The sequence below is a fragment of the Cyanistes caeruleus genome, chromosome 2, assembly GCF_971803275.1.
Source record: "Cyanistes caeruleus chromosome 2, bCyaCae1.hap1.1, whole genome shotgun sequence".
Taxonomy (NCBI): domain Eukaryota; kingdom Metazoa; phylum Chordata; class Aves; order Passeriformes; family Paridae; genus Cyanistes; species Cyanistes caeruleus.
This window is the reverse complement of record NC_141702.1, coordinates 112,131,955-112,541,707: the sequence shown is the minus strand read 5'-3', so window position 1 is coordinate 112,541,707 and position 409,753 is coordinate 112,131,955. Positions and strand designations below refer to the sequence as shown.

The window sequence follows — 409,753 nt, the reverse complement described above, 5'->3', positions numbered from 1 at the left end:
GAAATGGCTAATAAGAATCCTCAGGTTGCCTGTTCCCCATCCAGCATATGAGAAACCTTTTGATTTGTCTCTTAATTGGGAAGAAAAATAGAAATTGGTATAGAGGATTAAAAATATACCTTTCTAATACAAAAAATATAATGCCATATATTTCCTAGATTTTACACTATTGTTATGGTCCCTATTGTTTATACAAACATACAATTAGAGAATGGTTTGGGTTGGAAAGGACCTTAAAGATCACCTAGTCCTAACCCCTTGTTGTGGGCAAGGACACCTTCCACTAGACTAGTTTGGGATTTTGGGGACCATGAAATCCAGATTCATGCCTAACTTCAGTTTCAGAGAGGACCCACTTATTGCTTTGCCACCTGAGCTAGTGGGACTAACCAAGGCTGATCCAAGCAATCCCACCTGCCATCCTGCCAAAACCAAGTGGGGACATCATATCTAATACAACAAAAACCAAGGGGGGGTCAGAATAAATCCTACGTGTAGAAACTTCCAAACGCTAAAAAATAGATGCTTTTTACTGCCAACAGCTCTTGCATAATCTGCTTCACGCAGCTTTGATTCAAAGGTGAGTTATTTTTAATAGAACAACAACAAAGGCACAAAGATAGGGTTCAGATGGAAAAAACAGTGTTCCAAGAGTAGGGAAATAAGGTCGTTGAAATGACAGGCAGGCGATAACTCCGCCTGCAACTAAGCAGAACAGCGAGGGCAACTTGTGCACAGATGGAAACCTTTGCAGCGTTAGAGGAGGCAAGGCCTGGTGAACTAAAATGCAGAAAAAACTCTGCATGGAAGTCTCAGCCCTGACCTGGATTCCCTTCCTAGCCCCAGAAAAGTCATAAGCTTTCTATCTTTAGTTTCCCCTTATTGCAAATGAGGGTAAGACTCGAACTCTTCGCAGCTGCATAGGAAAAATAAGATATAAGCTGCCTTTATGTGCGCAACACGGGAGACAAATAGATAAAAGCAATGAGAGTGGGTATCAACGTGAATACCAGAGAGGATAGAAAACTGGAAATAAACAGGACTATAGCCACTGATATAGCCACAAGGCCAGGATTTTACCTGGAGGGAGCAGAGGCACAACTAACACTGTCAAAGGTCACCAAACCAAGATCCACCAAACAACACCCGTGCTCTCCATTAGCTCTGCTGTCGTGCCTCAGCGCTGACCCAACCCAAGTGCGTGGTGCACGACACCAGCTGTGTACCCAGGGAGGCATCTCTAACACAGCACAGCCTTCTGACTCCCTCCTTACCCTCAAAGCATGGGAGAAAAGAGACCATGGCAGGGAGAGGAAAGAGCCTGACAGTCCTAAATAGGATGAATGAAAAACATGAGTGCAAAAGGACAGGGTGATAGTGCTTTCCAAAGGAAAAAGAATAATTAGAAGCAGCAAACATAAACCACAAAAAATGAAGGAGAATGAAATGTAGATCATCAGGCTGGGCAGGACATAAAGACAAAGAAGGAGAAAAACCACAGCTCTTCTCTTCCAGAAGGCACCAAAGCCCTGTCAACTCTACAGAGGCAAGACTTAAAACACCCCTTTTGTGCGTGTTTGTGTGCACAGAGGGTTGCACGTGTTCACAGCTATGCAGAGCCCCCTCTAGCCTGGGCTGCATTCTATCACAAGCTCCAACACCTTCTGCCTATGCTGAAATCAAACCTGCTGCACTCGGGGAGTCATCTCCAAAGTCCTCCCAGCGGGGACAGCATGGGCAGATGGACTTTTCTTTGAGACAAGGCTCTAGAAGCACCCAAAAAAACCTCTGGCAATAACAAAAGCAAACAGCTTTTAGACACTTAGACTTCAGGGTTTGCTTATTGCATTGGAGATTGTTGCATGTGGTAGTATTGATGGACACCTAAACAGCAATACCCTCAATCACTATGGGCCCTAAAATTTGACTGACCTTATTCCATTCCTTTTTTTTTTTTTTTTTAAATCCCAGCTCAACAGTAAACATTGCCTGCCCAGCTACGTTAACTGAGCCAGCTGATGGTGATGCAGGGTTTTTGTCTCCCACACAACAAACATTGACTAGTGCTTTCTATTTAGAGCAACCCCGCATTGTAAACCTGTCTCCTCCCTTTGATAAGAGACATATCACTAGATAGCATTAATCCCTGGCTCTTTTCTGACACAAGGAAACACAGCTTTGCAGTCAGGAGATGAAAATCACTGCTCCACATAGATTTTTTTTTTTTTTTTTTTAAGTTTAGGTATCATCCAGAAACATGCACAAAGTCAGCCCCAAACAACACCCTTACATTCAGAAACCTGGTGTCCAAATCCTTGAGGTGTGTTAGTCCTCTTTGGCTCCTACTAAATTTAATAAGACTGGAGAATTTTCCACATCTTTCTAGACCAGGAAAAAGGTCTTCAGAGACAAATAAGAGTTTCCTGTTCAATATTTCATGTAATGATTCCTCCAAAGGTGTAAACAGGAAAAACGTCTCGCCACTTAGCCTGAAAATGAGAGCCTGCTGTCCCTTCCCTTTATTGCGTTTATGTGTTAAAAGTCATTTAGAAGGGGATCTGCCAGATGCTCAGGTACAAATGAGACAGCACAGGCTGTCAGATGACTGGCTGAGGTCCCAAAACTGGCCTACCCAGACAGACTTGGGTAGGAGGGAGACCTCAACCTCAACTTCTCCCACCCCCTCCCTTCTGTCCCACCAGGGTCCCAGCAGGAAGCCTCAGTTGGAGTCTGAGATGTGCCCTTCACCCTTAATATCTGGACTCAGACAAACAACAAAGGCTTACTTGCAGCAAAACCTACATCTCTAAGCATTCCCCTTACAGATTTTTAGGGATGGTACCTCTTGGGAAGACAAAAATTAACTCATTGGGGCACCTGCTGCAAATTTTTTTGCTTTGCTTAAATGCAGGTTCTGACTTCCAACATCCCATCGGCCCCAGTGGGGCTTCTTGGGGAGGGAAGGCACAAGCATAGCCCTTGCTCTGCAACAGCCCTGCTTCATTCCAGCTCCATCTCAGGCAAAAACCCTGAGCTTGTGTCACAAATATCAAATGGTGTTTTTAGCTAACTGACAACAGACGCCATTCGGAGTCAGCGTATTCTGATTACGGCACATTGTTCGCAGGATTCAAGAGCCCGCTCGCCTCGCATTGTTGTTCAACACCAAAATTAAATTGCAGCATAATTAGCTTTGCTCCAGCTACACCTTTCTGTCTGGATGGATGTGATACCTGCAAAGCCTGTGCTGGGTATAAAATGTGCTCCCGATTATAAAATGTTTGCTCAATCTTGAGGGCACCGCCTTGTTTTTTAAGGCCCTCTGTAAGTCATGCACTCCAGTACGTGCTGCCCGTTATCTCCAGAAGCCTTAAAACTGCAATCCCCGTGATTCACATTTTCCAACGCTCATGGCCAAACCCTTCCGCAGAGCAGCTCCTCCACTTTCCCCCATTTCCCGACCAGACAAATCTGCAGCGCAGCAGAAGAGGCCGCGCAGCTCGGCTCTGCGAGCCACACGCCCGCGAGCCAGTGGCCACAAAACACAGCGAGCCCCGGCTGCGGGAGCCAGAGCCCGTGAGCTCCAGGGGTGCTTTGCCAGGCTGAGGTGGCCGTGGCTCCCTGATGCCTCCACCCGCTCATCGAGGGGTGGTTTGGAAGCACAGCTAGCTGCCAGAGCCACACAAAAATGTTGGGCTGAGAGGTCTGTGTGGTCCCAGGGAGCTTTTGGAGTGCCCAGGGGTGCTTGTAGCAGCATAGGGCTCATGGCGTGGCCCCACATGGATCTGTGCCTCGGGCCAGGCAGACCTTGGGGCAGGCAGACCTCAGGACAGGCGGACTAGCCACCACCTCACAAATGATTTCAGTCAACCCCACAGCTCTGCTCCTTCTGCAGAAGTTACCGGCAGCACTGCTACTATTCCATCCAGAGCTTCAGTTTATCCCTGTCCTCCTCTAAACACTTTTTTAAAATGCTAATTAAGTGGAAAATAGTAGAAGAGGCCAAAACCAAAGCATAAAGCCACCAAAAGCAATGTTTACCATCAGCCTTCCAACTCAGCATAGTGCTTTCCTATGACACCAAACAGAAACATTTTGCTTTCTTGGCAACATTTTCTTCAAATTATCCACAGAGTGAAATAATTATTACAACATATCACGGCTTATTCTTAAATATCTTCTATATATACCTTACTACCACTAGATGACATATAAATTAAGATACCAACCCTACCTGATAATAAGGGAAAAGGAGAAGTGTAAAATCTCGGCTCACAAGCACCTAATCTTCTCACTCCAGAACCTCAGCGACAGACCTGGGAAGAGAATCTGCATCTCCCCTCCTGCCTCATGCTGTCAGCAGAGAAGCATTCCCCACCCCTGCCCCTCCAGCACTGCTTTATCACTTCTCACCCAAAGGATCTCTCAAACACTTGTCACTGAGGGCCAAACGTCGGCTCGAAGCACACATGTGCATTTAAGAACAAAATTAATCCTCCCTGCACATAGTAGTCATGTGCATACCATCACTCTGGCTTTATGGGAAATAGCAATGAGAAAGAGATCCCTCACAGGAGTTAGATTAATGTAGCAGGACACGTCTGCACACAGCTTGCTCTTTCTACAGAGCTGTGCCACAAAACACTGCCACGGGCCTCACGGACACAGGGACAGCACAAGGACGCTCCCACAGTAGGTGGAAGCCACGCCAGTAAAACTGGTTGCACAACAGGAGGAGGGCCAGGAGCCTTCAGGTGTAACACAGCTCCAAAATCCTCCAGGCAGAGAGGGGTAAAGGTGCCTAAGCTGCCGCCAGTGTGCATGAGCATCTCATCCCAAGCATCCATGCAAACACGGGGATCCTCTCCCCAAGCATCCCTACAAATATCGGGAAATGACGGGAAGCTGCCTGCCACCGACTCGCTCACGTGTTTGAAAGGCTTCTCCCCTCATCACCCTCCTGTCACAGCGATGCCCAGCGGTGCCACTCAGCTGTGGAACCCCTGTCCATGTCAAGTGCTGCCCAAAATGCCTGTGTGAACATGAGCAAAGGGGAGAGCAAAGCTGGGACTTCAAATGACCTCCTGGTGACACGGCTGTACCCATCACCAAAACACAGCAGAGACACTACCCCCTGTAACACTGCACAACAATACACAAGAAAAAATTTATAAATCACAAGTCACTGGGATGATCCACTCATCAAAAAATTTGGCCAACTCTACCTATGCAAGGTAACTCAATGATGCAGGTATGAGTGTAAGAGCTTGGGAGCCAAAGTATCTCTGTGACTGCACCCCAAGAAGAGTCCCCTATACTGGCTCAAGCCTAAAACCAAAGTGCCACCTACTGAGCCTACAGTATTTGTGTCCTCCCAAGGTTTCTAGCAAGGGGTTGGCCGTGGTTAATACTTAGCTCACCAGATTAATCCAAATACCAGCAAGCAGCCACTGAGCCCCATGTGAGAGCACACGGCTCGGGTTGGTGCTGAGCACCGGCAAGCAGGTGATACCCCAGCTGAGGCCAGGGCCTTCCCTGCACACCCCACCCCAGTGCAACAGGTACCACCAGCCTTGCCAGGGGTCGAGACTTTAATGTCCACAGATCAAACCCTGCTTGTGCTGACAGAGCTGGCCCATGCATGCCAAAACACCCGTGAGACAACAGGTTCTACCATTTCTATTCGCACAGACACTTGTAGCCCTGCACCCCAACAGAGCCACAGGGTTTTTAATCTGCTCTTGCCCTCCCTTCTCCTGAGAGCTATGGAAACTTAAATGGAGCAATTTAAAGCCAGTGTTAAAAACATCAGCAATGGTCTGACCTCAGGAACAAAACTGGACCAAAACCTAAAGGCCAAATGAAAATTACAAGGTAAAGTTTGCCTTCCCTGAACGTGTGCCAGCTGCAAGAATCTTACATTACATCGATGCAGCTTTCCAAAGTTTAAATACAATAATTTTCTGTATTAAGGGTCCAGTAACCCTAATGGAGGCATAATTAGGCATTGATGCCATGCCCATATGAGAGAAGCTTGAAAAACTTAAATAAACTGTGAATGGCAGGATTAATACCGCAGCTTTTCATTCTGTACAGCTGCTTGAATATAGTACACTACCTGTGATGGCATCAGCTATTGCTTTATTCTGGGTCAGTACTTCTGAAGTTAAAACAGGCAGTTCTTTTAAGCAAATAAAGAATTACCCCTCTTATTGTTGGCCAGTTTATTTCAGCAAAGAAGGTCTGGATGCATATTTGCTTTATATTAAAAAAAACCCAATCAAACAAAATAAAAAACAGAAGAAAAAGAAAGCCAAGCTGCAAACAAAAATAACTGCCAAATTCAAAGTCCGGTGATGCTAATAAGAGAATTTTAATTTACTGAAATGGCTCTTCAGGATGAAGAAGTAGGTAATGCAGTTTTGGAGATCATCTGCCCAAGTGGGAATATCATATAGATGCCTGGAGAGTCCTTGAGAAAATAGCTCACCTCAGTACTGATTGAAGAGGAAACACAATACTTTGGTGAAATAGAATTCTGTATTTCTAGGAAAGGCTCCAATAGCAAATTGCTTACTAATGCAAGAAGCCTTGTAAATTTTATTATGAATGAAAGGGGCAATGGCAAGCGTGTGACATGGCACAGCGTATGCACACATGGCCGTGTCAGTAAAAAGTAAATAAATAAGTTACTTATAAGCTCTAGAAGACACCTGAAAATTATCTCTAACACAAACTCAGGCTCAGTGAACTTCAGGCAAGAATATAAAACAGTTCCAAAACTATCTTACCATGATTTTTTCCCAGCAGGTAAATTAGCTCTCCTACAGGCTAATATTCAATCTTGGCTTTGTTACTGGAAATACCAGCTGAAAAAAGTTAATCTAGATTTTTTTCACTGTCTTTAAAAAATGATTTACCCCTGGAAAGGGAAGAAACTATCTGTGCAGGGAGCTTGTCAGCCTGATGCCGAATTCACCTGGGAAACACAATGCGCGAACCACCGCCCCGCCGGACAGGGTGCAGGGCAGCTCTCCCCCTGCCTCACAGCCTGGCCGATTCCTCATCCCCGCCGCCTCAGCTGGATCCTTCCCCAAACCCCTGCCACCATAAAACTTCTCAATTTCTTTCCCAGGCAGCGTTAGCAACGATATCGCTCTTGAGCTGCGGGAGCGGGAGGAGAGGCGGGCGCGGAGCCGCGGCTGGGGCGATGACGGGCGCCAGCGGTTAAGTGCTGCTGTGGAGATGAAATATGCCTAATGAAAAGCTTACCTAAAGCTCGCGGGGAGCCAGCGCCCGGCCGGCCGGACCTCTCCAGAGCGCCGGGCACGAGGCCGCCAGGACGCTCGGGAAAGACGAATTAACTAAAAGTTAATGTGGATGTTCTCATTCAAAAGAAAAGTGGCCTACTCCAAAGGGGATTAGGCTAAAGTGAACTAAGGCCACTTTACTTCTGAATGAGAGCATCCACACAATAGTCCAATGCACTTTAACTAATGCACTTTAATTTTACACCCAATCAATTTGTCTTACCTCTCCTGAGTGTCCTTGTGTGGACAAACCCAGAGATTCATCGAGTTTTGAGGCCAGGCGGGGAACATTAGATCAACTCATCCCACTCCCCGTGTGTTATGGGCCATTGCCTTTCACAGTTATCCCTTTATTGATCCCCAAAACTCATGGATGACTTACGTATAACCTCTGACGGGGGCAGGGAGGAAACATTTCTTCAATGGCCTGGATTTGAAGACGCTTGCAAAATAAAAACCATTTGCAAAATAAGAAGACACCATGACTTTCAGTAGCCCATCCTGTTGCCAAGAGGAAGAAGCCAAATTTGGGCAAAAATCCATCCTAACTTCCGTATGTCCTGCAATTTCTTAAGAAAATGGCAGTATTATAACTCTTACATCTCTTTTGTTTTTAAAATTGCAAACAGACCCTTTGCCTACAGGAAAAACTAGGGGCTGGTTTCTTTTTTTTTTAAATTCATCTCACCAACATTTAAATTTTCAACATTTCCCCAGACATCTACCGACAGATCTCGAACTCCCTTTTCCAAAACATAATAACCTCCAGAAACCACTTGCTGCCTGCGCTATTGCTTTCGTCCGCACAGTGACTCACGTAACCCTGAAATCTCCACATCGCTCTTTTCCTCTTGGATATGTACTCCCAAAAATAAATAAATGAACCCACAACAGCAGCAACCAGTGAGGCAACTCAAGGAGTGCAGCCCTCAGGGGCAACAGATGGGGTTCCCCTGTGCCAGCAGCCCTCTCGCTAACACAGACCAAGCCCCCACCGCCGCCTCTGAGGAACTGAAGCTTTCCAGGGATCTCATCTAAATTTAAAAAAGGAATCCCGAGGATACTGGCCTGATGGGATTCCGCTCTCACCTGTGCTACAGGTTACATCTCTTATTTTTGCCCTTTGAAGGCAGTGAAAGTGAAAAGACAGCCACACTAAGCAGGCCAAAGGAGAGCTGAAGGAACTGCCGACAAGTTGTATTTCAGACGCGTTGCAGAGTATCAGGGGTGGGTTAGATACCGAGCCATTAATCAGGGGAGGAAATACACTCAAAGAAGTCCAAACACAAAACGTGTGCTCTCTTAGAGCCACCCTCTCCAAATCTTGCTGCAACTGCAGGAACAAATAAAAACACAACCACTAACTACTCCAAATTTGCCGTGTAAGTCAAAGCCTGCTCTGAGAAACAGAGCATGTGGAGAAGAAGGTAAGACACCAAGGATGTGAGGTGACACTGCAGTGCACCCCAGTCTCTCCTTCTCTCACACAGCCCTCACCAGGAAACAATTCCAGAAACCTTCAAAAGCACTCCTGATCCAGAAACAACTCTCCTCTTTATTTTCTTAAACTTGTTTAGATTACACAAGATAGATCCTAACTGCATGCTCACGTGACCGAAAAACCCCAAACGCAGAAATGCAAAACAAAACAAAAGAAAGATCCCCTAATTTAAAGAAGCTGCGCTGGATTTTCAGTGCTTTTGAAAGTAGTATTTATCAGCACGATGAACACTTATTCATTCTGATTGAGCTCAATATAATCTGATTTTTTTAAGGTCTAACACTGCCCACGTGGGGCTGCAGTAACCCTTCCGCAGGCAGAGCCCATTACCTTTATTGTTACCTGCGGACCAGCAGCCATAGAAAGACTCAAACCCTCAGCCATAAAGGTTAAACTTTAAGGTAAAACTCATTTTTTCATAACTTTCAAGCTTCCAAGTTGCCCCAAAATAACAACCTATGGTCTCTAACGCAGACGCGGTGAGCTCTGGCTTACAGGAATGCCTTGCGATACACTCGCAAATGTTTAGGATCAGTTCCGAGGTTAACTGGGGTTTAAACTCAGCTCTGTCAGGTCTGATGTTGAAAAGAATTCCCAAAAAATCTGTGAATTAAACTATCCTTTACAACCAGAGCTAACTTCAGTTTGGAAAACTTTACAGGGAAATTAGGCCTGCGCATGCAACTTCAGGAAGGCAGCAAATCTCACACCCAGCTGTGAGGATGGCCGCTTTCGGGTTCTTGAATGATTAAAAAATCAAAAAGAACCCCAAGGACTCACAAACTGACATCATAAACTAAAGAAAATATATTCAATCTTATGTCTACTCAACAATGTATTTACTCGCTTAAAGAAATGGAGAGCAAAGTAAATCTTATTTTGCTAATACAATTTCAGCCACAGCGTATCAGATGAAAACATGTCTGGAACAGAAATTAACGTATCCTATCTTCACATAAATAGCCTGCCAAACTGGGTCATGGTAACAGCTTCTAAATATCACGGCAAAAATAATAAGAATTACTCGAAAACAAACAAAAAAAGGATTCACTGGCTCAAAGTGACAAAGTCAGAGGAAGAAAATTAAATTTTGAGTCTTTTAAACATTATTTTATTGGTCCTCCTCAGAGTCCTACTTTGCTGTAACTCTTTTATTATGCAGAAATGAGTTCTACCTTGCACCCTCTGCACCACATCTATTATTTTGATGCCTGTTCCTCCAAGATGGGAGTACATATCCTAAAGGCAGCAATATTCCTAGCTCTCCTTTTTAAAACCATACATGGTTTGAAAGTACCTGTGAAGAAGTCCCGAAGTAAAATGGTATTTCTCAGTAATTTTTTCCCTAAGGCGTTATTTTTGTATTGGCTACGAGGTATAGCTAATATATCTGAGAATTCGGAAAGTTAAGTCTAGTCGTAACTGGTCGATGCCCTGAACAACTCTACCACCTTCAGCTATGCTTTATATTGGATTCCAGTTTATGATTCTTCCTTTGTAAAGAATATATTTAAAGTAATTGTTCCATTTAAAAAATAAAATAAAAAAAAAAGCTGCTGTCTATCCGCATTTTTGTTAGAGCAACTCTGCAACTGCACGCATTAAAATAAAATCTATTGCAACATAAATAGAGGTGTTGCTTTATTATATACCTGTGTATATATGTGATATATTATCACCCAAGAAGGGCCATCTAAAACGCCACAGTTGCAAACACTTAAGACTGTAACAAAAATGACTGAGACTCTAGTATCGGTTTACTATCCTTCAACAATTTCCCTGACAGTGGAGTCAAATAATGTTGAATTATGGACCTTCTTGCAGGAAGTCTTATTTCATGTTCATTTTTTGATCATTTCCCTCATAGTTCCTATAGGAATTTGGCTCTCTGCCGATTTGACTTTAAAAGTTTCTGCATCTGTAATCGGCTTGTGCATTATTAAATTGTAATTTTTGTCAAGCAACGCTGCTGTGGACGGGCTCAACAAGTTTACTTTCAGTAAGAAGAGTACTGTTTTGTCCTTATAAAATCTCCCTTACACAGCTAATGCCCTTTATTTGGATGTGGTGGGTACTTTGTACCACGTTTTCCTTAAAGGACTTTCTAAAGGCGGTCTTGTAGACGTGCTCTTGTAGGAGAATTTTAGAGTTTGAACCAGAGCACCTGGGGGCCAAGGTGATGTGGCTTCAAGAAAGCAGTCCCACGGTAACAGTTCAGGATAATCTAGGAAGCTGAGTTTCTGTTGTCAGACTACAGGCACTCTTTGGGCTTTTTTTTTTTTTTTTTTTTTTAATCAGAGGGAGTTTTCCCAGACACATCACACAACAGCTGTGTTCTAAATCTTTCTGGGCTCTGACAAACACTGAAAATTTAAACATGCAAATGTTTGAAAAGCTAATGATTAAAAAAGGTTTATTTTGAAACTTTTGAGGACGACTGCAATTCTTCAGCTAGGTTTTTTAAAGTCCCAGGGTCTGGACGATTTGGAGTTCAACTCTCCCCAGCAAAAAGCCCAGACTCCTGCCTTGTACTTGTGGAGCCGTGACGGTAAACACCAGCTCCGCAGGTCTCACCCTGGCAGGCAGCGGGGTCGAGCCCGTGGGAGAAGGATGCTATTTTAGTGACCTAGTGCCACTGAGCTGGTTAAATCACTGAACAATGGTTAGTGTTATAGGGCTTTACTTCGCAAAATCTAGCATTAGTGTCATTGCTTTCTATTAACCAGGGGGACTTAAAAGCACTGGCTTTGAGGGGCCGATAGGGAAAGAATAAATAAGGGGAAACCAATAAATTAAAAGAAAAAAAAAAAACCACCCTGTTAACTGTAACCTTTACTACCACAATATAAGAAAATGTAATTAAATCCATAATAAAAGCTTTTAAATACTTACTCTTTTACTACTCTCCCAAGCAGAGCGGTGGGCAGGCGGGGCGCCTGGCTCCCACCGCCCGGCCCTGCGCGCCCGCGCATCCCAGGGCCGCGCAGCCATAAACGCGCCCCGCGCAGTCACATCCTAATTAGCCGCCCCGGCGACCAGCACTCAACACCTTATTATTGAACCATTAGGGCCCCGATACTGCCGGCCGCGCCGGGGCCGGGCTCGGCACCGGAGTTTACCGGAGGGCTTGGGGGGACTTCAGCGCACCCCCCGGTAAACGCCCCCCGCCTCCCTCCCGCCCGGTCTCCGTGGGTTTGATCCTCCGCCTGACCGCCCGCGGGGGAGGAAGGTGGAAAAGCGGGTTTTTTGCACCTTTTCCCTTCAGCGGGGAAAGCGAAGCCCCGCTCCCCGCGCGGCTCGGCGGGGCGGACGGGCGCTGGCCGCAGCGGAGCCGGAGCGCCCCGGGGCGCGGCCGGGGCAGCGCTCGCACAAGCCCGGGATGCCGGGACCGAGCCCCGCCGGCCCAGCGCAGCCCGACAGGGGACGGCGCAAAATCCGCGCTCCGGGCAACAAAAAAAAAAAAGGGGGGGACGCGCGGGGTGGTGGAGAAACACTCCTACCCCCGACAACCCCAAAACTGTAGCTTCATTTCTTTAGCTTTGACTTTAATAAAATAATGATTCGTTGGGAAAATGGGGTATAAATCTTCATTTTGGAGGCAATTAAAGTGTTGATTTCATTCGTGCCCCTGAGCGATTCTTGTAATTTGCTCAAATAGCTTTATGTACCCAGCACTCCAGAGCTTTTAGAAACCCATTTTCTAGTTAGACTTGTTGGATTACAATTTTTATTCAACAGCAGCGAGCCGAGCTTCCCTCAGCTAGACCCTGGCTGAAGGGTTCCCCTCGCTCTAAGGCTCTGCGCGGGGCCGGCGATTCCCCGGAGCATCCTCGCCAGCCCCGGGTACCTCCCTGCCTGCCGCAGCACCCTCCACCCACTCTGCCAAGCTTTTCCCCTGCACAGAAAAATTGGGTGGGAAAAAAAAAAAAAATCCCTTCGAAACAACCTACCTATGCGCACATAAACCCCTTTCTAAAAGTTCATGCCTTCCTTCAAGCCTGCCTCGCCTGTCACAAACCGATAGCCTTTGGCAGATAGGAGAAAATATTTCAGATACTGCCCACACTGCAATGCAACGCACCTTCATGTCAGTGATCTATAAAATAACTCCCAGCTGACAGTGCCAGTGATAACAGCAAAGCAGCTGAGGAAACTCCTGTCTGCTTGGCTGCGCCTTGCTTGAACAAAAGGAAACCTCCAGAGTCAGGAGCAGATCACTCCTAACACTGTATTTACGTAGCTGATCAAAAGGAAGAAATAACTTGGGGGGTTTAACCAGGGATTTATTTTTTTGTGAGTGTGCTTGAGGTCCCCCTCTCTCACAGGCAAAGCGCTGCTCCCCCTGGGTTCAGGGCAAACAAACGGACCGCGAAAACCCCACCGCTTCACCCAACTCGAAGAAAAGCCAAATCTCAGCCACTACCACCATCCAGGAGCTTAATTTAGATCTGGGCACCTCCTGCATTAGCCCCAAATGCTCCCATGGAAAGGCAAGGATCCCAGTCTGCACCCAGTGGAAGGAGGAGGGAAGGAAGAGGGGACAGCCAGCTCTCCCCACTCAGCTCACTCGCATTTCCCACCCCGCTGCAGCCGACATTAAAGGTCTGAACCATCCCAAACAAAACCTGGACAACCGTCACAGCCACGCGAGGCTTTGCTGGCTTGGCTTTGGCTTTGACTAGGTTTATTTTTTTAAAGAGAGGGCTTGAAAACTTGAAAGATCAAGGAAAAGAATTTAAAACCTGAATCCCATTTTATTTTCTCTCCTTTTTTTTTTTTTTTCTATTAAGTAAAATAAAATGGGCGCGTTTGCAGCAGGCAGGCGTGCACAAAGCAATGTTCACTCAAGTCTAAAAGCGTTCGGCCAAGGAAAACTGACAAGACGGACTAATGAACCGTAGAGACGGGAAGAAAATAGCCAGTATTTGCTAGATTTCAAACCCTCTCTGTCTTCTCTGGACCACCTATCTCGGATTTTATTATTATTTTGGTCAACGACTCCAGCCCTTCCTTCCCTAAGCTACCAAGAAGCCAGTGATTCACAGATAGCACTCCTATTATTGGAAAGGGTAAATAAAATAAAGACAAAAATTAAAAGCGACAAGAAACAGGTCGAGTTTGCAGGCGATGCTTTTACAAGCTCATCTCGCCAGGTCGAATCCGGGAGCAAGCCTTAATGAAGCAATAATAGCCACATTATTCAAAAATTTTCATTTCGATGGAAATTTATCTAAAAGGGACTTAATCATATGCAAATAATAAAAGGAGGCGTAGTGACCCAGCAAGCGATCTGCATACAAATTTTTAGCGTGTGCGACGTTGGCGAGATCATACCTGATCCGTTAGGTTTGCTGATCTTGTTATGTCTTCACTGTCCGATTTTGATCCGCCCTCTCTATCATCTATGACCAAATCGATAGGCATTTTTCCTTTCAAACAGCTAATATACCGGTGGCAGAAATTGTCACATAATTCGTGTACCTGCGTTATGGCAGAGGTTAAAATAAAAAAAAAAAAAAGGAAGGGGAAAAAGGAAAGAAAGGAAGGGGGGGGAAAAAAAAAAAGGAAGAAAATATAATCAGGAATACGTAAGTAAAATTGACAAGTGCAACCAGTCTCCCCCCTTCGCCCCTGTGACATCAAAAGTCCTAAATAGGGGAAACACACTGCAATTATCCCCCTGAGACCTCTAGACGCATCCAGAATTAGGAATAACTTTCTTTTCTCGCAAAATAGAGATATCCCAGAAAATTGACAGTGACAAGATGATTCACAGGCTACAACATATTCAACACCCGTGTAAAATTCATCTGCTCCCGGAGCTGTGGCCATTAGAGAGGTGACCTGCATGGGTGACATTTAAGGTAAACTATTTAATTTCATCCAGTTATTTCATCATAAACCCTTTTCAAAGGGGTATGAGGACAGAAAAAAGGATTTAAAAAAAAAACATAAAAAAATCCACATGCACTGGGTTGAAATACATTATAGGCATCCATGCCCTGAAATCCCCAGTTGCTCTGATAGACTTGTACCTGAGCTGCCTTTATTAATGGGCAGATTTTAACACATTTCGGTAGAGCGAGAACAACCTGACAGTTATGGTTAGATAAAGTGACTGAGGCTCACGAGAAACTTTTCAACTATTTAAAAACCTCTCAAAATGTTTATTTTTAGGAGAAAGGGAATTCTCTTCTAGGCCAGCTATCAATGACACGTAAAAAATCCTCAGGAAACCCAGAGCGCACTTCCAATTTAACGTGAGCTCGGATGACACCGCCTGCTTAGAAATTAGCCTTCTCCCTCCTAAGATTTCTACAGCAGCCAACAAAAAAATCCTGCATTTATGCTGCAATCTCTTTCTTCTGCTCAGAGGTGTACAATATTCCCAGGAACAAGAGACAGACAGAACTATCAACTCTGCTTTGTCTCTGCAAAATGTTACAGGACAATCCGCGCCCTGAGCCTGACCTGCAGATGGCTCTTAAAAAAAAAATAATAAAAAAATTCCCCCTTCCAACTAACTGTAACCAAAGTCTCACCTTCACCATCACCAAGGAAAAACAATATCTATTTTTTTTTTAAATCACAATTTCAGGGGCCTGACTGAACTAACCATTTCGAGTCTCATCCGTGGCACCACAGAGCTGCAACTATTTATACAAAGCCAGCAAAGTATTACAATGAACACAAGGCCTGGGCGTTCGAGAGCTCGGTTTTAGAGGCTGAAATTGTAATTAAACTGCGAAGAGAAATGGACGCCAAGATTGGTCTTGACACTAATTACCAGAAAGAAAGACATTTATGCAAATTTACCAGAAGCCTGAACTTCGGCAGTACTGAAACGGAGGAGGAAGAAAGGGGGGGGGGGGGGGGAAGGTAGAGAGAGAGAGGGAGAGAGGGAGAGAGAGAGAGAGACAAAAATTACCTTCTCTAATTCCAACAGATGAAACCTTAATACTTGTATGGCTTGAATCATCTGCAAAGACACAAACAACATGAGCATTAATCTCATTCCTGGATTTGGGGATATTTCCCACAGCCACCCCGGCCGCACTTTGTAGCCTGACTTTTCTCTAGTAGTAAATAAAAAGTTGTTTTGATTTATGGCAATAACACTAAAACTTAATAGCGGTGGCTTTGTGCGCTGTTTAACGAGAAGCGATCTAGAGTTAACAAAAAAAAACAAAAAAAAAAAAAAAAAAATCCCAATTGCAACGAAGCAACTGAATTATACGGATCATAAACATTTCTTAAAAAAAAAAAAAACACCAAAAAAAAAACCAACCCTCTAAACACCATCACTGGCTCTCCTCGCTTTGTGAAAGCGGGAGCAGGACTCCTACAGTGGAGGCAAAATATTTATCCTTAACGGGGGAAGGAAAGAAAGAGAGAAACGACCTCATTTTCAGTGAATTTGCCACTGGTGCATCTCCAGCCATTGTAATCCTCTATGTTTCCCATCCAGCTGCTTAAAAGGTGCGTGGAGGGGCTGGTTACAGCGGGGATAAATCCACGCTCCTCTTGGGCAGGCGAGCTCCCCATCAAGCCCGCCAGCTCCACTCTGGATGGGGTTTTCCTTTATGTATCTCCTTATGGGATTTTTTACTTCCAAGCAATTACCACACCATGTTTACTTGTAAATATAAAAATCAACATGGTAACAATTATAATTTTTAAAAATCCACGTGAGAAATGTTCAATTTAGCACCACCAAACCACCTCTCCAGATGACACAGAAGTTTAAAAAAAATAATAAATAAATGGGAAGGGAAGGGAGGGTGGGGGTGGGGAGAGGAAGAAGTGTTAACTCTTACCAAGTTATCCAGTTCAGGATTAGAGGAAAAGAGGGGTTTCTCTGCTCGGATCTAAATGTAAGAAAGGGGAGGAAAGGGAGGAAAAAATAATAATAAAAACGACTTGAAATATGGAAGCAGAAAAAGCAGACGTTATTATTTCTTGCTTCATTACACTGTCGGGTCCATTATATAACCTTCCGTGCAAAGCCCTGACTGCTGCATTTAGTACATCAGCCAAACACTTGAGCAAGTGAATCAAATACACTGAAAAATACCTATGGAGCTTCTCCGGCAGAGCCCGTCCCGGCTCCCGGGAGCCGCGCAGCGAAACTCCCGGCCGGGCACAGAACGCTCCACTTTAACCATTTTTTAAGGGGAGGGGGTAGTAAATGCCGAGATTTCCTGATTGGGTTTTGTTTTGGTTTTTTTTCATGCCTTGTTTTGGTTGGGGTTTTGGAGATTTTTTTTTTTGTTTGTTTTGGTTTCTTTTGCCTCTTTCAGTAAGAGAGGGGGGAGGGGGAAACGCGCATCTTTATCTCAACGGAGACTTGTTTTTCTCGATAGGATTTTTTTTTTTTCCCCCCTCTTTTTTTTCATTTTTTTTTTTTTTTATTTTTTCTTTTACTGTTTTCAACCCGGTTTTGCTGACCTGTTTGGCGAACACTGCTATGTCTTCATTGAAAGACTCAGAGGAGCAAACATCGCCTCCCGCTACCCCGGGCTCCCTGGGTGTGCATGTAGCTAATTCACATTTCTCAAAAATCAGTGCTAAAAGAGGGAACAGGGGGTGTCTGAAAGAAAATACAATAGTCACACACACAGAGGGGGGGAAAATATCATAACGAAACAAAAAAAAAAACCCAAAAAAACCCACAAAAAACCCCAAACACAACAATAGTTAGTCCCACAGCAGCGTGCATGGGGAAGGGGGCACCCACAGAGGGGGCTCCGGCACCCCCCGCCGCCTCCCGGCCCCTTCCCACAGCCAGCCAGGCCAGCAGCCCGGCATCTCCCCGGCCTTTCGGCACTGCCTGGCCACAGATATTCTTAATACAACCTTAGGACAAGCCAAGAATAAAACCCAAGCCGGTTCCAGCAGCCATTTTGAATTAACTTTCCTTGTCTTTAGGGGGGGGAAAAAAAATAAATAAATAAAAAAAATTTTTAAAAAAATTAAAATCCCTGGGCACACACACTTCTGCCTCTCATGCTTTTAATTCCCGCTTTCTGCTGGAGGACTTGCTGGGAGTGAAAGGAGGGGGGGAAAAAAACAAACCCAAACCAACAGAAAAACAGAAGAAGAAACAATCCCCATCCAAAAGGAATAAAAAAAAAAAAAAAAAAAAAAAAAAAAAAAAAAAAAGATAGGAGAAAAAGCCACCCAACACGGCTCTGGACCCAGTGGCAGGCGCTGGCCAAGCCGGGCTGAGTCCCCACGGCCTGCCTGGCCCTCCAGCCCCCTGGGGCTCCGCAGCCGCCGACCCGCGGGGGGAACCAGGTGCTCCTGGGCAATCCCAGCCTGGAAAGCCTCCCCGGGAGAAAAGGCAGCGTGTGCATCTGCTTCCCGAGCCCGTTTAATAATTTAAATAAATAAATAAGCGTGGGCGCACACACACACGTATATATATATGTATATTTATAACAGGGAGTTCATTTCTTTTTCCTTTTTTTTTTTTTTTTTTTTATTTTCTATTCCTCCCAGGGCTTCATACTTTCTTTTTTCCTTCTGGGTACCGTGCACCACCGATTTTTAAGCGACCCTCCAGATTTCTGATAAACCGATAAAGAAACCGAACTCCATGAATTTTATTTTCCTCCCCCTCCTCCTCACTTGTCCTGAGAGTGATTTTTAAAGGCTCTTAAACTTCCCTTCAAACTCCAGCTGGGCAGATACATTTTAAAAGCATCTGCGCCCAGTGTAATAACCCCGTCAGCTCCCATCGCGACGGCCTAGAAACTGCTTTACAAGTTGCCACATTGAGAAACATTCAATGCTGTCGGATGAAGGCTTTTTTTTAAGGAAAAAAAAAAAAAAAGAGAAAATTGAAAGAAAATTAAAAAATAAAAAGAGCTGAGAGAAGCAGCTCCCGAGTTCTCTCAGCGCAAGGAAAGACGAACAAGGTGGAAAGTTGGGCGAAGCTTTCCAAAACTCTCCCTGCTCCAAAACTCCGCGCAGAGATTTACCACCCGGCGCAGGTTGTGCCCTGGCAATGCTGTTTTCCTCCTCCTCCTCCTCCTCCTCCCGCGGTGATGCCTGCCGCCCCTCCCGCCAGCTCCCACTCTCCCGAGCCCAGGCGGCTCCCCGTGCCGGGGGGACCCCATCGCTGTCCCCCAGCCGCCTCCCGCAGCGGCACCGCCACCCCGCCGAGGACGCGGCCCCTGCTCCGCGCAGCGCTCCCCATCCCGCGGGGCTGGCGCGGAGCCCTGCGCGGCACCCACCCGTAGATGGCATCTTTATCTCTCTTGAGGGCGTCGTTGACGGAGGCGCCCATGGCGGGGGGCATGGCGTTGGCGTGGGCGGCGTGCGGGTACTGGTGCGAGTGCAGCGGCGGCCCGTGGTTCAGGTGGTGCACGGGCTGCATGGGGCGGGCGCCGTGGGGGTCCCCGTACATGGTGGTGGGGATGCCCACCCCCTCCATGCCGCCGTAGTGGGGCAGCTCGTCGTACTGCGGGGCAGAGAGAGCAGAGAGGCGTCAGGGGGAGGCGGGGGCAGCAGCTCCGCTCCCCTGTGCCCCCCACCCCGGGGACGAGCCGCGATTTCCACACCCGCCCCCCCCCTCCCCTGCCCGCCCGCCCCGGGCTCCGCGGCGCCGGCCCTGGGGAGGGAAAGCCGGGCCGGCAACGGAGGGGCTGCTCCGGCCCGAAGCCCTCCGAGTCTGGGGCGGAGGAGAAATAACAACAACAATAACAATAATAACATTAATAATAACGGTAATATAAAATAAATAAACGTGGGAAAAAAAAAAAAAAAAAAAAAAACAACCCCCAAAAAAAAACCCACCCCAATCCCCAAAGTTCCCAGCCAAACCCCCCCTCCTCTCCCCCAGCCCGTGAATGGAAGCGGTTCCCGGAGTCCAAATTTCCCTCCGCTAAACTTTTTTTCCCCGCTGATAAGAAGTCAGGTACCTCACCCAGCGAGGATGCAAAAAAAACTTCCAGCAGCGGTAAACAAAACAAAACCAAACCAAAAACGAGAAGGAGCGATTTGCGGATTTCCAGCAATTCCACGCCAACACAACTTTTAAAGCCGAAAAGCTGGAAACGTTCGCCCGGGCTCTCGGGATTTTGGGAATGCCTTTTTTTTTTTTTTTTTTAAGGGTTTTCTTTGTTAAAGATTAAGGACCGAAAGCTACCGCGGTTCCCAGGCAGCGGGGGAAACGGGCACTTTTCATCTATTAAAAGCGAAGGTGTGAATAAACACTTTTAAAGATCCCTGACACTTGCTTGGACCGAAAGAGTAAAAGGCAAGTTGTCAGCAGAGGAACTTTGTTTCCCAACCAGCTCTCGGACGGCGGCAGGCAAATTAGGCAAGAAAACGTCCTTCCAGGGCTTTTCTCCTTCCCCAAATCCCTGTTCACCCTACTAGAGCTGATTTAATTTTTTTTCTCAAAACTTCAATTTAGGAGGTAGTTAGGGGAAAAAAAAAAAAAAAATCGCACCCAAAACAGAAACAATACACATGGCAGTGAATGCTGCTAACCTCTAATTCAAATTAAAGTCACTTTTTTTCTAAAAGTGTGGGGGGTTTCCTGCATTGCACCTTTTGGGACAGAATATATATTTAAAAAAAAAAAAAAAAAAAGAAAGAAAGAAAGAAAGAAAGAAAAAAAAATAAAGAGGGGTGACAGAAAAAAGGAGGTAAAAGAAGAAAAAAAAGTTGTGCTTACTCCCAGCCAGAACTTATCTTCTGAAAGTGAAGCGGTATATCATCACTAACACAGCAAAATGCTCAGAGACATGCACACATTCAAATATTTCAAGCACTGGTGATTTTAAAAAAGACATTGGTAGGACTAGAGCTACAAAACCAACAAATACAGAGGCTCGGACATATTCACTTACATGCCTGCATGTCATTAATGCATAGAAAGCTCGCCTCTTCCCTGAGAGCTCCGGGATGGGGAGTAAAAGAATCAAGAAAATAGCAATATACACAGGTTTTAAGCCTACAAGTACAACTGATAAATCCTCCCGCTGCAGGACACCGCTTTGTGCCCCTACTCCAAAAAGGAGGAAAAAAAAAAGAAAAAAAAAAGGAAAAAAAAAAAAAAGAAACTTTTTTCGCAGCGTCTCTGTCAGCCACGTTTCAATATTATTTCACATTTGAAATCCATTTTTTTTTAATCATACGTACCCTTTGCGCCATCGGCCTGCTTGCTCCCTTCCTACTTCAACTTCTAATATATCCTCTTTAAGGCCAGTGTGAAAAGAAAGAAACACGAAGTTCCCCCCCCCTCACCCCCAAAAAAAGGCAAAAATCCCTTAGCGTCTCCAGCAATGGAAGCAATCGAGTAAAATCTTCGGCTTGCTGGATCTCAGCGAAGCGATACGGTAACTCAGCATTAAAAAAGGAGAAAAAAAAAAAATTAGAAGAAAAAAAAAAAAAATCAACTCTCCCTCCTTCCTTCCTTCCTTCTTTTTTCTTTCTTTCTTCCCTCTCTCCCTGTCTCTCTCTCTTACTCTCCCCCTCTCGTTTCCAAGACAGCAGCGGGGCGAAAGCAAATATCCTTTCCCCAAATCAGTTTTTTTTTTCCTCTCTCTCTCTCTTTTTTTTTTTTTTTTTTTTTTTTTTTTTTTAAAGTGCCCCTCAAACCCAACTACCAAGTCTCATGGCTTTTTGCCACTCCGGCTGTCAATCACAGGCGAGGTTGTCAAGGTGGTGAATGACTGATGATGATCCGCTGCGTGTGCTCCCACCGCGCAGGACACCGCGAATGTTAATTTTCGAGTGCGCTCACCCAAAAAAAAAAAAATAAAAAAAAAAAATAAAAAAAATTTAAAAATTTAGAAAAAAGAAAAAAAAAAATATTTAAAATCGAGGGAGGAGGAGAAGGAGGGGGAAAAATTAAAAATTAAAAAGGCTCGCTAACGCGCCGGCTCTCCTTTTATTATGGTTATTATGATGATGATGATGATGATGGGGGGCTTTTTTTTTTCGCTCCTCCTCGGATCGCTCCTAATTCCTCGCCGGCGCCGGCTCGCTCTGCCCCTGCGCGGCCGCCGGGCGAGGCTGGCGGAGGCGGGCCGGGCGCGGGTGCCGTGCGGGGCGGGCGCGGGAGGAAGGGCAGCGGGGCGGGATGGCGGGGGGGGGAGGCGGGGGGAGGCGCTGCCGCCGCCGCCGCCGCGGTCCGAGCGCTGCCGTCCGTCCGTCCGCCGCCGCCGCCGCCGCCGCCGCTCCGCCCGAGCGCAGCGCAGCGCCGGGCTGGAGCAGACTGCGGGAACCCGGAAGTAGTGGTGGCCATAACAGGTCGCGTCTTACACAATGCGCTGGGCGGCAGCAACTCCGCCACCGGCGCAGGGGGGCGCGCCGCCCGCCCCGCGCCCGCGCAGCGCCGCGGCTTGGACACACCGCCCCCTCCCGGCCCTGCCCTCCGCGGGCCCCCCCTCCGCCCGTCCGCGGACGGCGCGCCCGCCCCCCCCCCCCCCACCCCGGGCGGCCGCGGGGACGCTCCCGTCGCCTTTGTCTGGCGGCGCCGCCGCCCCGCGCAGCGCCCGCGCAGCGCCCCGGGGTCGCGCCGCCGCCCGCCCCTCGCTCCGCCGCCCGCCTCGCCGGGCGCCCCCCCCTCCCCGGCGGCTCCCCCCGCGGCCGCCGGCCGAGTGAGCTCACCCGGCCCCCGGCCGCCGCCGCCGCGCCGCCGCCGACCAATCAGCGCCGCGCCGCCCCGCGCCGCGCCCCCATTGGTCCGGGCGGGAAGCGGGGCTCGGACCGGCGCGCGGGGGGGGCGCCCCCATCCCCGTCCCCGTTCCCGTCCGTCCCCGTCCCTATTCCCGTCCCTATTCCCGTCCCTATTCCCATCCCCATCCCCTCCGCCGAGCTCCGCGGGCGCGCTGTCCTGCGCGGGGCGATCCCCCCCGCCGGTGCCTCCATCCGCCGAGCCGGGGGTCCGCTCCCTTGCGTTCAAAAGCACAGCCATCCCTCCCCGCAGCCCCGCCGGTCCCCGCCGGCCTGGGAGCGGAGAACTCGCCGTGCCCCTTCCTCCCCTACCTGCGGGCCGGGCTGCGCCGAGCCCCGAACGGGCGCTTGCGGGGACAGCTGCCCCGACACTCTCGCATCTTCCGCCCGGGCAGCGGGCCGGGAGAAGGAGAGCCCCCGGTACGGCGGCCCCGACTGAGCTGCTGGGGGGAACGGGGCAGTGACGGGGGGGTTCCTCCGGTAAATCCCCTGGGGCACAGGAGACGCTGCTCCGCTGCTGTCGGACCCCCGGGGGCGGCGGGCAGCGGCTCGGGCCCCGCCGCCACGTCTCAAACTTCGGGGAAAGCCGCTCCGATTCCCCCCCCTTCCCGCCCCCTTTCCGCTAGGACCGGCTTTTTATCCCGGCGAGAGAAAGCCAGACCTCTCAGGTAAGAGCCGATTTCATGCGCACCCAGCCAGCCGAGCCGTGCGCGGGGGGTTCATTTCTCCGGTGATTCCCCCGGGGAAAGGCGCTCGCTAGCGATTCCCCACCGCAGCCGTCCCTCGCAGGGGGCTGCTGTGACCCAGCTCCCAGGGACGCGTTTCCTCCTCTTCCCATCCTTTTTTCCTTTCCCCTTTCCCCACCATGAAAAAAAAAAAAAAAAGGGAAAAAAAAAACCCCAAAAGACCCTTTTTCAGCGTCTCCACCAGGCCTTTATGAGCTTAATTCAGCGCAACTCAGCCCGAAACACTTTTACAATGTAATTACAGCCCTACAAATTGTTTGCCCAAACCTCATCCTGGATAAGGATTTTACAATTAGCAAACAGTTATTACTCTTAGGGCTCGCTGTGAGGAACTGCTCGGATCGCTTCTCCACCCGCGAGAGGCCGGCCAGGAAAAAAAAAAAAAAAAAAAAAAAAAAAAAAAAAAAAAAAAAAGTACCAAAAAAAAGAGGGGCTAATCCGACAGCAATTAATCATCTATTAAACGGGAAAAAGTAAACGGCCAAATCCCAAATCCGCGCTATCCCGGTGAAGTCCTGCCGCGGAGGATGCGCTGCATCTCGCCCAGCTGCCTTTTTAGGAAAGCAGCTCTGTTTGGGTGTTATTCTTGTTTTGGTGTTTGGTTTGTTGGTTTGGTTTTTGGGGTTTTTTTCCTCCAAAACTTGCTGGTTTGCGGGAATCTATTTAAGCTTGTCCATCGCCTGGTGGAAAGGGTGAGGGGCGGCGGGGGTGGGAAATACGGATGGGGAAAAACAAAAAAGCAATAAGGGATGAGCGAGGGGGTCTGGTGGGTGCGGTGCGGCTCCCCTGGACCGCGGCTGGGCCTTCCGAGAAGGGATCCACCGAGCTGGGGCAAAAAAAAGGCGTCTGGGGAGGCAAGGAAGCCTCCTCCACAAGGTGGAATCTGGGTCCATTTGCTTATCGGATAATAAATGAGGCTTTTAATCAGGCTGAATTTCCCAGCTTAAGGAAAGAATTAGTCATACCTAGGAACAATCAAATGGTTTCTAGCTGGCTTCCCTGCCGCCTTCCTAGCAGGGATTTGGGAGGGGGGGGACGGGGGGGAGAATTAGCATCCAAGCGTGCTCTTTCACCATTAATACTGAAATTTGAAAACTGAAATAGGAACAACCAGAAGAGCGAAACAAACAAGAAACCGCAGAAGAAAGCATTGGAAAGGCGGCCGGGAGATAATCCAGGAATGCTTCAGATAAGGAAAGGGGGGGGGGGGGGAACGATTCGTGCGGAGATACCCGAAAAGTCAGAGCTTGATGGAACGGCTGAAAAGGGGGACAGGGGGTGCTGGGGGGGGAAACCCGCACTTGCTTAGAGCCTATTAAAGGTCAGACCGGGGTGGGGGGTGGGGTGCGGGTGATGATAAAAGGACTTTAAGTGCGAGGGGTTTTAAGCGCGCAGATGAAGCGCAGCGCCAGGAGTTGGGTGGGGGGGGGGTGGTTTGTTTACTGGCTCCCGATGCAGAAAACAAAAGAGCGGCGGGTCCCTCCGGAGAGTCAGCCCGAGGTCAGCCGGGGCTGCCCCGGCCGGCACAGCTCGGGCCCTGGGTGCCGCGGCCGCCCGGAGCCCCGGGGAACCGCAGCGGAGCCTCCCCGCTCCCCCCACGGCCGGCCCTGACGCTTGCAGAAGTTATGGAGGGGTTTGATTAATTGAATGGAGGGCTTCCTAAAATATTTCCCCAATAAAATTTACCCTTGTCTTAAAAGTTTCTAAACAGCGCTATCAATTTTAATTTTTTTTTTTCCTCCCCCCTCTTAAATAAAATGAAATGGGAAATGAGTTATTGGCCGGGATTTTCGGGATTTCGACGGTGACAGCAGTGCCGGCGGCGGGAGTGAAGGCACCCGCACACAAAAGGAGTCTTTCAGGGACAAAAATTGCGACGGCTGCCAGGTTTTCCCCGCGGTGGCACCTCGGGGTAGCCCGGGCAAGGTAGCGCAGAGCCTTGCCCTTCCTATTTCACATTACAAATGGAAAATTTCACCCTAAAATCCGTAAACTAACCCCCGAGCCGGCAACACCATCGCGTTGGGGTGGTCGAGGGTCTTTTTCTTACACGATTTAGGTTCTACAAGTTCATTTGGGTTCATTTGGAAGCGCTGCTCCGCGCCGGGGTTCGCGATGATCCCGTCCTCCCCCCGGCACTTCTGTACTCCCTGCCTATGCCAAACCCTCTTTCTTTCCTGCCCGTATTCCTATACTTCTCGTTGAATCAAATAATAATAAAAATAAAAGAATTTGCTGGATAAAACCGTGGCTGCTTAATTAAAAAAAAAAAAAAAAAAAAAAAAGAAAAAAAAAAGAAAAAAAAAAAAGAATAAAAAAGAAAAGCCGCTGGGCTGCTCTGCATCCCAAGGATTGAGCTGTTGTGCCGTCTACTGGGAGACGGGAAAACTACAGCCAGAAACGCTTCCAAATTTTCTGCGAGAGGAAAGTCCAGTTTTCGGCAATTTGGAGGGGTCGGAGGCTCCCAGTTGCTCAGTAGAAGAATAACGACCCGAGACAGAAAAATCGTAGAGACACTGATTTTTTTTTTTTTTTCCTTAGGCTACACCTGCTTAATTGTATAAAAACTCCACTTTTAAGTGTTTAGGATTTTATTGACTGCAGACCGTGGAGCACTGATATGGTAAATATGGTTTGAGTTTACCCGTGCGGGGCAGTTGGACATTAGCTAAATATGTTGGAAAGAAGAATTTTATTTAAAAAAAAAATTAAAAAAAAAAAGAAATAAAAAAAAAGAACAAGGGGAAAGTATTTGCGAATGGTTTAAAAACTTCTTCCCCGCCACCAGGCTGCAACCTGTGGGCAGAGGGAGATTGGGATCCCACCCCGATGATGCTCCCGGAGGGCAGCGGAGGCAATCACTTTGATGCCAGTCCTTGGTGGAGCAGCAGGAGGGGAGTTTAAGCCGGCCCAACGTTAGTCTCGGTTTAGAGGAAGCAATGACGTTGCTGGTTTAAGTTCCCGCACCTTTGCCCGTGCCCGAGCCGCCGATGCTCCCAGGCAGAAGCTGCCTAGCTGGGTAATTCCTCTTTCCCCTCTCCCTGCCCGCTCGCTTCTCCGCTCCCGTGGCTCCTGGAATGCTCTGCTCAAAAATGCAAAGCTCAAGAAGAGATTAAAAAAAGAGGGGGGGGGAAAAGTTTTTGGTTTTGTTTTAAAAAAAAACCCAAATCTCAAACTTCTAACATAAACCCTTGAGTTTTACGAGGCGAGAGCAGCAGAAGGGCTGTGAAATGCAAAATCTTTGTCGTATTTACAGACAGTGTCAGCAGCTGACTGGACACGCAGATAAAAATCTACTGGTCTACGTGAACTCCAAGGAATGTTTCGAAGATCTCTAAGCGCCTGTTCTCAGTCCACACTTATGGCCGCACGTAGCCTAAAAAGACGGAGACACCCATGAAGCCGAACAATAGTGGGGATTTCTTTTAATAGGTTAAATGAAGGTATAATCAAACCCTCCTGCCACTTGTGGCACACCAGCTCCTACAGCTCTTTGCCTTCAGAGCCGCTTGCCAGAGTTCAACAAAGGGTGACATTAGCCTAAAATATTCGATACTTTTATTCTGGAGACTTTCCCCACTTCTGCTGGGCTAAATTCAGCTCCCGGTTCATCTCTGCTGGTAAAATTGCTGTCTTTGAAGGAAACAGCAACCTGCCTGATCTTTTTGGTTTTATTTTATTTTTATTTTTATCAAGGAGGTATTACGGATACTTTCCTCAGCGTACATAAAGCAGAAATTAAATGATTGAGTGTCTCTGGTGTAAGAAGTCAAAGGCCACTCTTCTAAAAAGTTGAACGAAGTATTTTACCTTTTCAAACGAGACTGAAAATACTTGCAACGTTGTACAAGAAGCAAATTAGCGAGTAACAAAATTAAATCTCAATTTGAAGCGACATAGAATTGAATATTGGTGTCTAGCAGTACCTCGGCTGAACTAGAGCGAAGCGGAGTTCTGTCAGAGCTTTTCGATGCGATTCCAAATCCAAACTGATTTTCACTATTGCTCCATTCCTATTACCTAAGTCCGTCTGCAGCTCGGCTAATGAGCCCATTTACAGCATTATTTCGGCGTGTCTCTGGTGCCGATCGCAGAGGATGGGCATTCATCAGAGCGGGGATCTGGGGCTGCCACGGGAGGGAAGCCGGGGCTCTCTGCAGGCTCGGAACTCCCGGAGGGGGCTTCCCGCAAACGATACCATCTAGGAAAAACGGGGTGCAAATCAATCACGCTTTATAAATTCGAAAAAAAAACCAATGGGAAATAAGAAGCAAAGCCCTGCGCCCGGCAGCGCGGTGCGGGACGGGGCTCGGGGCGCTCCCGGGATCCCCGACACCGGCGGCGGGCGCTGAGCTGTGCCTGGGCTGCCAGGGGCTGGGGAGGCAGGGCAGAGTGTCAGGGTCCCTGCAAACCCCGTCCCGACAGCTCCCGGCTCTCGGCTCCCCCCAGGACAGCTCCGACCGCTGCTATCTGCATCGGGGGCTGTATTATCACAGGCTTTTGCATAATTGCATATTGACTTTACTAAATGGATCTGCGGAGCTATTTAAACATCCCTCTCTTCCACCCGCAAACAATTCTCTCGGCAAGAAAGAAAAAAAAAAATAAAAATAAAAATGCGGGAGTGGGGGGGGGGAGCTGCGAAAGAGCTTCCAGTTGCTCTTGCTCCTTCATTTTGCAGCGTTTCTTTGGGCACAAGTGGCTCAGCCGTGAGCGCTTTGGACCCGACTCGGGAAGCAGAGAGGACCTGCAGTAGCGAGGGTGACAGCAGCATGGGTAGCTGTCATTCACTTTGGGGTCTGAGAGGTGGGTATATGCCATTCTCTGAGCTCCCGAGGACAATTTTTGGCCAGCTGTGATGGCTGTGAGAAAAACCTCTATGGGTACGTGTGTGTGCATGCACAATGAAGGACTGCCCTAAGGACAAGTCGGGAAAAACCTTCCTTGTTGACTCTTTTAAAAACTTCCCTTAGAGCAGAGGAACTCAAAGGTGGCACCCCCCTTTCCCTACACCTCCCCACTCCTAGCAGTGCCCCACAAGCCGTATCAGCCCCACACCAGAAGGCCGGGCTTTGCTCCAAGAATAGGTGTGCCCATCCCACCGCCGCCCCTCTCCATCCTGCAGCGGCGGCTGCCCTCGCCCTTGAGCCTTGTAGGGGAAAGTGGCCTCCTCCCTCACCCAGCCTGGGTCCCCAAGGCAGCAGCTGTGAGACACAGACAGGGAAGAGGGGGAAAAAGTGAAGGAGAGAAGGAAGGGAATCGGGAGGCAGTGAAAGCTGCACTTTCCTCCAAGCAGAGCAAGCATCCCCTCGGAGGGGCCCCAGACCCAGGAGCTGCCTCCCGAGCCCTGGGCCTCCCACAAGGCAGCAGCAGCATCTCCTCCTCCTCTGCAGCCACGGTGGGGGCAGCCCCTCAGCCTGGCTTGGCCCCTGAATTCTCTGTGCAGGCCTTGCAGGTCTGCAGTGAGGGGACAGAGATGCACAGGGGCTGGGCCAGGCCAAGGCGCTGCTTTCAGATGGGAAACTCCACTGGTCCAGGGATTCCGAGCATCCTTCATAATGACGTGATGGGAATGGTCACTTTCTGTGGCTTGGTTAAAGGGTTCATATGAAAGGTCTGCTGGGATCTGCAGCGCTCCAAAGGAAACTGCAGTCAGAATAATCCACCAAGATTTACCAAGAGAATGTTTGCTTCCAGCTTACCCCACTAAGGCACTATTTTTACCTTGAGGATGCTAGCTTTGCTTAAAAAGCTGTAATTACACTATAAAAAAATGCTTTCCTGCTCTTATCCTCAACTTAGTTGTGGGAAGAAGACACAAAATCAGATAGATATCCAGACTCTGGAAAGAAAGTACTTTTTACGTGTAACCAAAGAAACATCTCATAGAATCACTAACTCAGCTCTCCTACAATGCCATTTCCTTGCATTTAGCAGAATTTAGATCAATTGATTACTCTATTAGCTAAGAGGGCTTTGAGGACTATCCCACATTCAACATTTCAGTTCAGATTTATAAAGATATTTTGTCTTTTCTCTCAACATTACAATGACCACAGTCCATTGAAAGTCTGGCACCTAATTTCTGCAAGAGATATAAACCATCTTCAGTGAATGTGGACATTAAGTCCCATTTTAGGAGTTTCCTACCAGCCAACCCTTATTGCAAGTCACTGGGATTAACTTCCCAAGTAATGTTTTGAGAAGGGTTCTATCTGAAGGCAGATATGCCTCACAGCACACGTAGACATGACCAAAGTAGCTCTGAATCCTACTGTGGTGGAGCTAATTAAAGCATGTCAGAAGGCTCTACCCACCCAAGCAGTTCCCTGGGGATTCTGGGGACACTGACTTCTTTGCCTCACCCCTCTCCTTGCCTCAAAACACTACTTTTATGACTCTGCAGATGCAAACATGATCAGAACAGAGTCAAGTTTATGAGACACCATGCGGAGGCACAAAACCGTCTATTGCTTCAGTCCCCCTCTTCATTTGTAACATCCCTTTCAGTGTGATCTTCCTCAAGTGTGTCCCCTGAAAAGGGACCACTCACAGAAATAATATGTGACAGCTCGTGGCTTAGGGGGTGCCACTGTAGCAGCTGAACATCTTATGAGCATGTGTGCTCGACAGGAAATCCTCATTCCACGACAGAGCACTTGAAACAGAAAGTTTTCAAGGGCCTCAACCAAAAAAACGTGATGGTGCAAGAAGCAAAGGCAAGATGCTTTGCCTCTTGAGCCTCTGCTGGAAGACAAGCTGTTCCCACCCCTTTCTTCATTAACTCATAAACAGAAACTTTGGACCTTGCCCAGATCTGTTCCCCCCACAGAATATCTTGCATTAAATTATTTTTCCAATATCATCCAAGATCATATTTTTCCTTTTATGTTTCCAAGTTGAAGTTTATTATAGTTGTCTACATTGCTGATTAGCTGTAACCCTTTCTGTTATTTTCCTGTCCTTGCTACTATTTGAAACACTTCTTACTTGGATCCCCTTCAAATTTTATTACTGTACTGCTCACCTAATTTTTGTACCAAGCCCATTCTGCCTTGCATTTATTGTCACCAAACTTGAGGACACAGCTGTTCCCTCTCCTCTGCTGACCAGATCCACTTTTCTCCCATTCTTTTCCATACACAGTTCACCTCTCTGCTGATGAAGAGACCCTTGCTGGTTTTACCCAGTGCCAGCCACATTGTCCTTACCATTAGTGTTACATTTCTAGTTATTCTTGCTTCTTCCCAAAGCCTTTGAAGTCGTGTAGAGACAATTTGATTCATTAGTACTCTCAGCCTTGCAGTAACTCTAGCTTCTGCTTCAGTTTCTCTATTAGAAGCACATGTTGGGTCTGTAACTTAGGGGGAAAGCTCCACCCTCTGACTTCCCCACACAGTTCAAATTCTGTTCTGCCTCACTGAACTCGAAGGACTGGTGGCTTTCTGCCCTGGGTTTCCATACCTGGGGATGCCACCTCCTCCTCCCCCCTCCCTCCTGGTATGACAAACTCGTGAGCAATATGTTTTCCCTTTCTGAGTGTCTCCACACCACAGGCTTTGACAGCAGTTGCATATATTTGCAGCTCTCTTCACATTTTTTCAGAGGAGCTGCAATTATCCCATGTATTTCCTTACTGGCAAAATGTAGGCTGTGACCCATCGGCAGCACTTCACTAGACGCCCTTATGTCACCTTTGTGGTCCTTGTTGGGTCAGGAGGTAGGTAACACCTCATTTCTTCTTCTGGCCTTTGGGATGCAGGGCCAGGCTCCTCCCTGAGGGACCACTCGAAAGAATCTCTCGCCCTCTTGACTCAGGTGACTCCTCCCAGAGCTGTGTGCCACTTAGTACTCTCCAAAAGTGGCAGTGCTGGCACCAAGAATATAAAATTTGGCTTGGCACACATTCCTTGCTTGGTCTTCTGGTCTGCCCTGCTGCTGTGCTGTGTCCCACAGAGGGTGTTCACCTCCACTGATTGCTTTTCCACTGCCCAAGGGGTTTGTGTGTTCCTCCAAACACACAGCAAGACTATCACAAGCAGTCACTAGCTCTCAGAGGAACTTTACCTCATAAATGTGTTAAAAATCCCCAGTGTTTCAAGAGACCTCCTAAGAAACTCCATCACGGGACCACTTGCTGCTCTGGGCATGTAGTTTATTCCATTCCCTCTTTCCACTTTCCAGCGCTTTTCATAAAGTTCTTCTTACCTGTCTGTCTCTTAAATATAGATTTTGTTTAGGATGCCAAGCCAGCCTGCCTCATGTTTTCCCTTGGATCTGTTCCCTGCTCCCAGCCAAGGTTGCCTGTGGATCCTGCTTTGAAGTTCTTCTGTGACACATTTGCTGCTGCTGGTGACTCTTCCCTTGGCTGACGTCACCTCGGGGGTCCCTCTCCAGCAGGCTGAGAATCACACAGCCACTTTGATCAAAATGAAATCCATTTACAAGTGCCCAATGAGCCGGCACAAACAGACCCACAGGTTTCTAGACAAAACTAGCTGACGTGAAAATATGCCAGTTTTAACTTCAGCTGAGTTCTTAACCTAGCTAAGGTGAACACGGAATAAAAAAAAAAATATAATAAAATTTCAATTTGCGAGCACCTTCTGATGGTTTAGCTCAAATTAATCTCTCATTATAAAAATAATTGTTAATATCAGGTAAAATCAAAGTGTCCATACAGCGATTTATCCCTGTGTTTTAGAAAGAGAACCTAAAATTACACTTCAAATAATTTTTCTGTTTAGAAAAGGCCTTTTTCTAGAGACCAGCTGGGCCCTGATTATGAATGCTGTTCAGCTCCAGCAGGTCTGGGTGAAGACAGTGGAAGCAGATGGATCTCAGTGATGCTGGGAATCAGACTCAGTCTCAGCACCTAGGGCAATTCAGCCTGCACATCCTTCAACCCCCAAGGAAAGCCAGCTCTCAGTGGCTGTCCTGAGGAGCTGAAGTGGGCAGTCTTCATGTTAGAAAAGTTCATTTTTCTTTCTCATTATATCTTGAGACTCTGCATGTGTTTGAGAAGTTATTTTCCTGAATCCAATAAGCACAGCAGTTGTCTAGAGTAAAAATAAGGGGCTTCAGCCCAAAAGATTACCTCCACTTTACTGAGTTTTTCCCTTTCAAGTACTTATTGATGGCTATGGCAATCATCTACAAATGAAGGAAAGAAGGAAAGAAGGAAAGAAGGAAAGAAGGAAAGAAGGAAAGAAGGAAAGAAGGAAAGAAGGAAAGAAGGAAAGAAGGAAAGAAGGAAAGAAGGAAAGAAGGAAAGAAGGAAAGAAGGAAAGAAGGAAAGAAGGAAGAGAGTTTTTGCAGCCAGCTGACCTTGTGCAATCCGTGTTTCCTTTAAAATTTCCAGTCCTCCCACAAGGAGGACTATTCCAACCTCAGACAAGCTGTGGAAAACAGTTTGAAATAAAATACATTTGAAGTATTAGGGAAGTACCTTGTCTATGTGCTCAGTTCTTCACTTCCCAACCACTTCCCAAGAGGTTTGCTGTGGCATCCTGAATCCATGTGCATGCCAGATGTGCACTGGCACTTGTACCCATGCCACCATCCTCCTTCTATGCAGTTATCCATCATCCCACCAGCTTCTCACCTGCAGGAGGGGATAACCTGAATTTATTTTGGTAGTCTTTTTTTTTAAATTTGTTTTCTTTGCTGTTGTGCCTGTAATTTAGTTTTGTTGCCATAAAGAGTTAAGCCCAGAAAGGAAAGCTATGAAACAATCCCTAGAGGTATTTGACTGTATTTTCACAGTGACCAGGTTTTAATATTCAGGTTTTCTTTTTCCCCCAAGACCCAGAGAAATGATGGGTTATCAGATACCACTGGGATCACTGTTAGAACTGTTCTCTTGCCAAAAAGAGGGTGCAAGCTTTCATGATGGGAAGAAAGGTCTGGAATAAAGAGAATTTGAGCTCCAGCATCATGAGGCATCAGATAATCAACCTGGTCCCTTCACTTTCTCACCCAGTGGGATCTTATTCCCAGGCTGGTTTTATGTCAGCACAGGGACACAAAGGCAGAATTTATGTCCACTAGTGTGCATTAACTCCTGTCCTAAGCAGTACTAATTACCACTAATTATGTGGGACAGTGTTAATTCTTTTAGCAGCATTATCGCTGGCCTTACACTTCTGAAAGTGCCTTTGGGTGAGGCAGCTCACTTTGAAGAGATATTTATGTGGGGAACAGAAATAGAGTAGCTAATACACTGTAAATTTACACCACTGGATAGCAGGCTTTAAAGGAGGTCTTTGGGCACAAAGACAGACAAACCCTTGAGTAAGAACTACTCAATAGAAAAGGTGGCAGGATCACCCTGTGTGATCTTGGGGAAAGTAATTATGATCTGGAGTTTTTCTTCTGTAAAATTGGAAAAATAATATGTCCCTAACCCTCTTGAGGGTATAATATTTATTTTCTCTGCCTTGCCAATCATTCTCCTTGCTTTTAAAAAATATTCTCCAAACCCTAATTGTTTTTATGTGTTTGCAGTATAAGCCATAAAAGACATAAAACCATCATATTTTTCTATACTGTATTTTCCCCATTGTGCTGTACTGTTAACACTAGCACTTTGCTGTGCAGAGGCTTGGCTATTTCCTGAAAGGATGAATTAAGGTACCTAAAATGCTTCAGCATCTTGGCTGAGTGGTACTGCAGAGCTGGAAGGTATCATTAGACCAAATGGCTCTTTTCTGCAGGAGTGAGAAGCCCAGATATTTTTCAGAGGATTAAGGAAAACCAGTTCACGTTCCTCTGTGACCTCCATCCTGCAAATGTAGGGCAAGAGGCCACAGCTTTGAATCACTAAAGTCCCTTCACTCCCTTTAGCCTGGGTGTTTCTCTCCTGACTGGGATGTCAGCATTCATCTTGGGAAGCCAGGAGACAGCAGATGACCCCAGTCCACCCCAGCATCAGCATCTCTGCAGTTTAGCTTGGTGTTTTTCCTTCCAGAGTCTGCACAGTCACCATGGGTACTCAGCAACATGGTCCTGGATGATTTCATTGATGTGGCTGTCTCCTCCAGCAAGAGCACGAAGTCAGGAGGCTTTGCTGTTAGACCATCACTGTCTGGTCCCTTTGACCCCAATAAGGGGCTGGTGCCCACCAGTCAGTCAGATCCACGGGGAAAGGCCAGAAATCATCACATGGTGCCCTGCCAGGCAGCAGAGCTGCTGCTCCACATAACCCATGCATGCATCAAGCCGGGCTGGCTCTGCCTCTGAGGGTTTCCCTTCTTTGGAAGGAGCCTTGCCCTTGGCTCCCTCCTGCAGTCTCAGTGGCTGTCAGTGATATTTTTTCAGCCTCTCCCATTGCTGGCATTTCTCAGGTTTGCTTTTCCCTGGTTACTGAGCAGGCAGATGTGGCAGCGCAGTGCCTGAGAGCCTGCTCCTGCAGTGCTGGGGCACTGGTGATCTCTGTGGCTTCAGAGATGATCTCCACATGCATAGCTGCTTAAGACACCCCAAAGAGATGCTTCTCCCCTTCCAGAAGTAGTAGGCTGGGACACCCTTTCCACTCACCACACTGGCAGTAACCATTCCAGCCTTTTTTGCTGCTCATGCAGCGATGCCCTTGTCAGGCTTGGGGGTCTCTAACCCTAGGCAAGGTGCATCTTCTCCAGGCTACTTTCTCCAGACCCATGTACTATATTTAGGGTTGGTTTCATCCTTTCCCTGACCATTTGGCCATTTCAAATAATTTTTCTGAGCATTTCTCTCAACATTATGTCCAGTAAACTGGAATCAGAAGCACCACAAATGGCTTTTTAAGTAAGTTATCTTTATATCTGCAGACGGATGCCAAAGTTCTTGACCCTGAATAAAGCAATTTTCCATCTGCTTTTATGTTTTTTAGGTGAAAGAACAGGAGTCTTTTTTGTCCAAATACAGCAACACAGAAATATGCATCAGTGCTGGGCCTGGACATTTGGCTGTCTCCTCCTCTGCCTTCCCTGCCTCCTTTTACAAATAATAGGCAACATTTGGCCTTTGCAATCAAAATGAACTTTTGCACTCTCTTCTATCTCAACTCCTAAAGTATTAGACTAAATAAAAAATAAAAAAAAAAAAAGGAGGGAGACTGTACTTTCACTGTGCTTTCAGCAAGTTATTTTCCTTTTCCACTTTTCTCTATTTGCATATGATGCTTTCTCACAAGAAGTTGCCTGCAAACCAGCACCTGAAAAGGCTCAGGTGAGGGGAACAGAACAGCTTATCCTCTCATTTCCCTCAGTTTTAACTCACTTACAAATACACTGACTTGATTTATAGGGCTGTAAGAAGTGGGACTGACCTCTGTCCTTCCCTACTCCCTGCTGAAGAGCCAGGGAGAGACAAGCAGCTTCAGACCAAGAGGCTTGTTGGTTTCATCCACAGCAGCTGTCAGACAGCTCTCACTGAAGCTCCCCATCCTTTCAAAACCATCACAGCTTTCTACTTCACATAGAAATATGCAGCAGTTCCACTTGTATAAAACCTGCATGAATAAAAATTTAATCTAAGGCTATCACTGCTCTAACAGCAATAATTTCTCTTAAAGGCTCAATACAAAGAATACTAAATACTGTCTATAAATAAGATTGTATTTAATAGAGGAGAGAAGCAATTTAATAAGCTTACTAGTAAAATCTTCTCTGCCACTTTCAACCCCAATATAGGTCTTTTTTTCCTGAGCAAAACTGGCTTGTAACAAGGAAAACTCAGGCCCCAGTAAACCGTGATTTTTTAAGGTGAAGTCATTCAATTCAAGCTTTCCTGTCCAAAAGGAAGGGGAAAAATATCTACTTAAAGGAAATATTAGTTAATCAGAGGACATCCCTTTCATAATAGAAGCTACTAGGGGATTTAAAAGCACATTCTAATTATAATAGTTCCCTAATTATCTGCCTAACATCTCATTTTTCTGTCTAATCCCATTTTTAATTATAGAGTACCTTTTTTTGCCCATCACACAAGTGAAGTACTCTATTTTACCGAAAATAAATCCTTTTAACTGGCGATGTCAGAGAAGAAATATTGTCACTGCACCCAGGAACGTGCATGCTGTCTGGGAGGGAAATGCCTTGCCAGTGATTTCGGATAAAGCACCTGGATGTGCCCTTTAGAGACATTTAAAGCTTTCCAGGTTTTCTCAGGTAGAAGAAAAATGCTCTAAATAACACTGGGCTCTGCAACCGTGTCTGGCTGCAGAAGTTTTCACGTATTTGGCTTTGTTTTCCCAACTCTTGCAGCTTGGCCTCCCTACCAGTGATGCTCGATGGGATCCCTGCCACCAGCTGATGGTGGAATAGGACTTGGCCTTTGAACCAAGCCAGCATGCAATTTGCAGAAAGGAAGCAATATTTGAGCTGTGTTATCTGTGAGCATCTGGTCATCAAGATCTCGCTCAGCGATAAGTGAGCCAAGAGGAAACGCTATGGAGGGGGGGAGAGGAAATCCCGCACGCAGGGTTCCCGTTTCCAGCCCCGCCATCAGCTTCCTGCCCTATCCTCCGGCAAACCTCGGCTCTCCACTTCCCCAGAATGAGAAAAAAAAATAATAAAAATTACCCTTCAGGGAAGTTGTCAGGCTTAATGGATGTTTATAAATCACTCGAACAAAAGGTGCTATGTCAGTGAAAAGTACTCATCCCGATGATTATTCAAATGCTCATTAAAATGCATTTTGCTCTATCCTTTCCCTTGGTTTGTGTGGGAGGCAATTGAAAGATTTAGTCTTTGTGGGAAAGCGGGAGAGCTCGAGCACTTTCCTTTGGGTGTGGGAGCGGCAAGTTTGGGGAGTTAAGGACCTTTGGCATGCAGGTAGGGTTTCATCCAAGGCCTTCAGGCTCCCATCCAGGCTGCAAGCTCTGACAGACCCAGGACTGGCAAGTTCCCTCCAGGAAGACAAGCCAGCGATTAATGGTACCAACCCCTGCTCAAATTTGCATGTATCATTTCCTTAGCTTCGCTCCTGATGGAATTAGGGATCATCCTTTAGTGAAAATTATTCTTAATGTGTATTTAAGCATTAAAAATGAATATGCGTGTGTGATAAAACTTAGGGAATAATTTATAAACAGCTAAGGTAACGTGAGATATGGAAGAGCTGGCTGGCCTGCAAACCTGTGCAAATGCATGTATAATGCCAGGATGCTTCTTCCCTCATGGATGTTTCATTATGTCTCGCTGACCCATTCATGGCAGCTTGGTCTGCCAGGGTCTGCTGGCTATTCCAGGTCCTAAAAGCTGGAGAGGACACAATCTATCTTTTGACTGCATCAGACAGCAGCTTGGCACTAAGCTGGCAGACTAGACACTGTATTTTTCACCCTCTGCAGCTCCATGAAGCTGCACGTGCAACTGCATCCCCCCAAAAAGCATCCATGATGAATGGGAGCTTTTTCTTCTGCTAACTGAAATAGCAGAATTTCTGCATTAACTCCAAAAATGAAAAATATGGATTCCCTGGGGAGGAGTTTCTATCCAAAACGCAAAGAATTGGATGTTTTTGGGCAAAAAAGTTGCTGCAAGTAATAGGGTTTCTAACTGCAGAGCTTACTTGCTCTTACCATCCTGTTTAGAGGATGAGAGGTGCTTTAACAGGGCACGATGAGTGCTCCCATGTGCAGTTCTCTCCATGCACCCTTGCAGCCGTCACATAAAGCATCAGTACTGACCCCACCACTACCATTTTGACTTCTACCTTTTTCCCCTCCCCTGGGGGTTACTCTTTCTGCCCTGTCCCTCCTTTATGCCAGGCAAACCCTCCTTGCCACTGCAGGCGGCTGCTGGGATGAACTCAGTGTATTTCACAACCACCTGAACTGGCAATTCTTGCACCTCCTTGCAGAGGCTGGAACAGACTGTGCAAAGCCTGAACCAGGGGTGAGTCAGGCTCCATGAATTTCTTTCCTCTGTGCAAGCCCAGTCTGATCCTGACCATATCACAACCTTTTCTCCGTACCCATCAGCAAGCAAGAGCCCAACTTGCTATCACCTTGTGCTAAAAGTCAGCCAACAAACTGCCAGGTTTCAAGTCTTCCTTTATGCTTTTTTTTTTTTTTTTAATTTTAATTTTGCAATCAGTGCCTTTTTCCCCCTCTGGTCCTTTAGTGCTTCCCTTGTGTTGCTCATGTGCTGTTCAGACTTTGTTCCTGAATGTTTTGAAGTGGCCTTCAGGGCTTGCATCTCTCTCACCCAAGACTTGGATGTGATGAACACCAAGGGACCAGAAAAGGGGGGCAGACTGTGTCCTTTGGAGCCTTCCTGCCCCCTACTCTTCTTCTTTCTCACTTGTCTTCCTCCACTGCCCACAGTGGTGTATGCTGACCCTACCATGTCCCAGAAGATGGAAAGAGACGCTTCGCTCAAATGTTGCCCGGCTCATTTCTTCTTTAACAAATTATTTATTAATAAATAATAAATCTCTTCTTTAATAAAGAAATTGCTTAGCTTAGTTTTTCATTGCTTTATTTCTCAGCTAGCTCAAACAGCATCTGCTGGGCCCACCAGTGGTAAGACTGGCTGCTTTTCTAGCAAATCTAGTTGTTTTAGTCAATTATGCTGGCAAGTGAACTTTTTCAGCATGGTAAACTGTCCTGTGCCAAGGGCTGATGCTCCATGAGACTGGTGAGCCTCAGCAAAGTGACACTGTGACCTGATGAGATTGGTGGACTGACAATAAGAATATGTGAGGACAAATTTAGTCTCACCCCCAGGACAGACTGAGGTTGCTTAGGAAAGGCCTAAAGCCCCTGCATCCCCTTGCAAATCTGGTCCTGATGTGGCACTCCAGCTAAATCTTGCATGTGCCAATGCACACATTCTTCCTTGTCAAATAGTTAAAATGCAGTGGGCAAACGATGGAGTAGCAGGAAGGTGGGGATGCTAAGTACCTCAAGCAGTGGACAGGAATTTGTTTTCCCCTTCAGAGATATGCAGGAGAAATTTTATGGTCACTTAGAGCAGAACTTCCCTATAGATTCTCAGCACCAGCCTAAATTTCAGTTAAGGTGTTTGATTTGGCACACAACATTTTGCTAACCCAGCTGAGCTTTACATCCCATATCTACAGTCTGAAAACCTGGTGCTCAGATCCTTGGGAGCCTCACCTCTGCAAGAGGAGCTGTAAAACCTTCTAAGCTTTTCTACAGCCCTCCATGACCTTCAGGTCTGACAACTTTAAATGAAAGAAGCTGGTTTTGCACAAAAAGGTGTTAATAAAATTATTCTTGTTGGCACACAATATGAAGGGTGTCTTCAACTCTGAAAGGACGCAGGCATGCAGATATTACTGACAACTAGACAAGAGTAACAATAGATATTCCTCATAATGCTACCTTGCTGTGGCCAATAAGATTGTGATAAACTCTGAAGCAGGCTTACCCACTCCTTAATTATCTAGAAATCAGCCCCCAGTGTAATTGCTTATCTTCATCTTGTGCAGAAGCTTCTGTCCCCCAACAACGAGACCCAAGAGCATGGTCCCACCACTGCCACTTGTTTGGAGCAAGGCTTGGATCACACTCCTCACAAATGACAGCTGAGCCTATGCCAAAGTGTGAGTGTAAAAGAGGACCAAAAAAATGGACCAGAAGCCTCTGCCAAAAGCTTGAAGAGATGTCTGGTGTGGATGCAGAGGCAGGTACAGCACACCCCACAAAGGGAGGTGCTACAAAATCATCAAGGGCATGAGATGAAAGTGCAAATTGCTTGGGTTTTTTTATGCTGAAACTTCCCCCTTCAGCACCACAGATTTCATCACAAAAGGGCAGTAGAGGAGGTAGCCCTTGGTCCTGCTCAAGAACTGCTTCTTTTCTCCTGCATCCTCTTGACCCTCCTCTGCCTCCTCAAGTCTCTTGAGGCAATCTGAGGTCATTTTCCCATCTGAAAAATTACTGCTAGAGACCAACCCATCAATTTGTTCCAGGACTTGAAGAGTGAGATGGAATTCTTCCTTGCCATAAAGATATTTAAACAGAAACTCTGTTGGCAGAAATGTAAGGGTTTACTGGCCCTATCTGCATTTAGATACATTCTGTTACACAGGATGATGCAATCCTTGTCTATCCCAACGGAAGCACAATTAAGAAATTCCCTATGTTTTCTGATGGTTGGAGAGGCTTTTCTCAGAGATCACAACTTACTCTATATGTTTGTTGTTATTACTACTTATGTTCCCTTAGAAATAAAATCCAAAGAATCTTACTAAGAATGAATAAATACCATTATTTCTGCACTTTAATTAATAACTATCATTAAATCCCTCTTATTATCACTCCTATTTCTACAAGTTTTCTACCCTGGAAGTTCCATTTTCTTGCAGAAATCAGGGTGAGATACTCTTTCAACAAATTCCCAAAACTAATAATCTCTAGAATCATCTAGAAGTTCCACAGTTAAAACTAGACTCCCCCACATTATTTTTTCCACTACAATCCTAGGTTTGCCAAATGTCTTGAGAACTCACATCAAACCCAATGGCTGATGGTCACTCCAGCGGCTGGGGCAACAACTTTCCCTACTCTGTCTCAAGTTTGTACCCATGAATTTTGTCCATGGCTAGAATTTACAGATGGCTTGGTTGCCTGGGGGCAGGGAGTAACACTTCCACACACAGTCATTTCTGCTTTGTTAAATTATTTGGCAGCCACGCTTCACGTTAACAGATGCTTTTGCAAATACCCAAAAGTTGGTAGCACTTCCAAGATGGTATCCAAAACTAATCACACAGTAGAAGACAATTATGTGATCTTCAAAATCCTTCACATTTTTTCAGAAAACACTGTCTTGACCTCTGCTCAGTGTAAATCATGGGAGGAATTTATCCTAAGAACCCCCAGATCTCATAACAAATCCCTGCTGCTTTTACAGGGTCGGGCTCCTCCTTTCTGGATGGACAAGCTTTGTATGCAGGAGTGTGTGCAGCATTGCTTTCCACCTCCACAGAAATTCTCCTCACTTTGTTAGATTGAGATTGTTTCTTACAACCAAAAAAAGAGACCCTCACTGAGGACTGAATTTCAAGGGGGAATTTCACACTGAAAAAGAACTGGAGAGAAAAAACAACCAGTCCCTCACTGCCTAGGGTGTCAGACAGGCAGGATTGCCTTGATGCTCTTTTTCCAGGGAAGGGTTGGAGCACTAGGAGAGGCTGCAGAGGCAGCTCTGCAAAGCCCAACCCCCAAAATACATATTTTCACAAAACAAACCCCAAACTAACCAAACTTCCCAGCAAAATACCTATTTCAGATGCTGCTGCAGAGGGGTAGCTGTAGAAATATTAGGAGTAACAACTAATCTGTTAATCACTGCTATTAATAATGAATTTGTCCTTCTGTGTCTCTTTTCATCCACAGACATATCAAAGGACTAAAGGACATAAACATTAACTAAGCATCACTGTGTGTCTCCTACTGATGGGGCCAGAGCAGTTTGAGAGATCTGGAACTTGGCACCCGGGATAAAGCAGTAACTTGCCGGAGATATTAAACTCTGGAATCGGTGCCAGAAGCAGGAGCCAAACAAAGCCTGCACTGGAATCAATTTTCAGGCTTTTTTGGGATGGTTCTGTTTCACTTATTTTTTAAAACAAATATGTATTTGAGGAGCTGTGCTCATTATGGTGGTTTGCTTACCGGAGGCGAAGTTCTGTCCGTGGGTGATTATACGTGGGCGTCCCTTCGGAGCCTCTGCTGCGTGGCAGACTTCACCCACGGAGCCTTCAAACACAAACACTGGAAAAAGGTCTTCTTCTGACCCTGTTTATCTTTTGAGAAACGCTCCTGATTGAGATGGAAAATGCTCTCCCATCACCCCTAAGGCCAAGAGCCCCTTATTTTTTCCTGCTGGCCCCCATCATAGACTGTCCCCCCACCCCCAATAAATCAGTTAACGCACCTATTTTTCCTAATACATCCAGCTGCCTTACAAAAAGCCAATGAATTATTCTTGGTTTTAGTGCAACCGCTGAAAATATTTCAAAGTGAAAAGGAATTGACCCAACCTACTGTGCACATTATTTATTCAGAGGTAGTACAAAAACGAGTCCCTGATGTTACTAAAACAAATCCTAATAAGTACAGAGAGCATCAATTACAGGCTTCCCTTTATAGTCCTATATATCTCTTTCCCTTTCTAGAGATAGTATCACATGTGAGGGGGCACTGTGTTGGCTTTCAAATCTATTGAGCTTTCATAATTATAACCTCCATTTTAACCTCTTTTATAGGACACACTATACCATTTCACGTTATGTTCCTTGAATCCCAACCAACCCTAGGAGAAAGTGGCTTTAAAGCTCGCTCCTGCTAAGATGTGCATAAAAAGGGAAATATTAAGCATTCACAACCTTATGCATACATTACATCAGGGTGCCAAGCACAAGGAAGAGCAAAGCAAAATAGATCTTGTGAGCCTCACTTGGACTTTTGCTTTTAGCTCAGTAAATATTCAGCATGCACGTAACCTGACATAATGGAACCAGGGAAATATTAACAGCAGTGAGATAGCTGGATTTATTTTTTTTTTTTATTTTTTTTTTTTTTTTGGTCCAGTCTGTATGGAATGTCCTTCTATTTAATCAAAAAGCTTGGAATGATTCCTAATCTATCATAAAAAATTTTAAGGACATGATTAATTCCATTGTTTAAATGCTGTTTTATTGCCTTAAGAAACTCTCATAAATGATCCCACACCTTTCCCTGTGATCATTTCCTTTTAAAGTAATATACTAATTAATTTCAATTAAATATATGTAAAAGAAGATATATTTTGAAAAATGCTTCTCCCTTGCCATTTGCTAATATAGTGAAAAAGTGTAAACCTTGGAACATTTAGCATAGAAAATATTAATTTTTGGTAATTTCTCAAGGGGACAATTTATTAAATGAAAGGCTTTTAACATTAGCTAAAAGCAGCCCTGTAAATCATGGGTGTCATCAAACTGCTTCATCACTTCATTAATTTAAAAGATTATTATATGCGTAACTGACATAATTTTGAACAATGTTACATGGTTAATTTATTAATGTAGAAAAGCAGAAATGACATGCTGAATTGATTTATTATTATAATTGTATAATTTTAGGACTTTTCTCTGTGACTTTCACCAACAGAATAAATGATTCTGGGTGAAATTGTGCCATTATTTAATTTTTTTGTTCTTTTCTTTTCAAGGCAAGGCTACTCACTGATGTCTGCAAGGACTTGGGAAGAGGGGGTCCAGAAAGGCTCCTTGGTGTTTAAGCAGAAGCTGTTGAAAGACCTCCTTTACAACCTGTAATCATCTTGTGGTTTTAATAAATTTAAAGTGCTTTTTGCCCCTTCCAGTAGTCAAAAAAGATTTAAAAGTTACTGTAGTTATTTCAAAAACCTGGTTCTGTGTAAGCTTGCTTAAATGTGTATATTCCTAAATTTTTTACATGCACAGAAAGGTGATTTTGGGTGGTGGAGTTTGCCCAGCTCCACTGCAGACCCCAGAGCCTTGCACAGCCCCATGGTATTTTTGCTCATAATTGTATTGGTGAGAAGTTAGTGCTGGCTCCGTGCCCAAGATGAAAATATAATGCAACATCATTTCTGCATGGAAAGCACAGTTCAACTCGTCCTCAAAACCAGTATACCACGTTTGGGATTTATTTTTAGATTGAAATGATGCGTGACTCTGGAACCCTGCAAAGCTGACGGAACATTCCTTGTTTCATCCAAAAGGTGTGTGTGTGCAAGGGACGGGAGGCACCACTGAAACAGCCTTGCCTCGAAAATCAGGAATGAGGTTAAATCAGGATCTGGCTAAATGGAGCCCCAGATCATCACCTGAGCACATCACCCTTCGTGTGTAGCTTCATGAATGTTGCTAGCACGCTTCCCTTTAGCAGAGCCAAAAAAAGCCCAGCAATCCCCCCTGGCAGCCCAGAGCTCTGTGTCCCCGTGCTGCAGCCTGGCTCCCTCAGGCCGAATTGTCACCAAGCAGTCATGGGTTTTGCCCGTGTTTTGGCTGAATTCCCCGGCCCCACACGCTGCATGGCTACGTTTGTGTCTGGAGCCAAGCTGTGTGGGAGCCCAGGTGACTGGGAAACACTCTGACCACGTGTTTGCACCCCAAGAAACAAACACCTTCCCTAACACAAGCCTGGAAAACAGAAACCTTGTGGAGGGTTGCTACAGGCACATCCTGTTTGGAGCAGCATTGATGTTGCACGGGGAGACAATGGCAGGTGCCAAAAACCAAGGCAAGAGTCAGGCAGAGTAATTCCAGCCTGAGCCATCAGTGATGCCCTGGTTGGACCTCCAGTCCCCACTCCCACGGGATACAGGTGCCCATGGGGCCATAAAACTGCTAACATGGTACAGATGTCCCCAAAGCCTTGTGTCACCTCCAGCCTCTCTTAACGCTAATGAGGAAATCCCTGCAAGTTCGTGTCACCTCCAGCCTCACCTAATGCTCATGTTAAGCAGCCAAACCAAGATTTAGGGCTTAGATTACCACCTGAAAGGACCAGGAATGGAATGGATACACTAACATCAAGGAAATTTTTTTTTTTTTGTTAAAACCCATCATTTCAGCTGCATTGAGTTCTGCTGAACCAGTGTGAGCTTGAGCTGTGGGCACCTGTGTCAGGCCAGGAGCATGGAGTGGGGAAATGTGGGCTCACCCTGAGTGACTCTCATGTGGGGTGTGAAAACCTGAGCATGTCCCCAGACTCCTCTCTTTTGTCTGTTTTGAGTGATCTTTAGATGAACAGACCCCCAGGTCTGGCCTCTAGGAGGGCCATCTCAGATGCCAATAATAAGGACAACAAAAAGCTGAGAATTTCACAGGGGATAAATTTAAAATACAAGTTAAAAACCGGGCCATTTCAGAGCAGTGGTTAAGGTCCTCCATCATCAAATGGTGTCACAAGAGCATTCTGGGCAATTACTGACAATTTTTAAGAGAGTATTTTTCTTTCCCTGTAATCTTACATAATGCCTTTCATATGTAATACCTTGAGCATATGCAGTATGCAAAACACTCTACCAACTGTATACAGACAGAAATCATTTCACCATTAAGCACAGCCATGGCCAGGGCTGCAGAATGGTGACCAGATGGTCTGAGCAAAGCACAGGCTGCAAGACTAAAGAGCTGGGGAAAAAAAATTTAGCTGGGGCAAGCCCAGGCTCTTATGAAAAGCACCATGTGGTTTTTAATGTGCATGGAGTGAAGACAGGACCTCTGATTTTAAGATACTACCCCCCAAGATGTAAATTATCCAGAAAGGCATCCTTCATGCCATGAAGTTTCAGCCCATCACTCACGTATATTATTTCAGTGCTCACAAGTTATATAGGGCATATTATAAATCTCCAATTATCTCTGGCATGTGCACAGTTGACTTTTATTTTTGATGATGTTAATTTTTAATTTTTTTTTTTTTCCTAAGGGTGTCACTAAGGACATGGGGAAACAATTTAGGAGATTAAAAAAAAAAAAAAAAAAAACCAAAAGAAAAAAAAAAGAGGAAAGATTTGAGCCAAATGCTTTCTTACAGGAAACATTTATTTGCACTTGAGTGTCTCATTTAACAAAGTCCCCCCATATTTTCCCACAACAGACAGGAACTTGTCTGCATTAGCATTTTAAGAAATGAATCCTAAAGACCAGCAAGTGTCAATATGCTGTCACAAGTGGGATTGATGGCTCTTAACAGAGCTCTTCTCACATGAGTGCAAATGACTGTCTTTCAGTTCATCACAGACATTTTGGTCAACACAAACTTTTCGTATGTTCACAAGGCCTTTAAAACCCTTACAAAAGCAAAACGGAGGGGCTGGTCCTGTCCTACCACAATTAGTGGCAAAACTTCTCTTTGCTTGATGGAAAGAAAATGAGAGCCTAATTACCAGCAAATGAAATATTGTCATTTTCTGCAACCTGATCTTACAGATCACATCACAAATAGAGAGCTTAAAAGGTGAGCTAGAGGGAATTTATAGAGAACAACAAATTTAAAAAATTATTTAGACACTCTACGTGATCTTGACTGGATGAGTGCTGGGTAAAAAGAACTGGGTTTGATCTGAATATTTAGCACTGCAAACATCTGCTAGCCTTATTACAAAATTGCACTTTGGTTGTCGTAATTAACAACCACACGATGCTGTTCTACACGTGATATTCACAGAATCAGAAAAAGATGGGATAGTGGAAGCACTCAATTAATGTAATTTCTGGATGTTATGTACTACTAGTGTGTGACTCTCTTAGCTTCCCCCTTCCCTCCTGACACTGAGGGATTCCGTTTTCTTTTTTCTTTTTTTTTTCTTTTTTTTTTAATAAGAAAGATATTTTAACCAAAGTGACAGCTTAGATACAGATTTTCTTTTAGTGCAGATTGCCACTGGTAATGTCACCAGCTTGAACATGAGTAGTGCTGCCTCATGATGACTGAAGGAAATCTGAAAGCCTCTCCCAGTCTCAAGCTTAGGAAGACAAATCCAGACACGCAACAAAGATGAGAACAACAGAGTTCAACTAATAGTGTAAAGCTGCAAGGTTCAGTGTAACACTGGCTGTGCCCATGGAACAGAAGTCTCCTGGATTAAAGTCACAGGCAGTAACTTAATTCAGATAATTAACCGTCCATAAACCACCCAACAAGAACATGTACAAAGTCAATGGCAGAGTTCAGGGGTACTGTAGCCTGCCAGAGGTGGGGGAGAAAAAGAGGTTGAAGAAGAAAAAAAAAAAAAAAAAAGAAATTTTTTGGTTTCAAATATGTTCCTGTCAGGACAGGGTAAACTCAGGAGTGCCAGACATCTTTTGTGAAAAACAAAGTGACAAGAAAGACCTACCAATACCGTCTCCCAACACTCCTCTCCTGCAACCACGCTTAACAAATCAACCTTTTCAGACCAAAAATACTACAGTCCAGAGAAACTTCTGACAGCTATTTGGTTTTGGACACCCCTTCTCCCAAGACATCAGCACCTTTGCAGCTGAACCAGCCATGAAAAAGAGGAGCTCACAAGACACCAATGCATTGGTTTTTCATCATGGATGCGCTAGACCTTCTCCTCTTCCCCACTGTTGGATTCCCAGGTGCCATTTCCACCAGCACTGGAGACCTTTTGGCAGCAGATCCAACTTGTCCCCAGCTCCTCCAGCAGAGCAGCCCGCTTTCAGCCCCTCCAGCCCCAGGGAAGGACTGGATCCTGGGGCAAGCAGAGGGTTGGCAATAAAGGGAGGGGTTTGTTGTCCAGATGTTTCACTCCATGGCTGGCAAGTGCACTAATGATGTGTGGACTTCCATTGATCCAGCTCCCAGACAAGGCATCTAAGCTGTGGAGAGCACAGAGAGCTCACTTGTCAGATTTGGCTTGGCTTGGAGTTAGTCACTGATGTCAAGCCTAACATTACCACCAGTTTTCCTGCTTTCCTTGGTGGTAAGGTATTCACATCCTTTCCTCTTCATATTCATTCCTTGCTTTCACTTCTCCTTTTCTTCCTTTCTCTTTCCTTCTGCTTTCTTATTTCACCCTTTCCCAATTTCTCTTTTTCCCTCCTCTCATACTCTTTCCTCTTCCACCTTCTCATGACCACTTTCTTTTTGCCAAGTCAAAAAGCTAATGCAAAAATCTGACAGAAAAACCAAACAGGTGAGCTATTTAGATTGATCTCAAAAAGACAGCACCTCTGGATAGAGAAGTCACATCTCTGAATTCCAAATTTTTCCAAGTGGGAGATAATTTGGGGGAAGTATCCCTGTATGACGCTCTTGCTCTTACATTCCTTCCAGATGTTGTGGGTCCCCGTAGCAGATGAGACACTGGGTTAGATTTTAAGTTTTGAACCCGTATGGCTTTTCTTATGTTCTTTTTTGAACCTAGGAATCAGATATTAGCCTCTTTATAGTGGGAAAGCTCTCTGTAGTGAACCATATGAAATTGAGATGAGTGTTGTCCCTGAGGAATCATCCACACCATCTGTTGGAGAGAGGATTATGTTTCCTTAAACCCAACCTTTACAGATGTGTCTCCTACAGTGGTGATTCCACATAGTTACTGAATATTCTGCTCCAGTGCTTAACTGTTTTTGGTATGAGGAAGTTCTGTAATATCTCATCTAAATCTCCTTTACTGCATATTAAGCTGATTATTTCTAATCCTTCCCTTAAAAGATATGGGCAAAAATCTCATTGCCCTCTTTCTACTAACCTTGCAGAGAGCAGAAGACTGTCAGCACTCTCTTGCTATCTTAAAAGAATCACATACTATCAACTTGTATATTGGTAATTTCATCTCAATATTGTAGAAAACTTAAGTCTTCTTCTCTCCAGAGCAAGCTGTGCTGTTTCTGCCTCTGCGAGAGGCAATAGGGCAGGCTCTGAATTGTCTGAGAGAAAATAGCAGAGTCCATAAAGCAGGCAGGGTGCCCAGAGAAGATTTATGGCCAAGGCACTCAGGAGCTGTGTTGTCTGAGTGTTTCTCTTGGAAAGCTCTGCTCTTGGGGGCACAGCCAGCCCTTACCCCTGCCCCACTGGCAGCAGGGCTGCGGCATCGCTGCCGCTCCTCCGGCAGGGAAGGGATGGGTAATTAGCCTTTTTCAGGAGGAGTGCTGGAGACCACTAGAGGCAGAAGGGAAAGCAAACATTAAATAAAATCCAGGCAAGAGGGTAATATTTCCATCATCAAAGCTGACATACTGCACTGTGAATCCTTTGAGCAGCAGAAACCTGATGTGCAAACCACTCTGAAAGAGAAATCTTTGTATGAGCCTTTCTCCTAGGATAATTTTAGACTTTGTCACTTCTTTTCACGAGGACAATTTTAAATATGGAATTTTTAACAGACATCCAAGGCCATTAGGTCATGGAATATGACTTCTTCTGAAACAGAGGCCAATGAATTTCACCTACATACCTCTACAAACATATTTGCAGGGAAAAGTTTGTTCACAAGTGGGAGTTTCTATAGCAAAAACGATGTGCTTGGGAGGACAGGCAGCACACCAGGCAACCCAACTCCTGGAACTGCTGGACTCTGACACCAATAGAAGAGTGCTCAGAAAACTCTGTCCTTCCCACCCTATCTCACTGGTACTATTCCTCCAGGACAAAGCCACCAGTACTCACTTCTCCAAGCTAGACCTGGGCAGACCCCTCTGGGACCTTCCAACAAACAGAACCTCCTCAGACCTGGTACCTAGTGTTGCTGGATGGGCACTGGAGCATATTTTCTGGTTTTGCACAGAGGTGGGGAGGACTTTGCTACAAAGGAAAGAAGACAAGAACAGGGGAAGAACACTAATAAGGCTGACACATCCCTTTGATAAATTTATTAAAAATCTCTGCTTTTTCCCTCTCCTAAACATGGATTGAAATGCTTGGCTTTATTTTTCTCATGAAAACCCACACTAAGATATTTAGTCCGAGAGAAAACAGAATGAGAGAAACAAACAGGAGACCCTGAATGTATTTTGGATGCTCCAGAATATTTGGATTTGACTAGTTTTCTCTCTTCTTTACAATTAATCTTCCTGTGCCTTTTTTGTTCAACCTTCCAAGAAAACAGCATAGGAATTGCTACAGCTCTAGTGCTGCTGTTTAGGAAGGAGATGCCAATTTAAGAGCTGATTTTCTTTTATTAACTCCCTTTTTTAAAGGGCAATTCTTTTCCAAGGGTTTGGAAGTACTAGTGGGGCAATGGACAGTGATATCAGAGAGGCAGAGTATCTAAGCATAAGCACACAAGCAGTGGAAAGCTGCATATCCTTTCTATGCATTTCTGTGCCTTCCCACTTCTCTCCAGAGTTTCCTTGTTTCTGGTGAGAGAAGTCTCTCCCAGCTCTCCTCCTTCACCACACTTTTCCCCATCTCTCTTTCCCTTGTCTGAGACTCTCTTTGGAGACCATCAGTTTTGTGGCTCCTTTCTGAGATGCTTTGACTTTGACCATTGGTAGCACTGCCTGGGAAGCTAAAGGGGATCTGGGGGTGGAGTGGGAAAGAGGGGCTGATCTACACAGCTGTGCAGTCCATCCAGAAGATACTGTGTTGGTAACTCATCGCTGAAGTCTTTCAGTGAAAATCACTACAGAGTATCAAAGTGTAAACTCCTGCCAAGCATCAAAGAAACTTATTGGCCAAAGCAACACACATGAGCTTTTTTATGCTTGAATAGTGATGCTTCCAAAGGGCTAAATAAATGTTCAAGTATAATCACAGTTCATGCATGTGTTGATGGAAAAGAAGATATCACGGAAATCAAAACAAACCAGCAGAACAATAAAACCAACAAAACCCTCAGTTCTGCCTCCCTCCCCCGCATGGTTAAAATCTCTTCAAATCAAGAGAGACCGCATGGGCAGACAACTATGGGAGGCTTTACATTGATGTTTTCTTTCTTTGAAAAGGCTTTAAATGCTTTTCTCATGTTTTTACAAAAGCTTTTACATTTTCCAGGGGTTCTCTTTCTGTCTGAATGCCACCGCTAGCAAAGGAGAGGAAATTCTTCATGTCCTTTTGTTGGAATTACGTCAAGGGCTTCATGAGAAAATTCCACGTGCATGGAGCCCTGCATGAGCTCCTATAGATGGCAGGGAGGGAAAATCAATCCCAGCCGAGGAAACGAGCAGATGTTTCATTCATAGCTGTATCAACAAAGTTATATTAATCAATAATGAGATCCATTCTTTACCCCCGACAGCTGATTGCCTGGCTCAGCTGGGCAGAATCCAAGGGGATTCTGCCACTCGTGCAAGTGGGCATGAAACTGGTCCCAAAGTGGCAGCCATGCAAGCCAGGCATGCTTCCTACCAACCTGTGCTCATGAAAGGCATCCAGCCTCAACTTAGACATCCACAACTAGTTAGACTGGTAATTATTATTACATTTAGCATCAGTGCTGGTTCAAAGAGAGCTTACCATTAACCAGAACATGGTGCTTTGATGTCCATCCCCAACATGCTTTTTAAATGATTGTCAGGTTACTGGGGGCCGTGGCCTGCAGAAGACATTCCCCAGAAGTTGCATGGAGCCATCCAAAACTCCTCTTACATCTGAGCTGCAGTTGGTGAAAGCAGAGAGAGATGAGTGGAAAAAAAAAGTCAGTAGTTGGGAAGTGGAAGGAAGGGAAGGATTAAATGAAAAGTTCTGCCAGGATGTAGCCACGGGGAGCTAATTCACCATTAGCAGATCGAGTGAGGACTAAGTTTAAAGGGTCAAAGACTGGTAGACAGCTGGCACTCAGCTGGTGATGCTGCTGTGGGGTGTGCTGCTCCAGTGCTGGTCATAAACAACACCAGGATATGTTCTGGATTTTTTTTATTATTATTATTGTTTTTTGAAGTGACTTGTACAGGAAATTTTTCCTCATCACATGTGAAAGCTGTTCCAATTCCCTGAAGTAAGAGACTTGGCAAGTCAATTACAGGAAAAGTAGAATTGCTGAAGCATATGAACGAATTTTAACAACATGCAAGTGTAACTTTTATTGCCAACAGTAGATGCACATTGGAATTTGAGAGGGGGAAGAAACCGTGATGAAGTGGCAAAATGCAGTTGTTTTTCTTTATCTCCAGAGAATGCTGTGGTTTCATTTGCAAATGAATCATTTTGTTGTGATTTATTCACTTTGTAAATGGATCTGATTTATTGTCCCAGGGGATTTGAGATATTTTTTTTTAGTAAGGCAAGTTATCGAGCTGGCTTAAAACCAGAGGCAACATAATTGCACCAAAATGTTTGAAGAAGATCAAGTTAGGGTGTCACCTGCCAGAACATTTTGGCAACAAAACAGAATAAAATCCAAGAATACAAGAACATAAACAAAAAAGCAAACAACCCCCAAACCAACCGAGAGAGAGAGAGAGAGAGAGAGAGAGAGAATGTAAAAAACAAGAAAGAAAAAGAGAAAAAGAGGATTTAGACAAACCAAACACAGACCCACCGTTTGTCAAAAGAGCCTTTAAAAGAATACTCTCCCTTGGAGCACTCTGTTCCAGGGCACTATGTTATCAACTTTGACAGAGCAATTAAATTGTTTAATAATCAAACCTGGATCTCATTTATACGTCACATGAACATTGTAAAACAGAACGTATGGAAAGCGTGCTGTACAATAAGATGTGGTTTATTTCATATCACAAGTTTTCTGATAATTAGACAGTTCATATCACAGGAAAAAATGTTAACAGCTTCCAAAAAGACTATATACAGCCAGCAGATTTGCCAGCTTCAATAGTTTTCCTACTCTCCCAGTCTTTATTTTTTTTTTAACTTTCCATCCCACTGAGATTGTGGAAGTTGTTCCAAATCCACATCTCAAGACTTAGTGGAAAGATGCTCCAATTAATTCAGGAGCTCCTGTACCTGGCTGCAGAAGAGAGTTTTCTAAAGATCCAATGGTTGTACCTAAACCTACATACAGAATCTATCATTTTGGCAACAGTTTAAAACTAGAGGTGGGCCTGCTCCAGACATAAACAACTTTTCTCAGGAGCTTCCAGCATTTTTCCTCCCTTCTTATGCCTGTGGAAAATGAACTGAATACGGGGGGTTTCAGCATCACTTCCATAAGATGCAAAGGTTTGCTATCTATTCTCTGCCTGGGAAGTATTCCCTTCAAGATATCCACTACACCAGATGAAACCCCATGCAGCCAAACACAGCTCTACAAACCATTATCAGAAACATTTTTGTTATGAAGCAGCTTTCCTTCTCAGCACAGAGGAATGGACCAATGCTCAATTTTCTGCCACAGAAGAATTGATTTGGATAATGTGGCCACATCTTCTGGCAGGAGAGGTCTCAAAGTCTATTTTAGCAGCAAGTGCAACACCTCCCACTTAGAAAGTTAGTGTTCCTGCAGCAGGTTGGAAAGAGTTTACAATAGGCTTTGATGCCTTTGCTCAGCCACATTTCCTCTTCCAGGATTTGTTGGGAAGAGGGGGAGGGAGGAAAGAGAATAGGTTCCAAACCCTTTACTATCTCTTCTGAGCTTGTTGTCTTTTGTAAGCCACAAAGAACAGATTTTCTTTTGTAAATCCTCAGTAATTAAATGAGTACTTCACTGGCTATATTCTTCAATGGTCTTGTTTCCTAGGTTTTGCCTTTGACAGTCATATTTTGCAAAGGCTGCTGAGATGACTGGGCACCTTACCCTACTTAACGCTAAACCAATTGATGCCCGTGCACACTGCATGAAGGAGGAAAAGTTTCATTAATGGCACTTCATTAAAGAACTGTGCTGGAAAGCCCTAAATGTGACCGAACCAACCAAAATCCAGAGCGAGCTGTCTATTAGGAAAGCAACAAAGACAGTTTCGGAAACTGAACTCTGGCTCCACTGCAGCGGATTAGGAAGAGTGATGGGATTAGTGTTTAATGACCTGGGGCAAGAGACAAAGGGAATTTCGACAAAGAGGCTTAGATATGGAAGAATTAACACTCTCTATCCCAGCCATGCCTCTGATGACTTCCAGCATTCTTTCCTGGCTCTGCTGAAGTCTGGGGAGGGGGGGAAAAAAAAAAAAAAAGACTAGTGGGGCTTTAATATGTCCTTATCCTTTTCTTATCACAGTTCTTTCTCTTTTTAAAGAAAGAAAAGATCTTTTAATTTTTCTTAATCAGTGCAATAAGCAAAGTTGCTAAGGGCTCGTGCCTCAGCACGCTGCAGATAATCACATCCCTAGCCACACATTCATGAGTGATACTTGTGGTTGCTGCAGACCTCTCTCTTTCTATACATATTTTATACATCCCCATATTTATTTATACACATAAATACACCTATGCAGATAAAGCACATACTTTTAGAATTACTTAGCACAGAATTTGCCTGCAGTTGCATGGACTTGAGAAATACTCCTTGATTTGAGGTTGTCTTGCATAATGGGGAGCAGGGCGAAACAGGCAGTCATTTGCTCACAGAGTTAACCACAGGCTTTCCCAAAATGACATGTTTCATGGCAGGACATGCATCAATGATTGGTAGAGTCCAGGAGCCTGACTTTGCATACAGAAGGTGTAACTCCATTGAAGGAGCTCTTGATTAACCTTAGCATAAGGGGCAGAGAATGCAGACTAAGCAGGAATTGGTTAGCAGGGAAAATCTCTTAAAACTAAAAACAATTAATTAAAAAAGCCCAGTAACAAAGCTGATACCCTCAACTATGACACTGAGACATTAACATATTTGAGCCCTGAGAAGCACTCCAGTCTCTGACCCTTTGGGCACTAATGTCAAGGAGACACTGCTTAAATAAATACACTGCAAGCACCAAACGCCCATGAGAAATGAGCTTAGGGGGACCTCTCCTGAGGAGTAATGTGCTCCTGCTTTGCTCCAGGAGCCTTCTGAGCCTGCTGAGCCAAGGCAAGCACCTGCACTTCTCTGAACCAGGGCCCTTTGTACCTGCTGGTCTGTGTTTCACAGAGGGAGAATCATCCTACAACTGTGCAAAATTTTCCTGCACTGTAAACCAACTCAACACGTAGTTGTTTGGGGTTTTTTTTAATTTAATTTTTTTCCTCTAAACCAACCCAAAGTGCTCACAGAAAAGCTAGGTATTCATTTCACATGTTAGCCAATATGAAATGCTCCCAGAGCAGCTTTAGACTCCAAGGTATTATTTAACCAGTGTGGTTTAGTAGGACAATGGCAGCCCCCTGCCGTAATCCATTCAGGGGCAATACCATCAGTCAGTGTGAAATTAAATACATTACAGGGTAAGAGCTTAATGCGTTTTATAGGCAGTTGTTCATCCACATCAAACTTTAGCTTTTAAAATCCTAACATTTGATCCCACAACAGGAACCATGGCTCGAGAATGAGATTGGCACATTTGCACTGCCAGCAGGGCAGGAAAAGCAGAGCATAGTATTTAGTGGGAAATGCAATTGCCTGAGAGGGGAAAATGCTCGGATGGAGAGAGCTCTGCAGAGTCACATAGCTTGTAGTACATACACAGGACTGGAAAGAATAAACACAAACCCAGCTCTGTCTGGCTGTGGGTCAATAGAATCAGTATTTCCTACCACTGTGTAAATGGGTTTCACTTATATAACAACAACAACAATAATAACTACAAGAGGGTGTTGTTTGTTTTTTTTTTTATTCATCCATACAGATTCTAGTTCTGAAAACATACACAGGTATGGAAAGATGGTGAATACAAACCCAGAGCTGGATGTCTATGGGTTATTAGAATCAATGTTTCCTACTATGGTGCATGTTGGTTTCACTTATATACCTATATATATTACAAAAATAATAATAGGGGCTTCTTTCAATTCATGCACACAAGTTTTGGTTCCATCCACTGTTATAAGTACAATCCTTAAGTCCCCATGGATTTTGGAGGCACTGCTTGCTGAGGTATTCCCACATTGGAGCCCACAGTCCCATAGCTTTTTGCTGGCTAAATGCTCTTTCTTGACCCAGCTGCCAGAACTTGCAGGGAAGTTGTGCCCATCCATGCTCTAAAACCCAGATGCTCTGGCTTCCCCTCGCCACAGAAACATCCTAACTTGTGAAAATAGTTTGCAGGAGAGAGGTACAGAAAACACCAAACAGAGGGCCCTGTTATATTCTGCTCTCGGTTACACTTGTTTAATGCGGGAGTAAATTCCATTTGTTTCAGCCGAGTTACTCCGGATATAAATAGGGGTAAGTGAGATCAGAACTAGGTCCTCAGAGAGCCCTCTGCCTTCTGTGATGCTGCCTCTTAAAATGAAGCCCTGATAAGACCCAGTGGTAAAAAAATTATTATATAAAATATCTTCAGAGATATCTGTTGCCCAAAATGGCTTTTAACTGTTGAAAGAACATCAAACATTTAAAAATGCATAATCTGCTCTCAGCACCGGCACACAGTGCCAGGAATATTCGTCAGCCTTATGTTTTTGGATCATATGTCACAGCGGATTATCTGACACTCCATGAACATTGCCTGCTTCCTCCAGTTGCGGCTACAAAACTTGTTCTCAGGCATGTCACTGGATGCTACAAGCACCATGAAGTGGACTCTGCCTTCACTGAAAGGTTATTTATTGTATCTCCCCAGCCAACAAGCAAAATTACCCCTTGTATCCTGATAACATTTTTCCCCTTTCAGCAGAAAGAACCAGGAGCAACTTTGATGGGTTTTCCTTAGTGATGGACATTTGGATAAACCTTTAAAATGTTCCAGGGCTCCAGATGCCATTGATCCTGTGGTGTGAGCCGAGAGTCATAAGCTCCACACCTAAAGAAAGGCTTTATTGCCTAGGGTGAGTAGGTGGGGAACTCTTTAGGCTCCAAGGGGGACAGCGAAGCCACAGGCAAGCACTGCAGCTGACTCTGAAAACAATGGGTGAAGGGGAAAATAACGCAAGGATTCAGGGATATCAAAAGAAGAATTGAATTTATTTGCCAACCCATATTGCCTAGTTGAACGTTGACAAGAATGAGAAGCCTGGGATCCTCCTTTGCAAAATATTTCATCTAGTCAGAAATATTTTAATTCACAAGAAAAATGTCCTATTTATTTTTAGTATCCCCTCCTGATGCCAAGATTAGTCTTTTAAAACATACTTCTATGGTCTCTATCCCTCCTTTCAACTGTGCATGATGTGCTTTGCTGGGAACCATGAGGAAGGGCCAAGAGGAGGAAAACCTCTCCTCGACACAGCCACATGCCCCTTCTCCTGCATGATTCCTCCTCTCTTTCCTGCCCTTCACTCTGCACACTCATTAAACCACCTAAGGCTCAGTCCATTCCCAGCCTCAAATCTCTGGAGGCATGGGAAACTCATACATCCCATCTGTTCATCCTGAAGACACCCTGACACCCAACAGCAACTTCCACACATACCTTGCGCTCCTCATCAATGCCCTGGGCAGCTCAGACCCAAAGGTTTTGAATTTCCTTCATTTCTCCCTATTTCCTTCCCTGAACTGGGAAACTGCCAGGTTAAAGTTGCCCTTGCTTACAGTCTGCCCTATGTTCTCAAAGATGATGCCCCACAACACAATGGCAATTGCAGCTTGTGGAAAGCTCCTGGGAAGGCAGGAGAAAACCAGGACATGGAAAGCACTACTGCAAGGGTACCCAAACCTCCCAATCCTGTGAATCACTTACCCTGCTGCCAAGAAAAGCCAAAGGGAATGGCTGCTCCTTGAATGGCCAACCAAATCCAGTTGTACTTTTTGGGTCATGGGCTAAACAGCAGGGCAGGGTGGCTCAGAGATTTCATAGGGGCACCTCCAGCCCCCACAGCAGGATTGGCTCTCCCAGCAGCTCTTGGGCAAGCCCAACTCCAGCTGAGACACAGGTCTGGCAAAAGCTTAAGAGCCAACCACCTTGGCCAACCCTACTTTGCCTCATGGCACTGAGGGAGCCATGTCCTGACCCTATATGCCCATTTTCCATGGTAACCTCTTAAATTTTCTTCCTTTAAAGTACGTTTTTACAACCACCAAGAAGTCCAGGTCTGGTGTCTGGAATCCCAGCAGGTGGGATCAGCACTGTCCACCCATCATTAGCAGAACCAGAGGCTCAGAGGCACTAGTTGTCAATACTCTGGAAGTGCAACTTGTTTGCAATTTTTTTCAGTGAAATGTGATAATTAAAAATTAAAAATAAAAATAAATCTGAAAGAACAACTAATATATTTTAAAGGCAAACACATATTGTTTTTCTCTGCAAGCAGGAAAACAAAGCTCCTGCAAACTTATTTGATAACAAAACCTTCAAATATGGAACCTACTGGGAAGGAAAGAGCCACCAAAAATTAATTGTCAGTTTTATCTCCAGCTCTACCACACTTTTGTCTCTAATATCTGAAATGCCTGATCATCCAGCAGAATTTCTGATGTGAGAGAAACCTGAAAGAGCCAGTCAAAGCCGGGTCTTTTTCCACCTGCAGGTTCCAACACTGAGAAATTCCTGGGAGGAGGGAAATGGCCTCAGGCTCTCACACCAATTCTCCCACCTCCCACCCCAAATTGCCATCCCACCCTTAACCTTGCCCCCTCAGCATTTCTGGGTGGGTCCTGAAAACATACACATACTTCTCTTTGCCACTCCTTGTCTCAGCTGAAACCTGCAGCTGTCTCACCCCAACCATGACCTCACCCCAACACACAGGTGCACCTCAGGGCTTTTTTGGGAAAAACCTATATTTCTCACAAAACAGGTGTCTGTGCCTGCAGAAGGGTAAGTGGAAAAGTACAATGGAGTGATCTGGGTTTTCCAGACCCGACACCATCATTTTTTCCCCACAGTTTTACTTGCTGATATCCTGACAACATCTTTTCAATGAATAGGACTATTCAGAGCTCTTCGGTAACTGCTTTCAAGTTACCAGAAAACAAGTCCTCTCCAGTCCCAAGCCACCCTCAAGCCCAATAAGTTTCAGTACTTTTGGGTTTGGATGGAAGCCTCAAAGCATAATCCAGAGAGCCAGAAACAAGAAGACAAATAAAAGAAACCAAACATTTTTATCACTGTGGTTCTGGGGACTGTGGCTCCTGATTTTAGACCCCAATGCATAATATACCTTACATACACTTTACCCTGGGGCTGTGTCAGCAGCACAAGTTTCCTGCCTGACTTGGTGCAGAGGAGACCAGACTCACATCTATTAAGCAAAGAAATAACAAAATTATTCTGGCTTTCCAGTGGTGAAACTGAGAAGGTGATGCAGCCCTGAATTAAACCTGGCTAAAATCCACAAAACTTGGTTTTCTCAGACATAGAGAACAGAAGTGGTGACATGACCCCCCTCCCCCCATGTGCTTTGTCTCCTTAAAAAACACCAAAAAAACACCAAAAACACCAATCCCCAACATCAAAAATCAAACAAATGAAAACAAAACAAAAAAAAACCCTAAAAAACAACAAAAAAAAAGAAAAGGAAGCAAAATAAAAGAAATCCCAATCCCCCAAAATCCCAAAACACCCAAAACAAACCAAACAAACAAAAGAGAGAGAAATCCTTTGTGGTTTCTCCATCAACAAGTAGTAGTGGAAAGCTGACCTGCTTTCAAGATGTTTCTGGCAAAATTTTTGGCATCTTCTTAAACCTGGAAATCCCAGCTATGGGGCTTAACTATTTGTTGTCCAGAAAAAACTCACACCTCTGAAATTTCTTCTGTCATTCACTTCTTTCTAGTCAAAGAAGTATCTGATTGCACCAAACTGAAACAAAGTTCATAACCTGTCTCCATGACTGTCCTGTCTGGATAAGTTCTTTACATGAGGCTGCTTTCAAAAAAAGGATAATATACCAGTGGGCTAGTGTATTGGACTGGTAAAAAAAAAAAGAATAATTTAACAATAAAGGTGGGGGATTTATGTCTATAAGAACCATAAGGATACATAATTCAGTAAAAATAAAAACTGAAATGCTCCCCACTATCCCTGAAAACACAGGAGTTTCAATGTGTAAATATCTTCAGCTTTCCCACAGTCCCCAGAGGAAGAATACTGTTCTCTGGGGAAGACTGAAAGATCCAAGGCCAAATAAATGATGTTAAAACCTCTCAATAAAAAAAATAAGCACTGATTGTCCTTTATGGAGCCCTTTAGAAAACTTCAGCTACATTTAAACATCTCCTCCTCATCCCCTCCATGTTTCCCCCACTTATTTCAGCGAACAGATGCTCAATCTCCCCGCAGCTGCCTGAAATGCCAAATAGGGTTCCCTCTTCCTAGAAATGCTTATCTGCAGAGAACAAAGCATCATTTGGTGATGCCTTGAGGTGCTCTCTTAAGCAAGAAATCACCAAATACCAGTGGCTTTCCTGGATCTGGGCATTACCCTCTGATACTGCTCCTATTTTTCCCTGCCATAAAATGTTTGTTGGCAAGAGCGAGCACCTACAATTGCGTGGAAGACAGACTCATGCACCATGAGAAAGGTTTTTTCCCACCCACCCCCCCCTTTATGAATTACTGTCTTTGATCCATTTTTCATATGTTTCCCCATGCAAGTGCACAAAGACAAATATTCATTGTAATATTTATGAACGCAGCCTGATAGTTACTATGGTTTCTAAGAAAACAGGAAAAATGGATACAAAACTGGATGCGCTTCACGTCAGGCAGCCATAGGTATGGCACATGTTATAAATTCTGCTCAAACTGACTCACTTCTTTCGATGAGGTAAGTGTTGACATTAGACAATTTGGTGGGGAGCATTTATTTCTGCATTTATTAAAATGTCAGTAACAGCAGGAGTAACACCTCCTAAAAGGCTTGCAGGTGCTTGTCTTCAAAAATGCAACATTTGAAGAGGATGAAAAGGCACAAACTACATTTAAAATGATTCACCAGTGGCTGGAAGAGAATAGATGTATTTGGCTGTTTAATTAATGCATGTGATGCATAATTGACATTGCTCAAATCCAGGGGACTGCCCAAACTGCTAAATTTCAGCATGTCCAATATGCTCTGCAGAAGATAAGGATTTGTGCAGATCAAAATGTGTTGCCAAAACAAAACATTTAATTTATTCAAGGGACATGCTTTTAACATACCCAAATGCAGGTGAGCACTACCTCCGAAATGCAAAGTACTCAAAGGAAGAGGAAAGGAGTGAAAAATGTATCAGTAAAAATGCATTAGATATGTAAAAATAGCTCTGCAGGGGTCAGGGCATTAAGCAGTGGAGGCAATGTCTAGTGGCTACAGAAGAAGCCCTGGGCTCAGGCTGGTACCACAGCAAGATGTTTTCACTCTGTCTCTCTGAAAACCTTTCAGGAGGCTACATGCATCCCTCTCTGCTCCGTTCTCCAAAGAAATTAGCAAGGCCGGAATAAGACGTTGGCTTGTTCACATCAGAAGGAAATATAAACTGAGGTCAAGGAAACCACAACATCTGGAACGTGAGAAAAGGATTTACTGTTAAGGGCTTAACGAACTCTGAAAATAAAGTTCTCAACTTTGCTAATTTGTTTGGCCTTCGAAGAGGAATAAAACATAAAGCTGGAGGAAGGTTTTATGGCTCCCCCAAAGAAATGAGAACTACATCTGTGCTAAAATTAGCAAAACCCAATGACAGTAGGGAGTGTGTCACTATTATTTAGCCGACGCTAGGAAAAAAGGCTACATTGTAACTGCTGGCTGTTTATGTGCAAATTATTGTGGGGAAAAGAGGAATTATGGGCTCTGAGGCTTTGCAGCTGAGGGAAAGACAGTATTCCTAAGCTGGTGGGGGGTGGGGCTGGGTGGGGATAGGCAGGTTCCTGCAGGTAGGAAGGATATGCCTAATGCCAATCACTCAGTATTGGACGGATGGAAGGATGCATCTGTCCTCTCATTTTAGTTTGAATTAGGAATGTGTACGACTATTGCACTTTGATTCAAACCGTGAGCTCTTTTCATGGTGTGCAAAGCAGAGACCCATTCAGATGAAACGAAGGCTGGAAGATATACATTTAATGCATTCCAGGCACCACACCAGGCACTCAGCCCATGGGAACCAGATGAGAGCTAATCCCAGGGAAACCCTTCCGCAGTGCACGCGCAGGGAAGGTGGCAGATCCTCAGCACTGGCTGTCCTGCTCTGTACATTCATTGTGACTTTGCTGCCCTGTTTGTGCTAAACAGTAGGAAAGTGTGGCCATTTGAGAAGCTGCCCTGGTCTATTTCTTGGGCTGTTTCTGTGGAGCATCTCATACCTTCAGGCATCAGTTCTTTCCTTCATTCCCTCAAAGAACTGCATTTAGTCCCCAGTGAGGCCAGGGATGAGAAGCTGCATGAGGACACAGGTACAGATTGTTCCCAGGGAGCTTTTACTGCAGTGATGTGTCCAACAAACAAGAAGCAAAAAAACCTTTTGAGATTTTACAGCTCACTCCCACAGAGTAGTGAATGTGCTTGTCTGGCAACTGTCAACACAAAGAGCGAAATCTTCTCTTGCAAAAATGCCACAGATTTGATCCCAAGTCTCCTCACTGTGCTAATCAGATCCAATTCTAGTGTTTGGTCCCCAGGATCAGGATCTAATTAGGACTGACACGTGCTTCCCTGCTTGTAGCAAGGGGCCATCTTCTGCCAAATAATTGGAATTGTAATAACTATAGTGGTCCAGGCCAGGAGGCTAGTGGAAGGAGAGCATATGGAGCAGCAACCAGGTGATTTCCCCAACACAATACTTTGACATGGTTTTGGTGGCATTTATGATGCCTTTACCCTCAACCATCGATACAGCTGAGGTTTGTTCACCAAACAGATCTACAGGCTGCAAATTGGCTTTAAAAAGGGGAGTTGATACATAGCACAACATAGCTCTCATTCTGGTCCTACCTGGGATATCCTGGTTTTTCTATAAGTATCAAGTGCCTTTAGGCCTGGGCTACTTTTGGTTGAGCAGTGGAAGACATTCCTGAGCAAGGAGAAACATGAGGTGTACCTTGAAGGATTTTCACCAAAATCATGGTTTTGCAGACTGGAGTGAGCAGCAATGGGACAATAACAGTGTTTGGAGCAGTACTCTTCAGCAAAGAGAGTGCCTCTGCCCTTCACATACACGTTTGCATCACTGATGTCAGCTCAGCCATTCAAAGCTGTACATTTGTGTAGACACCTTCCCGCCCATGCTTGTGTGTACATGTGCTCAGCTTATGGTGGGACAGAATGCTCTGCTCTCCCTCTGGGAAGTCACAGAAGGAATTGCCTTCGTGAGGCAGTGGACACTGATTTCCCCACTCTCTCAGTTTGTTTCTGCCCTTCAAGCGTGATGCACTAAGCAAAAACCCCAACATGACTTTTCAGTCCTTTTCTCCATCAGAAAAGCAAACATTTCTCTGTACCTCCACTGTGTTTTGAGCTTTCTCGCTGCATGGGAAATACATAACAAAGTAAAAGCACTAAACTAGAATATAAATATTACAGTTTTGTGTTCTTTGTGGTGCTCAATGGAGGTACTGGTGGGGTGCAGGTATCCTCACTATAACCACCACAGATGGCAGTAAATGCCCTTTATCTCCTGCTCAAAAGGTACAATCTCATAAAACCACGACAGGGACCCTTATTTCTCTTTCCCAAATCACAAACCTAGTTACACAACCTCCTTCCTGCAAGGATTTCTACAGACATTTCCAATATTAGCAATTTATGTCTCAGGGCACCCCTGGGGACAAGCATTTTTTTCTGCTGTCTGAAGGACAAAACCTCAGAAATCCCATGTGCCCAGGGCAGACACCAAAAACCTACATAAGGTTTTTAAGAAATAAATAAGGCTCATAAGGAATGAGCTTGAACCTCCAGGCAGACAAATTGGTCCAGGTTTTCATGCCCATATGCAGCATGGTGCAAAACAAGGACATCATGTCAGGAGCCCACCCAGCCACCAGAGAGTTCCAGCAGGGGAGACACAAACCCACAAGAAATCAGCAGCTGTTTCTGTAACTGGCCACACTGAGCCATAACGTCACCTCAAAGAGAAGCATGGGGTGTGGGTTTCACTTCCTTCACTGAGGCTTCTGCCATGGAAAGGACTCGGGCAACAGCTGATGGGGACAGCTGGTGGGTGACATGTGGGATGGGGACAGGATTGGGACAAGGCAGCCTCAGCTACAGGGAACATCAAAAGCAGTTTGGCTCAGACCAACCCTAGAACTCACCTACGACATTGGGTATAGAGGCAGGCTTCCCTCCTTTCTGCAAGTATTAATTTCAAAATAATGATTTCCTCAAGAAAGAACGTTAATTCTTCAAGATAACAGTACACCCACATCTGTTTGCAACTAAATATTTCAGAGCGACTTTGGGGAAGAAGGAAAATCCCCACCACCCAAACTTACATGAGTTAAAAGACAACAATTTGCAAATACATACTCATAAAATATTGTGTAGAGAAGATTGATTGAAGTGCATCCTATTTGTGATACCAAGTTTACTCAGAGCACTACTAATCTTGAAGCGATTCTCTTTTGCTCCTGCACTGATGGGGCATTGGGCTGAACACAAGCAGGTTCCCCACCCTCCCCTCTCCTCCCCACTTAGGAAAAATGGCAAAAATTGACCATTAGCTGGGGATTAGCTCATGCATTAAATAATGTTGTAAAATACTTTTATGGCGCTACTTCTAGTGGTTTTAAAAATTTCTATTCAGAACATCGAAAGCTCAGGGTAAAAGATATATATACACTTTTTTTTTTTGTAACAGGAGTATAATCTTCAAACTGAAGATTACAATTGATTGTAAAAAGGCAGAGCATTGACCTTTAAAGTGAAATTGTTCTTCCCTACCAAATTCAAAATATCGTAAGTGTAATCAACTCATAATAATTGCCTAATCCTTACTATTTTGCTTTTAGAATATTTTTTTAGGCTTGGGTTACTAAAATTTCAAATAGAATGGAGTCTGCTGTCATGGCTTTTTATCCAAATGACTCGTAGTCTCTTGTAAACAGTTCTGTGATCTGATTTCCATTGGGACATGAGTTGTAAAAGGCCAGGGATTTGCGATGGATTTACACGTATACTGTTTCAGTTAAGTTACCAAGGTCGACTTAACAGCCCTTTTCCTCAGAGTCTTAAATACATTTGCCACCCAGCATTTCAGACCACGCTCAAGGAAAAGGGTGATGCCATTGTAAAGGGTGCTTGAACTTCTCTGGAAGCTCCAATTTACATTCTTTTAACCAGCAGCAGAACGTATTTATTTACTTATTTATATTTAGAATAAGCTTTGTGAAGTAGCTAGAAAATGAATTCTTGCACATGGGCTTGACACAGGTTTCTTGGAGTTTTGAAAAGGTCATCCAGGCTTTGGAATACAACAGAGGCCAACACTTGGAACTCAATTGTATCACAGATATTATCCAAGCCCTCTGAAGTCCAAGTCAGGAACAAAATATCAGATTACCGACCCATGCTAATAGAACTTTTTTAAAAGCAAAGCTCCTCCAGACTAAATACCAAACAAACAAACATTAGTCCCCTTTGATGGCTCACCACTTCTCAGTAAAGTTCAAATAGTCTGACTTGTGATTGCGCAGAAATGTACTGATAATGAAGGTAAATGAAATCTGTGGTTTTTGCTGAGGGCTGAATGACTGGTCTGATTGTCTCATTCACTTGGCAAACAATTTCTTTTCTATATGTTATTGTAGCCACACATCTAATTTCTCCAGCACTGAAGAAAGAGTCAGATTAAAATATGACACTGAAGCAGCACTTACCTTGGGCTGATTAATATGTTTAAGCTGTTACCATGCCACCATGCCTAAAAGCATAAAGACACTCCTTTCTACACTAGTCTATATATATTGATACCTCCTGTGTGCCAGGAAAACCTCTTTGATTAGTCACACTGAACCATTTCTTAAGTGGTATGAATTTCTCAGACCTGCACTTTCAATAATCAAGTAATAAATTCTGGGACTAATCACAAGCTGTGCTTGTCTCTCCTAGGTGATGTGCGAGGAGATTCATCAAGAGTTTCTTTAACCAGAGAAAACCTAAAATGCCTTAAGTAATTAAAACTGCACCCCACAATTTGGAGCAAAATTAATTTCAGAGGTCAAACATAGACCGTGTGCTGCACACCACTCCACAGCAGCCACCTGACTGTGTTTTGTGAAGGATTTTTGTTGGAGCATGAGCTGCTATGTCCTAGTGGGTTCAGCCTGTGAGAAAAAGAGCCGGTTCAGCAGGTAAAACCCAAGTGCTAATGAAATAAAGATAGCTAGGTTTTTCTCTTCATCTTTCACAGACTGACAGCAGCAGCCTGAGGAGGTGCATACATGGTGATCTTCTACAATCCAGAAGCTTTTCTCAACTCATGTGCCAACTCTTGGAGCTGTAACAATCAGCTTTGAGCAAGGGGGAAGGACATCTGAGCCAGGATTTTGAACTTGAATATACAAAATATGAAACCCTAGGACCTATACAGCACTCTTAGCACTCTGCTGCCCTAAATGACAACATTCTTTAAAACTGTGCATGAAATTTAATCTAATTCTTTTGTACTCATGTTACCATTTGCTTGGCTAAAACATTGTGTTTTTAAGCCAAAAACACAAAGTTAATCTATCATAATGCTCCTCCAGGTGAGATTTATTATAAAGCACTTTCTAAAACCCGTGTGTTCTATGTGCATGTGCATACCATATTCATCTTATTATTATCCAGTTGAAAAATTCCCAGTGTGTGCAACGCCTCAGATATAATAGCAGGCATGCCAACAGAATATGACACTTATGCTAATCTGCACCCTGCTGTGGAAAAACATACACAAGGATTCCATTACCACATTCATTAGGCTGCAGTGCACTTCATCTTGAATAGGGATTATGAACTATAATAGAGTGAAAACAGTTGATTGAATCCACTTAGCCAAATCTGTGACATTAACCAAATATTTCGGCATCAGGAAGAGGAGGAGTTGAACCTTCTCCTGGTGGGATGTGCTGCCTTTGCCTGGTCTCTCCCCAGCACTCCAGTCAGGGTGAGAAAAGTTTTGAGAAGGCCAAGGTCACAATGAAGATTTTAAATATTTTTAAATATATTTAAAACAGAGTTCTAAATATTCAAAGTGCTGCCTAAGAGCCAGTCGAGTGCAACGTGACATAGATGCTGTTGGGACAGATGGGGACTTTCCAGACACATGCACTATTTCTTGTTTTGCACAGGTTCTTCAGAGCTCATTAGGAAATTCTCCATGCACCTGTTATAGGCCTTTTTGGCACCAATGGAGACTTCCAAGCTGACTATACATGCAGCAAAACCTCCCAGTGATGACATTCCATTGCTTGAATGGTAATCACATTCAGATGAAAAAGAGACATTTTCCAGGTTTGTGTTCAGGTTTCCCAAGTATACTTTGAGTGTACACTCCATTATCTGATTTTTCACGATACAGTTGCTTGCCTTTCCTGGCAAAAAATTCAATGCAAACTATTTAAAATATTGTCAAAAATAATAACGATTTGAATACAAAAGTTGCCACTCAAGAGATATTTTGAAATTTAGTTGTGGCCAACAAAAAAAGAAAAAGAAAAAAAGAAAGAATGAAGCCTTCCCTGTGTACAAGACTCAAAAGATGATAATAAAAACCTTCTGTGCCTAGTACTTAGTAATTTCTGTGACTCTCCTGTTTATATACATCCTTTTTAATGTAGCAAGTAAACAGGAAGTTCCTGTTAGGAGCAGTGCAATGGAACTGAAAGAATTGCTGAAACTGGCAGTAGAAGTTCTGCTGTGCCCCTTTCTTTCAGTTAAAAAGCCAAGGAAAAGAAAAAGAGTGGAAAAACATGGGGAGTGTCATCGAGCAACCAAACATATTCAGTATGTCTAAAGTTTGTTTTCCTTCCATACGTCTGACCCGCATTGCACGGTACTTACTCGGGGGCACTTGTCGAGCTCACTTATCCCCCACAAGTGGTTCCCACTCCCACTGCTCTCACAGCTCTTTTTCCACCCAGGTTTTGGCAAAGCTGGAGGTAGCTCCCACCAGGACAGATGATTCCAGCAGCAGCCAACACCAGTGTGGAGAGGGGACATCCTCCCACTGACTGCCAGCCACACGAGGTGAACCAGCTGGCAAGGATGACTCCTGAGCCCTTCCCTCCTAAAAAACACAGTGCTGTGGAATTGGGGGATGAAAAGCACTTGCAGGTGCTCCTTTCTGCACATTTATGCCTGAGGGTGGTGAAGAAGCTAAGGAAGAATATAGATAAAATTACAAATATTAAAACAGAAAATAAAAAAGGATGAAGTTTGATGGGAAGGTTGGAAAAAAAGTAGGATTTTTGTGGCAGAATTCACAGAAAGGTGATAGAGATCAGATGGGACTTGGAAGTGAAAAAGCTGGAAAAGACCAATTTGCTGATGCTGTGAGACTAAATACTGAACTGATTTGGAGTTTGGGAAGAAATAATTTCTGGCAAAAAGAAGCAGCTTATATAATTGCAAAACATCCAGCATCATGTTAATCAATGTGCTTGGGTCAAGGTAACTAATCATCATGCAGGCACTGGGTACAGGCTGCAGGGGTTCAAGGGATAAAATCATCTGTCATGGACAAGGCTTACTGCTGATGTTATTACATTTGTGCTTTTAAAATAATATCTGATGTATGGGATTTATGGAAAGTTAACAATACCCTCAGTGGAAATGGTACCAGAGTCCAGCCAGCCTCATAAATCCCCTGTTGGCAGTAATCCCTGTAGGTGAAATCGTTTTTGCTGGCATTACTTACACAGTTCTCAAAGTCTTGCCCAAGAATAAAAAATTTGGTTTCTGCATGTACAGAAGTATTTATCTCAGGAAGATGCTGAGTTCTGTCTGAAAGGGTGATTTCAGCAGAAACTAAGGTAAATTGGTGTTTTATGGCACCAGATCTTTGGGCTATAGGCTCAGTGTTAGTGGAGAAAGTTTTATTGCTAGCTTCAGAAGAGCAACTCTGCAGCCTGTATAAAATATCCAGGAAAAGAAGCAGCACTCCATAAACTCCTGAAGGAAATGTGACACTCAGGAACAGCACGAGAAACCCTGAAATTTTACTAGAGGTAAACCACTTAATTTACCAGAGAGAAAGAACACACTCTTGGGATGATATTTTTCCTTTTTTTTTCTTTAGTTGAGGTCCAGCTTTGGCTTTTCAAGTTTGAAAGGTAAGTGGGAGCATCAAACAGGTTGAACGAGGCCCTGTTTTCTTGCTACGGGAACATGGCCCTTTGCACTGAGATTGTAATACAATCCATCCTCTCTGGGACTGCAAATGCTACAGTGCAAAACTGTGTTTGAAAACCTCTTTTATCATTCATCGTCTCCAGACTGAAATCATTTTTGACAACCTCTGCAGAAAACAAGCAGCTTTCTGGCTACTGGCGAGCCGATTAAAGGGAGGAAACACATGTTCACTGTCAGACAGAGCCCCTGGAGAAAGCATTGACAACCTTTTAACCTCCTTTCCCAGTGAAAGTGCCCAAATGTTTCTCTGGAACAAAACCCAAGCATTGTTTTAAGCATCTTTTCATTTAATGCACTATATTTTTCAAGATACATTAAGAGTCAGAGGAATTCCATTTTAATGTGGAGGTTTCACAATCAGTTCAATTCCTATGTAAATGGTCATATAAACAATTATTAAGAGGGGATTTCTTTTCAAGAACTTTTTTCTTCTTTTTCTTATTTTTTTTCTTCTTTTTCTTTTTTTTTTTTTTCCTCCTTCACTGTCTGACCACAGTTTAAATACCAACACATTGAAAAGTTCACTAACCTCTACAGTGATTTCTCAAAACAAGCCAAAAAGCCACAGGAGTGAAATTTTCTGAGCAGTAGGAAGGCTGACTAGCAGACATTATTAGCACTTTGAGTATTCAAATCTGGCCATGGAAACTTTTGTGAGTTACAAGATGCTGAAGCAGGAAGCACCACACGTTACTGATATATTTGTTATCAAGGGAACTACTTTCCATTGTGATTAATCATCAGCAACGGGGGAAAATAAATTTTCTTTTGAGAAGTAAAACAAGAATTTTTTTATTTTTTTTTTAATGGAAAGTGCTTTCAGAGCAACTGGTCTGGCTTTCTTTGTAGTTATAAAAGTCCACTCAGAGGTTGTTTAACATTTAACCTTGCTATTTTTACCTTAATATCAGCAGCTGGAATAGTTCTGTCTGTTTTGATAAAACGAGACTTTTTTCCATGTTGCCTATTTGCTTTTACAGCTGAAAGGAACTGTTCCAGCTGAAGTAGGTAACTATAAAACTGCAGTGGGCTAAGCCGCCTGGGAGAAGAATAGATTATTTGATTAAATGTTCCTGCAAGTAACTGCACAAGGCACTGTCCAATAACACACAATATCTGCTAATGAAAGATAAAAGGCCATGAGCTCTGCAGGTATGGAATCCCATGGGGATTTGCTTTTCCCTCTCCAAAGGCCTTGCTCTAGCCATGCTGAAGAGCTCTGCTGCCATTTAACTTGTCTCGGTTTCCGCGCGGATTACAACTTGGCTAATGAACATTGTGGTAGGGAAAAATTTTCAAAGCTGGAGCTTGGCTCCTCCAATGTTTCTCCAAAAGGACTTACTCCATTTTATGCCTTTTTTTTTTTTTTTTTTCCGTTTTTATTTCTTCAGAAATATCCTTGCCCCAATAACAGAGTTCAAATGCAGTTGGACAATTTTTAGATGACAGCTTCATCTGTTTTTTCAGGCATGGCAGCTGCTCACAAACTAGTTGGGATTTTGCATTACTCTTCATCACACAGGCAGTGTTTCAAGTTGACGTGCTGGGACACGTGGCACAGAAGATGTCCCTCCTGATGTGATTTCTGCTGGGTCCCCAGCTGCCTGAACCTACTTTAGGTAATGGGAGGAGGATGTGAACCGAGCTCCTGCAGCACTGTTTTGCACAAGACTGGAAATCAGTGGGGCTTGTGCCCCTGAGTCATTTAAATGCCTTTGGAAAAGGGCCACCCATGGAGGGAAGGTATGTTTCAACTCAGCACCTTGAATCAGGCAGGTGGTCAAACAATCACCACTTTCTGCAGGACCCTCTCCTGCAGACATTCCTATCTAATGCATCTCACAAAGTTACAGGAAGCAATCTCATCCATATTTTAAGTAACACAACAGCTTTAAAGGAAAAATTTTCTCTCAGAACTGAGTTATAAGAACAAAAGAAGCAATTCCTCGGTGTTTCTCCTTTCCATGAAATGCCCATTTTACAATTTTGACTTCCCTCTCATATCCAAGAGATTCGCAGCAGGACAAGACTATCAAAAAGTCACATTTTCCACCTTCTTCTCCAGTCCAAAAGGGGTCCCTCCCCTCTTTTGAACTAGAGACTAAGAAAATCAGCTCCCATCCAGCAGCTTGTGACATCTTTCAGAACAGAAGCAGGGAGTATTTGCAGAAGCGTCAAGAAATAAACCTGAACAAATATAGTCAAAAATGCAACACAACAATAAATAGTAATAGCCCTTAACATTTTTTAGCTGAAGATCATGACATGCTTCCTTAACAAGGTAAATACTCTTATGCCAATTTTATAAGTGGGAAAGCAGGGATCCAAGAGCTGAAGGATAGCCTGAAGACAGCCAGTTGGTTGCAGGGCTGGAAATGGATCCCAGACCCTCCTCGACTCCATCCCACGTTCCACACCTCCCACAGCATACACAGCTTGCACGCAACAACTCCATGCAATTTAAGTTTGGGGGAAACACAACTTTGTCCTGGCTGAACTGTTTATCACAGGCTATGAAATGCCAGGGATGAAGTTACCCTTGTAGTAAACTCTGCTAATTGCCTTCAGCCAAAATCACATGCTCAGCTACAGATAGATGCAGAAAAACAGAGATTACTCACTGCTAATTTAGGCATATGTAGCTGACTCTTTTCTGTGTGGAAAACTCCAAGCAGGTGAGTTTAAGAGTTTTTTGTTTTCCCACTGTGCTTCTATTATAGGAAAATATTTTCTAGTAAACAGCCTCCTGTCTTAATTTGAAAGCACAAAAAAATCTAGCTCTCATACTGGCAGTTTGTTTGAGCAGTTATTTACTCCAGGAGTACCTACATTTCCAATTTACATTTGTCTCATTTCAGCTTCCTGATACAGGATTTGTTTTGCATCATTTATCCACCAATTAAACAATTTTGAAGTGCTTGGTACTTTCTTCCCCTGAGAGCTTCTTCAAGTCAAGCCACCTTTCAATTTTCTTTTTACAACAATGAGTAGAGGAGGTCTCCCATCTGTGTCACCTTCAGGGGTTTCCTACAGCTATTTGCTGCACTCTCACACCTGAGCATCCTCAAGAGTGGAAACCCAAACTGCATGTCCTGGCAGGAGTCTCAGCAATGCAAAGCATCAGTAAATGCAGCTCCTCTCCTTCACTTCCATTTATATATCCAAAGATGGTGGCAGCAGCTGCTTCTACACCATCATGCTGGGGCTTTGCTTGAACATCCTAACCTCTAAATGTTCTCTGAATCTAAAACCTCCCCAAGGCAGCTCTGCTCTTGTGGCATGAGAATACATTTGCAAACATGTTTTAATTGGTGTAGGCTAGTGAGAGACTAAGCCTGCTCTAAATGAATTCCTTTCCTCATTATTTACTGGTGTAAATATAGAAATAATTCACTGTTATTACCTCATTATTATTTACCAACATAAGTTTATAAATAATTCAGTGATATTCATATTATTATTATGCATAATACCATGAATTATAGGAATAAAAAAAAAATCACAGTGGTTACCATTAAAAAGTCAACATTAATCAACTTTTGCCTCAAAGTTCTGTAAGAGATAGTGTAGTCTGCTCTGTCCTCAGAATAGGAAATAAGTGTGGGACCTCAGATACCACAGTATGGTAACAGTTGGCAGATGGTTCTTCTAAAATGGTAACCACTGCAACTAGAAGTGTAATTGGAAAACACATCATATCATGTTTGTTTAGTCAAAGGGAAAGCCACAGTTATTTAGCACTCACCTAAACTATCAATTGCAACACTTTCAAACAAATCTGTCCAGAGAGATTGCTCAAAGCACCACCAAATATTTCCAAAAACTTCTGTAGAGCTGATTGGAAAGCTTCTGTCAAGCTGTTTGGGTGGTAAATGAGTCTTGGGGTGAGAATAGACCAAATTTAGGGTTTTGGTTTTTTTTTTTTTTTTTTTTTTAATGTTAGACTTTTTAATAAATAGCACTAGTTTAAAAGGCAGGGCTACACACACACACACACAAAAAAAGAAACACAACACAGGAAGAGGGTCTGGGTTTTTTTATGCTAATTTTGTAAACAGTGATAATTTTGCAAATAGCTGTTATGTCACAAAGCCTTAGGCTGATGTTTTAGTACCAGGATTCTCAGACAGCAAAGGTAAAACATCACACTTCTTCACTGCTCAGCATTTGACTAAATTCACTTGTCCCACAAGGCTGCTTTAAATTAAAGTCTAATGCCTTTGCCCTGGGAAGGGACACGAAACATCCATGACTAATTCTTCCCTTTTCACTCCTATATCTAGATTTTAAAAGAAGCATTTCCACCAGTTGTTATGGTCAGACAACACTGTCTCTCCTAAAACTATTTTGGAGCATCTTCCAAACTCCAGCTGCTTTGGAGGTAACTTGTATTTGACATTCAGGTCACTCCTGTCAAAATTGTCTGGCTGTAAATCCATCCCTGTGGGTCATGTTGCCATCACACCAGAAACACACACATTTATGTAAACTCTTCACAGGACACTTGGGCAGAAGAGAAGACAGAAAATGTCCCCATATCACAGAGACATTAACAGTTGATGGAGCCAGCAGTGGGCAGAAACTGATGCACAGGAAGTTCCACCTGAACACGAGGAAGGATTTTTTCCGTGTGCAGTGCCCGAGCACTGGAACAGATTACCCAGAGAGGGTGTGGAGTCTCCCCCACTGGAGATATTCCAGAAGCATCTGGACACACTCCTTTGCCATGACCCTGCCTGAGCAGGGAGATTGATTCAGACATCCCACTCTGTGAATCGTTAAAGGATGACCAATGACGTAGCAAGCTCTTGATCTTTTACTCCTTCCAAGCCTTACTTTGGTTCAAAATTCAAATTCTGTCAGCAAGGAAAATCACCTTCCAAATTAACAGATCATATCAGGCATATATAAAGTCAGATGATTACAAGTTATGGTTCCCCAAATATTCCCCCAATCTTTCTAACTCGTTTTCCTGTTACTTTGTAGTTAGAACAGTGACTGAAGAGTTTAAGCCTGCAGTAGCACATGATGACTTTGATTAAAAAGGGAATGGTAGTTAAGATCTTCAGGAGCAAATTAGTTAGGCATGCTCAAACTGCAGATTTAAGTTCCTGTTAAGGGGACCAGAGTGAATTAAAATCAAAAAACAAAGTCAACATCCCTAATTCCTTTATGGAAAAACAAAATTACCTAATCAGATGTTGTCAATGGATAAAGGGGATGTTTCCAAGAGTGAAGACAATTAGTAAATTAGGAAATAGTTGGAAAAGCAGTTTCACAAGATGTAGAAATGTCTAAAATTACTTTTTTTTTTTACTGAACTCTAGTATAAGAAGAAAAACAAGGAAAAAACACACATCTTGCGTCAAACTAGTGGAATATTCTACAAGACAAAAAGAGACAATATCCCTCTCCTCAACTATTCTTTTCCCACAGTTCATCCCTGCTTTCCTCACCACGGAGTGACGACCATAGCAACTTGCTTATAATTCTCAAATTTGACATAAAATTACTGCTGCTGTGCCAGACTACCCATGGTTTGAGAGGACCAACATGAAGAGTAAGGGTGATGAAGAACCCTTCCATTTCACAGAGTCTTCCTAAACTGACAAGAGGTTACAAAACATTTCATCAATATTCCATACACATCCAGCCCAATGACATATTTTTTCCTCTGAACCTAAAAGTGCTGCAGCAAAAATCATTCAGGGCTTTCATCACTTGAAAATTTTTGTGTGGTGATGCAATGGACGTTGAAAACAACAATGCTCACTTTCTTTGATGCACTTCATCAGAGAAGATGCGACAGTTCCAGGTGACACATTGTTATTTATTAGATGCACCAATGCTGTTTCCAGAGGAAAACCTGACTCTCAGCTATTTAGAGTGACAGCTTTCAGGTAGGAACAGCACAGCTCGAGGCTGGAATGACTGAACACCTTCAGGGCTTGATTCAAAACACAAGCAGCAGCTTTTATTTAGCTGGGTTGTGATGAAACCTTTTGCAAATGGCACAGATGTACATCAGCTCGTCTGCATTTCACACAATGTAACTCTCACGTTAATTGTTTTAAATACTGAACTCAGCGTCAGGAAAGAAAGACATCTCACTGAGCTGGGCCTTTGTGAAGTTATCAAGCCACCTTTCAAATTTTCTTTGCATATGAATAAATATAAGGGAGTTGTCCAATACCTAAAAATGCTTAATTACCTTAATTACTTTGGGATTGTTTCTCACAGTCTGTACATAAAGCGTACTTGTTCCTCCCTAACTTAAAACTTGAAGAACAAGATACTGTGGACTTTTTGCTCTGGCTCTTACCAAGGCTTGATACCAGTCATCCCACACCCCAATAAAACATGGATTTTAGAAAAAAATATTAAATTTCATGCAAATAAAGAAACCAAACACCAGTTGAATTTTGTCTGATGAAAATGGCTGCAAAAAGTCTCGATAACAGTACAAGAGCAAGTAGTTCTTTTACTGTATTTCAGCCTTGTTGTATCAGTCTATTTAGGAAAACTAGAAGGAAAGAAGAAAATTAAACAAGAAGCATCTTAAAGAAAAATGTTTCAGGGTTTTGGAAAAAAACTTTGTCAATGCCATCCTGCACTCTGAAATTCATAGAGTTGGGAGAAGCCCCAGAAATTAAACAATCAAACTTTTTTGAGGTTCACCTCTCCGCAAAAAAGAGACCAAACCCAACATGCAACTGTGTCATTAAGCCTAAGAGCACATTCTTCCAAGTCTTGCCTCAAATTCAGTACGTGTGGTAACTCATGAGTCATTAAAATGGAAAGGCTCCCTTTTGGCTTCAAGGGCAACTGGATCTGATTATACATGCTGCCTTACCTCGGCACAATGGGATGAGTGAAATACACACTGTCAGCCCCAGCTCTGAATTTGCTTTCTCACAGCACAAGCCTCACCTGAAACCGAGTACTTTATGTGTTAATAACATATTTGTTACAGCTATCCTGTGCAGTGCTTAATTAAAGTGATATTTTGTTTCAGTTGAATGATCTTTGGCTGTTTTATTGTCATTTGACATTAAATTGCAATTTGCCATGCCACATACATTTCTGCACACGTTGTCAATGTGATTAGAAAGGCAACGTTATTGACCAAGAACATAATACTTACTGAGTGTCTTGAGAAAATACTCAGATTTTTAAAGTTCTACACATTCTATCTCTTTATTTTTTTATTTTTTTTTTTTTATTTTTGGTTGTTAAACCTGAATTGCTTTGGTTTCTTTAAAGCTCTTTGCTGCTGAATAGCTCCAAGTGCTAACAGAATTTAATATCCAGTTGTCATGCATGTCTCAGGTCTCACCACAGTGGACTGGTGTTCAAAGTCAGGTCAGCTTTTCCCATTCATTTATAGGTGTGTGCACATATTTTTGTGTATGTATATATATATATATATTTATATATATAAATGAGAAATAGGTTTATCCATATATCAGGGATATACGTGTCAGGGCTCAGGTCACCACATGCACACAGGACACCAGATGTGATTCTGCCCCCCTCCACAGCTCCTCTGTCCCTCCTACAAGAGCCAGCAAGGGGAGAGCCTGGGACAGGGGCACCCAGCAGCATCAGCCCCCACCCTCCTCTCAGGTCTCACGCCTTGGATTTGGGCTCCCTCCTCCAGGCTACATGAATCATTTCTGCCATGAACTTGTGACCCTGGCTCCGTAACAGCGCGCTGCTCCACCAGGACCATACGGCAGATAATGCACGGCGGCTTTGGTCTGTACCAGACCTGACATTTGCAAAGCTGCACTGAATTAAGGCAAGACACTACAAACTGCAGCGCAGTTCAGGGTGCGCTGGGAATAAAACGCTTGGGTACTGTTTCCTAAATTCGGAGGGGAAAAAGCTAAATCCATGCCCTCTCCTATTTCACTCTGATTGAAGAGGTAAATAAAATAAAATAGGCTTACATGAAAATGTTGTCTGTTTTACTGCCATGTTATTTCTGCTTTACCAGCAGGCTGAAAAAACTTGTTGTAAGTCTTTTTTTCTATTTTATTTTTTTCTATTTCCTGCATTAGTTTTGGATAACTGGAATTGAGAGAGTGTGTTTTCTTCAACAAGAGTTTCAGCATACTACGTTCCCTCTTGGTTAAATTTAATTTCAGCTCTATATTCCAAGTTTACTAATCTTAAATAGAGTATTACACAAGAAGTATTCCTGTAACAACCTGAAAAAATAACCAACCAAAAATTACTAAGCTGGATGTAGAAGGTTACCGTTTCCCAACTGCAAATCCAGCCGTGATGGTAAATAAGAACATCCCAATGATGTACAGGAAAGCATAAGCATGGTCTGGTCTATCAGTTACAGTAAGGTCATCATTAGTTACTCTTTTAATGGCTCATTTAATTAAATACAGAGCTATTGTCTTGCAATTATGTGTATCAAGTGGAATAAATACTGAAGTTCAATTAGGGATGTATTTTTTACTGGAATGGGTTTTATTAAAGTTGCTGTGTTGCCACAAATGACTAATAATGAATACACTTTTCTGACAATGACAAAATAAGTATTCTCACAGAAGTGGCTGGTATGTGTAATTCGATGAGTTCACTTAAATAGTTCGACTCTGGATCAAAAAAGCAAATTATACTCACTTGAATAGTTCGACTGCGGATCAAAAAAGTAAATTATATAAGTGGATACTGCAAGGCAGAAACATGTGGACACAGCTGTAGTGTCATGTGTCACAGTTTCGCTCTGTGCCAGCTGGCACCGGCACAAAGGCAGGCCAAGCCAAACAATTCCTGTTATTCATAACAGCAAATGTGCATTCAAAACACACAGTGAAGGCTTTATAAAATAACTTGGTATTCAAATGGATCCACACTGTGGAATTGTTTTTTAATCACACATTGCTCTGCGCCAGGCCGATATGCCAAATTGTCCTGGTAGTCCAGAAGTTCTTGTCTTTACCCAAAACAGTGCAAAGGCAGGTCTTGGCCCGCATATCTATGGGATATTTGTGCTCAGGGTTCGCAGCCTTCCTTGTGCGCTCAGTAAATAGATGTGCGCCCTCAGCGCATTAAATATTCAGCCTTTCAATTAACAAGGGTGCACAACATGCACATTTGTGCCTATATTATAATCAGAACTCGCCTAGCATAGAAAATCACACCATTTAGAAGTCTAGCTAGTGAGAAAGCAAGCAGTTGGGGTAGTTTCACAGACAAACTCCTTCTAGACTGCGTTTATATTTAGAACTTAAATATGAAATGCAAGAGGTATTCACTGTACTCCTCTAAAAGGGGACCTCTTCCAAGTATGCAAATAGGCTCAGTGCATCTAACCTCAATAGGGACTTCATGAAATATGCCCCTAGTGATGGAAAAAAAAAAAAAAAAAAAAGAAAAAAAAGGAAGGGGGAGCTCAGTTCAACTCTTTTCATTGCTATTGAGACAACTCTTACTTGAGAAAACATCTTCCCCAGTCATCAGACTCTTTCTCCTTCCCAGTGATCCAAACCAATTTTACTATTGCAGGATCCAGCCTTATTTTAGCATACCTGAATTTTCATCATACCAAGAAAATAAATGCCAGTCATGGACTATTATGCCTGAAGTCACGCAAAAATGGGAAATTTCAATAAAATTTGGTTCAGTTTCTCAGAAGGTGCTGGCTGCAGGAGCTTTGTGTGTGCTCAAGGCCACTTCTCCAAGTGGGATTAGTTTGGCTGGAAAAGGAATAACAAACTTTCCATGTAAACAAAACCAATGGAAAAGGCTCAGCAGTAACACCCCTTTTTTCACCTTCCCCACCCTCTGGCTCCATGTTGTAGATAACTGGGCATAGCTTCTGCTGAGATGGCTTGAATTTGCTTCAGGGAGGTCTCCAGGACTACTCCACTTTCCACCTTGCTGGGGATCTGGCCCCTTGTTTTTTTTCAAAACCAGGCTTTTCTTCACTCCAAGAACAAGAGACCTCTTTTCCTAGGAAACACAAAAAAAGGGCTGTACACTGAGGTGATGGGGAGAGGTGACATTGCTTCTATTACCTTGTTTACAGTAGCCACTCTTTAATGTCTGGTGCCTAAGATTTGCCAAGCACATTCCATTTTCCCCACTTTGGAAACAGAGGTGAGGAAAAGCACTCCAGCACGTTCATTTCTGCCCATCTTTTACAGTTTGTGTTCTTGAAAAGTAGCCTTTTTCCCATCTTCTGGGTGTAATTGGCATTTGGGTTAATAGATACCAGACATCTCCTATCAGGCAACATGGTTTAAATAGGCACATCATTAACATGGATTACTTAGGCCATGTCTCCTATTGAATTAGTGGTCTGCAGGCCAGCTCCAGGGAAGGGCTTGGGGGCCTGTATGCCGGGTACTGAAACATCTAAACTTTGGCCCCAACCTCAAAAGAAAGTGTGAAACGCCTTGGAAAGAATCCCAGCTCTTAGGCTATAACTGATGTTAAAAGCAAAGCTCCTGCAGACATCCAGAGGACTATTCCACACAACAGCACGACAGCAAAATCAAGCAGGAGGTTTTAAAAGGACTTTGGGACTCTACTTTAACCCTTTGCCAGCTAAGGCTGCTGCCAGCAGGAGGCAAGAGGGGTTGGTATCTGTCCCTTTGGAAGCTCCACTCCTCTTTTAATTATGCAAATCTTTTAGAGGTTGCTTTCGAAAAGTGGATCTGAAATGCCTGGTGGAAGATGAAACCAGACAGACAGAGTGGGTACATCTACCAGATGCCTGCAGATGTTCCCAAAGCCTTTAGTGGTGAGTGGCACAATCCCATGTGGCTGAGCAGGCAAAGCTGGGTGACGGGTTCTCCTTTTTCCAGGAGGAGGGAAAGGACATGGTACCAGCAAGGAGAGGTGGTCAGCACAAAAACAAAATAATCTTCCCTTTACCATCGTTAAAGACCTTAGATATTAATAAAACAAGGAAGGGTATTCATTTGGTTTTTTTCTTTAAATGCAGGATTTTTTGCATAATATTACTCACATTTACATTACACTCAGTAATAAAGTTAACTGAGTTCCATGTAAAGCACCAGTGTTTGGGGTGTTTTTCAGTCCACATATAATTGCTCACAGATGTTACCTGCCCTATCCCAGTGATGTTGTTAAACTCTCCGGTTTGTGCTTAAAGTTAGTGATGAGCAAATTGAAAAGCTGAATATAAAGCAGGGAATATGTAGTTGTTATCAGCTGATCTGTCAGATCCACAAAAACTGGGACTGATGTCCCATGAAAGGAAACCAGAAGTAGACATTTCAAGCACATTACTGCACATCAAGCCCTGGCTGAAACTCCTGCTGAGACTGTTTATGACAGCATAATCCTGTCCAAAAAGTGTTAGTATAAAATCCTACCTTTTTATTTGGCCATGATGTGGATAGCAAAATTAGATTGACTTCACTGATATCAATACCTTCTTAATGGGGAGGGACACATAAAAAAGGCAATACAATCTTGAAAATTCCCTGTGTTTCCTTTTTTTCCTCCATATTCTACTGTAATAACTTTACTGAGCTGCTGAAAAAAAGGTCTCTGGAATAAAGACATATTGTTACAGCCTCTGAACTGGCAAACAAATGCTTGTGTGATGTGCTTAATGTGATGTAAAGTGTTTGCAGGGATGGAGCCACAATCCTGAGATGGATCCATGCTGCTTACAAGACTTGCTCAGCATCCCAGCTTGTGGACCAGGCTGTAGCAAGCTCAAGTCATGACCCTGCCATGGTCACCAAAACCATCTTTGTATCTCACTCAGTTCATGGGCAGTGCAACACTGAGAATGGAGAGAAAAGAGCAGCAGAAACTCTGTTTCCTTCCCTCCACTGTTAAAGAGGAAAAGTGCACAGGAGGAAGGGGACATTTCTCCCCCTCTTCACCTAAACAAACAAGGTGACAACTTGAATGGAGGTTACTGGTCTCCAAGACCGGTAGATGGAAAGAGTAGATTTAAACTCAGATCAGCACCAGTCGTGCTTTGAGCCTCCTTTATAAAGAGACAATTTTATTTGATTAAAAAAAAATAAAACAAACCAACAAACAAATAAACAAACCTCAGAAGCTGTTTGACCCTTTTCCAGTGCCTATTTTCTGAGTCTACTCTTATAATATCCCTTGCTAAAACAGGCTCATTTCCAAAGGTCTGAGTTAGGCAGTTAAGGTGGAGCAGGAACCTGAAGTGGCTGCAGAGGTATGAAGTACCTGAATTTGACTGGCCTCATGTCCAAAAATATGCTGCATGCAGTTTAGATTTAGACCCTATAGCCTTACATATTTAAGGAAAATGCCTTAAAGAAGATAATTGCTTTTAATTGGGTGATGTCCTCGAGGCTTTTGAAGTGTCATGGTAATTTTGGATTGGTTTCAGTGGAAGTGTCATGCAGAGCAGCACAGAGAATTCTGAGTGCCAGAGAAGATGTGGCAGGCACTGGGACCTAGCTGTGATGGCCAGAAAAGAAGGCAAAGCAACAGAAGTAGCAATTATTGATCATTTCTTTCCTTTAGTTTTGGGACAGATTACTTGCCTGGCTTTGAAGAAGCCATCTGGGGCTGCAGCCATCAAGAATAGCTGCAGGACTGATAGAGGACAGGAACTTCAGCAGTGCCCTGCCCACGGGTGCTGCCCTACCAAGCAGCCTGATAGCTCCAGCTAACAAGCACCTTATTAACTCCAATCCCCCATCCCTTTCTGCAGCATCACCTTTCCCCCTGTCTAAATCCCATAATCCTAAAGAAAGTCAAAAGAACATGACCAAAACATGGTAAAATCCTCAACTGGTAAATTAACTTCCTTCTTGTAGCCATAGTCTTGATGTATTAAACCATCTCTTCCATCAGTCTTGCCAGTTTTGATTGAAAACCAGAGGTCATCTACAAGTCTGTACTTATATACAGTCACACAAACTTGTCTATGGTTGTCTGCTAAGAAGCAATGCAAGATAAATCTGGAGTATATTCCAACAAGGCTCTATCTTGGTGCAGTTTATTCTGTTTTCTGTAGTTGCAAAATTTTCTCTCATCAGAAGTCTTCTAGAAGGAGGCTGAGCTTTTTTCTTATGACTCAAAAATGTGTTTTAATAAGACTAAAAAGGAAGAATTGACCAGCAATTTCTGCAGCAGCTAATATTTACTGTGTCCAAGACTATACAGATGTTGATTTTAAAGAGGACAGATGCCCTGGCATTTTAGCAAAGGTTCTGCCTGAAGCTGAGTCCCACAAATCATTAGTCAACATCCAGCAGTAAGAACAGGATTTTGCTTTGCAAAGATGGACCCATAAAAGCACCCAATCAAGTTGAGCTTGAGGTGGTCAAGACATCAGTGAGAACCTCTAAGCAACAAAACATTTCTGCACATTTCGTTTTGGAGGCAGGATACCAAAAGCTCTCAAAGCCCCTTGTTGCCAGGTCTGATACAAAGCCAACCCAACAGCTCCTGCATGTAGAGCCACGAAGGATTCCCTCCACATGATCTGGGTTTGCTCACTCCCCATCAGCCTGTGCAGGGAGGGAATCCCGTCCTGCAGGCTGCTTCCCCGGGAGTAACCTGAGGTCCGACAGCCAGTGAGGTCACCCCCAGTCTGGCCAAAGCCTGTATACCATTACAATGAAGTAATAATGTATTTATAACACACCTAACCACTGATGGCTTCTATTCCTGTTGAGGCTCTTTTTTATTTTTTTCTTCCCCTGCATTTGCACAGATGTTTTTTGAGAGCTGGTCTCCAGAAAGAGCCCTGCAGAAAACAAGCTATGTCTGTTGATTCTGGCTGGCTTTTATAACGATAGTTGTTAGCACGCAGGATTTATGTTTCAAATATCATTTTAATTTCTTGGGCTGCATTTTTAACCACAAAATGTTAATTCAATGGTGCACTATAAATGCTGCAGCTCCTTTATAAAAATGTAGGACAAGCTGTTTCTAAGGAAGAATTCTGAGAGTCTGATTCATAGAAATACGACTCACATACATTTTCCATGGAATTTTCTCTGAAATATGTGTGGAATACATTCTACAATAAATTATGTACTTTTGTGATTCATTAAATCCTCTCCCTGCTCACAAGTAGTAAGCTCTTCATTATACACAGAAAAAAGTGCAATCAGCCCAAACCAGCAGCATTCTTATCATATGTGGTGGTTGCTTTGTTTTTGATCTTAAAAAACACAAACTGTAAAGGCATTTAGAGAAAGCACATAAATTAAGCTGGCATCCAGCTTTAATTTACACTAAAGCAAATTAAGGACATCTACACCCGTAATTATTTCGATGTTCAATGGAAGGAGTTAGGGCTCAGAATGACTCTCTCAAAAATCACAGGGATTATTAGGAATGGATGACTACTGAAAATGACATTTCTAGGAATAATTCCTCTCACATTATCCTTTCTTTTTATCACTTTGTCCCGGCAAATGGTAACACTCCTTTTGTGCTTCCTGCCAGTGTGCAGGTACCTGTGATGTGGTTTCACTGGCATGCACCTTCCTGAACAGAGAGATTGGAGGTGTCACCTGTGACATTATTCATGTGCCATTTCAGCTCACACAGGGCACATTGAAAGCACTTACTGGGCAGCCAATTAGGGGGGGCAGGAAAAAAATAATGTGCAGCTTATGTGGCTGATGACATTTAAACAATTTTAGCCAACTAGCTTGACTAGCAAAAACCCAGATACCAATCTGCTCACAAGCACTTCCATGGGATAAATGACCTACTTTGCCTTTCCTAGGATTCCAGATATGTTGAAAATAGATATTTCTGCTCTTAGACTTCAGCTTTCCCTATTCTTCCCCACTTTGCCAATAAAACCATTTTTTCTTGAATGCCGATATCACCAAAGCCTAGTTAAACCATCTTACCTCTTGCTGGGAGTTACATCTCTGAAATATTCTTTTTCTGCCTTTCTACACCCTGCTGCCGTTTGTCTCCAAGAACGTCACAGGGGGCAGCCCTACAGTGGAGGCCCCTGGTAGTGCTGCCCGTGGGCACTGGCCAGGGGAAACTCAGGATCCAGACCTGGCACTCCACTTTGGGTACTGTCTGCAGCAATAAGACAAAAGGGAAAGAGGGAGGAGTGGACAGTGTGGCTTCTATTTTGAAGGCAAGAACCAGACTGGAAGTACCCCACAATCACCCACTCTGTACAGAAAGCCAAGATGCATTCTCTCTGCACAAAGGAAAATAAGAAATATAATTTCACCATTCTTTTTAAATGTCATGTCCCAGCATATCAAACTCATTTCATCTTCAGATCATCCCACCATGCTCCGTTAGCTACCAGAAGATGCGAGCCAGTGTTACCACCACAACAAACTCCCAGTACAACCATATAATTTCAATTCTTCACACATTTTCTTCCCGTGCACACAATGCCTTTGGTAGCTCAGTAAAAGTCTCCTCTCTCCAGTCCACTGCCACGGGCTACCAGGCTGAAACAAAGCTCAGTTTCAAAGCTGAAGCATAATGACCAAGCGGGAGGGAAAGAATAAAAGAAATAATCGGCGGTAGCTGTGCCTGTGTCTCCAGAGGTTCTCCTGGCTGAGGACTCGACCCAGGGTGGGCCATCAGCTCTGCTGCCCGCCTTCCCTGTCCTTCTTGGTTGCGTGGCATTGAAATGCCACCTCTTGAAGAGCCGCATGGCGAAGCGAGGCAGGCTGCCAACCCGAAAAACGTCAACATGTGAAAACCTCAAGGCCCCTGCAGCGTAGTTTTCTTTTGTCCCATTTTCCCTCTGCTAATACAGGTTGGGAAACAGGCAGGCTGAATGAAAGATATTCAGGGCAGGAATCATCTTTTGTTGTTGTTCCAGGCTGTACCCCGTGTATTGGGGTCATGATGTCCATGATACGAACGTTTGCAGCAAAATAAGCGGGAGCCATAAAAATAGCAAACAGCACCAGATACGAGATCTCTGACAGGGCAAGGAGGAATAGCAGTATCCCTGCCAAATAATCTCTGTGGGGCAAAAAAGAAGCAGGTAGCTCCCTGGATGGCATGGAGAAATAATGTCTAGATGAAGAAGGGGTTCAGTAGTCATACTATAAAAATACTTATAAATAGTGCTCTCTAACAGAATGAAAAGTGCACAAGGAGAAAGAGGGCAGCAAGAGGAAGAAAGAAGGAACATTTTTCCTCCTCTTATTTTTCCCTTCTGGAGTGAATTTCAATCCAAGAGATCTTTCAGCCAGTTCCCCTTTCCCTTGTGAGTCTGGGACTGACTTTTCACTCTCCACACCTTGCCTAGTCATTTGCAATCATATGAAGCCAAGCCAGAGATAAATAAAAATGCTCTCAAATTTGGCAGCATTTTACACCTCTGTGGTTAATGCAAAACAGAGCTGCAAAGTTGGCCTTTTTTTTTTTTTTTCCTTGTGAGAAAACCACACATATCTCACCAGTGTAACCATCTGTTGTGTATCTCACTTGGAAAAAAAATAATGGCTAATAAGGAATGTCACTACTCTGAAAGGAGGAAAAATGTTCTCAAAGAACATCAGGTTAAGACAAGAGTCTCCAGCCAGTGTGGCAGAGGTGTCTGTAGGATTTCTTCTCCCACTCTCCCGTCACAGGACACAGCCATGGGAGGTCAGATCTCAGAGACCATCACCAGCAGCCAACCACAAGGACAATTAATCCTCTGGATGGGTTTCAAGGCATGAAGGCATTAGTTTGATGTTGTGTATAGGGTTTTTTTCCCCTGCCCTCCCCCTTCTCGCTGGTTAGACAGGTACTGACAGTGTTTTTGGCTATGTATTGCCTTGTCTGGATGTACCCCAGAGAGCCACAGTGCTCTTAGAGCGATGCTGATCAGTAGCTCTGGGCAATCACAGCAACAGGGCAACAAAGGCCACTCTGCCTCTCTTCTTACTATCTCCTTTACCCCTCCTGTCATTTCACCCCTCTCAGAATTCTGCACAATATAATAAATTATAAAAATGAAATGTAACAAAGCTAAAACTCTTTTTTTTTTTTTTTTTTTTACAACACTAAATTGAAAAGACTGGTTTGAGTTCCTACATTTCCTGAGTACTTACAGGCACCTGCAGAAGAGCATAAGGACTGGCAGAACATGGAACACACTATCCTGAAGTAAGTGCATCACAATAAAACATATTTTGATATAGCAGCTCTCACAAGTAATTATCACAAAGTGCTTTACAAGGATAAGTAAGTAGAATTTTGAGGGCAAAGTTTTAAGAGAATGAGAGACTCATCAGTATACTCCTGAAAAATGAAAGTTTGGAGGGGAAAAGAAAGGAAAAATTCTCTATCAACCTGACCTAGATTTAAGTGTTTGTTTCTCGCAAAACCAAGTACACATAAATTTATTTAGCTTGAAAATGCCATTAGACCTGAAAAAAAACCCCAACATTTTGCTGCAGACACTCGTAAGAAAAATCAAACAACCTAGAGGGTTGGATTTTTCACACCACTGCTGCTGGTTTATTCCATAGTTCAATGAATAGAGTGATGATGCTTAACCTTTCTATAATCCAAGGTCCAAGAAACATTTCATATGAAACCAAGTAAAGACAGATTTTCTCCCCATGAATTCCTTTTTTATTTGCTACTTCTTTACAGATTTGCACAAATGGATTTAAAAGTACAATTACAACAGTTTCATGGAGTTTCATGCATGTTCCCTACAGTCTCCAACCCCCAAATGGGACATCTCCACAGAAGGGATCAATGCTGGCTTCTCTCTCTCTAAATGAAACAGCCTGGGGATTTAAGTTATTCACCCAGGACCAAACCACACAATCAAACCCTGCCATTACTCGTCTAGAGCAGAGTTTTGATCCCAGTGTCTCCCACATTCTTGCAAAAATATCTCAACCCGTCAAGTTTTAGGCAGGGTTGCCATGAATTTCTGTTGCTGTGGTTGCCCCATTTTCACCCATAATTAAACATTCATGGAGTAAGGAAGAGATGTGTTTATGGAGGAGGTCATTCATGTGTATTCAGTTCCCTTCAACAAGTCTGAGACAAGTGCTGTAAGCTGCAGTCAAACTTCCATTTTCCCTTTTTATTTAAAATATCTAGTCTGAATTTTGTTTCTTTTCTGGCAAGTTTGGAAAGAAATTTTTAAGTCTTTTCAGAGAAACAGAAATGTAACTAATTAGCCCACAGTGTTTGAAAGCAGTTCAGTTAAGTCTGTTTGGTAATAGAGAAAAACATTTGACTATTAGGCGAGGCAACCCAAGATATTCTTACTGGCCCAGGCCAAACTGAAGGAGTGCTAAGGGAAAAAAAAAAAAAATGTGGAAGAGGTAAATTTTGGATGAACACAAGATAGAGATGCAAGAAGTGGGGAGCTCTGCAATAAGACAGATTGAATGGGATGTAGAAACCAGGGACAGCAGGGAACTTCCAGCAAAACCACTCAGGATGAGAGAAACTGATGAACCAGTCAATGTTTCCGAAGGGAAACCAATGCTTCCTTTGGTTTAATGCAGAAGGCCAGGAGAAAAATCGAGATTTTTCTCCTATTCTGTACCTTGCTCCATAAAGTGGCAAAGGGCTCCCAAAGGTTTATGAGAAGGGGAACGACTTTCCCAAGATGTGGGTTGGGAAGTGTGACAGGGGCCAGGTGTGGGAGCAACCGCGCCATCTCTGAAGATGCTGTATTTAATGAGCCCCCTCTGCAACTCACAGGGAACTCCTTGAGCTCTTCCCCAGCAATGCATCTTCATGTCACCCTCTGGCTGCCAGCCACGACAGAGGTTTCTGTGATGACAGGAGAAGCCAGGGTTCCACGGTGTTTGGGGGAACGGGGGCACGGCCCCGTCAGCTCAGCCATTAATCCACCCCTGGGCAGAAGTGACAAGGGCTGAGTCTGACATAAAAACTCCATTTGCTGGATGAACCGGTAAATGTACTTCATCATGTCCATGGGACACTTCAGGAGAGCTGCTTTTCTCTCTCCTAGGTTCTGCCTAAAGTCTGGAAATTCCCTTAAATACACACACAGACAAAGTATCCATGGGGAAACTGTGATAGGCAGCAGACTGAATTTTAGGCAAGCTGGCTAGTAGCACAGGAATCACAGAGCAATACCACAGCTACCACAGCCTATAAAGGGCCAGAGATCCTTTCTAGGAACACAAACTTCATAAAATCTACCACACAACTGAAAAGGGGGGAAATTTTGCTTTAAAAAAATACAGAAGTCGAGATTCCTCTACAGCATGAGAACAAGCACGAGTCAGGTATGTTCAATGCTATATTGCCATGGAATACCAACCCAAAGGCTATTATCAAACAGATTTAAAAAAATAAAAATAAAAAAATTGAAGTGCATAAGGAGAAAAAGGAAAGGAAGCAGCTATTTTGCAAGATGTAATGAAAAATCATTTTGGTTTCACCAAGTATTTTAATCTCCTGACACAAACAGGGAATTGAGTAGCTCTGTGCTGATCTTGTGGTTGTACAAAATGTCCAACATCCCTAAAAGGAGAATTTTCTCATGTGATGCTGAGCTGGGCTTTGGTGAACATGAATTCAGTGGGAAAAGGATGTTGTACTGTCAAAGGATTTCACAGTCTAGACCTTACAGGGCAATTAACTGAGCAGCTCACTTTCAAGTGCTTCCCAGTTCTGTAATTCTTCTTTTCTCTAACTGATTTTTTTTCCCCAGGTACTGAAGACTCAAGAGCAACCAAATAAATGTAGATGAGTAAAAAGGTACTTTCCATAGAATTGTATCATCACTTGCATTAACTAGAGGGGTAAAGACTGATGCACTCTGCATTAAAAGTGAGTATCAGTTTCTTGTGCCACACCAAGCATCCCACAAAATGCAAACATGAGAGGATCCTCCAGTTATATGGCTCTACTGCTCCTTTTCTAAGTTTACAGTCAATTGCCATCACTACAGAAAATCACCAGGCTTCACTTCAGAAAGTTCTTCAGCAAAAGCACAGATTGTGCATCCTATGAATTGTATGGAATTAAATTTTAACTATTTGAATTTAATTAATTTATGCTACTGCCCCTGATGCATATACATGCAGAAGTGACTGCAAGCAACTGGGACATACAATGAGCCCAACAGTGACACAAAATACCCTTCCAATCAGGGCAGCAGATTTTAATAAACACAAAATGTAAAAAAATGCTTCCTCTTATCAGAAAACAATTATCTCCTTTAAAAAAAGTCATAAAAGGAAAAAAAAATCACAGCAATAATTAATCTAGAGTGAATATCTTTTCAAAGTGGTTTCCACAGAACAAATCCCATTTAGGACAAGAAAACACAGTCCTAGGCTGTGCCAGGAGAAGTTTAGGTTGGACATTGTGAGGAACTTCCTCGCAGAAAGGGTGACCAGACATTGGAATGAGCTGCCCAGGGAGGTGGTGGTGGAGTCACCATCCCTGGAGGTGTTTTAGGGAAGACTGGAAGTGGCACTCAGTGTCTGAATGACACCGTGGTGTTCGGTCGTGGGTTGGACCCATGGGGTCTTTCCCAACCTGATTGATTCCGTGATTATTTTTATCGGTTTCCAGATATCTTTGCCTACTGCTACCTGCACTGTGCCAATAATTGCCAAAAAATGCAGGAGAATTGCAAAATTTACAAAAAAGGTTGATCAAACTTGTCTTTATTCTTGTCTGTTGGTTTGCTTTGTGATTTTTGAGGAGGATTGTGACCAAGCACAGAAGATGGTCTCTCCTGGGATATTTCTTTGTCATGGAATGATAAATTAAAAAATGTCACCAAAGACACTGGTTTCACTGTTGGTTTTACTTTGTTTTCGAACAATCCAGCCTTGTTTTCAGGTGTGGAAATACACCCTATATACAACCTCAGACTGAGAGAAAGCTCCTGAAGCAAATGGCACAGTATTTTTGCAGTCTGAATAACAAATCACTGTGGATCCAGGAGCTGCCACACTGCACAAGAGCAGAGCTGGATAACAGTAGCTACAATCAGGCACTGAGAGATATCAAACATTTGACTCCTTGGGATTAATCCAAAGCCCACTGACAAACCACAGACATTAGTTATTGTGTGTTGGGGAAAAAAATCAGTTCAATGTATACTTGTATCTCTGCCTCATGTCATGCTTCTCATTGAGAGCATGGTCTGAATCCCACAGATATTCCTCACTAGTGGCTGATCTGCAGTGGGATTGCAGAGTCCAGTCCCATCTTGAACCATAGCAGGTGCCTAGACATGGATCCATTACCATCATATATGGAAAATCATAATTATGCTACTTCTATAGGACACCCAGTGAAAGCACAATGTACTCAAGCTAGGGAATGATAGAGTCTGCTTGCAAATACTGCTAAGATTCCTTAACTTTCACAGGATATGTTGCTTTGATGGCAAACAGCTAGTTACTCCATTTAGATGTAGATAGAATTCTTACCACATTAGCAATAGCATCAGCAGTATCCTATAAAAGGAATTTGAGGCACAAGATTGCAGAGGACTGGCTACAATAGTAAATATTTAAAATGTTGATTCTTCACCTGGAAGAAATCTGTAGGGTTTCCTGAAAATGTACCAATTTCCTAGCATAGGATCAACCCCTTGGGTTTCAAAGCAAGATTTTTTTTTGAAGACTAATATCAAGCTAGAAAAATACCATCTGAAATAATTATAGCCTTTGTGTTAGCTTTTAGAGTTTAGCCTTATTACACAGAGCTCCGCAAGAGTATTTTGCAGCTTAAAGCAATTCAACAGTATTTAAACACCGACCTTATTTGGGGTGAAAGAGATAACAGTCTGTAGTTCAACACTTGCTGAATGTATTTTCTATATCTATAGGTTTTTCTTAATTACTATTACTTCTTCTTCAAGTAGTCATAAGTAACACTTATTAATTAATGGGGTATTTGCTGAAGTTCGTTTCCTTTCTTCTTTCCTTTTACTGAAAAAAGGCACAGGGGGACAAGCAGAGAAGAGCTGAAGACAATGCGTATTCCATTTGAAATCCGTGATTAAAAAGCTTAAAAATTCAAATCAACGTAAAAAACTGTTTTATTTTAATACTGTGGAAGGTTTCAGTGAACTCCATTATTTTCACTCACTATTTGCTTGAATAATTTAGGCAAGAAAGCTAAATTATACATAAAGTGTACAGTTAGAAGAAAAAGTTCATGCACAGCCTCGGGCTATAGCCATCCCCTAATGATGTCTGTAGTCAGTGGAAAAGAACTCGTTAGACTGAGAGTAATTTCTCAGGGCTTAAATTTTTTTCTTAAAGCAATAATGTTCTTATAAAAATCTGACAAACACACTCAACCAAAAACCACAAAAGAGAGGCCGTTCCTAAAACCACAGCCTTATAACTTTTCATTTAATTTCATTGGAAATCTGGCTTTTCACATACTATTTATTCTTGTTGGCTGTCCTCAATGAACTGATTAAATGAGGGGAAAGCACGTCTTGATATCATCCAGCTCCTACTTTGTTTAATCAGAGACCCAAAGTTTGCAGGGAGTTAAAATAAATGCTATACAGCTCTCTGAGCAAAACTGAAATCTGCTGTGAAAGAAGGTTGTTTTACACTCAGTACACAGTCGTTTTTGCTAGTGGTTGCAACTTGCCCCGCTATTGTATTCAAGGAGCAACTCATACAATTAAACATTTACGGCTCAATTCACTAAAGCTTTACATGCCCTTTAAACTTGACTGGGGAAATGTGCATGCCCAAGTGGACCAGGTTACCAATAAATTGCTTCACCTCTGATCTCACATCTCTTCTCTCTGTTCCTCAAGATCAGATGCTGTAGAGAGCAGAGCTCCTGAGAGCAGCGAGCTGGGTTTGAGCTATGCATGAGCAGGAGCAAGAACAAGAAGTCATTGTATGGAAATGAGCTGATAGTAAGTTTGTTGATCAGGCTTATCTTTTGATCAAAGTAACTCAACTAGATCAGAGAAAGAGACAAGGAATTTTATTCAAATTACTCCTTAGAATCCTTTGTATAAAATGAATAACTTTCTATAATATTAATGGTTTTACATCACTTTATACTTGTATTATTCTGTCACATTAGTTTAACATTACTACCATGTACAGTAGTTTAGCATTAATGTGATCAGAGGACAAATTACACGTGCACTTCCATATTGTTATATTGAAATCAAGGCCTTCTATGACACTAATATGAAGCAAACTTCAATAAAATATAGACTGTCTAATATAAAGTCATTTTTATATCCTGTTGGAGCAAGAACATGCATTATTTCTTCTCAGAATCACTTGCAGCATGGCACCCAAGCAAGGTGAGCAGAACAGTGCTGTATCAAGACAGAAATCAGCGGAGCTCTCGCCCATCCATGAAGGGATCTCACTCCATGGAGATCCCTGGGTTCACTGGGTGACACATGCTCCCCAAAGCCCACAGTCAACAGGACAGGGGGGTGTAGCCCAGTGCCCTTGAAGCAGATTAAGAACTGCTTCCCAAATTTCAGGGATAATGCAGGCCATGGAATAGTGACCAGGTTTCCATGGCTCTCCAACAGCCCTCTCCCAAGTGAGAGCAGGCCTGGACCAGACAGACAGGAAGGTTCTCCATGACCTGCCTCTCTCCTCTATGGCATATGGTGCAGCTCAGAAGCAGCAAACTTTGGAATAACATGGAAAGGAAGGAATTTTGGTCCCTCTGGGACCAATCCCCTCCAGCAGATTGAGGACAGAACAGCCAGAGCACCCTGAATCTGAGAAGAACCAATACAGCTGCCTTCCCTTCTGCTTTCCACGCTCCAGGAAGCACTGGCTGGAGGACAAGGAGCCAAAGACAGCTTGGGGAAAGATCAGAGTACAGAGCATTTGGCTAAGAGATGGGTAGAAAATAGGAACTAGTGCTTACAGACACAGCCAAGACCAAGTCAGAAAGAACACAGGCTTTGTAGTCAGCTGTGAGATGACCCCAACCTCTCCTGAACCAAAGCTGGATGCAATGAAGAGCAGTGCCCAGCAAATCCACATGGGCATCAAGCTATTTAGGATGTCTCATGTTATAAGTACAAAACTTCACTGTTCAAAGCAATTTTCTGGGCTTATTGTACTTACTTTTTTGGAGGATGAGGATATTACAAATAGAGCAGATGAGTTCACGAAAAACAAACAAAAACAAACAAGAAAAACACTAAGGAAAGCAGTACTGATGAATTGAAAGTCCTAAACAGCTAATTTCCATCCAGCATAGAGGTATGTCCTGCTCCTGGACCATACAGTGGTAAAGAGTTCTCACCAAACACACCTTGACAAAGAATAATGTGAGTCCATGCTGGAAAATTATGAAATGCCCCAGATGCACCCAGGCAGAGTGTGCACATAACAAAGTGCCTCTGTGTAAGGACAGGCAGTACTGAACCTCTGGACCCACCATCTGGCACATGAGCATCCTTCTCCCCACAGAAACAGCTGAATTAGGGAAGTGTTGGCCTCATCTTCGTCATATAGCCGAGGAAAGCACCAGCCATGCCTCCCTCAACCTCAATCCCACAATGCTATCCTAACCCCAGGAGCTCGTTGCTATATTTTTTCCTCTTTGGTGAAATAGAAGAGAAACTTTTATTATGCTTCCTGCTCTATGCATTTCCTACACCTGCTATATTCCATCTTATTATTCCATCATATGTCTTAAAAACACCACCATGCTCTTTCCACAGTTTCTCTGGCAGGATTTTTTATAGAATAGCAATGGAACTGAATCTCCAAAACTCACATGAGAAAATAGTTTTAAATGTGGAAACTAGTAACTGACAATGTCTCTACAGAAATCAATAGTAAAAGTACACTTAACAGAATTTTTATTGAAATTGGTTTATTTTTAAATTATAGCAGCCCCTTCATCCCAAAATTCAGTTTATCCATGTCAAACTGCTTCACCATTGTTATTAAAAAGCTTCTCTTCTTGACTTCCAAGGTGCACTCATCAGTTCTACAAGCTAAATTGTTACCTCCCTCCACATTGCCTTCCCCACCTCCCACAAGAGTTTTCTTACTGGCTCTTTTCCACACCATCATCATCAGGAGATCCCAGAAGAGCATGTCTGCTCGGGAGCTCTGAGCTTTGCACATATTTCAGTCACTGAAACTTTTCAGGCAATGGCAGGGTAGGGAGAAATTCTCTCAGTAGAAAGTCATGATTATAGTTTGCTGGTTTGTTCATATAACCATTCAAAATCCCACCTGCCACACCACAGGAGCTCATAGCAAGACAAAAGGAGTTACAAGAAGAAATCCAACTTTAGATCCACCAAAAAAATGCAGAAAGAGACTGGCCAGGCTTAAATCCCTAGCTATGCCCATCATTTGCTGTTGTCCAGGAAAGTTCCCCTCCACTTTCTTCCTAACTGTCCCCAGAGTAAAACTCTCCATACAGAGACACAAACACTTGCTTATCAAGCTGAAATTTTTCACAGAATCATAGAAAGGCTTGAGTTGAAAGTGACCTTAGAAATCATCTTGTTTCAACCCCCTGCCCTGGGCAGGGACACCTTCCACTAGACCAGGTTGCTCAGAGCCTTATCCAGCCTGGCCTCAAACCATTCCAGGGATGGGGCATCCACTGCTTCTCTGTCCAATCTGTGCCAGGGCCTCACCACCCTCACAGAGAAGAATTTCTTCCTATTTTCATCTCACTCACTAAGCAGGAAATGTTTTGAGTTGGGCAGATGAAAATATTAACCACTGAAAGCAGGAAAATGCTTCTGAGATACATGGAAGTATTTCTGCACCCACTAAGAAGCAGCACCGTAGCTTCTGCCTTCACATCCTTCACCCACTTTCAGCACTGACCAGAAGAGATTTTGCAAGTGTGGTATGCTTCATCTGGGTGGGAAAATCAGGGGGATGGGAAGAGCTTTTGATGCTCCAGCTGTGAAGCAGCAGGGAACATGTGCCAGACTGAAACCCTGTAGACTACTATCTCCACTTTCTCATCTGAGACTGTAGCTGGCACAGTGAGCCAGGACTGACTGACCACAACTTGTCAGGGATAAATATGAAATTAGCCTCAAGATAGATGTTGGGTTTTTTCCTGCCAGTGGTGTTTATTCCAAGTAGCACTTTAAGCACAGGCACTGGAAAGGAATTCTATTCAAAATGAAATGTGAATTTATTATGTTTTTAAACCCCCAAGGTTCCATTTTGGTATGTAAAACTGTGACCAGATTTTCTGAGTAAGGGGAACTCTTGCTGTTCAGGATGCTTTTGAAATCTGACTGCTGTCATTTTACGGAATATTCTGAGTTGGAAGGGACCCACATGGATCATCAAGTCCACCTCTTAAGTGAATGGTGATATGGGGATCAAAGCCACAGCCATGGTGTTATTAGTACCATGCTCTAACCCTGAACTTAACTCAGAGTTAAGAGACTTTATATTTTTCTCCCTAATTATGGCTGCTGAACAGTGAAAAAAAAAAGTCTTCTGAAATTTTTAAAAACATGCTCCTAATTATATAAGTCATTAGATTGCTCTTCTGTTATAAAATTAACAGCCCATCTTGAAAAGAGGGGGGGAAAAAATGGTATTCATCTTTATTTAGATGCTGACGCAAATGAGAGGCAAACTGCTGAGCACGTTCAGGCTGGGGCTCAGTCAGTGAGCACCAGACCACAACGCCATCGATTATGCAGCCATCAGGGACAAACACGCTCAGCTGGCACAGCCACAGCGCTTTGAGAGCTGATTCCTGGGAAAGATCTCTCTCAGAAAACTTGACATCTCCTTTTGAACATTTTTCATGATGAACAACATGCTGCCTTTCCCTCTCAGCCCTTGGGAAGTTCATGATCTTCATCCCGCTGCATTTTGAGGCTGAATGGGTCGAGCTCCACCAAACATTGTTTGGGTGTGAGGGGCAGAGTGGGGGAGAATGGAATGACAGGCTGGGAAGTCTCTCAGAACCCCTTCTGAGGACTGCACTGGGATCTGGCAGATTATCAGGGGCTCTGTGCTCCCCCTGCATGCTGTCCCAGCAGGTGATCGAGTCTCCCATAATCCTCAAGCTAACAAGGCTGGGCTTTCCTAAACTTCCCATAGTAAATCGGGTTTCCCAATCCTTCAGTCGTTCTTGTGGGTTCCCTGATGCTCACTCCTCATGAAGCCCAAACACCAGAACTGTTGAAACTCTGACAATTACTCACCCCAAACCAAGCAGCTCTGGCATTTATTTGCTTACTCAGACACCCTTTCCATCAGCCTTTATGACTTTCGGACCCTCACACACCAAGACCTCCTCACTTTAGACCAGTACATCCATTCAGCAACCAGCACAGGAAAATCTCTGCAAGGCTGCTGCTGCAGGATGAATCCCACAAGAGGCCCTAGAACACTGCAGGCAACAATTTAAAATTTCAACTTCTCACTTAAAATCAATGCAGCTTTCTAATTTCTCATTTATTTCTTTATTTTTTAATTCCAATTATTCCTTCAGGAAGTTTGCTCCAGTCTCCCATTTCAGATGGTTAGGCACTTTTTTCTCCTCCCCAGCATAAAGGTATTCATGGCCAACATACAGCCATTTGTTCTCATTTATAGCCATTTGTCCCTGTTCTGATGCAGTGTTGCAGGGTAGCATTTGCCTGCCACAAAGGACACTGAGGAGACTGGGATTCTCACCATTAACTCTGGAATGGGTCACTGCAGCAGGCGTGGGGGAGGAGAGAAGGGATAATCTTCACACAGAATACAGAAATATGAAAATAATCATATTCAAGAAGCTACTTTATTCTGATTTGTTTATACATTATCCAAGCATTTTATTTTATTATGCATTTTAATAATGCAAGGGCTTAAAAGCTGAAAATGAGCATATTCCATGAGCTCAATATATTTCAGTTTGTACATCATCAATTGTTTTTCCTTGCGATTATGCAGTTTTACTTTATCATCCCTTTGATAACAATTTCTGCATAAAACCTGACTTTATATTTCATTTTTCCCGTCTGTTATCTTAGCAATACATCCAAAACACCCTTTGTATTGCTGTACTAATATAACAGATCAGGAGAAGCTGTGGCATAAGAAATCAAAACCATAATAATGTCTTTGGGTTTTGCATTTTAAATACTGCATTCATTGTTGCACTGAGGTTTGAGATCCCTTTTCAGACATTACTGAGATTACCTTTGGTAATGCCTATTTCATTGTACTTTGATATAAAATAATGTATGTCATAAATCATCTAAGTGACTGTCATTAGAGTGAAAAGCACCTACTTATGATATGTAACAATTTGCTTTTCTAATTTGAAGAGGATTGAGGTATTTTAATTATATAAGGTCTAAAGCCCTTGTGAATGAAATTACAATTCAATGTAAAATCACTTTCTGCAGAGAGCTGTAAGTTAGGAAATGATAAGAGCTATACTAATCAATTTGTACATTTTGTCTGGACTAAATACAGGAACAAATAGAAAAACTTTTAATGGGAAAAAATTCATCATTTCAGTTACTAAAAACCTGAGAAAACCCTTCATATCTATAAAAAAACCCCACTTTTATTAGACAAAAATCATCTTTACAGATTATAAGCATAATTTTTTTCAATATCAATAAAACACAGACTGAGACATATGAACTTCATGGAAACATGGGCAGGGTTGGGCAGAGAGGTTTATTTAAAAATTATTGCCATGCTTCACATTTTCAAGACTGCTTCCATTTGGGAGTGAAATGGAGCCTTTTCTGTGTATAACAATTTAAAGTTTTTGGAGCACTTCACTTTCAAGGTGATCAGGGATCTGAACAAATACATTGTAGAGGGATTTAAAATAATGAGAGCTTTTCAAATTGTTTAAAACATTGATTTTTTTATAAAATTGATTTTTCAACGTTTTATTTTTTCAGTGACTGGGTAATTACAGTAGACCAGAAGCTGAGGTGCTTCTGTCTGAAACCTGGACTCACTTTCAGCCTCTCTCCCTTCTCATTCCCTCTCTTATTTTCCCCCCTCCCTTCTCTCTTAATAAGTTTTCTGGTTTCCCTTGCTGCTGGGACAGACACATCACACTTTGTTCTTGCTCATCTCTCTGACCAAGCAACCAGGAAGTTATTAGAGGTGAGGAGAAGGTCAGGTTGAAAAGGCAGTTTGATCAGACCTGTTCTGGCAAAATAGCACTATACCCACCTCAAGAGTAATGCCAAACACAACTGGGATGGGGCTGTTAACCAACGCTCCAGCCACAAGCTGGAACCCTCCCATGTCTCTCAGAGGAGGTTACAGGGACTCCAAAGGACTGAGGAGTAAAACCATTAAGCTGGGATTTAGTTACATGCACAGTTTTCCCCAAAATTCTTTTTTCTCTTGCTAAACATGAACAAGAATACAGAAAACCCCAAGGACTCATTCAGAAGATTCAGCTGTGCAGCACTTAAAAATCTCCCCAAAGATTTTGGTTCAATCAGACAGAGGGATGATGCATATAAAGTTTGCATCCTTTCCCATATCTATGAATTATGATTTTGGGAGGGTTGGGAGGGTGTGGGGTTGCTGTTGGTTTGGAATTTTTTGTCTTTAAATAGAAATACAAGTACTAACCCTGCAGGCTAAAGAAGTCTTCTTACACAGACTGTATTTAGGATGCCATGGATGTATTGGGCAGAACAACCATGTATCAACTGCATCTCAGCTCATGCAAAGCAGCAAAGCTCAGCATGGACCACTAGAACCAGGATGTTTCATGCTGCTAAAAATTCCTCTATACAGATCACTTTCATTATGGTTGTTGAACTGCCAGAGAGGAGTAATTAATCAAGATATTTCTAAGGAATTTATATATATATAATGTGTGTGATATATATATAATATATATAAGAAGTTTGCAACTTGCCTCAGTGTTATCATTCTTGGAAAATAAGAGCCCAAAACATTTTCCTGATCCTCCAGAAAGTACATAAGTGCATCTTAACAGAGAAGATTTAATTGTAGGGAATAATAATAAATAACTTCTTGGAGAACAATTTCATGAATTTATTTTTAAATAAACACAAACACATGCACATATTTATATATAAGTTGATTGTTAATTTCTCCTAGTCCAGAAGATGCCCCATTTGCCTGTTTTTAAAATAAAACTACATTGCCAAGGTTTGAATCAGAGTTTTATGCATTTTTGTAAAAGGCCATATCAAAGTAAAATGAACATATTACTGAATTTTTGTCAGCTTGAAATAACACCTGCCACACACAAGGTCTTTAGCCTTTCATGCACATCATAACTTCAGTCTAAATTTAAAGGAACAGGGAAAGCAATAGAGCAAAGCTACCCAGATGTTGTACGGTCTGTGCAATTGTAAATTTAAAAGTACCAGCTTTCCATCCAGATTTTAACGCACCAGAAACAATATGAAAATTCCAAGCCACACTGGATTATTGAAATGTCTGGCCATTTTGAAATGAATTTTGGAACAGATGTACAGAGGTAGGCAATAAAGCTGTGATAATAAGGAACATTTCTACATCATCTCACAAAACTACTAATCTATAATGAGGACCAAAACTATTCGTGGGAGAGGATGGTTTTCATTATTTTCTTTTTCAGCTTCAGTTTGAATATTCCAATTCCTTTGCTCGCTTGCTAGATTTTGATATTTTTGTAAAGCATTTGGTAGCTATTTGACTTTATCACTTCTAATCCACAACACAGGCAAGCATTCTTCTTCTCTGCTGAAGACAAACAGCACAGACAAAGGGCAACTTAATGAATTTATTGTCCTTTATCTAATTACAATTAACTTCAAAATCTGTGCTTTTCAACAGTGGTTACTGATTTTAAAAACCTCCTTTGCATACACAAATTCAGACATCACAAGAGGCTCTGATTTTAAGACGATACAGAATATGTACAGCACAGAGTAGATGCTGGGCAAAGAATATTTAGGTACCCCAAAATGTTACAACCCCAACACCCAAGCCCAGCTGTTCTGAATTTTTTCCTGTTAACACAGAGTAACATTTGAAAGAAAGAAATTATTATACTCTTGGGTGGATAAGGTGGTCTCTAGACATCATGTAGACAAGGTAGAATAAATCCTTCATAAAACTAAGCAGAAAAGATTGAGGGAACAGACAAGCTTTAAGCTCTCAACTGTTTCCACAGGTCAGCTAAAAGCAAAGGTGATGCCTCCTTTTAAGCTTTCAGGTGGTCTTGCAGAAGGGCTTATGTGCCTGAAACCTTGTCTAATACTACTAATAGATAGCCAACTAAATTACTTTGTCTACTAAAAGATATCATCACTTCCAACAAACCTTGTCATGCTGACATAAAGCAGATTAGTCAGGCAAGTTGGGTGCTGTGCCAGATTAAGCTGCATACCAAAGGCTTGAGTTTACACATATTACTCACTGCATTTTTCAGCCTATCTGTTCAGTTCATCCTGTTCTGAAAAAAACACACATACACACACTAATCTGGGTCAGTCTTAATTTTAAGGTTTCTAGATTTAAGCCTTTTTTTTTTTTTTTTTCCTTGCAGGGATGTGAAATATTCGTCTGTATCTGAACATCCCCTAAGCAAAGCCATCTCATTTTTCCACAGCACAAAGAAGGAGTAAAAGGCTGAAGGAGGAGGGAAGAACAACTAGTTCCAAGAAAAGAGCAATGATATCTTTATTTAGGCGAGTTATCCCCTGGAGTTTGGCCAGCTCCCTGAAGCATTAACCTGAACGTAGGTGACTGACAGCACTGGCCTGACAGTCAACAGATACTCAGCTTCTAAGTCTCTGCCAAAACCTGGCAGCCGGGCAGCTAGGAGCAACTACTGGGCTGATTCCAGGAAAGCCACTGACTTCTGAATTGCCATTTCCCACTCTTCCCCTTTTTCTTGGAAGTTTTCTATCCCCAAACCTGCTTAATGATTATGAAACAGGACAGGAACACAACGCAAGATAATTTTGCTTTGGTATGCACCTGCTCATTCACTCCAACCCCACCCAACAACTGCAGCGTTTTAGATGTTTTTCAGCTTTGTTTTAGCTTCAGGTGTATGTACAACACTCCCTGTGCCTTGCACAGGTCACTGGAGGATGAGAGAATGTCACAGAACGAGTTTGCTGTTTTCTTAACCTGAAGAAAGGCCTTACTAAGAGCACTCTTTCACACCCACGTATGTCTCTGAGATTGCACATATTTCTCCCTGAACAAGCTCCTATGATTAAAAGTATGGTGGGGGAAGGGGAGGAAAAAAAAATTGCTGAGTAGAAGCTTTCATCTGATCTCTGGAGTTTAAATTATCTGGGGGAAGCGAGAGTGGGGGAAGCTGGAGAGCAGCAAAGAGAAGGGGTCCAAGAATGCCAGAAGCAGTGCTGATATCCCAGCCACACTGGCTGCAGCTCCAGCTTCCCACGATGGCACTTCTCTAACAGCACAGCTGGCCTCCGTGTCCCAAGCCAAGGATGCCGAGCGATAACCGCGGCAGGAGTCGCACCAAGGGCTGCGGCGGCAAGCGTGAGATACATCACAGAGGTGCAGGGAGGCAGCAATGTGGCACTTCTTGACGTGACACCTAATGGGTCAAGCCTTGTGTGAGACTGGTTCCTATCCATTTGGCCACATCTCCCTAGCTTTGGTGTGAAATCATCATTTTCCAGTTAGTCACACTAGTGTTCCAGCTCCGTCTTCCAGCAGAGAGAAGAGAGGTTTAATTTAAAAACAAAATATTTAAAGGCCTGAGTGACGACACTTGTTATGTGTAAGACAACAACTTGGAAAATTTAAAAACAGCCTTGTAATTAGGGATTTGAGTGAGTTATCGCAAGGTTCAGGCTTGAATCCATGCTCTGCCTCAGTTTTTCTGTATTATTTTTGGACAGTCTCTTAGTTCTGTGTGGTTCAGTTCCCCATCTGTACAGTAAATGCTTCTTTCTCTTTTTTGTATCTTGAATTACATGCATTTCACCATACTGAAATCCAGATTTCATCTGGGACTTTGAAGAATTGAATAAAGGAAATTACTATGATTATTTAGACACAGAGGTGCATGCACACATAATGAACCATTCAAATGACTGCTCCAAACTCACTCGCTATTCTAAAATGCAGAAAAATGGCCCTCTCTTCCTAAATGCTGTCCCAAGCAGTAAACTGCCTGTCCACACTGAAGGCATAAAAGCCAAGAAAATGCTTGATTATGTAAAGAAAACAGTATTTCTAAAGATGATGAAATTCAGGGAAATTTATACGTTCTTAAATGTTTTAATGTGATAAATTAAGCAATATAATTTGGTATTTGACTTTTAACTGTGACCTCTCCCCCAGCCTTCTCTTTCAAAACTATGCAATGCATTTTCCAGATGTGTGCTGATGGAGAGGATTCTATCTTCAGCAGTGTCCCACATCACAGGGGAAAAAAGCTGATTGGGGGGTCCTCCATCCTACCTGCCTGCCCTGTGGTTTTATGCAGAGGTAACAGCAGTAGAAGGGACATGAGAAGAGAACAAGGAGGTTGGCATGTTGCTCTAGATGTGTTTAATACAGAAAAAATACATGTTCATATAATTTTATTTCCTATATTTGACAGCAAAAATATTGCCAAATTCTAGTCCAGCATCCTCTTTGGAATGTTATAGCGTGATTGGGAATAAAGCTTCGTAGAGAACAGCCATGCATTTGAAAAGCAGGTAACCCTGTGTACACAACTGAGCTGCTTTCAGGTGGTCCTGATCCTGACCTAGCTACTCATAGAGAGTCTAGAAATAATTAAACTAATTATCTGCAAAGATTAAAGTAGTAGTACAAATATGATTGAGTAACTGCTGCCCCTGGATACTGCTCCAAGTACTGTACTGATTGCTCTCAAACCCCCAGACCAAAAAAGACCCTAACAAGTCCTCAGTCATCCCACAAGACAGGGGTGACTATACTAATTTCACTGCTGATAAACTCATTTCTCAGCTCTTTCTACTGACCACCAATAACAGAAACTACATGGCCCCACCAGGCACCCTGCTCTAACCCAGTGCTACCATTATTTCTGGGGAAATTTTCCTAGCATCTAATCTGGAACTCTCCTGCTGTGATTTTGGCCCCAACACAAACTTGTAAAAGAGGTAACAACCTAATTTTTTTAGAAGTCTTTAATGTACTTAAAGAGTAACTTCAGTGTCCCTTAGAAGACAGGAGAACTGTAGTTTTTCCAGTTTCTCCTCCTAAGCCATTTTTCCCAGACCCATAAATATTCTCAGTGTTTATTCAAAATCTTTCCAACTCTGAAGAATAGTAGCAAACCTAGTCAACACCTTATCATTGCCAAATTACATAACAGTGTCTTGAGAGGTAAATGACTTCTAAGTTCCAATTACAAGGTCTGTCTTTCTTTGCAATACCATGACGTGCTTGGTTTTAGGGTTATATTTGCATTCAGCTTGTGATATAACCTTAATTCACCAAATTTTTTTCTCAAGTGTCGTCACCTGCACATTATGCACCCCATGCTCATGAAGTCAATGAATTGTGAGCTTATTCCCCAGTTGAATTTTATACCTTCTACTTCGTTGAGGTTTTTTTATCAGTTCCTCAATTTCTACATGCCTTTCTAAATGCCTAATCCTGTTCCCTAGTATATTTGCAGGCCTTTATAACTTCATGTTGTCTGCAAATTTAATAAGCATATTCTGTACTGCACTGTGCAAGTCATTAATGAGAGCACTGAACAGAGCTGGAAGCAGGACAGATAGCTGTGGAATATTACTCATCACATTCCTCCAGCTGGATAGGGAAATGCTGATAACAATACTTGGGATACAATTAACTAACTCAGAGAAGTCCCATCTGGTTTAATCTCTTTTCCTTTCTCCATTCAAGTACATGTATTCTATCTACCCTTTTCCAGTCCATTTTCAATGCATTCTCAAAAAAAAAAAAACCAAAAAACCCCAACCAAAAACAACCAAGCAAAACCCAAAAAAACTAATGGTTCAGGAATGGAATCAAAAGCTACAATTAATCAGACCCTACATAAGCAGGCAAGGTCCATTCTGTCTAGATACTTCTTACTGGTCTAGGTTGAGATCTAACATCATCACTGATGCTATATCAAATTTATTTATTAATTTGAATATTCTGATTTGGACTGCATGTCAGTTAGCAAAGATGTCAGAGAATCTAGTTGTGCACCCAGCACTTAAGCCCAGCAATTTGAGAAGAACTCAAAGACCCTATCTATACCTCATGGCTTCTCTTGAAATTAGAGCCTTGATTGCCCAAGAGAAAGGTCAGATGTTGCCTGAAATACAAGTCCCAGCTCCAGTAATAACTTTGGAAGTGAACTGCACAGACTGAATGGGTGGCAAGTTTAGATTAGATAATACAAGTTCTTTGCTCCCCATCCCAGTGGGCTCAAAACACGGGATGCTGAAGAAGTACTTTGTCCATCCCAGAATGTGATGGCATTAGTTACTAGGAGACCTAAGCACTTCTGTCTCTCTGGGGACAGCCAAAAAAATTAATCCAAATTAATTTTAAAGAAGGATTAGTTAAATCAGCTAATTAGCTAAGTATATCTCAGCAAGAAAATTCTTGACTGAGACCTAGGGTGGACTAAACCCATTTTTAAAGCCAAGCCAACTTCAGGCAGCTTTCATTTTTGCTCAAGGGTGTCTGCACAGTTCATACACCGTGAATTCACACCTAATCCGAACAAACTTCCTGAGTGTCCCTCTGGGGGAGAGCTAACACGGAAAGGAGCGAGCACGGATTTTGAGGAAAAAAAGAAAACAAACCCAAAAACCACTTTTTAAAAAATTAATAGCTGGATGATTCAGACTTGGACTGAAATCTATTTCCTATGTGTTACTTAATCAGACAGTTTCATTTGAGCAAGCGAAGAGCCAAAAATAGAGTTGTGTAAAAGTGCTCTGAGCAGCACGCAGAATGGAGCTCCATCCCTGTTCCCAGGCCTCCCTGGCATCCCATGCCTTTGGATGGCTGGGGACTGTCTGATGAGGTCTGCAAGGTTCCAGTAGGATGTGGTGCTAGTAGTAAAGCCTGCCTAAAATACGGGTTTGCATCAAAATCACGTATCAAAAGAGGAGAGAAAGGTTGTAAACAAACTAGTTTAATGGCCTTTTGACAGCAGAGCAGAGTGAAAGTGGTCTTGAATATGCCTGCCATGAGAAAAGCAAAGGACAACTCATTTCTGATTCTTCTCCACCCCCAAAGTGTTTTGTGTAACTGGTAAAGCAGCACTTTCCACTGACCTTTGGAAGCAGTTAAGAGGAAGATATTTTTGAATTTCTACCTAAAAAGAGACTCATAAAACCAGGCAAAGATGGGCCAGCCTTACCCACCAAGCTAGACAACTGCTCTCTCGCAACCAAAAAAGGAGATTTTAATGTTTTTACGGCCTTCACTGCAATGCAAAAGCTTATACCAAATTCTCTGGCATCTAGCTGGCACATCAAGGAGAAGATCATTTACAAGTGACACTGGAAAGCTGCCATTCTATATAGGACACGTAGAGAGTGGAAAGTCTGCGTTTCCCTCCAGATCGTTCACACCATTTTCTCAGACAAAACCCAGTTTTATGGGAGAGCACTTAACCCCTGAACAGAACCAGAAGCCTGTCAGTCTTTCTGGATGATCACAGGTTATATCACCTTCCCTGGGCACAAGAACAACCTTATGGCACAAGTTCTCCTGTCGGCCTGGTCGTGTGGCCTGGCCTCATAGCAAAAAACACATATTTGTTCCCAGAACCAGGCTGTATCACCAAAGCACAGCTCATTCTTAGGGGATGCAATGGAATGTCGTGCTCTGGAGAAACTCTGAGGGCTTCAGATCTCTTTGACCCTTCTGTACCTCCACAAGCGCTGTAGCTCCAACACAAGATGATGCAAGGCTCAATGACAGATTCCTTTAGTGTCTCCTCAATCTCACACCACTAAACCAGATCAACACTTAGTCTGGGGTTAGGGCTCCACTCAGTGAATTTCAGGAGAAGCAGACAGCTCTGGACAGCTTGTTTGAGCACATTGTGACTTCAAGCATGCCTGAAGGGACCCCAACACAGACAGAACTGAACCTGCTGCTTAAACAGCCAGTATCCATCAGCAGTTCCAAAGACACTCATTAGTTCTATCACTAGATGTTATCAGAACAGAAGCTGGAGTAATTGGCTTTCAAAATAGCTAAAAATCAGTGGGCCAAACAGAGAATAAAGAAAGGCTTTGTCAACTAATCATCCCATCCTAACTAAATAGGTCCTTTCCTGCAAGGCTGCTCTCAACCTTCCTGATGTTCCTGAGTTGCATCAAACTCTCAGGCCTGCAAATCACTTCCTGATCTTGCTAAGATTTAAGTCCATCTAAACATCCAGTAAAATATGTTGCAAGGCCTAGAATACCTCCTGTGGTGTTCACAAACCTTACTGAAGTATGAGGACTTATAGAGCATTTTTGGCATTTTGCAGAATCAAGTACTGCTTGAACCTGTATTAAAAGAGTGCCTCAACCAGATAGGAAAGCTGCTGAGTGGACAGGTGTTGGTAAAGCTGATTTCAATGAAGAAATCACTACAGCCCCTTGAATGCCTGAACCTGTGCAATTAGTAATTTGGGATCTAACTTCATTGCTATGTATTAGTCCCCAAAGTGAAAATGACCTGTCAAACCCAGAAAACACATTTTTTTTTTTTATTTCAGTAATTCCTTAAATGAAAGTCTGTCTCCTATAAGGGTTATTCTTTTCTCAGGCACTTAGAAATACTATTTTTTTTTTCCCCTTCTTGGAAAGACAGTGGAGAAAAATGGGCAGCATTACACACACATACATAAGGAGATGGTTAAGGAGCGGATGGAACTATTGGCTCTTTGCTCCATCATCTGGGTATTTACCTTTTGTTGAAACTACTGAGACATTGGTAATTGTATCTTTATGACAAGGACAGGTTTCTGCTGTAGAATTTGTATATCAGCTAGGAGTGATTATCTTGTGACACAGTTTTATTACATAGTCCTCCCACTGACTCATTTTTCTTGGTGTTACTGAAGCACATGAGTTTTTTGGTTTTGTTTCTTCCTTGTGCCTCAGAAGAGCAGAATTACTGTGTGAATAGCTCGAAAATGAAGAGTCCTATTTATCCAAATGAGTCCTCTGATGCCTCCTTGCACCTAGGTTGTGTTATTCTATTTAGCTTGAATAATAAAAATACAAACTTTTTGTGTTTCCTCTTTTTCCTCCATCAGCAATTAAAGGATGCAGATGCAAATAAAACACACCTTCACGTGGATACCCTTTCATGCATAAACTCCTCAGAAGCAAATGTATTTCCAGAGCTCATGGGTAAATTCCTTCCCACTGAGGAGTTTCCCCAAACCCATCACCTTGGCAATCACAACCAAAATAATAAGGCATGGACACAGGCGAAGTTCTTGCTTTACCTGAGGGTAAATCCCAAACCACTCTCTACATGAAGCTGAAGAAAACACATGGCTGTGCTTCCCTAGGATATGAGACCTCTCCCACAAAGAAGATGGTGACATTCCCACCTGCTGTAGCAAGCAGCTCAGCATTGAGCCCCTGGTGATGGATATCACACAAGAAGAAAATTATATTCAGTATCAGCTTCAATGGTCAGGCTGACTAAAGTCTGACATTGTCATCATCTAATTTGAGGTGTCAGAGATAGAAATGGCAAGAGCAAGTCCCAAAATGAATGTTTCCTGAAGATCAGCCTGTCAGAAACCAGGAAAAAGCCACCTGGAATGGTGATGGCTTGGTGCTCAGCTGGTGGCCCACCAATTCAAATAACAGGGTCAACCCCACCATAAAGCAGACCACCACAGTCCTTGTCATCAACACAATCCTGAGCTCATCCAAGGGCTCTTTTGACAAGGATGTTTAAGTCACTGAGCACTATCAGGCATGGAGCCCTCAGTGACAGCAGAGGTGACAAAACTCAGTGGCTCACAGAGGAAAGCCGTGGTGCTGAAGGGCACTGGGCAGCACCACACTGTCCCTGCCTTGGGTCTCCTCCAGCACACCAACACTGCCCAGCTTCCAACCAGACCTTCACCTCTGGATGGGAGGGATGTCCTACAAAGCACTGCAGTGGCAATAATGGCACACACAGGCACACACACGTGCTGGAGAATCCTCTGGGCAGGTTTCAGTAACAGAGGAAAAGCCCTTCGTCCGAATAAGGCTTGGGAAGGTGCTTTATTCATCAGTGACACTGATGGCTGTTAAAAGCATTAGAGATTTTTTCCCAGCTGTCACCACCCCTGCTCCAGTGTTCAGCGTAGGTAGAAGCTCTAGTTCTGGAATTAAATGCAGCTGCTCAGTGCACTTCAGATCACCAGCATAGGCTTCAGGTCCTTCCTAGCCTAACTCTGCTCTCTTCCCAGCCCTTGCAGGCATCAAGCTCTAAGAATGACAAAGGTGGTAGCTCTGAAGTTGCTAATACATCCCCAAGAAAACGGGAGAGCCCCACATTCCTTTCACAGCAGAAGCCCAACCACTTTAGACCAAACAAATTTAAAGCAAACAAACAAAACCCCCAAAACAAGCAAACAAACAAAAAATCAGGAAAACTTTCACAAGATCTGAAACCTGCTCGTTGGTCTGAGCCTACACATATAGTTTTGCCGTCCATCCAGCCTGACAACATGAAACAACAGTTCATGTGAATGTGACAAAGCCCAGCTGAAAACAGAGAAGGCCAGCAGAGGAATTGGTGACTGCACAAAGACACCATAGGCACAGCCTGTCACTGCCCCCTGAACCTGACAGAGCGCCTACAGTTATCCTGTCCTCAACAATGTTCATTTATCCAGGACTAAATATGAGATTCCTAAGCTGGATTTGTGAATTCCTGCAGAGGCTTTGATTTAGCTCCTGACATGCTACAGGGGAGGCATAACCCGAGTCAAGAGTTACACGCCACGCTCGCTTAATCTCCTCCGCAAAATGCTACAAACAGGAGGTCCCTTTAAAAAAACACATGAAAAAAGGAAAGTGCAGCAGCAAAAGCACCTTTTCAAGTCAGGGGAGACTTTGTGTGAGAAGCAGCGCTGGTGGAAGACACTTTCTGCCACACAGCTAATTACCTAGGGTCGCCTTATCAAGCAAATGGACTGGGATGATCCGCCAATAACAGGAGGAAGGATCTAACTGGGGGATACCAGGGGGTAACACAGAGCATCTTGTTAAACTAAATTTGTTAATCTAGTGTATATGGGAAAAGGGCAAATGGGAGGGAGAATTCGTCCTTGTTAAACATTTACCAAATGTTGGGTTATTTGAGCCCTGGGGAGAAGTAAATGTATTCACTACTTAAAGGCTGCAGCATTTGGTCTTCTCAGTTGGAATTTATCCCTGATCTGAAGGGAACATTTTTTTTTCCCCACTTGGAAAGGTTAGCAGTCTTTGTCTGTGCGAGTGATTTAATATAATGGACCATGATTATTGTTGGATTATTATAATGGCACATTGGCACAGTTATAGTTAAAGTTTTGGCAGAGTTTGTCTCATAAACTGCTATTTTACAACTCGGCTGTAAAAGTTTACTTCAGTCTGAAACTTGAGATACAAGATCTCAGTCCAGGAGGAGTCTTTTTTACATTTTTTTAAGTCAAATTAAAGGAAAAAAAAAAATGCTTGAAATTCTCTTGGCCAGTGTTTAAGTTATGCAAGTATTAAATACAAATTGAAATCTACTGGCTGAAGACACTTGACGGCATTTGCTTGCTCCTGAATGCCTTTGAGTTAAATCAAAAATAGTTTCAAGCACTTTTATGTAGAAACATGGTTTTCTCACTTTCAGTATTTTGAAGAAAAATGTGGACTAGTAAAACAGCTGGGATATTAAATAGAAAAATGGAGAGTGTGTCACGAGCACTTTTTTCAACAGAATTACTGGCACATATTTGTTATTAAAAATACAATTGATTTTTACTTTGCATATGTAAATACACAACCATTAGTTTTAAACCCAGAGTTTGCAAAAGTTTTCAGAATGCACACTGAGGAAAAATTCAGCTTGTTTTAAGAGCCCCTGTGGCCTTTGTAGAGTAAGACTACAGGACAAGCTAAGTCCAACACCGTATCATCTCCACAAAGCCTCCAGATTTCTCAGTTCTTAAAGGCACAGTAGCCAAGAGAGTCAGTTCTCATATCTGCTTCCCCAAAGAGCTCCAGAGGAACTCAGACACCAGACTGTGAAAACAATGCTTACTGGTACTGTAGCTATCATTTATATCCACCTGGTGCCAGAGACACTGCAGTTGGCAAACATATAATCAACCCCAGATGAAAAGTTTGCAGGAAATACAGGGCAGTAAGTAATTTCTGGACTAAAGCTGCAGAAACTGGAAAGAATAGAATCATTCAAGATAAAGCTAAACACAATAAGCTGGGAAAGAACCAATATAACATTTTTTTTTAGGAGAACGTCACAGCTTAAATTTGGGGGTGTGAAGAAGGAACAAAGATACATCCAATACAAGCCCTGGCCAGTTCCAGGTGCCTTTAGCCAGCCAACTTATGGCCTGAAGTAATACCACCAGAAAGTTACTGTTTTGGCATGAATGCAAGTTTCCAAACTCATAACATGTAAGCTATTTCTGCCCAATATTTTGAGGTTAATCTCTGTGTTTTCTTTGAAGCCTCTCTTTCCCTATTGAGACATTTATATCCAGGGGGGTGATGCAAACAGCCAGAATAATGAATCTTTGGGCACTTTTGAGGAGATGTGGGAGTATATCCCTCCCTGCCATATGGTAGGTCTTGGAAAATGCTGGTGACTCACCAGTGAAGACTTATCCATCCAGTTTTCTACATAGCAAACAAAAACTGTTTCCCAAAAAAATTTCCTTCCAGGGAAGTTTTATCACCTGATCCCTGTGGTTTGTGCTCTTGCTGTTCAAAGCACAAAAAAATAACTAGAAGTTATTTTTCCCTGAGTGTGGCCCATCAGCCCACATGGAGACTGGTCAAAGAGATCTCAAGGTCAAAAAACTCAAAATTAAAACTAATCTGCTATCTGCTTAATCGGTGTTAACATTTTTCACAGGTTGAAAAGCATTAAAGGCAGCCTATAGCTTTCATTATTGAGTCAAATTAATTTTTTACTTTCAAATCCCACTTGTAGCACAGTTTTTAACATTCCAAGTCATATTTATCTTTTGCATATTAAAATATGATGCCTTTCTATAAATAGCTACAGGTTTCTTGGCAGCATTGGTGTGACAGAGGATTAATTAAACTGGAAAGCAGGGAGTGTGGGGACCAGATTTATATAATGAAAACAATATATCTGCTAACACCAGAGAAGTGCTGACACTGTAATAACGCTGATATTAATATTTGGTACAGAACATTGTAGAGCACATTAGTAAGGTGGTTAAATCTGGTGGGCTGAGAAATGATCAGAAATTACCAGAAGAAAATAAGGCTGTTACTTTGCTACTAATATTACAAGTCTCACTCCCATTCAGAAAGATTCACTGATACCTTGTGTTTTAATGCCCAGAGCCCACAAAGAAGTCTTCTGAACTCCCATGAGAGCTCCACTGCAGCTGCAAGATTATTCAGAAGTTTGATGGATTTTTTCCCTAGATAACACCACAGCAATCTACAGTCAAATGGGGACTAGAGAAATCAATAAGAAAAAAGAATTAAAATCTATCCCCTCCTCCAGTCTACCAGCTAGTTAATACAACCAGCTTGTTACATGGTTTTATGTTAACATAGCCTTATTTACTTCAAAAACAGTGAGAGAATGAACATCCAAACACCACATCAAAACAACCCGTTTGACCTTATGAACATTTTCCAGGATTTCATAGAAAGTCACAAGCGAAAAATTACCTTTGAAGTTTATACAAAACAGGGAAGAAAAAACCAGAAAATACACAAAGAAACTAATAAAAAAAAAATCCTTCTAAATACCAGATGCCCTAGGGCATTTAAATATTCAAGAATATTAAAACACATTCAAACTTTACTTCACTACTCTTGGAAAACAAAAGGCACCACCTAGTAATTTCCACTCGATTCCTTCTGCATTCCAACTTCCACCTCATCCCAGGACATTGCACACGATGAAAACAAGTACTAAAACTAAGTTATTTATTAAAACTATAGAATAAAATGCCAGAGTAAAGATATATATGTATGTCGGCAGTCCAAATAAATTAGGGTCATTTTCATCAGTAGATGACAATTTTTACATTTATTACAATATTTTCCCCATAACTATTCTGTCTGGTGACATTTTTGCACATATATAAAATATATGTGACAGTATATAACATATAGCTAGATATTTGACCATTGCTAAATGCTGCAGTATTTTGAATATATTTGCAGACTGTCAAATATTTTAGACTTTCAAGTGATGCATTTTAAAATACAGTAAAATGAAGATAACTTACAGAGTAAGAGACAGATTCTGCTCTTGGCTACTAATAAGAAAACTCAGCCTCCTGGCAGGTCTGAGAGTACCAGACCACATCTTTATTATCTTTAAAGGCATAAGCCATGTTAGGAAATAACAGAGGTGGGAAGATGCTTATAGAACCAGGCTGTCTACATAAATCTGTAGGAAGCTATTGATAAAGTTAAACCAGGTGTCACTGGCTGAGAATCTGGTCAAATAACTTAAATTCTAGTTCCTGAAGACTATGTGCTGACACAGGAAAAGAAACACGATCAAAGGCAGGGAAGTTGCAATTTGGGGGGGGGGACAGATTTTATCCTGGCACTTGTCATTTTTATTTAGCACATTTAGCCTGGAATGAGCACAGATGAAGTTTATAGTGAGAGAATAACAGAAGCCTCACCTACTGCAACCCAGCTCTTGTGTCTGTTCTCCTCCCCAGCCAGATCTCACCCTTTCAAACCTGCGTGCCTTCATTCACAACCCTGCCCTTCCATGCTCCAGCCTCTTCTCCTGACCTCATCCCTCATCTTTCTGGCCACAATCCAAGGCCTTGGCTCTTTGCCAGCTCCTCACCAAGGCTCATTGTCTCTTTGCTCCTCCTCTCCCACCTTCCCAGTCCTTCACCTTTCCAACCAAACTCCAGGCTTCTGCTCTTGGGTTGCCCTCCCTGCCGCTCCTCTCATTGACATTCAGATGGGAAAGTCCTCAAGGCTGCTCTGGCAAAAATAAACCAACACAGAGGTGTAGGCTTCCTAACACAAGGGTTTGCCATCCTCTAAAAGCCCTGAGGGAATGGGAATGTGTATCTTCACCTTCCACCCTGCAGTGCTCTCTTTGGGCAGCTGGGCACTGCTCAAACCCAGCTCCTTGCTGCTGAATATGCATGAACCAAGATGGTTAAAAGCTTGTCAGCTTTGCCAAATTTGTGTGGATTTTGACAAAAACTGCAAAAGGCATATCCTTGTAACAAAAGTCAGTTTGTTGCCAGCTTTCCTGCCTCTGCTCCAAAACATGGGTGTGCCATACAGTTTTAAAGAAAATATCACCAGAATTGGGTGTTTCTCTGTCCTCACCCGCCCCCCACCCCCATTCTACTACTGCAGTACACTGTTCCAGCCTTTTCCCTGTACTACTCCACCCTTCCAACCCTATTTTTTGGGGGATTGTTTTGGCTGAAATTTTGTCATCTAAAGCAGATAGCTGAACTGAAAAGCATGTCTCTGAAATTATTAAGCTTAGCAGAGACACACAAACTCAGGACCTCCTAATGGTCCATTGATTGTGAAATGCTCTTCCAGTTCTACTTTCCCAAAACTTAGATCACACAGTGTACTCCATGTTCTTTCACAGCTAGATCCACAGGCCACTGCAAGGTGTCTCCCAGCAGCCTTGGGATGGAGCACTTCCAGGGAGCTGCAGGCTTCTGCTGATGTGCCAAGGTGTTTAGATTTTTGCAGGAAAAAGACTTTTCATTAAAATTCAGTTCCAGGAAAAAAAAAGGATGAACCAAAGTACAGAAGATGTGCAGCTAGTATTTGTTAATGGCTTGTTTTAAAAATTTGTGAGGTGCTTTAAATTCAGGGTGGGTTCCAGACACACTGAATAAAGAAAAGCAGTATTTCCTCTCTGCCACGACTGGGATATAAGTAACAACTGACAAGCCTAGGGAAGGAAACAGATGTAGAAACTTTTATAGGTAATTCCTTGGATTCACTAGGAATATTGGTTAAGAGTTAAAAAAGAAAGAGCTCAGCATAAACAGTCTTTTATGTGCATCTAAAACTGACTTGAGCCGAGAGCCAAGACAGCCTCCAAGCTATCGGAGATACCATCCTGGCCCTCACTTTCTCCAGGGGAAAACTAACCAGGCAGCACCTGTCCAAGGGCTGTGCTGCATCCCAAAAGGCAGCACAGCACCGTCTGTGCTTCTCATCTATTTATTATAAGCCTTGGAAGCTCCAGCTTCTGTCAGTTTTAGCCACTAGTGGATTTGACAAAATTCTTCTGCTTCTTGCAGCAGACAGGGGAGCCAGGAGCTGATGAGCCACCACCACCCTTTCCCTTTCCCCTTTCCTTTTTCTTTGCATTGCATCATGCAATGCAAGATGCAGTACTGCAGCAGACCATCACTCAAATCCATCTGGCTCTCATTTCACTCTTAAATTCACCTAGTGAAGACCGAAGAAAGCCCCCAATATGGCTTGCTACTTTTGAACTGAAATTTCAAACTATTCAGGGCAAAGTTTCTTCTCAGCCAAAATCATAATATTCTGCATGGTTCAGGAGGAAAGGAATGTGGCATTATCAAGTAGCTCAGATAATGGAAAACCATGCAAATGATTTCCTTCAGAGAGTACTGCAGAAAGCTCTGCCTGCAGGTATTGTACATGGCCAGGCTAGAAGCTTTACAACCATTAATGACAACACAAAAAAGACATGGAATCCACTGAAACACTCAGCTCCAGCTTTGGAGGTTCTGGGCAATGTCCCAGATTCCCCAGTACGTGCCTTTCCCCATTTGGAAAAAAACCCTTATGTTCCTACAAACCTGAAGAAATTCTCTGATCCCCAACCTCTGTACCAAGACAGGGGATCAATTAGATGAGAGTCAGCAGGTGATGGGATGTTTATCTATTCCAGCATCCCATCAAAATCCTTCCCCTTGAGGGTCAATGCAGTTTCAGGCCAGGCAGGTCTGCCAGAACTTCCCTCTGTCAAAGCCTCTTTGAGGTGCACACATAAATTTAATCCCTTCTCTTGAGAAATGATTTCATTAGGAACACCCAAAATGAAGGTTTTACTACAGGCTCAGCCTTGTCAGATACTAAACACCTCTTCCTTGCTTGATGACCATCAAGTGATAGCCCTGAATGCCAAAATCCCATCTCTGCCTTGTGAACAAGGTCAACAGGAAGCCCAGAATGAACCAACCCTACTTCATTTACAGCCTCTCACAGGTCAGTCAGGTTTCACTTGCAGGAAAACTTGTAGGTTTCAACTGCAGGAAAATCAAAGCAGAATTTCCCATCAATAGGGCACAACCCCAATAGTCAAGAATCAATAGATCAGCTTCCCCTTCTTGTTAGGACACCAGCTCAGTGCTACTGAATGAAACACTTCCTTTAAACTCATCAGCTCAAATTCCTCTGCTGACAAACATCTGCACACACACCAGTAAGACAAACAGTAATTATTTCCCCAGAGAAAAACAATTCTGCTATAAATTTCAGAAGCAGCTTGATTTAACAAATTAAGCTAAGAGCTAAGGACACAAAATGCAGTTAACTTCTTTGAAGCTAGTGGAATCAGAAATTATTTGCAACACCTCTTTTGAAAGGATGAATACAGAGCTCTGGACAAAACTCCTGGCCTGGGTTTTTAAAGGGGCAAGAAACTAAACCTGACTCTAGAGGAACATCTTTCCAACTAATAAATCACAGGTGCATTTCTCTTCCTGACACTTTTTAGAATTTCCTACATGAATTAATTTATAGAACTAGAATAGAAAATATCAACAGAAGCATCCCATGCAGAGCATTTGAATTTTTGTTTTCATTATCCAAATTTTGGGGTTTTTGCCACATATTAAATGACATTTTTCACTTCTTCCTAGTACTTGGCATGAGGAGTTTCTTGCTATTTTATAACTACCTTATGAAAGGCAACAAACTGCTGAAAAATGGCAAAAATACAGTTTTCCTTAAGGAAAACAGCAGGAGTGTCCTGCTGTCATACAGCCTGGACATTACAACTGTTCAAGGATTTCTGTGCAGCTGAGGGCTTCTGCTCAAATTTCTTTGTTTTCCTTCTTTTGGTTCCTTTTGGAGGAACATATAAAACTCTTAAAAGATCCTTTCCTCTGAGAATTGTTCCTTCTCTCCCTCTGCAGTGATAAATGCCATCTCAGAGATGGTGACACACATAAACTACGAGGATTTATAGCACATTTCCAACACTAATATTAAACACATCCTTTAAACTTCTTCTTTGGAAAGATTTCGATTTTTTTTTTCCCCTCCTTTAGTATCGTTTAATAGCTGTTAAGTCACCTTCAAAGAATTTGAAAACCTTTGAAGTACAACACAAAAAATAGAGTCCAACATCTTCCCAAGAGTTGCAGGTAATGTGCAGTAATTTTTGAAGGCAAGCAGAGATAGAGCTGTCTAATGGCAAGTTACCACCTCCCACCCCACAGCCCTACTCCTGCCAACACCAATTTTATAAACATGCTTTTGTTCTATTCCCTTACACTACAGAGGCATCAGGGATGAATGACACAGATTGCCAATTTGGCTGCTTTTTTTTTTTATTTTCTTTTTGGATAACTTACATATATTTTATTTTTAGAGAGGAGATTCTTCTCCAATTCTTTTGCAGCAGGGTTTGGGTTTGTGACTTCTTGCTTTCCCTCTGTGAGGGCAAGGGATAGCTTTGCTGCCTAATTTCTTACTTCAGATCTCATTTGGTCAGTAAGAGGGAGGATTACTGCCTACCTGTCGTAGATTTTTCCATTTTGTTACCACATATCCATGGACTTCCAAGAATAAACAAAAAAAAATTTCCTAAGCCTTTAGGAAAGGCTTAGGAAATTTTTAGAACAAAGATTTCCAATTTTAACTCAGTCCAAACTCCCTTAACATGCATGTGGCCAAGTGGTGCTGTTGCCCAACCACATGAAAACAAAGATTTCTAGCATATGAAAAAATAATTATCTGTACTTTAAAAGTTCAGAGTGCAGAAGTTCTGCATAATTAAAACATTTTCTGAATCTTGCTAGCCGCCCAAAGGTTAAATACTTCTCTTTGCTAGCACAGACCACATAATTGAGAGGAAACAAGTGAGTTTATTCTTTGAAAGGCCATGGAAAAAAACCCTAAAAAACCACCACAAGTTTATTTGTACTTAAAATCCTTTCAGCTCTAAAGAACCAGCAAGATAATAAATTGTTTTTGCTGAAAACAGGAAGTCTGGCAGAGATGCAAAAGGACAGCTAAACTTTGGCTAGACAGCCCAAAACTCTGCGTTATACTTCGAGAGTATTTCCAAAATAATAATAAAGAAAAAAAGAAAAAAGAAAAGAAAAAAAGAAAATAAATAAAGAAAATCAAAATGCCTCAAATCCTAATCCATAGAAAGCTAAAGGAACAGCAAAGGCATCTGGCAGTGGTAATTTGTTGCCAGATTTGTGGTTGTCTTGTGCTGGCTTCCAGGCTGGTTTGCCAGTTTGTAACTTCCATCAAGTGCAGCTGAAGCCCACATTTATAAAGCCTCAAATGCTGTCAAAGCTAGATAAGTATCAAGCAGTCCTTTCTTTCTTCTTTTCATCTGACCAAGACCAAAGGAATAAATAAATAAATAAGCACCTGCTCATAACACTATGGTGTGTAGAGGGAGACAACAGAATTTTGGGTGTCAGGACTAAGTTCCCACCAGGTTTTTGCATATAGAACTGTACAGGGCAACAAATACCCCCACTCTGCCACCTCACTGTCACTCCTACCCCATCATCAGGCCACCAGCAGGGCCTTCTGGCAGGAGCAGTCATCTGTCAGCACAAAAGCAGCTGGAGGGCAACAGTTTGTAAGTTAATAAGTTTATAAGTGTGGTCTCTTTTAAAATGTGTACGTTCGAAACACATCCATCGCGCACACAACTGGAAATTAGCCCAGACTCCAGACTTCCAGGGGGATTTTGAATAGCTTACAGGACATGATCACTGGCTGTAGCCTGTGAACACAGCCAGGCTTACAGTGGGCTCCAGCACTGACCAGTTTTTGCTGCTGTAGTGGCACTTTCTGGCCCACCTCTAGCCTAGGTAGAGTGGCTCTGTCCTTAGCAAGGGCCACGTGGAGTTCAGAGGTTGCTACAGGCCAGGGTTTTCTCCTAGGAAGCCACTCAAACATTGCTGACTTCTTGTGGGAGGTAAAGGTTTCAGACTGCATGGATACGAGTGTACCATGGTATTTATCCAAAGAAGATAAATAAATGTGGAGAGCAAATCCACAGCACAATTCTCGTAAAGGATGCAAAGGGCCCCTCCCAATTCAATCCTGATATGAATGCATTTGTGTGAGGAAGGGCATCTTAAATATATTAATTTTGTTTTTTGGGCTAGACCTTCCTCTCTGAAAATGCTGGGGGTTTTTTCCACCCTCTTTTTTCCCCTTCTTTCTTTTCTCCCTCCCCACTCACATTTATGAAAATGCAGATCCTCAAAGCATCTATTACAAAGCACCACTGAGTCCTTTGGGCCAAGCAAAATTTAAATATTATCAGCAGCATAAATATTATCTTCTGAAACACACAACCTTGAAATTCAATGATCATAAACTGATCTCTTTTTTTATAAAATCCATTACTATTGTTATGTAGTCTTAACACCCAACTTACCAACAAGAGATCATCTTCACTATATCTGGGGGGTTTTGTTCCTGAATCATGACCTCACAACAAAGTCCAAAAATAGAGTGTACAAGAAAGAGAGCTCAAATCTTCAAACTTCTTTCCTCAGTATAATCACTTGCCTAATTTAATTGCAGAATCCCTCACACTTGCAGGAGCACAGTCGAGACAAAGGCAACACACTGGTGTACTGTGAACATGGAATATGCAGAAAGCCAGAATAGAAAGGTCCTGAGAAGTTATAATAACTACCAAGGATAAGAAAAAGGAGAGAGAAAAAAACAAAACAACACTAAACCAGCAAACCTTATTTTGTTTTACAGTGTTCACCATGAGAGTTTTAAAAATCAAGCTTTTAGAAGGATTAAAATTTAACTTATCAGTTAGAACCCTGATATTCTCAGTCCCTCTGGAAACCTTGACCATGTATTTCACATTAAGCCCTCCCAGCATCTGCTCTTTAATAGTCATAACAGCAATGATACCAACAACACCCACACCTTACAACACAGCACTTTTCATCTGCTGGAAACAAAACTCTTCCCAAAGGAGGCAAAGCATTATCATTCCTTGTTTAGAAACAGAAATCCAAGTATGGAGAAATGAAACCACTTACCCAGGACCATTCAGCTGGTGCAGCAGCAGAGCCAGGTGAAGAAGCCAGAGCCCCTGTGCAGATCTCCAGTGTAAGCCTTTAACACTCAGCACCACACCTCCAGCTTCAGTAGAGCAGGTAATGCTCTCCTCTCTCACAGATCTGGGCTGAGCTTTAGGTACAATCTGGAAGCACTTCAAAAGCTCTGGATCAAAAAGCCCTGTATAAATGCAAAGTGTGATTATAATTCAACCAATGCTGGAAAAATTGCAGCAGTTTATATTTGTTTTTCTGTATTTGTGGAATTTAGGTTGCTTCAACACTTGAACAGCTTTTGATAATGACACCATCTGTTAATTCTCACCCCTCACTAAATTAGAACAAGTGGTGGAATTGTTAGACTGCAGTTTTACAGATCCCAGCTTATCAAACAAACCTGAACCCAGGGTCAGTGAGAGGCATAACCAGCAACAGGAGGCAGCAACCAGTCAGGTACAATTTCCAAGCCAAGCAGAAGAAAAGGATAGGACAACCAGGAAGAACACACCTCTCAGCAACTCCTCTGGAGCAGTTCTTTGTTGGGTTGTGTTTCCTTTCCCAGCCCTGCCAGGTGAACAGCATTTCCTCCAAGGCTGCTCAGATTGGTGGGACAGCCATGGGTGGGGTATTCCTGCTAGGATCTGAGATCACTGCCAGGTGGAATGGACACCTGGGTACAAGTTTAACACTCTTCAATTGCAACAAGTGGGCAGAGTTCTGAGTGGCTCTGCTGTTGCCAGATTAGTGTCCAAACTGGTGTAAATTACTGTAATTTATGCATGCTTTACCTGCAGAAATACCAACTGGGGAGCATGAGGAGGGCCATAGGCCTTGATAATACATTTACTAAAATTGAAGTTAATAAACAACATTTTGGCTACACTCCCCTTCCACCCACCCCCCTCCATTTTCCCTACATATTCATATCATTCTCTCTGTTCTAAGAAATGCTCTTCCTCTGTTTTCATGTTATATAAGAATTTGTTTAATATACTTGTATCTGCAAAAGGCTTAGATTATTCACATGCAGATAAAACAGTGAAAATACACAGCTCCTGGTCTCTAGACCAGTTTTTGCAAATGTTGTTAAACGCTCCTTAGTTCTTCTACGAACCTTTTAGTTCTCTCTTTCTGAATTTGTGTCAACAATTTCATTCTTTCCTTAGACAGTGAACCAAATCCCCAGTAGCTGTAATCTTCTATTTCACAGAGAGTTTTCAGTGTAGGGATGGACTTTTACTAATGACACAAGCGTGATACATCACTGCACAAGGAACAGGGAGTTTGCTCACTTTATTTATGAACATTCAGGACACAGCTATGGAAACTTCAGACCCTGCTACTCCTGATTATGCAGAAGTCAGGCACAAGACTGAAGTTGCACTTGTCTAGGAAGAGCCTGGGTAGAGCTCTTCAAATAAGGCAGGTTTGGTATTCAGCACCATGGTAATCACCTCACACACCCAGGAAGGAAACAGGTTTCCCGCCTGCCATGAGCACAATTCCCTGTCACCTTCAGGGGGCTTCTAAAAAAAGTGCCCAGAGAATTGTGGATGCCCCATCTCTGGAACCGTTCAAGGCCAGGTTGTTTGGAGCACTGAGCAACTTGCTCTAGGGAAAAGGGTCAATATATGAGACCACACTGAAAATCAACCTTCTGGTAACCCCAAGAAAGGCAGGTAAAGACCCTCAACCCCAAAGTTGTTGATGCTGCTATGATGGGGTGAGAAAAACGTCCAGGGTGCAAAATCTGCCTGACAAAAAACCCTTTGGTCCTCAGTTCCATTGATTGTGACTATTGGGAGTACATAATAATCAGCTCACAGGGGACACCAAGGTACCTAAATTCACTTGTTGCTGTCATTAAGGGATAATTATTCCTAGAAAAGAAGAAGAATGAGACATTTTCTGGGCATTATAGGCACATGGCTGACATCACTAGAAGCCAGTCCAGACTTCTGAGTTCAGGCCAGCTTTCTAAAACCCTTTATGTCACTGTTTTACAAAAGGTATTTGATACCACTGCTGCCTTATCACATGTGATCTCATCCTTGACCCTGAGTGGCACTTTTAGGAATAGCTCCCTCAGGTTTACTTTTATCAGATCATAAAGTACATCATATTCCCTCGCCTATGAGATGTGCTAAGACTTGTATCATTTGTAACTGGAAATCCTATAAAGCTGCCTGACATTTCTTTGTCCACAAAAAATTGAAGTCAAAGTTGGAATGGATGAAAAAGAAGTTTCCAAGATTAAAAAAGTGCTTGTTTGGTGGAGAAAACTATAATCAGGTGCACTTTTCCATGAATACAGTAAGAGCTAAGATTTTTTGTAATGAGAGCAGGGCTGTATCCCTTCTTGGAGTAATAAACACATGACAGTGAGTTTAAACACTTAACTGACTTGCTCTGCTAATGTTACAAACATAGATATATTCTATATTAAATACGATCAGGTTTTTTTACAGAGAAAGTGGCGTGGCACAAAAATATCCAGCATCACATCTTACAGCATCCTGTCAGGACTCTTGGAATACTCCTCTATTTTGCAGATCTGCAGACTAAGTAAGAGGGATTAAAAGACTTGCCCAAGGTCTCCGAGCAAGACAGCTGCCCAGTCAAATTTTCACGGTCAAAGATAAGTACCACGCCAGCAAACAGCGTGAATCTAAACAAGCAGACAGGTTGGAGGATGTCAGCAAAAGGAAGACTTGAGTCACAGCTGGCATGGGTCAGCCTGTAAGTCGAGGGGGCAGAGAATAAGCTGAAGCTAAATATACTCCAACTCCTCGTAGACTCCCTGCTGGCAGTAGGCCAGGCTGCAGCAGTAATGGCTGGGCTAGGTTTAAAGTGCTCTCCCCTGCCAGCTAGTCAGCCCTGCCTTAAATTAACCCAGCTGACTTTAGACTGAAACAGATGATGGTTCCTTATAAACTCAATTACACCAGCTCAGCCATGAGTGGAGAAGGCTCCAGATGAAATGTGGTGCTTTACCAATATCTTGAATCTCCATTGCCTTCCTTGCAGTAACTGTTGACAGTGACTTAAATTCTTTAAATCCATCTGAAAGACAAAACTTCAGGTTAAGCAACATCACCTTCAGGGGCCTCTGCCTAAGGTTGCTGTACAGATGATGAAAGGAGGCTTTCTGAGACCATTTCTCCACTGGATGTCAACATGCAGCAATGAATTCACTCGAGATGTTCCTGTGGATTTCTTTGCTGGTAGGGTCATCCATTTCTGTGGACTCCTTTTATTACAGTCTCTGATCTTTCCAACTGCAGGAAACCACAGTGCTGCTTTACTGAAGACTTGTTTAAGTCCTGTTACAAAATGATGCTCATATATACCCTTAACAATTCCACTGCAATCCAACCATTTACTCTTATATTAGTTAGGATAAAATAAAACCCTGGGGTCTGTAAAAGCATGTATATGTGCACAGAATAAATATAGTTTGACTCCTAAACTTACATGCTGAGACTACATTTTCTGTAATAAAATATTAAAGTGGTTTCAACTCCACAGTTGGGTTTTTTTAAAGAGACAGCAAAAGACATCAGTGCAGGACAGTATCCACTGGACACAGTCACTCAAATGAGTAATAAAATGAGTATCTTCATTATGGACTGACAAGGACCAGTACAGACTTTCCCAGAGAGAAATAACCTCAATGCTGCCACCTCATACCACCATAAACTACGCTCAAGTCTTCATGTGAAGATGCATTTCTAATGCCTTGCATTTAAATATCAGAAAAGTCTGATAAAGAATTGTCTGAGGCTGAGCCAAAGCAGAGTAAATGGCAAGACTGTAATAATACAGAAACTTGTGGAGGCTTTGGAGAGCAGTTAATCACTTCTGTGGAATTTAGGAAGAGCTAAATCTTGTGACACTTAATTTTTTTTCTGTGCTTCTTCAGAAATTAGGCTCTTCTTAAAAGTCACCTTTGAGGATGGTTTGTCATAGCCAGGGCTGGACTAGTGGCAGGAGTTGCTTGAGCTGAGTCCTGGTAGTTCAAGTAGAAGCTCTCCCACTTGTCATCACAGAATATATGACCTTATTACTCCTCCCTCGGTTCTGGCACTGATTGTTAATGCTGTTTGCAGCCAGTGAAGTTTCCTCAATGCTCTCTGCTGCTGTCTCTCCCAGCCCCTTCTGCTTTTGTTTTCCTATTGCAGCAAAAAATATGTGAATCCAATTTTCTGCCAACACCTAGATGAACCAACTCCAAAATATAACGTGGAGGACAGCAAAGCAGAAAGATTTGTGTTCCAGTTATATTACTAGCTAAAAATGCATTGAAAATTGCAGGACTTTATTTGTATATTAATGACACAATGCCACTTCCTACTGTAGGACCTGAACAAATTAGGTACCAAAGTCCAGCCCTCAACAGCTCAGATTTATCTCAGATTTTACTGGCAGGGAGAATGAGAGTCAGTGACAGGACAAACCCACGACTGTGAAGAAAGACAGCAGCAGACCCAGATCTGCTGGCTCACTTCCCTGGACATTTGACTTTCCACAAGCTTCCTGATAGCCAGGGGTATTGCAGAGAGCTGGAGAACCTGATTGTTTTGGGCAAAGCTTTTCCACTGGCACTGAGGTCACCAGGCAGGACTGGAGAGATGTCAGGGCTGCAGCTGACTGCTCTCTGGCTGGGAGCAGTCCCTCTGTCAGAGCATGAGCTCTCCTTGCTCACTCCCAGCCCTATCCAAAAGGCATTGTCTGGAAGCAATTAGAGATTTTTAAATATTTTTTTCTTTTTTTTTTCCATCGTTGCCTGACAACTTCAGCAGACGCACATGTAGCCATCCCCCTACGCTTCTAAAGAGCTTTGCTTACTGTTAACTATTTAAATGTTGAAAGTATTAAAGCTAATTTAACTCACTGCTCAGAGAACCAAGTCTGAGGTCAGCTGTCATAGATGGCAACACTGTTGTGGTAAAAGAACTTTGGGGTAGTTTAGAAATCTTTAGAAAAGCGTTCATGCCTGTCCACATACTTGTCAGTCCTACCTGTCACTGCTAATGTTGGGAGGGTGTTTTAGGTTAGGGAAACAGATGGAGCTGCTTTGAGGAGCTCCTGGAGGAATGGCTGTAGTTAGTACTGAAAGTGGTGACAGGAGATGATACTCAGCTGGCCAAATTTTAGGCACCTTGCTTCAGGTGCTTAACCTGGCAGAGTATGGTCCAGTGAGACATAAAGGCCGTGGAAGGGGAGAATAATAGACAATCTCTTCCACAGAGCAATTCACATTCATATTTAAATACTCTAATTGCCTTCCAGAGCAACTGACTGGCCCCTGGTCAACTTTATTGGAAACCTGGAGAAATTCTCCTGTATATGTAGATATTGTGAAATGCTCTTAGTATCAAATTAAAAAAGTCTTAGATGGTAAATGAAAAATTCTCTTGACTTCAAAGGTGTTACTGTTTTGTAAACACAGTAAAGTGAACAACTTTATTCTGACTGCCATGCTTTTTTCTGTGTGTGAGAAAAAAAAGAAAGGAAGAAGTAGCCGGTGGCTGCTAATGGTACAGCAGCAACAAAGGATTTTTCCCTAAAGGGATCCTTGCCTGCTGTAAATCCAGAGCAAGGGACACATCAGGATCAGACCTGTAGAGCAAAGATGTTCATAACATTGTGAGAGCATCTTCTACATGCACAAATAGACTGCCTTCCATAACCCTGAACTGGTGGCTTTGGGGGTACAGTCTTTTGTTCCTAACTGGAATAAACAACCTGCTAGAAATAAACAGCAGGTTATGCTGATTTTATAGAAGGGTGAGTTTTCTTTAAGGAATGCTGAAGGATGTGAACATTCCACACATCCAGAAAATCTTTGCTGTCAAAGACTGAAAGGAAGAAAAAAAGACAAAAATGAACACATCAAGTAAGCCTCAATTCTTTCTCATTTTCCAGGTCTAAGGCCAATAGATAGGCACTTATGTTTTGTAGGAGGAAAGGAAGTCTGCTGGAAGCTTGATTCTGGAAGGCTATAAGGGGACACACAGCCAAGTTCTAAAGCATAGCTGCAGTTATGGTTTGTCTACGTTGTCTTGTCATTAATTCTCTAGCCAGTCTTCTGGGGGATAACAGGAAAACTCCAGATGGCAAAATCCATGCCGTAGACACATTTGTAACCTTTCACATCTGTGAGTATGGCCTTGCAAGGAACAACATTTGAGATTACACCACGCTTTGAACTACAGGCAAGAGGCTTAGATCCCCAGCAGCACAGGGAATGGTCAGAAATGACTTGGTCTTGCTTACTCTACAATCAGTCAAACTTTGTAATCTGTACAAAACAATGAATTACTATCAAAAGAATATGAACAGCCCAAAGCAGCTCCAGGGCTCTTCTGAGGGAAAGCAAGGGTCTTGCATTTGTCTTCCACTTATATCAGAACGGGAACAACCTGATGACCTCAGAAGTGGAGTCATTTTTAATACCTGCTCTTTCCTCCCAGTACCTAGAGGGGTAGAGTCCTGCATGCCTCATCTCACTGGTTATCATTATTATGTCATCCAGATCAATCATTTCAAGCTCATTGGGTTGTAAATGCAGCTTTGATCATTCGTTACACTTTGTTAGTATTTATCAGAGCCAGGGCTCTGTTAATCCAAAACAGCATCACTCAAACAGCAAGGAAACCTGGGCTCCAAGAGCACTCACTGCAAGTTGGAGGGGCGGTGTTGGGTTTTGTTTGTTTTCTAAATTATTCACTTCTAAAAATTTCCCAACTGCTGCAGGGTTAATCTCTGAAAGGCAGAGGAAACCTTTCCTCTCTCGAGACAGGCACAGCAAGAGCGAAAGGCGAAGCGCTTGCCTGTTGCTGTAAGCCCATCGCTGCTCCAGAGGATCGGAAACAGGCACCGGAGAGGAAGGGATTCCTCTGAGGGCAAAACCTCTTTTATGTCAAAGTGTGCGTAAGGCTCCTGGGGCTGACCCACAGCGCACTGAAGTCATCCAAACCGAGAGGCCTAACTCATAAAGTGCTCCAGAGCAGGTCTCTCACTGCTTTAGTCTCCTTGTAAGCGCCAGCGGCAGCTGAGCCCGCACTTAGGACAAAGCAAAAGTGCCTCTTTTTAATCGTGAGCCGGGAACCGAAGGGAGGATTGGACTCCAAATGGTCTCCTCAGCGATGACAAGCACAAATTCTTTAGCACCATCTAGCTAACAGCGAAGGTAACCCACACCGACACTCCTGCCTACGAGGCTCCCCAAGCCGGAGCCACGGGAGCCGCACGCTGATGAGCGGAAGGACAGCGTGGATTTAGCGCACCGGGAGCGGAGAGAGCGTTTCACACAGAGACAGATGGAGCACGGCACAATTGCTTTCTAATATAAAAAAAAAAATAATTTAAAAAAAAAATTAAAAAATGTATAAATGGGAAAGGCAAGTACAAATTTTATAAAACAAATGAAATGGTACCTTGTCCGACAATCTGAGAAAACACGAGAGCAGGACATGGATCAGAATACATTTTTTGCTGGAATGTCAGACAGAAAACGGATGAGAAAAATTCTGTGGAAGCAAAACTGAGTGCAGAGAGCTTAGCGAAGGGCTACAAAATTAATGGAAAACTTTGAGAGAATAATCAGATAGTCACTCAAATTCTTGAAAACTTTTACGTAATATTTGCTGAAATGTTTCTGTAGATATATTAAAAAAAAATACATTAGGGTGAACAGTTTAAAAGAGTACAGTATTTTGAAGTGAAAGATCTGGAATTTTCCTTTTTGAAGGCAAATTCTTTCTTAATCTTGTATAATGCTGTATTATTATATACAATAATTACATAAAATTATAGAAAATTGTATACAATTAGTATATACAATTATATTATTATATAAGATGCAAAAACAAATCCCAAAAAATGTAGTTAGTAATATGCATTGTAATTTTATAAAAAGAACATTTTCCAAGTCCCCTTTTTTCCCAGCTGGTGGAAAAATATGAAACTGATGAACAATGCATTTCTGAATGAAGCCAAATATTAAAAAACTCAAAGAAAGTATTTTTCTCCCTAAGAGTTTCACGAAAATTTTTCAGAATTTCTTTTTTCTCCCTTACATCTCTGAGGAGAAGTCAGTTAACCTGATATTGGAATTGCCTGCAGGATAAGGTACAATATTTAAAAACCTATTTATCTGGGGAACATCCCCAAAGAATTGCTAGTACAGTATGTATTTACTTAAAATATTGTTTCACATAGGACTAAATAATTTTCAGAAAAGAATACATCTTCAACTTTCATGGCTTTGTCAATGAAAAAAGAATTAAAATACATAAAACCAGGAAACATTTTGATTTAGCACTGCCCCAATTATCTATTTATATTTAGGCCTTCAGAAAAATCCAACTGAGTTTTATTTTCACAGCCAACTAAACCAATATTTTAATTTCTGATCTCTACTTTTGACCTAAGTTATTTTAAACCACTTGCTAGGCATTCTTAAGCTTCCTCCCACAATGTGTTTATCTTTTGCTGTTGTTTGGGGTTTTATTCTTTTAAGAAACCACCTAAAACCCTCACAGAGCATGTTTCTGCAAGGGAGACCATGGGCCAACTGGTGCCATTTTTTAATTTTTTTTTTTAAGCACTTGTACCCTATTTTTAGACTATAAAGACCAAAATTCAAGCCCAGCGAGGGCTGGTCACAGAGACCACGGTTTTCTGAAAGGAGAGAACCAAAGAAGGTCCAGATTTTGGGAATGGAACTTGTGTGGGGACAGAAGGACACAGAACTGGAGAGGAGCACAACCTCTTCCATAGCGATATCGGGAACTTCTGCCAAGCCGTGTTACACTCAGCAACACAACGTGTAAAGTGGTCAAAAAGTGGAGGAAAAGGAAGCTACTCCAAGTCTGATGAAATCGGTACCCAGGTTGCTGAGTGGTGGATTTGCCCGTGCCAAGGAAACGGGAGCCAACACTCCCACGGGTCCTCCAAACCACCCAGCGTGTGGCCAGCCCAGCTAGCACAGCAGCGCTCCCAAGGCTTTGGGGACAGCGTCTCTTTGGTTGGATCTGATTACCTAAGGAGAGAACTGAGAGATGAGCTTTTGTTTGCTTTCCTTTTTTTTTCGCTTGCTTTCCTTTTTTCGCTTGCCTGCATTACTCGGTTCTTTTATAATTGAGCTTGTACAGAAATATTCTGTCAAGGTGCATGTGGTGGAATTGCCTCTGAGACTCCGAGCACACGCTAGTCCCACGCCCTCTCACACCCTGTAATAAACTTTTTATTCTATTGTAATTAGCATCCAGGAAACAGCCCCTCTTCTTAAAATCACAAACAGCCCTACACTTAGTATTTTTTGCTGCTTTTGCTTTACCTGCTAATAACCCTTTCCCTTCCCTGAATTGCTTTTGTATACTCATTGCCTGTCCAGTCACTACATGCTGAATTCAAACTCCCTCATTACTTAATTAAGTAATTTTTACCTAAATGCTGTATATTTCATACCAAAAGCTTCTATGCTTGTGAAATTAAGGAATACTTCCTGCAAATCAGACGTACATATTTTGGGGAGATGGATCACTGGGGTAAATACAGACTTTCAGTCATACCCACAAGTTGTTTCCTGAATGTTTTTCAGGTCCTCTTATTTCATACTTCCAAATTTCAGAGTAATATTTTGTCATGCAATGCCAACATATACAATTTTATTCCTCCAGAAGATAGGTGATTTCCAGTGGTCCCAAATAAGCAAGACACTTATATCTTCCCTAAGAGAACTTGTATAGGAAATTAGGAGTCTCAGCTTCACTAAAAAACTAATGAAAACAAGGTAAAATTAGGAATTTTAACCTAGTTCATGTAGATCATCTACAACATTTTATGGGGGTTATCATCAAATATAGGTTGCACATAGGACACCCCTGATTGAATTTACGTCAGCTTAAACAGAAAAGGTGTTCAGCAGCAGTGGTTCAGGTTACTAATAATTATTGGCAATTTTAAAGGATAAAAAATGTAGTGTTCACACAGGAATGGGATCCAAACCCCTCCCTCAGTTGGTGGGCTTCCCATTTAATATGACAGGCATTAGATCAGGCTGATTATATCGACTGACATGGGGACAGAAACAGACTCTTTTGGCTTCATAAAAGCAAATGTCTTTTTATCTGAATAATTATTATTATCGTTGAAACAAAATGTATATTTTCTCAGCTTTTTATTTACAATGTAAAGTGCTTTCCACAGTAAATCAACAAATATGAGTATTCATGTCACCAAAAGCTGATGATTAAAAATAATTACTTTAATGGTAGCTGGCCTGATGCCAAACATGATTAGCTTTCGCATTTCAAGCATGATAGTAGATAATTTACATCTCCTTTCACACCAATACCAAACTACTCCTAATGGATTCTATTTTAGTTTTTATGAATTAATAGAAATTTAGTGTCCAATTCACTATGTTATAGACACCATTTGCTTTCAAAACCGAAGAATTGTTTCAAAAAAGGGCAGAAAGTAACCAAATCACAGGATAGGAAGCCAATAAACTTGGCTTGCCTGCTGACAGCGTCCTTGCCTGTGCCCTTAGAGCTGTCAGAGGCAGAGTGAGAAGTAAACTTTTCCCAGCAGGCCAGAAAATCCTGTCAAGGGGGAAAAGCCATAGAAGTACCCAGACTGTCTCTACCAGCACACATGCAGATATAAGCCCTTTTCCCCTAAAGACCAAGGAAAACCTCCCACCCACCCCAGTGGACAGGATTTTGTTCTGGGGACAGTGAAGGAAATTGGACTTTTGCCTTTTGAAAACACAAGCTGCTCAAGGACCTGGTGGGTCAAAACAGAAAATATATTTACATTCTTCAAAAGTAGTTTTAAAACCAGTTGCCTTTTACCTACCCATTAGGCCTGAGAACAGAACCCTGAGCATATCCTGTGGGGATAAACAGGCAGGATGGCCCTCACCCACCTCGGTTCAGGCTCAGAGTGTAAAAAATCACCCTAACACTCTTTGTGGGAGGAAAAGGAAGAGCAAAGAAATGCCATCTCCATCTGGTTTGGAAGTCTGTGCCCATAGGAAATGTGGGAATCCAAAACACAGAGGGAAGACACAGTGGGAAGGTCAAAAGGACAACCTTAGCTTTCAAACACAGGATCACTGCTTCTTGGCTGGAAAGGAATGTACAGAAAAACCAAGACAAAAAACACCAGGGCTGTTCATGTGAGGAAGGGCTCACTAGGCATATGAAACAGGAATGGTAGGTAAGATAACATCTCCCATATAGAAGATAATAACCTTTCTTGAAGATAATAACCTTCAGCAGGCTGGAAGAGGACGGATTAAGCTACCAGAAAGAATAAACCACCCTGGCGGCTTGGTTTCCCTTTATTCCCAGATCTCCATCTCCAGCAGGTGCAGCAAAGCTCCAAGCTTTGCCTGACTTCCACCAGGACAAGGCTCTGAAAAGTGTGACTACTTCTGATGGCTACAAGAAGTTGGAACCAGTGCTTTCAAAGAAAAAATTTGGTAACAGAACCCAAAAAATGCATAACTAAAATGAAGCAGAGAAGCACTCTCCCTTTGCCAGTCTATCTTACGTCCCTCAGCACTACAGGAGACAATTTCCCTGTAGTCTGTGATTCCCTAAGACTTTTCAGGGCTGCAATAATGAACCCAGCCCAAGCTAATGTGTTTCACAGGACCTATAAACATCCATTTTCTTTTGCTGGTCACTGATTAAAAGAAAATACATTAGTCAAGTTTAAGCCTTCACCTTTCAGCCTACTGCTGGCACAGCACATAAACACTTCTTGTGAAACCCTTCTAATTTACATTTCAATGGACCACAGCCCTCATCTACTCTGGCATTAAAATGTCCAGCACTGGCAGCCTCAAACAGAATGGATGTGGTGCCAGCATCCCCCATGTTTCTTCTGATTTTCTATAGGCTCCTATAGGGGCTGACAGGAAACCAAAGCTTCACATCATATCAGTGCTTGGTTTGTGTGGAGAGTCTCAGCCCCAGCAGCAATTAATGCTGGAGGTTAAGCTGTTTTTTACTGGACAGCCAGTGCAGTTTTCCTACAAAGGTCACTCACGTCAGAGGTTGCAGAGCAAATATCTGGAGGAGAGAAGGTGCAGGGAAGAGCAGACAAAACTGCTGGGCTCGACTGGCTGGAGCAAATTTGGAGCTGCTTACTTAGAGATAAAATTCAGTATCACAACAGGAAATCCCAAGGCCTGTTCCTGTCCCTTAGGCTAATTGCTGTTGGTCTGGCAGTGCACCCCTGTTGCTGAGCCATCCCTTCTCACTAGAAAGAGCTCCCAACACCTCCCCCCTCTTTTTGCTTTGGCAGAAATCCGAGTGTATCCTCCGCACTCCGATCTAAAGTAAACCGCCATGTCATCGCCCTAGCAGAAAAACACACAAATACCCTCCCACCTTCGGAAAGCAGCAAAACATTAAGCTTTATGGGTACAACAACTAATATAAAAAAAGGCCTGACTATTTAATGCAATGTTGTGGTTGAGAATTTAACCACACAAAAGGCAGAAAATTCAAACGTACAATTCCCACAGAAACCATAACTTGGCCACGTTTCACATACACACGTCAAGGCAGAAACTTTAACAGCGCGTTCCCCCATCTGAATTATTGCATTTGCAGAAGAGGTACAGCTCTCCTCCTCCTCCTCCTCCTCCCTTCGCTTTTTTCACCTCATTTTTTTCTCATATACAAATCCCCAGTGGCAACATGTATGAAAAATTAGGGAAAGGGGATGCCGGGGGGAGGAAGGAGGAGGGAGCATGACTTCGGGTAAACACACAGGCACTGGACAGGGTTGAAAAGCAGACCTCAGCCTCCAAACTCCAACTTCAGCTGGTTTGTGTCCAGGCCCCCGGGCTTAATTTGTTTTCTGGGGCAATTTCTGAAGTCTGCACCATAACTTAGCCTGATCACACAGCACCCAGCCCCAGACACAATCCCCCGCAGACTTAAACCTGGAGGGTGCTGCCCCACAGACAACCTGCCAAGTCTCAGTTCCCTTCTTAGCTCTTCAACATGAATTTCAATTTGGCTAAAGATCTACCCAAATCCACTTTGGCCAACACACTCCTGTTTCCCAAGGCAATGTTACATAGGTAAATGAGGTGGTTTTAATTCACCCCTTAGTGCAAAAAAGCAGCTTTACAAGGGCAGGCTGAGGGAGATCAGCCTTTGCACCAGTCTGGAGCGAGGACATAAGTCATGGCTCTGGATCTACCAGTTGATTACCTTCAACCCTCAACCACTACAGATGAAGCAATGCCAATACTGCACAAAACCCACCAATACCAAGCTTCTCTGCTCAGCCTTTAGAATAGTAACCACTATTATTGTGTATGCAGGCAGTAAACCGTCCTCCATCTGCCAACCTTGCTGCTTAATCCCTTCCTACCTGCTCCAGAGAAGGAGGTACAGCAAGCAATACAGTATTTTCTTCCTCAATTTCCATCCCCAAGTTTGGAGTCGACTTTGCTTGAGTATCTTTACTCGTATAAGCAAATAGGCATTTGTACCCAGAGGGAAGATGTGGTTCCAGCCATTGATCTGGACTGCCTGCCTCTCTTGGCCCCAGGCAGTCACAGAGGCCAGTAAGGAATATGTTATATTTAATGTGCTGTGCTGCATCGTTTTTGGCTGCGAGGAGCCTGTCCTACGTGGCCCAAGCAGTTGGAAATCTGAATTTCTTGGCACTAGTGAATTTCAGCTTGTAGAGAGGAGAAAAACGAGGTAACTTGCCTATTCATTTTACAACAATTAAGAACATAAAAATAGATGAGCCATTCTGAGTCACTGATGGCCCATCCAACCCAGTATCTTGTTTTCCCCAGCGGGGAGCGCTGGGTGCTTCAGAAGCAAACATAAGCAGCATGGCAATTACAGTGATCCCTCCTCTGATATAACCTCTCAGATTCCAGCAATCAGCAGTTTGGGGACTTCCTGAGCCAGAGGTTGCATCTGGACCATCATGTTTAATAGCTCCCCGTAGACTTCTCCTCCATGAATTTGTCTAATCCCTTCTTGAACCCATTTATACCATTGGCTTCTACAACATCCTGTGACAAGGAGTTTCACACTACAATTGTGCACTGAGGGTGTTGGGGAAGCGGGAGGAGGGGAGGAAAACTTCCTTTTCACTGATTTCAACTTGCTGCCTGATTATTTCAGGGAATGCCCTCCAGTTCCAGTGGTATGAGCAGCAGTAAAAGGTCATTGCTTGGGAACTTGCTTACCACCATTCAGGCCATTATCAGGTTCACCCAAGCTTCACTTTTATGGGCTAATCAGTATCTCATACAGTCTATTTACTGTCTCTCATAACAATGTAATTCCATATATTCACCACCTTTCTCAGTGCTTTTGTTTCCACTGTAACCCCTCTGATACAGGAAAGTTTTCTTTGGTAACGGATGGTCCCGATAGCTAACATGACTGTGTTTAAAACCACAAGAGTTTTGAAACCAAATTATTTACCCCAAAAATACAGGCCCACTTATAGTAAAAAGAGAAAGTTATTTTGGACTTTGGTGGCCTCATTGACTTCAATTCAGTGACTGAGCTTTACTCAGATTTATGTCCAACCTTCTCTCAGCCACACATCTCCTCAGCTCCCTACGTACACCTATTTATAATAATACAATCATATTATAGCATAATGATATATTATTTTTTCAATAATTACTATAATTGAATTATGTAATAACTCATAATTATATAGTAAAATGCTATGATGATATAAGCATAACACACATATATATTTAACTTTTTTATACATATGCATACATGCGTGCTATACATAACACATAAACAATACAAGCTATAACTAAACAGAAATTTCTTTGGCTAATTAAATGAATTAATTCCCTAATTTAAGGGAACGTGTCTTAGTTAGGAGAGGTTTACTGACACTGATGTCTTTCAGGATCAGGGTGCAGGTTAGAGGGGACAAGTCCTATAACACCACCCACACCGTGCTTCTCCCATGGCTCCTTCTTGCCTTTTCCCTCCTCACTCTGCTTCTGCTCCTCTTTGACCTGACTTCTGCTGCTTTATCCTTCAGATAAAGAAAGATTTCACTCTGTCATGCGTGACCCTGTCTTTTGCAAGGCTTCTGTGACTACAAGAAGACGCGGGCTAAGACGCAATGCCTTTAATTACCCAGCAGATCTGAGTTTGTCTCAGGGCAGAGTCTGTAGCAGCCAGTAAGCAAAAAAACAGCTTCTGTCTCAGGTGCTGACTATTCCCTCATCTCTTTCCCCTTTCACATGCATTTGCTTTGTCCTTAGAGAAGGCTTGAACTTCAGCTGCAAGGACATAGCAACTTCAGACTCTCTTCACCATGTTTTTCTCCCCAAAAAATATTAATCCTACTTATTAAAGGTAATTTTAGGAGAATTTAAAGCTAAAAAGGAGTTTATGAAAATTTCTTGCAGTAAAAAAGAAAGAAAATCATATTAAATCAAAAGCAATACTTTATATTTACTACATCTAGGGCTTTAATTAAGATCCCTTTTTCCCCCATCCATATTTTTTAAGAAATTTTAACAAAAATAAATGAAAGGACGCCGTAAAGCCAAAATCAGATACTTCTTCTTTAGGTAAAGAAGAGAAGGAATAATAATTCAATCTTGGCCAACAGAAGTTTTGTGAACCAGTTACTACCTGCCAGCAATTAAAGATATACTTAACCAAATACCACATCAAATGACAACACTATACACCCATGTTACCATGGACGTACCTTTGTGCAAGTGTAGAAATAAACATTTAAGAGCAATTAAATCTTAGTCAGGTACCTAGAAATAAAAAAATGTGATTTGCTTTGCTGTTCTCATGGAAAACATCTGACCAAAAGTTATGGAGCCTGATGCCTGGTGAGTTTTCTGAGGCTTCTCTTTAACCTTTCATTAAAGAAGTTTGTTACTTCTTTCTTTGGGGCAGATACATACACACAGAGCTCTCTAAATATATTGATGTGTATATATTAAATAAAAACATCCATTCTGCTTGAAAAGATTTTATGAGGGCTATTTAATGTCTGCACATCATAAAGAAGACTGAAAAGCACTCTGCATACTCACTGTATCACTCTTATTGCACCTTACAGTCACTCACATGGTATCAAGCGAGGGAGAAGTGAAAAGGGCAAAACTCCACTTGGTGAAAGGTAAAGGCACAGAGGAACAATCTGTGCCAGGCTGCAAAGGACTTCTTTGCTGGTACCTCACAAACAAAGCAAAGCAGTGCTAAGTGCACTATTAATCTGTGTCAAATGCAAAAGTCAGCTTGTGTTCCTGCATGGGCTGCAAGATCTGGTGGTCCAGAGTCAGAAATTCTGCCCGCTTTGCTCTGGGAGAGATAACACCCCACAGAGTGGGTTCTGGGCAATGAAACAGTGCAACCTCGGTTTTTAAAAGGGTTTTTTAAAAGGATTGCAAGCAAAACCTCAGCACCTCTGTGGGGAGGTTTCCTGCTGGACCAGAAACACCTGCACATAGACTCATTAAGGTTGGAAAAGGCCTTTGTGAACGTCAAACCATCAACTCAGCACCATTACCAGGTTCACCACTAAACCATGTCTTCAGACTCCACATTCACAGGATTATTAAGCATTTCCAAGGATGGTGACTCCACTCCTCCCCTGAGCAGCATGTTCCAATGCTTTACAACCCTCTCCATGCCTTGCATGTGCAGCTCATGGACATTTTGATTTGCATGGACCCAGCACAGCACCAAACTGACAGACTGTGGAAGGCAGACACCATATCCCATATCTTGGAGTGACTTCCAGTACCAACCACACACACTGTGGTCCTTTCAGGCAGGACAAGCCACATGTCAGTCCTCCTTGACACAGGTTTGTCTCTCCTGGTCCTAAGGATGCCCAGTAGCAGATACCTCCTGGGCTCCCCAGGCAACCTAGTCCAGGGTTCCACCAAACTGCATCATTAAGGAGGTTGTTTTTACTGTCTGACACCATCTCCCCTCACAGGGAAGGAGGCAGGGAAGAGAAATGAAGAGCAAACAGTCTATCCAGCCTTCATTAGCAGAAATGTTCTTCGGTGTCTTCTTGGTTGACCTTGCCTACTAAGACATACTGAGAGATAATAATAATAATAATTAGCACTTACATAGCACTTAATCCTCAAAGCACTTTACAAACATTAGCTAATTAACTAAAAGGCAGATTATATATGTGTCTGTACATATAAATAAATAAATATAAAAGATCTGGGAAGCCTGCCACATTCATCCTTGCAGAAGTAAGGCCTTGCAAACTGCCTCCACTACACAAATCTTACTGCTTTCAGTAACACACCATGCCAGCTTGGTTCAAAGCCTACAAACTGGCTTATGAGTGTGTACCCTGCCATCCATTTAGACCTGCAAGTAGGGAAATTTCTTTAGGACAGCCTTGAGATGGTATTAATTAAGCAGTCTGACTTAATTTAATACTCAATAGGCTTATTTTCCAACATGAGGAGTTGCTAATGACTGTAAATACTTGCATTATAGTTGCTAGCCACTTTAAATAATTGCTAGATACCAATTAAACTGACAGAAAAAGAAACAAGGTCAGGAAAATGGCAGTATTTTTAATCTCCCAGTATCTTACATAATCCCTGTGTATTTATTTTCCTTTTAACTCAAATTACACACGATCTTATGGATGAGCTCATTTTAGGGAAGGTTTCTCCTTAAACTGAGCTGCTTCACGTGACAAGCGGGGGGCTTTTTTTATGTTTTTTTGTTATATCCATGAAAACGATGGTGGTGGGCCCATAGGTTGTGTCAAAGGGGAGGTGAAGAACCTGTGGACTGATATGAGGACAGAAAGGATGGGGACAGGATGCATGGAATGCCCCGTTCAGCATCTCCTCATGTTCTGTCTGCTTATCCACCTCTCTGCACTTTGACACAGTTGTGGGGCTGTCCCAGAGACACGAAGCCCAGCAGCAGTGGGCAATGCTCTCCTTGCTAAAAGTTCTGGCTTTTTGTACTTGCCTGTCACTTTGAGAATTAAGCCTTCTGATCTTGTTTTTATAGTTTCTAGCTACTTTCTCAGGAAAGTAACTATAAACATAGATGTTTATACATTCCATTAAAGAAATGGCTTTTGATGAACGTTTCTCAAGACCAGTGTGGTTGGGAAGGTGGTAACCTGACTATCCAATCCCTGGTCATTGTCAAGAATCTATAAATACTAGAACCACAAAATAAACCACTGCTTTTTTCCTACCACACGTTGAGCTGTGTCTGTCTAAATCATTTCATGTCCAACAGTGACACTTGCCTCCACCTTTCCCTTCACCTCCCCCCATTTTGCATCTTCTAATGTTGTGACTGAGCTTGAAACTCCGATCCATTCCAGACTAGTAGCCTGTGGTTGGTGATGAAACTTCAGCAAGACCAAAAAAAAAAAGTTCAGCAAATTAAAGAATGAGACTCTATGAAATGTAAATGGAAAGCCACCTTCCTGACTTGTGGCCAAGGTGGTTGTCATGCAGTGAGATCAAATTCATGCTGCACATGCCTCCCTTAGAGAAAAAGAAAAAAAATCAAATTTAAATTGCTGTTCTCCTTGCGCTTAGAAATGTGACTTGGCTGCAAATGCTGGCTGTGAAATCCCTCCCTGCTCAGGTTTTGCTTTCCCAAGCACATGTACACATGTGTACATGCAGCAGACACAAGGTGCCACACAACAACACCCATGTAAAATCAAGAAGATTTAAACATCTGTGAGAGAAAAAACACACAGACATCTAACTCTACAGATCCTCTTGTGCAGTGGCATGGGCCAAGCCAAATTTTCCTACAGAGTTAGAGCAAACATCTCTTTCAACATTCTGGATCCCTTCCTCAGACAGAAGATCTCTGCCTTAAAAACCAGTTCTTACTCTGAATTTTCTTTAAAGCTGTAAGAAACACAAACAAAAATCCCAAAACAAACAAAGAACCCACCAAAAACAAACAAAAAAGCAACCAACCAAAAAAACTCCTAACAAAACAAAACAAAAAAAAAGGACATGTAAAAGAAATAACAGGCAATAGCTGAGCATTGCTTATTTTCAAGTGAACTACAGCTCCTTCTGAAAGAGAGCACAGATAAGACAAGGCTGCACCACTGCAGATCCATGCTGTCACCCCCAGGTTGTGATCATTATTCCTGGCAGGAGTAATAAGAGTTGTTAAATTGAAAGGGGGAGCAAGAACCTGTTTCCTACTGCACAAGTATAATGTCCACAGAAGGCAACAGGAATCATACCAGGCAGATGGGAAGAGAATTTAAACCATTATATTGTCATTTATTCTCTTTTAAGAAAGGAATCAGACTTGAACACAAGACTGAAATGCTTGCCTAACATCTTAAATATTCCCACCACCAAAACAAAAGCAGCAGGTATGTTGCTTTTTATTTTATTGTATTCATTATTCCTGGTTGCAGTGGAGTCCCTCCCTCTCTGGATACAGCTGGACCATCTCTGCCAGAGGACATACCTGGGGCTCAGAAAAACACTTCTAAAGAGCAGTTTTTGGGTTTTTTTTTTCATTTGGAATACTGTAGATTATATCAAGTGCCAGGTATTTTCAGACCATTTCCCAAGGGTCAGTACTACCATAAATTCTTCACACATACACTTCTTAACTTTCCACACTGTGAGTGCTGTGCTGTCCACAGACCTGCTGGTGTTACCACAGGAATCAGGGTAAAGATTTGCACTGGCTGCAAATTGGACAAGGCTCCCAGTGCATTTCAGGATTATGAACAAGAGAAAGCAGGCTGTATTTAAATACACAAATCCATAGGATAGCAACTTTTTCACTTCTGCAAATGCATAAGTTAAAGGAATTTTATAGTCGTTGAAATTACTAATTTAGAGGCTGACAGATTTTTTTTTAAAAAAAAAAACTGAGAAAAACTATTACTTTCCTTCTGGCTTGGTGATCACATAATATAGTTTTGATATCTGCACATTTTCTCAGAATTAACACACTCAACAGATGTCCAGACAGAAAAGAAATAATTTTGTTCACAAAGAAGCACACTGTACAAATGGTGAACCAACATTAGAAAACTAAATCCACCTACATGTACTCAAACTTAATATGGTGTATGCACATATTTGAAAACATCTGTGTATAAGTTTAATTGTATTATAAAAAACCCTGGAGAAGATTCTGGTCTTCTGGAGACCCAGGGTCTCCAGATGAATTTTTTCTATCCAGAGGGCCCATGAAATGAACTTGTATATCCACTGGCCTCGTTAAGCAGCATTTCCAATGTTTGAAGTACCTCCATGGAACAAAGGCCAACATGGGACTTCAGCAGGCTGAAGAAGCAGCTCTGAGAAGAGCTGGAATTGGAAGAACACACTTGTTTCATCTTGTTTGGATTGTCTTATCTTGTTTGGATTTTTTCTTTAAGAGGAGAGTGTGCTCTCTTGTTATGGGGTGCTCATAGTCACAGAACCACAGAAAATGCTGAGTTGGAAGAGACCCATCAGGATCCAGCTCCTGGCCCTGCACAGGACACCCCAAGAGTGACACAACCTGTTCCTGAGAGCACTGTCCAAACACTTCTTGAGCTCTGTCGGGCTTGGTGCTGTGACCACTGCCCTGGGGATCCTGCTCCAGTGCCCAGCCACCCTCTGAGTGAAGAACCCTTTCCTAATATCCAACCTCCCCTGACCCAGCTTTATGCCATTCCCTCAGGTCCTGGAACTGGTCACCACTGGTAGCCATGAACCTGGAAATGAGGTGAAGAGGTAGTTGGTAAGAAAAGGAGAGTAAAGGGGAAGACAAAATGTTTGAAGACACTGCAGTGATACACCAACATCATATTGCTTACTTGCTCCATGCCCTGCTGGAGGAGTGGCTGACCCATCGGAGGGAGCCAGGAGGAGCCCTTCCTCGCCCTGGGGCAATGCAGGAGCAGGGCTGCAGACTCGGTCCGTGGAGGGCACACAATAGAGGGAGTCACTTCTGCAGCCAGGAAGAGGAAGGAGAGCTGAAGAGGACTCACCATCGCCTCAAACTCCTGCTTTGCGTGTTCCCACAAGCCAGAGAAACACCCACCTGCCCCTGGCAGGGAGATGATGTGTTCGGAGATAAATACTCACCCTGCCCACAGGCCTTCCAACACCCACAGCTACTGAGCTCTGCCCACATCTAATCCTCCCTTTCTGTAATTCCCTTGAAATCGGGCATTAACTAACTTTATTTCCACCTGTCACAACCCACAGGGAAATCCCAGGCCAGATTCAGCCCACCCAGCCAGCTGTGACAGGAAAAGGTTGCGAGTACACGGCAGCCTCATCAGAAACAACCCTCATATAATACTTGAAAAGAGAACATGCAGAAGAGCTTCTCCCAAAAGGTACAAGTCCTTCCTTTACTGTGTGAACTGCTCTGTGAAACCAATGTGCTATTTATGTCTAAAAATGAAAGGCAATAAAAAAAAAAAAGAACTGTTTTATGTTGCTCAGCAAGCAATAGCACTCCTACATAACCCAACTCTTTAGAGTAAGGGTCTTTGCACACCAGTCTAACATTCCTTTGACTCCAACAAAGTGGAATAAAATCTATTTCAAATATATTATTTGATGAAAGCAGATGTCAGCAGATACTGCCTATGTAATTGATATTTGATTTATTCAAGATTTATGCATGCTGTGCCTTAGATTTATTAATGATAATCCCCTGCTCTTGTGTTTAATATAGTGGAACCAAAACATAATTTGCTGGGATCAGTCAGAAATGCATCAAAGTGATTAACTCTACATGCAAACCATTATCCAGTGACATCCCTACTGTGCATAGTGCAAAAGGAGGCAATAATACAGTAATTGGCTTCACTTAAGCAAGTCAGATATTTGCTGTGATTGCTGGTAAAATTTGGTCCCTTTAATCTCAATGGTGCTACTTCTTCACATCCTTCATCTTCCCTTGATACATTCCTGTTTGCAAAAGAGTCAGAAACTTAAAATAATAATTTTAAAAAAAAATTAAAAAGCAGCACAGCCAAAATTCCTCCAACTACCTGGCAATTTAACATGAGGAAATAATCAGAATCACAGCACAGCAGTGAAGCTCAGCTCTGCTCCTGAAAGCAACTAAGAGAATCATGCTATTTGCAGGTTGTTCATGGCATCCTCACTGCAGGGATGGAATAGAGAGCAGCACAGCAAGAACAGCTTGAAAAGACCTCAAAGGAGGGATTAAGTTCAACAGGGAGGAGAAACTATGACTGTGTGAGTAATCAAAGGCACATCCTAAACTTCAGCTCCTCCTCAGCACTTGGGTGCTAGTCCTTTATCCAGGGAAGAAGCAGGAGACCCTTAGCTCTTGGGGCTGGGGACAGAGACTTGAATGGAGAGGCAGAGAGCAAAAATGGCACAGAAAACCCCAGTCCACACAGGCAGAAGGCAGAAAGCTGTTGGAAAAAGGCAGCCTGTGAATTTTCTCACTGGAGTCATGACAGCCAAAGTCTCCATTTAGCCTAATTAATTTGTTCCACTCTTGAACAATACAATTTCGGTTACATGTCTTACGAGTTGTTACATTTCCAGGCAGATCCATTGCCATTGCAAGAGCAGCCATGTGTTTCCATGTTGTGGAACTAATTTTTTATCTCCTGGACCTGCCCAGTCATTCTGCTCCTGATGACTGCCTGACCTACAGGACTGCCTGGATTCCTTTTTACAAAAGCCAGGTTTCTTTTTTCAGAGTCCCTTAAGCACAACTCCTGAAGCTGTTCTGGGGGATAGTATTGCCCTAACAAACAGTAAATGTGGTGTTCTGGAATTCAGTCTAATCAGAAAGGAGGTGTCTTGAGAGAGGAGACGTTTTAAAATGAGATGTTTAAATCCACCATCATTATCACTTATGGAAAGAACATGTGCTTAACATGATTTTCTCTTCCTTTCCACCTGAAATGACAAAATGTAATAAAAAAAAACCAAAGTCTTCTTTCTCCTAGATACAAGGGTGATGTGCTATGATACAGAATTTCCTCAAATTTCCTCAAAAAAAGTTCATCCTGCATTGAGAGTGCTGGCAGAAGAGCATGGTGCATGTAAGCCAACAAGTTCTGTATTTAAAAAATACAGAGTTACAGCAATTAGAACAGGACACTGGGCCTACCCTGCCACAGACAAGTTTTGTGACCTGCCAGATTGAAAAGAAGAACCCTCTGGATGTCTTGTTAGACCAGATGCTGAAAGGAAGAACAAGAGAGTGAAATGGGCAATTCCTACTTATTCATCTTCTTGTCTTCCAAGAAGACAGAGCTAGGAGGCACCAAAATCAAGCAAGCCCCAGACACACGAAAGGAAAAAAAAAAAAAGGAAGTAACAGATCGTCTACATTATTAGAAGAGAAAAGGAACTCTAGATTTAATCACTCTTGGTTTGCTTTGTGGTCCACTCCTACCAAAACAGGCCAGCCTCCTTCCTGTGGCTTCCTCTCCCTTGATACCTGGAGAGGAGCGTCTCTGCACCAATATTCATGGTTTTCACTTTCCTGCAGCTATTTCTGCATATTACAGAAGAGACCTCTTCTCATGGAGGAGGACTGTCTAATTCTCCCAGCATGGAGTGTGTGCTCTAACCAGTTTCAGCAAGTCTTTCTCTTTTCTACCTGGATATTTAAAGGAAAATGTTGCCCTGAATTTCCAAATGATGTGGCTAACAAGTTGAGATTATGACATCAACCCTCTCTGGTAGGGTCTACAATTTTCTACTGAATTTATTGTTGAACAAGATGAAAAAAAAATATAGTTTCAATTAAAAAAGAATTCATATAACAAGCAATTTAAAACCCCAAAATCTTCATTAATATATTTTTTCCCAGATTGAGAATAATCACAGCCATCTGGAGATCAAATTGTAAAACAGAGACGTGTGCTGTAAGAAGGAATCTTGTCACTCAAACCTTGTACAACTTTGTCTTTTAAAAATATTGCTAACATGGATTTTATAATGCTCTGCTTCGTCCCTCTTCCAGACTCCTTTATTCTTTAAAGTTGTTCCAGAACACTCCTGGTGCACCCATGGAACACCTGAGACAGGAGTAACTCCTGATCACATAATTCCACTGATGAGACACTAACGAAAGAAAGGAGAAGAATTACCAGGAGTAGAGGAAATATCCATTAGGAAAGTGAATATCAAAACCCAGACAAACAGCCTAATTTCCCCCACAGATTCAGAGAAGTCCCAGAGACAGCTGCTGCTTTCCAAGTCCCACAAGCTCCAGATGGGGCCCCTCTCCTCCAAAAGGCTAATTCCAAAGAAACCTCACAGAGGAACTGTAGACACTGCCAAAAGAGAGGCTTCTGGACACACAGAAACATCCTCCAAATACTCCTTCCCCCTCCAAAGATGTTTGACTGCAGCCTATCATCACCACCACCATCTTATGCCTTCCTTTCTTCTGCCCTCTCCTCTGTTACCTTTTCCTTTGTAGACAAACTGACCCCTTTTTCACAAAATACAGCTCGTTCCCCCACACTGGGGAATTGAAAGGGCCCAATGCTGCTCCCTGAGGGCATCTTTCCACCTCCCTGACTTTGCTCCCTTTCCTGTTTCCACTGGAATATCATTGAAGACAAGAGACACCTACAGCTCCACCTTGGTGCACTGAAGGATGTCTGTGCCGACCTCAAATGCCCTACTGTGTAATAAACACAATTCATGGCAAATCCCACTTTCAAAGCCCAATGAAACAACTCTTTGCATTTTAATGACACTGGTTAAGCTCATTTAGAATACAAAACCAGAAAACTTCAAATCATTTGTGCTTAACCCCATTCAAAATGATCAGTACTTTAAGGTTCACTATCCATTCCCTAATACACACAAAAAAAACCAAACTTGCAGCCTCTTGCATCTCAGAATCATAGGACAGCCACCCAGAAATCATAGGATAAGCTGAGAATGAATGATATACTGAAAATACTCTACTTCAAAACTCATTCTTTACGCCTTCATGGATGTGATGCTCTCTAATGGCCACATCTTCACGGTCTTTTCCACAGACAGAAGGCCTAGCTCTTTAAGGGAAAACTGAGGATTTCCTTTGAATGCATGCCTTCAGGAATTGCAAGACCAAGGGAAAAATGAAAGCAAATGCAAAACATCAAGTATCAGAAGAGTCATGGTTAGAGAAGAAGGATGAGCTGACAACGAGGACAGAAGGTCAGTTCATTAGGGAAGCTCTGACATAAAGCACAGGAAATTTTTCACAAGAAAACCAGGAAAATAACAGCTTCAATTAAACTACGCATTATTTTGGGTGTTTAAAAAGATTCCCTTATTTAAGAAGTGGTTGAAGTATATAAATGGCTAATCACACAAGTAACATTAATCCCCTGCCACATCTTCTGCTCTGTAATATTGTTACTGGGCCAAATATCACCCTAGTAAAAAACCCTTTCTATCACTGCATACCACAAAAGGCTTGGACACACAGAAGTATTTCTCATCTCTGCTGCTACCCAGAGCAAAGACCTATGAAAAGCTCAGTGCAGACCCAAAGCAAGAAATGGGCTGGCAGAACTTGCACCCCACCACAGAGCCAGCTTTGAAATCAGCTGAAATTTCCATGCCCCTCAAAGCTTTTAGATGAGCTGATGGAGGACAGCAGCAGTGGGAAAGAATGACAACTTGATGTGTTCTTCTGTTTAAACTCACTGCTGAGCTATAACTAAAATACCTGAAACATTGTCCCATATTCCATACACACCAGGAAAAGATATGAAATACCATTTTCAGCACTGACAGCTTTGACAATCCTCTAAAGAGGGTTTCCCAGGGAAAAACCATCTCTCTGGGTCCCTTCACTCGTGAGCTGTGTCTCTGTTGATGTCATTTGTACCATTCATTTCCTTGGTGGTTTCCAAGTTACCCCTCCACTACCCACATCCCTGAGCCCAACAGCAGCTCTTTGCTTAGAGGACACCCTATAAACACTTTATACAAAACAGGAAAGAAAGGTGGCTCTGAAACCCTCCTCACATCTTGCCCTGTGAACAGTGCCCTAGGTAAAGTGCCTGACCATAGGCAGGCCACAAGTTACAGGACAGGGATACAAGCCATGAGCTACCTGGATAAGGAAAAGGGCCACATGGTACTACATGAGCTGGTGCTAATCAGCAGGACTAGTCCCTGCAATAAATCCACATCTAAAGACTGCACCTCTGAATAAGGACATTTTAGGGATACGAGGATGTTAACAGGATATGGCATCAATGATTTAAGACAGTGAGCGTCTCCTTTGAGCTGAATATCCCTGCCTTGGCAGAGAGGTGATGGTATGCTGGAAATATTAAACTAGCAACCTCTGTGGAGATACATAGCTGCAAGTAAGAACAGAATTTGAAACCCTGTCGTCAGGATAAGTCATCAAACAGATCCTCCTAAACAGCAGCCAAATATATATCCGCATCTACTGTTGTAGGTGTTAATGGAACAGCTCCCAAATATGAATGCTGAAATAACATCCTGATCTCCTGTAACCAGAGCTAAGAGGATTTGCCATTGATATACCAGCTCTGAGCTGGATTTACTTCAAAATTCTCCAAAGCCCCTGCAGTGGTATAAAGCACGTTTTTGTGTCGAAGGAATCCGGAGGAGTGCTTCACATGGAGCGCTGGGCAATACGTAATGAATTCCACATTCTAGCTTTGTCCCCAGAGAAGGCTTCCACAGATTCCACAATGGAACAAGAGGTTTATTGAACAGGACAATGCGAGAGGAAATCTATTTTACAACTTCAAGCAAGCTTCTGTCCACAGAGGATGAACAAAATTTGTTGCTGAAAAGAAAACTAATACTAAGCAAAAGAGCCTAGATGGAAAAGAAACAAAATGTCACCTCTTGTAGCTCTTCACTCCTGTTATTTCTTTTATGTGTGCACCCTGCCCTACACATTTCTCCATGAAGCATGTACACACAGATGTTATACAGAAGCACTCTCCAAAAACAAAGGAGCTAAAAATGACATAATCCTGTCCTCTGGAAGTTCTTGGTATGGGAACAGTAATTAGATAACTCTACATTTGAATGTAGTACAGTTAATCAGAGCTTTCCCAGGGGCATTTTAGGGAATGCTTAGGCATTTAGGAGGAATGCTATTAAGGAATACAAATGTTTTATTTCCTAAACTGCCAATAAAAGGAGACTATCAACTTGAAAAAAATTAAAGGCAAAAATAGTAATGGAACTAGGTTGCTTTAGAGAAAAAAAAATCAGACCAATTCATTCCAGTGTCATGAACCTAAACAGGATGTCATTGTGCCAGGGAATTAATTGGATTGTAAATAAAAGTGAAACTGATCAGTAAGATTTTATTGCTTGTGATGAGTGAAACACAAGGACTGTACAAAAAGCATAAATGATGAAAGTTGAATTTGCTCTGAAAAAATTCTTTCAGTTTGAATAATCTGCAGGGTATTAATGGCACTGGTAACAATTTTTATTATAAACATATGAGGACAGTGTGAATCAGGAATAAGTCTATTTAAACCAGTGGGATTGCACTGAGGACACATTTTTGAGGGCTGCAGAATGGAAACTAACTGAGATCTACATACCCTTTTGATGAGAGCAGAATGGGGACCACGGTTCCCTTTTTTTTTCCCCCTCTTTGCTCCACACTTGCTTATGTGCTCTTACAGAACACTCTTTTCTTGATCTCCTGGCCCTTATGTGATGACAACATCCGACCCTGTGGTGACAGCATCCCTCTCACCTAAAACAAAGACAACTACCAGCAAAGCCAGCCAGCTGGAATGCAGCCTCACTGAACTGAAGGCTGTCAAAAAAATGCAAAATAATGAAGTCCCAAACCTTTCCAAGAGGTGACCTGGGTGAGACAGTCATTGAGATGGTGAGGAACTTCTTCAAGGGGAAGACACGTGAAATCAAGATCCACAAAATAGGAGAATTGGAGTGAGAAGGTATACCCTCACTTTGTATTTTTGCTAGGATCTTGTGCCTCCTTTTTCAAGGAGGAGAAAAGAGTAGATGCTGAGGAGGTCTCTGTGAAGAGACAGCCTGTTGGAGGTCATACCTGATGAATGGAGGTGAAGAACAAGGACTCACACTTCTTCAGCCCATCCTAACCATGGGAGGGAGAAAAAGTCCTGCCAGTTTCAGGTGCTAAAGAATGGAAGGGGAAGCTCTGAGGGATTAATGTCCTAACTGAGCCACACAAGTTAGAAGATGTAAATACAGATTCTCCTCTGATCTTGCATCTCCCAGTTATCTAGAGACCTAAAAACGCTCATGAAAACTGCATGTAGTATTATTAATACCCAAGGCAGAGCAATTTAAATTAACTTGAGTAGAGCTACATAGCATCATCACACAATAAAAGCACGATTGCTATCTGAAACCCGCTGGGGTAGAAGCCCAAGGAAAGAAAACACCTTCTCATATTAACAGATAACAATGCTACAAAGCTATGAGTTTATTTAGGCATGGAACAAGCATCAAATCTGTAACTAGAAGAGCACTTCTATATTGGGATGACCACCAGCAGTGCCCTGCTGCTCAGGTGTCCTGAGGACTTCTTCCATGGAAAACTGCATTACTTGACTTTCTTGCTGCAGACCTGGGCTTCTGCCTAACCTGGGACAGCTACACAAAGTATCTTATTAGTCGATCCTACACAGCCTAAAAGGGTTTTAGGAGATCTGTAATGAGGGTTTCAGGAACTAAAACTCAATTTGTTTATCCTATCTCTTAGGGAAATAGCTGAAGGAAAAGCAAAACAGGGACAGAGGAAGAGCACATGCGCAGAGGAGATGGACCCCCGTAGAACAACATAGCATACTAATTCATTTTGATCTTGCTATTTAGTACCTGCAAAGTCTACCATTATGCATTATTAAATTCATGTATTATTGAGTCACAATCCTTGTTGCCTGGTAAGAAATGTGGATGATTTCTTAGCTTAAATTAAAGCACTGCTTTCCTTATTTGAATAAAACTGCATTACTGGCTGCCTCTCATGGTAATCAGAAAACTGCATTAGGCAGGTAGTACTGTATGAATTAAAAAATAATGAAACAAGACTTTTCAGTCAGACATTGTTCCCTTGCCTGCTCTTCATGACAGCAGATTCCCTACTCTGAGTTGATAAGACAACAGCAAATGAAGATAACAACATGAGAGCAAAATCATTCACTCTAATAGGCTCCACCTGTGCAGGCTCCAGCTCATTTACATGACTGCAGAAAAATTAGAAGTCATGCAGCAATTAGTCTCTTCTAGATTATGCACTGTGTCAACTGATACCACTCTGGAGAGCACTAGTGCTAAAATGGTTTCAAAAGATAAATCTACTAGCCTGTGCAAACATTTTTAATTACCTGGAAAACTGGATTGCCTGTTTAGAAAACTCTGCTGTAAATGAGGCTGCCCACACAGCCCTGGAATCAAATGTCACCAGCTTCAAATGTTTATATAACTGACTTTTATAATGTTTGATGGCTTGGTGAAACAGAACCACATATCTGCTTTTGCTGCTGTGTAGCTGAGGGAACATCTCTTTAGGGGGAGGTAATGGAATTGAGGTAAAAGGAATTTTTCTTACTCTTTTCTGTGTTAGCAGGTATTGATTCCTTTAGTCTCAGATCTCATCATCCACTCAGGTCATCCATTGCAAAATGATGATCATTCACAGCACCGAGCAAACCCAGCAGCTATTTACAGCATAAAAATTAAGGGCTGTATTGTGAGCCCTGCACTCTCCCCAGTAAGGAGCTCTTCACCTAAGAGGCCCAGTGAAGTCAATTTAAGTGCTTACGAGTAGCTGTTCATCCTTGTGAGGAAGCAGTTCACAATCTGGGCTTCAATTCTCTGCCAGGGTTAGCATATGTGCTGGTGGAAAGGCAAGTCTGCACGTCCAGCTGGTGCAAATCTGCAGCGCTCCCAAACTCACAGAAGCTCTGCAGATTTACACTGAGCAGTGATCCGGACCCCTCGCATGAAGCATGTGCTCTCCACATCTTGGCTGTTGCTAATGAGGTTTTGAAATCACCTATTGGAATTTGAAAATGCTGTTTCCTTGGTATATTTAAATCTTTCCCAAAGAAAAAAACAAGTCTTAGGGTAATTGGAAAGGAAGAGAGAAATGAAAGCGCCGTAACTTTGAGAGCTACAGAGTTTAATTCAGAGCCAGGTCCTTTCTGTTTATCTGACTCATTCTCTTAAGAATTTCAGAGCAAGGAAATACCTAACTGTGAAGACTGAAACCTTTAGGACTGCTCTTGGGTTCATATTCTGTATCTGATATTTCCACAGAGTGTAATAATGTGGCTTTATAATTAGAACTGGATGAACTCATGAGGGGCCACCTCAATGGCACAGTCACAGCTTTGGTTATGTAAACTGTTCCTGCAGGCTGAGTTTAAATGCAGGCTCCAACCCTTGAAATTTTTCTTTCCCTCCTTAAAATACTGCCCAAGCCTTTTTGTGTCACACAGAATAAATTCTACAGTTCATACAAACAGATTTGGTGAGGGCCACCCCCACCCCCTCAAGGTATTTACACAGCTCATTTCTGATGTAGCACCATGTTTGCATTACTCTCAATTCAGGACCACTGAATTATCCCTCTTTAGTTATCAAGACTTCTTGTCACAGCTTTTTAGTTTCAAAACCCTGAGCTGAGCATCTTCAGCACTTCCAGTTACAAATTAAAAGACCTTACCTTTTTTTCTCAATGCTACCTATTTTCTCAATCCTTATAACTTGGACATAGCTGGGAAATGTAGGTGCCATGGAACCACAGCCCTCCCAAAAAGCCAGAGATCCTTCAGAGCTGTCAGGTGTATCTGGAGCTGCAGTGCTGAGGGCTTAGCTGAACTGGGGAATGCCTTGCCACAGAAGGATTTGAATATTAAAAAGTTAGTGGGAAACAAAAAAAAAAAAACCAAAAAAAAAAACAAACCAAAAAACAGACTGGAAAGGATGAGGGGGCTGAGTGCAGCTGTCCTGATATATATCTTAAAAGATACCTTATTCTTCCCCTAAGCAGCCCACAAGTTCTGTGGGCTGGTACCCGTGAGGGAGACATCACTCTCATTATTCTTATATTTCTGTTTCCTTCTCACTAAGCACACTAAACTTTGTTTCTGTGCAATTTATAAACGATTGAAAGGTGAAAGGTAGATTGAGTTTGTCCTTCTCTCCAGCACACAGCTCATGCAGAGAAGGACCCACCATCCAGGTAAATGGCCCACAGACCCAGGGAAATTCTGTTCTGCTCATCCTTTATGCAGGATTATGTGTCTTCATCCCTGCACAGTTCTGTGGTCACAGCCTTCATGGAGGCAGTAGCCCAGCATCCTCTGGCACAAATCACATGGACATTTCATCCCTGCAACCTTTCCTCTGGTCTCTGCACTGGACAGACTCCCAGTGGCTCCTCTCATGCACTAGTTTTGGGTGGTTACTGGGTGCTCATTCAGGAAGAGTCATCATGCACAGCTTTGTGCTGCTGTTTTGATTTTAACTCAAGCCCAATGCAGTTCAACCATTTTGAGGTTGATGCATACATGCTGTGGACAGCAGCATAACCAGCCACACTATAGCATTGTACAGGAAAATGATGGTGGGACAGGGCCCTTTGGATGTGTGGGGACAGCTGGACCAACAGAATGCAGCAACCCCGCTTGAAATATGGCCAGAATGCAAGGGAGAGGTTCTGGACATGCTGCATGGAGATGTGCATATGAGCGCCTTTCCTACTGCAAGCCAGTTATCTCAGCTTTAGTAGGAAGGACTGGCAAGGAGAGCCTCCTAGCAGTCTTAATTTACTCCTTGATGATGCCACAGTTGGTGGTACTGACCAGGATTCAAATATAAAATGGAATTTATGGAGAAATTTATGAGTTTAATGGAGAAATCTGTTAAGAGCCTTGAAAGCCCTTATGTAGCTAATGAGATGTTCCAAGTCCCCCAGCAAATTCTGTGCTTGCCTGATGAGGTTCAAGTTTCACAGTTTAACCAGACAGCAAAGGGAAAGAATGACAGTGTATGTGACAGAGCCATAACACTGACCGGGGCTGCTCATTCGGAGGCATCTTGGAAGACAGGTTATGAGGAATGTTCATCTGTCATTATTAATGACTGAAGTCGAGTCATTAACTGGGTAAACCTGATATGAGATTGTTGTGTCTAATCTAAGACTTGTGGATTTAGCAACATGCACAGAAACTGCAAAATAATGCATCAGATTTGCAAATATACAGTATCTTAAAAGCATCAAGGATGATGCTTTTAACAGTGAGAGAAAGGGTGGGTTCACACTTGCCTCATTTATTTGGTTTGCCTTAAGGATATATGGGCAAGCTGAACACTGTAGAATGCAGGAATTGCCACAAGATGGGACATTCAGCTCACAAATGTGAAAGTTGCTGGCAGAATACTGAACTTTACATCTAATGAGTAAAGCTGGCTTTATAAATGGTCACTTAAAGGAGGTAATCCTTTGCTCTCAGTGGAACACCTGCCAACAGGCTCCTGATGAAAACCCTCTCCTAAAGGGGAGAATTTTGACATTGGTGACAGTGTTGCTGTTCAATTCTGGCTTATTTGTAACCAACTGGTGAAAACTGGGAACTGGAAATGTCATCCTGCAGGTGTCCTAGATGTCCATTGTTTGTTTTCCTTCAATTACTTTAATGGAGACTCATCTATGGCTGCAAAGTCAACTGGGAAAGTGATGCCACCACTGGGGAAACCTCTGAACCTCTGCAGCTTCCTCCTTCAAAGGAATCCTCTCTTATTCCACAAATTAATATGTATTTTCAAATGCTGTGGCCAAGCTTCCCACATTCAGGCCACACAGAGAGCAATCAGGCAAGCAGGCCGAGTGTAATGAATCTCTGCTGCAGACAGTAAGTAGACTCAGTGGTAGCAGGACAGCAAGAGTAAAGAAAGCAAACCTGGTTTTAGAAGTCAACATAATAATAATCAAATAGTTGCTCTGCTCTTCAGTCAGTTTTTTGGGGGTCTGGGGGTTTTTTGGTTGATTTTTTGGTTGTTTTTTTATCTTCAGGGGGTAGGGTTTGGGGTTTTTGAGGGGTTTTTTTGTTTGTTCTTGTTTGGTGGTAATTGGAGTTCAAGTCTTAAAGGCACTGCAGACTTCTGGATAAAAGGTGATGGATGGAAACCTAGCTCCTATGATGTGTGTCACAATGAAGGGGAGGAAAATAGTACAATAACTTGCCTAATGCACCACATGGAGATAGAAGCAAGGAAAGCATGGCTGCTAGAAGTTAACATAAAAAGCACTAACCACAAATCCAGCATAGGGCCAGGCTCCAAAACGTAACTGGAAGTGGCCTAGAAAACCTGCACAAAGCCAGTAATTTACAAGCAAAGGTTCTTCTTTTCTTGGTTCTCTACTTCTGGAAAATAAGGGGGAGAATAAAAATTGCCTGTGCTAGTAATCTAGGATCTGGAGCAGAGTAACTGAATCTATTAGGTTTAGACTGCCTGAAGGCATAACATTAAACTGGGGAGAGACTTTTAGTTTCATCTCCAGCATGACAGATGTCCTTAAGGGAATTCCATGTAAATATGCAGTGCATTGTTTTTGCCTTCTTAAAAAAGCTGGAGGAGTCAAACCACCACTCTCCTATCTGATGGGATGGACATTTTTCTCTGCCTTGAACAAGATGTGGTTAAGTTTAAGAGCCTCCCTATGATTCCAGTTCACCCCTTCCCCTGGGCCAGTGTGAATCAGCTGCTTTACAGGGATGTTTTAAGTAACCCTCAGCATGATGTGCTGACTTTATTCTGTCTTTCCATGCGCCTGCACCTCAGGAACAACTGATGTGGTCTTACCAGCAGTACCTCTGACTCCTCAGCTTTATATAAAACAAAACATAGTGGTAGGTTACGACAGGCAAAGAGAGAGGAGAGAGAAGATGAAACATTACCTTGAGATCACAGAATACAGGGGCCCATATTATATTTCCTGCACCAGATAATAAACCTATTTTTGAGGGCCTAATCCAGGGAAAAAATGTTATCTTTTGGCAGATTTTAAACTGCAACTTAATTAGACAATGTCTCACAATATTCATATTCCTGCCTGATATCACAGATTTAAACTGGAATGAGTTAAACTGAAGGACAGGGTATGGGGTGAAATGGGTCTGGTAGGAATTCCTTTTAAAACCCCTGCTTTCAAAATGAATAATGCAGACAAACACTTAGGGAGAAGTCTGAGAATTTTCCAAACAGCCACTGAAGCAGATGAACATACAGATTCATCTGAAGGACAAGAAAGAAGTCTGTGTGTGTCAGCCTGCAACTTCACAAACATGTGGTGCATGCAACCTCCAGAGTGACTGAAATGCTGAAAGCTTCTCTAATCCAAAACTAAGCTGATTTTACACTACAACCACAATTATTTTCTTTTTAAAATTAAGCATGCCACTGCCAGCTCTGTAGCAGGTGCAAATCAGCACAGGCTTCAAGGGAGTAGTCTGATCTACAGCAGCTGAGATCTGGTGTAAAATGAGATCATCTACTGAAGAATTAAGAGAAAGGCATTTCTATTTGTCATCTGCCACCTCTTATAATTGCTCAGTAATTTCTATCTTGCTCCTCTAGGAATCCAAGTGATTGACTTGCTTAGTGCTCTGGTTGTTCCCCACCATCAGCAAGCTCAGAGTACTAATGCCTGTGTCCAGGGATCCTTCCTCACAAGACACTTATTCCCAAAGGATTTTGGCTGGCTTTTGCCAGATAGAAGCCATAAGGCAAATCCTAGCTTTACCTTCAGTGAAAAAAACACTGCATAACCTGCACCAGCATATCCCAGATGGAAAACAACTAAGAAAGATACTCTTTGTTTCACTAGCAAGGATTGCATCCTAAAAAAACAACCAGAGCAGCAGATCTGAGAGAAGCCCTTCCACCGAGGCAGGTTGTTTCCCTGAGCAAAAGCTGTGCTCCAAACATAAAGCTGCCACTGTGATCTCTGCTGATGGCCCGGTGCTGAGCTGTCTACCCGCGCTCCAATAAAGGCCTGGAGTTAGCGCCGGGAGGAAATGGAGCACCAAGGCAACAACATCAACAAGAGTGTTTAAGACACCATGGAGGTTTAAACCGCTCTAACTGGGTGGATGCCCAGCATGAGGGAGCTTTATGGATTAGTTAATGCTGGCATCTTTCTTCTGTAGAAAAAAAAAGACTGGCAGGAACCATCTGTGTCACGGTGTATGGCCGACTGCCATGTGACACACGGCCCAGAGGGTTTACAGAGCATCTATTCTGAGCAGCTCTGAAAACCCTGAGCAAGATGATCCCAAGAGCATAGAACAAACCTAAATAGCATTAGTTTTTCCACATCTAATGCATCCAAGTGTGCCAAAGGAAGAGAGCAGAGCAGAACAAGGGAATCACCAAAACCTAGTTAAGAGAAAATGTCTACTAGAGGGACTTTGACAGTCCCCATTCCATAGCCCAAGAAGGTATGGAGAATGTAAGAACACAGCTGCTGCTTTTCTTAGCTCCTTAATTTGAGTTTATGAGACATATGAACGACCATTCTCAGTTCACTGTCTTCATTAGAACTACTTGTTTCCACCCCTGGCAAACTTCTACTGCTTTAGAAGAGAAGGATACCCCCCAGAGATCAAATTATATTTATAGGAGAGAGAGAAAAAAAAGAGTATTTCTTAATCTGGTCATTGCACACAGTGCAAAATCCCAATCCCAGTAGCAGTGATTACCCATTTTAATCTCCATCCATCAAATTTTCCTTTCACAACACATCAGTTGTAACTCCTACCTTGCTTACAAAAGCTGAGAGAGTCAGAAGATGGTTGGTTTCTACTACCAGTAGAAAAATTCTTGCCAAACTTTCTGAAGCCCCACACAGTCCCAGATCTCCAGGACTTGCTGCAGCTGAATTTGACCTACCGTTTTCCAACAAAGACTTTATTCACTGATGTAAGTGGCAGCTCCTGTGACATTCAAATTGTCATTTTATAACCACCTTGTTATATATCATGCAACTACTCCAGATCCTTAAAACTGAATGCAATGTTTGGGAAACGGGTCCAGTTGGCAAAGATGCCCTCCCTTCATTTGCATAATTATAGGCTATGTTTTAATACTACTTATGGTTAAGGGTGCCTGACACTTTCCATTAAGAAATTCAGCTTTCATTTACTCAAGACATTGCCAAACTCTCTATGCTTGGTATTAGATTTTCCTAGCCAATGTCTCTGTCTTGGGCTGAGTTATTTGGGAAAGTTTCAGTTAAAAGAGTTCGGCCGTCTCCCAGAATGAAGTGAGGGGGGAAAAACAGTTTGTCTGCATAGAAAAAAAAGAGCAATAACCATTTAACGGAGAGCTTCTCACAGCCATACACTCTGAAGCAAGAACTTATAGCATTGGGGAAATATTGCCTGTATCAAGCCTGTTGCTGCTCCCCCTTTCCCTTTTGGCCAATTTTTCCTTTTGGTGGACTTCAAACTCTGTAGAAGATCCTCTGTAGAAGATTTTTTGGAAAGTTATTCCAGCAAAATTCTCTCAAAATAAATCTGCTCTGAGTATGCTCCAGATTCACAGAGCTCTTGCAGATAACTTTCCAGGAGCATCTCTGCCAGGTAACTGCCTATCCCAGGCACAAGAGTCATTTTCCATAAGTCAAATTAATTTCCTTTCTTTCTTTCCTCCTCCTACCAAATCATGCTAAAACCAAGGTGATCAGAGGAGTGGCAAAGACACGAGGAGCTTTTCCCTTTCCTGCCATATAGTTTTTCCTGTCTGTTTCTTGCCACTTCAGAGACACAGAAGACTGGCTGACATGCTCTCTTTTAGAGTAGCAAGATGGTAACCTTCCTCTGGAGAGCAGAAACTGCTCTTCAGCACAAGGAGGTCCTGAACCAGGCTGGGCAGCTACACTCTCTGGCTCAGAAGTCCTAAAGTCATCCATTAACTCAGCAAAAGGAACCATGCTAGGGAGCTCTCTTCCAAAGGGCATTAACCAAGAAAGGGATGAACTGAGAAAATAAAACACTCCTTCTTCAACAGCAATCAAAAAAATTCCCATGCAAGAATCCCAAATTCCACATATTCTCATTCATCACTAAAAATCATTTTCCCTCTGGAAGTATCATGCTTGTTCTCCATATGAATAAGCACAGGATACAGACCACTAAGAAGAAGAAATGCTGCCTAGGAGTTAAACCACAAAGTCAAAAGATTCCAATTCTATTCCTGGCAAATACCCAACACCAGCATTTGCAAACCAAACGCCTGAAGCTAGGCACCAACATCCATATTCAGGCACTTAAACACAGAGTCTTGTATGCAACAGCTTTGCAAGGCCAGTATCAGTTACCCATGCTCCAAAAATCTCTGCCTTAACTGTTTGGTGTCTTGGTGTCTAGCTAACAGTGTTCAACTTGTGGAAATGTGTGGGGAGGAAAATACTGGACAAAACCCCAATTAATCTCTCTATATTTTCTTCCTACTGGCCAAAGGTTTCCTCCCCACTTAACACTTGGCCATGGAAAGAGCAAATTTCCTCCTTAGCAGCTGTGGTGGGGCAGAAACCTGCCAGTGTGCAGCACACACCTGGGTTAAGGGTTCTCAGACACATATCCCCACCCTCATGGCACAGACAGTGAGTGCTAGAGGAGGCATCAGATGTTTCAGGTGTTGTAAGGCTTGGTTAGCAATAGCTCCACACAGGTGCACTCCTCCTCCAGTATTGCACTGGGAGTCCCACAGTGGGATTAAAAGCAAGAGAAATTGTTATCTGTCATGACCTGGGAATCACTGGCTGGTCTCTCCTATTGAATCATCAGAATAAAACATCTTGTTGTTTCAGGTTCCCAAAAGAAAGATTTCAGCAAAAATAATCTACAATTAAACTCTTGCCCTAAGTGGTCAAAAATATCTTTTGTCTTTTCAAAGAATCATAGCACCACTAAAGGCTGGAAAAGACCTCCAAGGTCATCAAGTCCAATCTTTGATCACCTTGTCAAAAAGAAGTGTTGCCTGAACATTTCCAGGGATGGTGACTCAACCACCACCCTGGGCAGCCTGTTCCAATGCTCCACCTGGCTCCACCGTCCTGGCAGGGAATTGTAGAGAGCAAAAACATTTCTCCAGGCTGAGTCCTGCCAGCTGCTCCTCATCTGACTCGTGCTCCAGACTCTCCCCCAGACTGTTTCCCTTCTCTGGACATGCTCCAGAACCTCAATGTCTTTCTAGAAGTGCAAGGCCCAGAACTGGACACCAGATAGGAGGAGGTACAGCTTCACCAGTGTTTGGTCCAGGGAGACAATCACTCCCCTAAAGCAGGACAATCACTTCCCTAATTTTTCCTTTTTCTTAAAGCATTAGTGATTTCACCTGGGTTTAACAATGTATGCCAAATGTGAGTCTCTGCCTTGTGAGAAAAAGCAAGGAACAAATCTCCCAGGCAGAGCTTTCTCTGAGCACTATATGCACAGAACCTTTCATAAGTATCAGATTTATATATTTATAAACAAATATATCAATAAAGGCTTGTTATCTGTTGATAACAGAAGACTGAACTCTGCCCTCAAATTCATTTGAAACAAATGCTGAAGCCAGCCAGTGCCTGACACTCATGAGGTGGGGCTTACCAGAAAACACCTCCTTACAATCCTTCCAGCAGATGCTGCTTCTCAAAGAGGAACTGAAGGGTTCCCTTCATAGCCTGTTGAGCACAGTGCTTGCAGGAGGGGAGGAAGGTAGGGGTCTGCTTTGGAGAAGCTGTTACCAAAATAACGCATCCTGACACAAAATATCTTCATTTTAATGCATTACTTGCCAGTCCCAACCACTCCTGGTACCATGGATCAAGGGTATTTCTCTATTTCTTCATTAAAGCTGTGCTATCAGCCCAGTCAGAGCAGGAGCCCAGCCCAGCTGGCAGCAGCACCCTCACACAGTAGGCAGGGGTGACTGAAGGAGGTCACGTTGCTCAGAGAGCTTGGAGCAAGGTAGCAAAAGACAAGCCCTAGTGAGTTATGCCTATATGTGAATACAGCTTTAAATTTTGACTTCTTGCATAAATTCTTGATCCTGTTTGTTAACTGGCCATTAGATGCAGCTACATTCCTTTGCATCTTACTAGAGAGAATTCCTTTTTTCCTGAAGAAATAAATAAAGTGAATACATACTAAATGCCTAACAGATGAAGCCATAACAAGCTGTTGCAAAGCACAAAACTTGTAGATACTGTTAAAACAATGTGTATGCCTGTTAAATACTGAAATATTTAATGTTATTACTAGGTGTGTTTTAAAATACACCATATTTAATAAATAATATTATAGTATTTATAGATGGGCCCTTCTTTGCTAAGCAACTGGTTACTACTGTAACAAATATGCGATGCCAAATCTATTATCTAGGCTTTTTAACTTCCCTGAAGTGTTTTTTCCCTTTCTATGAAAAAGCAGATGTTCTAAAGCAACTGCAACTTCAAACTTCCAATATGCACTCGAAGGCTGAAATCTAATATTTAAAATGAGCTGTTCTAGTACAAAATGTCTCCATGGTGACCCTTGGTAGCTGAGTGGGAACTGGATTTGGCAGCGAGTCGGAGCGGATGCAGCTCCTGTTGGTGGCATGCACTGACCAAGGATCCATTGCATCTGGGCTCCAAACCAGGCCAAGATGCCAAGTACTGCCCCACACTCTCACCAAAAAGAACTAAAGAGGGTTTTCAGCAAACTCCTTCCACCAAGCAGACAGAAAAGTTCCTCATCTTATCGTGAATTAGTAATTCATGTAATGAGGTCAGGCTTTATAATGGGGTTTAACCCTAACATTAAATCTCACTCCAACCTGCAACCAGTAAATAACCAGTTTTTTTAGTGAAGTGTCTACAGAGTTAAGAATTTGAAATTCTTAATTGCTTAAATATCCACATACCTGTGCACTGTTAAAATGAAATCAAAGGTTTGGTTTGTTTTTTAAGTTAGACAGTCCAGATAACTCAAGCCTCAAAAAAATGTGCTAGAGCTCAACAACTAAACACAGAATCAACAATTTTAATTAAATATTTAAGCATCACAGGCTATGTTACAATTGGAAGAAAACAAATTCTCTGCTTCATACAAAAAAACCCAAACCCTGGAGTTCTCCCAAATTGTCCTGTTTTTTAGTTTTAACTGTAGAGGAACAAAAGCACTAGGATAAAAATTCACTTCTCCTTCTCAATCCAAAATCTCTCTTCTGATGAATGCTGGATTGATGCCAGTGGAGCTGACAGCAGTCCTTGCCTCCTGATGGGGAAAACCAGAAAATTATTGTTACTGAAAATTTGAAACCCTACATAATCTGGTTAAGATTTAAGAACAAGTAATGTTTTCTCTAATAACAGTTTTCATAACAGAGCCTTTCTCCCATGATATATTTTCCTTACAAGCAGGATGACATTGGCCAGGGGTTGGGGATGGTTGCCAGTCAACTTGAAGTGCTCAACACCCTCCAGGAGATGGTGAGTGTACATGACTGGTCCTTATATTGCATATAAGTTAGAGAGGAACATGGAGCTTGAATGAAATTCAGCTGTGGGGCTGGACTCTAAAGCTGAAGGAGTTTATTAAAGCCCACCTGGGAGGGGAAGTAGGTTGTATAAAACAAATTCTCAACCTGCTGAAGGTCCATAAGCCCAGGTGGTTTGAAGGAAGCAAACACATTTTTAAAAGCAAGTCCTTTCTCCTGCTTCCTTTACAGACTTTAGCAAATATCAGCAGGGTGAGAAGCACTAAAGAATATACTGTATTTGGCCAAAAGAGTCAGGCAAAATCTTTCCTGGGACTATCTGCAACAATATTTTAATTTCAGATACAAGGCAATGGATCTGTACAAACTGCTGATTCCAGACACAGAGTGTGACAGATTTACCCCTAGGGATCAGGCTCGAGAAAGGAAAACTTCTGCTGCTGAAGTTTTACTTCCCTCTGGGACTTTCTCTCCTATTTCCTTGAAGCACACACACACCAGGAAAAAAAAAAATCTTTCAAGCAAGGCACAATGTAGTGATCTCACCATGAGGTTTCAGTTCAGCAGAAATTTTTTATTTCATACTTATGAAAAAAACATGGTAATCTGGGAGCAATTGAACATTTTAGTCACCAGTGTCCCAGGCTGAGTAAAACTGAGCATCTCTTCATGAGGGTGCCAAGGAGCTCAGCCCCACTGCCGGTCAAGATGTGCACATCTCACAGTGCAGTTTGGACAGCAACAATCTTGGCTTGAGCAGGAAAGCAGGCAGGTCCAAGACAACAATCTGCCAAGTAAAACAGACATCCCAGGCTCAAATTCCCATCCCTGCCATGCACAAGTTCCGTCCTAGCTCCCATCCCTATCATCACCTTGAAAAGAGATGGCTCAGATCCAGAAACTATTTCAGGACCAGGGAGTGAATGAAAGCTGGAGCAGCAACTCTTTCTTGCAGAGTCTCAAAGGACAAATCAGGCAGCATCTTTCAAAGCAGGAGGTAAGTCCTGTTCCGTTTATGGCTAAGATGATGACTGGGAGAAGAAAACAAACAATTTTCGGAGATCAGCCAGTACAGGAGCTTTGGCTGCAAGTCCTCAAGGAAGAGACCACATCTAATAACAAACTGCCACATCCTGAACCAGATCCGCTTCCCAAGTGGATTGTAAGACATAGCCTGTATTTATTTTTGCAAAGATCAAGCATATGTGTATTTATATTGCTCGGACAAAGAAGACTAACCAGAAATGAGTGAACAAAACTCACCTTCCTATTCCCTGCCTCTGGCTCAGGTGGTCCCAATGACACCAAGTCTCTCAGCTGAAACTGCAGGTACAGGGTGCCAGGAGTTTGTCTGATACACATAAAGGACGTTGCTCAGGCTTGTCTGAGCAAAAGCATTAGCTATCCCAGAGCTCTGCTAGGTGATCCCAGTCTGTTCTTGTTTCTTTTTGCTACACAACAGTAACTTTGGCCGAGTGAAACATGTACAGCGAAGGAAACACTGGCACAACCTCAGCACTTCAGTTCGCAGAGGCTTCCCAAGGTGGGTTTTCTCCAGGTAACTCAAAAATACCTCCTGCATCCTCAGGCCATGTCAGGAAATACAGAGCCACATGCAGAGATGGCCAGCATGATGATGTCTGGTAAAACAGTGACAAGCAGAGAGGAGTGAGCTGCAAAAACCAAGTTCTAAGATAAAGCCAGTCTGCTTCAATAGACCAACATATACACTTGGACAAGCACCCTGTCAGGTACACACATTTTCCAGCAGATTACAGAAAACATCTCTGGGTGCTGGTGGCTCAGAGGTAAATCTGTGCACCTGAAAGCTGAAAAGCTGAGAAAGACATTATTCCTACCAAAAGACTTCTGTCACAGATGCAACAACATCCGCACTTCAGTGCAAAAGAAGAGGACTCTGGAAAGCATTTCTTGATAAAGCTGAAGAGCTCCTTGAACTTGCTCTTCCAGTCTAGATAACTCTTGGCTGACTTTGCTCCTTGGCTCTTTCACCCTTCTCAATGCAGAAGATGTCCTGCCTTGCTGCTCCAGAAATGATCCCGGCACTTATGTCACCTCTCAGCCTGGTCAGTTCAGTTTGCTGCATCTTGGGTTTCGAGCTTGGGTGATGAACTTTCCATTATCTGAGACTTCAAAAGGTTCCCATCCTGTCAGAGTGGCAAGTCAAGACACAGTGCTCTAGTGTAAACAAAGATGCAGATCTTTATTTTTACTCTTCACCAAAAAATATCCAAGAATAGATCCAATGAAAAAGAATTACATCAATTCTAGAACACACTCCCCTCTTCAAGTCATTCCTTCCTTTAAGCACTGTTAATCTCTCTCATATTTGGAGATGTTAAACTGCACCCTCAATAATAAGCCTGAAAATGAAATGGTGCAGTGTAATTCAGAAAAGGGGGAAAGGTAAATGTGTCTGGCAGCTTAAAAATTTACCCAAGCTCCTTCACACTCATACACACACCACTGTGATGAAATGCTACTTTATTCCAAGCACTGGTGGAAAAGGAGGCTTCACTACCAAAGTCTGCCCTGTAACAGCCACTGGGAATAAAATTAAGTCTACCCCAGCTGAAACCAGCACATGTGGCTTCAACTGCATGAGCCCTGCAAGGCATGAATAGAGCTTCCAGGAATGCTAGAAATTTAAATTTGCCTCTCTTGGTCAATTTTTCCTCTTCTTCTAAGGCAAACAAATCCAGACAAATAGGGAGAAACCAAACAGGTGGTTAGTATAGATCAATTCTAGATATATCACAAAAGAAAGTAAAACTTGGTGTATAAAGGAAAGTGATTAGAGTACACTCTTCATTTCAGAATAACAGTGTCTGGAAAAAGTTACAAATATGTGCTACACATTAACTTTTAGGATTGGTTTGGGATTTTTTTAACTTGGGGTATAATAAAGAAGGAAGAAAAAGAAAAGAAAATATTGAATAAACTGATTTTGACATGTAAATCAAAATTAAATCTGCAGTATAAAATCTAGTTTATGAAGAATTAGTGAGATACAAAAGAAAGTGGTGTTTCAGGAGAAAAATTAACTTGCTATTCCTGTGTATATGCTAATTATAGCTTCACTAATACAATATTAAGGACTAAAAATAAAGTTTGGCTTTTAACAGATAGGAATCATAATTGCCAAATGCTGTAAATGCTGACAAAATACCTTCATTGAAAATGTATTTGTTAGCTCAGACAGAAATTCTGAAGCATGGCAGTAATAATATCACCTTATATAGCATTCTAAGGGGCTTTTTACTGTTCCTTTTTATGTACAAGATTTTCTTCCATATTTTTCCAATTTTTCTTTTTTTTTTTTTTTAAGCTTTTAGAAAAAAAGAAAAGAGTACTAAAAAGTTAAAAGGAAAAAAAGGCACTGTTTTTGTTTGCCCACAAACTCTGCTTGACTCATTGCTATTGCCCAACACAATATCAGAGTCAGTGGAGAAAAAACCCTTGAAATCAGTGCAACTACTTGTAAGGAGTCATCAAGACAAGCACAGGCTCAATTTTTGGAGCTGCTATTCTGATCCAGTTATTGTAGCTAAATGAAAGGGCATGATTGGGAGGCATGAAAGGATTCAGTTTTGCTGCCTTATTCACATTCAGGGAACTGCTGAGACTTTCATGTTAAACTGTATCCTCATAAGGGCAGGCTTTGGCCCAAAAAGACATTTCAAAACAATTCAAACAGATGGTAGCACTTAATATATCCACGAGAAGTGTTTCGCACTCCCATGCAAGCTTTCTGAGTGCTCAGCTGGGCAGAATAGGGAAATCTCTCTTTCAAGTCGTGTTTGTTTTTTTCATGAGCATATAGGGTTCTATAATGGGGGGAAAATTGGGGAAAACTATCCAGTATCACTCTGCAACAGGTCAAATTGATGAGAGAAAAGGAGTCGTTGAAGACTCTGAGTGCATGTCCATGTGCACAACTTTCCTTGAAGGCAATTTTAACTGAGCAGCTCCCATTAAGTCAAATCCTCATATTTTGCAGTAGCTATTTATTACACCGTGAAACAAATGTGCTCTGTTCAGGGAATTTAATTCCTAATGATGAATATGAAATAGTTTTGTCAAGTGACTCTTTTCTCAAATAACAATTTGTTATTGAATGTTAAAATCCCATTTTATCCTTATTCTCACACAGGCTACAAGTATGGTGAACTTCAAAGTGAGTATTCCTTTAATCAACAGTTCTGTAGGAGGATTTTCATAGGATTTTTTTGTGTTTTTTTGAGGACTCAAGAGAGCTGCTATCTTTTTTAAAGCAAAAAAAATTCCTGGATTCATGCAGATTATGAGATTATGAGATTATTTAACCTGCAAGGCAATTTCTAGCAAAAATGGTCATTAGAAAAATTAGGAAAAGAAGATTTAAAGGTAACATGCACAACAAGAACTGAAACTCCTCTTCTGAAGCTCACTATTATCATGATTTCTAGGGCACGACTCCAAAGTCATGGCTATTTGGAATCATTAGCCTTTTGCCTATAAACTATACAAATAAAATTGTTTCTGTGACTTCACCGAATTTCTTTTTTGTGTAACACACTCTCCTGGCCTAAAACTTCTTTCCCCAGAAAACGTTTTCCTCTGAAGCACGAGACAGCTAAGGGACCCATCAAAGCCTTAAGGAGATCCTTGTAGTTATAAAACAACCAAAATAAAATTTAAAGCCAAGAGCCAGTTAACCCTTTCTCAAGCAGTACAAAGATTTCATGTGTGTGGAATCTGAAGAGGAAAGAGCATTAATATCCTTTGCAGTTGTTATCTCAATGGGTGCTCTGCCTTCATTCATGGAATGAAAGTCTCACAAGATACTGTGTCTCATTTCAGGAGATGGGCAGTTCTTCACATTTGTTTCTGAGTATTTATCAGATTATTTTACCTGGATAAATAAGAGAAAGGTCACCTCCTGCTGTGATATATTTCTATCCTCCTGGTTGTCCCATTGTTTCACAGATAAAGCTTGAAAACTTATTTTAATTATTATCTTTTTTTAAATCAAATCATTGCTTTTCAGGCTGTAATCTCAACTCCCTGAAGTCAGTGAGTTTTATCCCTAATTTAATAGAGGCAAGATTCTACCAATTGCCAGACATTTCTTTTCCAGACTCCACACAAACAGAGAAATTAGTTAGAATGTCCCCTCTAATTCTGACATTGGTAGCAGAAAACAAATTATTGAAATTAATGCAAAGCTACATGAATTTGTGTATTTATAATCTATACCAATTACATATAATCCTGACTTTGCACGTATTCCTTTCCATTTTTAGTTCAACAAGACTTCTCTTTTAGTCACAGGGTTAAAAGGGACCTTTCTCTGAACCAAAATTAGGAGATTATGAACCTTGACTGTAAGAAAATAAAAAAGAAAGAAAACCTTAAGAAGTCTCATGTGAACTAATATCTTGTCCTTGAGATAGCTCCTCTCCAGCTTTTTATTGGGGAGAGTGAACCCACAGTCCCCGAAGGGTATAAGGATCACTCACTGTTTTCCCACTGCCTGATGGGTTTCTTTTGGCTATTTTAGTGTTTCCAGTCCTTCATCTCCATGTGCCACTAGACATCATGCCCCGAGCAGCCTGGGAACATGGCCATTTGCTAAGTCTCGCTGGCATCAGCTCCAAATTGTGCCAGCTTGAGCCTTAATTTTTATTCAAGTGTAACTACTAGCTCAACTGCTAATAAAAAGTCTTTGAAGAACCTCATCCTTTATTTGTATTCTCTGCTGAATTGAACAACAGCAACCTGCGCCCAAACACACAGCTGGTGGAGACAGTCAGCAAACCTGATTGTTGTGACACTTCTGTCTCAGAGTTTGAGCCATTTTCCTGAATTTTACTGTTGTAGAGAAAACTTAGTATTAAAAAACAAAGAAACACAACAAGCAGCTAAACTCACCTGCCTGGATTATATGAAGTTAATTAACTTCCCATCCTTAAATCAGAATTTGTATTGGGTCACAAGCCAGTCTGAAATCAGTGCTTAGATCCAAGGGACAAGGTTTAATCAGTTGTTTCATATCATCCATTCACACATTCCATCTAGGAGAAAATATCCTTTCAACTAATTGCAGTCCTGAGGAAAAGTCAATGCCTATTTTCACCTGTCCCCCTAGCACCTCCTTTTGGTTAATTTGAGGCCTTGGATCTGCTTCAGTGTTCAGAGAGCTGCAATTATTAGATTATTTGGCTGATGGTGAGAGGCTGGCTCATTCTCCCCTATAAGATCAGAGCATTGTGCCCAGGGCTCCAGGCACAGACCTGAACACAGACAGATTTTCTAAACACAGAGTTAATGCAACCATGTCATCTCATAACCACTCAAGTGGTTATTTACCCTTTCAAGTGTGTCTCGCTCAGCTGCTAAGAATGAGTTCAAAAGGGAGTAAAAGTCCAAACTGAATATGAAAATTTTACCCTCCTCTTTTTGGGACATAGTCTAAACCACATTGATTTAATGGAAAAGCTCCAGCTGGCTGCAAATCAAATCCAGTGTGGAGGTCCTTAAGTGTTACTGAGTTCTTGTACCATTAACTGTGGAACAATTATTATAATTTTCATATCAGTTCCTCAAAATATGAGAGGGCCTTTTGTATTATTTATGTCTTGTGCTAGGGGTTGGTAAAGTTTATTGTATATGTAGCAAGGATATTAGTCACTGATTTTAATCTTTGCCAGTTGTGATAGTGCTTGGGGTTTCTTTATGTGGGTTGAAAGAACAATATGATGAATAAATAAAAACACAGAAAAGAAGGGGAAAACTACAAGAGTTTCCCTCATTGCTCAAATATATAGGAAGCCAAATGAGCTCTTTACCCTGCCAAAACATGTGTGGGAATAAAAGCAAAATGTGTATGTTTGGGGTAGTTATCATCCGTGTATTTTGGACAAGCTGCATTTGTTTCTTGAGTGCTCTATAAGACAAGGGAAGAAACCAATGCCAACATTGCAAAAACACACACAAAAGCCTGGGGAAAGCCAACCCCACTGTGCACTTTTGGTGCTAAATTAGGGATAAAATGTTGGAAAACAGCCCTAACATAGCAAAAAAGAAACAAACTATTCAGTGATGGAGAAACTGCAAACAGCTTGGTTCAGAGACAGGGTCTCAACTTCTTCTCTCAATACATAATTCCAGGAATTCTGAAAACATGGGAGAGCAAAGGTGTAAAAAAAAATTAATTTCCCTTTTCTAACAGAGAAATTTCTCTTTAAGAATTCAGTAAATTCATAAATACCTTCGCTAATGATTTGCTTATCATCACAAACCATTCGTTTTTTAAACATGGAATTAATTAGCCCATAGGAAGTACAACTAATAAATAGATAGAGATTAAGCCAGTGAGTATAAATTCTTTACTGTGGAATAATGAGAAACATATCAAGACATGAAGAAAGAAACATGCACAAGGTCTTTTTTCTTGGCCAGATGACAGCTCTCTAAAACAGGAGGGAAAAACAATGAAAAGAGAAACCATCAATAGCATTGATTTGTGAAGAGGAAAAAAAGCTTATAGTGTTATGTTTAGAAACCGTACATAAACAGAGACACAGTGGTATGCAAACACAGAAGAAACTCATTATTCTAAAGAAAATGCTTGGAAAAAATCAACCTGACATGCCTATATATTTTCAATACCACGTCGTTAATGGAGAACATGAGAATTGATCGGCCCTTGGCATGCGGTACATGGGAAGCATCATTGCAGAATCTGTAAGTTTAGGAATAATGAAAATTCAGTGGAATGCCTATCAGCTGGAGAAAGCAATGTGAAGGACTAAAAGGCAGCAGGAATGGTCATAGTTTTGACCATTCTGAAATGTTTTGACCAACTGCTCTGAAATGTTTCACACAATTTCTTTCTCCTTTCCTCGCAGATTCCCCCTGCTGCTATGTTGTTGTTGAAGATTGTCATAATGTTCTAGACTTCTGATTACTTTATCCAGACTCCTTTTTAGAGGGACAAGTTAAGACCATCCATCAAAATGAGTAGTTGCATATTTCCTTCCCTAGATTTATCCACCAAGCTTCCTCATCATCCTTATTCAGCTGAATTCATCTTGTCCTGTGTAGATGGGTACAATTGGTCCTTGGATCCCTTTTAGAATATCCTATATGTTAATTTTGTAATTCTACCTCAAATACTACAGCTAAAAGTAAGTAACTGATGAGAGAAGTAGAAAAATAGCATTAGGAGCCATGAGGAAAGAGGAAACTGTGTTTCCAAATGGCATTTCTATTGTAAAAGGAGGTGAAGGACACAGAAAGATACATGAAAAATGCTTCAAATGGCAGAATAACGGAGAAGAAGTTTCTGTGTCAAGACAATAATTGCTGTGAGGAGATAGAGTTTAGGCCAATACTGAAAATAAGGGAGAATCATACCTTTGTTGTTTGGATATAAATCTACACTAAATAAATCAGTCTCACTTCAAATGTAACTCCATAAGCTAAGACCAGAATATAACACAGTATATTTGAGATTGTAAAGAAATTTCTCCATACAGGCAATTTTCAGCCACTATATAATGTCTGTATAATCAGACTGAATCTGTCATTTAAAACTTTACTGACTGTAAAACTTGATACACAAACTGTTTCATTTATTTTGTTCATATCCAAACTCTCTGTTCATTATAAATTCTGATTTAATTCCAGCCCTAGATCTCACAGCTTTTTCCTCACATTAAAATTCAACTTAGATTGATTGATTTTTTTATGTAAATCATTGCCAAAACAACCTTTATCAGCCTGGGAAGACACACCTTCACCTCTGCCCCAAAGGGGGAAACGTGAGAAATGGGGACACAAACACACCCAGCTCTGGCAGGAGGGCATGCTAAGTAGCTGTAGATATCTTTTATAAATTTGGTAAGTCCTATGAATTCTTGGATCTCTTCCAAAGTTCTGACCTTAACCATCACTGAAAGACAGAGGACAGCAAACACATATGGTATCACCAGGCACAAATCAATTTACTTCAGTGACCAACTGTGGTCAATTCTGACAAAATGGTGTTGACTTCCACCTGGATACCAAACAGGTACTATGGAATTCATTCAGAATGAATTCAACCAAGCTTTTTATCTGCCCATTGCAGAGCATTGCAGGAAACTGATGGTTTGTCATACCTTTAACTATACCCATGCTAGATTTCTATGAAATTTTCTTCTTCTTCATTAAATAACTTATTTTGAATGGCTACCTCATTTAATCAAAGTTTTGAATCAACATGTGTATGAAATTGATTGATCCCTACAAAACTCTCTGGAGTTTTTGATAAAGGGAAAGGAAACAATTTGTGCCTTTTCTAGTTTGTTACCCCCTCATTCAATTTCAAACTAGAGCTGATGCCTTCCTGCTGTCTGCCTAACCCCACCAACACCTTCTAAATTTGTTGTCCAGCTACAACCAGATTTGCTAGAGGGTTACAAACTTCAGGGACTAGGAAATTCCTATAAATTTCATGAAAAGCAGTTGGATTGATGAGAAAGGTCTGAATCAGCACTTGCCACCCTAGAGAATAGCTGGCTCAGCTGTTACAAACGCTGCTTGGGAGCGGTCACCTAAGCAGCAGAGTCCCCTCCCCTGCTGGTCTGTGTGTACAGAGCTCCAGGTAGACCACACACCCAACAGCAACCAGAGGTGCAGCCACACAGGCTGGTGTCATTGCAGCATAGCAGTATGGCAGATGTGGATAACGAGAAAATCCAGTTTTATTCACTCTGCCACTCATGGCACAAAGCATCCCCTCCTAAAGGCCAAGCCCAGCTTGGGCAGGTCATCCAAACTAAGAACATCAGACTAAATTTTTGTTTGTTTTAGCAGAATTTACTAATGAACAGATGAAAACAGATACAACTTCTATTCTCCAGATAGTGACTGGACATCTCCTTTAGCAAACAAGAGCCAGAGGCACCCCTTCCCAGGCACTGAAGTTGAAAACTTTTGCTTCATTTAAGCCAGGCACACCACTCCCACTGACTTCAAACAGACCAGGAATTCATTCCAAGCCTTTGGAGCTATTCAACTTGTGCTGACAGTTCAGGAGAATTACAGCTCTACAATTCTGAATAAAGGGACGTTTGAAATGCCTTACCCTTCACTAAGAAATAACCAAGATCAGGTGGCCATGTGATTCCATTATTTATGTAATGCCTCAAAATGTCATTTGTCTTTTAATAAGAGATGACAGCTTTCGCATGTACAAGTTTTCTATAGGAGTAGTGTGCTCATCTTGATCCACTCAATACACACATTGCTAATTTCAGATAAAAGATTTATCACACAGATCCTGTAGTTAATTGTCTGCAGTAGCCCCTTTTTTCTCGTTACTATGTAGATTTATTTGGAATTTCTTTATACATGTGCCAATTTTCAAAACTGATGTATTTGGACCTCGAGTTTCTTTAGGGAAAGATTTTATTTTCACTTTCTATACCTCAGTACCTCACAGTATATGTTCCTGATGCCTACTTGAGGCTCCCATGTGTTCCTGCATGCTCACACAAACAGAATAAAAAGAAATTTGATGTAGAATTCATGGTTCTCTTTAAGCACCAATAAGAAAATTGTTCTCTTTAGTTATTAAATTTCACTTCACACACAAAAAAAAAGTCTGTGACTTCAGTGAATTAAACTTTTGAACTAAGATTTAACTGATTGAAATTAACAAAACTGGACAATCCTACAGCAACACTTTTTTTCTCCCACCTCAAGGAAGCAGCATCCATCATTATTTGTCATTAGTATCCAAGTATTTGATAACAGCAGATGGTAGAGAAGAACTATAACTGTGACTTGGAAAATGCCTCCTCTCCTGAGAGGAAAGTCCCTACTGTGTTTCGCAGGAGTTTGGTTTCTCCTCTCCAGCACACGTCTGTTTGAAAGTCCTCTCCCTTTACCTGCTCTAGAAACTGGTGGGTTTTTATTATGGTAGATTCCTCTTCCGCCCATGATTTTTAAAAGACCAGCTCTCTCCTCGGACAATCAAAATCTGTCCTGTCTTCAAAGGTCTTAGGCAGAAGGTCAAGGATATCACCTGACTGTAGTTTGTAAAAAGAGAAAGAGAAAACAAAAGTGCAACTCACAAAATGAAAAAACACATGGTCAGCTTCAACTGACCCTTTTACCAATTCCTTCAGCTCAGAAATAAATGAGGCACAAACACATAACTACGGTGCTGAACTGCCAGAGGTGTGTGGAAAGTAATGTTGTTTAGGCACAACTACAGAAATTCCAACAACAACCAGATCTTTGCTTAATTAAAATAAATGGTTGGACCAAGACAACGTGAAGCAGTATTTCAGGCCATTGCTGACTTTGTTTTCTGACCTCGGACCTCAGGCTTTGAAAGGATAATGGCAACACTTTGTTTCTTTCTTGATGATACAATCTTGTATCACAGACCTGCTCTGTGAAGAAACACACAGGTGTGGCCTGAATAAAGCCACCTGAAATGCACAAAGACAAATATCAGAAACAGAGTGGCCACTGCCCTGACACCATGAACTGCTTTGTTTCCTGCAAGACTGTTTGCTTTTTATCACCTTTATTAATGTCCTTCTCCAAATTCCTTCACCTCCTGCATTTGTCCTCACCCTCACAGATAAGAATCAAAGCCACAACATCATTTCAGCTGGGAAATGCTCCCATCTTCCCCAGACTGAGGGTCAAGGAGGGTGGCAGACACTGCATCCATTGGACTCCTTTGATCATCAGTTTTTTGAGGAATTTCAAGTTGGGTTCAAGAAGAACATCTAATAAGATGTTTAGAGAACTTGATTTAGGCTATTTTTCTGAAAGTAATCTAGCACAGGCTATGCTTATTGGGACAATATTCCAATCTCAGTTCCAGAGTGGGTAAATCTCCTGCAGATGTACAGAAGAGATAAAAAACTCAACATTGGTATTTTGGGTGATCCTACACAAAGTCACTTTTCTAAGATCAAGTTCTCAAAATTTGGCAACTAGAGTGAAGTGAATATGACCTTTCCCCAGAGGGGCAGATGCAAGAAAGAAAATTGGAGTCTTGGAAAAGACACAGACTCCTAACATTATGATAAAAAGAAGCCACCCTTCCTGGAAGAGAAACACCGAGGGGCCTGAGGCCAGCATTTGATCTGTGCTAGGAACATTTGGATATTTTTATGAGCAGCAAGTTCATCAAGAATCTTGCCTGAGGTTAAACCTCACAGAAAAGACAAAATAAGGTTAGTAAGGACTGTTCATGTGAGAAGAGATGTACAGGAAGAGGCCAATGTGTTGATCTTGCATTATGGAAATCAATTAAGCATTAATTATAAATGTTCCTGAAGGTTAAGTGAAGAGTGCCTTGCTACGGAGCCAGGAGGCTGACGGACCCAGCGGGCTTCCTGACGCAAACAGCCATGGGTTCCTTGGGAAATGCTGAGCTCCATGGCCCCTCTGTAGCTGGGCACCCCATCCCATAGGCATGGCAAGGATTTGCCATGGGCAACAGAGAGGTCCTGAGGAACAGATCTCTGAAACCTGCACCAAGCACTGGCACAGCCTTGAACAGGAACAAGACCAAGAGCAATCACCAATCCTCCTGGGCACTGCTCGTTTCCTAAATACTCTCACTCCTAGTCTTACTGGACTAAAATAGCAAGCCCCTCCAAGTTGCTTCCATCAGTGAAACTTTTGCCTCAGCAGGGCCAGAGTGAAGACAACAAGCTTTGAAACATTCCCTCCCTTGACAGTATTCCCAGGAGGAAGGCTGCAAGAAAAGGCCGCAGTGGAGGTTCTGTTTGCTGAGGACATGGTACAAATAATGTTGATTAAGCAGTTTCTGCCTTCCCTCCCTTCCCTATCATGCAGTTTCTGAAAAAGGACTTCTCCTGCTCTGCTACATCTGTGGAATAAGGTGGTTTGCCTCCACTACTCCGATTATGTACAGCTTGATTATCTACTGACTAATTGCACTTGCCTTCTTGAATGTCTCCAGGTAACAGGAGTACTGCTTTCTTTTTGCTCATTGGGCCGTGAAGGCAACCAGTTTGTCTCATCCTTTCTGGTACTTCCAGACAAAGAGCCTTTCAAAAGAAAAAAATCCTGAACACATAATCTAAGTAATCCCTCTTTCCATGCCCCAAATAAGACAAATATATGTGTGTGCATGTGTCCATCCTAGAGTCAACTTTTAATGCAGTAACTTGACTGTACCACCCTGAGAGCTTTACCTGTACCCAGAGGGAGGAGTACCCTGCCCACAGTCACTTTCCAAGTGATTTATTTAAAGGAATTTTCTGGAATGCAGGGTTAATCCTGACAACCATACCTGCTAACAGCTTGAAGCAGCAGCACAAACGAGGGTGTTGTCACTCACCATGTGCACGTCAGCATTCCTGCCTTTCACCCAGGAATGGCCAGCTCTCATCCAGAGGAAGTGCCTACCTATTCCCCTGTCACAAACCAAGCTAAGCAGATGACATTTGAACTAGAGACAGAAATCTGTGCTGCAGTAAAACAAGAATGTGGGGTAGTTTGGTAACCAGTTCACATCACACCTGTGTGATCAGCCCTCGTACGAGGGTCAGCACATATCCCTTGGGAAATTTGCTTTTTGACACCCATCCAAAATGGGAACCAGTCAGGAAATATTTCCAATCAGAGGTCTCTGAGCCAACAGAAGTGCAGGTCTCAGCTACACATCTCCATGTGACATGCTGGGGCTCTTCCAAGTGCTCCTGGCTTCAGCAGATTCCAAGCATCTTCAGAGACACTCTTCTTAAGTTCCACAGCTGGGAAGTGCCACTGGATAACAACAGGCAGAAAAATACCTGCTCTGAGGATCCAAACGGATTGTAAACCCGACAGAGACTCAAATCCTGCTGGGAAAATTGTCAGGAAATACAGGTTCTATGTGTGTAGGTGAGTGATCAGGTAGATAGGCGCTCCTGCATATTTTCTGTCACCATTACTCATTGAAGCCTGGTGCAGCTTTTGTGCTGTGTCTGTTCTGGGCATGTGAAACATGTACAGCCAAACCAGCAGAAAAAGGCAGAGGCTGTGGTAGAGAACTTTGCCTTTTTGGATAACACCTGCCTGCCACAGAAATTTTGCCTTTCTGAAACCTGAGTTGACCCACAGCTTGAATGGCACGGTATAGGCTGGCTCCGAAAACAAACTTCTGACCACACACACAGAGCATCAGACATGGATGTTTCTACTTTTACAGCTATTACACCCAAACACAGAGTTTTAAAATCTGTGTAAAAGGCAGTGTCTTGGTCAGTAGATATGAAGGATGATACAAAGATTTTCTTCAATGATACCATAATTGTGCTCCTAAAAATAGAAAAATCCCCTCCAAATGATGCATATTCCCCACTTTCCCTGCTCAAATCTGTTTTCAAAAATTGATTCTGGAAGACCAGAAATTACACAAAAACTTGTGTAAACCTGCACTAAAAAGTATCTGAGTATAATCCAAATCTGGATATCCTGGGATGGTGGTAAGAGATGGTTATTGACTAAAATATCAAAAGAGTTTTGCTTTTGCGACAACCATCAGCCTGATACTCCCTAGAAGCTAATAGCTGCAATTTAAATTTTGTATTTTTGGGTTATCAGAGTTTCTCTTTTGTGTACTGTTTTTGGGGGGAATTCCTTCCAACCCCGTCCAGTCAGATATAGTGAGTTAATACATTTAATTCCCTTGATTTCACTCTCTTCAATCTTCACCGTCCTCCTTTTGCTACGAGTCAAATTCAGCCCATTAATAATAATAAATGAAAAATATTCTTTCTCCACTATCATGACTTTATTAGACCAAGAAGAAAGACTCCTTCAAATTTTGTCAATCCCCACACCACTCTTACATCCATTCACGGGGTCTTTTCTTATGTTGCTCTGGGCTGTGGAGCTCAGACCTATTTAACACAAGTGCAATCTTCTCATTAGGTCTTTGAAACAGGGTTTGTTAAGAGAAGAGGGCACTACTGCCTGTCTCTGGTTCAGTTTTAGACTAAAAAGCCCACAGTTGAGGTGTTTTTAGGGGTCCAAAGACAGCATGGAAAAGGACCCTATAATAAGAATTAGCATGTTTTTCTTTTCCTGTGTCTCACCAACACTTATGGGGGGAGCAAGGAACAAACTGCTCAGTGTGGGGCAGTTGTGGGCACAGAGAGAAACAAATCTCCAGGTTGCTGAGGAATGCAGAGCCCAAACTCATGGGAGCTGAAGATCATACACATTAAAAAAGCAGCTACTGCTGCAGAACCACCAGAGAAGAAAAGCCCCTCCATAGGTCCTCAGCACCAAACTAGGGCACCAAACTCTTTCCTGTAGATTTCATCTTCAACAACAGAATTGGAGAGGGAAGGCTTTTGATTAGACAGGACCTGCCAGGGAGTTTACTCCTGAGAGGGACTAAAACAAAGCCACAGCATCCCTCTGAGATTTATACCACTGAAAGAGAAAATATCTAATTGAGCAACAAATGCCTTATTTGCTTTCATGCCTGAAGTTGACCAGAGCTACTCTCAAGAACAGTCACTGCTGCAGAAAATAGAAATTATCAGGGAAAATATATTGCAACACACATAAGATGACAATGCCAATAGCTGAAAGAAATGAGTAAATAAAGGGAATTATCGAATGGCATATGAAAAGACAAAAATTTCCCATTAATACTCTGCTTTTACACTAATCTTATCTAGACACATTGTATGTTGGCACTCAGTGAATTTAGACAAGATGCTCAGCTCTTCTCAGCACGTGGGCACTGATATTTATTTCAGAAATAAAAGGGCCTTGTAATTAATTAGTAAGGCTGTACATGGTTAATTTTTGATGCCTTGTAAATGCTAATTATGAAAGCAGATGTTAAAGGGTTCCTTAGGAAATCAATACTTTATTATACAATAATTGCATCTGCAAGTTTAATGTTCTTCATAAGATTCTGAAAGAATGGAAGAGGTTGGGAGGCCAGATGATGCAAAGGTGGCTGCGTGACCTGGAAAGTTATCAAGAATTTGAGGCCTAGTAAAATGCCCAGATGTCATTAAAATATTTTCAAAAATCCAACACTAATTTTGGAAAGGAAACTGTGAGTACATCTGCCTAGATGACACTTGGGCCTGATACAATCCTAGGCACATATAATTGAAATGAATGTTTAGTTATTCATCCAAGAGCTTTGATTATGCCTTTGCCTGGATGATTTGTTTCTCTCAGGAGAAGCATCTCAGCTCTGTCCCCCCTCATCTTCCCCTGGCTCGCTCCCCAGTTGTTCCAGCTTTCTACATAGGAGTCAGCGAGGAGCTACCATTAGGGTTGTAAGCCCTGGAGACAGGCTGCAGCTGAAAAATCATTCTTCCAAGAATTTCTGGGTCACTGTCTAATTGATACTAGCATTAGCATGCTTCATATTCATGTTCCAGCTCCACAGGCAGTACTTACTCTGTACCCAGCCATGTGGGACTGCTCTAGGCAGTGAGTGAGAACCCAAAACAACGCTACTGTATCAGGCTAAGAACAAACCAGCCCCAAGAGTTTTAGCACAGCAAAACAGAGAAAAAGAGTTTCTTCCACTGTGGTCAATGCAGCAGCACATTCCTCTGTTTTTTATTACTCACTTTTATAAAGAAATATAAAATGTTTCTTAGACTTATTAATTTGTAAAGAAACCACAAGTTATTTCCTTACATCATAGGGTTTTAATTTTTTTAATCCTTACAGACTATGAAAATCCAGAGATTTCAAGGGAGTGAGTTTAAGACTCAGTATGTTATAAAAGGAGTCCAGACCACACTAACAAATATGGTATGTTTTGCTAAAAACAAAGTATTTCACAGGTTGTATTGCAGCTTATACTTTGTTGAGAAACTGAATGAGGAGTAGAGATTCATAAAACAATCTGTACATTTAACGCACGATAAAATAAGACAGTATTGCACAGCTTTCTTAGAGAGGCAAAAGGCGGTGCCTTGTGATCAGCAAACTGCTCAAATAAAAACCCAGCAGGAGGGGATGTAATGCTGACTTGCTGCAACCACTCCTAGTGATTCATCTCATCTCCAGCAACTCACCCAGTCAGCACATCCAAAATGCAACAGGAGAATTTAATGCATGCCCCTGCCCACTCACCCCCAAAGGGATGAAAAAAGGACAATATGTGCGTGTGCCCACATGTGTGCTGTCCATGAAGCACTTCTCTGTGAAAGGATGTTCACTTCTGTGCTACCCTGAGAGTTTTGGCTTGGCTGCCTACAAACAGGTCAGAGGGAATCTGCCTCAATGCATCAGCTATATGGTGAGAGGGGTGGGTCCAGGAATTTTGTTTTTCAGGAGAAAGCTTGGTCTTTGCTGAACACAGCAAACACCTAAACAAATCTTCAAAAGTTAGAATCCTGACATGTTGAAATATTCTCTCTTCCCCTTTTGCCCAATGATGCAATTTTATGGCACTTGTCCATGACCAGGAAGATGCAATATATATACATTTATGAAGGAGTGACACATCACTGCTTGACAACCATAAGCAAAACATGCATAAGAAAGTAACCTCATGTTTACTGGAGAACTGGCAATACCAAAAAGGAGTTTCTTTTTCCAATGTGTCAAACGTGACCTCACTCAAAACCATGAAGGATGAAGAGCTCAACCTGTATATTCCATAATCCCTGGCTCAGTGCTTTGCAACCTACAGATGTAGTCAGCACAGGGAACACAAGTGAACCCATCAGCTTATTTCCAAACTTTTTCTGAAGGTATTACCAATATCTGGGACATGCTTTTTGGGGACAAATAAGCACTCAGATAGTCATCAAGTTAAGCATCCTGGCTGGCTGAGTCCTGTCAAAAACTCACCCAGCAGTGCTTTGGAAATCTTGCTCTTGTTGTGAAACCTATTGAAAACCTGTCCTGAAAGTGAACTATACAGGGACAGCTTCTTCAGATTTTTAAAACAACCTAAATGTTATAAGCCCAGGAAAAGGGATGGAATCCTTAGTCCTAGACAGAAACTCAACCCAAATTAAAACAAAAACAAATAAACAAAAACCATTAAAAATAACAACAACCTATAACAGAGATGAATAAACGTGCTTACCCCTTAATTTTTCCTTTCTTCAGGGACAGCACCCACTTGGATTTCCCAATACCTTCACAGCTGCCTGGAAGTCTGAGGACCCAGTCCATACTCATCCTTCCCTGCCACAGGCACAACTCTCCTGCTGAAAAGCCCCATTAGCTGGGATGACCCAAAGTTTTTGACTGAAAATGGGTCCTTCTGACAACAAACATCTGTAGTTCTGTCAGACGTGAAACACTGTGTGTACACACTAAGTGGGGAGCTCAAGAACTCTGCCATTCAGTCAGTGACAGAGTAGCAACAGCTTATCTTTGAGCTGCTATGTAATATGTAACCAGCACCTCTGCCTGAAGAAAGGAAACGGCAAGGTAAACACCTGATGTGGCTTCTATTCTTCTGCACAATGAAAAACACAAGGGCACCTTATCATCCACACAAGGTGTGGAAGGAAATGAGATTAGCTTTATAAATACAATGTCCATAAGGAAGAGTTCATTAGGCACATTACTTCCCTCCCAAAACACAAGGCCAGTTTCAGACCATGGAACTACCTAGAGACATTTAAAAATAGATTTGGTAATGAGCTGTTTGGTCTCAACAGCAAGATTGAGATGGGGAGTGGATGGAGACAGCTGCTGCTGGAAGGGCTGCCTGAGCCCTACCAAAACCAGCCATGTCATCACAGGCTGCTTGTTGAATAAACTCTACAGATGCAGCTTATGAAATGCAACCATCCTATGGATCAATTCTAACAACAGTGTTGCTTCCCAAATGGTCTTAGGGATTTCAGGACGTGATCTTTTACTGTATTTCTCAGTCATGCACATTTTCATGTCCCCAGACACTGAAGAAGTGTCTGCAGTCCCTTCCAGGAAGATGATGAAGCATTACCAGCTATTATCGTAATCTTGGGCTTGCTTTGGTTCTGGAAAAGCTGCTGTGAGGACATCTCATTTAACTGCATCTACTGGACACAGCAGTTTGGCAAGGAGGGATCCTAAAAGCAACAGGAGATAGGAATAGAGCCGAAGGGGGACAGCCTCCAAAGATATTCTGACAGTATGTAGGATTTTATCCTGCCATCCCCAGGCAAGGCAGCTCATATCATCTCCCTGAGACAATAAGAATCCCCCTAACAGACAGCTATACTGCTCCTCAAGCTTTTGCCAAGAGTATTGTCTGTGAAAGCAACTCAACAGTGCTGTCTCCAGGGGAGCTGACTATCTGCTGCTGGCAGCCTAGATGTGCTTAAAGAAGTCCAAGTACTCGAAGGAATAGTTCATTGGCTTTTATATGGTTTCCCACAGCACCTGATATTGCCACTCTGGGATGCTGTTCCACAATAGCGATAGCGATCTTGCACTATGCCACCTCAAGGGCTACTTTGAAGTAGAAAAGCAGCACAAGAGCAGCCCTGACTAGAGCCAAGTGCTAATCAGCACTCAAAGGGACAAGTTACAGTGTGTCCATGAGAAATAGAAGCTCCTCATGAGACTGAGCTGGAATGGAGACACTGAGAGAGATCATTCCTGCTACTGACATGTGGAGATGCACATTTCAGTGAGAAATCACATAGCCATCACCCTTAGCAGGGTAGGATGGCTTTACCCAAACACAGAGAAAAGTTAGGAGGGAAGAGAGTAAATAATTGATTTCAGTGAGATGACACATGCACACACATACAAATTCCCAAACAGACTGCCTTGAGTGTTAAAAACTGTCCGTTTTTGGACTACTTTTTTTGGATTTCTTGATAGTTCAAAGAATACCTTATTAAACACATCATTTAAATGAGGAATAAAGCAATGTTTTTTTCTTACTTTTTTGTGGGGTTTTTTGAACCTTTGGGTTTTACATTTTCAAGTAATATCCAAAGCCCAGGGACCTCAGGATTTAATGAAAGTTGAGATTTTCACATAACATCTTCACTTCAGAAACTTGAATTTTATGAAAACACAACTACTGCCAGGCTAACGACAGGCTAATGATGGTTGGCCCCTCTGAAATTTGGTACAAACACCACCTGTTGAGTCATCAGCAGATGCCTCAGATTGGAATTTGGGCAACATTGCTTTGCTATGAAGTCTCTTACGTGCCACTCTGAATAAGAAAATATCTACTTCAGCTTCGAATTGTCTGGTTTCTGTCGAGTTTTTTGTCACAACTTCGCTGCCAGTGCTGTCATCTCAAGTTTGGCTGAAATTATAGATTTTTGCCAAATAAGCTTTCTCAGCGTGCTGCAAGAACCAACACATTCCCATGACTTTAAAACAAAAATTCCAGAGCAAAGAATAAATAGAGACTTTTGTGGTGCTGAGAACTTGGAGGTTGAACTGATTATAGACAAAAGCAAAACCCACTTCAACACCATGTTGAAAAGTAAACACCAGGGGGTGGGGGGAAGAAAAGAGGAAGGAAAAAAAAGTTAAGAGCATTTTAATCTTTCCCTGTTGTCTCAATTTAAAGATTTTTATACATAACACATTTTTGAAGATTCACTTTCCTCCACTGACTTCTAAGTCTCCAGAAATTTTTCTGTTGCACTAAAGATTTGTTCTTTGTACTAAAGCAGTAGTTCAACAATGTCTAGCCCTGATGCAATTTTTTAAAGTAGATTTTAGAGTATCATTATCCTCATTCCATAGGTGAGGAAATAGCTTATGTAAATTGCTGAAGGTCACTAACCAGTCAACAGTGCAGGCTCAAAGTTCTCTCCCCCCTCCACCACACTTTACGGGAAATGGAATTAAAGAAAATTTCCAAATGCAAAATGTTATTTTTCCTTTTAAGTCCTGTCCTTAATAACTGGCACAGAGACCACCAATTATATGCTCTGAAATGTCTGAGAAAGGAGAGAAATATCCAAACTGATTTAGCTAGTAGGAGCTCATATAAGTAAACGCATGAAAAACACCATACAAACACACTTTCTTTCTGGAAGTGTGGGTGCTGAGGCTCTACCTGATTTTTTCTGCTTCATATAGTTGGGTACATGTCAACCCATAAACATCCAGGCAGCTTTGCCGAACAGAAATTTCCAGCCACCAAGTTTCCCCTTTGCAGGGCTGCAAAAAAATGGAGAGGGGATGCTCTGCTCTTCATCTTGACCAGAGGTAAAAGGGATCTCACACCCAAGGGATTCTCCTGCTCCAGCACGCCACTTTAGCTTGAGGATTAACATAACAGGACAAGTTTAGTTCATGAAGACTTGACACCACATGTACTTTGCAGAGTCTTCATCTACTCTCAGCAGTTTTCCAGATCAAACAATGAAACACCAGGTGAGTGGTAGTACGGAAAAATTTGTTGCTGCCAGTGATGCCACTGGCACTCATGTGGATACTGTGTTCTCCCAGCAGCTTGAGTTCCTTTGCCAATTAGTTATCCTTCTCTCTTCAGAATAATTAGTCTTTTTCTCTTCTCTTTATAGATTTTTGAACCAGAATATTCCTCTATGCTTTTGAACAGTAATTGGAGAAACTCATGGTATTTACACAGTAGTGCTCGGTGGCATGAGGCAGCCACACTGGTTTGTGTCAAACCTATCTACTTAGGATATCACCTGCTACATGCAGAGCAAGTTATTGAATTCAAACAGTTTCAGCTGGCCCCTAAAGAAAAGTGATTTCCATAAAGCTTGCTCTTTCCCTGAAAGGTCAAACATTTTAACCTGCCAGACGCATCTCATGCTGAATCTTGGCAAATAGTTTTATGTGCCATTAGGTGTTGGCTGCTCATCAGAAAAATAAATAAATACATACATAAATAAATAAAATCACAGCTAACGAGAGTCAGCTTAGGATTTTCAGAAAACCAATGCTGGTAGCCCTACCATCAGGAAAACCTCACACATTTAAGGACATCCCAAAGCAGAATGCTGGAAACTCATATCAGTGAGATGAGACTGACTCAATTCAGCAAAAGTTCTAAAGCATTTTTTAGGCCAAAAAACTATTGCTTTCAGCAGGATATAGGGATGCTTAGAATGTAAATTGACTCTAAGATTTCATGCCTTTTAACTCAAGTGGATGCTCACAAAATTTTCTAGTCTTATTCTCATAGACTCCATGGAACAGGTCAGTGTTCCCTGCATTGACCTCTATCCATGCTTCAGTATAGCAGATTTTATGTTAGCAGTTTTTTTCCATTTTCATTGCACTCTGCCCAGGGTTTTTATACCTAACACAATCTGCTTACTCTCCAAAAGGTCACTTAATCTGCAGCCAACAGAGGGAAGAAGGGATGCTCCCATGCTTCACTGCAACCAGGACCCAAGTGAGGGTGGCAGTGATCATGATCTCTTCACTGGGAACACTCAGGAAAACACAGGGCACCTTAGCTGGAATGGAGAGGACTGGTGGTCATTCCAATGTGGACTGGTGGTTTTTAATTTACATGCATGGATGTAGATATTGTAGTAAATGGATTTGTCTTCCCCAGCACAAGACAGGCATAGACATACAGAAGGAAATCCAGTGAAGAGCAACTAAAGGGACTGGAGCATCATGGAAAGAGGCTGAGGCAGCTTGGGTTGCATGGGCTGAAGGCTCAGGATCTTATCTATGTGCATAAATATCTGATGGGGATTTTGGATGGCAGTAAAGAAGATGGAACCAGGCTCTTCTCAGAGATGCTCAAGAGGAAACTGGAACAATTTGAATTACAGAAAGCTTCATTTAAACATAGTGAAAATATTATTAGGTGTCATTTTGGTTAAACAGTAGCAGGTTGCCCAGAAATTTGCACCCCCTCCATCCTTGAAGATATTAAAAAAAATCCCCTGTACATGGTCTTGAACTTCCTAAATTGAACTAAAAAATTAGTTGTTAGCAGTCATGATTGTGAACATCCACAAAGTACAAATGTTTGCTTATTTAGATTAAGAAACCTTTTCCTGCCATCTGGATAAAACCTCTCAGCTGTCCAGTGAAGATCTGCCCCTCATCACAACTAGGGAAGGTGAAGTACCTTAGCTTCCCTTGCCATGTGTGTCTTGCCTGAGACCAGACGTCTCCTTCCAAAGGAAAGGTGGGAGCTCTGACTCCAGTACAAGGCAAGCAAAAGGGACCAGGACATCCCAAGTTCAGAGACAGGAAGGTTAGGGCACAATGGCCTAAAATTTAGTGACCTCCATGTACCATGTGGAGTCTGAAGTACATCCAGAAGTTTGGGCTACAACATCTCCAATGCTTTAACATCACAACAGCTAAAATTAACACAGCTCAGGAGAAGTAGTCTGTCCTATTGTAATAGCATTGAAATGAAATTCCTCCTGTGAGGTTTTTTTAGGATTCCTCTGCACGTGCCCCCCCACCAAAAAAGCCTCAAAAGTCTCATCTAAGAAACAAAACAGTTTTATTTTCACTCCCCCCCCGCAAACACATCTGTATTTGAAGTGCTGGCAAAACCAAGTTAGAGTATAAACTAACAAAGCAAAGTGGGAATTTAAGGCATACAAGCCTTGCCTTGATGAAGGTAATTATTAGGTCAGCCCAAGAAAAATTGATGAGCCTAACATAACACTCCCAATCAGATCAACAGTCTTCATATAAATTTTGGTCCTGGCTTCTATAAAACCATTAGCATTCCCTAGTATTGTAATTTACAGCCTGATGATGCACTGAATCATATTTTAATTTATCTGGAAGATATAAACAAACATTCTTGGGTGGAAATTAATACCTGATCTTTGGCTACCTCTTGTGGTATAAAAATCCAGAGAGAAATTACATTAAAAAAAAAACCATTAAAGAAAATCATTGCACAACTGATGAGCTTGTCAAATAATTCTAAGGAGAAAATTAGTTCTTAGGGGTTTTGTGTATAAGAAGCCTAGAATATTTTGCTGTGAAAATGAATACTAGGGTATTAACAGGGTTAATATTTCTGTAAGTATATGCCATGGATGGCATCTGTTTTCATACACAAGTGGAGGGCAAATAAAGAATTAAACAAAAGCCTCAACTCTTCCATTTTCCTAATGCCCACTGTTCTGCAAAATGTTTCATGCTCTTGGAGGAATTATGTGTTTAGAGAGAAATCTGTGAAGCACTGTTAACCTAAGGAGAAAAAACCCAGGGTGCTGACACAAACCTCTGCTATGCAACAGGAGCTCTCCCACATAAAACCAGGCTCAGCAGCTACAAGTATGGTAAAGGTGCAAGATATACAGTTATGGAGGGGAGAATCATAAGTGCAGCTGTCATGCTGAGAGAACATCTGTACACTTATTGTACCACAGTTCATCAACTGTTTATTCCAGCAAGTACCAGATGCAAAGGAGAAATGGGAAGAGCGTGAACACAAATCAGAGTTTGTTCGGGTATAGAGAATCAGATGGCCTGAGGCAAAGAAGAAAAGCTAAGAGATTCTCAAAATCAGACAGAAGGTCTGTCCAGCCTCCAACTGGAGAAAATCAGAGGAGCCCAAACAAAGCTCATGGCTCTTATGAGGCCTTATGTGGCCTACACATACAGGAGCCCAAAGCTTTCTTTGGTGGTTACAACAGTAATTCAAAAAGTGGACATACTCCCTATTTAAGGTAGGAACAGAGACTTGTCCAAATAAAAACAGGATTTGTGCAAATTCAGTGTCTTATGGATTTGTCAAATTGTCAAGGCCTGACAATTTGGGAAATTCATGTAGAAATTCATGTCTGGCTCAAGTAATCTCCCACTACCACCCAACCAACTGGAGAACCAGCAAGACCCCTGGATCACATTCAACAGGGGAAAAAACACTTCCTTTAAATAGTGTCTCTCCTGCACAACCAATTCAATATAGGGAAGAGAGTTCTTTTTCCTGACAATTTAGCATTCTCTAGCACTCAAGAAAAGATTCCTACCTCTATTGCTAAAAGCTTGGCTTTTGAAAACATGTCCTGCTCCTGCACAATGTGCCATGGACATTACTCCAAATTCATAAGTACTACACTCCTCATCATGCTGTGGGCGGTAGAAAATAAGCTCTTCTGAAAAGACTCTGAAGTGTCCAGCTGTATACAAGCAGAAGTGAATGACAGCATTGACTTCACCACAGCAAAGCCCCCAAGCAGCTGGAAGGGCTCAGTGGCAGGACCTCTGTAAAACAAGAGATGTAGCACAAACACTGCCTCAAAGGAAACGGAATACTTTGCTGGATGATAAGGAACTAGAAGATGACTCCTGGACAACCAGGAGCACACAGCAAAGGGGATCTCCACGTGGGATTTTTCAAAAAAGTAAAGTGCAAAAGAGAAGGTTCTCCTAAGGAGGAGTAGATCAGAAGAGTTCAAAACATACTTATGTTCAAGTTGTCCTTTCTAGCCCCACATCCTGCAGGAAAAGGCACGATGTCTCCTTATGTGCTAATCTCTCCATGCTGGCCATGACATTCAGATGGGTACAGAGCGAAATAAGATTTCATCACCAACTCAAAAAGCCATTATAAAATTTGCTGAGGAAATTGCAAACCCAAAATGGAAGCCAGCTGAGACCACAGCCTGCAGGGTCATGTATCATTAGCGCCAAGTGAACCAAGTCCAAATGTCCAGCTTACTGTTCAGGAGGAAACAAAAGCACTACTATATATATGGGCAAAGCATCATCTTTTTCTAATCAAACCTGTCTTAGGCCTGGGTTCAGAAAAGCACTCAAGCATGTGCTCAGGGCCCTCTTTTTTTTTTTTTTTTATTTTCAGAAAACAGCTCAAAACACACATTTACCTGTAAGCACTTGCTAACACTGTGAATAACAGTGAAAACCATAACTAAAATCTTCTGAGGAAAAGGTGTTATAAAAAAAAGCAAAATGTGATAAGATGTGATTGTCCATCATATTGCCCTATCTCACATCTCTCTGCTAGGAATACTGTGGGACAAACAATGAATAACACAAGACTGCTCCCAGACTAAGACAGCCACAGACATTAGACACAATATCCAAGTCACAAAAAATATATAATCATCACACTAGCATATTCTTGGGTTTATTCATGGCAGCACCACAGAGACAGTAAAAAAGTAATTAGAACAGCTCCATGTTTGAGACCATTCTCAGCCATACAACTTCCAAAAGAGATCATTTGGATGATTCTGAAGTGAAAGTAATGACCCCATTTAGTGCCATTCACTAATGGTAGTAAACATGACACAGTTTTCACACCCTGGCTCAGCCCTGATGCCTGCTTGCAGTACATTAATAATCCTGTCAGAGCTGTCAAGGGGACACAACACTTGCTGTTCTGGTGATGCTCTGTCACTGTCTTCATTCAAATAATTTGTCTTTCATCACCGTCAGAATTGTTTTGCAGAATTTCTGTTTGACTCAATGACTTTTGATCTGTGGCCTAATATTCCATTCACCCTTACCAAAAATCAAAAGCCACACAGATCTGAATAATTACCTAGAAAGTTGCTGGCTAACAAATCCAAAAGGTTGCAAAGGCAAACTGTCACCAATCTTATCATGTGATTAATACAAGTTGACTTACATCCCTAGGAGGCTACGTTACCTCCCTGGGAAATTCTCTTCTGCACCAGTTATTCTTAGGTGTTATTTCTGATTAATTATGCTCTCGCTCCATTAGAAAACTGATGGCCAACTTTGCATCTGTCTCTTTGCTTTGTATCTTACAAAGACAAGTAGTTATAAAAAATTCATAGGAAGGAATGAATAGATGGTCAGTGTGTCCAAGGAGGTGAAGAAGCTCAGATTTTATGTCCTGGGAGTATAAAAGTGAAGGTCATAGAAACATCTGTTGATACAGAACCATATCTTCCCAGGTACAGGTGTAGTTTTTCTTTCACAAAAATCTATCTGCAGTTTCACACAGTAGAATTATTAACAATTCCATGAAAAAATACCAGATGCATCCTCAGTTTTATGAATGCAAATAGCCCTATTGGAGCCAAGGGGAATACTCACATGTGTTTAAGTTAGACACATGCATAAGCAAAGGCAGGATCACAGCCCCAGCTATAAATATTTATGTCTGCAGTACAACACAGCCTCAAAAATGCATTCACAAAACAGACTATAATGCAAGATCCTGACAATATAGGTTACTCCATAGAATTTCAATGGGAGGCGCTTCTTTCTTGTGTCCCTTTGAAAACTCCAGCCTCGCTTATTTGAATAAAGTTACCACTGTCATTTCAGCAACCTTGGCCAATAGCACCCACAAGAAGTAAAAGGAAATAAAATACAGTAAAATATATATTAAAAATACTTTGTTACTGCAAATGTAAAAATCTTTTCAGACTATTTTTTAGCTCATTTATTGATTATAAGCAGGGTACTAAAAAGATCTGACTTTGGAGCACTAACATACATCTTCAGCTAAGATTAGCACAAATCAGGCGAACTCCCACCTCTCTCTTCCTTAGAAATTTAAAATTAGATTTGGGTGACTAATGCAGATAAAAATATTCATTCACTTCAGCCATACAATCTGGTTTCCTGGCACAAGTGTTTGCAGAAAACAAATGTTAAGGCAAATGCCGTTATTTACTTTGGAAGAATATTTCTACAAACCAATGACAGAATAGAAACACCAGCAGGTGACTTATGCAGCCAGTCAGAAAAAATATCCCTCACGTTTGAATCAGTCAATTCACAGAGGAAGAACATTGGTGAAAAAATTCTGTCAGATCCATTTGAGCTCAGAATACATAAAATAGAAACAAAAGTACTGAAGGAGAAGATGGACTTAGTCAAAACAAATCCCTCAATCTAAACCCAAGCTGATAGATTGCTTTTTCCCTTCTGTTCAAAAGATTTTGGATCAGGCTCTTCCAGCTCAGTTCAGTTTCAAAAGCTCACACAACCCTGGAAGCATCACCCTGCAAGCAAATCTCAAGCACTTGGTCTGTACAGCATTGCAGGATCAAGTCTTGTAGAGCATCAAACACAAGTTGTAATTAAAATAATTTACATGCTGCTAGCAAGTCAGCTAAAGCAAACACATCAGGTTCCCAGCATGGATTTCAATTTGCTTCAAAATTACTCAAGGATAGGAGCTCATATTTTCAACATCATCCTAGTTAGCCTAAAAAAAAATACAAGATCCAAGTGACAGCTATTTGATTGGAAGAAGGTGGGGGTGGCTATTACTTGGTAGGTGTTTACTCACTGCCTGGATTCATCATGAAAGCAAACATCCAGACTGTGCATATGCTACCAACAAACGTGTCGTCAGCTGCAAAAGGAGCAGGCTGGGGTGCTTTCCCATATGGAAGGATGCACGATGCTGCACCGTCAGAACAGCTCTGTAACTCCTAGGGGAATCTCACCTAATGGGAGTCAGTCCCAACACACGGATCCTGTCCTCACCCTCCCTTGTAATCCTCAGGAAACCCAGTCCTGAATAGAGCTGTGCTCTCCTGGCTTCTTTCTTCACCTTGGTGCTGTTTCTTCACAAGCTGCAATCACTTAGCTGGCCGTAAGATCCAGAAGGAGCCACCTAGATGGATCTTTTTCCTTTTGAAATAATGAGATTAGCTCCACTGGGTCCTGGAGCAAGCAGCTATTCTTCTACAGGACCACCTATATCTTCAAAAGGACAGTTCAGGTGGAGAGAACATGTGAAAATTCACCAGCGTGTCAGAAATCAAATTTCTCCTTCTGTGGGTGAAACACCTCAGAGAAAATCAGACACCACCAATGTGACTGCACTATTTTCTAATAGCCAGGTATATTACCTAAAAAAATAAAATATATATATATAGTCTTAGTGTATTTGATTCAAGCATTTATAAATTGTTCATCTCAGCTGAAGTATGGGTTCTTGCTTTAAGGAGAACTGGACACAACTGGTTTTCTCTTTTTTATTTTCTTTTACTTAGGAGCAGCACAGTTGTTGAAATCTCCTTGTGTTCTTTTTGGTCTGTTTGGTTTTTCCATTGTGGAAATTATTATTTTAAGGTCAGAAATAATTCCACTCCAATATTTATCCTTGCTAATATTACAGGGCAGCTGCTGTAATGCCAACTACTTGTCTCTGTCATACAAATTTTGACATGTTTAATTGCAAACATTTGAGGAGTTACCATACCCAGGAGCTCAGCTTCCAGAGGTAACTTTGCCTGCTGCAGGATCACCAGATTGGAACATCTTTGCTGGTTCTTCTGAGACTCCAGGACAAAGCTCTGGGTTTCCTCTTACAAGAACAACAGTTAAATTTTAAAACTGAAACCCAGTGCTGACTGGCAGCAAAATTTTAACTTCCTAGATCCTTTTCTGGATCCTCTGCTTTTAGACATTTCTAAAGAGGCCATAGAGCTCTTGACAGGTCTCACACCTCATCTGCTGTGACAATTCCTTTGCTTCTCAGATCAGTAACATAAAACTTTGTATTTAAGGTTTTGCAGCGGAGTTTTTGGTGCATTAAGTCTCATTTATGCTCTATCACTTACTGAACTGACAAGTAATTTAATTATTCAATTTAGGAAACAGCAAAGTTTATGTGTTGTCCTGAACTTACTAAGGATAGCAATTAAGGAGCCTAATTCATAGGATGGCATCTGAAACCAGCAGATTAGGAGGGAAAGTTATTAGCCTGGATTCAAGGCTTTAACTGGAATAATGTGTGTTCTTGATCTCCAAGGACTGTGTAATCAGAAGGGAGATATCTAGCTAGATGGGATTTTGCACATCTGTCTGCTACATCAGAGATCCAAATGCAAAAGCCAGCATGTAAGGACATTATGTGGATTTGTGTCCCTCTCCTGAGGATCTGGGGTCCATAAACCAATGAATGGATTACAAGGAAACACAGTTATAGTATTTTCATCTGTGACAGATACTGCTGCAACTCCAGGGCGGCTCCCAATATTTAAAGGGAAACCGTACCAGCTCTCCACATAGCCCCTGAGAAAATGCAAAAAGGCACTGCTCAGCATGAAGAAATTGGAAAACATATTTAACATCTGACTTGAAAACTCTAGAATCAGCACAGTATGTTTTTCTTCATTTGTATGTGCTCTCTCTATAAATCCATGTAGAAGAGTGAATTGTTGTTTACCCTGAACCACTTATTGGACACATACAAAGGAGCTCATCAGAGGGGCTGTAGTTCCTAGTAACCCAGAACTGGATGCTATTTAATAAGAAAACTCCATGACCCTGTTTGTGGACATCCCCTATCACCCCATACATCTCAAACTCTGCTTCAAGTATCTTAGCATGAGAACTGCTGAGCTTCACATCTATTTGAATAGATATTTCAGGGAAACCCAGGAAACTCTGAGAACAGATGAAACTGAATGACTGGATGTGTTACAGATTAGAATTTCAAAATGCCCGTGCCCAAATTCAACAAATTTCCCACCTTCACCTAGGGAAAAGCTGTGAAACTAAAATTCCAAGGGAATTTAAAATACCAAACAGTGCTAAACCCACAAGTGAATGCATTTGAAACCACCAATGTTTGAAAAGAGACAACTAAAAGCTAAATCTGGTACTAAGAGGTCAGACAACAGAATCCCCCAGTTCATAAAAGCCTGTTCATGCTCACTCAGCACTGGTGACATTTCCTCACAAAGGTGACCCCAAAATGTCTCAATGCTTTGCACACCAGGTCTGCTTTCATTACTCCACACTTTGGAGAGTGAACTGCTGAACAACACATCTTCTCTTGGCTTCTCCAGCATGGTAACCACTAATGTAGCTCTCCATAAACCTGCTGAAAAATCACATTCTCCTCCTTTCCCAAGATTAGGTCTTTTACAGTCACAAAGGTCATATTCTGATCAAGATGCACCCTTTAAAGCACATTCCTTGCTTCAATTTTCTCTTTCAAGCCCAATGGCACACACAGGCTCCTAACAAAGTACAGGGCATACCAGCCATACGGGAATTTGCAGATCTCTGAGTGTTTTACTCCCCAGAATGATAAACACATCACTTTATAGATACTTCAGACTTGGAAAGCTAAGATAGCAACATATGAACTTTTTTTATTTAGCCACACAACATAAAAGTGTTTACTTGACCCACTGGACTATTCTGTGCACATCCTTAGTCGGAGGGTTCTTTGTTTCTGTGTTCTCATGAGGGCAGCACCATCAGAAGAAGATATTTTTTTCCTTCAGATCTTGCTTGGAAAGGCACTCATTTTAATTTGAAGCCAGGACTGACACTATTTGCACCATGACAAGACATTACTTGTTGGGTTTTCTCCTGAGTTCACCTGTTTATGTTTAATAAAAATGTTCTTTTGTAACTCATGATGGGCTAGAGAATTCCCAAACCATTCAAAATACTTTAAAGTTCTTTTGGGACACAGCCAGATACTTAATATTGTATTACATTTTATAGTTGTCACTTAATCAAGCTATTTAATATTATAGTACATTTTAAAACTGTCACTTAATCACATTTTCTTGACCCTTTTATGTGAATTAAAGATCACTGTAGATAAAAAATGGCATGCTTTAGTTTAAATAGATTCAGTATGTCCAGTTTGACAGTTACTTCTGAGACATTAAAAGAATTTTCTGTGATTAATGTGACCCCCACACGTTAGGTAGTATAATGTTCCATTTCTTCAACCATTAGAGGAAACGGCATTAGACAGAAGGAGCCAAAACTTATCTGACTGTATGTAAAGCTAAGAAAGCCTAAAGATAATGTACAGCTCTGTCTGGTGCACTGTGAGACCAAGTTAAACCAAGTATCTTCTGTTTCCTTACAATTCAAATGGAAAAAAAAGTTCAGTAGTTACACAGTAAGCCTACATTCCACAACGAAAGAAAGATCATATTGCAGCTTGCTCAGAAAAGGAATAAATGCACTTTCTGCCATGACAGGTGAGCAGGACTGTCTGTGCTTAGTATAAATGATTGATAGCCATGCATTCTAGTCTTGGAAGAATTCTTACCTATGCATTTACTCACAAGAGCAAATAAAAGTACATAAGACATGTCCATCCTCAGAACCATTTATAATGGCCATCATCATCATCACCATTTTATGTGGTTGATCCAGAGCTGCCTCACTGAAAGATTTTATGCTTTTAAGTCATACATAGTAAATTACCTTCTCTTATAGGCATGTTTAAAACTATTGTCTTTTACTGTAACCTTGGTCCTAAGATCCTATTTAATTTATTGAATTCTAATTGCTCTTCCTTTGTATCTTAATCTTGAATCAGATGTACCACATTTGTTAACAGCTGTGACTATAAGTGCTGCCCATTTTTAGAACATTCTGTGTGCTTTTCTTGATAGTTTAATTAGAATAAATACCCTTTTTAATCCATGAAGTGGGACATAGTATAATAACATTGATCTTTCATTTGACAGCAAATTTGTTTGATAACAGAAAAGGGTTTAGTGTAACCAAATCAGCAACAGTAATTCATTTGGATAGTCAATTAAAAATAGTGTGTATACAGTACCTCTGCAAACAATGAACAGTGGGCTAAAATAATCAAGACATGAAAAGAGAAACACAGAAATCAGGATGTTGATGGAGAAAAATAGTTCAAACTTATTTACAAGACCTGCCAATGAGATGCATGTGGGTATAAAAGCATGTCTCTCTAAAAATGTGGTCACAATGGGAAAAGAAATCAATTAACAGGGTCTACTCAACAGAACTGCTCATTTTTTCCAGAAGGATATTTTCTTAACCTAAATTCTGCAGACAGGACAGCTTTTGCCTTCTCCTGGGGGAACTGAAGCAGCTTTTGCATTGGACTCCCAGCAGTTTGGGGAGAAGAGACCTCCCCCTCCATGTGAGGGTAGACATCATCTCAAACAGCTCCTTCCCACCAGCCACACTGGCAATGGCCCAGGATCTGACAGCAGCAGAGCCTCGACATGCTGGGCTACAGCTAACCTACACCCTTCTCCTATGACACTGAGTGAAGCATCTAAAAGCTAAGGTACAAGCACAGAGAGCAGCAGAAAGCCAGATGCACACTTTTCCCTCAATCCAAAAGAAATTCTAGCCATCCAGACTAACTGACCAGCTCAGTCAACCCAAACTGGACTAAGTCCGAGTTCATACACATTGTTACTGTAGTAGTGATGTCACAGGCATTGAACAGTGCTTGAATGGAAGCACAGTAGTGGAGAGGACAGGTACTATTGCTGCCAGTAGGTAAATGGATATTATCCTTTTCCCTTCATCTATTTTTTCCCTTCCTGTTTATCATCAGCATTCTTGGATCTTCAATTAGATTGTAAGCTCCCTGGGACGTAAACCAGGTCATTATTGTGTCTTCAAAAAGGGATCATCACAAGGGGCCAAAACTGTGTCAATGCTGCTTGCAGCCTTTGGGCAAAATATTACTAAATTGCCCTTCAACTCCAACCCAAAATTATAGGCATGCTGCGTGCAGTATTTTGTAAGCCATTGTTTTGCAACGTGGAAATATGCAAGTGAACATGATACTTGAACAACATAATTCATTTTCCATTCATGAGCCACAATGGGTATCTCATGGCACTGTTTGCTCTTCAGTTTCAAATGTGAACTTGCATACAAAGTCAAGCAAATGAGCTTTCCTTCACGTTGTTTTATTAAGCTCTTGGACTGCACTCTAAGCCCTAGAAGAAGAAATTACAGTTGCTGTTGTCTCACAAAAGCAGTGAAATTCCCAAAGAACTGAAGAACTTGGCCCTAGGTTGTGTATGAAAGTGGCTGTAAGCCCTCTGCTGCTTTTCTTATCCTTTCTCGTGCCAGCACTGCATTTGTGTTCAAAATTAAGTTTTACAGCAGCATTCCATGAAAACCCTCATCTTAACTTTTGGAGGATATCCTTAATGACATTATTGGTTTGAAAAGTTTAAAGATAGCTTTGTTTTAATTTCTCTTTAGCTTTTCACTCAAATACCCCATGTATGACATTATTATAATTCTTCTGCTGGGTTTATACCTGCAAACTCCTCTCCTATTCTTTTGTTCTTGGGCTAATCTTTCCTTTTATATTAATGAAGCCCTTTGAAGTATCTCTTCAAATCTTCGGCTAGATTCCTTTGTGACTCTTTTCCTCCCCCTAAACCTGATAGGGTCTTTTTATCATGAAAATTATTAATACTTCCCCCATTTCTAGCGTTGTACTGTCAGCTTTAAAATGTTCTATTATTATTTCTGATCTTAAGCTGCTTTCTCCCGACCCAGGAATATTGGCAAATTACCGACCTATAGCCAAGCTTTTATAGGGAAGGTCTTGCATCAAGTGGTAGCCTTTCAAGTGCTTAACCACCTAGTAATAATCTTTATGACAAATGGCCTCCAGGTTTGCAGTTATGCCTAGAGTGCTATGAATGTCCCTTAAAGTGGTCAATGACTTTTTATAAAACCAAAGCCTGAGTATCATGTCAGCTCTTACCCACCTTGCTATTAGCACACCTCGAGACTCTGCAGATCACAGTAACCCTTTCTGACCAGAGGCCAGCTTATAAAGCACAGGGGGCTTTGTTCAATCTGCAGACATCAACTTGTCACTCCAGAACATCATTCATCTGCATCGAGCAACATGCATCATCTTCTCGTAATCAATGCAGAGACCACTGCTCCTGAGCATTACTGCAGCTAATCATTAAGATAAATACAATTGGTAAGAGTACTGACACTCCTTTCAGCTCCTTTATGCAAAGAATTGATTTCTACACATACAGGTTGGCATTTTACTGTGAATCAGTCATTTTTATTTTTTATTTTTTTTTTTTTTTTCTTCTCCTTTATCAGATTGCCCTAAGGGCAATGCAATGGTTTAAAATTATGGGGCTTGCAACAGGAAGTGTTTATGAGTAGCAATTTTCCAGAATTTTGTTTTAGGTCATCTGCTGCAATTAAAAGCATTCCCAAAATTTTCTGCAAACTAGAAATCAAGGCTATTAGCCATAAAGCAACATGAAACAAAATGCTTCTTAACAGGTTCTTTCCTGGTCAACCAGCTGAGTAGAAATTCTACAGGCAAACAACTTTTCACCTCCCAAGCACAATTCATTGCTTTTAAAAATTGCCTCATCATAATCAGAGGTTTTGTCATGGCTTTCATCAGAAAAACAGATCCAAAAACAAACACAGATGACAAGAACTGTGACAGATGCCTTTGTTTGATGCAGTGATCCTCCCTAGGTGGATAAAGAACCACAGTCAAGAGTGGTGAGTATTTTTTGACAAGCCTCATTTTGCTGAAATGGAAATATTGAGGGAGGAGGTGGCTGATGAGACTTGTTCTCTTAACTAGAAAAGCTTCATCTAGTCCACAGACAATGACATCCTTATGATTTTCTCTAACCTGGTCTCCAATTATCCAAAAGATTATTTTTTTACCAAAAACAGGACAATCAAGCTTATAAAGTGACTTTTTAATGTTCAATTATATTGATCTCCATTTGGTCCACTTCTCCTGCTTAATCTAAAAGATGAGACAAATGCCACACATGAATGACAAACATTTAGCAAATGCCATGTTCAAATAATCCTGTTCTCTCATATGCCCACAAGACCTTTTGCATATCCTCAGCATTCCCTAACACAACTCAAGTCCTGTTCTCAAATTAACTCCTACCCTGATCTCACAACAGAACAAATTAAAAGGCAGTCCATAGACTTCTCAAGGCTTACGCAAAGAGACTCGGGCAGAACCAAGAGTGGAATGCAGAAATCTGCTGGCTCCAGCAAAACCAACCTGAGTCAGCTGGAAGCTCCTAAGGGACAATCAAACTTCTAGGACAGTTTGCTGGTCACTCCTTTGCTTCAGTCCTTGGCCACTGAGACACATCACAGGTGACAGATCCGTTTGCACACTCAGCATTATTCTGAAAGTTCTGTCTTGAGGCTGGAGGGGGGCTTCACAATTGAAATACATTTGAAAACACACACACACACACATACACATGCAATTCTGATGCTCCAAAGTTGGACTTGGAGCATTAGATGCATACAGCAAAGGACTCCAACAAAAACCACACTTGCTCCTGGCAAAAAGCTATTCATTGCTGATCTGGGGATTTGCCTCTAAGCTTGTATACAGTCAATGTTGATGAGGGAGAGGAGCAAGCTGAATATTAAAAACTGCTGCCTCAAGAATAATATAATGTACAGATTTAATCATAGTAAAAAATGATCTGCAAGTAATTGTAGTCATTACTACATCTGCTCAGAGCTGTGGGTAATCATTATGTATGAGTGAATTAAATCAAATTCCATATCATGGGCCTGATCCTAGAATTTCTTTAGTAAATTCACCTCATATTAATAATCTTCCTCAGTGTAGTCTATTTGCTTCTATGGATACATTTCTTACATGAGTAATCTTGTGACTCCTCCACATTTTACCTTTAAATTTAATTAAAATTTAACCCCAAAAAATTAAAAAGGTAGACTAAAACACAGATTTCCAAAGATGGGAAATGAATTTGTTTCACTCTGCTCTTCTTTCTGTAAAGGCACTAAAGGGGATAGAGAGAAAGAAGTTTCAGTGTAGAGCCTGAGTAATGGAAAAGGCAAAAGCCTCCAAGATAAAAAAGTTGAGCTCAAATTCCTTTCCTTTGTCATTAAATCCAGGCATTAACATGGTACTGAAGACACAGGTGTAATTTATTGCACAGAGTGGGAATGTCAAGCTCTGACTCATGAAGATAAGAAAAATTCTGTTTACAAAAAAGCTGCTGAAGGGCAGAGCTGGAGCCAAACTCAACCTAGATCAATAGCCAGATGAATTATTAGTAAAAGAAATAAATTATTGCTGCAGTTTCTTCTCTGACACATGCCAAATGTTAGAGACTGCATTTCAGTATATTGTCATGAAAATATACCCAAACCAGAAAGTTTTTACTCCAGTAGTCTTATGCTGGAGCCTTTGTGTATGTTTGAAATGAGGAGTAAGAACTGATATCTAGACATGATGTAGAAAGGACAAGTTTTAACCTTCCTAAGAGTGCCCAAATGGCATTGTGCTCTTCCAAAGATGCAGGAGAGAAATCAAACTAGATCTGAACTTTTCCTGTCATGCCTGTGTGAGGTCACAAGAAAACATGTTATAAACCAAGTTTAGGTGACATTTTTAATGCCTTTCTCATAGTGGATATTCTAGCAAAAACAGTCTTGAGGGCAGCTGGTGTAGAGAGAGACTACAGTGGTTTGCTTCTGCACATCTCCCCATCAGCCACAGCTAGACACATACACTCTCACTGCTAACATAGGTAATGGAGTGCAGTAATGCAAAGGATCATTTTTTTCCTCCTGAAACAGAAACGAGCTGGCAAGTATAATCAAACAATGAGAATCATTTTTCCAAAGAGGAGCGACAGCAACAACAACAAAAAAAAAATCCAGTGAGAATTATGACAACAATGTAAGAATGCAATCAGTACAGAAATCCTGATAAATGAGGACCTTACATTTTTAAATGCCTTAAAACCAGTACAAATAAATATAAATTTGAATGGAATTCAATGCACAATTGAATTAGACGGGGAAAATTCAACCAAATTACTAAAATTCTACTATAGAACTTGAAAGTAGTTTATCTAGATAAAGCTGTAAAATGAATAAAACAGCAGCAAAAAGGATTGAACTTTTGCTGTCAGTAAGAAATCCAAATCATGGATGCAAGTATTACGAATGCTGCATAAAGAGCTCTGCAAAATATCCTCCAGTGGAGAGGAACTAATGATAGATGAATGTGCACACGTAATTGAACATGCAGAAAAGAAAACCAACATTCCAAGAAGGAAAGCAGAAAAGCTATCAGGAGTACTGGCTCATGTGAACATCCACAAGAATGAGATACGTACAAGGAGAAAAGGCAAATTACCGAAAAGGCAGCCTGCTCTGTAAAATAAAATACATGTTTGGCTCTACACATATTCTTCATTAGATTATCAAGGGAGAATGTGTCACACACACAGTCATGAGGAATGCTGGCAGGAACATTCAACCACATAAAACTTGCCTGGTTTTGGGTTTCATTACCTACATCAGCCCCCGTGTTGTTCCCATGACAGGAAACTTCTTTCGACTTCATGGAGAAAAGGATCAAGCCCTTGCTCAGCAAAGGGTTAAAAAATAAAGTGTAGCAAAATACTTGAAGTGCACCTCATCCCAAAATCAAGCCACTCCAAAGAACTAATCCCTTCTGCATTCCTCACCATAGGAAATACAATTTTCCTACCTGTGTTTTGTGTTAAGTTGTTGGGCTCAGCTAAATCAAAATTCAAGCAAAGCAAACCCACACGAACTTAAAATCAAATGAAATTTCACACTCCCCCTGCACACTGAAGCAGCCCTGCACAAAGGTACTTTCAGCAGATGAAGCCAGCACACCTTTTAAGAGTAAGCAGAAATAGAATACATTTGTAACAGACAAATTAGAAGCGCATCAAGGTATTGGAGGAAAACATTTTTTGAACATAAGCCAAGTACACAGTAGGAGCAGGTTAGAAGGTTAAATCATTTCTAACCACAGCTTAAAGAAGGCTTCATAGTAAAAATATCCTTTTTTAACTCTTGTCTTCCAAGCACACATCACAACTTTTGTTTCCATTGGTTTTAGTCCCTATTTCAAAAGAAGCATTTGCAGTAACAGCTCATTTTTTCATGCAAAATACTGAATCTAATTGCGGAAATATGTCATTCCCTCCTCTCCGCCACATGGCATGAGTTAATGATGATGAATGAAAGTAATAAAACCCAAATCTTTTTCAAACTAAAGCTCCTGTTAAATTACTGGAAATTATATGCATGCGTCTACAATGAGGACACTGCAGAAGGTCAAAGATCTTGCTTCCTGCATTTGGCCAAACTATTCAACAGGCAGCTTGGCTGAACCTGCACAGACACGTTTTTGCTGAGGTCTGGGGGAGCCACCTAAGAAAAGCAGCTTATTTCAAGGCTGGTGATTTCATTAGAGCATTTCTCCCCTTCCCCATGGAACACTAAATATTGTTCAGCAGAGTCTATGACCTGCCTTACATGTCCATGGCAAGCTATTTTTGGATGTTCGAGACCAGGGTTTGGAAGAGTAATATATCACCCAATGTGATATACATTTTTAATGGAGGTCCCAATTTCCCTAATACAAAACTTTATTCTGTGGCATTGACATGAAGCAGAAGGACTACAGCAAATTTAGAGCCAGATGCTGTCCCTCTCATTCACTCTGCATCACACCCAATTTCTCCAGTTGGTCCACTAAAACAGGTAAACCATTCAGAGATTAAGGTCTGTCATGGTTTAACCCCAGCCAACAACTAAGTCCCAAAGCAGCTGTTTGCTCACTCCCTCCACCAGTGGGGAAGGAGAGAATCAGGGAAAGAAAAACGAAGGAAAACTCATGCATTGAGATAAGAACAGCTTAATATTAAAACAAAGTTTTAAAATAAAAACTAAATCTAGTGTTATCATTAATAATAATAATGATATTTGTAATAGAAAAAGGGGAGAGAGATGAAAAAAAACAAGATAGACAAGTGATGCACAGCACAATTTCTCACCACCTGCTGACCAAAGCTTAGGCAGTGGTCAGCCCCTCCCAGCCAACATCCCCCAGTTTATGTACTGGGCATGATGCTCTGTGGTACAGAACATCCCTTTGGCCAGCTCTGGTCAGCTGTCCTGGCCATGCTCCCTCACGGCTTCTTGTGCTACTCCTTGCTGGCAGAGCATGAGACACTGAGAAGTCCTTGACTTAGGGCAAGCACTGCTCAGCAACAACCAAAACATCAGTGCATTAACATTGTTCTCATCCTAAACCCAAAACACAGCTGTGTACCAGCTGCTGAGAAGAAAATGACCTGTATCCCAGCTGAAAACAGGACAAGGTCCTACACAATAAAAACACAACAGGCAAAATGTATTCCTTTCCTGTCTTCAGACTCTGTTTCTAATTCTGCATGCTGCAAACTGCATCAGCTTATTGCTGCTCTCCCCATTCATTCATTTCCTCATTTTTGCTTAACTGGTCGACAGTTCTGTGGCCCCTTCTTTTCCTCTGGGCATTCAGGCACTATGTCCTCCTTTATTTTCCCCCAGCTCACCCACAGCTCACTTTGGAGTCTTTTTGTCTCCCTTCCTTTCATCATCAATTCATTGAGGTTTCATTGTTTTTGTCTTCCCACTATGCTGATCTCCCACTCCCTATGCTTCCCCCTTATGGTCCATTCCACAGATGGACCACAGAAGACATGGAAAAAAACATAAGGAGAGGAATTCCTAATAACCTCTCTTAATGTATTTCCTTCCCACCAATGGGTTTGAGTGCTTTGAATCTTGGGTATAAATCAAGGTGTTATTTTGCACAAGTCAGCAGGGGTTATTTTTTCATTAAAAAAAGTATTTGTAGGAGCAGGTTTATCAGCAGCAAAGCAAAACTTACCATCCTTGCAAGTTTACTTTCTCTAGCCTTGATAAACAGTTTGCAGAATTGAAATGCGTAGAATTAGAAACACTGGTTTTCAGAAACAAAAGAGCTAAATTCTGCCACTTATGTTCACAATGAGGAATAACTTACTCTCTAAGCAGTACTCATTTGGAGTACTCATTTAGAGGGCTCCTTGGAGCCATCAAGAAATCAAGTAGAATTCAAGTCTCTAGTCCACTCATTGCTCATTATTTTGTCTTTCACTGTATAGGCAAGAGCTGAGATGTTATTAGCAGGTAAACAGCATAAGGGTTATTAACAAGCTCCACATTTTCCATAGGACTCATGTAAATATGTGAACAAGAAGCCAAAAACCTTCCATTTGTTTCAGCCCTAGTCAGTGCATACTTGGCTTTCAGAAGTTGGCTTTGGGATGAGCCAGTGGATGAGCCACCCAGAGCTGCCATGTCCCCACTACACTATTGGGAATAGCTAACTAAACTACTTTGAGGAACTCGCTTCATTTTGATCTTGGTCATGCACAAAAGGAGGAAGAAATCTCTTAGACCCACTTCAGGTGGTATTTCACAAACTATATTTGAATGAAATGGACAACCAGAAGTTTCAACAACCTCCATCATCTTTGAAAAAGAAGATATCTAAGGGATGAAAGAAAACTAACCACAAAACACATCTGCATGCACAATCCTGGTCTTAATTTTTGAAGACTAGGTTTTTTGGTTCAGCACTTTTGCATGGAGCTTAGAAATTTCATACAGAATATATTGTTGTTTTCTGGTATCTTATGTGCACATACAGAGCCATGTGTTGGGGTGGGTTTAAATCCATTTGCAAGGCTGCATGTGCAATTTAAGAGAAGCACATTCTAAGCTTTATCTCATTGTAGGCTGAGATAAATACTCTCATCCTACAACTAGAGGCACCACTTCTGAACACAGGCCTTCAAGGGCAGAATGACACCAACTGCAAGAAGTAGGTTTCGTAACCAAAGCTGGGCCATTTGAGCTTTTACATTTTAGCTCAACATTTATAAGAACATGTCCTCATTTACTAAGCTTCTGGGAACATTTTCACAATTAAAAACCAAAACAAAACAAATTGAAAATAATTGTCAACATACTGACAACAATTGGCAGCTTTCAGAACAACTCACAATGCCATCTCCATGCCTTCAAAATCTCTCCCACAGTGAAACTTCATTACCATCCCATCCAGATGCTCATGTTTAGCTTTGGAGGTCCCCTTCATTCTCATGTCCCCATCTATGATAATGTAACCTTAAGCGTTGAATCACAAATCCTATGCCATATTTAAGAGTCACACCAAGGCAGTTCTTTGGACTTGCTTCAGCCTCATATAATGGGTTATTAGCAATGTCACGGCCCAAGTAGATGCAACAATTCGTACTAAGGTGAAGAACAGATTTGTGGAGACAGCATATGTGTGACCAGTGCTCTCAAAAGGGAGCTGCAGTGAAGTTATACTGTAAGCATTCCTGATGAAGTTGTAACTTGCTATCGAAAAGCTCCCAGGACCAACCCGGGACAAGGGCAGCATGCAACATCAAAACATTTTGCAACTTTATCTCACCCACACAGATACTGGCAACGGCTACTGAGAATGGGGAACTCCAAATTACAAAACCATCTCCTCTAGAACCTCTGAAAAATGAAGTGGAGAAGCAGCCACAGAACCATGATTCAGCCTTGGAAAATTCCACAGTAGCACTAGGCCTCAGAAGACCAGCACAGGGAAGCTGAGATTTAATCTGAGATGATGGGGAGGCTCAGATCATATCTGAGGTGATAGAAGAGACAAGCCTGATGAACCCACTTTGTATTCCCTAAAGGTAGGTCCAACAAGCACTGCAGCTCTCTCAGAGCAGGGGCTACTCACACAAGAAAAGTAAAACCAGAACACCTGGAACAATGCCCTGAAAAGACAAAAAGAATCCATTTCCAAAACCACGCTATGCAAATTTCACCTAGTTGCACAACATTCGCTCTTTGTGCAAATGTTTTGCATAGCTGCGACTTCCCGAGGTCCAGCGCATTTCAGGAAAGGAGGAGGGAGAAACGCGTTGGGCAGGAGGCTCACTTCTGGCTTCGGCACAGCCGGCATCACGGAACTCTGGAGGCATGAATCACCAGCCGGCTCCAGGAGGGCTGAGTTTTGGAGCCTCTGTGACCGGCACCCACAGAGACACGATTTAGGAGGAATAGACGTCTCCAAGCAGGACCCTGGCAGGCCACGTAACGCTTTCACAGATGGCACAGTCATAACCATTAAACAGCTATGACCAGCTTGAGTGAGAGATTGAAGAATGCGAGCACGGGGTGATAAAACACACCCACTAAGTTGAGAACAATACACATATTCTGATTTTAGACACATGGGTTATCAAAGGGAAGAGAGCCCTCACTACAGTATGATCTGTTATCAGAAACCTAAGGCAGCTGGTTGGATTCTGAACTGTGGCTCACAGATTCACATATGGTCACAGTTTTCTGGAAAGAGAGAAAGAGGGGGGAGAGAAAAAACAGCCAAGGTCGCTTTTAGCACAGGGAGTCTAGTACAGCCAAATGGCTTCTTCTTCTCTCCATCCCTGACCCCATTTAAGTGCTATCTTAAATATTCCTAGGGACCCACTGTTCTGTAAAGAAAAAACTCTTAAGAAAATATAATCTTTCAAGGGCTGACATTACCTAGTTCCCAGCACAGCTACAGACTAGTTGCTGTGAAGTGCAACAACCTGGTGGGAATTGGAAAGCTCTCTTTTAACTGCCATTATTATCTCTAAAGCCTCTCTAATAGCAATCCCAGAATATAGGTTTAAAGAAAAATCATTTTAATGGAGGTCCCAGTACTACATTTTTATATTGCACCAAGTCAGGCTATTGATTAGCTTTACATTAATTTTAAAAGCACAAAGAATTTGTCATGATTTTTCTCCCTTTGATATCAGCGTCCATCAGCAATTGCATCAGTTTTCTGCTGAGCTGCCAAGGAAAGTTAAATGATGATGCGCTTCCTCTCCCTGACTTCTTATTGCAGCTTGGTTCAGCAATCTCAACCAGCCACTTCCTGTCTCCCCTACTGCACCGTCTGGCACTTACTTCAGACAAGTCAATATGTTTAAATTATACCTGTACCAGGCATAATTAATCATAAAGCTTTCTGCTTTGTAATGTTATTTGAACTTCTGCATGGTGTTCATAAGCAGAAAGCAAAACAAAAGTTCAGTGGTGAAACCTGTGCCATTCCCCCCCCCACCCCCTCATTGAGTTGGAGCTCCTTGGATTACAGAACAAGAGACCATTTCTCAGGAAGTCACTGCTCCCCAGAGGTTCAGAGTTATGTTGCTGAACTTTAGTGGACTGACAATACATACGGAGAAAACTCCAATAATCAGAGACATTTTGTATGGGGCCAGCCTGGAAACACAGAGAAGTTTTTTTCATGTTTGCCAGCTTGGTGCTCCATGTGTAAGAGAACAACCTTAGAGGTGGTGAGCATGGGACCCACCTCTAAGTCACAACTCTACCTTTATAGCTGCAATTCCCTAGGGCATGTAGCAATTTATAGCCATTAGAGCCCAGCAGTAAATTACTCCCCCAGTCTGGCTCCGAGTCAAGCTCTCCAACCAGCCACTGGAGACCTGGCGGGAGGGAAATGCAGAGAGCGAGAAGTGCTTGGCATCCATCCCTTGTCCATTCCAGCCTTGCCTACTTCTAGAAAAGAAAGAAATAGACAGCTTAGAAGATTCAGCTGGACAGGGTGCTGGGCCACCTAGTCTAGACTGCTTTTGCAAAGTTTGGGCCAGGTGGTCCTCGAGGTCCCCTTCCAACCTAGGTCTCTGTGATCCTATGATAAGTATTGTTTTATCCCTCCCAGGCACTCAGCTCAGAGGTCTGGACTACCTTCCCATGGTGGGGAAACCCTGTCCAAATCCAAACACTCATCCTGCAAGGAGGGAACCCTCAGCAAGAGCTTAGCCAGCCACTGAGGTACTTCTTTTAGGTGTTTCAGGAACAAAAAGTTGCTTTTCAGCAGAAATGAGTCTTCCATCAATCCACAACACAGGCGTCTTTAAAACATTTCTAACAAAAAATAAAAGCAACAACAATCCCTTTTTTTCTTAGAGCATCTCAAGCAATTTTACAGGGATTAATTATCCTTATTCATTTTCGTCTTTCCGTATATTTCAGCTCTCCCACAGAAAACTAATCCACTGGATTTCAAATTATGGCACAATTAGCATGAAATTAATTAGCATCTGACCTATCCCCTAGTTTTCCTCCAGCTGAGACTGCCAACTTTTAATATAAGCCTAAAGCAAGAACTGTAAGACTAATACATCAAATGGGACAAAGGGTTTTTAAATTAAAGAGTGTTTAAAAAAATGCAATTTACAGCCATAAGCATTTCCCTGACAACAACCCCAAAACTCCAGTCCTCAAACAAAGTGTAGAGGAATATTTCACCTCCCCCCAACAACGAGTTCATTTGCAAAACCCACGATCATCCTTCCCATAATTTAAAATTCTCATGGCCTTTCAAAAGCAGAGCCTATAGTTATCAATTAGCAATGCCTTTTAGTCCCATCATGCAAATTTTCTTTTCACATCACCTCTCCAGACACCTGTAAGAATTTTTAAGTCCATCACATATATAGAATCAGTCCCCCAACTGCATCTTAGCTTTCACAGTTTCCTGCATCATTTATAAGTTCTGCAGTGTCTCTTTTTGCCACTGTACATATTTTCCACATTCCTTCAGGTTCCTATTCACTATCTAGTACTCGAATTTGTTGCCCTCCTTCCTCTTCAGATTTCAGTCATCATTATCCAAACGTTTTCTTTCTCATAGTTGCTTCGATCACTGCCATCCCTCTCTTTCACATGAAGCCAGTGAGTCACAGATACCAAACAACATTTAACTCTTGTTTTGCCCAGCTGGAGTGGTACACAGCAGCCTGGCAGGAATCATTGCCTCCTGTGGAACACAATTTTTAACTCAGAAAAAAAGGACTGTGCTAAAAATTTAATCAAAACGACCTTTCCCTCGTGTCCTGCCATGTTCATGTGTTGTTACAGCCTCTGTAAAGTTGAGTTACAGGCTCTCCCCTACTTTGGAAGGACAAAAATTTCAGGTGCAAATTCCACTTCCTGTGCACTGGGAAGAAATTCTGTAACACAGATTCAAGAGGAGGATTTTACAGCCCTGAAAGTGAAATGTGCAGGTGTCACCACCATCACAGCAGACAGACTAACAAGCTTGGATAAAGCTTGCAGTAGAAACGGGACTAAATAAAAAAAAAAATTATGTGTGCAGGAAAAACAACACCAAAAAAATTTAAGGGTAGAGAAGACACATGCAGCACATAGAAGACTCTTTGAGAATCTACACAAGCCCTTACAGATTCCATGTGTACAATGCAGAATGCACTTCATTCTCTCATCAGTAGAGACTACATTGAAATCTACATGTTGGTCAACAGAGCTGCAATATTGTCAGTCTTCGAGAACACTGCAACTCACTCAGAAACCAGAGAACAACAACCAGAGAGAGAGAGAGAGAAGAAAGTGTTCTATACAAACACAATATATTTTCAATATTATATTTTCATTTCACAGGTCTTTTGTTCACCTGGACACTTACTGATGTTGTGGCCTAAAAACTCTGCTCTTATAGATTGCATGGGCTGTTCTTTCATTCTGTGGTTGTTAACATTATTTTTTCAGTGGTTTTGGTTTGTTTTTTTTTGCCAAAGATGAAAAAAGAGTGCTTTAGGATTTTTTTATGAGGTGGCAGCAAACAGTGCTTCAATCCACAGCACTGCAAACCATCCTGCACTTTAGTTAAACAGCCCTGGACTCTCCACTGCTGCTGTTCTTTTTCCTTTTGGCAATACAGAATCAAAAGAATCCTTCCAAACTCAGACAGATGAGGAGCCCAGTAAAAACTAGAGCAGGAAAACAGCATCAATTATCACAGCTAGTCGAAGAGGAGGAGGAACCTGCCTTGTGGCCAGGTATATTTTGGTCAGAGGAGCTAGGAGTGGGGTGCAGTCCAGCTGCTGGGCTGTGCAGCTGCTGAGGTCACTCCTCATGCACACAGATGTCATCTGCTCTTCTGGGCTGGGCACAAAGAGAGGACAAACAGCAGGTCCTGCCCTGAACAGGTATTGCAATCCCATCTGTTGGCCCACATGTTACATGTCAATGCATTTCACATTGTTTGCCTAGTTCCCAGCAACAGTAGGCAATTTCAAAGACTTCTTTTAGCAGGATGTCAAACTGATGAACCCAAATTAGGCATCCTTTAACTTAATTTCTCTTCTCTTATCCCTAAATAGTTCTTTCAGAACGGACCAGATTCTGATAACCTAGCTCACACTAACCCTTCACCCCTTCAGAATCCATACTATTAATTCTCATAATAAAGCCTATTTTAAATATATCTTTAATCCTCTGAGAAAACCAATTTCATCCTTGAATGTTCCATTGATCTACAGTAAATAAATAGGCATTAGGGAGAAACATTGTTTATTTATTTGCTTGCCACTTAGAATTTAATCCTGGGATTCTAAAGGGACGATTATAAATTTCTCTAACAGTCCCTAGGGTATGTTTTGAATGTAGTCATCTAAGACAGGACTCTTGCACTCCAGGATGCCACTGCATTACAGCTTAGAAAGATTATAGCCAAACAGCACTCATTTATTATAAAGAGGGATGAGTAGTAATTCCAGGACACACACTTGATGAGATTTCAGCCCTGCCTAGTTTGTGTACAGTGTGGAACGTACCTGGAAGCTTTCCAAAGCCTGCTTACATACAGCACAGTCTCACCAGGAGAGTTCCTGGCAAAATCTTGTTGGTAAAGAGAGGTGTTTGGAGCTTCTTCAGTGAAAGACAGCTTCTACCACTTATCAAGCTGAGTTTGTACAGCTGCAGATTTATGGCCATGCGGAAGGACTGTGGACATCTGAGCTCTTATATTGGAAAATCTAAGGTCAGTGGCTGCTTTACTCAAACTTGCATTCTTCTTGAAAATCAAAGGATGGGTTTTTTTGGAAGACACAGGCCTAGGAACACTGTCCTTGAAGGGACCAGAAAAGTCATTTCAGCCTGTCCCATACAACTGGAAGAATCAAGTCTGCTTGACCAAAAGCTCCTACAACCACAGGCCACAAAACCCTCTCCTGAGTCCAGAAATGAAAAGCTTAAGCTCAAAAGATTGAAAATTATGAAGACCTCACTACATACCCAGGAAAGCAGTAGTTAATAACTCTTACCATTTAAGGGGAATAAAAAAAAGAAAATAAAACAAAATAGAAACAAAATAAAAATACCCAAACAAAATCCTCATTACCTGTTTTTTCCAGCCTTTTCCTAGGACAGGAAAAAAAAATCCACTAGTCAAAAAGCTCTTAATTCAAAGTGCATCTAGGAATCATTAGGTCATGGTGTTGGATAAACTAACTAGGCTGAGTTTTTGTGTGCAGGGTTTCCAGGTCTCTGATCCTTCTCCTAATGTCCTTTCCTAAACCCTTCCTGGTCTGTCAGCACAACTTCAGCAAAACCAGATAGCAAGGAATGGCAAAAAAAATGAGTAAACTCTTCAAGCAACATATTTCTACCGTACTTTCAAGGAGCAGGAGGATGCTATTCAGTAGGGAGAAGTGAAAGAAATGGTTGCAGCACAATACAATCTTGCTTAAACGCTTTGGAGACTCCAGATCCCCAGTGTATGTCAACACGCAGCCTGAAGGAGTAGCTGAGCCAGAGCCCTAGGTTGCACACAGCCAAACTAAATGCTCAACACAGCAAGGGTGAAGTCTGCTTTGTGTCACTGGAGAAAATTAGGCTGATATCTAACAGATGACATTTGCCAGTAAAAAGGATTGTTCACATTGTGTTTGTCTTCCGGGAGAACATTCCACATCTGACATGCATCCACAATCCTAGCAGGTATTGAGTGTAACCTTGCTGTAGATGGCTTTCAACCTGCTATGCAGGTCCTACCAGGATACAAATTCTCAAGATAACAGTCTTTTCCATTTAATTTATGAATCTCCTTCATGCTCAGGCATGCTTCATGCTTTAATTAATATTAATTAAAGACTAATCACATTCATTACAGCCAGGTGCTGAACAAATTTGTCATTTGTCTTTGCAACGTAGAGCACCATGGGCACTGGCCATGTGGAGAGAAAGGCAAGAATGAAGAACACCTCTGTTCCTGCCTTGTGTTATCTCTGGGCTCCCATTGCTCACCTTGGTGCTCAGAGTTACAGACTGCAGCCTCATTGCAGAAGGAGTTCTGTGAACACAGGACACCAAGGCGGTTCCTGCCTCAGAAACATCTATTGTACCCTGGCATGAAGGCAAAATGCAGACAGCCTGTCTGCACCACCACTCTTATTTCCTCCCTCGTTACAGGCTCTGCACTGCAAATGCAGCTGCAGCACCATAATGCCTAACATGTAAACCAGCCAGTGTTATCACTTCTGGCTAGATTTGGGAGCAATGAACAACAGAAAGGCCAGTGACTTGCCCCAAATCACAGTGAAAATTGTCAACATAATTGGAAATAGAGTTCTTATCTGCATGGTGTCTTCACTGTATGGTCAAAATTCATCAAACTGAGTATTTTGCTACTGAAAACTGATTGCACACAAGAACGGGCTCAGTTTCCTTTAAGTCATTTGCAAACGAGAATTTGGAGAATAAATTCCTGTTTCTATTTTAACAGAGATTTTCTTAACACTATGAATCACATAGTATGGAGTGAGACATTCCTGTCTCTTCTAGATCTTATTTAAGTCAGACACAAAAAGTTTAGCCAGGCAGATCATGCACACAACAATTACTTGAAGCCTATGAGAAAGCCCTCCAAGGGCTCATCTTGCTTCTTGAAAAGCCAACACACAGAGGAGTTCCCTGCGATGCCTTTCATGATCTCTATTGTTCACAGGGTACTAAAGTAATGAATAGCCTTTATTTTTCCAAGTTTCAGTCACAGAATGCGCATGCTACCATTAAAAGGAAAACAAAAGTGCAGAAATGCCAAGATACTATGTAACACACAGCCCTTCATCACTTGCCTTGATGCACAGTGTTACAAATTTTATCTAATCAACTGACATTTTAAGTAGTGGAGAATTTAACAAGAATAACAATGTGGTGACAATTTAGTCTTTCTTACCCCTCCATAAAAACACTGTCTTCTGTTTGGTCTAGATTTAGGTCAAGACATTTCACTAATTTGCTAGTCATTAAAAAGATATTTTTATACCCAGCCTGTAATATTATACTCTTCAGTGATTATGATAGTTCCCAACAGAATTCCAGACTTGAAAATGAAGGCTGGGAAGCTGAGCTGCAATTATGATACTTTAAATAATTCCACAAAAGTAGAACCACTGTTAAATAATTTATAGTCTTTGATCTTGTCACAGATCTACTGAAATCTTCACATCACTCAAGCTAAATATTTTCAAACAGAAATGGGATAGGTTACTTCCCTCCACCCCCTTCTGTCACTGTGGGAGCTGAGGAAAATAACGGTGCCAGGGGCCAAACTCTTCATTACTTTGGTGCAAGCTCCTTCTCATGTGAAAATTCTTCCTCTGGGGCTCAAACACATTCAGAGATACCTCTTTCATCACAGCATCTTGAAAGGTTAAGAAAGTAGCGCTTATCTTTGAATCATAGAATTTTTAAGGTTGGAAAAGACCTTTAAGATCTTCAAGTCCAACCATCAACCCAGCAACACCACCATTTTCACTCTTTAACCTCATGCCCTCAAAATAGATTTTCCTCCAAAATTATATAATTCCCAAGATTTTACAGAACAGAAAATGTAACCCTTCAACTACACTTTGCACAGCTATAGAATCATAGAGTTGGAAGGAACACATGAGTAGCCCCACAGTCCAGCTCCTGGCCCTGCACAGGTCACCTCAGGAATCATACCAGGTGCACAAGAGCATTGTCCAAATGATTCTTGAGCTCTGTCAGGCTTGAGGCTGCAATCATTTCTCCCAGCAGGGGAACCTGTTACAGTGCCCAGCCATCCTCTGGGTGAAGAACCTTTCCCTAACATCCAACATAAACCTCCTCTGATTCAGCTTCAGGCCATTCCTACTGGGTCCTCTCACTGGTCACCACAAAGATCAGCACCTGCCCCTCCTCTTCCTCCCATGAGGAAGTTGCAGACTGCTGTGAGGTCTCCCCTCAGTCTCTTCTTCAGGCTGAACAGACCAAGTGACATCAGCTGCTCCTCCTGTGGCTTCTCCTCCAGACCCAGCATTTTGCAGGCAAGCAGAGACAAGAGAAGCTCCACACAGGACATCAGACCTCACAGAGTTCTGTAGATCTGTGCCAGGAAGGTGAAGGAACCTTGCACGAGAGACCAAACCTCAGCAGATGCCCTCATGCCTAGAGAGGCACTGAACACAGCCACTAAAAACTCTAATGTGTGGTCTGTTCAGTTGCAATCCACCTCAATGTGGTCCTTAACAGGGCTCTCAGCGCAAGAAAGATGTGGACCTGGCTGGACCGAGTTCAGAAGAGATTGCTGAAGACAGTGGGAGGGATATCAGAGGGATAGAATGCTCTGGAAGAGATAGAATCTCTTATGGAGACAGGCTGAGAGTGTTGGGCTTGTTCAGCCTGAAGAAGAGGAGGCTCCAAGGAGACCTGATTGCAGCCTTCCAGTACCTATAGGGGGGCTTATGAAAAGAAGGGAAAGGGACCTTTCATATGGGAAAATAGTGACAGAACAAGGGGCAGTGGTTTTAAACTGGAAGAGAGCAGGTTCAAATCAGATGTTAGGAAGAAATCCATTACTCAGAGGATGGTGAAGCAGAAGAACAAGTTGCCCAGAGAGGTTGGTGGATACCCTATCCCTGGAAGTGTTCAAGGCCAGGTTGAACAAATCTTTGAACAATCCAGTCTAGGGGGAGCCATCCTTGTCCATGGCAGGAGGATTAGAAACAGATAACCCTTAAGGTCCCTACAAACCCAAACCATTCTATGATTCTCATGCCCTGCTACTCAGGGATACACACTGTTCAGTTACTATCAAGTGCAGTAAGTGCAGAAAGTAAGTACTATAACTTACTCTCTAGCAAAAACTGAGGTTTTCAGAAGCACTGGTGTAAATTAAAGGCTCACACACAAGATCAAGCCATGCTGTTGGAAAAAAAATTACCTCTAATTAGCTGAGCCCAGTAGCTAAGACAAGACAAGATAGCATATCTTAAACACCTTTTGCTGGAGGCAAACCCAAGTCTGCATCCCATTGCAGCCCTCAATGCCTACGTGCATGTGTATGTACAATTACAGCAGCTCTGCTGACTGATAACTTGTTAAATTGACATAACTTGACTGTCAGGGTCCTAAGACTAATGAAACATGTAAAGTATGCCAGAAGTAAACAGCAGCTTTCCAGGAAACACTTAATTTGCATTCTAATTAATGCAATGTGGGGCAGAAGTCATAAATAAAGGATTCAATCACAGCTCACTGTATAATAGGCAGACTAGTTTTACACACCTGATATGACAGGCAAGTACTGATGTGGGGTTATTGAAGATGCCAGACCTAAGCCAGCTCTTCACATCTGCAAGAGACAAAGAGGTGCAGCACCTAAGGAAAAAATAAAGGTTTAATGCTGCAAATTTCTTCTAAAAGTTTCCCTCCCTAGGAATAAATCACTTTGTTTCTTTTCTTAGAAGATGACAAGTGTAAAGAAAATCTCATCTAGAGGAGTCCTTGAAGGTGTGACAAACAGGATTTGAACACCACACCTTCAGGCTTATTACCACTGGTGATGAGTACTGCTCATACCCTTAATGCCCTGGTAAAGATTGGAGTCTCACTTTTCAAACAGCTTGCAGAAGTCTTCCCAAAATAGCTGCCATCACCAAGGAGCTCTGTGCATGCTCCTTGAAACGGATGAGCACCAGGTCTGAATCTTGCTATTACATTTTTCAGACCTGCCACACATAGCATATTGCCTGCAATAGGCATTTTTTTGATTAGGTAGAGTTTGAGGATGGATTCCTGCCATTGTCTCACCTATAGCCTCGCCCTATCACGATTATGGTGTTCCAGCCAATCCCTTCTAGGGACCACATTATGCAGTTAATGCCAGCTGGTGAGCTCTGAATACAATGGGGCAGCAGAAAAGGAGGCTGGTTGTATTTAGCCACAATAAATTAATCTACATAAAATCACTCAGAAATTCAGTTTTGATGTCCTTTCTTTGTGGGATGGTACATGTGGTTTACGTTACTTTCAGAACACTTTGGTAAGCCCTCTCTTGTATTTATTAAATGCAATCAAGTCAATTTCAGAAAAAGAAATTAATTTATTGCTTTCTAATTACAAATTAACAAAATTATTTTAAATATCCCGCTTTTCTTCCCTGCTGAAACTACAGTAGGAAAACTCGTCTATGCAAGTGACAGAAGATTATTGCAAACCAAGATGATGAAATGAAAGGGAACAGAAAACATCAGCACCGTAATAAAAGTAAAGTCCCTTTTTGCTTTTAACTGCTTCTACTTGCTTCACATTTCCCCACTATTCCACCACAAGCAGCAACTCTTTCCATGGAACCCTCCATGCTCATTCATTTTTGTGAAAAATACTTCCTCAGTAGCTATTTGTTTTTTTGCAACCATAGTGATAAAATATATTACTGGCAGAACTCTCAGCATTATAAATAGGTATCATTCTTTGTTTAATTTCAGTAAGCCAGGACAAAATCACTGAGGTTTTTGCACACATGACTTTCATTAGGAGCAATGTACAACTGAAAACACATTAGGTTCTTGCCTTTTATTTGTCCTTATTTCTATTTGTTTATGTCTTCATGTAATTAAAGGGCTGGAAATTTTGGGGGTGTAATAGCAAAGGTCCCAGGGAAAAAACACTGACAACTGAGGAAGGGGCAAAGTCACTCACACTAGGACAGTAACTACCAGTCTGTCAGAAAAGTGTTTTGTTTTGAGGTTTTTGCTTGTTTCCATTTTTGTTAAATTGTTTAAGATGTGTTACTTTGGTAAATATCCATCTAACTCCAAGTGCTACAAGTTGAGCATGCTGTCAACACTGTGCTTGAAGAAAGCCTAGTCTGAAAATTTAATACATTATTCCAGCTGAAACCTGCCAGTTACTTTCCTCCCAAATGCTTAGGGTCCCTCACTGAAGCCATGAGAGACCAGAACTGACATTTCATATACCTCAAAGTCAGACAAGCAGTGCCAAAAATAACCATGAAAAATGAGCGCAAGTTTTTCTTTGGGTCAAATCTTTCAAGGATTTTCCTTAAAACTCATATCAATGATCTTTAGGTAGGACTCACAGTTTTTTCAGGGCTTGCAAGCACTCTGTATTATGAGCAAAGACTCCATAAAACAACACAGAATTTATATGAAAAGCAGAGGAAGTCCTCAACACTTCATGTTTGGTACTGAACTCTGCAGCAATCCCCTTCTTGCCACCATGGCCATGGACAGAGGAGCCACCACCAGGACTAGCAGATCTCCAAGGGTTAACCAGCGATGGGTGAGGGTGGGGTCATATTCCAGACTAGCAGTGCAGCTAAACCACAGCATTCATAAGAAGCGAGCTGGAAGGATTTGCTGTTTGGGAGCCATTTCATGCCACCCTCAGACAAGTCTCCTGTAGAAGTCAGCGGGACGCTCCTCTGGTTATGGACTGCAGCAGGATTTGGCTTTGGCTCTGAAGAAAAGGGATTCATAGGGGGAGCTTCTGGTAGCAGCATGTACACAAGGGGAGCTGGGCACAGCAGCATTTTTCTTTCAAAATCTCCCTGCTCCTGAAAGGCCACCCATGGGACGCAGCCATCTCTCATGTAGCTATTGTTTTCCGTGGACATGTGCCATGTATTAACAGCCTCTCAGGCCTTGTGCAGAGAAGACAAAGACTGCCCTCTGCCTTTCTGTCTTCAGAGGCTACTCACGGCACAAACAAGGCAAGGCACCAGAATGTAACTACCCTCCCAAAATAGGCTCCAGCAGCACCCAAGATAATTCCTACAGCCAGCATGGCAGCAACAGAAGGAGCCTTCCTGGAAGAGTTGGAGGGTACCTGGAGCAGATCACCTCCAATTACTGATTTTGTAAGCACACACTCCAATTTAAGAGCCAGGAGCTGTATGGTGGTGAATCAGGAGGAAAAAAAGGAACAGCTTCACACAAAAATTGTACTAATTTCACCACTGTCAGGTTGAACTTCTCTAGTACAGAGAAAATGCAAGGAGTGGGGGCTGGAATGAGAAGGCTTGACTCCAAAGCCCTTTCTCAAAGCAGTATTTTAAGGAGTGCAATTAGGTTTCCTTGCAACCTTCCCCTTCATTCCTTCCTTAGGTTTTTGGGGGAGGCAGGGCAAGCATTCCCCGCAGAAACAGGATGAAATTTAACAATAGCAGAGTTATCAGAAGCCTCATGTGTCAAATAAACACTACATTTCTCACAAATAGAAAACATACAAGTCATAAATCAAGGGTCCAGCAGAGAGAGGCTTGTTGCTGGGAAGTGTCAGTGCACATGGATTTGGATGGCTTTTGCCCTCAGGCTGCCTAAAGGAAGTTTTGACCCAGGATATTAATACAGCTTATTTGATACAGAGTGAACCAGGCTGGGGCTCCAAGGTCTGTTTACATTACAAGACTGTGGGCCTTTGGGAGATTAACACCTAGAGAAAATGCATCTGTGTTTGTTCTGGGTGAGGCTACAATTTAAATTCTTATGTTATCACACAAACTAGACATGATAGATAATCAATGCCCTGTGATAGTTAGTACTGAGGAACTGAGCTAGTTTTTTTTTTGCAGGGTCATTATTCGGCATATCATTCTTGCATTTTCATTTCTATTTAAAGACAAATCAGGCATTTATTTTCCTGAGGCTTTTATGAATGCACATACACATTTTCATCTCTCAACATAAAGCAAAACTGCCTGGATTATGTCAGTTCTGTGCTTTTTTTGCAGGGATATAGAATATATTATATTGTTGCAAAATATTATGTCACAGAAATCGTACAGACGTCAGACTAAAAGGAATCTTGAGAGTGCCTCCAGTCTATCTCGTTACCTAGAAGCAGTAGCAAGTTTACTTGCAGCCATGATATATGTCCATCAAACTTGTCAAAACCTTTAGAAGAGAGAGAGTCTGTGACATCCCTGGGTAACCTATTCTAGTGATTAACAATCCTATCCATATAGAATTTTTTTTTAAACTACCAAAAGCCTTGTTTTGCTACTGGTGAAGCCAGTCTCTGGATTTTTTTCACATCTTTAACCTACACCTTAGGTTAATCTACACTTTAAGCAACTCCACCCCTTTGAAAACACTGACAGCTGAATGCAAAGCTATAGACACACTGCTCCTATAGATATCAAATTAAATACAGAGACACAATGGAAATCTGGTCAGAGAGAGCAACAAGCACAGATCAGGGTCAGTAGCACTGTTGAGAGCTCAGTGTGTGATACACTTCTCACATGTCTGAGCACATAAAGCACTGATCTGATAAATCTGAGTTCAGCTTAGTTTTTACAGAGAGCCTTCTATTAAACATGTGTGAAAATATAGTGCTTGTGATCCTACGCTCCACAGCCACGGTGACTGATAGATCTGCATCCCCTTTCTAACAGCAGCTGCCTACAAGACTTATACCCTTCCTCAGACATACCTTTTCTAGACAAACTCACACAAATCTTTCAGATCTTTCAGCACAGATCATGTTTTCTGTCTCAAATCATTTGGGTCATTCTTCTAGATTACATCCCACTTGTCTGCATCACTTTTAAAAGAAGTGAAAAAACACAGGTCCAAAAATCCAGCTGCTGACTTCTTGCCACTGGACAGAGATGTCTTGCACACTAAGAGTTGCTCTCTTAATACCTCATCTTTTATTCCTGCTCCACTTTCCAGGCACTACAGCTCCATCTTCTCTCCTGATGCCAAGTCCCCATGCACTTACAGATTCTCTGACACATACTATTTTGCAGTTCTATAATCTGAGTGCCTTCCTACTGATATATTTTTCCCACTGTATTGTGTCCGTTTGTTCTTCTAATCCTGTGTGGTAAAGCGCTTCTGTATCCTCAGTCTAAATTTTACATGTCCACTTTCTATCCCATCATTCAAGCCACCAATGAAAATATTGATGGGAACCAGGCCCAAAATTAAGTCTCTTCAAGAGCAAAAGTGAATTCTCCTTTCAGTAGGGCATCACTGCTAACTGCTTTCTCAGTGTGGGTTTTTTAAAGAACAAGCCATCCCCTGTTATCCAGGCAAAATTTCTCAAGTTTACATGAGAGCATATAATCACCCATAGTGTTAAAAATCCTGGCTTAAGTCAAGATGTATCACATTTACCACTTTCACCTTATCCACTAAGCCAGTTTCCCTGGGAAGGAAGGAAATTAGATTGGTTTAACATGATTCATTCTTGACAAATATGTGTTGACTCTCTTTTATCACCTTTTTATCTGGATGGTGCTTACACATGGATTGCTTAATAATTTGTTCTAGTATCTGATACTTTTTAAGATATCAAGGTTACACTGATCAGTGCATAGCTACCAAGACCCTCTCCCTTCTCCCTTTCTTATATACTATGGTTTGTTAAGAATTCAGTGCAGAAGAACCTGTCTCCAGGAGAAGCAAGACTTTGTGTGCATGGTGATATTGCCATGTGCAAAATTGGGCAAAAAAACACTGAGCTATTTTATAGAACACTTGGGCAAAAATGTAAGTTGAATTTATCTTCTTATCATTTTGGGATGAGACAAAAATAAACAAAGCCTAGGGTACATGACCAGCAATGAATATTGTATAAACAGAATCATTCATTGTCACAGAAATATGATCCCTATTATGTAACCTATTCCAGCCTCCTGCCAATGGGTGATTATTTCCTACAAAGTATTTTCCACTGCTTTGTTCAACAGAGATTTAAGCAAATCAGTAAATAGCTTCCCCATACCTCCCTGGGGAAATTGTTGAACAGCTATATAATAGTCAGTTTGGTCTCACTGAAAACAATAATACAATACTGAAACATATTTAATAGGAGCTAATTGCAACAATAAATATGTAGTAGTAACACTACCCCTCCTGGCTTCGTCCCATAGAGACATTCACTGATATTATACCTACTTATTCTTCTGTTTCCCTTTTGATTTCTGAATACTCACACTTTTTGTGTTTTCCACTGTACACTATCACAACTTCAGCCTCTGCAGAGGTGCCTGGAGCATCCAGGATTGCCTGACCTTCTGTTTTTGGGTGCAGTTATCCCACACTCTCATGGGTATCTACTATGGTTCTTGGTGCACAGACAAGCTCTCATCAGAGAGATGATCTTGCAAATAGGAAGAGAGAACACTACATCAATCTCCCTTACAGTGCCATATATAATGTCTCATCACAACAACTGCTGAGACTTATTTCCTAATACCAACACTTGCATTTATTGAAATGAAGTGGGATTTGGTGGTTTGATGTTGATTTGGGATTCCCAGCATCCTGCTCTCCCTTTTGGGTAGAGGCTGGGACTGAATACCTGCAGTACCACATGATAAACCCACTGCATGAACAAATGCTGTTTCCCATTCTCCATGTGTTTAAATCAAAGGCAGTTGACCTGTTTAGGATATGATCTATTCAGATAATAAAACCCACATGGCACACAGTAAAACGTTTTAATCCATGATCCATGCATACACTTCTCTAGAAACAAAGATGGTTACAGACTGTAGCATATAAAATTTGCCCTGAGCTAGAAAGCCAAAGCCCTTTAGCACAGAGACATTTTTGAATTGTGAACTTTATAAAACCCAACTCATAAGTTCTGCAGATGTAGCTTATTGCTGAGAAAAATCTAAGATGTTAACTGCCAGTATTAGCTCATATAAGCTGGTATTTGTACGTGTGCTGTATAACTTGTATTGTTTTTCTCACCTTTTCTATGTAGTAAAACCAAGATACTGTAAATTAAGGGTTTGGGGGGGTAGGGGCATGGCAGGGGTGTTTGGGAGTTTAATGGGGGTAAGGATGTGGTTTTGTCCTCTGCCATTTCTAAAAATTGTACAAATCGAAGCATATTTTTAAAGGGGATTTTACAACCTGTTTAATAACTTTTTAAAAGGTTCCAGTATTGCGTCATGGGACTATGGATACGGTAGGTCTTTTCCTGCACAAATGAACAAAGAACACACCCGAGCAGTGCTTACAAACATTAACAGAGGTTGCCATCCAAAAAATCCCTTCTGCATTTTAAGCAAAGGAATCCAGAAAAGCTAGTTGGCTTGAAATGTTATTTAAAGACATGGGGTTTGGACACAGACCCACACAAGCTGTTTCGCAGCAGATTATCCAGACTGTATCAGTTTTCCTCAACGTTACGGCTGCCTACTGCTATAATTTTAAGTTGTGTTCATCCAACAGCAATAAGTCACAGGAAACTAATCAAGGTCCTGCACAAAGAGATGCCTTAGACTGATGACCACTGTCTCTTTCCTTCACCTGGCTGCAGACAGACAGCACTCAACTCCGTGTATCCAGAGGTTTTTCCTTTTGGCATTTCATGCTTTGGAGAAGCTTCTTCGCATGCTAATAAAAATGCCAAGAAGACCAGCTGCTCTTAAACAGTTTGCAGGAAGGCAGATATAATTAATTCACAAGTTGGGAGCACATTTGACAGAAAGAATTGTTTTGTTACCCCCAAACAATCGAGAAGCTCATATGTGAAATGTACGTGCAAGTACATCTGCTCTCACTTAAATCCATATATTTACACCACCCTAACTGAAGACACGGTAGCCATCTCTCACAGCTAGCCATGAAGATGATTTGCAGAATAATCTAAATACTGCTGTGCAAGGAAAAGCTTGATCAATAGGCCCCATAACTTAGAAGGTATGAATTTATGTTACTTTAATGGTATGTCCAAGAACATTAAGACTAATCAAAGTCTATCCAGCTGGCCACGTTTACCAGAGCTTTGTCTTTCTTTGGATCATCACAATTTTGACTTCCACCAAACCCAATGCCCAAGACTCACAGCGATGAGAGCAGGATTATTTAAGCATTTTCCCCTTGCTTTTTTTTTTTTTTTTAACCATATTCACATAAACTTGTCACCCATTTGCATACATTTGAGCAGTGTGCCTGACTATAACGCATCTGCACTTTTATGTTCATTTCTCTGACATCTGGAGTGCTATAAATTCAATGTTTGCCTTCATTTTTTTCCTTTTCTCCCTTCCCCTATCCCCTAAAGAAGTATTGGCAGTAGCACAGATCAATCCAGTCGCATCCAGATCCAAACTCATTGGAGATTTTCAAGCTTGGATGACTCAACTGGACCAGGAAGTTAAGAGTGGGGGGGGACAAAAAAACCATCAGTGGTTCTTCTGTATGGAAAAAGCAGCCATCCAGTGCAACACGATTCAGAGGAAAATGCTAACAGTGAACAACTAAAACAGAGTTGCCTCAGGGCACTCTGGAGGAGATCACTGAGGCAGGTGTGACGAGCTCCCACCCACTTCTGTTTGGCCCCTGCTGGGGAAGCAGGAGTTGATGCCAACACCCCAGGGAAAAATGTGCCTCAGAGCAGCTCCAGGCTGACCAGCTGAGCAACTCAGCCAACTCCTTGGGATGACTAGACAGGTAAGGGACCACCATACCCGTGAGTGTGGGGACACTGGCATTTTACTGTGAGCGTGGAAGCTGTGCACGTGTTTGGTGGGAATGTCTGGAGGAGCCAAGGACCCAAAAGGGATCCACGAGAACCACTTTGCAAATCTCTGAGATATTGCAACACACAATACAAACGTACAATTAAGTTTTGTAAATCTGGCCAGACACCAAAGGCTTTGGAATTTGGCTGAACACAGAGTTCCCTGATTCTTCCCCTGTCTCTCAGCTTTCCCTGCAGACTGAATCAAAAAGTACTGATAATACCAGGCTGCTCATTCTCCTGCTGCCCATAAAGTGATATATTTTTCTTGCTCCATTGGGACAGATGAAATAAGAGAAACGAAAGCAGGGTCAGCCTGGTGTCTGTTGAGGGATCATCTCTTACTAACCAAGAAATGGCAAAATCCTCCTAAAGGTTCTTTGGGGAATATTTATTTTGTCCCACACTTTTACTGTAATTGTGTTAATCCGATAGATTTGCTAAGCAGTAAAGCGTTGACTGGCATGTCTGAGGAATGCCTGTTGGGGAATGTGTCTGCACGGGAAGAGGACTGAAAATGCAGTTTACATAAGGGTGCAGACTGTATCTCACAAAGAATACATTATAGTATATGTTTCCTTCATAGTAAAATATCATGAGGTAATGGGGAGCAGGGTTAAAAGCTGAAGTGACTATATTTATGTGTCAGGTTCAAGGGGTTGTTTCAATTTCTAGACCAAATCAATGACAAATTTCAGCTCTGCTTCTGTCCACGCTTCCATAGCCGGTGAGAGGTGACTACTGTGTGTCCAGCTAGAGAACATTTCTGTGCTGGACTACTTTTATTCTCTTAAATTGGCATTTTGAGTGGAAAGTGTGGTGCCAAGCATGACAGAAAAGGCATGTAGAGCAGGGAAAGAGTGAAATTAAATTATGGGGACCATAATGAAAAATTGGGGGACTAAATCAAACCTGCAGCTATTTTGTCTATCACTCGTCTACACATCTTCCCTCCAATGAAGAAATCACCCCCTTGAACAGGTGATTGTCTTTACAAGCTGCAGGGCACATCAGGGAAACATTTTAAGAGTTTCATTTTCTCTCCTACTGAGTTATGCTGCCCACAACCTCTGGGATCCAAGAGCCCACAGCTTTTTTTTTTGCTGTTGTTGGCTGCTCTCATTGCTAGAGCTCAAGTCCTGTCAGCAGAAGCTTCGCAGCGGATGCACAGGGAACCTGCCTAACACGTTATAAACTGACAGAATTCCAGCAGTAGCCAGTGGTCTCACATAATGCAGTTATTTTTTCCAGGCCTGTTTTCTTCTTCCAGCTGAGTTCCCAAAAGGCTGCAATGCTTTAATGGACCCACACAGTGAAAAAATGAGCAACAGCAGCATCCAAAATGCTTTTGTTCGTTATTGCATCCAGCCCTTCTGGAGTTCTCAGATGAACTGGAGGGCAAGCTTGACTAACATTTCCTGACTGAAGTACTGAGAGGGACTGTCCCAAAAGTTTCACATGTCAGAGCCACCCCACTTTCCACTATGCTACTTAACTAATGAGAAATGAGTGTATCAAAGTATGTCACATCTCTCAGACACCTGCCTGCTTCCTTCCCCTTCATTTGCCTGAGGACAGCTGGTCATCTCCAAAGATCAGAGGGCACATCTCTAGACTGTCACACATGCAGGGGCTTTTGTAAAGCATGAGGAACACTTGGGCCACTAATGCAACATGATGCAGCTTTGTCTCTCTGAACAGAGGAGATATTCCAGGGCTTGGGACTGACTGTTTAGTGGTTTGGGTTTTTTTAAGCAACAACCAAGTATCGTCATTTTCAGTAGAGACTAAGCTTCTGAAAATCCCAGCTGCCTCTGGAAATCTTCACCATGAGGCTTCCAAATCCACATTGATCAATGTTAGAATAAGCCATTTCCACCACTACAGAGCTCTGGCTTACAGAAGGGGTAGCAGCTCAGGACAAAAGCTTGCCCATGACAGATGCAAGAGACAACCTGACACCAGCCCAGGTGAGAGCTTCCTTGATCCACACCAAGCCTTGTCAAATGCAATGCCAGTAATGGGAATTGCAGAAGTTCACACTGTACAGATATGCTGAAAAGATGCCTACTCCATGCCTCTTTCCTTCTTGCCATAAGAACAAAAATGAAAAATATCCCTGAATTCCTCTGAGGCTTCATCCACACAGTTACCTACGGGCCATGCATGCAGTCACTCTCCCGCATCATCCCTTCTGCCTCCCCCCACTTTGGCACAAAGCGCCAGATGAACAGTTTCAATTGCTTGAACAATGATCTTGGAAGTAAAGTATTTCCCTCCTTGCCACAAATCTTTATAAGTAGTGAAATAAACACCACAATGTGCCTTCTTCCAACAGCTGGAAAATTATGGTCTGACTGAAATGACATCATTGTGTTTTCCTATGGAATTTCTGTGCTGTGAGATTTTAGGGAGAAACTGTGTGGTGGCTTGAGGTGGGGTGAGAGAATGCTGTAGTGAAGTGGACAAATAAAAAAGGTGAAACTGTCTTAAAGAGGCTCTACTATGAAATAAATTTTTACACAAAAACTGGAAAAGTTCCTTAAAAATAGGTCAGACAGGCTGTTCCTTGATAGTCATAATTCCTTCCATAGTCATTCCTTAATCCCAGCCTTCAACAGCCCTAGCCACTCTAGCATAAAATATGAAGTTTCTCAACATCTTATATGGTTCTTCCCCCTTGTCTCATTACACCACTGAAATAAAAAAAAAAAAGATGTGGAAGGTATACCCCAGTAAGGGAACATCTCTGTCAAAGCAACATTGCAATTCTGGCAGCTTTTCAAATGAAACAGCACTAAATCTACACCTTAATTACATGCTCTGCTGTGGATGTCAACACAAAATGTGTGACCACTCTGCAGTTCCCTTTACTGCATAGAGCTCATGTGGAAAAGGAAGATTACTTTCTAGCAAGTTAGAGTCAAGTCCCAAAATGTGCCTCTGGACTAGAATAGACAGAGTGCAAAAGATTTGGTGATAACAAGGTTTAAAACTGGATTTGTCCAGCTGGTGAGAGTAGAAACAGCTGCCCACTCCTGCCAAGAAATGGCAAGTTCAGTTTTTCATTGTCATCACATTTTTTCCCTAAATTTCATTTCAATTCCTTACCACACCAGGACTACCCAATTTGTACTCCCTAGTCCAGGAAGCCCAAGTATCATGAAAAGCTTTGGTCACCTTCACTGAAACTCCTTTGGAGACAAGCCTCAGCAGCACTCAGTGAAGCTCAGTAGTGCAGTTTGACACGCTTGATAGAAGGATTAACAAAAAAAATCACCGAAACCTAAGAGAAATTCTGAATTGTCTTACAGGCAATAATCAGGCTGAAGAGGAAAATCAGAAATGAAACAGAGCATGCAAATAAGAAAAAGACAAAAGACATCCTTGCTGAAATTCCCTTTCCATTTAAACACATATAGAAGGCCTTTAAACACCTTCTCAGTGCTTTAGAAAAAAAAAAAAACACAAACATTTTCAATAACTCTGGTTTCTATACATTTTCTCTTATTTTCACCCTGCCCCTCCCATATAACTACCAAGATGGTATTGTTAAAATGTCAGTGTGTATGGTAAAACCTTCCCCAAAACAGAGATAAAACCCAATCATCTTGCAAAGTTTTTCTACATTCCTTTTTGTTACACAAATGAGTGAACATCATATATTCACACCTGGAATTCCATGCTTCATTTGTTAACTTTTCTTGCCACTGCTACTGTGATAAGCAATTCCACTAAATTATTAACTTTCAATTGCTCTTTTTATTGGGGTCAAGAATGAAGAGCAATGAGGGTCTATCTTCAATACTTTGACAAATAACGAAATTGATGGATAACTGTGCATATGATTTTAATGTATCCAGCCCTATATATAAACATAATTTTGTGTGATTTATATCCCTAATTAGATTCCCATGGCAACATTCTTCAGCTAACAATGTGTATCATAATCACCTTTTCTTCATACAAATGATTTCCTTAACTTTGCATGCATATCTTAGCAGGTTTTATTTTTAAAACTCATGTTAACAGTTTCTCTCTTGTTACCAGTAGGGGTGCTACAATAAGAAACTAATTTGCTGTAAAAATTACTCATTTGTCAAATAAGCATTAAAATAATTGTTCCCCTTTTGACTGTTACCCTGCTGTTTCCAGTCATTTTCAAAAACTAAATTATTTACTCATTTGAAAGTTCAGCTGTGCATATTTTAATTGATATTCCCTCATAGGACTCATATTGTTAATGACAATAATTAACCCGAAATGGCTGCTAAATAATTATGCTGAAAAGATACAAAGTATTTGTGCAGAAAGTAAAATCAGCATTTGAGAAACCATCAAAACGTACAACTTTCCTATTTTATGGCAAAGCATGGTAATAGTTCATAATCAAATTAAGGATGAAAAGGAAAGATGTAGATTACATGCTTTGATGCAGAATACTTTATGTTTCCAATATAGCACGGTATCCTAGCTAACAATGCATACTCAGTCATTTTAATAAATCCCTAGTATTGCTATTCCAGATAGTAATATAATGTATTCTCATGAAGTCAGTGCAGTTAGGAACGTAGTAAACCATCCATTAATAATATTTCTCTGCCATCTATCTATTGCATTTCATTCCAAGGAATCAGAGCCCTGTAATAATTTATAGCTTATGGAATTAATGCTGAAGGCTTTCTTCTGGCAAGCATTGTTGATTTCAATGATGAGAGCTAAAAGCTATTCAGGCCCAGCTTCTTTCTCTGGACACATCCCAGGCCAGATGCATTACCGACCTATTGTTTGTGAAACTATTTATACCAGTACAAAATCATTTTGATTTAGCTCCTCTGCTTGTCGATAGCGCAAGTTATGGATGAAGCAAGCTCTGAATGCCCTGCTAAACAGACACAGGATGGGTTTGTCTACATGGAAAACAATCTGAGTTAACTAAGGATGTGATTTTAATGTGGGTTTCTATATACAACTATATTAAGCCCATGTGGACTCACTCATTCAGAATTAAAATAGCTCTAATTCACTTTAATCTAATTCACTTCCAAAGACCACAGAGGGGTTTAAAGTTGTTTAATCTATTTGAACAGCTCATTTGAATCCACATGCCTGAGTGTCCCCACAGACACTCACACAAGCAAACAAAAACCCAATAAAGCAGTAGAGAGGTTAAGAGAGGTTGGCAGAAAGTTTTACTTCATGGCTTTTTGGTGGAAAATTTGGTTTTCAACTACATAGTCTCTGAAAAAGGTGTTGACATTGAGTGCTCCTAAAGTTCGTCTGGAAACCAAATTCTCTTTCTTTTAGAAATGAGAACTGCTGCTGCAGTATTATTTGGTTGACCATTACATATACCCATAGTTTGCAGCCCAAGTAGTTAGCCCAGCACACTGTGGTCAGGGGCAACCAGGGTGACAGATAAAACAAGGTTCATCAGAGAAATGGATTTGGAGCCAGAATACATGTTTACTATCTTAGACCAAACCACTGACCAAAGCAATTTGGCCTTTGATTTGCTGTTAATATTCATGATTTTGAATGCAGAAATAACTTTCTCTCCTGACCCCCTACACACCCAATCAAGCCTACCTGAAAAAGCTTTTCCAGTAGCCCATACCAACAGAGCATCCTCAGACTGAAAGGTTAGGTGGTAATTGGAATAAAACCAAACACTCATCATCTATTTGGAGACCATCCACTCTATGATCTTGTGCTAAGCTCTTGGAGTAATACAGATGCAGCTAAAGTCACAGTTTAAAAGTCAGCAAGTCCTGGCATTTTACTCTTGTTAGAGGAAAGGGGAGGTTTGAAGGGGCAACAGGGTCTTTGTTCACAGGCTTAGGTGGGTTTTGGCAACAGGCATATTTTAAAAAAATTTAAAAAAAAAATGTTGGTACTTTTGAAGAAGTAATTCCTAATTTTTGAATGCTGTCATTTGGTAAAATGCTTCATTACAGCAATTTAAGTACTCCCGGCCAGAGAACATTAATATGAATGCATCTGTCTTATTCACTTGAATTACCTCTGCAATTCCTGTATGTTTTCACATGCAGCTCTGGGGGTTTGCATGTGTAACCAGCAGCATTCACAATTCAAGCATGCCCCTGTGAAGGTTTGGCTCATTTAGAGCTACCTTCCACATGCCCTAAGTTATATATTGGATTTTGACATATAAGACAAATAGCCAACAGACAAAGAGCATATTTATTAAAAAAAAATAAAATTCTTTTAATTGCTCAACTTACTCCTGCCTGAAAAATAAGTGCAAGCTATTACTGGCACCAGACAACTTCCAGTTTTCACTGGCCAGCAAAGCTGCATCTGCAAGTTCAATGAGATCAGTAAACAGCGTAGGTTAAGTAACCGATTACTAATATTTTCCTTGAGCTACAAAACTTTTAAATAAACAACAACAACTGTGATCACAGTAACCTTCCAGAGGTTAACAGCATGCAGGTGGTCAATTGGAATTAAATGCAAACCAGACGGCTGTGGCATTATAAACTGAACATCTCAGTTCAGTTTGCTTCAGGAATTGGGTCTTCTTTCTCAAAAGCCTCAATGATACAACACATAAATGTCAAAATTACAAAAATAAGGAAGTATGCAATAGACTAAGCATTTTAATGCCTTTTCTGGCTCACTACTGCAGGCTGAACTGTCTGTGTTGACCGCATTTGATGGCATCAGTACTTAGCGTGGCTGTGTGCATGAGTTTTTTAACAGCTGACATAAACAGAGATGGCCCATCAACCAACTGAGCTGTGCTGTGGGCTTGTTGTAAACCACTGGTATGATACATTTTATACTTCATTTATGATGCCACTTCTCTGACCTTGAAAGATAGCTCAAATTATTGGCAATCAGATGTTGAACTGGGAACAGGTTCAAATCCAGCTAGTGATAGTATAAACACTGATAAGAATGTATTATTTATATCTGCAGACCTTTTTTAAAGCAGGTCTCTCAGTCTATTCCTAAGCTGAGAGGAAGAGCTAATACAGTTATTGACCACCAAGAAACTTATTTGAAAGGTCCCCTAGAATAAGTGCAGATTTGAGTTACAGGAGCTGAGAACCATCTTGTCTGGGACAAATGCTTTCTCCACCATCAACAGGGGCTGTGAAGGAAATCCAGATACATCATCACTGATAGGGACACCTCTCAGAAGACTAAGCAAAAGTTACCTGTGTGGATCCCATACACACTTAAATTGACCACCTGGGAAACGTGACATAAGCTTGGCCCACAGTGAACATAGCCTGGCAGAAAAGTTCTTGCTGGAGGGGAAAATGAAAACAGAGGAGAAACCTTGAAAAGGCCTTCATCCCCCATCAAGCTTTGAGTAAGCGCAGGGCACAAAACATTTGCTTCAACAGCTTCTAGAAAAATGCTTTTCAAAGCAGGAATCTCCTGCTTCCTCATTGGCCTATCCCAGCAAATGAATGCCCCAAACCCACAGGCCCTGCAAAGAGCAAGGGATAGAAGTGCAAAACACAGAACCACGACCATGTTCACATACACCAGCCAGCACTTGGAATCTACAAAAAAGCACCAGCACTTCTGAAACTTGACACTGCTCAGAGATACAGATTAAATTTGAGTGGGTGCCAGTAAATAAATACAAATCTGTTGTCATGGTGTTTTGTAATGACTGGCTCCTTAAAGCTATCTCACCTCCTAGTGAAGCAATTTGCCTCCAGGTACAGCTGATTCTCAGGCTGCAATATCACCTCCCAGTCTACTGTCCTGTATCTTAACCTGTAACTCCAACATGCTTGTGTGCAGCAGTGTGGTGCCAGTGAGGTCAGGGCACATGTCCCCAGTCATCCTCCAGAAGCTGCTTCAAACCAGGCAGTGGAAATAGTGAAGTTACAGAGATCTCTAAATTGTCTCATTTAGACGTTGTCTTTTGTGCAAGGCTCACATAGAATCACAGAAGAAGGTGGGAAAAGGCCTCTTAAATCATCAAGGCCAACCATTAACCCAGCACCACCACCATGCTCACCATCAAACCATGTCATCAAGTGCCATATCCAGTCATTTTTCAGATATTTCCAGAGATGGCCATCACTTCCTTGGGAGACCTGTTCCAGCACATTATAACCCCTTCCATGAGAATTTTTTTTCCCTAGTGTTCATTCTAAACCTCCCCTGGCACAACTTGAAGCCATTTCCTCTCATCCTATCTCTTACTACCTTGGAGAAAAGACTGACCCCCTTATCCACACCTTTCTTTCAGGGAGTTGTACAGAGTGATAAGGTCTCCCCTGAGCCTCCTTTTTTCTAGGCTAAACACCCCCAGCTCCCTCAGCTGCTCCTCATCAGAACTGTGCTCCAGACCCCTTCCACAGCTTAGTCGCCCTGCACTGGATGCTCTCCAGCACCTTTTTTCCTTTGTTGTCCTGCTTATGGAGGACACATTTCCTCTGCAGACACATCTACCTACCCTCCATGGCCCTGCAAGGGCAGGTATCTGCTGGCCCTAGATCAGAGCTGCACACGTTCACCACGCCTCGATGTTTCTCCCAGCCAGCCAAGCTGGGTGGCCAAACCTAAGCAGGGAGAGGCTGAGCTCCAGCTGCAGCCTTTCCATTAATGGTAGCACCAGTTGTTCCCTCTTCTTTTCGCTCAGCCAAAATTTTTCAGAAAATTTATAGGAATTTCATAACCTCCATAAAATCTGGTTTAAATTGGCCAGTTCAGAAGTTATTAGGGAAAACAAACACTCTGGCAAGCTTTTAACACACTAACGAGGTCTTCAGCTTCAGCAAACACTTAGAAAATTGAGTGAACAATTGAATATTTTTAGCTTTTTAAAATGCAGGTTAACCTATGCTGCAATGAATGTCCAATGTTACCCCTTTCTAAAAACAGCTCTGTTCTGCTTGCCATGTATTTGTTCTGTGTATACTTATAGCAACTGGGAAAAAAAACTGAACCAAGATGTCCCTCCAAAAACCTAGGAACACTGCTATTACTAAGAAATTCAAGGAATAAGGTTTTGCATCTCACCTGAAGGAATGTAGCCTCAATTCCTTAACGATACCATGATTCTGTTACGAGCAGAAACTTTGACTTCAGCTCCGAGGCAAGAGCATGTAACAATGGACTGCATGATGCAAAGGAGAATTTTTCAGCCTCTTCAACTTCAACCAGCATTACCTGTGAGTGATACATTACAGAATTGAATGCCAGAAAAGTGGATTTTCGAATAAAAAGTATAATGTTTCATAATTTGATTTAAATCAATTATACCATCTCTCACTGGAATGCTCATGAGCTTCAGAAATAAAATATATAAATGAAACCAGCTGCTCTGGATACTCTTTCCTTGGGATAGATTTCACTTGAACTCAACCAGCTTTCCTCTGCAGCAAGTTATTGTAATGCAGCATCAGAGTGGAGAGCACACAGTGCTGTACAAGTTACTGCAAAGTAAACAGTTTCAGTTAAAAAATGCAGAAGATTAAAATCCTTTCCTACAATGGCTGGCTAAAATCTGAGGAATTATTAATTCCTCTGGGGCTGACAGAGAAACCAAGGTAGTTACTGGCACCTCAGCAAGATCCATTAATTTATAGCTATTTACTATATCACATAATCTTTCTGATTTGTCTCAGTCTGGAGCCCCTCTGTGCCCAACAGCACGGAGGTCTGCAGTGTTCAGAATGAAGAATAATTACAACTGGAGAAGCACATGCAACCAAAGCTCCATGTTGTTTAATCTCCAAGTCTAATGCATGTGTAGATTTTGGCATCACTCTTAAAATGATTGTTTGTAACTAAATACCGTATCTCAGTGCTTAGATACCACGATGACTGAGCTTTTCATAAATCAGAATAAATATATAAGGCAAAATCCTGGCTGTACTGAACTCAACGGGAGCACTGCCAGCTACTTTAAGGGAGCCAGGGCTTCATGCAAAAGGTTTTCAGCAGCCCAAGCTGTCCAGTGTTTTGCTTGCAGTATTTTCAACTCCATTTGAAGGCCTCTTTTCCCATCCAGCATCTGCAGTAGCGTGACACTGAGATAAAACTGCACGCTCAATTCCCAGCCACTGAGGCTGGAAAGGAGAATATCCTTTGTTAAAATAAGGGGCAATTCCAGCTTCAGTTGACAAAAGCAAGGTACAAAATTTGTGTCTGAATTTGTGTCAATTCCCTGGGCCCCTGCCCAGAGCAGAAAGGGAGCATCCTCATTGGATGTTCATTTTGAAAACATGCAGAAACAAAACAAAGGAAAACTCCACCTCTCCCCCTTTTTTGATCTTTTCTTAAAGAAACAATTGTCTTCTCATACAGATGCTTATGTACCTTCTCTTACTATGTTATCCAAGTATCTTAAATTCTTCTGCAGTGTTACACCAGTTCCCTTCAAAGTGAGTAAATGTTTCATTCTACAGAGTCCTCAAAGAGAGGCAAAAAAAACAACTTGTAGCTGAAAACAAGATTATTTTCATAACTACTGTGTGCTTAACTTTCCTCAATGCAAATAACTTAGAACACAAAAGCAGGTGGCATATGCAATAAGTGGTGATTTAGGACAGTCAAGTGAAATAATGACATACACACTACACTATCAGTCTAATACACTCTGTTTACACTGATATACTTAAAATACTTGCATTCCTAAGAAGTCAGTACCAGAAATGTGTTTGTATAGGATTAGCAGTGTCAAATTAATATGCATGACAAGACAGCAGCTTCTATAACAATAAAAACCAAAATTATTTTAAAATCACTTGTAAGTCCAAATGTTCTTGTGAATGAAAAGAGAATAAGGAGGAGGAGACAGAAAAAGACAGAATGAAATGGGCTTTTTCATAATGTGGCAAAACAAGCTAAAAAATGTGATTCCCTTCCTTTTCCTGAAAGACTGAAAATGCAGATCCTGAATGATTCAAAAGAACCACTAATAAACACAATTATTTTGGACAAGAAGAGGTTATTACTATAAATTCCAACTGAAGAATGACATTTTTTAAAGACCTAAAAAATGTTTGAGGAATGGAAGGATAACTGTAAATGGGGGAAATTTCCACAGCAGGAAACCGCTCACTTGTGAGAAGACTCATGTTCATATTCTTTGGCACATTCAGTTGATGTCCCACATGGCACAGTGACCTCAGGATCCCTCATCTCTTTACCACTAAGGAAAAAAAAAAAAAAAAATCTTATAAAAAAGGGCTTAAGGCAAAGTGGGTCAAGGAAGCAGGTGTTGTGGTATATTTTAAGTAACAATTTCTTCAATGAGAAATGGAACATGAGGTTTGACCCCTAACAACAACATCACAGAGAGGGGATGGGAAGTTTTTAAGTTTGAAAGATGACTCCCCTGAAATGTGCCTGTGACCTGGTAACCCCTGTGAGACAAGGCAGAGCTGAGTTAAGGAGGAAAGAGGGCTCCAAGAAACAAGCTTAAGGTTTTTGGAAACAAAGAGACCACTCAAATGGGTCCTGGAAACTACCTTAAGCATAACTGCAGGGATCTACAAACTCTCTCTACAAACAACACTTTCAACAGCTGTGAGAGCTACCCCATCTAAAGCATACTTAAAAAATACATGTTTGTGGATAGATGGGGATATCTCCCTCCAAAATCACATTTTATTTCAAATTTCAACACTGGACATTTTGCCTTTCATGGTATCTAAGTTAAATACCCTTCTGGCTTGACTGAGCTGTCTTTTAGAAGACATCTTTACCTTCAGTGATAGAGATGGTGATTCAAGAACCACATAGCAGTAGATGATGGCCATTGAAAATATTGTATTTCCTTAAAAAACGCAAGTAGAAGACTGGGGAATATGGTCAAGAACCAACTTGCAGAGGAATAGCCACTAGTAAAACCACCACATGGATTTCATATCCCCTCAGTTTCCTTAGGTGTATTATGAGATATTAAACTTCTATTTCTTCTGCTCTGAGGCATAACCGGAATTAAGCTTTCCACCATTTTGCCAGAGCACTACAGAAATTAAAGATCAAGAGAGCATTCAGCATGACACCTAGAAATATACTGTAGATATAACAGGAGAAGATTTTCCAGATTGGGCACCAATGAAGCCATGTTGATGAGACTGCTCTCTTGTATTACCAAAGAAAGGGCTAAAGCTAATGCTTAAAATGACCTGGAACTTATGGGAAAGGCCATGGAAAAATAACACAGATTTAAGACACAGTCCTGCATTCGCCCATTTTTTTAATATATAAATTTATTTACTCTCTTGAGCCTACAATTCACATAGAAGCAGGTGGACTCCTCTGAACCCCACATTTCAGTATTCATCAACTGCCATGGAAAACTGTGCAAAACATTTCTTGTGCCCTCAGGAAACTGCTGAAATTTGGAAAGCGAAAAAGCACACAACTTTATTGAGGTCGGTGCAAGCCTAGAGATTTCCAAGTTGCATGTCTCTGTTAATCAAAGTGACTGTGCCAACATGATTAGGATACCCACAAAGCCAAGCCAATCAAGCAGCTAACTGAGGGAGACCACAGAGCAGATAGCAAATACCACTGGAGTTGTACATTGTCTCAAAAGATTATCACTGCAGTTGTTCAAACTCTTGTGACCAACAAGGGATTTCAGTGACTCATTGCTATTGTGTTTCTGCAGCTCAACATTATGTCCCATGCATATTCTGGAGCTCCATAGCACCACATGTGTATAACAATGTGCCACTCTTAATAAAATATCTTTGTGGTAAAAGAAGTATCAAAAATATTCACACAATAGCAGAATGCCAACCAAGCACTGAACTACATTAAACAACTCATTGGGTGCCATTCCAAAACAGCATCTGCCATGGCCCCAGGAAGTAGCTTTAAAAAAAAAAATATAATAAACTAAGATATTTTTCTGAAAGATCACAGCTTTTAACATACCAAGGAAACGTCAAGAACAAATTAACATATGACTCACCTCCCTGAGGTCTATCCCATGGTTTCATTATCAGTCAAGCAGAATCCATTGTTGCAAAAGCAGTTCAAAGCATCCACTCCATCCATGTGCCGCACTGAATACTCAGCAAGTCTTCATGTATATACAGCATTGTTAAAAAAGGAGGATGGCAGGATAACATTTAAAAGGAAAACAAACAACCCCTCCCACACTGGAGTTGGAAAGGCCAGCAAAGCCCATACACATCAGTAAGGGCTAGGAAAGAAGATGATCATTTTTCTGGCAATCTTAAAACTTTCCCAAGAAGATGATGGCCTGCAGCTGGGGCACACCAATCAGCTGCTCTGGCAAAGGTCAGCGAAGGAAAGATCCCCTGCTAGTTCAACAGCGGTGGTTCCTTAAATAATCTTGAAACAAGGAATAGCATGTGAACGTGAATGCTTCTTCCTCCACAGGATTCAGGCAGGAAAGAAGGGCCCACATAACTCCTGTTGTCCTCCTGAAAGCACTGCCTCCAAGCAGAGCAGAGTGGTTCCTTCGGATCAGAGCAACCAGGCATGCTGAAATGAAAACAACAGACTTAATTGACAACCTGGAAAGGAATCATGGAGAAGTCCCCTCCAAGAGACATGGTTTGGGCTCCTGCCACGAGGCAGATGTAGCTTCTGACACTGACAAGCTCTGAGTGCCATATCAGATGAAGGTAGGAGGTAACAGGGAAACCCTCAAAACATCAATCATGTCAGAGAGAGGTGTCAGGCACAGTAAGAATCTGGCTGAGTTAAGGTTAAAAAAAAAGGAATCATGATATTAAGCTTTTACTTGGATAACTGGGGGAAGGGAGGAGGACTGTATTTTCTAATTAAAGTCCTGATTAAAAAAATGCATGTGCAGAGGGTGCTCTAATGGTAGATTTTGGCTGCTGAAGAGTGGATGAGCAGTGTGGTGAGCCCTGCAGAAGGACAAGTTTCCAGGGATGGTGCTCCTCCCTCTCCTTTCTCACAGCTGATGACATGACACAGAAGCTTCTCCGTGTCAGGTAGGGACTGAACTGAAAATATTCACACTCTTCTCTCCGCATCTTCTTTTTTCCTTTTCAGAGCCCTGCACATGAGGAGCCTTATGGATATGATGGACAACCCACACTGGGACCAAGCCATGGAATGCCATCAGACCTTCCCCTCAAGAAACAGTCCTTCCTCTGCTTGCATTCCAAGCACCAACAGAAGACAGTGGTTTAGGACTTCCACCCTCCTAGGGACCCACATCCCTGGTGTAGTAACTGCTTGCCATCACTGCACCTTAGGAAAGCCTAAAATTAGGCAAATATCTTACAGTGAGAATCTGTTCTCCGTGATAGGTCTTGGGAAAAGTGATGTAGCTGAAAGGATGGCTGTAATAGATTGCAACTTCACAGCCTCTTTGTGGTCACTACTACAGAGACACAGGATCCCACTCACAATGGTCCACAAAAACAACCAAAATATAAAAAGCTTAAGATGAACTCAAACTTTAAAGCATCACTGGAGTTTACCATGAAAGGTGCACTGTGCATATATATAGCACAGGAACCCTGCAACACACAAAGCTTTCTACAGATATTCAAGACACCCTTTCAACTTTGATTCACTTAAGCAAAACATCACTGAAGCAATGTTAATCCTCTTGTTTACAGTTACACCCACGAGAGAATGGGAATTCACAGCTCAAGATCAAACAGATACACTAAAGGGACCTATTTACCATCACTAAGGATAGCACCCTGTAATTACTGTATCAGAGAGGTTGGATCTTTCAACACAGGTTTTGCTTTAAGAAGGAAAAAAGAAATAGGGGGCTTTATTCAACTCTGGTTTTGCCCCAGTCCCATATCTATTTCAAGTTAAAACTAAACAAAGTATCAATTTACCACCCAGATCATCAGAAAACTATACAAAAGAGGCGAAAGCATAGTGCAATCAAATGCATCTGTAAAAAATATAAATATTTTTATCTCTGCACCTGCAAAGCACAACTCTTACCAAGGACGGGTTGAAAACTGGAGAATCTTGAGGAGTTAAGGGCAAACATAACCCTTGATGGTAAGACCCTAAACATCCTACAGTCTATGTGTGAGGTCTTATTAACTTTCAGAGTATTTTTTGGGCAATGTGGGTGCCTGCTTTTCTGATCTTGTATTCACATTATTGTCGGGAGGTGACCTTTCCAAGCAGCCTTAGCCTTAGGAGGTAGAGTGCCTTAGCTATATGAAGCAGATGTCCCAAAATGCAAATTTGGGGGCTTTTGTCACATTGACAGCATTTCAACAGAACCTAGGCTTGGTACTTCAGTTCTAGTAGCAGCTCTAGGTTCCACATGAATGCCAGACTACAGAAAATCCTCTAAACTATTTAAAAAGGAATTATTTAGTTAATATTCCTACTGAAGTTTGCAGTTAATCAATTATCCACAAAAATTCACCATGAAGTCCACAAGATTTTGTGAACCTGTTCAATAAGAACAGTCTAAATACAAGAGCAGGATTCCTGGTAGCAGAGAATTTATTCATATCTTGATATTTTCCATAAGGAAGAAGACAAATAGGAGAAAGCCTGTTCCTGTGAAAACAAATGGATTTTGCTAGCAACTTCACTTGAATGATCCCTGTTGCATTAAAATCCCAGTAATGCAACTCCTCTGTGCCCTTGAGAAACCCCATCCACTTCTAGCAGCTGAAGCATTCAAGATCTACAACATAAAGCAATTGGATTTTGAATGCAGGTTGCTTCATTTTAAAACATTACTGCTCTTTGATGTTTATCTGTTTAAGAGAGTTTATTGCAGCTAATTCACAGCAGGAGTGCCCTGTGGCATCCTCAAAAATTATATTAAAAATATAAAAGATAAGAAAGGAAAACATAATAATTATATAATCTAATTTTTTATGGCTACACAACAAAAATTAAATCCTAATTTTGTAATGTATATGCATAGAACTATTTCTGACACATACCAAAAGCATGAAGCCATCATACACAAGCTTTTTATTGGAAAGTCTGACAAACTGAAACAGCAAGGGACTCAATACCATACTAGTTAGGTTTCAACTTTATTTAGAAAATCAGTTGCAAGGATAAGCCAGAAACATACGGATGGCAGGTTGTTATCCATGAACAGAGTTAATGCACAAATGGTACCTTTTGATGAACGCGTGCTCCAACAACTGCTGCACTCCCCTGCATCACTTAAATTAATTAATGCCAAAAAGTGGACTGCTCTGGTGCACAGCCTGGTTTGCTCAAGGTGTTACTGAAGGTGCCCATAATACACTAGCAAATGTAGCCAGAATAAAGCAAAGCCATTAAAACCTGAGAACTCCATTGTGCCAAGCCCAAGGCAATGTATAATTAGCAGAACACGAACATCATTACCATGCTTTTGTCTTTAACTGTATCACTTGAAGGCAGAAACTTTCAGGCTGCATCTTGAGTTGCTTCCTGAGTAGCAAATTTGGTCCAGCTGCAGTATAGATCAATTATTATGGATCAACTTATCTGCAATTTCACACACAAGAATCAGAGTTCTTGTATGCTAATATTGCAAGCAGAAGCAACATTTGTGGAATCACATTGCAGAGGAGTTTTCATAAAGGAAAGCCTCAACTGACAGCTCTTCCACTGAGTCATCCCTTTCAAAACAGCCCTTCAAAAGAGTCCTTCTGAGATGCTTTCCAGAGGTCTTAGGATTAGACTGAATTTTCTTAAAGCCTAAAAGTTCTTCTGGGGTTGGTGCCTTCACAACACAGCTCCAACTCACTCTGCATTTAGCTAGAAGATCTGCAATTCATGTTATTCCACAGGTCTTGTAGACCTAGGGAGTTTTTCAGAGAAGAGTTTAGTGATTATCTATCCCAGATGCAGTGGCTGGAGAAAAGTGGGTTATTCCAAAGGATAAATGAGAACAGATATCCAGGTCCCTGTTTCTGCTACAATGAGTGAGGATGGATTCACCAGACATTCAAAGGTCAGCTCTGAGATCCAAAGTTTCATAGTCTGAGACCCACATGTTGGGATCAATACAAATGCTCTTCCAAATACAAATGTCAAGGAGACTAAAAGAATAAAGACTAACTCTGAAGAAATACAAAGATAATCAAAGATACTCTTCCACAGTGACTGAAATTTCAAATAGCAATGTAGTTCAACAGAAAAAGGGGATGTATTTCAACACACCTGAATGGGCTCAAGTAGATTCCTTAGGAACCAAGTTCTTTGAAAGCAGGCAAAAGAGTCTTGATTTAAACAACTTGGGAATGCTGGAATCCACCTGAATATCTTATGTGATAAACCGATTAAACAAAACGAACAAACAAAACAAAACAAAAAAACTTTAATAGTATTTCTTCATTTTAAGAGAAACTGTGCCATGGACTTCATTACATTCTCAGCCTGTCCTTTTATTCCAGTGCTGAAGACTGCTGATGCAGTAAATCCTGTCTGGTAAAGAAAAAGAGCCCACACAGACAGGTACCTTTCAAAAGAGGCATGCACAGGCAGAGGACTCTCTGAGGAAAGAGCTCTTGTTCCAGCTATTGCACTCAACCCATGTGCCTCCTTTTGCTGTTGATACCTAGTCTATCACAAGACCAAGAAAAACTGAAGTATTTTCTGAATTCCCAGATAGAAATCCTCTTAATTTTCATGGTCACCAACCAAAAATGAGATGCTTCACCTTGCCAGACACACTGAAAACATTGCTTTCAGACAAAAAAAATACACTTTGAATACCAAAATTCTAGGCTTAAATATTTCCTTCTCCAAAATTACACCTTTATGGGAAAAAACCACAAGAGACTATATTCTGTCTAAAACTGAGTAACATTTCCTCCTGGATAGGCACCTCTGAGTGCTTGGAGCCAGCAAAAGGCAGGTGGGAGGATCTAAGCCACATGACTACATCCCTAAGTGTGTATTTAGCTCAACAAATTGACCAAAAGATACACTTGTTCTGCAGAGGAGATCTGCAAAGGCAATTCAAGCCCATTCTGCCCTTTGCAGCTGAGCCTTTGACTGTCCTCTGTCACTATTTTACTGACACCACACATAAGTATTGGCTTATTAGTGAGGACTACCTCTACACAGAGGTGCTGCTGAGCAGAAATTTCTACAGAAAATGAGAATTCAGGGAATTTACACGAGTCCAATTTGAATATACATATTTTCTCTGCTGGAATCCAACTCAGATTTGAAAAGAGAAACAAATAAAATTGGAGATCTGCTGCACTTAACATTGTCTCTATAAACAAAGGTGTGAATGAAAGGCTTAAAACCTGTATTCATTATTTTTATGTAGCTTCTATTCAATGACTATCACCAAGGTACTCCTCACACATGAGAGAAGAAGGGAGAGAGGAAGAAAAAGATTTAATAAATAACAGAGAGGAAAATCCTGATGACGTTAATCTCAACCACAGCGAAACAATAGTTTGAAAGCACGCCAGGTCTCTCTCCAGTCCCAGGCTGAACAACAGCATCCAGCTCATTAAAGTAAATAAAATATAACGGTGAATGAAAAAGAAAAATATAAAGAAAGATCACATGAATAATAGAGAGAATCTGAGCACAAGTCCAACCAAATGATGTCAACTATTATTTAATTTTTACTTTGCTCTCTCAGAGAAAGCACCAGAGAGAGCAGGGGAGGGGGACCTAGAGAAGCAGTGTGTTAAGTAGAGAGAGGCAAGGATGTCTCAGATGGGTTTTGATAACATAATCACTAAAATAATAGATATACATTTTAAAGCCTTTTGACATTATTTCCTTCCAAAGATAATACAATGGAGAGTCTGGAGGAAAAAAAAGGTAATGTTCAGAATTGCAGGAATACTTACACTGAACAGTTCTGGGCCATTGTATCCCAAATGCACCTTCAGTCAGGATGGAATTTGGCCCAGAGTGGACAGTTGTTTATGTAAGTATTATGTGGGTTAAATCAGTTCTTGACAAAATAAAGAAGATTGGCATTAGTAGGTTATCTAAAATTATTAGTATCCAACCAGGAATTAACATTTGGATGTAAAAATTATGCTACATCTTTTCTTCTGGTTTAGTAGGAAGCCAATCATAACTGTTTTGAAAACTCTTTTATGCCCAAATTAATGGAGATCTTTTCCAAACACCTAAAAAAAATTTTAATATACTCTTCTTCCTACCAAATCTCAGCAAAAAGTTCTGGTTTCTGATAAACACCACCAGAACTGAGATCTTTTGTAGGCACATTCAAAGACCCAGGAGATTTGATCTGTCACAGACAAAGCAAATCCTACTCCATATGCTCCCACTGGCAAAGTTTTGCCAGGCATCAGCATTAAGCATATATTTTAAAATATTTTTTTATATATTTATATTTATATATTTTTAATTGCATTAATCAGTATTTGAGTAAAAAACTTTGGCTTCTCAGAACCCAGGCTGTGCAGGTTACATAAATTTAACTACCTTTATACCGCCTTGATAATCAATCCTTACTCTTAAACCCAGAAGGAAACCAAAAATCATGATGATTGCTGTTATCTTCAGTGATGCCAGATTTTCATCTCCAGACACAAAAAGGCCACAAAAAAACCCAAAGTGTTACCAAGTACATTTTCATTTCTAAGTACTGAGCAAAACCTTGGTCACCTTTGTTATCAACCTGGGAAGTAATGACAAATAAATGCCTTCATGCTGACCTGAATATTATTCTTGTAGAGCTGAATGGACAGTGGCAGGTGGAGAGAACCTGTTCATGACTATGCATTTCAACACAGCAAGGCAGATTTACTAATTTTTTTTTTTGGCTGACTTTGCTGTCATTTTGGGTTTTGATTTGACTGACCTTTTGTATCATCCTTCCTCAGTGTAATATACACATGGAAATTGAGTGTATGAGTAGGCATTCAAATCCAGACTTTGAATCTTGGACATGAATAGCACAAGTGATCAAATATTGAAAGTACCATATTTTAAATAAAAAAACAAACAAACAAAACTATAAAAAAATCATCTCTACTTCTACCTCAATACAGAATTGCAATATTCACAAGTTACATTTATTAATCAGGAAAGCTGATTGTCCAACCAGACAGCAGGCTAAAAAAGACTAACAATTATAAAATATGAATTGCAAATCACAAGTGCACAAACCTAAGTATTTATGAACAATCTTCAAACAATGAATTATTAATTGAAGAACTTTGTGAGCAACTTCCTACAGCAAATAAATCAGAGAATTCTGCAATCTGCACAAACAATTTATTGAATAAATTATTAATTGTGATTCAAGTATTCACTCAGATCTGAATCTTTCTTTTTCAGTTAATCACTATGAAAATTAACCAAAAATCTGCCTAATTCTATTGCCATGGTGTAAATTAAAATGTACCCTCTACCTATAGTTTTATTGGAAGTAGTCAAGCAAATGGCAGAAAGATATTGAGGTCATTCAAACTGTAATCTAATAATCTGTTTCACCATAAAGTGAAATTTTGGGTGTTTTAGAAGAACAATGATATATGAGAGGAATTTCAGATACCTGTAATTAATGGACATCCTGAGAAAGCCTGACTATAACTGCATATATTTATAGCTCTTACTTGCAGAAACAAATGCGAAACAGATTTGAGAATAAGATCAGCTTTTTATTCTCTTTAGAAGATGGGATAGAACAGCGGTTTTTTGCATAGATTGGCTCAGCATGCCCTCCAAGTTATCCCCTGCCCTCCAAAACCTTCTGGGTGAACTTGGCAATTTTGAGCTCACTTGTTCTCATTTTGCCTCATTTGCCCAAATCTGTAAAGAAGATAACTTCTCTGGGCTGGAGAACAAACACACTGGGCTGGTCAGGGCTTAAGACAAACAGCAAATAGTAAGGTTGAAAGCCAAAGTAAGGGACTTTGACTTCTAGGAATGAGCATCATGTTTACAAAACAGGTTCACAAACAGCAGCTTTTAACTTCCCTTCTTGATTAACCTTCCCTTTCCGCCTTTGTAGCTAACATTTATGATCACTACACTGGTTTAGAAATACCACTCTAAGTTCTGGTAAACTCTCAATATGGTGGGTAATAACATAGTAGAAAATAATCCAGAAAAAGAACAGTGTTAACTGCATGATCCATTATTTGGGACATACAATGAACACTCCACAGAGAAAGAACATCTGTGATGCTGCTGACTGTGGAACATGGGGATGCCTGAACACACCCCAAAGCCACACCAGGCAGCACAGCAATCCACAAAACGCGGCTTTGCCACTCCCAGACCACAGGCAGGGAAAGAATCTATGGCTGTGCTCATAACATATCTGGCATTCCCAATAATCAATTTATTTTATATTTTTTTTAAGATTATGGCCCTTGAGGTTTCTAAGCACTGTGGGATTTCACAGCATAGTTCTCCATGAGCAGCACAGACAAGCACATCCAGAAGGGGCTTGGGGAAAACAGGAAACTAGGCAGGCACAGATGTTTTTTTTGTTTCACAGAGCAGACAAAACTTTTCAGAATCATCCTCTTTAACACAAAGGGAAATTTTGAGGTAGAGATGCGAGAAAAGCACACAGCTAATGAAGCAACAAGAAATCTCCAGCAAATTATTTCTTAATCTCACTGTATTAAAAAAACTTCTAATGAGCACAAGTGTCTATTTCCAACAAAATCCATCTCCACCCACCTGGTAATAGGAAATTTTGAAGCAGAATTTGCCCAAGTTAGTTTAAAAACATTGTAGAACAAGTGGAAAGCAAACTGCAATCTCAGTTTGATAGCAAAAATCAGAAAACATAGTTTTAGGTATATTGCTGCTAATTATCTTTGGCCTTTAGAACATATTACTCAGTAACCCATGGCTTTTAACTAAGGCTTTTAAAAGTTAATGTTAAAAGTGATATTAACATTAGATCACATTAGGATCTTGCTACAAGTTTCTCCAATAAATCTTAATTTTACTGATGTCAGCAGGGGTAACTGGATTTATACTAGTACAGTTGTGGTAATAATCCACTCACTGGCTCTGAGGGTTTAGGTTTGGTTTAAACAGTAGAGTATTAATATTATCATTAGTCACCACAAGAGAATAAGCTGACATAAGTGTCTTCAAAGAGTGAATACACACAGAAATAACTGGGTGCTGTATCAGGAGGAATCACTTTAACAATTTTTTTTTAAATAAAAAACAGAATTTGATAATTTATTCACCTCTATTCTACACATCCTATACAACAAAACTTCATCTCAGAGCTGTGATACAGAATCCACTGCATTTATTCCTTCAATGCTTACCACCCACCTTCACATCTGTCTTATGCTTGATCAGAAGGACTAAGCAGTAATGATGCCTTAAGTTTTAACTTCCATGTTTTCCAGATTCTGTACTGCATTGGTGTATAACTCTGAACTTCATATGAAGTGTTAGCAAGTTCTCATCACAGTGTAGCTAGACAAAATAATCCTTTTCCAGCCTGAGAACCAAGGACACAGCTACAGCTTCAGGCCCAAGAAGTATAAACAACAGCAAATTGGGGAGAGCAGTCTGGGAGGATGGGACTTCATAACCTGAAGCTGTAATTGAAAAATTAACCCAAATATGTAAATGGACCAAAACTTTCAAAAATGTGAAAACATTTGGTCCATTGTTCATCTTGTGTGTAGCCTCAGCCAGGCTCTTGTACTGCCCAAGGTGTATCCTGTGAAGGCCTTTTTAATAAATACCTGCTTTATTCCCTTAACACTGTCTAGCCTCTGCTCTAGGTAGTCTCTCAAGGCATCAGTATCAAGGAAAGAATGACCCATTTAGAGTCACATTCCTCTGAATTCTAATGCCCTGTTGAATGTACACACACGTCACATCTCTCAGTTGAAGCTGCAAATGGTTTTCATGCTTATGCTGCTCTCAGAACAGCAAGAAGGATTCTTGCTACAGTTATGATGAATGCATTCATTTTTTCACTTCAACAATATTTTTTTTTTAAATATCTGTTTTGCCCTTTCAGTATTCCACAGGAATTTAAAACTAGTAAAGCCATGCTTAGAATAAATAGCTTGAATTTTCTACTTAGATTTAATTTCTGCTTGTTTCATAGGATGAGTTAATTTGCAATAAAACTTTAACCACTGCTGATCCTGGATTCCAGCATCCATAGCTCCCTACAGAATTTTATTGCCCCTAATATAATAAAATGTAGTTTAACCTTCACTACTAATTTCAGAATTAACTACTACAAACCTGCCTAAACGGCCTTTTTTATCCCATGCACATTATCTGCTCATCATTCACCTGAACCTGCCTTCTTTCCACGGCTTAAAGTTCAGTAAGGGGTTCAACAGAAGATTTAGAGTTGCAAAGGGTTTCTAAGCACAGAAAAGCTTCTAGAGGAAGGATATCTAAAATATTACTGCAGGAGAAGTCTTCCAAATCTCACACCTCTACAATGCAAAATGATCACAAATTTTTGCTAATTAGGGATAAGGTGAACTGTGCAGATTAAGTGTAATCTTGGTAATAAACAGGTTATAGTAACACAACAAATGATGCTATGAACTAAACCTCTGTAAGAGATAGAAAATACCCAACTTCTGGCACTGATGGCCCTTAAGAAAGAGATACTCACTAATTTAAAAATAGGCCACTGGAAAGCCAGGTAGACAGAGCAGCAAAACTTTTCATGCCCTTCTATGCATTTCCTTTTGGCAGCACCAAAACCAAATAATCCAGCAGTATTCTCCTTGTTTGGATAGGCACATGAAAAGGAAAATGCTGTATTGAAAAGGAAATATTGCAATATGACAGCAAATTTATTTGCTTGCAGCATTAAAGAATCAAAAAATGAATTAAAAGCAGGAAAACATTTTTGGTCTCCAAACCTGCCTCAGTCAGACTTTAAAATCCCATTAATTCACACTTCCTACTTCCAGTGCCCTGTTGCATGGAATGCCACAGGCACTGAAATGGGTGCAGAGATGAATAAACCCAGTATAATCTCAGTCTAAATCTTGGGCCAGCTATTCAGCAATGAAAGAATTAGATATTCTTCAAACCCATCAGTTTTAGGGATCCACTATGCCTATTATTGCAGGATCTGTGCTGTAGCAAGACTACATTACAAAGCTGGAGTAGGGATTAAATGACACAAATCTTAACACAGAAGAATAAACCTTAAACCTCACACTTCTCATTTCAAGTCCCAGAGTTGAGTTCAGAGAATCACTGAGTGTATGAGAAATGAAGTTGGACTGGTGGGCAATTCCACCACCACCCAATATTTTTCATTCCACAGACATGCCAGACACCTCCTTTTGGAGGATGTGGCTGGGTTGTGCCAGCAGCTCACGCTGAAGGCTTGAGCTGACCCCCACAGGAAGAAGGTTGCTTTGACACGAGACATCTTCTCTGACCTCAGTTTTGCCTGCGTTTCCCACCATAAAACATTTCAAGCCTGCCTTGACTCCCTAAAGCACATCTGTCTCCCACTCCTAATCTGGATAACACCCTCAAGTTGTCTGAACAACCCTCTACCGACACCCTTTTGTTTTGCCCTTCCCTTATTCTGCTCACTAAAGCTGGCTTTTGGCATATTAAAGCTTAATTTGTTTAAGAACAAACAGTTGGGGGCCTGCATCTCACAGCCGAGAGTGACAGATCACACGAGGAAACCAAAGACTTCAGGGGCAGAAGATTTGGCAGGTTTGTGTCTCAGCGGAGATGCAGAGCTCATTGTCATGTTTCCAAAAGGCATTACACAGGGCTCCAAGGTGGGGCTGTTTACCAATACCGTGATCTCTCCCCAGATGCAGTTGCTACTGCAGCTAATTAAGAGAACAATTAAGACTAAGGCAATCAGTCAAGTACACAGATTCTAGTCATTTTCTCCACTCTCTGATGCTGCGCTGGCTCCCAGAGGGCTAAACCTTATTCACTCATTCAGAAAATGACAGGAAGAAGCTATTAAATATCTGAAAACCATAAAAATGCAATCATACTGTTCCTGAGCTAAGCCACTCACCAGAGACCAATGCCAGGCAACTTAAGAAACTTGCTGGCCCCCAGAATTCACATACTTACAAATAAGAAAATTAATCAAAAGCAGTTCAGATCAAAATTTAATTAAAAAGAAAAGGATTGCAGAAGACTTCCTGAGATTTCTCTGTTTTATGTTTATGACTGATCAATATTACGTGTTATCAGCTCAGTGTATGACAAATTCCACTGGGCATCTTTAAAGAGGAAGTAACAGATTAAATATTGAGCTAAACAATTTAATCTCTGCTTTAAAAGGTTTTCAGATACTTGTAAAGGTAAATCCTATTAGAGTATAAATGTCTCCATGTGCTAGTGCTGTAGTCTCGTCACAGAGGAATTTGTAAACACCAGGAGACAGGCCCTCATTAAATATAAATTTCCTTCTTTTGTAGAGCTATTGATGAAAAAAGAGAAAGCATTTATGTCTTCAACAGAGGTGTGGGGGGGGGGAGGGTCTTAGGAGAGAGATGTAAATGTATCTATAGATGTAAGTAAATATTTATCACACTTCTAGAACAGTCAATGCCAACTGGCTCCCTAAATCCATTTAAACACAACTGAGAGCACTGATCCTTCACACCTCAACAGTGATGGTGGAAAAGACTCATCTTCTGGAAATAAAGACACAGTCAACTGTGCCAAGCACAGAGAGCTACACGTGATAAAGAAGCAAATTAAGGGAAAGGCTAAATCCAAGACATACTGCATGCCTCTTATATGCAGACACTATATATTACATTCACATGCAGGCATGCAATAAATATGGTATGTCATGCACACAAAGGTCAGACTAACAATTTAGATGTTAAAACCATGCAACATCAAGAAAAATGCACAATGCATGTGCCCTCTCAGCTGCAGGGCAGAACTTTGGAAGGTGCACAAGGCCTTCAGAAGTACTGCAGCACCCACCCTCTCTTCACTGGGGAATACCCTGTCCCACTGACCAACATCTGTTCTGCAACATCTGCACATGTGTATCTTCACTGGGACTTGGAGCACACACACAGCCACGGGAGGCATTGTTCCAACCCTTCCTGCAGTCCAGAACCTGGTAACCCTCAACACAGAATTCAGTCCAGAACCTGTGCTTGCCTACCTGCATTCCCCTGCCCCAAGGACCAAACCCATCTCTAATAAATCAGTGTCAATCAGTAAATGACCAGCAGGAACACACTTTACTCAAGTGTTTTACCACCTAGGCCCACCCCACCACATGACTGGTGGAGCACCAGGCCAAGCCAGTCTGCTGCATCCATTCACCCAGAGCCCTACAGGCTGCTTTTCTGTTTCTGAGACAGTGGCTTTCTTCATTTTGCATTTGGGAATTGGTCTATTTTTTTTTCTAAATTTTATGTGAAAAGGGATTAAAGTAATTAGAGGTTTCACACGGTCCCTTCTCCTATCCGCCCTCGCCCCCACAACCATTAATCAGCTCTATTCAGTTTCAACCCAAGACAGATAAAGAGGGAGAGAAGAAATATTTTGAACATTTGTTGTGGAAGGCTGGGTGACTTAAGAAGAAGAAATACAAAACAGATACAAACAAGTCTATTGTATATAATGTTGCTGTGACAAATAAGGACATTAATAAAATGGGACAATTTTTCTATCAGATGAGAACAAAATGACAGTAATAAGGAATTTAGCAATTTCTCAGTCAAAACTAAATAAACTCCCAAGAGCTAAATTTCAAAAACCAATGTGTTTTAAGTTACAGGAAACTTCTTTAGTACAAAAGTCCCAGTTAATAATATATAGTTACTACAGATTTCTGTAAATAAAGTCATTAATTTCAAAATAATGTCTTCGTTTCAGAACAAGCCTATATATAAAAGTGTTAAACTTGGTCCTTCCAATTCCTACTCTCCTGACATTTGCCTATATGGAAAAAGAAATAAAATTTTGTCATGAAGATGGTGACCAGGATGGTCAATCTTTCCCAACCCTGATTTGAGGGATGCCAAATGAACTTCAAAGGAAGTGGTAAAAGATGAAAGGGAGACTCTCACCTCGGTGGTCCTGCCCCAGGACACCAACTCTAACAGCCAAAGAAGGAATGGAAAAGTTATGGGAGAGGACACAAAGGGACAAAAGCTCCCCACTGGCAAGTTTTAAATAACAGCTAGCACTTCAGAAAACCCCATCAAAACAATCTGGTGTAGGCTAGGAGAACCTGTCCAGGAAATGCCTGCTCACAGATATCTCCTGCTGCCCGAGACAAGCAGCTGCACCAGGTGGAACTGAACTATGGCCTTGTCTGATTATGTTTTATATAATTGATTTTGGGAAGAATATCACCATTAAGCATTTGCCTTCTAACACCTGTTTAATCTTAGTTTCCTTAACACCTTAACATCAGGATCCAGATGTTTGGGGGCCATAGTTACATATTTCCATGAGCGGTGGAAAAGGGAAAAGATCCATGGCTTTGCATGATTATGTCTCAGTACAAAACAAGAAGTGCACAGAAAAACAAAGGGGTTTTTCCACCCTGCATTGGATGGAATCATCACAGCATTTGACTAGCATTTGACATAGTTTTAGTATCAATGGCTCCACAACCAATCTTTTTCAAGATTAACATTGGGTCTGAATTGGGATTTTTACCTTAATGTACTCTAGCAGTAAACGTGCATTACCTGCCCTTCACCAGCACACTTAAGTAACCACTGGACAAATAAGCAGAGGTATAGATGTGAAAATAGAGCTTCAGAGGATTCTCATGCCAGTAAGAGTCAAGAAGAAGCAGATACTGTACAGGTTCATCATCTTTTTCAGTTTGCCTCTCTCTGAACCATCTTGTTTCTGGTTTTTGCCAAAGTGTCTCTCACTCACAAGACACTGAGAAGCTTTACAACGCAAACAACAAGGTGCAACTTAACCAGTACATTTAGAAAGGCAAGTTTTCCATGTGCTGCTTCTGCAAAGAGAGCAGAAAGCATCATGAATGTGTTCAGTACAGCATTTGAGGACATACCAGGGCTAATCTGCCTGGAATCCCAAGAATAAAGGGGAGTTTGCCCTTTAAATGAAAACCATCTCATCTCCTTTGTTGTTTTAAAAGTGTTTGTTAAAAAGCCAGTTCCTTGATATAGTCTCATATTGTGCTATTGATTATTATGTGGAACCTCCCACTCCCTTCCAGCTGAAATTTTGCAGAAGTTATGCTTTATAATCAATAGCATGCTCCACACTGAATGGACTTGCCAGTGCAGCAGCTCTCCTCCAACACCCCCAAGGACAGCTGCAAAAAATGAGCAGGCTACCTCCCGGAGCTATCTAAGGACCAGATCCAAACTTCATTGAATTCTATGGAAAAATTCCCACTGACTTCAATAGGCTTTGGATCAACCCCCTGCAGAGGAACACTTTTTAAAATAAACATTAGGGGGAAAAAAATCATTAGCACTGTAAAGCTTTTCATATTATCTCCTGGATACATTTTAAAGCAAGAGGGTGGGAATGTGCTCTTTTCTCCTTATTAATGTGTAACTCCCCTTAATGTCAGGAAGAAGTCATTCAATTGTGAGATTGCAAAAGGGGAAAAAGAAATATGTCCTGACTTCTACAAAATCAACCTCTGTCTAGAACTAGATTTCATTAAGAAGTTTTAAAAAATAAGAGTTAGCCACACAAAATTTCAAAAATCCCTTTAGAAAAAAATAATTTAGAAGCCCCTAGATTTGTAAAGCACTTTTACAGCAAGTATAATCTTGAAACCGTCTAAAATAAAAAGAAGAAAAGGAAAAAAGTTAGAATAAATTACATTCCACATGAGCTTTTGATGAAAACCTAATATTACGCAGGCTTAAATATTATTAGAAGAAACATTGCATTTGTTTCCTGTTCTTTGTACATATCACGCTTAGCAGTGTAGGAATAATTCCCGAGGTTTTGCCTCTCCAAATGTATTTCTACCTGGGACCTGTTCAGGCTGAGCTCACAGGCGCGTACATACACCACACTTCTCCAAAGTGTGCAACCAGAGTCATTCCAAAATGCAAAGTTTCCTCCTGCTCTCAGAGGAACGACACCCAGGGCTGAGTCTGAAACCAGTAAGTTCTGACAGACCAGTAAGCTCTGAAACCAGTGAAGTCTGATAATTTCTAGGATCAGGATCTGAAATTTACCATCCATCTTTGCTAGTTCCTGGACAGTTCCTTCACAGCAAGACAGAGGATCTCCTGTTGGCAATCCCTCTACAAAAGTCTCATTCTGCTCAAGAGCTGCAGATGCATTTGCTGGGCTCAGTCATCCTTTTAACCTCAGCTTTTAAGTTGCCCCTGCAGACAGAAAAAAAAAAAAAGCTCGAGATTGGTCATGAGTGTTGACTCCAGTTTGAAGAGGTCACCCACAAAGGAGTGACACTGTCAGGACCATGGGGTGGATGGGCTCCAAGGCAGATTTGGCTCAAGGTCCTGCTGGTTGCAGGCATGAACTAACAAACTGCTTTATCTGAAGGAAGCTCCATGCTGTGAGAAGCTTCTGCAGAGGCAATGTCCTCCGACTCTCCCTTTCATTCAAATATCCCCATGATCTAACATTGCAGATTTAACTACAGCTACATGAATATGAAAGAAAGTTTTAAAATGCATAGGCTCAGGATGACCAGAAACCAAATTTTTCTAAGCAAAAATGAATAAATAAGAAAATATTTCTGGGTGTAGAATGAAAGTGTCATATTGCACCAAAAGTATTTTAAATATATATATATTCTTTAAGAATGAAAAATGTTATTAAAAGAAAGGGAAGTTTCCTTTAGAGCAATATTAAAACATTTTCTTTACACTTTCCTGAGATTTTGTTCTTTTACTCAGCCCAAACTAACATTTGAATTTCAACCAGACTTGCAAATAATTTCAATAACCACAAAACTGAATTTCCGTTTCTCTTTTGGGATAGCTGAGAATAATCTTGACTGAAAAATAAAATAATTCTAACTGGAACACCAAGAAAGAATAAGTCATGCTCAGGACTGAAGTCACTGCATGGGACATTTCAAATGCCTGTGCAAGTCTGCATTTGAACACACGCCGTTTTGGTTCCAGGAATTCAGACAGAATCCTTTCAGCTCTCTAGTTTCCAACAAATTTGTGACAAACATAGCATATTTAAGGATAGGACTATTTCTTTTACTATAATTACTTAATGACACTAGTGAAATGATCAAAGAAGTTCCAGAAGCTGAAAATTCATTCCATTGCAGACATAAAAATAATTGGGCTAAAGAGTCATGTTTTAGCACTTTCTTCTCAGTTATGCCCTAGAGATTCGCTCACAGCCCACAACAATTTCAAACCCATACTTCTGGGGAATAGTACAATATAACCATAAAATTACACTTGAGATAAGATTTAATTGTCATTCTCACCTTTCCAACACCTTTCAAGAAGCAATCCTTAAAAGCCTCACAAGAAAGAATATTGCAATTAAAATTATAGCATGCAACAATGATATTAAAAGAAAGACAAACTGCTTTATAGGTTTTACAGGAGCTTAAGTTCAACAGCTTTATTCAAAGATACTACAAATGATCCTGTCTGATGGATTTTAGATATTCACTTTGGGCCCAAGGATGTTAGAGCTAAATAAAACAAATTGACATTACACTCTAAGACATCTTTTCGTTTGCTTGAGCCATGAGGCTGGAGAAAGCCAGTGGAACTGCAGCAGGTGAACTATCACAGAGGAAGAATTATGTTCTCCTGTGGTTTCATTTCAGTGCTGTTGGAGCCACAACAAAAGCAAATGCTACTGTGGAGCAGCACTACTCTGCAATACTAACTCCCACCTTCTCTCTTTATTCCTTCTCTTGCTTCCCTCTCTACTCCATGTTCACTAGTCTATCAGCAGTACAACAGATAAAAAGAGACTGAACCACTCTGGACTGCAAGATGAGGCTCACCATCAGCTAACTTGGCCTTACAGTCTTACCCATGGCAATAGTTGTCACACCTGAAAAATGTGACTTCTTTGTAACTTGGATCTGGAGCAGAGCCTAACCAATTTGTGCTTGGGAGATTTCAGGCACAAAGGGAGAAAGCCTGGGAGGACAGCCAGTTCCATGAGGCTGCCAGGATCTTGGGAGGGTCAAAACCTTTTGCTGTAGCTGCCATTTTGGTCTCCTATGCTCTCAGGGGATGTATAAATCATTCTCCAACCACGCATGCAGTAGGCAAGACACACCTCAGCAGAAGGGAATGGGAAGCACAGCCTGTCACGTATCCTGCAGCCCACACTACTTCCCCAGCAGATAAAAATGCTGGGGTCAGCTGGGCCTTGCAGGCAAAGGGGAGGTGTGCCCTGTGGACACACAGGTACCTGGAAAACCGAAATTATTCTAATTGCTCCAGCAAGAAGCTCTAATTTATGTCCTAGGAAGGGTAGTACTTCTTAGGTGGGGAGTTTTCTTGTGGCAGTTCACAGCCTGAAGCACCAGACAAGATGAAAGAAAAAACTCAGAAGTTGCTGGTGAATCTCTTAAAACAAGTATCTTCAGGTTTCCTGAACCAAAGGCTAAATGGCAACCTTCAGTCAACTAACCTGGAAATTAACAGGGGGCAGGGGGAGAGATAGGAATGGTCTAATCTTATTTTTTAACCAAAGATGCAATCTCTTCATAAATATTCCCAGAAATGCTCTCAAATAGAAAGGCTGAGCCTTCACTAATGAGTATGTATGGAAGGGAAGAGTTCTACTTGCTGTCTAGACCTTGAGCAGAGCTATTCAAATTAGATGAAAACCTAAGAAAATATGGATTTAATTTTATACTCCAAATGAATTCATTGAGGTCTATCAAACCAAGTCTTCTTCCTCTCTTTCCAGGGCAAAGGAAAACCAAACCAAAATTATTACCATTTTTTAAATGCTTGCAAATAGAAACTTTCCTTTTATTCCTTCTTAAGCCCAAATCCAACTAGTAGTACTGCTTTTAAAACTACAAAAAAGGTAAGACTATTGCATTCAGAAGTAAAATCACTGCAAAGAATATTTTACATTAAAACTAAACACCACATCCTCCTGAAGCAGCACGAATGCCTTCAAGGGAAGATGGAAAATGTAAATCACTGGAAACCCTGAATACCCAATAAATCACTGGCAAGCTGGCCTGGATTTCAGCGCTGAACAGAAGGAAAGCAAAAGAGTTCCAGAGTCCAGCAAAGATGGAAAGAAAGCGTTCATTGTATTGGGTATGTTACACGATCCGTATCGGACCTTTGTGCACCATGCTGGGGCAAAGAATTTACACGGATGCAAGGAAGTGGGAGGTGTTAAGAAGGGAACGGCACTAGAGTTTATACAAGTGTTACCAATGTTAGAATAATGTTTATCAGCTTACAGTATTTGACTTAGCATAGCTCAAGGGAGAAGGGAGAGATAACAACAGTCCAAAACACGTTCCTTTACCTGAAAAGCCGGAAGGAGGTCTAAATTCTCCATTTGAAAGGGAGCCCAATTAACTTTATCTTGTATATCTGAGCTCCTGCTGGGGAGACAAGTTCACTGGGGGTTATAATAATAATAACCCATGTGCAAACACTTTGACTACTGCATATGCTGAAACATCAGAGGAGGAATATAGTATTGTGGAGGTTTATTGCATCAACTCCTTTTCAGCACTGTTCTTTGGAAGATGCTTGAAGTCAGGCACACACTTAACTACTTTTATGATAGGAAACTAAGCAGTTCCCATACACATCAAAAGACTTGGCTAATCCAGCTGTACTACTTTTCTGAAATCAACAGGACTGTGTTGATTTATATCAGCCCAAGAGCTGACTGTCCTCAGTTCATTCCTCTGTGCCAGCTCAGAGCAGGAACACAACAGAAAAAAAATATTCAGCTTCTCTGCAGATGACCTGGTCAGCAACAAACCCTATTATGATGCTGAGGGAAAGAAGAAACACTTCACTAGTTCCAGAAATTAGCTGCTTGGAGTGGACACACAAAAGAATGAATGAAACTTGGATTCAGCTACCTCCTTTGCAACAGCCTTCATACACAGCTCAGTCATCTGCCATGCACCACAGGCATGAAGCTAGGTTTCATCCACACACACTTGCACATTGAACAATATTTCTATGCAAAACAAAACAGGCTGTGACATTTCAATCTGGCATGAGAAATTGGATGTGGTAAGAGCCTAAAAAACTGCACATAACCTCAAGAGGACAGAATCTTCCAGTACTACAGCAAAGGATCATCAAATAAAGCTTGTGGAAGCAGAATTCAAAACATACCAAAGGAGGTCTAACACCTTTCTTACATGAAGAGCCACCTGGAGAACTCCTTAGCAAAGGATGGTGGGACTACATTATGTTTTCAGTGGTTCAAGATGAAAACTCCTTGTGTACATACCACACATTGATCAGGAAATCCTCTGACTGGAAAGTACTAGAGAATTAGGAGAGTATTCATAAGGACATATTAATCTTAACACGTACTTAATCTTCTCCAAGCATCCATTTACAGCTATCAACAGAAACAGGACACTGGATTTGCTGAACCTTTCGTCTGAAGAAGTATAGTTGTTTTTATTTGGTTGGTATGTCCATGGAGATTCTTATCATTACTTAGTTTATCTTTAAATATGAAAATACAGGGACAGAAAGCTGAAAACTGGAGAAAGATAATAGATGGTGAACAATACCCAATGAAAAGGATCAGAGGATATTAACATTTAACAAGGAGTCATCACACAGACCCACAGCGTCATTTAGGTTGGAAAAGACCTCTGAGCTCATCAAGTCCAACCTCTGATCACCACCTTGTCAACTAGACCATGGCACTATCACATACAGTCATTTCTTGAGCACCTCCAGGGACAGTGTTTCCATTAATTCCCTGGGCAGCCCATTCCGATGTTTAAAAACCCTTTCTTGTGAAGAAACTTCTCCTGGTGTCCAGCTTCAACCCCACCTAGAAGCAGCTTGAGACTATGTCCTCTCATCCTGTCACTGGCTGCCTGGCTACAACCTCCTTTCAGGGAGCTATAGAGAGTGATAAAGTCACCCCTGGGACACCTTTTCCCCAGACTAAACACTCCCAGCTTCCTTAGGCATTCCTTCACCAGCTTTCTTGCCCTTCTCTGGACTCATCCCAGCACTTCCTGAACTGGGGGGCCCAGAACTGGACACAGCACTTGAGGTGTGGCCTCTCCAGTGCTGAGTGCAGGGAACGAATTCCCTGCCCAGGAACACCATTCCTGATCCAGGCCAGGTGCCTCTGGCCTTGCTGGGCACACCTGGCTCATGTTCAGTCTGCTGCCATCCAACACCCCCAGCTCCTGTTCCGCTGGGGCCCTCTCCAGCCACTCTGCCCCAGCCTGTGGTGCTGAGGGGGTTGTTGAGGCCAGAGTGCAGGACCTGGCACCTGGCACTGCTGAACCTCACAACTGGCCTAAGGCATGGATCCAGCCTGTCCAGGTCCCTCTGCAGAGCCTTCCTGCCCTCCAGCACGTCAGCACTCCCACCAAACTGGGTGTCATCCGCAGATTTACTGCAGCTGCTCTCAATCCCTTCATCCAGATCATTGATAAAAGATATTAAACAGGACTGGGCCCAATACTGAGCCCTGGGGAACATCTCCAGTAACCACATTATAGGTAAACAATTTAATAGGAAAGATAGTCGAGGTCCCAGAAGTAATTTTAATGTTTGCTACACACTGCTGAAATTAACAGGAATCGCAAATACTTTACAATGACTTTTGGACCTGAGCCTATTTTCATCATTGAAAATTAGCACCAAGGAATCAGAATTTAGGTCTTTGGTCATCAGAGCTGCTGCAGAGAGGTGTAGGAGATGCTGAATAAATAAAATGAAAAAAATAAATGAAAGACAAAACAAGAATTATTATACAATGCATGCACTCCAAATCATCCACTCTCATTTAAAAGCACTATTCCACAAAAACAATTCCTCACCTTTGGGTTAAACCATCTATGGAGAAAGTGATACAGTAGGACTAAACATCTCTATGCCAAATAGGTCATTTGTAAGGCCCACAAAATTTCAGAAACAAAGTTTAGAAGTTTCATTTTCAGACAGATAATCTTTGGATTATGTATGTGAAAACGTGGTGTAATATCTACTGGACTGGTAAATTCATCCTTGCTGTAAATCTTTGAATCTAGGAATATTTTCCACCCTGCTACAGACATAGCTTTATGTCCAGAAAACAAATCTGGCAGAGGTGCACTTGCCAACAGATCTTAAAAAGTTCCAGTTCTTTGATTAAACACATCTATTTCTGCAGAGTTCAGTAAATGCGTGAATGGAGCATGTGACAAGCTGTTGGCAGTGTATTTATTTCTACAACACTCTGTAAATCTTGTCTAGGCTGCCTGTATCCTCTCATTTTCTTGTCTCTATTACTGTTCTTCAGAGCTGTAAGTCTGTGCCCTTCTTGGGAGCTGAGATGTTTGGGGTCTGCTGCCCTTAACTTCTAAGTGAGATGTGCAATGATTCCTCCAGAATGCACTGGTTCTGATGTCATATTACTTAAATATTTTTCGGTGCTCAAACAGAAACTTGGAAGGAGTACCCCTGCCATGTAGATCTCTCAGAAAGTATTGACACTGCTAGAAAGGAGGACAGGAGGGGAGTGGAGGTGAAGTAAATCTCTAAACTCAAAAATGTCTGAGGACAGTCAAGGGTGTAGATGAATTTTTCTAGAGAGTCACTTTTCACTGTCATATGAATTTTCTGACAAGAAGATACACCATTAATGAAAAATGCCACAGTGCCATTATGATCTGACTTCGAAACAAATAAAACAGCAAATTAGGCAAGACAGCTTAAATGTGAAAAATTGCCCTCTGGCCCTGAAATTCCAGGTTTATTTCCCGCAGGAAGAGGCAAAGCCACCAACAAAGGAGCAAAAATTTTCCTTTAAGGTTACATGGACAATGGGACCTACAGAACAATGTATGTCAGCTGCTCATGGTATAAGAAGAAAGTTACGATTTGACAGCCCAATTTAAAATCAAGGAAGAACAAAAATTCATTTGTACAAAGTTTAGCACATTTCACAGTAGCAGAGAGCTGAACGAAGAAGGTTCAAATACTTTGGATAAATCACAGAAACAGACAGAAAAAAACAGGGTAAAATAGGACCAGTAAAAAAGTGATGTTAGAGTTTTAACTGCTCAAACCCAGGAAGCATGTGGCTAAACAGCAGTTTTCCAGAAACACGTTTAGGGGTTACTGGATCAGAGTCAACATGGCTCTGCTGGTGAGAAAAGAGAAAGCATAATGCTAGAGGAGATAAACAGGGTCTGCAGCCTGCAAAATACACAGAACAACCCCCCTGCTCTCTGCAGTGTCAGTAGTGGGTCACAGGAGCACTGCATCCTCTTCAAGAGCGGATGGAGCTGAGCAGCAATGGGATGAAGTTTCTTGGAGGTTCAAGACACGTCTGTTAAAGGTAAGGAAACACCACAAAGTACCATAAAGAACTGCCACAAAAGAAAGAGCAGCTACATAACCTCCATCACTGATTGCCCCTCAGAATGGGTTTTGCAAACACGCCACAGGAAAGCACCCAACCATTCTACCCAGATTGCTTTAACTCTACACACACAGAAGGGACATCATCCAGCCCAATTTTAAATGGATTCTGTACTCCATGGAATTGGAGAAGAGACACCTGGAAATGAGTCAAGGGGAGAACTGCTTTCTCTCCAACATTATTCACACTTCCCCCTCTTTTAGGTCATCCTTACCTTCATATTCAGAGCACCTTTTGTGTTGGAAAAGATCACTGCATGAGCACTGATCATTTTCAGTGCTCAATTTGGCTTGGCACACCTGTAGAATAGGTACACACATTTAGACCTGAATGCTTACAGCATTCTGGGGCTGCATCCCATATGCTCTATCAGCACAATCCTGAGACCTTTTCTTTACTCAGGATTGATCTAGCTTTGTTCTGGCTTGGCTTCACAGGTACACATGAGCACCTCTGCCTTGTGCTGCATCGTTCTCCATCCCCGTGCTTCCTCCCTTGGAATTCCACTGGCATCATCACCAGCCTGGCACCAGGCTGCTACCAACACCTCTCTGCTCTAGGAGCTCTCCTTTTCATAGCTGAGGCAGATACACTATTAAAAAGGATCTCTGCTGCCCTCTTTCACCACTTTTAGTCCAGTTGAATACAGCAGAGAGAGAGAGAGAGAAGCCAGCACTTCGGGGAGCAGAGAGAGGCAGTAATAACAATAGAGAGACATCAGGCACTCAAATGGAGATGGCTAGAGAGGATCAAGCAAAGAACTTAAGGGGTTTATCCCTCCTGGAGAAATAAACTTGAACTGAAAACAAGCTCAGACCAAGATTTCATCTATTCTACTGATCTGGATCATAGTGAAAATCTTACTGAACTCAAACTGAAGCAAAGCCAGCTTCAGCCACAGCTAGACCAACCCCAAAAATGAGCAAGAACAATTATTGTTTAATTTTCTTTATATTTTTTCAGTAATGTGTAAGGTGAATGCTAGAGATTATACTAGAACTAGAATCTCAGCTGGAAAACAGAGAAGTCAGGAGAATGGTCATTTTCATTGCCAAATAAAAGGAAAAGAAAAAAAGTAATGGCCACCACAGCCTAGTGTGACACTGATTTCAGTAAATAACTCACCGACATTATTGTGCCTGGGCTTAAGCTAAGACCCTTCCTAGGACAACCTTAGCATCAATTAACAGGAGTGACAAGCACTCACATGAAGGAACTTTTCACAGTCATTCTTATACCTGCACTGTCAGCATAGAACAATTAACAGAAATATGAGGGAAAATATTAGGATTACCCCACCCAAAGCCTACAAAGACTTGTTCAGCACTAAGTGACTGGACAAAAAAATGCCAATAAGCTCAAGAAAATAAGATTGTGACAAACTCACAACACATCCGTGTCTGAGGGACTGCAGGTAGTTTTGATTGTCCCACCTGGAAGAGTCCAACAGAATGGGGAAGGAGCAAAGAAGGAAAACCAGCTCCTGACCACAGCAGGAGACACACAGAGTAGGAAGGCAGTAATCTTCAGGGTAGAAAATAGCTATCTAAAGGAGACATAGAAAATTTAAAATCATGAAAGGGATGCAGGAGGCAAATATGTGAGACACCATTTTTCACAACAGAGCTCCAAAACACCCAAATAACATTAGGCAGGTCAAAATCCTAGCAAAAGGAGTAAAATTTCAACATCTCTCTAACTAAATTGAGGATGGTAATGAAAAAGGAGGCTATGAGGACAAGAGCGTGGTTTGGGAAGAAAAAGAGCAGCTTCTTCAAGAACAGTCTGTTAGTTTCAACATGACAGAATGGAGACTATAAGGTCAAATTGTCTCTTACACTGAGTTTTTGAGTACTGCAGAGAACACACAGGTGAGAAAGAAACAAAAATTTTAAAAATCAATCATTTTTCCCTTCTGCAGGGACCGCCCTAACTACTCCTCAATTTTCCTAGCCTCAACTCCAGCATTTGGGTATAGTCAAAACCCCTCTGTATACACCATATCCTGTTGGTTCTGCTACAGGCTGAGACAAGAAGCAACACTCTGATTCCACAGCAAATTTTTTGATGGGCATCTCCAGCAGTTTCAGTAGGCAGCACAAAATGGACTAAGCAGACCAGAGAATTCAGATCCAGTAACGTAACCAAGTCACCTTTGTTCTTTCTGTCACTAGCTCCAAGCACAAAACATCAGTTGGACTCAGCTGCTGGTTTTAATTTAAAACATATATAGATTTTGCTGAATATTATCAAGCGGAGTTTTGAAAAGGGAGATGAAAAAACACCTTCTACTAGTCACATGTTAAAAGTTGGGGTTTTTTTCTCTTAGAATAGGTCTGAAACATTGTCAGCTCCAGTGCCTAATCTGCTCTGTTGGGCTAGGGGAGGTTATCAGACAGACCTCAAGAAAGTACAGTAACTCCTAGAGGTACTCTAACATTGTGTGTAACTAAATATGATTTACCACTACAGACAGTGTACCACAATGCATGAGCATAGCAGATGCAATCCAACAGCGCTTTTAGCATAAAGAATGTTTTTTTTTCAAATGCCTAAAGGTCTCAAGACAAGCTAAAACACACCATCAGTCTAGCTGAACTACAGATTTGTGTTCCTTCTGGCATGGAATAGATGTTCTGATCTAGTGCCCTGAGTAAAGGCAAGGCAGCTCTGCTTCTGCTGGGCAGTGATGCCAGGTCACTGCCTCCCCACCCCGGCAGGAACCAGGCACGGTGGCTCAGAGCCAGCTTTGTGCCCCCCAAGGACTTCCCTGAAAATGAGGCACACTGCTGCAGTCTGTAACCCCGACAATCTGCAGCCTAAAGTTTGAGCAAGAGGGAGCTTGGCTGGGGCAGGAAGGCAGAAGGACGTGATCATCTCAACTAGGAAAATCGAACATACCCGGCAAGAAATAACAACGCTGCGGTGCAGCCTTCAAGACAGATTTTTCAAGGGAGGAGAAGGAAAACAGCCATGAATCAGTAGGAGAAATATGACTTTAAAGCCCTAACAAAGGGGAACAGATGGGAGCATAGCAAAGTGCTCACAAACTTGAACTGGAATAGCTGTCTCTTAATAAAACCTCTCCAAATATGAAAGCTCCTCAGACATCTGCAATTAAATCCCCTATTAATCCCGACTATATTTTAAAGGCAGTTGAGCCAGGCTACTAATAATGCTATCGACAGACTGAAAACTATACCAGGAGGACAGAGATGGTGAAACAGAAATGAGAAGAGCCAAAATACAAACTTAAAACCCAGGATGATGGGGCTGGTTTTTCCACCTCTGTCTCCACATAATTAAGATCCTCCTGCAGGTTTTTATCTCTAAGTGCTGGAGGGGGTTAGGACTTCAGTATTTCTGACTCACCCTGATTTCTTACATGCTCACAGGAATGAAGATAGAGAAAATATCACCACTTCTGTATTATGGAAACCTTGCAATTAATAATTGAGAATCTTTTTATCTCTCTCTCCCTTTTTCTTTCAGAACTAGAGTGCTCTCTTCAGCTTGTTAAGCTTAGTTCACTCCCACTGATAATTCACTAGAGATCATAATTTATGGACAATTGAAGCTGCAGAAACATCTCTTAGAAGGAATAGAGCAGATCCATAGCAACAATTCTTCAGGGGAATATTAATCCCCAGCTTTATGTAGTGCTAAGTGTACAATAGTAATCAGAACTTGAGTAGAAGCTGCTAATCATTGAGGGAAAAGGCTGTATAAAGAATTCATAATGGAATTAGCCTGCGGCAAACAAAGAAAGACAAAATTAAATCAGCCATCAAATTGCACCAAGGAATTTTAATTTACAGGTTAATGTAGGATTATGTAACTAATCACAGCTAACATTTTCAATGAACAACCAATAAAATTCTGCTCTTTTTTTTATTCCTGCTAATGGTATTCCAATAACACACTTTTATCACCATATAATGCGTTAAGAATGATTTTCAAAAATTCTAAAAATCTTCCAAAAAGCATTATGACTGAGCAATCAATGCAAAATGCTGGCTTTAAGTTAATTAGCATAAATATACATCTAGATGATCTACTGTTTGTTTCAATCCAATACAATAAAGTTCCTTGGAGTCTGCATGGGACAGATTTACATAACCAAATGTGCATAACTGTAGCCTTAAAATATATGCATGACTTCCAAAGAGGGAGATACAGCAATACAGAAAGCCTCCAAATTAAATAAGTCAAACAACTTTTGAGTACTAAAGTGCATCAGCTAATTCTAAATAAAACCCTTATTATAGTTTTTTTCTATCAATACAGCATATATATCCTATGACATACGCACAAAGGATTGCTCTAACAGAGTTTGTGCTGTTTATAATATGAACATCATAAAAAGGAATAAGGTTTCTGGGATAAAAAGTTGATTTGCTTCCCCTAGAGAAAGGAAGGAGGACCTTGCATTTGACCCAGTTATATTTTGATATTGGCCAACGCAAGGAGATTTTTTTTTAAAAAGACAGAAAGAAAGGAAAAACCTCTCTGTTCAAAAACATGTATTAAAAAACCACTAGTTACTGTATGCTAATACATAGAAAAGACTGGCATAACTCTTTACACGTTTTTAAAGGGAAACACCGAAATTATACCGTATGCTTCAAAACACATCAGCTTAATCAAAAAGATCTTTTTTGTAACATATGGCAGCATGAAAATTTTTTATAAATGGAGTAAAAAGCACTTTCATAAGCTTTACTTCACTTAAGAGGAATGCTGGGAAGAAAGGCAACAGCATTCTTCCTGCATATGTTTTTCTTGTTCTGAACAATGTGGGAAAACCTCATTTTACTTTAATCTAGCAGTTCATTTTATGGAAGCAGCAACATTCTGCCCATTTATTAGCACAGAGGGTTTAGGATTGTGGGTTGTTTTTTTTCCCCCCTTCCTTTTATAAAGTCTAATTTTAAGATGCACACTTCCAAAAAACATTATGGTGTCAATTGCACTACCCTTCAGCAATCCTGTAATAACTTTATTCAACCATTTCTAATTATAATTATATTTTCAATTCCTTTTAGCTATAGAAACTCTTTATCAATCAGAGCACAAGACAGAAAATTACTTTATTACAGCTACAGCTCGTTAGTCTGAGTGCTCTTAATGAAGCAGCCTCATAATCAGATGAAAATCATGCTGAAGAAAACTTGCATCATTAGTCTGGGCCTTAATTACCAAGAAATATAGTCACTAACAATGATACTCCATTTCATGATACGGTGCATGCACCTTCTACAGTACTTGCAATTAATAATTCCGCAGACTGCTACAGAATCTTTCTATTTATTCATAACAATGGAGGGGAAAAAATTCTAAATTTAATTGAGCGGCTCCAAATGCACTCTCTCACTCTCTCCTGCTCAGATTAAAATGTCAAAAGGCTAATATTCTATCTTACAATAATTCATCATTTTAATTACATATTTTATGTGTGTGGAATGTCTTTTTTATTTTTTCTCCTCTTGATCATTTAGGGCGACATTTTGGGGGGACATGTGTACGAAAAAAAATCTCTCCTTGTACGTTGGTGGACCACACCACACGGAGTTGCAATAAAGAGAAGAGAAAAGCATTTATTTTCATTGCCAGTGAACGAGGATAAGCTTCAGACATAAGCACAAGATATTCATTTAAATTAATGATGTCCTTCATCCAGTACACTCATCAGTGAGGCTGGAAAGATTCCTGAGCGAGGAATATGTTGATCCCTAAAATCCTTTATGAATATGATCCATCGTAGGGTTCGTAACTATTATACACAAGCCTTTTCTAATCCACCCCATTTTCTGTATTCTTTCACACCAAACACTTTTCTGAAGCCTCCAGTAATCTTCCTGCACACGAGAGCATCAGGAAACGCCACGGGTCCCCTTCGCCCAGCTAATGAACCCTCTAAAAGACCCCATCACAATCCTCGACACCGAACACCTGGAGGATATTTCACTCTGATTTGCAGCATGGAAAATGATTCCACAGACATCAGCGGGAACGTTCACACCTCACACTAGTGTCCCTGAGACTTGTACCTGCTTCCAGCTTTCTCCCTCCTGCGCCTCGTCACCGCTGAAGCCCGGCAGGCTCCCGAGGGCGATAAGGAACACCGTTCTCCAGCGGATTAACTGAGGTGGGGAGCAGGTCCTGCAGCTCTGCTGGCTGCAAAGCTTTGGAAACTGGGGATTCCACTCCACATCAAAAATATCTGACATTATGATTTTTGCAAAGTGCCTGGTTCTTGGCTGCTCACTGCTGAGTAAGTCACATTAGAACAGAAGAGATTGCTCTGGAGTTAAGTTACCGAGCCTGTGATTAATCTCAAGGGCATAAGCTAAATAACTCCCTTGTACCATTGAATTTTCTAGCACTCACACGGTGCTGTGCTTTCATGCAAGCACTTCAAACAACAACTAGCCATTAGACAGGCTAGATGAACTTGCTGTAAATATATTCAGCATATTCTGCTTCCCGCACAGCGCTGCACAAGGCACCCTCGCTGTCGCCTCTGCTAAATGATTTGCTGCATCTTCCCATGATCTTTGACAAATCATTGGCATCTTCTGAAGCCTTCTATGTCCCCTCCCAACACAGAAAATGAGCTCTCTTCTCCTGAAACAGAAAGCCAGAAGCTCCCTGCTCTGTTTTTGCTGCCTCTCATATGTGGCACAGTTGAGAGCGAGTAAGCAAAAGAATGAAAAATGAAAATCAGCTTAAGGTACTGTAAAACAAATCTGTAAGTAGATGGAATGAATAAATAAATAAAATAAAGAAAAAGGCTTTCTGCCCAGTCTCTCCTGCAACTTTTATTTTCCTACCCTCCCACCACACCTCAGTATTTTTTATTTTAGGAGAACTTCTTTTACGTAGTTACTTCAAGAATTTGCATCTGGCACCAGCAGCCGACAGAGACAGGAGACTGACAAGATGGACTGTTGTGGCAATTCCTATGTTCCTACTACATTCCTAAGCTGTGCTTTTTGGCACTGAATATGGCAAAAATAAAAGACAGCATATTTAGAAACGTGACAACTGGAAAAAATATTCTTAAACCTTAGTGCTTTCTAAAATTGCAGAATAAAATTAATTTATGGTATGACTATAGCTGGCCAAAAACCAGGGGCTCACAGTAAACCAAATGGGGTAAAAAACTGGCTCTGAAAGCGATTCTGAGGTTTTGGCTCTGTCCAACAAGTACACTTATAAACTTATTGTATAACTTACTGGCAAGAGAGCAGCATCAGACTGACCTCCACTTGCATCACAGAAATTACACATTCATTGTCTTTGAGGGGAAAAAGTTGTTATGGTACCATATTAATATCCTTTGCGGGTTGGGTCATGAATCAGCATTGGCAGCCACCTCCGAAGCCGTCTGCCTGCCAGCCTTCCCAGCTGGGAAACTGGTAACGCAGGAGAGATGTATACATAAGGGAAGTGATGGTTTCCCAATTCCGAATTGATTTGTACATGAATCCGCTCAAGTTTAAAGCGCCACAACGTGCCAAAAACCGGGTCCAACGAATAATACAGGATGCTGAGCGCTCCCTGCGTGGGCTCGTAGCGAACGTCAGCGAGGATGGGTTTGTGCACCCCCAGCCCACGCAGGGCAGCCCTGCAGTCCCACGGCCTCGGGCTGGAGCACTCCCCGCACCGCCCCCACGGAGGGTGACTCTTCCACGGCGGAAAAAGTTTGGTCTGGCCAAAACCGGGAATTTTATTTTTTTTTTTTTCCCCCGCTAGATTTTTTAAAATTTTATTTTATCCTCCTCCTCCTCCTTTTCCTGCGCCGTGCCCATGCGGAGGGGCCGCAGGGGGAGGAGGGGGCGGTGTCGCGGGGCGCTCCGGCCGCGGGGCAGCCCCGCTGCGCTCCCCCCGTGCCTGGGGGCCCGGCGCCCTCTGCCGGCCGCCCGCCGCAGCCGCCCGGAGCGGGGGTCACGGGTTCGAGCCCCGGCTCCGCCACGCCCCGAGGCACCACCGCTGTCACGCAGCCGGCCCTGCGGTGGTGCCCACGGTGCGAGCCTAACCGGGGCTTCCCGAATTATTGATAAGCACGAGGAATAACCCACCGCGCCGTCACTCAGGGTACAGCTCTCAACCCCCAGCTAAAAGCATCAAGCAACTGGGACAAGCAATAATTTACATCTGCCGGTACCAATTATTAGACAGTAAGAAACCGCTTTGGTAGGTGCAGGCGGCCGACTGTCCCCAGCCCACCTTCTCTGGCAGGAGGAGCATCACGGCTGGATTTCAGCACGGGGGGCAGAGCTGGACCCTGAAAACCCTCCCAGACCATCAGAGGCTTGCAGCAGTGGTGCCACAGCTGTCGAGCACTACTGTAACCTCAGGCACAAGACATCGACTGTCAGACCTTCAGGTCTTAAACCAGGAGGAGGACATGCATTGACCAGCACAGAGAGGAACTATTGTATTTTACCTGTCCAGGTGTTTTCTGTAGTCCAATCCTCGGCTTCATAGCTCACATCCCTGAACTAGAGTTTGGTGATTACATCAATCTAAGACAGCATTTCTTCACATTTTACCTTCTTAATTCTTGTTCCAAGTGACAGTTGTGTTTGCTTACTCCTCCTCTTCTTTCCCCAGAAATATTTGTCCCAATCTTAGAAACTAATCCTTCAAGGAGAAAACAGGATTAGACTGGCAAAGCCATGGTTTTGGTAGTAGAGTAGCTGTGTTTTCCCAAACGCTCATAAATCCAACCCGCAGGTACGAGCCATTGGTCTGAGCTGCCACCCAGCTGTTCCAAATGAGCACCATGCTGCCCGGGCTCCTTGGCCATGCACCCTCCTCCGCTGCATTCCCTGTGAGCAGCCAGGGGAGAAGCTCCAGCAAAACACAAGGGAGTTCCAGACATGGAGCCAGACTGCTGCAGCAGTAGGAAAGACAATTTTTCCTCAAGTAAAGACATGCCAAGTCTCTTGGTTCCTGTGCCTCTCACTGAAATTGCCTGCTATAAAATCCAGGTGGAATGTAAAATACAGTTTAAAAAAAAAAAAAAAAAAAGACTAAACCAAGACAAACAGGATTTCCTGACTTTTCCTTGAGAAAGTAGGTTAGGCTGCACCCAGGTTCCTCTAGGCAGAGGTTACAGGTGAAGGGCATGGTCCATCTAGATGGAGAGCAATAGGCAGCTAAGAGAACATGCAGCAGTGACAGTTTGATTGGAAAAGATGCTGGACATGAGACATCTTGAAGAAACTAGAGTACAGCTATACTGTGTGACAGTCTTCAGTCACGGTACAGATACAACCCACTTCCACAAAACCCACTGCACCTTTAATCAAAGTATAGCAGTAGACCCATGTCAGATGCCTGTACTTCCCACAGGAAGACCATTCTTATCCCCATCCTGGTTGTGCACTTAACCTCAAGGCACCCCTGCCTGCTCTAAGACTGCAGGACCTCACAGAGACCAGGGCAGGGGAAGGCCTGGAGTGTTCCCTAGGCCATCCCAGCTCTGGACAAACTCCCTGCCTTCTCAGGGCAAAAGGTATGGCCACTTTCCTCTGCCTCCTCCCAGCTGGTGGCCACAGTCACAGAGGCCATGAGCACAAGAGGGAAATGCAAAAGCCAATTCACCTAAGCTGATCCCCAAACCTCTCCCTCTCTCTCCACCCTGCAAAAGGCGTTTCACAGAGGTATTCCAGCTGGCCACAAAGACCAGTCAACTACCAACAAGGCACAGAGTGTCTTCTCCTCCTACACCACCATTCCCTCACCTCCTCTCTTCCTGCATTCAGGCAAGACTCACTATTTATTTTCCCCACATGCTCTGGGAGAAGGGAACCACTGTGGGATTTTTTTGGTAGTGGTGAAGGTATTATTTTGTTTGTATGTTTTCCAAAGCCAGTGGGCACAGGGTGAGGCAAGCCCATGCAAGTGTGCAGCAACACTCCTGTTAGCTCCCATCAGCCCAAGTGGCACATTGCCTGGGGACACTGATGAAATACTTGGGCTTCCGCTTGATTGCACAAAATGCCCCTGAAATTGCCAGGTCAGGAGGAAAGGTGCAGTGCAGAAGGTGACAAACAGACAGCAAAACCCTAAAAGACCAGCCAAAATCTATTACCCCTTCTACTCCTACACCAGTGCCCATGGGCCAGGAAACCCACCTCACACCCTGCAACTAGCAGAGATGGAGTGCACAGATACTGAATGTTTATCAGCTCTTCCTTCCCAGGCACGGACAGAATCACTCCCAACCTGTACCTTCCAAGCACTTTTAAGACTCTTGCCATATGAAAACATTTGGGAGTTTTTGCCGCTGTTGGATGATTTTTTTTCCCCTTTCTTATACGATGACGTGGTTTATCTTATTTGCTCAACGGGATCACTGCCTTTCACTGAAGAGCCTATTTTAAATATCAACACAGGTTGGTATTTTAAGAGTTATTTAAAATGTCACCAGTCACAGAATGTTTAATTATTGCAAACATCTTTCAAAAAATTCCACCGTGGGTTTCTTGCGCCAAGTGATTTATTTCGGATATAATTTCTGTTTAATTAATAGGGGATTTAGCTCTGACCTGGAGGGTGTGAGAACCAGCAGAGGAGCTGGAGTTGAGTCGAGTTAACATTAAACCTGCTTGTGCCTGTTGGAGGCTGAGAAGGAAAAAAAACCAACAAATCGGGCTGGCACTCATTCAGGTGCCGCTGCTACCCAGAAATATTCTCATGTTGATTGCAATGGAAAAATTTTAAAGGCAAACAGAACTTGGGGGGAAAAAAATTAATCACCAGAATATGAACACTGTGCTTTGTTATTTATTTTAACTATGTATATAATTTGCTATAGAGTATAATTACCCCTAATTTCAGCAGAGATAATATCTGGGCCACTCTTTGTTATTCATATAATCTCAGAGAGCAGTTTCTCAATCAGTCTGGCCTGAATTTCCTTACACCTTGAGAACAATTGGAATCAAGGACTAAAAGGTTATTTTGGGAGGGGCAAAAAAAAAAAAAAAGCACCTACTTAAAAAAAAAAATTACAAAATTGGAAAATGCCTAATCTATGCTGCTCAAAACACCAGGTTACATCAGAACCAACTTTAATATCCTGTAAAAATCTTAGTATGACGCACATACAGCTGTCTGATATTGCTGCTTAAAATGCCTCCGCGTTAAATAAGATTCTATGCTGTAAAATTTTGCAAGGTGATAAAACAAAAAAATGATATAATAAATATAAACCATCTGCATTTTTTAACAAGCCATTTGGAAATGGATTTAATTTATATTTAGAATTGTTTTGAAGTGTTCTCTTTTTTGAAAATGTCCCAGTTACAGTATATTAGGTTTTCAGTAGAAAGATTAAAAGAGCTGACGCACAAATAAACACGCATGCACACCCAGAGCAATTTCCAGAGCTATGAGAGCATTTGATTCTTCAAGGATACTACAGCTGGCTTTTAGTCACATAAAAAGGGTTAGTGTGTGCAATCGGCAGCTCTGGAAAATGGATTCATGAACACAAAAATGCATTAAAACAACATTAAGATTTTGGCAACAACCAACATAAGCCAGGAAACCGAGCTTCAGGCTGAACTAGCATCCTTAACTCCTTCCACGGTGCTTGCTGAAAGGGTTGGTCTTATTCTACAGGAGGGAAAAGCCCATCCTGGGGCTTCTAAAGATCACAGCAGAGACATGAGGGGAGCCAGGACTCAACACGGTCAGGGCAAAAGAGACAATGAGGCTTTTTGGTATGACCTAGCTACCGTGGCATTACCTCCTTTAAGAGACTCACATCTTGTGTCACAGGTCTGTTCAGCCTGGCATCTCCACTGAAAAAGCTTTCCACTTAACTCCTTCGTATTACTTCTGCTGCCTTGCACTCCTATCTCCGCTGCACAGGACACTCCAAGTGCTTCCTGAGCATTTCTTCCCAGCAAACCTCCAATCCCACTGAAACAGGGATGAGCCAGCACTCCTCAAGGATCTCAGAATTGCAAAGAGCTTTGCATGTCCTTGCACCACTGCCCAGCACCTTAGGCCCCCTCCCCTCTCAGCTTGCCATCAGCTGCACATTAACCCTCCAAAGCTTAACTCAGTCCGTGGGAGATTGCTATTTGCCTTTTTGAACTCACTTCACTTCAGCAATCCCAAAAGCCACGGAATGTTTTATTCTGAAGAAACCCACACCTAGAAGAACTGATGGTTTTGGCAATTTTTGCCTCCTATTAGTTTCTTTTCTACAAATCCCTTCTTAAGATTGAAAATCAGGTTTTTTTCTCCCAGTACATAGATGGTGGTAAAGAACAAAAAAAACTTTAAAAAATTTAAAAAAAAAAAAATTAAAAGGACATTTTGTGCCAGACCAAGCAGGAAAAGTATAAAAAGGATGGGGCTGTAACCACTTCTATTGTCATTCCTTCTCTGAGTAGAGCAACACCTACCAGGAAGCATTACAAAGTATAAGAAAAAAGTTCTTTTTTAAAATAAATTAAGCACTGTATTAGAACTACAGGCATTATCATGCCTACTAATAAATATCTGAATGGTCATTTGTTTAATTTTAAATCATTCACTCTATTAATAAGCAAATGCACTATTGACCAGATATCAAATGTAATTCTTCTGCCTGAAAACAGCTACTGAGAATGTTAAGTTCATCATCATTAAGGGGAAAAAAAAAAAGGCTTTTATTGGACCTTCTCTTTCTATTTTATCATTTAATTACCTGGTGCTAACATCTGATCAATGACATCAAAGTTTGAACAAGCCAGGGATTTTTCAAAGACACACCTCTGGACAGAAAACTGCATTTAGAAGCACAGCATATTGCCATTTTTGGCGCCTAATTGCCTTCCTGTTCCAATTAATGTATAGCTAACAGAGATCTACTCTCTTTGCTGTAGGGTACACAATCCAAATCCTCTATGCCCTTTCTCATGTGCTCCTTCACAGCTTCTCTGTTAACATCATCACAGCTCACTGTCTGCTGGAGCATTTGAGTTTCTTACTCGTTTTGGTTTTTTCTTTCCTTCACAGAAAACCCTTCACTGCTCATGCAGCCTCAGGAATGTCAGAACTCAGAAGGAAATTTTTTTAATCTAATTATAAACTTGTATTTATATTTTCACCTTGCAGTTTTCAAGCTGTGAGTGAGAGGAAGAATTCATTTCTACCTCTGAAATCAGGAAGTTCTGCCAAAAAGATTTACACAGCTGGCATCTCACCCCCAATACATAAGGTGGAACAGTCATCTCCAAGCAATTCCTTTTTCCCTTCCTATGTAATTCCTCTGTTCCCTTTTCTTGTTCCTGGGGACTTGGAGTCTGTGGTTTCTATCCTGAAGAAAAATAAAACATTAGAAACAAACAGAGGAACTTCATATTTCATTCGTATCTACTTCCTCTCAGTCTTCACTCACTCAACCAAGGAGAAAGGACGCTGTATTTCCAGAAGAGAGGAAGGATTTAGAGGGTAAAACAACACCCTTTGTCTGTTTTCTGGATTACTTGGTTCCAGATAAGAATACATGCCAAAGAAAGAGTAGCTGCCCAGAGAGCTGGAGCTCTTCAAACAGAAAAGACACTGGAATGGCAAGATGGCAAGACATTTCCAGCAGGAAGTTAGCCTTATAAATAACAATTTCTCATGTGTTGCCTAGCTGTCTATTTTCAGCATCAAAATTCCCCAGAAGCAGTGATGTTATGGTACCCACAGTGTCAGAATAAGAATTTTAGACAAGCAGAAAAAAAAAGACAGAAAGTTAAAGTGATAAAAGTCTGAGAAGAATGTAAAAACTGCTTTGGGGGAGACTGTTTTCCCCTCTGGGTTTCCAACTTCCTCCTAACAAGGACTGGAGAAGCGAGAAACTCCTATGTTAGGAAACAATTTTGTCTTTTTTTCAGATCTTTGGATGCACACAGAGAGCATGTTTCAAATAACAAACAAAATCACACAACTTAAAAAAAAAATACAACCACCACCATCAAGGCATGAAGCAGGTTTGGAGTTGTGTAATACCAGTGGAAATCACTGAGCAGGACAACCCAAACCTGTTCTGAGTAATGGACTAAAATAAGGCACATTGCTGTTTTCATAGCAGGATTTTTCCTTTGTCTTTAAGAAAACAACCAAGCAAAAAAAGAGCCCATCAAAACAGGATTTACATCAGAGCTTAGCACAAAACCTTTCAGAACAAGATTGCAACTCTCAGTGCAGAAAAACAAAACTACCCCAAGTAATTCTCCTGTTGCCTGGTGCCTCTCCAACACCCTGGATCTCCTCTCTCAGGAGCATACACACACATTCTCACACTATCGCAACCCCACCAATAATCCCTGTCCTAAGGATGCTTCAGGAACCATCCTGGCAGCCTTGGCTCCTGTGAATGGGGACTAAGAGAAGATCTGGGTCTTGTTCAAAGGCCCTGGAGGGTCTGCAGCTGGGCTTTTTTCAGGGGGCACATTTGTAAACCCACATTGCCCATCAGAGTAATGTCCTTCAGGGGCTGAGTTGCTCACACAGGCTGGAGTGTTTGCATGCCCAGCTCTGCAGGTGTTTTATGTTAGGACACAGGAAAAAGCCCATGCCTGCACCTACCAGTAGCAATAACTCAAGGAAAAGATAAGGAAACTGATACTTTTCCCTTGCTGTCTAAAAATCTCAATTCTAGAACACACACTGTGTGTCAGTTAAGCTCAGGCAAGAAAGTTTTTTGTGGCAGCTTTTTTGTGGCCCAGCTCTAGCTCAGTACTAATTCAGTGGGGCTGCTGACATTCCACTGGACAGTCACCCAAAACTGGGACAGTCACCCAAATTCTCACAGATTCAGGCACTGATCAGTCACAAGTGGGGAAGCTGCAAAAACAAAATGGGGAAGGATTGTTTATTACTTGTCTCTACATTCTTAATTCACAGGGCATTGCATTGCAGAACACCCTGAAGTTCCTTGATGGACTGTTGCACAGGCCACAGGAAAAAAAAAAAGGTACTTCAGGGTTTCCTCCTTTCTTGGTCAGGACCAGCACATGAAAGAAGGATGCTCTTTTACCTTTTCTCACCCTGGACTCAGCTCCAGTAATATATTATTCCTCTTCTTCCACCCCTTTCTCCTCCTCTATATCTCTTACTGGTGTTTTTCTCCTTCATGCTGCAGTAGACGCAGTGGATATTGATGAGGTGATAGCTGGGGCAATTCTAGCAAAGCAACTTTTCAGATAAATTCTCACAGCCTTGATATTCAAATCATTCCTTTTAAAACAGAATACAGATCTACTTGCCCATATATCAACATGTATTTTACTAGTCACTGGAAAAGTCTGAAAGGCAGGAATATTTGACAGGAGCCCTGATTTCACTCTCACCCCTTCTCTCAAGAAAAGTTACTTGCAATCATTATCTTTGCTCTAAGAGTACACATGTCTAATGGGCAGCCAAGACTGCAGCAGAAAAACAAAAGGTAAATTTCAGTAAAAGCATTATTACAAAATCTAGTCAAGCATTGTAAATAGAACTGCCATATTATTATTGAGAAAAGGTGTAGTGCCCATGCAAACTACATATTTGATTAGGATCTGAACTCTTTGCTGAACCATGAATCTGAAATAATTTAGGTGATACATATAAATTTAATTTCTTTGTTCAACATTCCACATCTGAAACGATGCACTGCAAATGTGCAGCTCTCACTGAAGTCTGCAAAATGAGTCTTCTTATAACTCGCCTATACTGTGTGGAAATAATCTGAAATAATCTTAAAGGAAAAGGAATAAACCTATTTTAAAAACAGCTGAGTCCTTTAGATCGTATACCATAACCAATTTATGGAGATAAATGGAATTCAATATTAAAGAAATACTGGGTTTTTCCCCTCCTGTGGAAAATTTAAATGCAGAAAAAAAAGAAAAAAAAAAAAAAAAAAGATAGAAAAAGAAGGAAAGAAAGAAGTGGTAAAATACAAGTAACACTTGGCTATTGTCTCTATATCAGTGCCTGCTAGAGGCACTGCACCTTGTTTTTCCTGGCCCAAGCTAAAGGCAAGCTGATTGTGGAAATGACTCATTCCGTCTCTATAATGGAGATACACCAGCTATTGGACATCTTTATTTCTCATTCATTAAATGAATCCAGTGTCTACTGCTGTGATAGCCATCAACAGACACAGACAAGGAAATAAAAAAAAAGGGGGAAAGAGCAAGAAGGGGAATACAAATGAATATTATAGACTACTGTATGGGCCCTATTACTAAAAATGAATACAAAATACTCTAAAAAAATACATTAAGCCGGTATTGGCTTACAATGAGGTCAATATTGTGATTCATTTAACTCAGGGGACAATAAATCTTGATATTGACTGAAAACATAAGTCAATATGCGTACTGTTGTGCGCATTCCATTATAAAAATGATGGGGGTAAACGTAACAGAGAACACTTTCAGAAGAAAATTAGTTTTGCCAAAAGATTTTTGTCTGGTTTTTAAATTCACTACTGCAGACCACCATAGCTGAATCCTTGGCCCTCACTGCTGGGGCTGTAGGTTGAGCTGGGGCTGGTGACCATCTCATCCCAGACACACTGGAAAGCTCCAGCACAAATGAGAGCCTGAGAGGCCCAGAAAAGTGATAGTCTGTAGAAGACAGTGACCTTTAAATGGCTGATCTGGTAACATTTACGGCTATATGTGCCATTTCCAGGGGTAACTTCAATGAGAAGAAGTTAAATATAACCAAACCTTCTATATTAATATGGAAGAAAGGAGTCAGAGGATCTTTCTAGATTCCTTCAGGTTTAAGTTACGTTGGGCTGTAAGATTCCCCCTCTCTACAGCTAATGACCTGAAAAAAAGAATTATTTAAAAATAAAGATAAAAAAAACACATGCATGCAAAAAAGAAAACCCTCACATTTTAAAAAACATCAGTTAAACAGAGGCTGGATGCCTAATATCCAAGCTCCCAGTGTATCTCAGCCCCCACTCTGAACTCTACCAATGCAGCCTGGCACTGACACAAGACCAGGCAGAAAAATTAAAAAGGCCTCATAGTCCTCATGGCTCTGGAAGGTTGTAATAAAAAGCCCCATTTTTGCTGAAACTTTTTGATGTCAGCAGACTGGCTGGACCAACACATTGTTCTGCTGGAAAACTCCCACCTACACCTAAACTGTAGACAATGGGCTTACCTGCCTGTGGTAAGCACAGTTACCTTTCTCCCTTGCTGCAAGGTCTTCCAAAACATCTCTTAAAGACCAGCTGAGCCCAGTGCCACAGAGAAGCCACATGCAGCTCCAGCTGATTCCATTAGCACCTGACCTCCTGCACTCATGTACAGGACAACCTACTCTACAAACACTGAGCCTGCACAGTGGGCAATTCCTAAAAGTCAAAGAAAAAGCACTACATTGCTTTAAAAAGTGCTGCTGTTGTAAAAGCATCCTGTTTAATTGAAAGAAAGGTGTGCTACTATCAGTGAAATGCTTCAACTGTAAGATTAAGTTTGCTATGAGCTACAGGAACAGCATGTGAGCTGTTGTCTGGCCCCAAGTTACTGACCTCTGAAGTCAATCAAGGTGAAGAGCAAAACTTACTGACACTGCATGTGACCAGCTTCAGGAAGACAGCAGCTGTGGATGATTTCCTTTCTGACCTTATATCCAAAGATGCTGAGCCCTCACCATCACTGCCCAGTTCCTCAGGAAAAGGGATGGGGCAGCATACGCAGCTAAGAGGAGAAAAAGATCCCACCCACCTGTAATATTACAAAATGAAAATCACGGGACCAGTACAGAACCATGCAGGAATGCAGCTGTTATGCAAGCCAGGATGACACCCCTATATGGGTACATGTACACAGATACACACACATCTCTGTAAGGAACAGTACTTCAGCACACAATCAATCACAGGGAGAAGGGAACATGAGTAGGGACACCTATAGTCAGTGTTTTCTGCATAAAAGTAGCATGGCAACACACTACAAAATAATGTAAAAGAGTAGAAGACCACTTCTCACAGGACAAGCTTGATGTCACAGAGCCAGAACGTCACCCACACTCATCCACAAGCCAGCACTGCCCTCTTCAACCTGCTTTCATCCACACTGGCTCTGGGACAGGCAGCAGCAATCAATACCCACATGCTGAGCTGTAACAACTGAGAGCACTCCTGGGTTAATGCATCTCGGAGAGAAGCCAGGAAGCTCCATGCCACTGGCATGCACAAAATTCAGAGGTTACAGAAACTGGGACCCTGCACAAGTAAGTGAAAAATGCCTGCTGTTGTTTAAGGAAGTGTATATCCAGACAGGCTTAGAGACAAAGCACTGAGGCCTGGTACCACAAACCATCTAACATCATCATTTCATTTAAACATCTAGGAAAAGAGTGACAAACAGTAAAATTACTGCTCATTACTTCCACTACTCCTGTCTGGGTATGGGTTTAGTAATGCCTGCCTCTGTCCTAGTCCAACATGTAGTCCTGGTTCCAGTTAGGGTTAATTTTTGCAGTAATCAGGAGAGGGTAGGCCAGGTATGGCCAGGATCCAGGGGTTATTCTATACCACCTCATGTCAGTGCCAGGGCTGGGGGAAAGGGAGTCTCTTCCAGGGAGAAGGGGTCTCTTCCAGCTGGCATAGCATGGAGAAGAGCAGTTGGGTGTTGTCTGTTGTCCATCTGTTGGGAATTGTTCACCTCTTTCTTGTACACTCTGTCATTATCACTGCTGCTGTTTATTCTCTTATCTCATTGATTGCTGTTTCCAGTAAATTGTTATCTCAATATGTAAGCTTTATCTTTTGTGACTCTAATTCTCCTTTCCATCCCACTGCAGAGGGAAGTAAAGTGGGAGGGAACAGGAGACTCATGGTTTGGAGATTCTCGATGGGAGCACTAAACTGGGGAGTACCATTCCTAGCCCATGACCTGCATGCTTAAAGGAAAGCAAAAGGCTGCACAGGCAATGACCTCGTAAGATTTCTTGCTTTATGTGACATCCTTCTTAATATACAGCACTGATTTGCCTACCACTATGGTGCTCCTGGCAAAGACAGCTCACAAGGATCAGGCCGGCAGCACAAGCAGAGGGAAGGACATCTCACTAATTTTAATGGACATGTCAGCACTCTGTTGTCCTGCCAACCTTGTTGAATAAGCTGTCTCTCAGCAGAGAGCACATTCTTGCTGGGAAGGACTAGTCAGAGCCTTGACCAAGGCCCATTTCAAACCTCAAGTCTGGCTATAGGCACTGTTGGACTCCAACAAGCCTAGATGCAGGTCTTGGTTACATTACTGCCTGTCAGCAGTTTACAGACATGCTACTGCAACCAAAGGTTTGCCTGAAACCCCACCGAGAAGAAAATCAGCATGTGCCTATGTTTGTGTCCGTACAGATATTACTTGGCTTGGCCGCTCGCAAAAAACTCTGTGTCCTTTCATGCTGAGAGTCAAGAGCCTGGTGTCTTGCACAGAAGGTGACTTCCAGCTGAGAAGAGCTTCAGCTCCAGGTGCCCTCTGGCAGTGGGGCACTGGATCAGGTGGAACTGGGATGCAGCTCCATTGCGACAGCCTGCCCACACATCCACGTATGGGCAGGAGCTCTCCTCATGGCATGTGGACCTTACAGTGCCTGCTGACAGCTGGGAAGGAGGCTGGGATCCTAGCTCAGTGACAGCCCTGACAAAGGACAACAGTGGGAAAGGGAGGATGAGGAGAGCCACTTCCAGCTTAAAAGAGACACTTTGCAACTTCGTGCAAACTTTGCTGGTTTGAGCCTGTGGGAGGTCAGAGAAAGCTGGCCACTCACCTTCACTTAAGAAAAACAGCAAACAAAAAACCAACCCCAAAAACCTCTAAAACTGAGCAAAGGCATAACATGCCACTGCATTACAAATTAAAAATACTAGAATTTGTTCCAATGGAAATCTTCAGGAACCTTTATTCTTTTCCTGAGTAAGAAGAAATCTCTTTTCTATTTTTAAAAGGCACTAATTCTTTTGGACTCGAAGCCACAGAGAGACTCTGCTGAGTGTGTTCAGATTTTCTCACCTCCAGCCCAGTCTGCCCCCACAGTGAGTGCTGAGGCAGAGCCCCAGGCCCTGAAGCCAGGCTTTCAGCTGGCTTGGAAGTCGCTCCCAACTGGTGCTGAGGTAGGTTAGTTACGAGAACATTTTTCCTGCTGCCCAGGTGTAAATCCACTTGTGCACCCACCACTGTTACCATGCAGGAGGGTGGCACAGCCAGCCCAGACAGCACTGGGAAGCCAAAGGTAAGCTCAGAGCCTACAGGCAGAGCCCCAGCTATTAACAATTTATTGTAGGGACACACACACACACACACACACACACACAACCCTTCCTTCACATCCATGTCCAGGCTGGGACTTTAACTCCTCTCCCTGGGTTTGGCCTCCCTGCTCATACCTCCATCTCACACCACACTGCCCCCTCCCCTTCCGAGGCTCTCCCTAAGTCCAGAAATCAGGCACCCTGGCACAAAGCAGTGTGTTCATCCCCCAGACTGTGGGTGGTTTGGGACTGTTACATGCACTTCACAGCTCAGACCCAGCTCAGCATAAAACATTCTGTTTTTCTCTCTCTCTTTTTTTTCCTTTCCCCTTTTCTGAAAGATTCCTCCAGAGATAGACAAGGAGGAAGCATTTTTGCCTCCAAGAAAGAATGAAAATTACAACCCTATCTACATAGCAAAGGATACTTTACCCCTGGGTGCAGAACAAGAAGGCTGAAAGAAATGTAAGCTAACACAAAAATTATGAGCAACTTTGGATGTGGGTAGGTCTCTGGTGTGAGACCAGCATGCAATCCTTTCTTATTTCTCCCTCCTTTCTGTTTCTAAGATGCAGATAGATATTCAGATCATATAGTGGGCAAGACAGATAAATAAATAAAGTTTTCGAGATTGCAGAATACCTACAGCTCTGTGGTTGGGACTCTAATCACACAGGCAAGGATGAAGAATAAGTCCTGCAGAACTAGTAAGAAAAGGAAGATGAAATACATTCAGTGCTGTGATAATTAATTAAACTACTTCAGTTAGGGACACAGGTTGGTGCCATTTCTTGTGCAATGTATTTATAGGCATATCAGTCCAACAATGATTGAAAGTGAAGCCTTGTCTGAAATACTGCTCTTCAACAGCCGGATAAACACACTAGAACAGCTCTCATACATGTAAGCCAGCTCTTCTCCAGCCCTCAGTTATTCTCTGCCAGCTGTTTAGTCTTCCATAAAGAATACCTACATTTTTCCCACATTCAAACATTTTATCAAACTGCCATATAAAAGTCAATGGATATTAAAACACAGTAGTCCTGTATATTCTTGCTACAGCCCTGAATTCAATTATAATCCTTCAAGACCCCAGGGAAAAGTTACAAGTGGAAACACTGTGTGCTAAAAAAAAATAAGAAACTATGGCATTCAGCATTTGTAAGTTTATTTCTACTGCCTTTCCTCAGGAAAACAGGTACAAATAATTTGCAGTTGTGATATTGCTTTTGTTTGGAATCCCTCCTTTGCTTTTCTGCTAACCACAGGTAATCTTCAGTTTAAGTTTTCTTGCTTATGAGGATACCAAAATATTACCCTCCCTACCTAGACACTTCCAAAGCATTAGGCATGTGACTAAACAAGGGAGTAAATTCGAAACCCATAACGTTTGTTCTCCATACCAGCAGTCACTAGCAACTGCATTAGAAAAACAAATAAACAAAAAAATGCCTTTGTACTTCCCCCCACCTTTTTATTTTTGTTTTGTTCTTTTTTTTTTTTTTTTGCATAGATACCTTTAAAGACTTTTACTTCAAGTGAATATGGGACTCGTCACTTGATGATTAATTTGCATGTTGATAGGCAGTCAGTGTAGCAGCTTTCAGATTAGGGACATTCCGCTGCACACTAAAAGGCACAAAGAACAAAAAGTGAATTTCAATCTTGCCCTTCTTTTCCAGTCAGTGCATTCCCAGCCCATGTCTATTGATGAGCAGTTGGAACAATACCAAAATGCAGTGTAAGATCAATCCTGCTGTTTACTTCGCTGAGCTGAAGGAACAAAGGACAGAAGAAAGGACTTAAACCCAGCTATAGTAAAAGAGTGGGGATGAAGGATGAAAAATGTGCCTGATGGGCAGTAGCACAGAGTAAACTCATTTAGAAAATAGGCAGCTCCAGCTGAGATAAAACCAATGATGATTTGTATTTTGTACTGTATCTTCAGGGGATAAAAGCACTTCTATCAGATACCATTGGAGGCAAACTTGAAACACTGCAGTAAAATGCTATGTTCCCTACCAGGGAGAGAATAAAAATTCCCATAATTGCAGAGGAGTGTTAAATATCTGATTGTTCATGCCTTTTTCCTCCCATGGCGAGATAACTCAACCCGGTCCTCTTTTTAACTTCACAGGATCTGTCTAATAGAATATTCAGCTGGATGCTTTTGTATCAAATGCAGCATGACACCATGTTTTACTTTGATAAATACTGATAATTGTAATTTGGGGGATTATTAGCCTTTAAGACCTTTTATTATAAATAAATAAATAAATAAATAAATGGGAAGCTTTTTCAAATGAGAAGGCACTCAAGTGCCTGAACAGGCAGGAAGATGTCAAGAGAGAGGAAAAAGTTCTTCTTCAAATGCAAATGTCTTAACAAACTGTAACTAATGAGAAGGAGAAAATAAAGCACTCCCTTCTATTGCTAAACATAAATTATTCTAAATCAAAAATCTATTTTCTTTTACTGAAAAGCAAGAATATCTGACACAATGAACTACCACCATCTCAGGCAAGGACAGCACAACACAGAATAATAGAGATGGTAAAAATGAACAGCAGGAGAATTGATGGTATCCTTGTTGATATTGAAGTACAGGGGAACTTTTTTTGTTTACTGATCACCATTTACAGGGTTTGTTCACCTTTTTAGCTCAAAAAATTACTTCCCAGAGGCTATTACTTGCTGAGAGGGATGTGTTGGCTCCTCACTTACACTGATCAATGTACATTCTTCCAGTAAGGATAAAATTTGAAGTAATTTATTTGATTTTCTGTGATGCTTCAGAAGAATCTCTGACTGTCACCAAGCAGCAGATAAACAATGTTCCTGTTTGCAGGAGTAAGCACTTAGAGACAATTATAAATTGACCTGCCTAGACACCAGCACATCAGAGTGTGAACACTGTCTTTGCACATAGGGGGCTGGTGTAGGCATATATATGCACACATATACATGTGCATTGTGGGGTAGGGAAAGTTACTGTTTAAGGGAATAAGAAGCAGCAATAGCAGAAAGTAAGTAGAAAAATCTGAGAAATTTGTACAAACCTCGAATTTGAGAAAAGCCTCTGTGGTACATCCAAATGCAGCTGAGCCAGCTAGGCAGGAAGGATGAAAGGGCTAAAGTTAGGTACAAAAATCTCTACTGCTGACTCAACAGCTGAGATTTTTCTGTGGGTTGATGAAGATCCAAAACATTTTCTCCATTTCACCTCACTTTCCAACCCCACTGTTTACTCTGAAGTGACCTGACGTGTCTCTTTTGTCCTAAGATACAATAGCTAAGAAACTTGGGCCCTGATTCTGCAACTCTCTTCTTTCACTGTTATTCAGCAGCAGACGTCAAACCACTGCTGATTAAAAGCCAGCATATTAGAATTAGAAAGGAGGTACACTCTGTCTTGTGTTAACATCACTGCTACCAGCCCATTTCTGTGCTAGAAATTTAAACCCTCTTTCTTACTAAAATATTACACCTGCAGGTGATCTCCTGCGGTCTAACAGCCTGACAAAATTTTTTCCAGCTGGACAATAACACATCCACCTTGCCCTGGTGAGAGAGAATAGCACTGCGTAGTTCCCAGAAGAAGGAAGGGGTTTGGGTCTATTTACGGCAACTTTCTCTGAATTTAGAAGTATTTCTGTTTAGTTCTGAGTGCACCCTCTTTCTCCTTACATAACAAATAGCAGAATCAGATAAACTGCTGTTAATTTTAACTCTCTCTTCAGAACATTCATACAAGCACACCCACCCATGTTTGGAAAGAATCCTCTATATTTATCCATAAGCATAAATATTTGGTACACTGATGGATCTTAAATTTTTAACTATGTTTCTCCAAGCCTGAGAGTTCATGTTGCTTCAGAGACAACAGAAGCCAGTTTATAATCCTCTAGAAACTCACAGACTCTGATAAAGGTTCACAGCTGAAATAACCCTTACTAGAGTGGTGAAAATACAATGCCATCAGTATAAAATAAGGCAGCATCATTCTGAGCAATCCTATGCCCATAAATAGTGCAAGATTAAAGTGCCTATAAATTGCAGAGTCTTATTTACTTCCAGATACAATTACATTTACAGCAGATAAATGTCCAAAGTCTTTGAAATCCTAAGTCCCCGGTGTGAATTTCTGGATACAAAACTATACTGCATGTATGCGTAATGTACATTCTTGTCAAGAATATAATTCACAGGGAGTCTAGTGAGAAAAAAAACCTACCTCCACCTTCTAGCTTTTTCCCCACTGTCATTTGCCCTCTGATGGAATCCCTGACAGCTGTCTTGAGTTTCTACAGTGCTGCAGTTAGGAAAAAAAGAAACAAACAAACCAGTCATATTGTTTTCCCTTCTAATTAAATAGTGTCAGCAGGTGGTGCTCAGGTCTGTAAAGCTGCATATGGCCACACCTCCCCACTGCTTTTCAAGGTGAGAGGAAGTTCTGCTCCCCTTTTGGGAATGGCCTGCTTGCATCCCCAGCAGGGCAAGCACAGCAGCTCTCAGAAGACCCGCAGCTCAGAGCCAACAATGCAAACACAAAACTCAATTTTTGGGAGCTGCCAGGCATTTGAGATTCCCTGACACATCAGCTGGATTCCTTAGGTCAACGAAGTTGAGTCTTTCTGCTTCTGAAAGAAATTGTCCTTTTGCAATAGGAGGGCAGGAAAAGAACATTTGAATGCTTTACTCTAGCTGCTAAATGAGAAAAGAGCCTTAAAAGGATTGAGATCTGCAAGGGGAAGCACATCATGTGAAACTCAGGCACACAGACCATCAGCCAGCACTGATAGGGAACACATTCAGCACACCAAGGACAAGCCCTCTGCCCCCCACCCAAAGTTCATGCCTAAACAGGCACAATTAATATTTTACCTACACTGCAAAACAGGACTATAACAAATTAAATACACCTAGAAATATCATTCAGCCTCCCCAAAGAGTTTTTGAAATCTCAGTGTTATTTAATCCTTTAATTGCTAATTACTTATATCCTAATTACTTGAATCCCAGAAGCAAGATTTTTTTGTGTAGCTGACACGTTTTTAGAGATTATCCAAAATTTCACAGACCTTGCCAATTCACAGACATTAAGTTAGTTCTCTGAACAATTTCCTTAAGTGGGAAAAAAAAACCCAAAAAAACCCCAAACAACTGGACAGCCAAACAGACCTTGGAATTGCACTGATGTCTTTAGAATTCCATCCTCTTCCTCAGCTCACCTCTCTTTTCCGTTCAGTGCAAACAGAATACAAAGATAGAATGTAGACTAACTTATCTTTTTGAGGCTGGGCATGCTGGCACCCTTGTTTTAAAGGGAGGAAAAGTTCCCAAAACTTTAGAGACCTCATGATCCTGAGAGATGGACTGGTGGCAAGAAATCAGGCACAAAATCCAGGCTAGGTGGCTTATATTGACAGCTGAACCATCAGCTCAGTTTATCCCTGAATTTAAGTACAGTAAGAGACATTTACCAGAGGAAACACTCCAACAGCCTCTGCATAGACCTTGGTGATGCCAACAACAGTGTTCTTGGCATCTCTCCAAGTGTGCTGGTGGGCACAAAGTTGATGCCCAGATATCAGGGGAGATGCTCCATGAAATCTTACCTTTCTTGCCCAGTTCTAGCATAGATTTTTCTGAACCTTCCTTTACATTTCAACTGGCTTGGATCAAAGCCTACTTATTCTTAAATATTTCCACTAACATTACTCTATCACCACTAACACCACTCTATCTGTGTCCCTCCAAAGAGCTCAAGTCTTGCAGCAGACACAGCTGGTCTATCCAGAGCATCCTGTCCTGAAGCATTTTGCTGTCAAAGCAGTAGGCAACATCGCCTTCATCTCAGTGACCTCTGTTCTTCAAGCCAGAGTAGCAGACAGACAAACCCTAAGCAGGCATGAACTTGTTTTAAATGGCAGACCATGAAAGAAAATAAAATATCCAGTGCAAAGACAGAGAAATTAAGAAGGGGGAGGACTAAGAGTCTCTCTAATGAGTTTCTGTAATTTGCATCTTTTAAAAAAAAAAAGAAAAGGAAAGTTTCACAACTTCAGCTTTGACAAGAAACCAACTCCATAGTCTCTGTGAGGGATTTACAGCAATTTCCAAAAGAGGTTCTGGAGCACAGAGATGACAGGCAGAACATGAGCTAAGAGGCTAAGAATGGGAACAGCAAGTAAGAACAGGTCAGAGTGCAAGGCTTAAACCTCTGCTTTTAAAGGGTTAGCATGGAAATAAATACATAAGTAAATGAAAGAAACCTGAAAGTTGGTGCTGACTTTTATCAAGGACCAGGGTCAATGCTGTGAATGACTGCTCTATGAGGCTGGACTCCATCAGCCCTTGAACCTCTGACATCTGTGGGATTTACAGATGATGGCAGTAGACCTCAAGCTGATGTACTGCACAACATGGCTCTGACCTTCAGGGACCAGCATTTCCAGAGTTTTCATAGGACCAGCTGCCTTCCCCAAGACAAAACCTGTCTGGGCTCCAAGCATAGCCCATGAACCCTCTCTGTGCTCCACACCACAGCAAATCACTTGGAGGAGCAAGTGGGTTTCAGAGCAAAAACCAATGCAGTGGGGCACATCCCCAACAGCTGCTGTTTGAGGCTGACTGCAGACTCCAGCATCCATCGCATTTGGGTGACATCCACAGTGTCCTGCAGCTGGAAACTTTCCCCAAACAAATATTTCCAAACTACCACCAAATGTTACTCTGATTCCTACTTCTTGATATCCCTTCCCTTGCTTTCTCAGCTTTCCCTTTCTCCCAAGCTTCTGTGTCATATGCTCCATCCCAACCCAGCCTTCCACAGAATTAGGGGGAGGAGAAAAGAATTGGGGTGTTAAAAAGTAGAAATTTTCAAAAAGGCTAAATCATACAATGGATTAGAATCAGATGTTCAGGCTCTGTGCAGGCAGTTCTCATGGAATGTCTGCTGTGCAGGAATCAAAGGTTATCACTCTCTGACTGATGTGATTAAATGAAACACGTCAATGGTGTGTCTGGCTCTGTGTGTGCAAATGTCAAAATCTTGTTCCACCCTCCTGAAAAACCAAACCAAGTAACTTGTCTCCAATTACCACACCTTCCACTTTTCCCAGCAGTGAGGTCAGGAGCTCCACAGATAAGAAGGAATTATTCCTTATGCTACAAGAGGTCTAGTGAGTCTGATTCTGTATTTTCCAACCGAGCAAAAACTCATACAGATTCCAAAAATAAGGTCTTCTTCATCTAAGGATATCAAGGAGGATCAGCTCAGGTCCCTAAGAGGGAATAGCATGGAGAAGTCTGCTCAAACCACATACAGGCAGCAGCAATAGGAAGACCAAAATAGTCTCTGTGACATCCTGCACACCTCCAGATATTTACACATTTTCCTGTAGAAAAATGGTGCAAATGGCTGAAGTACAGGGAAGAATTTAATTTTCTCAGAGAAAGTGTCTCACTCCTCAGACCTCACACTTCAAGCAGAAAAAGGGACTGGTCTCAGACACATTTGCTCAGTTTGGAAACCTTCACAAAAAGTTACACCATCATCAAAAAACAAAAACCCTGGAAAATTAGAAATGCGCAGCTATGGTAAGAGCAAATTTACACCAAACTATCCCTCCACCCTGTAATGAAAGCAGCCAGGGTCAAAGGGAGATAATTAGCAAAAGGGGATTAAAAAAAAAAAAAAAAAAAGAATAAGAAAAGAAGAGAAAAAAAGAATAAATCAAGGAGCAGGGAAGAATGGATGTCTGAGCTCTTCCCCTTTTGTACTTAAGGTCAGTAGCTTAATTTTCTCTTACATTTGAGTTGTTTTTAATTTCCAGGAAGTCTTCTCAAATATCTTGAAACTTTGCCAAATTATCATTAAGCCAATATTTTATCTCCTCATAAAAATGCTACAGTATCTCCCCCACTCAATACATACTGCAGGAATAGATCTTAAATCAGGGAGGATGAGAATTTGTTTTTTAAATTACTTAACTATTTCAACCATCCCAGAGAGAAGAAAAAGCTTTAAGGGGAAAAAAAAAAAGTCCTCTAGTGCTGTCCTCCCCAAATATAATAATTATTTTCCTGTGGCTCTGTTTAAAGAATCAGCACCACATATCAACATTATGTTTGCTCTTCACCTTGCACAGCTGACCATAAATGAAGTATCACAAGAAAAATAGCTATTAAACTTCCATGTGTGAGGCATTTGCACACATGGGATCTACATAGAAGCTTCACAAATCCATCATTAGTCATGGTCTCCAGAAGCCCTATAGGGAGGAAGCAAGAAAACCAAAAAGCACACTGAAGTACAAACACTCCTTTGTGGATCATAATAACTTGAGAGAGAAAAGGGATGCTCAGACAGTTAACAAGTATGAGTTCAGCCCAAAATGAATGCTTGACAGCCCTTCCCTTTATTAAAACAGTGCATTTTCAGAGCAGAGATTTTTTGCTCCTGTTGTCACTACTTCAAACAAACAAACAAACACACAACAAACAAGCAAGGCCAGTAAATAAGCCCAAATTTGGCCCAGCAGAATAGCTGCACCGTTCAGTAAATACGGCAGTTGGGTGAGGTCCCTTGTCATCATGGAAAAGCCTGGTGAAGAGCACAATTCCAGGTAAATGATGTATAGGAAATGCAGGGAACTTATCTAGCCCATCATTAACCTCATTCTGAGACAGCCCCAGAGGCAGTTCTTTAGCCACCAGCACAGCCAGCTGTCAACTGTGTCAAACCAGTAACGGGTTCGTTAGCTGGGGAGCAATCTGAAAAGCCACCCATAGATCCAAATGCCTAAAAAATATTCTCAAATGTGGTAATTATGTCCTGCAGCTGCCAAGAATGTCCTCAGAGGGTTCACAGATATTGGTTGTACCAGTGAATCAGAGCAGATAACCACCGTAGCCTCAGCAGTAGCATTAGCAACAGGAAAGGCTCCCTGAAACTTGGAAGGAGAGATTTTGAACCATCAGCAATAACTGGCATGGTAATTGCCATGCTACTTTAAAAACAGCCTGCTTTTATTTTTTCAAAGCATGCCAACACATCATCTTCATTGCTTGATACAAAATTATTTTTAAACACGGTATAGGACATGATAACAGGGGTGAGCTTCAGAAAGGGATCCACAGAGACCCTGGAAAGTGAGGTTCCCTTTGCAGTCCCAGAAGTTGGGCCACTAAGTGTGGATGCAGGTCACAGAGAAATCAAAGTTAGTTTTTGAAAACGCTCACACATTTTGAATGGGGACCGAAGGAACAGCCTGTGTGTAGCTTCCTGCAAAGGCTCCAAAGGGATTTACCAACCAGACTGAAATTAGCAGGTGTTTCATGTCCATCTTGCAGTAGAAAAAATTGCTTGTGAATGATATTTGGCAGCTAGTAGATGACAGAACAAACTTTTGCTTATTGCAGTGATAAGCAGCTAGCTAGCAGGACTGATAAGGTCTGGCAATAGTGATGGGAAGAGTAACTATTACCTCTGAGCAATTTCCAAAGGCAGAGATCAGAATAACCAAGGCATAAGGAGCCACACCACAGAGCAGCCCAAAGAAAACCAAATCCAAGATTCCGGAACCCACTGATAAAATGCAACTTTTTAAACACTATTGTGCAAAGCTGTTGACTATGTTTTCAGTGGGGAAAAGAAATTAATGAGTTGGTTTGGGGTTGTTTGTTTTTTTAAAATTTTTCTGTGGTATCAAAATGCTGGATTTTGCTAATCTGAAAGATTTTGATTCAACTTTTCATTCTAAGAAATAATTCAAAACAAAATACTCAAGGTTTTTCCTATAAGTCATCTTTCTCTTTCCATCTGTTTTCATTCACATGCAAAATGAAAATGATTGTTTCTAAGAATTTGATTTTTTTTTAAGAGCTCTAAATTGTAGTTTCACTTACCACAAACCAAAGAGAAAAATCATCCAGATTTTGCCCAGAGTTCTTACATTCCTGAAGTCAGAAGAGCCAGTATAATCACAAGCAAAGTTTGCCTATCATACCACAAAGCAGCTTTCCTTAAAAAAGCTACTGCAATAGAATAGAGGAACAGAATGCAGACACATCTGACATATAACCCAAAGTACATCCTAAAATATTAGGAAATTAGGGATTATGAAAGCTAGAACTTCTGGGGAATGCTCAAGTGAAGTCTGTTCTGAGCATTTCAGAGACAGAGCCTGGAACAGCATCAAGATTTGATGGTCCTTGCTGACACACAGTTGGAACAATTCTTTAAAACTAGCAGTTTTAAAAGACAGGATACAGGAAAATCAACTACAAGCAATTAAGACAATCTGGGAAAGAAGGAGCCCATCATTTAACATCAGCTAGATCAGGCTTGCTTTCAAAGTTTTGTTGGTATTTTAGCTTTTAGCATTGGTTTATTCAGAAGACATGGAATGAAGACTCAACAAAAACACTCACAAAGCATTTCTTGATGGCCAAATGCCAACGTTATGGAATTCTCAGAATGCAGTGACCAACATTTATCCAACTTTAAATCTGAGAGGCAAAAAACTCAACAAAAAAAAACCTACACACACAACCACTTAAGAAAATCATGTGTGTTCAGAAGGAAATTCATGTTCCACAGAATTTTCAAAACACATGGGACACTCGAAGTCTACACCAGAGAACAAAAAGTAGAAAAAACCCAGCAGCAATTTTAAACCTCAGATCTCAGAGTCTGTCCGTGTGACCACCACAAATAAGTGAGGAGCAGCATCCACATACAGAGGTGACAGAATGCCCAGCACCAGCTCTGACCTTTGGAGGAGGCTGGCGGCCATCCATACCCTCTGAGGCATTCCCTCCTGAAACCATTTCTTTTCCATATCTTAATATAGCAGAAATTAAGCAGGATGCTAATCCAGGACAGAAAGGAAGGATTGAGCATGATGAACTCAGGCAGAAGAGATCCTTAACTTTTAGTCCCTTTCCTCACATTTCTTTCAAGAACCTCTCCTTCTTCTGTAGTCACTAACAACCTTTCCTCAGACTGAATCTCAGTTCCATCACCATTACAACAGCCAAAATATCTACAAACCTCTGGACCCTTGCCAACACTGGAATAGCACTTCCAAAGTGTAAGCCAGAAATGTTGAAATTAAATAACGAAAGGATGGTATTCCCGATGGTCAAAAATAGATTGTTCACTAGGCTGTGGCTGTTGCACAATGGAAACAGCTGATAAATTTCATCTGTTTAAAAATTCTGAGCACTTTTGTTAGGTCAGAGAGATCAGCTATTACTCCTGTTCCGTTCTTAACAACATGCACATCTAAAATGTTCTTGTCAATAGGCAAGATCTTCTTGTCAATATTATTTGAAAAGACAAAGCAACATTTTCAAGTCCACCCAGGTGACATTAGATTTTCAACACCTGTATTCATAAGAGACTTAGAACTTTTATCCAAACTAAAACTGTGAAATTTATGTAATTTTTATTTTCTTCTGTCCAGCTTTCATCAAGCTGGATAGATAAACAGAAGTCCTGAATCTACTCTAACAGGAAAGTTTATTTTATTCAAATACAGAAAACGTCTACCACACTCATTGTGAAGAGGCCACTAAAGAAGAGCATATATGGCTCTGGCTTTCCATTCCAGACACCTAGAACCTTGAAAATGACAATATTCTTTCAACAATTTTAATTTTAACTGTTCCATTCCTCATTGCTTTAGCAGAAATATCCTGCTACCAATAAGCCCCTTGCATGCCTTCTGCTCACAGAGGTGGGATATCAGCTGAACCATCTAACCTTTGAACACTTCACATTCTCCCTCAACAAATGTCAAAAAGCTATGGCTGTGTGCTATCCAGAGAAAAATAATCAGCACACACACCAAGTCAGGTGGCACAAAATGGAATGCTCAAGAGAAACAAATAACAAAATCCACACTTCAGTTCTCTAACCAGAATCAATGCCTTAGGCTGATTTGTTTCCTGGGAAGTGCTCATTTTGTATGATTTCTTACATCTTAATGTAATATTCTTTAAACGAACTTTGTCATTAGAAAAATTTAAGTATTTTAAGTAATCAGTAGTCCTCTTGTTACTTCAAAGACATTCAGGTTCACACAATTTTATTGCAGGGAAACAAAACAGGTTACAAAACAAGGACTTTTCTGTGAATGAAGTCCACATGAGCCTCAAGCACAGTGAACAGTGCAAAAGGAACTTGTTTAGATCAAATCTTTTAGAACACTAACAAAGCCTAGAGCATCGTGATTAAGCATTGCTGATGATAAACAGATCAGCAGCATGACTAAAGGACACCACCAACCCTTGCACCTCTCTCAGGAATCCCTTTCACAACTTTTATTGACTTATCATTTTCAAGACTCACTCCATTTCCTAGGTCATCACTTCTTCTCAGTCTCCCCAGTAATTCTCAGGAAGCCCAGGCCACCCAGGATTCCCACAGGAGACACAGCAAGCACATAACTTTTGTCCTGCTTGTTAGGATGCCAGAGGTTTGAGTTTGGCACATGGCTGCACTGCTTACATAAAGATGATCTATTCTACAAAACTTGCATCAATCTGCTTTTCACAAGAACCAGGCATCTCTCTTTGACTCTCTAATACATCAGACACTAATCCAAGGCACAAGTTTGGCTTCTGCAACTGTTCCCACTCCTCCCACATCCCCTCTGCTGGACTTCTTGACCATGGATAAGAGACAGACACTAGTGGCTTATCTTATAACCTTTTTTTGAATTTACTCATCCTGTAAATCTGCCAGACTATAATCAGCCATAAAAGGCCTCCTCCTCACCCATGCCTTAGCCATGACATACAGCATCTCATATCACATGTAACTTGGGGATGACCTGCTTTGGGTCTGCAAGTAAACAGCCTGTTTGCAGGAGGTATCAATGCTTTTTAGCACCTGCTGAGTTGGGGATTTGTGCTAAGAGGGCACACGCTGAATTCCTGCTGGCTGGACCTGCCAGGCTGACTTACTCCACTTGCAAATGCTGGAAAACTCTTCTTAAATAAATAAATAAATAAAACTGCTGACTAACACAAATACCTTCCTGAGTCCAAAGTGCTTCATAGTTTACTGTCATTCACTAGCAAAGCACTTTGCATCACCCTCAGCAGGTCCCATGCTAGCTCCCACCACGGGTGCTCTCCTCAGACCAGACCTGTGTCCCGCTTGGGTGGAGGGGGACTGTGCCCAGCTTGACAAGTCCCCACCTGCCTCCCAGTCTCCACCACCTCCCTGCCAGCAGATAACAACCTATTCACACTGCGTGCCCTGTAAAGCACAGGCTTCTTTGCAAGGGGGGGGGAGTCACATGCTTGAACATGTGCTTTAGCTTTTTACTCAATTTGCTTTCAAAAAAAGTGCCAAGAGAGTGAGGACTCCTCCACCAAAGCCAGCGGGAAGCCAAAAGGAAGCTATTCTTTCACCAGGAGTATTAAATGTACATCTAATAGATATTCCACATACAGGTGAAAGTGGTCAGTGCAAAGCTGTAACACTGCTGGGAATATTTTCATTTACAGGCTTGGCTCTCACAGCCAAATATTTGAGATGATAAAATAACTGGCCAAACACTGGATTTTGCTCTGGCTGCAATAAACATTTTTCTTTTCAGTTGTAGTTCTCTTTCCCAAATGCTACTAGAAATCATTATTTATGCCCCCAAACTGGATCCATCTCTCTCTATTTTTAATCTGGGTTTCCTACATTATTCCAGCTATTGATTGTGGGAATTCATTTTCGAAGAAAAGGTAAACTCCTATACATCAAACCAGATTTTGCATCTGGCAGCCCCTATGAAAGCAACTGGCACTTATTCAAGTGTTCTGAACTGAAATCTTTGAAACTATTGAAATCTTTCACCAGGTGCAAGCACCAAATCCCAGTTTCTGCCCCGAGCTCCAATGCAGAAATGGAGCTCTGTGTATTGAGTGGCCACTGCAGATTCTGCAGAGTGCTGTCCCCTACCATCTCTTCCCAAAGAGATGGAATCATTTCCTTAAACATTGGCTCTGATTGCACAAACCAGCATTCACCTTGAGACTGAAGCAGATGACACCATGTAGGTGAAAGGAAACATGACAGAGGCCACTGCTACTCAGCACTTCACAAAGACAGAAGCGGCCTCAGGGTACACAACAGAACGAGAAACTTTTTTTTCTCCCCTTACCACTGATGTTTATTGATTTGTCCAGTTCATAGGGAGCATCCCTTAATGTTCTGCTTTCATGTTTCTGCTTTGTTGCATGGGTACAGAAAAGAATATTGCAAATTGATCTTTCTTCCCTGCCTTTGTTGGGAATGCACTCCTATTACGTTAGCTCCCCTGGCCTGTCAGCTCCTGCTCACTTTGCCAGTATATAATCAGCATGGCTAAACACCGAGGGCTGAGCTGATTAATTTCCAGCCTTGGCCACTGAGCCCATTGATGCACTCCCTGTTTGATGATCTGTGCAAGAGAGGACCACTTTTGATTGCTTGACCCTTGCCCTTAAACCTCGAGCTGTCGGCTCTAGCACCTGTCTAAGTTAACAGAACACACATTGTGTTTATTTTCAGTTTAAAAGGAAACCCTAACAATGGATTAGCATTCTCAAAACACAAAGAGCCTGATTTTCTGCTCAGCACTGAACTCTTGCAACTCCCACAGATGCCAGATGATTTTGGGGTACTTGGTACCACCACAGACATGCTTGGAATACAAGTTTAAACAAAATCTATTTCACTCCATATCTGGATATAAATTTATAAGCTATATCCATTAAATGAAATCAAGATGGAGAAAAAAAAAAAAACACCAATTAATTCACATCTTCATGCCTAAATTATTCACCTGAACCAGTTCAGTAAGCATCAACAGTAAAATTTCCACTCACTACATTTAAAATAAAGTGTACAGCATTCATTTTTTCAATGGTGCCAGAGATGCTGCTGCTGTTTATTTCAGATTAATAAACAGAGCTAGTTTATATTCCAGGAAGAAGCAGTGAGTGATTAATGTTAAGGCTATAAGAGTCAAAATACATTTTCTTACACAGAAAAAAAATTTTACTTAAACACTCAGCATTTATTTTAAGAACATTATCTTGGAGTCCTAGAGATGTTTGGAATTAAAAAAGGAAGAGAGAGGACAATAACAGCAAAACATTTAAAGGACAGTTGGTTAGCCTGCTTTTTTTAATATAAATACACGGGTATCATTCTGTATATAATTATTATAAGTGAATATCTGCAGATATGAGCATTATGGATCTTGTAAAATATAGATATACAATTTAACTGCAACAGATTACCTTGGCAGACACATTTTCACAGCAGCCTAGAATATATGCCTGGTGCAGCAGGGGTGCACCTGTGAAGCAAGAAAAAAAAAAAATCTGTATTCATGAGTGCAAATTGGGTAAAATTGACAGACTAGCAGTAGTGAGGTTTTGCTTCCCTTAAATCCCATCTTTACTGCTCATTCTGCAAATGCTTTGGGTAATGGCTCTCTGGGAAGAGAATTTCTTCTGCTGTTCCAGAGGTCATGACAGTGACCAGGTCTGACCCTGCTGTCCTCGTGCCAGCTGGCAGATCAGACTGGGGGAACGACACTTCTCTGCTGGAATGCCAAATTCACTTCCAGGGGCTGCTTTCAGTTTTATGTGTGACTTAATGCTCTTGTGGGTGTTTGTAGAGAGGGTAATGGGCTCCAAGGACACAACCCCGTCCTCAAGCCTGGTCCCCAGAAGTGGATAGAGAAGACTGCTGATTCCTCACAGGTACCTCAGGGAAATAGGAAATTTCAGAAGATATTTCACCCACCAGACCCCCATGGTAAGCAAAGGTTTTATGAAGACTTCATGGAGGATCACAGAGGTAAAAAACTGTACTCCTAGCCTATTAGTAGCTGTTTATTCTTAATACATATTATCCTTTATCATAAATAGTTCCTCCATATCCTGAATCTTTTCCTAATTGTAATAAAAAGGTCAGATGTCCTTGATTTCAAATTAACTATGTAAGCCATTGTTGCCTTTCCTTGTAAAAGGAAACTTCTACTTCTCCTTCACCTCTCTGCACATGATCCTGACTGAATTCTTCCTTCTTAAACACAGATGGCCAAAATGGTGATTTTACAGTATTCACACAAATTTTCACCTGAGTTTTCCCACTGCAAAAATTCTGCATGACATATCTGAGGCTTGTGTTATCCACAGTAATTAATAATGGCCAGAAATTTGTGATCAGATTAACACAGGTAGGTCTGGTTCCACCATTATGTCCAAATGCAGCATTTTCCTGATTGTGGCAGAAATTATTCCTACTTTTTACATTTGTGAGTTAAAATTTAATGTAACAACATTATGTCATTTCCCTCACTCCTCAGTGACAATAGGTTGTCCATCTTTTTATGATGAAATGTTCATATTCTATCATTGCATCATTTGCAAATTTCAAGAACACGTTTCAACAGTTTGGGCCCTATGACTTCTGAAGAAAACATTAAATATTACCAGGTTTAAAATTCCATTCCTGAGGATGACCTCTCACAGGTACCCTCCAGTCAAGCAGCTCCCTTTCAACTCTGCATTTTCAGCTTTCTATTTGGCCAGGTTACTGTTATTCTAATCCCCTTTCCCTTCACTTAAGTAAATTCCTTTGCAGCCATAACACCATGATGGATGCAACTTGGAAATTTTCCAACTGCTTTTCCTTCTTTAAAATCAAAGTTAACAACCCAAGATATGAGGTTAGTCTTGTGCAAACATGAGCAATATTTACGGATGTAATCTAATTGTCCAAAGGGAGGATAATCCGAGGTTTCACAAGCAATGCCTACAGCTGAAGAGCTGATGCTGAAGGAATCATCCATTCTCCATAGCTGCAGGTGTCAGGACACAGAAAGAATGATCTTTTATTAGAGATAGAAATCTTATAATGGTATTGGAAATTAGAGAGGAACAGACAGACTGGGAAGCTCATTTTCATGCTGTCATACAGCTGAAGGCGATGGATTTTACAGACCCTTGGAAGGCCAAAATTGACTTGATTTCTTGCAAATTTTCTCTTTGTTCCCTAAACTTCTATTGCCACATTGCTGAAGTCTATGCTGAATAGTGTTTCTACCCACTCATGTATGTATGCTTTCTTGTTTATTCTCTTATTCTTCCCAATCATTTGGACATGCCATTTTCTACCCATCACCCTCTGAAAGGTGGATCTCTCTTCTACCTCTTGAGTTTTTCAGTTCATCTTAATTCTTATATTTGCAGAAAGCCAAACTACAGACTTTAAGGATATGCTGAGACAATAATCACACCAGTGGCATCAAAATTACAGTCAACCATCCCAGCACCTACAAAAATTCTAGGGTTCTTAAAGTTAAGACCAAGTTCACCTTTCTTTAATGGGAAAAGAGTCAGACCCAAACATGAGCAGTGTCCAGAGGCATCTGGTTCAGGATTCCTATTTACCAGAATTCTTGATTTGAATAATCAGTAGTTTTTCTTTCCCTATCCCCCTTCCACTACTACTGTACTGTAGACTAACTATATTACTTCAGAATTTCAATAGTTATGTCAAATTACCATACAATTGGCTTTAATCCTACTTACCACTGTTTCTAATTAAAACATAATAAATAGCAAATTATATCACTGTCAAAACTAAAACTACATTGTTTTTCAAAAATCAGTAGATACTTACAATACAGTAATTGTCTTAATGCAGCTTAATTACATCCTTACAAGAAGACAATTTGAAGAGTGACCTATTTTATTCTCTAGATTTACATAATACAGCAAGCAATCAACGGTGTCCTGGATACATGAAGCAAATATTTTAAAGATTAAAATGACTGATGAAACAGCTATTTTTCAGAGGGTTTGTTTTAATACCTTGTTGGGTTTTAACCTGAAAACTATTCAGGGTGAATAGTGCTCTATAATGGTAATGTTTCCAAGGAAAACTGGATTTAAAGCTCTGGAGGAAAAGTCAACAAGACTTAGTGGAACACAGTGAGAGACACAGCACTGTCCACAGTCCTGTCTGAGACACTGAACAAAGGGTTTGGGAATGTGGGGAGAACGCTTTGGGGGAAAGCACCACAACACTTTCTCATATTCCCCCCACAAGACTGTTCTGATGCAAAAACAGCCTTGACTTAAAGATATACTCCTTTCCATGAACCACATTCCTTGGCAGTCCTCAAAACAAGTCTTTTAACTGCTTCTCTGGATGGGGTCCTTATTCCCAAACAACAAAGCATCCCACTGCCAAAACCATCAAGAGCTCAGTGTTCATCTCCTCTTTGATCCCCAAATCCCAGTTGAGGAAGAAATCCCTTCCTCAGAGCACTTGCACATGTGCTCAATTCCTTTGGGTGTGATGGTACTTTAGAGTGTGCTGACTGAAGCTCATTGCCCAGTGAGGATGGCCTTGGATGCACCAAGTGCCACGGTGAGTTTTGGTACCAGTGAATAGAGTCAGGCAAAACTGACCTCTAAATTCACCTGCTTCTATTAGAGAAACACCTCAGATAAAACAAACTCTCGGTGTAACTCTGCTTTCTGAACAGTTCAGCCTTCAAGTGTTTTCTCAGGGATGTTTATATATTCATTATATATATTGGAAAAGGACAAATGTCCAGTTTTATCTACATTGATATGCAATCAAAGTCATGGAGATTTGAAATGGTTTTTAATGTAGTAAATGCAACATGCATCCAATACTCTCACCCCACAGAAATCAACAGGCAAGAGAAGGCAATGTGACCATAACTATCCAAGTACATCCTGGGGAATTGCTCATACTTTTCCAGAAGACTGAGGGTCAGGCAAAGTTACACTTAGGTAGCACACCAGAAAAAGAACATGTGTTGCTCAAAGAGAATTTGCATCTCACATGAAAAGAAATTACTGGGGCAGGTTTACCTCAGTTTTGACACATCAGAGGAGTAAACTCGTTCAGCCAAAATCTGAACTCCACAGCGCTCCTGGAAGCAGTAGTATAAAACATGAAGAAATTATTGCATATTCTTTATGCATTGAAAAGGAGTCATATTTCTTCACAAGAAAATCCATAAAAACAAAAGAACTGACGTTGCTACACAATCTTTGAACTGATCACTGGACCAAGGTCTATATTCCATCTAGATGCAGAAAATGGCTTTCTAGACTGACAACTGATTAGTACACAAGGATGATTATATGCAAATCTCCAATTTCTATTGACTTAATTGTGATCTGATGTAACACGTATAATTAACACATGCATTTAAAATAAATGTATATTTAATTAACATGCATATTTATAAAATGAATATTTATATTTAGCATATAATTTTGGGTGAATTTAGGTGGCACAAAATTGAGGGGTTATCATTACTGATGAGAGCTAGTCATAGCAGAACAGCTTTCACACCTCAGGCTCTCCCTGGGGATTTCAGTCCCAATTTATCTCACCTCTGGCAGGCCAGCCTTGGGCCTTCCTCCACTAAACAAAGTCTGCAAGTCACACCAGACAGATGTGACTCTGGTAAACATCTTCATTAAGGCTGGGGGAGGGGAGTCACTCAAATCATAGTTTGAATAGGAAACTACAACAGTATGACAAGCTGAGTCCAAATAAATCTGAAGCCAAAGGTCAGGAAGCTGGGCATCAGATTGCCCAAAACTGTTTTGTATTTCCATTATGGGTACAAGCTGCTGTATGACTCCAGCAATTCAGGTAAGTTTATTCCCTTGATATCTTCCTCTGCAAAACAGAAAATGTAAAGCTTTTAAAAATAAATTTGAGACACTATTTTCATAGCAATGCAAAGACACGATGCCTTGAACACACTGGAAAGACCAGTGCACCAAACTCCAGCCATGAGTTGGAAATGCTGATCTGGAGAGTCCATGCAAGCAGCCTTGTTCCTCACTAGTCTCATGAACAACTGGGTCATGGTGCTCATCACCAGGGCACCCACTGCCAGGAGTAAACTGCACCAAAAGCATAGGATGTGACAAAATATTTATAATATTTTATAATTTAATATTTAATATGTGGGACAAAATATCAAGATGAATTCTTTAGTTTAGAATGTCTCTGGTACAAGCAAGACTTCCAACAATCGATACAAAGATCTCACTCTCAGGTGTTCCCCAGGAAATAAGCAGCCTCAAAAAGCAAGAGAAAGTCCACTGTTTTCCACAATTAAACAAAAAAACACCCAAACAGAAAATGAACGACACTCCCATGTCTCTGTGTCTATATTTTATATCATCTCTTCTCTCCCTGAGGAAGAAACACTGAGCAAGCACCTTAATACACTGCTGAGAGGTGCTCAGTTGTGGTGGTGATCAGCATCAAATGGAAATGGCATCAAATGGAAACTTAAGTGAAACCCAACCCAGAAGAAATTCAGTTATGGGCTCAAGCAGCATTCTGAGACAGGGCTCATGTCAAGCAACTGTTTGTTTCCTGTCAGCCAAAGTCAGTATTTGTATGAAGGCAATTATTAATACCTAGTTTCCTTGGGAAAATCAGGGGGAGAGTAATAGCACATCTCCAATGGAGTAGTCATCCATTTCTCCCCAGGGAGAATAGAAGCACATTTTCTTCTTCACTTCCCAGGGAAAGTAGAAATCCTGACAGCTGTTGCAAGGTTCAAAAATACCCCAGTGTGCCACCCTTCAATAATATGATGGAGCATTATCCTCTTTTTATAAAGGCCTAGAACATAAACAGTTCTACCATGCTATTCCTGCAGTATTTTGATCAAATGCCATCTAATTCTAGACAAATATTTCTCCCTGATATATTTAAAAATCAGGCATAATGGTTTGCATACAGTGGATGCAATCACATTAGTTTCAGAAATGTACTGACAGAAGGAAACATTCTGACTAGACATACACTGTGCCTTCCAGCACCTTGGAATGGCAAGGGTCACAGAGCCAAAACGACCTAGTGCTGCAGACATCGGGTTTGGCAGTGATGTACTTAGACAAAAATCAAAACTTACAAAGGAAAAAAAAGGATTAATCAAACGATGCATTTCTTTATTAGCAGGATGTGATCTTTCTTCTATTGCACCAGATCTATCAAATCACAGATTTTGCAGTTAATCATTTGGATTGCACATCTCCAGGAAGCCCAGGAATCAATTTACTGTCTCCTTTGTCCATTTCTTCTTCTGCCCCACTCCCCACACTTTTCTTATGTGGTTTTATTGCCTGTCCCCTCAGACAAATCTCTTCCCTGCTGCCATGAGTCTCCCATTCTGTAGCCTCTGTTCCCCAGAATGGTTTTTATTTCTCTCCCTGAATGCTCAACTTTCCCTTCCATTCTTTTCATCTTTGCCTACGTCTCTTAACTCAAAGCAATAAAGAAGAACAGATTTAACAACTGTCAGGATGCCTTTGATAAGGGAGCATGTACACAAAACGAGTCTGCATTGTGCTAAGGAAGGAAGAGCCACAAAAGAGTGTTAATATTTCTATTGGTATCAACAGGTGAATCAAAGCTTTGTAACATGGAAAGAAATATCATTCCATCATTGCCATGGTTAGTAAATAAAGCTTGTATCCATAACAGAACTGAACTCGGATGCTCTAGGAATAACCTTTTTTTGCTGGCCTGGATATAATTTCAAATCATGGTCAAGGCTATTTTCATTCTCAAAGGTTTCCTGAATGTTCATTAAAAATGTGCCTTTCCAATGCATGTGTAATAATTTATAACATACATACTCAAATAGACCTAAGTAGTTTGTAAAATGGCCCTTCAGTCACAGTGACAACACACCAAATCCTGTGCAGAAAATGAATCTGCTCCAGGGCAAATTCTCTACCAATACACATGTATTGTTCACCATGAGAACAACTACACATAGAAATATGGTTGCCCTGAGAGGTAGTGGAATCTCCCTTGCTGGAAACATTCAGGACTCAGTTTGACAGGGTCCTGGAAAAGGTTCCCAGCAGGAGGTCAGACCAGGTGATCAACAGAATTCTCTCCCAACATCTTTTTCATACAGTTTTCTACTTCTGCTACAAAGTTGAGGTGCACTTTCTGAGGCACCCACAGACTTGTGTTAATTTACTGGAGACAAATATCATAGAAGAGGCAGGGCTTAAACTGACAAGGAGAAAGACTCTGGATCCCCATTCATGACTCCTGCACAGCCCAGCTGCCTGCTACATCCTAACACCTTGCACTCCTGTTTGACTTATGTTTTCATAACAAAATTATTTTTGAAGAACCATCTGGGAAAGGAAAAAACCCAAAAGAAATATGCATGCGTTGAGTGTCTCTCCAACAAGAATATCTTCTGTCCCACATAACTCTTGGAAAGAAGGTGTATTTACACAAAATCACTGTTTACTAGTTCATATGCATCCCAGAAGGATCCCAGAAAACACCTACAAAGGCTTCAAAGGATCATAGCAAGACACATCAGGTGGTGTAGCATGTTGAAGAGATGCTTCTGAGGGGCTGAAGATGCTGAGTTTTTCCTTTTGTGTATCAGACTCCTCAGAACATATGCTGCTGATCCAGCAGGTATTATTTTGGTATTTCAGGTTGGTTTTATGGAGGGGTTATAATAGCTATTCCTCAAAAAAAATCACTATTTGTTCATGTGCAATCACAAGTTAAAATTCCCATGATTCATTTTCTGATTAATGAAGTCTTTCCTTTCTTTTCTCTCCTCCCTGCCTCCCTCTAAAACAAAAAACACCCAAACAAAAAAAAACCACAAAAAAAACAGCCTTATATATGATACACTAAATAATTTGAGATCACCAGTACTAACCTCATTTTACTTCAAATTAGTTGGTACCTCTCCCCAAATTCAATATTGCATGGAAAAACTGTTAATTTTGCCAATGCCCCAGTGGAATTTACTCTGCTCTGTCAGGAGAGCAGGACAGCCTCTGACACACAGTGTATCTGTTCTTGGATCATTTGTATACAAGATTACTGGATTTTACTGCAGTTTGTTACTTTCTGAGCACAGGAAGTACCTTTTATGTGCAGGATGAGTAAATGAAACTGCACAATGTGGTAATTAGTTCTCACACTTGGAAAACAGAGTTATAAATAAAGGCAAGAAGAGAACTTATAAATAAAGGGAAGGGTAGGGGGAAAGAGCCATTTGGTTACAGACACAGCAGTGTTCAGTGCTATCATTTGTGTCAATATCCTGTAAACCATTTTCCTCTCTCCCTTCCTCATTGGTATCATTGTTGGTGGTGAATACAGCAGGAACCTTGCCTTGTTTGTCACCTGTCAGAAGAAATGGACAAGACAAGTGACCCAAAAATGATGGTGAAGGTTCATCTAATTAGACAAGATAGAAGATGAACGTTCTTGGGTATTTCTTTAGTGAGGAAATCACAAGATAGGGAGGAGGAAAGCGAAAATACAGACCAACACCTCCTAAAGCAATTGCCCAAGAGCGTGCAGGTGAGGAAGCTGAGTAACTGATACCATGTTTAGGAGAGTGTGGGCACAGCAATCTTCCACCAAAGCCCTTTGACTTGTTCCAAGTGCCCACACATCCACAAGGCAAGCCTGCACTCTGAGAACAGCACTGTGCATTTCCTTAAGAATGAGCACAAGCATGTTTACACAACAGGAAGATTAGAGCCAGCATGACCTTACTGAGGAAAAAATTCCAAGACAATTTCATATGATAATCTGCATTGAACAAAATGTGATTTTATTATTTATAATGTAAAACATGTTTTTAAACACCACAAGCAGAGCTCCACTGCAGCACCCTAAGCCCAGGTTGCTAGTCCATGGGAACAAGGCCCTGAGCAGCCTGCAGGGCAAGAGGTGACTGAGAAGAGCCTTTAAGCATGTCAGCTCTGCCCTGGGAATCTCAGGTGTTGGCACAAGACTCCTTAGCTACAGACACACACTTGCATTAAGTGTCAGAAAAATCCAAATTCAGCCCAAATGGTATGAAGTGCAAAAACTCCTTCTATAATAAGTTGGCAGCAGAAAAATTCATTAATAATTAAATAGGAGGCACAGAACTATGGCCTGATCTTGCAACACCGATTACAGATTGTAATGCTGATTTGGAAACAAAAACCTAATGGAGGCTATTTTTTCATACAGTTTTGTTTTACTTATTTATCCTTACTGCTACTGTGTTGTTGACCCTATTTTCTGCGGTTGTTACTTCCTAGGTGGAGATACTAAATCCATATTAAAATATCATCAGGGCCTTTTAGGCACTGGGGATATTTAGCCTAAATACAAATCTATTAGTATATGTAGGAATCCTCTGTTTCTAGAAACATCTCATTTAATTACAAAATTTAAGCCTAGCTTAGGCTGAAATTTGGGGTTAAGGAGACCAAAGAAACAGCAGCTGTTATTGCTACCCACAGTGAAACACAAGAAGGGAAATCCACCCCACGTCTACCAGCTCAATCTCTCCTGTTTGAAGATGACATGCAGCTTTACCCATCTGGATGGCTTTTCACATACTGCTGGCACATATGTCACAGAGAAAGTAACACCTTACTGCTTTTATCTGCATTCCAATCCTGTAGTCGGGTCTAATTATAAGGGAATATGGACAAGCAATAAGCAATGAACACGCGTCTCTGGGGAAAGTATTAACAGCAGCAAGATCATATCAACACTGACTGGGGAGGCATGACAAGAGCCAATCAATGTGGGATCGTGCAACTGGAAGCCCCTTTTTCAGACAACCTTCTCCCTTACTATCAGTCATTACCTGAGCTAAAGGTCAGCAGCTCGTTGGAGGCAGACTTCAAGCACTGCATGAAAAAGCCCAGAGCTGGGAGCAGGATTAGTGCAAAATGAACACTGTGGAGAGGCAGCAGCTCCGACCACCCCGAGGCTCCCGCATCTGTATTCCAGGAGTTGATGCTTTCCCCCAAGGCAAGATACTGCTCTGAGGCCCAGGGTACAGCAAAATGCTTCTCACTGAAGGACCATCTCCTGGCCTGCCCTGGGGTCCCAACTTCAAGCTTCATCTCAAAACAGAGAAAAGCACAACCTGTCACAGTTCCCTTCCAAAGACTGCACGTCTCCGGACTACAGGACCTCACAATACATCAGTACAGGTCATGAAGAGCACGTTTCTGAGCAGTCCCTTTCCCAGACTGAACAAATGCAGTAAGTGACCCTAAGCAGGAAAATTTAGTTTTAGTTACAAAGGGCTTTTTCCCCCCACTTCTGAGAGTATCACCTCTTGTTCTGATTAATATCCAGACTCACAGGTTACACACATGCTTTGCAGGCTGGGAAAGGGAGCTGACTATGCTTGTTCAACATTACAGAACTGATTCAATTTTGCACATGTCATTTTAAATTTTTACTTTTTAAATAACTAAAAGACATGTAAGACTATTAGTCCTGGATTACACAGATTGGATGGGTCTGGCAACCTATTTTAGACTAGAAAGGACACATTTTACAATGTGCACAAAGTGAAATTTCAGTCTTACAAAAGTCAGCAGCAAAATTCCCATTGTGTACCCAAAGGACAGACTGTCAGCCAGCTTCTCCTCCATAACCAAAAGTTTATTACATCAATTATTTTCTACTATTTATTTTCAGTCCAAATTTATAGACAATGTTCCATTCCAAACTACACAAATTTCCAAAGCTGAATTACATCTGTTTTTCTGATAACAGGCATCATATTTTAAATAATAGGAAGTTGGCTGAGAGAAACACCTGCCCCAGGCTCTACTTTGGTTCAAGAAACTCAACCAAAAATTGTGTGCCTCTATTTTTTCACATTTTTGCCTTAGTCTGAAGCCATACAGCAGGACTGTTAATAATCATTCCTTCTCTCACACACCCACCCCTTCACCAGCTGGCTGCACAATCTTCTTTCAACCTTTTTTTCCAGGGTAGTTGCAGGAATTAAACTATATGTAATACTTGCCAGTGTTCCCTTATAAGCATAGGTATAGGTACACTAGATCTGCTAAGGTTCTGGACAGAAACGAATGTGATCCTGTTTTATAAACTATTTTGGAAAACTGGAAAGAAAGTGTGTTAAAATGCCTAGGAATAATGGAGATTCTCTAGTGCTCATACCATAAATAGTGTTTTTTCCAACAACTACATCTGGTTGTTTTTAGAGATGAGCATGTGTCAAATCCTTTTAGTATTCTTAGTGCAATGCTTACTGCAACATTTCTTCAACTAGGATGTTTTTTAAGCAATTTGGAGATCACTCTTTCCTGATCAGAATTTCCCACTCTGCTTTTACATGAACAAATTAGTTGAAAGCTGAAGCCTGAAGATCTATCAAAGCTCAAGCACACAATGGAAGGAAAAATATATCCTAAAACTGAGTTTCCAGTGAGATTGCTCATGGATCTAACCTTTGTTTTTTCTGGGTTTTTTTTTAATCTGAACAGGTCAGGTTTTGGGCACACATCTCCATGGCCAAGATGGTTTCAGGACTCTATGAGGCCAACAGGTTGGGACCAGCCTCTACATAACCTGACCAATATAAGACCTGCTTTCAGTAGGAGCTGCAGCACACAAGGCAGGAATTCACCCAGACACTTGGAACACACAGACCATCTTCTCCAGCAGTATGACTTGTCGGTCCTTCTTATTGCTCTGTATCCAAAATTTCTGCTTGGTTTTTTTTTTTTTTTCCCAGGGAAAATGATGCCACAACACAGTTCCAATCGATATTTGACACAGTATCAGATTCCTTGCAGTAAAAAATACTGGCTGGAAGTCTCGTACATGCTTTCTCCAGGAAGCCTATGGTAGCACGCCTTGCCTCAGCAAACCATCAATTTAAATGATTGGGAAAAAAACAACACATAATAAGTGACAGATTTTTCAAATCAGATAAAGATGGGAACCAGATTATCTGTCTGTGGGTGATAGATTGCAGCAATAATAAATTCACTTTAAGACACTGGATCAATTTTTAATCAAGCCAAGAATTATTATTGCAGAAAGATAAAATGACCCATGAGGAGATGCCTTAATTTTCCACCAATCAAATTATAGCCTTTCTAAATAAGATGTAATGAGATCCATGGAATATCCAGGTTACACAGCCTACCTAATTACCCATGTTCCCTGTCATGTTGTGATATAGTAGTGGTAAACTGACCTCTGAATTTACCAAGATGAAAAGGTAATTAGTTTTTCCACAAGGCTGTAGTGAAAACAACAGCAATGACACATGTCACCTCCTTCCACCAAGTCACAATCTCAGAGGTGTTTGTTCTTAAAATATATACAGGATATGACCTACTGGGTAATAAACTACAGTCATTAAGCAAAGCATACGTCTGACAGAAAAACAACCACTATCTCCAAGTTGAGAATACAAGGTCTGAAGGTAAAGCAAATCAACCCATATTCCAAATGAAACTTTATCAGTGTATTACTACAGAGGGTCTCAGGAGATAGAAGAACGTTTTCTAATTAAAGAGGTCACAATGACATATATAAAGGAAGCTTTCCTGAGACACAGGCACCACAAGTATAATTTTCCTTGCTATTGTCCTTAACCACATAGGAGTTTGTTTCTGCAAATTGCAGCATGGCATCACTGGAAAGCATTCCTGAACTCATCCTGAGAACAAGAAGGCATACCAAGATCAGTCTTGGAAATTGTAAGCATCATCATGAATTGATAATTATTTCAGATGGAAGATTCCAGTTTTGTGCACACTGAACAAGACTAATCATCTCTTTGCTAAGATTTTGAAGGTAGGATTAAGACCTCATTTGCAACAGCTTGTGGGGCCTGGTATCTTCACCAAAGCTATTAGTAAGAACTGAGAACTTCCTCTGGCAACCTCAGAAAGCAGGAAAGCCCCACAATGATTTGTCCCTGTCTATGTGCCCTTTCCTTTGGGCACCACTGCAGTTTAGAGATACAATGACAGACGTAATTGGATCATGCAAAGAAAGCCATCATAAAATTAATGAACTACAACAATTCATTCCATCTGCTGCCTCTTTCTTGCTAATTTATTAATAACACTTACACAAAAAAGGGGTATGGATTATAAATTTCAATTTCTCCTCTTTACCTGAAAATTTAGTTTGAGAGTCTTAAAAAATGATTTCATATTATACCAAATAGATTTATGGCTTATTACTAATAATGTGGCAGTACCCAATTGACCATAAAAGCTAACTATTTAAAAGTAACTCAAATTACCCCTTCTGAGTAAATTGGATATTTGGTTTACATAGCTTGCACTGCTTTTACAAGTGCCCCCCTTCAGTTACCAACCCATCATACTTCTCTGCTAGGGTCTTCTTCAGGTCCTCATGGACATCACACAGTGCAACAGCTTTGCAAGTCACAAGCCCATCAGCACACAAGTTTTCCTACAATAACAAAAATGTCGCGATACATGCAGAACAGGGAACATGGAATGTTTTTTCCAGGGGTTCAGATCAATTCTACGCCCTTATAAGACTGTCAGGCATGGACTTCAGAGGAAAAAATTACGTGAAGACCAAGCACTGCAGAATGGCTCTTTTGTGAGTGAATGTAGGGGTAGAAGTCGATGAACATATGCCATCCTTGTTCATGATACAGAAAGCATGAACTTCACAAAAACCTGTGGAATTCTCCTGCAGGGCATCCCCTAAGTGTGAGTGTGCATCTGCTAAGCAGGCATCCACCACTGCTGCCTCTCCATTTTGTACTGAAGCATGTGAAAAACCTCACAAAACCCTACCTAGTCCCTTCAGACACACAGGAAAGCTTGAGTCCCTTGTGTCAGAGCAAAATGGATTTGATTCAGCTGGATTAGAGCTTCCCCTGGAGTCTGATCCCCCACACCAATACTGCAGGAATAGAACTGCTTAGGTGTTTTTACAATAGCAAGGGGGTTTCACTTATTTTTCCAGTGTATCTCCTACTATTAATGCAGTTTTATTGATCTAAAACCCATGATACACAGAAACGTCACCCCCTTTACTGCAGATAAACAGCCGTATCAACACAACATATCTCTGCAACAACGTAAAGATCTATGCAGTAGGCAAATTCCATGGCTTTAGTGGGACCAGGCAGTAGAGCAGTCAAACTTGAAGGGAATTACACATCCTAGACCGATTTGCAAACACTACGGAAAGTTTGTTTTAAGTGGGATCACTGTGTATTACCTAATACGTGATGAGGTAATGCTAAAATACTAAAAAACCCTCAACACTTTTTCCAGTAGAGATTGCAGCTGCTGTGGGGGGAACCTATTGCTCAGAAGGAGTTCAACAGTATCAGAATGCTATCTGTTAGGAGAGTTTCACTTTGCATCAATGTTCCTATTTAGATGTTTTGATCAAAACACATCAGTAAATTAAATGCAAAGGCTATATGTTGATTAGAACAAAAGATACATTACACTAAGATTAAAGTCTTGGTATTAAGTAAAATATCTGAGCACTAATTCCTAGTTCTGTAATATTTCCATCAATACTATTATCTCCACTTAATTAGGACATAAAAGTAAGTAAAGTTAATTTAAAAGGAAATTTCAAACAGCGTTCTCATTTGATTTTCTAGTAAATTAACACTTTAAAACCTCTAATGGGCATCTTCAAAAGAAAATGTTATTAACAAAATATGTGATAATTAACATAATTAAAACTCTCTAAAGTATACATTTTTTTAATGGCAATTGTTTCGCTAAAAAATATGCAAGAGTAGTGAATCCCACTCCCCTCATAATGTAGACATGCATTAAAAAGCACAAACATTGGACAATTCCTCATGGATATCCATTAACCTAGAAATTGCTGGTATTAACTCATAACAAGATTACCTTTGGTGGAACTGGATTAACTTTTACGCACTCCCTTACTCCCAAAAGGAGCTCAGCAAATGGCTGTGAGTGCTCCAATATTTCAAATTATGCAGTTATTAATTTAAAGTAGGAGTATTTTCTCTGATCTTATCCCAAAGATTTTAATCCCCTCTTACTCCTCCTGTTTTCTAACACCTATTCTGGCACACCAAAAATTATTATTTATCTCACACATAAGATCAAACTGGCAAAATAAGACAATTTTTACCCTGTCAAAGTGTCTGAATTAAAAGATTTTGTGATTTTCAACAGTTATATGACATCAAGCTCTATAAGGAGCAAATGTTTGTTCCTCCTTAGGCTATGTGGATGCACTTTTCACCTAGGAAAACCATCACATCTTTTGGAGAACAAACTCGAGGACCTCAAGCACATCTTTTATGCCTGCTGTACTCTCAAGAGATTTATATGCTCCAACCAGCTGGGATAAAAGCATCAAAAACTTTGGTTACTTATCTGAGCTGTTCAAACCTCTAGAGTCTGCCCAGGGAGTGAGATATCTGAGGAGAGGGGTTGTGCTTCCTGCTCCCAATCCGCTCAGAATTACCTCATGGGCTGGCACTCACGTCACCTCACGCGGGATGCAGCCACGTCCTTTCATGTGGGTAAGCTCAGCACCAGGTGCAACAGAACTGCTGATAAGACAGAATAAAGGCAACTTTCTTCATGTTTGGCTTCCTCCCAAAGGAGGGATTCTTGAGAGGGAAGAAAAAAAAAAAAGAAAGAAAATTATGGAGGAGAACATGTGAACCTATCCCATTAATATTTCCTGCTTTATGCTCACTCCTCAGACACAGGAGGCCTCAGATATTCCTGACATTTTTAAGGAGCAGGAGTAGCGGTGCCCCCAGCAGAGCACCCCACGGGTCAGCTTCTCCCTGAGGGACAGGGAGCCAGGACCTGAGGGGAATCCCATGGCTGAGGCCTTACCTGCAAAATCCCAGCCCCACCACACCTTGGCACGGTGCGTGGGGCAGGCCCAGGATGGCAGCCAGGGTCAGCACAGAGCTCGGGAGAGGAGGCAGGATCAGGCTCCCAAGGATCAGGCTGGGATCACAAGCCAGAGTCAGGATCAGACCTGCTGAGGGCAACCAAGTCACACACAGCCCAAGGGTCACCAGAAACATCCATGGTGATAAGACAGGCCAGAGAGCCCCCAGATCAGGAGTATACACAGGCAGAGAGGGGCACAGCTGCAGCTGAACTGGAGACAAAACCCCCTTTAACAAAGTTTAGCTCAGATAAGGACAGAGCTTAAACAACATATGTAGGAAGAGGGTGTGGTGGATGCTGCTGGTGATGTTGGATGTTAAGGCCTGATGGTGTATTTGGGACACTAGCTACAAAAATGCAATTTCTTCTGAGACTGTAGAGATAGATCTCCCACAAATCCATCATCTTCCTGATCCCAGGGCACAAGGTCACATCCCTGCACCTCGACATCAAATCCATTTACGTCAAGCTCTCATGAGCAGGTTGCTGCATCCACCACCTCACACTACCGCTCAGAAGTTCAGCTCTATTGAGCTCCTGAAGAAAAAAAAAAAAAATGTGTTGTGTTGGTCAGCCTCTCGAGCAGGCTCAGTGCTCCTGCCCTGGACAAAGCCATAGGGATGACAGTCAGGAGCAGAAGGCAGCACTGGATTCAGCAAGGTGCTTGTTTAAATATCACCCCTTAGACCCCTGTGATGGGGGACCCCAATAAGGGTACATCAGCAGTCCTGCTCATGCTGAGGCCTTGCTTCTGGGCAGGTGGGAGTCCTGCAAGGCTGCAGGAATTCTCACAATCAAGTAGGAAAGGGGGATATGAGAGAGTTAACAAAAAAATAAATAAATAAATTCTTGTTTCTCCAAAGAAGAAACATTTGGTCCAAGAGCAAGAACTGGCTGAGTATTTGGTTTATTTTCTATTTCACTTGAGCCTTGCCAGCCACAGCTAATAGATATTACCACCTGAATCATGAGCTGATTTACTAAATAACAGCCATGACACTCTACTAGTGTAACCTCATAATAAGGCAAATATTTGCCACCATCTGCAGTAAATTCAAAGCATCTGCTGTAACTTTTTTTGATGAAAGTAAGCTAGTATACCCCACTGTAAATTCTTTTGATATTGTTATTACAATATTCCGTGATAAAGAAAACAAATGCACAAATACAACTCAGGCTAACAAAATAAATCAGCAAGGCTTAGCAACTGCTTTAATTATTATTAGAAACTATTTGGTATTTTTCTTACCTGTCACCTTACAGAACTATTTTACTCACCACTTAAAGAAAAGCTTTTCCATTCTTTGAATACCTAAGAAAGAAATTTTGAACAAAATCTCAGTGTTGGTTTCAACCTTGACTGAAATTTTTCAAAATAACTCTGAAGTTACTCAATCTCTCCTTCCACTGAAATCTACACAGCTTCCCCCATTGCCTGTACAGGTAGAAGCCAGAACGACATGCTTCACAAAAATTGCAGCTCTAGGTATCAATCTTGTGTTTATCACCACATTATCCAGGAAACTATCACTCTTGCACTAAGTATAAGAGATTGTCTCTGTCCACCCACTAATGGCAGCTTGGCTGATTGTGGGAAAGCCAGCAAATCTTGCTTTTTCGCTCTGTGGATGGATGAATTCCCAGGCATTTTTATCTCCTGTGGAAGGGGTTCAGTTACAGAAGACTGGCCTTCATCCAGGTACTGATCTTTCCCAGGCAAGGCAGAAAGCTGGAGAGGGAGTCAGTTGCCTCTGGTACATAGACAATGTGCAACAGCACGTTTCTGGAGGTCCGGTTGTCACACCAACTCCACCACATGTTTAAGAAAGATGCTGAGTAGAGAGAGATGACATGAGACAAAAAATAAAAAATAAAAAGCTGTTGGAAAGAGTGGAAAGATGAACGAAATGAAATTGCCCATTACACATCTTCCAAATTTCTTGCAGTTTTTTGAAAGGAGTAAAAAGCATCATCTCAAAAATCTTCATACAGTTTTGTAGTAAAAAAGGCAGCTCTAAAACCAGTAGTGGTAACAGGAACAGTTGACGCAGCCAGAGGACCATAAATGACCATAAAATGACCATAAAATGTCAGCCAATAGCCAAAAAAAGACTAGACCACTCATGAATAAAAATGTCATCATTTTGGATTACATCATAGCAGAAGAAGGATTCAAGACACCTGCAATAACCAGATGGAGTTAGCATTAGCCATTTATTAGATTTTTAGGTAAAAAAGATTAAAGCACTACACTGTTTTCAAAGCTTGGGATACATGGACATAGGAATTTCATCCTTAAAGATGATACTGGAGGCCTTGAAGCAGGCACAGAGCCAAGAAAGAACATCCTGCTCTTGCTAATGCTGCTTTAGGGAAACAGCCTTTTCCATGCCTAGTAACCACCTTCTACTTTTCAGACTAAATGCATTCTATATCTTCTCACCTTACACTGGGTATTTAAACCCATATTTTTAAGTTCTTCCGGGTTTGTTTCATAGTGGTGTTTTTTTTTAACTCTCGTTTCATACACAGTATTTTCCTACCTTTTATTTGTGATTTTAGAACGATATTATTCCCTTCCAGCCTTGTTTTCTCTAGTTTAAACAAATTATACTCCCACAGGAGATAAGCCCGGAGTATCCTAGGAGCTCCCCTCCAAATTCCTCCTCTTGAGCATGGTTTGCTCGTATTAGGACATGGGAATATTTACAGAGGGTAGATCTTTTTCTCATCCAAGAACATCTTTTATGGAGATACTTCACATATTTCAATCATCTCAAAGCAAGTACTACATTTCAGTCTCCCTCCTACTTACATACATCTAAATTATGAGTTTTCAATGGAAATAGGATATTTATGAGTGTGGCTTTACATTTTTCACTTGTGCATTTAATGCCTTTTCTTTCACTTGCTTTCTCAGGGTTATCTTAATTTTCCCATGGGAGATTTAAGGCTTCCTCTGTATTGCCAGTGCATCTCATTTTTCCCTATCAATTCAAGCATGCTCCAATTTTCATGCCAGCATCATTAAAGAAAAATCTTCAACCAAATCCAGTGCCAAAACTCACTCAGGAGACCTTCCTTTCATAATTTGCTTTCAGCAAAGCAATATTTCTTTTAGTATAACTGCTTTGTCTCTTTCCAGTTCCACTCCGCATTACAGTTTTGGTGGCTGCCCCCCCTAACATTTTAAATTAAGAATTGCCTGTGTAACACCATAGAGACTCTAAAGACACTATGCAGCAGATCATGCTAATTTCTTTTGCTTAAGAAATTAGTTATGAAGAGGAATTGATCCAAAGACACCTAGATGAAATACTTCTGGTAAAGTTATATTTCTCTTTTACTGATCCTTCCTTCTAAATATTTTTGCTTTGTTTATTGCTATCCTGGCTTCTTAAAACCGTGACAATAACTGAGTCTGGAATTTGAGATACTCAGAACCTTCTCCGAGCAACCGAATTTTTTGAAAAAACAACTATGTAGATATTGTTATCTCTCCAACTCCTGCTGACCTTAGTGTCTGATCATGTGTTGCTCATCTTCAGTCACTACTCTTAAGCAAACTGTTTCTGAGACAGTATGACAGTGAAATTCCTTGAGTCTAGAACATGCTCCAACAGTAAAAAGTCCTCCCAGAAATAATTTGCCATTACTAGTCAGGATTTAAAGGAAAGCATTCCGGGTTGTCAGCAAGATTTTCAGCTCACACTACTATTGAGGGGTGTGATGATTTAATGGCTCACATGCCAACAAAGACACAAAGTGGTCAGGTCCACAAATGGGCTTATATGACTTTTGCCCTAAAACCTTTTCTATTCATATTTCTTCACCTCTAATGTTACAGTTGCCCTTATTTTTTCCTCAGATCACAATGACAACTAAAAGCTGGGGACTTTTACTACATTAAGCTTCCAAGTACTCTGTGTGTCTACAGGGACCATAGCTAAAACTACTCTGGGGATTTTTTAAATTCAAATTAAGAATTCACATTAAGAATTAACACTAATAAAAGTGATAGGTCCAGCTTCCGGACTTTACATCTATGTAGAAGAAAAACCAGTGCTTTGAAAAAGCTTCCTAAACAGAAAGACAAACATGGAACTGTATTAGTCTCTCTTCCAAATTTCATCTGTCTCTAAAGCCCAAACTTCTTCAAACTATTTTCATTATACTGTTATCTTTAGATACTTAATTAATTTGCAACAAAGTCCCCAGTATTTTCATTCCTTAGCATCACGCTCAGTGTGGCCCCAGAGTAAAGAATACATATTCACTCTCTTAGAAGCTAGAGATCTTACCATATTTAACAAGAAGCATCTCTGACAGTAATTGGAGTTCTGTATCAAGGTAAATAAATGGTAAGATCATAAGAACATACTCTAGTGGCCACATGCATCCGGCAAACACTAACATCAGAGAGCAAATTTAACATACAGTCTCAGTGGATATGAATTTTCTGTAAACAAACAATCTGAAGAAAGCCTCACTTTTGTCATCTGTTATTCCCATTGAAGAAAAATGAATATTCTGTTTCATACTTTTCCTACCAGGTGGCTTCATTATTTACCACTAGTCTTTTTTCCCTCAACATGTGTGCAACACTGTAATATCCTCAATGACAACAGATTAAGGTTTTTTCCTCAACAGTAGCATTGAATGCTAATTACCCAAATTACCCAATATGCTAGAATGATGGTAACTTCACAAGGGTACGTTGGAGAGAGAGTTTCTCATATTGCTGGGAAAAAAAAGCTCACTTCTATCAAGATACAAAGGCCCCTCCTCACAGCATATATTCCCACAAGGACAGGGCATGGAGTGAAAAGCAGTCAAGGATGGGGACAGTCGCAGAAGCTCTAATCTTCCCGGTCACTGGGCATGTGAGGAGCGTTGGGCAAGTCACTTATTCTCCCTACACTGGCTATCCCTGTGCAACACAGAGATAGCTCTGCTTCCTCCCTTCAAACAAAGTGCTGGAGGCATAAAAATTCCTAGACTGAGAGGTGTAAAATCCCTTGATGGTGAGGTAATTGCCTTGAGCAAATAGTGGCTGGATAACTCAGACTGAAGTTTGAGCACTGTGCTTAAAGAGTTAAGTTCAGAGAGAAAAGGCAAAGACAGGCATGAAGGGCTCCCTTCTACATACCTAGAAATCAGTGGCTTCAGCAAACACAGGACTGGCCTCTAAATGCTGAAGCTGTGCTAAGATGTCTGCTACAGAGAAAGAAATACTTATTCTGACCTGGAATAAAAAAAAAAAAAGAAAGGCAAATGCCATGGCTTTGAAATAAAAGAGCAAAAAGAAAGAATAGGCTCAGGAGGGTTTATAAATCCTCTTAGGCAGCCTCTCAATATTCCCTTCCCTACAACTTTTGAGCAGGGCTTTAGAAAATTTCAAGGAGGATGGTCAGACACTATGATTATAGCCATTTCTGGCTTCATCCTGATTAGAATGGCAGTCAAGTTTGATGGGTGTTAACTCATCAGGTCCAAACAAACCTCAGTACAAATATAGCCTTATTGTGCCTCTGCTTTGGAATAGCCTTAGTTTGCTTTAAGCTTTGCTTTAGTTATAGCATTCCTGAGTATCTGCAAAGACAAAGCAAAAATGGATTTATAGTGACACCAAGAAAGGGTCAGGGGGCAATGTTCAGATGAATGTCATAATCAAGGTGAAATATCTAAAATATTTTTAGAGGAAATTGTTGCTATCAAATATTCTAGTACGAGACAAAGAAATTAAAACTTCTGGAAGGATTTTGAAGTGTTGAACCAGCAGGGCAAAACTGGGGATATCCCCTTTTTACAACCCTAGGTTATGAAAGGGTCAAAAGCTCTCTTTCAAGGAAAAGGACAATTGTGAAGGAAAGAACAGGCTAGAATTGTTCAAGCTGCTCCACCTTGTTGTAGGGGGCTGACACGATCCCCAGGCAGCTGTCAGGAATGAAACAGGGCAGTGACAAATCACAACTACATTTGCCCCCTTCCTCCCTCAGACCTTTAACACTGCATGCCTAACCCCAAGCACTCTCCACAGCACTGCTGCTAACTTGCAGCAAACCACCCCCTGTTTATAAGATTCCAACAGCTTCCCAGCTGGGGAGTGCTCTTTCCCCTCAGCTACACAACCTAGTTTGCAGTAGCTGCATTATCAATGGCTCTACCCTTGTCAAAGCCCACTCAACCTTCTCACAAAGGCAGGAGATGCTCTTGTATGACCAGAGGTGACAACGCCCCAGGCTGTATTTCCCCCCTTCAAACACCCACCACAGACCGATGGCCAGCCCTTGTAGCCTCCAGGTATTCCCGGCAGGGCAGGCATTTCTATTAACTCAACATTCAAGAAGTGCATGACTGAGAAGGGGGGAGAGCAATCAAAGCGTTTGAAATGCCAGAGTCCTGCCAAGTTTCCTGTGCTGTACCCTGCCACGTTAGTTATAACTGCAAGTAGCTACTATCAGCAGCTGATTGAGCAAAAAGCTACTTTGGAGATCAGAAAAATTAAGACACTCTCGACATGCAGATAGAATTTAAGTGTGAAAGCCTGGCCCTGTCTGTTCCTCTCCATTTTAAGATCCTAGCTCCCTACAATCCCAGTAGGAAGCTGGAGTATCTAACCTACAATGAAAAATAAGCATCACAAATCCCTAGTTCCTGCTTCAAGTGTTGCAATATCTCTGAGAAGCTGAAAAAATCTTCTGTTTAGCTGTCCCATCACTTATTCTGTCACTTAGATTGCCTTTGTTACTGGTGATGTCCAAAGGTTTTCCATGTAGAGCTGCCAGAGAAGCCATTGCTGAACGTGCATCTCCCCATCTTGGGCCATGACAGGAGTGTGCCAGATGCACATTTTAAAAAGCAGAGTGTGTATCAGCCTCCTCATAGAGCCCTGTCAGAAAATTTGATTAATGGTAACGTGCTACAAATCCTAAGCAAAAAACACAGCCCCTCAGAAGTGTTCTACCCAGATCAAAGCCATGTGGCCATGGATACTCAGCACCAAATGCAGTTTCTGAGGCTCTTTTGCCAATTGGAATGTTTCAAACTGAAAAAGATTTCAGGCTAACAGAAGGTTTGGGAGTCATGTTTTCATAGCCTCTGAAGTTTCAGAGTAAAAAGCACCACACTAGACTCCAGTGGTTTGAAAAACCTGAAACCTTCAGTGAACACTAAATTTAAATTATTTGGGATAGAAGGAAGAACAGGCTTTCCACTGCTGCTCCATGACCCAGAGGTTAATGGACTAATGTGATAAAACAATAGGTTATAATAGTAGTCTCAATACAATCAAAATCATAAAACTAATGGTGATCTGTTTCAGATTAAGCCACTGATGAAAATAAGGATTAAATATTTTTCCCCATTTATTAACCACATTGAAGACTTCAACCATGTAAAAGTGTGATTTACATGCATGCAATTGCACACACACACTGGCAAATCTATGTAAAGAGATCCATTAGTCCATTTAGTCATAAAACCTTGTACTACCAGATTTCACTTACTCATAACAAGGAATTGTACTAATTTCTATATCAAGAGGATTATTTTAGAAGCAGTTTAATATAGGTATCTAACAGAAGAAAATACCTGCTGAAATAGACTGTGTTATGCTAGAGAGGGAAGAGTAAAAAGACTGAATAAATGACACACTACATGATATGCTATTTGTCTCAGCAGACTTCACTAAGGGCAGCAACACAAATGCATGCAGTTGGTCATTTCCAACTAGGCCTCCTACTTCTGGAAATAAGCTTTAATTAAAATGTGGGAAGTCAGTGGTGTTCTCTCTCACAGATCCTGAGGATCCTCATGAGTCCCATTTTACCTCTAAAATGAAATTATAAGAAGAATTTTCCCATAACAAGACATATGTCTTGCCATTGTGTTCACAGCAAAACCTCATTTGCTGTTTCTTGAAACAGCGTGATCTAAACAGACAGATTTGAAAAGAGAGAAGGAGACCAAGTTTCAGCTGGAATTTATATTTAGGAAGACACCTGCTGTTGAGGTGAAACAAACACAAGTCAAGCATTTCAAAGGTCTTTATCACTCTGTCAATTCATTTTCAAATCCTATCCTGGAAAGAGTCTACCCATATGCAAGAAAAGCAGGCAACCTGCAAACACAGTGGGTCCTCCTCCTTTTCCAGTATGTTGGAGCAGCCTTGAGGGTACCATAAATCAGCTGGGGATTAGAAAGATTGCAATGCAGGTCCAAGACAGAAGTACCTGTTCCAAAGGCTTATTTCCCTGCAGTTGACATTACAGCTGACCCTCAATAACCAGTAGTAATGATTTGTATGACAGCAAAACTGAGGGATCAGCTGAGGAGCCATGGGACCTAACACCCATTGTGAAGTAAAAAAAAAAAAACCTTGCAACCTAAGTAACAAGAGAAAAGGATTTACCTTCAGGCTGCAGATTGAGAAGCACATCACAGCCAGAATGGAGCGACTTGTTGAAAAGGAACTAAACCAGGAACTGGTTTAAACTAAACACAGATTTCTCGCATCTTTGTCCATTCCCTGACCCATAGCTGATCATTTCCCACACAGCCTTGGGAGACTTTCACTTCTAAGTTCCTTTGAGGCTGATGCACTTTGGCCCCATCCCACACAGCCCAGCGTGCTTTTTGCTTCCCTTCATCTGAGCTGGCTGCAACAAATGTTCCTTCTGTGGCCTCTCTTTGTGGACAGGCATCTGTTATCCTGTCAAAGACACAGGGCCCTGAAAAGTGCAGCTACTTTCTGCTCCTCACAGCAATGCTGACACCCCTGGTGTCCCATTAGTAGAGGAACACTGTTTTCCAGCCTCCTGGATGCCCCAGCTGAGCAGCTGTCCTCCCGAGGAACGTGCAGCCCAAGCGAGTTAGACACGCTCATTTGTAATGGCTGCAAGAGCCACGTGCCCCTCTCACTTTATCTGGAGACTGGCAAAACAACTCACACCTGTACATATCCCTGTGCCTCTAACTGTTCAGACATAGCTCAAAGTCATCTCACTTTAACAACCTCCTCCCTTACACATGTTGTCTTCTCTGACTCCCACAGTCTCTCTCCCTCTCCAGCCAGTCTTAATGTGACACCAAAGATGTCACCAAAGCCTGCCCCTACATTCATCCCTCCTGCTCACAATTTTTTCATTTCTGCATGTGCCTCTGAGATCCCCTCCCCTTCTCCCACAACCTCTGAAGCTCAAAATGTACCATTAGCTCTCAATGTCTTTGCCTCTGCTTCTGGGGAAGTTTCACAGCTCCAAACACCTTTTCCACCAGCAGATTCAGCTGGATTGATTTCCTTTGCCTTCAGCTCTCCCACTGTCCACAAGGGATCCCACTTGAATGCATGCCAGACCCCCTGCTCGGGGAGCTGCATTGGCCATATGCTGTTCAGCCTGTGCATCGTGCTCCAAGTGTGATATTCAGCCACGCACCGAGACTTCAGAGTCGCAGTCAGAATTAATAAAGTACATAGGGACACCTTCTCCCTCCACACCTTTGATTTTCCCACCTGCATAATGTGTGGTTATGCAGCTATTTTCTTGATGACTGAGATATAAGCAGACTAATAACACTGCAGTATATTATTTTTCAACATTTGCTTTCATTCTGGAAAAAAAAGCCATAAAAAATGTGAGTAAAATTGAGAACAGATCCTTTCAGCTGGTGTAAATCTAGATACTTCCATTGACTTTTGGTGGATTTATGCCAGTTTCAAAGTGAAGATTCAACCCTTAAAATAACAAGTCACATGTTTTGCACATCTCCCATATTCTTAATAAATTATCTAACAGGTTTTCATTTAATTAAAACTTGACAGAGATATTTTTGTATGGAAGGATATTAATGGAGATCCTGCTAATCCTGGACAAGTTGCTTTGCATTTGACACTGATGCAATACTTGGAAATTAGAGTGGAAGAATAGTATGGTCCCACTCAAGTAATTGCCCCACTGACTTGAGCTTTACCCCAAAAATGAGCAGATGAGGTCACACACTAAGAATTTCACTCTGTTAAATTGCTATGTGCTGATTCTCTGCCTTGCTTTTTAAAAGTAAGGTGACAAAGATCACTGTAATCTACATTTAATGAAACATCATATCTCCTGTGTATTCTCATTGATCATATCTTTTTTTTTTTTAATCATTCTTAAGAAAATATTGGGCTTTTGAAATGACAGAGGCTCCTTTCCTTGAAGAAACTCTTGCTGCCTGCCAGTGATCTTGTTATATGCTTTGAGAGTCTGCTCCATTTGTATTTAGAGTCAAACCATCAGGGTGTTTTTGAACCACAGAATACCTTTCCAGCAGCAAAATCCAGTCAACAAAATGCAACTTGCACTGCTTTCTTTAAGTGCCAGACTGCTCGGATTGTTTTGCCATAGCTGGGGACTTTGAAAACAGTAACAAAACAAAACAAGGCGGGGGGGCTGACAAAACTTTGTGAGAACCTGACAAAAAATGGCCAAAATTGCAGGCAAGCTGAACCCCTCTTCCAGGTAGCACTCCTGAGTAACACAGCTATAGCTAATGCAAGCAGGTAATCCACATATTGATCACAGGATACCCATTCAAGACAGGCTTTTGCCCAAGACCTTTTCTGAACAAGGCAGCACCAGGATATCCCAGAGCCACCTTCTTTAAAGATTTTCCTATGTAAGCAGAATGCTGAATTCTGCATCTTCCAATTTATAAATCTGATCAGAATCTCCTGATTTAGAATTGTTGGCATTGTAACTCTTCTGTATGCCACCATTTCTGCTCTTGCAAACACAGTGATTGTATTTGGCTGCTTGTTTCAGAAATCTATTGGTATTTCTTCCAAGTTTAGGAAATGGGAAAAGATAGTGCAAACTCCCTAATGTACTTTGCACATCAGAATTTAACCAGCCTCCAGTGAAACTGCTGAATTGTGCTTTGACAAACGTTATTTAATGCTGTGGTCAGAGGACATGATGTTTGCAATGCTATCCTGGAGGGAGTCAGGTTCTAAGAGGACTGACCATTCCTGATTTGCTTTCCATTTTCTAATGCTTACTAATGAATGATTATTTCTCTTGATGTTTTCAGTGCCTCACCCCTAAATCAATGGAAGCCAAAATCTTCACCCTTTTTTGGAATAAAGGGGGTATCCAAAACAAAACATCCCAGTACTTGACTTCAGGAGCTGTGGCTTTATGGAAAAGATCAAACATCAGATTTCTCAGCCCTTTTTATCATTAGCCAAATACAACCAACCCAAAAAGTGACCTTAGCAGTCATATCTAAACAAAAGGAGGTCTTCTTTTCTACACATAAACAAAGAGGGACTGAGGACCATTGAAATAAAATCAGTCATGTCAGTAAAGAATCATTGACCATGTTCACTGCTTTTGGGAGGAGACAAATACAGCAAGAATAAAGTGTTCAATTATGTCAGTTCTGGTACTTGCCAAGCACTTGGGATCAGGTGAATGAGATGAGGCACAGATTAGAGTAGCTAAACATGAATTTCACTCATACAATCATAGAATATCTCCAGTTAGAAAGGACCCATCAGGATCACCCATCCAACTCCTGCACAGGACAGTCTCAAGTCACACCTTGTGCACAAGAGCATTGTCCAAACACTTTTTGAACTCAGGTAGGCTCCGTGCTGTGAACACTTCCTTGGGGAGCCTCTTCACCCTCTGGATGAAGAAACTTTTTGTAATATTCAACCTAACCTTCCTCTATCTCTGTTTCATGATATTCCCTGGGGTCCTATTAATGGTCACCACAGAAATCAGTGCCTGCCCCTCCTCTTCCCCTCATGAGGAAGTTGTAACTGCAATGAGGTGTCCCCTCAGTCTCCTCCAGGCTGAACAGACCAAGTGACCACAACCACCCATCACATGCCTTCCCCTCTAGGTGCTTCACCATCTTCATCTCTCTTTTCTGGGTTGTCACTAACAGTGTTATATCTTTCTTATATTGTGGTGTCCAAAACTGTCCCCAGGACTCGAGGTGAGGCTGCCCCAGTGCAGAGCAGAGCAGGACAATCCCCTCCCCTAAGCAGCCGACAGTGCTGTGCCTGATGCCCCCCAGGCACTCTATGCTGTTGTTTCAGGCTTTGAGGAACAAGTAACAAGATATAAGGGCTCGAGTGTAAAAACAGAAACTATTCTAAGCCTCTGAAACTTCATCTAATTGGAAATCAAATTTGATGCCTATACAATTCTCTCTATAATATTATCTAAGGCTCTAAACTGGCAAATGCCTGCACACCATCTCAGACCTGATATCTGGGGCCAAGCTCTTCCATTTAAAGCCATCTTGGCCACTGCTCTCACCTGTCTTCTCCCAGCTGGGGAGAGAACAGCAGCAACCATCAGTCTGTTTCCTACACTTCATTTCTGGTTTATAGGCTAGTTTCCTCTAAAAGGTCTTTGTAGGAGTTGCCAGGAGTTTGAGCATTTGAGTCTCTCTAGACCAACACCTACAGAGACAGAAAAGGATTCGCCCCAGGGCTGGCTGGACAGGAGAGATCTTTCATTCTCTGTAAGGAGCCTCAGGCAAACAATCACTGCTTCTGGATGGAGCAATGGAGTCTTTCCCTAAAGCACATTATGGTGCTCCCATCCTATGACCCCATATGATGGGGCTAAAAGCAACAGCAACCTTTTGCTTCTCTTTTCCTAGGAGTATCAGATACTACAAAGACTTCTTCCACTGTGCTGTACTTACACCTACCTGATCTTTCAGAAAGGATCCACCTTTGACAAGCAAAGCTATTAATCTTAATGAAAAATCTGCACAGGGATTCTCAAATAATTTTAAAATTATACATATACACAAAACCTGTAACATTTAAACATTTGCACCTATGCCTTCACCCAAAAGGTTCCTGAAGTATTTTCCCAAGGTATTTATTTTTCTTTTCTGAGTAACTACATCTTGTCAGAAATATGAAATGGAATATTGGTAACTTACATTTATGAGTTCATTATGGTTAATGGACTCATCAAAATCGTAGGATTTTTTTTCTTTTTTACTTCAAATTATCCAATCACAGACCTCAACAGCACAAAACACAGCCTTTATTCTTTATTTCATTCAATATGGTAAGTATACTGAGTAGCCCTTACCGACAATCTGATTTCTCACAAAGGAGTATTTGCAAAGTGAAAGATGGATATTCTGTGAAATATTTTACTTGTCATCAGTTTTGTGTTCTTATATCTCAGACTGAGACATCCTCTGACAGATGAGTTCAGGCACCAGAGGAAAGACTAGCAGTTCCTTTCTCAAAGGCTGGATCACACTGCTCCCGTGTGGTTTCTGAGGAAAACAGAACAGGCTGAAATGAATGTTCGACAGAGGAACTCCTTATCCCCTGCTTCCAGAAATCAGGCCCTTTGTATGTTTCTTAGATTGCACTATGCATTCTCTTGACACCTGACAAAATAAAAATGACAGTGGCAAATTTCAAGCAGAGGGTTTCTGGACTTTTTTTTAAGTCCACTGCAATATTAGTGCCAGTACATAGTTCCTCTGAGTAGCTCATCTCTTGGTTTATTAGCACAGGGCTAAGTGGTTCACACCTAAAGTAAAGGAAGAATTCTGCACCTGCTGAGAAGGTCTCCTCACATACTTAGAATCAGAGGTCTGGGCTGCTTCACCCATAGGACAGAGATCCATGTCACAGGGTCTGCAGTGAGGAAGCATCAGTTCCTGAGAGAAATGTTGCACATTGGCACCCAGAGACATAGAACTATAAAATAGCCTGAGTTGGAAGGGACCCACAAGAATCAAAGCCCAACCCCTGGCCCTGCACAGGACCAACCCAGGAATGGTGGTGACATTGGTCTCTGTCAGGCATTATTAAACAGCAAAAATAGCATTTGGCTGCTATTCTTGCACATTAGACAGTGGGAATGATTCCTGCAAGGTTCAATCCCAAATACAGAAAATATTTTCAGTAAGAGTGCAAATATTCCTCTCCTGAGACATCTAAGAAGTCAAATGCTATTGATGACCAAATAGCACCTCAGCAGAAGGCATTGCCAGGATCAGGTCCTTCATTTGCAAAGTATTTATTCCATAATACAGTTACATCAAATGAGGTGACAGATACAGGTATTCTGGAATCTGAATCATTAACACCAACCACAATAGAAAAATTACCTGAAAAATATGTATTATAAAATACGTAATATATGTATATTTTATATGTAATATAAAAATATTTGTATGCTCACTAGACTTGTTCTGCAAATATGTGTTAGGGCCAGTAGCATTTCCTGTAAAGAGATGACATTTTCTTTTGATTATTACACAGCTAATCTTACATTAATCCAGTGGATTCTTTTCCCATTGATCTAAATTGTTGCTTCATACTCCAACTATATCTGCAAATAGACAGTGAAAACAGCTGCTACTTTTCAGAGTAAAAGTATTTTTTGACCTGTTCCATCAGAGAGGCTCGTCTTACTCAAAGACAAACTCAAAAGCTATTTACCCTTATCTGGGGAACATTCAGAGAGCTCTGAATTCACCTCTCCCAGAGAGATGGGAGGTGGGGAGTGAAAGAGACCTAAAAGAAACAATTCTATATAGAAACAAGCCTTACAGAAGAAACCTCAAAGAAACCCCAAAAGCTAATTCTACCCAACTCCTCCTTTTCCCTTTCTATGGAAAACCAGCAGACTGACAGCTCATATAAATAGAGCAGATGAGTTCAGCATGAAGGCAAGAGGGAACAGAAATTCCTGTTGGATTGAGGAAGCAATATCTATCCCAGAGACTGTTACTGTATCATCTCAGATTGCTTGCAGGCCCCATTACAATTAAAAAAAGATATTTGTGAATCAGACAGAAATGTGGTATCTTAGAATGGAATCACAGGATCTGTCAGCATTCTGGAGAGTTTACTTTTAACGTGTACCAGGCCTTAACCACATGCACACAAAGCACAATGAACACAGACTTAAAAGTTCCAATGGTTCATAGACCCTCAAAAGGGATGAACTGCTCTGAAGAAGATGTTATGGTGCATCAAGCAAATCCTCCTTAGTTCACACAGTTATTGACCCGAGACATCACAATTATTCCTTCAGAGCCATTAGGGGTCAAATGTGTTAATCCCAGTGCCAGCACAGATTATTTGTTACACATTTTAGTGAGTAGGATAAGAAGGATGTTATATGGGAACTGCAGGCACTCATCATTTGGAGACTACCTCTCGTCAGCCTTGATACCCAGGGCCTTGCATTACACAAGACACAACAAGGAGTGGGACAGGAGATCAGGGCAGCAGGGAGAGGTACAAAGCCACCAGAAGGCACCATGTCCTGTTGGGACAACCTGGCTGCTCTCTCCCAGGTTCAGATGTGTGCTGGCTGGCACAGAGCTGGAGAAGAGACATTTTCCTTTTAAGTGCAATATGCCCACAAACCACATCAAAACAGCTGCATCCCCCTTCATTCCCTCTGGTACAGGGAATCACTGTCACCAAACTTCCCACCAGATTGCAAGGAAGTGTTTTTGTATCATTATACATCTGAAAAAGCCAGTGGCAAGTGGAGGCTTAAGCAGAGAAAAACCTAGAGCTGTACCAGCTGAGGGAAGGAGTTGCCTGGAATACTTAGCAATCCTTGGTACAGCACTGCCAAATAGCCAAATTCACAAAATCTAGACTTTAACTGCAAGATGTTTCCATGTTCCTTTCAGACCTCTTGGATGAGCACACCAATCTCTCAGCTGCCTATTCCAAAAGGTTTGTGCACATTTTTCATCAAGAAACACATTTGCACCCTCCTTTGTGAGCTGCACCTTAGGGAAGCAGATCATTCCAACTCCAGGAGCAATACCCACAGTAAAGACAATCAAGCCTTCATCAGCCTCTGACAGAAAAATGCTGATGTGTAGTAGCTGTGACACAGATCACATAAATCAGCATTTCTGAAGTGACTCCTTTCTTCATGGTGTCAAAATTGTCATAACTAGCTATTTCAGACTTATTAAATCTCCGTATTAGAGATCTCTGCCTTTTCTAAAAAAAAGCACAAATAAGAGCAAGGACAGTTAAGGTAGGAATTCCTTGATATGTCTAAAAATATTTTAAAACTATTGTTTGGGTCGCTCAAATTTACCCACAATTAATAATATCCTGAAAAGCTATTCTAAAAAAATTTAGGCATCATTGGGCTGATGATTTTCTACTGAACTTGCCAAGGTATTCTTCCTGAAAGCAAGGACACAAAGTGGGCTATGCAGCAGTGGAGGTAAACAGGAAATGTGCCTAACCCCACAGTCCACCAGCTGTGGAACTCTGCCCTGGGATGCAACATGCAAAATATTGGAGGCAGTAAAGGAAAGGGTCCCCTTAACACCATAACAGTATGCTCATAACACCACATAACCCAAACTATCTGCAGTCTTCTGCATCATTCCTGTGGCATACAGACACCCTTTAATCATGGAATAAGCAAAGAGGACATATATAAAAATAGCACACAACACAAAGATGAATATAAACCATTTACTGCATCATCTCTCAGAAGACACAGTAAAGAAGTACAGAAGATTACTCTTACTTGTAAGATTCCTCATTCCACAGGAATGCCATTTGTTACCTCCACTCATGTTGTACATTACTCTGTCCTGTAGGATATACACATAAATGCTAATATAGTATTAATATGATAACACAGGGCCTCATTTTCTTGCAATTTCTTAATACTCAGCTGGTAACAGCTGCACTGCAGCTTCTGTTAAATTTTTTTCCAGTAGCAGAATACTTCCATGGAGCAGGATAAAGAAAAAAGTAATGCCTTCATTTGGGGCTTAAACTAGTCTCAAAAATGTCATACAAAATATTGCTTAAGTACTTTAGGAAAGTGTGAGAGAACTCTTCTGCCTTTGGGTTATTCATCTGGGAGAAGGTAAACAGGTTTTGGCTATGTGCAACCTTCAAACTGCATGCAAGCCAAACATTTATAATTTCCTTCACAGATAACTGAATATTACAGAGACTGTGAGGGGGATGAGAGGCAAATGAAGAGAAAATACAGGAAGACAATACTTTTAGTGTACACCATACAAAATTTTACATTTACTTAGTTTTGCATATCTTGAAGGGAAAAATCAAGTGAGTACTGCAAACCTGTAAGAAGGCTATCAACCTGTGAAGTCAAATTTTATAATGGCACCAAAACATTTCACAGCTCCTTAATAGTGTAAGTGGAGAAACTGGATTCTCCATTTCCAGTTCTCTTTGTAAAGACAGTGAAGCTCAGATTCAGCAAACTACTTAAACTATTTAAGTATTAAGCAAGAGCATTATCTCAACTAATATGTATGCAAGAAGTCAGAAGATTTGAGTTAGGCATGCCTTGAAAATATTTTTTTAATATCACTCAATTGACTGACAACAGATGTGAAAAATGAATAAATACTAATATGGAGGATATCATCCATTTTCCCCTCAAACCCACAAATCCACAACTGTATCCAGCCACACCAGGCAAACAAAGATTTTCTACTCACTTGTTATGAACGAGAAATTCAAAGCCATCTTTTTTATGTAACTGCTTTCCTGCAATAGGAGGAAAATTCTTTTATCTTGAATTAAGTAAGTCCTGTCAGAGGGGATTGTTTACATTTGGCCAAATATTTTCATATTTGTGCCAATTTTAAAACCATGAATTTGTTCTTTGCAGTGATTATCTATGCTGAGATGATGACTGTTTTGTGCTATTCTCATCTACTTACAAGCTAAGATTTCTACCAAAAAATTTCCTTTAAAACCTGCAAGTAAGATAACATCTTTTACATAAAATCCAAACTGAATATAAAAACAGAGGTACTTTGTAAAAGCCTTCCTCTGTGGCTACCATTATTCACAATAAATGCTTTTAGTTTACCCTAGATGGCAAAACTGGAAACCAGACTGCAGCTTTATATTCAAAAGCTAGTCAAGGTCATGTCACTATTCATAAAGTAATATGAACATCAGTCCCAGGTACATGCTCTTGGGAATGCTCAATAAAGATCAACTCTTTGGATGCATTTTTAGTTGGTGAAATTAAAATAGGGGCAGGACACTCAGAAAGGGCTGCTCAATGCCTCCCATTCCCTATTTCCTCTTGGGAAACTGAGTCATCACCCCATTTTTCCCTTCCCTTCACTTTCTGGTGCACAGACTGATTCACACTGATGCCCAGGTCTAATCTTAGCACCACAGTACCAAGCACAAGAGCTGAAGTATCCCAGCACCTATAAACATGCCAGGGCAGCAGACACTTCAACATGAGCAGAAACCAAAGACTGTGAGCAGCTCCCGTGACCTCAAAGGGAAGTGGCCTGAAGTAACAGGGCTATCATGGCCATAGCTGTCTTCAGGATACAGGTAAAATGATAGGAAGGTGTAAAAATTAAGTAGTTTAACAGCTCCCTCAGACATCACTCAGTCACTTTTTATTACTAGAAGGAGTTTCTTGCTGCTCTTATCTACAGAGCTGCTTCCTGGTCATGAACTTCAATCATGATATAGCAAATTTAAAGTTGTTGGTCACTGAAATCACACTGGGTGTTTATTTATGAAAAAATGCTGGTCAGTAAGTTCAATTTTCAGACACTAACATCTAACCACATCATTAGCATGATATACTCCCAGCTCTGTCTCGGTGAGCACAGGACACATTAAACTGCTGCCACAATGCCAGAGAAGTTGGAAGACCCCGTTCTTCAGAGCTTCTATATCACGAGAAGTCTCTTCCTTAGTTTTGTCAGAAGTTATGGGCAGGCTGGTAAAAACTGTTTCCCCAGGACACTCACTTCCCTGGCCTGAGCACCAAAAATGGCTTGATTTGAGAGCTTTTCCTGCTTTCTCAGTTGATCAGAAATTCAAAACAATGCATGTTGCTCCAATAACCTACTTGGTCTTCCCTTTTAGTCTTCAAGAAGTCCCAGGGAAGAGAGGAGCAGAGAGGAAAAAAAAATACAAGAAAGCAGAACTTGAACCCTCTCTCCAGAAAGTCATTTCAATAGAAAGACTTCTGGTACATGCCAAAGTCTGCACAGCAGACCCCAGTGGGTATAAAACATTGTGTACATAAGGGCATAAGGCCTCAGAATAATGATTTCTTTATAAAATGCCCCCAAAGAAAGTAGACTGCTCAAGTAATCTCTGCATCAAGAGATTTTCTGCAGGATTTTCTGCTTATCTCCGTTTTTGCCGACCAGCCCAAGTGGTTTTAATCTCCCTTTTCTCCCTGTCACAGGACATAAATGTTTCCACTGCAAGTTCTGAGACTTGAGTGTCACTCTGAGCTGCACAAAACAGATGCTGAACTGACAAGTTCACTGAAATTTTTACCAAATTTCTGTGAAATGCACCCATAAATAAAGTCTGTCAACACTTGCTGTTCTACACTGATTGCCAACATCTCACTAGTCTCAAAATAAATACCTCCTACAGATACTTCTAGTTGCCTGGAGTACTAGATGTTTAAATAGAAGTTTAAAAATACAATTTCAAATGTGGATTGATGATCTTTACTCACTCTTAAAGAACCAAAATCCATCAAACAGCTATGAAAGATCAAATCGAAGTCAGTTTCTATCTATCTGTTTCCACTGCTGGGCCACAATGGCCTTCAAACAGCCACTCATTCTGCCTCAAGTTATTTATGACAGCTGCTTTATCATACACTCAGTAGTGCATTTCCAGGTTTTCTTAAATCCTAGGCAGAGAATAACTCTTCCATTATTACTAGTTTCTAAATGTCTGAAAATCAGAAGCATTCAAAAAATAACTCAGGTTACATAAAAGCACTGCTTGAGCAAAAGTCAAGCAGAATAGAATATATATTCCATTTCAAAGCAATTTTTTACAGTTTTTAATTATTTTTTCTTAAGAAAATTAGAGTTTTAAGGAGCAGCAGCATTCACTGTTAGTTATAAACCAGTTGGCAAATTATAAAATAGGCAGGGGAAGCACACATACACACCCAAACACCAGTTCATGTCTCAAACCAGGTATCAAGTGTCCCAACACTGTTACAGACAGGCACCGACACTGAGTCACCACTCAGAGGAGCAATATTTCACTAAAGGAGAGTAACTCTGCAGTGCAAGGCTGCCCTTACCCAACTATCACTCACTCAATGGTACTTGTGTTTCTAAGCACCTGAAGAACCCACCCATGGTTTGTAATGAAGGAGACAGGCATCAAAATAGTCAAGAGTTCACATTTTGTCTGTGGGCTCATCATACATAGCATAGTCTTTCCTATTACCAAAGCTGTAGAGTTAAGTACTTGCAAAATCATCTACAATAGCAGGTCTGTATAGAAAAAGGTGATTTCTGTCTGTCAGCTTTTTAATTTAAAGTGTTGCAGACCTTAAACTGGGCTCAGGCTATGCCTCTGCTGGCTGGATGCTGACTATCAAAGAGCCTGAGCAGCCACATAACCATTTCAGATAGACTCCTCAGCAGAAGGGGAAAGACCTTCACAGTACAATCCCACATTCTAAACTCAACCATAAAAAGGCTAAAGTTAAAAAACACAGTTCCAGTTCAGCTGCTGATGGACAAATAGGTCCTCTTAGATTAATCAGTCTCACTCGATTGCCCCGGTGTTACTTCTAAAGCCAAACTAAGCACTAGCACAAGCAGATGAAACTGTACTGCAGACTGTGCCGTTCCCAGTCCTCAACCAGAAGCTCAGAGCCCAAAATCCCATCACCAGCAAAAGAGGCCAAATCTTTATATTCAAATACTTATCCTTCCACTCTTATCCTCCCATTTGATAAAGCACAGAACATCATTACAGTCGTCTTTTCAATGAAAGGGAACATTTATTTCCGACATGCAAAACCAGGCAACTTAATTATGACCCTTCTGATGAGACAGTTCCTAGATTTTCTATCAACATGTTCCCAAGCCCATTCCCAGGGGAACTCAGTGGTAACATGAAGAGCATGACCGTTTATTTGGCTTAAGGAACACATTAATTTATCTGGCTTATAGAATTTAAACATCTGACGAATGACAGTGTGGTTGATTTTATTCATCAGCTAATTGCTTTGCCACCTGGAGCTGCAGCTTTATATATTCAGCTTATAAAAGATCTGAAAAGGATCTCAATTATTCTTTAATTTGTTCCTTGAATTTAAAGTAGGAAAATCTGGCTTAATCAAACATTGTCTCAATTCTATTGGGATATGTCTAGTTACCTTATAACAAGGTAAGCTTTCATTTAATCATATGATATGATAATTCCCCACTTTCAAGCCAAGTATCCTCTTAGTTACAATCAATTTTCCACTGAAAAAATAAACATTGTCTCTTTACTGAAATCCCTGTAGAGGAAAATAGTCCTTTTAAAGCAACTTGCTGTTAGTACAACCACCCTAGGAATTTTTGTGTTGGAATTCATTAAACCCCCTCATTTAGCCCTGACGGGTAAATTGTGATATCCTGATTTTTCAGAAATGACTCCTCACACACAGGATGGTTTTTGGCATAGTTGAAAAAGTCTGATAATGAGCACTTGGGCAGAATGGTGGGATAAGCAAAATCTGGGGGTTAGCTTTTATTTTGCTGTATAAAACAATTTTATGTAGCATCCTCAGAAAATTGACTGCCCAATAGTCCTTGTACTTACATTGACAGCAAGTAACAAAGGGGTAAGAAGACATATCAAGCACAAAGTAGCTTTTCTCCAAAGTACAGTTAAAATTCTGTGCTTCCATAAGAAGATGGCACTAAAAATTGTATAACTGGGTCAGAGGCCTGCATAGTCACCTAACATTTTCCCACAACTGCACACCCCAACAAAACACTTGCCAACAACCAGTCCCTTTTCACACTTTACCAGAGAAGCCTAGATCTGCAATAAGTTTTAGAAAGAGTGCAGGAGAGATCACTGCCAGCCTGAGAGTCTGGGTGAGGGCAGTAGTAAGGAGTTACTTGGAAATAGCAGCTTAATTTAGGAAGCTTAAGATGCCCTCACATGGAATGTGTAACAAAGCTGAGTGTGTGTTTGCATAGGAATAACTGAGAGGAAAATGAGGGAAAGGAAAAAATGAAAACTTGCAGAGAAATCACAATTAATTTGAATGGATGGAGTGCTGATAGATACCAGACTTTAAAAATGAGGAGTCCAAAGGCTAGTCTTGCTGGAAGAAACCTCCTTCTGACAAAAACAGCATGACAGGCACTGGAGAAATAATTAGAAAATGAGATGATATGAGGACAGTGAAACTACTTCAAAGCAAAATTATTTGTACCATGTACTATAGAGACAGAGACAAGAAGGGATAAACTGGCCCTGCTGGTGCTTCTGCAGACACCAAGAACAACTCATGTTGTGGCCAGAGCACTGAGGACCTGTAATGCTGGGCCACAGAAAGGACAGCAGCAATAGCAGTGTAGGAAGGAGGAATTTGAATGAGGGAGGAAAGCAGCTGACACAGCCCCATCAGGGTGGTGGAATGGTTTGGCCAGGTAAACATGCTTAGGAAAGTTCTCTGACAAGGAAGACAACAAAGAAGTGGCCCAACAGAGGAAGCAAGTGCAGATCTACCTAACATGATACCTGTTTTGCATCTCTGGCTTTGATAACATGTCCTGGCTCCAGTTGCTTTTCATTTGCACAGGAAGCTCCTGATTTTGCATATCTGGATTTTCATAGCTCTCTAATGCACACTACTGGCACTGGCAATAATGATTTATAATGTCAACATTGAACTATGTATTAATTGTTCTCACCTATTCTTTTTATTTTTTAGATTTGTGCTCAGATTTGAGCAATTGGACCAACTGAGATGCACTAAGTGGGAGCAGACACTGGTGAGGTATTTGGAGGACATGATTTACTTCCACTGAAAGTTATTTCTCCAGAAATTCAGATTCTCACTCTCTCTGCAAGACTTTACAAGCAGATGGTGTTCTGCAGGACACGGCGTGAATATAAACACACAATGACACTTGGAATTCAAAGGCCATCAACTTGAGTAAATACTCTAGAAAAAACTTGGGATTTTTTGTCTTGAGACAAGTGTTTCTGTATCCAAATGTTTTGCTCTGGATTCATGAGGGAGAGTGGAAGCATTCAGTGAAGGAGCCTCATATTTGGCAACACTTCCTTGAGATCTCCCCGGAGCTCTATTCTGTGGGAATGTCAACTTTGTTCTCCTCCAGCATCTGACACACATATGAGGTTGAAGCGACGGCTGACTTCTCAATCGGCTTTGTTCAGTGAGTTCAAGCAACATTTTTAGCACCAAAAAAGTCTTTTAATCAGGCTCATTATGGCTTCAAACAAAGCTGGGTTTTGGATGTGCTCAAGCTACTGTGAATTCCCAGTCTGTTTACTGAGAATTCTGAAAGAGGGGCATATTTCTAAAAAGAAAAAAAAAATATTTCTAAGGCTAACACCCAGACATATTTTTTGCCTTACAGATATCAAAGACTGATTTATGTTTCCTCAATGCAACCTGTGATTCATGTGTCATGCAACCCAAAAATCAATTTATAAAATGGCAAAGACTGAATTCAAATACGTGGAAAAGTTGCAAGGAGCGTTTAGGCTTAGGCAGTCTGCAAAACCTACATTTCAAGGCAATATCTGAACAATAAAAAAAATTGCAGCATGGGTATACTACCAGCTAAATATTCATTCCTGCTTCCCACTGAACTTGCCTTTTCTGCCAAGTAGAGTAATGTAATGTGACCTACAAAGCATCACAGAGAACAGAAAGTGATAAGGTCTACCCTGGCTTTTATACAGTGCCAGAATAAGAACAGAGAGGGGTTTTTAAGAGTTTTGTAAGAGTATAAAAGCACTATATCCAACAGAACGACTCCTGGAACATATCAGAAATACCTACCTGATAGTTACAACTATAAAATACTATAAAGAACAGAAATGAAGCATCCTTTGGTACAGCTTTTAGATCATCTACCTGTGCTCTCCCCACATTTTGAAGAACTGCCAGGAGCCAATCCTGAGTCATGTGTATGTCATGAGGATTCATATGTTTACACATACTCAGCAAATACAGATATCATATTTGGAACTCAAGTGTGCTCCTTTGGCCTATTACTATTTTCTGATTATGAAAATAGCAAGGGACAACAGTAGCCCCATTAAGTTTTGGCTAACATCAGGGAGGCTGTCCTGGCCAGCAAGGAGCCTGTACTTCATTCTCCCAAATGTATGTCAGCAATCAAGTGGAGCACTCAATTAGAGCTATTCAGGCCTCTCCCACCTTTTCAATGAATATTTTTTTCTTTTCTTAAAAAAATACCTACCCATGGAAAACACATGTTTAATGGGGATTTGGGACAGTACTTCCCTTATAAAAGGGAAAAAAAAAATATATTATTTTCATTTTCTAGTTTGTGTTCCTCTTTTTTCTCTCGTCCTTTATCTCTTGCCTCCAACAATTAATAAAAGTAAATGAGTCCCATCCTCCCCATTTTTTAGAAACTGAAAAGCCCTGAAAGAGTTTCATTAAGGAAAAGGGGAAAAAAAAAGAAATCGGGGTGGGGGGAAGGGGTAGAGAATTAAAATCAAAATAACTTGCAGAACATATCTTTTTCCCAAGTTTCCAAGCCCCAAGCACTGCCAGAACAAGCAATACTTCCCAGGCTCAGATTAAACATCACTGCCAGTGGTGACCTCCTCTCTCACTGCTCTGCTTGCCAGGGTGCAGTCAGCTCAGCCTTAGAGACCCTGACAGCAGCAGGAGATGATGCGAGCTGGAATCACATGGAACTTGAACTTTATTTAAAAAATAATAACTCCACGTAAAAGTTGAGATTTGGTAGAGGGATGCAGCTGCATCCCTCTGTTCTCTGAGCTGGCTGTCCTCTGACTGAACAAACTGTACTCTTAAGCACTTCCCTTAATTTCAGTACAGCCCAATCATATCAATAGTGTAATTGTCAGGGGCAATAATAAACTAATGGTATGAGAACAACCTCATCAGTTTCTGTTTAAGTTCAGAGTTCCTGTCTGTTCAACTACTTCTAACACAGGAGACATGAGACAAGATAAGGGGAGAGGAAGGAAAAAAACAACTGAGGAAAAAACATCCAAATTTTCTCTGCCAACCTCCTACCACAGCACATACAGGCTGCTTTCCTACCAGCAGAGGCACATAACTTTAACTCCTTGCACAGCAGTCTCATTAAAATGGATATGTCCTGAATGGACACCACAGCTAGAATTTTACTCATGAATTCAGGTATACAGAGCTCAGCATCAGATTCAGCTGGTCTGATCAGAAGAATTTATAATTCTTTTAGCACCCCTCTTTTGATAGATACTATTATTTCAAGCTTAACAAACCTGTCTTTCACAAGAATTTAGTACATTCCCACTCTTACAGAGGAATGGATTTATCCATGAAATAAAGCAGTACGGGGAAAAAAAAGACATTATCAAAAGAGTTATTTCCAGTAGAGGAACACAGTTCAATGAATTCAAAAATCTCTCAAAAAAGCAAATGTTTATTTTATGTCTACCTTACTGCAGATGTTTGTCAGAAACCTTGTTACTCCTTGACAAGGCAAGGCTGAAGACTTTACAGGGAAGATAATCTAAAAAATTACCTGTATCCTGGAGAGAAGAAACCCAAGAAAGACTAATAAGACCATCTCAGCTAAAGCAGTAGAAAGCAGAGATTGGAAAGGCAATGTTAGTGCATACACACAAGTCAAGCCAGTATTTTACAGCAGACAATATCCCAGCAGAGAGCACAAAACTCACAATCCTCATGCCATATAGCTCAGATCCAGGATCATTATATTCATTTGTGGGTGTGATATTATGAGGGTAGTTATTAATTAAGAGGAACAGAGAAGTGATCAGGGAACAAAGGTGTTAAAATAATGAGACTAGAACCTGCACAACCCTACAAATGGATAAAATGGATAAAAATTAATCTATGCCTGATTTATTCTCAACAATAAACTACATTTTAAAGATAACTGAAATGAGGCAAATCCTACCCTAACATAAAACATAAAATGAGCTTTTGTTTTTGTTGTTGGGTACTTAATGCAATATAAGCCAAGGAAAGTCAGAGCTGTGACCAACTCTTAGACAATAACCCCAAAGATAGGATACTGCCACATGCTGGAAGCATTCAAAAAGCTACTTTTACATGAGGTGATCTGAAGTTCAGCCTCCCAGCTCCCAAAGCAAAGGCATCTGTCTCCTGGGGTAAAATTCCATCTCTCCTGCTGACTGTGTTCCATTTTGCAAGCCCTGCTTGAATACTCAGAGATTAACAAAAAAACAAAACAAAACCCACTCAAACAAAAAAAATAAATTAATTAAGTATCAGCATTTAGAGAAGGCAATGGAATGATTGGGTACCTGGTTCCATCCTTTTTTCAGTCCTCTCAGAGAAGATGTCTCAATAAAAGAATTCCAACTCCTTTCCACAGAGATCTAAACTCAATTGGATTTCATCCCACAAACATGGGAAACTAAGCTACCATTTCAGCAGTCCACACAAGCCTAACCTAGCAAGATAGAGCTCCCTGAGATCTGTCTTGCCCTAACTCTACTTAGACTAGCACCCACTCTGTCTTTAATCTTGCTTTGTTTTCTACCACTGCAATCCCCTTCCCAAACAGTCAGAATAAAATACTCCAAGGCATGGGATTAATCAGTTGTGGAGCTCTCTCTCATGGCAAGCAAAAGCCATACTGCTCCAAGGCTTTAATATAAGACTGGAAAGATACTGAAGGGAAAAAAAATCTCACTTCTAGGAAATCTATGATAGACAGCCCTGAAATACACTGCTGAAAATGATTGTTGCATTCTATAACATTAATATTTAATTTCACACAGGCCCACTGGTTTCCTCTGTTGTGGATCTACTCTTCAAACTATCTGTTGATCAAGTTAGGATGAAAACCATTATTTCTTCTTAATGTCTGTATACACAGAGAACATTAGGACAAATGTCATGTTTCAGCCCTTTCCTTAATTTCTACAGATTGTGACCAAAGCCAGAGAGCCTAATTTTCCTCCAGCACGTGGGGGTAAAAAAAAAAATAAAATATCTAAGGTGTTCACGCTTAAGTTAATGGAATTGTACCCATATAAAACTGGGTAAAAGAGTAAACTGAGCCCTGAATCAGATTTTCAAGCTTAAGCAGACTAGCAGAAAGCCCATGCAAATCACAGTCCATGGAATGTATGCAATAGCTGCCTCATCAAACCAGGATGCTGTGTAGAGATAACATGACACTACAACCATGTACTCGGTTACAACAATATAGGCAGCACTGTAATTACAATAATGACCTCCCAGAGCTATTGTGTCTTTAATTAAGCCTTTAAGAGTAGGCATTTGCCACTTAATCCTAACTCACTGTAACTACTGCAGCATATCATCTACATTTTCACAAAGAATTACTGTGTCATATTTCTGTCAGAAGGATGAAAGGGAATATTTTAGTTCAAGTGGCATTTACAGAATGAAACTGTATGAAATAAGTGGCCCATAGATGTCCTTTTAACAGCACTTCAGACCAAGTAAATGCTTCTGTTCCCTTTCTTTCTCTTACTACTCTGCTTCTTCCCAGAGTAAACTGGGAGAAAGCAGGCAGGAGGGGCTACACAGAGCCAATATCACACCTGATTACATGGATGATAAAGCTGTGACAACAGATTTTAACCAGAATACAGCGCACAGCAGCAATGCCACAAACTTACAGTTTTCCAGTTTCATTTAACTCTTTACCACTCGTCAAAAATGTACCAGCAAATAGTTCTTAGTGGTGCCCACCAACTCTGTCTCTGCTTGCTTTGATTGGGAAAGCTTTCCTGAGATCCCTTCCTATTTAAAAGTTTTCTCAGCTAAAGTAATATACAGTGCAAAGGAGTGTTATGTTATTTTCAACACCATTAACAAAGTGTTAGGGATATTTTTCTAATAATGGCTCTAATAACGAAGAATTCTTTCCAAAAACATGTGAGTATGCAGAAGAGTTTGTAGAGTTTCTGTCTGTTGTCTGAATGGCACCACTGTTAACTCAGAAATCAGGACACTGAGTAGCTCTGTCGGTTCTACTTGACTTTAACAGACTCAAAGGCACCGGGGATGAGAACAATTTTCTGCTTGTTTATTTGAGGGATTCTTACTCTAACTATGGAAACCTGACTCGGCACAATTTCCACATCTTTTCAGTGTCTTCTTTGATACTGAGTATTTTCATTCCATTATACTATTTGCCTCCATCAACTCAAATACCACATCCAAACAGTTTGATGAATGAGAAGAATTAAATCAAAAACTATGAAAGTAGTAAGGGAATTTAAAAGTGATCATTAGCCCCTTGTGCATTTCTGTATCATCACAAAACGCTTTCCACACTGCCTTGCCCTTGCACACTAGAGAACAAAACCAATATTATTTTAAATTTTCTGCACAAACAAGGCAGGGTCTTTTAATCAACAGTCATCACCAGTTTAAACCAAGCACTCTGATAACTGTAGCCTTTCAAAAGCACCCACATCCCACTATCCTACCAGACTTGGACATCTTCTCTGAGCTTTCTGTTCTTTCTCCAAGCAAGTATATTCAGTTACTTCCATGGCTGACCTTTAAAATACTGAAAACAAAGCATTGTTTATATTAATATGCTACCTGAATGACATATAAACAAAAACCAAAACAAAACACAAAAAAAACCCCACAAAAACAAAAATATTTTTTATCTCCAGAAACATTAATTTCTCTTCCCCAAAATCTTATTTTGTTATTGTATTTCAGACCTTTGTCATGCTTGTTCTACCATTTTACATGATCTTTCACGAGCCTGAAAAATACTCACTGTTCACATCACAGGATAGACGTCAGCTGCTGCCTTAAGTTTCTTTCCTTCTCGTTTTCCTTCCTCTCCTACTCTGTGCTGGAGTGTTAAAATCGTATTACCTTCCCAAGCTGATCTCAATAATAATCCACAATGGATTACTAGAGCATGAGAGAAACTAATGCTGAGTGGCTCTTTTCTGCCACTTCAGGTGTAAGTAATACTACTATATCAGGTACACAGAGGCAACCTCTCAGCAAATTCTAATCTTCTCCTGCCCACACACCATGCAAGTCTCGTGAAGTAATCAAGGCTGACACTGACTGCTAAAAACTTGAACAAAATTACTTTGCGTTGTAGCACCCAATGCTTTATTCATATTACAAACCAAGTTTTGCACACACGAGTGGAAAGATTTATTGATAAATACTGCTTGGCAGGGACAAACTATCCATAGATAAAATAGGTGTTGGAATGATTAAAGGTGTTTGAAATGGTTGATGAGCATGTGTGGCTCTTTTCTGCCACTTCAGGGGTATTTACTGTATCAGGTACAAAAATGCAACCTCTTCTCTTTGTAAGGAAGCAATTCAAGCTGTTCTAAGCCACTCAGAAGAGTCTACAAGATTTGTCTATAGCCAGCATTTTCTGGTTGGGCATCATTCAAAAACATTTATAGAAAACTGGCTTCCTATTACAAATAACATAAACAAGATCTTTTATTTTGTGACTGGATTGAGGATGGGAAGGGAAATGACACTACCTTTTTAATTCTTTGGCATCTAACCAAAGGAAAACAAAGATCAAAATAAAACTTCCAGTATTTCTGTTCAATACAAAATTTTGTAGTACTTTGAAATTATTCCGTTTCATTTTTTTATTAACTCCTTCTTATGGGCAGATAATTTTGAAATCAAAACACTTCAAAATACCCAAAAACTCAAAAGAAAAACAGTCTGCGTTTCTCTAAATGAAAGGTATTACTTCAATATTTCAGAGTGCTTCTCTTTGTGTTCCTGCTTTTAAAGAATTATCCACCACCCCGTGAGGATACAGCAATGTGATAGACACATCTTAAATTACTTCCCTAAGGTGAGAGAAAGGAGGTTCAGCCCTAATGAGCCAGCCCTCTTGCCAACACTTTTGCATATCACCCTTAACCAGACCCTTCTCTCCAGGCTTGATGTGAAAAGGTCACTGGCCTTTTATCTAGAGAAGATAGACCCTGCAAAGTCCAACCATCTCTTCATTTCATTTGACACCGAAGCAACAACCCCTGCCTCGCTGCTGCAAGGCAGGCACCTCCAAATGCCTGATCACATATCTTTCTACTACAGCTTGACAGGCTTACAGTGTGAAGGATGTGTTAGAGCTCATTCCATTTGGAAAAGAACATCTTTGATGAAATGGTATCTCTCTCTCTCTTTAGAAAATGTACTAAGTAATTGGAAGTTCTTCGTGACAATTAGAATCACATCCCAAAACTTGTCATGGATTTCTGCAAGCTTTGGTTAAAGCACACATATACCAAATGAGACTGTTTGGGTTTGATTTCTTGAAGGAATTTAGGTTGAGTCTGCAAATGTTAAAATAGGTTCAGGCAGCAGTGCAATGTGACTGACGTGCCCTCATACTTCCACATCTTAAGCAGCATGGATTTCCTTCCTCACACACAGACAGTTGCCCCCTTTTAGAATTTGTTTTCAAAACATAATAATATTTTATTACTAAAATTCTTATTTCTATGCAGGACACATTTATTTTTAATACCACTGGGCTGAGTCAATCTTTCAGATACTATTTCTGATCAAGCTCTGAGAGTTTATTTGAAAGTCATCCCTGGAGTGTTAAATGGGTATCTTTACAAAGATGTCTGAAATTCTACTCTCTCATTGCAAATGGCCTCATCCCAACAAATAACTTTATGTTCCCTAGAAACAGAAGGATTCAATGATTTTTTTGTTGTTGTTTATAAAAATCCTTTTCCTACTATTTTGGGGAAAATATTGCCATGAATTCAGCTGGTCAAACCCTTCTGTCCACAGAAGCATCTAGCTCCTAAAGAAAAAAGGAAAGAAAAGGTCCAAATTAAGTACATGACTAGTAGCAAGAAATTAACAGATATATCCAACTCCAAACTCAGCATCAAGTTCAAGCCATCATGGATGGGTAGAGAAGAAGGTGGACTTTTGCTGAGGGGAACACAAATCCATCCTGTGCCTTGTGAAAGCTGTGCAGCTCACCAGTGGCAGCAGAAAAGGTGGGGAATGGTTTCCCACCCCCAGCACTCAATGGCATACATTGTTATACACAGAACTGCTCTTGTTGAGTCTGCAGTGAGCCAACTGGAAAGCAGACAGAAGCAGGTACTGATATTACACCAGAGCATATTGTCACTGCTAGAGCCAACGTACCATCACCGAAGCTGCCAATTATCCCCAAGTCACTGATACATTATTTTTTTTAATCCCACGGAACAATCTTTTGCTGGAGGCTTTTTCACACCCATGACTGAAGTATCCCTGGTGGCATGTTGGCTAATTAAGAGTAAAATCCATCTCTTGATGAAATAACACTGCCACTGAAAGAGATTTCTACAGTTAGAAAAAAAAATGTTTAATCAGGCTAGGAGGAGCAGCATCCTAACACTTGCACTACGCACGGGAAAGAGGTCTACAGCTAGCAATTAACAATGATGAAAAGGACAGTGATTTAAAGCATATTGCCATGACATTTTTATCAAAGTAAATGAGTTTGCTAGGCCCAGCGGCTGCATATGCTTATTGTCATTTAATGTTTGGATAGCAACACATCAGGCACCGAGTATCAGGAGGTGCCGAATTTAATAAGTCATTTTGACACTGGCGTGAAACGAACAAATCAGCATTCTGAGGAATGTGTTCACACTCTGAGCAGACAGGCAGACATCCTAAGCATGTGAGGTGACACCAATCAACAAAAAAAAATGGGAGGTGGGAAAGAAAGGGAGTGAGAGATGAAAGCCAGGAGAAGAAACAGGCAGCGATACTCCGATGAAAAACTAGTTTTGTCCTGTCTGCTGGTTTGCCTGGTTGGTGTCAACAAGGCAAATTTCTTTTCACTAAGGCTGAGATACACTGCCTATCTTCGATGGCATAAATCTCATGTATTATTTAAGCCCTACATGGATTATCTCAAATGAACTAAAATTAATGTCATGGAAATCTTTCAGGACTTTTCATTGCTTTAGTGGCAATGCAAAATTCCTGCCACGTGCACAGTTAATCAGAGCTTGTTTTTTCGCACAACAAGGCTGGCTCTGCACATGTGCTTTGAGAGCCTCTCAGGCACTTTCTCCCCGAAGCCCAGAGGAGTTGTGCCTGTGTGAGCAAACTAAGGCTCTGGCTTTTCAAGACTTTCAAAGCACCGGCAGCAGTTTTGATCCCAGCTCCTCCACCCTCTGCAGATTGGCTGCTCGCTCTGTCCCTGGCCTTCCAACCCTATTTATATTCTCTTTACCTCAGGGTATGTCTGTAGTGCAGAGGTACCTGAGTTAGCTATAGAACTCCCCAGCTCAGGTGCTGCTGTAGATGTGGTTGTGTGGAACTCAGTGCAGACTAATTTACCCCCACTGTCCCTAATTCATTTAAAGTTACTTTAACTAGGCCTACCTGTCAGACTCACTCCCCAGCACCATGTCCCTGTCCTCACCTCTGCATTTCCAAACACTCAATATTTCACCACCAGTCTTTTCACTGGGCTTGTCTACTTCTAAATTAAGATTCAAAACCCAAAAGAATTGTTGGTACAAATTCAACAGTCTATTTGCAATTTGAGATTTATCTCAAACTGTACCTTAACAGGGCTGACAAATTCCTTTTCAGCCAGTCCTGAATGCCTAAAAATGCACACAAAAAAAGTCTTGGGAGACAAATGACATCTCCTTGTCTTGCAGAGCATCAGAAAATACATTAGGATATGATAAAACAACTGTTATGATTAAGAAAAATGAGGCATTAGGGAATATAACCTAGAGTAGGAGCAGCATTAAGGAGATGGGGTGGAAAGAGAAGAAAGGAGTGATGAAAGCTATTAATGTTCTGTCGATTTCCAATCCACATAAGTGAGAATAAATCTACTTTCTTCACATATACTGTTTAGACTTACTCTCCCTCCCTATTTGGACCTGTGCTCTTCCCCACAAAAGATAAAAAGTTTGAGTTGACTATCAGGTAAATACATCAACAAAGCAAGAAAGGAAAAATAAGATATCATTGATACTGGAACCAAGTAATTCTATCAGCCAGCTAATTCTATCAGTGGGCATAACCCACATTTGAGGGGGTATCCACTGAAAAACAAGGACAGTTGCTATTTTTCTCGGCTGATGGGAGTTCTCAAGAAAATAGTGTCAGGTTTGCAACATCAAGAAAAGAACAGGCTGAGGTGATCTCCTTACTTTTTAGAGGAACTCCCCATCCACAGACACTACTGCACCTAATCCAGTCACAGATTACATCAAAAAACTGATGGTTACCCAGCTTTTATCCCTTCCCTCCCTCACCAGAGAAACAGTGAGCATAACAAACTATCTTCAGCACAGCTTCAGCACTGAAGCAGAAGATAAACATTTCAGCCATGAGCCTCCTGAAAGAGATGGTGCTTCCTGCCCTAGGGAAATACAGGGCACTGCACTTCCCACTTCAGCGGGGTCATGCTCACCAAATTACACACAAGTGAGGCACAGGCCGGGAGGCATTTCACAGGCCTGAGGGTTTGGAATTCACTAGGATCTCTCAGGCAGCACATGGCAACTCCGGGTTAATAAAGTTAAAAGTGTGTTATATTGCTTGTTAAACTTTTCAATAAGAGCTGAAACAAGAGCAAGAGGGGCTCTGGGACCACAAAAATCCTAGTAACAGGAAGAACTGTATACAATGCTGGACAGGGAGCAAGGAACATGCAGCTGTGAAAGACCAGGGGAGCAGGATTATTGAACATGGAGCCTTGCAAGTGTGTCTGAGCCATCCAGTCACAATGGGCTACAGAAGACAGAGGGGAGCTCTGGTGCTCAGCCAGGTATGAGCATCTTCTCACGGCCCAGAATACATCCCCCTCCTAAGATTCAGCTGGCTGAGTTCAAGATCAGCTCCCTCACTGATAAGGGCTGCTATGAAGAAAGCCAGAAGCAAGGACCTGCCCCTCATTTCCCTTGGGAACCATTTTTAAGCTGAAGCTTTACCACAGGTCCCCACCTTTGCTAACTGTCAGGGAGCAATGAGTGCAGGGGGCTCTGCAAGACACTGGAATTTGGGAACAAAGAAGGCTCATAAAGAAGGTTCCAGCACTGCCCTCACCAACACAGAGCTGGAGCAGAAACTGGCAGGTCCAGGTCAAGACGAGGGCAAGAGGCAGTGATCAGTCAGACATAGCCCAGTGATCACACAGCAAATCTGCAGTGCTGGGGCACATCAGGAATGCCAGCAGGCTGGGTCAGAGTTGTGTCAGCATGAGACCACGGCAGATACAGCTGCTGCAAGGCTGTGATGGAGCACAGGTAGGGCCAGCAGTAAAACCTCAGCTTTGCACCAACTCCTAAAGGAAAGGGGGGACAGCCATCACTTCTAGCTTTCTTCACAAGAGCTCTTATCAGTGAAGGAGCTGACCTTGGGCTGTGCCAGCTAAATTCTAACCTAGCCAGATAACTCCTACAAGGGGCCTGTGCCCAGGTCTGACAACTTTGATGGCTCAGGCCCCACATCAGTTGTCTCTCACTGATACAGCAAAGACCATGAGAGAGGAAGGAGGTGTCATGGACCAGCCTGTCTGCTCCACTACTACATTCAGTGTAAACTCCAGCAAATCTGAGGCAAAAGAAAAGAAAAGCTCCTGAAGGCAAAACCAACATTACAGCTGAGTTTAAAGGTCGCATATCAGCTGAGGAAAATAAGTTCTCAAACCTCTGAAATGCAGTCTCTTCTCTGCAACCACAGGTTGCAAACATTTTCTAATTTTCTTTAGTGTTCAGAAGCCAGCTCATCTGCATCCTAGGTCACTGCAGGAAGAGGAGCTAGAGCAGAGGGAAGGCTTCTAAGACCTACACATCCTCCAATCTTTTTTAACTTTAGGGGGCAGGGAGCGAGCTAACTACAGATCCAAACTGAACATCAGCTTGTTCTTTCATCCTTCATGGAGAAGGTATATCCAAACATCACACCAACACCACACCTGTCTTCAGGAGGCAGCAGTTTGCACAGTCCAGTTTAAAATTACTTGCATCCCCTGGAATGTGTAAAAGGTACAATAAAATGTTTATTATCTGAAACTATAATAGACTTTTCCCTCTTGGTTTTTTTCTTCCCACACTCTCTCCTTAGACCTCACAGTTCAACGTGTGGGCAGCAGAGCATTTTGCCACCCAGTCACCACACCGCAAATTAACATCAGGCAGCAAAGGCATATCTGCCCAAGATGAAAAGATGCCTTGGAATCCTTCATATTTAGTTAATATATTTTCCTTTCATTTAGTTATGCTGGCACTAACTCCATGCCCAAGAGGGCAGTGCAGCTCTGGCAGTCTGATGGAAAGCTTCTTGGTTATCTGCCAGATGCAGCAAGAACACTGCACAGAGCCCTCATGGCCCTGCAGAAGAGGTTTTCCTTTCTGTTCTCTGAGCTGATGCTGCTGAGCTTTAAATTCAACACTGTCCCTAAGCCTGCATCACCAGAGTTACAATTAGGTCATGCTGGGAATAAATGCTCCAAAAGAGACCTACGACAGTTTAAGGAGGCACCTTCCAGTTGGGAGGGAGCAGAAACACAGATATATCCCTTTGCTCCCAGATTAGAATTAAATAGAAGTGACACCAGAAACACTTTCCAAAAGACTTGTGGAGTCTGCAAACGCCTCTACTTTGCTCTGTGTGCAGTAACCCATTTCGTGCCTCCTTTTTAAAACTCTGGTTCTTCTCTACTCCTACATAGTTTGTTGTTGTGTTGCCTCATTCCAGTCGTGTTGCACCTGCTAAGTATGCTCTAAATCAGGGACACCACCCAGAGAGTTCAAGCTAAATAGGAACAGGAGAACTAAGCCCCAAGGGAGATTCACCGTCTGCATCTTCAAGCCCAAACAGCTCTGTCTTGTCATTCTTTCAATCTGAGGTGGAGAAACCAGAATATTAAATCACATCAGGAGATGCCCATGCGTGTCTGATATTTTTGCCTTCTTTTTCCCCTTGGCCTACCATAACATAAAAAAAAGAAGGAAAAAAAAATCAATAATAGTTTCTCTGTGATTGGAAAAAAAAATCTTATATGATCCAAATGTTGAAACCAGTGACAAGTGAGCCATGTCAGGGAGGTTTTTGTTTTTTTTACTTAAACAGGTGCCACAGATGGAACAGAGTGTGGCTTCCACTTTTAAAAAGAATTATTCAAAATCAGTAACAAAGCCACTGAATTTTGAAGCCCAAATATATAATTCTTTGCATGTATCAGGTATTATATCATAAAAAGCAAGTAAAAAAGTGGCAGACAGACAACCTTATGGTCTCCTGTTCATTTTCCAGTCAAATTAGAATGAAAAGTGCTTGGTTTCTGTCCCAGGTTTTCAGTTTTTGGAGTCCCAAGCTTCAGCCTGGCCATATATTACACAAGGTTTGGCCCATTTCTCAGGAACAGTAGACTCAAAAGATGTGAGCTGGTAAAACTCTTTGATGTTACTGCTACAAGCAACCTGTTACAGAAATTAAAACCTCTATAAGGACACTGAAAAGATAAGAAAGGTCAGCTTAGAAGAATCTACAGGTTGAGTCTAAAAACAGAAAAAACACCCTCTTGAGTGCTCCCAGCTCCCAAAGCAAACAGCTGCTGGCTGAGAGGACAGAACTGTTATCAGCTGCTGCTCTGACCTCCAGAGACAATTTCTCTGCTCTGACATTAGCTGAGGAACTACACCACCCAGCTGAGAGAAGATGATGATAGGAGAACAGAGGTCACTAAGAAATGGAAATTAGGTGATGGAATTGTCATCATCACAAAAGTAATGAAAAACAAAAAGCAAAAGGATAACTCAGCCTAAGTAATAATGAAAAAAGACCTTTGTATCCTCTTCCTCTAGGTCTTTGCTTACAAAAATAGTTTTCTAAATGCTCAGGCATTGCTAATGCACAGCCTTTTGCAGTATCCATTGGAGGTAAGAATACAGCACTTCTCATTCCTACAGAAACAGGCTGGGAACTGCCTTGTGTTCTTGAATTTTTCTGCTGGTTTAACTTTGCTCTTTCATTTAAAATATTTTTATTTTCATGGATACTTCATTCTGGCTGAGGAGGCTATATGATGGGAAATTACATTTTAATGATGAGTGCACAAAACAGAACAAGAAACCTCATATGGCAACAGAAAGGCCAGAAATCTAAGCGGAGAAAGCCAGCATCTCACACAGCTGCTTTCTGGGTCCTAAAAAAAGATCCAAGTTAATGTTGAACTAATTATACCCAGGTGTAGAACAAGAGCTGGTTTTAATTTCTTTTCAATTCAAACCATGGGACTGGTTTCCAGCCTAGATTAATTTGTCCAGGGGTCCTTTAAAGGGTGTGGTTTAATTTGCATCTGGCTTCAGTTTCAGGGTTCCCAGTAGCGGCGCTTCCCTGAACTCTTATCAAATTAATTGGGCACTCATGCATAACTTAATTGAGCACTCATGCAAAAATTAATTGGGCATGCAAGCGTGAAGAAATTGGGTTCTCATGCATGAATCGATTGGGCACCGATGCATGAATTAACTGGGCGTGCAAGCAGGAGCTAATTGTGTGCTCAAGTGAGAGCTGATGGGGCACCCAGGCGTGATCTCATCGGGCACTCATGCGTGAACAAGCTGGGCGTGCAATGTGAATGCAGAAAAGCCTGCGATTTCTGCCCTGTGCCTTCCACCCTTCGCCTCCCTGAAAAGCACATACAAACTGCTTCAACATCTGGCCACTCTAAACTCTACTTTTGACATCATCACAATCTTAACACACCCTAATTACCAACTCTGCTCTTAGCCCTGTGGACCAGGCAGCAGGAATAAGCCCTGTGTGGTGCACACTTTGCCCAGCACAGCACTACAAGCACTGCTCATGATGAACTAGAGCCTCCCTTCTGCGCAGAGCACTTGTTAACACTTCCTTTAGCAGGCGTCTATTTTAAAATAAGAGACCTTCAGCTCAACTCCCCGTGTCTGCCATGTGCTTCTGGGGTCTCTGGAGATCTGTTTAGAGGCTGCAGTCAGTCCCTCCACAGCACAGCAGCTTTCCTGGAGTGTCCTAGGCTCACAGACTCTCCATGGATGGCACTCCTGAGTCCCTGGCTGTAGCCACAGCTCAAAGCTGAACCCATCCCATCCTGTCCCAGTCAGTTTCCCACCCCTCAGGGCCTTGTTCCATTAGCCTTGAACTCTCCATTGCCAACCTGCTTACACACTGTTTGCACCTACACCTCCAGACTTGAAGGACATACCACAGTACCTCAAATTTCCCATATCACAGTCAATACTCCTTCCTAGATCTCAAAGTCACTTCAATTATTGCAGTTCCAGGCCATGTCAGGCTTGGGTGCTGCCTGCATTCTCCACTAATGACTGTAGAGCACAAAACCGCCTCTACTGGGGGAACATTTTCATAGGAAGATAACACAAATTACTTTCTAATCAGGCTCAAGCACTGAAAGAGAATAAAATACAAGAAATTAAGCACTTAAGAAAGCACCTTTTCTCCCCTTTTTCTAGACTCCACTTAAGCTAAATATACCTTCCTAAACTCAGCTCTTCTATTTGCACCACAAGTTACACCTGGTTTGCACCAATCATCTCATTGATTCCAATGCAGGAAGCTGGGGCTGTGTTCACAAAGTTTCTTCTGTCTGCCACTCCTTCATGTGTCTTGCTAGGTGTCTTCCCAGTGTCACCCGTGGCCACGTTCAAAGTGTCCTTGCCCTGCTGTATGTGGTCTTTGGGCTGCAGTGATCCAGGCCTGCATCCCATGGGTATGGAGCATCCTCTTTCACATGGCTTCTCTGCCATCCTCCTGATCATATGTCTCCTCCAGCATCTCCACACGTTGTCTGCACTGTGGGGTCTTCTGAGGGCCTGGCATTTTGGGACAGCATTTCAGCTTCAGAGCCAGCTGCCACCTGCACAGGGCAGTTCATGGCCACCTCCCATGCTGACCAGGTTAAACCCTGCCAGGTGTGGCCAGTGTGGCACTGGGGAGGACTCATGGTGCACTTGTGAACTCCCTGGGTGCTCATGCATGTACTAATTGAGCATTCATGCATGAGTAAATTGGGTGCTCATCCAGATCTAATTGGAGTCTCAAGCATGAACTAATTGGGCGCTCATGCGTGAACTGCTTGAGCAATCAAGTGTGCACTAATTGGGCACCCATGCGTGAAGTAATTGTGTGATCATGCATGAGTTAATTAGGCACCCAGACCACGCATGGACTAAACTGGCACTCAAGCAGGAGCTCATTAGGTGCCCATGCACAAACAAAGTGAACCCTACAGTTTAATCTCAATACCTTCCACCCCTTTCTGCCGCAACACACACATGTAAGAGATGTTTCAACACACAAACATTACTGTCTCTACTTTCAACATTTTCCCAGTCTTAATCTATAGCAATTATAAACTCCATCCTTCCTCCTTGCAGAACATACAGTAGGGATTAGTGTTGCTGCAATGTTCTTTACAATTTTGTTCCTTGCCCCACAAATCATCATAGGAACATTTAGGTTGAAAAAGATGCTTGAAATCATTGAGTCCAACCATTTACCTAACACTACCAAGTCCACCACTAAATCATGTCCTTAAGTGCCATTCTCAGATAGTCAGAACCCCTTATCCATCACAAACTCTATCCTTTATGCTGGTGGACCAGACTGTAAGGGATTAATATCATAACCAAGCACATATGCACTCATTAAAATTCTAGCCCCATCCCAGGGAGACAAACTACAGGGGTTATCATCATCATCATCATCGTCTGAATTTTCATTCAGAAGCTATTTCAAGCTCTGCCCCCTGAGTTGGTGGACTAGATTATTTGGGTCAACCTTATCACAGTCTGACTGCACCTACTCTTCACAAACTTAAAGCCCTATCCCTATGGGATGCAGGGATAATACTCAGCCTGAACATGTATTATTATGCCCCTCAGGTCATACATTGCTTGGGGCATTCATGCATGAGCATCCCATGAAGTCACACTGGGATGCCCAGCAAGTTCCTGCTGGAGTGTTCAATAAGCTCATGCATGAGCACCCAATCGATATGTGCATGAGTGCTCATCCAGTTTATGCATGGGCACCCAGATAATTCACACCTGAGTGATCAGCTCATGCATGAGGGCCCAATCAGTTCAGTGCCCAATGAATTTGAACGTGGGTGCACAATTAAGTCACGTCCAAGTGCCAAATTAATTTATGCCAGACCGCCCAAGCAGTTTGTGCATGAGCACCCACTTAGTTCATGCATGAGTGTCCTGCGAACTGATGCTTGATTATCCAATTAATCCCTGCATGGAGGCACAATTAATTCGTGCTTGAGCACCCAATTAGCTCACACATGGGCATCCGATTGGTTGGAGATGCCTCACTTGCTCACACAAGGCTGCACATGCAGGTCACACATGATCACTAAATTCATGCATGAGACCCTGGCCATTTCACACATGATGGCACAGCTCACAAGCACCCAATTTACTCCTGCATGAGCACTCAGCTGGCACTTGCATGAGTGACACACTGGACACAGGTGGCAGACTTCAGCAGGGCCCCTGTGCAGGTGGCAGCTGCCTCTAATGCTGATGTAATCGTCCATGGCGTCCCAAAAGGAGTACACAGTGCCCCACCACACAGTTGTTCGCAAGCAAGCAGCAGATGCAAGAGAAAAAGACACACAGAGGGAGAGGTGCCAGGGGAGTCACGTGGAGGGAAACACAACAGACAAGGATGAAGTGGGGCAGAAAGCCCATCAAAACTGAGAGTTAAGGAATTGCAGACACAGGGAAAACAGAAGGCTCAGTTAATGTTGCTCAGGATGTGGAGCAATGTCCAGAACAGTTGAGCCATTTGGTACACCATTTTATTGCCCAGGTTGAGAAATACCTGTGTTGTATCAAGAGAACACTCTTCACCACACATTTTAAATCTGGAAAAAGCCCTGCAGCTATTTGAGTCATGAACCTACTGGCACCTCCAACACTGGTGGTGATCATTACTTCTACTGTTGACATCATCTGCTTCATATGCTAGAGCAGAGTAAATAAATGAAAAAAATCTACTGTATTCCTAGCTTTGTGTTTTGCAAGATAAAGGTATTAAATTTGTAGCAAGTGCTCAGCATTTGTTAACCCAAATAACCCTGCAGTCCACAGAGGCAAGGGGTGGCATATGTAATACGTATATATTCAAAATGTTGTGGCTTGGTTACATTTGTGCCAGGAGCAGGGAATGAAGTTTTTAAAAACATCAATTCAGATTGTTATAAAATTAATCCATACAGACTAGCCCAGCTGGGATGAGGGTTGAAATTTGCAAAGAGTATATATATTCAGACCGTGACAAAGTTGATACACATCCTTTCCTGTTTTTTCTTTCCAACCCTAAGGATCTTGTTCAGGTGCCTTGAAACTGTATTTCCAATGCACTTAATGTTCATATCTACTACCCCTCCAAGATATAACAGCTGAAATGCTTATAGCCCAAATGTTCACACTTCCCACTGCTAGCTAGCCCTCACTAGGGGGATTTTTATTTAAGTTACTGCAAATTAATTCAAATTTCTAATCACTGACTTAAGTAATGAGGAAGAAGAAAGAAAGCTATTAAACCCTTAACAACCTTAACCTTTCCTCCTCACTTCCCAGTTAAAGCTTCCTTAGCTTCCACTACAGTTTACACACAATCCATCCCAACCTCTCTGGTGATAGGCAGTGCAGGAGGGTTGTGTTGTATGCGTAATATTTTGCCATTGTTCTCTGTCTTTCATTCAGTTTCTTTCCACTGTGAACCCCAGACTTCCAGCCCTAGCATGGACTGGATGAAGGGCAACATACCGTTCCTGTTCTAAGGACACAACTAAGTGATTTTTTTAAATTTTTTTTTTTAAACCAGTGAAAAATACACTTAATATCCTTAACTTTCTTTTTGTAGCAATTATACAGAAAGCTTTGCAAACGTCCACAGTATTCACAGCAGTACAAGAGGTCAAGACCTCAAGAACTGTATAATGGCAAAGAATAATGTTCTATTCTTAAGAATCAGTGGAAAACCAAAACTGGTTTGGTGCAATATTCACCACACTGCATGAAACAACAACAACAAAAAAAATTAAAAATACTGAGATTGTCAAGCACACCTCAGTACCTCCAAGACAACTCTTATACCACTCTTGCCACACAAAGCATTCAGCAGTGCAACCTGACTGCCTATACCAGAATGAAAAGTCCTTTGCAACAGGCAGCCTGGATTGTATTTGAAAGACTGGCCCAGTTACTGCATCCTTCTGCCAAGATATATCTTAACTTGCAACTGACTTTGAAACACAAACCTCTTAGCAACTCATAATATGATCTCTAATCTCTAAAATCGCACACTGCCAGCTAAAGGCAGGAAGCTTAGGCCTTGAAATGCCAAAGTGTTAAAGAGTTGCATTGACAGAAACAGCATTTGTTTTGAAAAGTCTTCAAGAGTATTGATACCAGATCAGGGCCCATCAGAGTCTGTCAGCTGAAAGTCACTTCTCATGTTCCTCTCTGTGTTGACTGGTATACTTGCTAAGATGTCTCTTGAGCTATGCAAAGTCAGGAGGGAAAAAGCTGCAAAGTGATCAGAGTGAAAACTAAGCCTGCTTTGTGGCTATGTCTTACCAGCACAGAACAGCTGGAATTTGTGGTTGTAAAAGTACTGCTATATCAGTTTAGGACCGTGACGCTCCCAGAGCCCTCTCCATCAGGAAAGGAATGAGTATTTCCTGGCAGACAGGAGAACATCCAGCAGACAGAGGTTTGCCAAAAAGCATCTTCTGCATCAGAAAGGAATGACACTTGGCATTGTTGAGATTTAAACCTAGTAAGCACCATTTCCTGTACAAATATGTACAAACTGTCTACAATGGCAATAATCGCAATTTATCTCAGCTGGCATCCCTGTGTTTAAGGGAGCCTCCAGAAGATATCTGCAGGTAAGAACCAAAAACGAAGGGTTGAAAAATGGGAACTGTTCTTCAGGTACTATTTTATCCTCTTCACCTTGCAACATTAGCAGGGCTGACAGAGAAGAGGGAGGGACAGTCTGGGCATACTCTTAGAGGCATGCTGCCTCAGTGGTCCCATAGAGAAAAGACTGCCCCTTCCACCAGGCAAAAATATGATGCCACCCCACTTTTCATGACTGTCAAACTACCTTAAAAATGCTGCTAAAGGCGGCACTCCATTCCATGCAGCTCAGGAAGTCTGACCCCACACTGCAGCAATGAGTAGGTACATGGAGGCTTTACATGGCCAATGAGTCTCCTGTGCTCTGGGCAACCACTCTGGGCCATTTAGCTTAACCCCACACATCTACCTCATTACCCATTTCCAAAACCAGCATGGAAAGTAAATGAACACCACATCACAAGAGCTTGACGTTTAGATGCACTCTCGTTGCCTACCTCAATCCAAATTTCACATTCTGCTACAAGCTGACAAGATAATTGTTAGGTAATTACACTGTCTTCATTTCCAAGTGCAGCAAAGATACAGCAGCAAGAGAATGTACTAGCATGATAAAATTTGCATGTTTGTCTGCTTTTCAAAAATTATCCAGCTGGCCTGTATATTACCAAACAAGGAGCAGACTTAAAAGAAGCACTGGCTGGAGAATGCTTCAAAGCTCTGAAGAGCATCTGAATCTGCCATGAGGACCTAACAATGCATTGTGCAATGCTACAACTTACAAGCCTAAATAGATCAGAAATAACAGGGGCATGCATATGTTATATTCTTTGGATTATGTGTTTATGAACCTTATCAGCAATATGTCCAGAATATCTGGAGAACGCTCCAGCTCCATCAATTGAGATGTTCTGAAGCTTCTTTTATTTTGCACCAGGGTGTCTGCAGCTTTTCACCCATCTTCAGATACTTCCTCCATCAGACATAAAGTGCCAGAAGAGAGATATCTGGAGAATCTTATCAGCTGAAGGGTTTAAAAGAGCATTGTGAGTAGACCAGACAATTTCACAATACTTTTATTTTAAACAAAGGACTGTTGATACAGGACTCAAACCAAGACCCAATAGAGGAAGAAAGTTAAACTAAAAAGCCTGGCTATATATTGCAGCACCATAATTTGCAGTTCAATAGCTTTGAAAAATAAACTAAGATTCTTGGAGGAAATAGATGAAAAGTTGCAGCAGTGGATGATTTTAACAGTAACAGGATCTTTTTACTGACAGTGGAAGGATTCTTGGGACATGTCCCCAAAACCAGGAAGACTAGAGCAAGGCACCCCAGCATGCTTAAGCCAAAGAACCTCACCTCATCTGCATAAGGGTGGTGCCATTTCCTCAGCCTGCTCGGTAGCACAGCCCAAGAGCACCTCTGAATATCAGCAGCACAGGCAAAGCTGCCGTGTTCAGGTACCCCAGGGAAGCACAAGGCAAAGGAAGGTCCAAACCCATGGCTTACATGAACCAGACAGCTCCCTCAGAGTTAGAAGAGTTCATCCAGCTTTAGACTGAGCCCTGTTTATATACTGTTTTCCTCTTCAGAGGAGTAAGTCAAGTTGCCATCACAGAAATGCTCTTGAGGTTGCCTTTGCTAAAGTAACCTTGATGAACTTTGCTATTCATCACAACAAGATCATTTGAGCACTGCAGTCCCCAATAAATCAAAACATGCCAGGATGTCTAATTCCTAATCAGCACTCCCGAATTCACACTCTCCTCAAACATCCTTAGGAAAAAAACAGAGTGGACGCCAATTTCCCTACTGGTGCAAATGAGTGAATTTCCACTGAAATCGAGAAGCTTGAGCCAATTTAAACAAGCTAAAAATTCAGATCTTGTGCTGTTTCTGCTCCTGCTTAGAGTGGTTTTGAGATCAAGCAGAGTTCTTGCAGGATGAGTAACAATGAAGCAGTGATCTCCTAAAGCAGCTTTCATGCAGAGGTTTGCAGTCCTTGGCAAAGGAGATCTCAATACCCACAGGTTTTAATTCAGGCAAAGGAAGAAGTGATTTGTTCAAGACTCTAAGCAAAACAACAGCCAAACAAGGATATGCCCAAGCCCTGGAGACCAGGCTTCAAGGTGCCTGTTTCACAATTATGTTTAACCAAAATAGCTTTTCAATGAGGGACTTTAAAATGAGGAACCTTTTCATTTTTTCTCACACTGTTGAAAACCACAGCTACCACACTGAGACACATTTCTGAACTTTAAAAAAAAGGCTGCTTTCAACATTCCTAATTTTCACTGCTTATAAGCCATGACTTTACAGAATGATTTTATTTTTTTTTCCTGTGTAGTTGAATATGCCCTGTATCTAGAAGGTAATTTTGGCTTTAATCTGCTCTAAACGCTAGAATGTCGGACAAATGAAGCATTTGATGGTGATGATAATGAGTAGCCCATTAAAGGTAATTTTTAAAAAGTTAATGAGCTCTCACCAAGGGACCGACACGTACTGTAATGAAAAATGTTTGCATAAAGAATATAGCTTTCTTGCTATTTATTTTACTTTATAGAGAACCTATAAAACTTTTTAATATGCCTTCAATTAATTCAGCAGTTTAGATGATGCTTGAGTTTTATTTTCATTCTCACTTTGCCATAGTAGGTTACAGAAATTTAGTTTCCTAAGGAAAGCAACTGATATCTCAATTAATCACTCTCCTTTACCACCATATTCACTATTGAATGTCCAGGGATTCAATTTTTTTTTTCCCCCACTGCCTAATTAAGGGAACTCAGCAACAAAGTGATTTAGTGATAATGACTCTTGCCATTTCTTTAGCTGTGTGGTCACTGTTAGCCACTATTTGAATTTACCAGCATAAATAAAGCCCTTCAGTGACTAAACAAAGTTAAAGTAGCAATAAATTAAGCTTGCCATGTACACTTGGTTAAACCTTCAGCCAACATAAATACAAGCAGCCTTTTGCTGTGATTTGCTTGGTACAATGACATCATACATTTCCAAACAGAACATGAAGACCACAGCCAAAAAAGCTAACACAATTCCCTTACGTGAATCAAATTACAACAATCTAGAGTTTGTTGCACTGACTGTTCAGTTTCTGGCTCCAACGCCATGTGCTCTCATGTGACCACATTATAAAATAATCTATATGGTGATCTCAGTTTTGCATTTTCTGCATGATTACATTTTGGCAAGGGGACTCTCCGTGTCATCGCTCTCTGCAGGAATGCTTTGAAAGTTACTGAAAAGTCAGAATTTGCCAGCACAGAGTCAAATCAAACCTTCTCCTCCTGAATCAGATCCTAAAACGAATAAAGGCTACAAAGGGCTGTGTCCAGAAACCGACAGAAAGGCAAAAACCAGGGGTGGAGCTAAGCAGAGCTAAACCTAGCTAGGGCTGGTAAAAAGGGGCTCTGCCTCTTCAGACAAAGAAGTTTTTAGGTGGTGAAGAAATCAACAAGGGGATGCAAGAGGACAAAATTGCCATGTTATCTTAGATTGTCTCAAAGCAGGCCACTGACCATAATTCCACTCACCTTCTGAGCCATTAGGACCTCTCCCAGGGAATGTGTCTGCACTGCAGGACAACCCAGAGCTCAGAGACAGCTGAGTTACCTTTACAGAAAGCAGTTGCATGTTGAGAACAGTCCCACAACAGTGCAGCAAGCCCGGGAAGGGCTCAGCTCCATCAGCACCACAGTGAGCCTGGGTCAGAGGCACAAACCTCCACAAGAAGGGCAGGAGCTGAAGCTTCATCCAGGAGCAAACCTGCCCCTCCTGAGGGTTGTTATCCCCTGCAGGGTGGACTCTGGCCAGCTGGGACTGGTTCAGTTGATGAAGAGCAAAGCATTGGGCTCCTATTAAATGAGGAAGGGAGATCCTCAGCTGGCTCCCACAGGCAATGCTGGTCATCCTGCTCACAGCAGAGATAGCATCTTTTGGTACACCTGCAAACAGCCCTTCCAAAAGCACAGCAGGTCGCTTTGCTATTTTATATTACTTTTATATATAATTTTATATTACTGCTGCTTAAAAAAAAAAAAAAAGCCAGAAGTGTTGGTGGATGCTGACTAGGTTTAACCCAGAACTACAATTTACTTGTGAAGGGTCATGCTCTTGTATTTGTTCTCTATTACAAGTTCTGCACTAAACAGAGCAAAGCAATTAAACTTCTTAATGCAAGAAAGAATCAAATAAAATATAGCATCACAGACATATGATTGTGCTATAAATTAGCAAAGTATGAGTGGCAATACCTCTCTGAGCCCATGTGCATGACAAAGGATTAAAAGCAGAGAAAACTTAATAACTAATTGGTTATAACTTTATGGTGTAGCCATGAAAATGGCAGTAAGAAGATTTTGCCTCAACCAGTCTTGTGCTGAGCTGTATAATTTTATGTCACTTTTTATTTATATTTTCATCATAAAAGTCTTGTTGAAAGAGAAGCACTAGAAAAGCTGTGTGAGCCTACACACAGCTTCACAACAGATAATACTTTTACAGTATTTTAAAAATTAAGAGATAGAGCAAAGTCACTCATATATCAGCTTTTCTCTCCCCTTTATTCTCCTAAGCCTATGTTGAGTAATAATTCTTGCCTACTAAATCATGCCATACTAAGGATGAAAAAGATTTCACATTGGTTTTTTCTCCCCTCCCTTTCTTTTTATTATTCCTTTTGAAAGATCTGTGAAGGGCTGAAATATCATCCAGGCCTCTATGAAGCCAATCAGCACAATGCTTATTAGGCACAAAAGAGAAGATGTGATCTATTTTTAATTAAGCCATCTTTGAACAATGCAACATAAAGAACCTGGCTTTTGAATTGCAAGGCAATCAGTGAATGGATGGTGAGTGAATTAAAAGTAAACAGGAGGAAGAATTCCTAATACAGGGAAGGCTCAGAGAAGATGTTTTTTAAAAAAATTCTACAACTTTTCTCAAGGAAAGAAAAAAATTAAGATTTTCTTATTATAATTTTGAGGGTACATTTCATTCCCTATTTTGACTCACTTTTCAAAGCCACATCAGGTTGTTTGTAGAAACAATTTGTTAGCAAATACATGGTTTGCCTCTGCCTGGAACATTAGAAACTGCAACATATATACAACACTTACTGATGTTTAAGTATCAATCAGATTGTGTATTATTTGAGCAGAGTACACATTCAAGTCCACTTTACACCATTATGGAACAGACTAAACAAACCTGACCTCAGGAGTGACCTTCATAGGATCCCTAAAGATTGCAAATGTATAGTAGGCAGTCACCATGAGACTTTTACAGCCTGGTAATGGCATGCAAATGACACTCTGTCTCTGTAAGGCAGCCAAATTCTGGGGTTGTATATGAGACTAATTTCCTGAAGAATTTGGGGAAAATGTGATACTTTTCCTTTTATGTATGAAATTCACATCTCTTCCTTTTACTAGAGGACTACAGCGAAAGCACTCACAAACTTATCGCTGAGCCGTACTGCTCCCTGTAGCAGCTCCTCTCCAAAACCTGCCCCCCTGTAAGCAGGGTGTGTGTCCGTGTGTCCCTGGCATACAGACAGCCCAGTGTTCCAAGCCCCATTTCCATACCTGAGGACACCTGCTGAGCACCTCACTGAGCTATCTGTGTGAAGCATTCTCCTCCAGAGCCCAGCTGAAGGCAGGACACAAGGAGAGATGCTCCGAATTGCCCTGTGGAGAATCCATTCTTCATCACCTTTATACAGGATACATGGAAACCAGATATGGCTGGCTCCTTAAAATCAGTAAATAGGAATCCTACTCATAGCCTTCAGGCTGATTATTATTATTATTATTATTATTATTATTATTATTATTATTATTATTATTATTTTTCTAATTGAATACTCAGAATGGAATATCTTGAGCTGGAGGGGACCTTCAGAGGTCACCTAGTCCAAACTCCCTGCCATCTTTCACTGAAAGGTTGCAGATGGTTCAGCTCAAAAGGAGTTGTCTCATGCCAGTGCAATGGGTGAAGGCTTAGCTGTGGTTGCAGCACCACTGGGGATTAAGCCAATTTTCACAACAGCAGCCACACCTACATGTCACAGATGTAAGTTCCTTGTCCACACAGTTCATGCCTTTCTTGGCACTTCCAGCACTGTAGCTGTGTTATCCCAGTTTTGCTTCAAGGCTTCCACTGCAGCTGTGTATACACTTGCCATAAATCAGTTTATCTGTTCCCACTGAAGCTCGCGGCAGAGGAAGAGAGACAAGGAGGGAAAGGTAAAAGTACTTTGTATTTGTATGTACACTGGCTAGTAAAGGACCACAATCATCCTGGTGTGACACACAGGAACCCATTTGTGGTTCCACCCTGGGCTTTGAAGAAACAATCCACTCTAGTCATGCTGAGTAGCACCTCCCAAAGGACAGCCTGCCATGGCCACACTCCCTCAATCTGTTTTTATGAGAGCTCACAGATGGACATTTGTTTTAAGACATTGTTGTGACCACAGGGACTCCAGAGGGCTTTTTTTCCTCCCTGGCTGGCCATAAGACTTCTGCTGGCCTTAGGGATCCTCCCTAACGTTACCTGTGTTTTCACCAGGTTGCTGGTGTGTTGCCACAGTGTACTCCATGCACAGACACATCATGGATTGCTGAAAGCAAACTCTGAATCACACAATAAGCTGAGTTGGAAGGGACTCAAACAGGAGTGCAACAGCCCCACTTTTTTGCACCAACTTTCAAGGAGTGTATTTGTACTCATGCTTTCACCTGACCTCCCCTGTTATGAGACCCAGGTTCCTGCCTGGAGACAGGACTGTACAAAGGCTCACACCAATCCATTATCTGGCCAAACAGGTGAGGATTCCTCCACTTGCAGTGATGGCATTAAGTGGAGACACTCAGAAGCATTGCCAAATGTAACAAGCAGTGTTAATTTAACATCTCTGCTCTGTGAGGCACTTAGGCAGACACAGAACTTTATTTGGAATGTGCAACTATCTTCTTCAACGTGCTGCTGCTTAAGGTTAACCTTACATGAGGGCTACACAAGGGCTGAAGGCAGGAAATGTGTTGGGCTCCTCTGCCTTTTAACAAAATAGACTGAGGGAGATTTCATCACTTGCAAGACCCACTCTAGTCATTTCTTCCTTTTCCTGGTGCCCCTCTTTCTTTCCTCTTCCCAGAATCACGCTGTTAGTAAACGTTTTTCTTCCAATATATAACATTACAAACCTATGTGTATTTTCCTTTCCTCTGCAGTTCCGGCCTCTTCTGGGGAATTAAGTTATGCATACTGCATGAAAATAGGACCACAGGCTGGGCCCCTACAAGCTGCTAATTGAAAACCTTGTCAGAAGTAGGAGGAAGTGGCAAGAAACTTGGCAGGCCCTCCTGCTTTTCATGCTGTACTTAGCTCTTGGTACTTATGAATGGCAGCTCTGCAGCACTTTGCAGAGGTTTACAAGTTGTGCCAGTGCTGTCTCTGCAATTATAGAACAACACCTTCTTCCCTGTGAGCTGAAAAAGAGAAAAGAGCATTTATATTCAGAAAGCCACATCCTGTGTTTTTCATCCAGGTAATACTGCTGTTGAAATGGAAGTGAAGAAGACAGCAGACAAGACCTCACATCAAATTTATCAAACATGCGTGGCTACCAGCTACAGAAAAAGCTGATGAGGCAATGCTATGCTTTGAATAAAAAAAAATACATGTGCTAGATCTGTGGCAAAGATGATCTTATTATGGAGTAGGTGCAAGAAAGTGCAAGAAGGCACAGGAAAGATGTCTGGACCTGGTCTTCCAATTCTCAGTTGAATATTGCTTCAAAACACCAACTCACGTGGGAGATGAAGAATTCAGCCCCATAAAAATTACTACAAATTACCTGATATGAAATGCTTGCATTATGAAAACAGGGATGATTTTGCATCTGTTAATGAGGATAATGACTAATATATTCAGGCACTAGACATGACAGCTGTCTGTATGTTTTAGAGGCATGTATTTTTAGATGCCATTATCTCCAAACATATTAACTACTACATTCTTCCCAATTGCTCCAAATCTCCAAAGCTTAAGAATGCAGGTTAAATTTCTTTCTGCTTCTGTTTCACTTGCTTACATCACTGTCTCATTATTTAAAAGCTCTCACAAATCTGCCACTCAGATCCTCAGCTAAGTGCTATGGTAAAGGGAAATGAATAATGCCAATGTGAAACAAAACAAACTTTAAATCACAGTCCACTGGAACACTGCTTAAATGTAACTGCACTGCCTGCTGCTCCATTTTAACTAGTTTAATCGCTTGCTGACCAAGTAGGGCTTATAACTGCTAAGGAATATATGCTTGTACTTTTCTCCTATTTTTCAATACCAAAGATTTGCAACACAAACTCCAATTTTAAGACAAAAGTCACCCCATTAAATCTTAACAGATGTTTCTCAAGTTTAGAAGATTAAGAAAGATTTCAGCATCAAAAATCAAAGAAAATATTCTATGACCTTAAAAAAGGATAAATCTCAAAGCTCTAAACAAACCAAAAGTCCACTTTGACAGCTGCATCTGACTGAATTGATGAGATGCTATTGATGTTTGGATTAAACTATGCCTCTGTGATCAAGTACTCAAACATGGGATAAAAGAGGAATATATTCTTTAATCCCACCAACTAATTTTGTGTAGGCAGCAGTTGCAGAAAGCAATGGTTACAGAACAAACGTTGGAAGTGGCTTCACTTTTGCTTATTGACAAAGCTATTTTTATTTCATTAATTCACCAAGTATAGTACCAGCATTTAAACTAACACAGGGAAATCTATATCAAGCACAGTATTCTGCACAAACAAATCACTGAAAATTTCAAAGTCATTAAAGGTAGAATCAATAGGATATGATTCTGAAGGGCTAGGAAGATGCAGTGCTAAAGTATAATAGAAAAATTAGATATTGATTTTTTAATATAATCTTGATAAACAAAGTAAACAACACAGGAGATTCCAGTTCTGGTTTTATAGTATGTCTTCTCCAAAAAGAGGAAGGGTTAGAATACTCTAAAGTCATTTGTTAATTACTGTCTTTATTTTCACTCTGTAACCCTAGATACCTAGAGGAAGACTACCTGGCATGTGCTTTCCAAAACTCCTTGCAAGAGGAAGTAAAGCAAAGCTATGCTCCAGATGCTGCATTACTAGGAATCCAGATGGGAGAAACCCTAACACAAAACCAGCCACCTGCATACCTGGACCCTCATCTGACTACAACTGGGAAAGAGCTTTGGGGTAAATCAGAATCTGACCTGTATTGTAAAAACAGTGGCATTACATCCACTGCTGTGCCCTGGGATGCTTCCTGGGGTTCAGCCTCATTGTGAGGAGGATAATGTGTGAAAGAATGGGAATGATTTTGGCTACTTGCAGGAAGTCCAGTCCCACTGTGACACCAGATTGCACCATGAACTATCAGCGTATGAAGCCCTGCAACGTGAGCAAACAGCTAGGTACATCATTTTCTGGAGTGGAAAGGCCAGTGTTGAACAAAATAGACTCTCAGGACTTAAGGATCCCAGACCTGTAGAAGGCAGACACAGAAGGAGGGAAAATTCAGGAGCAGTAAATTTGTGTTCCAAATAAAACTTCCCTGCTTGTGCCCACAAAACAATATCTGAATATTTTTTTCATTTGAGGCACTCAAGAATGTGATTCTGAAGTAATTTACCAGAGAATTATGTCATTTTAGGGGAATTCTCATCAGTACATATTTACTGTGAGAATACTTTCACTAAAGGGCAGAAACACACTGTCATCAAAGGGATACAGTAAAGGTAGGCAGCTATTCCCAGAGCAGACTCTGTGGTAGGGTGTGAATCACTAAAGTGAGTGACAAACTTCCCACTGGTTTCAAAAAGGATCAGACATCACCTCTAATTCTTTACTCTTCTGCCCCTTTTTTTGTTACTTCTGTTTCTCTTAGCAGCTTCTCCTTCCATACATGTAAGGAACACCTACTTTCAGACCCAGATTTGCATGCACTGTTATTTTATTGGGCATGCATGACAAGAAGTAATGTTATAGTTCTGAGAACTGTTTCTGAGAAGAGCCAAGCACCCCCAAGCTGAACCAAACTAACCCATACATTTGGCAGGAACAGGCCCAAATTAACCAATAGCAGCTGCCTTGCACTCAAGAGATGTGGCAAAAGTGACAAATGATAACATGAACCATAAAAGTGAAGAATGAAAATAACAGATGGTCTCTTTGCCTGACTTAGAAACCTAAAAAATGTGTATTCTCAGCTTTGGGGTAGTCTAGACTCTCTACCATTTTTTCAAGCTTAGATGCACATTTCCAGGAAGAGGTTGGATGTAAACAAAACTTTATATTGCTATCAGTTCAGTCTGTCTTTCCAGTCACATGATCCTAAAGGATGCAAAACCACACAATAATATGACTGGAAAACACCAGATAAAAAAACATGTATGTGGTAATATGCTATTTATATAAAAGTATTATGTTTCTATGTTGTCAAAAAATACATAGAGTATTGGCAAAAAGTTTGAGCCCATTTCTGGTTTTGGATGTTTTTATTATTTTCAGTTGGGTAAAATAAATATTTGCAATTTTTCTTCAAGGTCTTTTTAACTCACAAATAGATCTGCTTATGCTTCCAGAATCATAAATATGAAACCAAGCAACAGCACTGGTTGTGATTTATATAGCTGGTCTGTGACTATTATGCAAAGACAGGTTTTACCATGACAATTATACTTAGGTAATTCTGACAGTTTTCTTTGTGTTGCTAAGGAATTCTGTAAACAAACCCAATAAAACCACAGAGTACTTCAATAGCAGTGACAAAATTTTGTAGCCACAATACTGAGAATATGGTCTAATTATTCTATAAACACACTTTGATTTGTTTACTTCAGTGTCAAATTAACTTCAAATATGTACCAACAGTCACTGATTTGATACGGTATACAATGCTGCCAGTGACTGCTTTCATTGTGGTGTGTGTAAATCTATCTCTTTTTAAAATGAGTTCATTTCTGAAAGCGTCTCTGCTGTACATTGTGAATACTAAACAGGGAAACACATATGCAACTTATTTAAAAGAAAATTATTTCCAATTAATTTTGCTCTGATCCAGCATATTTTGGCTCCATTTTATTTTTCCTTTTGAACAGTAGAAGGAATATTTTTTAGAAAGATTAATAAGTCATGGCGTGGAGAAACAAATTATAATCTTACTGGGGAAAAATGAGCTGAACTAACCTCATCTCATCCATGCAGTTGCCCTGAACAAGTAGATTGTGCTGCTTTAAAAGAAAGACAGAACTTTGACTCTTATAACCAATCTATAAAACTGGGACAAGATCAAGTTTTTTGAGCAATTGCAAAGAACACACATCCTGAAGAGATGCACTAAAAAGCAAATTATTGCACTGTGGTTTTCATTTTTTTACACTCTTTACCTTAACTACACTCCAAAGATAAACATCAATGGCTTACAAAAATACTCTGATGTGGGATTTTTTGTCCTTTTTAGGGAGCTCTTTTCAGGGGTTGCTGCATACCACGACTGTCAGTGGTGGCAAGTAGCAAACTCAGTAATGGCTGCTGCTACCCTGCAGCACACCACATCTCTTTGTGCACACCACATCTTAGAAAACCCTGGTTTGTACCATAAAGTACCTTTCCCAGAGAAGGATCTCCAAATGGTTTATAAGCTCTGCACCATATAGAGAGGTCAGAGGCCCTCCCACTGTAACAAGGCCAGCTCAGGAGAGAATGAGGCTGCCAAATGGCATCTGTAAAAGTAAATAAGATAATTAAGCAGAAAAAAGTAAGCTTGTTAGTCCCACATTCTGCCTGTGTCAGAATGTAAATGGGCAGCTGTTTCTGTCCATTTACCCAAGTAGTATGGGAGGTAGGACATTATCCAGTGGACCAACACTGCCAAGGTTGCTTCAGCCCTCTGGTCTCGATGTAAACACTCGCTGAGCTGTCTTGCTCCTGTTCTGCCATGAAACACTTAAAGACCTCACAGAGATCCCAGTGGCATTGTGGGAAGGATTTTGGTCCCTTGGGGAAGGATTTTTGGGTGCTAACGTGCAGTATAATCATCAAGACTCCACAGCAGGCTCCAGTGTTCCCAGCAGTGCACCTCAAATGGCCCCGAGAAGGGACACAAGTCCTTTTAAAGAACAAAAATCACCAGGAAGAAAATACTGGATTTACTGTCACTAAGCTGCTACAATCTAGGGACTTGTGGAGAACTTGGAGTTTTAATACATGTGAAGTAGAAATCGTGGAAATTAACAATGAAGTTGTGGAAATTAGAGGTTGTTATTATTACAAAGCCTCTATTTAAGGGATAATGTTCTTGGCAGAGAAATATACAAGGCAATAAATTGCATTAGTAGGTGATTATATTCCCAGAGCAAAAACTGCAGTAGTGGCTGAATAAGTAACCACAAACACCATTATACAACAAGGGAAAGGATAAAAGCCACAACGCTGTGCCTTCTAAAAATATTTTATACACACACATTATTTCCATCCTTTACTAGTGCATTTAAGAGTATTGTGCTGCACTGTTCTTAGTCTTTCCATATCTACCTGAGTAGAACAGATAAAATCTAAAGGAATTCAGTTCATGGGTGGGCACTGGACACCTGACCTATCTGATGTTCATTGGTATGGATGTACAGTTTGTAGATCAAGTTCATGGGCAGGGGAACATTTTCAGCTTCTCCACAAGCACAAGTGTATAATAAGAAATCAAGGGGAAAGGACCATCTCATAAGAAATCTGTGGTCCAACCCTCTGTGGGTGCTTCCACTGGTACAGAGAGTCCCTACTCTAGGAATGAGCCCTAGGTCAGTCCCTCAGCAAATCCTTCCTCCTCACCCTTAGCTCTCATTTCTTGGAAAAACCTCTCCTTCCTCCCACTTATTCAGGGTGAATTTCATCCAAGAGAAATAGCCCTACCAGCACACAGCCCACATGGTTAGCTGAAACAAAGCAAACTAAGAAAATACAGCAAGATCTGTAACTTCATCTTTCCTGTACTTCATACTCTGCAGCTCAGGGCTCTGATGGCTCTGATGGCTCCTCAGCTTTTCCAAGGCTGCTAAGAAAGATTTTCTTTTCTCCCTCATTATGTATGGCTGAAAATGTGTAACAGTTTCACCAGCCATGAGCCTCGCTGCCATTATTCCTGCCACTGTTATGTCACTTCTAAGCCTGCTTTATGTGTATGGAGCATGCACTTACCCCAGGTAACACCTCAACTCACTTGGAAATTGGGAGAGGGATGCAACACGCCATCGCTCAGGGCAAATTCACAAGAAAACTCTTCCTCTCCTCCAATTTGCACTGACTGCCAGTAGGTTTCCACGAGGGGGAGGTGTAAGGGAGCTGGTTTTGCCCTGTAAATCTGCTTAGTTTGCAGTCTGTCTACCCAGCACTCTATCTACATGCACTGTTTCCAGAAAAAGGGGAGGAAAGGGATGTGCTGGAGCCTCTGCAAAGACCACCTTCACATTCAGGAAGACAGAGTTGTCTGGCCAGCTTCTACAGCCAGCACAGGGAGACTGATTTCTCCAAGGAACTGGTGAAAACTCTTTACATTCTGGAATCAGGTGCCTGGAATGAGGGCCTATCCCTGTTTCCAGAGTTTGGGTTCCCTACAGTAGGGTTATCCTCTGTGAACATGCATCTGAAAACAGTGACAAAGTTGTATGCACAAAAACTTCCCAGACTCCACCTCCACCATTAACTTCCCTCTAGCTGATTTAGCAATTTTAGGACAATGCTCCAAAGTGCCTTCTGGTATGGTTTTATGGGTGCAAAAAGGGAAGGGCAGAGGCACTGGGGGTCCAGTTTTACCTCAGCTGGCTTTGCTGAGGGGAGACCTTAAAGACCTATTAGAAAGAAACCTTCAGACTCATCCTATCAAGAAGATACAGAGCTAAGTGGCAGCTGCAACACTTCCTTCAGGAACAGCAGAAATACACTGCACCAGGTGATGTGGTCACCTGTACCAAGTAAAGACAGGATTTGAGAGCTTAGACTTTCCTCCTCATACTCTTGAGGGGGCATTTTCAGATTTGTCAGGTTTGTAGGTGATCTGAAATGCGTGTTAGAGTGCAATGAATTTTAAAGAGACAAATTCTTCAGATTTCTATTGACTTGGCTGTAAACATTCTGGTACCTGTTTGAATGTTTCCAGGGCTGGGGCATCTATGACCTCCCTTCAACCTGCTTCAGTGTTTCACTACCCCCATCATAAAAAATGTCTTCCTTACATCTAGTCTAAATCTACCCTCCTTAAAACCATTACCACTACCCTACTGCCACTACCATTACCACCATTACCTATCATCACAGGCCCTACTGAGAAGCCTGACTCCATCTTTCTCATAAGTCCCCCTTTAAGTACTCAAAGGCCACAATAAGATGTCCCCAGAGCATTGTCTTCCCAGGGTGAACAGCCCCAAATCTCTCATCCTGTCCTCAATGGAGAGGTGTCCAGTCCTTTGATTAATGGATGCGCTGATCTGCACTCCTTACTTCTGCAAAAGAGCCCAGCAAAAGCCCCATTTTTCATCCTTTATTTATGTGGCTGATTTCTTATTTCTCAAGGTGAAACAGAAACAGCTCTGTCCTCCCCTTAGCAGACCAGAAGACTTCTTTGTACCCAGTCTCCCCACAGTGACTCTTGTGCAAGAAAAACAGGCTCTGCTAGTTTGGGCTTTACAACTTCTAGCAGGACTTTCAAAACCTCTACACCGAAACAACAAAGTTACTGCAGCCAAAGTAAATTGGAACTTTATTATTTGTTCCTCTAGGAGCTTTTCTCAGAAGTCTGGTTGATTTTCAGCTATCATTTGCTAACCCAATAAATTGGTCATTGGTTGACAAACTCATCTGGCTTTACCTTTAGTGGTTTAGGGACAATGTATATGATTCCTTTTGCAGGCAGAGCTCTAACACAAGGAAAAAACATCTGGATTGTTTTCAGCTCTCCCAGCTGCTTGCAAAGCTTTGGATGCAACAGCAGCAGTATTAAGTGAGCAACAGTCACTACAAGGGCTGGAGTTGGTCCCTTGTCAATAAGGATGCATTTTTACCTATGAATGGGTTTCCAGGCCTTAAAATCTGAATCAGATGTGCCTCTGTTACATGAGAACTGGACAGAAGTAAAGCCAAATCCAGAATAAACCTGTTTGGAGGAAGATAAACAGAAGTACCTGAAAGTAATATAAGTGTTTAGAATGGTTTTTAAATAATTTTCTTTCTTTTTTTTTTTTTTTTTTTTTTACTTATCATAAAAGCCTACAAAAAGGAATACGCCCTTGTGAGTGAGCCTAACTCAAGACATTTTTGCCTTTTTTAATATATATCTCAAGGATAATTGTAACTTTTTTTCCAAAGCTACAGACCTACAAGTGTAAGACAAACACCAGCAGCATTGACAGCTATCCTGCCAGGATTGTGTGCAAGAATGAAGGGCTGGGGATTTCTAGCACATGCCTTTGGTGTGTCAGACACTGCATGGAGCGCTGTAAACCCTCAGTGTAGGCTTTGAGTTTGTGTATATTGGCCATAAAGCAAACACATTTCTGGTGGACTCCTCTGCTCACAGGGGCCTTGTGTCACTCATGTCCCTGTGCAGACTCACCAAACTGGCTTTAATCTGTTTAAAATATTAACCCCCTTACAATGATAATGAAGCTTCTGTGTCTTTCTCCTCACTCCATCCTCATGTCTTCCACTTTAAAGAGCACATTCCATTGCTATCAGTGCACTAGGCAGTAGCACACCTCCCAAATCAGCTGATGCCAGCTGATGGTGCAGATAAAAGACCTAAAAACTACCCAGTATGTTAAATTGCACTGGGAGTTCTTGGGAGAATTGCTGCAGATTATTGGCTTGAGATTCAGAGAGGGAAAAAAAAACCACCACCACAAGTAACAGGTAAGGATTTCTATTTCTGCACCTTCAGTAGAGCAATTTGTAGCTGACAGGATCTGACAAGCATCCCACTAGAAAAAATTACTTCCACAGATGAGCTTCAAACCCATGGGATCATCAAGGCAGGGGATGAGGAGAAGCGTGTGGGGGTAGGGGGACAGCAGGAAGTTCTCTGCTCATTGAAGTGCAGTCAGATGCAATAAATATCAGCAACTGTGCATTGACAAACTATTCTATCAAGGTTTGCAGCTAAGATGAAACCAGGAATAATGTTCATAATTCAGCATATTCTTAATTCTTGAAAGAGCACTGTGGACTGTCCTGTTCCTGTTCTTTCCTGTCCTGCTGATGTACTCTGAGCATACATCACTGCTACCAGATCCTTTCATCTGTGCAAACTGAGATCTGGTGTAAAAGTGATTCCTCATCTCCCTCTAACGGGAGGGGAAAAGTCTTCCTGAAATCAAGAATATCCTGACTCATTTCCAGACAGATGACTTCCTAGAATTTCCCCAAGACCTTTTTCTTCTCTGCCTGCTCCTGTGTGTGAACCAAAGCTTGAGAGGGTGAGGTGCTCATAGCCAAGGGCTAGGGAAAATCCATTCAGTAGTAAGGAAGGCAAAACATAAAGGATAATTGAGAAAAGATGGTGGGTATATGCTAATGAAGCATCCCCAAGATGACTTACTGATGTCTGATACAAGGATCACACTACTATCCATAAGAATACAAAACCATCCCAAATGCTGAAGCAGCCGCTTTCACCATCTTGGATCACAGCGGAAAACACGGCAGGAGACAGATTTCCACATTTGGTTCAGAGGCAGTTCTTTAGGTGTAGAGCATATGTGGGATGAACTCTCCCTGAGAAGACACTGAGATATGAAGCCAAGCACAAAGAACAGGAGGAACAGAACCTGATCTTCCCAGAAGATCCTGTGATGCAATGTTGTTAGCAGAGACTGAAGACAACCAGCTGATCTTCTGGGTAACCTACGTCAGTGCTCAGGCTCAATGGCTCACTCAGTCACTACCACTCACTCACTCATACTAAATCTCACCACACACAGTTCAACTGACCACCAGAACAGTGCACAGCACATCCCAAGTCCAATACCCTCAAACTGCTGCAGAGAGAGACAGCAGCAAAGAAAAAAGGTGTCTATTAATTCTAGCATCCTAAGCTTATTGGGAACCCACCTTTCTCCTATTGCCTCCATTTCTGGCTGCATATGATGCATGAACTCAGTCTTTCAGAACAGAGACTGAAGAAAAGGTCTCATGGTACCATGTCTGTAAGAGGCTTGGTGGGAAATAAAATACCAACTATAACAGCAGAGAAGATGGGAGACAAACGGGCATAAGCAAAATAGGGGGTAAGGACTGGAGAGAAAATTCACAGAAGAATCTTTCTGTTCTTCACATACAAGGAAGAAGAAGCTCAATTTCAGTGCTCCTCTACAGTAACATGTACATAGATACCTTCAAGGTAGGAAAGTTTCAGCAAAAAGGTAGCTCAGAGGTGTGGTGCCTCAAACAGTGAATAATAGAGAGCGGATGTGTAAAATAGGAGTTGGCTCCGCTGCCTATGCTAGAGACATTAATGGTTTTGGAACACAATAAAGCACAAACAGAGATGAAAGTGAATTGGAAACCAGGGATGAAATTTGGGGTCAGAAAACCAAAGGGTCTCTGTACCTGGGAGGAAGAAGGGCACACTGAACTTGGCCTAGAGCCTGGAGTCACCACAAGATCCCATGCTAGAAAGGGGCTGCTTTGCCGGTGAAATTCTCTCAGTTGTGAGTCTACCTGCCGACTCCACGAATGCATTAATAAAAGCAGACCGAGACAATTTAATAAGCTCACTCCTGCTGCCAATTCCTTTTCCTCCATTAAAAGAAATAACCCATCCCTCTGGTTCCAGTCTGCTAACCAGCTGGCATAAAGCCCAAATGGGGCTCGGCTCTCCAGCCCTGAAAGGCAAGAGGTGAAATCCAGTCCTTGCTTAATACCAACAGTGTAAAGCCAATTTAAAAGTCTTTAAAAATCTATCTTTGATCGAAAAGAAGATGTTGTTTAATTGAAAAGTCTCCTTTTCTGGAACAGATGGATTTTCCTCAAGCTGCAGGCACTTCAAAAGGATTCCCAGTAATGTCAGAGCTTCTTAGGTTTAAACTGTCAGCATCGGAAGGGCTGCTACAGGCTTTCGTCTCCTGCAGGTTCCTAAAGACCTCTAGTGTATAAAGATCCATTTTAAGTAATATAAATGCTTTAAAAATACAGTAGGGAGGGAAAACACTAAGAAAAAAATTCCAACCAAATAAAAAGTTATCATGGTTTCTGCTGGGGACTAATTTCCACAGTAGTTAGGTATTTTTGTAATATTCATACTTTTGCTTCTTGTTCCTTCATTTGCATACTGTAAACAGTAATGAGGTACCCATTGCTGTAGACACACAAACCCATGTTTTGGAATTGCTGCTTTACTTCAAATGCATTGCATTTAAATGAAGATGGAAAATGCACTTAGGCAGGCATTATTATTCAATAAAGTGTGCCCTGTCATGTCTCATCATGCTTGACTAAAACTTTGTAACTCTGGCATAGCTGGCATAAAAATAGGGATATGCCAGTATCTGGACGGAGACACAATATTCTCCTCCAGGGAGTGCAGCAGTTTAACTGAACTGATGCCATACCCAAACTCCACTGAGCCCTCAAAATAAGATAGACTTTTTTTTTTCAAATTTCAGAACTGCCCTCTGCACCTTAACTTTCATGATCCATATGAGGATTTACCTTTTCTGCATATATAGCTTTATATTCCTGGCACACACTTTCTTTAGAGATCAGAAAAAAAAAAAAAAAAAATAGGCTATTTGCTTTAAAAACAATTCCTCCACACAGACAACGGCGAGGTCTATTCAAAATTAAAGTAGATCAACAGACACATGTGATTGTCAAATCCATCAGGTTAAAGGACAACAGATCTGAGAACATTTCACTGTTGGACTGGAGAGAGATGTGCTCTAGGGTCTGACCTCACCTTTAAGGTGAGGCCCTCTGTGAACCTCATCTTCTTATTTCATTATGCTTAAATTTCTCACTAGCATGATAAGAGCCACAGGACTTTAAGGGGTTATTTCTGAGGGAAAACAGGGAGTGTCTGTAGGAATGGAAGTGGGACACCACAAAACATAGGACAGGAAAATCTTCCAAAACATATGCACATATACAACTAATTTTTGGGTTACCTGTGCATCAAGATTCATAAGGAATCTTCTGTCATGTCACATCATATTAGGCATAACAGTGTTTTCCCTTCACAGCAACAGGGTTAGCTGGTTTTCTGAACACTCCTGTTTGCTATCAGTAAATTTGGGAGTGAGATTTGGGTTAGATTAGGGCGATTAAAAGCTTATTTTGTTTCCGATTACTTCAATTGCTATTGTTCTCCTGTGTTATCCCTGATGTAATTCTATTAAGTTTTTGGAGTGGCAACAGGGACAAATTTGCCTCAGTGTACTTAAATATTTTTTTGTATTTGATACTTGTGGCTGTATTTATACCCAAAGCAATATGTCTCTTATTACAAACATAAGTCTTTGTAATGGCATAAGCATTGAATGCATAGGACGTTTAGCCCATAAAAATAATGAAGGTCTGATTCAGTCTTCATTGAAATCATCTACAAAACTCTCACAATTTCTAATGGAAACAGAATCAGGCCCCAGCTTTTCTGCCCTTTAGAGGGGAGAGTTGCATTAAGAGTTAGTGGTAATATCCCCATATTGATGAGTCACTCACTTTGCAGTACATAACATTTTATGAAGTAGAGAATCACTTTCCCTAAGCAATTACAATTTTGAGACAGGATCTTGGGCACTGGCAAGTTCCTTTGTTTCACAGCCCACTCCTCTGCGATGCTACAGTCATTCTTAACGTGCCTGCCCGGCTATTTGCTTGGGTAAATAATTTGTAAAATGTGGTTTCTGTGATAAGAAGAGATCCCAGATGGGTATTAAAGTGTGGGTTAAGATCTCAGTGAGTGATGGCTTCCCTTAAACTTCTCACCCCATTTCTTCAGCTTCTCAGTTAGGGGCCTGTCAGTAAGAACAAGAACATCCACCTCTGAACCATATCAGCCCTCCTGAAAGGAGTCCAGTGTTGAGTGTGAACAAAAATACCTTATCACATATGTAATAACATAAGCAAATGCAACTATTATGGGAATCTTAAAAAAAAACTTATGCATGTTACCTCAGCACTGCCAGAAATAATGACATTCCATCCACCACATTTTGGGAAAAATTGCAGACTGCTAGCAAAATCCTCACATGTCTCCAGCAAGATTGCTAAGAGCTACTGTGATCTCTGCCCACAGGAACAATGGGCTGTACTAAGAGCATTGCAACAACTGAAATTCATGGCTAGAACAGTGGGAAAAGTATGTATTGATATCAATAGCTTAACTTTGGTCAATGAAATAGGAAGATTCAATTATTTGGGATGAAGGCTTCAAGCCACACCTCTGTATTAAGGAAGAGAAAAAAATGTAAAAATGGATAGATCATCTAATGGTGCTTGATAGACTGCTCCGGGGGATGGCTGAGTTCTTTTCGACTCAAACACTTTGCAGTACTTAAACAAAGCATTGCCTTGGCCACTCGCTCTCTCTAGTGGCCACTGTGGAGAATAACCTGAGCCGCCAGCAGCATGTACAAATGTTTCTGAATGTACAAATGTACAGCTTCAAATGTTTCTGAAGGAGAAGCACTTCCAGAAAAGAAAGGCAAACTACTGGCTTTAAACGGAGAGCGTTAAACACTTGATCTGCCACTCAAACTTCTGTCATCTCACCATCACGCTGGGAAGGGTGTAGGAAACAGGGCTGATTTTCTTCTAACAAGCCTCCTTGAACAGCTCACTGAACTACCTGCTTCAGTTTCTGACATGGTCAAGGTGTCCTTGAGACTCACTGCTAATGCACATGCAAAGAAATGACTCTGGGTGGGAGAGAGGTGTCATTCACACAGGGGAGATCCCAGTTCTGGTGAGCTTTTACAGGGTTTCTTCGAATATGGAATGGAATCTGCTAGAAGTCCAAGAGCAGCAAAAATGTTGCTCCTATAAAGTCAATTGCTGTTGGCTCTGCAAAAATGCAAAAAAAATTTTTTTCTTTTTTTTGTGAAAGGTGAAGGCAATTATTGTAACCCAACAAATTTCAGATTGCCCAGCAGCACTGTAAATCCAACATTCTAACATTTCCCAAGGAAGGGCTGTGTTGGCCTTTGGATCATATTTCTCCAAAACTGGAGAAGAAGACTTTTTAAATATAAAGAAAAAATAGAATTTATTGATTAGAATTTAAAACAAGTGGAAAATAGATGCAAATTAAATTACTTACTGCATAACAGTTATGGAAAAGACAGTGCCAAGGCTTTGGTTTTTAATAGAATAGTTTCACTCCATGTAATTTTCTTAATCCAGAGATTGAAGTTACTAGGTACTACCTCAGTCTATTGTTTAATGACATTTATAACTCTATAATAGTATTTTGTGAAAATAATCACTCAGGCTTAACATTTTTTACTATGGAATAGACAATACAGTGATGTCATGAATACAAAGTTCGTAAATTATAATATGTCACTTGGCTTTAAATAAGTGTATTTCTTCAGACAATAGATATGATGAACATAAGTGCAAATGAACTATGAATCTCATCAATTATTCTTATTTAGATTCATTTTCCTACGAATTTTCATTTAATTCCTATCACAATCTCTTTACCATAAATCAAAGGCAGCCTGGTCTTGTGGCAACATGTCTACTTAATATAATGAAGAAACACCTACAGTCATTAAAAATAGCATTCCCATGATCCAAGGTTCTTTAATAGCAGTAGAGTCTTGTGTTTGAAGCCATATTCTGGAGATTGCAATATTGTCTCTTCTTCTCTACCATCAGATTGTTACTATCAACCACGGAAACTACATTTATAGCCTTTTACCTTTAGTACTAAACCTCAGTGACCTGGAGCAATAAGGATTTGATTCTCCTAGTTTTAGAACCTCAGCTGATCTATCTATCAGCACCTACCTCTTGCCCTGACAGCATGGAAATGAGTTGGCATTATCAAAATAGCATGTTCTGACTCTTGGGATCAAGCCTAAGGCGTGTGAGATTCCAGATCCAGGCTTTAAATTCAGGCAGATCCTCGGGGGACAACTTGGGCCCTTTATTGCATCAGTACTAATAAAGATACTTAGTTTTTAGCTGTCCCACTCGAGTCCACAGTCTCCTTGAACCTGCCAAGCAGCTGGCCCAAAGTTTCCCAGCCAGAATCCTTGTGCTCCATCCGGCTCATGATGTCCTTTGAGTTGCAAACTGCACATCTGCAGCAGGATTCCCATGCTGCTCATGACACCCTAAAACCCTACTTCTGGATGGATGTCATGGTCTCAGCTGAGTTCGTGACCCCTTGTGAGAGTAAGTAAATGCATCCAAAAGACTCTTGTCATGCCCTGTGTCAGGAACCACCGATTTAAAGCCCCACACAAAGCCCCAGGGTGCAAAATCTGTGCCACAGCTCCTTTATGTTGCTTCTCCCTCACCTGTTTGCCTCCCAGTACCATATCAGGTTTTAATCTTCCATTTTCCTAACCTTTGTGACACACAGTTGATCAACTTCAACCCACTTCCCAAGGTGATCCTGTGGAGCCTCCTGTGCCTCTCTGCTGACACTCCCCTGTTGGAAACCAGCAGAATAGGCAGAAGGCAAGGAGATAATCAGGCAGCCGATGTGGTCTGAATATGAGTCTCGTTATCTCTTTATGCATTCTCTCCTCAAATTGTATGACCTGCATTTCAGGCACCCTTGGGCTTGGGATTTACATTTTTAATATCAGGGGCTTGTGACGCTGTCCTCTTGTTGGTTAATTGGTATCAGAGAGCAAGTGTTTTCCCTTCCACTGAAATAAATCTCCCCTAAAGCTGCAATTGCTCATTCTTTTGTTCCATCCTCATTTGAAATGGGTTCTGCAAAGCCTCCACACCATGCTAAATAATCTTCAACTCTCACTTTTTAAAATCTGTTGGTTTATGCCTTAATGGCTTTGATGGGCTTTGCTATTCAGTCTTGTTACTTAAACCACTTTCCTCATATTCCTAAACTCTGTGTTTTCATTCATCCTTACCACAGTGGACTCTTTGAAGCTGAAAGGATTTATTTATTATCCAGAATACTTTTCCCCCCTGATTTTGGAAACATACCTTTTTTAAAATACAGTGTGACACAGTTCAGAGTATTTTCTTGGTCTAGAATATTGAGTCTAAAACAAATGCATTTTATGTTCTGATTTGCTGAAAAATCCATCTATACCTCTCAGGGAATAATTTTTCCACTGGATCTGTGTCAGCTCCAAACAATAGAAATGTTGCACTCATCATCAGTTTAATGTGATCTGAAATAACATTCTGTCTGAATTCAGTAGTTAGTGGTGTTAATAAAAGCTAATCAGTAGCAATGGTGAATTTCTGGAAGATTACTGCACATGAGCTGTAATTCTCTGTCTTCAATATGCATTGCAATTTTAAATTAAACTAATTTGGACACACATAGGAAATGTCAGTCTGGGTAACACTGTGTAAACAGACTGAAGTATCGCAGAGGAGGATCAGGAACAAATAAAATCGTCTGTGTGACTTTGTTCTTAAATCAATGTTGACACTTTTGCTGCTCCTACAATGATAATGTAACTTTCAGCTCTTTCTTCATGTGCTGTCCTTATTGTGCAACCATGGAAATACTGAAAAGAGTAATCATCATTTTGTCAGTCATTTATTTTAATATTGTTCTCCAAATATTTGAAAATATCTAAAAACAAGGGCAGAATTTCCGAAGCTCATCTATCAGTCGGAGGCAGTCTGCTCTCCTTCCAACCCACACACGGCTTCTTCGAAAACTGGAAAGACGTCCGTGTATTTGAAAAGCCGCCAGCTGCTTCCAGGCCAGACAGCTGATGTGCCCAGATTCCTCCATTCTCTGGGGGGGAAAAAATTAATAAGGAGCCAAAGTTGTTTTGTTTCCTCTTATATTTTACACTGATTACAGACAGAAATGGTGTCACCGAAAAAATTCAGTCAAAAAAGGGTTTTTCTAATGTCTGAAATTGTGATTCAGCCCCAAAAGACATAGACATTGAGCCAACCTGAAACCAGAGATGTCACTTCATCCGGCTTCTATGGGAAAAGAACTGAATCCACACTGAGCCCAAATTTCTAGGCTGATATGTAATAGCATTTGCCTAATTAGAGTCCAGCTGGAGGCTTATTATATAGCAGGATACAGTAGGCTTTTACTTCTTCAAATCAGTCATGGATACAGGCTTGGATGAAAAACTTGGCTTTTTGTGGTCTGAACAGGACAGGATGGTATTCAATGGGACTGTGACTGTTTTTTTATTACAAACTGCATCTTGCAGAACTCTGACTTTTCCTGCAGCCGTGGTCTCTCACCTGCAATCCTGACATGCTTCAAGCTGCAGGCTGAAATACCAATTTGAAGGGTGTGCTTAAACATAGAAGCAAGACCAAAGGTCTGTATCTGCATTGTGTGGCCTGGAGTCAACCCACTTAACTACATGAAGGTCATCTTCCTAGTTTTATGTGTGGAATTGTACCACCTACTTTGGTATCTCACAGCAGAAAGGAGTATTTCCAGGTTTAGTCAAGGCTTGCAAAGTGCTCTTGAGGTTGTAAAGAATTTTAAGTGCCATTTTGTAAACTTGTGTGCAGAACATAACACACCTTACCTGGTCAAGATGGATTTCTCCAGCATCATATTTCCAAGTGATAAAGTTCCCTACTTACACTGTGGCTGAGGTTTCACCAATGAAGAATTTGAAGGGATTCTTCTCTTGGACAAATGGGAAATTTGAAATCCCATGAGTGGAACTCTTCCAGCAGTCCTTCCAGATTAGAAACAGGTTTCTGCATTACTGGATAGGCTGGGGGAGAGCTGTCACCAGGACTTGTCTCCTTGCATGGAGAAAAATTCCACAAGGATCAGAAGTATATCCTTCTGCAAAATGCAACAGGGACTAAATGGTTTTGATGGCCATGGTTCTCTATGCTTCCAGGAGAACAGTAACTGGAATTCCAAAGTGCTGTCTCCATGCTCCAATGAGAGCAATCATCCATTAGGACTGAGGACTTAATATTTGCTATTAAGTACAGCAAAAAGATAGCTTGCCTGCCACAGATATTTCCCAATTTTTGTACGATGAGTGAGTCTCAGGTATCAGACACATTTTCTAGACCTTGAGCATCAGCTTGACTGTGGTAATTACCCATGCACAGATACAGAATCTGAGGCAGGACTTCAACTCATCTGAATCAGATTCACTATCAACAACAGAAATTAGCTATGTTCCAAGTACAGCTCAGGGACAAAGCACTTGTACATGCATATTTACCACAGGTCAGACATGATTTAATGTATTATTCCCCAACCTGGTTGACACCCTTTGTCTCAATTTCTTTATTTGTGGGCTTTATTTCATAAACTAACAAAAGTAAAATCTGCACACACCCTTAATACTGACACTTCTATAGAGGAGCAATGGGTATAACTGCTACTGCACCATATGCCCTCTTCTGATCACAGAAGGATGACTTCAGTTACTGCCCACCCTTCTACCTTTGTTAGAAGACAGTAAGAGTGAGAAGGTCATGCCACACTAAAGTTCTATTCTAAACAAGTCAGGCTAAATAATCCAACAGCAAACCCTAGTAAAAAATGACCCAAGTTAGAGGGATGAGCCTTGTCAACAATTGCTTAACTGAACAGTTTAGAGTAAATCTAAGTGGGTTTGCTTGGACTTAGACCAAGGCAGTGATCACACATATGCTTCAGGCAGCAGATGGGATGGGAAGGAAAGGAGTTTTTGCCCACAGGTATCAAACTGATGGGAAGCTGAGAGGGGAGACTCCTTCAGGCAACACAACTATGTACCTTGCAAAGGGGCACCTGGGATAGCACATTTCTTAACTGGGAACATCAGTGGCTCTACCTGGAATCATCACAGGTCACACACCTCACTCCATGACTCCTGTAGCCACGTCCTCCCAGTGTTTAGAGGCCAGGTACAGGGAACTGACTCCTGGCTATGCACTTCAGCTGCTGACTCTGTTTCCTTGCACACCTCTTCTGTCCCAGCACTATAAACACAGAATTCAATTCAGAAGTCTGAATTCAGAAAGAAAAGAAGCCTATATCACCTAAGATAGACAACATCTCTCTCCCTTTGCTCACTGATTAGTACTTTTTAGCTGCTTCTCCTGCCCTAAAACTTGTAATTCAAGAAGTGGAGAACATAACTCTTCTCATTAGCAGTAACAGTCATGTGAAAAGAAAAAACAACTTGTCTCACTAATTATGGGCATTGTGTTCTCAGTCCATTTGCTCTTGATCACTTCTTTTCAGTTATTCCTTGTACTCTGCTTCATCTTGCTTGGTAAGACAGCAGCACAAGGGAATATAGTACCTCTTACTGCTCAACTTCTCCATTTTTGCAAACCTTAGGGAAGCCTTTTCATCTCTCTCTCAGAGGATAATGAAGTACAGTGAGGGTTAATACCCTCAGAAGTCCAGTAACAGCAAGTCCTCAATAATATTATTCTTTACACTCATAGCATCATAAACAGAGAAGCCAGCAGTACCTTTTCTAGCACTACAGTCCACTCTACTTCCCATGGAGTTTTCTCTGTCCCAAAATAAAAATAAATTTATAAGCTAAATCTACCAAGCACATTAAACAGATATTACTTCCCTGGTCATCCAAACAAGTAAGTGAAGACAAGATACCTCTCTGTGCTTATGAAATTAAGTTAGAATAAGAGACAAGCTCAGTATCCCAAACTGGAAAGACAAAAAAAAACAAAAAAAAAAAAAAAGACAATTCCAAACTGCTTTCTGTTCATGTTGTTTACAGCCAGACAAACCTCATTAGAGCTGCATTTCTGCAGAGCATCATAGTGACATTCAATGGACCACTTGTAAAGTATGCATTTCCTTCAAGTGTCCAGAACAAACTATCTGGGTCTGGAGCTGGGGCCAGATGTTTGTTAAAAAGCCAAGCTCTGGGCAAAACAACCATCCAAGCTTCCACACTTGCTCCAATTTGCCAATTAAACATACAAAACAAATAATGTGAAAGAGGAGGAAGGAGGAGCAACAGCCTGCTTCTTTGCCAGAAAATGTCAAAACAAGCTGGAGATAGGAGCCAGTAGAGCTACTTACACCACATTATAACATGCAGAGCATTGCCTGCCTCCTGATCCCAACAGTAATTTGTCATTGTACTGAAGCCTCATTGTGTTTGTTTCCTTTAGAGGAGACAGAAATTTCATATGCCATCTTTGAGGGAGTGTGGTCGGGCTGCCCAGAAAGACATTTCAAAGGAAGGCCATTATCCTCACCTCGGAAAGCTCACAGTTTCTCTGTGTGTGCAAAAACCTAACCAACACACCATAATGGAACAGTCTGCCCCAGAAAAGGGCTCAACTAGTAATCCTCTCTGGTTCTCACTCAATGCACCAAATGCTCCTGCTCTGGAAGCACAGCAAGGAATAACTCTCAGCCTGCTCTCACAAGCAATAAACACTGCAAAGGATGCCTTGGGATTCTTCTCTGAGTTTCACTATCTGCCTTCTTCCTGTATCCAGAGGCAGGTAGCTTCTCTTTTTGTCCCCCTTTCTGGCACTCTCTAGGATGTTTCTGGATGAGAACTCTCTCCTGCACAGAGCCACTGCACATAAACAGAAAAGGAGGGAAACATCATTAGGTCTATGGAACCCAATGAGTGTTCCAGGGTCCTGAAGGAATTGACTGGTGTAGTTACCAAGCCACTTTCCATGATATTTGAGAAGCCATGGCAGACAGATGAAACCTCAGAAAAGGGGAAAATCTATCTTTAAAAAACGTATACTGGAGGACCCTGGGAAATACAAACCTGTAAGCCTCACCTCTGTGCCTGGGAGGATCATGGAACAGATACTCTGAGAAAACCTACTAAGGCACATAGAGAGCAAGGAGGTGATCCAGAACAGCCAGAATGGCTTCACCAAGGGCAAGTCTTGCCTGACCAGCCCAGTGGCCTTCTAGAATGAAGTGACTACATCAATGGACAAGGGAAGAATTACAGGTGTAATTTATCTGGACTTCTGTAAAGCCCTTGACATGGTCTCCCACAGCACCCTTCTCTCTAAAACAGAGAGAGGTGGATTTGATGAGTGGACTCTTGGATGGATAAGAAAGTGGTTGGATGTTTGCATATAGAGGGTCAATGTCTCAGAATCAGGGACAAGTGGTGTCTCTCAGGGGTCCATATGGGGACCAATATCTTCATTAATGACATGGACGAAGGGATCAAGTGCATCCTCAGCAGATGACACCAAGCTGAGTGGTGGGGCCCAGAGGGACCTGGACAAACTTGAGAATTGGGCCCATTGGAATCTCATGAGATTCAGTAAGACCAAGTGCAAGGTGCTGTACCTGAGTCAGGGCAACCCCCAGTACCAGTCCAGGCTGGAGGCTGTACAGAAGGAAAGCAGCCTTGGGTGGATAGGAGGTTGGATATGCCCTGGCCATGTGCAATAGCAGCCCAGAAAGCCAAATGTGCCCTGGGCTGCATCCAAGGCAGTGTGGGTGGCAGGTGAGGGTGGATTCTGCTGCTCTGCTTCACTCTGGTGAGACCCCACCTGCAGTGCTGTACCCAGACCTGGGGCCCCCAGCACAGGAAGGACATCGACCTGTTGGAACCAGTCCAGAGCAGGACACCAAGATGATTATAGGGGGTGGAGCAACTCTGCTATGAAGAAAGGCTGAGAGAATGGGATTGGGATTGGGATTGGGATTGGGATTGGGATTGGGATTGGGATTGGGATTGGGATTGGGATTGTACAGCCTGGAAAAGAGAAGTCTTTGGAGTGACCTAAGTGTGGCCTTCGAATACCTGAAGGGAGTCCACAAGAAAGGCAGAGGGAGGCTATTTAAAAGAGCATGTAGTGACAGGACAAGGCAAAATGGCATAAAACTGAGAGTAGGTTTAGATATTAGGAAGAAATTCTTTACTATGAGAGTGGTGAGTCACTGGAACAAGTTGCCCAGAGAAGTTATGAATGACACCTCCCTGGACATGTTCAAGGCCAGCCTGAATGGAGCTCTGAGCAACCTGGTCTGATGGAAGGCATCCATGACAGTTGGGTTGGAATGAGATGATCTTTAAGGTGCCTCCAAAACCTAACCATTCCATGATTATGATTCTATAATTCTATGATCTTTTCCATGGGAAAGATGTAAAAAAGAAGTATGGAGCTAGTCCAGCAGAACAGTCCCCATAGGCAGTGGCCAGGTGAGAAGTGAACCTGATACTTGCTTATCCAGGAAATGTGTGTCAGATGACGGGTCACAGCTTAACAAGACAGGAGATGGACAGAAGGGAGGTGAGTCTCAGGGTGACTTCAGCAAGATGTGTGTACCTCTGAGCTCTGCAGCATACTGAAGCTCTGCAGTACAGACATACATACTCACTGACCTCAGGGATGACAAGAAAAACTATCAGTGACTGTGATTCATCTGTAATTTCCCTTTCTGGCTCCAAATGTGCCCTGAGAAACTGCTCAGGAGTCTTTGTATGAATTAAGAATTGCACATACTTCACTTCATTCATGTATTTCTTTAATTATCAGGTGCCCATCTTGTTCCTAGAAAGCTTCTGGTTGTCCTTAAAATATAGTTCATATCCATCCTTTATTACAAGAAAAGCTGCAATCCTTACAAAAGACAAATTATTGCAACCCACCATCCTGTCATTGAAAAAACGTCACTGGTACTTTGGACTGCTGTTGAATTTGCCAATAGGTTCATTTTGTACTCTAGAAGGCAAATCAGATAATTGCTTTGGCAAGACTGCACATTGCTTATTGCATGTGGTTATTGCACAACCTTCAGCAAAAATGTATTTAAAAAAAAAAAGTTTTCAGAGATTCTTAAGCCTATCCTCTTGCCACCAGCACCCTCTTTTTTCCACTCCAAAATCTCACATCTTTATTTTATCCTTGACTGAAAAATCAGCATGAAAAGTGAAACTTGACATGAATTGGGGAAGCAGTTTTTAAGTAAAGATGAAACAAATCTTAAAAGTATTTTGGTCATTTTTAAATATTTAAAGACTGCAACCACAAAATCAAAGTTTTGTGTTTCAGATACTTTTACGTACCGGTCTAACCAAAACCAGCTTTGTATAAAAATATAGTTTTGCAAGTCAGCTCACTTCCATAATGAGAACTATCCTCTTAAACTACTGCTGTAAGGTCATTTGGCCTGCAGAGTCTTTCCCCCTTCCCTAGCACACTTCTGCTAGCAGAATGGGAATGACCCAGCATCCCATAAACCTATAAGTCCCTGAAACACCAGAGGCACCCAAGTCAAAGAGTAAGAAAAGCCATTAATTTGGCATTCCTTTCCCTTTTTAGGAGGTTGGTGTAAGTCATTCCTGGACCGACCCTGAAGAGGCTCAAACAGAGGTTTAACCTTACAATCTGAGTAGGGTTCCATTTACTTCAACAGTTGCAAACACTGGGAGGCTTAGGGACTTACAAACTGAAAACTGGGCTCCACTATCTCATCAGAAAGGATCCCACCTATCTGGAAAACCCATTTGTGGAGGGAGGGGTTGGTGTTTGGGTTGTCGACTTATTAAAGTTACATTACATGATTAGTCCACTGAAAGAAAACAGCAGGAATTAAAAAATAAAAATAAAAAATAGCTCCTACTTCCTCTCCACTCCCAAGTTAGTTTGTTATGTTTATTTGATGGCCCTTCATGAAGACACACTAAGACCCTGAACCTGCAATGACCCCGTTTTCCACACAGAACATATGGACTTGAGTGCAGGGGTTTGCCTGGACAGGGCTCATTGTCAAATGAGACTCAAACATCCTTGAGCAAGAAAAAAAGTTAAAGCATATTTTAATACTCCCCTTAAAAATAAAAATAAAAATAAAAATAAAAATAAAAATAAAAAGTCCAGCAGGTTTTTACTCTCCTCTGCTTCTATGAGACACTTCCTAGTGTGTTGTTTTACAACTGAACACATCCCTGTCGGTGACAGATGCTCAGCAGGGACTAAGCCATTTATGTAAGGCACCATTCTGCAGCACCTTGAGCTGTATTATTCAGCAACTCCAACTCCTTCTGAACTCTGCTTGAGCTGGGGACACTCAGCCCCTCTCTGGATGGCACACAAAACTAGTTTACTTTGTTCTTAAGTGCTGGAATTGTTTGTGATTAGAGCTAATTTCATTAAATCCTCACATTTACCCATTCCCCTAATATTTGCAACTGAAAACAATACATGTACAAATCACTAGCATCACACATCCTAGTGAAAATGAAGTTAATTTACAGGATCTAGCCTTTAAAATACAAGGATTTCACAACAAATCTGTTGCTATAGCAACAGAGTAAGCTTATGTGAACTTCAGGCATTCATATTCATAGAAACTCCTGAAGCAAGACTGACTGTTGGCCATAACATCCCTACTCTTGCCAAGTTTCAAATAGTGCATGAATTATGCCAAAAATAAATGGGTGTGACTAATACAAGCACACAGAACACCAAGTGAAAAAGAAACACCCAATCTTTTGCCTCTAAGGCAACATTTGTTGATAGAAAAGATGGGCATTTGGAGAGTACGCCTTTTCCTTCCCTCTATCTTTTTGCTTTACTTGCACATCATAAAAGCCCCACATGCACATTTGCCTGCCATAAATTGTAGGACTGCTAGTAATCATACATCTTTGCAGTCTATAGAACAAATCTTTTTTTAAAGACTTGCTCCCTTTGTACTCCCCTGGTATTTAAGGAGCACGTGTGTGCTGGAGGAGAAAAGTCAATCCATTTTAACTCATTCTAACCCTTTCTCTGACACATTGCTGCAAGCAATTCTTTTTGCAGCCTCTGAAAAAAGCATGTCCATCCCCAGCCCATGAGAAGCTCTGTGACATTAAATTCATCTCTCACATCTTCTCCTGCCCATCTCATCTCTGCACCCCAACCCAGCCTGCCCACTCTTCATTTAGCAAGGTCAGATTTTTCCAAGGGCCAGACTGCATTTAATGTGCTGCATCCAGATCCAGAGACTTCCTGCTAATTACTGTGGTCACACTTCCTAATCCAACCAGCATCAAACTGCACAGCAGCCTCTGAAGTGGAATAGGTCACCTGGCAATGTGCTGCAGGTCACTCAGTTGGCAGATTTTTCTTGATGAAAGACAGTTGTGTAAGGTAGCTGCCTCAACATGAACAGCAATGTAGACTAATTACATGTGATACACCCACTCTGACTCATGAGATAGCATAGAAGGGACAGAAGAACGGGAAAAAGATGAAGAGAAAAAGGAAGAGTAAGTACAGTAAGCCCTTAACTCACCTGAGGAACAAATGGAAGCTTCACACTTTCCACTATTCCCTATGGAATAGAAAAGTTCTGCAAATTTTGGATTCCAAGAATTTGTTCAACTCAAGAACCAACCTCTCTTTTTCTGTCCCAGCTCCTCTGCTCTACAGCAGCTCCATTTCCCAATGCAATTCAGCCCAAATCAACATTTCCTTCTCAGAACTCAGTAACTTCTTTTGGGTCTGATGGACTCTATAAAGGCTGAGCTTATTAAAAACAAACAAGAAAGAAGTAGAATCATCTTCCTGGCTGTCATTGCAGCCTATGTTCCGACAAATGACTTCACAGTCTCTCACTTTGCCCAGATCCTGATTTTTGCTTAATGATGGAATTATCCCAAACATATGTTGAAAGGAGAATGTGAAGACATGGAAAGGCTCAGGAAACCAAGGCAGACCACCACAGACCATGGGTTTTGCAGCAGGAAAACATAAATCCCTCTAGAAGCTGATCATGAAATTCAGTGCAGGGGATACAGAATAAGGGTTTCCTCCTTGCATGCATCACCTCAACAGTCAGTCCACCTTTTCACATCAAGTGATAGGCCCTGAAGCCATGATCTTTCATAGAGTGTAATTGACAGAATAGTGGCCTCCAATCCATTTTAACAATCCATTTGTGCATAATCAAGAAGGCTGCTTTCAGCTCCCAGGATTTAGGCCTGGAAGCTGGGAGATCTTGTATGAACACAACAGAAAACCAGCGGGAGGAGAAGAAGGTGAAAAATCCCAAAAGCTATTCATGGTCTATGTATTATTTAAGAACACCTGTGTTACCTGAACACTTGACCTTGCTTTGCCCTGGATTATTCATAATGCTGGCATCGAGTCGCCACTTGCCAGGAAAATCATATTGGGTTACTCACCATCACATGAGATGGGCCTGCCTCCAAACAGAACAGATTCAACCAAAGCTAAAATTTGCACGTATTCATAGGCCTTTGCCAGCTGACTGCCTATTTCCCAGCCATAAGGGTTTTTGGTAGTTTGGCATCCACCCCTGTTGCTAACAGCTCTCAACTGAACAAAACAACATCTCTTCTGAGCATGCTGGGGCACTCGCAGACACCTCAAAGCCAAGTATGGCCCCGAGGACTTGCTCAGAGCTCACAGAAAGGCTTACCTTGACTAAAATATGCTTTGGGTCAAACTCCACTGCCTCATATCAGGATGCATGAGCCAGGCAAGGAACCAAGGTCTTCTTGTTTCATAACTACACTCTGGACTCACTTGATGGCTTCTTGAACTCTCACTTTGACCCTGACTTGCTCACAGCATAGTACTGTATCACATAAATACATTTTTCTCTTTGAGTTTTTAATAAAAGACTTCTAGAAGATGCAAGCCTCCTCTCCCTCAGGCTTTAAACCACCCATTCTTTCAGGACTATCATGCCAGCACCCTGGGGCAGTACAGACAGTCCCTGCAAAGGACTAGCAAGAAGATCTGAAATGTGCTTTCAGATCTACCCATTACACATTTTGGTCCCCAATACTCTTTGGGAGAAATACTAACTACTGGAAAGCAGAAGCAAATTCCTACAGCTTCATTCTAACACTATACCCAGACAAACTCTCATTTCCATTTTTGTCCTCTAGAATAGCTAAATTTATCTCAACCTGCTTGAACCTATTTCACTTCTTACTTCTTACTCTCTCCTTCCTGAAAAATGTTGGTTGTTTATAGCCTGCACTTTTTTGGAGGAAAAGAGGTTTCAGGCCAAAAAAATACGCACATAAGTGAGATGGTAGCAGTTATAGCCAGGAAGACATTGTTCTGTGAACAACAAAAGGGCAGCCTCTGCCAAAGAGCAGGATGTTGTGGGCATCCCTACCAAACTGCCCACCATCTACACAGCCATGTCAGAGACTGCCTATCTAAGCCAGCCAGGAGCACCAGCAGAACTAACTACCCCTAGAAGAGACAGGTTTGCTCTTAAGTGACTCAAGGCTGTTCTTTCCTTGCCATACAGGCAATATTTAAAGGTCCTTTGATACTTTGCTGCCAGGTAAATGCCCAAATTCTTCTGGGAACTGAGAAGTCCTCTGCAAATTTGCAGTGTCAGAAGTTTGAGTGACACAGGCTGTGCTGTGTCTTAGGGCTTCTTATTTTCCAGCTCAGGGGATTGAAAAGGCCATGTACTAAAATTTAGTAAAGGCCACACTGACTTCAAGATGAACTATTAAGGGACCAATGGAAAAGACTGTCACAAATAGCCCTGGACATGAAACAGAGTCAATGATAAGGTTTTGTTGATGAGTTCTATTACTTGCCATAAATGACCTCAACTGCCTCTAGAAGACAGGAAAGTAACTGCATCCCAAGCACTATGTTTAAAAACTCCAATGCTTTAAGTAAGAACACTAAATATCTATTGAAGTTTCAAATTCAGAATGGGTCTGGTCTTGGTAAATGAAGGCTGCAGTTTTCCTGGTAGCAAGATGGAGATCTGGTGCATAGAGATGAGAAACATTTCCCTCATTAATCTCGCTGGGTCTGCCTGGAGACCCAAATCTTAAGCACATGCTTATGTACTTGATTGAACACAGAAAAAACTTAAGCGCACGTTTAAGTGTTTTGATGAGTGTTGCCATATGAATTTCAACATGGATTTACAGATATATGGCTTGACTGACAGACTCAACCCTTTCAAACATATATTATCTAATTAGTGCCTGAAGGGAAAGGCCTAGATATAGAATATTTGTCTTTTAGCACACAACTCACACAGCATTTCATGATGTCTTGACACTTATTAATTGCATTCAGTTTGAATATAAACACTGTCACATGATCCTTAATCGAGAATTGGCTGAAATAACATAAACAAAGGATTACAAGCACTGAGCAGGGAGGCTGTGTCTTGGGGGATGCCATGGGGAATTTTGGTTGTGTCCAGTCTTGTTCTCAAACAATAAGGAAGACAGAATTATAAACAAGCCATGCTTTATAGATGGTAGAAGAGAGATACAAGAACAGCCAGAAAAACAGACTGGGAAATGTTTGAAATTTGAAAGACAGAAGGAAAGAGTTTTAATGGAAAGGAAGTAAGAAATGTCCATCTTCTTCTTCTCAGCTGGAACAGAGACAATACTCTCAACACCTTCTGTCCAAAGAGTTTAAAAAACTCCAAGGATTATCCAAAGTATGCACAGAACTGTAGTAGAGACAGTATCCCAATATCATACAGATCAGTAAGACTGGGTTGCTCTCTCCAGGGAGAAAGGCAGAAGTAGAAAGTTTCCGTAAAACTACCATGTCCTCTAAAACAACTCCAGCAGCCAGAATGGCACCAGTATAAACTCCATTCCTGCCTCCCTCCATCTGCAAACATTCTTCCCTGAGCCTGTTCCAGATTTGCCATCTCCAACTCTACGGACTACAGACTTCAGTCATCCCAGCTCCTGTTGCAGGCTGGGACTTGTTACAAAGGTGAGATTAACTTATTTTCTTGGCTTGGTCATGACAGCTGGGAAATTCCTTCCTTGCTCAAGCAATCAGAGCCTGAGACCCCAGGAGGTGACTGCCACCAACAGGCAGTGGAAGAAGTGGATGACACAAAAGCATTACAGGGTTTTAGAGTCTCCTACAAGTATGTATTGACTTCAAGGTGTTCACAAGAACATGGAAGATCCTATGGGATTGAAGGACAAGAGACTAAACTTGCAATGAAAAATAAAAGGACTGCAAACTGGTAACCTCTTTCTGAATATAATACATTCTACCCTTCAGCTAAGAGGAAGCCAAATGCTGGAGCCTGCACTGTGTGTTTGCAGAGCTACAAGAAGTTAGTCCAAACACATTTTTTCACACTAGTCTAGTATTTGCTAAAAGCTACTACAGCTGTATTTATAACAGATCATTTTTTCAGATGACCAGAAGACTTATTTTCATCTGCCTGTCAATTAATTCATTTATCATTTCAACCTTTCCTTTAAGTAGAAGTGTTCTCTCATAACTTTCATACCATTGCAAATTTTTACCATGTGGGGGAATCAAGTAAAATTCACCAGGGCTTTCAACCAGTGTTAGAGAGAGAGATAAAAAAAGTGCAGCAACTGTATATTTGAGAGCAAAATCATTTACTCTGCCTAACAATTAAGCTGCTATCTAGAAACAAGACTGATTATTCATAATGCTACCCTCTGCTATTAGCAGAACTCTCTACAGCCCTGATCAGTTTTTATCCAACATGTTTAACATGTCAAAGTCAATTTGCCTTTCCACGCTTATATTTCATAGCATTACTTCAGTACACAACCAGCCACTCAAGTATCAAATTGAGTACACATTTGTTTGTATGTATTTAATATTACCCTAGCTCTTGACAACTTTAAAAGGACACACATCTTAGAAATAACTGAGCTTTCTTTAGGAAAAGATCTGCCATGCAAAGTTCATTTTTCTGTAAGCAGCTTCATGGCGGAGGGTTACTATTTTAAAGTAGGAAGACAGATTGTGTAATTGTATATCTTTGTAGTTACATATTGCAATAAACAGTATAATTTATAGCAAGAATAACAAAGGAAAGAGATATCTCCCCTAACAAAAACCCTGCAATGGCAAACTCCAGATAACATGAAAAATATGAGATATGCCAAGGAGCACACAGCAAGCAAACTGACCTCTCAGATTCGGCTCAGATCCACCAGGCCTCCTAACCCTTGCAACAACACCCTTCCCAAGCCAACTACTGGAATCATTGGAAACTCAAGCAAAGCAATAGTACATAGACATAGATCAGGTCCGGTACAGTCAGAATCAGATGTTTCAGCCCCAGTGACACAGGATCAGGCTGCATCTGCCTGTGGTCTCACTTCTAGAGGCACGAGCTCTTTCAGCTAAGTGCTCAAGAGCTCTTTAACAGCAATGCCACCACTTCTGGCATCCAGCTACTCTTGAAAGATACATAACTATCCTCACTCCTACATCTGAGCCAAAACACTCCATGTCTCTGCTCAGTTTGCCCCATATCTGGACAACCACTCACAGAACTCTGACAAACATCCTGCAAATAGTTTCATCTACCCAAGAAGCACCACAGCTTCACCTAGCATACCTGAGGGTATAAAATCCAGTGTCCTCCTCAGCCCCACCACTGCCCACCACCAAGCACAATCCCCATCAGCTCCCACACAAGCAGTGGAATTAACAACAGTTTGCTCACCCTTCAGAGAACAGCTTCTGCTGCCTGGTAGTCTCAGGACTGCACTTCAAACACAGGGCCCAATCTGCAGAACCCTCTCTGCTCTCCCACTCCACTCCAACTGAACATCTTTTTATAGCCCAGCCTCCTCACACTGCATAGGACTCCTAGGCTTACTGAGAGCCTCTTAATGCTCCTCTGCCTGGTAGAGGGTGGGAATGTGCCTCCCCATATGGCTTTACAAATACTGAACAACTTCACACAGTCTCTGCAAAGACTGGGAAACTGTCATGTCCCCAGTCAGAGAAACCAAGGCAGCAGCTTCAGCATCATCCCCTGCTGCCTGTCAGCACCAAACCTGTACCTTTCTTATATTTGCACAGGGAGTCGGGAGCAGCTGTGCAGGCCATAAGCAGATCAGCTCCTCACACACGAAAAGCTTGTCTGAAGTGCCCAGTGCCAATGAGCTCTGAAGCCGATTTCCACACACTACTAGCAGGGCTCTCTTTTGGATGAATCACCTTCACAGCCAAAAAATGAAAGCCTGAGGAAAGCTTATTATCCATGAAATGCAGACTTGCCAAAAAATACAAAGCCTCCAGCATTCTGAAATTAGCTTACCTTGGAGTATCCCTGCTACTTTAATGGAAAGACACCTAAGCATGCAAACACTGAAGTACAGGTTAAGAAAAGCCAGCTGAAACCTCTGGCCCAATTTTCTTCCCACTCACATTTCTGAAACAAGACCATTTGGGGCCAGGATGTTTCTCTGCTTTCATATCACCAAAATCAGCACAATCTAAACTACCCCTGGACATTCAGCTTTAAAATACATGTATCCTTCCTTCACATTGTACACTGCATGTACCTGATACCAAAAGAGAATAACAAAAATCAGTATTTTTTTTTTTGTGCTCATTTGTGTTCTTCTGAATAAATACACAAAATACTAAAGATTTTCCCCTAAGATACTTTGGAAAAGCTCCTGAAGTCATTTTTTGTGTCTAGTGAGCATTTCCTCTAATAAATGCAACACCCAGAAACATTGAGTTTGTGTCACAGAAACACTTCCTTACAGCTGAGAATCATCAGGCTTTGAATCCAGCTAAAAAGAGATGAATTAGCAAATACAGATGACATGTTATCATTTCCTTTAAGAGAAGACCACAGCAGCACACATGATGAAATCTGAGACCATACATTATATTAATAAGTAGCCATGATTTTTTAAAATTATTATTTACAGCATCAGGCAAGCTTTCTCAGTTTGAGATTTGAACAAAAGGTTTTACACTTTTTTCCATTTACAGCATATACCTTGGACAGCGCTGACAATAATTAAAATGAAGTAAAAAAGCTTCCCAAATACTTTGGCATTGTCTGGATGACCACTGAATTTTAATAACAATTTCAATTAATTAAGGCAGAAAAACACCAGACTCATAACAACAGTGCTATTTTATTGGCACATTGTCGTGGGAAAGAGTATTCATCTGTTGGACAGCAATAAAAATCAAAATAACTGCAAGTAGCCTTGGGGCTGGAATCTGCTCTTATTTACACCATCCAGGTAATTCCATTTATTGCAGTGGGACTTCTCCAGGCAGATATTGTGGTTGTGCAGCTGTTTAACACCTCATGCAGAATAGAGCCCTCCAAGGAAAATCTGGCTCTGTGCATTTATGCTTTCTATCAGGCATATACTCATATGGGGCTATAATGAAATGTTAAAAAATAAAGTAAAATAAAATTGGAGACTTCTGAATCAGGTTTTAACTCTGCCCTCCTGCACAAGGTTGCAACTGAATTACCAAGCTCATACTGTGCCTGGAAGGCACAAGAAAGTATAAGGGGTAAAGAGCTCATTTCTCCATTACTAATTCCTATTATTGTTAACTGGAGTGAAAAATAAGGTGGATCAGAGTGAAGATGTCAGAAGAAAAAAAGATCAAATAACTTGAACAGGCAATAACAGTATATTGAGTAGCTATAGCAGCTGGATTACAGGTGGCAGTTTTTCCTCCCAAAGAATGGCTGGCATAGGAAACAATTTCTAAGATGAAACAGAGGATGCTGGACAGGAGAGCAAGAATCCTTGAATGAATCCACCACTGCAGCCACACTGAAGTAAGAAATCTTTCTGGAAGGAGGAAGGTAGACTTGCCATTTCACATGCTCTTATGCTTCCTCTTGGTCCTTTGTGTTCCTCAGTAGCTGTGGCAGAAGTCTCAGTTGAGGATGAATGCATCACTGGAAGAGAATGAGTGAGAGGGCTGGGGGCCTGTGGGGGTTTGTCCCCAGCAAAGAGCCTTTCTAAAGGCTGCACATGAAGATGATGCCTTTGGCTGAGGCCAGTGCACCAGGAAATGTTGGCTTGTAGGATTTCTCACGTACCTGGAATAATGCACCTGTTCAAGTTTGAAAGCAATAACTGTTTTGCACATACAGTACCCACTGAAGGCCAGGCAGACAAGTTTGTCTTTTGTGGAAACAGAAGGGGCAGAAAAGTCTCAGGTAAACAGCTTAGCAGAGAGAAAACACTGTGTTCATTGCACAATAAAGATGATATTTTTCTTAACAGAATACTTCAGCTTGATGACAGCATATTGGCACAGAGAAGTTATCTGTACTTGGTGACTAACTCACCTTCGCAAGATACTGCTTCTACAGCTGATAACAGACTCAGACAGGAGTCCTGCCCCTGAAATCATTTCCCATTAATTCCAATCACTCTGAAAGGTTCAGCCACCAAAAGTTTCCAAGTCAGCTGGCACACAAACGTCTGGGCCCTGCCAATATTTTGTGATCCACTTACTGTAAACACATAGCTAATGAATGTTCATTCCCTTGATGATTATTTTGGAAAGTGGAGACATGTCTAAGAGTATTTACAAGGTATGCGATCCTCCAAAAAATTGATAAATATTCTGACACATCTTAAAACAGAGGCACCAATGCCTTCAGCCAAAGAAATAATGCTAATCATGTATTAAGACATGAGTTATCTCAGTAGCCTTAAAGTATTAATTTCATTATCTCTGAATATTGCAGTTGTTAAATATGCTGATCCCACAGCTTGGAAAAGGACAGGAACAAGAGTAATGCAGATGAAAACTGTTAGCTGTTGTGGAAACCTTCACATATCTGTGATTGCAGTTTTGTGTCATTCTGTGGATTTCAGCACCAGCAATGGCCATTGCTAACTCATAAGGTCCCCTTAGCAGGACTTGAGACTGCAGCTCTTCCAGCAAACAGGATGCTCCAACTCTGGGAGAAAAGCAGACCTGCAAGTGAAAATGAGATGTGCCGGAGTTGCTGTCCTCCTTTCCACTGAGCTAAGCTAGAATTTGGCAATGCACTATCAAAAGCCTACAAGAAAACTTGAATCTTTGATGCCCAGAGGGGCTGATCTTCTAAATATCTAGGCATAAGGCAAAAATTGTTTTATAAATGCACTCCTATGCAAACAGACATGCATACACTTAAACAGACAGTTGAAAATTACATTTTAACGATAATTGTGTTAAGAATCACGAAGAAAAGTCAAATTTATGGGTTTTTTCCACTACAACTCTCTAAAGGCAGATGATGACATCCTTTGAAGACATTAAGAATTTAGCAATATGAAGTAACTTGCAGATGCTGTGTCTGACACAGCACATCTCCTGTAAGGCTTTAATCACTGACTGCCATCTTAGAAAGCTTTGAGGCGCCAAGGAAGTTGAATGCAATCTTCCGGTCCTCGGTCCTTCCACAGGAGAATGTGTCTTCCAAGGAAGGGAACAGGAAACGTGCCTCTGTGTGTGACCATGTTGCCATCTAGTGACCGCAGCCCAGAGACCGCTCAAGCCCTGACACTGCTCCACAAGCACAGACAGTGCTGCGTGTGAAGCAACAGGGTCTTGTATAACGGAGACCTCGGGGGAAGTCGGAGCTGTTGCCAAGATATACAGGATTATTCCTCCTAAAGCTGCAAGTCTCACTTAGGCAGAAACAGCGAGTTCCTTGAGTAGGGTGATAAGGAACTAAAAGCTCATAGAGATTGCTGGATCATTTTCGTGCCACCCTTGAGCTCCAGAGCCAACAGGGCAGTTCCCTTTCCTGAATGCACACCAAGAGTTGGCAAGACTAGCCTCCACAATCAGTCGTGACCAGCTGGTCTCCGCCATTCCTGGGAGATTCACTCAACTTTCCCTGTTTAGGGAAAAGAAGAACAAATCATTGCAGCCTGAATATCAAGAGTGCAAGGCCTCCTCTAGCTCTCTTGCACCTGGATTCAATGGCAGATTTTCTGGGACAGGGGAAAATACAGTTAAATTTTGCCCAAATGATGTAAGTACCTAGCATTCTTTTAAATTACCAAAATATGTAGGCAAATAAAACCTTGGTATTACACAGGCACCTCTGAAATCCAACTCTCACATGCTCTTTAGGCACTTTTTACTAATCATGGCCCAAGACTCTTAATTTCCATCAGTTATGGTGGCAAACTTCTTTCTTGGCAGTTTGAGAACAGCAACTTTTTTTCATAAACGTGTCCATTCACATGTCAGTAAGTGTGCAGATGTGTGAGTGCATTTGTGTGCTTATATGTATATATAATATACATATATATATATATATACAGACAGAGCACCTTCCCCAGGGCCCAATGCCCAATTTTTTATTCTTTTCCCTATATACACATTGTTACAAAATCAGTTGTAAACAACTCAACTATGCCTTTATATGGGACTTCCTGCAGTGTCTTTTGAGAGTTTTTCACTCTGCCTAATCACTACACATTACCACCCCAAAGTGTCTGGATCCTCCAAATTTATTCTCCCCACAGTACCAGGGTTTGTGGAATTTATCCTTGCTTTTCCCTCCATTGAAAGAAGACATTCTGTTTCCACCTTAACAGAGTCACACATCAGTATGGATCAGTATCATCTGGATGGCTCTCTCTGTAAACACACAGACCCATAAAAATGGCTCAAGTGTCTTCTTCCTATTATTCTCTGTATTATCTCTTTCTTTAGGATCTGAAAAGCCACCAGCTTGTTTTTGCTAAAAGATAAATAAATTTAAGGTCATATTTCCTGGTCAAATACAGACAATGGAAGGCTCATTTCAGCATACTTTTCTCCTTAAATTGTTATAGAAATTTCAGAGTGGTTTCCTGAGAGATGTGATACACACAAGAATTGCTAGCAGATATTATTTATTGGCTCAAATTTATTAGAGATCAAAGAATGGGGAAAAATAAACCTTATCTTTCTTGATCTTCTTGGCAGCGGAACTTTCATATCACTTAGAAAATCGAAAGGCAAGAGGAAAAGAAAAAACATGAGGATATACAATTACACTGGGGAGAAAAACATGATCACACTGAAATACCTGAGGGATCTAAGGACAGCTTCCAAAAGCTATCACAATAATTAACTGAATAAAGCAAGTCAGATGCTGATTACCAAGCACAGTGGCCCTTATCATTAACAGCCATAAAAGAATCTTGATGTAGCAACACCAGTGTGAAACAGCTGAAGTTCTTCCTGCCCCATGACAATGCCCTAGGATTTTGGATGGGATAATTTCTAAAGAAAATGGAGGACACAATGCAGTCCCATACATCACTCTCTGGGAATGAAGGGAATCACATTTCTTAAAATGCACTCAGTGATGAAGCTAAGATCTGCCACTCCTGTTAGATTTGCTCAAGATTTCCTGTTAAGCACAAAGAAAAAAAAAAAAACTAAGGTAGAATGAGGAATAGCCACGTGCAGGATTCCTATTTTTGCTCTATTGGGCTATATATGACTATTCATGTAGTCAATTCATTTTCCCCAAAATAACTCACTAGCTGAGACTAGAGACTGAAATTTTGTTCTATTCTTTCCTATGGAAACTTATGGTCCTCAGACAACTCCTTAAAATCAGGTTTTCTTTTAGTCTTTTGCAAAATGCTTCCTTTCCAGAGAGACCACCCAGAAGAAAACAGGAAGTCCCATCGTTTCATATTCTTTAAGGAGCAGAATGTTGAGTTCCAGTCTGACACTTACCCAGTCACCAAGGAGTTAATGTGTTGAGCAGCTACTTCATGTTCTGCAGATATGTATGCACTGATTAGCAGTGGTTGGAATAAAAGACTACAGCCCAAGGAAGGCGGAGCATTCTCAGAAACAGCAGTCTGGCAAGAAGCTGTCAAGGGAATAGATCCAGAACCCCCAAGAAGAATGAGACAGACTGACTGGGAGCAATTAAGGAAAATCATCTCATTCTCTATAAAGGAGAGAACAGAGCAGCTTTCTGAAGCTGTGGAGTCCCTGGAAATTCCCACTAACACAGGATGCAGAAGGGAGTAAAAGACCAACAGACTGCACTACTCATTACCACTCATTAGAGGATAGAAGTAAAACCTCTCAGGAGGAGAGTGGAAAGTCTTCCTTGGCATTATCTCCCTATCAAACATGCTAATGATGGCAGCACTGCTTTTAGAGCAGTTTTCATCCCAGTGCAAACCATGCAGCTGCTGGCTGCTTGTTTTGGGGGTCAGTCACCCATTATTACCTGGCTACACAACAGAGCAAAGCAGAATGCTCCAGTGCTCACTTGCTCCACTCAAACCTTTATCTGACCAGAAGCTGCACCATGCTGCTAGAGAAAGCCATTCAAAAGGTAGAGTCCATCCCCAAGGCCATTAGTGCTTTGATTACTGACAGTGTTAATGATTAGCAGTAACTATTGAGAGGTTTAGGATTGAACTGGCAGAAGGCTTGACAGTACCAGCTCCTTTTATGCAGACACTGAAACAACCAAACCCCAGTTGCACCTAAGAACTTTGTTACTAAATCTTACCTAATTCCAGCTAGGGAAGCAGATAATAGTAATCATCTTGGAGAAGATGCAAAATGCTAGAAATAAACAATGCTCTGTTCCCCATCCCTGTATTTGGACTTGACCTTCTTTCCATCAGGTTTTGTATTTTATTTAAAAAAAAAATGTTGTTCATAATCTGTTATGAAACTGGTCATCCTAAATAAGCAGAAAAAGAGGTTTTCTTCTGTCTCTTGCAAAGCTTTGGTCCCAGTCTAGCAACAATGAGTTTCATAGAGTAACTCCACAGTATGTGGAGATGCATTCCCATGGGGCAGCTGTGATCCTTTTTATGAATCAGCAGCTTTGAAATTTTTTGTTACAGTGAGCATCACCCCTGTGATCCTCTCTGCTTCTTTCTTTCTTCTGTGTGACCTCAGAGGGCATGTTCCTGGCAGGACCATGTTCTTGGATTGTTAAAGGGTAACAATCACGATACAAAAATAGCCCCCCTTTGCAAATCTATAGATTAAAACTAATAGATGACTCAGAACAAGTCTCCTTAAAGATCAGAGGCCAAACCAGACCCACATTTCCAGCTGGAATGATGGCAGGTTTACAGATCCATCTGATCAGCACTCTCTCTCACAAAACAGGGGTGAATGGAGGGCTGTGAGTTAATGGGAGCATGAGGCAGAGATATGTGAAAGGAGGTCGCAATATGCACAGACTCAAAGGTATGAGTCCTACTGCTGCTGCAAAGGATGTGCCAGCACCTTGTATTCCACAGATGATGGAACCAGGAGAAAATTCATTTCACCATTGCTACACTATTTTTTCTTTGGGGGACTTTATCACATACCATCTCCTTGATCCTTGTAAGGCAAATTAATCTGTTCTATGGCAGTGACTCCCTTGTGGTCCATGGAGGCTGGACAAGATGAACACCTTACATGACCTCAGCACTTTTGTCAAGTCCTCATGTGCCTCTGTGGCTCTTTAAGGATGAGAAAGGAGCAAAACTTGCATCCTGTCAGTCACAGGTATTCTCAATTTCCCCTGAGGGTCACATGCCTGGGGAGAGCACAAAGATAACCATGTTCTCCCAGACTAACACTCAGCCCCAGAGTGGAAAAGACAAACAAATCCATGGCCTGACTGTCAGAGGTGCCACAGAATCACAAAATTGTTGAGGTGGCAAGGGATCTATGGAGGTCAACTTCTCTAACCCCTCTGTTCAAGCAGGGTCACCTAGAGCAGGCTGCCCATGACCATCAGCCTTGCTCTCACTGGTTTTGGTGGGAAGCACTGGTGCCAAGAGCACCTTGAAGGACAGACCTCTTGCCTTAGGCATTCATTTTATTATATGAAAGCATATAGATGAGAAAGGCAAGTGATAATATTTCAAAGGAAGCAGTGCTGTTTGGAATGGGGATGGACTCTGATACAAAAGACTTCATAAAGCAACTATTTCTACATACACAAGAAAAACAAAACCAGAAATGTTTAAAATATTTCTGTTAAGGATTAATGCATAGCCAGTAAAACTCTGTCTGCAATCTTATATCAGAATCTTCCTGTATATCAAAATCTTCCTATTTATCCATCTTTCTAAATGGAAAACACATAAAATAGCAAACCACCTCCTCCTTTGAAAGAAAATAGATGTTACTATCTCAGCATTGAAACAAAAAGAAAAGCAACCATCTTTGCAAATTAATTAAATATTTAATTAGAATTATTAAAGAACCAGTAGGAAACCGTTGTTTTCAAATAAGGCTTCTTAGGCCATGGAACAATTTAGTAAAGAGAAATCCTATTACTCTCCTTGAAAGGTCTTGAAGTGCTTTTTAAGGGAGTGCTATTAAAGTTATAGATGGGAAAGCCAAGGCCTTATAAAGTGGTAGAATTTATTGAAGGTCATTTTACAACCAAGTAGTGGAAAGATGAATATAAACAAAATTTTTTAATCCTCAGACAACCACCAGTTTTCCTTAGCCTTACATCTGTCACATGCACAGCTGGAACAGCAGTTGATAACTAATCTGTTTACTCATGATCCCTCACATTTTGGTTTTGTGGGAATCCACGTGGAAATCTGGTCGGATGCAACAACACTTAACAACACTCAGTCACAAATCACTCTCCCTTATGCAACTAAAGGCAGTAAGCTGCAACAGGTGCCCCACTCCTGAAAAGCTAGGGTGATTTCATCCTAGACTTGAGTGAAATGACACCCAGGATTCAGTATTGCTGTTCCTCGGTGCTCAGTATTGCGGATGGTCCTGTTTAACATCTTTGTCGATGATTTGGGTTGAGTGCATCCTCAGTAAGTTTGCAGAGGACATATGTTGGTTGGGAGTGTTGATCTGCAGGAGTGCAGGAAGGCTCTGCAGAAGCTGGATAGATGGGCTGAGAGCAGCTGGATGAGCTTCAACAAGGCTGAGTGCCAGGCCCTGTATTTGGGTTGCAATAACCTCACGCAGCAAGACAGGCTGGGGAAAGAACAGCTTGAAAGCTGCTCAGGAGAAAGGGACTTGGGGGTGCTGTTTGACAGGTAGCTGAATATGAGCCAGAAATGTGCTCAGGTAGCCAAAAAGGCCAATAGCATCCTGACCTGTATGAAGAATAGTGTGACCAGCAGGACCAGGGCAGTGATTGCCCTGCAGTACTTGGCACTGGTGAGGCCACGTTCCAAGCCCTGTGTCCAGTTCTCGGCTCCTCAGCTCAGGAAGGACATTGAGGTGCTAGAAATAAATCAGAAAAGGGAAAAGGTAACCTCATGAAGGATCTGGGGGAAAAAAAAAAATAAGTTCTAAGAGGACCAGCTAAAGGAACAGGGTTTGTTTAGCCTGGAAAAAAAAGAGGTTCAGGGGTGACCTTCACCCCCTCTACAAGTCCCAGAAGGGAGACTCTGGTGAGGTGAGAGTTAATCTCTGCCTCCCTGAGGCACCTCACATCTTCTGCTGTGTCTCAAGTGAGGGGATGAGAGGCAATGGCCTTAAAATATTCCGGGGAGGGCCAGATTAGGTATTAGGTGAAAGAAAAAAAAAAAAAAAAAAACGACTCTGAAAGAGTGATTTGGTATTGGAATAAGTTGCCTGGGGAGGTGGTGGATTCACCGTCTCTATAAGCGTTCAAGAGGAATCTGGACATGGCACTCGAGGATACAGTTTAGAGGTGATTACGGTGGTGATGCACTGATGGTTGGACTTGACGATCTTGAAGGTCTCTTCCAGCCTTGCGACTTTGTGATTTCCACCAGCGGCTCAGAGTTACCTGTGGGGAGTCACCGCAGAAAGCTCACAGAGACGGGAGAGGGATTGAGCCACGATGGTGGCCGGGCCAGGCCCTCACCCGATCGGGGCCGCCCCGACGGCCGCGCCATGCACCACAAGATGTCGCCCTCCCCTCAGGCAGGGCCGGGTCGGGCCGGGGCCGCCGGAGACCCCCGCGGGCCAAGGCCGGGGCCGGGGCCGTCACCGCGCCCGAGGCGAGAGCCGAGAGTCAAAAGCGGGGAGAGCCCAGGGCGGCGGGGACGGCTCTCCGAGGTCGCCCGGGAGCTGCTGGGGCCCGCCTGCCGGCGGCGGCTGACGCGGGACAGCGCCGCAGGACCGCCATGTCGCGGAGCAGCTCGAGGGCCGCGGCCGGCCGTGGCTGAGGTGGAGGCGGCAGCCGCGGCCGCTTCTCCGCCCCGCAGATCCACGACCTCGTGGAATCATAGAGCTGTTTAGGTTGGAAAATACCTCTACGGTCATCAAGTCGAACCATTAATAGTGTCAAGTCCACCACTGAGACATGTCCCCAAGTGTCACATCTACAATACTCCCAGAAATGGTTACTCTGCTACTTCTTGGGCAGCCTGTACAAGCGTTTGACAATCTTTTTGGTGAAGAGATTTCTCCTGATATCCAGTCTAAACCTCCACTGGTGCAACTTGAAGCCCTCTCCTCTAATCATATTACTTGTTACCTGGGAAAAGAGAGCAACCCCCACCTTGCTAGAGCCTCCTTTCATGTTGTCGATAAAGGTGCTAACTAAACTGGACTGGCCCCAGAACTGAGCCATGGGGAACACCTCACCACCCCCACAGCCTGATCATTCTGCTCTATTCCTGTGACACCAGTGTCCTTTATTTTGCACTGTGTCTTCTGTGCAGTGAAAAACTCCCAAATCCAGCAGCTTAAGAAGATTCTTGGTATTTCCTGTTGCTCGTACAGTGCAGCAGCATCTTGTGGTGACTCTAGGTAAAGTTACTATCTCTACTGAATCCCCCATATAGGCCAAGCAGCCCTCCAAAAGTTACTTAATCACATAAATCAAAAAATATTTTGAGTTGGAAAGGATCCAGATGGATCACCAAGTCCAATTCTTAAGTGAATGGTCCATATGGGCATCAAACCTTGGCATTGCTGGCACCATGCTCTAACCAACCGAGACTGCAAAAATTTCATCCTAAAGCAAGTTTCTTGCAGGGCTCAGCAGCCCCTGCTCCTTCTCTATTGACCCTTGGATGACAGTTGCAAATCAGGACTAAAAGACCTGGCTGGAAAGCCAGCAGCTGCTCTGCTGGGAGATGTGTCCACCTCCCACTTACTTGTCAGCGCCCATCTGCTAGAGAGTTATCAGCTTCCTGACTCTGTAGGTGGGATCACCTTAGCTAAGTGCTGCCTACTGCACTTCAGGCACAGTCAGACAGCCAGGCCCAAGCAGTCTGAATTAGTGGGCTGAGCTCAGTTAGTGGATGTTCCTTTAAGCCCTTGAATGGACAACTCCATTAAAGTAACAGCAGTATTTTCTTTCCAAAGATCCAGCTGGGTGGAGAAAAGAATGAGTGTCCTTCTAGGCTGTCACTCTCCAGTGGCTTGCCAAACTGGATGACCCGTTTCAAATGTACCACTAACTTTCCTCTGAAGATGTTTTGGTGATCCTGGAGGACGTCTCCTGTCCCAGCCACATGTAACATTTAGATCCAGCCCAGACCACACACGCTGGTATTCAGGTTCTGAGACTGAGAGCTTACACACATGTGACTGTAAGTGTGTGGGAGATGGGAAGAAAGATGTCGCCCACAACAGCCTCTGAGCAATCCTGAAATGATGGCATGTATGTAAATGACATAGGAGGGTTCAGAGCAGGAATCTGCTCTCATGAAAATATTTGCCCTCTGTGACATGAGGAGTCCTGCTGATGTCAATGAAACAGGAGTGGCAAGCCCTGGTCCTCAGTAAGGAGTCAGATTTCCCTATTTTTTGTACTCACAGGATTATTATGAACATCTGGTAAACAAATTCTTTCTTAATGGTTGACAAGACTTTGACCATTTCCTTTTAGACAGCTGGCTTAGAATAGGAAGACACAGACTCTAGGGTTTAGATTGACTCTTTTTTTCACAAGTAGCTTCTTCCACACAAGCAAAGATTCTGCTTACACGATTGTATTCACCAGCGAATCATAACTGCTGAGGGGGAAAGTTTTCTCTAAGGATCTATTTAAATCCATGAATCCTTGTTCCTTTACAAGACAGACGCAATGATACTAGCTTTGTACATTCCAATATTTGTTTGATACCTCTGTAAAATAAGGTTTAACAATCCTAAACTCTGTGCAGGAAGTTAAAGAGTAAAGTTACATAGTGATTCAATGCACAACAACGAGATAATTAAACCTGGCACACAAGAGAATTCCTTCTAATTGACTTCCTGGATCAGATTTTGCTGGCAAACATTGGAGGTGAAGATTAAAAGAGTGTAACAGCTTCCATCTTCAAAAGGTGATTTTTAAGGGGAAAATATCATACATTATGATATTGTATCATAATGATACAATATCATTAAGAATTTCATTGGCGCTTCCATGAATTATGTTCTAAACAGGACATACTTCAATGCTATCTATGCTGACATTGGTTCTGTAGGTCCAAGTGCATCCTTAGGGGAGCTTATTTTTTGTTACCATGGTGAAAATTATTTTCACTGTATGTGATCACCATTGCCCTCTCTGTTTACTCATAATCTCTGCTCCTCTCATAATCTACTCCTCCACTTTCCCTTTCCCCATATATAAGCATCAAGATTTTTTCATTCTTCCTTTCACTCACAGGTAGCCAGAAAAACCATCTCTCAAACAGTGATGACACCTGTTTATTTACTGGCTTAGATAAAAACCATCTCTCTTTGTATTCAAGTATTGAAGACAAATCAAAGACATGTAATAACTAGAAGCTAAACTTTTTTTTTAGCTTGCTGAAATGAGGCTTATGTGATCCTTCTGTCTGTTTTCTTCTCCTTTCCCACCCTCCTCCTCCATTCAAATGCTTTTAAACCTGTTGGCCAATTCCAGCTAAATTTGGCAGAGAGGGAGGAAAATAATATCTTTGCAACCTTACCAAGCCTAATGAGAATCAGAACTGAGCTGAGAAGAGATACCCAAATGATTGCCCCTGTTTTAGGAAAGACTCTGTAACTCCAGAGTTACCCATTTGGCTGATGGGGTGATCCAGTAGCAAGCACACACCAGCCAGCCTCCACACTGGTTACTGGAGCTTTCCCACTGCCAGTGTCTGCTGCCTGGCCAGCTGGCACTGTGGCACAGGAAAGCAGGTGGGACTCATATGATGAGGGAACAGAAGGTGCTGTGGGGCTGTGCAAGTCACTGCGTGAAGCTGTGTTTAAAGGGCTGTGTGTACAGAGGCACGGGATAAAGATGCATAGGAAGCAGCTTTCACTGCATCATCTGCTCCCAGAACAGCTACTCACAGTGACTGATACTACCCACTTGATAATAGCCACCTTCAAATAGCACAGCAATCCAAACAGGCACGATTCTTTCCCCGTGATACATGTTGCTGTTCTGCATAAGCAATTTGGGTAGGATACGTACCAGAAGCCTTCCTGTAAAAAATACTGAACAGAGTATTCTTTATCATTCATAGCCACAGCCTCCAGACAACCTATATTATGCCCTTTGCATGCTGGGTGGGAGCCAGGACTGCAAGAGTGATGAATCAGTAACATCCATAAGGAAAATGAAATGGAGGAAGCTCTTATTCAGTAGATTTTGCTTTTGTTAATTGTTGCTATATTTCATTTCAGCCCCACATCCTTTCAAACGGCTGGGACTGTGACTCAGCTTCAGCAACTTACATCCTCAGAAGAGAGAAGAGTCACCCTCCTGAGGCTGATTTCACTATTGCTCCATGGCTCCATTGCTTGGCAGGTTTGTCCATCACACAGATCCTTTTGCAGATCTCACACATCCCACATCCCTGTCTTGTCCCAGGCGGCTGACCACAATGAGCAAGGACAAGGACGGCTACAGCATCAGAGGCCATCAAGATAATCCTGCTAGCTGCATAGGGAAATGCTGGCTTTGCTCACTTGGTACCATTGTCCTAACCTCAGCAGATACATCATCTAAATGACAGAGCTTGAACTTGGCCTAAAGACAGAGAGGAGCAAGACCAGCTCTCCAACGCTGCCAGCTCCTGATGGACAGACAATCCATATTAACAAGGGCAATTATTTCTTTGGCTGTGGCACTTAAATCCAGTAGATTTGGTTTGTCAGTCATGAGTCAGCTCTGAAGTAAGCTTGTCCCTTCAAGGTATGGTATAGATGCTTCAGAGTTGACACCTCATAAGTCTCTCTATATGTATGGAGAGCTTAACATTGCTGTTCCAAGGTAGCAATTACACTAGACAGCAGGTTGGGAGGAGGGTTTCACATAACTGGCAACCAGAAAGAAAGAGTCAAAATTAAGTTAATGAGATTTATTTTTAAGATAACTGATGTGTCCTCTTCAAAATAGATCAAGGCCCCTTAGGTGGAAATTGAGAGAAAAGCAAAATGAAAGCAAACCAAAAAAGCAATGAATAGCAACAGGAAAATAAACTAGAAACATATGTAAAACAAAGACAGAGGCAAACAGGCCTTTCCAAGCCTCACCCTTTAAGCCCCAGGTCCTAGAACCAGGAGATTACACGCAGTCCCAAGCATCTTTAAAGAAAGTTATTTTTTCCATCTTGCCATCCTCTCCAAAGAAGACTTCAAAAACCTGACATAGATATGCTTTAAAGAAAAATCCAGACAAGGCACCCAGATTTGGCCAGCAAGCATGAGATCTTTAAAACTAGACCAATTTCTAATTCTTTGAGATTTTTCCCACAACCTTAAAACAGCAAGGAAGTGTTCAAAACACTAGTAATACTGCATGGATTGGATTAATTAATAGTTTGGACCTTGGAAACACTAAACAATTATGCTGCTTTCTAAATGTAATGAGACTTTTTTTAATTTATTTTATTTTTTTAAGTGTTTACAGAAGGTGTTTATGTGCAAACATGTAACTTTCAGGTCAAATTGAAATCTAGTACTGGAAAGTAAACCACAAGGACTGAGATGTGAACAGACACACCGAAGCCTGTAAGCTCTGTATTGTAAGCCCAATGTTTCCCAGTACTGAAGACAGTAATCTATGTTGCTAAAAGACCCAGCTCACACCACAATGACAATGGGACACTAGAGTGAGATTGGTGGGACACAATAATTATATTGCAATAATTACATTGCCTGCAAGTCTTCTACTGCTAATGTTTTAGAATAGGTCAGACACCACAACTCATATTTAGAGCATGCTTTTCAGAGACATTGGCCACCCACAATTCCTACAGGGCTGGGCACAGACACCAAGCCAGCAGCTGTAATGTTCTTATTTCAAATGTTGTGTTTCCAGTCAACACACAAAGCTTAGGTAGGGAACATATTGTCAGGAATGCCTTCTGGTTTTGTCTTTTTTTTTCTTTTTTCAGCCTGTTTCCCACATAGTTTTACTGAGGAACAAGAAAATCAAATGACTTGCATGGAGGTCACAGAGTGAGTCATCGGCTCAGCCCAGTGACGGTCAAATAATGCTTATTTGTAAAACTATAATTTTATAGTGCTCTACTGCATAACTTTAAAAATGAATGTATGGGAAAAATACACCCACGTATGACAAACGTACTTATACTCTCTCTGCTTTGGGTGGACGTTCTGTTAGTCACAGGGAAGCATCTGTGTAAAGCTTTTTTTGTAGCTGCTTTTTGCTTCTCTAGACATTTCATCAAATGGTCCCTGAGTCAGAAGAAGTGGGTTTTGCTATTAAAGTCTGTGTGGAGGCTGCATTCCAAAGCTGTTGGAGGATTCAAAGATAAATAGTCCTACTTTGGAAAAAAAATAATAAATAAAAAAATCTAACATCTTTGATTTAAAAACAACAACAACAATCCAAACTGAATGTAATGTTTACAACAACAGCAAAAAAACAATGATCCTTCCTGATAGTCTCTGCAACCAAAATCTGAGAGGAGTTTCATTAAAGCACAAGTTCCTTTAAAATTGCTTTCAATTGTATAGCATATGCGCTTACTGCATTAAAAAAAATTGTATCGATTCATATTGAAACTAATTCCAAAAGCAACAAAGTATTAGCCAGCAACCTCACACAGCCACTGTGCAATGAACAAAGCTCTTCGGAGCAGGAGCCATCTCTGTTCTGTGATTTGTATTTAGTGTGGTGAGGGTAGAAATGCAAGCCTGTAATAATCTGTCTCAAGAAAATATTTGGGGGTGAGCATATATGCTATGGCTCCTTTGCAGATACACACCAAGAAAGTGAAGGAGAGCTGTGCAGTGGAAGTCAGTGGAATCACCCCATCCCATTGAAAGTGTTTCCCATATACACATAAAGCCAGCAGCTGCACAACACACTGGAGGTGTAACACAAGGATGTCAGGCTTCAACTTAAGTCTAGGTACACTGCTCACAGTAGCACCCCTGCCTTAGTTCAGGGCAGCTGTTGACAGTACCTTCAAACCCACAGACCTCCCTGCTCTGGTCTCCCACGAAGGGCAGAAATAACAAGGAAAGTCTGTGCTCTCCATACTCAGTATCTGTTACCATCCCTTCTATGTGGCACCTAAGCCTACACAGGCTTGGGAAGATTTTTCTCTCCCACCAGAACACGTAAAAAGTGTTTTCTCTTTTGCCCGAGGTGTGCTGATGTGAAGGATGGAGGGACTGACTTGTTCAAGGACAGAGAAGCCCATGGCAAAGCTGGGCACAAAGATTGAGTGCACACTTGTCTTCTTACCCCATCCCACTTTGCCCATGTCCAGCAATACCCCAATATCTGCTTCATAGTAAGTGAATGTTCTGGATGACAGGAGGGACTTTAAGGAATTCATCCAGCCTCCTTCGCTCCTGTAGCTTTAACTCTTTCTTGCCTATCTCAGCAGTGACTGACTGCAGAGCTTTGCCACTCTAACTGCTCAGGGTAGAGCTGGACACAAGGGAAGGAGATGGGTCTTTAGAAGTGGAGCTCTGCATAGGGAAAGATGTTGAGCAAGACTGCACAAGAAAAGGGGACAATTTTGTTTGAGCTGGCCTGGTCCCAGCTTCGCACTGCCACTGTGATCACAATCTAGAGAAAACAGTGCTAAAGCCACATTGATCACAAAATCACAGAATCACAGAATACCCTGAGTTGGAAGGGACCCAACAAGGATCATCAAATTTCAACTCCTTGCCCTGCACAGGACAGTCCTAAGAATCACACCAAGTGCCTGAGAGAATCATCCAAATGCTTCTTGAACTAGACAGGGTCAGTGCTGTGACCAGTTCCCCAGGAAGCCTGTTCAATGCTCAATCCTTTGGGTGAAGAACCCTTTTCTAATATCCAACTTAAACTTTGCCCAGTTCAGTTTCATGCTGTTCCCTGGGGCCCTATCATTGTCACTGTCCCTTTGCTGCTCCTTACAAGGAATTTGTAGATTACAAGGAGATCTCCTCTCGGTCTCCTCCAGGCTGAACAGACCAATTGACCTCAGCCGCTCCTCATATGGCTTCCCCTCCAGATCCTTCACTATTTTGGTAGCCCTCCTTTGGACACTCTCTCTTATATTGCAGTGCCCAAAACTGCTCCCAGCACTTGAGGTGAGGCTGCCCAGCTCAGAGCAGAGCAGGACAATCCCCTCCCTTGCCCAGCTGGCCATACTGTGCTGATGCCCCCCAGGACATGGGTGACCCTTCTGGCTGCTGGGGCACTGCTGGCTCATGTTCAACTTGCCATTGACTGGGATCCCCAGGTCCTTTCCATGGCACTGCTCTCCAGCCTCTCATTCCCCAGTCTGTACATCCAGGCCTGCCCCATCCCAAGTGCAGAATTTGGCATTATGCCCTTGTTAAACTTCCTATGGTTGGTGATTGCCCAGTCCTCTCATTTGTTGAGGTCTCTCTGCAGTGTCTCCCTGCCTTGGAGGGAGTCAGCAGCTCCTCCCAGTTGTGCATTGTCTGTGAACTTGCTCAGTGTCCCTCCCAGTCCTGTGTCCAAGTCATTTTTGGAGATGTTGAAGAGCACAGGGCTGAGGATGGAGCCCTGCAGAACCCCGGTAGTGACAGGTCCCAAGTCTGATGTCGTCCTGCTCACTGTAACCCTTTGTGCCCCAGCCGTGAGCTCACCCATCACAGGATGTGTTTATCCAGCTGGGGGATGGACATTTTGTACAGGAGGATCCCATGAGAGACAGTACCAAAAGCTTTACTGAAATCCAAAAGCATAACATCAACTGGCTTCTCTTGATCATCTCTTGATCTTGGGTGGAAATCAGGTTTGATAAGCAGGGCTTGAAGCTGGGCTGGCTGTGACCAGTGACTGTCTTGTCCTTCAGGTGCTTTTGAACACCTCCCTCAATAATCTTCTCCATAATTTACTCACTGAAATGAGTCTGACAAGCCTGCAGTTTCCAGGGTCATCTTAATTGCACTTTTTGAAAACCGGGACAACATTAGCCAGCTTCCAGTCAACCAGGATCTCTCCAGCCTGGTGCATTTCATCTCCAATAGCCAGACCACCAAGGCAATTATAGTTCACATCCAAGAAAAACTAAGAAAATGAATGAATAAAAATGTTGAAATATTAGATCATGAGCAGAACAATGAAAACCCCAAACAGATACAAACAATGTTATTGCCTTTTTTTCTTTTTTTTTTTTTCCTCCAACTTCAAGCTTAAAACCTGTTTGGGCCAGAATTCTTTGGAATCGTGCTTCTGAATGTGCCTATAGTTAGCAGATAAAAAAAGAGGCGTTAAAGCTGTTAGGAGATGTGATCATCACAATGAGGTACTGGTTGCAGCCTGCAGGAACCTGAAAAGAAGCTGGTGAGTGCAGGAGTTAGAAGGCATTGCTATGACAACAAAGCAAACCACCCCTGAAGAGAATAGAAAATATGTACAGCCATGCCAAGATCATAAGCAAAGAAAAGTATATTCTAAGAGAAGGCAAATGAAACATTGACTTGGAAAACAAAATTATGCCTTTAGCATGATTTCTTCTTTATGCATGGCACCTCTTCAGGAAAAGCATGCTTTTAGCAGAGGGAAAGAAACTTTTGTTAAAGCACCTTTTTTCCCAATCCTTACACTTTGAGGAAGTAGCAGAAAGATCTGTGCCTTATCTTTGCACTATCACATTTTGGTTAGCTATAGTCTTTTAAGTTATCCATAAGGAGTTTTTTATACTTTTTTCCAACCAACATTACTGGAATTTTTTATTCACATTCAAAGCTCAGGATACTCCATGGAGGGTTAAACCTAGAAATTCCTCTAGCATTCTGGCAGAGAAGGTTTCCATGTTCTTCTACAGCTGCACATAAGTCATTAGCAAGATCAGTCCAAGCAGTTTTCTGGACCATACCTAGCAGAAAGCTCCTTGGTGACACTGATGCTTGATGACAGTCAACTCTTGAAATCAGAGCCAGCATGGATGTTGACAAAATGGTCCACACTTTGTGTGCTCAGCCAGGAGGAGAAAAATCCTGTTTCCCAAAATGAAGGAGCAAATGAGTATGTCAGAGGAATTCACTATAGCAAGAGCCTGCTGAAGATGTGATGAGCAGCATCCAGGGTTTGTGGCAGGGGGCAGAGCTGGACAGCTTTGTACACAGGATTATTTTTCAGAGGGGATGTCCTATACTGTGGAATTGAACAAATACTGCTTGAAACAGAGCAGTATCAAACCCTATATGGACATTCTTATGGTGACTTTTGAGACTTATCTTCTAATTTGGCTTTGGAGTGATAGGACAGAGGGTGTCTTATATAGAAGCTCAAATGAGCTGTCCTCTGTCTCTCCAAGAGTGTCATGATGCAGCCCTCTGCCCCACTCCTGAGCAGTTCTGCACCACTTTCTGGCATAAATACTTTCCTGCTTCAGCCTCAGAGGCTTCATTCCCTAGCCAGAGCCTGAAACACAGAGCTCTACTGTTAAAAACATGTGCTATACCCCATAATACATCTAGAACATCAGCAAACCAACGCATGAAAACGTCCTGAGCCAGGAGGTATCTTGCACTAACAACAACAACAAAATAAGTGAATCTGTCCTTGCCTGTACTACTGCTGTGGAGGGGCGTGGGCTGAATCCCCTAACAGAGACACAGCCTGTGCCACCAAAGGGAATTTCAGCCTACAGCAACGCCACCAACATACCCAGACATGCTAAACTGTCAGAAACACTCATCTGTCAGCACAGCTCTGTCTACACTAGCACCTTGCCAGCAGTGGGGGAGTTCATTTCTTTCCACACCCTAGAATTACACTGACAAACCCTGTAGGTTACACTAAGCCACAGAGTGCAGGCCACGTGTACATACACTTTATTGGCCTTCATTTGATCCTGTGCATTAAGGGCAGCTGGGCTTCCTCTCTTTCCCACTAAATAATAATTATACCCATTGTTCCCAATGGGCAAAGAGACCCTGTTTACACATATCCAGAAACACAAGACGTATAATCAACACCTTGCTGAGATAGAGAGCTTTTGTTCACATTAGTCATTACATGTCTTGCAGCCTGAAAACAGTGGTCCTTACATTCATTTCAACTCGCTTCCTCCCTTCCTCAGAGTTTACTCCTTGCTTCTTCCCAGATCATTGTACATGCATGTGTCCAACAGCAGTGCTTAGTAAGCTGAGGCAAACAGCTTCATCCCAGTATCCAGAGCAGAGAGTCCTGAATTGCCGTGTGCATCCCCTGCTCTGCATGTTGGCAGGTGCTGTGGCTGTTGCTACCAAACCCATTCACAAAAAAATGGCAAAGGTTTCTGCCAAAGACACAAGGCAGAGGACAGGTCTCCTGCCTTGAGACTTGGGCTAAAGGAAGAAAATGAGGTTACATGTGATTGATGGGCTTAAATAACAGTTCATTGCTCTCCTCTTCCTCTTTCTTGTTTTCTTTCCTTATCCCATTTCCATTCTCACTGTACATCCCATTTTCACGCTGCATTTTTCCCCATCCCTTGTACCAGATTCCACTCTCTTCTGACCAGTGTAGTCCAAAAATCTCCTTTTTGTGAGTGTGTGGATTTAGTTTTTTCTTTTTCACTTTAGGTTTCATTTTTATCAAGTCCTCAGTTTGGTGCTTTCAACTGAAGAATCCCAAACAAGCTGAAGATTGGCACAAAGGGAGGAGCAGAGTAGTCACAGTTTAGGGCAGAAAGGGACAGAGCAAGAGAGGGGATATGCTCCCCTCTTCTAGCAGCAATCTGCCAAGAGATCAGCTCAAGCTCTCTTCCATAACTTTGCCATTTGTTTTACTAACACAGCCATTTGTGTGGCAGTGCTATGAGGATGTAGGGAAGGCTGAACTACAACATTTTGTCAGT

At 41.7% G+C, this 409,753-nt stretch overlaps 1 protein-coding gene and 4 long non-coding RNA genes across 10 annotated transcripts in view; 1 reads left to right on the top strand and 4 right to left on the bottom strand.

Moving 5' to 3' along the window:
- MEIS1 (Meis homeobox 1) overlaps window positions 1-22,486 on the bottom strand; it is a 108,908-nt gene extending 86,422 nt beyond the window's left edge. The window contains exons 1-6 of one of the 6 annotated variants that reach the window (XM_086879250.1): window positions 22,438-22,486; window positions 19,050-19,276; window positions 17,260-17,401; window positions 16,629-16,679; window positions 15,740-15,790; window positions 14,146-14,292 (exon numbers count right to left, since the gene is read on the bottom strand). In XM_086879250.1, the coding sequence (XP_086735376.1) occupies window positions 14,146-14,292; window positions 15,740-15,790; window positions 16,629-16,679; window positions 17,260-17,401; window positions 19,050-19,249 (591 nt within the window). In that variant the 5' untranslated portion in view covers window positions 19,250-19,276; window positions 22,438-22,486. Of the gene's footprint in view, window positions 1-14,145; window positions 14,293-15,739; window positions 15,791-16,628; window positions 16,680-17,259; window positions 17,402-19,049; window positions 19,277-20,672; window positions 21,867-22,437 lie in introns of those variants that run through there. The other 5 variants (XM_086879247.1, XM_086879246.1, XM_086879249.1 and 2 more) reach the window with 5 other exon arrangements.
- A 25,265-nt stretch (window positions 22,487-47,751) lies between these two features.
- Window positions 47,752-354,395, bottom strand: LOC111926686 (uncharacterized). Its single transcript, XR_002863124.2, has 13 exons — window positions 354,356-354,395; window positions 354,168-354,246; window positions 308,895-308,928; window positions 307,554-307,701; window positions 307,171-307,318; window positions 292,089-292,147; window positions 249,139-249,291; window positions 232,992-233,530; window positions 231,126-231,215; window positions 229,079-229,228; window positions 119,290-119,488; window positions 51,151-51,289; window positions 47,752-50,876 (listed from the first exon to the last, which is right to left on the bottom strand). It is a non-coding gene; the product is annotated as an uncharacterized LOC111926686 (long non-coding RNA).
- A 20,019-nt stretch (window positions 354,396-374,414) lies between these two features.
- Window positions 374,415-378,394, bottom strand: LOC111926688 (uncharacterized). The gene is made up of 3 exons (XR_002863125.2): window positions 378,178-378,394; window positions 376,685-376,808; window positions 374,415-374,631 (listed from the first exon to the last, which is right to left on the bottom strand). It is a non-coding gene; the product is annotated as an uncharacterized LOC111926688 (long non-coding RNA).
- A 17,074-nt stretch (window positions 378,395-395,468) lies between these two features.
- On the bottom strand, window positions 395,469-398,510 carry LOC111926520 (uncharacterized). Its single transcript, XR_002863032.2, has 2 exons — window positions 398,175-398,510; window positions 395,469-397,799 (listed from the first exon to the last, which is right to left on the bottom strand). It is a non-coding gene; the product is annotated as an uncharacterized LOC111926520 (long non-coding RNA).
- On the top strand, window positions 398,506-404,429 carry LOC147655137 (uncharacterized). The gene is made up of 2 exons (XR_015283845.1): window positions 398,506-400,825; window positions 402,147-404,429. It is a non-coding gene; the product is annotated as an uncharacterized LOC147655137 (long non-coding RNA).
- The last annotated feature ends 5,324 nt before the right edge of the window (window positions 404,430-409,753 follow it).